The sequence below is a fragment of the Pelophylax lessonae genome, assembly GCF_965119305.1.
Source record: "Pelophylax lessonae genome assembly, chromosome: 1".
Lineage (NCBI taxonomy): Eukaryota > Metazoa > Chordata > Amphibia > Anura > Ranidae > Pelophylax > Pelophylax lessonae.
Window position 1 is genome coordinate 515,514,529 of NC_138768.1, and position 565,000 is coordinate 516,079,528.

The 565,000-nt window shown below is 44.6% G+C and overlaps 3 protein-coding genes across 5 annotated transcripts in view; 2 read left to right on the forward strand and 1 right to left on the reverse strand.

Moving 5' to 3' along the window:
* Positions 1-109,032, forward strand: part of AP3D1 (adaptor related protein complex 3 subunit delta 1) — a 317,903-nt gene extending 208,871 nt beyond the window's left edge. Inside the window, exons 24-33 of one of the 2 annotated variants that reach the window (XM_082247309.1) lie at positions 16,911-16,958; positions 20,313-20,414; positions 56,843-57,019; positions 71,139-71,186; positions 86,643-86,832; positions 96,924-97,012; positions 99,233-99,318; positions 104,350-104,471; positions 104,559-104,638; positions 107,910-109,032. In XM_082247309.1, coding sequence (XP_082103435.1) covers positions 16,911-16,958; positions 20,313-20,414; positions 56,843-57,019; positions 71,139-71,186; positions 86,643-86,832; positions 96,924-97,012; positions 99,233-99,318; positions 104,350-104,471; positions 104,559-104,638; positions 107,910-108,005 — 1,038 coding nt within the window. In that variant the 3' untranslated portion in view covers positions 108,006-109,032. The remainder of the gene's footprint in view (positions 1-16,910; positions 16,959-20,312; positions 20,415-56,842; positions 57,020-71,138; positions 71,187-86,642; positions 86,833-96,923; positions 97,013-99,232; positions 99,319-104,349; positions 104,472-104,558; positions 104,639-107,909) is intronic. The other variant, XM_082247310.1, reaches the window with a different exon arrangement.
* An 81,865-nt stretch (positions 109,033-190,897) lies between these two features.
* Positions 190,898-195,748, forward strand: LOC309544512 (diencephalon/mesencephalon homeobox protein 1-like; the record flags this gene model as incomplete). The annotated part of the gene is made up of 3 exons (XM_082243413.1): positions 190,898-191,027; positions 192,450-192,625; positions 195,416-195,748. The coding sequence occupies 3 exons, from the start codon at positions 190,898-190,900 to the stop codon at positions 195,746-195,748; spliced, it is 639 nt and encodes a 212-aa protein (XP_082099539.1).
* Positions 195,749-206,972: 11,224 nt separating this feature from the next.
* On the reverse strand, positions 206,973-475,988 carry LOC309547466 (phospholipid-transporting ATPase IK-like). Of its 2 annotated transcripts, none has more exons than XM_082247329.1 (28): positions 475,975-475,988; positions 438,815-438,867; positions 434,255-434,346; positions 399,781-399,894; positions 395,091-395,189; positions 388,561-388,622; positions 386,061-386,133; positions 380,724-380,794; positions 376,179-376,261; positions 359,948-360,106; positions 351,757-351,845; positions 351,488-351,678; positions 347,575-347,783; positions 342,451-342,482; positions 328,573-328,732; positions 327,091-327,279; positions 321,373-321,482; positions 320,455-320,619; positions 314,995-315,106; positions 312,505-312,580; positions 308,654-308,762; positions 303,918-304,188; positions 266,457-266,680; positions 236,502-236,585; positions 227,940-228,176; positions 218,875-219,013; positions 214,539-214,666; positions 206,973-207,365 (listed from the first exon to the last, which is right to left on the reverse strand). In XM_082247329.1, the coding sequence occupies exons 2-28, from the start codon at positions 438,855-438,857 to the stop codon at positions 207,192-207,194; spliced, it is 3,495 nt and encodes a 1,164-aa protein (XP_082103455.1). In that variant the 5' UTR covers positions 438,858-438,867; positions 475,975-475,988; the 3' UTR covers positions 206,973-207,191. The 2 variants fall into 2 exon arrangements, with proteins under 2 accessions (XP_082103455.1, XP_082103454.1); XM_082247328.1 differs by lacking the exon at positions 475,975-475,988 and adding an exon at positions 449,629-449,709.
* Positions 475,989-565,000: the final 89,012 nt, after the last annotated feature.

Here is a 565,000-nt window from a genome sequence, read left to right on the forward strand (position 1 = left end):
GGCTGCTGCTTCGAGCGTGCCCTTTTCAGGGTCCCGCTCATCCTTGGACCCCCCGGGGTCTGAGGGGGAGGCTGAGATGGAGGGGATTGATACCTCCTCCCCGGGGTCGCCTGTAGAACGGGCGACCATGGATGAGTTGATTGTGTCTATAAAGGACACCTTACATACAGAGGATGAGCCCTGTCCTCCGGGCGTTGTGTCCTCGTTTGGGACGCACAGGACCCGCAAGTCTGCGCAGGTTTTTCCCTGCCAAGAGGAATTCCATGATCTTGTTGATGAAAAGTGGCGCACGTTAAAACGTCCATTCCTGGTACCTAGTCGGTTCACATTGCTTTATCCTTTTGCACCGGCTACGGAATCACGATGGTGTGTTCCTCCACAGGTAGATCACACTGTGGCCGTGTTGAACATGGCTACCTTGGTTCCTACTGAGGATCCCCCGGTTTTCCGGGATTCCACGGACCGGCGGTTGGAGTTTCTTGCTCGCCAGTCCTATACGGTGGCGGGTTCGTTGCTCAAACCCGTTTTCGCGTCTGTTCTGGTGGCTCAGGCGGTGACTGATTGGACTAAGGTGCTTAGGAGCAATCTCGTGTCTGATGGTGTTCCGCCTGCATGGCTGGATATGGTGGATCAGATCCACCAAGGAGTCAGGTACTTGTGTGATGCAGCCTTGGCTGAGGCCCCCTTAGTGGCTCGCCTCTCTAGTGTCGCGGTGCTTATTCGGCGACTGATTTGGCTGAAGAGCTGGTCGGCCGACCAGTCCTCAAGGAAATCTGTTGCTGATTTTCCCTATACTGGCTCTCGCCTTTTTGGCGAGGCATTGGACGCCCTAGTGAAAGGCGTCACGGGGGGCAAGAGCACTATGCTGCCCCAGAACCCGAAGAACAAGCCTTTTCGAGGCAAGCGGGGTTCTGCGCCTAGATCCTGCCAAGGGTCCTTTCATGCCTTTCGGAACCAATCTAAGGGCAAGCCCTTCAAGGCCCAGGGCACCCGGAAGAAGCCCTGGGCGGGTAAGCAGGAGTCCGGCAATGCCGGCTCAGCGGGTCAATCCGCCTCTGCCTTAAGGGGCGCCTTCACCCATTTCAGGGGTGGGGGGACGTTTGCGTGGTTTCCTCCAACCTTGGCTGGTCCGGATATCGGACAGGTGGGTTCAGGACATCGTTCGATCAGTTTTCAAGATCTAATTCCTTTCCCGGCCGGCGGACAGATTCTCTCCCTCCAATCTCCATCTGCTTCCGGGGCGTCTGCAGGACTTACGTCACGCGGCGCAGGACCTGCTTGCTCAGGGGGTGTTTGTCCCGGTGCCTCATCGGGACAGGTTTCGGGGGTTTTATTCGAATCTGTTCTCTGTGCCCGGGACGGAGGGCAAAGTACGTCCTATTCTGGACCTGAAAGCACTGAACTGCTTCGTGCGTGTTCGGAAGTGTCGAATGGAGTCTCTCCGTTTGGTGGTGGCCTCTTTGAGTCCAGGAGTATTCCTGGCTTTGATAGATCTGAAAGATGCGTACCTGCACATCCCCACCTTCGAGTGTCATCAGCGGTACCTTCGGTTTGCTTTCGCAGAGGACCACTGCCACTTTGTGGCGTTACCCTTCGGTCTCGCTTCGGCGCCAAGGGTGTTTGCCAAAGTGTTGGTGCCGGTTCTGGGCCTGCTGAGGGCCCAGGGCATTGCGGTCCTGGGTACCTGGACGATCTGCTTCTGAGATCACATGCCAGCCAGGACCTTGTGCGCGATCTGTCCGTCACGGTACAGGCGCTCCAGGAGTCCGGATGGAGCATCACCGTTCAAACTTCGGTGTTGTCTCCGTCGCTTCGCCTTCCCTACCTGGGAATGGTTCTGGGCTCTGCTCAGGCAACGGTGTTCTTGCCGGAGGACAAGCTCCGGACTTTGCGGGACGAGCTAAGGTCCCTCAGAGACAACCCATCCTCATCACTCAGGACCTGTATGCGTGGCCTGGGGTTGGTGGTATCGGCCTTCGAGGCGATACCCTTTGCTTGGTTCCACACGTGGGCTCGCCAAGCGGAGATCCTGGACAGGTGGGACAGACTGTCTCAGTCCTTGGATCTGGATGTCTCCTTGTGTCGTCAGACCAGATGGACTCTTCTGTGGTGGCTCCGGTCCCCGTCAGTGGCGGAAGGCAAGTCCTTCCGTCCGTTGGTGTGGACGGCGGTTACCACGGACGCCAGCCTGTCGGGCTGGGGTGAAGTACTGGGCACACTGTCTGCCCAGGGCACTTGGTCGGTGGAGGGGTCCTCCATCCCGATGTGTACTGGAGTTACGAGCGATCAAACTCTGTCTCTTCCAGTGGTCGGACCGTCTCTGGGGTCTGCCTGTCCGCGTACAGACGGACAATACTACAGCGGTGGCTTACGTCAACCACCAGGGAGGCACCAGGAGTGCTCGAGCGGCCCGGGAGGTGACCGGCATTCTGTCTTGGGCCGAGACTTATGTCCCGGCGCTCTCTGCTGTTCAGATGCTGTGTGCGAGGTGGGGATCCACGGACGTGGATCTTTTCGTATCCCGGCTGTATCAAACGGTGGAAAGGTTCGTGGCAGGAACGCGCGATTCGTTGGCGGACGCCTCGGATGCGTTGGTGGTCCCTTGGCATCAGTATCGTCTGATGTACGCCTTTCCTCCGGTTCAGTTACTATCCCGGTTCCTCCGCAGATTGGTCTCGGAACCGCACATGGTGATTCTGGTGGCTCCGGACTGGCCTCGCCGGTCCTAGTACGCCGACGTTGTTCACCTGGCAGTGGCGCCTCCTTGGCGTCTGCCTCTGCGGGAAGATCTCCTGTCTCTAGGTCCGATCTTCCGTCCTGCTTTACAGTCGCTGGCTTTAACGGCCTGGCTGTTGAGACCCATGTCTTGAAGGACAAGGGTCTCTCCCCTGAGGTTATCCCTACCCTGATCAAGGCTAGGAACTCCTCTGCTGGTAAGATCTATTACCGTTCCTGGAAAGCCTATTTCGCCTGGTGTGAGTCCAGGGGGTTCTCCCCTCTTTCTTACTCGGTGTCGAGAATCTTGGCTTTCCTCCAGTCCGGAGTGGATCAGCGCCGGGCGCTGGCCACGACAATGGGCCAGGTGTCTGCACTGGCTGTCCTTTTCCAACGCCCTGTGGCGTCTCATTCCTTGATTCGCACCTTCATTCAAGGTGTGCGACTTTGGCTCCTCCCAGGAAGAAGCCTTTACCTCCATGGGACTTGAACTTGGTTCTGTCCGTGTTACAGCGTGCTCCCTTTGAAAACATCAGGGAGATATCGTTGCCTCTGCTGTCAAAAGGTTGCTTTTCTGGTGGCGATCACTTCGGCTCGCGGAGTGTCGGAGCTGGCGGCGTTGTCTTGCCGCTCCCCTTGCTTGATAATTCACAAGGATAAGGTGGTTTTGCGACCACCCCCATCCTTCCTTCCCAAGGTGATCTCTGAATTCCACCTTAATGAGGACATTGTCCTGCCTTCGCTTTGTACGGAGCCTAAACATCCAAAGAAGATTGCCTTACATTCCTTGGATGTTGTCAGGGCAATCGGGGTTTAACTGTCTACGGAATCCTTTCGGAAGACGGATTCCCTATTTGCCTTTTCTGAGGGATCTCGGAAGGGCATGGCTGCGTCCGCAGCGACTATTGCCAAATGGATCAGACAGACCATTGAGCAGGCTTACGCCTTGAAGAAACGGGTTCCGCCCTTCCCTGTTAAGGCGCACTCTACCAGGTCTTTGAGTGCATCCTGGGCCTATTGGCATCGGGCCTCGGTGGCCCAGGTGTGCAAGGCAGCGACTTGGTCGTCGGTGCACACCTTTTCCAAATTCTACAAAGTAGATGTTCTGGCATCAGCTGATGCTTCTTTTGGCCGCAAAGTTCTCAGTGCGGCAGTGCCATGGTGGACCCTTGAATTTTTTTCTGGGTCCCTGGCTGTTGGCATTTGCTTTCCTGGGCTGTTGCTCCTGTTGAGCATTGTTTTTTCTGTTGCCCAGTTGGTTCTCTTACGGTGCATGTAAGATTCCTTTCTCTGATGTGGGTACTGCGTTGCCTTTTCTACGGTTGCGTCTCCCACCCCTCATGTCTATACTGCTTTGGGACATCCCAACAGTGATGACTTAGAAGAGGCTGCGACTGTCGGAGGACGTAAGAGAAAATGGAATTTTTGTAAAATCTTACCTGTAAAATTCCTTTCTCTGAGTCCTCCCACAGTCGCCGCCCCCGTCCCTCTTTTGGGGTTCTTATTACCTACTGCTATGCTACCAAACTGAGTTGGGAGTGGTGATGCAGGGGGGGTATTGACCAGATGGGACAACCCCCATGGGTGTGTATATGCTAATGCCTTTTGTCTTTGGACTAAGTCTATATGCCTAGCTATTCCTGCGGATGGGAAGTCAATACCCAACAGTGATGACTTAGAGGAGGCGGCGACTGTCGGAGGACTCAGAGAAAGGAATTTTACAGATAAGGTTTTACAAAAATTCATTTTTCTTCACTTTAGCACTTTTTTCCCCTGTATTTCAATGTGTTCATTTATAACACAATACTCGCATTTCTTCATTTCAGTTCATTTACTTTTGTCGCTACATACTTTTTCTTAAGTAATATACCAAACTTCTAAATATTCTTATCTGTGTCAGCTGTCGCCCCACCACAGCACAGAGATGCCCCTTTTTTTTTTTCAATTTTTTTTTTTACTAGTTTCCTACGAGGTCAGATGCTTTTTTTTTTTTTTTTTTTTTTTTTTTTTCAAGCTCTGCTAAAAAAAAAAAATAAAAAAAATTTCTAGTCTTGGCTTCATTTGTTTTCATCTGTGACTTCAATCAAGATTTCTCCCCATCACTGCTTTTTGAGCTGATTTCTATGTAGCAACTATCTGGATTGCTGATTTTGACAAGTGTCCACTTCCACTACGACCACCTAAGCAATCGGAAGCTGAAGTTCTCCCCTTCATAATCCTTCATAATAAAAAAAAAAAACAGTTAAAAACAGTCCAGTTAATAGATGACTTGCTTTAAAGTCCAATGAAGTAGTGAATTGAAAACCGTATCAACACCAGCTGAAGTGAACAAGTGGTTAGAGAACAGGTGCTTAGAAGCCGTTGCTGACCTGCGATCTAACAGCGGTGTGACGTCAACACCAGTAAATCCTTCCCGGCGCGTTTTTTTTTTTTTTTTAATTTAAAATATTTTTATTTTTTTTCCAACATATTGGATATATACAAAAATCTCTCTCAGATAATCTACATAGCGTACATCTTTCCAATCTTTTCACCCTAAAAAGAAAAAAAAAAAAAGACATATTTGCTAGTTGTGCATCTACTACTGTGACAAAACAAAAAACAAACATTGTGTGAAAGAAAACAGTATTCATATTTACACCAATTAATTTTCCATGTTTTTAAGCCATCTTTCATCTTTGTGAATTCAAAAGTGAATTATTTAAAACATATCCCGTCTTCCGTAAATTAACTCTAATAAAATGTGAATAAAAGTGAAAAAAAAAAAAAAAAAATTCAAAATTACACCACTTAAATTATTTCATATTTATAAGTCATCTTCCATATTTGTGTCCTAGTCATAAGTGAATTATTTAAAGCATATCCCGTGTTCCATTTAGTTTATATAAATCTAATAGCTTGTGACTTGAGTGGGAAAGAAAAACAATCAATAACAAAAAAAAAAAAAAAAAAAAACAAGGACATAGCCTCTTGCCCACGTAGTGCATCCATTGATTCGTCCCCTAAGGGCTTCCACTGATATACTGCGGTCTCTAAATCACAAACAAAAAAAAAGAAAAAGGGGGTCCGTCCCGGTTTCCCTCCCCTTCTGTGGGCGCACCCCCTCGTCCTATCCCCCTACCTGTGGCATCATCAATTTCATATCTCAATTTTTTTTCTGTAAATATTCCTCCGTACACGTGGAGTGCGACCATGGCTGCCAGCGTGTCCTTGATCGCTCTTCCGTGTTCGTGAGGGCAGCTGTTAACGTTTCCATTCGTTGTATTTCATTTGTTTTAGAAAACCATAGTTGTAATGTAGGGGGGCTCGTCTGTCTCCACATAGCCGGGATGCAGGCTTTTGCCGCATTTAACAGATGTATCAACAGTGAATTTCTGTACTTCCTGACTGAGCTCCTCGTACAATGTAAAAGGCACAATCCTGGGTCATCTTCCAACCTCGACCATTGTAAGTTTCCTAATTATCAGGGCAACCTCTTTCCAGAAGTCCCCTAATAAGGGGCATGTCCAAAAAATATTCATCATCGAACCACCTTCTCCACATCTCCAACATCTGTCAGGGCACTTTCCATCCATTTTGTGTAATATCGCCGGGACTCTGTACCATCTGGTGAGAAATCACTGTACGTTTCTGAGGTCCCCGCAAAGCTCGGGCCAACATAGCCCCGGGTTTATCGGAGAATTCATAGTAATGTCCACTTGGGGACACTAGATTTCATGCTGATCTCTGAAAGAGTAGATTATTGAGCTCTTCCCTTGCTCTAGTTAGGGGCAAGTGATGTTCTATTGCCACGGTCTGTTGGTGTTGAGCTTAAGGATGAAATCCGGATAACTCGGATACCTCTCTCTCTTGCTCCCGTTTGCGTCTCGAACCCATCCGCATCAATACCCCCCGGATGACACATTTATGGGCCTCCCAGATAACCGAGGGGGGAGACTAGATTATCCGTGTTCTCAGAGAAAAACCTCAATAATTCAGTTTCTACTTCTACCCGAGCCTCAGGAGACTGTAATAGGGATTCATTCAATCTCCACGTCGGCGGTTTCGGTGGCCCAGAGTCCAGGTCGATTGAAATATGGATAGAAGAATGATCCGACATGGACAAGGAATCAATCTGTGATGAAGAAACCATAGGAGGATCTCCTTGGGAGATCAAGAAACGGTCTATTCTTGAGTATGAATTATGAGTTGTGGAGAAATACGTGTAATCTTTCTCACCTGGATGCATGATTCGCCATGGGTCAATCAGGTTTGAGGAGGGAGAGTTCCCTTTTGAGTCTATTCAGCCGTGCGTATGAGAGATTTGACGAACCTCAGGAAGTGTCAATAAGGGGTTCTGGAGCGAAATTAAAATCTCCACCTACAATAAGAGAACCCTCACGAAAATCCAAAATCATTGGCGTTAACAACTGTAAAAATGATAAATGGTTGGTATTAGGGAGATATACATTCACAAGAGTCGCTGTATTATTTCCCACAGTTCCCTTTACCAGCACTGATCTTCCCTGGGGATCTGCTCTCATTTCCACGAAAGTCCAAGGGACATCTTTAGCTACAATAATGCTAACCCCCTTGGTCTTTGGTATAGGAGAGGGAGCATGGTAAGCCCATGGGAAATTCCTGTTAAATAATTTGAGCACTGAATCAATCTTGAAATATGTTTCTTGGAAAAAGGCTATCTGAGTATGACTTCGCCTAATATCAGAAAGTAAACGTGAACGTTTTTCTGGAGTAGATAAACCCCTTACATTTAACGAGATCAATTTGATACGGGCCATTCTGGCCCTAATGCTCATCGCCATCCTTCAACCAAGGGTGTTGCCAAGGATCCCTCGGGCAACCCACTCACAAAGAAAGGGAAAAGGGGAGGGAAACCACGGACTCAGACCCACCTATCCAGACCCAGGAAAGAGAAAAAAAAAACACCCAAGTATATCAGTGTATTTAACTACGTATAGTTAAACTCAACCGTGTGCAACTTGGCGCGTCCTATTGCAGAGGAGTGGTGAAAAGGCACCACAATGAGGAGGAAATTAACAAAATAATTAGTGACCCTTGGGCATCCGCCCTATTTGAAAAAATTAACTATATAAATAGACAGGGGGAGGGGAGTATATTTAGGAGAAAAATCTTCCGCATCCTAGAATCTCACAGTAAATGCAAACAGAACAGAGCTAAATCTATATACTTCTATAATCTCTCCTATAGTCTCCTTTATAACATCCTCCCTCTTCCCCCATATCTATTTGTTTGAGGCATCCCTCTCTCACTTAAATAGACCCATTACCCATAAGCCACCCACTTCCCACCAGAGACCCCTTCTCATCCTACTTTCAAATATTTTATTTTGAGTACAATAAAAGCAATACAAACTGTCAAATGCAGCCACTAGCAATCATCAATGAAACAAGAGATCGATCTGAACAATGTATAATAACAATGAAGCACACGGAAGAGCATTTACTGGCCAACTAAGAACGACGACCAAAGAAAAGGCCCATTACGTGTGCTAATAAACCGGAACCAGTGATGGAGAGACTTCCCCAGATCCCCCCGGGAGCCAAGCGGAATCTTGTGGGGAGGAGGGGTGAACATAAAGCAAATCGGTGAGGGAAACCCTGGCCCCAAGCACCCAGGAGGGTTGCGACACATTTGGGGACCAGGCCTCTCACCAAGACATAACAGGGCTCTCAGCAGAAGAAACCCTTAGCAGGAACGGAGGCAGGTGCAATGGGAAAAAGGCTCCACAAGGAGGAGTGGGGGAAGCCCCAATCCTAAAAGCAATAAATAAAAAAGGAAAATAAAATGCAAAAATCAGACGAAATGAGTAGAAAGTTTGGGGTAAGAGAGACAGCAGTAAGGAAGAAGGGATGAGTAAGCAGGACGAGGATGAAGGAAGGGAGGTAGAGTCACCGGGGGTACAGTAGGTGTGGTAGGTAAGTCAGGGAAGTCTACAAGGTTATATGCAGGTATTGAGCCCATGGATCCCAAACAGCTTCAAACTTAGCTAATCGGTCCTGGAAGATTGCCACCATTTTTTCCTGGGCCATGATCCAAGAGATCTTCTGTTTAGCAGCGGTAAGGGAAACCGAAGGTTGTTTCCAGGACTTACCCAACGTGAGCTTCGCGCCCAGGAGCATAAAAAACAATAGGGTGGACAAGCTCTTAGGATACGTCCGTGGGAAGTCATGGAAGAAGGTGACATGAGGTGTTTGGGGGACCTGTAGGTTCGTGACTTGTCGAAGCAGGTGGAAAAATTTATTCCAAAACGAACGGATTCTAGGGCATGTCCACCAAATGTGAATGAAGGACCCCTGGAGTTCACAACCCCTGAAACACAAGGGTGATGTGCCAGGGAACATAAGTGCCAGACGGGTCGGTACCAAATACCACAGAGTCAAAATTTTAACGTTTGCCTCAATGAGAGTTGTGTTAATGACTCCTTTGAAGGATCTATGAAACATACGGTGCCATTCGTCTAGCGAGTAAGCTGTCTGTAAATCACTTTCCCATTTGAGGCATAAGCTGGCTTATCTAAGGGATCCATCAGGGCTGCGTATATGGTTGATATGCCCCCCCCCTCGGCTCCGATGATTTAGAACACCACCGCTCATAGGATGTCAATCTTGGAGGTACCTGTTTGTCTGACCACATTGCATGCAGAAAATGGGAAATTTGAAAAAAACGGAACCTTTCGGATGCCGGCATCTCAAGTTTAATGCAATGGGAGAGAGAGAGTGGGCCGGAGGGCTATAGGAAATGTCCTATGCGGTACAGACCTTTGTTTGTCCACCAGTGAAAAGCTTTGACGTCATGCCCAGGCAAGAATTGGGGATGATGGAATAAATGAGTTAACGGCCTCATGGGTGAGACCAGACTAGGGAGTCGATAGAGCTGTCTACATAGGCTGATAGAGTGTGATAGGGTGGGTTCCAAGATCGCAGGTTGGAGCTTAGGTGGGCACCAGGCGACATAGTCCAGTGTGTAAGTAGGGACAGCCTGCCTCTCAATGTGAACCCAGTCGGGTTTCGGACCGCGGGTATAGATCACAGAAAACTGGGCATGCTGAGCTGCCTGATATTTCCACAGATTGGGCAAGGCCAATCCGCCTTGTTTCCTTTGTCGGAACAGTACCGAGCGCGAGCATCGGTAACCCTTCTTGCCCCAAACGAATTTCACTACACTGGATTGTAAGGCGTTCAGATGGCTTTTACGAAGAGGGATGGGCAGGGAACTAAAGAAATACAGCAGCCTCGGTAGCAGGGTCATTTTGACCGAGTTTATCCTGCCCAGCCAGGAGAGGTTGTGAAAATCCCAGTATGACATGTCAGCCTTCAACTTTCTGAACAAGGGGGGTAATTAGTCTGGTACAAAGTGGTGATGGACCGGGTAAGGTGCACTCCCAAGTAGGGGAGCGAGGCATGACACCAGAGAAATGGAAAGGAAGGTTTTAGAGCCTCGCGAGTAGGTATGGGAACCTTGATGTTGAGAGCCATGGATTTGGAGAAATTCACGGTGAGGCCAGAGGCAAGGGAGAACGTCTGGGGCAAGCGCATAACGCAGGGGAGCGAAACAGGGGATGTCAGGAAGAGTAGGACATCATCTGCAAAAAGAGCGCATTTGTGCTCTGTCTGACCACAGCAAACGCCATGAATGTCCGGGTGGTGGCGGATCGCAATCGCCAGGGATTCTATGGCAATCGCAAATATAAGGGGTGATAGGGGGCATCCCTGTCACGTGCCCCTCCTAATGGGGATAGAAGCAGAGTAGTGTCCCAGCAACCGAACCTGGGTAGAGGGTAGCGAATAGAGGACTCGCAAGATATTGAGGAATTTGGTGCCAAAACTCCACCTCTGGAGGGTCTCAAAGAGATAAGGCCAAGAGAGGGAGTCAAACGCCTTATGGAAGTCGAGAGAAAGGAGTAAAGTATCTTGGTGAGGGCCACCATCCCATCTGGAGTTGGTCAAAGAAATAAGGTCTAAAGCTCTCCTAATTTGGTCGGATCCCTGTCTCCCAGGGATAAAACCCGATTGGTCTTTGTGGACATATGTACTGATGAAGCTGGATAGCCTGTTAGCGAGGACCTTCGTCAATATTTTAAGGTCCACATTAATGAGAGAGATGGGTCTGTAGTTGCTAACATCACTGTGGTCCTTGCCCGGTTTGGGGATGACGAAATGTACGCTGAATTTAAGACCATCTCAATAGGCTCCCCCTTTCGCAGCTCGTTGTAGAATCTACAGAGGTGAGGGGCTAAAGTAAGCCCGAAAGTCTTATAATAGAGCGAGGAGAATCCATCGGGCCCAGGGGTGGACCCCGTCTTCAAGTGCTTAATTACGAACAGGACTTCCGAATTGGAAATAGGGTCCTCCAAAATATCCCTATGCTCTCGACTGAGACAAGGGAGTGAAAGCCCATATAGGAAGGACTGCGTTTCCCGGGAGGGGGATCGGGATTGAAAATCGTATAGTTTTGAATGAAAGGATTCCAAAGCCTGCTGGGGATTTTGGGAGAGTGTGCCCCGAGACGTTCTAATTTTGGGAATTCTGTGCGAACGCTGTCTGGGGGTCAATTTAACCGCGAGTCTGGGGCCAATTTTGTCGGTGGAAGCATAAAATTTTGCTCCCGACCAACGGAGTTGTTTCTCTGCCTCAGTCGTTAATGCAAGATTTAATTGAAGTCTGGAATCCTCCAGGCGAGCTTTTGAAGTCGGGGTAGGGTTCCGTTTGTGGTCCTTACTAAGCGCGAGAAAGTCAGATTCCAGTTTAAGTAGATCCGCTCGCCTCTCACGCTTAAGGTTGGTGAAAAGTTGAATCAGCTTCCCCCGGATAACCGCCTTGTGAGCAGCCCAGATAGTCTCGGGGGAGACTTCCGGGGTGACATTGGATGAGAAGTACTCCTCAAGTGCTTTAGATATAATTGTGCAGTTAGTCGGATTGCTTAAAAGCGCCTCATTAAGCCGCCACCGAAACGTACCGTCAAATGCGGGAGAGCGGTTCAGCAATAAGACAACCATGGCATGGTCAGAGATAGGCGAGTCCTTAATGAACGAAGTAAGCGTGTACGGGACCGCCCGCGTAGAAATAAAAATATGATCTATCCTTGATAGGAGGTTGTGTGGGACCGAGAAATGAGTGTAGTCTTTGGCGTGGGGATTATGTTCCCGCCAAATGTCCACCAACCCACCCGAGAAGAGTAGTTTAGCTACCCTGGTACTCAGCCGGGGAGGGCGGCAAAGAGAGGGGTTACCCGGGTGGGATTTGTCCAGACTTTGATCCAAGGCTACATTAGAGTCCCCCCCACCCATGATTAATGTGCCTTCTGCCTGGGGAATGACGTGGGTGGATTAGTGGCGAAAAAATAGATCTTGCCGTTTATTCGGGGCGTAATAAGATAGGAGAGAGTATTTTAGTCCCCCCAGCAAACCTATGAGCAATAAATATCTCCCCTCCTGATCCTCTACTTTCCGGGTAAGTTCAAAGTGAACATGGCGCCCAAAAAATATCGCAACTCCTCTGGTTTTATCTGTAGCGTTGGCCAAATAAAATTGAGGGTATTTAGGGTGAACAAACAAAGGTCTGTAAGATGCCGGGAAGTGAGTCTCCTGAGTGAATGCAATGTCAATGTGGTGAGAGTGGTACAGATTGAAAAGCTTGCGTCTCTTCGACGGGGAATTAATCCCTTGGACATTGTGAGAGGCAATCTTCCAAGGACGGGAGGCGGTATTCGGTGTCGTCATCGATTCAGCAGAACAAGAGGAGCTGAGGGTGGAGCAAAGCAACAAGTCCAGAGTCGTTCAAGGCGGGCAGCGAAGTTCAAACATGGTGACAGTCCAGGAAGATGTAAACCCTGTAGGGAAAAATTAGAGAGACCCCCGGTGACCTGAGGGGGGGGGGGGGGGGGAGAAGGGAAGGAAAGGGGAGAGAGAAGAAGAAACAAAATGAGAAGAGAAAACAAGCACACATACTTTAACATTAGCCAACATTCATTGAAAGAAAAAATCCCCACCCGATTCAGGAGAGGTAGGCCAGATCCCACCAACCCCTGAAACCCATAGATGTCTTCGAGGAGCGAAGGCATCAGCTCCACTCTACGTGGGGAAAAAAGTCCCAGGAAGAGACAGGGTGAGGCGCAGCAGGAATCCCGCTGTGGCCAGACACCCCAAGGAAGAGGAAAAAGGCAAAAGATAAAAATACACATTTCAGAAAAGTTTAAACAGCCAAAGGTTACCACCTGAAAGGTCCAATGGCAATTACTGACAATGGGGGCGTAGCCCCCCACTGTGTAAGCATAGCAATACAATTTCATATAAAAAAAAAAAAAACAGTATTAGAATGTGTCCAACACCCTTGAGCAACAAAACAAAAACAATACTGACCCCAAAAAAGGGGGGGGGGGGGTCATATGTAAGGATAGTTAATGTAGGAAAGTAACCGTGGGGCCTAGCCCCTCACAGGTAAGAAATCAGGAGCGAGTCCTGCAAGGAAAAAGTGGAGAGACAACCCGGATGTGGAGAATATCTAGGGAGGTTTAGCGTCCTTGGCCCTCTTGAACTGCTGCTTCTGCCAAGCTGGAACCAGGGGGCTCTGAGGAGATGGGCGTTTAAAGGAGCCGGAGCTTCTGTTAGGAGCGGAGGAGTTGGGGTCTTGAGTGATGAGGCCGAGCTTTAGGAGGAGCTGTTCGCCATCCGGAAGAGCCGAGAAGCTGTAGGTACGTTGTTGGTGAAGAAAAGTAAGACGGAAGGGAAAGGACCACCAATATTTGATTGCCTTCTGTTGCAAAACTTGAAGGAGTGGTTTGAGGGATCGCCTTTTCTGAATAGTAGTAGGCGACAAATCCGCGAATATTTGGATAGTGTGGCCTTGGATAGACAGATGGTCGGAGCGGCGTGCAATCCTCATGACCGCCTCTTTTACTTTAAAAAAGTTCGGCTTAACAATAATGTCCCTTGGGGAACCGTCAGGGAGAGGGGCTCTCAGGGCTCTATGAGCTCTATCCAGTTCCAGGCGGTGAGGCGGTATGTCAGGAATCAAGTCTCGGATGAAGGCGGTAACGGCATCATCAATATCTTTAACACTTTCAGGTAATCCCCTGATCCTAAAATTATATCTCCTGGAGCGATTCTCAAGCTCATCAATTTTTGATAAAGCAGTGTCCAGTTGATCATGTAAATCCTGCATCCTGGCTGAGTTTTGGTTGACTTTAAGGACAGTCTGGTCCGATTTCAGTTCAATAGCCTCCAGTCTGGATTCCAGGTTCTGGAGATCATTGTGGATGGCAGAAGTTATTTGGGAAGCAGTCTGTGCCAGGCCCTGTGTGAGCATCTGGTAAAAGGTAGCCATATGATAGGAAAAATCCTGCTGCTGAGGATGAGGGAGAGGCAGGGTGCTCTGTGACAGGGGCTGAACAGCAGGGTAGGCCGCAGCCGGGGACTGAGTTAGTTCCCCAAGGGTCCTCTCCAGGAGTGAGACTGTGGAGGCAGGGGGGTGGTCGGGCAGTCATCCACTGACCTGTGTGGCGTGGTGGGTGTTGGATCATCCGAAAGGTCTTCCTGATCCTCCGGTCCCGCGCTATGAGGAGAAGCGGCCGCCATCTTGGGGCTGGCAGGGCGGGAGGCCTCCGAAAAGAAAAGCACTGTCGAGAGAGGTCCCTACGGACCTGGGAACCGGACATCGGGGGTCCCTGGAGGTGTCGCGGGTGTTCCGGAGCTGATCGGTGCCCAGAGGAAGCAGGTACGTGCTGGTGAGCGCTGCGGGGCTGTCAGTCAGCACACAGCGGGACGGAGCTCCCTGATCAAGCGGCCATATAGGGAGCTGCCGCGCATGCGCCCTCCCCTCTAGAAGGGGATAAGGATCCTTCTAGGGCTAAACTCTAAAGAAGCGCACATTGTCCGTTTTCTATAGGAGCAGCGGGTTCCTGTGTAACGCCATGAGTGGGTAGTCTGACGTAATGTCCCTTTGGATATTGTTGTCTTTGCGGCGATACCCCCAGGAAGTTATGCTGCCCTTGGATCCCCAACCAGTCAGGGACCAATATGGGTTGGATTTCCAAAAAGGAAAATAGTCCAGGTAATTGATTTGGCCCACGTAATGCATAGGAAGAGTCCCCCTTTAATACTATTAGATGAAAAAGGTGTTCCCGCATTACGTATTTCCTCTAATAATGGTTTCATAAGGGCTCTCATCTTTAAAGTATGACGAGACAAATCTGGAAGCAAGCGTATTGTAGATCCTTCAATTGTAGCCCACATCACTCAATCTCGGTGTGATAATGCACTCCTTGCAGTGGAGCAGGAGACGGCTCTAACTCCAGTCTCTGCATCTGATTCTAGCTGTAGCTATATTTCAGTTATGCAACCTGACAAAAGCAGAATTTTTTTTATCAGTCACAATTCCCCAAAAAATAACCGCTGTAATACAACCATCTTTTCCCAGGGCTCAAAAACGCCACTTTTCTCCTTCAGTTTCCCTCCCTGAGTCAGATCCTGATATGCCTGCCCTAGATAAGTCCAATTACAGAAAGGAATGAAAAGAAAAAACATTGAGGTAGTATTGGAGGAAGCTGTGGAAAACTTTTCTTCCCCAAATGGCTGTTACATTGAAGAGAGAGCTTCATACAACATGCTCACTGACGTTTGTATAAGCCCTGGCATGATTCAGCTTGATTTTCCTCCATCTTATCATGCCTCTTTGGGTAATGAGACCTGCAAAACCTTTAAAGACATTCCCTTCCCTATCCAATTGTCCCTTTGTTCCCTTCCACCAGTCTAGGGTTGGGGTATAACTTTCATCCCTGCACACCATTGTAGGCATAGCTCTTGTGCACCCTACCCCCTTTTTTTCATTTAGGGAGTGTAAGGTTTGGATATTTGCATGCAGACTGGCTAGTCTACCCTCATGGTCCTGTTTTTGTCCAAGTTTTTCCTCAGGTCTGTTAATGGCGTCAAATTGTTGGTTTATATCTAACCAGATAGTTATATTTTCCACCTGTTATGGTGGGTTTTCAAATTCTCACTAGTTCATGTTCAGTGTTCCTTCGAGTGGATTCCTGTTGGGGGGGGGGCTTCACAACTGGTTCAGGTTCGGACGTTGGTCCTTCAGGTAGTTCTGAGTTGCATACAGCTCCCTGTCCTTTCTCATGGGCCTGCCATTGGCTGCTGCTCACCCCTCTGTTGTACAGCCTAATGTTTCTGAATTCCTGTATCCTTTAATGGATGAGAAAGAAAACAATCATGTATTCATGGCTCTCTGCATTTTAGTCAGACACTAAAAGCATTCAGCAAGGAAAGTCCGAGAACTAATCTGCATATAGTCATGTACTCAGAACGCTAAAGCATAAGGATCAACATCACAGCTATATAGATACAGGAGAGATGTGGACTTTTTAGGCACACATGTAAAATCTAAAAAGGTATCTAAAAAGGCCATATAAAATAAAACTGGTGTAATTGAATAGCTGACCAAACCAAAAACTAACACTAACTGGGGTCAACTGGCATCCCAGAGCCCAATAGTGGTAGCCGATACGGTTGGACTTGGTCAGTATCAATAATAGAAGCTCGACATGTTTTGCGATATTTTGCTTCTTCAGGAGCTCATAATAGTCTAGATGGATAAATAAAACAACAATAAGTACATTTCATAACCTATTTAAACAGTTTTTACTAATAAATAAACCGAAAATAGAAATACTGTGATCTAGGTCCAAACAGGTAACCACATCACAGCTAGGCAACTAGCATTTGCAGTAGGTCAGCTTTAGCCTACCCTATAGTTTTCATTACCGATTTTTCCATGTAGGATATATTTATAGATATTACCCTTGAATTATCAGGGCAGGTCTGTGGGAACTGGATACAAGAATCAGGCTGTCCCTTTCTTTTTTCACTGTGTTGAACTGGAGCAGACTAGTTTAGTGCCTGAGCAATAAAAAAAAAATTTTTTTAGCACTAAGCAAGTTTTGCAATGCTAAAGCGCAATGCTGCAACATCATTATGATTTCTAGTCAGGAGGTGGGCAGAGTTTCATCTTGCTTTGTCTGAAAATACTGTATTTGTGTGTTGTGTTGGTGTAACTAATCGAGTGATTGTCGTGTTGCAGTCTTGTCTGTTACTCATTTTGTGTGTGTTTAGCCACTATTTCCCTTGTGTGTATATTGGCTCTCCTTTGCTCAATCACTGGATCTTTGGTTTTCAGGATATCGATTTCTGGCTAACTAGCCCCTTGGCCCCAGCGCAGGCACAGGTTGGTAGATTGGCAAGGCAGTAAGTACCTTTAGTTAAATTTAAAACAAAAAAGTGCACCTTTTGTGATTAAAAACCATCACTTTTGATCCTCAGACTTGTGTGATCTTTTGAGAGGAATTTGCTGTAATAAATTAATATTTTCTACAGTGTAGAAACACTTTAGATTTAGCTGTGGCTGGGAGCGCATGCTCTTCATGAAATGTGTATTTTGCAGCGGCCAGGTCATGTCATACCGCCTCTGCGTCCCACAGTGCAGTATGGTATATCTGTACTGGCTTCTGATGCGGCTACACTGCATTGTCATTTGAATCCCGAAGGGGATAACTGACAAATGAAAGGGGATGTTTGCGTTGCTTAGCTTCTGTTTATTGGTCGTAAGTTCATTTTAAGCCTGAAAGCATTCTGGAGATGGTTAGGAATAGTGTTTGTCTTTTTGTGGTCTTTCAAAGGTGGACACTCTAGAAACCCTGTAGGTATTGACAGTGCTGTGCACTGCCACAGCGTGAAAAGGGTTTAGTGCCACCCAGGGTTCTCATTCAGGCAGCTTGAGTGGCTCTAGGGTGCTTGTCTCATACAAAGGAAACTAACATGTTCAGTTTCCTCCGAGGCTGGTAAAATGTTTTGGAACATGGAGTCTGGTGGCTTCATAGAGACTTGAAGGGATAAAGTCTTCTGTCCTGGGTCCAGGTTTTGTGGCAACCAGCACACTGACTGTGCAGAACTTCAAAATGCGACTCTGGTTCAAGGCCTATTCAGGAGGGCTCCACCTAGGAGATATGCAGCAAGGAGCAAGAGTTTGTGAGCAGACTTGTCTAGAGGAGACTGACAAGGATCTGAAGTGTGAGGTCAGAGCAGCAGCAGCCAGGAGGCTGATGAATATTTATTTTGTGGCAGGGATATGTGAGGGGGGGAACCCTGGGAAGGAAACCATGTTTGACTTGAAATGTGATTTAATATGAGGTCAAGAAAAGCCCTTAAAAGGTTGATTTAAACAAGTGGCTTCATTCCTAATACTCTACTGTTTGAATATTGTTCTCGCAGTATGCTGGTTTCCTGCTTCCCCTGCTGATGATTGGAGCTGTAACCATAAAGATTTAGCGTGATGGCAAAGATGTGCTTCTGTATTTAGAAATATCTGCTGACCACTTATTATTCAGGAAGTTTGAGTCAGCTGAATAATTGAGGATCACAGTAGAGCTTTAGAGAAACCGCAAGTGAGAGGAACGAGAAGGATGTAGGTTAAAATGGCTCTCATAGCCAGTTGTCCCTGGGGCTGGGTGTCAGCCCTGACAGTGCTGTGTTGGAGGGTTCTGTGTGCAGGTAAGTCTGTCATAATGTGCTAGCATGCAGTGTATAATATGACTTAAACCTGCAGGGGCCCAAATTTTTTTGTTTTTTTGTGACTGTTTACTACCGCTTTAAGAGTCGGTTCACGACTAACGACTTCGGGCGACTAATGAAGTCGCCCGTGCAGCGCGACTTCAGCGTGGCTTGCAATGACTTCTCATAATAGAAGTCAATGCAAGTCGCTCAGACTTTGCAAAAAAATAGTGCAGGAACCTTTTTCTAAGTCGGAGCGACTTGAGTCGCTCTGATTAGAACGGTTCTATTGCACAGCATTGGAAGCTACTTGTCAGACGACCAAGTCGCCTGACAAGTCGGATCAGTGAAATTCACTGCTTAGGCTATGTTCACACCGCTGATCTGACCTTCAGTTGGAGCAAAAATTGCACTGGAATCACTCCAAAGTAGTCAAGGAACCTTTTCTAAAAGTGCTCCGTGCTGAGGCATTGAGGCATGTCTCTGTACATGGTGTCGATGAGGCCTAAGGCCTCATTGACACTATATGCAGACATGTCAGTTTTTCTGCACGCGTTCTGCAAGGGCACAAAAAAAAAAAATTGTTCTCTATGTGCCCTGTTCACACCACAAAACTTGTATCTCATGCGGATAGTTTTCTGCGCAGGAATCTGCAGCGCGTATGCAGTTTTCTGCACGGGAAAAAACTTTACATGAAATCATTGGTGTGAACCGGGCACATAACTGACATGCATGAAAACTGATGTCAATGTGCATAAAACTCACTGAAACGCGCATGTAAACTGATGTAAAACTGATATAAAGATCATTATACTTACATATTCTCAGGCTGCTTTGGTCTGGTCGCATGATCAGCTCTCCCCTTTCAGCTAGCAGCGGTTTTAAGGGAGAGAAGAGCGCTTTGACAAAGGATGGCCCATAGTAAGCCTGTAGGTGACATCACCTCTCAGATATTCCAACAGTTGTCAGAGCGTGCTCCCCTATGGCTGATGCTGACTGACGCGGGAGTTCAGTCAGCACCAGCCACAGTGGCAGAGTAGGGTGAGAATAAGTATATGCATCTTTCTTCCACAGGTTAATTAGTATGGGTGTTAGTAGGGGAGTCGGAGCAGTTTTAAGTTTAGTTAGTATAAGCCCAGAATTCTACTTTAAGAATTGCAGCCAACTTGTTTTAGATGCTCTATTCTGGACCATTCAGCAAGAAAAAATACTACATAGTTCTCTTTTTTATGAGGGGGACTGGACCGTTGTTTTCAATAATTCACCTTGTCTGTGCTGTGCTGGTAGGCCTTCATTATCATTTGTAACAAGATTTGAGCACAGTCTGTCCGAACTAAAGGTTATAGTATGTTAAGGTCATTGTATGTTAGTGAGGACAGACTTACTCATTGCTCAAAAAAAACCTTTTAGCCAGACATAACCGCTTCTCCTGAGAAACATCTAAAAGGTAAGAAATATTAAAACGGTATACTATGTGGATGTGAACACATAAAAGGCATATAGTGGGGGTGTTCTCAAAATTGACTTGCACAAGTAGAAGTAATGTAAATTGACAAAATATTAACACCTTGGCAAAATCCTTTTTCATTTTAATTTAATCTGGGCTCCTTTTGTAAATGTGTGAATGGGACAATAAGGAAGTGATATGGGGAAACTATATGGCAAGTATTTCTTCTAAGCTTTTGCAAGGGAAATAACCATTACATCACCCCCCTTCCCCCCCAGCCGAAACACTCAGTCCCACACTGGCCGCTCATGTTCATTATGATTCCCTGATGTGATGGTCTTTTTACTGATAATTTTATTCAGGAAACAGCAGTGTTGTGGCAACCTACTAGGGGTAACATCACCATACCCGTGGTAAGTAGCCAGTAAAACCAGCCCTGATTGGTTGTGTGGGGTGGGGGATGTGATGCTTGTGTTGTGTGGATGAGGTGGTATTGATGTTGGCATTTCAACACACTTGAAAAATGTATACAAATGATACTGTACTGTGAGCTTTGGAGGAAGAAAACATTTTATTCTATCGCAGGGGCCTTCTACCGAGACTTTGCCGGAACCAACTGAAACAATGGAGGAACCAGTGGAAGTAGAATCAGCACAAGTAGAAAAAAATGAGGAAGATACAGATAAGGTAATTAACTGATCCCTTTCAATGCTTGAGTACCTTTTTTTATTTATTTTTTTACAATGTGAGGATTACATTTCCCTGGAGGCAAGTCCATGATTATTCTTTGACTAGTGCAAAGTGAAGAAAACGTTGTGGGAGAACAAAAGTCTCAAAATGATTGCTTGCCATTAATACAAGTCTGATAATCTGGCTCCTAAAAAAAAAACAAAAAAAAACAACAAAAAAAAAAAAAACCTTGTAATCGTATTTGTAGTTTAAGCTATTAAAAGTGGTTAGAAAAATGTCGTAGTCCCTCAGAGGTTGCTTCATAATGTGATCTGATCTTCTTTAAAGCTTTTTTCTCTTACGTCCTCCGACAGTCGCCGCCACTTCATAATCTTCACTAATGGGGTATTGACCTTTGCTCCGTAGGAGTAGCTAGGCAACAAGATTTGTTAATATAAAAGCTTTTAGCATATCACACCCCTAGGGGGCGGTCCCCTCAGTCAATACCTCCCTGCTTCCTGCATTCTCAACAGTTTCTAATGCCTAGCTTATATTTTAATATTTTAATATTTTATTTTGAGTATTTTTCTCTTTCTTTTACTAGCTGTTCTTTTTCTCAGCATTAGTTTAGTTTCTTCGGATGAAGATGATCATGCGGAGCTGGGCCTCGGACTGGCCACCCTGGATCCCAGGGCTCAGGGCCAGGGGTTCCCCAGCCTGCCATCGAGCGTTCAGTCAGGTTTCCCTGGCATATTGAACGACCCATCCCTGTTCGCTGCAGGGATGCTGCCTGTGAGGTGGCTAACTCACCGGGCGCCATTAGCGGTTTGGTCGCTGGAGAAGGCTCCCCACGCGATCCGGACTGGTAAGTGCATTTCTATGTGGGGACCTGTCTGTTTTGGGTGTCAGTCTGTGACTGTGTGACCCTGCATGTCTGTGTATGTGCTGAGCTCCCTGTCAGATTCCTGTGTGGAATAGCTGCCTTTCTGTGGGCTGCGGGGGGGGGGGGGGGCTCTCCCGCTCTATGTGTACTGTGTGGGCAGACTGGGCCTAGACATGCTGTGCGGCGGCCGCTATTGCGGTCCGAAATTTTTTTGCGGCAGAATTGTGGTGTCCGGCCCTGTGTGGTAGGGCGCGGTGTTTTGGCGCCAAACGCCGCCATTTTGTCGGCGATCGATCATACAGCCACATGTCAGCGCCATTTTCTCATTGCCCAAAAATGCCTCAGCCGAGCGGCCATGTTTGTGTAGCCTGCATAGGCTTTATAGGGCGGTCAGTCATTACATCACTTCCTTTTGCTCTGGGACAGCGATCGGTGGCAGCAGCCTGTGTGGTCTCTCCAGGTTTTTACCTTTCCTTATCCTGTATTTCCCTGCTCAGTGTTCTTATCCCTGTGGGGGTCGCTACATACTGTAGTGTGTGGTGGGCTACGCTCGCCGCGGTCTTAAAGGGGCAGTACTCCTTTTTCCTATTATTGCTGGGGCATGGATTCTCAGGATTGCAAGTTTCCTCCCACCTTGGTGGGGGGCCAAGGGGCTGCTGCATCCCCCGAGGGGGCTGATCTGGCTGCTATTGTGGCGAACTTGGCTTCTCAGGTGCAGATGCTAATGGCTGATCGATCCTCAAAACGGCCCAGATTGTCTATTTCCTCTGATTCAGAGGGCGATGGGGCTGCTATGGCTGGAGTGCCCTTCTCAGGGTCTCGGTCATCTCTAGACCTTGTGGGGTCTGAGGGGGAGGCTGAGGTAGAAGGGGTTGATAATTCTCCCCCTGGCTCGCCTGAAGAGCTTGCACTCATGGATGAGTTGGTTGCTTCTATCAAAGAAACACTGCATTTGCAGGATGAACCATGTCCTCCTGCTTTGATGTCCTCTTATGGGACGCAAAGGAAGCGCAAAACCGTGCAGGTTTTTCTCTGCCCTACGGAATTTCAGCGCGCTGTTGATGAGCAATGGCGATATTGGAAGAAGCCTTTTACTGTGCCAAGTAAGTTCAAGCTGCGTTATCCCTTTACACCCACCACTGATGAGCGTTGGTGTGTGCCGCCTCAGGTGGATCACTGTAACGCTTCTGCGTTTCTTATATGGTGTGGATTTTCAGCTGCAGAAATAGTTCCACGTCAGTAGTCATGTAAGAGATATGCTGAGATACCATTCCCAACCTCAATGACTCATCATGTGTGGAAGGTCTTATTTCAGCCAGTAAATACACACAATTAGCAAGCTGGTTCCTAGAGTGACTTTATGTATGTGGTAACACAATGATGAAGGTTGAGGGATAGGTTTGAGTGGAGGTGGTAGGTGATAGACACTTGAAGGTGAGACAGTAGCAGATGGATGCAGGAAGGTTTAGCAATGTTGTATGATAGCAGATGATAGAATAGCAGGTGGACATACAAAAGAGATCAACCCAGTGCAGAAAAGTAGCAGTAGTCTCAAGAGCTAGCAATCTAGTTATGCAGATGTGATAAACAGACTTTACTATCTAGAGCTAGATAGTGTAAGCTTAGTATATGTTTATAGAGAATTCCCCTGCGGGGTACTTAGCACTATTAGCGATACAGCCGAAGGGTGGTTCAGGAGAGGCGGATGATCCAGTAGCGGGATACAGGGATCAGCGAGGTTCCGTCAGCGAAGTAAGCTTGCAAGCATGGAAGCTTCAAGCAAGGTTAGCATCCAGGTAAGGGTGTTTGAACGAACACATGTGAGTGAGGACCGGCGCTATAAATAGCCATCTAGTCCGGCGCTGGGTGATGACAGCTCCAGTCTTATATGTAGTCTGTATGCGCACCTGTATGTAGTCTGTATGCGCACCTTTTCCAAAAGTAAATGGTGGGGCGCTTACACTTGTGGAAAGTGTAATTTAGGGTACCAAAGGTACCGGAACATTACAATCACGCGGTGGCGGTGTTGAATAAATCTACTGCGATTCCTGCTGAGGATACCCCGGTGTTCCGGGACCCTACGGACAGGAGTTTGGAGTCTCTTGCCCGTCATGCTTATACGGTTGCCGGTTCTATGCTGAAGCCTATTTTTGCTTCCATTTTGGCAGCCCAGGCTATTGCGGATTGGACGCAGGTGCTCAGACGCACCCTGGTGGCTGACTCTGCTCCGCCGACAACATTGGCTATGGTGGATCAAATTCATCAGGGTGTCATGTATTTGTGTGATGCGGACTTGGATTTAGTCCCTTTTGGCTGCACGCCTCTCCAGTGTGGCGGTATTGAACCGTCGCCTGATATGGCTGAAATGTTGGTCGGTTGACCAATCTTCTCGCAAGACTTTAGCTAATTTGCCCTACGCGGGTTCTCGCCTTTTTGGCGAGTCTTTGGATACGCTGATAAAGGGAATTTCTGGGGGTAAGAGCACTCTCTTGCCCCAATCTCACAAGAATAAGTTTGTTCGCGGTAAGAAGAATACCTCGTTTAGGCCCTCTCAGGGGTCCTTTCGTGCCTTTAGGTCGCAATACAAGGGCAAGCCCTTCAAGGGCCAAGGCTCCCAGAAGAAGCCGTGGGCGGGTAAGCAGAAGTCCGGCCAGTCCGGGTCCGCTGCCCATGCCAATTCGGCCTGAAGGGGCGCCCTCACCCGGCTCTGGGGTGGGGGGACGTTTGCTCGGTTTTCTTCAACCCTGGCTGGCCCGCATTCGGGACAGGTGGGTTCAGGAAATCGTTCGATCTGGATACCAGATCAAGTTTCTCTCTCGGCCGGCGAGCAGATTTTTTCCCTCAAATCTTCAGCTGTCTCCGGAGCGTTTACGGGATCTGCACCTGGCGGTGCGGGACCTGCGGGCTCAGGGAGTGGTAGTTCCGGTGCCTCATCGGGACAGATTTCGGGGGTTCTACTCCAATCTGTTCACTGTGCCCAGAAAGGAGGGCAAGGTACGTCCGATTCTGGACTTGAAAGCTCTGAACCGCTTTGTGTGGGTTCGCAAGTTCTGCATGGAATCACTGCGCTCGGTGGTGGCTGCCCTGGTTCCGGGGGAATTCATGGCCTCCATCGACTTGAAGGATGCGTACCTTCACATCCCGATTTTCGAGGGTCACCAGAGGTACCTTCGATTCGCCATTGCGGAGGATCATTACCAATTCGTGGCGTTACCCTTCGGTCTCGCTTCGGCTCCGCGGGTTTTCACCAAGGTGCTTGCGCCGGTCCTGGCTTTGTTGAGAGCCCAGGGCATCTCTGTCTTGGGGTATATAGACGATATCTTGATTCGGTCTGCGACCAGTCAGGGCCTGGTGAACGACCTGTCCGTCACGATGCAGACTCTACAGGAGTTCGGTTGGACGATAAATTTTCCAAAGTCGACGCTGTGTCCGTTGGTTCGTCTTCCCTACCTGGGGATGATCCTGGACTCTGTTCAAGCGAAGGTCTTCCTGCCGGAAGACAAGCTCCGGACACTTCAGGGCGAAGTCAGGTCCCTCAGGGACACTCGGTGCTCGTCCATCCGGACATGTATGCGGTGACTGGGATTGATGGTCTCGGCTTTCGAGGCGATTCCCTTCGCCCAGTTTCACACACGGAATCTTCAGGCGGAGATCCTGGCCAAGTGGAACGGGCGTCCGCAATCTCTGGATCTGCGGATTTCGTTGAGCCGCCTCACCCGAAGGGGTCTTTTGTGGTGGCTCCAGTCCCCGGCGGTGTCGGGGGGCAAGTCCTTTCGTCCTTTATCGTGGACGGTGATCACCACGGATGCCAGCCTTTCGGGCTGGGGTGGTGTTCTGGGCGTTCTGACCGCCCAGGGAACTTGGTCGGGGGAGGAATCCTCCCTTCCGATCAACATTCTGGAATTGCGAGCAATTAATCTCTGCCTTCTGCGTTGGAAGGACAGGCTTCAGGGCCGTCCGGTTCGGGTGCAGACGGACAATGCCACAGCGGTGGCCTACATCAACCACCAAGGGGGCACCAGGAGTGTCCGAGCGGCTCGGGAAGTAGCCGACATTCTGTCTTGGGCCGAGACGCACGTCCCGGCGATATCTGTAGTTCACATTCCGGGAGTGGAGAACTGGCAGGCGGATTATCTAAGTCGCCAGACCCTGGACCAGGGAGAATGGTCCCTTCACCCGGATGTTTTTCAGATGTTGTGCGCGAAGTGGGGTTCCCCAGATGTGGACCTGTTCGCGTCTCGTCTAAACAACAAGGTGGAAAGGTTCGTAGCAAGGACGCGCGATCCTCGGGCAGACGCGTTAGTGGCGCCCTGGCATCAGTATCGTCTGATGTATGGCTTTCCACCGATTCAGCTGCTGTCCAGGTTCCTTCGCAGGTTGACCTCGGAACCGCACACGGTGATTCTGGTGGCGCCAGACTGGCCTCGCCGGTCTTGGTACGCAGACCTCGTGAATCTGGCGGTCGACGCTCCGTGGCGTCTACCTCTTCGAGAAGATCTCCTGTCTCAAGGACCGATATTCCATCCTGCTTTACAGTCGCTGGCTTTAACGGCCTGGCTGTTGAAGGCCAGGTCCTGAAGGATAGGGGTCTCTCCCCTGAGGTCATTCCCACTTTGATCAAGGCTAGGAAGGCCTCTTCGGGGAAGATTTACTACCGTACTTGGAAGGCGTATTTTGCCTGGTGTGAGTCCAGGGGGTACTCCCCTCGCTCATACTCGGTATCGAGAGTGTTGGCCTTCCTTCCAACGGGCGTGGACCAGCGTTTGGCGTTGGCCACGATTAAGGGTCAGATTTCTGCACTGGCCGTTCTCTTTCAACGCCCTGTGGCGTCTAATTCTTTGGTTAGCACCTTTGTTCAAGGGGTGCGACACTTGGCCCCTCCTCGGAGGGACCCTTTACCTCCATGGGACTTGAACCTTGTTCTGTCCGTGTTGCAGCATGCTCCCTTTGAGAAGATCAGGGAGATCTCGTTGTCTCTGTTGTCCAAGAAGGTTGCCTTTTTGGTAGCGATCACTTCGGCTCGCAGGGTGTCGGAGCTGGCGGCCTTGTCCTGCAGCTCTCCCTACTTGGTGATTCACTTGGATAAGGTGGTCTTACGACCCAACCCTTCTTTTCTTCCGAAGAGGATCTCGGAATTTCACCTCAATGAGGACATTGTCTTGCCTTCGCTTTGCGCGAAGCCTAAGCATCCAAAGGAGGTGGCTTTGCATTCCTTGGATGTTGTTTGGGCGATCAAGGTTTACCTGTCATCGACGAAATCGCAAGTCGGATTCTCTGTTTGTCCTTCCAGGGTCCTCGGAAGGGCATGGCAGCGTCGGCTGCGACCATCGCCAAATGGATCAGACAGACCATTGTGCAAGCCTATGCTTTGAAGGGGAAGGTTCCTCCTTTCCCTGTGAAGGCGCACTCTACCAGGTCTCTGAGTACGTCTTGGGCCTATAGTCATCAGGCTTCTGTGGCCCAGGTGTGTAAGGCGGCGACTTGGTCGTCCGTTCACACCTTCTCCAAATTTTTCAAAGTGGATGTTCAGGCATCGGCAGATGCTTCCTTTGGCCGTAAAGTTCTTAGTGCGGCAGTGCCTTAGGGTCCCTTGTTTGGGTCCTTGGCTGTTGGGGTATTTTTACCCCTAGGTTACTTGTTCTTTCCTGGGTTGTTGCTCCTGTTGAGCACGTTTTTTCCTGTTGCCCAGTTGGTCCTCTTACTTTGGTAAGGTTCCTTTCTCTGCTGTGGGTACTGCGTTGCTTTAGGCGCGGCTGCGTTTTTCCCACCCCTCATATCTACACTGCTCTGGGACGTCCCCATTAGTGAAGATTATGAAGTGGCGGCGACTGTCGGAAGACGTAAGAGAAAACTGAATTTTTGTAAAATCTTACCGTAAAATTCCTTTCTCTGAGTCCTCCGACAGTCGCCGCCCCCGCCCCTCTTTTGGGGTTTGTTTATGTACTCTACTGCTATGCTACTGAAACTGAGTTGAGAATGCAGGAAGCAGGGAGGTATTGACTAAGGGGACCGCCCCCTAGGGGTGTGATATGCTAAAAGCTTTTATATTAACAAATCTTGTTGCCTAGCTACTCCTACGGAGCAAAGGTCAATACCCCATTAGTGAAGATTATGAAGTGGCGGCGACTGTCGGAGGACTCAGAGAAAGGAATTTTACGGTAAGATTTTACAAAAATTCCGTTTTTCTTTTTGGCGGGGGGAGCAGGTACCTGGTTTTGACGGGTACCCGCCTCCACTTCCGGCTCCCCCTCCTTCCCCCGCAGTCTTTTGGGACACATCACAGGTCCCAAAAGACTGCGGGACTATTTGCAAGGTGCAGTGGGGCTCATGCATGTACAGTAGGAAACCAGCTGTGAAGCTGCGAGGATTTACTTCCCGTTTTCTTTATCTGCAATGCTGGTGCCTGCACCCAAAGACAATTGAAGAATTGGTTTGTGTGATGACATCGCTGGATCCCTGGACAGGTACAGTATCTCGCAAAAGTGAGTACACCCCTCACATTTTTGTAAATATATTATTATATATTTTCATGTGACACCACTGAAGAAATTATACTTTGCTACAATGTAAAGTAGTGAGGTGTACAGCTTGTATAACAGTGTAAATTTGTTGTCCCCTCAAAATAACTCAACGCACAGCCATTAATGTCTAAACCGCTGACAACAAAAGTGAGTAAACCCCTAAGTGAAAAATTCTAAATTGGGCTCAAAGTGTCAATATTTTGTTTGGCCAGCATTATTTTCCAGCACTGTGTTAACCCTCTTGGGCATGGAGTTGACCAGAGATTCACAGGTTGCCTCTGCAGTCCTCTTTCACTCCTCCATGACGACATCCCGGAGCTGGTGGATGTTGGAGACCTTGGGCTCCTCCACCTTCCATCTGAGGATGCCCCACAGATACTAAATAGGGTTTAGGTCTGGAGACGAGCTTAAAGAGGAGCTCCAGGCTCCCCCAAAAAAATTAAGTCTGCTACTAATACTGTAACTGCTGACTTTAAATATAAGAACACTTACAGTATCTCACAAAGTCATAATTAAAATGAAAAAAGACATTTGATAAAGTCTGTCACTAGCATAAACCCAGCAGTTTTTTGTTTTTCCAAGTGTCCTCTCGGACATTCATTTTAATGCTCGTTGGTCTTACCAGTAGATCTTTTTTCCACTTCCTTTTGAAAGGTGGTGAAGATGGCAAGAAACCAATTTACTCTGATAGCAGGGGTTGTTTATAACAGCCTGCTAACAGCCTGCTTTTATTCACATAGCTTAAAACTTTTTTTTTCTGACGTCCTCTGACAATCGCCGCCCACTCATACAGTCTTCACCAATGGGTATTGATCTCTTATCCACAGGAGCAAGCTAGGCATAAGGCTTGTTTAAACAAAGCAATTTACATAGACACACATGTAGAGGGCTGTCCCTTTGGTACCAATACCCCCCTGCTATCAGCTCTCCCAACTCAGTTTGTCTTCTGCCTAGTTAGGAGTAAGATAGGCTTCCCTGTGCTGGGGCTACATGTCTCAGCCTTTCTTCTGTTTTATTATTTTTATTTGCTGCAAAAGTGTTTTCTTTGCACTACTAGCTTTTTATTTGTCTGCGCTTAGTCAGATCTTAGGAAGACTACAGCGTTGCGGAGCTGGGAATCGGACTGGTCGTCCTGGTACTCCAGGGCAGAGGATCTTATGGAATCCCAGCCCGCCATCGAGCGTTTAGCGGGCTATGAGTGCGCCCTGGCCTAGCAAATGACCTGCCCCTGTCCTCAGGGACACCAGCCTGCGAGGTGGCTACCTCGCCGGGATGCCTCAACATGTGGTGTTTGGATCCTATTTCGGCTGCCGGGCCCCCTGCCGTCGGGGTGGGGGGTTCCCGTGCTATTGGGGCGCCCACGCCATATGGAGCGGTAAGTAACTTATGTGTGGGGCCTCTGTTTGGGGATGACAGTCTGCTGATGCCTGTGCTCTCCCTTCATGTCTGTGTCCGGGGCTCGCATTCCTCCCTGTCCCTGCGGGGGCCTCTTGGCGCATGTATCGCCGTGGGGGGGGGGGGTCTGTGGGGGTCCCTATCCCTGTCCACTTGTCAGTGTGTTTGGGGGTGCAGACATGGCGGTGCGGACCGCTTAGGTGCAAAAAAAACGCGGGTCTGCCATTTTGGGTGTGGGCAGCTGCTCTGGCCTCACTGTGGGCACTTTCTGCTGCTCTCTATGTAGTGTTTTTTGGCGCCTTCGGGCGCCATCTTGTGTGTGGCAAGGTGTTCTTCACTGCACATGTTCGGCAGCCATTTTCCCAGAGCCTCCCATTCAGATGCATTGGCAACCATTTTCCCTTAGTCAGCTTCCTGTTCAGCCTCTTGCGGATGACATCACTTCCCTTCCTGTATGCAGAGATCGTTTACAGCAGCGTGGTAACACTTCTGGGGGTTCTTTTTGCTGATTTTGGGGAATATTCTTCCGTTTTCAGTGCTTTTCCCATCTCAGGGGGGTACCTTAGTGTAATCCTTATTGCAGTGCATTGCGGTGGGTTGCTGCGATCGCGTCTTAAAGGGCCAGCGACAGCGTTTCTCATGTTGTCCCAGGACTGCAAATTCCCCCCAGCTTTGGTGAGTGATTCAGGTACTCCTGAATCTTCACCTTCCCTTGCTGCTGCACTTGCGACTTTAGCGTCCAAGGTGGATTTGTTGATGTCCTAGCAGGATTCTAGGAAACGAGCTAGGGCTTCATTGTCCTCTGATTCTGAGTCTGATATGGTTGCCCTGGACAGTTTACCCCCTGAGGGGTCTGTCATTGCATTCTGAGGTGGAGGGGGAGGAGGAGGATGTTCCTCCTGAAGCTGCAAAAGAACGCGCTGCTGTGTCTGCGCTTATTGCTTCTGTTAAAGAGACACTACGTTTAGGGGATGAGCCCAACCCACCGGGTAAGCAGTCTTCCTTTGGAACTCGCAGAACTCGAAAAGTGGCACAGGTGTTTCCTTGTCCCACTGAGTTTCACGAAACGGTTAACGAACAATGGCGTGATTTAAAGCGCCCTTTTGTGGTACCAAAACGGTTTCAGTTCCGTTACCCTTTCGCGTCTCCTACGGATTCGGGATGGACCGTGTCCCCTAAAGTGGATCACACGGCGTCCAGGTTAAACAAGGCCACTCTCATGCCCTCGGAGGATTCTCCGGTGTTCCGGGACCCTACGGATAGGTGGGTGGAATCTATTACTCCCCACGCGTATATGGTGGCGGGTTCCTTACTGAAGCCCATCTTCGCCTCTGTTATGGTCTCTCAGGCTGTGGCTGTTTGGGCCCAGGTTCTCAAACGCACTCTGGAGGCGGAATCCACGCCTCCAGCTACTGTGGCGATGGTGGAGCAGATGCGTCTGGCAGTTTTGTACCTGTGTGACGTGGCCTTGGATGAGGCTCCTCTAGCAGCACGGCTGTCTGGCGTCACGGTGCTGCTCTGTCATTTAATGTGGCTAAAGAGCTGGTCGGCTGACCAGTCTTCCAGGAAGACGGTGTCTGACATCCCTTATGTGGGGAATCGTCTTTTTGGGGAATCCCTGGACGAGTTGGTTAAGGGGGTCACTGGGGGTAAGAGCACTCTGCTGCCCCAGAATCCCAAGGGTAAGTCCTTCCGCGGTAAGCGGGGAATTTCTTTAAACCAAATCAGGGGTCCTTTCGTGCCTTTAAGGCACAGGACAAGGGGAAGCTTTTTAAAGGCCAGGGTGGTCAGAGGAAGCCCTGGGCGGGCAAGCAAAAATCCAACTACGCCGGCCCGGCAGGTCCTTCCGCCTCTACCCGAACGGACGCCCTCACCCGTTACAGGGGTGGGGAGATGTCTGCGCAGTTTCCTTGAACCTTGGCTGCTCCGGGCTCCGGACAGGTGGGTTCAGGAAATCATTAGATCAGGATACAAGATCCAATTCCTTTTGCGGCCAGCGGACAGATTCTTTCCCTCAAATCTTCATTTGACCCCAGATCGGTTGCACGATCTACATCGGGCGGTTCAGGATCTCCTCGCCCAAGGGGTGGTCGTCCCGGTGCCTCATCGGGACAGGTTTCGGGGTTTTTACTCAAATCTGTTCACTGTGCCCAGGAAAGAGGGCAAGGTACATCCAATTCTGGACTTGAAAGCTCTGAACCGCTTCATGCGGGTTCAGAAGTTCCGCATGGAATCCCTCCGTTCGGTGGTGGCCTCCTTAAGTCTGGGAGATTTCCTGGCTTCCATCGACCTCAAGGATGCGTATTTTGCACATCCCCATATTCGAGGGTCATCAGAGGTACCTCCGATTCCCTATCGCGGAGGAACACTATCAATTTGTGGCGTTACCTTCCGGTCTCGCTTCAGCTCCAAGGGTGTTTACCAAAGTGCTGGCTCCTGTTCTGGCCCTGTTACGGGCGCAGGGGATTGGGATTTTGGGATATCTGGACGATCTCCTGTTAAGATCAAGCGCCAGCCCGAGTCTGTTACGTGATCTGTCGACTACCGTTCATACGCTCCAGGAGTTCGAGTGGACCATAAACGTTCAGAAGTCGACCTTGTCCCCTTCTGTTCATCTCCCTTACCTGGGAATGGTCCTGGACTCTGCCCAAGCAAAGGTTTTTCTGCCGGTGGACAAGCTCCGGACTCTGCAGGACGAGATCAGGTCCCTCAGGGACAAGGATTCCTCGTCACTCTGGGCCTTCATGCGGTCCCTGGGGTTGATGGTGTCCGCCTTCGAGACAATTCCATTTGCACAGTTCCACACGCGATCTCTTCAAGCGGAGATCTTGGCCAGATGGGACAGGCATCCTCAGTCCTTGGAAAGGAGGATAACTCTGAGTCACCAAGTCAGGGAGGCTCCAGTCCCCTGGATCTGAAGGAGAGGGTAAATCCTTCCGCCCGTTGTTGTGGACGGTGATCACCACGGATGCCAGCCTGTCGTGCTGGGCTGGCGTTCTGGGCATTCTGTCTGCCCAGGGCACTTGGTCGGAGCAAGAATCCTCCCTACCGATCAACATATTGGAACGGCGAGCGATCAGACTGTGCTTGCACCATTGGTTGGATCAACTTCGGGGCCGCCCTGTGCGGGTGCAGACGGACAACGCCACTGTGGTGGCTTACATCAATCACCAAGGGGGCACCAGAAGTGCCCGGGCGGCCCGGGAAGTGACCAACATTCTGTCTCGCACGTCCCTGCGATTTCGGCAGTTCACATTGCAGGTGTGGAGAATTGGCAGGCCGACTTTCTGAGCTGCCAGACCCTGGACCAGGGAGAATAGTCCCTACACCCGGAGATGTTTCAGCTGCTGTGTGCGAGATGGGGAACCCCAGATGTGGATCTGTTCGCATCTCGGCTAAACAACAAGGTGGGAAAGTTCGTGGCAAGAACGCGCGATCCTCTGGCAGACGCCTCGGATGCGCTGGTGGTGCCTTTCCCCCGATTCAGTTGTTGTCCAGGTTCCTTCGCAGGTTGGTCTCGAAACCGAAGTTGGTGATTCTGGTGGCCCAGGACTGGCAGCGCCGGTCTTGGTACACGGACATCATACAACTGGTCGTCGAGCCTCCATGGCGGCTCCCGTTAAGAGACGATCTACTGTCTCAGGGGCCGATCTTCCATCCTGATTTACAGTCGCTGGCTTTAACGGCATGGCTGTTGAAAGCCAGGTCCTGAGAGACAGGGGTCTCTCTTCGGAGGTCATTCCTACCCTGCTCAAGGCTAGGAAGGCCTCTTCCGGTAAGATCTATTACCGTACCTGGAAGGCTTATTTTGCCTGGTGTGAATCCAGGGGCATCCCTCCTCGCTCCTTTTCGGTGGCAAGGGTGTTGGCCTTCCTGCAAACTGGTGTGGACCAGCGCCTTGCGTTGACCACGATTAAGGGCCAGCTGTCTGCACTGGCTGTCCTTTTCCACCGCCCCTTGGCGTCTAATTCTTTGATACGCACCTTTATTCAAGGTGTGCGTCATTTGGCTCCTCCTCGGAGGGCACCTTTACCTCCTTGGGACTTGAACTTGGTTCTGTCCGTTTTGCAACGTCCTCCCTTTGAAAACATCAGGGAAATTTCTTTGCCTCTGCTGTCACAGAAGGTTGCCTTTCTGGTGGCGATCACTTCTGCCCGCAGGGTGACACTGCTTGTTATAAACTGGAAGTCCTACAGCAGGAAGTGATGGTTTACCCTCTGAGAATGCCCCAGGGGCGTAACCAAAAAGCAGGGTTGGCACAGTCATGAAAAACCTGGAAAAGTCATTGAATTTTAAAATGGCAATTTCCAGGCCTGGAAAAGTTTGGAAAATAATTTAACCCACAAAGTTTTGGAAAAGTCATGGAAGTGTTTCACAATCACTGTATATTCGAATATGCAGAAAAGAAAGACGCCACTCAGTGTAGCAGATGTAAATAATTTTATTGACCCATATTAAAAACTTACATGGAGGTAAGCGTCTATCTTCATAGCTTGGCGTCCTTCCGGGTCCGCTGTGTTTCCGTCCCTCAGGCTGGCTAGCAGCCGGGAGATGACACTAGGGGAGAACCAATCAGGGGACTCAGTCAGATCGATGCAGTGGTGAAGCGCATACCTCACTAGAGGACCGCACGAACGTGATGGCGCGCGGGGGGGGGGGGGGGGGGGTGGTAACCGGTTTCGGAGCATACGTGAACCGCTCCTTCTGGTTCTCGCCTAGTGTCATCTCCCGGCTGCTGCCCAGCCTCATGGACGGAAACACCCTGCGTACCAAGACCGGCGAGGGCAGTCTGGTGCCACCAGAATGAATGGAATCCCTTCTACCTCGATTCTGCGTAGCAGTCTCGACAGAAGTTGTATTGGAGGAAAGGTGTAAATCAAACGATACTGACCCAAAGGGGCCACCAGAGCATCTGCGGCGTCGGCCAGAGGACCCCGAGACCTTGACACAGGTCCACGGGTCCCCCACCGAAGACAAAAATCATTACATTTCTCCGGGTGAAGAGACCATTCTCCCGGATCCAACGTCTGCCGACTGAGATAGTCCGCTTGCCAATTCTCTACCCCCCAAATGTGCACAGCAGAGAGGGCCGGAAAATATTGTTCTGCCCACCTCAAGATGCCGACCACTTCCCGGGCCGCTATCGCACTCTTGGTGCCCCTTGATAAATGACCTATGCCACAGCCGTAGCATGGTCCGATTGTACCTGCACAGGGTGTCCCTGCAGACGATTCATCCATTAAGACAAAGTCTGATCGCCCGAATTGCCAGGATGTTGATTGGCAACCTGGACTCCCCTCGAGTCCAGATATCTTGGGCTGAACACACTCCCAAAACACCTCCCCATCCGGACAGACTGGCATCCATGGCAAATACAGTCCAATACAGGGTAAGAGAGGATTTTCCCAGATGTAGGGCCGGGAAGCGGAGTCCTGAGTGATGATCAATGATTGGACAACAGGAGCTTAACGTCATCCTGTAACTTCAGAAGTTTTGTCTGAGAAAGAAACAACCAGCTGATGCTGAGTCCAGCGTCAGACCCAAGTAGTCCAGCTTTGTGGATGGAAACATTGTTGATTTCTGAAAATTCAGTGTACAGAGTTTGCACCGTAACGTCCAAGCCGGCTTCTAGAGAAGAGGAAGACTCTGCATACAGAAGCAGATCATCCAGGTAACCTAGTACCGCAATCCCTTTCTGCCGTAACCAGGCCAATACTGGAGCCAAAACCTTTGTGAACACCCAAGGAGCTGAGGTGAGACCAAAGGGTAATGCCACGAATTGAAAGTGCTCCTCGCCCACAGCAAAACGAAGAAAAAGCTGATGCCCGACCATATATTGGAATATGAAGGTAAGCATCCTTGAGATCTATAGAAGCCTTCGGATCTCCTTGATGAAGTAAAGCTACTACTGTGGTTCAGAGCCTTGAGATCCAAGATCAGACTAACCTTGCCTTCGTTCCTAGGAACTGTAAACAGATTTGAATAAAAACCTTGGAAAAGTTCTAAATCTGGAACCGGCACAATAACTTCTTGTGCTAGCAGGTCCTGTACTGCTCCGTAGAGGCCCTGTAGCCGCTCTGGAGACAGGCGTAGGTTGGAAGGAAAGAACCTTGCCAGAGGCAAGGACCGAAACTCGATCTTGTAACCATGGACCCATTTGTCCTGAAAGAGCAAGATCCATGGATCTGGAAAGAAGCAAAAGCGCCCCCCCCCCCCACCCCAGACGCGGGTGAGGGCGCCCCTTCAGGCTGTTGAAGGCTTGTCTGCGGAACCAGAAGTGCCCGCTTTGGACTTACAATTCCAGGGTCTCTTGGAACCTCCCGCAAAGTTACAGGTGGATCTCGAACCCTTTTCCTTCGATCCAGAAGGACGAAAGGGCCACATGTAAGCCAAAAAGAGGGGACGTCGCTTACGGCAAGGTTCCTTGTCCTTGGCAGTCTGCAGAAGCAATGTACTCTTGCCTCCCGTAAGACCGTTAATAATCTCTTCCATAGAGACACCGAACAGACGATCACCTACAAAAGGAAGATCAGTCAGCGCCTTTTTAGAAGCCTGGCCAGCCGACCTATACTTTAACCAGGTCATGCGGCGAAGGATCATCGCCGTCACTGAAACCCTGCTGGCCAGAGGGGCCACCTCCAGGGATGCATCACAAATATACTGTAACCCCTGGATCAACTGATCTGCCAGCTCAGAAGGGGGTTGTTTCACTCGCCGGCCTGCCCCTTTCCAGTGGGTCTATGTCGTGGCCATCCTTGCCAGCCACACTGGGAAGGCCATAAGGATCTAGAATATCCAATGCGTCACCCAGTTTGGCTGTTGAGTGTAGTTCACACAGGAACAAAAATAATAAAGAAAAAGTAAAAGATTACATTTAAATAGGAAAAAATACCAGGACCGCAGATCCCAGCAGAGAGCCCAGGTCCTTACTCCTGACTAGGCAGAATCAACTGGAAGTCCTACAGCAGAAAGTGATGTTATACCCTCTGGGACTGCCCCAGGGGCTTAACCAAAAAGGTTTCCGCCTAGTCCTACTCCTAGAGAGAGCATAAAGCCCAATAGTCTGAAGACTTGAAGCTGTGTCTGTCAGTGAACGAAAGAGAAATTGTGGATTTGCTGGCAGGATCAACCGGTCATAAAACTAAAGCTGGCCATAGATGGTTCAAATCTCGAGCCATGAATGGGCAGGCTGAACGTATCCAAGTTGACCTATGGATAAACTTTGCCTGTCGGATTTTACATGTGAATATACAGCCGCTAACAAATTTTGATTTTAGTTCTACTTGCATATCCGAAGAAGTTAGTACAACTTTTGCAGGAACTAAACATAAGCATACCATGTTTTTTCAAGTTTAAAAGGAAGGTGAAAGCAAAGCGGTTGATTTGAGGCTTTAATTCCTGACCCCTGCTTCTGATAATCCTATTTTCTTTTTTTTTCTGTCATGCTGGTTTAACCCTTGAGTAAATGGAATGGAACAACTATGCTGCCCAAAGGTTTTGACCCTGTTGTACGTTCACTGGCAAAAAACTGAATTTTTTGTAAAATCTTACCTGTAAACTTCCTTTCTCTGAGTCCTCCGACAGTCGCCGCCTCCTCTAAGTCATCACTGTTGGGTATTGACTTCCCATCCGCAGGAATAGCTAGGCATATAGACTTAGTCCAAAGACAAAAGGCATTAGCATATACACACCCATGGGGGCTGTCCCATCTGGTCAATACCCCCCTGCATCACCACTCCCAACTCAGTTTGGTAGCATAGCAGTAGGTAATAAGAACCCCAAAAGAGGGGCGGGGGCGGCGACTGTCGGAGGACTCAGAGAAAGGAATTTTACAGGTAAGATTTTATAAAAATTCAGTTTTCTCTTATATCCTCCGACAGTCGCCGCCACCTCTAAGTCATCACTGTTGGGATGTCCCAAAGCAGTATAGACATGAGGGGTGGGAGACGCAACCGTAGAAAAGGCAACGCAGTACCCACATCAGAGAAAGGAATCTTACATGCACTGTAAAAGAACCAACTGGAAAACAGAAAAAAAACAATGCTCAACAGGAGCAACAGCCCAGGAAAGCAAATGCCAACAGCCAGGGACCCAGAAAAAAAATCAAGGGTCCATCATGGCACTGCCGCACTGAGAACTTTGCGGCCAAAAGAAGCATCAGCTGATGCCAGAACATCTACTTTGTAGAATTTGGAAAAAGTGTGCACCGACGACCAAGTCGCAGCCTTGCACACCTGGGCCACCCAGGCCCGATGCCAATAGGCCCAGGACGCACTCAAAGACCTGGTAGAGTGCGCCTTAACAGGGAAGGGCGGAACCCGTTCCTTCAAGGCATAAGCCTGCTCAAAGGTCTGTCTGATCCATTTGGCAATAGTTGCTGCAGACGCAGCCATGCCCTTCTGAGATCCTTTAGGAAGGACAAATAGGGAATCCGCCTTCCGAAAGGATTCCGTAGACGACAGGTAAACCCTGATCGCCCTTACAACATCCAAGGAATGCAAGGCAATCTCCTTAGGATGCTTGGGCTTCGTACAAAGCGAAGGCAGGACAATGTCCTCATTAAGGTGGAACTCAGAGATCACCTTGGGAAGGAAGGATGGGGACCACCTTATCCTTGTGGCTTATCAAGTAAGGGGAGCGGCAAGACAACGCCGCCAGCTCCGACACTCTGCGAGCCGAAGTGATCGCCACTAGAAAAGCAACCTTTTTCGATAGCAGAGGCAACGATATCTCCCTGATGTTTTCAAAGGGAGCACGCTGCAACACGGACAGAACCAAGTTCAAGTCCCATGGAGGTAAAGGCTCTTTCCTGGGAGGAGCCAAATGTCGCACACCTTGAATGAAGGTGCGCACCAAGGAATGAGACGACACAGGGCGTTGAAAAGGACAGCCAGTGCAGACACCTGGCCCTTTATCGTGGCCAGCGCCAGGTGCTGATTCACTCCAGACTGGAGGAAAGCCAACACTCTCGACACCGAGTAAGAACGAGGGGAGAACCCCCTGGACTCCAGGCGAAATAAGCTTTCCAGGTACGGTAATAGATCTTACCAGAGGAGGATTTCCTAGCCTTGATTAGGGTTGGGATAACCTCAGGGGAGAGACACTTGTCCCTCAAGACCTGGGTCTCAACAGCTAGGCCGTTAAAGCCAGCGACTGTAAAGCAGGATGGAAGATCGGACCTTGAGACAGGAGATCTCCCCGCAGAGGCAGACGCCACGGAGGCGCCACTGCCAGGTGAACAACGTCGGCGTACCAGGACCGGCGAGGCCTGTCCGGAGCCACCAGAATCACCATGTGCGGTTCCGAGACCAATCTGCGGAGGAACCGGGATAGCAACTAAATCGGAGGAAAGGCGTACATCAGACGATACTGATGCCAAGGGGTCACCAACGCATCCGAGGCGTCCACCAACGGATCGCGCGTTCTTGCCACGAACCTTTCCACCTTTTGATTTAGCTGTGATGCGAACAGATCCACGTCCGGGGATCCCCACCTCGCACACAGCATCTGAAAGACCTCCGGGTGTAGGGACCATTCCCCCTGGTCCAGGGTCTGGCGGCTCAGATAGTCGGCCTGCCAATTTTCCACACCCGGAATGTGAACAGCTGAGATCGCCGGGACATGAGTCTCGGCCCAATACAGAATGTCGGTCACCTCCCGGGCCGCTCACGCACTCCTGGTGCCCCCCTGGTGGTTGATGTAAGCCACCGCGGTAGCATTGTCCGTCTGTACGCGGACAGGCAGGCCCCGGAGACGGTCCGACCACTGGAAGAGACAGCGAGTCTCTTTCAAAAGAGAGTTTGATCGCTCGTAACTCCAGCACATTTATCGGGAGGGAGGTTGCCCAGGACTCCACCCCAGCCCGACAGGCTGGCGTCCGTGGTAACCACCGTCCACACCAACGGATGGAAGGACTTGCCCTCCGCCACCGACGGGGACTGGAGCCACCACAGAAGAGCCAATCTGGTCTGAGGACTAAAGGAGACATCCAGATCCAAGGACTGAGGCAGTCTGTCCCACCTGGCCAGGATCTCCGTCTGGAGAGCCCGCGTGTGGAACTGAGCAAAGGGTATCGCATCGAAGGCCGAAACCATCAACCCCAGGCCCCGCATACAGGTCCTGAGTGACGAGGACGGGTTGTCCCTGAGGGACCTGAGCTCGTCCCACAAAGTCCGGAGCTTGTCCTCCGGCAAGAACACCTTTGCCTGAGCAGAGTCCAGAACCATTCCCAGGTAGGGAAGGCGAAGCGATGGAGACAACGCCGATTTCTGAACGTTGATGGTCCATCCCAACTCCTGGAGCGTCTGTACCGTGATGGACAGATCGCGCACAAGGTCCTGGCTGGCACGTGATCTCAGAAGCAGATCGTTCAGGTAACCCAGGACCGCAATGCCCTGGGCCCTCAGCAGGCCCAGAACCGACGCCAACACTTTGGTAAACACCCTTGGTGCCGAAGCGAGACCGAAAGGTAACGCCACAAACTGGTAGTGGTCCTCTGCGATGACAAACCAAAGGTACCACTGATGACCCTCTAAAATGGGGATGTGCAGGTACGCATCCTTCAGATCTATCGAAGCCAGGAATTCTCCTGGACTCAAGGAGGCCACTACCGAACGGAGAGACTCCATTCGAAACTTCCGAACACGCACGAAACGGTTCAGCGCTTTCAGGTCCAGAATAGGACGCACTTTGCCCTCCTTCCTGGGCACAGTGAACAGATTCGAATAAAACCCCCGAAACCTGTCCCGATGAGGTACCGGGACAAACTTTCCCTGAGCAAGCAGGTCCTGCACCGCTTGATGCAAGTCCTGCAGACGCCCCGGAAGCAGATGAAGATTGGAGGGAAAGAATCTGTCCGCCGGCCGGGAAAAGAATTCGATCTTGTAACCCGATCGAACTATTTCCTGAACTCACCTGTCCGATATCCGGAATAGGAATGGCGAGCTAGAGACTCCAACCGCCGGTCCGTGGGATCCCGGAAAACCGGGGTATCCTCAGTAGGAACCAAGGTAGCCTTGTTCAACACGGCCACAGTGTGATCTACCTGTGGAGGCACACATCATCGTGATTCCGTAGCCGGCGCAAAAGGATAAAGCAATTTGAACCGACTAGGTACCAGGAATGGACGTTTCAACATGCGCCACTTTTCATTAACAGTGTAATGGAATTCCGCTGGGAATGAGGACACAACGCCCGGAGGACAGGGCTCATCCTCTAAATGTAAGGTGTCCTTTACAGACACAATCAACTCATCTATGGTCGCCCGTTCTTCAGGCGATCCCGGGGAGGAGGTATAAACCCCCTCCATCTCAGCCTCCCCCTCAGACCCCGGGGGGTCCAAGGATGAGTGGGACCCTGAGAAGGGCACGCTCGCAGCAGCAGCCATATCCCCATCTGAATCAGAAGATAGAGTCAACCTGGGCCTCTTTCTCGCAGCCCGTTCAGACATCAGCATTTCCATATTTGCCACCAAAGTCACCACCACAGCAGCCAGATCAGGTCGCAGCGGAACCACAGGAGAACCGGGGCCCCCCACTAAAGCTGGAGGAAACTTGCTTTCCTGAGAATCCATTGCTCAAGTTATCAGATTAAACTACAGTGCAATACAATGTACTGTCCCCTTTAAGAACGCTGCGGTGTGCGCAGCCCACCGCTACTGCTACAGTGATAAAAGACCCCCAAAGGAGAAAAGAAACTGAGCCAGAAGCGATAGCACAGAGGGAAATTAAGAGTGATAACCTGCAGAACGTTGCTACCGATGTCCTGCTGCTGATGGAAAGGAAGTGCTGCTGGAGTAGGCTGGACTATATGCCAGACCCTGGGAAAATGTCCGCCCCCATAGAGATGCATTGGAGGCTACACCAAAATGGCCGCCGACATGCGGCCGGACCGATCGTTCCACCGCCCACAAAATGGCGGCGGATGGCGCCAAAATAACATGCAGGATTGCCCCAGAGGCGCTACACATGTTTGCCCTTAGTTAAGATGGCGGACCGCGTGAAAATGCACTGCTGCGGTCTCCGCATAACCAGAAACGTCTGCACCCCCAACAATGCACCTAAGTGACACAGGGACAGGGACCCCCGGGCAACATACAGTATCTGCACAAGCCATCCCCACAGGGATCGCACAGGGAGTCACACAGGCACAGACATGGGGAACACACAGCAACACAGACTGCCACCCCAGACAGAGGCCCCACACAGAAGTACTTACCTGTACCAGATGGCATGGGGAGCCTCCATGCATGGAAAACCTCTGTCCTCATCTGACAGGGAGTGCCGTGAGCCAGGGACATGACGCTGCAGCACCGCAGACGAGTCCTGTGAGGTAGCCACCTCATGGCTTTATCCCTGTAGCGAACAGGGATGGGTCGTTCGTAATGCCAGGGCGAACCATAGCTGAACGCTCGATGGCGGGCTGGGGGTCCATCTGACCCTTTTGCTCTGGAGAACCAGGGTGGCCAGTCCGAATCCCAGCACCGCATGATCCATCTTCATCCGAAGAGAAGACTAACACTAGAAGCTGACAAAATAAACAGCTAGTAAAGTAAGAGAAAAAACAGACATTTTCAAAGAAAATCAAATCAAAGATTGGGAAGGCTGAGACTGAAGCCCCAGCACAAGGTAAGCCTGACTATTCCTGATGCTAGGCAGATTAAAACTGAGTTGGGAGTGGTGATGCGGGGGGGTATTGACCAGATGGGACAGCCCCCATGGGTGTGTATATGCTAATGCCTTTTGTCTTTGGACTAAGTCTATATGCCTAGCTGTTCCTGCGGATGGGAAGTCAATACCCAACAGTGATGACTTAGAGGTGGCGGCGACTGTCGGAGGACGTAAGAGAAAGCATTTTTTTTTTTTAAATAAAGAAGGTGTCCATCTACGTATTTATGATAATGCACAGTCGCTATTTGCATAATTTTAACATATTGCAAAAAATAAAACCTGCTAAGAGCTTGTTCAGTCTTCTTGTTGATCCACTAGTGTTTTGAGTTTTAACCTCTTTATTTCTTTATATGTGCATATTGCAGAGATTTTCTTTTCACATTAAAAAAAACAGCTTCATTCTGACAAAGAATTTTACAAGCAGTGTATTTAGCATCATGGAAATAAAAACAAGAGCAAAGAAAGGAATTTTCATGTCAAGCATATGAGCAATAAACCGTACAATAGTATATAATAATTCTGTACTAGTGCAATCGTCATAGATCAGAACGGTTATGTCAGGAAATCAGTACTTTGAAACACAAAAAAAAAATGCATTTACAAGGGATATGTAACATGGAATTCAAGAGTCTTCAATTATACACGTGTCAAGTTGCGCTAACCATCTGTCCCATATTTTATTGTATTTTGGGGGACAACCCCTACGAGTATCAATCAATTTTTTGTAAGGGAGGGTGGAGTTTACCTTTTGCTACCCAGGTCTCAAACCTTAGTGAAGTTATCTGCATCCAGTTGCGTGCAATCACTTTTCGGACCATGAAAAGTGTTATGTGCAAAAAAAAAAATATTAAACTTGTCCAGATCTCCATCTGGGAAGAGTCCGAGCAAACAGGGCTTGGGGTCCAATGATAGGGCAGATCCCATTTGGTCGTGTAAAAATCACACTACCTGGGCCCAAAATGTCTGTACTATTAGACAGGACCAGAGAAGATGGAAGAAGGTGCCAGTGTGTTGCCAACAAAGAGGACATAAGACGCTGTAGGAGGGCGAGAGACGCACAGTGGAGTCAGATAAGCCTGGTGTAAAATATACATCTGAGTTAATCTATCTGAGATTCTGGGAGAGATCATTTTATGATTATCAGGTACTTTCTCCCACTCATCCTCCTCCATCGCTCCCAAATCTGGCTCCCATCTAGTCTTGGTTCAGTAAGCCAATTTGGTGACAGAGGGTGTGGATTCTAAGCCTGAGATAACTTCTGTCAGGGTCAAAGAAACAAGCGGATTTAAATCTACGCATTGTGCTCTCACTGCATGTCCCAGCTGCTTATATATGAAAAACAAGATGTTAGGGAGAGAAAACTCAACTTGTAATTCCGAAAAACGGCTTGTAGCCCATAAATATCTGGTGTAAATCTAGGACACCCTTAGAGGCCCATACCATTGAATCTGGTATCTGTAATAATTGCAGTAAATGGTGTTTGTACCAAAGAGGAGTGTGGCTAAAAAAAGGGGGGCTCCCCACTTTACCTAGAGAAAGTTCCCAGATATGTTCATGGTGAAATTATTAACACAACCAATGTTTGACATCTCCCAAGTTGGGACTTGTCAAAATGGTAGAAGTGTGATAGCTGAGCAGCGATGTAATAAAGGGTTAAGTCTGGCAAGGCCGCACCATCTAGAGACATAGGATTTTTCAAGGTCAACCATGGCAGTTTGTCGGACTTTGCCCTATGCAAATGTGTTAAAAAATAGGGTCAATAAATTTTGAAAACTTTAAGCGGTATGTACATTGGTGAATGCCAGAATATTTATATAGTAGTTGAGGTAACAAAACCATTTTGATCAGATTAATCCTACCCATGATGCCCAGTTGGAGGCTTGACCAGACTTGCCTTTTTTGCTTAAGTCAAACGGGCTAAGCATTTAAGGGAAAGTAATCCCTAAGGGAGCTGGATACTCACCCCTAGGTGTCTAAATTAGGTTACTCGAGTTAGAGGCAGGCCAGCTTGATCGGCAGTTGGTGGAAAGAGAAACAAATTGGGATTTATTCCAATTGATGCTCAAGCCTGAGTGGGCTCCTAGCTGTTCAATGACTTGTAGTGCGGAGGAGAGAGGGTCCTGTGTCCTCAAAGTATAAAATGGTGTCATTGGCATATGTGACGGGAGTCACTTTGGTTGGGGGGCCCGTGGAACCCAGCTTACCTTAGAGAGGTTGAGAAATTCCTCTCTCCGCTCCCTGGGTCCCTCTTATGTGTAAGTCACCCTGTGTCTGTTGGGGCCACAGGGTGACCAAGAAAATGATGGAGTAATATTTGTCGTCAATATATCTCAAGGAACATATGCAGTCTCTGGGACTTTAGGCCTAGGATTCATGTTAAGGCCTAGCTGCCTTTTGCCAATAAGACTGCTTCACACAGTCACTCATAGCAGATGCTAAAATCATCAGCTCAACCACCTGTCTTCCACACATTGTTGAATATGCTGATTTACTCACCTGTTATCTACTGTGGGGATGTGTATTGTACTTCATGAGCTCGAGGACGGCAGTCTGCTAGTTAATTGGCTCAGGTTGATTAAATCACTGTCATCTATTCATTACAGGTAGAAAAGTAGAATACTGTTTGTGGTGTTCTTTAGATATGGTAATTATATTTCTGTACACATTTTCATCTGCATATAATAATGTAATCAGGCACTTGACCTGGTGTGGTAATTTGATCATGAGTGGGATGGTTCCGTGTGCTGTATATATTGTGTGTGAGACTGTTCAATAAAGTTGTTGGTTCCAGTTCTATACAAGTGAAGTTCCGTCTAGTTTTATATGGGGGGTGGCTAGAATATCTGATATCTATGTTCAGACTGTAGAAAGCGGTATTCTGATTGAAGCCCACAAACAGTTTAGTTCGCGGTTCCGTTACAGCATACGTGCCCACTGTTTCCACTGTGGTCTGGAGCATTGTTCACCACCTGATCTCCTCTGAGGCTACGGGCCCTTCTGGGTCCCAGTCCACCCTGTCTGCAATGGCGGCAGTCCTGGAGTCCTTAGTGTCCAAGGTTGATATGGTCCTGCATAAACGGACTAGCAAAAAGGGCCCCACGCCTTCACCTGCCTCCTGATTCTGAGTCTGATCTGGCCCCTGCAGACCCGAGTCGCCCTGCTGGGTCTGCGTCCACGCACCTTGAGTGCTCTGATAGTGAGGATGAATTCTCTTCTACTACAGCCGCACATAAAAAGGCGCTGGTGGATGCACTGATTGTATCAGTGCAGGAAACTTTGAAAATGGAGGAGGCAGCTGCAGCGGAGGCACCGGTTCCTTTAAGTACCTGCAGATCCTCAAAAGCGGCAAAGGTTTTCCCCTTTCCTGCTTATTTTGACAAAATTGTCGCGAGTAAGTGGGGTTCCCCTAAACGAAATATGGCGGTGCCTTAGCCTTTCGCTAAAAGGTGTCCTTTTGAAAAAGGTGTCCTTTTGAAGAATCCCTGTTAAAGACGTGGACGGTCCCACCTGTGGTAGATTCTCAGGTTTCCAGGCTGAATAAATCCACTCTAATTCTGGTGGAGGAGTCTCTGGCTTTTAAAGACCCTTTTGAAAGGAGAGCCGAGACTTTGGTCCGACACATGTTTACCGTGGCCGGTTCGGTCCTTAGGCCGGCATTCACCATAGCCCTGGTGTCCCCAGACCTTAACGGAATGGGCAAAGCTTTTGTGCCAGGATCTTGTGGGGGGGTCTTAAACTCCAGAGGGATTCTTTCCTTCCAACCTGCGTTTGTCCCCAGACCGCCTTCAAGATCCCTCGGGGCGGTGCACGATTTGCTACTACAAGGAGTTATTGTACCGGTTCCAATATCAGAAAACACTGTCAAGGTTTTTTTTTTTTTTTTTTCACTGTCAAGGTTTTTATTCAAACCTATTTACAGTTCCCAGGAAGGAAGTCAAATTTCGTCCTATTCTGGACCTCAAGGCCCTGAACCGCTTTGTGTGGGTACAGAATTTTTGGATGGAGTCAATTCGTACGGTAGTGGCATTCCTTCATCAAAGGGATTTGTTGGCTTCTGTTGATATCAAGGACGCTTGCCTTCATATCCCACTATATGTCGGGCATCAGCATTTCCTCCACTTTGCTGTGGGCAAGGAGCATTATCAATTCGTGGCATTACCCTTTGGTCTCGCCTCAGCTCCTCTGGTATTCACAAAGGTGTTGGCATTGTTACGACAGCGGGGGGTCGCGGTAATGGGATACCTGAACGATCTTGTTCTGTGAGCAGAGTCTCCGACTGCTCTAAAGGACAACCTGGTTATTACTGTGCAGACTCTGCAGGAGTTCGGTTGGAAATTGAATTTCCAAAAATCTGCTCCGGTTCCATCAGCCAAACTATTTAGGTCCAACTCTGGACTTAGGCAGGGTGTTTCTTCCGAGGTAAAAACTCCAAAAGCTGCAGGATGAGATTCGGCTCCTGTTGTCCAGCAGCCCGTCATCTCTCAGGACTTGCATGCGGATGCTGGGCCTGATGGTGTCTATCTTCAAGGCAGTTCCGTTTGCACAGTTCCACACGAGACCTCTGCAGAGAGAGATTCTCGCCAAGTGGGACAAGAATCCACAGTCTCTAGACAATCTTGATTCTGCTGAGCTGGAGTTCCAGAGGGTCCCGGATTTGGTGGCTTTGCTCCTTGGCGCTTCGGCAGGGAAAACCCTTCCTTCCCCTGTACTGGACGGTGGTCACCACGGATGCCAGCCTGTTCAGGTGGGGAGGCGTTTTGGGCACGGATTGTGCTCAGGGGGCTGGACTCTAATGGAATCCATACTACCGATCAATATTCTGAAACTTCGGGCGATACGACTTTGTCTGGCCCATTGGTCATCTTCAGGGGTGTCCAGTAAGGATTCAGTTGGACACTGCCACGCTGTGGCGTATGTCAATCATCAAGGGGGCACACAAAGTGTCCTGGTGGCTCGTGAAGTAGCAAAATTTCTAAGGTGGCCAGAATGTTTTGTTCCAGCCCTCTCTCCTGTGCATATTCCAGGGGTGTAAAATTGGCAGGCGGATTACCTCAGTCGACAGGTGTTGGACCAGGGAGAATTGTCACTTCATCCGGAGGAGTTTCATCAGCGGTGTGTTTGGTGGGGAGTTCCCGAGGTAGACCTGATGGCCTCTCGTCTCAAAAGGAAGGTTCAGAGATTTGTGGCAAGGTCTCAGGATGCTCTGGCCTACTCCACAGAAGCACTGGTGGCTCGCTGGGGCCAGTATTGTCTGATATACACCTTTTCCCCCTCTAAAACTTCTGCCGAGACTCCTGTAAAGGATTGAGTCAGAAGGGATTCTGGTCATCCTAGTGGCCCCAGACTGGCCTCACCGGTCTTGGTATACTGATCTGGTGCGGCTGGTCGCCGATGTCCCTTGGAGGCTTCCTCTCATAGAAGATCCATTGGTTCAAGGGCCACTCTTCCATCATACTTTACAATCGCCGGCTTTAACGGCTTGGCTGTTAAAAGCCAGGTGCTGAAGGATAGAGGGTTGTCTTTATCAGTGTTTCTGTGCTGTTAAAAGCTAGAAAATCTACCTCTAGGAAGATTTTTAACATCGCGTTTGGAAGATTTACATTGCTTGTTGTGAGTCTCTGGGGGTTTACCCCCGTCCCTTTTTGGTGGCTCGAATTTTGGCATTCCTCCAAGGAGTTGTAGAGCAGCGCCTGGCCTTGGGGGTTTTCTTTCAATATCTTTTGGCTACGCACCGTTATTCAGGGGGTTTGCCACCTGGCTCCGTTACCTCCGTGGGATCTCAATTTGGTGCTGGCAGTTTTCCAGAAACCGCCTTTTGAAAATATTTGCAAGGTTTCGCTGTTTACATTGTACCAGAAGGTAGCCTTCTTGGTGGCTATTACTTCTGCATGCAGGGTGGAGGCGCCACCATTGGCACAAACTTATTATTTTTTTTGGAGGGAGATGGTCCTAGTGGGGGCCCGCCTTGCTGTCCACCTGTGCCATGTGGTCCTTGGAGGGTCATGAGAGCCGCGTGCAGCCGCTATTTTGTTGTGGATGGCTACTGTATCTATTGGCGACCATGTTTGTAGGCCATTTTCTTGTAGTTTCCCATTAGATCAATCGGCGGCAATGTTTTTGGAGACTATGAGGAGGTGATTCGGTGGTGGGCTTCTAGTGGCAGTTATATGAACTTTCTCTGACACTTGGCATCTGCATCTGTGAAGGGGGTGGTGAGTCCCTGCAGGGGTTATTTTGGCTCTATCTTTCTGCTATAGTGATTTTGGTGCACTGGGACTTGTAGTACCACTGGCGCAGCGTAGCGGTGGGTTGGTATTTTTTTTCACAGCAATTTTACACTTTTTGCTGGCGGTTCCAGGTTAACACATGGAGTCCCTGGAGTACGTGTCATTATCTGCCACCCTCTCTGAGGCTGCGGGGTCCAAGTCCGCCTTGTGTGCTATGACGGTGGTCCTGCAGTCACTGGGGTCTAAAGTAGATTTGGCCCTCCAAAAAAGGATGAGTAAAAAGCGTCCTCCGCCTTCACCTGCATCCTCTGCCTCCTCAGATTCTGGGGTGGATTTGGCCGACCCCGGTCACCCTACTGGGACTGTGTCCACGCACCCCGAGTGTTCTGATTGAGAGGATAATTCCTCTTCCACTACAGTCACGCATGAAATGGCGCTGGTGGATGCATTGATTATATCAGTTTGGGAAACTTTAAAATTGGAGGAGGCTGCTACTACTGTGTCGGGTGCGATGGTGAAGTTTGTTTCCTGCAGAACCTCCGAGGCGGCAAGTTACAAGTAAGTGGGGGTCCCCCAAACACACTGTCTGGGTCCCTAAGTGCTTTGCTAGAAGATATCCGTTTGAAGAGTCCCTGCTAAAGAAACTGACAGTACCACCCGTGGTGGACTCTCAGGGTTCCGGTTTGAATAAAGCCACTCTCCTTCCGGTGGAGGACTCTCCGTCCCTTTTCACCATTGCAGGTTCCATTCTGCAGCCAGTGTTTGCTATAACCTTGGTTTCACAGACATTAACGGAATGGGCTAAGCTCCTGTGCCAAGATTTGGAAGGTGGACAACCTCCTCCTGACCTGGTGGACCAGTTGGTCCAGGGGTTGTAGTATATCTGTGATGCATCTCTGGTTATGGCCCCCTTAGCCTGCAGGGTGTCCATGACGGCGGTGACTCTGTGCTGCATGATATGGCTGAAATATTGGTCTGCAGACCAGGCTTCCAAGAAGGGGTTGACTGATCTCCCTTTTGTAGGAGACCGCTTATTCGGTGCTTCCATGGAGGAGGTCATTAAGGGTCTTACACGAGGTAAGAGTTACTCTGCTTCCGCAGTCTGCCAATGGTTAAGATACTCATCACAAGCATGATCCTTTCTTCTCGGCCCATAAGCTGTCCTTTCATCCTTTGGGATCTAAGGACCAGGGATCAAAATCCACCCGTAACCCTGCAGCGGGTTCCAAGAGGGCCCTGGCCAGGCAAGTCAAGAGCAGGCCCCTCCGGGACCGCAGACAAGCTCGCTTCTGCCTGAAGGGGCGCCCTCTCTCGTACTTGGGGCGTCTTGGCTTCTTTCCAGATCCATGGACCTCCTGGATTCAAGACAAATGGGCACAAGATCGAGTTTCGGTCCTTACCTCCGGCAAGGTTCTTTCCTTTCAATCTGCGTCTGTCCCCAGACAAGGTCTTCTTGGGGCGGTACAGGATCTGCTCTCACAGGGGGCCATTGTACCGCTTTCAGGGGTTTTATTTAAACCTGTTTACTGTTCCCAGGAAGGAAGGCAAGGTCCATCCCATTCTGGATCTCAAGTCTTTGAACCGCTTTGTGCTGGTTCAGAAATTTTGAATGGAATCCATTTGCACGGTGGTGGCATCTCTTCATCAAGGGGAATTCTTGGCCTCTATTGATTTCAAGGATGCTTACCTTCATATCCAAATATATGTCGGGAATCAACGTTTCCTTCGCTTTGCCGTGGGCAAGGAGCACTATCAGTTTGTGGCATTACCCTTTAGTCTCGCCTCGGCTCCTTGGGTGTTTACAAGAGTGTTGGCCATAGTGTTGGATTTACTAAGGCAGAAGGGGATTGCGGTGCTGGGGTACCTGGACAATCTCCTTCTGCGAGCAGAGTCTCTGAATGCCCTTAAAGACAGTCTCTGGGCATTTCAGTGTGAACTTTGAAAGAGTTTGGATGGAAACTGAATTTCCAAAAATCTGTTCTAGTTCTGTCCACAACAATGGACTATCTGGGCCTGACCCTGGACACACCCTTAGCCCGGGTGTTTTTTCTGGAGAAAGAAGTTGCTGGATGCAATACGACCCCTGTTGTTAAACTGGCGATCATCCCTCAGTACTTGCATGCAACTGTTGTGCCTGATGTTCTCCACCTTCGAGGCTTTTGCATTTGCTCAGTGCTGCATGAACACAGAAGAAGATCCTTGTCAAATGGAACAATAATCCACAGGCTCTAGACAATCTGATCCTGTTGAGCCGGAGTACGAGGGGATCCCTGATGTGGTGGCTTCGCTCTCCGGCGTTTCGACAGGGATAATCCTTTCTCCCCATGTACTTGACGGTGGTCACAATGGATGCCAACCTCCCCGTATAGGGAGGTGTCTTGGGTATGGATCCGGCTCAGGGGGTTTGGACTTGGGAGGAATCCAGTCTGCCGATCAATATCCATGAAATTCGGGGGGATCAAGCTTTGCCTAATTCATTGGGCAGATCGTCTGCGGGGGTGCCCGGTGAGGATTCAATCGGACAATGCCATGGCTGTGGCATATGTTAATCATCTAGGGGCACCAAAAGTGCCTTAGCGGCCCATAGCAGGCATTCTAAAATGGGCAAAACGCCATCTCTGCCATGCATATTCCAGGGATAGAAAATGGTCAGGCGGATTACCTCAGTCGGCAGAAGTTGGATCAGGGAGAATGGTCTCTCCACCAGGAGGTGTTTCATCAACTGTCTCTCAGGTGGGGGACTCCCGATGTGGACCTGTTGGCCTCGCGTCTCAACAGGAAGGTGCAGAGGTTCGTACCAAGGTCTCGGGATCCTCTGGCTGATGCCACGGAAGCTTCTGTAGCTCCTTGGAGCCAATATCGTCTAATGTATGCATTTCCTCCACTGACTCTTCTGCCAAGACTTCTGCGAAGGATCAAGGCAGAAGGGAATTCCGGTCATTCTAGTGGCCACCGGACAGGCCTCGCAGGTCCTGGTACATAGAACCTAGTACGGCTGGTTGCTCATGTCCCTTGGAGACTCCCTCTCAGAGAAGATCTGTTAGCTCAAGGACCGATCTCCATCCTGCTCTACAGTCACTGGCTTTGACGGCCTGGCTATTGAAAACCAGGTGTTGAAGGATAGAGGGGTGTATGAATCGGTGATTCCTATGTCATTAAAAGCTAGAAAATCTACTTCTAGGAAGATTTATCGAGTCTGGAGGGCGTACATTACTTGGTGTGAGTCTGGGGGGGGGGGGGGTCCCCGGGGGGGTCCCCCCGTTCCTTCTTGGTGTCCTGGAGTTTCTCCAAAGAGGTCTAGATCAGCGTTTGGCCTTGGGTACCATCAAAGGCCAGATATCGGCCCTGGCGATTTTCTTTCAACGCCCGTTGCCCACAAATTCCTTGGTTCAAACCTTTGTTCAGGGGGTCCGCCACTTGGCTTCCCCTGTGAGGTCTCCATGGGACCTCAATTTTGTGCTGTCGGTTCTTCAGAAACCGCCCTTTGAAAATATTAGTGAGATTCCTTTGCTCACTTTTACACAGAAGGTAGCTTTCTTAGTGGCTATTACTTCTGCGTGCAGGGTGTCGGAGCTGGCTGCATTATCCTGTCGTTCACCTACCTGGTGGTTCACAGAGACAAGGTGGTGCTTCATACCTGTCGGTTGTTCCTTCCTAAAGTCGCCTCTGGTTTCTATTTAAATGAAGACATTGTGTTGCCTTCTCTGTGTCCTGAACCTAAGCATCCTAAAGAGATTGCCTTACATTCTTTGGATGTGGTTTGGGCAATCAGGGTGTACCTGATGACGACTGAGTCGCTCCGGAAATCTGATTCTCTTTTTGTCCTTATGGATGGACCTCGTAAGGGGATGGCCGCGTCTGCTGCGACCATTTCCAGATGGATCAGGCAGACGGTGGTGCAGGCCTATTCCATTAAGGGTCAGGATCCTCCTTTCCCTGTTAAGGCGCATTCTACGACGGCGCTCAGTGCCTCCTGGGCATTCCGTCGTCAGGCGTCATTGATGCAGGTATGCAAGGCAGCCACGTGGTCGTCTGTGCACACTTTCACAAAATTTTAAAACGTGGATGTGTTTGCATCTGTGGATGCTTCTTTCTCAAACCACCTTTCAGGACCACATCCGGAGAGAGCGTAGCTCCACCTAAATTCCCAGGAAACACTGCAGTCTTTAAATCCCTTCTCTTCCACCATGCCTTTAGTTATTGTGTTTCCTTTGCCATGGTGGAAGCGCTGCAGAAACCATTAGGGGAGGCTGCGCTCTCTCCAGGTGGGAGAAAGGGTAGGCTTACCTCTGTTGTGCAGTGACCATCCCAGCACCCCCTCCCGGAGGACTGAAGGGGGGTGTTCGGAGCTGCTGGTCCATTTGGCTCAGGGGAGCAAGGGCCTCGCCAGGATACCCCATCTATGTGCCTGGGAGCCAAGGGTTTTGGAAGGTAGCCCAGGCAGGGAGCTGCGTCTGTGGCAGTCCCCACATGTCGGTCCTGGGTCCCAGCCTGCAAGTTTGCATGTCTTGGTAGGCGGGACTTCCATCTGGGCGTTGCAGCATTGGTTCCAGCCGCTGGAATGCAAGGGTTTTCAGCAGGTCAGAGGTCAGGGCTTCCGGTCCCCGGAGCGTGGGGACACAGGAAGCGGCATTTTTAAACTATTTTTCATTTCTGTCCTATCCCGCTGTGCTCTCTGCATGAGATGGAGGAGAGAGCGGCAGCATTGGCGGAAGCAGGCGTCGCTAGCACCGGCCAGGCTCAGGTAAGAGGGGTACAGTGGTGCCTTAATCTTACTATTAGCCACCTTTTGTGTGTCTTTTTTCTTATGCCTCTATGGGAGCCGGCCTCTGTAATTGCTGGGTTTAAACAGCCTCAGCCTTACAGGGTCTAGCTGGGATTCTGTCTTTTTGGTGTTGGCTGTTTTGTGCACAGAGGATAGCATTTTTCCAGTTCGCCTAAGGTGTTATGTTGAAAGAAGTCATTGGTTAATTTGGGTATCCCTGTTTTTGGTTTAGGTTAAAGCTACAGTTAAATCCAGGTCTCCTTTGGTTCCGAGGAAATGTCCTTCCTGCAAGAACCCTTTAAGGGTACTTGGCCAAAACCACTGTGCCAAGCTTGCATTGCAGATCTTGTTAAGGAGGTTAAGGAGTCTGCGCAGCAATGTAAAGATTTATTTTCATCTGTGAAAGAGTTAAAAGATACTTTAAGTTCAGTCCGTTCCTTATTGTTTAAGGTTCCAGCAACACAGACAGACTCCCAGCAGAGTACTTTATCTAGCTCCTTGGCGTCCACCTCAATATCAGCAGAGGCCAGCGACTCGGAGGGAGAAGGCGCAAGTATACTTCTTTCCCTCTGGGGTATAGATGAGGAGGAAGAGGAGGACAGTGGTAAATCTTCCAGGTACAAATTGTCCTTAGAAGAGGTAGATGATTTGCTCAGGGCAATCTGTACTACTCCCGAGATCCAGGAAGAAAAAGTCCAGCTGTCTGTGCATGATAAAATGTATCAGGGGTTGGATGAGACTAAGCACAGGGTTTTCCCGGTGCACAAGGTTCTGACAGAAGCCATTAAAGAATGGAAAGAACCGGAAAGAGTCCCCTTCTCTAAAGCTCTTAGGGGAAGGTTCCCTATTCAAGGATGAGGAAGCCCATGTTTGGAATAAAAGGTCTAGAGCCGATGCAGTCTTTTCCCAAGTTTCTCGCCGCACAGATTTGCCGTTCGAGGATATGGGTTTTTTTGAAGGATGCAGTAGATAAAAGGGAGATTCACTCCTTAAGAAGGCGTGGGATTCCACCTTGTCCAGCCTTTAGCTGGCGATGGCATCCACTGTGGTTGCCAGAAATTTGGAGTACTGGCTGGAACAGCTTAAAACTCATGTGGAAGCTGGGACACCTAGTAAAGATTTATTGGAATCTTTTCCTCTACTGTTTAGCAGTTAAATACATGGCTGATGCCTCTGCGGAATCGATTAAAATGTCTGCAAGATCCTCCGCTCTGGCCATTTCGGCCAGGTGTGCAATTTGGTTAAAGACGTGGTCTGGTGATGCGGCCTCTAAAATCAAACTGTGGGGGTTGCCTTTTTCTGGGTACCTGTTTGGTCCAGATCTAGAATCAGTCCTGGATAGATCGGCTGATAAGAAAGCATTTCCCTCTGAGAAAAAAACAGCCTATCAAGTAATTTTCTGTTCTTCTCACACTGCTCATTACAACACTGAAGTCCTATAGCATTAAGTTTGAGTATACCCCCTGAGACTGCCCCACAGTCGTGGTCAACTTTTTTTTCTGCCTAGTGTCCTACTCCTATGGAGAGTAGCATAAACCCATCGGTCAAGAAGATATGGAGCTGTGTCCGTCAATGAACACCAGAGAAAAGGATTTTACGGTTATACAAAAATACAGCTTTTTTTTTTTTTTTAGGGCAGCCTTACCTCAATCAGAGTAGTGGTTTAGTGAGTTAATATTGCACTTGCTCCTCTCGCCCAGAAACCTACTCCTATCTCCTAAGATGCATTCTTTTCATCCATCCCTAGCCTCTGGCTCCAAGCCAAAACCCAGTACCCAATTCTGCAAAAAGCCATGGACCTTAAGCTGACAAGGACAAGTCTTCCCAATGAAGGGCCTCCCCTGCTTGCTCTGCTAAGGGAGATAATTTCCTGCTTTCACAGACAGTTTGACCGGGGTCTGCAGTGGGTTACAAGCTGGAGTTTCTATGCCTTCCTCCTTTGCTTTTCATGCTCTCGGATGTTTTGTTGAATTCATAAAGAAAAGCAATCTTTTTTTCAGGCACTAGATCAGATGTAGGCAACCTTTGAGAGGTGGAGATCTACCTGGACAACATAGAAGAGATCAAAGATCACCAGGGTGCGGCACTTAAGAAATGAACTAGCAAGTGCCCAATAAAAAATAGACAACATCAAGAAAACTTAAACAGTTTGAATAAAACTAATGTCACTGTAAAAATATAAACTCAGTCTGCCTTAAAATTTAGCTTCAGTGAGTCACTCGGCATTCACTTTTTATTTCACAAATTTTTCACGTCTGTGGAGTAATTGATCAACCCCATAAGTATGATGCCAGAGTTCATCATGAAAGCAGAACATCTGGTACTGCAGGCTGACCTGCTCAATTTGTTTCAGGCCCGACTGCCTGTTCGTATTTCTGACCAGTGTAAGTAGTATGTAGTGCAGTGTGCAGAGGTCTGTAGTATGTAGGATGGTGTGCAGAAGTCAGTAGTATATAGGGCAGTGTACAGAGGTAATAAAAAATATAGTGCTGTGCACAGATGTCAGTAGGATGAAGAGCAATGTATATGGATCAGTAAGGCAGAGTACAGATAGTAAGCGGGTAAGGAGGGCTGGGGGGGGGGGGTAGGGGTAAAGGATACGGTGCAGGGGGGGGGTTAGGAGGGTATATTGTAGAGGGATAAGGAAGACACGGTGCAGGGGGGAGGTCAGGAGGGCGCGGTGTGATGTGAGCCTACCTTAATGTCACTGATCGGTAGAACTAGCCAGTAATCCAAGGATCATTTAGAAAGAGAGAGAAGGGAGCGATGATCTATACATCACTTGGGGCACGCCACTATCTGCAACTTTGCAGGAACGTGGTTAACGGGGCAGAGATCTGAGGACCAAAATTCACATAGAGTAAGAGCTTGGCGTGTTCGGACAAGAGCCTGAATCCACCCAAGCTGTTCTGGAAGCAAAACCTTTCCCTTTGCATACATGCCGCTTAGGGTCGGGTGCTGCCTCTGCAGCCTAGAATTGTCTGACCGTGCGCCTGCACCATTTGGAACCTCTTGGGGAAAGCACTTTGTTGGCAAGGCAGGGATCTATTTATGATCTCCTTGTCACTTGCCTGCGATCGGCGGGTTGGCGACCCCAGCACTAGATCATCTGCTTGCACAGGGTAGTGATCACTTCAATTCAGGAGAAAGAGTAACTTCACAGTTTCTATTCAAATATTTTTATAGCCCCTAATGCAAAAAGCTGACCTTTGTCCAATCCTGAATCTGAAGGGGCTATACAAGTCCCTTCGGGTGCAAAAAATTCAAATGGATTTACTCTGGCCAGTAGTTGCCTTCCTACATCTATGGCTTTATAGGTTTGCAGTAGAGAACCAGCATTTTCTGTTTGTTGTCCCGCTGCTCGGCCTCTCTATAGCTCCCAGGGTATTCACCAAAGTGTTGGCTCCAGTACTGGGTTTCTTACACTCTCTCAAGGCATTCCCATTGTGGGATACCCGGACAACTTTCCGCTATAGGAGAACTTTCCCTCTCATCTGGAGTCCAATGTGCCTCTTTCTCTTACTTTGGAAAGGTTCAGATGGATGCTGAACCTTCCTGCAGTCCTCTTTTGTCTCCCCTCTTGGGCTGGAATACTTGAACTTGATTTTGGACACAGATCAGTCGAAGGTGATTCTACCCCCAGAGAAATGTTGGTCACTGTGAACTCAGGTGGAAGCGTTTCTGCATGAGGGTTCTGGGGAAGATGGTCACTTTAATCAAGGCAGTGCCATTTGTCCAGTTTTATTCCTATAACCAGAAGGTGGCAGCATAAACCTATATAATGGATATGGAGATACTCCCTGTACTGTGATATATTCCAGGAAAAGGGCATTAATAGGGAAACCAAAAGTCTAATTTTCTTATTTTGGAAAATATTCTCCAAGGTGTTAACTTGTTTTGCAGGTTATGAAATATACACAACTTTTGAAAATCTAGTTAATTCAGAAAGGTGTTAACATTATTATTATTTTTTTTCTTTTTGGACAGAAATCCCATCGGCACAAGAAAAAGCATAAGAAGGAAAGGGAGGATGCAAAGGATGAAAAAAAGTCACGCAAAAAGAAACACCACCACCACCACCACCATCATCACAATGAATCTCATGAAGGTGACCGCACAGAATCTGTGCATAATGGCACCTTGGATGAAGAGGAACAGTTACCAGTGAGTTTAACAAAAATGTGTTCATGATTTAACTACTTCTGGACCACCCACTGTGTATTTACGTCGCTACTTTGACGTTAAATACCGAAGTTATAGCAGCAGAATACTGAAGTTATAGCAGCAGATATGGGGATAATGAACCAGTGCGCTAACCAGTGAGTGGGCAGAGAAAAGTATATAAAAATATATAAATAGCTGTGTGGAGCAAGGTTGCTAGCACCCGATTTTTTGTAGTGTCACCACATACAATAAATAGTTTTAGTATAGGAAATTGGCGCTAAAACACACAGATAAAAACATACAAATATCATATCAATAGATATATAATATGCTAACACCAAATATGTGCAAAATCTTCAATAAAAAAAAATGCATAACATAAATAGTGCCCTGGATGTGTAAGAAAATATTCCAAAATAAAATGTGAAAAACCAAAAATATATGGAAAGATGAAAAAATAAAGTCAGTGTCTCTAAAATCCAAATAAATAGGTGATGATCATCAAAAAGGGAGCGCGTCTTCTGTGCAAAAAAAGATCCCAGAAAACCAGTAGATAATTATTCACCCATAGGTGCAATGGCCGCTCACCTCAATGCAGAGTAGTAATCGCATTTGAATTAATCTCAAATTGGGATGGATCTTCCACAACAATAGTGGTTAGCTAGATGGCGGGATAATGGTCACAAACAAAGCTACTTCCAAGTATTATCAGATCCACCCCAATGGTAATCATCTCAGCGCATGAAAAGCCAACATATAACTCCATAGTGTACTAAATCCAGATATATATATATATATATATATATATATATATATATATATATATATATATATATATATATATAGATATATAGATATATATATATAGATATATAGATATATATATATAGATATATAGATATATATATATATATATCTATATATACATACACGTTTTTAAAAAAAATATATAGCAACTCACATTTAACCACTTAAGCCCCGGAGGATTTGGCTGCTCAAAGACCAGGGCCTATTTTGCGATTCGGCACTGCGAACAACTGTGTTCTCTTCACTGTACGAAGCTATCTGAAGTCATTGTAGAAATATGGAGCACAGAATTTAGTCAAGCACTTGGTATCTTACATCATTTTCCGATGTTCCACAAATGATGCAGGACTTGCACTCAATGCACCGCCATTGTAATGGGAATACTCCAGTAGCAGACGAGGATATGACTTGCTCACAATGACAGTATTTCAAGCTGTGAGATCAGCATGTGGATTGCAGCGTTAAAGTAAACCTGTCCGCTTGTTAAGCAGTTTGAACTATGAAAGTGTCCCTGCTCTTCTATTCTATATCGCACCACTATTGGAGTTCATCTATTTGAGACCTGTGAGTGGGAGTTCGTATTCCATCCTGTGTTTTGGGCTCTCTTGATCTCTGTTGTGGGGATCATCGATATTTGGAAAGCAGTGGTGAGATTGGAGTGTTTGGTGGCGGCTCTTTGACTCTGAGGTCTTTTTCACCTTTCTTCAGTGTGGAGTGTACACTACAAGGACTGCCTTTGCTCATTTATTTGGGACATTTATATTTGATTTAGCGCTACAGCTATTGTTATATATCTATGTAATCTGTACTATTCCGGATTTGTGTGGCTGCTTAATTAATTTACCATTTGTTATAATTTATTTGCTCATTTTTTAGCGCAGCAGTATTGTGATTTTATAGTCAGGAGTAGGGACCTAGTTCCTTGCTGGCAAATTCTTCTTTTTTTTTTTTTTGTCTTAGATAGAATTTTTTTCTGCTTGATATTTTGCTGTGAGATCTACAATCAAGTGCCGGAGTAGGCGACATGCTAGATAATCTAGATCCAGTGGTCACCCCAGTCTGGCCAGCGAGCGCGCGCAGACCTCCACTCCGCGCTAGGTTGGCCACGACATAGCCCCACTGGACGGCGGCTGACCTGCAAGTTAAATGCCTCGTGAGGTCGCATACGACCAGGTCTCAGTGTTCCTCCTTGCCAACAGCCCCCCTATTTCGATGGAGAGGGGTTTAGTCTGGAGCGGTGCCCACCTGGTTCCTGGTATGGGTGTCCACCTTCTCCCTCTGGAAGGTTTTGGGGGTGGACGTGGGCCCTTCCTGGGAAAGGTCGGACCCCTGGGTTCCCCTCCTTCCCGTCAGGCACCCCCCTTTCATCTGTCCCCCCATCCTATCCCCCTACACTTATGCGGAGTCTGTTTGGGTGGTCTGTCCACCACCTGGGGTGGAGGCAGGGCTCTATACAGTAAAACCTTGGATTGCGAGCATAATTCGTTCTGGAAACATACTTGTAATCCAAAGCACTCTTATATCAAAGCGAATTTCCCCATAAGAATAATGGAAACTCAGATGATTCGTTCCACAAGTCCTTCAGTTTATAGTCCTATATACAAAGATTATAGCATTGTGATAGGTTGTGTAACCATAAAATGTCCATCCACAATATGCAGCCTTCCCAAGGGGATTAGAAGCAAAATCTAGCAGAGCTACAGAATATAAGAGAGATGAGAGGCGCCTCTAAGTGTAGCAATATGGTTACATTTAATGAAGGTTCAACATTTAGCAACTCACATGGTTGATGATTAAAATATGCACACCTAAGTATGCAGGCATCCGGGGTAAAGCTGTCCACATAGACCATCTTCTGAACCACCGACTCTCACCACTGTCAGTCTGCAATTGTGACCGGGAAGAATAGCCTGCAGTAGAGTGATCTGAAAGTGAGGCTTTGAAACACTCGTGGAGAGCAGCGGGGAAGGGATGATGAAGATGGCTGTGCAGAGGATGGTCTACGTGGACAGCTTTACCCCAAATGCCTGAATTCTTAGATGTGCCTGTTTTAATCATCAACCATGTGAGTTGCTAAATATTGAACCTTCATTAAATGTAACCATATTGCTACACTTTAGAGGCTCCTCTCCTTATTTATACATGATGCTACTTGTATATCAAGACATCGCTTGTATATCAAATCAAAATGTATTTAAAAAATGTGCTTGTCTTGCAAAGCGCTCTCAAACCAAGGTTTTACTGTACTGGTGATGGGGGCTAGGGGTGTGCGCTGCTGGTGGCCGGACGATTGGCTGTGTGGTGGGGGGGGGTAGTACCTGGTGGGGGCTCCTACCTGGGTCTGTCCTTGAGGCCTAGGGATCCCTCCTGGGTCCCTGGAAGCCTCATGGTGCCGCCATTTTGCTGTAGCCTGTGTGTTTTTATGCACGGTTGCCATGTTTGTGTAGTCCGGCAGCCATTTTGCGGTGGTTTGCAATTGAAAATAGCGGCAACCATGACAGTGGAGCCCTGTGGGCAACGATTTTGGCGGTGGGAGCCCCTCCTCATCCCCTGGTGCTGACTCCTAGATCCTTTTACTTCCTGATCGCTGCGCGTGCGGTGCAGATTATCCTGGTGGCTGCAGGTGCTTGTTTCTGCTGGGTGGGGAGTCTGGTGGGGTTCTCTCCCTCTCTGCTGAGGATCGCTTGGTGCTTTGTGCCTGGCGTCCGGATGGTGCTGCTAGCACAATGGGGATTGTCCCTTGCGGTGTTTTTCCCCTTTTTTATGGGGTCCCCCTGGTGACTTATTTAGTCTTTTGGAGCAAATTTCCCCACCTGAACCCCTCTCTGAGGCTGCGGGGCCCTCCAGGTCCCAACCATCCATCGATGCACTAACGGCGGTCCTGGAGTCCTTAGTGTCCCGGGTGGAGGTGATTTTTCGGGCGACGGGCTACCAAAGAGTGCCCCCTGCCTCATCCATCTCATCAGATTCTGAATCTGATTTTACCCCTGTTGATGTGGGTCACCCTGCTGGATCTGCAACCACGCGCCTGGAATGCTGATAGTGAGCATGATTCCTTCACATCTGCAACCGCACACAAAAAGGCGCTGGCGGACGCACAGATGGTATCTGTGCATGAGACCTTGGAGATGGAGGACGCAGCTTCGACTGAGGCGCAGGTTCCTTTTGGCACTCATAAGCCATCCAGAGCGGCAAAGGTGTTTCCTTTCCCCACCTATTTTGACAAAATTGTCGATAAAGAGTGGGGACGACCAAAGTTCCCCTTGGGGTCTCTAAGCGATTTTCTAGGTGTTACCCCTATGAGGAATCCCTTATTAGGAAGTGGACTGTTCCACCGGTGGTGGACCCCCAGTTTCCAGATTGAACAGGGAAACCATGATTCCAGTTGAAGAATCCCCGGCCTTTAAGGATCCAGCTGACAGGAAGGCTGAGGCTGTGGCCTGCAATATGTACACTCTGGCTGGTTCGGCACAGAGGCCGGTCTTCACCATTGCCCTGGTGTCGCAAACTCTGACCAAGTAGGCTAAGCTTTTACGCCGTGACCTGGAGGGAGAACAGCTCCCCCCTGACTTTGCTGAGCTAGCAGACCAGCTGGTCCAGGGGTTGCAGTTCATCTGTTGGAGCCTCTTTGGATGCGGCTCCCCTAGTGGCTCGGCTCTCTGTTTCAGCAGTGGTCTTTCGGCGTGTCTTTTGGCTTAAATGCTCATCTGCGGATCAGACTTCTAAAAAGGCCTTGACTGATCTACCCGTTCAAGGAGATCGCCTGCTTGGAGCTACCCTGGAGGACATCATTAAAGGTCTCACAGGGGGGAAGAGTACTTTTCTTCCTCAGCCTGCTAAGAGCAAGTAACCTCGTCGTAGACGTGGGCCCTCCTCGGGTCATTAGGAAGTTTTTTTCGACCCTCATGGTCGACTGACAAGGGCTTGAAGCCTTTCAAGGATCCAAATGAACCTGGTCTGGCAAGCCGAGAGCAGGCTTCTCCAGACCTGCGGACAAGGCTCCTTCAGCACGAAGTTGTGCCCTCATTGGGGGATGGGGGACGTCTTCGCTGGTTTCCAGACCAGTGGACTTCCCTGGTACAAGACAAGTAGGTCCACAAAGTCATTTGGTCTGGCTACAAGATTGAGTTTCGCTCTTGTCCCCCCGGCAAGGTTCTTTCCTTCCAAATTGCGCCTGTCCCTGGGCCACTTACAGGGTCTGTTTGGGGTGGTACAAGACCTGTTACTTCAAGGGGTGATTGTCGCGGTTCCAAATTCGGAACGTTTTCCCGAGTTTTTACTCAAACCTGTTTACAGTTCCAGGAAGGAAGGCAAGGCACATCCAATCCTCGACCTCAAGGCACTGAACTTTGTGTGGGTCCAGAAGTTCAGAATTGAGTCCATTCGAACCGTGGTGGCATCCCCAGCGTCAGGGGGATTTCCTTGCTTCTATCGACATCAAGGATGCTTACCTTCACATTCCGATATGTACCGATCACCAGCGCTTCCTCCGTTTTTGCCGCTATAGAGGAGCATTTTCAGTTTGTGGGTAACCCTTTCGTCTCGCCTCTGCTCCTTGGCTCTTCAGAAAAGTGTTAGCATTGGTGCTAGTTTTGTTACACCAATGGGGGATCGCGGTACTGGGCTACTGGGACGACGACCTTCTGCGAGTGGAATCTCCTACTGCTCTTGCGGAAAACCTGAAGATCACCATACAAACTCTGTGGGAGTTCAGCTGGATTCTGAATTTTCGGAAGTCTGCTCTGGTTCCGTCCACAAAGCTGGACTATCTAGTTGTGACTCTGGACTTGGCCTCAGCCAGTGCTCCTTCCTCTGAACAACTACAGATATTGCAGGCTGCAATCATCTCCTGCTGTCCAGCAGATGGTCATCCCTCCGGACTTACATGCTGGTGCTGGGCCTGATGGTGTTGACCTTTTTGAGGTGGTTCTGTTTACACAGTTCTATACGAGGTCTCTACAAAGGGAGATTCTGGCCAAATAAGACAAGACTCTGCAGTCTTTGGACAATCGGATTCGGGGAACGAAGGAGGCCCTGATGGACTATAGGCGGCCGGACCCGGAAGTGCAGATGAATAAAGAAGAAAAAAAGTATTTCCTTGCAAAAAAAAGAAATTGTTTCCATTGGTAAAAGTATTTTTAAAGGGGATTACATACATCTAAACTTATTAAAATGAGTGGAACTCCACTTTAAGGTCTCCCAGCCTGGCCAGCGAGCGTGAGCAGGTTATAGTCCAGAACTAGGCCTCGCCATGGCAGTGCCCTAACGGATGGGGATGAGACTGCGAGTGGACCATTTAGCTGGGACGCATACAACCTGGAACGCCCTGAGTCGCAGCTTCCCCTTGGCTGACAGCACCCCCATCCCGGGTCGGAGGTGATCTGTTTTGGAATGGCACCCACATGGTACCGTGGTATGGTGAGTAAATTGTCCCCCCAAAAACCCCTGGCGGTCTCGAACGTGGGCCCTTCCCTGGGATAGCCAGACTTTAGGGGCTCCCTCGGTTCCCCAGGCATCTCGGAGGACTAGTCCTGTGTATCCCTCTGCATTCCCCTACCCCTAGCAGGTTTTTACCTTGGGGCGGTGGGGGGAGGGCGGTAATAATGCAGCCATTTGGCTCTTATTTGAGGGGGGTGACTTGTCCTGTGTGGGTCCCTGGTCAGGGACCTTCTGATGCCTATTGTTCTGGGGGTCCTGGAGACCATATGGCGTGCTATGGGGGCCGCCATTTTGCTGTGGATCATGATTTTTATTTTCCCATTAGATTATATGGGCAGCCATTTTCCATAATTCCCCATTGAAAATGTATGAGCGGCCGTTTTCCTGAGGTCCATAGGCTGGACAGTGGACAGGCATGCAGCATGGTTTTTAAAATATAGAGGTTGTGTCCTCTTCCTGTACAGTCGGTGCCAGTTTTGTTTTTGCACAGATCTTGCTGGAAGGCTCCTCTGTGGTCTGGTAACTTTTTCCTGGGGTTTCCTGTGGGTTTTTCTTCATTCACTCTGCTATTTTCTTAGAATAACCAGGGATTGTGAGCCCGCACTTATAGCGGTGGGACAGCGTTTTTGGCGGTCTTAAAGAGACACTGCCCAAATATTTTAAAAAGTGTAACATGGAGTCCCATGGTAATATTTCACCTGCAGACCCCCTGGGAGTGATTGCGGGACCTTTTGGTTCTCAGTCAGAGATTGCAGCTTTTTTTTTTACAAAATTTGATGTCTAAGGTAGATTTTGTCATTGTTAGTGCTGCCAGCCGCAAACACCCTCCGCCCTCACATGGCCGCCGCAGATGCAGACCACCCTCAAGGGTCGGTGTCATCGCATTCTGGCGGTGAAGAGGACCTGTCCTCAACAGCCGCCGTGCAGGAACGCGCTTTGGTGGAAGCTCTGATAGTTTCAGTGCGGGAAACTTTAAAATTGGTTGATGAACCCACAGCGCTGGGTACGCAGTAGGGATCGACCGATATCGTTTTTTCATTACCGATACCAATATTTTGGTCATCGCGTATCGGTATGGGCCGATATTTTCGCACATTTAAAAAAAAACGTATTTATTTTTTGACAGGTACTCTTGTGGAGGGATCTGGGGGTCTAAAAGACCCCAAACCCCTCCACTACACTTAAAAGCATTCGAAACGCCAAGTTGTCATTTTTTTTAATCTGGCGCCAGTATCTGGACATGTCATGACATCACTTCCAGGTTTTGGCATGGAGACCTGATCAGAGCCGAATGCAGCTTTGATCGGGTCTTCGGGCGTGAAGGCTGGTTGCCCGGGTCTCCCGGTGAGACGGGAGACCCGGGCTTGCCGTGGAAGGCGCCGCGGGGAGTCGGAGGGAGTCCCCTTCCACTCCTTGTAATGACAGCAGAGCTGCTTCTCAGCCGCATCGGTTGTCATTACAAGACAGCCGACCATCGGCTATGGACGTCGGTACTGGGGTGATGCCTCTAGCTCTCCAAAATCCCGTAAATCCGGCAAGGTGTTCCTTTGCCCTGAATTGTTTCATACTATTGTGGATGAACAATGGCGGCGCATTAAGCACATGTTAGTAGTGCCTAAGCGTTTTGCACGCCGTTACCCCTTTGCGGAGGCAGTGTCCACTAGGTGGACTGTACCACCAAAAGTGGATCCCCCGGTGTCCAGGTTGAATAAAGCGACTCTGGTACCGGTGGAAGAGTCTCCAACTTCTGCGGATCTCGTGGATAGACGTGTGGAATCCTTGTCCCGCCATTTACGCGTGGTAGCAGGTCACATATTAACCTCTTCCCGACCGCCCGCCACCTTTTTGCTACGGCAGTGCGGCCCTCCTGTGTAAACTGACGTAGACCTATGTTGGTCTCGCGCCTGCTGCTAGGGGGCAAGCGCGCGCTCTCGCCCCCCACTCGGCAGCGGGGAAGCCGATGCACGGGGGAAGCGGCTCCGATTGCCGCCTGACACCCGAGGTCGCTCCCCGCTGAGAGAGAACAGCAGTCAGCTGTTGTAAACACAGCTGACCGTTCTTCTCCCTCAAATGAGCAGAGCTCATGTGATCCATCTATATAGGATCACAGGTCTCTATGGTCATTCCATAAGCCACGCCCCCCACAGTTAGAATCACTCCCTTAGGCTCACATTTAACCCCTTGATCACCCACAATGTTAACCCCTTCCCTGCCAGTGTCATTATTACATTAACAGTGCATATTTTTAGCACTGATTACTGTAATATTGTCACTGGTACCCCCAAAGCTCAACAATGTCAGGCGTCCGATCTGTCCGCCGCAATGTCGCAGTCCCGCTAGAAATTGCAGATCGCCGCCATTACTAGTAAAAAAAAAAAAAAATGCCATAAATCTTTCCTGTAATTGGTAGACGCGATAACTTTTGCACAAACCAATCAAAATACGCTTATTGTGATTTTTTTTATTTTTGTATTTTTACCAAAAATATGTAGCAGAAAACAAATTGGCCTAAAATGTTAAATTTAGATTTTTAATTTTTTTTTTTTTTTTTTTTTTTTTTTAGAATGTTCTATAGCAGAAAGTGAAAAATATTTTTTTTTGTTTTTCAGAATTGTCCCTCTTTTTTGTTTATAACACAAAAAATAAAAATCGCACAGGTAAACAAATAACACCAAAAGAAAGCTCTATTTGTGGGAAAAAAGGACAACAATTTTATTTGGGTACAGCATCGCACAACCGCGCAATTGTCCGTTAAAGTAACGCAGTGCAGAATCGCAAAATATGGCCTGGTCATTAAGGTGGAAAATCTTCCGGTCCAGAAGTGGTTAAAGACTACCTTTGTTTATGTTTTGGTAGCGCAGTCTGCTACAGAATGGGTGAAGTTACTTAAACGTAACTTGGAAGCGGAACGGCTCCCCCCTGCAGTGTTAGAACTACTGGACTAGTTGGCTCCATCCCTGGTGTTCATGTGCGATACATCCCTGGATTCAGCCCCGATGGTGGCCAGGGGGTTGGCTGTGGGGATTGCTATTAGGCGCGTGGTGTGGCTGAAATGCTGGTCAGCGGACCAAGCTTCTAAAAATGCCTTGACTGATCTTCCCTTAGGGGAGAGGCTGTTTGAATCCTCTCTGGATGAGTTGATCAAAGGTATCACAGGGGGGAGGGGGTAAAAGCTCTCTTCTTCCCTAATCCTCTTAGAGCAAGGCGCCACGTCCTAGGCGGGGGCTTTCCTTTTAATGCTCATAAATATATTTTTCCTGCCTCCGGGTCGCAAGAAAAAGATAAATCATTCAGGTGGTCTTGGGGTTGCAAGAAGCCGTGGTCAGGGAAAGCAAAGGCCAAACTGGATCTGCAGACAAGTCCTCGTCTGCATGAAGGGGCGCCCTCACCAGATTCTGGACCACCTTGATTCAGGACAAATGGGTTCACAAACTGATCCGATCTGGGTACAAGATCGGATTCTGGTCTCGCCCGTCGGACAGGTTCTTCCTGTCCAATCTTGGACTATCCCCAGTCAGGTTAAGGGACTTGCAAGGGGCAGTACAAGGAGTGATTGTACCGGTTCCTTTTCAGGAACATTTACAAGGGTTTTATTCAAACCTCTTCACCGTGCCCAGGAAGGTGCGCCCTATACTGGATCTCAAGGCCCTGAACCGCTTTGTGCTGGTACAGAAGTTTCGGCTGGAATCCATCTGCATGGTAGTGGCGCCGCTGCACCAGGGAGACTTCTTTGCCTCTATAGATATCAAGGACACGACACGTATCTACACATCCTTATTTACGCTGGACACCAGCGGTTTCTTTGCGGTCGCAGAGGAGCATTATCAATTTGTGGCGTTCTCTTTTGGTCTCGCCTCAGCTCTGAGTGTTTACCAAGGTCTTCGCACCGGTATTGGCATTGCTGCTCCAGCGGGGTCATGCGGTACTGGGGTACCTAGACTATCTCCTGTTGAGAGCGTACTCTCCTTCAGTCTTGTTGGGGGATCTGACGGTCACTGTCAGAACTCTGCAGGATTTCGGTTGGAACATCAATTTCAAGAAATCCATGCTGACACCTGTCTCGAGACTGGATTACTACCGATGAATAAAAAAACATAAAATTGCTGCGCATTAAGGTAAAAAACTGTAAAAACAGCAAATATACAGTAGTGGGTACAGCAGCCACACTAATCTGAAATGTAGCAGATTAAAAGAAATAAAAAACAAAATTGTGGCGCTAAGACCCTTTATGAATGACAGTCCCACTTAAGGATGTATAAAAAGCAATAAAAAAGCAGTCCATGTGTGAGTACCATTCATCTATTTAAGAATAAAGCCTTTAAAGCTGATGTCCCTCTTTCTCTTTGCATAACATACCACATCGTGAGCTTACTAGGACCGCATTGGAGAAGCCTTCATGATTTCCAGTTATGCGCTATTTTTGATCTCTGTGATGGAGATCAATCACTTTTGGTAAGAAGTACTGGTGTTGGAGTGCTTTCTGGTGGTGGTTTTCTGCTCGAGAATTACTTCTTTATGTGGAGACGGACACACATGGACTGCTTTTTTATTGCTTTTTATACATCCTTAAGTGGGACTGTCATTCATAAAGGGTCTTAGCGCCACAGTTTTGTTTTTTACTACCGATGAATGTTTTGGAGCTCAGAGCAATAAAGCTTTGTCTGAGCCATTGGACAACTTGTCTGCAAGATTGTCTGGTTCGAATTCAATCAGACAACGCCACTGCTGTGGCTTAAATCAATCACCAGGGGGGCACCAAGATTGTCTTGGCAGCCAAAGAGGTGGCCAAAATTCTGGCCTGGGCGGAAAAATGTATTCCAGCCCTCTCTGCTGTACACATTTCAGGTGTGGAGAACTGGCTAGCGGATTACCTAAGTCGTCAGGTGTTGGATCAAGGGGAGTGGTTCCTGCACCCAGAGGGGTTTCATCTCCTGTGTGTTCGGTGGGGGAATCCCGAGGTCGATCGGTTTGCTTATCCCCTCAACAAGAAGTTTCAAAGATTCATAGCTAGGTCTCGAGATCCTCTGGCAGATGCCACAGGCTCGCTGGTGGCTCCTTGGGGTCAGTATTATCTGATTTATACCTTTCATCCCTTGAAAATCCTGCCTAGGCTTCTGCGCAGGATAGAGATGGAAGGGATTCCGGTCATTCTGGTTGCTCCGGACTGGCTTCGCCGGTCTTGGTACACAGACCTAGTAAGGGTTGGTCAACGATGCTCCTTGGAGACTTCCTCTCAGGAAAGATCTTTTGTCTCAAGATCCAATCTTCCATCCTGCTTTACAGTTGCTGGCTTTAACGGCATGGTTGTTGAATGCCAGGTGTTGAGAGATAGAGGTCTTTTTGACTCTCTTATTGAAGGCTAGGAAGCAGACTTCTAGGAAGATAGATCATCGTGCGTGGAAATCTTATATTTCATGGTGTGAATCACTGAAGGTGCACCCTCGCTTGTTTTCGATAGCTAGGGTCTTGGCCTTTCTGCAGAAAGGAGTTTAACATTGGTTGGCTTTATGCACTATCAAAGGCCAAGTGTCGGCTTTGGCTCTATATACTTCCAACGCCTATTAGCTACGCATGCTTTGATTTGTACCTTTTATACTGGGAGTGCGCCATATCACTCTACGAGAGCGCTGAGTGCCTCTTGGGCTTTTCGCCATCAGGCGTCGGTGCGTCAAGTTTTCTAGGCGACAACTTGGTCGTCTGTGCACACGTTCACAAAATTCTACAAAGTAGATGTGTTGGCATCTTCGGATGCTTCCTTTGGCCGCAAGGTTTTGCAGGCTGCTGTTAAGAGAACTGTGTTTTTTTTTTTTTCTCTTTGAGGGTGTATTGTGTTTTCAGGGCGAGCTCCGGTTGTTCCTGGTTGAGCTCCATGTTACCTGGTTGGCTAAATTTTAAGCCTTTGGAGAGTTAAGTTTCCGTTTGCGTTGTCTTCCCACCCCTCATGAATATACTGTTTTGGGACATCCCTATAGTCTCTGACTAGATGGAGCTGCGTCTGTCGATGAATGATAGAGAAAACTGGATTTTTGTAAGAACTTACTGTAACATCCTTTTTTCTGAAATTCGGCAGACGCAGCACCCGCCCCTCTACTGAGTGAATGGGGTTTTTTCTATTCTAAACACTGCTTGCAACTAAACTGTTTGATGATAGACGGGTGTGTGGGGTTATGCCTGCAGGGACAGGCCCCATAGGTGTGGTTAAGCTTTTTTCCTGCCTAGTGCCTATTCCTGATAGGAGAAGCATAACTCTATAGTCTCTGACTAGATGGACCTGTGTCTGTCGATGAACTTCAGAGAAAAGGATTTTACGGTAAGTTCTTACAAAAAATCTTTTTTTTTTTTTCTTTCTTTCTGCTATAAAACATGCCCAATAAAAATGTAAAAAATCAAATTTTTTTCATCAATTTAAGAAAATAAGTATTCTACATATTTTTGGTTAAAAAAAATCCTAAAGTGTATATTTGGTTTGCGCAATAGTTATAGCGTCTACGAACTGTGGGATAGCTTTACGGACTTTTTATTTTTACTAGTAATGGTGGTGATCAGCGATTTTTAGTGGGACTAGGACAGTGCAGTGGACAAATCTGACACGAAGTGACACTTTTTGGGTACCAGTGACATCAATACAGTGATCAGTGCTAAAAAAAAATGCACTTTTACTGTATAAATGACACTGGCAGGGAAGGGGTTGACACCAGGGGTGATCAAGGGGTTAAATGTGCTCGTAGGGAGTGTTTTCTAACTGTAGGAGGAGTGGATGCACTAGAGGAAAAGAGATCTGTGTTTCAGCTTAGCTCTCTCTCCCTCTGTGACAGAACGGTGGTCTGCCTTGTTTACATATACAGACCGCCGTTCTGTCATTCCGCCAAACGATCGGCGGGTCCTGGCAGCCATCGCAACCACTGGAGCGGCTGATTGGCTCCCGTTGTGTCCAATCACAGCGGTAGCGGCGCTCTAACAGCATGCGCGCCCCCGACATCTCCTGCACAAAATCACGTACATGTACATGCTTTTGCGCCTCCCACTTGCAATATATATATGCGGCAGGGTGTCCCAAAGTGGTTAAACCTCATTTGCTATACAGTTGCCCAATGAAACAGTGTATGGAGGTCGGCTTGTAAATTGGAGACATCCTGTAAGGACATTATTTCTTTAAACACTGAAATGGTACTTTAAATCCAAGACCCTATATCATTTTTCAATATATTAAAAAGTAATGGTCCCAACACTGAACCTTGGGTTACACTACTGATAACCTTAGTCCATTCAAAGTAAGAATCATTAACCACTACTCTCTGAATTCAGTCTTTTAGCTTATTTTCTATCCATTTACAAACTGATTTTTCCAAGCCTGTAGACTTTACCTTACACATTAGCCGTGTCTGTGGGGAACTGTGTCAAATGATTTGGCAAAATCGAAATATACCACGTCCACAACCACCCCTCTATCCAAGGTTTTACTTACCTCCTCATCAAAAGAAATCAGATTTGTCTGACAAATTCTGTCTTTCATGAATCCATGCTGTCTGTTTCTTAAAATATTTCTTTCCAGCTAGAACTCATTGATGTGGTCTTTGATTAAACTCTCCAGTATCTTCCCGACTTTAGAAGTAAAACAATCAGGTCTATAGTTACTTGGTAAAGACTTTTTGAAAATAGGCACCACGTTGGCCTTACGCCAATCCAGTGGTACTATTCCAGTCAGTAACAAGTCCCTAGAAATTAGAAACAATGGCTTTGAAATGATAGAGCTCAATTCTTTTAAGATCCGTGGGTGGGAGAATTTCTAAATATCTTGTTAGCCATACATTTTAATGTGATGACTTTACATTCTTGTATTGTTTTTTCACCTTCACTTTATTTTTTCTTCTAGCCAATGTCCAGTTATTCTCTTTTGTCAGAAAACAAGTATATAAAAATGGTAAGTGTGATTGGGGGGAAAGATGTACAATGAGCTGTGACATGCACGTTATATAAGATACAGTATGGAAATTCAGTTGTAGTTCTGACTTGGGTAATACCCTATTTCACACTAACCTCTCTCTGACAATGTAATGTGACGTTCTTATATATAATAATATTATAATAGTTTAAAGTTACAAAGCTTTGCATGTTACAGTGACTTATTCAATCTTATTCAAAAGATGTCATGCGCTTGCAATTAGTTTTATCTTAATACTGTGTTTTTGTGGGGGGTTTTTTTATGACCCTTTAACATCTGTTTGACTGATTTGTGTCCTTTTTGTTTATGGAAGTGACAAAATTAAATCCATTGCGACTGTAATTTTTCTAAAAGTTTAAAAATCTCTGTGCAGTAACAAGCATTTGAACATTATGCCCAATATTTCTTCACGTCATACAGAAAGTATTCACAGTGCTTCTCTTTTTCCACATTTTGTTATGTTGCATTCCAAAATGGATTAAATTATTTTCCTCAAAATTCTACAAACAATACTCCATGATGACAACGTGAAATATGTTTGTTTAAAATCTTTTGCAAATTCATTAAAGATAAAAAAATCATGTGCTAAGTATTCACAGCCTTTGCTCAATACTTTGTTGAAGCACCTTTGGCACCAGTTACAGCCTCAAGTTTTTTTGAGAATGATCCTACAAACTTGGCACACCTACTTTTGGGCAGTTTCTCCCATTCTTAGTTTCAATGATTTTTATTAAAGAATAACAAAAAACATGTAACAACAGAAGTGATACAGCAATAAAAACAACCCCAGAACAAAGAAAGGTCGGAAAACATAGAATATCATTGTCCAGTGGGCATGCGGTGGTCAAGGCAGCTATCATAACAAGAGCCAAAAAGGAGAAAAAATCTGACATTGTTACAAATACAACTCAGAAGAAGGTCACCATCTAGTGGTGTCGGGGGGTCGCCCCCGTAGCAGTAGAGCACCACTCCCAAGACACCCCAAAAGGGAGCATACTGTGTCTCAGGGGAGGCGCTCCACATGTCAACTATGCAAACTTGTAGTGACCAAAACAAAAAAATATAAAATCTACACTACAAAGGCGTATAACATGAAGGTTGCCTATAAACCGGCCCCATGTGGGCCCAAAGATAAACCTGAATTACAAAAGGTTAAAATTCTCCGAACCAGACCCAACTGAGTCAAGAAGAAGGACTCCAGGCCGTGTCCTAGGAGCCCTCTCGTTCGGGTTCGTCAGCAGATTGCTATGTTGACATTATAACCAACATTAGAGAACAGAGTGAGGAAGAAGAAGATAGAGATATGGAAGAAGAAGCCGACAGGCAGGAAAGAGAAAAGAGAGAAAGGGGATAGGAGAGAAAAGGAAAGAAGAAGGTTCCTGCGGCCCAGCTCCTGAAGACATTGAGGGGGATAAATTAATAAGGGGAAAATGGAGGAAAGGACCATCACTCCATCCGAGGCTCCTCAAATAGTAACATTTACAAAGGTCGCTCAGGGTTCCCAAATCATTTCAAACTTTTCTTTGGAGTCATCCAAAATACTAAACATCTTCTCCTGTGCCATTATCCATGAGATTTTACGCTTAGCCAGATGAGGTGAAACTGAAGGCAGCTTCCACTGCTTGGCTATCGTCATCTTGGCACCGAGGAAGATGTTTCTTCCATTCTTTTTTGCAGGACCTCTCAAGCTCCATCAGGTTGGATGGGGAGCATTGGTGCACAGCCATTTTCTGATCTCTCCAGAGATGTTCAATCGGGGTCAAGTCTGGGCTCTATCTGGGCCACTCAAGGGCATTCACAGAGTTTTCCTATAGCCTCTCCTTTGTTATCTTGGCTGTGCGCTTAGAGTCTTTGTCCTGTTGAAAGAAGAACCTTTGCCCCAGTCTGAGCTCCAGAGCGCTTTAGAGCAGGTTCTAATCAAGGATGTCTCTGTTCATTGCTGTATTCATCTGTCCCTTAATCCTGACTAGTCTCCCAGTTCCTGATGCTGAAAAACATCCCCACCATGCTTCACTGTAGGGATGGTATTGGCCAGGTGATTAGCGGTGCCTGGTCTCCTCCAGACATGACGCTTGCCATTCAGGCCAAAGAGTTCAATCTTTGTTTCATCAAACCAGAGAATTTTGTTTCTCATGGTCTGAGAGTCTTTCAGGTGCGTTTTGGCAAACTCCAGGTGGGCAGTCATGTGCCTTTTACTGAGGAGTGACCTCCATCTGCCAACTCTACCTTACAGGCCAGATTGGTGGAGTGCTGCAGAGATGGTTGTCCTGAAAGGTTATCCTCTCTCCACAGAGAAATGCTAAAGCTCTGTTAGAGTGACCATCAGGTTCTTGGTCACCTCCCTAAGGCCCTTCTTTCCCAATGGCTCAGTTTGTCTGGATGGCTCGCTCTACAAACAGTACTGGTGGTTCCAAACTTTTTCTATTTACAGATGATGGAGGCCACTGTGCTCATTGGGACCATCAATGCTGCAGAAATTTTTCTGTACCCCTCCCCAGATCTTTGCCTCCATACAATCCTTCCTCGAGGGTCTACAGACCATTCCTTGGACTTCATTGCTTGGTTTGGGTTTGGACATGCACTTTGGGACCTTATATAGACAGGTGTGTGCCTTTCCAAATCCTGTCCAATCAACTGAATTTACCACAAGAGGACTCCAAGTTTTAGAAAAATCTCAAGGACGATCAGAGAAACGGGATGCACCTGAGCTCAATTTTGAGTCTCATGGCAAAGGCTGTGAATAATTATGTACATGTGATTTTCTTTTTTCAGTGCAATGCCAAATCGCAGGTCAAATCTGAGCCAATTGCCAGCAATTGCACTGTCCGAATCTGTTCAGCGCCGACTTTGCGGCACCGCACTGATTCCCAAAAGTACTTTCTGTACTACTTTTGGCGACTTCAGGGGACAATTTCAATAGACCTCTGTGCAGCAACCCGCAGAGATGTCTGGGAAATCGCCCCCGAAGTCTGACTGAAATGCCATTTTGAAATCGTGCGAGTTCAGCTGAAGTCGCACGATTTCATAACTGCCTCAGTGTGAACCTAGGCTAACTCCATTTTGGAATAAGGCTGTAACATAACACAATGTGGAAAAAGTAAAGCGCTGTAAATGCTTTTCAGATGCACTGTATTCTTGCCCAAATCTCATAGGTGGCACCCATATAGGGCCATCCTAATTTATTCGTGTTATCAGGTAAAGTCATCTTCTATATGTTAGGGTAATCTTGCTATAATGTTTTTCGAGTTAAAAGTTTAGGTTGCATTGATTGTCAAATAGTTATGCACTTTCTCTTGGTCTCATTTCTGTTCCAGTATTTTGTGTTCAGCCTTCACACACCCCAGTTATAGTCCTTTTACATAGATATTGTCTAAAGGTTATGTAGAAATGTCTCACCCTTTGAGGGTCACAGGAAGTCATTAACTGTTGGGTTACAGTGCCACCTGCAGGGGGATTGGAATCTATATGCCTAAATATTTTGTTAGGGTTTTTGGTCTTTTTTTTTTTTTTTTCTTTTGAATTCAGATTCTTCAAAATTGCTGCCTGAGCTTGTCTCTACAAATAATAGCTATCTTGGCCTTTCCACAGGCTACCACCTTATTGCTGTTCCAAGACTCTACCAGGCTGGATGTGCATTGCTAGCCTTTATTCACACTAGGAACCGTATGTGAATTGCACAGGAACCGCACCGCATCACATGTAACTCATTTTGAACTGGCTCAAATCGCACCAAAGACATGCATGCACCTTTTTTGGAGCAGCAACGCAACCGGATCACATGGTAGTTTTGTACTGCATTTGTTGTGACATAAACTTTGCTTTTTTTTTTACCCGCAGTGGATTGCATAGAGTAGTGCAATTGGAATGTGGTCCCGATAATGCGCATGTATTGCAGCGTTTCCTGCGCCTCATTAGTGTGAACCTAGGCTAAGTGACCTTCTGTGCCAGACAACCTCCAGACCTTGTTCTGTACATAAGCAAAAGGGATTTCCAGCTCAAAGGGCTGCTGGTATTGCCTCTGTACTTGCCCTCTCTCTGAAGACTCACATTTGTGAGTGGATCAATTCAGCTAAACACCAGGAACTAGCATGTTTCACTGATGTGTGCCTTTGAAATTCCTCTATCTGTGGGTTTCTCAGTGGAAGGGGTTGATGCTGAGGGATTGAGCATCCTCTGGATGGAGTGTTGCACATGCATTCGCTCCACGTGCTCTTTTTACTCATTCCTGCAGTGAAGAAAAGAGCCAGGTCCAGTCCTTGGACTGTTCCCACTGCTTCCTACAGCAACCAGGTCACTTTGGCATTTTTGACCCTATACCTGCTACCAATGGTTATGTTCCTGGAATACCTGAGGCCCTGCCTTGACCCAGCGATACACTTCTTGACATTCCACAAAAAACTTCAACAACTCAGGTGCTACTTGCAGTGTGCCTACTGATGCTACTGACATTTGTGGTTTGAAGACCTCTTGCCCTCTGCTATTGGAGTCTGTGCTGTCTTCAGAGTCTCCTGCTTTGAGCTTCTCCAGTCTCTTCCAGACAAACTTGCCCCCAAATAGTTGTCTCCTGCCCTCTGTCCCAAATGAAAAAGCACTGTTTCAGCTCTTATTGACGTGCTATGCACCACCTTGAATCCTTTTGCTTCCACTAATGTATTCCTAATCTGGGATCCTTTGGAGCTCCTAAGACCATAAAGACCTTTTGAGGTGCACTCACTATTTTAAGTCTTCGTTTATGGAATATGGAACCACCTAGACTGGATGCTCTTTTAACCCCCAAGTGCTCATTGGCCCTGTACGCTTTTGAAGTGGAGTTGGTAAAAAATAAGTTGGGTGTGCTTTCTGTGGATTTGGCAGTGTCCTTCCTTAAAGCTACTACCATTCCAGTAGAAGACGCACCTGTCTCTAAGGACCCCACCAACAAGCATTTGGAGGCTCTCTTAAGCTCTGTCCTTGCTAGGAGGAAGTGCTATTCATCCGGTTCTAGACGTGACCTTGATTTGCCAAACACTTACTGACCTCTTATGGAATATATGAAACTAATGGCTGTATCCCTTAGCTACAGTGTTGACTGGCTGTTGTTTTCTCTAATTTCCAGCATGAGTCTCTTGTCAGTTCACTTGGAGGACAGTTTGGCTTCAGTGTTGAACTGCAGAACCTGTGTATAAAAGATTGCTCAATATAGTTTTCAAGGGACAAGGTCTCTTTGGTTATTCCACATCAGCAATTTCAGTACAAACCCATGCCTTTCTCCCAGCCCACCTGAAAGGATTGAAGCTCTAATTTTCCCAAGCCCTCAAACAAATTGCCTAAAGGTGCATCCGTATTTTCCAAAGTGGAGGAACATGTAATAGCCTTTGCAGACAGAGTGACTGCCTACATCTCAGTGGCAGAATATCTTCAGAAGTTTTACTCCAAAATGTTTCCATAACCCAAAGGATGCATCTGCCCTATCTTGGAACTGAAAGCTTTGAATTTCTGCCTTCAAACTCAGAAGATCAGTATGGAATTCACCAGGTCTGTCATTGCCACCCTTTACCCGGGAGACCTCCTGGTGTCTAAGGACATCAAGGACCGAGTACCTGCGTGTCTCCAACTTTCCCACCCACCAGCAATATCTGTTTTGCTCTAGGCCCTCTGCATGCTTTGTAACTTTTGCTTTATGACCTATTTTCTGCACCTTTACTGATAACAAATGTGCTGGCCCCAGTACTAGCTTTGCTTAATTCTCAAGGCATTCCTACTGTGGAATACCTGGAGAACAGCTTACGGAAGGCACAGTCCACTCAAGTTCTGGCTGATAACCTAGCACTGACTGCCCAGACATTGCAGACATACAGAAAGATCCTAAAATTTCATAAAACAGAGCTGGAACAGACTGATCACTTTTAATACTTAGGTCCAGTGTTGGACACAACACATTTTTTTTTCTCTAGGAAGAAATTTCAAACTTTTTTTTCTGTGCCAGACCTGTACCTGAAAGGACTTGCTTGGCTCTTCACTTATTCACTGGAGTCCTGGAGCTGATGAGTTGGCCTCTTTTGAGGCAGTCCCATTTGCCCAGTTTTACTCCAGACCCCTACAACACAATATTCTGTTTCTCAATTGTCCATTGACAGACGCAGCTCTTATGCTTCTTATACCATTGGGTTATGCTGCCCCCTGCAGGAGAATTTTCATGATATTGTTAATGACCAATGGCGACGCATCAAGCACGTGCTAGTAGTGCCTCATCGCTTTAAACGCCGTTATCCCTTTTACTGAGACGGTTTCCAACTGTTGGCCGGTACCGCCTAAGGTGGATCATCCTGTTTCCAGGTTGAACAAATCTTCTATAGTGCCTGTGGAAGATTCCCCGTTTTTTACAGATCCGGTGGACAGGCGGGTGGAATTCCTTTCCCGCCATCTTTGTGTTGGCGGGTTCTATCCTGAAAGGTTTTCGTGACTGTTTTGGTATCACAGACGGTGACGGAATGGGTGAAGGTTCTGAAGGGGAACTTGGATCCTGACATGGTTCCCCTGGAGCTGATGGAACCCATCCCATTTAAAAAAAAAAGTAAAAAATAGGCGTTTGTAGTGTTCCTGGGTTATGCGTTCTTGGATGCGGCTCCCCTGGTGGCCAGAGTGTCAACTGTGGGGATTGCTTTAAGACGCATGGTTTGGCTGAAGAGCTGGTCGGCTGACCAGGCTTCCAAGAAGGCCTTAACAGACCTTCCTTTCCTGGGAGAGCGATTATTTGGCGACTTGCTGGATGAGTTGATCAAGGATCAAGTACTCTTCTTCCTCAATCTTCCGAAGGTAAAGCACCCCGTAATAAGCAGGGGCCTTCCTTCACCGCTCATAGACGTTTTTTTCTTGCCTCCGGGGCGCAAGAAAAAGGTAAGTTGTTTAGAGCTTCTGGAGGGACTGAGAAGCCCTGGGGCAAGCCCAAGACCAGTCAGTCTGGTTCTGCGGACAAGTCCTCTTTAGCATGAAGGTGTGCCCTCACCCGTTTCTGGGGTGGGGGGGGGGACGTCTGCGCTTCTTTCAGGGACCCTGGACTTCCTTCATTCAAGACAAATGGGTTCACAAACTGATTCGTTCCGGGTACAAGATCGAATTTCGGTCCCGGCCGGCAGACAGGTTCTTTCAGTCAAATCTTCGCCTGTCTCAGGATCGTTTAAAGGATCTCCTTGCTCAAGGAGTGATTGTGCCGGTTCCTCTGCAGGAATGCTTTCAAGGTTTCTATTCAAACCTGCACAGAAAAGAGGGCAAGGTGCATCCAATCCTGGACCTCAAGGCTCTGAACCGATTTGTGCAGGTGCAGAAATTTCGAATGGAGTCCATTCAGTTGGTGTTGGCATTTTTGAATCAGGGGGATTTTCTGGCCTCTATCGATATCAAAGATGTGTATTTGCATGTCCCTATTTTCGAGAGACACCAGCGATTTCTCCGCTTTGCGGTGGCAGAGGAGCATTTTCAATTTGTGGCGTTACCCGTTGGTCTCTCCTCCGCTCCCAGATTTTTTACCAAGGTTCTGGCCCCCGTGTTGGCTTTTTTACGTTAGAAAGGAATTGCAATCCTGGAATATCTGGACGATCTCCTATAACAAGCAGACTCTCACTCGGATCTGTTGAGCGACCTGTCAATTACAGTTCAGACCCTTCAGGAATTCGGGTGTATGATCAATTTCAAAAAATCTGTCCTGACGTCCTCCGTACGGGTGATTTCTCTGGGGCTGACTCTAGATTCCGCCTTGGCGGGGGTCTTTCTTCCCTTAGAAAAACGTCAGAAGTTGCAGGGGGCGATCAGGTTGCTGTTGGAAACCGATCGGTCTTCCCTACGGACTTGAATGAAAGCCCTGGGTCTGATGGTATCAACCTTCGAGGCAGTCCCTTTTGAGGCCTCTGCAAAAAGAGATTCTTGCAAAATGGAACAGGGATCCACGGTCTTTGGACAGGATGATGCGTTTGATCCACCTCACAAGGTCGGCTCTATCCTGGTGGATCCAGTCGTCAGCTTTGTGTCAGGGCAAGTCCTTTCTGCCGCTGTTCTGGATGGTGGTCACCACGGGCACCAGCCTGTCTGGCTATGGTGGAGTGCTGTGGAAGCTCTGTGCCCAGGTGACTTTGTCGACAGAGGAGTCTTCCTTGCCAATCAGTATTCTGGAGCTCAGAGCGATCAAGCTTTGCCTGTTCCACTGGACGAATCGGCTACGCGGTTCTCCGATTAGGATACAATCGGACAATGCCACGGTTGTGGCTTCAGGGTGGCACCAAGAGTGTCCTGGCGGGCCAAGGAGGTGGCCGAGATTCTGGTATGGGTGGAAGACAATGTTCCGGCTCTCTCCGCAGTTTACATTCCGGGTGTGGAGAATTGGCAAGCGGATTACCTGAGTCGTCAGGTGCTGGATCAAGGGGAATGGTCCCTTCATCCGGAGGTGTTTCATCTCCTGTGTGTCCGGTGGGGATCTCCGGAGGTAGACCGGTTTTCATCTCGCCTCAACAAAAAAGTCCAGAGGTATGTGGCCAGGTCTCTGGATCCTCTGGCCGACGCCACAGATGCGTTGGTGGCTCCTTGGAGCCAGTATCAGCTGATTTATGCCTTCCCACCGCTCGTACTCCTGCGGAGGTTTCTCCGCAGGGTGGCGGTGGAAGGAATTCCAGTTGTTCTGGTGGCCCCAGACTGGCCTCGCTGATCTTGGTACACAGATCTAGTAAAAATGGTCGTCGATTCTCGGTAGAGACCTCCTCTGCAGGAGGATCTGCTCTCCCAGGGACCGATCTTCATCCTGCTTTACGGTCGCTGGCTTTAATGGCATGGCTGTTGGAAGCAAGGTGTTGAAGGATAGAAGTCTTTCTGACTCTGTGATTCCTACGCTTTTGAAGGCCAGGAAGGCGACGTCCCGGGAAATCTATCATTGTACGTGGAAATTGAACATTTTATGGTTTGAATCGCTGCAGCTGCACCCTCGCAGGATTTTGGCCTCTTTAAAAAAGGGGATGAGCAGCGGTTGGCTTTGGGCACTATCAAGGACCAAGTGTCGGCTTTGGCTATTTACTTCCAACGTCTGTTGGCTACTAATAGTTTGGTTAGCACTTTTATTCAAGGGGTGCGTCATCTGGCTCCTCCGAGGAGATCTACGCTGTCTCTGTGGGATCTCAGTTTAGTTTTGTCTGTCCTTCTCCTTTTGAGAACATTAGGTAGATTTCTCTGCTTTTTTTCGCAGAAGGTTGCTTTTCTGGTGGCAATTACTTCTGCCCGGTGAGTGTCTGAGTTGGCGGCACTGTCCTGTCCGCCTTATTTGGTGGTCCACAGAGATAAAGTGGTACTCCCGGCCTAATCCGTCTTTTTTTCCTAAGGTGGTGTCGGATTTCCATCTCAATGAAGGCATTGTGTTGCCTTTCCTATGTCCTAAGCCTAAGAATCCCAAGGAAATTGCCTTGCACTCTCTGGATGTGGTTCGGGCGATAAGGGTTTATCTGACGGTAACTGAGTCTTTTAGGAAATCAGACTCTCTTTTTGTTCTTACCGAAGGACCACGGAAAGGTTTGGCTGCGTCTGCTTTGACCATATCCAGATGAATCAGGCAGACGGTTGTTCAGGCTTATTCACCGATGGGTCAGGTTCCTCCTTTCCCTGTGAAGGCTCATTCTGCTAGAGTGCTGAGTGCCTCTTGGGCTTTTCGCCATCAGGCCTCAGTAGTGCAAGTTTGTAAAGCAGCGACTTGGTCGTCTGCGCACACTTTTACAAAATTCTACAAGGTAGATTTGTTGGCATCTGCGGATGGTTCTTTTGGCCGCAAGGATTTGCATGCTGCTGATTTCATAAGAGAATCGTTTAATTCTCTTTAAGGTTTTTTCTTTTGTGGGTGAGCTCCTGTTGTTCCTGGTTGAGCTTCATGTTACCCAGTTGGCAAAGTTTAGCCTTTGGAGTTTACTTTTACTATCTGGTTGCGTTCTCCCCACCCCTCATGCCTACACTGCTTTGGGACGTCCCAATGGTATAAAAAGCATAAGAGCTGTGTCTGTCAATGGACGATAAGAGAAAAGGATTTTACGGTAAGTTCTTAAAAAATCCATTTTTTTCTGAGTCCATTGACAGACGCAGCACCTGCCCCTCTGATATGGGGATGGTTTGTGTCTTCTTTCACTGCTTGCAACAAAACTGTTTTGCTGGAGCAGGGTGTGTGAGGTTATGACTATAGGGACAGCCCCGTGGACGTGGTAAATTGCTTTTTTTCCTGCCTAGTACTACTCCTGCAGGGGACAACATAACCCAACGGTATAAGAAGCATAACAGCTGCGTCTGTCAATGGACTCAAGAGAAAAGGATTTTACAGTAAGTTCTTACAAAAAAAATTTTTCTGGAACATGTCAGCCCAGTCCTTGGATGGACCAATTTGTATGGCATTGAGGACCAAGGTTATCACCTGTCTTGGTAGCTCTGGAAACTAGTCTTCCTTTCTGTGTTTGGATGATCCTTGCAACCCAGTGCTAGTCTGTGGGCCTGGGAAAGGAGTCCTAGGGCATCTCGGCAGTGTAGGGGACTTGTAAGTCGGAGGAATCTCGTCTCCCTAACAAGGTATGCTATCTGCAGTGGCTGCACAGCCCATTTAAACTAATGGTGATCTGACAGCAGTCTCTGCTCTGGTTGCATGTAGCCTCACAGAAAGCAGTTGGCTGTGGTTAGGGAAGGATATTGTAACCTGGACACAGCTAACTGCATTAAGACTCAGACATCTGTCCCTAAATGTAGCTTTCTGATCTGTGTGCAGGTACATGCAAATAGCCGCGGGCACTGCTGAGTGGCCACTGCTGAACTCATAACCTGGTCATTACAGCAGCAAGAATCTGCCAATTCAGGCAGACGCAGCTACCCAGCAGTGTGAAAGAGGCCTTAGGTCATGTTCACACTTAAATACATTGCTAACTCTTAACAAGCACTCCTTTTAACATTATTCTTTAGTATGGGCCTTACTCATGTTTTTGGCTTCAGACTGGCATTTTACAAGTGGTAATGACGCTTTAAAAACCATTCCCAAATGCCCTATGCGTTTGATTCGCAATAAAACCGATCTACAAACGCCTATTTTTTACTTATTTTTTTTAAATGGGATGGGAGATTACAGGAATTAAACAATTTGAGGTGTGGCTTGTCAGGGTGAATGTTTCCTGTGTATATTCCCATTAGCAGGGAAGGCAGCAACATGGATTCCTTTACTAGCCTTTATCTCATGTTTGGCCTCCTGCAGATGATGCTGATGTATGAGCAGTTAGTTGAGCAGAGGAAGAGAAGAAAGGCATCCAGAAGTTATTGGGTACATTCAATTGTCTCTCAGAGATATTCTAAAGGGCACTTGTATGCCCTGTAGCAGCACAAACAGGAAGTGCATAGAAGGATGTAACTGCAGGACACTCTTATGTTCGCCCTCTATCATTACAGGGCATTGTGGGACATTACATTCCTCCTGCATGTTTTTTTTTTTTTTTTTAAACTTCATTTTAACACTCTGCAACCGTACCGCAAACGTCTGCCAGTGCGTTTGCGGAGTGTTACCATAGATTTGAATGTGAGGTGTTGGAAGGCTTCAAACTTTTCCCCAGACTCAACATGAGGCTTAAACTTTGAAGCGACGCTAACACTTCATGTTTTGATAATGTGAACAGCACTGTGTGCTGTCCATAGTATCGTTTGCATAGGCATTTGTTGAGCATTAAAAACTCCCCTCAAATGCCTGCCTTCAATGCCTGTGTGAACTTAGCCTCAGTCTGTAAAGCACTTGTTCTGGTCTTGCTCAAGGACCGGGTGTTTTTGAGGCCCAGAGCTTTTTTCACTTAAGGTACTTTTTGACCTTTCACCTTAACGAGGACATCATTCTTCTACCCATCTCTCAGGATCCAGTTGATCAGGAAATTTTACCTCCATTGTTAGAATGTGGTTAAAGTTACTGTTACCTTCAGAAAGACTAAATTCTCTTGTCATTCCCTGCCCCTGTAAAGCTGAATCAACTTCTTGTACTGCCATTTCTTGGTTGCTTAGACAGACCATTATTCAAGCTTCTCATTTTAAGGATCAGGTTTCACTCTTTCCTGTCAAGGAGCACTTTGCCAAATCTGTAAATTCCTCATGGGCTATACTGCATCATACTACTTTTTTCCAGATTTGCAATGTTGCCACTTGTTTTTTTGTTAACACGTTTCTAAGTTCTACCAAGTGAATGTTCAGACCACATCTTCAAGAATAAGGTCACTCGGGTGTCTGTTTGAGCTGCAGGCAGTCCCCTGTTCTGTTTTTGGTGAGCCTGTTAGCATTTTGTTTTCTTTGTTGCCCACCCCTCAGTTGGAATGCTTTTGAAAGTCTAGACCATTAATGACTTCCTGTGCCCAGAATGAGAAAGAAAATAGGATTTTTGTACCTAATTGTAAAATCCTTTTATTTGGCAGTTCCCTTTCTCTCTGTGTTTATGATCATACTCTTGCCCCTGCTTTGATTTTTAGAAAACTGAGGCATGCTGGTAGTTGGAGACGTTATCCCGGGATAGTTTCTAATATTTGTTTTGTCTAGTCCTATAAGCAGCAGTAAAATCCAACAGTTAATGACTTCCAGTTTCACTGAAAGGGTTCCAGCAAAAGGATTTTCTCTGTCGCTCATTGACAGACGCAGGACTGATATCTTGATATCCGTAGGGTTATACTGCCCCCTACAGGAGTAGGACACTAGGCAGGAAAAAAGTTCTGGCCACACCTATGGGCAGTCCCAGGGGGTATATCCTCTCTCTCCCTGCTATAGGATGTCAGTTTTTTTCTGCCTAGTCAGGAGTAAGGACCTAAGTTCCTTGCTGGGATCTCTGGTCCTGGCAAGTTTTTTTAGATAAATCTTTTTTTAGTTGGCTTTTTTCTCCAGTTGTTCTTGTGAGATCTTCAAGCAATTATGCCGGATCTGGGTGACAGGCTGGATGCTGAGATCCAGTGGTCACCCCAGCCGGCCTACGAGTGCGTGCAGACCCAGCTCCGCGCTGGGTCGTCCGCGACATAGTCCCGCTGGATGGGGACTGGCCCGCGGGATTAACGTCCCGCCGAGTCGCATACGACCGGTCGACGGCCGAGTCGCAGCGTCTCCTTTGGCTGACACCCCCACTGGGCGGCGAGGGGTTTTGTCTGGAGTGGCGCCCGATCTGTTCCGGTATGGTGAGTAAATGCTTCCCCCCCTTCTCCTCATGGCCGACTCTGGGGTGGACCCGGGCCCCTCCCTGGGACAGTCGGACCCACACTAATCTGGGTTCCCCTGTACTGCCTCCCCCTTGTGGTGTCCCTCTCCCCCCTCCCTCCCCCCTACGGGGGGGGGGGGGTGTTTGTGTGTGTGTGTGGGGTGGCTAGCCGTTCATGCAAGCCGCTAAGGGGGCGGGGGGGTCCCGACAGTGCGGACAGCTGTTGTGCGGGGGGCTTCCTCCCTGGCTTCCCAGGGCCTACCTGCCGATCGATCGTCTGTTAGTGATGTGGGGGCCCCCCTTCCCACCGCAGCGCGCGGGGCCGCCATTTTTTTTGGAGACCCTCGTGTGGCTCATGGGGGCGGCCATCTTGGTACACCCAGCTCCTTTTGCTTGCAGAGCTGGGCAGCTGTGGGAGTTACTGAGGGTGTGTGACGGGGCGGAGCACCTCCCTAGACCCGGGAAGATTGCTCCACAGGACTTCCTTGTCATGTAGACCACGCTGAGAGCAGTCCTTTTGAACTCTGGTGCATCGTGTGGTGAGCCTTTTGGGGGTCTCTCTCTCTCTCTCTGTCTCTCTCTGCAGGGGTCTCGAGGCACGCTGTCTCATTGAGGGGCGCTGTAGCGCTGGGTGACATTTTGAAAAAAAAAAAAAAAAAAAGTTTTTTCAATTTTTGTCATACTTTGCTGACGGGTTCCCCTGGTGTTGCCATGGACCCTGCTGCACATGTGTCGCCACCTGATCCCCTTGAGGTGGCCGCAGGGTCCTCCGATTCTCCGCTCACCATTGATGCGCTTTCGGCGGTCCTGGAGTAATTTGTGTCCTGGGTGGAGGTGGCCTGTCAGGGACGGGGGCTAAAAAGCGACCCCCGCCTACCCCTGTCTCGTCTGATGCCTCAGATTCTGATCCTGAGCCAGTCGCTGTTCCTGCTGGATGGATGAGCCAGATGGATGGATGGTTCCTGTTCCAGATGGATCAGACAGACGGTGGTGCAGGCTTATTCTATTAAGGGTCGGGTTCCTCCGTTCCCTGTTAAGGCGCAGTCTACTCGGGCTCTTAGTGCTTCCTGGGCCTTCTGCCATCAGGCGTCGGTGCTTCAGGTTTGCAAGGCGGCTACCTGGTCGTCGGTGCATACCTTTACCAAAAGTTGATGTGCTGGCATCGGCGGATGCCTCTTTTGGCCGCAAGGTTTTGCAGGCTGCTGTTTGAGGGGACCCTTTGGTCTACCTCGGGGGTTTTGTTTTTTTTTTTTCTGGTGGGTCTCATCTTCTTGTTTCGATGAGTCCTCTGTTCTTCTGGTTGGCTCTGTTTTGGCCTTCTGGATTGGATTTTATTTCTGTTATCCCACCCCTCATTTATGAAAACTGGATTTTTGACTTACCGTAAAATCCTTTTCTCTTAAGCTCATTGACAGACGCAGTACCCACCCCTCTATTTTGAGTTGGGTTGGTATGAGTCTCTGACACTGCTTTGTTACATAACTGACATCCTATAGCAGGGAGAGAGGAGATATACCCCCTGGGACTGCCCATAGGTGTGGCCAGAACTTTTTTCCTGCCTAGTGTCCTACTCCTGTAGGGGGCAGTATAACCCTACGGATATCAAGATATCAGTCCTGCGTCTGTCAATAAGCTTAAGAGAAAAGGATTTTACGGTAAGTCAAAAATCCAGTTTTTACAGTGAATACTATTTTGTTAGGCTACTTGTACTTTTTGATCTTAAAGTGGTAGTAAACTCGATAAAGATTTCTTGTAAAATGCAGATTTATGCCCCCATGTGCAAGTATGCACCTCATATTAGCACATTATGGCAGACGTACCTTTTTAATCGTAGCCCTCCAGCACTTTGCTGTCACCACTCTAACAGGTCCCTGACGCTTAAATCTTCACTCGATCTTTGGAGTTCATGCTCTCCAGCTGCTTGAATTGCTGGGCCACAGTGACATGGGAGACACTTCACCATGGCTCAGAGTGGGTACTGTAAATATGGTCTGAGCTGTGCATATGCAGCTCAGATTACATTACTGCTCAGGAGAATCTGGGAGTGGCATTTATAACAGAAGCGACAACTAGGGTCTCTTCGTTATAAAAACCCTGCCTGTTGGTTTTTTTTTTTTAATTTGAATATAATGCCGCTTTAAATGACCCTTATTTTTTATCATGATGTTTATGAGCAATATTGCAAGTGAAATGTTCCTTTCATAAAAACCTCAAAGTAGCAATATGCCTTTTAATAATTTTCTTAACAGATGTATGATATTCAAGGGGATCTACAGAAGGAGAGTCAGGTCACAGTCTCCATTATCTTAGAAAACCAGAGTCAAAGTTTCCTGAAGAACATGGAGATCAATGTTCTGGATTCCTTAAATACCAAAATGCAGAGGCCAGAAGGAGCATCTGTACATGATGGAATACCTGTACCCTTCCAGTTACCTCCAGGTTGGCTTTCCTTTTGTAACAGTAAATTGTTTACTCACAAAAAAATAAAATTGAATAACGCTCTCTAACTTTTACTGATACATATATTGATGGTCTTATGCTCATGGATAAATTGATGCAAATACCAGGGCTTCCAATCATTTTGTACTCCTCTTTTTCTGAGCTTTTGACAGTGCAGAAGCGCAAAAAAACATTCACTAGGCCTGATCTGGTATCTGTAGCAGTTTTATTTATTTTGCATTGTTAAAATGTTGATGGTTAACAGGGTTTTAGAACCTGTTTGCCTGTGTTCTACATGAGCATTAGGATCCAGACCTTAACAGGTAGGTTGTCACCAATGTGAATGAACCATTGTCGAGTATCAAACATTCTTTGGTATTGAGATTTAAAAATCAAGGCCCACAAAAGCAAGCAATGGCAAAATCTTCAATAAAGTTTCATTAACTGGGGGGGGGGGGGGGGGTTCATTAACTGGGGGGGCAGCTTGCTTTAAGTATGTGAGGTTGCTAAGGTTAGAGTATTGTATAACTTGATGGCATTAACCTTTGCATGACCAGAGATTTAACCCTTGCATGACCAGAGATTAACAGATGCCTAGGCCAAATTTCATAGAGTCAATAAACTTAATCATGCATAGTTTTATTAAATTTACTGAGAGAGTTGCACTTTTGGTGACAACCCGGTCTGGGGACTAGGAGCCTTCACTACTGGAAAGCTCCTGCTTCAAAAGGGATTGTAGATCGACATTCTCTTAGCACAGTGACTCTCCCAGAGAATTGTTATTCTGCAGACTGAGAATGGGAAAAGGGTATAAAGCTGAGCTCTTGCTAAAACATGTTCTGTCTCATCCATTGAGCAGAAGAGAAGGTCTTAAACATTTGCATATACTGCTGTCTACAGGAGAATTAGACAATGGTAAACACAAAAACTGTATGCTACCCCAATATACCCCTTCTTCTAAAAGGCATGCTTCAGTTTTTGCTAGTGTATTAGAAGAACACCCTTACCCGACATCACCTTCTGAATTTGACAGCTTGTTTTCCAAGTTTGTGGCCCTAGACTCCCCAGGGCTGCCTGCCATTTCATGGCTTGTTCTGGAGCTAAATGGATCTTTGCTGCTGTATGGGCAGCTTTCCTATACACAGCCTGTTTGCTGCCTACTGTTTTTTTTTGTTTTTTTTTTTCTTGATTCCATTTGATGATGGACACCAAGATTTTATTCTTTAACTCTGGTATAATCAATAAAATGGTGTTTGATTTTACTAACTCCAGCGCTCTTTCCTATACATTGTGTGGACTGGGTTGGGGGTGGGGAACTCGTGTCTTTGAAGCATTTGCTTTGCATAGCCTAAAAGGGGGGGGAGTATTTCTTCACATCTACTCTGGATGTCATCATCGGGGACACTATTGGTGGCAGGCACATCCATCTCCCCTAGCCAAAAGAAGCCTAGGCACAGTATTGGAAGGCTCATGTCTTGCTAGAGGTTACAAAAGGTCCTTTTTCTCTGTCGCTCATTGACAGACGTAGTCCTCGTTGATTCAACACACTCGGGTTATGCTGCCCTCTACAGGAGTAGGACTAGACAGGAAAGAAAACGTTCTGGCCACACCCTAGGGGCAGTCCCAGAGGGTATATCCTCTCACTTCCTGCTCTAGCAAATCAGTTTTTTTCTGTCTAGTTAGGAGTAAGGACCTAGATACCTTGCTGGGATCTTCGGTCCTGGCAGGATTTTTTTCTTAGGAAAATTTTTTAGACAGCTTTTTTCTCCAGTGTTCCTGTGAGATCTTCAAGCAAGAAAGCTGAACTGGGCGACGGGCTGGATGTTGAGATCCAGTGGTCACCCCAGTTCAGCCTACGAGCGCGTGCAGGCCATAGCTCCGCGCTGGGTCGGCCGCGACATAGTCCCACTGGACGGGGACTGACCCTGCGAGTTAAACGTCTCGCTGAAACGCCAAAGACCATGAGTCACGGCGTCCGGATTGGTCGACAGCCCTCCCACCTCGGTGGAGAGGGGTACTGTCAGGAGTTGGCGCCCGCCTGGTTCCGGTATGGTGAGTAGTATGTTCCCCCTTTCCCCCTGACGGGTCTTGTGGTGAACGCGGCCCCCTCTCTGTAATGGTAAGGATGGGTCTTCCCTCTATCCTGTAACATGTCACAGATCCCCCTGTTTGAGTGTGATTTTTGTGAACAAGAAGCCAGGAGGCTTGGTTTGGGAGCTGACAATCTAATTGCAAAGATGTTAAAATTATTGAAGTCAGGGGCAGTACTAGAACTTTACTGTGATAGTGTAAGGTATCCTACCTGTCAGAAGCCACAGGGCGATGTCTATACATGTATACTGCATTCCAGATCATTCCTCCAGCTAGCAGATGCCTCCCGACGGCCACGGACCGCATACGGCCCTCCTGGGTCCGGTACCGCCGACCATGCTGACCACCATGAGGGTGAAGGGTTGTGAGGCCGAGATCCTTCTGCGGACATGCCGCTATTCTGTGCAGGCCGCCACCATTGTCTGGTAGTTCGCACGAGGCCGCCATTTTGGCGTAGCCTCGTGTCTCCAGCATGGGGGCGGCCATGTTTGAGGTGACTCAAACACCTCGTGGAGCTAGGGGAGGCGCCGGAAGGCGTGCAGAGGGGCGGAGCCGCCTCCTTTCTTCCCGGGAAGCCAGCCAAAAGACTTCCTGTCTGTTCTAGACAATGCTGAAACAAGTTGCATTTTGAAACTCTGAGCAGTAAGTGGTGAGCTTTGGGGTCTATCTCCCTCTCTCGCTCTATAGGGGTCCCTAAGCAGGCAACACTGAGGGGCTTTGTGGCGCTGGGGGTCTGGAAAAAAAAAAAAAAAGTTTTGTTTCTTTTTGGCAAATTGATTTTTCCGGGAAGTATCTGGAATTATCATGGACCCTGCCACACAGGTACCCCCACCGGTTTCCCTCGGGGGGGGGGGCGCGGGACCCGCCAGTGCACAGAGTATGGATGCATTCACAGCAGTTTTGAAGTCTTTGGTGGCTCGGGTGGAGACGGCCTGTCAGGAACGGGGGTCAAGAAAGCGACCCCCGCCTACCCCTATATCGTCTGAGACTTCAGATTCAGATGCTGAGATGGTTATTGCAGCTGCAGGCCCCTCTGCAGGGGCTGTTATCTCAGGTAAGGTTTCCTCAGGCAGTGAGGAGGACGTTCATGCTTCCGCCATAAATCGGGAAGAAGCATTGGTGGACGCACTAGTTGTGCGGTTCGGGAAACCTTAACCACTTTACTACCAGTCACGTAACCTCTACGTCGGCTGACTTTGAGTGGTTATACCGGGATGATGCCTCTAGCTAGAGGCATCATCCCGGTACCGTTGTTTGAAGCCGACGGTCGGCTTTCCGTCGGTAACGATCGATGCGGCTCGGGAGCCGCTCGATCGTTACCCGGGGGGCGGGAGGGGACGTCCCCCCCCCTCCCGCCGCCTTCCGCGGCTTTGCTCGGGGCTACCGTCCCACCGGGAGCCCCGAGCACCCAGCCGGCACGTCCGCCGGCTGGATGGAGTCCCGATGAATGCCGGAAACGGCATCGATCGGGTCTCCGATGACGTAACCCGGAGGCGGCGTCCATGACGTCACGTCCGGGTTACTGTGCTGCAAAAGGCGGCAGATTTGAAAAACGGCTGTATGCAAAAATGCCGTTTTCGGCGTTTTGCATACAGGGAAGTGTAGTGGAGGGGTCTAGGGTCTTTTAGACCCTCGATCCCTCCATAAAGTGTACCTGTCACGACATATTGCTGTCACCAGGGATGTTTACATTGCTTGTGACAGCAATAAAAGTGATCAGATTTTTTTTTTTTTAAAAAACCTGTAATAAAGTTTAAAAAAAAAGAAAAAATAAATAGGAAGAAAAAAAAAAAAAAAATTTAGCCGTCCCCGTCACCGTTAGCTCGCGCACAAAAAAAAACGTATACGCAAGTCGAGCCGCAAATTAAATCGCTGTTCAAACCACACATGTGAGGTATCGCCGCGATCGCCAGAGCGTGGGCAATAATTAAAAAAAAGAGCTACACTCTAACTCTAAACTGGTAACCGTTAAATAAATTTAAAGCGTCGCAGATTGAGATCTCTATTGACCGTAGTTTGTCGCCATCCCACGGGGGGGCGCAATTTTAAACCGTAACATGTTTGGTATCTATTTACTCGGCGTGACATCATCTTTCACAATATACAAAAAAAATGGGCTAACTTTACTGTTTAGTATTTTTTAAATGCAGTGAAATGTGATTTTTCAAATTTTTTCCAAAAAAATGGCGTTTTAAAGACCGCTGCGCAAATACCGCGTGACAAAAAATTTTGCAATGACCGACATTTTATTCTCCAGAGTCTTTGCTAAAAAAATATATATAATGTTTGGGGGTTCTAAGTAGTTTTCTAGGAAAAAATACTGGTTTTAACTTGTGAACAAAAAGTGTCCGAAATAGGGCTGGGGCTAAAGTGGTTAAGACTTGAGGTTTTTCCGGCAGAGACAAATAAAAAGGAATTTCCCTTTGGTACTAGCAGACCCACCAGGACGGTGAAGGTTTTTTCTTTACCCAAGTGTTTGGGTAAAAAGATTAAAGAGGTATGGGATCATTCTAAGCGTACCTTTACTAGTTCCAAGAGCACTACTAGACACTATCCGTTTGAGGAATCCCTCATTAAGAAATGGACGGTATCACCAGTGGTGGATCCACCTATTTCCAGACTGAATAAAGCCACGGTTATTCCGGTGGAGGACGCTTCGTCCTTTAAGGATTCGGTGGATCGGAAGGTAGAAGCGGAGTCCCGCACTATCTTTCCCTGATAGGATCAGCCTTTAGACCAGTTATTGTCATTTGATCTAGTTCTCAGACATTTACGGAATGGGCGAGATTAGTGCGCCAGGACCTGAAGGGGAAAGGTACCCCCCAGGCAACATCTGTTTTGATGGAACAGATTATATAAGGACTACAGGTTGTCTGTGACGCAGCCTTGGATGCTACCCCCCTATTAGGGCATGCATCTATGTCAGCGGTAATCCTCAGACGTCTGCTGTGGTTAAAATGCTGGGTCAGCGTAAGTACTACAGGGAGCGGTAGTTACCGTTCCCTGAACAGATCATTTTCTTTACCTTTTCCAAAGATAGCATTAGTTCCCCACAAGAATCGGATCCGGTTGAACGGACAGACCAAGGAGCCTCAAGCCGGGTGACTTCGGTCTCTAATGTTTAACCAGGAGAAATCACCACTCGTGATAGGAATCAGGTGTCTAAATAATGTGTGGGAACAGAGAACGATCAGACTTTGTCGGATTGCCAGGGCCAGATAGCTCTAGGGCAGCCTGGTTCGGATCCAGTCAGGCAATATCAGGGTGATGACGTAAGTCATTCGCCAAGGATTTCACCATCTGTGCCTTCTTCACAGCATCCCGAAGGCGCGGAGATTGGTAACGCGCGCCCACGATGCTCCAGTGGACGCAGCAGACGCGCTGAACGGCCTGTAAAGGCAGTGTCAGCTATTAAAGGGATTCCCTCATCTCAGATTGCTGCTGAGATTTCTCCGCAGGATGGAGATGGAGGGAACTCCAGTTGTCCTGGAAATTCTAGGCTAGCCTCGTCAAGCTGGTCCAGCCGACTTGGACATGCTAGTCGCGAACGTTCCTTGGGAACTTCTTCTCAGGGAGTGTCTGCGGTCTCAAGGACCGATCTTCCATTGTGCTTTACAATCGCTGGGTTTAATGGCCTGGCCATTGAGACCCAGGTACTGAAGGACAGAGGGTTGTCAGCTTCAGTTATTCCTACGCTAATTAAAGCAGGGAAAGCGACTTCCAGCAAGGTCTATTATCGCACATGGAAGACGTATATTGCGTGGTGCGAATCTTTAGAAATTCCTCCACGTACCTATTCGGTGACCCGAATATTGGCCTTTTTGCGAAAGGGGGTTGAGCAGAAACTAGCCTTGAGCACCATCAAGGGTCAGGTTTCAGCATTAGCAATCTTCTTTCAGAAGCCTTTGGCTATTAAGTCCTTGGTGCGGAATTTCATCCAGGGGATGCGGCACCTGGCTCCACCAGTCCGCGCGCCCTTATCGCCCTGGGATTTTAATTTGGTTGTCGGTTCTGAAGAAACCTCCTTTTGAAAGCATCAGGGAGATTCCCTTGTTTACTTTATTCCAGAAGGTGGACTTCTTGGTGGCTATTACTTCTGCACGCAGGGTGTCAGAACTGGCTGCATTGTCAGACCAGTCCCCATATTTAGTGATTCAGAGGGATAAGGTAGTTCTTCATCCTAAGCCATCCTTTCTTCCAAAGGTGGTTTCAGGCTTCATCTGAATGAAGATATTGTTCTACCTTCCTTGTGTCCTCAGCCCAATCATCATCAGGAACATGCGTTGCATTCCTTGGATGTGGTTCGGGCAATCAGGGTATACCTGAAGGCTACGGAATCATTCCGTAAGACGGATTCACTTTTTGTGATCACGGATGGCCCCAGAGAGGGGTTGCCTGCATCTGCCGCGACTATCTCCAAATGGATTAGACAGACGGTGGTACAGGCTTATTCTAGTAAGGGTCGGAATCCTCCGTTCCCTGTTAGGGTGCACTTCACTCGAGCGCTCAGTACTCCTGGGCTTTCCGCCATCAGGCATCAGTGGTCCAGGTATGTAAGGCGGCCACCTGGTCGTCGGTACATACCTTTACAAAATTTTATAAGATTTATGTGATGGCATCGGTGGATGCCTCATTTGGCCGCAAGGTTTGCAGGCCGCAAATTGAGGAGACCGGTGGTCTACCTCGAGGGTTGTTTTCTGTTGGAATTTTCTGTTGAATCTCATCTTTAATTGATGAGCATTGGAAACTTCTAGTTGGCACCGGTTGGGCCTTCTAGATTGGATTTGTTTTCCATTTTCCCACCCCTCATTTGTGGTACTGCTTTGGGACGTCCCGAGTGTGTTGAATCAACGAGGACTACGTCTGTCAATGAGCAACAGAGAAAAATGGATTTTTGTAAGATCTTACCGTAAAATCCTTTTCTCTTAAGCTCATTGACAGACGTAGTACCCGCCCCTCTGTTTTTGAGTTGGGTTGGGTTAAATTCTCTAAACACTGCTTTGTGACATAACTGATTTGCTAGAGCAGGAAGTGAGAGGATATACCCTCTGGGACTGCCCCTAGGGTGTGGCCAGAACGTTTTCTTTCCTGTCTAGTCCTACTCCTGTAGAGGGCAGCATAACCCGAGTGTGTTGAATCAACGAGGACTACGTCTGTCAATGAACTTAAGAGAAAAGGATTTTATGGTAAGATCTTACAAAAATCCATTTTTTTTACTCCACCTAAGCAACTTCAAAGTCCAAACCAGAGCTTGGCTCTCGGTTCACCTGAAAGGCCTGAAGCTCAGTGTCAATATGCGTTTAATATGCGTTTCCATTTTCCAAAGTGGTGGGGCATCTGTTAACCTTTGCAGACACTTGGAGAGCTTGCATTTCAGATGCTTGGTGTAGAAGTGTAGAAGGTGATTGACAGAGACTACAAGCTTAGAGTTGTACCTTCAGCCCCCTTTTCACTTCATCACTTTTAACCTTCCTGTGTCACCACACAGATTAGCAGACTTCTAGGTTGCCCTCTCTGGATCCTGTGGCAGAACAGTTTGTTGTTTTACTCCAATCTCTTCAGGGTTGCCAAACCCAACTGAGGCATCCACCCCATCCTGAATATCAAAGCTCTGTATATCTTTATTCAAGTTTAGAAGTTCCATATAGAATCCACCAGATCTGTCATTGCCTCCGTTCACCAGGGAGAGTTCATGGCTTCTGTGAACATCAAGAACATGTACCTACATGTCTTCATATTTCCATTGTGTCATTGTTTCCTGCGCTATGCCATTCAGGCTCCCTTCTACACCTCTGGTGTTCATCAAGGTGCTTGCCCAAGTACTAGCTAGCCATGCTGTGTTCCCGGGGCATCCCAATTGTGGGATACCTAGACAACCTCCTGTTCAGGGAACAGTTAGCGCAGGTTCTCAGACATTATACAATGGTTCAGATGGATCCTGAACCTTAAGAAATCAGCATTAAAACAGAATCATTGCTTGGGATACATAGGTGTAGTCCTAAACACAATTGAGGCTTGAGCTTTTCATCACCAGGAAAAACTTGAAACACTCTACTCGCAGACTCATCAGTCCAGGAGTCGTCATCAATCGCAGTTGTTCTTCACTCCAGGAGTCATCTGACTCTTGGTATTCTTTTGTTGTAAGAGAAATCAGTTCAGTCCTTGGACAAGACCGATTTGGTTGTCACTGGTTTGGTAGCTCAGGAATACGGCTCTGGAATCGGAAGTCCTTCCCTACCACCTTTTGTAAGCCCCTCAGGATAAATGTAAACCCAATACTCCTGTAAATGCCAGGCATTTAGATGTTGGAGGGATCTTGTTTCCTCATCAACATCTTGGAACCTTTGGCATTTTAACTGTCCATGCAGCAATGGACTCTCCTAATGAAGTTTATCCGACAATTGATTCAGTTGGACAATGCCACAGCTCCACAGACATATACAGTACATCATCCATCAGAGAGATAGAGATGTTCCTGTCCTGAACAGAACTTCATTTTAGGCCTTCTCGTGACATTATCTCTAGGTGAGTCAGACAGACTATTATTCAAGCTTATGGTCTTAAGGATTGGGTTCCACCTTTCTTTTGTCAAGGTGCTGCCTTTTTGGGCCTTTCAGAATTGGTCTAAGGTTTCCTAGATCTTCAAGGCTACCACCTGGTCTTTTGTTCACACGTTCCCAAAGTTCTACCAGGTGAATGTTTAGGCCTCTTTTCCTAGGCCTGTTAGTGTTTGTTTTCTATTACCCACCCTTCATTTTGACTGCTTTTGTATATCCTGAAGGTGTAAGACTGTGTGTCCCCTCAATGGATAAGAAAAGAAATAGGATTTTTATACTCGCCATAAAATCCTTTTCTTGGAGTCCACTGAGGGACATAGGTCCAACCCTTCTGTGTTTGATTATGCTATTGATTATGATGCTTATGACTTATTGGCTCAGAAAAGCCCAGAGAGCAGTAAAAACTAGGGATCGACCGATTATCAGCAAAGCCGATATGCACTTTCCCCGATATATCGGCCCCTGAGGTTACCAATATTGCCAATATTTCAGGAAAGTGCTTGTACCGGGGTGATGCCTACAGCTAGAGGCATCACCCCAATACCGGCGTCCATAGCCGACGGGTCGGCTGTCTTGTAATAACAAGCGATGCGGCTGAGAAGCCGCTCGGCTGTCATTACAAGGAGCTGGAGGGGACCTCCCCCTTCCGCGGCTCGCCCGGATCTCCCGTCCCACCGGGAGACCCGGGCAACCAACCTGCACGGCCACCGAAGAGAAGACCCGATTAAAGCTGCATTCAGCTCTGATCGGGTCTCCATGTAAAAACCCGGAATTGATGTCATGACATCACTTCTGGGTACTCGGCGCCAAATTCAAAGAAATTACAGCATTCAAAACAGCCAAACTTGGCGTTTTGAATGCTTTTAAGTGCAGAGGAGGGGATTGGGGTCTTTTAGACCCCCAGATCTCTGTACCTGTAAAAAAAAAGAAAAAAAATTTAATGTACGTAAATATCGCACGATACCGATATGCGATGACCAAAATATCGGTATTGACAATAAAAACACGATATCAGTCGATTAATAGTAAAAACCACACCAAGGTTTTAACCATGTCCCACTTTACCAAAGAAGGTTTGAGCAGGAGCATTACGTTTGGATGGAAGCTGCATTAAATTCTGCTTCCTTAGTCTGTTGCCTCTGCCTTTATTGTCATAATTTTGTCCATATTGAGGAAAGTCCCCTGGCACAGGAAGTTAGGGAAAATCTCCCAAACAGAACCATAGACCGCAAAGTATAAAAATCATGACAGTTCTGCTCCATCCTTAATCTATCCAAAAATAAAGATTTAGAGGTAATACTTTAAATTTTGTCCCAAGTGTTGTATTTTCTGTACCGCTGATCACACATGTATCCGCTGTATTGCAACATTTTTAGAATTATTGTATTGTGAAATGATCAGATTTTTAAAGATGGTATTTATTTTCCCCTCTTTACAATCCAGGTGTGTCTAATGAAGCTAAGTTTATTTTCACTGTCCAAAGTATTGTAATGCCTCAGAAGCTCAAAGGAACATTGTCATTTATTGTAAAGGTATGTTATTTGTAAGGTCATTCTTCCCATTTGTGGTGCTGGGTTTTTAAAAAAACTTATTTAGATGATCATAGCCAGTTTAGATGTACAGTACTTCTCAAGTATAAGCAAACCCTTACCTTGTAAGACAACCTATTTAGGCTAAAATGTAAATGTAAGAAATGTGTGTCTATATAGAAAAAGCATTATAAATACCCCCCCCCCTTTTTTTTTTTACTAAGTGATCACATAACCTCTCCTCCCAGCTGCATAAGGGTTTGGAGAGGCGGGGGTGGAGGAAGAACAGCACACTCATCCTCCTAGTGATTTGCTTTGCGTGGGGGGGGGGGGGGGGGGGTGCGTTGTGAGCTCAAATCTTGGCCATTGGAGGACAGGCAGCAGGAAAACTGATCACACTGGAATGTATGTGCTCTCACACCTAGCATGGTCCATTTGAAATAGTAAAGCAGGTGAATGCCAGGATCACCAGGTATTTCACACACAGAAATAAAAGAGAACAAGAAGCTTTTTCTTACAAGTACATGGCACTACAGGCACCTATCAGGATTGTGAAATGTTGGGTCAACATATTCTTCAAAGCGTAACTATACTCACTAGTCCTCCAATGCTGCGATGTCCTGGAGCCGGCCACCGAGTTTAGTAACCTTGGAATTGCCAAAATTCTTACACTGAGCTCCGTGTACAGGGCCGGACAGGCAGGCAAGTAACGTAGGTTTTTTTTTTTTTTTTTTTTTAGGTAAAATTCCCATTTATTAATGAGGCTATGAATTTTAGTGATTTCCACTTTCTTCATAAATGTATTCTATACCAGTAAAATACAGTACACTTGTTAAGATTTTTTTTTTTTTTTTTGTTATAAAGGCCCTCTTAGTAAAATACTAAAGCCTTTTTAGCTGATGATGATAGTCGTAGATGTCAGATAATGGGCAGATTATGCAAGTTTTTTTTTTTTTTTTTAAATAACCTAGATATGCATGTTTCTTGCTGTGTTCAATCACATTGCCTTTCTTCAGGCTCTTTTTTCCTATGCATTCTCTTTAGATTTAGGTTCCTGAATAATGTAATGCAGTGCATGACATTATATGCAGGGTAAAGCAGTCATTCTGACTTTATCCTCTTTAGATCTATACATTTTTTTTTTTGTTTTTTTCTGGAGGAGCAGCAGTTAGTCTCAGACTCAGTCACAGCGCAACTTACAGCATTTTTCCTGCCAGCAGATGGTGCAGAAACTGTCCACAGTCAATGACACCTGGAGTCCCAATGCTAAGCCCTGAAGATTTTAAGCTTCCATTTTTGCTACAAACTGCTCCAAAAAAGTACCATAAAATGTCCTCATTGAAACAATGTCTTCCTGAAGTCATCAGGATTTCCTGTAAGTGCCGGTTCGCACTACCGCGGCAGGACTTCGGGGGCGACCTGTGAAGTCGCGTGCACCGCGACTTTGGCGCGACTTGCACGGACTTCATATAATGAATGTCAATGCAAGTCGCTCCGATGTCACCCTGAAGTAGTACAGGAACTACTTTCTAAGTCGGAGCGACTTGAGTCGCTCCTATTAGAACGGTTCCCGTAGCACTGCATGGACCGCGACTTGTCAGGCTGACCAGTCGCCTGACAAGTCGCGGTAGTGTGAATGGGCACTAAGTGTCCATTCACACTAATACGGCTTGTCAGGCGACTTGGTCAGCCTGACAAGTCGTGCACTGTCGCGGTCCATTGTGTAGTACAGGAACGGTTCTAATAGGAGCGACACAAGTCGCTCCGACTTAGAAAAAGGGTCCTGTACTACTTCGGGGCGACCTGGAGCGACTTGCATAGACATTAATTTTATGAAGTCCATGCAAGTTGTGCCGAAGTCGCGCTGCACGCGACTTCGCAGGTCGCCCCCGAAGTCGTGCCGCTTCAGTGTGAATGCGGTCTTAAGGTCTTGGTGTCCTCTTTAATTAAGCAGTTGGTCCCTGATGCAATGATCATAAAGTAAATCACTGCAATAGTGATATATACTGTTTTGCTGTAACACATTGGTGTTGTAACTTATGTACATTAAGAAAATGTATTTACCAAATCTAAAACTAGAGTGAATATTAATGCCCAATCTGCTCCTAGGTTCCTATGAGGCTTGGTAGCACATTGGCTGTATTGCATGAGTTACACTTACTGTGTTAGTGTGAAACTTTTAAATCTACAGTTTCTGATTTCAAGTATTCTTTCCTTTTGTAGGATGATGATGGCTCATCCCATGAGAAACTTGACTTCAAAATCCATTTCAGTTGTTCATCATATTTAATTATGACCCCTTGTTACAGGTATGTTCTTTGACTATTTTTATACACTGACAAGATCATGCATTTAATCACTGGTGCTGGGAGTTCTGAGTGAGCTTGGTCCCAGTACCGGACAGTGGTGCTGGTTGTACACAAATGTGTGGCAACACAATGTTAAATACAACCTGCATACTGATACACGTGTACATCCAGCAACATGTCAGGGGGAAAAAAAAACACATTTAGTACATTCTGAAATACATGCATATTTCTGCCTTGCTTTATCCCTTTAAAGACTCTGCAAGTACAGATAAAAATACCTGTAGATTTGGCATGTATTCAGCTCCTAAGTCCTGTTTAATGAAAATGCATAGCATTTTAGTACAGTGCACCCGGAAAGTATTCACATCGCTTTACTATTTCCACATTTTGTTATGTTACAGCTTTATTCCAAAATGTATTGCATTCATTATTTTCCTCAAAATTTTTTTTTTAAATCTTTGCAAATGTATTTAAAAAAAAAAATGTACATAAATATTCACTGCCTTTGCCATGACACTCGAAATTTAGCTCAGGCGCATCCTGTTTCCACTGATCATCCTTGAGATATTTCTACAACTTGATACATTCAGTTGATTGAACATGATTTGGAAAGGCACACACCTGTCTATATAAGATCCCACAGTTAACAGTGCAGGTCAGAGCACAAGCCAAGCCATGAAGTCCCAAGGGATTGTCTGTAGACCTCTGAGACACAACTGTTTTAAGGCACAGATCTGGGGAAGGGTACAGAAAATTTTCTACAGCATTGAAGGTCCCAATGAGCACCGTGGCCATCATCCATAAATGAAAGAAGTTTGGAACCACCAGGACTCTTCCTAGAGAGGGCTGCCCGGTTAAACTGAGAGATCGGAGGAGAAGGGCCTTATTCAGGGAGGTGACTTAGAACCCGATGGTCACTCTGCCAGAGCTCCAACTTGGAGAGAGGAGAACCTTGCGGAAGAGCAATCCTCTCTGCAGCACTCCACCAATCAGGTCTGTATGTGGCTTAGATAGAAGCCACTCCTCCTCCTTAAAATGCACATGACAGCCTGCCTGGAGTTTGCCAAAGGGCACCTGACAGCCTCTCAGACCATAAGAAACAAAGTTTTTTGGTCTGATGAAACGAAGATTGAACTCTTTGGCCTGAATGGCAAGCGCCATATCTGGAGGAGACCAGGCACCGCTCATCACCTGGCCAATACCATCCCTACAGTGAAGCATGGTGGTGGCAGCATTTTGCTGTGGAGATGTTTTTCAGCAGCAGGAACTGGGAGACTAGTCAGGATCGAGGGAAAGATGAATGCAGCAATGTACAGAGACATCCTTCATAAATACAGGTCCCTCTCAAAAAATTAGCATATTGTGATAAAGTTCATTATTTTCTGTAATGTACTGATAAACATTAGACTTTTATATATTTTAGATTCATTACACACAACTGAAGTAGTGCAAGCCTTTTATTGTTTTAATATTGATGATTTTGGCATACAGCTCATGAAAAAACAAAATTCCTATCTCAAAAAATTAGCATATTTCATCCGACCAATAAAAAAAAAGTGTTTTTAATACAAAAAAAGTCAACCTTCAAATAATTATGTTCAGTTATGCACTCAATACTTGGTTGGGAATCCTTTTGCAAAAATTACTGCTTTAATGCGGCGTGGCATGGAGGCAATCAGCCTGTGGCACTGCTGAGGTGTTATGGAGGCCCAGGATGCTTCGATAGCGGCCTTGAGCTCATCCAGAGTGTTGGTTCTTGCGTCTCAACTTTCTCTTCACAACATCCCACAAATTCTCTATGGGGTTCAGGTCAGGAGAGTTGGCAGGCCAATTGAGCACAGTAATACCATGGTCAGTAAACCATTTACCAGTGGTTTTGGCACTGTGAGCAGGTGCCAGGTCGTGCTGAAAAATGAAATCTTCATCTCCATAAAGCTTTTCAGCAGATGGAAGCATGAAGTGCTCCAAAATCTCCTGATAGATAGCTGCATTGACCCTGCCCTTGATAAAACACAGTGGACCAACACCAGCAGCTGACATGGCACCCCAGACCATCACTGACTGTGGGTACTTGACACTGGAGTTCAGGCATTTTGGCATTTCCCTCTCCCCAGTCTTCCTCCAGACTCTGGCACCTTGATTTCCGAATGACATGCAAAATTTGCTTTCATCCGAAAAAAGTACTTTGGACCACTGAGCAACAGTCCAGTGCTGCTTCTCTGTAGCCCAGGTCAGGCGCTTCTGCCGCTGTTTCTGGTTCAAAAGTGGCTTGACCTGGGGAATGCGGCACCTGTAGCCTATTTCCTGCACACGCCTGTACACGGTGGCTCTAGATGTTTCTACTCCAGACTCAGTCCACTGCTTCCGCAGGTCCCCCAAGGTCTAGAATCGGTCCTTCTCCACAATCTTCCTCAGGGTCCGGTCACCTCTTCTCCTTGGGCAGCGTTTTCTGCCACACTTTTTCCTTCCCACTGAGGTGCCTTGATACAGCACTCTGGGAACAGCCTATTCGTTCAGAAATTTCTTTCTGTGTCTTACCCTCTTGTTTGAGGGTGTCAATGATGGCCTTCTGGACAGCAGTCAGGTCGGCAGTCTTACCCATGATTGCAGTTTTGAGTAATGAACCAGGCTGGGAGTTTTTAAAAGCCTCAGGAATCTTTTGCAGGTGTTTAGAGTTAATTAGTTGATTCAGATGATTAGGTTAATAGCTCGTTTAGAGAACCTTTTCATGATATGCTAATTTTTTGAGATAGGAATTTTCATTTTTCATGAGCTGTATGCCAAAAACATCAATATTAAAACAATAAAAGGCTTGCACTACTTCAGTTGTGTGTAATGAATCTAAAATATATGAAAGTCTAATGTTTATCAGTACATTACAGAAAATAATGAACTTTATCACAATATGCTAATTTTTTGAGAGGGACCTGTACTTGCTCCAGAGTGCTCTGGACCAGCAGACTGTTCATCTTCCAACAGGACAACGACCCTAAGCACACAGCCAAGATAACAAAGCAGTGGCTAAGGGACAACTCTGTGAATGTCCTTGAGTGGCCCAGACTTGAACCCAATTGAACATCTCTGGAGAGATCTGAAAATAGCTGTGCACTGAATTTCCTCATTCAAACCCAATGGAGCTTGTGTGTTCCTGCAAAGAAGAATGGGGAAACTGCCCAAAAATAGGTGTGCCAAGCTTGTAGCATCATACTCCAAAGACATGAGGCTGTAATTGGTCCCAGAGGTGCTTCAACAAAGTATTGAGCAAGGGCTGTGAATACTTGTGTACCTGTGATTTTTCGTTTTTTATTTTTAATAAATTTGCAAACATTTCAAACAAACTTCTTTCATGTTGTCATTATGGGGTATTTGTAAAACTTTGAGGAAAATAATGTAATCCATTTTGGCATAAGGCTTTAACATAACAAAATGTGAAAAAAGTGAAGCACTGTGAATACTTTCCAGATGCACTGTGTACTGCTGTAAGGCCTATCCAGTTTCCCTTTGCTAAACTACTCAAATCCTCCCACTCTTCTTTTCCACATAGTAGACACTACTAATTCTGTAGCCAGATAAAAACTGAGAAGGGCTAATAAGATTTGTTTGTCTATTTGTAGAGTATGCTCAGTGAAACCTTGCCATTTTTGATTTCCTCTCTATATCAAAATCCAGAAGGGTACTGTCTCTGCTGCTAGGAGAAGAGCAGGTTTTATTTATTCAGTTGTAACTTGATATACTGCTGTTCAGATCATTTCACAGCACAAGTTATTCACTACTAACTAGTAAGACAGCCAATTGATTTCTCTCTTTAACCACTTGCCGACGACCTGCCGCCGTAGTTTTACAGTGGCAGGTTGGCTCTGTCCTGCGAAACAACGTACCTGTATGTTGTTTCATGGGAACGCCCGTTGGCCACAGGGGAAGCTGATCAGCGGGTCCGGCAACCTGCGATTTTCGCTGAGCACCCGCGGATGCTCCCTGAGGAGACAGAATGGTGGTCTGCCGTTGTAAACACAGCAGACTTCTGTTCTGTCAGTTATGAACACAGGGATCCTTGTGTTCCTCCTATTTAGAAACACCGGTCTCTGTGTTCATGCAGAAAGCACCCCCTAGGGACACTTTTAACCCTTTGATCGTCCCTGGTGTTAAACCCCTTCCCTGTCAGTGTCATTACAGTAACAGTGCATATTTTTAGCACTGATTACTGTAGTAATGTCACTGGTCCCCCCAAAAGTGTCAAAGTCAGTTAGGTGTCCTATCTGTCCGCTGCAATGTTGCAATCCTGCTAAAAATCGCTGATTGCCGCCATTACTAGTAAAAAAATGTAAAACAAATGACATCTTTCCACTAGTTTGTAGACGCGATAACTTTTGCACAAACCAATCAATATACACTTATTGAGATTTTTTTTGCCAAAAATATGTAGCAGAATACAAATTGGCCTAAAATAATAAAATTCGTTTTTTAATTTTTTTTATTGGGAATGTTGTATACCAGAAAGTAAAAAATGGTGGGTTTTTCTTTTCTCGGAATTGTCGCTTTTTTTTTTTTTTTTTTTTTTTTTTTTTATAGCGCAAAAAATAGAGAGGTGATCAAATACCACAAAAAAAAAAAAAGCTCTATTTTTGTGGGGAATAAGACATCAATTTTATTTGGGTACAGCGTCGCACAACCGTGCAATTGTCAGTTAAAATAACGCAGTGCCGTATCACAAAAAATGGTCTAGTCATTTAGGGGGTAAATCCTTCCCATCCAGAAGTGGTTAACTAGTGTCTTTTGTAGCCTTTCACCTGACTTAAAAACAAATTGTTTTATCAAAATTTTGTAATGCATAATAGACCTGTACATAATAAGCAAAATATATACAAAACTTTTAAAGGTCTGTTACATCTGAAAAAATGTTTTTTTTTAACCTAAAGCACTAGTGACTTTTATCCATTCAAGTTTTTTGTTAAATAACTGAACTGGGAATTTAAATAAAAATAGTGCTCATGATGCCTTGGTTTATATTTCTAATCCAATTCTGCCCTCTAGTGATGCTTTTGCCAAGCTGCTGGAGTCAGGAGACCTTAAAATGAGTTCCTTGAAAGTTGAAGATATAACACTGTCTTTCCACCACCTGTTAGCAAAAATCTGTTTCTACCACCACTTCACAGGTGAGCACTCCATCTGTTAACTTAGTGTTCAGCCTACTCTAGTATTGTGTCTTTTACTTATCCTACTTATTCACATTGTCTTTTCAGTGGTTGAGCGAGTTGATTCCTGTGCATCGATGTACAGCCGGTCAATCCAGGGCCACCATGTTTGTCTACTAGTGAAAAAGGTATTGTCTCAGATACTGCAAGTTCAATAAACAAAAATAAGATGAATGTGTTTCTTAGTGAAGTAGTCTTTAAAGGGTAAGTTCACTTTTGTAACACCTATACTGAGGGTGTAACATATTACTGTTGCAGCAGATCCCCAATCTGCTGATCATGGGCATAGTGCTTTGCAAGCTCCTGGTAAGAAAAATAATAAATGCACATTTTTTTTTTAACCTACCTGGAAAAAGATGTGCATTTATTATTATTATTATTATTATTATTTTACAAAGGTGAATTTATTATTTTAAGGACATCTTTACTCTGAAACAAAAAATGTAGTATATTGGAACAAAAAATGTAGTATAGCCTATCAGTCCTTAGGTGTAGCAGTTACATTAGTTTTCATTTTTCAGGCTAAGTATATTTTCTGTCAATACTGAAATTACTTTCTGATCTTAGCATAAATGGCAGTGTCTGTTACTTGGCTATGAATTTAACTAATATATAAAACAAAAACATCCCTCTTCTGCAAAATACTATTCTCCCCACCCACTGTAAAGGAGATCCAGAAGGAAGAAAGAGTTGAACCCTTGGACCAAGTTTTTTTTTTTTTTTTTTAAAGATATAAACAAGAAATGTGTATATTAAGTTTATTATTTCGGCGAATGCTTTAATTGCTTACTCAGAATTCAAGCTAAAACAATTCTATTTAGAGCAGAAATGTCACTGCACATTCTGTGTTTAAAGGTGGCACTTTATTACATTCCTTCCTGCTTAGCATTGTTCTGAACTTCCAGACCAAAGATTTACAGATAGTGTCCTGTGTCCAAGGAGCACCTGACCTGCATGGTCTTTAAGGGACAACATCTGTGTGGCCTGGCTCCTACTTTTATTATCAAGGATGCCACTGGAGATGAGCACCCTCCTGCCTCGCTGTAAAAAGCCTAGGGAAAAATCTGCAAAGTCTTTTTTTTTTTTTTGTTTTGTTTTGTTTTGTTTTGTTTACTTTTGGGGTATGCAAGTGTAGGCTTCCTAAACATGGTTCTCTGGCTACCTGCAAGTTTTGGGTAAAAAGTTTACTCATTCTCAAGAATGCCTTTTATCAGGGAATTCCTATTCTCTCACCTTCTAGAAGATAATCTGATGTCAAACTTCTGGATAGTTTGCCTTTCAGCACTTAGGTGTCTCTTTGGCTTCTCACTTTCAGCCTTCCTGTATCTATGCACAGATTAGTAGCCCTACCACTGCTCCTTTTGGGGCCTTCTGAACTAGGGGATCCGTGTCTACGTTCCTGAGTCCGAACAGTTTCATGAGTTGTACTCCAGCCTGGTAACTATTCTTCCTAAATTAAACATCTGCCTCTTTTGAGTTTGTAGGTCTTAACATTTTGCATGGTATCCTTTGACCTTCTGGCTTCTATGGTCAGTTAAAAGTAGTACATGGAAGTCCGTATCCTTAAGGTGTTCTGACTTTTCAGCCTTGCCCCTGCACCCCAGATGTTCCCCAGTGTTGGCCCTGGTACGACCCCATCATTTGCAGAAACTGCTTACATGGACTTTGTTAAACAATGCTCTTTCGTTGTCCAAAAATCTCAGTGATTGTTTGATCCTAAATCTTTGGAACTTAGCTTGGACCAAAATATTACTTCCGCAATAAATCTTCAGCCAATCCAAACTTGTATCTTAGTCCTTCAGTGCAGGAATTACCCACCTCTCGGCTGATACATAACAGTCGTGGATCTGTAGGTAACCCCCTTTTCTCCATTCTCTCCCCGGACTGTCTCTACACTACACTTTGTTGTCATGTGACACATTGATCTAGTTTCTGAACAAGAACGATTTGTCTTCCTCTGAGGGTCAGGTAACCTCTTGCCCAGTGGATCATTCTTCCTGCTCTAAATATAGGGAAGTCTTCTCATCCCACTATCTGGAAGATCCCACCCAGAAGTCTCCAGGTACAGGAATCCTCTAGCATTAGCAGTGGATGCTGTGGTGACTGTGGGATCTATAGGCCTGAACCCAGGCTTTTCCTTGTTTTACTCTTATTCCTAATCTGTTTTGTAGACTCAATGAAGAGTTTTCTGGCATTCTTCTTGCTCAGTATTGTCCCAGGTGAATGTGCTTCCCTGGCATGGGAAAGCCCCTGACCCTTGCTTTGTAAGCTTTAAAAAGATTTTGACTTGAGGAGTCGCTACACCTATAAGTTAGTGGTTATTATGGTGCTCCAGGAAAGAAAGGATAATCCAACAAAGTCTATAATGGGGCTACTCCCCAGGTGGGGAAATGTGTTTATGATCATGTGGTTGGTACTGCTATGTTACAAAACTGAGACTTGCTGGTAAGGGTTGGGATTATTCTGGACTGGCCTACAAATTTTGTTTCACCTCTGGAGCAGTCAATGAGGTCAAATCCCTAGCAGCCAAAAAATAAATAATAAAATCAGCCCACAGAAAATATTTTTTTGACTTTAAAGTTAACCTTTTATCACATATTACACTCATATTCAGGGTGTAACATTTGACTGCTGCAGCAAAGTCTGACCCTCCTTTCTCCTGCACCCGCTGTCACAATTTTAAAAAGACCCACCCGGCCACATCATTCATTCACAGAGTTCTGTGAATGGGAAATGACAAGCTCCGACAGAACTACCAGGGCGCTGTTGATGAGTGCTCTAGGTAGTTAATTGATTCTATGGGTTATGAGCAAATAGCTTACACTGACAGTCTTCAAGAGCCCTGCATTGCTCTTATGATCTGCTGATTGTGGGTGCAATGCTTTCCAGGCTCTGAATAAAAATAAATAAATGCATTTTTTTTTTTAATCTGCAAAAACATGTGCGTTTTATTATTTTTTGGAAAATGTGAACTTATCCTTTAAAAAATCGCTGACATATTGTGACACCTGTTTTAAAGCCATAATTTAATTTTGAAATGTCTAAAATGGCTGCCTGGTTTACGGTAAGGCTTCATGCTGATCACTACAACCCAGAACCAGTACTATTATTTATGAATAACCATGTTGTGTTCCCAGATTTAACCTGCATGTATTTATGCATGTGAAATCCATAACTCAGCCCCAGGTCTCAATAATACTATTGCAAAGGAGAAATGTGTCCCTGTTATTACACAGTGGTTTCGGATGTATAAAAAATTTTGTTTTCTGGAAAATACATTTGGTGCAAAATAAAATAACCATTTCATTGATATTGTAAGCTTAAAAATGTACAGAAAGCAGATCACCATTGCTATATCTGTCTATAATTGAAGTTCGTATTTGTTCTCCTTTTTTAAAGGGTGAGAAGTCAATATCCATTGATGGGAAGTGCAGTGAAGCTACTCTTCTAAGCAGCCTTCTCAGCGAGATCAAATTGACGCTGACAGAATCCTGAGCAAGCGGGGGCCCTCTTATCCTTTTAAACCTCTCCTCTTTTTTTCCTGTTACCATATGATGCACTTGGACAGAACTGAAAGTGAAAAGACTGACCTGCAAATGCATGATCAAGCCCCTCATCACCTTAGGAGGCCCAATTTTACCGGAAACTGAAACCTTTTTTTTTTCTTTTATTTTGCTCTTTTTCTTTTGGTACCAACAATCTCATTTTAATATAAAAAGCAATTGCTCCTTTGCAGCAAATATTTTAATTAATACCTTGTGATTTTGCTGTCAGACTCCTCTGATAACAAAATGATGAAGTCCAATTTTCTTTCTTTCCATTATGTATACACTATCAGAAAACACTAGGGATTGACACAACTTGTTTTTGGATGTTTTCATAGGAGCTGCTTTACTTGATTAGCAATCTGTTTGCTTCCTCCAAGAGAAAGTGCTTTAAACAAAGTTTGTTGCTCTTTAAATCAACCGCACTGCGCATCCTACAGAAAGGTCTGCTAAATTGCATATAATGGCTTACTTATGTAATGGGCCTCCTTTATTTGGGAGTTTTTTTTTTTTTTTCAAATGTTTAAGCGAACCAGTGTTTTTCGAACACCCAGTCATTCAGAGGATTTTAAAAATGGAGGAACTTGTTCTTCACTTGAATGGATGCTTGGAAGAAACTGGTTTGTTTCATCAAAGAAGAAAAGTACACTGTAAAACAACCCCAGTTTTTCTGCTCATAAATCAGAAACGTCGTCTGCATCATTTTCAGTTTTGCATAGATACTGGTTATGATAGAATACTTAATACCCTTTATTTTGGTTTTTTATTTCCACAGTTCTACTCATGTTGGGTAAAGGATCATGTGTTTTTTTTTTTTTTTTGGTCTCTCACACATGTAGTGGGCCAGCAACACATTCCTAAGGATAATTTTGCGGGCAGAAACTGGAAAATTGATCTATTTTCCTTAGTGTGTCTTGTCTCTGTGTGTTTTTTTTCCCCCCAATGTTTATTTTTTGTTGGCTGTACTTCTAAAGAAAGTTATATACATGTAAAAATATTGTGCTGTATAGTCTGTCTATCCTAAGTTAAAATGAGAGGCCTTTGCCATCATAAAAGCCTGACTATCATAATAAAAGTGCAAATCTGTAAGTTAAGGCTTATATGTTCATGGACGTTTGCAGGCAAAAAATATGCTTTAATGTAAAAAACCTAGTTTTCTCATGCCAGGGGGAACCGCATGTGGGGTGTGCAGTCATTCACTTCTATGGCCGACTGTATACCCCATCTGCAACTTCCCAGAGGTTAAAAACAGTGTTTTTATTGCTAGGCTTAGTTTATGCCTGCAAATGTCTGTGTGCATGAGGCCTAGAAGTAGTTGTGATTCAGAACTCATGTTGGGATCAGTGGATATAACAGGTGGTGCCTTAACTTCCTAACATATTTCCTAGTAGGACAGAAACAGTCAAACTGATGACTGCTAAATAGGTTTACCTTTTATGTTGCCTAGGAAATAAGCCCAGGGTCTCATCCTTTTTCTTGTTTTTTTTTTTTTTTTTTTCTCGGAAGTTGTTTCATTTCTTGATATGTACTGCAAATTTATGGACTATTATACCACTATACATTATAAAGGTGTAATTATTTTACAAGTAATGAACATATGGCTGCAGCAGTAAAAACACACAAATAATTGACTTTTGTTTTTAATAATGCTGGTCCTGCAGGGTAGGGTTAGTCTGGACACAAACATTATAAATATGGCACCCAAAAAACACTACTAGCACATTTTTATATGGTAAGTGCATGAATATCCAAACACAAAATGTTCTTGCAAATTGCAATTTAGGAGTAATAAAACCTCAATCAAACATAAAGGTAAACCGATTCATGTGTTACAAATCTTCTGTACAAGAAGGTTGTACTTTCCAAGAGCATTAGAAGAATAAGCATTCAAGAATGGTCTTGTTTGCCTACATGTTTGTATGTAGGCATTCTGTTGTGGTACTTGAATAGTATATGTCATTTACCTTTTACTATGCCAACTCCTCTCTGCCCTGCTTTTTGGAGCATTGTGTGTCCAAATGCTGATCTCAAATACCAGGTTATCTTGAGAATTTGATCAAGTTTTCACTGTTTTTTGTTCCCTTCTATGTCCCCAGCTACATTCGCATGTAGAATATCTTCTATCCAGAACCCTGTTTGGTGATTTTAGAAGTTTTCAGTCTGTATGTGTTATATTTGCTATTCACATTCCCTTAAGGAGGACTGAGAAAAGGTACCACAAAAGCTGCTGTAATTGTGTCAAGATGATCCACAATAAAATATGAAATGGTTATGAAGTTTGTGCGTATCTTATTCTATATTTAATGCTTGTATATTTAGAAAAAGAGAATCCTGTTACTGAGCTTACTTTGCATTCCAGCAATTTTAGGTTGGGGTGAGCTTTGGGTTCAGGATGAGTTTGATCTAAACCCAATCTCTTCGCAGTTTGGCGTACTAACTGGCCATATTTGCCAGTTCGCCCACCTGTCAGAACCTCCAGCTGTTGATGCTGGTGGAAATCTGTAATTTAGCCACAGTATCTCCTCTATCACATCAAAATGACGCATCCCCATCAGCCTTTTTTTTTTGAAAATTCTTTTTATTAGTTTTAGAAAAGAGAACAACATACAAAACAGAGCCACTGGACATCCCCTGGCTTAATAACAAAAAATAAAACCCACAATAACAAAAGAGTAGAAAAAACAACCCCAAACAAGGCTGCACCCAGCTGCTACGAAAAAATTTGCATCACTCTCAAGGATCGTGCGAACAGTAACAATCCATTCACCGTGGGATAGTCCAGAAGTCCAGGAGGATGGCAAAAGTCCCGATTCCACCGCACATGGGGGGAACAGATATCTATACCAATCAAGGTCCTGAGGTCATCCCATCAGAGCCCTCAGCATCATTAGTTGTTTCACCAGATTCCAACCAGATGTCCCAAACCTTTGCAAACTTCTGTGGGCAGCCTCTGTTGACATAAGTTGCCTTGTAAAGCGGAATCACCGAGTTCACCAGGTATTTCCAAGAGGAAAGGGTGGGCGCATCAGGCTTCCGCCATCTGAGAACCACCAATTTCCTTGCGTAAAACAGCAAAAGGCCCAGAAGAGTGCGAGACGCCACAGAATGAGCAAAATCATTTACAAAGTCCCAGAATGCAATATTCAAGCTTGAGAGGCATGCGGATGGTGGTCACTCGAGCCACAAAGTCCAGAATCTTGGTCCAGTATGCAACCAAGGGCAGACAATGCCAGAGCATGTGTGTATAGGCGGGGTCCATTGCACCGCAGCGCCATATCAGCCTCTTTTTAAAGTTGTAAACAAACCAGTGGGGATCCTGGGTGACATTAACAAAATATAATCTTGATTAGATTTGATCCATGACCTTAGCCAGGATCCTGGGTACTGCTGTTTACAATCCAGCAGCTATAGTGACCTGTTATTTGCAGTGGGTGAGTACAGTGGGTTTGAAGTGCCAGCATCATCTGGCGTCACTCATCCTATTTGATGTGGACCTATATTGCTGGATTGTGTGATTGACATGGGTTTGGGTTTAAATATAATGGGTTCTTTTTTCTGTGGTGTGTGTTTTTATTTATTAACTTTTTTTTTGAAAATGAGTAAGAAGTGCCCCATATACATTTGGGGGGGGGGGTGTTCTGGATATCCAGGGAACCCTCTTATTCTAAAGGGGATTCCATAATTATATCTGTTCACCCCTGCAGACCTGCAAATCTCTTTTGGAGGACAGTATATGCAATGCAGTTTCCCCATCAACATAGGGCAGTGACAAGGTGTTTTGCAAGGATGGTAGAGAGACTACGCTAAGCCTACTTGTAAGGTACCCTTCCTGTGTTGAGAATCCAAACTCAATATTCCCAACGCACACTTTTCTGAAAATAGCTGTAAATGTAAGTGGGTGCTGCAGCGACCAACGGCTGGAAACCAAAGACATAAGCTAGAGGTATGTCACTAGCACACCAAGAATATCCAGAGTAGGTCCAAAGAGTGTGCTGGTGACATACTCATCACTGTGTTGAAGGCATGTGACCTGATATTTTTCCAGGGGCTGAATGTCTTCCTCTTTTCTGTGCAGCTAGTGTGCATGCATGGTAACGGGTCGTTTATGAATTATTAAGGGCACCCTTAACATTGGGGGATACTTTGCAAGGGGGCAGGAAAGATGTGTACAAAGCCCTTATCTCCACAGTCTGTCCTCCAAAAGCAATGTAGGAGTGTGCCTGGAGAGACTTACTGAAGCTGGAACCCCCCCTTTAGATTAAGAAGGCCCCTAGATGTCCACTCCACTAGACGACTGAGTACAGGATACGTAGTAACTCCTATTAACCATTCAGAAAAAAACGAAATGGTACATACCCACAGTGTGATGGACACCATTGGGTTATACTGCCCCCTACAGGAGTAGGACACGACGCTAGGCAAAAAAGAATTCTGGCTACACCCATGGGCAGTCCCAGGGGAGGTATACTCCCTCTCTCTGCTATAGCCACCCAGTTTTTTTTCTGCCTAGTCAGGAGTAAGGACCTATTTTCTTGCTGGGATGTTTGGTCCTGGCAAATATTTTTTAGATAGAAAACTTTTTTCTCCTGGATTTTTTTCTGTGAGATCTACAATCAACTGACGGGCTGGATAATGTAGATCCAGTGGTAACCCCAATCTGGCTAGTGAACGCGCAGACCTCCGCTCTAGTTTGGCCGTGACATAGCCCCACTGGACGGGGGGGCTGGCCTGCGAGTTAAACTCTTCACGAGGTTGCATACGACCGGGTCTCGGCATGACCCCATTTTGATGAAGAGGGGTTCTGTCTGAAGTGGTGCCCGCCTGGTTCCTGGTATGGTGAGTAGCTCTCCCCCTGGAGGGTTTTGGGGTGGAGGTGGGCCCCTCCCTGGGACGCTCAGACCCCCGGGTTCCCATCCTTTCTGCAGGCGCCCTGCCTTTGCCAAGTCCCTCATCCTGCCCCCCCTTCATGCTGGGGCTATTTGGGTGATCTGGCCACTTTTTTGAGATGGGAGCAGGGTGCTAACTGGCGATGGGGGCCAGGGGGGTGCGCCGCCGCCGATCGGATGATCGATTGTGCAAAGGGGGTTATACCTGGTGGGAACTCCTGCAGTAAGGCCGGTATTAATCATTGCCCTATTGTCGCAAACTCTGACCGAGTGGGCTAAGCTCTTACGCCATGACCTGGAGGGGAACAGCTCACCCCTGCCTTTGCCAGCTGGTCCAGGGGCTTAAGTTTATCTGTGATGCCTCTTTGGATGCAGCTCTCCTGATGGCTCGCTTATCTGTTTTGGCAGTGCTTATTTTTTTTGGCTCAAGTGCTGGTCTGCGGATCAAACTTGGCAGGTCTTCCTTTTCAAGGAGATCACCTGTTTGGAGCTACCCTGGATGATGACATTAAAGGTCTCACAGAAGGAAAGAGTACTTTTTTCCGCAGGCTACTAAAGGCAAGGAATCTCGTAAACGTGGGCCTTCCTTCTCAGTGCATAAGAAGTTTATTCGTCCCTCAGGGTCGACTGACAAGGGCTCAAAGCCTTTCATGGCCTCTTCTGGATGATCCAAACGAACCTGGTCTGGCAAGTCAAGATCGGGCTTCTCCATACCTGCAGACAAGGCTCCATCAGCATGAAGGTGCGCCCTCACCCGAATCGGGCTTGGGGGTACGTCTGCTGGTTTCCAGACCCATGAACTTCCCGAGTGCAAGACAAGTGGCTCCACAAAGTCATTCGGTCCAGCTACAAGATCGAGTTTTGCTGTTCTCCCCCAGCAAGGTTTTTTCCCTCCAACTTGCGCCTGTCCCCAGACTGCTTACAGGGCCTGTTTGGGGGGGGGATACAAGACCTGTTCCTTCAAGGAGTGATTGTCCCAGTTCTGACCTCGGAATGTTGTTAGGGTTTTTACTCAAACCTGTTCACAGTTCCCCGGAAGGAAGGCAAAGTGCATCTTATCCTGGACCCCAAGACGCTAAACTGCCTTGTGCGGGTACAGAAGTTCAGAATGGAGTCCATTCTAACGGTGGTAGCATCCCTGCATCAGGGGGAATTCCTCACCTCTATCACTATCAAGGGTGCTTACCTTCATATTCCAATATGTGCGAGTCACCAGCTTTTTCTCCGCTTTGCTGTGGGAGAGAAGCATTATTAGTTTGTGGCATTAACCCTTTGGTCTCGCATCTGCTCCCTGGGTCTTCACAAAAGTGTTAGCCCTGGTGCTAGCTTTGCTACGCCAATGGGGGATCGCGGTACTGGGCTACTTGGATGATCTCCTTATGCAAGCGGAGTCTCCCTCTGCTCTGGTGGAGAACCTGGAGATCACAATATGAACTCTGCAGGAGTTCGCTGGATTCTGAATTTTCAGAAGTCTGCGCTGGTTCCCTCCACAAAGCTGGACCATCTGGGCCTGACTCTGGACTCGGCCTTCGCCAGAGTGCTCCTTCCTCTGGACAAACTCCAGAAATTGCAGGCTGTAATTCACCTCCAGCTGTCCAACAAATGGGTCATCCCTCCGGACTTGCATACGGGTGCTGGGCCTGATGGTGTCAACCTTCGAGGCAGATCCGTTTGCACAGTTCCATACAAGGTCCCTGCAAAGGGAAATTCTGACCGAATGGAAAAAACTCTGCAGTCTCTGGACAATCAGATCTGGCTGAGTCGGGGCACAAAGTTGTCCCTGATATGGTGTCTTCTTTCTCAGGTGTTTCGGCTGGGAAATTCCTTCCTCCCCTTGTATTGGACAGTGGTCAGCACAGATGCCAGCCTGTCTGGCTGGGGAGGCGTCCTCGGCAAGAATTCTGCTCAGGGGATCTGGACGCTGGAAGAGTCCAGACTTCGGATCAATGTCTTGGAACACCGAGCGATCAGACTGTGATTATTGAAAAGATTGTCTTCAGGGTTGTCCAGTGCGCATTCAATTGAACAATGCCACGGCCGTGGCTTATGTCAATCACCAAGGGGGCACAGGAAGTGTCCTGGCGGCTCTGGAGGTAGCCGGCATTTTAAGGTGGGCAGAACGGTTCGTTCCAGCCCTCTCCGCTATACACATTCCCGTGATGGAAAATTGGCATGTGCAGTCAGCAGGCGTTGGACCACAGGGAGTGGTCTCTTCATCCGGAGGGTTTTCATCAGCTGTGTCTCCAGTGGGGCACCCCCGAGGTGGATATGTTGGCGTCTCGGCTCAACAGAAAGGTTCAGAGGTTTGTGGCTCTGTCAAGGGTTTCTCTGGCGGATGCCACAGACACGATGGTGGCCCGTGGGGTCAGTATCGTCTGATTTATGCCTTCCCTCCTCTCAGGCTTCTGCCAAGACTTCTACACAGGATCAAGGCTGAAGGGATTCCAAGCATCTTAGTGTCTCCAGACTGGCCTCGCCGGAATGGTACGCCGATCTGGTGTGGTTGGTTGCCGACGTTCCTTGGCAGCTTCCTCTCAGGGAGAATATGCTGTCCCAAGGACCGATCTTTAATCCTGCTTTACAGTTGCTGGCTTTGACGGCTTGGCTGTTGAAAGATAGGGGTTTATCCGAGTCGGTGATTCCTACTCTGTTGAAAGCTAGGAAATCTACCTCTAGGAAGATCTACTATCATACGTGGAAGATGTGTGGTGTGAGTCTCTTGGGGTTCTTCCTCGCTCCTTGGTGGCTCAGATCTTGACTTTCCTTCAAGGGGGGGGGGGGGGGGGGTTGAACAGAAAGTGGCCTTGAGTACCATCAAGAGCCAGGTGTCTGCTTTGGTGGCTTTCTTCCAAAGTCCTTTGGCCACACACTCCCTGGTGCGTACCTCTCTTCAGGGTGTCCGACATTTGGTTCCTCTGGTGTGGGCTCCGTTGGGGGTGGGGGCATGCAAGACCGATGCAGGTCTATACTTCTCCCTGGCTGTCAGCAACCTAGGTGCAGATTAGTCTGGTGTGTTTTCAGATGAGCACATAACAGGACAGAATGCAGCCTAGCACAATGGATCTTCCTGAACAGACAGCAACACAGTGGGTGCCTGGGTACCAGATGCCAGGTAGAGTGGGGGATAGAGGAGTAGGTGGACCTAGACCCTCCCAGGAGTAATACAGAAGTTTTCTTCTGGGCAGCAGTGCTATACCATGTAGCTTGATTCCACCATGCTAGCTGGCAGATGTGGGTCCAGGGTAGGTTGGAGTGTTTTTTTTTTTTTTTTTATATGGCTCTGCTTTCTTCTACATCCATACTGTGGGGAGGCAGGATTTTTTTTGTAAAAATGCATATACACTTGGCGACCACATGCGAAAAACAAATTTGACGACCTCTCTTTTCTGGAATTGTAGATGTTTTATCTCCCACTCTTCACAATCACGTTATTCATGTCATCAATTTTCAGCAGCACCTATATTTGTGAGCAACTATTTTCAAGGATGAAGCACGTGAAGGGCAAAATTAGAATCAAAACATCTGATGAGCACCTTGAGAATCCATTGAAAATTGCTACGATCTCCATCAAACCAGATATCGATTGATGTGTTCGTTTTTTAAAAACGGTCTCTCACCTATTGCACTAGTTTTTATGTTGCCCTCTTTTATAATAAAAAATATCACAAAAAAAACAAAGCTTTATTACGTTATTGTATATCAGTGATCGTTAACTTTTGATCTGCCTGACTTTTTTCTGCTCATCAGCTCTCCTTATTTTCAGTGTATTTTATGTGTGGCCCAAGAGAACTCCCCTTCTTCCAATGGGGCCAGGAAGGTCAAAAGGTTGAACACCCCGGTTTTAAGCAAAAGCCCCAAACAACAAAAGCTCTGTCCAGGCTGTGGTGGAGGAGGTAATTTTTGGTTTTATACTGGCCTGTGTGATCTGCACTCCTGAGCTCTGCACTCTGTGAATTACCCGCCTGAACAGGGATAGGCATGGACCAAAGCTGTAGCAAACATTTTACAAAGTATAGACCTTAGTGTAGGACACCAATGTAAATTCTAAATAAAAAGCACTGTCTACTCTCTGGCCTGGTACCTTTAGAGCAGGCCAGGGCAGGTCCCCTATAGATTCCCTTTAGTGTAGGCAAAGTTTAAATGATTGTGTCCCACTTGTTGATTCTTCACAAAAAATTACAGTTTTATGTCCTAATGTTTGAAGCCTGAAATGTGGCAAAAGGTCGCAAAGTTCAAGGGGGCCGAATACTTTCGCAAGGCACTGTACATTTCATACTTCTGACCACTGGACTCTGCACACCTGGCTGTATATGATGCACTCCACTGGACAGCGAATGCTATATTTTGCACTACATAGCGACGCGTTTATCGTCTCAACAGTTGCCTTTTGCTAAGTAATCACTATTTTGTGTGGCTTGTCCCTTTGCTACTCTGGTGTTAGGGAGGATAGGGGGGTAACTGCACCTATTCGCTGCCAAGAAAGTCTTGGATGTATAACTGATTAAAAGTCAGGGAGTAAGTTATATCTGTGATATGTGATAATTCTAATTGTCAGCTTTTTTGGCATAGGCTTCATTTGCATACATGTTGCTAATTTATGGATCTTTTCTTAGGCCTCATGTACACTGCTGCAGCTTTTGGCATTTTTGTTTTGCCAAAGTCCCTGAACTCAACTCCATAAAAGCCTATGTGTCCATGTGCATATAGGCTATTATCGGAGCTTAGGGGCAGTTAGTCTCTCTCCTGAACACAGAAGAATCATTTTCAAAAGAGGAACGTTTTGGCAAAAAAAAAACAACAAAAACTTGATACCACTTTCTCTATCGTCCATTGACAGATGCAGCTCTTTTGCTTCATATACCATAGGGTGATGCTGCCCCCTACAGGAGTAGTACTAGGCAGTGAAAAAAATGACTGACATGCCTACAGGGGCTGCAAGGTGCCCCATAGTGTAAAACCATAACATTTATTCAAAAAAATTTAAGGGAAGCAACTTACAAACATCAGAAATAGAGCGCGTTTGTTTGAATGAGGTTGTTGGGCGCTTCTCTGACTGGCGTTTGGCACATACTTAGTTATTTGCAACTTCCTTTGGCTATACTCATTTGTATAAAAATGACTGTGGCGCTAAACCCTCTTGATTACAGTCCCAAATAAATGTGAGAAAAGCAGTCCATATGAATCAGTCTCCACACTTAAGAAGAAATTCCAGAGTAGAGAAACCACCACCAGAAAGCACTCCAGCACCAATACTTCTTACCAGATGTAGTTGATCTCCATGACAGAGATCAAAATGCGCATAACCGGTAAATATCAGAAGGCTTCCCCCAATGTTATCCAATGGGCTCACAGAATGGTGTGGTATGCGGAAAGAAAGAGGACATCACATAGCGCAGACTGCTTTTAAGGCTTTATTCCTACTCACATAAGGGTACTCGCAGGAAGAAGGAAGACATCTCGCATATATTGCAGATAAGCAGAGACCTCCCCGATGTTCCTGGGCGTCTTAACCACGGACCACCGAAACCATGGCCGCTCTGTCTCCTCCACGCTTGTGACACACGTCACCTCGCACGCCACCCGACATACGTTTCGTCCTATTGGACGTCGTCATGGGGTGTGGCTACAAGGTGCGCTAGTGCCTCTTAAAACAGCGGAGGAGAAGCCGCCTACCGGAAGTGAGTGGCCGGAAATGAGGTATGTGCTCCACAAAACCGGAACCACCATACAAAACGGAAGAAGGGGAGAGGAAACAACATGGGGAAAAAAGAGGAAAATAAATCCAAAAACATCCCATCTCGTACTTCAATAAGTGTTAACTCAATCGCCCTTCATGTGGATAAAGCCCGAACCTAGAATTAACCAGGTAAGGGCACATAATATTCAGAAGAAATATATAAATATCCACTATAAAATAAAAAGCCGCGGCCTGGAGGAGACAGCGCCATCTACCGATGCTCACTGTCAAGAACATCCCAAGAACAAGGAGGTCTCAACATACAATAACAATCACAAAAATGCATGAAACGATAAAATACATAAAGTGAATAACAAACATCAAAGATTAAAATACCGCACTATTAAAATTGGTAAAAAAAATCAGCATTAAAATGTCCCATATTGCACAGCAAAAGGAAAGGCCCCAAACTAGGAATTATTGATATGGGCATTTAAATCCCATTCAATTTTGAGGCCCAAGGGGGTATAAGATTTGAGCCTATAGATCCAGCTCGTTTCGAGCTTGGATACCCCTCTCTTTAAATTACTCCCCCTCCAGTGTCCCGAGAACTTGTCTATACCCAGAAACAGGGTGCCACTGGGGTCTCTATTATGACACTCATCGTAATGTCAGGAGAGGCTATGTTTGGGGAAGCCCTTGACTATGTTGGCCACATGCTCCTTGAGTCTCACATGGAGCTCCCGGATGGTGCAGCCAACATAGTCAAGGCCGCATGGACACCTCACCAAATAAACCACGTACCTTGTGGTACAGGATATGAATGGTTTTATGCTGAAGTCCTGGCCAGTGGACCCGGACTTAAAAGTATCCACACGTCTCTTTTTCTCCACATTCAGCTTACAGATGGCGCACCTCCTACACTTGTAAAAGCCTCCCATTTGTTGAAAAAATTACTTTTTTAGGGGGATCCCTAATGTTGGGAGCAATCTGTAGCCTTAAAGGGGGAACACCCCTATAAATGACCTGAGGTTGTGGAGGTAGAAGAGAACCCAACACCGCATCATTCCTCAAAACCTGCCAATGGCGCCGAAGAATGTTCTTTACAGAAAAATGTTGAGTTGAGTATGAAGAAAAGAAGGCAAAATCAAAAGGACGTTGTAAATCCTTCTGTTTCGGCTGAAGGAGATCCTCTCTCACTCTAGAGTCAGCCTTTTCCAGGGCCTGATTCAGGAGGGATTCATCATAACCCTTCTCTCGGAATATGTCCTTCAAGATAGAAGCTTCCTGCAGAAAGTCTTCCTGACGTGAACAATTCCGCTTCAAACGCAGGAACTGACTGACCGGAACGGACTCCAACCACGACCTGTGATGACAACTCGTGGTGTCTATGAATCCGTTCCTGTCAGTCGGCTTGAAGAAAGTTGAGGTCACAATCTGACCTTCCTCAATTCGGATTTTAAGATCCAGGAAGTGAATCTCCCTAGTACTTGATTCATAGGTCAGACTAATGCCTCTATCATTGTTGTTGAGGGTCTCCATGAATTCAATCAAGGAGTCCCCTGTGCCGTCCCATAGGAAGAGGATGTCGTCGATGTACCTACGCCAGAGCACAAGCTCCGGCCTAGGCACACCCCAGACGACATCCTCTTCCCACTTGGCCATGAACAGGTTGGCCATACTGGGCGCGAATTTCGCGCCCATGGCCACCCCCCTGTTCTGCAGATAGAAAATGCCGTTGTACCAAAAATAGTTCCGAGACATTGCATAATCCAGAAGGGAGATGATGTAATCCCTCTGAAAGCTCAAAAGACTTTCAAGCCTCAAGTAATGTGATACTGCCTCTCTGCCATGTTGGTGTGATATTATGGTATACAGTGACGAAACGTCTGCTGTAACCAATATATAGTTGTCCTGCCAGGTGATATTGCCAAGCTCGTTAATCACCTGCATAGAATCTCGTAAATACGAGGGCATTTTCACCACAACAGGCTGTAAGAAATGATCAATATATTTGCCCACCCGGGAGGTAACGGAATCAATCCCGCTAACTATAGGTCTCCCGGGTGGGCAAATGGGGTCCTTATGTATTTTAGGCAGAAAATACATAACGGGTACCCTTGGAACAGAAGGCACTAGAAAAGCCTTCTCCTTCTTAGTGAGAAGCTTTCTATCAAAACCCTCCTTCACCAAAGTAGTCAGTTCATTTTTGTACTTGGAAGTGGGGTCACCCCTCAAGGGAATGTACGTGTCCCTATCCGATAGTAGTCTGAGCATTTCTGCGTCGTAGGCGGCGGTGTCCAAAATGACGATCCCGCCGCCCTTATCCGCAGGCCTCACAACGATGTCCTTCCGCTCCCTAAGAGACCTCAGTCCCCTATTAAAAGCGGAGTCCATCCCACACTTGTTCAACCGAAGCTGGTCAATATCTTTAGCAACCAGGTCCCTAAACACGGCCACAGCTGGTGCCACAGCACCAGGGGGGTTGAACGTGGAGGCATTAGAAAAATTGGTGCTTTTGATGCCCATATTGTACTCAGACTTGGATATGGAAGGGTTCACAGTGAAATGCCTCTTAATATTGATCTTCCTCACAAATTTCTGGAGGTCAATAAATGTACCGAACTTATCCAACTGTTTCGGGGGTGCATATTTCAAACCCCTATTGAGAACGCATTTCTCATCGTTGGAAATTGGGGCAGAACTAAGATTAAAGAGACCTCCGTCTTTCAAAGATGCCTCTTTTTTCTGGCGGAGTCTCCTCCCCCCTCTTGTCCCCCTTTTTTCCCGTTTTTTCACCTTTTTGCTTTGGGAGTGACCCCGGGAAAAAACCGTTGGTTGGCATTATTTGAAGGTACATTTTGAAAATGTCTCTCCCTGCCTCCAGTAGCCTGGTCACATTTTTGGGAGTATTCCACACCCGGGTTACCTGACCAGCCACCTTGTCGGTTGGAGGATCCCTCCCCTCTTTGTGGGTGGGTGGTCATATAACGCTCCGGTTCCCTAATCTCATTAGTCAGCGGTGCAAACCTATTATTGGTAGACGTGTTCCCTCCAGAACGCTGTGGGTAAGAGGAACTGCCTCTACCCCTACCTTGTCCCCTGCCTCTCCCTCTGCCCTGATAGCTCCATTGGGATGGTGGGGGAAGAGGAGAGAAAGGTTGACTCACCTCCGCCCTTACCGGGCCACTGACAACGGGGTTAGGGGCAGATGATACCTCCATTTCATTGTCCAAGTCATTAGTAGGTACTGAGGCTATTTTGACAGATTGCCGTTTATAGATTTTTTGGGAATTATAATCCCCCAAATCCCTGGCAAATTTCTTGCGTTATCTAGCCCTCTGTTCAGCATCCTCCTTCTCCAAATGCCTTTTAAGTGCCTCTGACTTGGTTTTATACTCATCCTTGTTTTTAAAAGAGGTCAGTTTTTCTTTGATCAAATTGATATCTTCATCCAATTTTTTTTTTTTTTTTTTAAATCTTTATCAAGTTCAAATTCACATACAAAAAACATAGAATAACAAAGTAGTACAGAAGTGCATTTAGAAAAAGAAACATAGAGAAGGCACAATCGGCATTATGTTCAGTCCGGACACAGGAGTGTCCATAGGGGTCAGTCAATCAGGCATTGTGAAGGCATGTGCCAATATCGGCCAAACAGTAAGTACATCCAATGACCCCCAGGATGCGCCGCATCTGTCAGTGCCTCCCAAAAAAAGGGGGAACTCCGCAAAGGAGCCCGGAGAGCCCGACAGACAACACACATAGTGCTAACATCAGTGCACATTAGTATCCACGTTACAGCATATACTTCAGCAGAGTCCGCCACTGGCCTCAGGGAAGAGACGTTGAGAGAGAAAGAAAGTCAGGAGGAAGAGAAAGAAGGGAAGAGACAGTAAAGGGGAAGAGACAAACAGGGAGGGTGAAACAGGTAGGGAAAGGGAGGTCCGGATTGGGGGCGCGGGCCCCCGGCAGGAGAAGGCCAGGCCGGATCCCTAGAGCTCAGCCGCTAATAATAGGTGTGTGCACATCTGAGATCTCATCAGAGTAATACATCCACCCCATCCAGGTGTCCTTAAAGCGTTCCTCCCTGCCCTGTGATGTGAGAACTCACCGTTCCGCCTCCATCACCAGGTTGACCTCACGCTTCCACTCAGAAAGCGTGGGGCAGGTGGAACTCCGCCAATGCCTCGGTATGTGGCACTTGGCAGCGTTCAGCAGGAAAGGAACTATACTACGTTTGTAGCGTTTGATTGAGGAGCGTGTATCATGGAACAGGTATTGAAGGGGAGTGCGGGAAGGAAGGGTAAGCGACAGCTTGGATACCCAAAGATGTACAGCGTCCCAGAAGGGCTGCAGTAGGGGGCACTCCCACCAAATGTGGAGGAAAGTGCCCACCTGGCCGCAGCCCCTCCAACAATGGGGGTCCGAGCCCGGAAAAATCTGGGCCAATTTGGCAGGGGTCCTGTACCATCAGGCTACAAATTTATAGGCCGACTCCTGTATCCTGGTGCTAATGGAGGAGACATGGGTCAAACGCAGAATGCGAGAGAGTTGTGGGGGAGCGAATTCTACCCCCAGCTCTCTCTCCCATTCCTTCATGAAATAGGGGGGCAAGGAGGAAACCCCACTCAACAACAATTTGTACATGTGCGACAGTAGATGGCGGGATTCCGGAGGGTCAACAAACCACTTCTCAAAGGCCGAGAGGCCAGTAATCGGTCGTGGAGCAGTCGGGAGTGTGGCGAAAAAATCAGTCAGTTGCCTATATCGCCAGTCGGACATCGGAAAATCGCTGAAGTGGTCACGAAGAGTCGCTAGGGATAGCAAAGTGCCTGCAGGAGCAAATTTCCCACAGTACAGTTTGCCATCAGCGTTCCAAGAGCGAAAAAAGCGTACATCCTCTCCCGGGGGGAACCAGGGAAATCCACCCAGGGGAGCCAAAGGGGACACGCCGGAAGACATGGCGCCAGACGTGTTAAGGCCATCCCAGATACGAAGTGTGGCTATAGTCAGGGGTGACGTCCAGGCCGACAGTCCACGATCACCTGGCGGAATCCACGGGGCACCCGCAAGATTCCGTCCCGCCAGCGTTTTCTCCAAGGGAACCCAAGGTTTAGATAGACCATCATGCGCCCAGTTCAGCATACGAACTAATGCCATAGCCTTGTAGTATAGTGTGACATCCGGAAGGCCGACGCCACCGTCGGCTTTCGTCCTCCTGAGGACAGCATAGGCCAAGCGTGGGCTCTTTTGCCTCCCAGACGAATTTTAGAAAAGCCCGTCGCAGACGTTTAAAAAAGGATACAGGTAAATGCATGGGAACCGTGTTAAACAAATAAATCAGGCGGGGGAGGATGGTCATTTTAAGCACGTTAATACGGCCAAACCACGTTACCGAGTGGGACGCCCACGATTCCAGGTCAAGATGGATACAAGTCGCCGAAGTTCCTGTCATATAGAGTTTTCAAGTCAGGGGAGATGTTCACGCCGAGGTATGGGAGGTAGTCTTCCCGCCATCTAAAGCCAAAAGATCGATGTAGAGTCGAAGCCAGGTCGGGGGGCACATGAATAGGGAGCAATTCTGATTTATCGTAATTGATCTTGAAATTGGAAAGCCGCCCAAACAGGTCCAGTTCACGTACCAGTACTGGGAGGGAGAGCTGTGGTCGTGTAAGATAGAACAGCAGGTCATTGGCATATGCCGACACCTTATGTTCCGTAGAACCCACCGTAACGCCAGCAATGTCAGATAGTGCCCTCACTCTCCTCAAAAAGGGTTCCAGGGCCAGGGCGAAAAGGAGGGGTGACAGGGGGCACCCCTGCCGGGTGCCATTGTAAATAGGAAGCAGCCCGTTCACCCTGACCCTGGCACTCGGGCCGTGATACAGGGCCAAGATCCACCCCAACATACGGGACTGAGCCCCAGAGATCGAAGAACCTCCGACAGGTATGGCCAGGCCACCCTGTCGAAGGCTTTTTCCCGCATCCAGGGACAGAGCCAGCCAGGGAAGTCTGTCCGGTCCATTCTGTGCCCAGTGGAGCACATGGAGAGCCCTGACAGTGTTGTCCCGGGCTTCTCGGAGGGGCATGAATCCCGCCTGGTCAGGGTGGATCAAGGGCGCAATATGGTCTTGGAGGCGTGCCATAATCTTGGCCAAAATCTTGGTGTCGGCGTTGAGGAGAGAGATGGGCCTGTAGCTGGCACAGTGGTGGGGATCCTTACCCGGTTTCGGAAGTACCACAATGTGGGCCAACAGCGCCTCAGGTGGGAGGGGCCGTTCATCCGACACTGCGTTGAAATAAGTGCACATATGGGTGCCAAGAACAGGGAGCAGGGACTTGTAATTGTGGTTAGTGAAGCCATCCGGGCCCGGGCTCTTGCCTGCTGGCAAACCAGATACCACCCTGCTCACCTCCGTCTCGGTAATGGGAGCCTCCAGGACCCCGTCAGGGAGCCTAGGGAGTCCGGAGTCAGCCACGTAGTCATGGATGTCGGACAACCGACCCCCCCAGCCCGTGGGAGATGGTACAGGGACTCATAAAATCGCTGGAAGCAAGTGGCTATGCGAGGGGAACTAACGACTTTTCCCTCTGGAGTCTCCAAGGCGTGGACATGGCGGGCTTCCGACCGTTTATGTAGCATACGGGCCAGCAGGCGGCCACATTTGTTGCCATGCTCATAAAAACGGTGTGCCCAAAAGCGCAGCTTGTCTCTGGCCCGTCTGTCCAGACAGGATGACAAGTTGTTCCTGAGCTCCTCTAGGGAGCGAGCATCCTCTGGGGCCTTGTCCCGCTTATGTTTAGTTTCCAATTCGTGGATCCGATCCAGCAAATCGGAAACCTCCTGCCGTCGTTGCCGCTTCAATCGGGCACCGTGCGAAATAAGGACCCCCCTGATCACAGCCTTATGGCCCTCCCAGACAGCGGACGGGGAGACATCAGGCGAAGAGTTAAGCTCAAAGTAAGAGCGCATCTCTTCAGTAACCTGACCCAAAATGGAGGGGTCATCCAGGAGGTTTTCATTCAGGCGCCACATCCGGGTCACACGGTGAGCACCGGGGGGCGCGAACGTCAGAGAGAGTAATGGACCCGATCGAAGTGGCACGGACAGAGTCCAGGTGGTACTGGTCCACCATGAGTAAGTCCAATCTGGAGTACATGTCGTGAACCTTGGAATAGTAACTGTAGTCCCTAACCCCAGGATTGAGGGTCCGCCAGCAGTCTACCAAATGCAGAGCCCTGAACTGCCTCCGAAGGTGCTTCTGAGCTTGAAAAGAGAGAGGGTAGCACCCTGAGGAGGAGTCCAGGGAGGAATCGAGGACCACGTTAAAATCCCCTCCTAAAACAACAATGCCCTCCCGAAACCCCTTGAGTTTGGTAAGGGCTGAGGACAAGGAGACTGTTCTAGAGTTAGGTGCATACACATTAGCGAGGGTGTACGTGTGGCCGTGAATCGCACCCTTCAGAAAAAGGAAACGTCCCTCAGGATCCATAAGGGAGTCTATGAGTACGAAGGGACACTTTTTATGGATTGCTATGGCAACCCCCCTGGCTTTGGCAATTGGGGATACACTATGATACCATTGGGAAAACATCTGGGTAGGGAAGCGGGGAGTGGAGGAGGCAGTGAAGTGTGTCTCCTGTAAATAAAGTATATCAGGGCGCAAGTGACGCAGTTCCTGCCACATCCTACCCCTCTTATTGGGTGAGCAAAGCCCCCGTACATTGTACGAGGTTACACGTAGTGTATCAGCCATGAGACATTAATGGGCAGTCAGTGAGAACAGGCAAATAATACACATTCAAAAGCCTCGCCCCGATCAGTAAGGGAAGCAAGAAGAACTCCAAGACGCATTGCCCCACACCTCCATCGTGGGCTCCACGCCCCCCTCCAGACCACCCAGGAAAAACGAGAGAGAGAAGGGAATGTGGAAAGGGGAAAGCAGGGGGGGGAGACAGATAGAAAGAGCGGGACAGCAGAAGCGAGGAATAGAAAAGAAAGAGCAGGAGACAAAAATCGTCCCCAGCATGGTGAGCTATCCCACAGGGGCACGCCCCCTTAGCCTCAAAAAAGAGGGGGCCGCTCCAACTAACCATACCCAAAAAAGGGGGAGAAAAAACCCTCGAGGGCTCGGCGTTACCCAGACCCACGGGGGCCACCTACTGTGGGGTAGTAACTGAACCACTAGTGAGAGGAGCAATGCATCTCCGAGCCATATAACAATAACAATGAAGTAAACATGACCTGCAGCCGGGCTAGGGGAGACCCACGGCCCCGGAGGACCCCGGGTCAGCCCCAGTCCGTAGGGGGGGAGAGTCCCACCCTGAAACCATCAACATATAAGGCTAACATAGTTAACAACGTAGTGCAAATACCACCATAATGATAGAGGGACCCAGCCGGGCCCCCCAAAGCAGCAGAAGGTAGTAGAGCCCGCCGTCCGGCAAGTTTCTAATGAAAGTGAGCAGCGTTCATTCTTGCTGGGAGGCCCGGGCGGAGCCCCGTCTCAAGCCTCTGCGACGTTTCCCTCCATGCGGGGTGACCTATTGCCATCGTTTAGGGCGTTGCGGCAAGGGGAGAGTACTCTGCAGTCTCCAATCAGGGAAGTCTGTCAAGGGAACATCCAGGGCAGCACAGAAGCGTTGCAGGTCATCCTTAGTGCGGAGAACAGCCGACTTGCCATTCCTGGAGGCAGTAAGACGGAAGGGGAAGCCCCAGCGATACACCACCTGATGAGAGCGTAAGGCATCCAGTAGGGGGCGCAGGGAGCGCCGTTGCATGAGTGTCCGCCTAGACAGGTCGGGGAACAGAGAAAGTTGTGCGCCATCAAAGTCAATCACAGCCATAGACCGTGCAGCCTTCAGTATGTCCTCTTTCACAGCATACTTATGAAGTTTACATATGACATCCCGGGGTGGCTCTCCCTCCTTTGGTGGGGAAAGCAAGGCCCTGTGCGCTCTGTCAAGGTCTATGACATCAGGGGCTCTGTTTCCCAAAATCTGGCGAAAAATACCCTGGACAGAGGGGACCAGGCCAGGCGCTCTGGTGGCTTCAGGGAGTCCCCTAATGCATATGTTCTGGCACCTATCTCTGTTCTGTTCTCATAATCATCAAGCTGATCCATAAGTGTGTTAAGGACAGTGTCATGCATGCTGGTAGACTCCTGAAAGGAGGACAGGGAATGCAGTATATCATCCTGGCCGGATTCTAGGGTAGCCACCCTGTGTCCCAGAGCTTCAGTCTCCGCCCTCAGCCCCTCCAAGGCCTGAGTGACCGATTGCTCCACTGTGGTGGTAATCAGGTGGACAATCTCCCTCCTGGTCGGCAAGGCCTTAATGTGGGCCTTCCAGTCCTCCTCCGTGTCCCCAGAGTCAGTGGAGTGAGGAGATGCCGCTGTATAGGGCAAGAAGGGGTTGGGGCTGCGCTCCTGTACCTGAGATAGCTGTATTCCTGAGGAGGAAGATGGTCCCGGGAGCAGCGTGGAGGCCGGAGAGGATCGGGGCGCCGCCATCTTGGCCGCCTCGCGGCGGCTCCGAGGGGTCACAGAAAAGAGATCGCGGAGGTCCGTGGAGCGTGCGGAGAGCCCTCCGGGAGGTTGGGAGGACGGTCGTCTCTTCGGTGGCATCGCCAGCGGGTAAGTATGTTATCGGTGGTCGCTACAGGTCAAGCGGCAGGCTCAGGGAAGCAGGAGCTCACACGAGATGCGTCTTCACACCATCACGGTCAGGACACGCCCCCCATCTTCATCCAATTTGATCATTTTGAGTCTTTTCTTGGAGAGCATGAAATTAAGAAGACTCAACCCTGCCTTATTAAAAAACAAGGACCATTCACTTAGATCGATTACATCACTTTGGGGAAATACCTCCCATCTGAGACTCCTAGGCACCATGCCGTCCGCAATGTACTTCTCAAAGAAGACTACATCCCATCTGGCATGGAGTTCGGCCTTCATCAGATTTTTCAATCTTAGGAACTATCGTCCGAGGTTGGATCTACAGCGGAAAAAATTCCCCTTGTGTCTATAGTATGTGATGTACGATACTCGAATATATCCATAACTTATTAGTTCAAAAAAGAGACCCAAAGTCTACTCCTACAGCAGCAGCAACTATAACAATTCTGGAATAGACATAAAACATACAAACATAAAACATGTTGCTGCGCTCAAGGTAACTTAGATGAACAATATAAAATCAGCAAATACACATTTGTGGGTAAAGAAGCCACACTAATCCGGAATGTGGCAGATTAAAAAAAAAAAGAATAAAAATGACTGTGGCGCTAAACCCTCTTGATTACAGTCCCAAATAAATGTGAGAAAAGCAGTCCATATGAATCCGTCTCCACACTTAAGAAGAAATTCCAGAGTAGAGAAACCACCACCAGAAAGCACTCCAGCACCAGTACTTCTTACCAGATGTAGTTGATCTCCATGACAGAGATCAAAATGCGCATAACTGGTAAATATCAGAAGGCTTCCCCCAATGTTATCCAATGGGCTCACAGAATGGTGTGGTATGCGGAAAGAAAGAGGACATCACATAGCGCAGACTGCTTTTAAGGCTTTATTCCTACTCACATAAGGGTACTCACAGGAAGAAGGAAGACATCTCGCATATATTGCAGATAAGCAGAGACCTCCCCGATGTTCCTGGGCGTCTTAACCACGGACCACCGAAACCATGGCCGCTCTGTCTCCTCCACGCTTGCGACACACGTCACGTCGCACGCCACCCGACGTACGTTTCGTCCTATTGGACATCGTCATGGGGTGTGGCTACAAGGTGCGCTAGTGCCTCTTAAAACAGCGGAGGAGAAGCCGCCTACCGGAAGTGAGTGGCCGGAAATGAGGTATGCGCTCCACAAAACCGGAACCACCATACAAAACGGAAGAATAAGGGGAGAGAAAACAACATGGGGAAAAAAGAGGAAAATAGATCCAAAAACATCCCATCTCGTACTTCAATAAGTTTTAACACAATCGCCCTTCATGTGGATAAAGCCCGAACCTAGAATTAACCAGGAAAGGGCACATAACAATATTCAGAAGAAATATATAAATATCCACTATAAAATAAAAAGCCGTGGCCTGGAGGAGACAGCGCCATCTACCGATGCTCACTGTCAAGAACATCCCAAGAACAAGGAGGTCTCAACATACAATAACAATCACAAAAATGCATGAAACGATAAAATACATAAAGTGAATAACAAACATCAAAGATTAAAATACCACACTATTAAAATTGGTAAAAAAATCAGCATAAAAATGTCCCATATTGCACAGCAAAAGGAAAGGCCCCAAACTAAGATATATTGATATGGGCATTTAAATCCCATTCAATATTGAGGCCCGGATTAGTGTGGCCGCTTTACCCACAAATGTTTATTTGCTGATTTTATATTGTTCATCTATGTTACCTTGAGCGCAGCAACAGTGTATGTTTTATGTCTATTCCAGAATTGTTATAGGTGCTGCTGCTGTAGGAGTAGACTTTGGGTCTCTTTTTTGAACTAATAAGTTATGGATATATTCGAGTATCGTACATCACATACTATAGACACAGAGGGAATTTTTTCCGCTGTAGATCCAACCTCGGACGATCTAGGGGGATTGTTCTAAGATTGAAAAATCTGATGACGGCCGAACTCCATGCCAGATGGGATGTAGTCTTCTTTGAGAAGTACACTGGGGACGGCATGGTGCCTAGGAGTCTCAGATGGGAGGTATTTCCCCAAAGTGATGTAATCGATCTAAGTGAATGGTCCTTGTTTTTTAAAAAGGCAGGGTTGAGTCTTCTTAATTTCATGCTCTCCAAGAAAAGACTCAAAATGATCAAATTGGATGAAGATATCAATTTGTTTAAAGAAAAACTGACCTCTTTTAAAAACAAGGATGAGTATAAAACCAAGTCAGAGGCACTTAAAAGGCATTTGGAGAAGGAGGATGCTGAACAGAGGGCTAGAAAACGCAAGAAATTTGCCAGGGATTTGGGGGATTATAATTCCCAAAAAATCTTTAAACGGCAATCTGTCAAAATAGCCTCAGTACCTACTAATGACTTGGACAACGAAATGGAGGTATCATCTGCCCCTAACCCCGTTGTCAGTTGCCCGGTAAGGGCGGAGGTGAGTCAACCTTTCTCTCCTCTTCCCCCGCCATCCCAATGGAGCTATCAGGTTAGAGGGAGAGGCAGGGGACAAGGTAGGGGTAGAGGTAGAGGGCGTTCCTCTTACCCACAGCGTTCTGGAGGGAACGTATCTACCAATAATAGGTTTGCACCGCTAACTAATGAGATTAGGGAACCGGAGCGTTATATGACCACCCACCCACAAAGAGGGGAGGGATCCTCCAACCGACAAGGTGGCTGGTCAGGTAACCCAGGTGTGGAATACTCCCAACAATGTGACCAGGCTACTGGAGGCAGGGAGAGACATTTTCAAAATGTACCTTCAAATAATGCCAACCAACGTTTTTTTCCCGGGGTCACTCCCAAAGCAAAAAGGCGAAAAAACGGAAAAAAAGGGGGACAAGAGGGGGGAGGAGACTCCGCCAGAAAAAAGAGGCGTCTTTGAAAGACGGAGGTCTCTTTAATCTTAGTTCTGCCCCAATTTCCAACAATGAGAAATGCGTTCTCAATAGGGGTTTGAAATATGCACCCCCGAAACAGTTGGATAAGTTCGGTACATTTATTGACCTCCAGAAATTTGTGAGGAAGATCAATATTAAGAGGCATTTCACTGTGAACCCTTCCATATCCAAGTCTGAGTACAATATGGGCATCAAAAGCACCAATTTTTCTAATGCCTCCACGTTCAACCCCCCTGGTGCTGTGGCACCAGCTGTGGCCGTGTTTAGGGACCTGGTCGCTAAAGATATTGACCAGCTTCGGTTGAACAAGTGTGGGATGGACTCCGCTTTTAATAGGGGACTGAGGTCTCTTGGGGAGCGGAAGGACATCGTTGTGAGGCCTGCGGATAAGGGCGGCGGGATCGTCATTTTGGACACCGCCGCCTACGACGCAGAAATGCTCAGACTATCGGATAGGGACACGTACATTCCCTTGAGGGGTGACCCCACTTCCAAGTACAAAAATGAACTGACTACTTTGGTGAAGGAGGGTTTTGATAGAAAGCTTCTCACTAAGAAGAAGAAGGCTTTTCTAGTGCCTTCTGCCCCAAGGGTACCCGTTATGTATTTTCTGCCTAAAATACATAAGGACCCTATTTGCCCACCCGGGAGACCTATAGTTAGCGGGATTGATTCCGTTACCTCCCGGGTGGGCAAATATATTGATCATTTCTTACAGCCTGTTTTGGTGAAAATGCCCTTGTATTTACGAGATTCTATGCAGGTGATTAACGAGCTTGGCAATATCACCTGGCAGGACAACTATATATTGGTTACAGCAGACGTTTCGTCACTGTATACCATAATATCACACCAACATGGCAGAGAGGCAGTATCACATTACTTGAGGCTTGAAAGTCTTTTGAGCTTTCAGAGGGATTACATCATCTCCCTTCTGGATTATGCAATGTCTCGGAACTATTTTTGGTACAACGGCATTTATTATCTGCAGAACAGGGGGGTGGCCATGGGCGCGAAATTCGCGCCCAGTATGGCCAACCTGTTCATGGCCAAGTGGGAAGAGGATGTCGTCTGGGGTGTGCCTAGGCCGGAGCTTGTGCTCTGGTGTAGGTACATCGATGACATCCTCTTCCTATGGGACGGCACAGGGGACTCCTTGATTGAATTCATGGAGACCCTCAACAACAATGATAGAGGCATTAGTCTGACCTATGAATCAAGTACTAGGGAGATTCACTTCCTGGATCTTAAAATCCAAATTGAGGAAGGTCAGATTGTGACCTCAACTTTCTTCAAGCCGACTGACAGGAACGGATTCATAGACACCACGAGTTGTCATCACAGGTCGTGGTTGGAGTCCGTTCCTGTCAGTCAGTTCCTGCGTTTGAAGCGGAATTTTTCACGTCAGGAAGACTTTCTGCAGGAAGCTTCTATCTTGAAGGAAAGATTCCGAAAGAAGGGTTATGATGAATCCCTCCTGAATCAGGCCCTGGCAAAGGCTGACTCTAGAGTGAGAGAGAATCTCCTTCAACCGAAACAGAAGGATTTACAACGTCCTTTTGATTTTGCCTTCTTTTCTTCATACTCAACTCAACATTTTTCCGTAAAGAACATTCTTCGGCGCCATTGGCATGTTTTGAGGAATGATGCGGTGTTGGGTTCTCTTCTACCTCCACAACCTCAGGTCATTTATAGGGGTGTTCCCCCTTTAAAGCTACAGATTGCTCCCAACATTAGGGATCCCCCTAAAAAAGTCTAATTATTTCAACAAATGGGAGGCTTTTACAAGTTTGGAGGTGCGCCATCTGTAAGCTGAATGTGGAGAAAAAGAGACGTGTGGATACTTTTAAGTCCGGGTCCACTGGCCAGGACTTCAGCATAAAACCATTCATATCCTGTACCACAAGGTACGTGGTTTATTTGGTGAGGTGTCCATGCGGCCTTGACTATGTTGGCCGCACCATCCGGGAGCTCCATGTGAGACTCAAGGAGCATGTGGCCAACATAGTCAAGGGCTTCCCCAAACATAGCCTCTCCTGACATTACGATGAGTGTCATAATAGAGACCCCAGTGGCACCCTGTTTCTGGGTATAGACAAGTTCTCGGGACACTGGAGGGGGAGTAATTTAAAGAGAGGGGTATCCAAGCTTGAAACGAGCTGGATCTATAGGCTCAAATCTTATACCCCCTTGGGCCTCAATATTGAATGGGATTTAAATGCCCATATGAATAATTCCTAGTTTGGGGCCTTTCCTTTTGCTGTGCAATATGGGACATTTTTATGCTGACTTTTTTACCAATTTTAATAGTGTGGTATTTTAATCTTTGATGTTTGTTATTCACTTTATGTATTTTATCGTTTCATGCATTTTTGTGATTGTTATTGTATGTTGAGACCTCCTTGTTCTTGGGATGTTCTTGACAGATAGCATCGGTAGATGGCGCTGTCTCCTCCAGGCCGCGGCTTTTTATTTTATAGTGATTTATATATTTCTTCTGAATATTGTTATGTGCCCTTTCCTGGTTAATTCTAGGTTCGGGCTTTATCCACATGAAGGGCTATTGAGTTAACACTTATTGAAGTACGAGATGGGATGTTTTTGGATTTATTTTCCTCTTTTTTTCCCCATGTTGTTTTCTCTCCCCTTCTTCTTCCGTTTTGTATGGTGGTTCCGGTTTTGTGGAGCGCATACCTCATTTCCAGCCACTCACTTCCGGTAGGCGGCTTCTCCTCCTCTGTTTTAAGAGGCACTAGCGCACCTTGTAGCCACACCCCATGACGACGTCCAATAGGACGAAACGTACGTCGGGTGGCGTGCGAGGTGACGTGTGTCGCAAGCGTGGAGGAGACAGAGCGGCCATCGTTTCGGTGGTCCGTGGTTAAGACTCCCAGGAACATCGGGGAGGTCTCTGCTTATCTGCAATATATGCGAGATGTCTTCCTTCTTCCTGTGAGTACCCTTATGTGAGTAGGAATAAAGCCTTAAAAGCAGTCTGCGCTATGTGATGTCCTCTTTCTTTCCGCATACCACACCATTCTGTGAGCCCATTGGATAACATTGGGGGAAGCCTTCTGATATTTACCGGTTATGCGCATTTTGATCTCTGTCATGGAGATCAACTACATCTGGTAAGAAGTATTGGTGCTGGAGTGCTTTCTGGTGGTGGTTTCTCTACTCTGGAATTTCTTCTTAAGTGTGGAGACGGATTCATATGGACTGCTTTTCTCACATTTATTTGGGACTGTAATCAAGAGGGTTTAGCGCCACAGTCATTTTTATTCTTTTTTTTTTAATCTGCCACATTCCGGATTAGTGTGGCCGCTTTACCCACAAATGTTTATTTGCTGATTTTATATTGTTTATATTGTTCAGCAACAGTGTATGTTTTATACTCATTTGTATGTCTGGTAAGCAGCTTGTAATATCGGTGGAGGTCACGATCTTTCACTTCAGCACTTTTTTCCTTATTAAGTGGATTGCACTTAAGGTGTAAATTTCAGCATTGGGTGTACATTTGTGATATATGCACCCATAACAATTATACAGTGTTACGCTATGGGATCTTGTATCATTTTTTACATGCACGTTGTCCATGTTTGTTGAGTTTTTCCTGTCGTCTGAGGTTGGAATTTATCCAGAGGTCTATCCTATTGAGGATCCTGGGAGCACACACCTTTGAATCAGGCACTTGATATACCTCAATCTGGTAAGCAGTCTGCGTATCTAGTGGCTCTTCCTTGCAATAGGAGTGATCTAACACTTTGGAATCTCACACGGACTACTGGATTGATCGCCAGGAGTTTTCCAGCAGTTTTTGTGGTCCAGATCATTTTTGACCTTTAGACATTTTTTTTTGTCACTGTTGATTTTTTGGGTCCTTATAGGGACTATTGAACTTTAATTAACTCTGCACACAACTTGCTTTACACACTTCCTGGTTGGGTGTATGTCACATCCAAGTTGTTGTTGTTATTATTATTTTTATTCACTGTATATTTAACCACTTACCGCCCGCCCGCCGTCATATGACGGCGGGACGGTGCGGCTATTATCCTGGGCGGACGTCATATGACGTGACCCAGGAAATGCACGGCAGGCGCGCGATCGCGGGCGCGCCGCCGTGCACTGCCGGTGTCGGGGTGTCCCCGGGACACCCCCCGTCACCGGCAGGGGGGAAACAGCCACTGGGCGTGGCTGTTTCCCACGTGATCGGCTGTGTTCCAATGACACAGCCGATCACAATGGAGGCGGCCGGGAGATGACCGCGCATGCGCGATCGGGAGCGCGCAGCGCGGTCATGTCGGTGGCACTGTGTTCCGTAGGAACACAGCTGTCACCGGCAGTAGTAAACAGTCACTGACAGTGACTGTTTACTATGTGATCGGCTGTGAATCCATTCACAGCCGATCATAAAATGTAAACAAAGAGCAGTAACTCACTGTTACTAGCTCTTCTCTCCTCATACAGTTTCCAGTGTGAGGGGAGAAGAGCTAGAAATAGTGAGTTACTGCTCTGTACCCCTGTAAAAAGTAAAATCACACAAATAAAGGTCCCCCCCCACAGTCCTCAGCCCCCCCCAATGTCACCTGTCACCCAACAGTCACCTCATCAGTGCACAGAAATTGACACCCATAACGTTCACATGTGAGCGCAGCGATCGCGGGCAGAATCACCGCGATTCTGCCCGCAATCCAGAAATCATTGCAAATTGCGGGACGCCTGTGCGTTGCCCGTGATTTGCAATAGCACCCCAAACGCTGTGCAATGTTGCCGCCATTTCCGCCTGCCGCGCAAACATCGCATGACGCCCAAAAAAGGTACAAGAGCTTCTTTGGGGCGTCATGCGTTGTTTGCGTGATGTTACCGCGATTCGGCAGGCGGAAATCGCAGGAACATCGCACAGCGTTTGGGGTGCTATTGCAAATCACGGGCAACGCACAGGCGCCCCGCAATTTGCAATGATTTCTGGATCACGGGCGGAATCGCAGTGATTCTGCCCGCGATCGCTACGCTCACATGTGAACATAGCCTAAAGTTCACCGGTCACCAGAGACTGCCATCAGTACCGCCGTGCACCATTGCCCGTCACCTGTCACCCATCAGTGACCATCGCCTGTCACCTGTCACCCCATCAATCACCGTCACCTGTCACCCTCATCAGTCATTGTTACCTGTCACCCCATCAGTCATCGTCATCTGTCACCCTATCAATCATCGTCACTTGACACCCCATCAGTGATCGTCACTTGTCACCCCATCAATCATCGTCACCTGTCACCCCGTCAGTGATTGTCATCTGTCACCCCATCAATCATCGTCACTTGTCACCTCATCAATCATCGTCACCTGTCACCTCATCAGTCATCATCACCTGTCACCCCATCAGTCATCGTCACCTGTCACCCCATCAGTCATCGTCACCTGTCACCCCATAAGTCATTGTCACCTGTCACCCCATCAGTCATTGTCACCTGTCACCCCATCAGTCATCGTCACCTGTCACCCCATCAGTCATCGTCACCTGTTTGCCATATGCATGCAATCACTTACTGACCGCCTAACGACTATATGCGTCGGCCATTAAAAGCTAAATACTGGGGTTATGGCAGCAGATAGCCCCCATAACCCCGGTATTTTTTGAAACGGCGGGCGGTCGGCTTTCAGATAAGGGTGGTCCCAGTGGCGGATTCGCCGCGGAATTACCCTTACGGTGCAGGGGAAGAGGTGCCCCCCCCCTCCTGCCGCGTCCCAGACGTTTTCCCAGCTTACCGGACCCGCCGGCAGCGGGGAAAACTATCCGGTCCCGGATCCTCAGAGACAGGAAGTCGAGTGAGGGCAAGATGGCCCTCACTCAACTCTATGGTCTTGGAGGACCGGAGCTACGTCAAAAGACGTTGCCTAGCAACCGGTTTAAAGGGCCGCTTTTTTTTTTGCTTTTTTTTTTTCCTCTTTCAACAATTTTTTTTTTTTTCTTTTCTTTTTTAGTGTAGTTGTGAGGTGTGAGGTCTTTTTGACCCCAGATCTCACAATAAAGAGGACCTGTCATGCCTATTTCTATTACAAGGGATGTTTACATTCCTTGTAATAGGAATAAAAATGATCAAAACATTTTTTTTTTTAAACTGTGTAAAAATAAAAAAAAATAATAAATAAAATAAATAGGAAAAAAAAAAAAAAAAATTTAAAGCGCCCTGTCCCCGTTAGCTCGCGCGCAGAAGCAAACGCATACGCAAGTCCCGCCCACATATGTAAACGGTGTTCAAACCATACATGTGAGGTATCGCCGCGATCGTTAGAGCGAGAGCAATAATTTGAGCCCTAGACCTCCTCTGTAACTCTAAGCTAGTAACCTGCAGAAATTTTTAAAATGTTGCCTATGGGGATTTTTAAGTACCAATGTTTGGCGCCATTCTGTGTGCATGCGCAATTTTGAAGCATGACATGTTGGGTATCTAATTACTCGGCGTAACATTATCTTTCACATTATGGAAAAAAATTGTGCTAAATTTACTGTTTTCTTATTTTTTAATTCAAAAAAGTGAATTTTTTTCAAAAAAATCGCATCTGGAAGACTGCTGCGCAAATATGGTGTGATAAAAAATATTGCAACGATCTCCATTTTATTCTCTAGGGTCTCTGCTAAAAAAAAATATATAATGTTTGGGGGTTCCAAGTAATTTTCTAGCAAAAAAAATGATTTTAGCTTGTAAACACCAAGTGTCAAAAATAGGCCCAGTCTTAAAGTGGATAAATGGACAACTTTGTGTAAAGCGCTACTTGGATGTTAGGCCTATGTGTGTGGCCAGGCTGTCAAAAAGTGTTACACATGTGGTATCGCCATACTCAGGAGGAATAGCAGAATGTATTTTGGGGTGCAATTTTTGCTATGTACATGCTATGTGTTAGAAATATTGCATAAATGGACAGCTTTGTGTAAAAAAAAATGTGTTTTCATTTTCTTTCCACATTTTCCAAAAACTTGTGGAAAAAAATGACATATTCAAAAGACTCATTATGCCTCAAAAATTATACGTTGGGCTGTTTGTTTTCCAAAATGGGGTCATTTTATGGGGGTTTCCATTGTCCTGGTGCTCCAGGGCCTTCAAAAGTGCGATAGGTTGTCAGGAAATTATATGTGTAATTTGTGCTCCTAGAATGCCGGACGGGGCTACTTGAATGTTAGGCCTCTGTATGTGGCCAGGCTGTGAAAAAGTCTCACACATGTGGTATCGCCATACTCAGGAGGAGTAGTAGAATGTGTTTTGGGGTGTAGTTGCAAGTATACATGTGCTGTGTGAGAGAAATAACCTGTTAATATGGCAATTTGTAAAAAAAAAAAAAAAAAAAAAAAAAAAATCTTAATTTTGCAAAGAGTTGTGGGAAAAAATGACAACTTCAAAAAACTCACCATGCCCCTTATTAAATACCTTGGAATGTCTACTTTCCAAAAAGGGGTCATTTGGGGGGTATTTGTACTTTCCTGACTTTTTAGTGTCTCAAGAAATGAGATAGGCCTTCAGTACATCAGGTGTGATCAAGTGTGATCAATTTTCAATGATTCGCACCATAGCTTGTGGACTCTATAACTTTCACAAAGACCAAATAATATACACTTATTTGGGTTATTTTTACCAAAGATAAGTAGCAGTATAAATTTTGGCCAAAATTTGTGAAGAAAAATGACTAATTTGCAAAATTTTATGACAGAAAAAAAGAAAAATGCGTTTTTTCACGATATTTTCAGTCTTTTTTTATTTATAGCACAAAAAATAAAAAACCCAGTATTGATCAAATACCATCAAAAGAAAGCTCTATTTGTGTGAAAAAAAGGACACAATTTTTGTATGGGTACAGTGTTGCATGACTGAGTAATTCTCAGTCAAAGTGTGAGAGCGCTGAAAGCTGAAAATCGGTCTGGGCAGGAAGGGGGTGAAAGTGCACTGTAGGCAAGTGGTTAAGTATTTAACTTGGTATTTCACCATATATAATATTTTGTGTGTTCTAGCACAAATTCACTGCTTAGTGCGGCTTACCTTGATATAATTTTTGTTTAAGTGTTTGTCACACTATAAGCTGCTGCTTATTTGTACATTAGCATAGCGCGGTTGTCTTCCAAATTTACTTATAAATCTACTGTGGTACCTGTGGCGGATTCCCCGGCTTTTAAGGACCCGTTGGACAGACAGGTGGAATCCCTTTCCCGCCACCTCCCATGTTTTGGCGGGTTCGGTACAAAAACTGATCTTGGTGTCTGTTCTGGTTTCACAGACGGTAACGGTATGGGTTAAAGTGCTTAGGGGTAACTTGAACACTGAGATAGTTCCCTCGACCTTGTTTGAACTCAGGGACCAGATGGCCCAGGCCCTGGTGTTTGTGTGATTCGTCCTTGGACGAGACCCCTCTGGTTGTCAGAGGGTCAGCGGTAGGGATTGCCATATGCAACATGGTGTGACTTAAGAGCTGATCGGCTGACCAGGCTTCTAAGAAGGCCTTAACAGATCTCCTCTTTCTGGGCAAGCAATTGTTTGGAGAGTCCTTGGATGAGTTGGTAAAAGGCTTAATGGGGAGGTAAGAGTACTCTTCTTCCCCAATCCTCCAAAGGTGTTTTTTTCATGTCTCAGGGACACAAGAGAAAGGTAAACCGTTAAGTACCTCTGGAGGGAGCAAAAAGGCTTGGTCGGGTAAGCCCAAGACCAGTCAGTCCGGTTCGGCGGACAAATCCTCTTTTGCATGAAGGGGCGCCCTCACCCATTTTCTGGGGTGGGGGACGTCTGCGTTTCTTTCAGGAACCCTTGATGCCCTTGATCCAGGACAAATTGGTTCACAAACCAATTTGTTCCGGGTACAGGTTCGAATTTCGGTCTCGGTCGGCAGACTGATTCTTTCCCTCAAATCTTGGTCTGTCTCCAGATCGCTTGAAGGATCTCAGGGAGGCAGTGCAGGACCTCCTTGCACAAGAAGTGATTGTGTCGGTTCCCTCACAGGACCGATCTCGAGGTTTTTATTCAAACCTGTTCACGGTGCCCAACAAGGTGCTTCCTAATTTGGACCTCAAGTCTCTGAACCGCTTTGTGTGGGTGCAGTCGTTTTCGGATGGAATCCATTTGGTCGGTAGTAGCGTCTTTAGATCAGGGGGATTTTTTTTTTAGCCTCCATTGACATCAAAGATGCGTATCTGCACATCCCTATATACGGGGGACACCAGAGATATCTTAGTTTCAGGGGGGCGGAGGAGCAATTCCAGTTTGCGGCGTTACCCTTTGGTCTCGCCTCTCCTCCCAGAGTCTGCACTAAGGTTTTGGCCCTGGTGTTGGCATTGCTGCGCAAAAGAGGGATTGCGATCCTAGGATATCTGGACGATCTCCTGTTGAGAGAAAACTCTCACCCAGCCTTGTTAGGCAATCTGTCAATCACGGTTCAGACCCTTCAAGGGTGCGGGTGGATCATCAACTTCTAATAATCTGCACTGACCCCGTCGGTGCGACTGGATTACCTGGGACTAACTCTGGATTCCTCCATGGTGAGGATCTTTCTTCCCGGGGACAAAATTCAGAAGTTGCAGGGAGAGATCCAGTTGCTGCTGGAAAGCGATCTCCCTTCTCTACGGACATGCATGAGAGCCCTGAGTCTGATGGTGTCGATCTAAGAGGCAGTCCCATTTGTTCATTGGAACAATGATCTACAGTCCTTAGAATGATAAGCTTGAGCCAACTCACGAGGTCAACGCTCTGTTGGTGGCTTCAGTCACCTGCCCTGAGTCAGGGCAAGTCTTTTCTACCGCTGCTGTGGACGGTGGTCACCACAGATGCCAGCCTGTCGGGCTGGGGCAGGGTGCTGGACAAACCCTGTGCCCAGGGAGTCTGGTGGACAGAGGAGTCTTCTTTACCAATCGATGTTCTGGTACTCGGAGCAATCGAGATTTGTCTGATCTATTGGACAAATCGACTGCACGGTCTCCTGAATCAGATCCAATCAGATAATGCCACGCTGTGGCCTTCATCAATCATCAAAGGGGCACAAAGAGTGCCCGGGCGACCCAGGAGGGGGTCGAGATTCTGACGTGGGGGGAAGGATAGGATCCGGCTCTCTCCACAGTTCACATTCTGGGAGTAGAGAATTGGCAAGCGGATTACCTGAGTCGTCAGGTTCTGGATCACTGGGAATGGTCCCTTCATCCAGAGATATTTTGTGTCCGTTGGGGGACCCCAGAGGTCGACCTTGTTTGCGTCTCGGCTAAACAAAGAGGTGCAAAGGTTCATGGCCAGAGCTCGAGATCCTCTGGCCGATGCCACAGACGCATTGGTAGCTCCTTGGAGCCAGTATCGGCTGATTTATGCCTTCCCTCCGTTGCAGCTGTTGTCGAGGTTTCTACGCAGGATGGCGGTGCAGAATGTTCCTGTGATTTTGGTGGCTCCGGACTGGCCTCGTTGGTCTTGGTACGCAGACCTGGTAAAGATGGTCGTCGCTTTGAGGGAGGACCTGCTATCTCAGGGGCTGATCCTCCATCCTGCTTTACGGTCACGGGCTTTAACGGCAATGGCTGTTGAAGGCCAGGTGCTGAGAGAGAGCGGTCTCTGAGTCTGTGCTTCCTACCCTGGGGAGGGCTAGAACAGCTACTTTCAGAAAGATTTATTATCGCCCGTGGAAGATATATTTCTCTTTCATCCATTCACAGACGCAGCCTTCATACTTCATTAGCCATTAGGGTTATGCTGCCCCCTGCAGGAGTAGTTCTAGGCAGGAAAAAAATTAATTCTCCACGCCCACAGGGCTGTCCCCATAGGCATAACCCACACCCTCTGCTCCAGCAAACCAGTTTTTCGCTTGCGTCCTCTGACAGTCGCCGCCCGATGGTATTAGCCTTCACTATTGGTAATGGCGCACTCCGCAGGAGCTGGGCCATCCCTCAGCCATTACTCAAAATCCATCTGATATTACCTCAGTTTGATGCTGCCTAGCTCAGGAGCTGGTTAGGTGTTCTGAACTGGGACAAAAAGGGTTAGGAGGTGGAGGGACAAGATTTTCCCTCCGTGAATGGTTGCAATGAGGGGCTCACAGGGATATAGGTGCAGACAAAAAGGCTTTAATGGTGAAGATAAACACACATGAAAAATATAAACAGGTAAATCTAATCAATAAAAGAGGTGTGGAAGCTCATCAGGTGAACTGTTTGACTCCGTGGACCCCTTGGGGGTCAGAATGGTACAGACAGCAATAAAACACATTGAGGTCCCCACCCACCCAGTCCCAGTATGCACTGTTGTTAGCGGGCTTAGTGTGATTAGTCGAGGAAACACGACCTGAAAATCACTCTGGAAGCCCGAGCAACAGTGCTGTGGCCAGGAGGGAACTATGGTGAGCCCGTAGAGGGAAAGTACATGGGGATGCCAAGAAAGTGTGGGGAGGCACCTGAAAAAAATACTATAAGTATTAATATGACGTCATGTCAAAAAGTATCATCAGTGCATCACAAAAATTGGACAAAATAAAGCATCATTGTCTCATGTAGTAACAGACAACACGGGCCTGCTCCCTATGATGTAAGTCTCATTTCCTGGCTGAGAGCCTCCAAGGAAACCTAGCCCAGCGGGGCAGTGCACGGAATGGTGGTGCTTGGAGGGATCGTGGCTTAACCAGCCGTTTTGCTTAATCAGCAAGTACCAAAAAAGGTGGGATATGTTGGGGGGATCCGGGCTTAACCAGCCACTTTGCTAAAACAGCAGTCTGGGTGAATGTTTGTCTCCTAAAAAGGATCTCCCATGTAAGTAGAGGGAGGGCTGTATTATAGTCCCAAATAATGGCTTATCGCCAGAGATACTAGTTCACTGGTTGGCTGATCCACAAGTAGGCAGTACCCGGACAGCTCAGACGTCTAAAGTCTGCATGAGAGAAGTCCCGGTCAGACCATTGGCTGGAGCTGCTAAAGGTTTCGGGGATGAGGTGTAGCGACCATGTTTAACTGATGATCCAAAGTTGGATGTGTATTAAAGGAAGTGTTGGTCTTACCAGATATCACCCGTGCTCATCCAAGATAACAGGGATGGAGGTAGCGTGCTCCGCACTTAGGTCACAGTCAGGGCAGGCAGACGCAGATGAAGGATGATTCGGCTGTCCGATGGGTTTGTAACTGCCAGTGGCGTTGTGGCCTCTACCATCGAGGAAACTGCAGGGGCAGACTCAGTTCCGTGTCCGGGTGCAGTCCTGGTGCTGTTTCCGGGTCACGGTGGATGTGTTCAGCCAGTCCGGTGCGATCTCCTACGGGGACGAAGGGTGGGCGGGGCGTCAACGTGTGATGTCGACGCGTTTCGCGTGCTTACGCACGCTTCCTCAGGACGTCATCACGTTCTCCGGGGTACGTTTATATAGGCTTTAACTGCACCAGGCATGACCGCTTTTTTTTTTTTTCCCCAGGCTGAAAAGTGCTTTTCAGCCTGGGGGAAAAAAAAAAAAAAAAGAAAAAAAAAAAAAAAAAAAAAGCGGTCATGCCTGGTGCAGTTAAAGCCTATATAAACGTACCCCGGAGAACGTGATGACGTCCTGAGGAAGCGTGCGTAAGCACGCGAAACGCGTCGACATCACACGTTGACGCCCCGCCCACCCTTCGTCCCCGTAGGAGATCGCACCGGACTGGCTGAACACATCCACCGTGACCCGGAAACAGCACCAGGACTGCACCCGGACACGGAACTGAGTCTGCCCCTGCAGTTTCCTCGATGGTAGAGGCCACAACGCCACTGGCAGTTACAAACCCATCGGACAGCCGAATCATCCTTCATCTGCGTCTGCCTGCCCTGACTGTGACCTAAGTGCGGAGCACGCTACCTCCATCCCTGTTATCTTGGATGAGCACGGGTGATATCTGGTAAGACCAACACTTCCTTTAATACACATCCAACTTTGGATCATCAGTTAAACATGGTCGCTACACCTCATCCCCGAAACCTTTAGCAGCTCCAGCCAATGGTCTGACCGGGACTTCTCTCATGCAGACTTTAGACGTCTGAGCTGTCCGGGTACTGCCTACTTGTGGATCAGCCAACCAGTGAACTAGTATCTCTGGCGATAAGCCATTATTTGGGACTATAATACAGCCCTCCCTCTACTTACACGGGAGATCCTTTTTAGGAGACAAACATTCACCCAGACTGCTGTTTTAGCAAAGTGGCTGGTTAAGCCCGGATCCCCCCAACATATCCCACCTTTTTTGGTACTTGCTGATTAAGCAAAACGGCTGGTTAAGCCACGATCCCTCCAAGCACCACCATTCCGTGCACTGCCCCGCTGGGCTAGGTTTCCTTGGAGGCTCTCAGCCAGGAAATGAGACTTACATCATAGGGAGCAGGCCCGTGTTGTCTGTTACTACATGAGACAATGATGCTTTATTTTGTCCAATTTTTGTGATGCACTGATGATACTTTTTGACATGACGTCATATTAATACTTATAGTATTTTTTTCAGGTGCCTCCCCACACTTTCTTGGCATCCCCATGTACTTTCCCTCTACGGGCTCACCATAGTTCCCTCCTGGCCACAGCACTGTTGCTCGGGCTTCCAGAGTGATTTTCAGGTCGTGTTTCCTCGACTAATCACACTAAGCCCGCTAACAACAGTGCATACTGGGACTGGGTGGGTGGGGACCTCAATGTGTTTTATTGCTGTCTGTACCATTCTGACCCCCAAGGGGTCCACGGAGTCAAACAGTTCACCTGATGAGCTTCCACACCTCTTTTATTGATTAGATTTACCTGTTTATATTTTTCATGTGTGTTTATCTTCACCATTAAAGCCTTTTTGTCTGCACCTATATCCCTGTGAGCCCCTCATTGCAACCATTCACGGAGGGAAAATCTTGTCCCTCCACCTCCTAACCCTTTTTGTCCTCATATCTTAGGTTGCGCTGGGTTCCCGGTCCCATCTGACCGTGTGGTACGTACCCAAGTGCTTTCTCGCCGACATACTCAGTCTGGCTTGAGAGTACCACCTTAGCTACTCAGTTTTTTATCAATATTTTTTCTGTTCTGAACTGGGACTTTGTCTCAGTTTTTCTTTGTTTTTTTCTGAATTCATGTGTTTTTCTTTGCACAATAGATTTTATTTTCTCTCACTATCACTAGTTAGTCAGGGATTCCTTTTCCTGGAGGACTACAAGTGACTGCAGAGCTGGGCCTCGGACTGGGTGATATAGATCCTTATGGAGTCCCAGCCTGCCAACGAGCGTCGCAGGTTACTGGTACGCCCAGGCTTTGCAACGACAGTGCCCCTCCATAAGGGGTCAAGCCTGCGGAGCTGCGCTTCGCTGGAGACGTCTCAACCCGGATCGCCCGCGTGTTGCCAGCGTCTCTTCATGGCTGACTGCACCCCCACTTGCGGTGTGGGAGGTCTCCCGTTTCTGAGCAGTGCCCGCTACTGGACTGGTGAGTACCGTACCCCCTTGTCCCTGGGGACGTTTGGGGGGATTGTGGGCCCACTCTTAAGGTATAGCAGGGGATGGTCTCTGTAGGATCCCTATTCTGGCCGGGTTGGGGTTCTCTCTCCCCCCCTGCCCCCGCTGGGGGCGCTGTGTGGGACTGCTGTAAGGGACTCCCTGGGGTCACTGCGGATGCCCAGGATGTGTTTTGTGCACTTATTTGCCGCCTGTTAGGAGCAGCTGCCATTTTGTGTGGTGTGCAGAATCTGAGCTCTGTGAGTCAGCAGCCATGTGGGGATTCTGCTATGCCTTCCCGGTCGGGCACCATCTTGGCTGTGGGCAACATGCCTAGTAAGGGCAGCGGCCATTTTCCCTGTGACTTTTGCCATAGACTTACATAGGCTCCTTGTCTCTGGGCTCGAGGGCTGGCCTCTAGCGATGTGAGGTCACTTCCTAATTTTCCTGTGTAAAATTGGGCTGACAGGCTGGGGATTTTTGCTTATATCTCGGCAATTATTTGACCAAATCGAATTATTTTTTTTGCTAGTGTGTTTTCTCAAGGGGCTCTTTCAGTTGGTGCAGATTGCTGGGGGCACCCGTGGGAACTGCCGATATAAAGGGCCAGCGTCCTTTTTTTCATTTAAGGCAAAAATGGTATCCCGTGATATAAAAAAACCCCGGAGACCTGGTGGGGACTTCGGGTACACTAGAATCCTCTCCCCTGGCACCCATATCTGCTGCTCTGGCGACTTTGGCGTCCCAGGTGAATCTGCTGATGTCGGCACGCTCCTCCATAAAAAACGGCCTGTGCCCTCCCAGTCCTCGGACTCTGAGCCCGAATTGGTTGCCATGGACGAGGGTCCTCCTGAGGGGTCCCGGTCCTCCACGTTGATGGAGAGGAGGAGGGGGAATCTTCCTCCTCAGTAGTGCGGGAACGCGCTACGATGGATGCTCTCATGGGCGTCCTAACAGAAATTCTCTATCTTAACGATGCACCAGCTCAGTCACGTGAGCGATCTGTTTTGCTCGGGTTCTGCGGACCCCGGACAGTCGGGTCAGGTTTTTTTCCTGCCCGGTAGGTTTTCACAAGATCGTGAATGGCCAGTGGCGGCGCATTTAGCGCATGTGTTTTTCAACCTGCTCTCCTTTTTTTTTGGAGGCAGTAGACGAACATTGGTCGGTGTCCCCAAGCAGGGGATCAACACTGTGTCTAGGCTGACTAAGTCCACCTTGCTGCCGGTAGGGGATTCCCGGTATTTAGGGATCCGGCTGATAGGCGTGTGGAAGCGCTTGCCCGTCTCATTTATCTAGTGGCGGGTTCCCTGTTAGAACCTGTGTTTTGCCTCAGTGATGGCCTCTCAGACGCTTATGACATGGTGCAAGGGGTTTCGCAGCAGGATCAGCTCATCCACACTGCGATGTTCCTGGGCGACGCGGCCTTGGACGTGGTTCCGTTGGTCGCCCGGTTGTCGGCGGTGGGGATTGCGATCCACCTCATTGCATGGTTAAAGTGCTGGTCGGTTGACCCCGCGTCCTATAACCCTGCATCTGAGGTCCCCTATGAGGGGAATCGCCCTTTTGGGGTAACTCTAGCTGAGTTGATATGGGGCTCACGGGAGGTAAAAGTACTCGTTTACCCCAGGTCATCAAGGGAGAGCCTCCCCGCACGCGGAGGGGGCCCTCCTTCAAGACTCCACATAATTGCCTTCGTGCCTTTGGGACGCAGGAGAAAGATATTCCTTTCCGTCTTCCCGGTGGCCATGAGGAGCCGTGGTCGGGTAAGCCAAACGCCAGTCAGTCTGGTTCGGCGGCCCAGTCCACCTCTCCCTAAAGGGAAGCCCTCCCCGTTGTCAGGGTGTGGGGATGTCTGGTTGTCCGGCATTCAGGACAGGTGGGTTTACAAACCAATTTCACCCCGCAGACAGGTTCCTCCCGTCCATTCTTAAGCTGTCCCCTGCTCGTCTCAGAGCTCTCATGGGGGCTGTGCACAGCTTGCTTGCACACGGAGTCATGGTAGCTGTTCTTTTTCGGAAAAAGTTTTCGCGGTTTTGACTCCAACCTGTTCACGGTGCCCAAGAAAGAGGGCACAGTGTGTCCGATTCTGGACTGGTAGTCCCTGAACCGCTTGTGCGGGACGTTCAGGATGGGATCCATCCGTTCGGTGATGGCCTCGTTGAGGCCTGGGGAATTACTGCATCCATCGCCTTGCAGGGTGTGTATCTTCACTTCCCTATTTTCGAGTGTCCTCTGAGCTGCTTCCACTTCGCGGTGGCTGGGGAGCATTACCAGTTTGTGGCGTTGCCTTTTGGTTTTGCTTCGGCTCCCAGGGTTTTCACCAAGGGTTGGCTCCAGTCTAGCTTTGCTGCATTTTACGGGGCATTGCGGTCCTCGGTTGCCTGGACGACCTCTTGCAAGGTCAAACTCATGTGTGACCTTGGCATAAGATCTGGCCGTGAAGGTTCAGACACTTCAGGTGTTTGGGTGGGCCGTCAATTTCAGAAGTCGGCGCTGACTCCCTCTACTCGTTTCCAGTACCTAGATGGTCCTGGACTTTTCTCAATCTCGGGTCTTCCTTCCGGAGGACAAAAATCAGGACTTTGCGGGAGGAGATCGGAGCTCACAGGAATGAAGATCTCTCCTCTTTACGGACCTGCATGCGGGTTCTGGGACGGCTGGTCTCGGCCTTCGAAGCAGTTACGTTTGCTTAATTTCACACCAGGTCTCTGCGAGCAGAGACCCTGAACAGATGGGTCAGGACACCTCAGTCCTTGGAAAGGACTCCTGTGGTGGCGTTGGACGCTGTCCTTGACAAAGGGTCGGTCCTTCCGACATCTATTATGGACGGTTGTCACCACGGATGTCAGCCTGTCGGGCCGGGGAGGAGTTCTGGGCACATTTTGCGCCCAGGGGACGTGGTCGGCAGGGGAGACTTTGCTATCGATCAACGTCTTGGAGCTCCAAGCGATCAAGCTTTGTCTGGTTCCGGTGGTCACCTCAGCTTCAGGGGTGTCCGGTGCGGGTACAGATGGACAATGCCACGGCTGTGGCTTATATCGATCTCTAAGGGGGCAGGTGGAGTGCCCGGGCGGCCACTGAAGTGGCCGAGAATCTGTCCTGGGCCAGATCGCAGGTAACTGCGTTCTCGGCCGTTCTCATTCCGGGTGTGGAACTCTGGCAGGCTGACTATCTACGTCGCCAGACTTTGGACTCAGGGGAATGGTCCCTACATCCAGGGGTGGTTCTTCTCCTGTGCACCCGGTAGGGGACCCCGGACGTTGATTTGTTCGCGTCCCATCTCCACAAAGTGGTAGTAAGGTTCGTGGCCAGGGCTCGCGATCCTCTGGCAGATGCTGCGGACGCGTTGGTGGTGACTTGACACCGCTATCAGCTACTGTATGACTTTCCTCCGATTAAACTGTTATCCAGGTTCAGTCATTTTGGAACCTGGATGTCAGTCATTTTGGTGGCCCCGGACGGGCCTCGACGGTCCTGGTACGCGGACGTCGTTCAGATGGTTGTCGAACATCGATGGCGGCTTTCGCTGCGAGATGATCTGTCTCAAGGACCGATCTTCCTTTCTGCTTTACAGTTGCTGGCTTTGTCGGCATGGCTGTTAAAAGGTCATCCTTACCTTGTAAGAGGCTCGCGAAGCCACTTCAAGGAAGTTTTTTTCGCTGCACCTGGAAAACCTATATCGCTTGGTGCGAAGTGCATGGTTTTCACCCTCGTTCCTTCTCGGTGGCGAAGGTCTTGGCCTTCCTGCAGAAGGGCGTGCATCAGCATCTGGTGCTGAATAAGGCCAAGGGTCTGTTGTGGGCCTTGGCCGTCTTGTTTCAACGACCTTGGGCGTCGCTTTCTTTGGTCCGCACCTTCATTCAAGAGGGGCGGCATATGGCTCACCCCGAGGGGAGCTCTCTTGCTTCCGTGAGACCTGAAATTTGGTTGTTGTCAGTGTTACAAAAAACTTCACTTGGAGATCATCAGGGAGATGTCTCGGTCTGTGTTGTCACGAAAAGTTACTTTCTCTTACGTCCTCCGACAGTCGCCGCCTCCTCTAAGTCATCACTATTGGGTATTGTCATCTTCTCCGCAGGAGTAGCTAGGCATATAGACTTAGTTAAAAACAAAAGGCATTTGCATGTATACACCCCTGGGGGCTGTCCCATCTGGTCAATACCCCCCTGCAGTGTCCACTCCCAACTCAGTTTTAATTTGCCTAGCATCAGGAGTAGTTAGGCTTTCCCTGTGCTGGGGCTTCGGTCTCAGCCTATCTTCCTTTTTATTTGATTTTATTGAAAAATTTCAGTTTTTTCTTTCTTTACTAGCTGTTTATTTGATCAGCTTTATTTTTTAGTCAACTCTTCGGACAAAGATGATCATGCGGTGCTGGGATTCGGACTGGCCGCCCTGGGTCTCCAGGGCACAGAGGGTCAGATGGACCCCCAGCCTGCCATCGAGCGTTCAGCTATGGTTCGCCCTGGCACTATGAACGACCCATCCCTGTTCGCTGCAGGGATGCAGCTGTGAGGTGGCTACCTCACCGGACGCATCTGCGGCTCAGCAGTGCAATGTCTCTAGCAAACGGCACTCCCTGTCAGATGAGGACAGTGGCTTTCCATTCTGTGAGGCTCCCCACGCCATCAGGTACAGGTAAGGGCTTCTGTGTGGGGCCTCTGTGTGGGGTGGCAGTCCTGGTTGCTGTGTGTTCCCCATGTCTGTGCCTTGTGTGACCCCCTGCTGCGATCCCTGCCGGGTTCGCTTGTACATGCGCTGCGGCGCTGTGTGTGTGTTTGCGGGGTCCCCTCCCCTGGGTCACTTAGGTGTTTGGGGGTGCAGACTGTGTATGGACCGCGGCGGGGTAATACCGCGCAGTCCGCCATTTTTTACACACTGGGCAAGCATGTGAGCTTCTCTATGGGCGAATCTACATGCTGAATTGGCGCCAATCGCCACCATTTTTGCGGTGACCGATCGGTCGGTCCGGCCGCATGTCGGCGGCCATTTTGGTGGAGTCTCCCATACATTTCTATGGGGCAGCCATTTTGCCTGGGACATGCAGCAGAATAGTTCAGCCCACTTTCACAGCACTTCCTCTTTCCAATCTGAAGCAGGACAGCGGTGGCAACACTCTGCGGGGGCTCTGCAGGTTATTGCTCTCAATATATCTCTGTACTGTCGCTTCTGGCTCAGTTTTGTTTCCTTCCTGTTTGGGGGTCTTTTTTCTATTCTATAGCTGGAGCGGTGGGCTGCGCACTCGCAGCGCTTTTAAAGGGACAGCACCTGATTCTTGCACTGTCCTGATTTTTCTCACATGAGCATGGATTCTCAGGATAGCAAATTTCCACCAGCCTTGGTGGGGGCCCCCAGTTCTCCGGTGCCCCCTCTGAGACCTGATTTGGCCGCGGTAGTGGCGACTTTGGTGTCAAATATGGAAATGCTGATGGCTGAACGTGCTCCTCGTAAGAGGCCCAGGTTGTCCCTCTCCTCTGATTCAGATGGTGATATGGCTGCTGCTGCGAGCGTGCCCTTTTCGGGGTCCCGCTCATCTGTGGACCTGCAGGGGTCTGAGGGGGAGGCGGAGGTAGAGGGGGTTGATACCTCCTCCCCGGGGTCACCCGAGGAACGGGCGACCATGGATGAATGAATTATTTCTGTAAAGGACACTTTACATTTGGCGGATGAACCCAGCCCTCTGGGCGTTGTGTCTTCCTTTGGGACACACAGGACCCGCAAGTCGGCACAGGTTTTTCCCTGTCCCGCTGAGTTTCATTACACTGTTAATGAAGTGTGGTGCACGTTAAAGCTTCCGTTCGTGGTGCCTAGTCGGTTCAAATTCCTTTATCCCTTTGCACCGGCTACGGAATTGCGCTGGTGTGTACCGCCGCAGGTGGATCACACGGTCGCGGTGCTGAATAAGTCTACCCTGGTTCCTACGGAGGATTCCCCGGTTTTCCGGGATCCTACGGACAGGCGTTTGGAGTCCTTGGCCCGCCATTCCTATACGGTGGTGGGCTCTCTGCTCAAACCGATTTTCGCGTCCGTATTAGTGGCGCAGGCGGTTGCTGACTGGTCTAAGGTGCTTAGGAGCAGCCTTGTGACTGATGGTGTTCCACCTGCCCGGCTGAATATGGTGGATCAGATTCACCAGGGAATCATGTATCTGTGTGATGCGGCCTTGAATGAGGCCCCGCTAGTAGCACGCCTCTCTAGTGTCGCGGTGCTCAATCGCCGCCTGATATGGCTGAAGAGTTGGTCGGCTGACCAATCTTCGCGGAAAACGGTGGCGGACTTTCCCTATGCTGCTCTCGCCTTTTTGGCGAGGCGTTGGATACCCTGGTAAAAGGCGTCACGGGGGGCAAGAGTACTATGTTACCCCAGAACCCGAAGCACAAGCCCTTCCGGGGCAAGAGGAGTTCTGCACCTAGATCCAGTCAGGGTTCCTTTCGTGCCTTTTGGAACCAGTCCAAGGGCAAGCCCTTCAAGTCCCAGGGCGGACAGAAGAAGCCCTGGGCGGGTAAGCAGAAGTCAGGCAATACCGCTACGTCGGGTCAGTCCACTTCTGCCTGAAGGCGCGCCCTCACCCATCTCTGGGGTGGGGGGACGTTTGCGCGGTTTCCTTCAACCTTTGCTCCAGATTTCGGACAGGTGGGTTCAGGAAATCGTTCGGTCGGGATACAAGATCGAGTTTCTTTCCCGGCCAGCGGACAGAATCTTCCCCTCGAATCTTCATTTGCCTCCGGGGCGTCTGCAGGACTTGCAACGTGCGGTCCAGGACCTCCTTGCTCAGGGGGTGATCGTCCCGGTGCCTCACCGGGACAGGTTTCGGGGTTTTTATTCCAATCTGTTCACTGTGCCCAGAAAGGAGGGCAAGGTGCGTCCTATCCTGGACCTGAAAGCTCTGAACCGCTTTGTGCGAGTTCGAAAAATTCCGTATGGAGTCTCTCCGATCGGTGGTGGCTTCTCTGAGCCCAGGAGAGTTCCTGGCTTCGATAGACCTCAAGGATGCGTACCTGCATGTCCCCATCTTCGAGGGTCATCAGCGGTACCTTCGGTTTGCAGTCGCAGGAGACCATTATCAGTTTGTGGCGTTATCTTTCGGTCTCGCTTCGGCTCCCAGGATCTTTACCAGGTTCTAGCGCCGGTTCTGGGCCTACTGAGGGCTCAGGGCATTGCGATCCTGGGGTATCTGGACGACCTTCTCGTCAGATCGAATGTCAGTCAGGATCTGGTGCGCGATCTGTCCATCATGGTCCGGACGCTTCAGGAGTTCGGATGGACCATCAACGTTCAGAAGTCATCATTGTGCCCTTTGGTTCGCCTTCCCTACCTGGGAATTATTCTGGACTCTGCTCAGGCGAAGGTGTTCCTGCCGGAGGACAAGCTCCGAGCATTGCGGGACGAGATCGGGTCCCTCAGGGACGTTCCGGTATCGTCACTCAGGACCTGTATGCGGGTACTGGGGTTGATGGTGTCGACCTTCGAGGCGATACCCTTTGCTCAGTTCCACACGCGGGCTCTCCAAGCGGAGGTCCTGGCCAACTGGGATGGACAGGCTCAGTCCCTAGATCTGCATGTCTCTTTGAGTCGTCAGACGAGATTGGCTCTTCTGTGGTGGCTCCAGTTACCGTCGGTAACGGGGGGCAAGTCGTTCCGTCCGTTGGTTTGGACGGTGATCACCACGGATGCCAGCCTGTTGGGGTGGGGTCCTGGGCACCCTGTCTGCCCAGGGCACTTGGTCGGAGGAGGAGTCCTCCCTTCCGATCAACGTCCTGGAATTGCGAGCGATCAAGCTCTGCCTTCTACAGTGGTCGGACCGTCTAAGGGGTCGTCCTGTCCGGGTACAGACGGACAATGCTACTGCGGTGGCTTACATCAACCACCAAGGGGGCACCAGGAGTGCTCGGGTGGCCCGGGAGGTGTCCGACATTCTGACTTGGGCCGAGATTCATGTCCCGGCAATCTCAGCAGTTCACATTCCGGGTGTGGAAAATTGGCAGGCGGACTACCTGAGTCGCCAGGCCCTGGACCAGGGGGAATGGTCCTTACACCCGGAGTTCTTCCAAATGCTGTGTGCGAAGTGGGGATCCCCGGACGTGGATCTGTTCGCGTCTCGGCTAAATCAAAAGGAGGGAAGGTTCGTGGCAAGAACGCGCGATCCGTTGGCGGACGCCTCGGATGCGTTGGTGGCCCCTTGGCATTAGTATCGTCTGATGTATGCCTTTCCTCCGATTCAGTTGCTGTCCAGGTTCCTCCGCAGGCTAGCCTCGGAGCCACACCTGGTTATTCTGGCCTCGCCGGTCCTGGTACGCCGACGTGGTTCACCTGGCAGTGGCGCCTCCATGGCGGCTGCCCATGCGGGAAGATCTTCTGTCTCAAGGACCGATCTTCCATCCTGCTTTACGGTCGCTGGCTTTAACGGCCTGGCTGCTGAAACCCAGGTCCTGAAGGACAAGGGTCTCTCTCCTGAGGTTATCCCTACGCTGATCAAGGCTAGGAAATCCTCTTCTGGTAAGATCTATTACCGCACTTGGAAGGCTTATTTCGCCTGGTGTGAGTCCAGGGGATTTTCCCCTCGCTCGTACTCGGTGTCTAGAGTGTTGGCTTTCCTCCAGTCTGGAGTGGATCAGCGATTGGCGCTGGCCACAATCAAGGGTCAGGTGTCTGCCCTGGCTATTCTTTTCCAATGCCCGGTGGCGTCTAATTCTTTGGTCCGCACCTTCATTCAAGGTGTGCGACACGTGGTTCCTCCCAGGAAGGAGCCTTTACCTCCATGGGACTTGAACTTGGTTCTGTCCGTGCTACAGCGTGCTCCCTTTGAAAATATCAGGGAGATCTCTTTACCTCTGCTGTCAAAGAAGGTTGCCTTTTTGGTGGCGATCACTTCGGCTCGCAGGGTGTCGGAGCTGGCAGCGTTGTCTTGCCGCTCCCCTTACTTGGTAATCCATAAGGATAAGGTGGTGTTGAGGACACTTCTGTCTTTTCTTCCCAAGGTGGTCACTGAATTTCACCTTATTGAGGAAATTGTTCTGCCTTCGCTTTGCACGAAGCCTAAGCATCCCAAGGAGATTGCCTTGCATTCTTTGGATGTTGTTCGGGCGATCAGGGTTTACCTGTCGTCTACTGAATCCTTTCGTAAAACGGACCGGATCTCGGAAGGGCATGGCTGCGTCCGCAGCAACTATTGCCAAATAGATCAGACAGACCATTGAAAAGGCTTATGCTTTGAAGGGACGGGTGCCGCCCTTCCCTGTTAAGGCGCACTCTACTAGATCTGTGAGTACGTCCTGGGCTTGTTGTTGGCATAGGGCCTCGGTGGCCCAGGTGTGCAAGGCTGCGACTTGGTGCACACTTTCTCAAAATTCTACAACGTTTACATTCAGGCATCAGCTGATGCTTCCTTTGGCCGCAAAGTTCTCAGTGCGGCAGTGCCATGACGGACCCGTTTTTTTGTGGGTCCCTGGCTGTTGGTGTTTGCTGTTCTGGGCGGTTGCTCCTGTTGAGCATTGTTCATTTTTCTGTTGCCCAGTGGGTTCCCTTACAGTGTTTGTAAGGTTCCTTTCTCTGATATGGGTACGGCGTTGCCTCTTCTACGGTTGCGTATCCCACCCCTCATGTCTATACTGCTTTGGGACATCCCAATAGTGATGACTTAGAGGAGGCGGCGACTGTCGGAGGACGTAAGAGAAAACGGAATTTTTGTAAAATCTTACCTGTAAAATTCCTTTCTCTGAGTCCTCCGACAGTCGCCGCCGCTCTTTGGGGTTCTTGTTCTTACTGCTATGCTACCAAACTGAGTTGGGAGTGGACACTGCAGGGGGGTATTGACCAGATGGGACAGCCCCCAGGGGTGTATACATGGAAATGCCTTTTGTTTTTAACTAAGTCTATATGCCTAGCTACTCCTGCGGAGCAGATGACAATACCCAATAGTGATGATTTAGAGGAGGCGGCGACTGTCGGAGGACTCAGAGAAAGGAATTTTACAGGTAAGATTTTACAAAAATTCAGTTTTTCTGGTGGCCATCACGTTGGTTTGCAGAGTGTCTGAATTGGTGGCCTTGTCCTGCCGTTCTCCTTATCTGGTACTTCATAGAGATAAGGTGGTTCTGCGACTGAGTCAAACGTTTTTTTCCCCAAGGTGGTTTTCTTCATTCCACATCAATGAGGATATTGTGTTGCCTTCGCTGAGTACACAACCCAAGCATCCTACGAAGTTTGCCTCTGGCTGCGTTCCGGACGGTCGAGGTCCACCTGTCTGCCACGGAGTCGATTTGGCAGTCTGATTCTCGGTTTGTTCTTCCTGAGGGACCTCGGAAGGGCTTGGCTACCTTTGTGGCGACCATTTCTAAGTGGATCAGACAGACGATTGTTCGGGCCTATTCCATCACGGGTCAGGTGCCTCCTTTCCCGGTAAAGGCTCTTTCTACTCGAGCCGTTAGTGCCTCTTGGGCTTTTCGCCATCGGGCGTCTGTGGCTCAGGTGTGCAATGCGGCGATGTGGTCGTCCGTGCATATTTTCACTAAGTTTTACAAACTTGACGTTTTGGCATCTTCGGATGCTTCCTTTGGCTGCAAAGTTTTGAGTACGGCAGTTGTGTAAGGGGACGTGGGTTTTTACTGTCCCTCCTTGTTGGAGTATTTTTTTCTGTGTTCCAGTTTTTTTCCTGTGGGCTCAGGTGGTTACTGGCCTGGCTGTTTACATTGCCTTCTAAGATGGTTCAATTGCTTTCCCACCCCTCATACCTGCACTGCTTTGGGACGTCCCAATAGTGAAGGCTAATACCAGCGGCGACTGTCAGAGGACGTAAGAGAAAATAGAATTTTTGTAAGAACTTACCGTAAAATTCTTTTCTCTGAGTCCTCTGACAGTCGCTGCCCCCACCCCTCTGTTTTTTGGAGTTGGGGGTTGTTGCCTTCTGGTACTGCTTGCTACAAACTGAGGTAATATCAGATGGGTTTTGAGTAATGGCTGAGGGATGGCCCCTAGTGGTGGTACAAAAAGTTTGTTTTTGTATTAACCTGTTAATGAGTTATCTGCCTAGCCGGCTCCTGCGGAGTGCGCCATTACCAATAGTGAAGGCTAATACCATCGGGCGGCGACTGTCAAAGGACTCCGAGAAAAGAATTTTACGGTAAGTTCTTACAAAAATTTAATTTTTTCTGCCTAGAGGAGGAGTAGGACCTAGGTTTCCTGCAGGGACTTCGGTCTCAGTTTATTTTTTATTGTCAGAATATTTTGTTTTATTTATCTTTACTCACTTTGCTAGTTAATGTTCAGGGGGATCCTCCTGGTGATGGGGTTTCGCACTGGATAATCTAGAACCTTAAGGTCTCCCCAGCCTGGCCTATGAGTGTGAGCAGGTTATAGTCCCGCACTAGGCCTCGCCACGACTGTGCCCCTTTCCAGGTGGGGACGAGCCTGCGAGTGGATGTCTCGCTGGGACACGATGACCTGGAACGCCCTGAGTCGCAGTGTACCCCTCGGCTGGCAGCACCCTCACTCCAGGTGGGAGGTGTTTCTGCCTGGAGCGGAGCCCACGCAGTCCATAATATGGTGAGTAAATGTAGCCCCCCTTGCCCCTCGGTGGTCTTGGGGAGATGTGGGCCCTCTCCTGGGAATAATAGGACCTAGACTTCCTAAAAGATCCCCCTGGCCTGTCAGGTACCTGGCCCTGTGCCCTGTCTCCCTGGGGGGGCGCTATAGCTGGGGCGCCTGGCATCCTGGGGGGGGTGGCAATGATACCTTTTTTCCTGCTGGGTCTGGTTGGAGGAGATCCTTGAGGCACGCAGTGGGCACCACCATCTTTAGTGTGGGCAATATAAAATATTTTTCCCATTGACTTTTATGGGGCAGCCATTTTCCCTGTGCTTCCTATTTAATTGCATTGGCAGCCATTTTTGTGTAGCCCTATAGAGCTATACTGGCAGCGTGACATTTCACATACCAGGCTGATGTCACCTGCTGTGATTCCCTCTTCCTGCTGCACAGTCCGATTCAGGAGGTTTCCTCTGGAGGTGGTAAAGTATTGTCGGTATATATTTAAGGGGGACTCCGCAGACCAGGGCGATCGGCGGTGGGAACCACGATCGGCGTTTTTAAAGTGACAGTACTCCTTTTCTCTATCGTTCAGTGACGCACACAGGTCTCTGATCCATATCTGTAGGGTAATACTGCCCCCTACAGGAGTAGGACGCTAGGCAGAAAAAAGTTCTGGCTACGCCTTTGGGCAGTCCCGGAGGATACACCCTCTCTCCCTGCATAGGATGTTAGTTTTAATCTGCCTAGTCAGGAGTAAGGACCTAGTTCCTTGCTGGGATCTTTGGTCCTGGCATTAAAGTATTTTTTTTATGTAGATTTTTTTTTAGCTAGCCTTTGTCTCTGGAATTTTTTCCTGTGAGATCTTTAAGCAACTATGCTGGGCGACGGGCTGGATATCTATATCCAGTGGTCACCCCACTGGACGGGGACTGGCCCCGCGAGTTAAATGTCTCGCCAGGACGCACATGACAGGGTCTAGACTTGTCGCAGTTTTCCTATTTGGTCGACAGCCCCCCCCCCCACTTCAGTGGCGTGAGGTCCTGTCAGGAGATGGCGCCCGCCTGTGTTCCCTGGCGGATTTTGGGGTGGACGTTGGCCCCCTTCCTGGGATGGTCGGACCCTCACACTCCTGGGTTTTCCCTCTATCCTGTTGTCAGCCCTCTCCCCCCCCCCCTCCTTCCACGTGGGGGACTGTTTGGGCCTACCTGGGGCTGGGACCTCTTTTGCAGGCCGCATAGGGTGCCGGGGAGTGCGCCGTCCATGGCGCTAGACTGATCATGGGGGGGGGGGGCCTTGGTGAGGTTCCTACAGCTGGATGGTGTAGATGGGCTGGCGGGGGTCCCCCTGTGGGTCCCCATTACCGCGTTCCTGCCATTTTCCTGTAGCCTCCGTCTGCTTCTATGGCGGCGGCCCTTTTGCGGTGGATTTCTTGCTGTGAATCCCAGTGGGAGTGCCTGGAGGCATTCTTTTGGTGGAAGAAGCCCTTCCCTTCGCCCCGGGCAGCTTCCTGGCTCACTTCCTTTCATTAAGCCACCACTGAGACCCTCCTAATCCAATTGCTTATAGGGGGACAGTGAGTCATGAGGGTAGTCTCTCTCTCTCTCTCTGTGGGGGTTCATTAGCGTGTGCCTGACCTCCGGGGGGGGGGGCGCTGTAGCTATGTGGGGCCGCTTCTCTTCAAAAAAAAAAAAAAGTCATTTTTTGCAAATTTTGCTGGCGGGTTCCTCAGGCTCAGTATGGACTCTGCAGGCCATGTGTCCCCACCTGACCCCCTCATGGAGGCCACAGAGCCTTCCGGATCTCCGCTGTCCATCAATGTTTTTTTCGCGATTCGGGAAGCATGTGGACCCGGATGGAGGTGAGAGGTGCGATGAAACGTTTCTCCACCTACCCCTGCCTCATCTGATGTCTAGGATTCTGAGTCTGACTCAGCCGCTGCAGACGTGGGGCCTCCCTGCCGGGTCTGTTACACCCTGTCTCCTCGGATAATGAGGATGCCATTTCTACCTCCCCTGCCGCAGATGATACATGTGCTGGTGGATGCACTGGTTGTTTCGGTGCGTGACACCCTGCAATTTGGAGGACGCAGCGGTGGCTGCACCTTGGGGTGCAGGTAGCATCTGACACTCGCGTGCCATCTGGAGCAGCTTATTTTGCTAGCATGCTCATGTAGGATGGGACCATCTGAGACGTTCCCCTGGAGTGTCTAAGCGGCTGCTAGACATTACCCTTTTGAGGAGTCTCTGGTACAGTGGACTCTTCCGCCTTTAGTGGAGGTACGGTCCCTAGGCTGCATAGGACTACCGTTGTTCCGGTGGAGGAATCCCCGTCCTTTAAGGAGTTGGGGGATAGGATGGCATGGGCTCTGGCCCGCAATCTGTACTCCCTGATGGGGTCTGCACTGGGAACAGTGGTTATGATTGCCCTTGCCACACACTCTGCCTGATGGGCGGCGTTCCAACGGCATGACTTGGTGAGGGGCAAGTCCCTCCTGCCCTGGGGGGAGCTGTTGGTCCAGCTGGCGTGGGGGCTGCGATTTGTTTGCGATGCCATGCTGGACACGGCTCCTTTGTATGGGTCACCTGTCGGTTTCGGCGGTGGTGGTCCGGCGTATACTTGTCCGGAGTGTTGGTCTGCAGATCAAACTTCTAAGAAGGCCTTAATGGATCTCCATTTTCAGGGGGATCGCCTGTATGGCACTCCCCTGGATGCCATTATATAAGGGTCTCACGGGGGGAAGAGTGCTTTTCTTCCACAGGCTAACAAGGGTAAGGGCCTTCGTCGCAGACGGGGTCCCTTCTTTTTCACTCTCAAACAGTTTATTCATCCCCCGGGGACAGTCGATGTGGTGAAGTCCTTCAAGACTTCCTCGGGTGTTCCAAACGACCCTGGTCTGGCGAACAAGAGATCGTTTTTTTTTTCCAGACCTGCAGACAAGGCCTACTTGGCCTGAAGGTGCATTCTCGTCCATTTATTGGGTGGGGGACATTTTGCTGGTTCTTGGACTGGCGGCTGGCCCGGTTCCCAGGCAGCTGGGTTCAGGAGGTCTTGCTGTCCGGTTGCATGATCGAGTTTCGATCCGTTTTTTTTTTTTCCAGTAAGGTGTTCCCTTCCAATATATGGCTGTCCCCGGATCGCTTGCTGGCACTCTGTGGGGCAGTTCAGGCTCTGGTTCAACAAGCTGGACCTACTAGCCCTTTGATGGTTCCGTGCGGATCAAAACTTCAAGATGATATCGGTTCGCACAATGGTGGCTTCCCTACATCAGGGGGATTTCTGGCCTCCATAGACATCAAGATGCCTACCTTCACATTCCGTTATGTTCAGGACACCAACGGGTTCTCAGTTTTTGCCGTGGGGAAGGATCTCTATCAGTTTGTGGCATTACCCCTTGGTCTCGCTTCTGCTCCTCGGGTCTTCATAAAGGTGTTGGCTCCGGTCCTGACGCTGTTGCGGCAGCGGGGCATATCAGGCCTGGTTTCCTGGCCGATCTGCTTCTCCATGTGGTGTCCCCTGTGATGCTGACAATGAAGTTGGAAGTCACCACGAGAACTGAAGGTTCAGAACACACCTGAACTCCTCCAAAGTCATCCCTGGTCCCTTCCATGAGACTGGACTATCTGGGCCTGACTTTGGACTCGTCCTCAGAGTGTTTTCTCCCTCCGGGGAAGAAAATCTTGGAACTTCAGACTGTGGTTCAACTGTTACTGTCCCACATATGTTTGTCCCTTCGGACCTGCATGTGAGTTCTGGGACTGATGGTGTCGTCTTTCGAGACGGTTCCTTTCGCTCAATCCCTCTCGGGGATCCCCCACATGGCAATCCTTCTCGAATAGGACTAGAATCCAAACTCTCTGGATTCGAAGCCGGCTGACCAGGGAGTCTTGATCTGGAATCCTTCCTCCCCTTTTTACTGGACAATTGTAACCGCGGATGCAAGCCTGTCCGGGTGGGGCAGAGTTCTCGGCAGGTTCTCTGCTTCGGGAGTATGGTCCCTGGAGGATCCAGGCTACCGATCAATGTCTTGGAGCTGAGAGTGATCCTGCTTTGCCTACTGGATTGGGCACCTGCAGTTGTCCGGTGCACATTCATTCTACTACACCACAACCGTGGCTTATGTCATTCACAAAGGGGGCACCAAGGGTGTCCTTGCGGCCTTGGAAGTGACAATTTTTTGCTGGGCAGAGCGCCTTGATCCAGCTCTCTCCGCTGTTCCCTTTCCAGGTGTGGAAACAGCAGGCGGGTTGCCTCAGTCGACAGGCCACCACACCACAACCTAACCAGGCCATAAAGCAGTACATTAGATAAGCCTTTCTCTATCGCTCATTGACAGACGTAGTCTTCTTGATTCTCAAGAGCTGGGTTATGTTGTCTCCGCAGGAGTAGGACTAGGCAGAAAGACAAAACGTTCTGGCTCCACCCTAGGGGCAGTCCCTGAGGGTATATCCTCCCTCTCTCTGCTACAGGGAATCAGTTTTTTTCTGTCTAGTCAGGAGTAAGGACCTAAGTTCCTTGCTGGGATCTTTTGGTCCTGGCAAGACTTTTTTTCTTTAAGAAAAAGACATTTTTTAGGTAGTTTTCTCCAGTGTTTTTTTCCTGTGAGATCTTCAAGCAAAAATGCCGGACTGGGCGACACTTGTGGTCACCCCAGCCGGCCTACGAGCGCGCGCAGACCATGGCATTGCGCTTGGTCGGCCGCGACATATTCAAGTAAGTATGCGGGGCCGGGCGACGGGCTGGATGTTGAAATCCAGTGGTCACCCCGGTTTCTGCCTACGAGCGCGTGCAGACCAGAGCTCCGCGATGGGTCGGCCGCGACGGAGTCCCAGTGAAGGGACTGACTTCGCGAGTTAAAAGTCTCGCTTGGACGCCAGGTACCAGAGAGTCGAGGCGTCCACAAACCCCCACCCCGGTGGAGAGGGTATTGTGAAGAGAGGGTGCCTGTCGGTTCGGTATGGTGAGTAAACGTTCCCTTTTTTCCTCGTTATGAGGCAGTATGTATTATGGGCCCCTCCATATATGGTCAGTATATATCTGATACTTACAAGTCCCCCTTGTAATACAGCATGTGTTTGTGGGAAGTGGACTTGGTTTAAGAGCTAACACTCTACCCAGCAGACTGTAACATTACAGCAGACATAGGAGGTATAATCCTACCTTATGTGTAGTGTATCTTCTGTAGATCCATATATCGCCTCTTAGCAGAGATGCAGGTGGATGTGCTGGGAAAACGATTTCGGCGGTCCGCCGCCATTTTGCCGTAGACCGAATGCATGTATGTCCTCAGGTCACGCCGGCCGCCATGTTTTTGGAGTCTTATGTCTCTTCTATGGGGGCGGCCATGTTTTGTGAGCCCAGCTACCTCGTGGAGAGCTGGGAACGCCGGAAGGCGTACACAGGGGGCGGAGCCACGCCTTCTACCCGGGAAAAAGCAAACAGCTCCTTCCAGTCTGTAAAGACAGACGCTGACTGCAGTTGGTTGGAAACTTCACTGCATCGGTTGGTGAGCCTTGGGGGTCCCTCTCTCTCTCTGTGGGATCGAGAAGCAGGTACTCTGAGGGGCGCTATTGCGCTAGGGGGAGAGACATAAAAAAAAAAAAAAAAAAAAAAAAGAGGTATTTTTTATTTAAAAAAAAAAAAAGTTTTTTTTTTTTTTGTGTTTTCTGGCAAAGGTGTCCTTAATTAACATGGACCCTGCCACTCATGTATCTCCTCCGGATCCCCTCGAGGGGTCTGCGGGATCCTCCAGCACCCCACTGACGATTAAATCATTGTCCGCTATTATGGAAGCTTGTGTCCCGGGTGGAAGTGGCTTGTCAGGGACAGGGCGCAAGTAAGCGACCCCCGCCTAACCCCTTATTATCTGAAACCTCGGATTCAGACTCTGAGCCTATTTCTGCAGTTGCAGGTACTTCATCTGGTATTGGTGTCTCGTGTACTGTCTTTTCAGACAGTGAGGAGGATGTTTCGGCATCAGCCATAGCCAGAGAGGAAGCGTTGGTAAACGCACTCATGGTATCTGTTCAAGAGACCTTAAGATTACAGGGTATTCCGTCAGAAATAGCTGTAACTGAGATCCCTTTTGGGTCTAAAAAACGCATCTAGTGGCGAAGGTTTTTCCATTGCCCAAATGTTTGGCAATCCAATCAAAGAAGAATGGAGTCTGCCAAAACGCATTTCTACTATTTCTAAACGCATTAACAGGCGTTATCCGTTTGAGGAAACCCTTATTAAGAAATGGACAGAACCACCTGTGGTGGATTCACTAATTGCTAGATTGAATAAAGCCACGGTTATTCCTTTAGAAGACGCTCCGTCTTTTAAAGATCCAGTGGATCGCAAGATAGAAGCTATGTCTCGCACCATGTTTGCCTTGATTGGATCAGCTTTCAGACCTATAATAGCTATTGGTCTGGTTTCGCAGGCTGTAACTGAATGGTTACGCCGGGACTTAGAAGAGGTCCCTCAGGCGGTATCAGATTTGTTGGAACAAATGATACAGGGGTTACAGTTTGTGTGTGATGCGGCGTTAGACGCCACTCCATTATTGGCGCGAGCATCAGTCTCAGCAGTGGTTCTCAGGCGTACACTGTGGCTAAAAGGTTGGTTAGCCGACCAAGGTTCCAAAAAAGCATTGGCTAATATCCCCTTTTTAGGAGAGCGTCTATTTGGAGCCAACTTAGATGAGATCATTAAGGATCTCACGGGTGGAAAGAGCACCTTTTTACCGCAAAATTTTAAAGGTAGAGGAACTCGTCAAAGACGAGGGCCTTCTTTTTCTGCTCACAAGAGGTTTTTTCGTCCCGCGGGTGAAAAAAACTAAGTCCTCCAAAGCTCCTGCAGGAGGCGTCAGGGGTCGTTGGTCGGGCAAGCAAAAGCCCGCCCCCTCCAGACCTGAAGATAAACCGTCCAAAGCCTGAAGGTGCGCCCCCACCCATAACTGGGGTGGGGGAACGTCTTCGCCGGGTCCCGGATCCATGGCTTTCCAGAATCCCGGACAAATGGGTCTGCGAAGTCATAAGGTCAGGGTACAAGATCGAGTTTCGATCTCTCCCACCGGCGCGATTCTTCCCTTCCAATATCCGACTATCCTCAGATCGTTTAGAAGATCTGCGGAGAGCAGTCACAGATTTACTACAACAAGGAGTGGTAGTCCACGTTCCTTGGACAGAATGGTTTCAAGGGTTTTATTCAAACCTATTTACAATAAAAGGGCAAAGTGCGTCCAATTCTGGACTTAAGGGCACTCAATTCTTTTGTCTTCATAAGAAGATTCAGAATGGAGTCCATTCGCACAGTAGCAGCCTTTCTGCATCCAGGGGATGTCCTAGCGTCCATAGACATCTAGGACGCATATCTTCACATTCCCATTTTCGCAGGACATCAGCGGTTTCTACGTTTTTCCGTAGAAGAGAACCACTATCAGTTTGTGGCGTTACCTTTCGGTCTCGCCACGGCTCAGCGGGTCTTCACGAAGGTGTTGGCCCCAATGTTGGCACTTCTGCACCAAAGAGGCATATCGATTCTAGGTTACCTAGACGATCTTCTGCTTCATGCAGAGTCTCCTCAGACCTTGCTACAAGACGTAGAAATTACTATGATTTCTTTACAGGAATTCGGGTGGCTGGTGAACCAGCAAAAGTCATTTCTGGTTCCCACCCAGAGGCTCGAATATCTGGGTCTAATTCTAGACACAGTCAGGACAAGAGTTTTTCTTCCGGTAGGGAAACTCCGAAAGATTCAATCAGCAGTCCACCAACAGCTGGTCTTCCCTTCGGACTTGCATGAGGGGTCTGGGGTTGATGGTGGCTTCCTTCGAAGCAGTCCCATTTGCCCAGTCCCATACCCGAATTCTTCAGCAAGAGATTCCTCTCAGATGGAATCGGAATCCGGAATCCCTGGACAATCAGATCCGATTGAGCAAACAGACCAGAGAGTCTCTGGTCTGGTGGCTTCGGTCTCCGATGCTCAGCCAGGGAAAGTCATTTCTGCCAATATATTGGACGACAGTGACCACGGATGCCAGTCTATCCGGATGGGGAAGAATTCTCGGTCAGTTATCTGTCCAGGGACTTTGGTCCCCGGAAGAATCCAGGTTACCGATAAATGTATTGGAACTGAGAGCGATCAGACTTTGTCTGATTCACTGGACCGAGCAGCTCCAGGGCAGCCCGGTTCGGATCCAGTCGGACAACGCCACGGCCGTGGCTTATGTCAATCACCAGGGGGGCACCAAGAGAAAAGGCCAAAGAAGTAGCTTGCATTCTTCGCTGGGCGGAACGATTTGTTCCAGCAATCTCTGCGGTGTTCATTCCGGGGGTGGAAAATTGGCAGGCAGATTATCTCAGCCGTCAGACTCTGGATCAGGGGGAATGGCCCCTCCATCCAGACGTTTTCCACCAGTTGTGCCTACGATGGGGCACCCCGGATATGGATCTGTTGGCATCTCGATTCAACAGGAAAGTTCAGAGATTCGTGGCTCGCTCCCGCGATCCTCTAGCAGAAACCGCAGACGCACTGATCGCCCCGTGGGGGCAATACCAGCTAATGTATGCCTTCCCTCCTCTTGGGTTACTGCCAAGACTTCTTCGCAGGATAGAGGAGGAAGGAATTCTAGTAATCCTGGCAGCTCCGGATTGGCCTCGTCGAGCTTGTTACGCCGACTTGGTCAGACTAATGGCGGACGTCCCGTGGAGACTTCCTCTCAGGAAGGATCTACTGTCTCAGGGACCGATCTTCCATCCTGCTTTACGATCGCTGGTTTTAACGGCCTGGTTATTGAGACCCAGGTGCTGAAGGACAAGGGATTGTCAGCTTCAGTTATTCCTACTCTAGTTAAAACAAGGAAAGCGACTTCCAGAAAGATTATCATCGTGCATGGAAGTCTTATATTGTGTGATGTGAATCCCTTGGGTTCCATCTACATCTTTATTCGGTAGTCCGAATATTGGCTTTCTGCAACAGGGAGTTGAGCAGAAGCTGGCCTTGAGTGTTATCAAGGGTCTGGTTTCAGCATTTGCTATCTTCTTTCAGAAGCTTTTGTCTACTCATTCCTTGGTGCGGAATTTCATCCAGGGGGTGCGACACCTGGCTCTGCCAGTGCACGCGCCGTTACCATCCTGGGATCTTAATTTGGTGCTGTCGGTTCTTCAGACACCTCCCTTTGAAAATATCAGGGAGATTCCCTTGCTTACTTTATCCCAGAAGGTGGTCTTCTTGGTGGCTATCTCTTCTGCACGCAGGGTGTCAGAACTGGCTGCATTATCCTGTTGTTCCCCAGATCTGGTGGTTCATAGGGATAAGGTTGTTCTTCATCCGAATCCATCCTTCCTTCTAAGGTGGTTTCAAAGTTTCATTGATTAAGGACAGTGTATTGTCCTTCCTATGTCCTTAGCCCAATCATCCTCGAGAATTTGCATGGCATTCCTTGGATGTAGTTCGGGCGATCAGGATATACTTGAATACTACGGATTCAATTTGTAAGACGGATTCACTGTTTGTGATCACGGATGGCCCTAAGAAGGGGTTGCCTGTTCTGCTGCGACCATCTTTAGATGGATCAGACAGACGGTGGTATAGGCTTATTTTATCTAAGGGTCGGGATCCCCCGTTCCCTGTTAAGGCGCATTCTACTCGGGCGCTTAGAGTTTCCTGGACCTTCCGCCATCAGGCGTCAGTGGTTCAGGTTTTCAAGGCGACTGTTTAGTAGTCGGTTCATACCTTTACAATATTGTATAAGGTTTATGTGATGGCATCGTCAGATGCCTCTTCTGGCTGCAAGGTTCCTGCAGGCCACTGTTTGAGGAGACTGTTGGTCTACCTCGAGGATTTGTGGGGTAGGTCTCATCTGTTTACTCGATGAGTCCTTTGATACTTCTGGTTGGCTCCGGTTGGGCCTTCTAGATTGGATTTTGATTCTGTCAATCCCACCCCTCATTTTGTGGCACTGCTTCTGGATGTCCCAGCTCTTGAGAATCAAGAAGACTACGTCTGTCAATGAGCGATAGAGAAAAATGGATTTTTGTAAGATCTTACCGTAAAATCCTTTTCTCTTAAGCTCATTGACAGACGTAGTACCCGCCCCTCTATCATTGAGTTGGGTTGGGTTAAATTCTCTGTACTGCTTTAAACAGAACTGATTCCCTGTAGCAGAGAGAGGGAGGATATACCCTCAGGGACTGCCCCTAGGGTGGAGCCAGAACGTTTTGTCTTTCTGCCTAGTCCTACTCCTGCGGAGACAACATAACCCAGCTCTTGAGAATCAAGAAGACTACGTCTGTCAATGAGCTTAAGAGAAAAGGATTTTACGGTAAGATCTTACAAAAATCCATTTTTTTCAACCAGGGTGCCTTGAGGTTTCTTCAGGGGTGCCTTTGCAAAATGCCTAAAAATGTATCAAAAATGGTATACAAGCCAGCAGGTGGATCAAGCCTGCCTTTTAGTTATACAAAGCCAAGGGTTTTCATTATTCACCATTACGACTTTCTAGACCCTAACAACCAATGACATCATCAGTTAATAAGGAGGAAGTCTGTTGCCTGCACAGCATCTTTGTTTGATTCTCCTCTGCCTTTCTCCCTCAGCACTGAGGGGACATTAGCTGACTGGTGGAGAGAAATTGAGGGAGAAGAAAAACATTGGAATACTAGTCAGAACCATTTTGCAAAAGTGTATGTGCTTTGGAAGAATAAACCGCCTCTAACGTTGGGTGTCCTACGTGTGGATGTTGCCGCAAATGTAAAGCTATTAGAATAGTTTCTCTATCGTTCATCAACAGACGCAGCTACATCTAGTCAGAGATTATAGGGTTATGCTCCTCCTATCAGGAATAGGCACTAGGCAGGAAAAAAGCTTAACCACACCTATGGGGGCTGTCCCTGCATGCATAACCCCACACACCCTGCTAGCATCAAACAGATTGTTTCTGCCTAGTTTAAGGAATAGGACCTAGCTTCCTGCTGGGACTTCGGTCTTAGTCATTATAGGAAAGTTTGTTCGTTTCTGATTTTTTATTTTCACTAGTTAGTTCCTGAGGACCAAGATCCAGAGGAACTACAAGCAACAGCTGGCTAAGGTTTCACACTGGATAATCTAGATTCTTAAAGGTCTCCCAGCCTGTCCGCTTCCCCTTGCCTGACAGCACGCCCATCCCGGGTGGGAGGTGAGCTTTTTCGGAATGGCGCCCACCTGGTACCATGGTATGGTGAGTAAATTGTCCCCCCAACCCCTGGCGGTCTCGGGGGCGAGCGTGGGCCCTTCCCTGGAATAGTCGGACCTTAGGGGCTCCCTCGGTTCCCCTGGCACCTTGGAGGACTAGTCCTGTGTACCCCTCAGCATTCCCCTACCCCAAGCAGGTGTTTACTTTGGGGGGGGGGGCGGTAATAATGCGGCCGTTGTGTCGCTTATTTGAGTGGGGTGACTTGTCCTGTGTAGGTCTCTGGGCAGGGACTTTCCAATGCCTATTGTTCTGGGCCCTCTTTTGGGGGTCCTGTAGATCGCTTGGCGCATCGTGGGGGCCACCATTTTGCTGTGAATCATGATTTTTATATTTCCATTAGTTTATATGGGCAGCTATTTTCTATAATTCCCTATTGAGAATTCATGAGCGGCCATTTTCCTGAGGTCCATAGGGTGGACAGGCATGCGGCATGGTTGTTTAAAATATAGAGGCTGAGTTTTCTCTTCCTCTTCCTGTACAGTCAGTGTCAGTTTCGTTTTTGTACAGATCGTGCTGGAAATCCTCCTCCTGTGGTCTGGTAACTTTTTCCTGAGGTTCCCTGTGGGTTTTTCCTCATTCACTCTGCTATTATCTTATAATAACCATGGATTATGAGCACTAATAGTGGTGGGACCGCGTTTTTGGTGGTCTTAAAGTGACACTGCCCAATTATTTTAAAAAGTGTAACATAGAGTCCCAGGATAATATTTCACCTGCATACCCCCTGGGAGCGATTGCAGGATCTTCTGGTTCTCAGTCACAGCCAGAGATTGCAGCTTTTTTTGCAAAATTTGATGTCTAAGGTAGATTTTGTCTCACCTCCATCTGCAGGGTCTTTAGACTCCGAGATAGACATTGCCGCCACAGACCACCCTAAGGGGTCAGTGTTGTCGCATTCTGATGGTGAAGAGGACCTGTCCTCATCAGCCGCCACGCGGGAATGCGCTTTGGTGGAAGCTCTGATGGTTTCAGTGCGGGAAACTTTAAATTTGGCTGATGAACCCACAGCTCCCGTAAATCGGGCAAGGTGTTACCTTGCCCAGCATTGTTTCATACTATTGTGGATGAACAATGGCGGCGCATTAAGCACATGTTAGTGGTGCCTAAGCGTTTTGCACGCCGTTATCTCTTTATGGAGGCAGTGTCCACTACTGTAGGTGAACTGTACCACCAAAAGTGGATCCCCCCGGTGTCCAGGTTGAATAAAGCGACTTGTACTGTTGGAAGACTCTCCAACTTTTGCGGACCCCATGGATAGACGGGTGGAATCCTTGTCCTTTGTGAATGTTTTGGTAGCACATACTGCTATGGAATGGGTGAAGTTACCTAAAAGTAACTTGGAAGCTTTACGGCTCTCCCCTGCAGTGTGGAACTACTGGACGAGGTGGCTCAAGCCCTGGGGTTCATGAGTAATACATCCCTGGATTCAGCCCCGTTGGTGGCCAGGGCATCGGCAGTGGGGATTGCTATTAGGCGCATGGTGTAGCTGAAAAGCTGGTTGGTGGACCAGGCTTCTAAAAAGGCCTTGACTGATCTTCCCTTCTTAGGGGAAAGGCTGTTTGGATCCTCTCTGGACGAGTTGATCAAAGGTATCACGGGGGGTAAGGCGCCACGTCCTAGGCGGGGCCTTCCTTTAATGCTCATAAATGTCTTTTTCATGCCTCTGGGTCGCAAGAAAAAGCTCAATAATTCAGGTCTTCTGGGGGTTTCTAAGAAGCCGGGGTCGGGCAAAGCAAAGACCGGCCAATCTGGACATGCCCGCAAGTCCTTGTCTGCATGAAGGGGCTCCCTCACCCGATTCTGGGGTGGGAGGGGCATCTTTGTTTCCTTCTGGAACCCTGGACCTCCTTGATTCAGGACACATGGGTTCACAAACTGATCCGATCTGGGTACAAGATCTAATTCCTGTCTTGCCCGTCGGACAGGTTCTTCCCGTCCAATCTTCAACTATCCCCAGTCCGGTTAAGGTACTTACGAGGGGCAGTACACGATTTGCTGTCGCAAGAAGTAATTGTACTGGTTCCTTTTCAGGAACATTTTCAAGGGTTTTATTCAAACCTCTTCACCATGCCCAGGAAAGAAGACAAGGTGCGTCCCATCCTGGATCTCAAGGATCTGAACCGCTTTGTGCGGGTACAGAAGTTTTGGATGGAATCCATCCGCACGGTGGTGGCATCACAGCACCAGGGAGACTTCTTAGCCTCTGTAGATATCAAGGACACATAACTACACATCCCTATTTACAATGGTTTCTTCGCCTTGCGGTCGCAGAGGAGCATTATCAATTTGTGGCGTTACCCTTTGGTCTCGCCTCAGCTCCCAGAGTGTTTACCAAGGTCTTAGCACCAGTATTGGCATTGCTGCCTCAGCGGGGGATTGCAGGACTGGGGTACCTAGACGATCTCCTGTTGACAGTGGACTCTCCTTCAGTCTTGTTGGGGGATCTGGCGGTTACTGTCAGAACCCTGCAGGATTTCGGTTAGAACATCAATTTCAAGAAATCCGCGCTGACACCTGTCTCGAGACTGGATTATCTGGGCTTGACTCTGGATTCAGCCTTGGCCAAGGTGTTTCTTCCCCCGGACAAGCTGCAAAAGTTGCAGGAGGCGATTTGGTTGATGTTGGCGAACAATCTGTCCTCTCTTCGAGTTTGCATGCGGTCCTTGGGTCTCATGGTATCAACTTTCGAGGCGGTTACGTTTGCTTAGTTCCTTACCAGACCTTTGCAAAGGGAGATTCTTGTCAAATGGAGCAAGGATCTAAAGTCCTTGGACTCTTTGATTTGGTTAAGCCACAACAGAAGGTCTGCACTGTTGTGGTGGATCCAGTCTCCAGCACTATGCCAGGGCAAGTCCTTCCTTCGGTTTTTTTTGGACGGTGGTGACCACAGACGCCAGCCTATCGGGCTGGGGCAGGGTGCTGGTGAAGCTCTGTGCCCAGGGTACCTGGAGGATGGAATAGTCGGAAGTACCGATAAATGTCTTAGCGCTCAGAGCCATAAAGCTTTGTCTGAGCCATTGGACAACTCGTCTGCAAGATTGCCCGGTTCGGATTCAATCAGACAACGCCACAGCTGTGGCTTACATCAATCACCAGGGGGGCACCAAGAGTGTCTTGGCAGCCAAAGAGGTGGCCGAGATCCTAGTCTGGGTGTAAAAATGTATTCCAGTCCTCTCTGCTGTACACATTCCAGGTGAAAACTGGCAAGCGGATTACCTGAGTCGTCAGGTGTTGGATCAAAGAGAGTGGTCCCTGCACCTGGAGGTGTTTCATCTCCTGTCTGTTCAGTGGGGGACTCCAGAGGTACATCTGTTTGCTTCTCGCCTCAACAAGAAGGTTCAGAGATTCATAGCCAGGTCTCGAGATCCTCTCTTCAAAGCCACAGATGCTCTGGTGGCCCCTTGGGGTCAGTATCAGCTAATTTATGCCTGTCCTCCCTTGAAACTCCTGCCAAGGTTTCTGCGCAGGATAGAGGTGGAAAGGACTCCGGCCATTCTGGTGGCTCCGTACTGGCCTCGCCTGTCTTGGTACGCAGACCTAGTAAGGTTGGTCGACGATGCTTCTTGGAGACTTCCTCTCAGGGAAGATCTGTTGTCTCAACGTCCAATCTTCCATCCTGCTTTAAAGTTGCTGGCTTTAACGGCATGGCTTTTGAAAGCCAGGTGTTGAGAGAGAGTCTTTTTGACTGTTATTCCTACACTGTTGAAGGCTAGGAAGTCGACTTCTAGGAAAATATATCATCGCACGTGGAAATCGTAGATATTAAATGGTGTGAATCACTGAAGGTGCACCCCGCTTGTTTTGGATAGCTAGGGTCTGTGCCTTTCTGCAGAAAGGAGTTAAACAGCGGTTGGCTTTGGGCACTATCAAAGGCCAAGTGTCGGCTTTGGTTATATATTTCCAACCCCCATTAGCTATGCATGCTTTGGTTTGTATCTTTATACAGGGAGTGTGCCATATGGCTCCTCCGAGAAGGTCCCCGCTACCTCAGTGGGACCTCAATCTGGTATTGTCTGTTCTTCAAAAGCCTCCTTTTGAGAACATTTGGGAGATTTCTCTGCTTTCGTCATCCCAGAAGGTTGCCTTGGTGGCTATCACTTCCGCTCGCTGAGTATCTGAACTGGCGATGTTGTCCTGCCGCTCACCTTATCTGGTGATACACAGGGATAAAGTGGTACTTCGATCTAATCAGTCGTTTCTTCTTAAGGTTGTTTGATTTTCATCTGAATGAAGACATTGCGTTGCCTTCATTCTGCTCTAAGCCCAAACATTCTAAGGAATTTGATTTGCACTCTTTGGATGTGGTTCGGGCGATCAGGGTCTATCTGGAGACCACTGAGTCTTTTAGAAAATAAGACGCTCTTTTTATCCTTACCGATCTCATAAGGGATTGGCTGTGCCTGCGGCTACCATATCCAGATGGATCAGGCAGACGGTAGTTCAGGCTTATTCACTGAAGGGTCAGGTTCCTCCTTTCCCGGTGAAGGCACATTCTACGAGAGCGCTGAGTGCCTCTTGGGCTTTTCGCCATGAGGCGTCGGTGCTGCAAGGCAGCAACTTGGTCGTCTGTGCATACGTTTATGAAATTCTACAAAGTAGATGTGTTGGCATCTTCAGGTGCTTCCTTTGGCCACAAGGTTTTTCAGGCTGTTGTTTAAAATTAACTGTTTTTTTGTTTCTCTTTGAGGGTGTATTGTGTTTTCAGGGCGACCTCCAGTTGTTTCTGGTTGAGCTCCATGTTACCTGGTTGACTAAGTTTAGCCTTTGGGGAGTTCCGTTTCCGTTTCCTTCCCACCCCTCATGAATATACTGCTTTGGGACATCCCTATAGCCTCTGACTAGATAAAGCTGGGTCTGTCAATGAAGGATAGAGAAAACTGGATTTTTGTAAGAACTTACCGTAAAATCCTTTTCTCTAAAGTTCGACAGACACAGCACCTGCCCCTCTATTTCCGCGTAAATGTTTTTTTTTTCTATTCTAAACACTGCTTGCAACTAAACTGTTTGATGATAGCAGGCTGTGTGGGGTTATGCCTGTAGGGACAGCCCCCATAGGTGTGGTTAAGCTTTTTTCCCCGCCTAGTGCCTAGCATAACCCTATAGTCAAATTTATGGAGGGGGGAGGTATTGCGCGTCAGGGAAAATGATTCTCATTAAAATAGTGTAAAAATTGTATAGTGGTATTAAACTCAAAATTATCTCTGTGATGTGTACACAATCAATACAAAATCATAAAGTTCTACACTTAAAATGGTGACCTAAAATAAATAAAACAGTAAAGGTGTATATACTTCCAATATATCATACAGTCTATGTAAAGTGCACTAGTGCTATTACCACAAAAAATACTTCGCTTTCAATTCATCAAATAAAGGTGAATAAAGTGGCAAGTGCTTATTCAATCCACATAAATACAAAACAGATACATAAAGTGCTTATAAGTTAATAAAGGTGCTCCAAATAATGTCCAAATCAATTTGCCCGCATAAGCGATATTCCTTCTTATTTCTTCACTGTTTAACCTCCACCTTTCACCAAGTAATAGAAGGGGTGCTCTTTAATCTTTAGACCCCCTAGGGGTGTGCTAGCCGCTCACCTCAATATATAAGCTTTAAGGGGTGGTACATTTATGCATATATATTTACTAATCCTCTAGATCGCGCGAGACTCACATCACACTATAACCCTATAGTCTCTGACTAGATGGAGCTGCGTCTGTCGAACTTCAGAGAAAAGGATTTTACGGTAAGTTCTTACAAAAATACATTTTTTTTTTACATTTTAGAATGGGGTGCCGTAAGACTGACCATAATTTTAAAGGGTGCCTCGACCGAAAAAAGGTTGGGGAACATTGCATTAGATGACAATGAATGTCGTTCGAATATACATCAACATTTTGTGTGCTTTTAACATTTTGATTTTGGAATTTTCCAAACGAAAACCACATAAAGTTGGACAATTCAATCAATAAAATGTTCCATCCTTCCCAAATATAAAAAACCTTGTTAGCTGCTAGATACACTAAATTGATACTGTGAGCTGCTAGCACCTAACACCTTCCCATATGCTTATGTGTACTGAAACATTAAACCATAATGGGCCGTGCTATCCTAAATATATACCACAATAAAAATAAATAGAAAATCCTCCTAACCCAAAAAATATAAAAGCATCAAGTATCTAATAAATATATAATCAAGTGTGATTGTATATCTTCATTATTCCAAAATCAATTAATGTCCATAAATCACACACCAAAAGTCCTTGAAATTCTGATAGATCTGTTCAGTCTAAAAACTTTAAATTGGTTAAATCCTTCACAAGTGTATCCTCTCTTAATTTTCCCACGCAGTTCTCATAATCCAGCAATTAATGTCCTCCCTCCCTACATTTAAAGCGGTATGCATCGCATACTAGGTAGATATGAAATACTTACCTTAAAACGAAGCCCCGACACGGTCGCCGAGACACCACTGAGGCAGCTGACATCTCCCTCATGGTGGCGGTTCCCCATCCGTAGAGGACGATCGTGGATACCTGTTTGGAGCTTACACAAAGCACCTACTCTATGGGTCTACATGGGGAACTCTTAGTCAAAGCTCTCTATTAGTACTGGCTTTGCTGATGACAGCCAGGCACATACTATTGCTTGGTTGCTACATGTCCAAGGCTTTTCTACCTACCAACTTTATCAGGCTCCGACAAACCCACGACATCCTCTTTGTTACTTACAAATATTGTTGAGACAGATGTCTCGCTCTATAAAACTGTATAGAGTATTTCATTAATATGCTCCAGATGAAGCTTTGAAAAAGGCAAAACATGTTGAGCAATTGAACACATGCATAAGATCTATTGAATACGGCATCAACTGGTCTGGCTGGACGGCTATTGTTCCCTCTGCAATCCATCGGCAAGACTTCTCTGGTGTCAAGTATCCTCACTTCTTTAAGGATTCGTATGAATTTTTTCTACCTCTGTATGGAATTGATACTTTAATAACTGCTACATAGTTGTATAAAGTTTTAGGCTTGTTTTCAAGTCACATTTTTTATATTCAATACCTCTTTCCCTGTTTTTATATGAATTTAAATAAAAAGTTATTTTAATAATCTGAATTGCCAACAAAATCCTTGTCTCCCAGTCCTTCATGTTCTGACATCTTCCCTCAGCCTTCTCCTCCGGGTTCGGCGGCTCTGGAGCTGTGAGTGGCCGGAACCGCGATGACGCATGCGCGGGAGTTTACTTTCCGGCAAGGAGCTCTGAAGGTCTGCCGGACCTTCAGAGCGCATGTTCCGCTGGTGTCAGGGGCAGCATGCAGGGCAAATATCTCCTAAACCGTGCAGGTTTAGGAGATATTAATTTTACCTATAGGTAAGCCTTATTATAGGCTTACCTGTAGGTAAAATTTAAAAAGCGGAGTATACTACGGCTTTAAAGCAGTTCTACCCTGAAAATTTTTTTTTCACTGTCCGCTTGCTCTAAATTACCTGTAAAACAATTGGATAATTACATTTTTTTTTTTATTCACTCACCTTATTTTTAAAGAAAATATACTTACCTTATTTCCTCTTCCTCCCTCTGCAGCCACGGCTCCCTGTCACTTTCTGCTTGCGTTGACTCCTGGGAGCTGAACGCCATCTATCCCAGTCGATGTCAATGCACCTGCACCGGCCCCGCTCGTCAGTTCCGGCGCAGGCGCGTCATTCCCTGCTAAACAACTTCTGGGCATGGATGACGCGCCTGCGCCGGAACAGACGAGCAGGGCATTCTGGTACCGAAGAGGACGCCGAGGAGAACGCCCTGGCTTCAACTGCCCACATCTGAGATGGCAGCGCTGGACAAGAAATTTTCAAGGTAAGTATTTTTTCTAAAAGGTAAGTGCAACCTGGGACAGTTCGGAGGTATCCATTCTGAAATGCACTAGCCCTGACTGTCCCGGGGGTATTTTTATCTAAATTTTTTTTTCAGGCCGGAACTCCGCTTTAAATACAGTCAAAAAACGCTTGCATCCCTCCGGGACTTGAATAGATGGGATCCTCCACCTCTCCTTCTTTCTCTACTCCAGTGTATACTGTAGATATCCTCACACCAAGTTTCAATCAGCCATTTCATTAAAAAAAAAAAAGAAAATCGCCGAACAATAGTGATTATAACGTTTTTTTTTTTTCTTTTTTAAACGCATTCTTTATTTCCACTCCACCAAATTAACACTTGCAATAAAAAGGCGCTTCTGCGCATCACACTAGTATAGCATATTAGTACAAAAACGCTGCTGGCAAGGATCAGCAATACAGCTATGCAATACGATCCCCACTCCCAGTGAAACGCGATCACACAGAGCGTCGTGATGTCAGTTGCCTCTCCCCTACACATTATGCCACAGGGTCATGTGGCTTCTTCAGGGGGATTCTCTTTTTCCAAAACTTTCCATCCCACCTCTAGAATTTTCTTGTCACTGTGGCCAAAAACAAACATGGACTTGATTCCACTAACAATTAGCAATTCGAATGAACGTTCTTAAAAAACATTTGAACAAAATTCTACTAATGTATAGCCAGCTTGAGGTGCGGTTCACGCCTATGTGTTTTTTGGTGCTTTTTGCAGAATTGCACTACAGTCCATTTAACATTGTTTTGTTTTTGAAAAGACTCAGGGGACCATTGTAAATGCATACAGTGCTTTTTGTTGTTCCATAGACTTCAATTGAGAAGCTTCAGAAAAGCATGATTGGCTTGATTTGCATTTTTTAATCTGCCCAACAACAAATCAGTAAAAAAAAAAAAAAGCATAAAAAATGCAAATCACGGTAAAATCGCGTGTGCAAAAAAGCAAAACACAGCACAATGCACTGTAGAACGCACCACTTGCAAACTGAATAGATTTGAATGGAGCCTTAGTCAGGGTTTCATTTTGCCACTGGGAAATTCTGCCTACAGGAGTGATTCCTCCTCCTCCTTTCTCTTCCACTCCCCCACCTCTGCCTCTTACAACTTCTAATCGGTCACTCTTTTCTGCTTCCACCAGCCCCCTGCAGCCCTCCTTGCATGAATCCTCACTATCACCCCATCCCCCCCCCCGCAATGTCAGCCAGCCATCTCTTACCCCATGGCTGCCCGAAGCAGTCCTTGCAATTGTACACCCCCTTCTCAGTATTATACTGTAGATGCCCACCTCCCTGTACAAACACACCAGCATACTATAACTCACTAACCCTGTGCATGATTCCCTCTCTCCCACTTTTGACCCCCCCCCTGCAGTTACCCTAATGCCCCAGAACCTACCCCCCCAATGCTCAAACCACCCCAAAATTGCTTACCTTCTTTTCTCTAAATGTACTTTAACCAAACATTGTATATTTATGTATATATAAATACACATACACACACAGCATCTCACAAAAGTGAGTATACCCCTCACATTTTTGTAAATATTTTATTATGTCTTTATATGTGACAACACTGAGGAAATTACACATTGCTACAATGTAAAATAGTGAGAGTACAGCTTGTATAACAGTGTGCATTTTCTGTCTCCTCAAAATAACTCAACACACAGCCATTAATTTCTAAACCGCTGGCAACAAAAGTGAGTACACCCTTAAGTGAAAATGTCCAAATTGGGCCCAAGTGTCAATATTTTGTGTGGCCACCACTATTTTCACCTCCAATATGTGAAAAAAATGTATTAAATAGACATAAAATATGATTGTATATAGTGCAAACAAGAGATCACGGTATATGAGTCCAGTGATTACTGTATTGGTGTTGGGAAAAGTCTTGTGAAAAACAAGTCCACCCAAAACAAAAAAACAGGTGCAAGGTGAAATAAGAAAGCTATTGTGGGAACACTGAACCTTTTAGATGGGCCCTTATTACAGGGGCCAATTAAGCCTAATAACTATGAACCCAGAGTTTCCAAAAGCAACAGCAGGCAGGGATCACTTGGATATGTTTAACTTTTTATGGATGGTCAGTATATTCAAACCAGCAGACACAGCCTCAATTGCAACCCAAGCTTCCAAGACTTATGACATACACTCAGTTCAGTTCCAATTTTAAACCCCCCACCAAGTCCAGCTACTGTATGCCAATAGCAGAAGGAGCAGACCTTCTTCCATCTGGAAAGCATACTAAGACTATTCCACTTCCTCCTCGAGCAGTTACCAAAAAGCCAGCTTTTATGACAGAATAGCAAGGCCTTGTGCTTTGGCAATGACATGAGCTGGGGTAATTTTTATCCAGTCCTGGTATAGAACTAATTTGTGAATTCTCTTAAAATGCTGCTTTTTTTGCTTCAGACATTTGGTTGAAAGCAACAGGTACATTCACTTTTGTTGCTCTGAAGAGATAGCTTAAATATGTTGTTTAGTGGGTATGACATAACTATACCAACAGCTAATCCTTTAGAATTGGTGGGGGGTTTAAAATTGGAATTGAACTGGGTGAATGTCCTATGTCTTGGAAGCTTGGGCTGCCATTGAGACTGGGTCTGCTGGTTTGAAAATACTGGCCATCCATAGAAAGTTAAGCTGCATACACACTATACAACTTTTGTTGTTTGATTTCCTTTAGATTTACCTTCAACCATGTAGTGCAAGGGCCTGCCTGATTGCAACCAAATTTAAAGTGTTTAGGTTTGACCTCATATTATATGGTTTTGGTAAATCTAAAGGAAAAAATCTAAAGAAAATTGTATTGTGTGTATCCAGCTTAAATCACATCCAAGTGATCTCTGCCTGCAGTTGCTAATTTAACTGTGGGTTTATGGTTATTAGACATGATCAGCCCCTGTAAAAAGGGACCCATCTAGAAGGTGAACACACACCCTCATGGGTTTTCGGTGGTGGTTACCTTGATAGCTTTTTTTAATACACCTTGCACGTGTTTTTTTCTGGAATACTCATGGTTTTGACTTTGTTTTAAGAATAGTTTCTTTCAGAAGACTTTTCTGATTCCAGTAATCATAGGACGTATACATTAATGTATTTATTTGTTTGCACAAAATATAGTCATATTTTATTATGTTTAGCACATTTTCTTTCACATATTTGGAAGAGCAGCACTATATATATTTTGTATGTCCATTATATACCCACTTGCATGCTTGCAGCTTGATTGTATTTTTGTTGCGCAAAAACTTTCTCATCTTGTCATCAACCAAACATTGCCCAGCAGGACACGCAGAGTGTTGCAGAGAGCAGAAACTGAAGCAGAAGGAGCTGAGCAGGAGCCACCATGAGGAAACTACTGGAGTGCTGCAGAGAGTGAAAGGCGTGTGAGTGAGGACGCTGTGAGCTGCGTACACAGGAACTGGACTGTCCAATTGCGGGGGTTGCCGGAGTAAAAGGTATGTGGTTGAAGACGCTGAGGGCTGTGTTTGCGGGAGAAGCCAGAGGTGAGGAGTACTGTGAGTGCTACAGAGTACTTGGGGCACTGTGAGTATTGAAGGAGTACTGTGGGCACTGTAAGTACAGAGGAGTAATGTGGATACCGGGAGAACTGTACTGTTGGCACTGTGAGTACTGAGGAGCACAAGCATGTTGAGGAGCACTGTGAATATTGAGATCTGAGTACTAAGAGGGCAGTGTGTGTGAGTGAGGGACATTGTGAATACAAATGGGTTACTTTTACAATCTCAGTTTAGAGCAAACAAATAGTGTTCATAATAAAATAGACTAAAATAAATACATTTTAAACATTTTTTTTTTTTTTCTCACTGTAAAATCCCTTACTCTGAGTTAATTGACGGACACAGCCTCTTCTCATTCCTGACCATAGTATTTATAGTGCCACCTACAGAAGTAGGACACTAGGCAGAAAAGAAACTTGGCATTGCCTATGGGCAGTCCTAGTCAGTATAAAGCCCCCTCTCTGCTAAAGGTAAACAAGTTAATAACAAGCAGTGCCCGTGAAAATACAATCGAGGGAGGAGGTGCAGTGTCCATTACTGAACTCAGAGAAAGTGATTTTATGGTAGCCAAAAAATCCTGTTTTCTCTTTTGTTCATTAACAGACACAGCCTCTCCATATTCTCAACCATAAGGACATCCCAAAGCAGTACCAACATACACAGAGGGTGGGAAACATGAGTCAAAAGCACGAACATGCACCCAAAGAGGGAAACCGGAAAAACACTACCCCAAAAAGGGACACCCTGCAAGAGGAACAGAAAAAAACTGCAGCTTGCAAAGCTATATTGCCAAAAAAAGCATCAGAAGATGCCCAAAATGACCACCATACAAAACTTAGGAAAGGTAGTCCCCTTAAAAACTTTAGACATTGACGCCTGATGGCAAACACACCCAGGAGCCACTAATCGCACTGGTAGAAAATGCCATAACAGGATAGGAAGGAATCCAACCCTTAATGATGGAAGCCTAAACCACTGTCTGCCTGATTCACCCAGAGATAAAGGCAGAGGAGGCTGCTAGGCCCTTTCCTGGCCATCCATGGCTACAAAGAGAGCATCCAAACTCCGAAAGGAAGCCATAGCACCCAGATATACCCGAATTGCCCAGACCACATCCAGGGAATACAATGCAACCTCCTTAGGATGTGAAGGTCATGAATACAGGAAAGGCAGGACAATGTCCTTTTTCAAAGGAATGTCAGACACCAACTTCAGAGGGAAAAAAGGGCATGGCTGGAGAACCACCTTATCCTTGCATAAACACAAAAAAGAAGACCTACAGGACAAGGCCGTCGGCTCCCACTTTCGGAAGTCACAAAACAGATGACCTTCCGAGAGAGCGTAAGTGAGAGGAGATCCCTAATATTCTTCAACTGGGGGCTTCTGAAGAACCGAAAGGCCCAATTTCCCACGGTGGAAACAGAGAACGCTCCGGAGGAGCCACAAGCTGAACCCCTGGAATGAAGGTACGTATCATGGAATGCATGGCTAAGGGGTGCGAAATTAAAAACCGCAAGGGCAGGAATCCGGCCTTGGACAGTACTTAAGGCAAGCATGTTCTCCACACCCCGCTGAAGAAAGACCAATATTAGAGCCAGTGTAGAAGGACATCCACAGCCTCGCACCATGAGACTTAGGCAATGCAAGTGCAATGGCTGATCTTCCTAGAGGTAGATTGTTGCACCTTTAGCATGGTAGGAAACACCAACCCAGACAAACCCTTGTCCCCAGAACCTGGCTTTCAGCCAAACCGTCAAAGACCATAAAGCAGGGTGGAAGATTAGTCTGTGCGACAACAGATCCTGCTGAGGGACATCTCCCAGTGAACTTCCGCAATTAGCTGCACTATGTCGGCGTACCAGGGTCAGTGAGGCCAATTCAGGGCCACCAGAATGTCCTGAATCCCTTCTGACTTCTATCTTGCACAGAACACGGGGTAGAAGCTTGAGAGGAGGAAATACAGAGATGAGATGAAATAGGCTCCAAGGCGCCACCAAAGCATCCATTGTGTCTGCCAAAAAATGCCTTGCCCTTGCCATGAACTTTGGTACCTCCCTGTGTAAATGAGATGCCAGGAGGTCCATGCCCGAAGTGCCATCCCCCTGTAGGCAGATCCAACTAAACATGTCCAAATGCAGAGGCCATGCTCCTTGATTTAGTGTCTGGCGTGTGAGGTAATCCACCTGCCAATTTTCCACACTTGTATATGTATGGTAGATAAAGCCGGTACATGACACGCTGACCACCAGAGATTGTGTGAGTCCTCCATCGCTGCTGCCGTACCCTTCGTCCCACCTTGGTGGTTGACATAGGCCACCGATTCTGACTTGGTGCCCTTGAAGAAAACCTGTTTACCATTCCAGGCAGAGTCTGATTTCCCAAGTTCCAGAACATTATTCGGCAGGTAGACAAGATTCCTCAGGCGACCCTGGGCTGAGTTTGACCTCAGCACTGGCGCACATAGCCCCGCTCATCGGGCAGTGACAGCATGTAAAGGTGAATGCCCCAAGGCAGGATGGCAGGCCCCACAGTCCGCTTCTGACTGCCCAACATTGCCCCGCCCATCTGAACAGGGGTGCTAGGCCATCATACAGCAAGGAAGGGCGCATGCCCAAAGGCCAGTGAATGGGCTTCGCAAACCACCTGGTATCCACCCACTATAGCCCCTACCATCATCGAAAGGGCATCGGGTCCCCGGACAAAAGAGAATGTTAACCCGGGCAATGTCCTTAAACAAAATGGCAGACACCACCGATCGCTCCACTAGACAACAGTGGCGGGGCCTAAAAATTCAGCCAGGCCGACCGCGTGGTGCATGGATCTGCGGAAAAGGGCCCTTAGGGGATTAAACTGACTCAAGCATTTCATTAGAAGGATCCTCTGGAAGGGGGAAGGCACCGTCCCTCAGCACAGTGTAAAGCCAGCCTACATTACACTCCCCACAGCCACCAGGCACCTCTAGGGAGGAAATAGGCAGGGGAATGCACAATTTAGAGGTGTAACCCTGGTACCAGTGGACCCCCTCCAGCCAGAAACCATGCAGGAAGGGCCCAGTACCCAACTCAGATGAGCCCCATGTCAGGGGGGGGGGGGGGGGCATAGAGATTACCTAGACCCAGAAGGAAGGAGGAAACCCAGCAGGAATGGAGTACCCACTCCCCACACCATGTCTGGGGAGGGAGGGGGTAGGGGGGCATCTACTTATGGATCCAGCAGAACATGCAGTTAAGGCTCCCGTGACAGATCCTCCTCTCTACTAAAGTTGGGGGGGGGGCTTTTGCCCAGGGTAACACTGTGACAAAGACTGTTGTCCAGCTCGGCTGTTTATCGAAGAGCTCCACAAATCCCAGGAAAAAAAGAAAAGAAAAATAAAAAATCTAGGGAATCAGCAGGCAACTAGGTTCTTACTCCCAAAACACTAGTCAGAAATAACTAGTCTGCCTATAGCAGAGTGTTTTTTTACCAGCCAGATCTGCCCATAGGCGGTGCAAAGTTTATATTCTGCTTAGTGTCCTACTACTGTAGATGGCGCTATACATAAAACCCAATGGTTGAGAATATGAAGAGGCTGTGTCCATCAATGAACGAAAGAGAAATACATTTAAAAAAAAGCTTTAATAAAAACATTTGATTATCCCCATGATGTTAGTGGGTAACGTCCTTCAGGAGTGGTGATGTGACTCAGCACACATTCTGCTACCTATATATACTCCTTGAACAACCATTTGAGGTCAATTACTGCTACGTAATATGTGAGCAAGTCGCTTGGAAACCCAGATCCTGGATCTAAGGAATCAGCTGACATCACTGCAAAACTTCAGCAACCTGGACAAGAGTGTGGTACCTACCTGTCAGGTGCTGGCTTTAATTTTTTTCCCTCCATTTTTTGCATCTTTTCTTCTTTTGATCATCACTCAATCAGAACTATTTTATCTTTGCAACTGATTAAATCAGAGTGGTTCACCTTGCACAGGATATTCACTCAGTTGCAATTTATTCATCTTATCTTATTCATATTGATCACCTTTGGACCACTTAATTACACCATTATCATTCTTTTTTGATATTTATCTTGCACATGAGCACTTTGATATTTTTTATTGTTGAAGATTGATGAAGATTTTATAGTATCTACAGTTATTTATACTTTTATACGTATATTTATGGTTCACCGATTTTAGAATATTTGCGCTGATTTTTTTGTTGTATGTGGTGACACTACAGAATTAGCTGCAGATTTCTGGTGCTCCATTGATCATCTTCTCGCTCCTCATTTCTGTCTCCTTCTCTCTATTGGTAGCGCATAGGTTTATTTTTTGTTAATGCTGGAGTAGACTACTTTCCCTAGCTGCCTGGGGAATGCCTACTCCAGTTAGGGGCAAAGTTTCAAGTAGGGAAACTGGTGGTAGGAGACTCCATTATTAGAAGGGCAATCTGTCACATAGACCGCAATCATCAAATAGTATGTTGTCTGCCAGGCGGTCAGATTTGGCAAATTACGAATCGGATGGATAGATTGTTGGGTGAGGCTCTGGAGAACCCATCTGTTATGGTACATGTTTGTACAAATGACAAAGTTAGAAAAAGGTGGAGTGTCCTTAAAAAAAAGAATTTCAGGGACTTAGGGGCTATATTAAAGAAAAGGACCTCCAAGGGAGTATTCTTAGAAATAGCCACAAGAAAAAGGCAGCAGGAGCTTAGGAAACCTAACAAGTTGCTTAGAAACTGGTGTAGGAAGGAAAATCATAAAGACCTAAATGACCTCCACTTTAGATGATGTAAAACTTGCAAGACTTCTCCAAATGGCGTCCCTGAATCACATTCCTCCACGTCTGACCATAGTGCTCTCTGCTTCAAGCATTTTTTTTAAATTGAATCATAAGAATAAAAACACTCACAAAAGTGATAGAAAAAAACAGGCAAAACAGTCAGCTCACCAAGGTAAAGCCAACAGCATGTAATAACATCACGGAAAACAGCTCCTTCCACCCGTACGCGTTACTCCCACTAGCGAGTGTTTTCATCTTGGAATTTGGACACTATCTAAAGGTCTGGTTAAACCCTTATGATTTGTTCATTTTCATTGTACACACAGTTCATATTTATATATTATTGCGCTGCTCTTATATTTGCATTTTATGTCAATGTAGGAAAAGGTAAAGTAATGCACTTGGGAGCTAAAAATATGACAAAGAAACTCCTGTGCATCAAGATGGCTAATGACTCAATACACAGAAGGAGTCTCGTGAAAATGGAAGGGCCAGTAATGGAGCAATGAAGTAGATTACATGTCACATCACTGGAGAAAGCCGTTTGCAGGGTAAATGTACCATAATGTACAAATATGCAAAAAGCCCTGGAGGACCTAACATTTGTGATTGAATTATTTCCACTTTAAATGATACTGGTGGTTTGCCCATACTGTATGGAGCAAAGCAACAGGTTTGATTTCATTACCCCTCTCCAGTAACCTATATTTACCTTTTCTTTACTCACCCCACAATTACAATCAGCCACCAGAATCAAATACCCAGTTACTCCTGGTAAGGATGGCCATGTGACTAATGCCATATGAGAGCACTAGTGCTTTCAGATTGTCCCAGCGCTGTCCTATGTAAACGTTGTCTTGAACAAATTGATCTTACCAAATTAAATGCAGAGAGCTACAGTCTCTAATGCTGGCTATACACTGAGTGACTTTCAGCTGGTTTCTGATCAGGAACCAACTGCAATTAACTTTGTGGGTGTCCCTGTCAGCACCCTCCTGCCCACCATCCTTTGGTTAAAAGATTTAGGGACAGGCTGGAAAATTGCCGGCACTGCAGCTACATCCATACATGCTGTATCATCATGCAGACTAAACAGCCAAAAAATGTATTAGTGTATGGTTAGCTTAAAGGGATCGTAAAGGCAGAAGGTTTTTTTTTATCTTAATGCATTTTATGCATTAAGATAAAAAAACCTTCTGTGTACAGCTGCTCCCCTCATTCCCCTAATACTTATCTGAGCCCATCTTTATCCAGCAATGTTGCAGGAGTTTCTTAGCTGCCCGGGACACCCCTCCTCATTGGCTGAGACAGCAGCATGGCACGATTGGCTCCTGCTGCTGTCAAAGTCAGTCAGCCAATCAGGAGAGAGAGGGAGTGGGACCGGGTCACAGCTCCGTGTATGAATGGACACAGGGAGCTGTAACTCGGCTCACTAACTCAGCTCAGCATCACGGACTGTGGAAAATGTTGGATTTTATTTGGAAACCAATAAAAAGATAGACCCAGATGTCCAGGCTGAAAAATAAATGGTCATGTCCAAATAATATACTACAAAAATAGGAAACAAACATAGTTTGCCTCATAGGCCCCTCAAGGACTGATAGACAAATCCCAATGTAAAAAAGTATAACTTTTATTGAGTCGTATTTGTAGACATGTGTATTAGTATACATACAGCAACATGTACAATGTAAATTTGCTTGAAACCAATGGACTAGATATATCCAATGGGATAGGTTGTCTAAGAGAAAGAGTGACACCTGACATGTTTCGGACTTGTGTATTGTCCTACTTCAGCGGTGACCACAAAGTTTGACAACGAATCTAGACATAAATGTAGATATTAATATATACCTAGTCCATTGGTTTCAGGAAAATTTACATTGTACATGTTGGTGTATGTATACAAATACACATGTCTACAAATACGATATGACGTGCTGTACTACTATTTTTAAATGTATATATTTACTCAATAAAAGTTATACTTTTTTAGATTGGGATTTGTCTATCAGTCCTTGAGGGGCCTATGAGGCAAACTATGTTTGTTTCCTATTTTTTGTATTAGTTGGAGACCAAGGTCCCAGTGTCTGGAGGAAGAGTGAAGAGGCACAGAATACAAGCTGCATGAGGTCCAGTGTGAAGTTTCCACAGTCCATGATGATTTGGGGAGCCGTATCATCTACTGGTGTTGGTAAGTCCCAAGTCAGCACAGACCTCTAGCAGAAAAATTTAGAGCACTTCATGTTTTCCTCATGGAAATGCTGATTTTATTTTCCAGGAGGACTTGGCACCTGTCCACACTGCCAAAATGACCAATACCTGGTTTAATGATCATGGTATCACTGTGCTTGATTGGCCAGAAAACCTGCCTGACCTAAACCCCATAGAGAATATGTGGAGTATTGTGAAGAGGAAGATGAGAGACACCAGACCCAACAATGCAGATGAGCTGAAAGCCGCTATGAAAGCAACCTGGGCTTCTAGAACACCTCAGCAGTGCCCCATTCTGATTGCCTCCATGTCAAGCTGTATAAATCCAGTAATTCATGTAAAAGGAGCCCTGACCAAGTATTTTGTGCATATTATACTCTACATGGACATACTTTTCAGTAAGCCAACATTTCTGTATTAAAAAATCCTTTTTTTTATTGGTCTTATGTAATATTCTAATTTTCTGAGATACTTAATTTTTCTCTTCCATAAAGGCCAGATTTGTGCAGTATACGACTGATTGTTGTCCTATGGACAGAGTCTCCCACCTCAGCTGTAGATCTCTGCAGTTCATCCAGAGTGATCATGGGCCTCTTGGCTGCATCTCTGATCAGTCTTCTCCTTGTATGAGCTGAAAGTTTAGAGGGACGGCCAGGTCTTCGTAGCTTTGCAGTGGTCTGATACTCCTTCCATTTCAATTTTTTCGCTTGCACAGTGCTCCTTGGGATGTTTAAAGCTTGGGAAATCTTTTTGTGTCCAAATCCGGCTTTAAACTTCTCCACAACAGTATCTCGGACCTGCCTGGTGTGTTCCTTGTCCTTCATGATGCTCTCTGCGCTTTAAATGGACCTCTGAGACTATCAAAGTGCAGGTGCATTTATACGGAGACTTGATTACACACAGGTGGATTCTGTTTATCATCATTGGTCATTTAGGTCAACATTGGATCATTCAAAGATCCTCACTGAACTTCTGGAGAGAGTTTGCTGCACTGAAAGTAAAGGGGCTGAATAATTTTGCACGCCCATTTTTCAGTTTTTTATTTGTTAACAAAGTTTTAAATATCCATTAAATTTCGTTTCACTTCATGATTGTGTCCCACTTGTTGTTGATTCTTCACAAAAAAACTACAGTTTTATATCTTTATATTTGAAGCCTGAAATGTGGCAAAAGGTCGAAAAGTTCAAGGGGGCCGAATACTTTCGCAAGGCACTGATATATATATATATATATATATATATATATATATATATATATATAAAATATATAAAAAATTTTACTTTTTGAATTGAATTACTGAAATAAATTAACTTTTTGATATTCTAATTTTATGAAATGCACCTGTACAATATTAAATATATGAATACATTTTCTTTGACGTCAAAGTTTTTTGACAAGTTTGTCAGAGGGAATAGAACTTTTGGCTGCTCTGGAAAGCCATGTATTTGTCAGTTTTAAATGATCTGTTTCACCATACAGTAGCTATATTTTGCAGATAACGGAGGGTCTTGTGTACAACTATTGAATGCATCTATCCTGAACCCTTTCCTATGCCCATATGACAATTGTGAAGCAAGGAGGAAAAAACAGCAGATGTGTCTGCGATCAATGTGGTCATGTTCTTTAACACCGCTGTCAAAATGCAACAGTTGCTGCATCACCCAAAAAAAAAGCGAGCATGAGATTTGCAGTGTGTGATCAATACATGTCCTATAATCGGTGAACCTGCTGTCCACTCAAATCTGTAAAGAGGACAAAGCACAGTGGAACATTTTGAACATTTTTATAAAAGAGGGATCTAAGACCTTATGACCCCACAAAGGTTGATGACACTGGAAGACATTTCAATACAGATGCAGGGTGAATGGTGCACAGAGGGGGACCTAGAGCACACACAGTTTGTGCTTAAGCGTAACCTGCTTCTTTTTTTTTTTTTTTGGTACCCCCTAGGAGGCTTTCTATCATAGTTTCAATAGATATGGAAAAACATTTGAGTTTCTATATAGTGTAAACAAAACCTCTTTTGGGGCTTAAGTAAGCTTATTTTTAAAAAAGCTAGTTTTGCCAAGAATGTAGCTAAATAGGCAGCAGCCCTTGCACATGTTGGTAACATTGGTGTACCTGTTTTTAATGTGTCTAATTTGTCGTTTTAATGAATTTATTTCAATACAATTTTTTTTGCTTCAACTTAATAAATCCTGGTGGCCATGTCACCACTAATAATCTCATAATACAAGAAATTGTTTTTTTTTTCCCCCCCATAAAAACTTCTTTTGATCAAGATGTAGGCAATAGTTAAGTTTTAAATAAATGTTCAGCTTGAAAAAGAATCTGGTTGTTTGAAACTGTTGCTGCATTGCTAAAATGGGAATCGTAATATATGCACTTGGATTTACAAGAGAGCATTTTGACAAAATCCATGGACTACACATCTCTTGATTATTTGTTAGATCAGTGAGTATGGAGCCTACCTGAACAAGGTTTGTTTCCTTTTCTTGTTATTTTTGAACACATGTTTAACTTACCTATGAGTGAATTACAATAAATAAATAAATCATTATATAGATAGATAGATAGATAGATAGATAGATAGATAGATAGATAGATAGATAGATAGATAGATAGATAGATAGATAGATAGATAGATAGTAAGCTCTAACGAGCAGGGCCCTCTTGATTCCTACTTATTAAAGTGTATTGTATTTGTACTGTTTACTCTCAAGTTGCAAAGCGCTGCCTAAACTGTCAGGGCTATATAAATCCTATATCATAATAATATATATATATATATATATATATATATATATATATATATATATATATATATATATATATATATACAGATATATATATATCACTGAATGTGAATGTCTTTTTGATGTATTTCAGTATGACGTAGGCTATCAGATTATTAATGCTTAACGTTATTTATAATAATAATTATTTGTGCTCCTCCTTTGTGCTTTAATTTTCTTTCAAGTTTACACTTTGCAGCAAAAGCACTGAGTAGAGGGAAATGACACTGCAATTGCCTTTTATTCTTCTCTTTAAGACAGAAAATCTTTATTAATCCTCTCTGTTGGGTAACAAAGCTTCTTCACCTTTAATCCAACCTCTGCCAAAAGGATCAATAAAATGATGTGTTCTGGTGGGGCCCTAATTTGCCCTGACAGCCAAGAATAAAAAAAAAGCGATCCCATCAAGAACGAAAAACCATGCTAAAAAATATTAGTAAAGTTAGTACAGGTGCTGTGTAATATAACACAAACTCCCCAATGAATAAACTATAGCATTCACAAAAAAAGTGTCTTTTTTTTTTTTTTTTTTACACTTTTTCTTAGCTCTTTACTTTCTTAACACTTTGTGCTTATAACCTTCTCTCCCTCCCGTCCCTACTTTGACACTTGTTCGCTTTCTTATACCCTATTTACCTTTTTTCCACTGCCTAAAGTATAATCTGCAAACAGCACGAACAGGTGTTGAGCCTAACAAAGTTTAAAAGAAAGAATAAGACTTTTAAAGACCCTGAAATCACTAATCCTGTTTGACCATTACTTGGAGAAGAAGGTATTGATTTGCTGTGCATTTAAAAACAGAAACTGAGCTGGATGTTGCTGAGCAAAAACTTTCAGTAAAGAACATCATTCGGAAGGGATCAAGCCAAAGATTTCAGATAGGTAAGCTATATTCGAACATAGTGTTAAGTTTTTTTCGTTGACTAATATTTACAGTTTCATATAACTTTTTAGTTATAGAATGCAACTTATAGTGACAGAGATGTAAAAATGTAATTTTAGATAGGTATGTGTACTTTAACACATTTAAGAAAATGAAAGGCTTTTTTTACACATAAGGATACATTTTTGTTTACTGATCCTTAAAATGTTGTAATTTGGTTTTCTTAATCAACTATTTGGTTACTGATCCTGTTAATGCAAAACCTAATTCAGAAGTAATTCTTAACATATATAATTTCTTTTCTTTTTTTTAATAATGGCCAGATATATGATGCATTGTTGTGTGTAAAATGTTTGTCAAATATATCTTGTAGTTAGAGTTTACTGTATTTTTTTTTTAGATTGTACCTTGGAGTCCTGGTATAACTGCTACAATACAACATGTTTTGCCTCAGTTGTAATAGTCGTAGATGCTTTACAGTGCCCCTCGTCTATAACTTCAATCAGGAAAGATCTGAAGCATCATTGTCTCCATGTGCTGTTAATAGAAGTCCCATAACCTCTCTAGAAGGTAAAGGTGTTTTTAACTTTCTTTTTAAAAGTTTATTTAGAATCGGCATACATTTGCCAACAGCAGTTAAATCAGATTCTAAAATACTGTATTAGTTATCTATTTATTCAGCAAAACACAAAAGCTGACCATAAACAGCTTAAGGGCCATACAAACTATAAGATTTTCTGAAGACTTTTTCCTTTAGACTTACCAAAACCATATAATATGAGGTCAAACCGAAATACTTTCAGTTTGTATGAAATCTGGCAGATTTCTCTACTCTTCTCTACATAGAAAAGGTAAATCTGAAGGAAATCTAGCCACAAAAGTTGGATAGTGTGTATCCAGCTTTAAAGAAAACAAGCAATGCTCTTGATTTCAAGTTCTGTTTGCGATTAGCGTGCATTTTCCATTTTATTTTAGAGTTTAGGAATGGAATATCTTTCACCTGATCCTTTACTATGAGGAATAGTGAAGTATTAGAAAACATTTTTATCATACAATAGCTCCCTACTCACTAACTCATTTTTATGACCTGTTTCTTTTATGTTCGTTACGATTTGTTTAATTTTTTTATTTTTTTTTCTCTGAATATTATTTTGCCATATAGGGTAGCCCTGAGTGTCAAATACGCCAAGTAATGGCATAATACATATTATTCTTTTTTTTTTCATTCTTCCTCTATAATTTTTGTTGTGCTTGTTATTATATTTACACTTTATTGGTCAAACTAATGTCTGCGGTGTAATTGAACAGTTATTAGCAAGAATTCCCTGAGACTTGAAAGTTATTTCAAGGGTTCCCTTATGTTAAAATGGTTGCGAAAGGCAGGTTTATATGGTAAAAACTGAACACTTGGTAAAATTAGCAAGTTCATGACTGGTCCATTTTCAGGTAGGAAGTTTGACTCCAAGTTTTAGTTGGATTAAAAGAATAAGAAAACTGAAAGACACAAAACTTTTAGTTAATAGAAAAATATATTTTCGAGGAAATGATTTCAAACCAATTAAATATATATTTATTTATTTATTTCAGGTTCTTATATAGCGCTGACAATTTACGCAGCGCTTTAAATATACATTGCACATTCACATCAGTCCCTGCCCTCAAGGAGCTTACAATCTAAGGTCCCTAACTCACATACATACATGCATAGTGGGGCCAATTTTATACAGGATCCAATTAACCTACCAGCAAACTCCAGGCAGGTAGTGTCGTGGTTGGGATTTGAACCAGCGACTCTCTTGCTGCTAGGTGAAAGTGCTAACCACTACACCACTGTGCTGCCCTATATATATATATATATATATTTTTTTTTTTTTTTTTCATTTTGAGGCATGTAAATTCATTTTTGAAAGTACTGCTTGTGTCTTGTTTTTTTTTACATGAAGGAATATTGTGAGTACAGGAATCTAAGTTTTAAAAATTCTGACTTGACAGATCTTTTGGAGGTGTCTAGGTTTAGGTTACATTATCATGTCCGCCGTTCAAGAACTTACTTTAGCTCCAAACAACTTGAAGTGCTTGAGAAAGCGTTTGAAAAAACACCATATCCAGATCTGGTAACAAGAGAACAGTTGGCTGTCTCAATCAATCTTCCAGAATCACGGATTCAGGTAATGTGTCACATGCATTATATTGTAAATCAAATTCCCATTTTGTAAATGGTCAATTTGCTCCCATTTTCTTATATTGCAAACCTTAAAACCAAAGTGAATTGGCCACTTTTTTGGGCAACATAGCGGTGCCACTGTGACCCATGGTTTGTTAACCACTTGCCGACCGCCGCAGTAAATCTGCTTACCAGAAAGATTGCTAGGTAAATCTATATTGTTCTCTGCCTACCAGAGAGCAGAATCTGCTAGTGAGGTCTGCTCATGATGCTCAGGTGCAGCTCAGTTTGTATAAAGTGTTTCACACTGGTCCAATAGAGAGGCATATTGGACAGTGGGAGGAAACCTGACAAATGAGTGCACAGGCATTTAGTACAGCCCTGGTAATTGGCAGAGGAAAGTACCTCTGTGCATGCTGGGATACGTCACTAGCCTGTGAGGCTCTGGGGAGCGAGCGCGCGCCGCCGCCGGCGTGCTCCCGTGCAGTCACGGACCCCCCGCGCGTGTGACCGGTGGACCCGATGTCCGCCGCTCACTCTGCGATCGGCGGGGGAGAGGAAGGCAGGCAGCTTGTGTAAACAAGCTGCATGTCATTCTCCCCTGTGTAGAAACACCGATCATACGGTTCTACTATGTAGGACCGTTGATCAGTGTAACTACAGCTCAACAGACAGCCAATCACAGTTAGAATCACGCCCCTAGGGACACACACACCCCCTCCCTCTCAAATAAAGTTAACCCCTTCACTGCCAGTGTATTTTTACAGTAACAGTGCATATATATAGCACTGATTACTGTAGAAATGTCACTGGTAACCCCAAAAGTGTCAAAAATGCCAGTCAAGGGTTCGATCTGTCCGCCGCAATGTCGCAGTACCGCAAAACCAATCGCAGATCGCCACCATTACGCGTTAAAAAAAAAAACAAAAATGACAAAAATCTTTCCCTTTGTTAGTAAACGCAATAACTTTTGCGCAAACCAATCAAAATACGCTTTTTGCAATTTTTTTTTTACCAAACATAGGTAGCATAAAACAAATTGGCCGAAAATGTTAAAAAATTTTGATTTTTACTTTTTTTTGGGGGGAATTTCATATAAAGATATGTGAAAAATATTGTTATTTTTGCAAAATTGCTCTCTTTTTGTTTATAGCGCGTGATCAAAAAATCGCACAGGTGATCAAATACCACCAATAGAAAGCTCTGTTTGTGGGAAAAAAAGGACGTCAAATTTGTTTAGGTACAGCGTCGCACAACCGCGCAATTGTCCGTTAAAGTCACGCAGTGCCGAATCGCAAAATACCCCCTGGTCAGGAAGGGGGTAAAATCTTCCGGGGCTTAAGTGGTTAAGTGTAGCAGTGCCAAGGTCATAGTAAAGGTGTTGTATCCTTTTCTTACTGCTGGCCCTTATTTGTGCCATGTTCTCATATTGTTATACTTTTCAAAACCACTGTACAGCAGCATTACCATTGTTTAAAAGAAGCGCTCTCAATGTTGTTGCATTAAACATGCACTTTTTTGAGCTATTCCTCCTCCTTGTCTTGAAAATTTCCCAATTAGGAAAAACTAGGGATATCTAAACCATCAAGCTCTGATGCCCTTGACTGCAATACCCTAGGTCGCACACCTCTATCTTCACAATCTAACTAGCCTGCCAGTCAGTTATCCATGTATCTATACAACAGTTATCAATTTCAGCAGGTAAAATTTGTTTTTGAAAATATTCACAGGCCTTTGATAAAAACTACAAAGTGCATTAAAGGGGGTCACATTGGCCAGCTGGATACATTTAAAGAAAGGCTATGTAGTGCTTAGAGGGTGCAAAATACAAGATCATAGGAGCCCAGTGGTTTAAAGTGGTTGTAAGCCCCTAGACAAGAAATATGAACAAAGCATATGCCTCTATAGTATGTGCTTCAATGTATGTCTCAATGCAGGGCATTAATTTTAATTTCTGCCTGCTGCTTCATTCCTCCGCTATCAGCATGAGTCACTTCTGACAAGTTTTCCTGACACCAAGAGAAAACGGTGACAGGAGAGTGACCTCTAGCTGATTGACAGCCTCGGCTCTGTTCCTACGTGCTGTGTGAAGGGAGGTGTCCCTTTCTTCCAATCAGCTCTCAGAGCTCTCCTCATTGAGTGTAACTTCAGCTCTTCGACTTCTTCTTTTCAGAGCTGAGAGATTCTGTGTAAATTCTGCACTTTGCTTGGATGTAGGGGGGACGGCTGTAGACAAACAGGTGCAACTTATGTAGGAAGATTTGTTTCACCTCTGTGTATCACCTGAGACCAGTCACTTTGCTGGATATATGTGAGGGTTTACAACAACTTTAAGTATATCCTATTTGGAAAATATTCACCACTGGAAAGGTGGACACTCAAATTTTAATTTTAAAACACTCATTATTGGCTAGAGCAGTGGTCCTCAACTCCGGTCCTCAGGGCACACCAAACCTGGCCTGTTAGTGTGCCCTGAGGACCGGAGTTGAGAAACACTGGGCTAGAGCAGTGGTCCTCAACCCTGGCCTACAGGGCCCACTAACAGGCCAGATTTGCAAGATAACTGAAATACATCCCAGGTGATATCATTTGCTGCTCAGTGATTGCAGTACTCTAGTCTGCATCTCCCCAAGGTTATACCTAAAATCTGGCCTGTTAGTGGGCCCTGAGGACCGGAGTTGAGGACCACTGGGCTAGAGTATCTCTTATAAAAAAATATGTTTTTCCCTTGTCTTCTGTATATTATTTTTTATTATTTTATTTACCCATTGATATATTTATTTTATCTCATCAGGTGTGGTTTAAAAATCGTCGTGCCAAGTTCCGAAAACATCTGAGACCTAGAGCAGAAGGGGATTGCCTACCAGTAGAAGTGAAGAACTCAAAAAAAGAGAGGCCTAAGTGCCAGAGCACATGGCCAGTGTTAGAGACAAGTAATTATATAAAGAAATGTGAGGAATATCCTTTTTCAACTTGCCAAAAATGGGTCAGTCAGATGCAAAAACACATTCACATGCCGGGGTTGACATTTTTTCCACAGGCCCCCTTTACTACTCCTTTTTCCCCTAACTCATGCCACTGGATATACTTGGCGAATGACGTCCATGGTCTGAATGAAAATCAGTGAACTTTAAAGTCTGAAACTTTCTCCAAAGCTACGTTCACATCTAGGCATTGCTATTTTTACAGGAGTTTTTTCAGGCGTTTTACAGACGTTATTCAGGTGTTTTTATGGACGTTTTTTACATGTTTTTGCAGCATTTTTGTGCAGGCGTTTTAAGGTTGACAAGTGACCAATGAAAAAAAATAACGCCTGTAATCTGCCAAAAAAGAAGCTGATGTACTTTTTTGAGTGACGGCCTTTTGCTTAAAGCTACAGAATGCTCAGATGTGAACAGGAGCCATTGAAATAAATAGGATTCGTCTTTTTGGGCATTTTTAGAGCTGAGGCTTAAAGCAGAAAATCGCCCAAAAACGCCTAGATGTGAACGGAGGCTTAAGCGTTGAATACTACTGCTATCACTTGTTACACTGTATCATAAAGCAAGTTTGAGAAATCCATTTTTAGTTTTTTTGAAATACAGCACTTATGATAAATGAACAAATAAAACAGCTAGTGTATTTTCAGCACTCAATGTTTTATGTGTGTGGTTAATAGCTAATGTATTACCGTGGATGGAAACTGCACCACAAAAAGTAATGTTCATGTATTTGTTGTTGTCGGATAGGTCTAGAAAGGTCTAGACCTAAGGTCTAGAAAGGTCTATAGAAAGCAAAAGGAATGATATACTTTTATAACACCATTCCCCAAATCACCCCCCCCCCCCCCCCCCAACTGCACCCTCAGCAAAATTGTGCTACCCACCTCTATCAAGCTGCTTACTAAATTCCAAGCTGCAGCCTTAACCCGTGTTTACAGCCTGTTCCACAAAAAACTCTAAAGCGCTGACTATTTCTGCACCCTGGGTCCCTGTTGACTTGAATTGGGCTATATACTAAAACTGAAGATCCCCAGTATACAAACCCATTCAATCCAATGGGGGCCTAGTGCACAGGCAACACTAAAAATGACACAACAGGCTGTAAAAGGCAGAGAAGGCTATGACTCTGGAGCTGAAAACAGACATTTTAGTCATCTTGGTACATCTGTACATGGTTTACACACATGTAGTCAGGAGAAAAAAAGGGAAATTTAAAGCCGTATTAAACCAAAAATTGTATATATTGCAGCTTACCAATCATCAGATGTGGTGGCTGAATTAGCTTTCTTGTTTTTGGCCTTTTCCCTCGGTTTTCACCTAGTGATCTGGCCTCCTGTATTAGAGTGCCTCCATTCTGGATGAAGGAGTACAGGGACACCTTGGGGCAGTAGCATTGTCAGTCTGGGGGGAAGAGGTGCATTAGATCAGTGGTCCTCAACTCCGGTCCTCAGGGCCCACTAACAGGCCAGATTTTAAGTATTACCTTGGGGAGATAGACAGACTAGAGTACTGCAATCACTGAGCAGCAAATTATATCACCTGGGATGTATTTCAGTTATCTTGCAAACCTGGCCTGTTAGTGGGCCCTGAGGACCAGGGTTGAGGACCACTGCATTAGATGACCTAGCAGATTTCGATACACTAACAAACTAAAGCAAAACTCCAGCTCTCAGCGCAGTTACACAAAGCAACAGTTTTTTTTTCTTTTGGGATAAAGTTTTTACATACATAAAGGCTGATCATTGTATGCACTCCTGTCAGTGTTAAATGGTTTGTCTTAACCAGGGGTCTTCAAACTATGGCCCTCCAGTTGTTCAAGAACTACAATTCCCATCATGCCTAGTCATGTCTGTGAAAGTCAGAGTTTTCCAGTGCCTTAATGGGATGTTTAGTTCCGCAACAGCTGGAGGGCCGTAGTTTGAGGATCCCTGGTCCTAGCTCTCTAGCTGCTACATTTGTAGGAGCTTATTCTGTTGAAAAACAACAGACTTACTGGCTGGATCACCAGATGAAAATAAAGAAAAAAAGCCTAAAAAAAAAAAAAGAAAGCAGCTATCATATCTAGGAAATGGTAAGCTGCAATAAAATAAATGTTTGGTTTTGGGTGTAATAATGCTTTATCTTTAAAATCTATTTTTAGGGGTAACTGAACTTCGAAAACCCTTTAAGTGGTATGTTGGGCAAAAGATTTCAGAAACACTTATAGCTTGCTGCTTGCATCTGGCAGATTGTTAGCCTGAGTTGGACTGTGTCTACCTAGCTAATAAGCTGCAGATACTTTGATTTTCAGTAAGAACGGGAAGCTTACCTAAAGCATTGAAATGTAATGCTATTTTAATCTGTCTTCAAATTGAGATTGCAGGGCAGTCAGCTAGACTTTCCAGATCACTTCAAAGATGTATGCCCTCCACAGTGCTCTATATTTGATACAACTTTTGATAAAATGGGGTCTTGGGAAAAAATGAAAATTGAGCAGTGTGTGCAATCTACATTTGGGAAAAAAGGGGTCTCAACAGACTAAAGGGCTGTAAAAAACAATCTACATGGAGAAAGCACTCAGAAAATGGCACCAACACCATTCAACACAATACCCTTACATTCCCTACCCCATTATACTCAGCTCTTTATACCATGTACTCTGTTACACTTACTCCACAACATCCTCCCCTTTACACCATACACCTCATTATATTAAGCACTCCACAACATTCACCCTATTACACGCAGAACCCTTCACCATGCGCTACTTTCAGCGCTCTCCTCCATGGTCCCTCTTATAGTCAACACAAAACAGCATGTACACAATTAAACTTAGCAGACTTCACCATGCATCCCGGTACACTCAGCACATTACAGAATGCATCACAATACACTCAGCACACTGAAAAACGCACCCTTTATATACTCCACAGCATGCTATACTCATTTTACTGCAGCTTGTACTCCAAAGACACTCAGGCTTTCCCACTATGTCCCCCAGCAACACTCTGAATTATAAAGAAAAGAGGACTTCTTTGTGCAGATGTGTATCTCCTTTATTGCACCTTCAGGCTACAACAGTATCATCTATTTTAACAGAGAGAGCCCAACACAACCATCCTGATGTAGCACTGAACATTATTGCAGTAGATACTATTTACATAAAAAAATCACTGTTTTCCTAATATATCACTTTTGCTTAAAGGTAAACTCTGCCCAAAAATAAAGAATCTATCCACATTTATATCTCACTATTGCTAAGCAATCGACTCATCATTGTAAATTGATCATTCTGCTCATAGTGTTCACAGGTCAGTGATATAGGGAACAGAGTACATTAAAACCTTGGATTGAGAGTAACTTGGTTTGAGAGCGTTTTGCAAGACAAGTACATTTTTTTTATAAATTTTGACTTGATAAACAAGCGATGTCTTGATATACAAGTAGCATCATGTCACAACGGAGTATAAAAGAGAAGAAAGGCACCTCTAAGTGTAGCAATATGGTTACATTTAATGAAGGTACAACATTTAGCAATTCACATGGTTGAATATTAAAACAGGCACATCTAAGTATGCAGGTATCCGGGGTAAAGCTGCCAACATAGACCATCCTCCTTACCGCCATCGACATCATCCCTTCCACACTGCACTCCACGAGCGCTTCAAACCTCGATTTCAGATCGCTCTCCTGCAGGATAGTCTTCTGGGTCAAGATCGCAGACTGACAGTGGTGAGAGACGGAAATGAGGAAGATGGTCTATGTGGACAGCTTTACCCCGCATGCCTGAAAATTAGATGTTCCTCTCTTCATCATCAATCATGTGAGTTGCTAAATGTTGTACCTTCATGAAATGTAACCATATGGCTACACTTAGAGGCGCCTCTCTTCTCTTTTATACTCTGTAGTTACTGCTGGATTTTGCTTCTAATCCCCTTGTGGAGGCGCCATTTGTGGATGGACATTTACATCACATTGCATTAATCTTTTTATATGGACTATAAACTAAAGGACTTCTAAATAAATGGTTGTGGAATGAATCATCTGAGTTTCTATTATTATGGGGAAATTCGCTTTGATTTAGTGCTTTGGATTACAAGCATGTTTCCGGACCGAATTGTGCTCCCAATTCAAGGCTTTACTGTATTTCCTGTAGAAGGCTGAAAACAGTCAACCAGTGCCACTAAATTATATCTGCTGTTGGTCCTCGGAGCCGAACGTCATTATCTTTGTTAGCAGTGATGTCAATTGCTTTAGTGTCTGTAACCACACAAGTGTTGTCGGGATTGAAGTTAGTCTTTATTCCAGTGGTGTGCAGAGGGTGGGGCCAAGGTTGCAAAGGCACCGGGTATTCTTCTGGAGAGGGCACCCAGGGACAGGATACACACAGACCTCCACCAAGCAGGCTCTTAGCCATTCTGCCACAGCCGTTCGCTGAGGGTTTGTCTCTAGCAGCTGGCCACTAGGCACCCACCGTATGGCACGCTGACATCAATATATGAAGAATTTGAACAGAACAGGACTGTCATTTCCACAATGAGTAATGGCCAAACATATAAACCTGGTAAAGTCTCTGCCTAGAATTTAGATATTATAGATACTCGCCACTGTGGGTTAGAAATGAAACTGCAGCCACAAACTGTATTAGGTCTGACTGACATCAACATATGGAGAACAGGACCATTATTTCCACACAATGAGTAAGTGCAAAAATTATACACATGGTAAAGTCTTTAGAAATCATTTGGTACCACACAGGTTATAAATGAAACTGCATGAACTTCCATGGCTTCCAACACCATTTCTTTGCTAATGACACCCAAATCTATCTTTCTACCCCTCAGCTCACCCCATCAGTCTCCTCACACATCATTTACTAACAGATACACTTTATTGTCAAAAGTACTGAGGCCTTTACACGCACATGAAGTTTAATGGCATCCCAGTCTTAGTCCGTAGGGTTCAGTATTGAGTTGGCCCACCCTTTGCAGCTATAACAGCTTAATGTCTTCTGGGAAGGCTGTCCACAAGTTTAGGAGTGTGTCTATGGGAATGTTTGACCATTTTTTAGAAGCGCATTTCTGTGAGGTCAGGCACTGATGTTGGATGAGTGAAGGCCTGGCTCGCAGTCTCTACTCTAACTCGATCCAAAGATGTTCTATCGGGATAAGGTCAGTTAGGTTCCTCAATAGTCGTACATTAATACCCATTAGGGACCAGAGCAAATTTTACATTTTCACTATGAGCCTGTTTGGTGATACCTTTGTCATTACCTAAGATAACAAAGTAATACATAGATAATTTTTAAAGACTAAGGCTGGCCATAAATGGAGCAAATTTCCTTCCTGTAATCACGGGTTGCAGGAAAGAAATGCACTCGATTTCCCCATCAACACAGACAATGCTAAGAGGAGAATCCCTCCTGCTGCGCCATTGTCTTCTCCTGCCAGGGGAAGCTGTCCCCACTGGGAGAAGACCCTGATTATTTCTAGTGGCTAGAGCAACCGCTAGCAATAATCACAGGTAAAGGCCGGCATGCTGGTTTTACCCAAGTTTATCGATCAATTGACTTCAGTACATTCAGCCTACCCATACACCATTCGAATCCCAGCTGGTTCCTGCTGGACCGGGCGAGATTCAAACTGTGTATGGCCTGCCTAAGACTAAGTTTAGAAGTGCAGTTAGGGGGTGGCAAAAATGTACAGCCGAGCCACAATTTTGCTGCCTGCCATCTGCCCGCAACCCCGCTTCCTTAAGCTGCAAAAGGGAGCAGACCGGGGTGTTTCCATGCCACTGTCATGATGCTTCATTTTGTGCCCATGGCATAATTTACCTGACATGTAGCGATCATTGGGCTTGCTGCCCAATTGCTACACATTCAAGCAAATAGGGAATGCAATGCACACAGTTACGGCGTGTTTGTCGGCAAAAATGGGATCAAAACAAGCTTCGAGAAGGCGTTGCATTGCTTCCTCACCGCCTGTCAGTAACCTTTGAAGGGTGATCCAAATATGGATCGGGATTTAGAGAAAAGGGAGCGTATGTTTAAATCTACACAAAAATAATTTTCTTTGCAAAAATAATTTCTCTATCGCTCATTGACAGACGTAGTCCTCGGTGATACAGCACCTTCGGGTTATGTTGCCTCCGCAGGAGTAGGACTAGACAGGAAATTAAAATGCTCTGGCCACACCTTAGGGGCAGTCCCAGAGGGTATATCCTCTCTCTCTCTCTGCCTCAGCAAATCAGTTTTTTCTGTCTAGTCAGGAGTAAGGACCTAGATACCTTGCTGGGATCTTCGGTCCTGGCAGGATTTTTTTCTTAGAAAAGATTTTTTAAACAGCTTTTTTTCTCCAGTGTTCCTGTGAGATCTTCAAGCAAGAAAGCTGAACTGGGCGACGGGCGGGATGTTGAGATCCAGTGGTCACCCCAGTTCAGCCTACGAGCGCGTGCAGGCCATAGCTCCGCGCTGGGTCGGCCGCGACATAGTCCCACTGGAGGGACTGACCCTGCGAGTTAAACGTCTCGCTGAAACGCCAAGGACCATGAGTCACGGCGTCCGTATTGGTCGACAGCCCTCCAACTTCGGTGGAGAGGGGTACTGTCAGGAGTTGGCGCCCGCCTGGTTCCGGTATGGTGAGTAGTATGTTCCCCTTTTCCCCCTGACGGGTCTTGTGGTGGACGCGGGCCCCTCTCTGTAATGGTAAGGATGGGTTCCCCTCTATCCTATAACAGGTCACAGATCCCCCTAATTGAGTGTGATTTTTGTGTACAAAGCCAGCAGGCTTGGTTTGGGAGCTGACAATCTAATTACAAAGTATGTTTAAATGATTGTAATATGTGGCAGCACTGGAAGCTTACTGTGTTACTAGAAGTATCCTACCTGTCAGAAATCACAGGACAGGGATGCGGCTTGCCAGGTCATTCCTCCAGCTGAAGCAGATCTCCCGACGGCCATGCGGTTCCGCCAGGGTTCGGTACCGCCGATCAAGCTGATCTCCATGAGAGAAAGGTTTTGCGATGCCTAGTTACTGCAGGACGCCGCTATGCTGTACAAACCGCCGTAGATCGCACGAGGCCGCCATTTTGGCGTAGCCTTGTGTCTGCAGCATGGGGGCGGCCATGTTTGAGGTGACTCCAACACCTCGTGGAGCTAGGGGAGGCGCCGGAAGGCGTGCAGAGGGGCGGAGCCGCCTCCTTTCTTCCTGGGCAGCCAGCCAAAAGACTTCCTGTTTGTGAACACAGCGCTGTAACCTGTTGCAGTGAACTCTGAGCATCAAGTGGTGAGCCTGGGGGTCTACCTCTCTCTCTCTCTCTCTCGATAGGGATCCCTAGCAGGTAACACTGAGGGGCTTTGTGGCGCTGGGGGTCTGGAAAAAAAAAAAAGTTTTTTATTTAAGTTTGGATTGAAGTTTCCGGGTAGTTACTGGAATAATCATGGACCCTGCCACACAAGTACCCCCACCTGTTTCCCTCGAGGGGGCCACGGGACCCGCCGGTGCACAGAGCATGGATGCATTTACAGCAGTTTTGGAGTCTATGGTGGCTCGGGTGGAGGCGGCCTGTCAGGGACGGGGGTCAAGAAAGCGACCCCCGCCTACCCCTATAATATCTGACACCTCTGACTCAGATTCAGAGATGGTCACTGCAGCTGCAGGTCCCTCTGCAAGGGCTGTTATCTCAGGTAAAGCTCCCTCAGACAGTGAGGAGGACGTGCATTCTTCCGCCATAATTCAGGAAGAAGCATTGGTGGACGCACTAGTTGTGGCGGTGCGGGAAACCTTAAGACTTGAGGTTTTACCGGCAGAGGCAACTGAAACAGAGATTCCCTTTGGTACTAACAAGCCCATCAAAACGGTGAAGGTTTTTCCCATACCCAAGTGTTTTGGTAATAAAATCAAAGGAGAATGGGAGCATTCTAAACGTACCTTTACTATTTCCAAGCGTATTGCTAGACGCTATCCGTTTGAGGAATCCCTCATTAAGAAATGGACGGTACCACCAGTGGTGGATCCACCTATTTCCAGGCTGAATAAAGCCACGGTTATCCCAGTGGAGGACACTTCGTCCTTTAAGGATCCGGTGGATCGGAAGATGGAAGCAGAGTCCTGCACGATCTTCTCTCTGATAGGGTCAGCATTTAGACCAGTAATTGTTATTGGTCTAGTTTCCCAGACACTAACGGAATGGGCGAGATTGGTACGCCAAGACCTTAGGGGAAAAGATATTCCCCAGGAAACATCTGATTTGATGGAACAGATTATACAAGGGCTACAGTTTATCTGTGACGCAGCCTTGGATACTACTCCCCTATTAGGGCATGCATCTATGTCAGCGGTAATCCTCAGACGTGTGCTGTGGTTAAGCTGACCTAGGTTCCAAAAAGACCTTGACGAATCTCCCTTTTCAGGGGAATCGCCTATTTGGGGCCACCCTAGATGAAATCATTAAAGATGCCACTGGGGGCAAGAGCACTTTCTTGCCACAGGCTGCTAAAACTAAGGGACCTCGCAACAAGCGAGGACCTTTCTTTACCGCCCATAAAGGGTTCGCACGCCCGGCTGGAACAAGCGGGAAAGGCAAGACTCCTCCAGGAGGGTTCAAGAAAGGCTGGTCGAACAAACAGAGGACCGACTCAGCCAAACCCGAAGCAAAGGATTACACAGCCTGAAGGTGCGCCCCCACCTGGTTTGAGGGTGGGGGGACGTTTTCACCGGTATTCAGGATATTAGATCGAGCATCGACTACTACTACCGGTGCGATTCTTCCCTTCCAACATTTAAGTGCTACAGGGAGCGGTAGTCACCGTTCCCTGAACAGATCTTTTTCTTTACCTTTTCCTAAGCTTAGTCTCAATTCCCCACAGGAATCGGATCCGGTTGACCAGACAGACCAAGAAGCCTCTAGCCGGGTGACTTCGGTCCCTGAGATTCAACCAGGAGAGATCACAGTTCCTGATAGGAATCAGGTGTCGGATAAATGTGTGGGAACAGAGAACGACCAGACTTTCTCGGATGGTCGGGGCCAGATAGCTCTAGGGACGCCTGGTTCAAATCCCGTCAGTACCAGTGGTCCTAGAAATTCTAGGCTGGCCTCGCCAAGCGGGCCTGGCCGACTTGGACTTGCTAGTCGCGGACGTTCCGTGGGAACTGCGTCTCAGGGAGTATCTGTGGTCTCGAGGACCAATCTACCATTGTGCTTTACAGTCGCTGGTTTTAATGGCCTGGCCATTGAGACCCAAGTACTGAAGGACAGAGGGTTGTCAGCTTCAGTCATTCCTACCCTTATTAAAGCAAGGAAAGCGACTTCCAGCAGAGTCTATTATCACACATGGAAGACTTATATCGCGTGGTGCGAATCTTTAGGATTTCCTCCACGTACCTATTCGGTGACTCGAATATTGGCCTTTTTGCAGAAAGGGGTTGAGCAGAAGCTAGCCTTGAGCACCATCAAGGGTCAAGTTTCAGCATTAGCAATCTTCTTTCAGAAACCTTTAGCTACCAAGTCCTTGGTGCGGAATTTCATCCAGGGGGTGCGGCACCTGGCTCCACCAGTCCGCGCGCCCTTACCGCCCTGGGATCTTAATTTGGTTTTGTCGGTTCTACAGAAACCTCCTTTTGAAAACATCAGGGAGATTCCCTTGCTTACTTTATCCCAGAAGGTGGCCTTCTTGGTGGCTATCACTTCTGCACGCAGGGTGTCAGAACTGGCTGCTTTATCATGCCAGTCCCCATACTTAGTGATTCATAGGGATAAGGTAGTACTTCATCCTAAGCCATCCTTTCTTCCAAAGGTGGTTTCAGATTTTCATCTGAATGAAGATATTGTACTACCTTCCTTGTGTCCTCAGCCCAAGCATCATCAGGAACATGCGTTGCATTCCTTGGATGTGGTTCGGGCAATCAGGGTATACCTGAAGGTTACGGAATCGTTCCGTAAGACGGATTCACTTTTTGTGATCACGGATGGCCCCAGAAAGGGGTTGCCTGCATCTGCCGCGACTATCTCCAAATGGATTAGACAGACGGTGGTACAGGCTTATTCTATTAAGGGTCAGAGTCCTCCGTTCCCTGTTAGGGCGCACTCCACTCGAGCGCTCAGTACTTCCTGGGCCTTTCGCCATCAGGCGTCAGTGGTCCAGGTATGTAAGGCGGCCACTTGGTCGTCGGTACATACCTTTACAAAATTTTATAAAATTGATGTGATGGCATCGGCGGATACCTCATGTGGCCGCAAGGTTTTGCAGGCCGTAATTTGAGGAGACCGGTGGTCTACCTCGAGGGTTTTTTTCTGTTTGAAAAAATTTTTTTTTGTTGAGTCTCATCATTAAGGATGAGCATTGTAAACTTCTAGTTGGCACCGGTTGGGCCTTCTAGATTTGGATTTGATTTCCATTTTCCCACCCCTCATTTGGGATACTGCTCTGGGACTTCCCGAAGGTGCTGTATCACCGAGGACTACGTCTGTCAATGAGCGATAGAGAAAAATGGATTTTTGTAAAATCTTACCGTAAAATCCTTTTCTCTTAGCTCATTGACAGACGTAGTACCCGCCCCTCTATTTTTTGAGTTGGGTTGGGTTAAATTCTCTAAACACTGCTTTTGTGACATAACTGATTTGCTGAGGCAGAGAGAGAGAGAGGATATACCCTCTGGGACTGCCCCTAAGGTGTGGCCAGAGCATTTTAATTTCCTGTCTAGTCCTACTCCTGCGGAGGCAACATAACCCGAAGGTGCTGTATCACCGAGGACTACGTCTGTCAATGAGCTAAGAGAAAAGGATTTTACGGTAAGATTTTACAAAAATCCATTTTTTCTTTGGTTATTACTTTGGTTATTACTTTTTTTTTCTATGTTGTCTACAGACAAAAAGGCATTGAAAATAGTTTTTTTTTTCTATTTTGACCAGTGTTATTAAAAACAAAAATAGAAAAAATAAGGGTAGGAAAGCGTTACTTTTTAAAGTGCTTTTACTGATCAGAAAATGTTCAGAGAACTATGTGCTTCTTTTAGGTATAGGTTTACTTTAAGTCTGGATGACTGCATATGCCTCCTACCAAAGATGGGAGCCAGTTACCAACTTTTCCTAAAAATCAAACACACTGTAAGCTAATAATCAAAAATTAAACAATACACATTTGCAAATGACAGCTGTAAAATGAGGCATCTAAAAGAAGCTATTCATTGTAGAAACCTGAGTTGTTTTCCTTAAAATGTATCTATAGCCAAAACATTTTTCTTCGTTTTGGATAGAGTGGGGAAGGGTTAGAACCTCTCTCAGACATTTATCCCAAATGGAGAGGGTTCCTTTTATCTCCTCCATTTTACCAGACAGGAAGTAAGGAAAAATCTGCAATGGGAAAATACAACATTAAAAAAAAACCTGACAGGAGTTCTAGCTTTCCGCCTAATTCATTTTAAACAAGCATTTTTCTTCTACCTGTGTTGTTTTTGGAGTGATTTCTTAAAAAACCTGTCTGGCTATAAAAGTTGTCCCTGGGATATCAGTAAAAGCCAACAGGAGTTCTAATCCTTCCACGCATTGTCTAAAAATATTTCCCTTTTCAAAGAAATAGCACAATGTATTGTTTAAATTTAACACAAATGTCACTTATTCTTCATGTAACTCCTTATGTTTCTTATTGAGGTTATTCTTATGTTTTCCCTGTCTGGTGACAATTCTTTCATATCCTTCACTATGGGAGAAAGCAAAGCTGGACCGTCTTCTGGAATGGTTTCTTTTGAATGCAGAGCTCAGCTCAATGTTATTTATTGCCGGGGCGACCTGGAAAGATTTATTGAAGAGGTTTATATTAATATATATAGATAAAATAAGTTATTTAAGGTGCAGTATAATCTTATAGGTGCATTAAAGTGCATTGCAACATTACCAGCTTATTTAAAAGTTGTTTGACCTGTAAAGCTGGCCATAGATGGATCGAAATTCGGTCGGTTCAGCCTGGGCCAGCCAAATTTTGGCTGTCCATATCCGACAGATGTTAAACAGACAAGCTAGAAAACTTTTGGAAATTAGTGGCTGCAGCCGCTGATTAGTATATTCTTTCCTGGCCGGGAGAATTCCTCCATCCACCTCATTTGTTTGGATGGAGAAATCTGTTGGGTTTTTGTTTTTAATCAGCCCCCCGACTAAATGAAAAAAAAAACAAAGCCATCTGGTCAGCTTTAGTTTACAGAAATATAAATGACACACCTGGTTGCAGTTCCAACAGGACTATTCAGCCAACAGAATTCATTTTGACATTCCAGCATAAAATACAGTTATTTGTCCACTGTTGTTACTGTCCACATTTGTATAATGACATTTCTAAAGATCAAGAAAACAGAGCCCTTAATATTGTTTCTTTTATTTGTGAATCACTGCAAGGCCATGCTCCTGCCTGCTTGGGGTCTTGCCTCTTTAGGTATGTCATTGAGGTACTCTGATAGACTGGCTACCTTGGCCTAATATGTGAGTTAGTAGCAGAGTGCCTAACCAGTCCAAAGCTGTGGTGCACCTATCTAGGGGAACCATGACCCTAGGATCTCCTTAGGGAGTATTCCCACTGGAATTGTTTAGATGAGGCATATCCCCTTGATCCTGCTTGATGGGACTGATGTCAATGCTGTGCTGAGTCAGGGTTTTGTCTTTATGGGGGCCTGGGTGTGCTTTGCTTGCTCGCTGCGCCCCTCAAGGGATTAACTCAGGAGCTCTGGCTGCAAACACTTTGCCAGATTTCGAATAGATCTGGCATTGGCTGCAACACTTTCTGGCACATATCAGCTTTGAAATTGGGTTCACTGCCATTTTTTTAAATTGGCACCATTATGCTGGCTTCTGCTGGGAACCCCTGCTGAGTCTGTTTGGCTTTCTCATAATCACAATATGCATGCACGAGCCACTTTCAGAGCATGCGCAGAAGGGCATAAACTCTATCTCTTCCCCCCAGCACACCTGAACCTCTGATCCTCTATGACTGTTTAATAGGTTCCCTGCTGACTTCAGTGACAGGTCACAGATGGAATCAACCCTTCCTGCTCCCACTGTATTGTTGTGAGCACCCCTTGGTGGGAATCCCTCACTTGCATACTTTTTTTATTTTTAGAATACTTTATTAATCCCAAAAGGCAAATTTAGAAATTGTTGCGGCACAGACACACTTGAACACAACACAAGAACACAACAATAAACTGAACAAGAAAACATAACAAAATTAACAATAACGGCCATTGGCACCAACTAAAACAAATTAAAACTACAGTACCATTAAAAGCATCCATACAATTAAAATACAACATAGAATAAATAACACAGATTAAAATAAAAGATAATTAAACTACCAAATGTAAATAATACACCACTTTCTCTAACACCACCCCAAATAGTAGCCAACACTATACCAACATACTATAAAAACAACACAAATACCTGATCATAAACCAGATTTAAATCTTCACCTCCAGCCCTCACAGAGAAGAATAATTATTTAACATGGTGGATCTAAAGCACAAGGGCAGCAGTCCTGTAAACCTTGTCAACATAACAGTCCTTGTCTAACAGTTCAGACGGGGCTTGTAGTATACCTTCTAAAGGTCCTTACACAGAGAGCCTTGACCACTGTCCCCTGCCTAAGCTGCAACACTTCTCAGAGGTGTCTGATCTATTACTGGGGAATTTTCTGCTACTTTGTGAACATTGTAAGGCTCTGTGCAAACTTTTGGCGGTATATAAATCCTAAATGATAATAATAATGTATAGTGAGAATTCAGCCATATTTGCTGATTAAAAAAAAAAGGGGGCTAGACATGTGCAATTAGTTTGGTTCCGAATATAAATTCAGACAAATTTTTGGTTATTCTGAGATTCAGATGTATCTGAATCTTTGAATATGGTAGTAATGAATTTTGTTGAAATCCGTTTAGTTTTGTTTCATATATTCTTTTTCTAAGGAATCCTAAATTATCAGAACAATTTGAATCAGTCGAAAATTGACTGATGATCCGAATTCTAATTGAAGAATAGCTGGTTGCTAAGGAGCGGGCTGGCAAGCCGGTCTCCGCATCCCTAACAACAAATGACTTATTAGGGCAGGGCTCGACAATCCCCGGGAGCCAGGTCGCATTTGCGACTAGAACTAGCGACCTGGCGCCTGGGGTGCCCTGCAGGAGGTGTCCTGTCCCTTTTGCGCCCCCACCTCCTTCCCCGAGTGCACGGACTTCCGCGCCGTCCGAAAATTGAGGCCCCGGCTTTTCGGCCTTCTTCTGTGAGATGAGAGAGGCTGGGGAACTGGCGCCCTCTTGTGGTGGCCGGGAGTAATGCCTGTTCTCAATGCCTTTCCATCTCCTTCCAAACAGGAGAGGAGAGGGAAGTTTTTGCAGGCTTCATCTCTCTGTCCAGTTACCTTTGCTTAAAGGTAAGTGGACAGGGAGTAGGGTTATTATTATTAATTTATTTTTTAAATTTAAAAAAAATAATAATAATTTTTTCTTTTTTTTAATTATTAAAAAAATAAAAAATGTTTTTTTTTCTTCAATTCTTATTAAAAAAAATTATATATATATATAATCTTTTTTTTTCTTTTTTTTCCTCATCACCGTGCCACAGCCGAAGGCCCCTTTCACACAGACTGTCTGATCAGGTCCGCCTGTCAGTTTTTCAGGCAGACCTGATCGGACCCTTCATTCTCCTCTATGGAGCAGTAATCTGCCGCCATCTGATCCTGTCCGCCAAAAACAGACGGATGGTGGTTCTATTTTCTATCCATCCCGTGGATCGGATCAGATGGCATCGGATGGAAAGAGACAGACAGTCTGTTTCCATCCAATTGCGCTATAGAGGAGAGTGGGGTTCTACCCGTTTTATTAAATAAAGCTTGGTTGTTAGTTTAAAAAAAAAAAAAACTGGCTCCTAACTTTTTTTAGCTGGCTCCTAGATTTCAGGCAAATTTGTCAAGCCCTGTATTAGGGATTTCCTGCTAACAGTTGACTGTAAACAAAACAATTGCATACCAGGCATTTCGAATCTCATATGGATTTTAAGGGAAAATCCATGCCAAAAAGTTAAAAAAAAAGTTGTGGGGTCCCCCCAAAATTCAAGCCAGATCCTTATCCAACCATGCAGCCCTCCACGCTAGGAAAGGGGGGATGAGCGAGCGTTCCCCTCCTGAATCATACCAGGCTACATGCCCTCAACATTGGGGGTACTTTGGGGTAGGGGGAGATTCCCTTCCCAAAGCACCTTGTCCCATGTTTATAAGAACAAGAGCCTCTTCCCCACAACCCTGACCCTGTGGTTGTGGAGGTTTGGGGGGTGAACAGAATCTAGAAGCCCCTCTTTAATATGGGGCCCCCTAAACCAGCGCCCCCCCTCTCCCCCATAGTACCCCTACTCATTCACCAAAAATGTGTAAAAAGTGAGTAAAAACACAACAACAGTTTTTGACAAGTCATTAATTAAAAAAACGACCAGCCAATGACCCAAGAAAAAAAAAAGAGCCCCGCTGTCTGACAGTTCTTAAAAACCTAAGGGGTGGGGCTACCCTATGACATCACCGGACATCATCGACTGGCATGTTACTACTCATTAACATGGGGGGGGGGAATCTAGAGGCCTCTTGTTAAAGGGGGCATCCAGATTTCGATAAGTCAACCCCCACAACCACACCGGGCCCAGGTTTTGAGGAAGAGGTCCTTGTCCTCATCAACACGAGGACAAGGTGCTTTGAGGGTTGGGATCCCACCTAACCCAAAATATTTCCCCCATGTTGAGGGCATGTGGCCTGGTATGGTTCAGGAGGGGGGGGTGCTCACTTGTCCCCCCCTTTTCTGGCCTGCCGGGCTGCATGTTCAGATAAGGGTCTGGTATAGATTTTGGGGGGACCCCATGCCATTTAGAAAAGAAAATTGGCATGGGGTCCCTTCAAATCCATACCGGACCCCAATGGCCTGGTATGTGGGGGGGGGGGGGCCACACAGTTTCTTTTTTTTTTTTTTTTAGAGTTTTTAAATGCCACCAATTGTATTGTTTATTCAGCTGTCAGTGGGGAACCCCGCTGATTGCTGATGAGCCATAAATTGTTAAGGACGTGGCGGCTGGCTGAAGAAATCTATTCTTCAAACAGAATTTGGATCAGTCGGTCAATTTTCAACCGATTTTAATTCTAATTGTTTGAAATTTGTTAGAAAATGAATAAATGAAAACAATACGAATTCCGAAAACGAATACCGAAACTAAATTAGTAACAGAAAAAATATATCCCAAACAAAACTAAATTAATTTTTCCATTCTGTACATGTCTTGCTTTTGCGCAATCAGCTAAGGATAAAGAGGAATGTACCTTATTTGTTTTTAAGGACTTGGTACTTGACAAATCTCGGGTTGACAAACCTAGGGTTGCTGGCCTCGGTTCTCTAAAAAGCCCCAAGCTTGGTAAAACCTATTCTGTACACTCACTTTTACAACCTTTACATGCATGTTTTTATCCTTCAGGTTATGCATTTGGGGGCTAAATACATGCTTGCATCATACATACTAGGGGGAATACAGCTGTGGAAATCAATGGTGGAGAAGGGTCTGGATGACCTGGTAGATCTTAGATTTAATAATAGCATGCAATGACAAGCTGCAGTTTCTAAAGCTAACAAAGTACTTTCTTGTATTAAAAGAGGCATAGACACCAGAGAGAGAGAGACACACACAATTTGTTGTACAAAACCTTAGTAAGACCTCGTCTAGAATATGCAGTTCAGTTATGGGCACCAGTTCACAAAAAAGATATTCAGGAACTGGAGAAGGTGCAAAAAAGTTCAACCAAAATGGTAAGAGGGAGCAGCAACCAGAGCACTGGATCTGTATATGTAACAATGAATAATTAAGACAAAATGTACAGACATTTTAGTCTACGAAAAGCAGCTTTGGTGTAAGAGGTGGATATTCAGAAGCCTGAAGCAAGGACACACTGAGCTGGATAGTGGAAGCCTGCTCCGTTGGGAAAACATTTTGTCTTAATGAATCGTTGATACATTTACTGACCCAACGCCTTGGTTGCTTCCCTGTCTTGCATGTGCAATGGATCCCCCTTGGATCTATCCCACCAGGAGCTGCGGATCATCATTCCCGTTGGGTTCCCTGTGTTGGTATCCTTGCTGTCATGTGACCCAAGTCGTTATTTGTAATCTGACAGCTGCAGATCTTCCACCACCTGTTCATTGCTACTTTTAAGGACAGAACTCATTAATGAGCACCTATTGTGACCATTTGGACACGTGTCTAATGGCATTTTGATATAAAAAAAAAATAAGAGGCATGGAGGAGCTCAGCTATGAGGAATAATTGGATGAACTGAATTTATTCTCTCCCCAGATAGTAAGCAATTGTGCTGCAAGCTTGAAAATGACTTGTTAAGCAATTGCTAGACTTGCCAGGCTTCACAAGTTTGTTGCACAATTGCAGCAAATCCGCATTGCATGACTCTAGATCAACTTTCTTTGCAAACTTTCTGCATGTCTACTTCAAGTTCTGGTTCAGTTAGGTTGTGCAATAGTCATCCCACCACAGGGGTCACTGAGGCTGAATTTTCATGCTGTAGACTTGCAGAGCTCTTTCTGTAGTCTCACCACTGCAACTTTGCTCTTGCTAGAGGCTTGCCAAGCAAATTTGGTACGAATCGAAAAAGTGTCAGCTAAAACGTGTGCTTTAGGTGCTAGGCAAGTGTACAGTATAGGAAAACTATCCCATAACCGACTAACATAGACCAAAATCATGTCATTATGCAGAAGACATTACTGTGGATTATTCAAGATAAAATGCCACCACTATGAAGGATACAAGGCACTGCACAACAATTCCTATGTAAGCTTTCCCACATGTGGCTACATCCTCTGGCTCAAAGTAAGGGCTCTAGAAATGTGGAATAGACTCCCTCAGGAGCTAATTCTAACAGCTTGGTTGATCATTTTATATTCCTGAATGAACAGAATATAACTGGATATTAATATTCATATGTACTGTAATAGCACCATAGCTTGTTAATCCAGGAATATCAATTGCCTTAGGGTAGGGGTAGGCAACACTGGCACTTCAGCTAAGGGGAAACTACAAATCTCATCATACCTCTGCAAGTCTCATTCAGTTTGTAGTTTCATCACAGCTGAAGTGCCGAGGATGCCCTAGTGGATCAAGAAGGAATTTGTTTCTCACCTATTGGAGCAAATTGAACCGTGCTTTATAACATGAAATGCTGTCCTCCATGATTAATATAAATGAATCCAATTAACGAAATTGCAGATTAAGACAATCAAGCAAGGGAGGAAAGTGATAGCTGAACCTGGACGCCCTTCAGCTAGGAAATGACAAGAGCTTTAAATGACTTGTTGCACCTTCTAGTGCACACTGTGAGAATCTCAACGTGCAATGTCATCAGAATAACAACGTTCAATACAGGCAAGGAACCTGTATACAGTAAACCCCCTTCCATTGAGGGGGTTACGTTCCGGACCCAGCCACGAAAAGTGAAAATCCGCGAAATAGAAAAACCCTATTAAAATGCATTGTAGGCATGTTTTTTTTACTGTCACTGTACGTGTAAAAGCATGGTCTTTAAACACACTTTTAAAACAATAAAAACCCATTTAAACACATAAAAGATACTGAGAGACATAGCAAGAGCTATGGAAAACACAAAAATATTTCATTTTTAATGATTTATATAGTAAAATAACATTACAAAAAAAAGCGCAATATACCGGGACCGCAAAAACTGAACCGCGATGGTGCGGGGGTTTACTGTAGCTGTGCAAGATTGAAGGTAAGGCTGGATCTTTAAGCCACCACCTTCTATAAAAGATCAGTTTCCCAATAGGCTATCTTATTTAATTATACAATAAAACACAACTTTGCATGCTGTAGACTTGTTGTTATGCTCATATATAAAAAACATCTCAACATCTTGGCTTGACTTACCAAATGGCTCCTATCACGGACTAGACTTTTCCATATGCGACAGAAGAGAGAAGGACTGATGCTTACAAATACGCCCAACAGCAAGATAAGCCACATATAAATGCTGCTGATGGAATTTACCATTGCACCTAAAAAACATAATAAAAAATATTTTATATGAAACGATAGACTTACAATTTTTGAGAACACTTTCTGTAGATCCGGGAGCCCTGGGGATCAATACATTGAAGTTTTGTCATGTAAAACTCCTGCATTTAGGAGTTTTGCTGCACTTTCAGAAAGGGCCCCAAACCGACACGATATAATGTCTATGGCCCAGTGCAGCTAACCGACAGGAAAGCTGCAGGTGCACTGTGCTGCACCTACAGTTCTGTGTGAAAGCAGCCTAATAACCTTTTTGTTTATATAAATGCTAATATGTCCATTGCAATAGTTTAGTGTATGTGATAGTTATTATACTGACCTTTTCCTCTTCCAGCTTATTCAGGCATCACTCTCCAGTCTGCTAGAAAGGTCCCAGGCGTAGTGAACTTGGCATCACTCTGCCTGGGACAGGTGCCAGCACTACAGAGTAAGCATTGGCTTATGTGGCTCCTGCTCCCTCCATGGCCAACTGCTTCCTCTGCTGCAATCTGGGCTTGCCCACCCGCCATTCCAGAGCATGGACATGCGCTTGCCTTGTTTGAGGTTGCAGGCCACATCAGGGGGCTCTGCGGGCAATGAGTTGAGCACCCCTGCAATAGAAGGGCCACCTTGAAAACAAATTGTTTGATATGTCTTCAAGGCAGAACATGGTGAAGGAGAATGACATTCCCAAAGACGGAAAGGAAAAACTGGTAAAAAAAAAAAGAGAAAAAAATCTTCTCCAACAGGAGATGGGGTCTGTCACCTAAGGACACTAGCAAAACTGGAGCCTCATAAAATGGGAAGGGTTGTGCAGAGATACACAAGGGGGGCAGTCCCAGCAACTCTTTCACAAGTGTCACCTGAAGGCAGCAGCATATAACTTTTGGTCTAAGAATCCATTCTTCTGTCTTGTACTGTATGATTAGGAGAAGTATTTATTCCTATAATCATCAGCTCAATCAAGTGCCATAATGTTGTATTTTCCTGATTCACACTATTCTTATGAATGATGAACATCTGAACTGGAGAGAAAATAACCTAGTTACATTGGATTTTGCCAGCATTCACAGTGAACGAAAGCATTTGCTGATTTGCAGAGTCAAAGCTTCACAATCTTTTTTCTCTCATAAATACACCCTTCATGGTACCCAAAGATCATTTTGGGAGAAAGGGTGCTTTGCAGGTCAGTAAAATCCTGCCGCACCCTACTGATTTTTTTAAATCCAAAGAAGTTGAAATTAGCATAAAGTAGCTACATCAATGCTGAAAAGACATGCACCTTTACAAAGGAATCACCTTACTGATCTCTAAAGTGAAATAATTTGTCCCACACCTCATAGCAGCTACATAGGCTGTTATGATTGTAGAAACATTCTTAATATCATTTGCTTAGTTGCACCAGGCACATATGTAGCACCCCCTAGTGTGTGCTACTAGTAGTGGCAATGCAGGGAAATTTACTCTGGCTCCTGCTTTAAACCTGTGTGAGTCTTAGTTTGGCCAGGGTTTACTAGAGTTCAGGACTGGATGACTCATCCTAGCAGCGGTCTGGTTCCTTCCCCTGTTTTCAGGTTTCTGGCTGGAGAATGTTCTAGATCTAGTGGGTGGAGGCTGGGAGGGGCTGCTATGAATATTTATGGGACCTCAGCCAATCCCCAGAAATAGACATGGGCCATGCCAGCAGTGGAGTCGCATGAAAGATGGAGAAGTAGTGCTGAGCAGAGGCTGTTGGTGGCCCTTGAGGGGGGGGGGGCGGTTGCCTCGGGCTGGAGCCTAGGATAGCTGGCAGAGAAGAGGATAGCTGGAGGAGAACCTTAAGGAGAGGCAGCAGGAGCAAAACAAGGGGAGAGACTGTCAGCTGTAACAGTGCTCTCTGAAGACAGCGGAGTGCTTAAGTATTCATCCTTGCCCAGGGGAATATCCATGGTAGTGTGCCAGTTGGGAAAACTGGGGAATCGTGCCAGTCAGGAGGACTGGGTAAGCAAGCAGCTAGTTGGGCTGGTATCTTCTGTGGAGGTAGAACTGGGCTCGGGATCTACAGGTAGGCAGGAGGTGATGCTGTTCTCTCCATTATGTGCTACCCTTATCCACAAAGGGATGGGATATTCCTAGCCTGTAATTTGCTGATGCTGAATGAACACTAGTTCTCGTGGAGTGAGCAGCAGGTGCTGTGACTGTGAACCAAGTTTATACAGGAGGAAGGAAGAAGAGGATTTTTCAGTGTGAATAGTGAAGTTGTCCCCTTGAGAATAGTTCTGGACATTTTTCCAAGTTGGGCATCCCATAACTCCCTTCCCTATCCAAGTTATCAACCCCTAATAAAACATCAAAAACAAGCAAAGGACTGTTTTCTGTGTTTGAATGCATAAAAGAAAATGCTGTGTGCCTGGCCATGTAGCAGTGGGGAATCCTAACTCTTGCAGCTCTTACTTGGGGTGTGCTACACCACACGCAGGAGCAAAAGGCAGGAGCCATAAAACTTTTGTAGGATGAAAGAATCTTATACAGTATACAGTGGGTACGGAAAGTATTCAGACCCCCTTAAATTTTTCACTCTTTGTTATATTGCAGCCATTTGCTAAAATCATTTAAGTTCATTCTTCTTCCTCATGAATGTACACATAGCACTCCATACTGACAGAAAAACACAGAATTGTTGACATTGTTGCAGATTTATTAAAAAAGAAAAACTGAAATATCACATGGTCCTAAGTATTCAGACCCTTTGCTGTGACACTCATATATTTAACTCAGGTGCTTTCCATTTCTTCTGATCATCCTTGAGATGGTTCTACACCTTCATTTGAGTCCAGCTGTGTTTGATTATACTGATTGGACTTGATTAGGAAAGCCACACACCTGTCTATATAAGACCTTCCAGATCACAATGCATGTCAGAGCAAATGAGAATCATGAGGTCAAAGGAACTGCCTGAAGAGCTCAGAGACAGAATTGTGGCAAGGCACAGATCTGGCCAAGGTTACAAAAAGATTTCTGCTGCACTTAAGGTTCCTAAGAGCACAGTGGCCTCCATAATCCTCAAATGGAAGACGTTTGGGACGACCAGAACCCTTCCTAGAGCTGGCCGTCCGGCCAAACTGAGCTATCGGGGGAGAAGAGCCTTGGTGAGAGAGGTAAAGAAGAACCCAAAGATCACTGTGGCTGAGCTCCAGAGATGCAGTCAGGAGATGGGAGAAAGTTGTAGAAAGTCAACCATCACTGCAGCCCTCCACCAGTCGGGGCTTTATGGCAGAGTGGCCCGACGGAAGCCTCTCCTCAGTGTAAGACACATGAAAGCCCGCATGGAGTTTGCTAAAAAACACCTGAAGGACTCCAAGATGGTGAGAAATAAGATTCTCTGGTCTGATGAGACCAAAATAGAACTTTTTGGCCTTAATTCTAAGCGGTATGTGTGGAGAAAACCAGGCACTGCTCATCACCTGTCCAATACAGTCCCAACAGTGAAGCATGGTGGTGGCAGCATCATGCTGTGGGGGTGTTTTTCAGCTGCAGGGACAGGACGACTGGTTGCAATCGAGGGAAAGATGAATGCGGCCAAGTACAGGGATATCCTGGACAAAAACCTTCTCCAGAGTTCTCTGGACCTCAGACTGGGCCGAAGGTTTACTTTCCAACAAGACAATGACCCTAAGCACACAGCTAAAATAATGGAGTGGCTTCACAACAACTCTGTGACTGTTCTTGAATGGCCCAGCCAGAGCCCTGACTTAAACCCAATTGAGTATCTCTGGAGAGACCTAAAATGGCTGTCCACCAACGTTTACCATCCAACCTGACAGAACTGGAGAGGATCTGCAAGGAGGAATGGCAGAGGATCCCCAAATCCAGGTGTGAAAGACTTGTTGCATCTTTCCCAAAAAGACTCCTGGCTGTATTAGATCAAAAGGGGGCTTCTACTAAATACTGAGCAAAGGGTCTGAATACTTAGGACCATGTGATATTTCAGTTTTTCTTTTTTAATAAATCTGCAACAATGTCAACAATTCTGTGTTTTTCTGTCAGTATGGGGTGCTATGTGTACATTCATGAGGAAGAAGAATGAACTTAAATGATTTTAGCAAATGGCTGCAATATAACAAAGAGTGAAAAATTTAAGGGGGTCTGAATACTTTCTGTACCCACTGTATATAGAAAATGCTGCTCACTTGGTAACATAATAAAACATAAAAGACTTTATTAGGTGTTTTACCCAGATAGTTAAAATATTGCATGCTGGTTAGATACGCAGATGGCAGAGTGGTTAAATATGATATCACAAAGTAGCTGACGAGGGATATCCCAACAGCGAGGAAAGCAAACACAGACCATGAAGCAATTGCCAAGGCAGCCTGTTGGAAAAAAAAAAAAAAAATGTTACAGGTAGAATAATTCTGAACATATTTTCAGTAAGGCCCCTTTCACACAGGCTTTCCGATCAGATCCACCTGTCAGTTTTTCAGGCGGATCTGATCGGATGCTCCATGCACCCCTATGGAGCAGCGGATGTCAGCGGTGACATGTCAGCTGACACCTGCTGCTATCTGATCCGATCTAATCCGTGAAATCCAGATGGATAGAAACCCTATTTTCCATCCGTCTGGAGGATCAGTTTGGATGAAAACAGACAGGCGGTCCGTTCCATCCGATCTCCCATAGAGGAGAGCGGGGATCTGACAGGTCCTATGCACAGTGAGCGGAGACAGACCTGTCATCTGCCTGCTCAGCAGGAATCGGCAGATCGAACCCCCCCCCCCCCCGCTAAGCAAAACTGTGTCCGCCAGGCGGAAAGCCCGTGTGAAAGGACCCTAACAGACAGGTAAATAGTAACATTATTTTCCATAAAATATTTGTATTGGCAAGAGTGCAATCTATCATTGAGCTCATGAAACTCTATAGAACTGTAAACTTGCACCTGACTGGGTATTCTTTACAAATTGAAGCAATACCACGTTTTAGATTTTCTAAGGAAAAGGAGTACAACTGCACTTGCAAATTGTTCAGTCTAATTGCCTTTAGTAAATCCACCATGGGGGATCCACCGTGCATGTGGGGGTACCTTTCTCATGTACACATTTGCCAATGCCCAGGACCAGGTGCGGCCGAATTCATGTTGAAGTCAACATTAAGGCAGAACCCCAGCTTAGAAATGAGCCATACACGGTGTGCAGCAGTGCAGTAACATACAGATCCCTTTTGTGTAATACGCTATCCCATTTGCTGCACAACTTGCATTCCAGAATGTAGCATTTGGAGGGGGACACTGCAGAGCCCATGTCCCGCTTGACCAGTCTAGTTTTCCTTTGCCACCTCACTCCCATTGGCAGAATTGGGTCCTGCCGTGAACTAAGCACAGACCTCATGCATGCACTTAACTCCTAAGCTCTTCTGTATCATGTAGATAGGTTTATGGGGTCTACGTACCACGGGTTCAATACTGAAGTCTTTTGGGGAATGTACTGCTAGGGAGGTAGTCAGAGCATTGATCTCCTCACTTCTGGAGGACCCGTCACCCATGCTTGGTACCACTGTTCGCTGTCTGGCTGCTATTACATTCCCCCAACAGTCCATGGTTACCCATAGCAACTACGCACTTTCTTCAACTCCTTCATTGAGTGAACCTTTCAGGGTGGCTTTCCATTCCTTCCTCTTCAACCTTGTGTGTGCGTTACAGGTCCGTTCTTCTAGATATGTCATATACCACCATGCACCTCTTTGCAAATAATGTCAGACCAGGCTTTTGAATTGCAAATAACTTCAGACCAGGCTTTTGAATGGTTAAATGGATTGAATGGACTGGGGGCTAGCCCTGGCTCGCCACTGTAGTTTGAGGGAAAGGATGAAAGATATGGCTGCACACCACCATCCATCCAACAACGATTTATTGTGTCAACATTGACTGCCACCAGGACATGGGACAAAGAAAACAGGTGACACGTTTCACCCTTAACTCATGCTTCTTCAAAACCAGTTTTACTTGTCACACTGCAATAATGCACTCCAAAGTACACTTAACCCTTCCCTGTCTAGTCCCAGGCTGCCCAGGCATACCTTTTCAGGTAGTAGTCAACAACTGGTAGTGTCCTTATGAGGTAGGTTTCCATGCAGGGAGCTAGCGGTTTGTCAGAGGTTACATCTTCCTAGGCGGACTTCTTGCTTCTTTAGCTTAGTACACACAGACTGAATGTCAGCCGGTTCAATAGAAACAGCCAGACATTCGGTCCGTGTGTACGGCAGCCGCGTGTCAGACAGAAGCTGTTGACGGTTCATGGCCGAAAAAAGTCTGCTAACCAGCTCCTGTTCAGAGCTCTGACCGGAGTGTTCTGGCAGGGGGGTGTCCCCCTGTCAGAACACAATAGCTAAGCAGGGGAGATCACTGTACTAACATTGGATTTAGTACAGTGGCTCCGATCTGAACTGTCAGTTTTTTTTTTTATTCAACTCGCTGTGTGTACAAGGCTTTTCCCATGCAGTCCCTTTTCTCTCCCTCTCCACTCTCTGGAGTCCAGTCTCCCCCCATATTTTTATGTAGCACAGGGTGGTGTGCAGAAAACAGAAAATTCAGGGGAAAATGCAGAACCTCCATTAACCCTTTCCCACTCGGGCAGCCCAGCACCATAGTTGCCACATGCCTACAAGTATGTAACTAACTGCTCCTGCTGCTTCTTGCTATTAGCGCAATTCGTCTAGAAGGTGCTTACAGCTAAACTCCATTTAGTCATTGTGAATTAAAACATTCACAAACAGCTTTATGCATTTATAAACAAAACCACACCAGATAAGATTGGAATATAACAACTGTTCCTTTTTACGGTTTTGTTTTAATTATCATGTTTAGAATTTAAATTTCTGCTGACTTCACATAAAAAAATGCGCATAAAAAGCACCACCTGACAATTCTTGTTGAAAACAGGGTAATAGTCCTAGTCCAATATCTCTTTGCCTCTCTTGAGATAAGTTTGCACTGGAAATGACACACCTGCTGTCAGGGGTGGTAAAAATAGGTGGTTAAGCTGAAGTTTTACTACCCCCCTTAACCCAGCACAGCATCCAGAGGCCATGGCAAAAATAATACCCTGAGAGAAGGACTCAGTCTTGACCTGGACCACCATTTAGTGATGCCTGTCCTAGTATTTCTGGCCATAGCCAGATGACTAGTGTAGCATTTACTTCCTGGAATCCATCTGGCTTTAGCTCAGACATGCAGGCAGAAGGGTGTGCTTGGCTGAGAAAAACCCTTCACCCCCCTACTAAAGACTCCTAACTGAAGTCACCGAAGAAATGTAAAAACAAAAGGTTTTTTTTTTTTCAAAACGAGTACATTTGATATGCTTTCCTATCTATTTACTAAGGATATCATAGGATATCATAAGGATTCAGAATGGTTAATGTTGATTCAGGGAGTGAAGTCCTGCTTTAGGCCTGGTTCACACCTATGCAGTTTGCTTTGTTTCTGCAGTGCTTTTTGTGGTGCATTTCTCATTTTTGCACATGCATTTTTCATGCGGTTTGCATTTTTTATGCTTTTTTTTTTGGCAATTTGTTGTTCGGCAGATTAAAAAATGAAAATTGCGGACAAAAACGCACTATATGCTTGTTGTGTTACACTATGTGATTTATTATCATTGCTCTGTGTCTTTAAGCTGCCTTCTCCTGTCTAAGCTCTTTCTCTCACTCTACTTGTGTGTAGTCTTCCCTCTCCCTCTCTGAAGTCATTCCACTGTTTCCAGTCTTTGGTGTGTGACAGACCCAGCCAGGGGCTTTTGGAGGGAACCGCAGGGTGACCTCTTAACCAATGACTATGGGCCCTTGCTTTTAAAGGAACACTACTCTTTGGAAGGTGCGTGCCTGGGGGACACTTGGAGTACTCTTGTTTCTGATTCAAGTTTATGTCTCCCCAAAACACACAGACTCTGGGAATCTAGGCCCGGGACCCATGTTTAGGGCCCGGATCCCCATTACCAACAATGATTGCTTGAGAGCAGAACAGATGTTAATATCATCAACTGAAAGCAACCTGTCTGGGGTCTCCTGCTATAATGTGTTTATTGTATGTAGGTCTCTCCCATAGTGTGCCTCCTAGGTGTCTTTCACCCAATTTTAATTGTGTTAATTAAGTCACCTATTGTTTCTGTCTGTCTGATCATCTCTTGCAGAGGTGATTGATATTGTGACCCCTCTACCTTGGTATCGAACCATTGTGGGACGTTTATGCTTAAGATAATGTGTATTGTACTTTGTAATCAGGGTGATTGTATTGTACTTTGTAATCAGGGTGATGGACTTGGTGCCGAGTAGTGTTAATTATATTCCTGTATACAGTTTCCTTTGCACGTGATAATGTGATCATGTTCACCTGATCTTGTGTACTATAAATGTTGTGTGAATTTTCAATAAAGAGTTTCCAGAGTGCCTAAGCTAGTTTCGGCTAGATTCTTGGGTGCTATGCAATATTCAGCTGTAATACCTGGTTCCTATGTTTAGTTTGAAGGAAGCTATATATCTTGACGGAAGCACCTAAGCAGAATGCTGGACAGTTCTGTCACAGGTGTATACATATTTCCATGTGGCTAACATTAATGTTTTTCAACTAGGAGTATCCTCCATTAAATGGAACATTGAAAAGGCTCTCCTCGTCTGACTTCCTCAACATGTGAGTTTATTCATCGAGTTAAAATGTCTGAATTTATGCAAGGGATTGCATAAATTCCTTGACACCCATAACACCAGGTCGTAAAAAGCCTAAAAATAGTGTCGCTCGGGATAAAGTTTATGTTGTTGATTCAGAACAATGCTCCTCTGAAGCTTCTTAATTGAAGTCTATTAAACCAAAAAGCACTGTTTTGCATCAAAAAAAGGCCCTGACCCTTTCCAAAAACGTAGCAGCTGAAAAAAGCATAGATGTGAATGTGTCCCATAGGAAACCATGATAAATGGACTGTAGTGCATTTCTGCAAAAAGCAATAAAAAACGCAGGCGTGTGAACCAGGCCTAAATGATCCCAGCTTCCACACCTGTACATGGCCGTACATGTACCGGTGAAATTTGTACACTTTTGCTATGGCCCTATTGATTCAGTACTAACTCTGTCATTACTTAAAGCTGAAAAAAAAAATAGTGTTTCCTTAGATCAGAAGTATAAATTGTAATCTATAATTCGTCTTAGTTTAAAAAAAAGACACTAAAAGTATGATTCTGGTACTAAGAATTGCAGTTATTTAGAAATTAAATAAAGGCTATTTTATAAAATACAAAGGGATCCCCTACGGGGGGTAGAAAAAAAAAACCACACACCTCCCCTGATTTTTTTTCTTTTAATCTTTTTTTTTTCTTTTTTAGGAGTGAATGGTAGGAGAGCACTCCTCAGTCCTCTACCCGGGGGAAGGGGGGGGGGGGGGGTCAGAACCAGTAATTCCTTCTACGTTGCAGAGAATAGGAACTGAGTCCAATAGAACCAGGTCTTTTGAAAGCGTTCCTCTTGGTGAGGTCTTCCATCATCCATATGTCATTTACCACACTGAACCAATAGGTAATCGAAGGGGTGTGTCTGGACTTTCAATTAGACGGGATACAGGATCTTGCAGGGTTTAGAAGGTGGATTACTACAGATTTACCATATTTTGATTTCAATAAAGCATTGAGATCCAGAAGGCATTCTGCAGGGGCATTTACTATGAATAAGCCAATAAGATCCAAGGTCTCTTTGGAAATGCCCAAAATATCAGAAAAATCATACCTTGCAAATCTCCACATCTCCAGCAGATAAGGGGCACTTCTTGGAACAGTTTATGTAATTTTGTTGGGACCCTATACCATCTGTTTAAAATTAAAAAACCTGATTCCTGGAGCCTAGAAGATATGTAAAATTTATGGGCAAAAAAGAGGATTAATCCCTTTGTCCTTACGAAAGGGTTTGATTTAGGTCATTCTCTCATGCAGTCAGGTAAGAGGGCACATAATTCACAGGAGGAGAGTTGAGCGCTCTATAGGCTCCTGAAAGACAATGTCTGAGTAGGGATGGATCTTTGTAGTGCAGTTCAAAAGATGACGGAACAGGAGGGTCAGATTGCTTGGGTTGTATAGAGATAAGAAAGTGTCTAAGCCTGTCAGCTTGGTAGGGGAGGGTCTATTATAGATTCAATTGATTGTATGGTCTTCTATCTACCCTCTTCTCTAAAGTCCACCAGCCTAAAAGTTTTAGAGGATAAGAAGGGTTGGAATCTGGGGTTCTGACAACCTGGCAGAAAGACAGGATTAACTATCTACGGCATCATTGATAAGTGGAGGGTCGGGTGTTACATTTGCCTATTATCATGGGAATAGGCATAGTCTGAGTAGTAAGAGAAGGCTCTGTAGGGGTATTGGTGACATGAACTGTTCCAGGGCAATCCAACTTTTTGTCTTGGCGTGTTTACACCAGTCTAAAATTTTGGTTAGGTGGATTGCCTGATGATAGCGGATTGGATCAGGGAAGCTGATACCCCTGCATAATTTAGAATACTCACTTTTAGTCTGGGGCCCAGTCTGCCCAGAGAAACATGGAAAATTCCATCTGGCCACATGCAGGAAGGGGGATGGGAATAAAGTAGGGTTTTTATAAAGTAGAGCTTATGTTAAATTTTATGTGGTCTGTTAACCACTTTAGAACCGCTCACAGTAATACTACTGCGGCAGAGTAGCTCGTTATCGTCCAGCGACGTAGTATTAACGTCGTTAGACACTCCCCCTTCTGGGCGGCGCTTGCGCGCCGCCGGAGGCTCGCTCCCACTGTTTTCATTCACAGCGGGAGTCGGGCCAGGGGAGGAGCAGCGGCGATCGCCGCTGCTCTTACCCGATCGTCGGGGATCGAGTCTGGAGATCCGCCCGCTGTGTGTAAACACAGCGGGCGGATCTCCATAGTGACAGGGAGTGACAGATCGGACTGTTCAGCATAGCTGGACATCCGATCTGTCCATGACTCACACAGTCACCTCCCCCCCTACACGTCAGTAAGCACCAGGCATACATTAACCCCTCCCTCTCCAATAAAATTAACCCCTTCCCTGCCAGTGTCATTTTTACAGTAACAGTGCATATATATAGCACTGATTACTGCAGTAATGTCACTGGTACCCCCAAAAGTGTCAAAAATGTCAGTCAAGGGTCCGATCTGTCCGCCGCAATGTCGCAGTCCAGCAAAAAAATCGCAGATCGCCGCCATTATGCGTTAAAAAAAAAACACCAAAAATGACAGAAATCTTTCCCTTTGTTAGTAAACGCAATAACTTTTGCGCAAACCAATCAAAATACGCTTATTGCGATTTTTTTTTTACCAAACATATGTAGCATAAAACAAATTGGCCAAAAATTTTTAAAAAAATTGGTTTTTACATCTTTTTTGGGGGGAATTTCATATAAAAAAATGTTAAAAATATTGTTATTTTTTCAAAATAAACGCTCTTTTTTTGTTTATAGCGCAAAAAGTAAAAATCGCACAGGTGATCAAATACCACCAAAAGAAAGCTCTGTTTGTGGGAAAAAAAGGACGTAAATTTCGTTTGGGTACGGCGTCGCACGACCGCGCAATTGTCAGTTGAAGTCGCACAGCGCCGAATCGCAAAAAGTGGCCTGGACGGAAGACAGCAAAATCCTCCGGTGGTAAAGTGGTTAACCACTTAAGCCCCGGAAGATTTTACCCCCTTCCTGACCAGGGCCTATTTTGCGATTCGGCACTGCGTGAATTTAACGGACAATTGCGCGGTCGTGCAATGCTGTACCTAAATGAATTTGACGTCCTTTTTTTCCCACAAACAGAGCTTTCTTTTGGTGGTATTTGATCACCTGTGCGATTTTTTGATCATGCGCTATAAACAAAAAAAGTGCGTCAATTTTGCAAAAATAACAATATTTTTCACATTTTTTATAGGAAATTCCCCAAAAAAAATGTAAAAATCAAAATTTTTTAACATTTTAGGCCAATTTGTTTTATGCTACATATGTTTGGTGAAAAAAAAAAAATCGCAAAAAGCGTATTTTGATTGGTTTGCACAAAAGTTATTGCGTTTACTAACTAAGGGAAAGATTTTTGTCATTTTTGTTGTTTTTTTTTGTTAACGAGTAATGGCGGCGATCTGCGTTTTTTTTTTGCGGGACTGCGACATTGCGGCGGACAGATCAGACCCCTGACTGACATTTTTGACACTTTTGGGGTTACCAGTGACATTACTACAGTAATCAGTGCTATACATATGTAAAAATGACACTGGCAGTGAAGGGGTTAACTTTTTTTGAGAAGGAGGGGTTAAGTGTGTCCCTAGGGGCGTGATTCTAACTGTGATTGGATGTGGCTACTGGTGTAAGAACAGAGATCAACGGTCCTACATAGCAGAACCGTATGATCTCCATTCTTACACAGGGAAGAATGACAGGCGGCTTTGTTTACATTAGCCGCCTGCCTTTCCCCCGGTGTAACAGACAATCGCGAGTGCCCGGCGGACATCGGGTCCGCCTGGCACACGCGGGGGGGGTCTGTGACCGAGCGGGAGTGGGAGCGCGCCTCCAGCAGCGCGCTCGCTCCCTAGAGCCTCACAGGCTAGCGACGTACATCGCTTTGCCTGTGAGGGGCTGACTGCTGCAGTAAATAGTCGTGCGGCGGTCGCCAAGTGGTTAATAATGATGACATATGAGCTGCATAGGGGATGCATTATGCATGGCTTTTTAAATGAGTCAACCAAAAATCATTTGAGAAAAGAGCACTAAAGAAGAACCATTGTGTAGCACTGCAAAGCAGGAAGCAGAACCTACATGCATTATGAGAAAACATAGCCACCATGTACATATCCAATTATAGATGCAAAGTATGTTTTCAGAACCTTCACACATATATGTTGTTCTGTGCAGCTAGTCTTGAAATTTACACACATTTTCCACTCTGCACAATAACACAGACAACACCATTAATTTCCTGGTTCAGCAGTTCAGCTTGTTTTATCATCTCTTCACCTTCAGCTTGGACATTGAACAATTAATCAGCAACATCACTTTGCTCCATATGCACAGAGGTAATCCAGGAAGTAAAAAATTGGAACCCGAAAATGAATAAACGACCTATCAGGATGCACCTGATGTGGCAGAGATGTGTAAATCACAAAGATGGTTCTACAGAATTATAAATCCTTTGTCAGGTTAAACAGCAAACATATACAGTATTTACAGTATTTCAACTGCATGTTCGCTGTTTGAGCACATATTTTATTCACCTTCCCCACCACTTCCCATGAATCTAAGCTGTTTTCTCACCTCGGCCAATGTTGCAAAAAAGTAGATGTTACTCATGGTGTATACAAAAAGTTGATGCTCAAATATGCTTCCTGGTCCTGATGAATCATAGAAAGCAAAATATGGAAGGAAGAACATAACCGATGAAGTGTAGATGCCATAAAGGATGTTTGCGAAGATCCTAAAACCGAGATATGTGTCCTTCTGGCCAATTACGTACAGACGAGGATGCTGAAGACTTGTTGTGCTATCCACATCCTACACACAAACGGAAAAGACAACATTACAGTTTATTAAATGCTGGCAGTGTTTATTCTAGGCTTATATTTTTTTAATACCAAATTTATTTTAATAACTGACATAGTTATAGCTAAATCCCTTAAGGCACAAATGTTTATGCAATCTTGACAGATCACTAACACTTATAAAGGTGCATGACAGGCAGTAGCGTCACTAGGCGGGTGCGGTGAGTGCGGTCCGCACCGGGTGACACCCGCCAGAGGGGTGACACCACCTAAGCCTAAACCTCCTCCCAACCTTCCTGAAATGCCCGCAGCGTGTGCGGGCAGCGAGTTGTCTACACGCCGCGGGCAACACTTTGTATGTTGGCCGGGATGTCTACACTGAAGCCGCCCCTCCTCCTCTTGCTGTGATGTTTACTTCCTATACACAGAGCAGGAGGGGGAGGAGGCACACCACGCTGTTTGAATTGCATTCTCCGTCAGGATAAGAGAAGCTGGGACAGATAAATTGAAGGTAACCCTTCCACTGCTGCCACATTATCACTGGAAGGATCATCCATGTTCTTTTTAACTTCAAAAAAATTGAACTTCAACAGTATTTTACGTTTTAGGAGAGTGCTTCTGTAATATGTCATGTACTATGTATCCAGTCTCTTGTATACTACAGAAGCATGTCCGCAGTCTCTAACACCCTCTGTATAATGTCCGCAGTCTCTAACACCCTCTGTATAATGTCCGCAGTCTCTAACACCCTCTGTATAATGTCCGCAGTCTCTGACCGTCTCCTGTATAATGTCCGCAGTCTCTGACCGTCTCCTGTATAATGTCTGCAGTCTCTGACCGTCTCCTGTATAATGTCCGCAGTCTCTGACCGTCCTGTATAATGTCCGCAGTCTCTGACCGTCTCCTGTATAATGTCTGCAGTCTCTGACCGTCTCCTGTATAATGTCCGCAGTCTCTGACCGTCTCCTGTATAATGTCCGCAGTCTCTGACCGTCTCCTGTATAATGTCCGCAGTCTCTGACCGTCTCCTGTATAATGTCCGCAGTCTCTGACCGTCTCCTGTATAATGTCCGCAGTCTCTGACTGTCTCCTGTATAATGTCCGCAGTCTCTGACCGTCTCCTGCATAATGTCTGCAGTCTCTGACAGTCTTTTGTATGATGTCTGCAGTCTCTGACAGTCTCTTGTATCATGTCTGTAGTCTCTGACCATCTCTTGTATTATTTCCACAGTCTCTGACCATCTCCTTTATCATGTCTGCAGTCTCTGACCATCTCTTGTATCATGTCTGTAGTCTCTGACCATCTCTTGTATTATTTCCACAGTCTCTGACCATCTCCTTTATCATGTCTGCAGTCTCTGACCATATCTAGTATCATGTCCGCAGTCTCTGACCATCTCCTGTATCATGTCTGTAGTCTCTGACCATCTCTTGTATTATTTCCACAGTCTCTGACCATCTCCTTTATCATGTCTGTAGTCTCTGACCATCTCTTGTATGTGGGAGGAATTTTGCCCTTTCCTTACCCCTACACTGAGTTACACACCCCTGTCTCCTGCACTCTTTTTGTTTTGTACTCCTAATTTTTTTTATACATTACACACTCCTGGGCCCTGCGTTCTGTGCATTATGTACTCCTGGAGCATGCTCTCTGTGTGTATCATGTACTCCTAAACCTGGAACTGGCTATAGCATTACATTCATCTAAATCTTGAACCCATTGCATTACACACCCTGGACCCCTGCAGCCTGCACTATGTATCCTAAACCCGTCACTGGCTGATGCACTCCCCAACCCCTGTGCTCTGCTTTACACACTCCTGCACTATATACACAATACTGTACATTATATACTTCTCACCAAAGTCTTCATTGTCTCAACAGTTGCTGGTTGCTATGCAGTCGCTGACTATTTTATTGAATTTATTCTTTAGGTAGGCTCAGACAAAACAATCAAAGCATATTTTATAGGTACAAGGAAGTCTGGGTTTTGTTTAAACATATCCCTTAAGCCCCTCCCACAATTTACCACAAGCTAGCATGCCGCAGGTCTTTTCACTACTCCAGTGTCCCTCATTCTGAAGTTCAAAAGTTGGGAGGTATGATTAAGCGGTGACAGCAGGCTCTTTTCCTCACTCTTTCCCCCCCCCCTCTTTTCTCCTGTCAGCAGTGAAAGCCAAGAGAGAGCCGCTCTCATCTGATTGCCGCCCAGCTTACTGCCCGGTCTGTTTCCCTTCCCGCTGGCCACCGCGGAGGGCCAATCAGAAGAGACTAGGGGGCATCATGGGACATGTAGTCCCGGAAGATTGGTGGCCCCATTTGTTGTCCACAGGGAGCAGACCACAGCCCCCATCATGCACTCTGCTAGGGGGAGAGATTGAGGACTGGGGACCTGGGAAAAAGCTGAGTGAGTGCTACACCATAGAGAGAGCCACACTGCCCAGCACCACCAGAGAGAGAAAGACTGTGTCACTGCCAGGGTACAGACGGGCTACACTACTGAACAAAGTCAGCCTGGTTAACCCAGAGGGAGCGAATGTATAACCGGAGGGATCACTGCTGCAATTTTGCTGGGTCTGGCAGGATGGCCTGTCAGCCATTATCCGTTACTGCTCCCAGGGACTGAGCCATTAGGAAGTGCCTAACCTGCTATCCTGTAGGCCTTATTGACCGTCGCAACCTGCTTCAAAAAACTCCAACACTGAGCTGCTGCCCGGCCCAAATATAGGGGGGGGGGGGGTGACACTATGTTTTACCGCACCAGGTGACACCAACCCTAGTGACGCCACTGATGACAGGTGCAGGTTGCATTTTCTTTCCTGAAGAATATCCCACATATTAAAAGCTACATATTATTCTCCTCTCCAATTAAATCATAAAGGGGCCTCTGAACTCTTGTTTCTGGGCACAGAACTCTTTACTAGTGATGATGGCCTCAGGAGTATATTAGACTGAATAATTGCGCACAGCTCTATCTAATCTGAGGAGAAGCACGCTTGTTAGGAACCCATACATAGAAAAAAATAAGATGAATAATAAATCTGCAGGCATTTTTTAGGCAAATAAAAAATTCACAATTCGCAAGATTTGTAAAGCACCTCGTTCATTATTACTTGCTAATGACAGATCCCCATCCCTATTTCAGATTCTTATAATTCCCGTTCCTCAGCAATGGTTTCAAGGCAGTCTTTCTACACTACAATAAAAAAAATGTAGCTGCAAAATTTCAGCTCATTGCACTAAAAAGGGCATACATAATTAAACATCCCAGCATGTCTGGATTCTAGATTTGCTGTTTCTATATAGCTAAACATGTCATTGGTAGCTACTAGCTACATTTAGAAGTTTTATGCTAAAAAAAAAATAAAATCATCTAATAGTGAGAAAATAACTTTAGCAGTGAGCAAGAAAAAAAAGACAATAAAACAAATATGGTATTTGATGAAGTTAAGCTGTCAATGTGCACATACAAAAGCAGCCACAGAAATGACAATACACAGAAGCTATATGATAACACATCATAGGTAGCTTTTTCTTACAGATGGCTCAACTTAATTTATTTGCCATTTATATCATTGTGGGGGAATGTCAAATTGTTGATAGTTACTGGTTATTTGGCAGGTTTGCAGCAAGCAGCCAGTCTTTGAAATTCACCTTTCTAAATAACCGGCAGAATAGTGTTACATGGAATATAAGTTATTGTGAGATACTGTAGATCCAAGGTAACACTGACCTAATAAATCCTTTACAATAGCTGAAACTAGAAAATCTATCCTTACACAAACAAATGTCAATCTATTCTTAATGTCCCCTTCTAAATGTTTTAACATGTGACACAGTTGCCTGTCTCTGCCACCAGGAGCTCCATACGTTCTAAACATCTATTCTGAAATATGCAATGCTGCATTTTGGTAACAATACTGACCTATGTCATCTTACACACATGGCTATATTAAGAAAAATTGTATAATAACTGTTTAACCTGCTGAGATATTTATAATTCTGCTCAACCAGTCCTCCAGTCAAGACAACCTGGTCGCGCAGCATCACCATGCTGGTAACCTCACTGTTCTCCATTGCACTTAAAACAGTTGGGTCCCTACCTTTCCTGGTATGAAACAGATGCCTGCTACAGAAATGCCCATGAGGCACTAACTGCTGTAGTGTAGTGCACTTTTATACAGAAGGGAGGAACCCGGCCCTTAAGACCAAAGGCCTGAAAAATAATCTGTAAAATCCAGTGGGAACTGCTAGAGCGAACAGTAAGATATACCCTGCGGGGGCCCTCAGGAATGAAAAAGAGGGAGTCAGATTGTCTAGTTGAAGCTGTAGCAGAAAGATAGGCATTGTTTTACTAAAACTGGAGAGTGAAAAATCTGTTGCAGCTGTGCATGGTAGCCAATCAGCTTCTAATTTTAGCTTGTTAAATTAAGCTTTGAGTCTGGGTTCACATTGCTGCGGTGCAAGACACCGTATGTAATTCACACAGAAATCGCAGCACATTCCAGTGCGAATTACACACAGTGTCTTTGGGTTGCGATTTGAACCATTGATTTATGTGGCTCAAATCATACCGCATTCACACCAAACTTGTTCAGGACCTTTTTTGCCCACACCAGAATCGTTTTGCATGGGTGTTCTCACCCATGTGATCCGATTCTGCAAATTGCGCTGAGTTTTGCAAACCGATTGCGGGGTATTGTTAACATTTGCGATTTAGATGCGGTGCTGAATCCGCTCCAAATACACTGTGAATTTGCATTGCATCTAGTGTGGACCCAGGCTGACACATACTGTATAATCTGGAAGCTGATTGGTTTCTTTGCAGAGCTGCACCAGATTTTGCACTCTCCAGTTTTAGTAAATCAACCCCACAGAGTCTAACAGCATGTACAACATCCTTAGGATGGCAATACAAGTTTCATCTGTGTGACCAAGTCTCTTGAATCAAGAAAGAGCCCTCGCCAGCTTGACAGGTTGGCATCCAATATTATGACCCTCCAGCAGAGGGAAATGAAAGACTTTCCTGGCTCCAGAGCTAAGATTGTGACCCATCACACCAGAGCAAGACAGATCTGAAGATGCAGATTAATGTGCTGGTCTAAAGACTGAGCCTTCTTGTACCATATATCCAGAATTTGGAGTTGAAACAGACTGGAAGGAAACTGGGTGTAAGGGACTCCCTGGGAAGAGGATTTGTCTGCATCTTGGAGAATTTTGGTGTCCAGGGCTTGTGGCAAAACTGAGATCCAGGATTTGCCTTGGATAGTTGTGGGTAATAAAAGTAACTCTTGCTGGGAAAGGCATTTTACTGGGGCAAAAAGATGCTTCTATTCCTCGTGAGTCGTGACTTCCTTGATAAACTTGTCCAGGGCTGTCTCAAACAGGCAGTTCCTCTTGAAAGGCATACCTAACAGATGTCTATTGCATGTATTTTCTATGGCCCAATGACCCAAAGCAAAGGGTGTGCACAGTGTGCACAGCAACAAGACTCATCATAGAGATTTGGCAGATTACCTTCAACAGGATATTAACACAGGACCACAGGCATGAGTTCCAGCTGTTGCAAGACAGACGGATCTAAAAGGGAAAAACCCAGATCCCCAGCCATATCTGTTGCTCATACACCCACAATAGCAGTCTGTACGGCAGGACCTGTCATAAAGAAGGTCTTTGAAGCCTCTAGTTTTTTCATCAATCTGATTCATTAATGCTGGTATATCCCCCACTGGGACAGATAAGGTCTTGTTAAGACAACTAATGGCAGAACTCACAGCTCACTTTTTAGACACTCTTCCAGCACAGGGTATTGTGCAAACTGCTTGGGGGGGGGGGGGGGGGTGAAAACATTATCTAGGTTAGGCCAGCCCTCATATAAAAATGTATTTGACTTGGAGCTTTTAAGAGAACCCAGAATAGTAACTAGAATAGTAACTCTAGGTACAACTAAATCAGGTTGTTCAGTGTCTAGACATATGTGGACTGTGTTAGTGAAAATGGCAATGATGTATTTTAGATTTGGGCTCATACCAGTAAACAGACCATTCAGATACCAAGTTAGTAAGATAGGGTACCTTCCTCTGCACCCCAAGAAACAAATTGAGAAAAAGATTTTGGAGAAAATGGTGAGGAAGCCTGTTTGTGGTCCCTGTATTCTGAGTCAGCACAGCAATCATAGTTAAAATTTTCCACATAAACTCAGCCATAGCAGCATTCAATTCATCCCTGGACAAAACAGAAATAGGAAATGCCCCAGAAAGGGTTTAGGGAAGACAGACGGCTGCAATTTAGGTAAAGGACTGGGATCCAAACTGTCAGTGTAAGATTCCTTAAGGGGTACTATGCAAGCCTCCCCTGTACTGTGAGTGGATCGAAAGCTGTGCAGGACCACAGTACCATTGCCTTTGCATCTGTGATGTGCCATACTAGGCCTAGATAGTGTGAAGCATGTGAAGCAGGAAAGGTTAGTGCCAAGTGATTCAGCAACCCTAAGGATCATGGCAAGTGCGATCGCAGAACTGGTAGAAGGCATGGAGTTGGCTAGGAAGTGGGCAGAATGGAAACACATAAAGAGGGTGTGCACACATTTGTATAGCAACCAGGCAAGGAGTCAGAAAAAAAGGTGCCAAATTGAAAACGGTGCTGTGTTACACCTGTGGCTTGACTGTGATCTAAGTGTTGCAGTACTGTACTGTGCATACCCCTAAGAGAGGGTTGGTGCAGTCTCCACCACATAGGATAATAGGTATTCATAACTTTACCCTTCTGGTAGGAAAACTCCTGCAAGAGTCTTCATGGACAAGTGACCTTTAAAGTGTCAACGAGGACAGCCCTGGACCTGTAAAGCACTCAGCAACATTGCACCAATGGTACCGAAGGGGTGGTAACCTAATGAAGTGTCCAGTGCACTAAAGCACTTACCAGACAGTCCAACTTATTTACCACGGGGCCTGGATACAGCCTCCAAGGCTGGGGTGGTCACCTAATGAAGTGTCCAGTGCACAAAAACACTTTCCAGACAGTCCCACTTATTCACCACGGGGCCTGGATACAGCCTCCAAGGCTGGGGTGGTCACCTAAAGAAGTGTCCAGTGCACTAAAGCAGTGGTCCTCAACTCCGGTCCTCAGGGCCCACTAACAGGCCAGATTTTAAGTATTACCTTGGGGAGATGCAGACTAGAGTACTGCAATCACTGAGCAGCAAATTATATCAACTGGGATGTATTTCAGTTATCTTGCAAACCTGGCCTGTTAGTGGGCCCTGAGGACCAGGGTTGAGGACCACTGCACTAAAGCACTTACCAGACAGTCCCACTTATTTACCACGGGACCTGGATACAGCCTCCAAGGCTGGGGTGGTCACCTAAAGAAGTGTCCAGTGCACTAAGCACTTACCAGACAGTCCCACCTATTTACCACGGGACCTGGATACAGCCTCCAAGGTGATGCTGAAGATGAACCAATCCGCAAAGCTGCAAAGTCTTTGTAGTCTCTGCAGCAAACGAGGCAGCTTGCTAGAGCAAAAAGTATCTTGATAAAGGTAAAAATTAATTTTGTTTTTGTCAGAGCAATGAGAAGACGTCCCTCACCTAAGCACATGAGCAAAAATGGAAGGCATGCTGGGAGTAGGTGTTATGTAGGGCTGTCCTAATAGCTTTGCTTTGGCCAGTGTGCGATCTCCTGTGCAATATATCCCTACATTCCTGAATGCTCCCTGTGTCCAGTAAAGTATGATAAATAAATATTTTTTATAGTGATTTTATCACACACCTTGTCCAGTATCCCCCATGTAAAGCGCCAGGATAAAAAATACAGAATAAAGTGTTGAAAATTAGAAACCAGACATCACTCACAGCTTTTGCTTTCTCTGAGCAGATGATAGACATTCCTCTCCTAAAGACCCTAACAACCAACTGAAAGCTGCATTGAACCCTAAGACTGCTATTGCATTTAACACTACCCTTTCCCCAGATTGGCAATGCTGCTATTCAAAGGTGTCTCTGTTGCTCCTCCATCCTGAATGGAGACAACCCAAGACAGGAAGTGTGTTACTAGCAGGATCACCAAAAAATCTTAAAAAAATAGAAAATGAATGCAGTCGCCACATCTAATAATTGATAAGCTGCAATATATTACATTTATGTTTTTGGATGAAATATGGTTTTAAAGCATGCTGAGGGTGGGAGGTGTTATGCAATACTGTCCTAGCCCCTTTGCTTTGCCATTTTCCTATCTCCTGAAGGTGGCAGGATGACAGAATAACCTTATGTTCCTGAATACTTCCTGTGTCCGGTAATGTATGAGAAAGAAATAATTTTATAATCATTCTACAACTTACCTTGTCCAACATCCCCATGTAAAGTGCTGGGTAGAAAGTGTAGGTTAAAGTGTTGAAAATTAGGAACCAGATATCACTCACAGCCTATTAAAATAAGAGTAACATGCACAGTAAATAAAGCATATCAATATACACTGAAAATGTACACTTGGCAAATGAGAATGGAGCTGTATATAGTTAATTTTTATGTTTGCTCACGTTCTCTCTTTACAGTCTAATTTTCTCTTCTGTTTATGCTTCTCTATATTTTCAGAACCTTAATAATCACTAGACATTATGCCTAAATAAAGAAAAACTTACAACTCACAGGGATATCCAACCCTGAAATTATTTTGATAATAACATTGCCATGGCAGATCTGTATGACTTGTGTGTTTTATATTTTTACCTAGACATTTTTATAGTTTTTAAATGTTCTCTACATAGTATCAAGTTCATATATGGTATGTTGATTTTCAGCATAAGGAAACCCTGGCTCCAGGAAGTTCTCAATGTGGGGGTTTGGCGCTGAGAAACAAGTTACCTTACCCTTAGAATATTTCTTACACAAAGCACTTCCTATGCCAATCCTTTTTTTTTTTTTTTATTCTTTTCAAAAGGTAGAGGGTTTAACAAAACAGAGCCTCTGTGCATTCCCCGGCTCAAACATAACATCAAGATAGAGCACATGTCCTAAGACTACTATAACTAAGAAAAGAAAAAAACAAAATGCAACTGCTTAGTTCCACTAAGAGACAGGAGTGAATGTGACTATCACTGCATATAAGCTCTCTCACTCCACCACTTCCCAATTTAAAAAAAATAGTATATGAATATGATTATAGTACATTCTTTGACTCATTAAAGTATGTAAGAAAGGATTGCCTTAAAGAACCATTGGGGCTTAGGAATATGTGAGTATGAGAAACCACACAGTAATAACATTTCCTAAGTTTCATTAGTATAAAGAGATTTTGGTCAGATGTCCCACATTATACCAAACTTGGTTGGGCAACCTCGTGAGGAGTACGGTAGGTGGCTTTGTATAATGGGATGGCATTATTTATCAGAGATTTCCAAAAGTTTAAAGATGGTGCCTCATTCAACTTCCATTTAATCACTATAGCTTTCCCTGCATAGAATAGGAGTAGACCTATAAGTGTCTTGGTTGCTTGGAGAAAAGCCATTGAGTCCACTAGGCCAAGCAAACATATTTTAATGGACAATGAGATGTGGATAGTGGTTAAGAAGGAGATAAAATCTGTAACCTCTACCCAGAACCCTCTCACCTTGGGACACGACCAAAACATATGATTGAAGTCAGCTTTGGTTTCAGTACATCTCCAACAGTGGGGGGTATGCCCCAGGATATATTTTGTTTAAGCGATGTGGTGTCAAGTAGGCTCTATGAACTATTTTAAATTGAACTAGACATTTTCTGAAGGGGTATTCCCATTTATCTTCCCAGGTCTCTGTATCCAAAGGAGGAATTTCCACTCGCCATTTGGAGTATAAAATGTTCCAAACCAAAATAGACCTAGGGTAACAGTGATTTATTTATATTAGATAATGGTTTATCTAGGGGGTCATCTCAGTGGAGTTTCTAAGTTACCTTGATAAAGAGTTGGTCCCTGACTACCAAATTGAGAAGAAAAGAGTGTCTGAGCTGTAGGTAACGGAAGAGATGAGAATTAGGGAAAGTGTATTTATTTTTTAAGTCATAGGTACATAGTTACATAGTTGGTGAGGTTGAATAAAGACAAAAGTCCATCCAGTTCAACCTGTGTAGATGTGTGTGGCTGTAATCATCTTGCATACCCCTGAATGTTCTGATCCTTGAGATGTACGTCTAAGAGTCTTTTGAAAGCCACCATACTACCTGCAGAAACCACCTCTTGTGGTAGAGAATTCCACAATCTTGTAGCCCTAACAGTAAAGAACCCCCCACGTTGCCTGAGGTTAAAACGCTTCTCCTCTAATCGCATTGTATGCCCCCGAGTTCTCATGCAATCCCTTCGACTGAACAGCTTTTTTTCTAAGCCTAGATCCCCATTTAGATATTTAAAAATTGCTATCATGTCCCCCCTCAGGCGTCTCTTCTCCAGGGAGAATAAATCAAGCGATTGCAGACGCTCCTCATAATCAAGGTCCTCCAATCCCCTAATTAGTTTAGTTGCCCTTCTCTGGACTCTCTCCAGCTCCAACACATCCCTTCTGAGGACTGGTGACCAGAACTGGACCGAATACTCCAGATGAGGTCGGACCAGAGTTTTATAAAGTGGAAGGATTATAGTCTTATCTCTGGAATACATCCCTTTCTTTATGCATGCTAATATTCTGCTAGCCTTGGCAGCTGCCGCTTGACATTGCATGCTGTTGCCTAGTGTATCATCAACCAAGACTCCCAGATCCTTCTCCATTTTTGATTCTCCCAAGGGTTCCCCTCCTAACGTGTATTGTGCTTTTATGTTTCTAGTCCCCAAGTGTAAAACCTTACATTTCTCCACGTTAAACCTCATTTGCCATGTCTTTGCCCACTCCGTTATTTTGTCCAGGTCATTCTGTAGGATATCTGCTTCATGCTGTGCTGTTATTGTCCTGCCTAATTTTGTGTCATCTGCAAAAACTGATATTGAACTACTGATCCCGTCCTCAATGCTGTTTATGAATAAATTGAACAAGGTTGGTCCTAGGACTGAGCCTTGGGGGACCCCGCTTACTACCTCAGACCAGTCTGAGTACGCGCTGTTTATTACCACCCTTTGGACACGCCCTTTTAGCCAGTTCCGTATCCAAGAGCAAACCCTGCTGTCGATACCTGCAGACCTTATTTTATAAATTAAGCGCTTGTGGGGAACTGTATCAAACGCCTTAGCAAAATCTAGGTACACCACATCCACTGGTCTGCTCCTATCTAGCTCACAGCTCACCTCCTCGTAGAATGTTAAGAGATTGGTTTGACAAGAACGCCCATTTGTAAACCCGTGCTGGTTACTACTGATGATGCTGTTGTCCTTAGCAAACTCTACGATATAGTCCCTTATCATCCCCTCCAGAAGTTTACATACTACTGATGTCAGACTGACAGGCCTATAATTTCCCGGTATATGCCTCTGACCCTTTTTGAATATCGGAATCACGTTAGCTTTCCTCCACTCCCCTGGTACATCTCCTGTCCTAATACTGTCCGCAAAGATCAGGAACAGTGGTCTGGATATAACCTTACTGAGTTCCTTGAGTACTCTCGGATGTACGCCATCCGGGCCTGGAGATTTGTTTGTGTTGAGTTTATCCAGCCTTTCCCTGATTTCACCCTCTGTTAGCCATAGTGGCAAGTCCTGTGTATTACTACTAACTATACAGTCATGGTCAGTGTACCCCTCCGATTCCTGTGTAAAGACTGATGAGAAAAAAGCATTCAGTACGGTTGCTTTTTCAGTGTCCTCTGTAACCATCCTCCCATCATTGTTAATTATGTGTGCAATATGCTCTGCCCTAGTTTTTTTGCTGTTGATATACTTAAAGAATTTCTTTGGGTTTTTTTTGCTATCCTCCGCTATTTGTCTCTCAAAGTCTATTTTAGCCATCTTGATTTTGTGTTTACACTTCCTATTTGCCTCCTTGTATTGGTCGAAAGCCAATACTGTGCCCTCTGATTTATATTTCCTGAAGGCCAATTTTTTTCCCCTAATAAGTTTTTTAACGCTCCGGTTTAGCCAGCCAGGTTTGGCTTATTCCCTTCTAAATTTATTTCCCGTAGGAATGCACTGCAAGATGCCTTTGCTTAATATGTTCCTAAAGCATTCCCATTTTTCCTCTGTGGTCAGGGATCCCAGGGTTCGGTCCCAGTTTACCCTTTCCATCAACAAGTACAATTTTGGAAAGTTTGCCCTTCTGAAGTTAAGGGTTCTTATGTTCCCCACTTGCCTTGCTATATTGTTATTTACGCTAAATGTGATCATCCTGTGATCGCTAGAGCCCAGGTTGTCCTGGACTCCTACCTCCGAGATTAGGTCTGGGTCATTAGTGATCAATAGATCCAGGATTGTGTTTTCTCTGGTAGGGGAATCCACCAACTGTGACATGTAATTATCCTGTAAGGTTTCCGTGAATTGACGGCCCTTATGTGAGTGTGTAGTCCCCTCTCCCCAGTCAATGTCGGGATAATTGAAGTCCCCCAATATGATGACTGATCCTAGCTTTGCCACTTTACCCAAAAGTGCTAAAAATTCCAGCTCTACCTCCTCCCCTTGTTTAGGTGGCCTATAGCAAACCCCCACAATTACTTTTCCCTTTTCTCCTTCCCTATGGAGTTCTACCCACACGGATTCTAACTCCATACTCATCCCTTCCGTAATGTCACTCCTCTCTATCACCCTTACATTATTCTTGACGTAGAGACATACCCCTCCCCCTCTTTTTCCTACCCTGTCCTTCCGGTACACTGAATACCCTTGGATATTTGCCAGCCAGTCATGTGAGGGGTCGAACCAAGTCTCCGTTATTCCCACTAGGTCTATGTCCTCCTCATGTACTAACATTTCCAACTCATCCATTTTATTAGCTAGGCTCCTGGCATTAGCATATACCCCTCTTAGTTTTACGGAAGTTAAACGTGATTGGTTATGTTTATTCCTGTTTGGTCTGCGGTTCTCCCGCACAGACCTACCAATAGACGTTGTGGACCTACTGTCGCTGCTGACCCTACAACTGCCTTCAGTCCTTTGTTCCCTCCTAACTGACTCTACTTCTGAGCCCTCCCCCCCGTCTCCTAGTTTAAAAGCTCCTCCAACTTGGTGGCCATCTTTCTCCCCAAAAGAGCTGTACCGCCCCCATTAAGATGCAGCCCATCCTTACTAAAGAGCCGGTAGCCGACTGAGAAGTCAGCCCAGTCATCAAAGGTCCTTAAAGTATAACCTACACAAATATGATCCAATGATTTAATTCCCCTCCCAGCCCACACCACAGGGTCAGGATGGAGTAGAATTCAGCAAGGGGCAGATTAAACCAGATGGGGGTATTTGGGGACCATCTATTGGGATCATCAGGGACATGGCACACCAACAATTGCCAGGCTCTGACTAATGCTTTCATGGAGAGTGTTAAGGAAAAAGGAGCTTGAGTACCTCTATACCAGGAATATGCAAACTGTGGCCCTCCAGCTGTTGCAAAACTACAAGTCCCATCATTCCTCTGCCTCTGGGTGTCATGCTTGTGGCTGTCAGTCTTGCCATTCCTCATGGGACTTGTAGTTCTGCAACATCTGGAGGGCCACAGTTTGCATACCCCTGCTCTATACAATAGATTTCTCAATGCCTCATATGACCCTATATGGGGTGCCTCTAGAACTACTGAGGCGTTGGAGTCGTCAGAGACTATCCAATTATGTGGGTGCACGACAAGTGCTGCATGAAAATACTTCTGAAATCTGGGCACGCTAGACTGCCCTGCATCCACGGCCTTTGAAGAATTGTTTTGTTGAATTTGGGAGTGCAAGACTTCCACAAAAAGGGAGTAATTATGGATTCAAATTGCTTAAAAAAGGCTTCTATAGGAGGAGCAGAATAACAGGTTCTTCCCAGGTTTTGGAATTAAAACTATATGAGATTGGTACATTGAGGGGGGTAAAGAGGCATTATCAAAACAGGCTGCATAAAGGTCTCGAAGTCTGGGGGGCAATTGTTTAGCGTATATTTTGTACCAGTCTCCGGGATTGCCATCTGGGCCCGGGGTTTTGGCAATGGGGAAGGAGGATATCGCCTTTTCAATTTCAAGTACAGAGATCGGGGTCTCTAGAGGAATGGTCTCTTTGGGCCCCAGAGTGGGAAGAGAAAGGCACTGAAGCTCGACAAGTATATCCAATTTAGTAGAAGCTAGGGGTTGGCTGTATAGGTTAGCGAAAAATGTACTAAATTCTTTTAGTATGGTCTGTGGTTCAGAGTTTGTTCTCTTGTAGCCAATTGAAGCTCCGATACTACAGTCTGGAAATGGGGTTCTGCCACCAAAATAGTCAGAAGTCTGACATTTTTATCACCAGATTCAAAAATTCTGCCCGCCTGAGTTCTGATAGCATTTTGGGTGAAATTGATATAATGGAGTTTGATATCCCTTCTGGCCTGAGCCAAAGCGAGGTAGGCCTCTGAAATGGGATTAGCAACAAAGGCAAGGCGGCTTCAGTTTCAAACTTCTCCAAGTGTACTGTCTGGGTGGCATAGGCATTCCTTGTGGCCTTAATCGCTGAGATGTATTCCCCCCGTACTTTTTTTTATTTTATTTTATTTTTATTTCATTTTATTCCCCCCCGTACTGTTGACTTAAATGCATCCCACACCACTATTTGGGGGGCAGTGTTGGTATTAATGGACCAGTATGAGTCAATTTGGGGAGAAATTAGCTCATGAATTTTCTAATTTTGCACTCAGCTAAGGGCTAACCTCCATGTACCCAGATCTCTCTTTTCACTAATTCGAAAACATAATTCCAGAGGCGAATGGTTGGACAAACCTGCTGGAAGATAGGAAGCTTCAGATATCTTTAGTAATACTGGGGAACTACCAAATGCCAGATCAATGTGAGAGCTCAATCTGTGTGAGGCCAATAGGTGGGAAAAAGATTTGGTGTTGGCATGTTTCCATCTCCAAGGTTTTGTAAGAGCAGAAGTTTGTGTCCATTGCTGCAGATCCTGGTCAGCATATCTTTGCAGGTTGGAGGTATCTAGAATTGGACCAGGAAAAGAATTGAAGTCCCCTTCAAACACAATATGTGTACTCTGGTAAGGAGCCAATTTCTCATAAATTGTGTACAATGATGAGTGGTCCACAGGTAGAGGCAGGTATACAGTACATTAATAAAGGTCCATAGGACATTATGCATGTCCAAAAGTAGTATAACGCAACACCCTCCGGGATCTGTAATGACTCTTTCAACTTTACACGGAAGGGACTTATTGATTAGGATTGCTACACCCCACGCATAGGAGGAGTATGTAGCATGAAATGCCTGTTTGACCCAGGATCTGCACAGAGCCAAAACCTTATCTTCCATGAGGTGTGTTTCTTGAAGAAACAGGATGTGTGGTTTATGAGAATTTAAGTATTTAAATAATAGTGATTATTTAAATGTATTATTTAGGCCCCATATGTTCCAGGAGGTCAGTTTAAGTTGCAACATACCCATAATGACTAGGTGTAAACAATAATGATGGAGACCAATGCCTAATGTCCACCCTCACAACCAGTATCCATTGGTCCCGAGGGAGCACAGAGGCAGTTGGAGAGTTTTGCAAAATTAAGTCATGGTATACCAAATAAGTAGGAAATAACCAGATATTGCAGAATGTCCGAGCAGGTAAACTGTCACAAACTAAAACATACATAAGAGGGGGCCGTGGCCAAGACCGGCATGTGAGAGGACGCATCTCTCATAGCTCCTGCTGCTGATCCGCTCACTGATCCTCCCCCAGCCTGCAAACTGGCCTTATTCTGGACCACACTGCCGGACCTAGCCCTGGACAATACGGTGGAAACCCCGCTGGCAATCTGAACCCGAGGGATGATACAGAAAGGGCTAGGTGAAGTGCAGAGCACCAGAGGCCAAGATAGCGCTGGCGCGGCCTTGCTGAAGGGGACCCTGCATGGCACGGAGAAGAAGAGGGGGAAGGAGGCATGAAACAACAGAAGTCCCAAAGGAGCCAGGGTAAGGATCCCCCCAGGGACATGCTATTCTTTACCCAAGGACTGTCTGGGACCCAGGGAACAGATCGGATGGAGGCTTCAGGGGGATCCCCGGACACAGGGGTGGGGAAAAACTATAAGATCCCCATAGTTGCAGATGGCTTTTACCCCCTGCCTATGGAAACACAATCCTTTTCCATCCATGATAATGAGGGGACAGGGCAGGAACAGCCGACACTGGCAGATATCCTAAAGGCTATAAATAACTGTGCTGCATCTATTAACATACTAAAGGATCAGTTTGGGGGATTAAGGGAAGATGTATCCTTATTGCGCCAGGATTTACAGCTCCCTGATATTTCTCGGGACACTAAATCTGCGTATCAGCTTGCAAAAGAGGCCTATGATAGAGCTGAAGATATGGAAAACTGCCTTCGCAGAAATAATGTGCGCATAGTGGGCCTACCTGAGAGGGTGGAAGGGAGAGATCCACTGCATTTGTGGAAAAATGGTTCATGGAGGTTTTTGGTAATTGGGTTTTCTCCCCCCTGTTTGCAGTGGAGAGAGCTCATAGGGTACCACCTCACCCCCCTCCTCCGGGGGACCCCTCAGGTCTATGCTGGCATGAATTCTACATTACAGGGACTGAGAGGTGGTCCTGAGACAGGAGTGAGAGAAAGGCACTGTCCAATTTAATGGTGCAAAGGTATCCTTTTATCCAGACTTTTCCGCAGAGGTTCAAAGGCGAAGAGCAACATTTTCTGATGTTAAGAGGCGGTTGAGAATCCTGCAGTACCCATGTTGTATCCAGCGAAGCTCAGGGTCACAGTCAGGGGCCAAGTGCAATTCTTTGAATCATCACGAGATGCGGCAACTTGGCTACACCAGAACTAACAAATCCTTCAGCGGATAGGTGATGAAGTGGAGGGAGACTGATCTGCGACTTTTGACTCTCATGGTATGATGAACAGGCTCTATCTATTATTAGTAGTTTATGCTCTTATCCTAGTAAGGTTTTACAGGTCTCTGGCTGGGGGACAATATATTGCAAAAGAAGAGGATAGCTACTCAGGAAAGTTTCCTACTGTTGGTGGAACACATATCATCTCTTGATGGCTCATGCGAGTTTGGATATTATTCAAGACTTTAGAGCTGCCCTGTTGGCCGGCTCCCCCCGCGTTCAATGGGGTCGTTTATCGGTTTCTGATTCTCAATACTACTTACATGCTACAACAGTTTTACTATTACAATATTGGATTACAAAATGGCATAGTTAGGCCTCATAGTCGCATTTTATTTCATTCATTGCATCTCGCCGCCATCATCTTCCGGTTGGAACCATCGGAAAGTTTACAATCTATGGGGACTCCGACTGATGGAGGTGTCCAGGCGCATTTACTGCCCTATAAACTCTCATGACAAAGGTCCCAATAATCTCATGGAATGTTAGGGGTCTTCACTCTCCTCTGAAACGTACTATGGTATTTATGTGTATTAGAAGAATGCAGCCTGCCATTATCTGTCTTCAGGAAACTCACCTCACGCCAGATGAACTGAGTTCCTTGAATTACAGATGGGTGGGTATAGCTTATCATTCAACTCATACTTCCTTTTCCTGAGGTGTCAGCATTCTGGTTTACAGTGCCCTGGACTTTCAAGAGCTGGATAGTGAAATTGATATGGAAGGTCGCTATGCTTTTATCTATTGCCGTATTGGTCATTTACAATGCATTTTAGCTAGTATGTATCTCCTCCCCCATTTTTTCTGAGCGATACTCCGGCTTCTGGTCACATATATGGACGTGAGGCCAGATGTCCCGCTGCTGGTGGTTGAGGACTTCAACTCCTGCATGGATCCCTCTCTGGATAGACACCCGGACCCCCCTGTGTTTTGCCTTCTAGGGGTACACTCTTGGCGGCGTTGACACGGGAGGTGGGTTGGGTGGATGTCTGGAGAGCTAGGAATCCGGGGCTATAAACAGTTTTCTTGCTTTTCTAAGACTTACGGTCCAGAATAGATCTTGAGATCACCCCCCCGTCCTTGCTTCCATATGTCGCTGAAATAACCTACAGGCCTCGTAGTGTGTCAAATCACTCTCCCCTGGTGGTTCAACTAATGGTATCCCCACAAACTGCCCTGTGTAGAGCCCTGTGGAAATTTAACGCATTCTGGCTGAAACTATTTGACTCCCCTAACAGCATAGAAATGCATATACGTGAATTCTACTAATTCCAGGAGCCATCTGGCTCTGGCGTTCTCCGTTGGAAGGCATATCTGAGGGGATTGTTGATTGCTGGGATGTCCCGGGGTGAAATGGTCTCCACTGCATTGGTTACCAAGGTTGAGTCTAGAGTGCGGGACCTGGAACAGCAGTACATTTCCGACCCTTCTGACTCGGCTAGGGAGGCTTGGCAGGCGGCTCAATCTGCTTATGAGCGCCTGCTGACCTTGTCTGGCGAGAAGAAGCGGTTCTTCTCCAAACAGAGTTATTTGAGGAAGGGTAGAAAACCAGACGTCTCTTGGCAAGGATAGCTTCCTTTCACCAACGCTCACCCATCATGGGGGAAATTAGTCCCAGACAGGGTCCTTGGTGAGAGGGCCTGAGGAAATCATGAGGGAGTTGGCCAATTTTTATGAAACTTTGTATTTACTGACAACCACATATTTGCCGGGGGAGCTAGAACAGTACCTACTACACATCCCTTTCCCTACTTTGGCTGATGCACAGAGGCAGAGGCTGGATGCACCACTCACTTTAGAGGAATTACAGGAAGCAGTATGTTCATTTCCAAAGTGTAGGTGCCTGGAGAGGACAGCATCCCTATAGAAGTGTATAAATAATATGCAGATGTAGTGCTCCTACAGTTACTGAGGGTATTCAACGAGTCCCTAGAGGGAGGGGTTCTACCCCCCTATATGTACAAAGCTAATGTGGTTTTGCTCCTAAAGCCGGGTAAGGACCTGGTTGATCCTGGGTTGTACAGGCCGATATCCTTACTACAGTGTGATGTGAAAATCTTGGCAAAGGCATTGGCAATTAGACTGAATGGCGTAATTATATTCTTAATACATTCTGATCAGGCAGGCTTTATGCCCAAAAATCCACTGCAATCAATCTTCAAAGATTATTTCTGAATATGCAGTCCCAGGCGGACAACATAGGTTACAGAGCGCTACTATCATTGGATGCCACTAAGGCATTTGATAGCATGGATTGGGAATACCTGTGGGAGGTTATGAAGAAATTTGGGTTCGGCCAGGTATACATATCATAGGTAAAGCTTCTCTACGCTAAACCACAGGCTGAAATTAGGACCTTTGGCAAAATATCCCACTATTTTGAGCTAGGGAGGGGAACTAGGCAGGGGTGCCCTTTGTCACCTCTCCTCTTCGCTTTGGCAATTGAGCCCCTGGCGATTAGGGTGCGATCTCATCCAGACATAGAGGGATTTTGGTATGGGAACATACATAAAAAAGAAATGCTTTATGCTGATGACACTTTACTTATGCTGGGCGACACGGAGGTCTCCCTTAGGGCAGCCATGGCCACAATATAGAATTCGGGAAATTCTCAGGTCTCTTGATCAACTGGTCTAAATCTGCACTGATGCTGTTGGATTGAGATGGGTTTCAGACAGTGGCACCCTTGTGCCCTGTTCCCATTACTACTCAATTTAAATATCTAGGCATGCAGATGTCCCTCCTGGTAAGGGATTTCTGTAGATTGAAGGTCACTCCTCTCCAGAGGTTTAGAGACCGAATCAAGACATGAAATTCTTTGTACTTGTCGGTGGCGGGTAGGGTGAGTTTAATAAAAATGGTACTTATGCCGCAACTATTATACATGTTACATAATGCTCCTATGGTAATACCTTTAAAATGTTTTAGAATAATTAACTATCTTTTACACACTGATTTGGAAAAATGGGATTCCTAGAATCAAATTAGAACATTTGCAGAAGCCCAAAGGTGAGGGAGGGCTTGCTCTACCCAACCCACGGTTATACTATTTAGATGCCCAATTGCAACACCTGATAGGGACACTGGGTGAGGACGACACAGTAGATAGCATAAAGACCAACCCATCCCTGGGGATAATGAGGCATACAACTCACAAAGGTGCAGGCATTCAGGAAACTGCATAAAACGTACCCAACCTATAACCTTATTCAAAAGGTATGGAATAAAATTAAATATATACAGGGTGAAGAGGGTTATACTGAATTTAGTCCTATATGGCTTAATGATAAATACCTGGATATTGCCAAGCTGAAATCGGGGGCCAAGTGGAGGGAGTATGGGGTGACACACATCAAACACATTTTTCAAAATGGGATACTGCTAACATTTGCTAAATTACAAGCTAAATACAACTTCCCGTTATCAATGCATTTCTTATATCTACAGTTACCACATGCAGTTAAGGCCCAAAGTGCATCCTCTAAATGGGTGATGTCCCCGACTCCACTTTTTGAAATGGTTAGGGACACCAAAGTGTCTAAGGGGCTCATTTCCCAATTCTTTGCTAAGCTATTACAAATACACTTGAAACAGCACCCACTCTGTGTGATGGTGAAATGGGAGAGGGATATAAGTCCAATGGAGGCTGAACAGTGGGATGAGGCTTTTCAAACAGTGACTGCCTGCTCTCTGAATGTCACACAATGACTGACACAATTATACATAACACTAAGACTGCACACAATGGGATTCCCGGTTGACCCCGCTTGTGCGTGGTGCCGGAGGGACCATGGAGACCTTATTAATTTACTCTGGCGATGCCCAAAGTTGCATCCCTGCTGGACGGGAGTGGTACAAACTATTAATAATGTGTTCCAAGCATCTTTGGAGGTAGCTCCGGCTGAGTGTCTGCTGGGAGTGTTGGGTAAATATGATTGGGATAAATATGTGAGAGAGGCTATACATAGCCTTGTTTTAGGCTGGAAAGCTGATTATGATACAATGGAAATCACAGGACCCCCCAACATTGAAAGAATGGATTAATACAATGGGCAATGTATTGAGACTGGAAAAAGTCATTTATCAACACATGGGAACCATGGCCAAGTTTGAAAAGCTGTGGGCACCGTGGTTGGATACCCTGGGGCTTGCCCTGGTTGATCTGGCGATGAGTAGGCTATTCGGCCTCAATGCATAGATAAACCTGCTGATTCCTATCCCAATACACATTATGGTTTTGGATGATATTTTGGGGGTGGTGGGGGGAGGTATGGCGAGGAAGGACTTGCGATATATATAATTCTATGGTGAGCTACCATGCTCTAAATTGTCTGTATACATTCATGTGCTGATTTGTAACACTGGCAATAGACTGTTGTTATTGTTGATGAAAATGCTTTAATAAAGTTTTTGTTTGGATAAAAAAAAAAAAACAGACATAAGAACTTCTCTACTGACTTGGAAAATCCCAACTCAACTGGCTAAGTTAGTTTTATACCCAAAACATTATCAACGTTTTTTTCTTCTTCTGTGGAGATCGAGGCTAAAAGAGGGACTCCTCTGTTGGTGTCGATTCTATCTGCTGAGAAGAAACAAAATAGAAAACAAGAAAAGGAAAAAAGGGGACTCAAAACAACCACTGCTGTAATCCAGCACATGATCATAGGGCTTCTGAACTAGATCGCTCCAATGCCAGGACAAGAAAGAAAAAAGGGGGTAAAAATTGTACAGAGAGAGACATCAGGGTCCCAGGGCAAGGAGATGTATTGGCTGTCAGCAGTTCATGCATATAGGGAGAAGGATCATGTCTTATTAGATCAGCAGTCAGTGTGCCTCTCCTATATGCAGAGCAGGTAAAAGTATTTAAGGTGAAGATAGCTTTATGCAGTTACCTTACATCAGAGAACCATCGGGATTGACAGGAGTAATGCGCCAAACATCAGGGGTAAAGTACGTAAACATAGTTAAGAGCGGGAGGAAGGACAAAAATAAAAGCAGTATATGCCAAAAAAATAAAAATAAATAAATAAAAAAATATATATGTATATATTATAGAATATAATGGCCAAGCAGGAACATGGGCAGCTCTTACCGCACCTTAGACAACCAATCATCAGCATCCTCAGGGGTGTTGAAAAAATGGACAGTACCCTTGTATTGTACTCGCAGACGGCTCTGATATAACATACTGTATTTCACATTCTTCTCACTAGGACGGCGTCGGATGTCTATGAACGTTTTCCTCTTGCGCTAGAGTTCTGCCTTCGATAGAATCCGATCGCCCCCCTGATAATTAAGAATCTTACCAGGAAGGGACGTGCTGTGTTCCTAGACCCTGTGAGCCCTTTCTACCACGTAGGTGGGGGGACATCTGTTATTTGGAGCAGGTCTTTAAAAAAAAAGATTCTGCAAACTCTGCTGGGTTCTCTCCCTCTGATCCTTCCAGAAGGCCAATGACACGTACAATATTTCAGCGAAGCCGATTTTCAGCATCATCAGATTTGGCAACTAGGGCTTTCACCGTGCGTTGGAGGTCTTCTATGATGCCTGAATACTGTGTGGTGACATCCTCAGTAGTAGAGATGTGTGATTCCGTTTCATTTAAGCGCCCTCTGATTTTGTCAAGATAATTTCTGATAAGATTGCACTCCTCTGTGAGCCGATCTATCCATTTTGACCAGAAGGGATGTCTTGCTGTGTTCTTCGCTGCAAGTATAGTGGCTGTGTTGTCAGACTGAGAAGGAGGAACAGCAGGGTGTCTGGACTCCGTGGCCTCCATGTCCAAGTCCACTAGCAGAGCCTGCAGCTTGGCAGTCAAAATGGCGTGCGGCCTCTAGGCAGGGGCCGGAGGAGGCCGCTTACTGGGTGTCAGAGTGCTGGAGCGATTCTTGGAAGGCATTACTGGAATCACAGAGAGCCTCTGATTCAGGCATGACAGAATGGCTGATGTGATCCAGTATCTATATTGCAGGAGATCCATGGATCAATTGCAGGATGTTGGGAGCTCTTCTCTAACACGCCCGCTGCTCTCTACATCTGGCCACGCCCCCCCTCCTATGCCAATCATTAACTTTACCTTGCGCTGACATTATACTATATCTAATGGCAAAAATCGTTTTTTTTTTTTGGTGTTAGAGCAGGGAAGGGCTGAAACCCCTGTTAATTTTTAATGTCATTCTATCTATTTGTCATGGTTCCCACTAAAATTAACACTATAAGCAGGGGAAAATCTAAAATTTTACAGTTGTCTCTAGAACAAGAATAGAGTAAAAGTCTTCCAGTGGAGACACCTGTTCTTATGATAAAACCTGAGAGTTTTCCTCATTTATTTTCACTGGGACAAGGGAAATCTCATCAGGAACAGTTTTAACCATTCCCCTTTCTACCCAAAACTAGAATAAAAATGTTTTATATTTACAAAGGCTTTATCGCTTAGTCTAAAAACGAACCTTTAACGTGACCAAACTGAAGAAAAAAAACAAGTAATAGAACTCAGGAACATTCTAATGACATAGCTGATGACTCATGAAACCGAAAGGGGTTTTTTTGGTGACAAAGTCACTTTAACAGTAGACTTAAAGAAGAAAAAAATATAGCATGTGGCACTTTTAAGACACAAAATGGCATTCAAAATCAATATCAACAAAATGTAACATTTATTAGGATTTCCGTAAAATGTTTTTATGTCATAGAAACCATAGAAGGCTAATACAATGCTGCAGTACACCATTGATACCCCCAAAAATGCCTCCATAACCCCACAAACACCATCATTAAATAACATCTAATGTTGGTTTGATACAGATAATGCAGGAGTGGAGTTAAACTCAAGACATTTCGTAAACTTACAGTAAAAGTATATCAATTATTCTCTGAAAATCCAGGAGAACTGCCAATGTCCCTGGAGCAAGGGGATCAATGAGGACCATAGATCAAACATACTGAATGTCCTTTTACAGCATCAAATCAAGTACCCAGGAGGGGTCTAGGGAACAGCCACCTAGAAGATCTACACACACACATCCTGTGAGTATAAGGTTTGGACTTAATGTGGACCCTAGGGTCCTCGACACCATCGGGGTGCCTAAAAGAATGACTTTAAACAGTAACCCTAAAATTTAAGCTTACATAACACTATAAATACTAATATTAAAGTAAAACCTGTCATGAGATAAATGTGGAACCTTCCATTGTCTGTGCACTAACAAGCCTTAGACTTTGGTGGCATTTACTCTACTGCAGGACCATAGTCCCTCTCAAGTCTATAAGACATAAGTGCGCAGGTTGGGGCAGCCTGACAAGATTTTTACTGACTAGAACGTAGCCAATACAGGATGCTGCCACCATAAAGGAGAAGGTATTTAAGTATCTCTGAGTGGGTGATATTTTAAAATAAATACTGAGCCTATTCTTTAAAACAACAAAAGAACTAACCTTCTATGGGACTATTATGGGCCGTGGACAAAGCCCTCGAGCATCCTACTCATGGCACCACTCCATTGAGGGTTTGCGGGACTTTGCCCACCTGCCACACTGATTGGGGAAGCTTGATTGGCTGAATTGGGCATCAACTGTGCATATAAGCAGAGCAAGGCTTTCAGCCAGTCCTTGCTGCATGTGAGGCCATCCACTGATCTGAGCTAGAGGAGGCCGCCAGGTATATCAATATATTTTGATAGCTAAATAGATTATGTGAAGTATCCCTGTCTAATATTACTTTGGTACCTCCATTGGCCCTTTGGGTATTTTTTAAGGGAGTCATTTTCTCCTATATAATTGTAATCCCTCTTTTTTAGATGCAACCTGGATATGCTCCTCTTTGAAGTTGGACATAAGTATTTTTAAATCTCAGTTTCATATTGATGACTGTGACAGCTAAACAATTTCTTGAATCGATTTGGGATCTATATACTACACATCCTTTGATTTAAATAAATGTGACAAGATACAGTATGTGTTTACACTTTAGGTATACAATACCCCTATGTCTGAATAATCATGTTTCTTATAGCTCCGCATTTATATATTTTTGGCACCTCTGCCCCTCCACTGTGTTAATCAGTTTAGTCCTTTGGTGTCTGTTCCTGGTGGCCCCAGTGACCATGTGGCCAGGGGATGTTTTGGTGCCAGCTGCCCCCCCCCCCCCCCGCCCCCTTTCCCAGACCATAGCAGGTGGGACCCATGAATTGGTCAGCAGCAAGTTTCCTTTTGGCTTTAAACAATGCAGTTCTTCACTCAATAGTCTACAGTGATAAGAGTTAAATACAAAATAAAACAAGGCTAATTAAAAAGTGGTTATCCCTTATAGCCTACACCTGTATGGTGTGTCAACCTAGCTTAATAAACATACACCAAAAAAATACCCTGCATAGGCGCAGGAAAAAACAAGCTACTCTGTTGACAAACAAATGGCAAGTGATACAGAGTAAAAATGTTTGTGCAATTCTATTGATCACAGTGAATACAATTAAGATAACCCGGCTGGGAATGTACCAATTATGTTCCAGTATAAAGTTACTGACATATAAAACAGACAGGACTACATGAACAACAACCTCGTCCGGACGCCGGGTATGGCTAGCACGCAAAGGGAATGCCCACAGCAAGCGCTGTATCGTATGTATTAACAAGTATGTTCACTTTCCGGGCATGCTTTGTGTGCTAGTCCCCGGGGACTCGAGCTGTGGGGAGGAATGACAGAGGGGGAGAAAGAAGGGGAAGGCCAGTGTCAGGATTGTGATGTACTAGAGCAGTAGGGCTGTAAGGACAAGTGTATTGACAATAAGCCACCGTGTTCATTGAAGGTTCCTTACTAGGACATCATAAAGGCCTCAGTTCAGTTCATGGGTGGTAGGAGAGGGATAATCAAACATTGTGAGAAATGCACTCGTATCGGCTGACTTGAATAGCCAGTTCGTTTGATATCACAGCCGAACTGACTGTGGATGGTATATGCAGATCTCCCTTGCAGCACAGACTGCCATGTATGGCTTACTGCTCTAACAAGCACTGTCTACCCAACCACAAGAACAAGGGACACAGTTAATAGCAGTGAATGGATTGTTACATCAACTAGAGTTGTATTTGGATACGAGGGTGGATTAGGTGATCAGCCATATAAGAATCTTTCAAAAAACAATAAGGTGAAACCACCCTTCTCCTGCGCTTGGTATCCAAGCCCCTCAACCACACTCCTCACGGGACTGACAAATGGCTTCTCAGACGGCTACGGTCTTGCTGCCCTTAACGGACTGGGGTCGTCCACCGGTACTACAAGTAAAAAGAACAAAGAAAGGGCGCACCGACCTAGCGCATTATCCTCAATAAAAGGCTTTATTTATGTAACATTAAAAAATGGCTACTCGCAGACGTAGATAAACATAAGGCGTGTCAAGCTGATTTGCTCAATTGTCCGTGTTTAGTCCATATGATCGTCCATGACCAATGAGATGACTGACGCGTTTCGAGGCCTAGCCTCTTCCTCAGAGCCACCTCCCCAAATAAAGTGCTTCTTTCTTATTTAAAATAGCATTAGTCAATCCATTTTTGATAATTTTCTCCAATTCTTTCTTGTAATCATTCACCGGATTGTGTCGTAATCGAGAATACGTGTTCTGATCTGAGAGTTGTCTCCTCATCTCATTATCATAGTATTCTGTGCTCATGACAATGATACCCCCGCCTTTGTCAGCTGGTCGTATCACCACTTTTTTGTTTTTCTCTAGGCTGGCTATGCCGTTTTGGATCCACTGTGGATCTTGCATTTTTCTGACTTTCAAGTGTTCAACATCATGAGCTACCAGATTTTTGAACACTTCCATATATTTGTTATCTTTGTTTGGCGGGTTAAACACCGATTTATTTTTCAAAGTGGAGTGATGTGTTCTCTCACTCACATTGGGTCGGTTGTCCGGTTTGGCCAGAAAATACTTTTTTTGAGTTAGCGTTCTCATATATTTCTGTAGATTCACATAGGTGTCGAATTTGCTTAGGTTCTTCACTGGGGCAAATTTCAACCCTTTATCCAAGACTTTCATCTCTTCTTTACTAAGGGGTATTCCACTGATGTTAAATACACCCGCACCTATTGGCTCTTGCTTTTTTTGGAACCGTCGGCCTGCTCTTCGTCCTCTTTTTCTTTTCTTTTTCCCCCAGATAGTTTTCCAGTTGGTCCCTTGTACCCCCACAGGGCACTGGGTTTCCCTAAAAAAACATCTGGGGGATTGGTTGCCGCTGGCTGATACAAATGGAGAGAATCTATTGGTGGTGGGGATATCATATGATGTGGAGGGGCGAGGGGACTCATACAACGATGAATCCTTCCTTTCTCTCCACTGATTTTGGGTACCCCTTGGTTCTTGGTGGTACCAGTTCCCCTGTACTGGTTGATAAGATTGGTTCCCCTGTACTGGTTGGTAGGATCCACCATTATTCTTCCATTGTCCTCTACCCCTTCCTCTAGGGCCACCTCTACCTGCTCTTCTCCCTCTTCCATTCCCTCTCTGCGGGGGGTGGTAGGGGGGTGCAGGGGTTATATTTGGTTCATTCCTTATTGGGGCCGGTGGTGGTCTACTCCACACCGGGGGTGTCATATTGACTCTTTCAGGTGTACTATCTCTAGATGGTGCAGCAGAGTTGGTCTGCAATTTTTTTTGCCATTTAAAAACCTTGTTACTCCTATAGTCGTTCATATCGCGGATGAACTTTCTCCTCTTTTTTTCTTGAGTCTCTTTATCAGTTTTTTCTAATTTTTTCTTGAGCTCACTCGCTAATTGGTTGAACTCTGGAGACTCCTTTAGGGGCTCTAGTTTCTTTTTAAGCTCAGCTATATTGAGTTCTGTTGTTGCCAATTTTTGCCGTTTCCGTTTAAGCAAAAGGTTCATCAACTCCTGACCTTTAGCATTGAAAAAGATAAACCATTCATTGAGTGCATCCTCATCATCCAGTCCGTCATTAGGGGGAACATCCCACCTAAGGCGTCTGGGGGTGAGTTGGTGGGCTATATATTGTTCAAAAGATACAATATCCCACCAGGCTCTGGTTTTCTTTTCCATAAGGAAACCTAGCTTTTTAAAGCTCTGTGACAGATCCTCATATTTACCTCTATTTTTGTCCCCTGAGAATATGTCATCAATTTTTATCTCTCTGTTTTCAAAATAATCAAATATCTCCATAGCTGCTGCTGATAGGTAGGTGAAAGGCTAAATGAATATAGTGAAAAAACTATCAGCGCAAGACTAAGTGAAATTCAAATGTGTATAAAATGTGCTAGAATAAATCAATATATAAATCCGGCTGCATACACAAATTGTGTCCACACCTCACAACAAAAACATAAAAATCAAAAAACGTGCTGCGCCAGAAGTGCACCAAAATAATTAGTGATTACATGAATCAACAAGTGTTATCAACAAAATATGGTGTCCATCATATGTGCTCTGATGAAACATAAATGTTCATATAAAGTGCTCCAAAGTAATGATTAGTATATCCAGGTGATGACAGGACAGCCTCAATCCCTTGTGAATCAAGCAGGAACCACCAGTGTGTGAACTCCCTCCACCAGTAAGATTGGCCTCTCACCTTGATACCAGACCCAAACGGGCCAGCATGAGCATATCAGGGGATAAACAGACTATCACAGGTAACCTCTCCAGCCTTCACCTCCGGGGGTTGCCAGGACATAGAATAAAGATAAAGCAAAGATCTAGTGCTCTCTGAATGTAAATAATGAGCTTTTATTGAGCATAAAGGGGTAACTCACATTTGTTGGGCACTCAGCCGTGCCTGCTATTATGGCATTCAGTGTTGGAGAGTAGCACCCGAGCGATTGGCGTCAGGCACGCAGGCTCCGCCTCCCTATACGCGTTACGCCTGGAGCGTGGGCTCCGTTTGGCTTCTTCGGTAGGGGTGAAGTTTGCGTGTCCAGCCTCGCCTATTTACCAATGCTGCTAACGGTGGATTGCCCAGCGGTCACATGTCCTCCTCACTCTGAGCTATGCACAGGACACCGGAACCAAAAGATACACTTCCTGTGATCTTCGGTGTCACTAGCTATTATATCGAGGGGGCAATTTAAAACATATATAGATCTACTAAATCACTACCAGAGACCGCGTGACTGCGCCGCCATCCCCCGGGTGTTTCTCCTAAAATCATTGCATAAAAACATCTTTATTACATAAAATCGCATCATAAAATCGCATTAAATCAAATTATTGCCATAATGTTAAAAACTCACAAAATATATTATTGTTAAAAGTGGAATACCTCTAATATATTGCTAATTCTATAAAATGACACAAAAATATAAAAATATATAAAAAAAAAAAAAATATATGTATATAAAAATATATAAAAAATTAGAAATCTGTATAAAAACTATGACAAAATGTCTATATATTAAAATGATGAATATTGAGTGAATCTACAGATATTTCAGGGAGGGGGGGCTATCTATCACTAATTAGCAGTTGAGGTCAAAATCCTTATTTAACCCCCTGGGTGCCAGTACTTTCGTCTCATACACCCAGAAGGACTCTCTTCTGCTTAATTGTCGAATGTAGTTTCCCCCCCTCCAATGTGGCTGGACATGTTCAATTCCCCAAAACTTTAGAGAATGAGGGTTTCTATCATGGACTTCTCTAAAGTGCTTGGAGACGCTGTGTGACACCTCACCCTTTTTTATATTTTTGATGTGTTCTCCTATTCTTACGTTCAATATGTGGGTCGCACATCACGACCCCTGGAGTCCACAGCCACACTCCATCATGTAGACCACCCCAATGGTGGTACATGTAATTAAATCTTTATTATGGTATTCGTTGCCTGTGCTGTTAGATTTAAACGATTTTCTTTTCTTTATGTTTTTCCTCGTTTGTCGACAGACACCGCATTTCCCACATGCAAAAAATCCGGATAGAAACTGGAAAACAGTATTTTTCATACGCTTAGGGGGATCTACCACTCCCGGTGCTAACCTATCTTTCAACACAGGTGCTCGCCTGTATATGAAACCAGGTTTCTCCAGAAGGTGGGGTCCCAAAACTTTATCTTGTTTGAGGACACTCCAGTGTTTTTTAATGATGCGTTCAACTTGCTTGTGTTGAGCATTAAAATCAAGCACAAGCTTAAAATTATTGTTCACCTCCCTTGGTGGTGTCCTCTTGTTTTCCAAAAGTTCAGTTCTATTTAATAATGCTACTTGTTGTAAATCAGAATTCACTTTCTCCATGTTGTATCCCTTTGCCTGAAATCGTTCCACTAGTACTTTGGACTGTGTAATAAAGTCATTGTCATTTGAGCAATTTCTTTTAATCCTGATAAGTTGTCCCCTCGGGATGTTAAATAGCCAATTTTTATGGTGACAACTATCCATAGGTAAATAGGAGTTGCGGTCGGTAGGTTTAAAAAATTTTTTTGTATGTAAACAACCATCTTTTATAAAAATCTCCAAATCTAGGAAATTCAATTTCTCCTTGCTCTCAGTCCATGTAAGTGCGATATTCTTGTTATTAAAATTCATTCTGGTTTTAAAAAAATTAAAAGATAAAATGTCCCCTTCCCAGATAATAATCAAATCATCAATGAATCTTTTATAGAAGATTAATTCTGGGGGTCTATTCACTAAAATCTCCTCCTCCTCCCATTGGGCCATAAATAAATTAGCTACGCTGGGGGCAAATCTTGCATCCATAGCTACGCCTTTGGTTTGTAAAAAATATTCTCCCGCATACCAAAAATAATTGTGATTGAGGCAAAATTCCAAACTTTCTAAAAGAAATTCTACATGTTCCCCATCTAAATCTGATTCATCTAAGGCCCATGCCGCTGCCTCCATTGCAGCCTCATGGCCGATGATAGTGTAAAGAGAACCTACATCCGCCGTAGCAAGGATGCAGTTCTCTGATATGGGTAAATCCTGTAGCAATAGTATCACATTTTTGGTATCTTTGATATATGCTTGTGTTCGGGTAACCAATGGTTGTAAATAAAAATCGATGTATTGGCCCAATCTTGAACTGAGGGAGTCAATGCCATTTATAATGGGCCTCCCCGGAGGTTTCTCTACACATTTGTGAACTTTAGGGAGGAAATAAATAATAGGGGTTCTACAGGCAATGGGATTCAAATAAAGTGCTTCTTTCTTATTTAAAATAGCATTAGTCAATCCATTTTTGATAATTTTCTCCAATTCTTTCTTGTAATCATTCACCGGATTGTGTCGTAATCGAGAATACGTGTTCTGATCTGAGAGTTGTCTCCTCATCTCATTATCATAGTATTCTGTGCTCATGACAACGATACCCCCGCCTTTGTCAGCTGGTCGTATCACCACTTTTTTGTTTTTCTCTAGGCTGGCTATGCCGTTTTGGATCCACTGTGGATCTTGCATTTTTCTGACTTTCAAGTGTTCAACATCATGAGCTACCAGATTTTTGAACACTTCCATATATTTGTTATCTTTGTTTGGCGGGTTAAACACCGATTAATTTTTCAAAGTGGAGTGATGTGTTCTCTCACTCACATTGGGTCGGTTGTCCGGTTTGGCCAGAAAATACTTTTTTTGAGTTAGCGTTCTCATATATTTCTGTAGATTCACATAGGTGTCGAATTTGCTTAGGTTCTTCACTGGGGCAAATTTCAACCCTTTATCCAAGACTTTCATCTCTTCTTTACTAAGGGGTATTCCACTGATGTTAAATACACCCGCACCTATTGGCTCTTGCTTTTTTTGGAAGCGTCGGCCTGCTCTTTGTCCTCTTTTTCTTTTCTTTTTCCCCCAGATAGTTTTCCAGTTGGTCCCTTGTACCCCCACAGGGCACTGGGTTTCCCTAAGAAAACATCTGGGGGATTGGTTGCCGCTGGCTGATACAATGGAGAGAATCTATTGGTGGTGGGGATATCATATGATGTGGAGGGGCGAGGGGACTCATACAACGATGAATCCTTCCTTTCTCTCCACTGATTTTGGGTACCCCTTGGTTCTTGGTGGTACCAGTTCCCCTGTACTGGTTGATAAGATTGGTTACCCTGTACTGGTTGGTAGGATCCACCATTATTCTTCCATTGTCCTCTACCCCTTCCTCTAGGGCCACCTCTACCTGCTCTTCTCCCTCTTCCATTCCCTCTCTGCGGGGGGTGGTAGGGGGGTGCAGGGGTTATATTTGGTTCATTCCTTATTGGGGCCGGTGGTGGTCTACTCCACACCGGGGGTGTCATATTGACTCTTTCAGGTGTACTATCTCTAGATGGTGCAGCAGAGTTGGTCTGCAAATCTTTTTGCCATTTAAAAACCTCGTTACTCCTATAGTCGTTCATATCGCGGATGAACTTTCTCCTCTTTTTTTCTTGAGTCTCTTTATCAGTTTTTTCTAATTTTTTCTTGAGCTCACTCGCTAATTGGTTGAACTCTGGAAGTGTTCAAAAATCTGGTAGCTCATGATGTTGAACACTTGAAAGTCAGAAAAATGCAAGATCCACAGTGGATCCAAAACGGCATAGCCAGCCTAGAGAAAAACAAAAAAGTGGTGATACGACCAGCTGACAAAGGCGGGGGTATCGTTGTCATGAGCACAGAATACTATGATAATGAGATGAGGAGACAACTCTCAGATCAGAACACGTATTCTCGATTACGACACAATCCGGTGAATGATTACAAGAAAGAATTGGAGAAAATTATCAAAAATGGATTGACTAATGCTATTTTAAATAAGAAAGAAGCACTTTATTTGAATCCCATTGCCTGTAGAACCCCTATTATTTATTTCCTCCCTAAAATTCACAAATGTGTAGAGAAACCTCCGGGGAGGCCCATTATAAATGGCATTGACTCCCTCAGTTCAAGATTGGGCCAATACATCGATTTTTATTTACAACCATTGGTTACCCGAACACAAGCATATATCAAAGATACCAAAAATGTGATACTATTGCTACAGGATTTACCCATATCAGAGAACTGCATCCTTGCTACGGCGGATGTAGGTTCTCTTTACACTATCATCGGCCATGAGGCTGCAATGGAGGCAGCGGCATGGGCCTTAGATGAATCAGATTTAGATGGGGAACATGTAGAATTTCTTTTAGAAAGTTTGGAATTTTGCCTCAATCACAATTATTTTTGGTATGCGGGAGAATATTTTTTACAAACCAAAGGCGTAGCTATGGATGCAAGATTTGCCCCCAGCGTAGCTAATTTATTTATGGCCCAATGGGAGGAGGAGGAGATTTTAGTGAATAGACCCCCAGAATTAATCTATAAAAGATTCATTGATGATTTGATTATTATCTGGGAAGGGGACATTTTATCTTTTAATTTTTTTAAAACCAGAATGAATTTTAATAACAAGAATATCGCACTTACATGGACTGAGAGCAAGGAGAAATTGAATTTCCTAGATTTGGAGATTTTTATATAAGATGGTTGTTTACATACAAAAAATTTTTTTAAACCTACCGACCGCAACTCCTATTTACCTATGGATAGTTGTCACCATAAAAATTGGCTATTTAACATCCCGAGGGGACAACTTATCAGGATTAAAAGAAATTGCTCAAATGACAATGACTTTATTACACAGTCCAAAGTACTAGTGGAACGATTTCAGGCAAAGGGATACAACATGGAGAAAGTGAATTCTGATTTACAACAAGTAGCATTATTAAATAGAACTGAACTTTTGGAAAACAAGAGGACACCACCAAGGGAGGTGAACAATAATTTTAAGCTTGTGCTTGATTTTAATGCTCAACACAAGCAAGTTGAACGCATCATTAAAAAACACTGGAGTGTCCTCAAACAAGATAAAGTTTTGGGACCCCACCTTCCGGAGAAACCTGGTTTCATATACAGGCGAGCGCCTGTGTTGAAAGATAGGTTAGCACCGGGAGTGGTAGATCCCCCTAAGCGTATGAAAAATACTGTTTTCCAGTTTCTATCCGGATTTTTTGCATGTGGGAAATGCGGTGTCTGTCGACAAACGAGGAAAAACATAAAGAAAAGAAAATCGTTTAAATCTAACAGCACAGGCAACGAATACCATATTAAAGATTTAATTACATGTACCACCATTGGGGTGGTCTACATGATGGAGTGTGGCTGTGGACTCCAATATGTGGGTCGCACATCACGACCCCTGAACGTAAGAATAGGAGAACACATCAAAAATATAAAAAAGGGTGAGGTGTCACACAGCGTCTCCAAGCACTTTAGAGAAGTCCATGATAGAAACCCTCATTCTCTAAAGTTTTGGGGAATTGAACATGTCCAGCCACATTGGAGGGGGGGAAACTACATTCGACAATTAAGCAGAAGAGAGTCCTTCTGGGTGTATGAGACGAAAGTACTGGCACCCAGGGGGTTAAATAAGGATTTTGACCTCAACTGCTTCATTAGTGATAGATAGCCCCCCCTCCCTGAAATATCTGTAGATTCACTCAATATTCATAATTTTAATATATAGACATTTTGTCATAGTTTTTATACAGATTTCTAATTTTTTATATATTTTTATATACAGTGGGTACGGAAAGTATTCAGACCCCCTTAAATTTTTCACTCTTTGTTATATTGCAGCCATTTGCTAAAATCATTTAGGTTCATTCTTCTTCCTCATGAATGTACACACAGCACCCCATACTGACAGAAAAACACAGAATTGTTGACATTGTTGCAGATTTATTAAAAAAGAAAAACTGAAATATCACATGGTCCTAAGTATTCAGACCCTTTGCTCAGTATTTAGTAGAAGCCCCCTTTTGATCTAATACAGCCAGGAGTCTTTTTGGGAAAGATGCAACAAGTCTTTCACACCTGGATTTGGGGATCCTCTGCCATTCCTCCTTGCAGATCCTCTCCAGTTCTGTCAGGTTGGATGATAAACGTTGGTGGACAGCCATTTTTAGGTCTCTCCAGAGATGCTCAATTGGGTTTAAGTCAGGGCTCTGGCTGGGCCATTCAAGAACAGTCACGGAGTTGTTGTGAAGCCACTCCTTCGTTATTTTAGCTGTCTGCTTAGGGTCATTGTCTTGTTGGAAGGTAAACCTTCAGCCCAGTCTGAGGTCCAGAGCACTCTGGAGAAGGTTTTTGTCCAGGATATCCCTGTACTTGGCCACATTCATCTTTCCCTCGATTGCAACCAGTCGTCCTGTCCCTGCAGCTGAAAAACACCCCCACAGCATGATGCTGCCACCACCATGCTTCACTGTTGGGACTGTATTGGACAGGTGATGAGCAGTGCCTGGTTTTCTCCACACATACCGCTTAGAATTAAGGCCAAAAAGTTCTATTTTGGTCTCATCAGACCAGAGAATCTTATTTCTCACCATCTTGGAGTCCTTCAGGTGTTTTTTAGCAAACTCCATGCGGGCTTTCATGTGTCTTACACTGAGGAGAGGCTTCCGTCGGGCCACTCTGCCATAAAGCCCCGACTGGTGGAGGGCTGCAGTGATGGTTGACTTTCTACAACTTTCTCCCATCTCCTGACTGCATCTCTGGAGCTCAGCCACAGTGATCTTTGGGTTCTTCTTTACCTCTCTCACCAAGGCTCTTCTCCCCCGATAGCTCAGTTTGGCCAGACGGCCAGCTCTAGGAAGTGTTCTGGTCGTCCCAAACGTCTTCCATTTGAGGATTATGGAGGCCACTGTGCTCTTAGGAACCTTAAGTGCAGCAGAAATCTTTTTGTAACCTTGGCCAGATCTGTGCCTTGCCACAATTCTGTCTCTGAGCTCTTCAGGCAGTTCCTTTGACCTCATGATTCTCATTTGCTCTGACATGCATTGTGATCTGGAAGGTCTTATATAGACAGGTGTGTGGCTTTCCTAATCAAGTCCAATCAGTATAATCAAACACAGCTGGACTCAAATGAAGGTGTAGAACCATCGCAAGGATGATCAGAAGAAATGGAAAGCACCTGAGTTAAATATATGAGTGTCACAGCAAAGGGTCTGAATACTTAGGACCATGTGATATTTCAGTTTTTCTTTTTTAATAAATTTGCAACAATGTCAACAATTCTGTGTTTTTCTGTCAATATGGGGTGCTATGTGTACATTCATGAGGAAGAAGAATGAACCTAAATGATTTTAGCAAATGGCTGCAATATAACAAAGAGTGAAAAATTTAAGGGGGTCTGAATACTTTCCGTACCCACTGTACATATATATTTTTTTTTTTTTTATATATTTTTATATTTTTGTGTCATTTTATAGAATTAGCAATATATTAGAGGTATTCCACTTTTAACAATAATATATTTTGTGAGTTTTTAACATTATGGCAATAATTTGATTTAATGCGATTTTATGATGCGATTTTATGTAATAAAGATGTTTTTATGCAATGATTTTAGGAGAAACACCCGGGGGATGGCGGCGCAGTCACGCGGTCTCTGGTATTGATTTAGTAGATCTATATATGTTTTAAATTGCCCCCTCGATATAATAGCTAGTGACACCGAAGATCACAGGAAGTGTATCTTTTGGTTCCGGTGTCCTGTGCATAGCTCAGAGTGAGGAGGACATGTGACCGCTGGGCAATCCACCGTTAGCAGCATTGGTAAATAGGCAAGGCTGGACACGCAAACTTCACCCCTACCGAAGAAGCCAAACGGAGCCCACGCTCCAGGCGTAACGCGTATAGGGAGGCGGAGCCTGCGTGCCTGACGCCGATCGCTCGGGTGCTACTCTCCAACACTGAATGCCATAATAGCAGGCACGGCTGAGTGCCCAACAAATGTGAGTTACCCCTTTATGCTCAATAAAAGCTCATTATTTACATTCAGAGAGCACTAGATCTTTGCTTTATCTTTATTCTATGTCCTGGCGACCCCCGGAGGTGAAGGCTGGAGAGGTTACCTGTGATAGTCTGTTTATCCCCTGATATGCTCATGCTGGCCCGTTTGGGTCTGGTATCAAGGTGAGAGGCCAATCTTACTGGTGGAGGGAGTTCACACACTGGTGGTTCCTGCTTGATTCACAAGGGATTGAGGCTGTCCTGTCATCACCTGGATATACTAATCATTACTTTGGAGCACTTTATATGAACATTTATGTTTCATCAGAGCACATATGATGGACACCATATTTTGTTGATAACACTTGTTGATTCATGTAATCACTAATTATTTTGGTGCACTTCTGGCGCAGCACACGGAGCATGTCCAGATAGTGAATATACTTGTTAATACACACGATACAGCTCTTTGCCGTGGGCATTCCCTTTGCGTGCTAGCCATACCCAGCGTCTGTTGTTATACTTTTATATAAACTATATTTCTCTCTTTATATCATGCCCATTACAGTCTCATAGAGGGTTAGTTCTTTTGACTACATAAAATTGGGGATGAGGGCAAACTGTTATCTCCCAACAATCTAGCTTAAGTTATTATTACTATTCTTTAAAGCAAACCAGAAAATAAATATAGTGACTTTTATTGCTGTCTTAGTTTAATGTGTTGCCATCAGATTAGTAGATAAGTAAGCAAAAAGTGCAGGTGGTTGAGCTTGGTAAATTTGTCCTTTAACACTAAACTTTAACTCTAACCTAAATTACCCCTAAAAAGACAATGCCATCCAGGAAAGCATTACAGTTTCAGCACTTTTGAATATTGGGGAGTATGTGATTTCCTTCCGTGTGACCGCTTAGGCACATCACTGAGGGAGTAACAGGTTGCCAACACTGCTAATTTCCGTGCCAAAATGTCTTGAATCAAATCAAAGCAAACATTTTAAATGCCCACCTGAATAAGTTATAAAGCTTAATACAGATGCTTTGGAGTATACTTCAAGGCAATAAGGTTTTAGCCCAACATTTTTTACCTTTTTTATAGAGAATAAGGTTATATAGTCTATATACAGTTTGGCCTAGTCAGTCTCCAGGCCCTAATCCAACAGAAGATTTATGGAGGGAGCTGAAACTTCGAAGCAACAGGCAAGAAACCTTAAGGATTTAGAGAAGATCTGTAAAGAAGAGTGGACCAAAATCCCTCCTGAGAGGTGTGCAAACTTGGTCACTAACTTCAAGAAACATCTTACCTCTGTGCTTGCCAACAAGGGTTTCTCCACCAAGTATTAGGTCAGGTTTTGCTTGGGGATCAAATACTTGTTTTACTCACTGAAATGCTAATTGAATTTATAACATTTGTATTGTGTATTTTTTCTGGATTTTTGGTTGATATTCTGTCTTTATCATTTAAAATACACTCTATGATAAAAATTATAGACCCTTCAATTCGTGGGCAAACATACAAAATTTGCAGGGGATCAAATACATTTTTCCCCCACTGTAGATATATATATATACACCCTTAAAAGTATTTTGGCAGGTTTGGTACTTACTTGAGCAGAGAAGCCATTAAAAAATGCATACCAGACATTATGGAAAATACACGCAAATGTCTTGTAGTGGTAATACTGCAAGAACTTGGACAAACGGATATAGGATAAACGTCCATGGAAAAATAACAGCTTCTGAAGGTAAGAAAACTGAGCAACTGCAAAGTCACTAGCAAGGACAGCTTGGAGACCTTCCTTCCCAACCACACCAACACCAATATGAGCAGCTGCAAAACAAACAGTTAAAAATTGTTTTTAGTATGGAATAAGACTAAAGCTGGCCATACACTAGAATAATTGATCAAAAATTATTCCTTTTAAGAATGTTCATTTGATTTTTAAACTGTTAGTGGTATCAAATTGATGTTCTTTTTTTTACCTCAGTGGTGAGAAAACTTGAAGGAGCAGGATGAAAAATTTTTCTTGAACAAATTTCTAACAGTGTGTATGGGTTTTCATTTGGGAACGTCCAGCACCTTACCATCAAGTAAGAGCCATAAAAATAATAAAAGATGAGATCTAAACTGAGATCTGAATTGTTCTTTTCAATAACTTTACTTTCTAATAATGGGAGAAGGGGGGGGGGAAACAATGGGGGGGGAAGGAAAGAAGGGAGGGGGGGGGGAGGAAAGGAACAGGGGAGGAAAATGGGAAGACGTCAAGGGTAGGTGGGACTTTATATGAGACTCCTGCCTAGAGTCTCCATCCCTGTGTATACATGAATATATAGAGCACATAGTGCTCAAAAATATTTTGGGACTTTGTGTGAGATATGGCCAATGGGCACATGATGTTGTTATGTGATGTTCAATATACCTAGGCTGGTAAGCACAAAAAAAGGTATAGAATCAATTAACATCGTGTGTTTTAATATTGTATAAATGGCAATTGACAATGTTATAGATACAATACAATGGAGGTAAAAAGGGTTTGCATATAAAATTGATACAAAGTTGTAACACAAATAATTGAACATAAAAGAAAATATTACAAAACATTCGAGTATATCTGGTAATGCTTGTAGATGAATTGTTTGCCTCTTAATCTCGACGCGTTTCGTGAAATATTATTCACTTCCTCAGGAGCAGGCATGGTCTTAGCATCTAAAAAATATATATACAAATGTAGTATGATATCAAAAATAAAAGAATGTTTTAGGTTGTTAGTGTAAGGAAAAAAGAACTTACACTTATGATATCGAATGTCAGTCAGGTAATGGGATCGCCCGGAATTGAGTCCCAAATGGGAACTGAGAGAGCAGTCTCCACAAACACAGTCAAAGCACAAGATCCATAGTGTGGTGAAGAAATTGGGAAGAGGTATTGAAGGGCTCGATTTAGAATTGTCATGACACTGTGCGAAAAATATATATGCATATATGTATAAATCAAGCCATTGATCCACATATAAGGTTAGTAAGTATGAATTAGTAAAGGAAAAAGGGAGCCCAAACCATATGAAGAAAGTGAAACCAGTAATGGTACCAGAAAATGAGGTGGAAGTGTATAGCTAGGAAATAGCCATAACCAATGGAAAAACATGCATAAAAAGTGTTAAAAAGTACCCATGGAAGACACCCCTAGAACACCAAAGAAAATCTTCAAAAAGTGAAAAATAAATAAGGTGAAGTGACTGACACCAGTGGTAGAAAACAAATCCCACAAGTGAAAAAACTGAATTGTGAAAGTAACAGTGATAGAAGAAAATATAGGAGCAGGTGAATAAAGTAAGTGAAAGCACCTACGCTGAGACTGGGCGGGAGACGGCCCTCAGCGTCACAATGCTGTTCAGCATACAGGGAGTCCATCAGGCAAACAATTGTTGCCCGAAGCGGTCTCCCTCAAATGAACGCTGGTGGAGTCACGTGCGGGGACGCCAACAGCGTGTGACGTCAACCCCGCACGGATGGATGTGACGCCGATGCGTCGCGGCCGCGACCGAAGGTCCCGCCCCCACCTCGGCACACAGCCAGAGGGGAGAGGGAGAAGAACGGACACGGGCGGGGCCCATCGCAGTTCCCATCTGTAGACCACACGGGAGACACACACCTCCCTATGGCATGAGTGGAAAGATGGAATGATCGGAAACAGTATGGAATAACATGCACAATACATATACAAAACCCAGAACATTAATATATCCTGTAAATTGTGGTGCCAATATACATAATAACATGTTGGGTAACAATAATGAAACCATTGGTGACACATCTCCATCCCTAGATCAATCTAATAATGGGAGAAGGGGGGGGGGAAACAATGGGGGGGGAAGGAAAGAAGGGAGGGGGGGGGGGGAGGAAAGGAACAGGGGAGGAAAATGGGAAGACGTCAAGGGTAGGTGGGACTTTATATGAGACTCCTGCCTAGAGTCTCCATCCCTGTGTATACATGAATATATAGAGCACATAGTGCTCAAAAATATTTTGGGACTTTGTGTGAGATATGGCCAATGGGCACATGATGTTGTTATGTGATGTTCAATATACCTAGGCTGGTAAGCACAAAAAAAGGTATAGAATCAATTAACATCGTGTGTTTTAATATTGTATAAATGGCAATTGACAATGTTATAGATACAATACAATGGAGGTAAAAAGGGTTTGCATATAAAATTGATACAAAGTTGTAACACAAATAATTGAACATAAAAGAAAATATTACAAAACATTCGAGTATATCTGGTAATGCTTGTAGATGAATTGTTTGCCTCTTAATCTCGACGCGTTTCGTGAAATATTATTCACTTCCTCAGGAGCAGGCATGGTCTTAGCATCTAAAAAATATATATACAAATGTAGTATGATATCAAAAATAAAAGAATGTTTTAGGTTGTTAGTGTAAGGAAAAAAGAACTTACACTTATGATATCGAATGTCAGTCAGGTAATGGGATCGCCCGGAATTGAGTCCCAAATGGGAACTGAGAGAGCAGTCTCCACAAACACAGTCAAAGCACAAGATCCATAGTGTGGTGAAGAAATTGGGAAGAGGTATTGAAGGGCTCGATTTAGAATTGTCATGACACTGTGCGAAAAATATATATGCATATATGTATAAATCAAGCCATTGATCCACATATAAGGTTAGTAAGTATGAATTAGTAAAGGAAAAAGGGAGCCCAAACCATATGAAGAAAGTGAAACCAGTAATGGTACCAGAAAATGAGGTGGAAGTGTATAGCTAGGAAATAGCCATAACCAATGGAAAAACATGCATAAAAAGTGTTAAAAAGTACCCATGGAAGACACCCCTAGAACACCAAAGAAAATCTTCAAAAAGTGAAAAATAAATAAGGTGAAGTGACTGACACCAGTGGTAGAAAACAAATCCCACAAGTGAAAAAACTGAATTGTGAAAGTAACAGTGATAGAAGAAAATATAGGAGCAGGTGAATAAAGTAAGTGAAAGCACCTACGCTGAGACTGGGCGGGAGACGGCCCTCAGCGTCACAATGCTGTTCAGCATACAGGGAGTCCATCAGGCAAACAATTGTTGCCCGAAGCGGTCTCCCTCAAATGAACGCTGGTGGAGTCACGTGCGGGGACGCCAACAGCGTGTGACGTCAACCCCGCACGGATGGATGTGACGCCGATGCGTCGCGGCCGCGACCGAAGGTCCCGCCCCCACCTCGGCACACAGCCAGAGGGGAGAGGGAGAAGAACGGACACGGGCGGGGCCCATCGCAGTTCCCATCTGTAGACCACACGGGAGACACACACCTCCCTATGGCATGAGTGGAAAGATGGAATGATCGGAAACAGTATGGAATAACATGCACAATACATATACAAAACCCAGAACATTAATATATCCTGTAAATTGTGGTGCCAATATACATAATAACATGTTGGGTAACAATAATGAAACCATTGGTGACACATCTCCATCCCTAGATCAATCTAATAATGGGAGAAGGGGGGGGGGGAAACAATGAGGGGGGAAGGAAAGAAGGGAGGGGGGGGGGAGGAAAGGAACAGGGGAGGAAAATGGGAAGACGTCAAGGGTAGGTGGGACTTTATATGAGACTCCTGCCTAGAGTCTCCATCCCTGTGTATACATGAATATATAGAGCACATAGTGCTCAAAAATATTTTGGGACTTTGTGTGAGATATGGCCAATGGGCACATGATGTTGTTATGTGATGTTCAATATACCTAGGCTGGTAAGCACAAAAAAAGGTATAGAATCAATTAACATCGTGTGTTTTAATATTGTATAAATGGCAATTGACAATGTTATAGATACAATACAATGGAGGTAAAAAGGGTTTGCATATAAAATTGATACAAAGTTGTAACACAAATAATTGAACATAAAAGAAAATATTACAAAACATTCGAGTATATCTGGTAATGCTTGTAGATGAATTGTTTGCCTCTTAATCTCGACGCGTTTCGTGAAATATTATTCACTTCCTCAGGAGCAGGCATGGTCTTAGCATCTAAAAAATATATATACAAATGTAGTATGATATCAAAAATAAAAGAATGTTTTAGGTTGTTAGTGTAAGGAAAAAAGAACTTACACTTATGATATCGAATGTCAGTCAGGTAATGGGATCGCCCGGAATTGAGTCCCAAATGGGAACTGAGAGAGCAGTCTCCACAAACACAGTCAAAGCACAAGATCCATAGTGTGGTGAAGAAATTGGGAAGAGGTATTGAAGGGCTCGATTTAGAATTGTCATGACACTGTGCGAAAAATATATATGCATATATGTATAAATCAAGCCATTGATCCACATATAAGGTTAGTAAGTATGAATTAGTAAAGGAAAAAGGGAGCCCAAACCATATGAAGAAAGTGAAACCAGTAATGGTACCAGAAAATGAGGTGGAAGTGTATAGCTAGGAAATAGCCATAACCAATGGAAAAACATGCATAAAAAGTGTTAAAAAGTACCCATGGAAGACACCCCTAGAACACCAAAGAAAATCTTCAAAAAGTGAAAAATAAATAAGGTGAAGTGACTGACACCAGTGGTAGAAAACAAATCCCACAAGTGAAAAAACTGAATTGTGAAAGTAACAGTGATAGAAGAAAATATAGGAGCAGGTGAATAAAGTAAGTGAAAGCACCTACGCTGAGACTGGGCGGGAGACGGCCCTCAGCGTCACAATGCTGTTCAGCATACAGGGAGTCCATCAGGCAAACAATTGTTGCCCGAAGCGGTCTCCCTCAAATGAACGCTGGTGGAGTCACGTGCGGGGACGCCAACAGCGTGTGACGTCAACCCCGCACGGATGGATGTGACGCCGATGCGTCGCGGCCGCGACCGAAGGTCCCGCCCCCACCTCGGCACACAGCCAGAGGGGAGAGGGAGAAGAACGGACACGGGCGGGGCCCATCGCAGTTCCCATCTGTAGACCACACGGGAGACACACACCTCCCTATGGCATGAGTGGAAAGATGGAATGATCGGAAACAGTATGGAATAACATGCACAATACATATACAAAACCCAGAACATTAATATATCCTGTAAATTGTGGTGCCAATATACATAATAACATGTTGGGTAACAATAATGAAACCATTGGTGACACATCTCCATCCCTAGATCAATCTAATAATGGGAGAAGGGGGGGGGGAAACAATGAGGGGGGAAGGAAAGAAGGGAGGGGGGGGGGGAGGAAAGGAACAGGGGAGGAAAATGGGAAGACGTCAAGGGTAGGTGGGACTTTATATGAGACTCCTGCCTAGAGTCTCCATCCCTGTGTATACATGAATATATAGAGCACATAGTGCTCAAAAATATTTTGGGACTTTGTGTGAGATATGGCCAATGGGCACATGATGTTGTTATGTGATGTTCAATATACCTAGGCTGGTAAGCACAAAAAAAGGTATAGAATCAATTAACATCGTGTGTTTTAATATTGTATAAATGGCAATTGACAATGTTATAGATACAATACAATGGAGGTAAAAAGGGTTTGCATATAAAATTGATACAAAGTTGTAACACAAATAATTGAACATAAAAGAAAATATTACAAAACATTCGAGTATATCTGGTAATGCTTGTAGATGAATTGTTTGCCTCTTAATCTCGACGCGTTTCGTGAAATATTATTCACTTCCTCAGGAGCAGGCATGGTCTTAGCATCTAAAAAATATATATACAAATGTAGTATGATATCAAAAATAAAAGAATGTTTTAGGTTGTTAGTGTAAGGAAAAAAGAACTTACACTTATGATATCGAATGTCAGTCAGGTAATGGGATCGCCCGGAATTGAGTCCCAAATGGGAACTGAGAGAGCAGTCTCCACAAACACAGTCAAAGCACAAGATCCATAGTGTGGTGAAGAAATTGGGAAGAGGTATTGAAGGGCTCGATTTAGAATTGTCATGACACTGTGCGAAAAATATATATGCATATATGTATAAATCAAGCCATTGATCCACATATAAGGTTAGTAAGTATGAATTAGTAAAGGAAAAAGGGAGCCCAAACCATATGAAGAAAGTGAAACCAGTAATGGTACCAGAAAATGAGGTGGAAGTGTATAGCTAGGAAATAGCCATAACCAATGGAAAAACATGCATAAAAAGTGTTAAAAAGTACCCATGGAAGACACCCCTAGAACACCAAAGAAAATCTTCAAAAAGTGAAAAATAAATAAGGTGAAGTGACTGACACCAGTGGTAGAAAACAAATCCCACAAGTGAAAAAACTGAATTGTGAAAGTAACAGTGATAGAAGAAAATATAGGAGCAGGTGAATAAAGTAAGTGAAAGCACCTACGCTGAGACTGGGCGGGAGACGGCCCTCAGCGTCACAATGCTGTTCAGCATACAGGGAGTCCATCAGGCAAACAATTGTTGCCCGAAGCGGTCTCCCTCAAATGAACGCTGGTGGAGTCACGTGCGGGGACGCCAACAGCGTGTGACGTCAACCCCGCACGGATGGATGTGACGCCGATGCGTCGCGGCCGCGACCGAAGGTCCCGCCCCCACCTCGGCACACAGCCAGAGGGGAGAGGGAGAAGAACGGACACGGGCGGGGCCCATCGCAGTTCCCATCTGTAGACCACACGGGAGACACACACCTCCCTATGGCATGAGTGGAAAGATGGAATGATCGGAAACAGTATGGAATAACATGCACAATACATATACAAAACCCAGAACATTAATATATCCTGTAAATTGTGGTGCCAATATACATAATAACATGTTGGGTAACAATAATGAAACCATTGGTGACACATCTCCATCCCTAGATCAATCTAATAATGGGAGAAGGGGGGGGGAAACAATGGGGGGGGAAGGAAAGAAGGGAGGGGGGGGGGAGGAAAGGAACAGGGGAGGAAAATGGGAAGACGTCAAGGGTAGGTGGGACTTTATATGAGACTCCTGCCTAGAGTCTCCATCCCTGTGTATACATGAATATATAGAGCACATAGTGCTCAAAAATATTTTGGGACTTTGTGTGAGATATGGCCAATGGGCACATGATGTTGTTATGTGATGTTCAATATACCTAGGCTGGTAAGCACAAAAAAAGGTATAGAATCAATTAACATCGTGTGTTTTAATATTGTATAAATGGCAATTGACAATGTTATAGATACAATACAATGGAGGTAAAAAGGGTTTGCATATAAAATTGATACAAAGTTGTAACACAAATAATTGAACATAAAAGAAAATATTACAAAACATTCGAGTATATCTGGTAATGCTTGTAGATGAATTGTTTGCCTCTTAATCTCGACGCGTTTCGTGAAATATTATTCACTTCCTCAGGAGCAGGCATGGTCTTAGCATCTAAAAAATATATATACAAATGTAGTATGATATCAAAAATAAAAGAATGTTTTAGGTTGTTAGTGTAAGGAAAAAAGAACTTACACTTATGATATCGAATGTCAGTCAGGTAATGGGATCGCCCGGAATTGAGTCCCAAATGGGAACTGAGAGAGCAGTCTCCACAAACACAGTCAAAGCACAAGATCCATAGTGTGGTGAAGAAATTGGGAAGAGGTATTGAAGGGCTCGATTTAGAATTGTCATGACACTGTGCGAAAAATATATATGCATATATGTATAAATCAAGCCATTGATCCACATATAAGGTTAGTAAGTATGAATTAGTAAAGGAAAAAGGGAGCCCAAACCATATGAAGAAAGTGAAACCAGTAATGGTACCAGAAAATGAGGTGGAAGTGTATAGCTAGGAAATAGCCATAACCAATGGAAAAACATGCATAAAAAGTGTTAAAAAGTACCCATGGAAGACACCCCTAGAACACCAAAGAAAATCTTCAAAAAGTGAAAAATAAATAAGGTGAAGTGACTGACACCAGTGGTAGAAAACAAATCCCACAAGTGAAAAAACTGAATTGTGAAAGTAACAGTGATAGAAGAAAATATAGGAGCAGGTGAATAAAGTAAGTGAAAGCACCTACGCTGAGACTGGGCGGGAGACGGCCCTCAGCGTCACAATGCTGTTCAGCATACAGGGAGTCCATCAGGCAAACAATTGTTGCCCGAAGCGGTCTCCCTCAAATGAACGCTGGTGGAGTCACGTGCGGGGACGCCAACAGCGTGTGACGTCAACCCCGCACGGATGGATGTGACGCCGATGCGTTGCGGCCGCGACCGAAGGTCCCGCCCCCACCTCGGCACACAGCCAGAGGGGAGAGGGAGAAGAACGGACACGGGCGGGGCCCATCGCAGTTCCCATCTGTAGACCACACGGGAGACACACACCTCCCTATGGCATGAGTGGAAAGATGGAATGATCGGAAACAGTATGGAATAACATGCACAATACATATACAAAACCCAGAACATTAATATATCCTGTAAATTGTGGTGCCAATATACATAATAACATGTTGGGTAACAATAATGAAACCATTGGTGACACATCTCCATCCCTAGATCAATCTAATAATGGGAGAAGGGGGGGGGGAAACAATGGGGGGGGAAGGAAAGAAGGGAGGGGGGGGGGAGGAAAGGAACAGGGGAGGAAAATGGGAAGACGTCAAGGGTAGGTGGGACTTTATATGAGACTCCTGCCTAGAGTCTCCATCCCTGTGTATACATGAATATATAGAGCACATAGTGCTCAAAAATATTTTGGGACTTTGTGTGAGATATGGCCAATGGGCACATGATGTTGTTATGTGATGTTCAATATACCTAGGCTGGTAAGCACAAAAAAAGGTATAGAATCAATTAACATCGTGTGTTTTAATATTGTATAAATGGCAATTGACAATGTTATAGATACAATACAATGGAGGTAAAAAGGGTTTGCATATAAAATTGATACAAAGTTGTAACACAAATAATTGAACATAAAAGAAAATATTACAAAACATTCGAGTATATCTGGTAATGCTTGTAGATGAATTGTTTGCCTCTTAATCTCGACGCGTTTCGTGAAATATTATTCACTTCCTCAGGAGCAGGCATGGTCTTAGCATCTAAAAAATATATATACAAATGTAGTATGATATCAAAAATAAAAGAATGTTTTAGGTTGTTAGTGTAAGGAAAAAAGAACTTACACTTATGATATCGAATGTCAGTCAGGTAATGGGATCGCCCGGAATTGAGTCCCAAATGGGAACTGAGAGAGCAGTCTCCACAAACACAGTCAAAGCACAAGATCCATAGTGTGGTGAAGAAATTGGGAAGAGGTATTGAAGGGCTCGATTTAGAATTGTCATGACACTGTGCGAAAAATATATATGCATATATGTATAAATCAAGCCATTGATCCACATATAAGGTTAGTAAGTATGAATTAGTAAAGGAAAAAGGGAGCCCAAACCATATGAAGAAAGTGAAACCAGTAATGGTACCAGAAAATGAGGTGGAAGTGTATAGCTAGGAAATAGCCATAACCAATGGAAAAACATGCATAAAAAGTGTTAAAAAGTACCCATGGAAGACACCCCTAGAACACCAAAGAAAATCTTCAAAAAGTGAAAAATAAATAAGGTGAAGTGACTGACACCAGTGGTAGAAAACAAATCCCACAAGTGAAAAAACTGAATTGTGAAAGTAACAGTGATAGAAGAAAATATAGGAGCAGGTGAATAAAGTAAGTGAAAGCACCTACGCTGAGACTGGGCGGGAGACGGCCCTCAGCGTCACAATGCTGTTCAGCATACAGGGAGTCCATCAGGCAAACAATTGTTGCCCGAAGCGGTCTCCCTCAAATGAACGCTGGTGGAGTCACGTGCGGGGACGCCAACAGCGTGTGACGTCAACCCCGCACGGATGGATGTGACGCCGATGCGTCGCGGCCGCGACCGAAGGTCCCGCCCCCACCTCGGCACACAGCCAGAGGGGAGAGGGAGAAGAACGGACACGGGCGGGGCCCATCGCAGTTCCCATCTGTAGACCACACGGGAGACACACACCTCCCTATGGCATGAGTGGAAAGATGGAATGATCGGAAACAGTATGGAATAACATGCACAATACATATACAAAACCCAGAACATTAATATATCCTGTAAATTGTGGTGCCAATATACATAATAACATGTTGGGTAACAATAATGAAACCATTGGTGACACATCTCCATCCCTAGATCAATCTAATAATGGGAGAAGGGGGGGGGGAAACAATGGGGGGGGAAGGAAAGAAGGGAGGGGGGGGGGGAGGAAAGGAACAGGGGAGGAAAATGGGAAGACGTCAAGGGTAGGTGGGACTTTATATGAGACTCCTGCCTAGAGTCTCCATCCCTGTGTATACATGAATATATAGAGCACATAGTGCTCAAAAATATTTTGGGACTTTGTGTGAGATATGGCCAATGGGCACATGATGTTGTTATGTGATGTTCAATATACCTAGGCTGGTAAGCACAAAAAAAGGTATAGAATCAATTAACATCGTGTGTTTTAATATTGTATAAATGGCAATTGACAATGTTATAGATACAATACAATGGAGGTAAAAAGGGTTTGCATATAAAATTGATACAAAGTTGTAACACAAATAATTGAACATAAAAGAAAATATTACAAAACATTCGAGTATATCTGGTAATGCTTGTAGATGAATTGTTTGCCTCTTAATCTCGACGCGTTTCGTGAAATATTATTCACTTCCTCAGGAGCAGGCATGGTCTTAGCATCTAAAAAATATATATACAAATGTAGTATGATATCAAAAATAAAAGAATGTTTTAGGTTGTTAGTGTAAGGAAAAAAGAACTTACACTTATGATATCGAATGTCAGTCAGGTAATGGGATCGCCCGGAATTGAGTCCCAAATGGGAACTGAGAGAGCAGTCTCCACAAACACAGTCAAAGCACAAGATCCATAGTGTGGTGAAGAAATTGGGAAGAGGTATTGAAGGGCTCGATTTAGAATTGTCATGACACTGTGCCAAAAATATATATGCATATATGTATAAATCAAGCCATTGATCCACATATAAGGTTAGTAAGTATGAATTAGTAAAGGAAAAAGGGAGCCCAAACCATATGAAGAAAGTGAAACCAGTAATGGTACCAGAAAATGAGGTGGAAGTGTATAGCTAGGAAATAGCCATAACCAATGGAAAAACATGCATAAAAAGTGTTAAAAAGTACCCATGGAAGACACCCCTAGAACACCAAAGAAAATCTTCAAAAAGTGAAAAATAAATAAGGTGAAGTGACTGACACCAGTGGTAGAAAACAAATCCCACAAGTGAAAAAACTGAATTGTGAAAGTAACAGTGATAGAAGAAAATATAGGAGCAGGTGAATAAAGTAAGTGAAAGCACCTACGCTGAGACTGGGCGGGAGACGGCCCTCAGCGTCACAGTGCTGTTCAGCATACAGGGAGTCCATCAGGCAAACAATTGTTGCCCGAAGCGGTCTCCCTCAAATGAACGCTGGTGGAGTCACGTGCGGGGACGCCAACAGCGTGTGACGTCAACCCCGCACGGATGGATGTGACGCCGATGCGTCGCGGCCGCGACCGAAGGTCCCGCCCCCACCTCGGCACACAGCCAGAGGGGAGAGGGAGAAGAACGGACACGGGCGGGGCCCATCGCAGTTCCCATCTGTAGACCACACGGGAGACACACACCTCCCTATGGCATGAGTGGAAAGATGGAATGATCGGAAACAGTATGGAATAACATGCACAATACATATACAAAACCCAGAACATTAATATATCCTGTAAATTGTGGTGCCAATATACATAATAACATGTTGGGTAACAATAATGAAACCATTGGTGACACATCTCCATCCCTAGATCAATCTAATAATGGGAGAAGGGGGGGGGAAACAATGGGGGGGGAAGGAAAGAAGGGAGGGGGGGGGAGGAAAGGAACAGGGGAGGAAAATGGGAAGACGTCAAGGGTAGGTGGGACTTTATATGAGACTCCTGCCTAGAGTCTCCATCCCTGTGTATACATGAATATATAGAGCACATAGTGCTCAAAAATATTTTGGGACTTTGTGTGAGATATGGCCAATGGGCACATGATGTTGTTATGTGATGTTCAATATACCTAGGCTGGTAAGCACAAAAAAAGGTATAGAATCAATTAACATCGTGTGTTTTAATATTGTATAAATGGCAATTGACAATGTTATAGATACAATACAATGGAGGTAAAAAGGGTTTGCATATAAAATTGATACAAAGTTGTAACACAAATAATTGAACATAAAAGAAAATATTACAAAACATTCGAGTATATCTGGTAATGCTTGTAGATGAATTGTTTGCCTCTTAATCTCGACGCGTTTCGTGAAATATTATTCACTTCCTCAGGAGCAGGCATGGTCTTAGCATCTAAAAAATATATATACAAATGTAGTATGATATCAAAAATAAAAGAATGTTTTAGGTTGTTAGTGTAAGGAAAAAAGAACTTACACTTATGATATCGAATGTCAGTCAGGTAATGGGATCGCCCGGAATTGAGTCCCAAATGGGAACTGAGAGAGCAGTCTCCACAAACACAGTCAAAGCACAAGATCCATAGTGTGGTGAAGAAATTGGGAAGAGGTATTGAAGGGCTCGATTTAGAATTGTCATGACACTGTGCGAAAAATATATATGCATATATGTATAAATCAAGCCATTGATCCACATATAAGGTTAGTAAGTATGAATTAGTAAAGGAAAAAGGGAGCCCAAACCATATGAAGAAAGTGAAACCAGTAATGGTACCAGAAAATGAGGTGGAAGTGTATAGCTAGGAAATAGCCATAACCAATGGAAAAACATGCATAAAAAGTGTTAAAAAGTACCCATGGAAGACACCCCTAGAACACCAAAGAAAATCTTCAAAAAGTGAAAAATAAATAAGGTGAAGTGACTGACACCAGTGGTAGAAAACAAATCCCACAAGTGAAAAAACTGAATTGTGAAAGTAACAGTGATAGAAGAAAATATAGGAGCAGGTGAATAAAGTAAGTGAAAGCACCTACGCTGAGACTGGGCGGGAGACGGCCCTCAGCGTCACAATGCTGTTCAGCATACAGGGAGTCCATCAGGCAAACAATTGTTGCCCGAAGCGGTCTCCCTCAAATGAACGCTGGTGGAGTCACGTGCGGGGACGCCAACAGCGTGTGACGTCAACCCCGCACGGATGGATGTGACGCCGATGCGTCGCGGCCGCGACCGAAGGTCCCGCCCCCACCTCGGCACACAGCCAGAGGGGAGAGGGAGAAGAACGGACACGGGCGGGGCCCATCGCAGTTCCCATCTGTAGACCACACGGGAGACACACACCTCCCTATGGCATGAGTGGAAAGATGGAATGATCGGAAACAGTATGGAATAACATGCACAATACATATACAAAACCCAGAACATTGTTATATCCTGTAAATTGTGGTGCCAATATACATAATAACATGTTGGGTAACAATAATGAAACCATTGGTGACACATCTCCATCCCTAGATCAATCTAATAATGGGAGAAGGGGGGGGGGAAACAATGGGGGGGGAAGGAAAGAAGGGAGGGGGGGGGAGGAAAGGAACAGGGGAGGAAAATGGGAAGACGTCAAGGGTAGGTGGGACTTTATATGAGACTCCTGCCTAGAGTCTCCATCCCTGTGTATACATGAATATATAGAGCACATAGTGCTCAAAAATATTTTGGGACTTTGTGTGAGATATGGCCAATGGGCACATGATGTTGTTATGTGATGTTCAATATACCTAGGCTGGTAAGCACAAAAAAAGGTATAGAATCAATTAACATCGTGTGTTTTAATATTGTATAAATGGCAATTGACAATGTTATAGATACAATACAATGGAGGTAAAAAGGGTTTGCATATAAAATTGATACAAAGTTGTAACACAAATAATTGAACATAAAAGAAAATATTACAAAACATTCGAGTATATCTGGTAATGCTTGTAGATGAATTGTTTGCCTCTTAATCTCGACGCGTTTCGTGAAATATTATTCACTTCCTCAGGAGCAGGCATGGTCTTAGCATCTAAAAAATATATATACAAATGTAGTATGATATCAAAAATAAAAGAATGTTTTAGGTTGTTAGTGTAAGGAAAAAAGAACTTACACTTATGATATCGAATGTCAGTCAGGTAATGGGATCGCCCGGAATTGAGTCCCAAATGGGAACTGAGAGAGCAGTCTCCACAAACACAGTCAAAGCACAAGATCCATAGTGTGGTGAAGAAATTGGGAAGAGGTATTGAAGGGCTCGATTTAGAATTGTCATGACACTGTGCGAAAAATATATATGCATATATGTATAAATCAAGCCATTGATCCACATATAAGGTTAGTAAGTATGAATTAGTAAAGGAAAAAGGGAGCCCAAACCATATGAAGAAAGTGAAACCAGTAATGGTACCAGAAAATGAGGTGGAAGTGTATAGCTAGGAAATAGCCATAACCAATGGAAAAACATGCATAAAAAGTGTTAAAAAGTACCCATGGAAGACACCCCTAGAACACCAAAGAAAATCTTCAAAAAGTGAAAAATAAATAAGGTGAAGTGACTGACACCAGTGGTAGAAAACAAATCCCACAAGTGAAAAAACTGAATTGTGAAAGTAACAGTGATAGAAGAAAATATAGGAGCAGGTGAATAAAGTAAGTGAAAGCACCTACGCTGAGACTGGGCGGGAGACGGCCCTCAGCGTCACAATGCTGTTCAGCATACAGGGAGTCCATCAGGCAAACAATTGTTGCCCGAAGCGGTCTCCCTCAAATGAACGCTGGTGGAGTCACGTGCGGGGACGCCAACAGCGTGTGACGTCAACCCCGCACGGATGGATGTGACGCCGATGCGTTGCGGCCGCGACCGAAGGTCCCGCCCCCACCTCGGCACACAGCCAGAGGGGAGAGGGAGAAGAACGGACACGGGCGGGGCCCATCGCAGTTCCCATCTGTAGACCACACGGGAGACACACACCTCCCTATGGCATGAGTGGAAAGATGGAATGATCGGAAACAGTATGGAATAACATGCACAATACATATACAAAACCCAGAACATTAATATATCCTGTAAATTGTGGTGCCAATATACATAATAACATGTTGGGTAACAATAATGAAACCATTGGTGACACATCTCCATCCCTAGATCAATCTAATAATGGGAGAAGGGGGGGGGGAAACAATGGGGGGGGAAGGAAAGAAGGGAGGGGGGGGGAGGAAAGGAACAGGGGAGGAAAATGGGAAGACGTCAAGGGTAGGTGGGACTTTATATGAGACTCCTGCCTAGAGTCTCCATCCCTGTGTATACATGAATATATAGAGCACATAGTGCTCAAAAATATTTTGGGACTTTGTGTGAGATATGGCCAATGGGCACATGATGTTGTTATGTGATGTTCAATATACCTAGGCTGGTAAGCACAAAAAAAGGTATAGAATCAATTAACATCGTGTGTTTTAATATTGTATAAATGGCAATTGACAATGTTATAGATACAATACAATGGAGGTAAAAAGGGTTTGCATATAAAATTGATACAAAGTTGTAACACAAATAATTGAACATAAAAGAAAATATTACAAAACATTCGAGTATATCTGGTAATGCTTGTAGATGAATTGTTTGCCTCTTAATCTCGACGCGTTTCGTGAAATATTATTCACTTCCTCAGGAGCAGGCATGGTCTTAGCATCTAAAAAATATATATACAAATGTAGTATGATATCAAAAATAAAAGAATGTTTTAGGTTGTTAGTGTAAGGAAAAAAGAACTTACACTTATGATATCGAATGTCAGTCAGGTAATGGGATCGCCCGGAATTGAGTCCCAAATGGGAACTGAGAGAGCAGTCTCCACAAACACAGTCAAAGCACAAGATCCATAGTGTGGTGAAGAAATTGGGAAGAGGTATTGAAGGGCTCGATTTAGAATTGTCATGACACTGTGCGAAAAATATATATGCATATATGTATAAATCAAGCCATTGATCCACATATAAGGTTAGTAAGTATGAATTAGTAAAGGAAAAAGGGAGCCCAAACCATATGAAGAAAGTGAAACCAGTAATGGTACCAGAAAATGAGGTGGAAGTGTATAGCTAGGAAATAGCCATAACCAATGGAAAAACATGCATAAAAAGTGTTAAAAAGTACCCATGGAAGACACCCCTAGAACACCAAAGAAAATCTTCAAAAAGTGAAAAATAAATAAGGTGAAGTGACTGACACCAGTGGTAGAAAACAAATCCCACAAGTGAAAAAACTGAATTGTGAAAGTAACAGTGATAGAAGAAAATATAGGAGCAGGTGAATAAAGTAAGTGAAAGCACCTACGCTGAGACTGGGCGGGAGACGGCCCTCAGCGTCACAATGCTGTTCAGCATACAGGGAGTCCATCAGGCAAACAATTGTTGCCCGAAGCGGTCTCCCTCAAATGAACGCTGGTGGAGTCACGTGCGGGGACGCCAACAGCGTGTGACGTCAACCCCGCACGGATGGATGTGACGCCGATGCGTCGCGGCCGCGACCGAAGGTCCCGCCCCCACCTCGGCACACAGCCAGAGGGGAGAGGGAGAAGAACGGACACGGGCGGGGCCCATCGCAGTTCCCATCTGTAGACCACACGGGAGACACACACCTCCCTATGGCATGAGTGGAAAGATGGAATGATCGGAAACAGTATGGAATAACATGCACAATACATATACAAAACCCAGAACATTAATATATCCTGTAAATTGTGGTGCCAATATACATAATAACATGTTGGGTAACAATAATGAAACCATTGGTGACACATCTCCATCCCTAGATCAATCTAATAATGGGAGAAGGGGGGGGGGAAACAATGGGGGGGGAAGGAAAGAAGGGAGGGGGGGGGGAGGAAAGGAACAGGGGAGGAAAATGGGAAGACGTCAAGGGTAGGTGGGACTTTATATGAGACTCCTGCCTAGAGTCTCCATCCCTGTGTATACATGAATATATAGAGCACATAGTGCTCAAAAATATTTTGGGACTTTGTGTGAGATATGGCCAATGGGCACATGATGTTGTTATGTGATGTTCAATATACCTAGGCTGGTAAGCACAAAAAAAGGTATAGAATCAATTAACATCGTGTGTTTTAATATTGTATAAATGGCAATTGACAATGTTATAGATACAATACAATGGAGGTAAAAAGGGTTTGCATATAAAATTGATACAAAGTTGTAACACAAATAATTGAACATAAAAGAAAATATTACAAAACATTCGAGTATATCTGGTAATGCTTGTAGATGAATTGTTTGCCTCTTAATCTCGACGCGTTTCGTGAAATATTATTCACTTCCTCAGGAGCAGGCATGGTCTTAGCATCTAAAAAATATATATACAAATGTAGTATGATATCAAAAATAAAAGAATGTTTTAGGTTGTTAGTGTAAGGAAAAAAGAACTTACACTTATGATATCGAATGTCAGTCAGGTAATGGGATCGCCCGGAATTGAGTCCCAAATGGGAACTGAGAGAGCAGTCTCCACAAACACAGTCAAAGCACAAGATCCATAGTGTGGTGAAGAAATTGGGAAGAGGTATTGAAGGGCTCGATTTAGAATTGTCATGACACTGTGCGAAAAATATATATGCATATATGTATAAATCAAGCCATTGATCCACATATAAGGTTAGTAAGTATGAATTAGTAAAGGAAAAAGGGAGCCCAAACCATATGAAGAAAGTGAAACCAGTAATGGTACCAGAAAATGAGGTGGAAGTGTATAGCTAGGAAATAGCCATAACCAATGGAAAAACATGCATAAAAAGTGTTAAAAAGTACCCATGGAAGACACCCCTAGAACACCAAAGAAAATCTTCAAAAAGTGAAAAATAAATAAGGTGAAGTGACTGACACCAGTGGTAGAAAACAAATCCCACAAGTGAAAAAACTGAATTGTGAAAGTAACAGTGATAGAAGAAAATATAGGAGCAGGTGAATAAAGTAAGTGAAAGCACCTACGCTGAGACTGGGCGGGAGACGGCCCTCAGCGTCACAATGCTGTTCAGCATACAGGGAGTCCATCAGGCAAACAATTGTTGCCCGAAGCGGTCTCCCTCAAATGAACGCTGGTGGAGTCACGTGCGGGGACGCCAACAGCGTGTGACGTCAACCCCGCACGGATGGATGTGACGCCGATGCGTCGCGGCCGCGACCGAAGGTCCCGCCCCCACCTCGGCACACAGCCAGAGGGGAGAGGGAGAAGAACGGACACGGGCGGGGCCCATCGCAGTTCCCATCTGTAGACCACACGGGAGACACACACCTCCCTATGGCATGAGTGGAAAGATGGAATGATCGGAAACAGTATGGAATAACATGCACAATACATATACAAAACCCAGAACATTAATATATCCTGTAAATTGTGGTGCCAATATACATAATAACATGTTGGGTAACAATAATGAAACCATTGGTGACACATCTCCATCCCTAGATCAATCTAATAATGGGAGAAGGGGGGGGGGAAACAATGGGGGGGGAAGGAAAGAAGGGAGGGGGGGGGAGGAAAGGAACAGGGGAGGAAAATGGGAAGACGTCAAGGGTAGGTGGGACTTTATATGAGACTCCTGCCTAGAGTCTCCATCCCTGTGTATACATGAATATATAGAGCACATAGTGCTCAAAAATATTTTGGGACTTTGTGTGAGATATGGCCAATGGGCACATGATGTTGTTATGTGATGTTCAATATACCTAGGCTGGTAAGCACAAAAAAAGGTATAGAATCAATTAACATCGTGTGTTTTAATATTGTATAAATGGCAATTGACAATGTTATAGATACAATACAATGGAGGTAAAAAGGGTTTGCATATAAAATTGATACAAAGTTGTAACACAAATAATTGAACATAAAAGAAAATATTACAAAACATTCGAGTATATCTGGTAATGCTTGTAGATGAATTGTTTGCCTCTTAATCTCGACGCGTTTCGTGAAATATTATTCACTTCCTCAGGAGCAGGCATGGTCTTAGCATCTAAAAAATATATATACAAATGTAGTATGATATCAAAAATAAAAGAATGTTTTAGGTTGTTAGTGTAAGGAAAAAAGAACTTACACTTATGATATCGAATGTCAGTCAGGTAATGGGATCGCCCGGAATTGAGTCCCAAATGGGAACTGAGAGAGCAGTCTCCACAAACACAGTCAAAGCACAAGATCCATAGTGTGGTGAAGAAATTGGGAAGAGGTATTGAAGGGCTCGATTTAGAATTGTCATGACACTGTGCGAAAAATATATATGCATATATGTATAAATCAAGCCATTGATCCACATATAAGGTTAGTAAGTATGAATTAGTAAAGGAAAAAGGGAGCCCAAACCATATGAAGAAAGTGAAACCAGTAATGGTACCAGAAAATGAGGTGGAAGTGTATAGCTAGGAAATAGCCATAACCAATGGAAAAACATGCATAAAAAGTGTTAAAAAGTACCCATGGAAGACACCCCTAGAACACCAAAGAAAATCTTCAAAAAGATTTTAGGTGCTTTCACTTACTTTATTCACCTGCTCCTATATTTTCTTCTATCACTGTTACTTTCACAATTCAGTTTTTTCACTTGTGGGATTTGTTTTCTACCACTGGTGTCAGTCACTTCACCTTATTTATTTTTCACTTTTTGAAGATTTTCTTTGGTGTTCTAGGGGTGTCTTCCATGGGTACTTTTTAACACTTTTTATGCATGTTTTTCCATTGGTTATGGCTATTTCCTAGCTATACACTTCCACCTCATTTTCTGGTACCATTACTGGTTTCACTTTCTTCATATGGTTTGGGCTCCCTTTTTCCTTTACTAATTCATACTTACTAACCTTATATGTGGATCAATGGCTTGATTTATACATATATGCATATATATTTTTCGCACAGTGTCATGACAATTCTAAATCGAGCCCTTCAATACCTCTTCCCAATTTCTTCACCACACTATGGATCTTGTGCTTTGACTGTGTTTGTGGAGACTGCTCTCTCAGTTCCCATTTGGGACTCAATTCCGGGCGATCCCATTACCTGACTGACATTCGATATCATAAGTGTAAGTTCTTTTTTCCTTACACTAACAACCTAAAACATTCTTTTATTTTTGATATCATACTACATTTGTATATATATTTTTTAGATGCTAAGACCATGCCTGCTCCTGAGGAAGTGAATAATATTTCACGAAACGCGTCGAGATTAAGAGGCAAACAATTCATCTACAAGCATTACCAGATATACTCGAATGTTTTGTAATATTTTCTTTTATGTTCAATTATTTGTGTTACAACTTTGTATCAATTTTATATGCAAACCCTTTTTACCTCCATTGTATTGTATCTATAACATTGTCAATTGCCATTTATACAATATTAAAACACACGATGTTAATTGATTCTATACCTTTTTTTGTGCTTACCAGCCTAGGTATATTGAACATCACATAACAACATCATGTGCCCATTGGCCATATCTCACACAAAGTCCCAAAATATTTTTGAGCACTATGTGCTCTATATATTCATGTATACACAGGGATGGAGACTCTAGGCAGGAGTCTCATATAAAGTCCCACCTACCCTTGACGTCTTCCCATTTTCCTCCCCTGTTCCTTTCCTCCCCCCCCCCTCCCTTCTTTCCTTCCCCCCCCATTGTTTCCCCCCCCCCTTCTCCCATTATTAGATTGATCTAGGGATGGAGATGTGTCACCAATGGTTTCATTATTGTTACCCAACATGTTATTATGTATATTGGCACCACAATTTACAGGATATATTAATGTTCTGGGTTTTGTATATGTATTGTGCATGTTATTCCATACTGTTTCCGATCATTCCATCTTTCCACTCATGCCATAGGGAGGTGTGTGTCTCCCGTGTGGTCTACAGATGGGAACTGCGATGGGCCCCGCCCGTGTCCGTTCTTCTCCCTCTCCCCTCTGGCTGTGTGCCGAGGTGGGGGCGGGACCTTCGGTCGCGGCCGCGACGCATCGGCGTCACATCCATCCGTGCGGGGTTGACGTCACACGCTGTTGGCGTCCCCGCACGTGACTCCACCAGCGTTCATTTGAGGGAGACCGCTTCGGGCAACAATTGTTTGCCTGATGGACTCCCTGTATGCTGAACAGCATTGTGACGCTGAGGGCCGTCTCCCGCCCAGTCTCAGCGTAGGTGCTTTCACTTACTTTATTCACCTGCTCCTATATTTTCTTCTATCACTGTTACTTTCACAATTCAGTTTTTTCACTTGTGGGATTTGTTTTCTACCACTGGTGTCAGTCACTTCACCTTATTTATTTTTCACTTTTTGAAGATTTTCTTTGGTGTTCTAGGGGTGTCTTCCATGGGTACTTTTTAACACTTTTTATGCATGTTTTTCCATTGGTTATGGCTATTTCCTAGCTATACACTTCCACCTCATTTTCTGGTACCATTACTGGTTTCACTTTCTTCATATGGTTTGGGCTCCCTTTTTCCTTTACTAATTCATACTTACTAACCTTATATGTGGATCAATGGCTTGATTTATACATATATGCATATATATTTTTCGCACAGTGTCATGACAATTCTAAATCGAGCCCTTCAATACCTCTTCCCAATTTCTTCACCACACTATGGATCTTGTGCTTTGACTGTGTTTGTGGAGACTGCTCTCTCAGTTCCCATTTGGGACTCAATTCCGGGCGATCCCATTACCTGACTGACATTCGATATCATAAGTGTAAGTTCTTTTTTCCTTACACTAACAACCTAAAACATTCTTTTATTTTTGATATCATACTACATTTGTATATATATTTTTTAGATGCTAAGACCATGCCTGCTCCTGAGGAAGTGAATAATATTTCACGAAACGCGTCGAGATTAAGAGGCAAACAATTCATCTACAAGCATTACCAGATATACTCGAATGTTTTGTAATATTTTCTTTTATGTTCAATTATTTGTGTTACAACTTTGTATCAATTTTATATGCAAACCCTTTTTACCTCCATTGTATTGTATCTATAACATTGTCAATTGCCATTTATACAATATTAAAACACACGATGTTAATTGATTCTATACCTTTTTTTGTGCTTACCAGCCTAGGTATATTGAACATCACATAACAACATCATGTGCCCATTGGCCATATCTCACACAAAGTCCCAAAATATTTTTGAGCACTATGTGCTCTATATATTCATGTATACACAGGGATGGAGACTCTAGGCAGGAGTCTCATATAAAGTCCCACCTACCCTTGACGTCTTCCCATTTTCCTCCCCTGTTCCTTTCCTCCCCCCCCCCTCCCTTCTTTCCTTCCCCCCCCATTGTTTCCCCCCCCCCTTCTCCCATTATTAGATTGATCTAGGGATGGAGATGTGTCACCAATGGTTTCATTATTGTTACCCAACATGTTATTATGTATATTGGCACCACAATTTACAGGATATATTAATGTTCTGGGTTTTGTATATGTATTGTGCATGTTATTCCATACTGTTTCCGATCATTCCATCTTTCCACTCATGCCATAGGGAGGTGTGTGTCTCCCGTGTGGTCTACAGATGGGAACTGCGATGGGCCCCGCCCGTGTCCGTTCTTCTCCCTCTCCCCTCTGGCTGTGTGCCGAGGTGGGGGCGGGACCTTCGGTCGCGGCCGCGACGCATCGGCGTCACATCCATCCGTGCGGGGTTGACGTCACACGCTGTTGGCGTCCCCGCACGTGACTCCACCAGCGTTCATTTGAGGGAGACCGCTTCGGGCAACAATTGTTTGCCTGATGGACTCCCTGTATGCTGAACAGCATTGTGACGCTGAGGGCCGTCTCCCGCCCAGTCTCAGCGTAGGTGCTTTCACTTACTTTATTCACCTGCTCCTATATTTTCTTCTATCACTGTTACTTTCACAATTCAGTTTTTTCACTTGTGGGATTTGTTTTCTACCACTGGTGTCAGTCACTTCACCTTATTTATTTTTCACTTTTTGAAGATTTTCTTTGGTGTTCTAGGGGTGTCTTCCATGGGTACTTTTTAACACTTTTTATGCATGTTTTTCCATTGGTTATGGCTATTTCCTAGCTATACACTTCCACCTCATTTTCTGGTACCATTACTGGTTTCACTTTCTTCATATGGTTTGGGCTCCCTTTTTCCTTTACTAATTCATACTTACTAACCTTATATGTGGATCAATGGCTTGATTTATACATATATGCATATATATTTTTCGCACAGTGTCATGACAATTCTAAATCGAGCCCTTCAATACCTCTTCCCAATTTCTTCACCACACTATGGATCTTGTGCTTTGACTGTGTTTGTGGAGACTGCTCTCTCAGTTCCCATTTGGGACTCAATTCCGGGCGATCCCATTACCTGACTGACATTCGATATCATAAGTGTAAGTTCTTTTTTCCTTACACTAACAACCTAAAACATTCTTTTATTTTTGATATCATACTACATTTGTATATATATTTTTTAGATGCTAAGACCATGCCTGCTCCTGAGGAAGTGAATAATATTTCACGAAACGCGTCGAGATTAAGAGGCAAACAATTCATCTACAAGCATTACCAGATATACTCGAATGTTTTGTAATATTTTCTTTTATGTTCAATTATTTGTGTTACAACTTTGTATCAATTTTATATGCAAACCCTTTTTACCTCCATTGTATTGTATCTATAACATTGTCAATTGCCATTTATACAATATTAAAACACACGATGTTAATTGATTCTATACCTTTTTTTGTGCTTACCAGCCTAGGTATATTGAACATCACATAACAACATCATGTGCCCATTGGCCATATCTCACACAAAGTCCCAAAATATTTTTGAGCACTATGTGCTCTATATATTCATGTATACACAGGGATGGAGACTCTAGGCAGGAGTCTCATATAAAGTCCCACCTACCCTTGACGTCTTCCCATTTTCCTCCCCTGTTCCTTTCCTCCCCCCCCCCTCCCTTCTTTCCTTCCCCCCCCATTGTTTCCCCCCCCCCTTCTCCCATTATTAGATTGATCTAGGGATGGAGATGTGTCACCAATGGTTTCATTATTGTTACCCAACATGTTATTATGTATATTGGCACCACAATTTACAGGATATATTAATGTTCTGGGTTTTGTATATGTATTGTGCATGTTATTCCATACTGTTTCCGATCATTCCATCTTTCCACTCATGCCATAGGGAGGTGTGTGTCTCCCGTGTGGTCTACAGATGGGAACTGCGATGGGCCCCGCCCGTGTCCGTTCTTCTCCCTCTCCCCTCTGGCTGTGTGCCGAGGTGGGGGCGGGACCTTCGGTCGCGGCCGCGACGCATCGGCGTCACATCCATCCGTGCGGGGTTGACGTCACACGCTGTTGGCGTCCCCGCACGTGACTCCACCAGCGTTCATTTGAGGGAGACCGCTTCGGGCAACAATTGTTTGCCTGATGGACTCCCTGTATGCTGAACAGCATTGTGACGCTGAGGGCCGTCTCCCGCCCAGTCTCAGCGTAGGTGCTTTCACTTACTTTATTCACCTGCTCCTATATTTTCTTCTATCACTGTTACTTTCACAATTCAGTTTTTTCACTTGTGGGATTTGTTTTCTACCACTGGTGTCAGTCACTTCACCTTATTTATTTTTCACTTTTTGAAGATTTTCTTTGGTGTTCTAGGGGTGTCTTCCATGGGTACTTTTTAACACTTTTTATGCATGTTTTTCCATTGGTTATGGCTATTTCCTAGCTATACACTTCCACCTCATTTTCTGGTACCATTACTGGTTTCACTTTCTTCATATGGTTTGGGCTCCCTTTTTCCTTTACTAATTCATACTTACTAACCTTATATGTGGATCAATGGCTTGATTTATACATATATGCATATATATTTTTCGCACAGTGTCATGACAATTCTAAATCGAGCCCTTCAATACCTCTTCCCAATTTCTTCACCACACTATGGATCTTGTGCTTTGACTGTGTTTGTGGAGACTGCTCTCTCAGTTCCCATTTGGGACTCAATTCCGGGCGATCCCATTACCTGACTGACATTCGATATCATAAGTGTAAGTTCTTTTTTCCTTACACTAACAACCTAAAACATTCTTTTATTTTTGATATCATACTACATTTGTATATATATTTTTTAGATGCTAAGACCATGCCTGCTCCTGAGGAAGTGAATAATATTTCACGAAACGCGTCGAGATTAAGAGGCAAACAATTCATCTACAAGCATTACCAGATATACTCGAATGTTTTGTAATATTTTCTTTTATGTTCAATTATTTGTGTTACAACTTTGTATCAATTTTATATGCAAACCCTTTTTACCTCCATTGTATTGTATCTATAACATTGTCAATTGCCATTTATACAATATTAAAACACACGATGTTAATTGATTCTATACCTTTTTTTTTTTTTGTGCTTACCAGCCTAGGTATATTGAACATCACATAACAACATCATGTGCCCATTGGCCATATCTCACACAAAGTCCCAAAATATTTTTGAGCACTATGTGCTCTATATATTCATGTAATAACTTTACTTTACATAACCATAGTAAAAAAAAAAAAAAGACACCGCACATGAGACTTGGACCTCTGAGCTTTGCTAATCTATATCAAAACCAGTACAGAAACATGACAGGGAAACATTATTTTAGAAATAATTTTTAGTCCTAGCCAGTGCTTTAAGTGGGCCGGTATGCACTGGTACTCAGTACCGCCACTTCCAAATATGGCTCTTGAGCATACCGCCACCTCTCCGTGCGCCTTAGCGTACTAGTACGCTCATTTTGGACATCTGCGCCCTCAATTGCCCCCCCAAGAATATTTCCTACTCCAGAGCCAGACCAGTCACCAACAGTGAGTCCCCCTGCTCCGGAGTCCTAGCCCAGGCCAGGGGGGTGCTCTGTGGGGACCCTGATGTGGGGTGGGGGGGGGATTTATAAGCTATAATAGAGTACCGGCACCTCTTTTGGGCCACTTAAAGCACTGGTCCTAGCCAACTGTCAAGTGTTCTTGATGAAACACATCTGTCCATTGTCATGTTCCTTAACTGAGAATCAGTACATACAGTGCCTTGCCAAAGTATTTGGCCCCCTTGAACTTTTCGACCTTTTGCCACATTTCAGGCTTCAAACATAAAGATATCAAACTGTAATTTTTTGTGAAGAATCAACAACAAGTGGGACACAATCATGAAGTGGAACTAAATTTATTGGATATTTCAAACTTTTTTAACAAATAAAAAAACAGAAAAATTGGGCGTGCAAAATTATTCAGCCCCCTTAAGTTAATACTTTGTAGCGCCACCTTTTGCTGCGATTACAGCTGTAAGTCGCTTGGGGTATGTCTCTATCAGTTTTGCACATCGAGACTGAAATATTTGCCCATTCCTCCTTGCAAAACAGCTCCAGCTCAGTGAGGTTGGATGTTGGAAGTTTGTGAACAGCAGTTTTCAGTTCTTTCCACAGATTCTCGATTGGATTCAGGTCTGGACTTTGACTTGGCCATTCTAACACCTGGAGATGTTTATTTGTGAACCATTCCATTGTATATTTTGCTTTATGTTTTGGATGATTGTCTTGTTCGAAGACAAATCTCCGTCCCAGTCTCAGGTCTTTTGCAGACTCCATCAGGTTTTCTTCCAGAATGGTCCTGTATTTGGCTCCATCCATCTTCCCATCAATTTTAACCATCTTCCCTGTCCCTGCTGAAGAAAAGCAGGCCCAAACCATGATGCTGCCACCAATATGTTTGACAGTGGGGATGGTGTGTTCAGGGTGATGAGCTGTGTTGCTTTTACGCCAAACTTAACGTTTTGCATTGTTGCCAAAAAGTTCGATTTTGGTTTCATCTGACCAGAGCACCTTCTTGCACATGTTTGGTGTGTCTCCCAGGTGGCTTGTGACAAACTTTAAACGACACTTTTTATGGATATCTTTAAGAAATGGCTTTCTTCTTGCCACTCTTCCATAAAGGCCAGATTTGTGCAGTATACGACTGATTGTTGTCCTATGGACAGAGTCTCCCACCTCAGCTGTAGATCTCTGCAGTTCATCCAGAGTGATCATGGGCCTCTTGGCTGCATCTCTGATCAGTCTTCTCCTTGTATGAGCTGAAAGTTTAGAGGGACGGCCAGGTCTTCGTAGATTTGCAGTGGTCTGATACTCCTTCCATTTCAATATTATCGCTTGCACAGTGCTCCTGTGATGTTTAAAGCTTGGGAAATCTTTTTGTATCCAAATCTGGCTTTAAACTTCTCCACAACAGTATCTCGGACCTGCCTGGTGTGTTCCATGTTCTTCATGATGCTCTCTGCGCTTTAAACGGACCGCTGAGACTATCACAGTGCAGGTGCATTTATACGGAGACTTGATTACACACAGGTGGATTCTATTTATCATCATTAGTCATTTAGGTCAACATTGGATCATTCAGAGATCCTCACTGAACTTCTGGAGAGCGTTTGCTGCACTGAAAGTAAAGGGGCTGAATAATTTTGCATGCCCAATTTTTCAGTTTTTTATTTGTTAACAAAGTTTGAAATATCCAATAAATTTCGTTCCATTTCATGATTGTGTCCCACTTGTTGTTGATTCTTCACAAAAAATTATAGTTTTATATCTTTTTGTTTGAAGCCTGAAATGTGGCAAAAGGTCGCAAAGTTCAAGGGGGCTGAATACTTTCGCAAGGCACTGTATATAGGGTTTCATACAGTATGGAGGTTTGAATCCAGGTGCTGCTTCTTGTTACAGCTAAAAGGTGAACTTGAACTATTCTGTTTTGAACTGTGTGAGTCCCTTATTCTTTTACTGCAATGGATATATTAAGGAATTCTGCATGGCCGTATTGGCATTGAACTGTTACTCTGTCTTGTATTGTACTTTGCACATGGCTTGTTGGCTATCAGAATAAGGCTATAAGTGCGTTTGTCAATTTAATTAATATAGTGGTTTGTGAGTAATGCAAATGTACTTACCGTTATTAACACACAACACTACAGAAAACCTTTAGGGTCCATTCACACCAAATGTGCTGGTGCCCGCACATATACTGTACATTGTAAAAGCAATGTATTTCAAAAGCAACAAGTAACACCAGTGCGTTGTGCTGATATGCACTGCCATGCATTGCAAAAAAGTAGAATATGCCCTACTTTTTTTTCAGCACCAACCATGTAAATGTATGTAGGTGCACCACAATGCACATAAACGCATTAGCCACAAAAGTCAGTTAAAGTTTCCTTTACAATTAGTAACATTTGTAAAAAGTGAAAGGTAATTCAGCACATGTTAAAACACAACACAGCACATGCATCCCAGTGTGAATGGGCCCTTAATTTAACTCGTTCATTATCAGAGAAATTAAACTTTTGCCACAATTAGCAGACCTCTAAGTCATGTTGGTTTTTAACGGCAATTTTCATTAGCAATGCAAAACCTCTCCACAAAGCTTAACATCAAAATGGTATACATGTAGAAAAAAATTACAAAAACAAGAGCTTGTGTTAGAAACTTTCCAGTAGTATGCATTTTCACAGAAGTATACATGTAGGTCTTTAAAGCATTCAGGTTTTGGTTCTATTCAGCAAAGTTTACATAAGATTACTCAAAAACTGTGTAGCTGACTGTATACAAAAAATGATTGCCATCAGCTGGCATTCAAAAGCATTTTGCAATAATTTCTACCCTAAAGCTAGGTTTGAACCTGTGTGTTTTTGCATGCCACGTTTGCATGGGCACGGCAGCCTCTTCAAATGAAAGGGCTGCCATGCATCTTTTAAAAAACACAGCCGCAGGGAAATCGCATAGTTTTGAACATGCAATTTCCCTGCGGTACCTGCACTGCGATTTTAAATATGTGGGGATGCCATTCAAATAAATGGCAGCCTTGCGCATTTCCAAAGAGCAGTGCATTTTCACTGTGGATGGGGAAATCACAGTGATTCCTGCAGCCACATGCAGAAGTGTAATCCTAGCCTTCAGTAGTTATAGTTCATTAAAGACATTTGCATCAGCCAGCCATAAACTGAAGCATTTCCACAAGAATTTCTATGTGTTTTCAGTCCAATGATGAGATATATTTACCAGTCACATAATACAGCGCCTATTCAAAAACTGTAACGTGGTCATTAAAGTGCATCTAAATCCAAAACCAAAAATTTAATATATTGCAGCTTACCAGTCTTTAGATGTGGTCACTGAACTCATTTTTCCCTTTAGTTTTTTTCCATTTATTTTTACCTGGTAATCCTGGAAATAACACACTTCCTGTCCCATGGTTATTAGCCTGGACTAAAAACATGTTTGTCTTTGCTCATATCCATTACATGATGGGTTTATGTGACTAGTAATATACAGAATAGAGATTAAAGTCCTTTGAGCATCCTTTTCATATCACTGGAAGTGACAAGGACACTGCTCTGCATGTTTTTAGCCTGAAAAATAAAAACTAAGGCAGGCCATAGACAGTGCCAATTTCTTTCTTTTAGCATTGTCTGCAGTGATTGGGGAATCATTCAGGCAGGGGAATCCCTCCTGCTGAGACATTGTCAGGGGGAGTGGGGGGAAGCCGTCCCCGCCAGGAGAAGACAGTGAATATTAATAGCGGCTATAGTAGCTAGTGATATTCGCAAGTAAATCAGGCAGGCTGGTTGTACCCAAGTTGATCGAATGATCGATGAAATTGGTACAAAATCACCAAATCTAAAGACTGGCAAGATGCAATATATTATAAGATGTAAGATATACTAATACAGCGCTACCAGGCATGTGTAAGGTGATAAAATATAAGTAATATACAAATTGCAAAATATATATAGTAAAGTGCACTGGTGACAAATTCTGAAATTCTGAAATATCCAAAATCATTCATAAAAATGACAATAAATATAAATAATGAATCAATAAATATGCAAAGGTGCAATTAAATTCATAAATAGTGCATAAGTGCCAAAGTGCTAAATCATGTGCAGTCCAAAAATATAGTCCACTTAAAATTAAATAAGGTGCTGAATAAAGTGCTTGAAGTGCTCCACACAGGTGCCAAGGTGCTTTCAAGGAGACCCTTTTGGGGATCCACTCACCAGACTTAAGATATATCTGAGCCTCAAGTATGCAGTGGTTTACCAACCAATGGCCAGTAGGGATGGATGGGTCAGCAGAGCCTTTTTCCAACAGACCTCCAGCCTCTATGTAAAGTCCCCCCTCGATCAGGTACCTTACCTTTTGAGTACCTGATTGAGGGGGGACTTTACATAGAGGCTCAGGTCTGTTGTAAAAAGGCTCTGCTGACCCATCCATCCCTACTGGCCATTGGTTGGTAAACCACTGCATACTTGAGGCTCAGATATATCTTAAGTCTGGTGAGTGGATCCCCAAAAGGGTCTCCTTGAAAGCACCTTGGCACCTGTGTGGAGCACTTTAAGCACTTTATTCAGCACCTTATTTAATTTTAAATGGACTATATTTTTGGACTGCACATCCAAGGGTATTCGGTGTACCGGAAGGACAGGGTAGGAAAAAGAGGGGGAGGGGTATTTCTCTATGTCAAGAACAATGTAAGGGTGATAGAGAGGAGTGATATTACGGAGGGGATGAGTATGGAGTTAGAATCCGTGGGGGTAGAACTCCATAGGGAAGAAGAAAAGGGAAAAGTAATAGTGGGGGTTTGCTATAGGCCACCCAACCAAAGGGAGGAGGCAGAGCTGGAATTTTTATCACTATTGGGTAAAATGGCAAAACTGGGATCAGTCATCATTTTGGGGGACTTCACTTATCCCGACATTGACTGGGAAGAGGGGACTGCACACTCACAGAAGGCCCGTCTATTCACGAAAACCTTACAGGATAACTACATGCCACAGTTGGTGGATTCTCCTACTAGAGAAAATGCAGTCCTGGATCTATTGATCACTAATGACCCAGACCTAATCTCGGAGGTAGGAGTCCAGGACAACCTGGGCTCTAGCGATCACAGGATGATCACATTTAGTGTAAATAACAATATAACAAGGCAAGTGGGGAACATAAGAACCCTAAACTTCAGAAGGGCAAACTTTCCAAAATTGTGCTCATTGATGGAAAGGGTAAACTGGGACCAAACCCTGGGATCACTGACCACGGAGGAAAAATGGGAATGCTTTAGGAACATATTAAACAAATGCATCTTGCAGTACATTCCTATGGGGAATAAATTTAGAAGAGACAAAGCCAAACCTGGCTGGCTAAACCATAACGTTAAAAAACTTATTAGGGGAAAAAAAATGGCCTTCAATAAATTTAAAGCAGAGGGCACAGTATCGGCTTTCGAGCAATACAAGGAGGCAAATAAGAAAAGTAAACACAAAATCAAAATGGCTAAAATCAACTTTGAGAGACAAATAGCGGAGGATAGTAAAAAAAAAAAAAAAAAAAAAATTCTTTAAATATATCAACAGCAAAAAAATTAGGGCAGAGCATATTGCAAACATAATTAACGATGATGGGAGGATGGTTACAGAGGACACTGAAAAATCAACCGTGTTGAATGTTTTTTTCTCGTCAGTCTTTACACAGGAAAAGGAGGGGTACACTGACCATGACTGTATGGTTAGTAGTAATATATGTAATATATAGTAATATGGCTAACAGAGGGTGAAATCAGGGAAAGGCTGGATAAAATGAACACAAATAAATCACCAGGCCCGGATGGCGTACATCCGAGAGTACTCAAAGAACTCAGTAAGGTTATATCTAGACCACTGTTCCTGATCTTTGCTGACAGTATTATGACAGGAAATGTACCAGGGGATTGGAGGAAAGCTAACGTGATACCGATATTCAAAAAGGGGCAGAGGCATGCCCTGGGAAATTTTAGGCCTGTCAGTTTGACATTGATAGTATGTAAACTTCTGGAGGGGGTGATAAGGGACTATATCGTAGAGTTTGCTAAAGACAACAACATCATCAGCAGTAATCAGCACGGGTTTACAAATGGGCGTTCTTGTCAAACCAATCTCTTAACATTCTACGAGGAGGTGAGCTGTGAGCTAGATAGGGGCAGACCAGTGGATGTGGTATACCTGGATTTCGCTAAGGCTTTTGATACAGTTCCCCACAAGCGCTTAATTTATAAAATAAGGTCTGCAGGTATCGACAGCAGGGTTTGCTCTAGGATACGGAACTGGCTAAAAGGGTGTGTCCAAAGGGTGGTAATAAAATGCGCATACTCAGACTGGTCTGAGGTGGTAAGCGGGGTCCCCCAAGGCTCAGTCCTGGGACCAACCTTGTTCAATTTATTCATAAACAGCATTGAGGACGGGATCAGTAGTTCAATATCAGTTTTTGCAGAGGACACAAAATTGGGCAGGGCAATAACTGCACAGCATGAAGCAGATATCCTACAGAATGACCTGGACAAAATAACAGAGTGGCCAACAACATGGCAAATGAGGTTTAATGTTGAGAAGGGTAAGGTTTTGCACTTGGGGACTAAAAACATAAAAGCACAATACACGTTAGGGGGGGAATCAAAAATGGAGAAAGATCTGGGTTTCTTGGTTGATGATAGATTAAGCAATAGCATGCAATGTCAAGCGGCAGCTGCCAAAGCCAGCAGAATATTAGCATGCATAAAGAAAGGGATGTATTCCAGAGATAAGACTATAATCCTTCCATTTTATAAAACTCTGGTCCGACCACATCTGGAGTATTCTGTCCAGTTCTGGTCGCCAGTCCTCAGGAGGGATGTGTTGGAGCTGGAGAGAGTCCAGAGAAGGGCAACTAAACTGATTAGGGGATTGGAGGACCTTAATTATGAAGAACGTCTGCAATCGCTTGATTTATTCTCCCTGGAGAAGAGACGCCTGAGGGGGGACATGATAGCAATTTATAAATATCTCAATGGGGATCTCGGCATAGAAAAACAGCTATTCAGTCGAAGGGATTGCATGAGGACTCGAGGGCATACAATGCGATTAGAGGAGAAGCGTTTTAACCTCAGGCAACGTGGGGGGTTCTTTACTGTTAGGGCTACAAGATTGTGGAATTCTCTACCACAAGAGGTGGTTTCTGTGGGAAGTATGGTGGCTTTCAAAAGACTCTTAGACGTACATCTCAAGGATCAGAACATTCAGGGCTATGTGAGAGGATTACAGCCACACACACCTACACAGGTTGAACTGGATGGACTATTGTCTTTATTCAACCTCACCTACTATGTAACTATGATTTAGCACTTTGGCACTTATGCACTATTTATGAATTTAATTGCACCTTTGCATATTTATTGATTCATTATTTATATTTATTGTCATTTTTATGAATGATTTTGGATAGTTCAGAATTTGTCACCAGTGCACTTTACTATTTATATTTTGCAATTTGTATATTACTTATATTTTATCACCTTGCACACGCCTGGTAGTGCTGTTTTAGTATATCTTACAACTTTCTTGGTTTTTACCTATGTGAGCAGCAGCTGCAGGTGACACAACTTTATATTTATTTAGCACGGGTTTTAATACATATTTTTTTACAAGATTAAATGTTTGTTTTTTGGTTTTAGATACCCTTTAAGGATAAATCTTTGCTACAATACAAAAGTAGGAAAATAGAAATGGTTCATATAAAGCAGCTGAATGAATCACAAATGTCCGCAAATATCCAGCATGGGACAACTCTGTCCCAGTATCATTAGCAGAACGCACTGTAATGCACAAAACCCTATTCATACCTGTAGTGATATCACCCAGTATCCATGTCACCAGTGAGATTCACACTTCAGCACACACAGTTCAATCCCCAGTATCCATGTCACCAGGGAGATCTACACTCATTCACACACAGCTCTCTCCCCATTATCCATGCCACCAATGAGATCTACACTCAAGCACACACAGCTCACTCCCCATTGTCCATGCCACCCGTGAGATCTACACTCCAGCACACAGCGCTCATTCTAAATTATTCATGCCACTAGTGAGATATACATTCCAGCACACACAGCTCACTCCCCATTGTCCATGCCACCAGTGAGATCCACACTCCAGCACACACAGCTCATTCTTCATTATCCATGCCACCAGTGAGATCTACACTCCAGGACACACCGCTCTCTCCCCAGTATCCATATCTCCAATGAGATTCACACTCCAGCACACGCAATTCACTCCCTAGTATCCATGTCACCAGGGAGATCTACACTCATCTACACACAGCTCACTTCCCATTGTCCATGCCACATGTGAGATCTACACTCCAGCACACAAAGCTCACTTCTCACTACCAATGCCACTAGTGAGATCAACACTCCAGTGCACACAGCTCGCTCCCCATTATTCATGCCAATTATGAAATCCACACTCCAGCAAACACAACTGACTCCCCATTAGTCATGCCACCAATGAGATCTACACTCTAGCACACACAGCTCACTCCCCATTGTCCATGCCACCAGTGAGATCTACACTCCAGTTCGCACAGCTCACTTCTCACTACCAATGCCACGGGTGAGATCAACACTCCAGCGCACACAGCTCGTTCCCCATTATTCATGCCAACTATGAAATCCACACTCCAGCAAACACAACTCCCTCCCCATTATTCATGCCACCAATGAGATCTACCCTCTAGCACACACAGCTCACTCCCCATTGTCTATGCAACCAGTGAGATCTACACTCCAGCACACACAGCTTTTTCTTCATTATCAATGCCACGGGTGAGATTTACACTCCAGCACACACAGCTCACTTCTCACTACCAATGTCACCGGTGAGATCAATACTCCAGCGCACACAGCTCGCTCCCCATTATTCATACCAACTATGAAATCCACACTCCAGCAAACACAACTCACTCCCCATTTTTCATGCCAACAGTGAGATCTACACTCTAGCACATACAGCTCCCTCCCCATTAATCATTTCACCAGTGAGATCTACACTCTAGCACATACAGCTCCCTCCCCATTAATCATTTCACCAGTGATATCTACACTCTAGCACATACAGCTCCCTCCATATTAATCTTTTTACCAGTGAGATCTACACTCTAGCACATACAGCTCCCTCCCCATTAATCATGTCACCAGTAAGATCTACATTCCAGCAACCACAGCTCACTCCCCATTATCCATGCCATCAGCAGGATCAGCACACTCTATATACATGCGGCACTTTATACCTGTCTTTCACACAATTTGTCTCCCCAATTAGCCATGTGTAATTCCCCAAAGACTCATAAGAAAGAAGGGTTTGGCATTTTTAGGCAATCAGGCCATGTTTACACGTGCTGACACTAAAGATACAGGAGAGATTGCTGAGATGACATATTTGGTGTGCTGCAACTTATACTCATTCACTGTCCATTTAGCAGGCTAGGGGTGTGTTCACCAAGCTGTGAAGGTTAAAATTCAGATACTTACCTGGAGTTCAGCTTTGATGCAACTTAGTTCTTTAGGTTACATATTTCATAAAAGGGTTTCACTACAGACACACATGCACATATGATTGTTTTATCACCTGCAGATTTTGTAAGTTTGCCCACTACAAAGAAATGAAGGGTCTATAATTTTTATCATAGGTGTATTTTAAATAATAGAGACAGAAACCAAAAATCCAGAAAAACACATATAACAAATATTATAAATTGAATTGCAGTTCAGTGAGTAAAATAAGTATTTTATCCCCAAGCAAGGCATGACTAGTACTTGGTGGAGAAACCCTTGTTGGCAAGCACAGAAGTTGGGCATTTCTTGTAGTTATTGGCCAGGTTTGCACACATCTCAGGAGGAATTTTGTTCCACTCTTTTTTGCAGATCTTCTGTAAATCCTTAATGTTTCAGCTCCCTCCATAATTTGTTTATAGGATTAGGGTCTGGAGACTGGGTAGGCCACTTCATGACCTTAATATGCTTCTTCTTGAGCCACTCCTATGTTGCTTTGGTGGTATGTTTTTGGTAATTGTCATGCTGAAAGACCCAGCCATGACCCATCTTTAGTGTTCTGGCTGAGGGAAGAAGGTTCTCATCCAAGATTTTACAATACATGGCCCCATCCATTGACCCTTCAATGCGGCAAAGTCAGTCTGTACCCTTAGCAGAGAAACAGCTCCAAAGAATAATGTTTCCACCTCAGTGCTTGACTGTAGGGATTGTGTTCTTATGGTCATAGTCAGCATTTTTCTCCTTCCAAAGATGGTGAGTCCCCCTCCTCAAGAAGGCACATGTACAGTCAGGTCAATGAACATCTAAATGATTCAGAGAAGGATTTGGAGAAAGTGCTGTGGTCAGATGAGACCAAAATTAAGCTCTTTGGCATTACCTTGACTTGCTGTGTTTGGAGGAAGAAAAATGCTGACTATGACCCTAAGAACACCCAACCTACCCAGGCCATGTATTGTAAAAATATTGTTAAATCTTGGATGAGAACCTTCTTCCCTCAGCCAGAACATTGAAGTCGTGGTTCGTGGATGGGTCTTGCAGAATGACAATGACCAAAAAACATACTGCCAAGACAACAAAGGAATGGCTCAAGCAGAAGCACATTAATATCATGGAGTGGCCTAGTCAGTCTCCAGACCTTAATCCTATAGAAAATTTATGGAGGGAGCTGAAACTACTGGTTGCCAAGAGACAGCCTAGAAACCTTTAGGATTTAGAGAAGATCTGTAAAGAAGAGTGGAACAAAATCCCTCCTGAGATGTGTGCAAACCTGATCACCAACTACAAGAAACATCTTACCTCTGTGCTTGCCAACAAGGGTTTCTTCACCAAGTACTAAGTCATGTTTTGCTTGGGGATCAAATATTTATTTTACTCGCTGAACTGCAACTTAATTTATAGCATTAGTTTTATGTGTTTTTTTTCTCTGGATTTTTGGTTGATATTCTGTCTTTATCATTTAAAATACACCTATGATAACAATTATAGACCCTTAATTTCTGTGTAAGTGGCAAACTTACCAAATCTGCAGGGGATCAAATTATTTTCCCCCAATGTGGATACATACATTTACTCATTCGTCTCTTACTTTTTAGCATGTTGACATCATTTCCCCCATCTCCAATAGCAAGAGTGGTGACCTTCTTGTTTGTTTTTACCAACTGCACAATGCTGGCTTTTTGTTTTGGTGTCATTCGACAGCAAATAACCGATTGGTATTGACATGCCATCTCAACCAGCTTTCTTGTTCTTTGGCTAGATTTACAATCGGTTTGCTTCTTTCTTCTCAGAAACAAAATCAGTTTCTTCCATATGGACATTTCTTCAGTCTGGTTTTCGTATGAGGTCATAAAATCACTCTGGAAGATATTTTCAGACATAATAAGCTGTAGTATATTTAACACTATTAATAATATTATATTTCAATCTTAAAACATAATATAACTGTAATCATGTCTTTATTATTAACAACAGAAGTAACAAGAATACGTGTTTAATAGGCTTACAAAGCCTATTATATTTCAGAACAACATATTGTATTACATGCATATTGCAACATACTTGGCCTGTGAGCACATGATGATAGTAACAATATGCCTGGGCACCAAAATGCATACTAAGGGCATTGTGCTGCAAACTTTCTGCCTTTTTAACCAGAGCGATTCTAGTCAGAAGCTTAAGCCATGATTTTAAAATAATGTTTAGGGTAAGCTTGCCAATTAGAGACAAAGAAAAGCAAACCTATGACGAATCAATATTTAAATAAGGATGCTTTTCATATGTTCACTGTCTAAAGATAGTGAACATTAGTTGTGTGTTTAGCTTTCAGTATATAAAGCACTATAAAGCTTTAGTAACAGCCTAGGAACTCTGAAACTTTCCAAGAAATCTAATCAGTAGGATAATCAGTAAGATTACCAGATCCCCAAGCTAAAAGGTATGCCCACTAGAGTAGGAACACCTGTGTTGCTGCTCCAGGTGCCCATACATGGGCAGCAAATGGGCACCTGTGACATGTGGGTCACAAATGAGTAGTTGTGGCAATACAAAGACAATAAATAAGCAATGTTAGCAACACACTGGGATCTAAATGCAACAAAAATAACTAGATAATGTCAAATATTTCACATGCTGCTCTAGGCGAGATCACACTTCATACTCCACAATCGCATATCAGGTGCTGGCTTGGTTCACTTCAGTATTCTTCCTTTACTAAAATAGTCATCAGGAACAAATTCTATTCTGACATGTTTTGCACAAGGCACAGAGCTTTCCCAAACAATGACAAATCTTTTACCCATATACCAATATATAGAAACATTAAATAATCCCACATGATCATTAACCCATACCTCATAACTGTCCCTCATTTAGAGGGACTGTGCTTACTTTGGATCCAAATCCATCTTTCCTCCTCATCTTTTTGGAATGAGGTGCTCTATACACCTCAAAACTAATGTATTTAACTATCAAAAGTATTTTACAACTTTTAACATCTATCTTCCAAATATGACCTCCTTAATAAGATGGTCTGTCCTTTGCCTACATACTTTGTGCTATAACTTGTCCAATTTTTCCAACTTAGAAAGTCAGGAACTATGATTAAAGTTATTGCACAGGCTTATGTTTCTTTTTTTTTTAATTATTATTAAAATAACAAACATGTTATACTTACCTGCTTTGTGCAATATTACTGCAAAGAGTGGCCCCGAAATGTATTTTCTGGGGTCCCCCTGCTAGCGCTTGTGCTCCCAAGATGGGCTGTATGTGACCACAGAATCACACATTGCAGGTGGGCCCTGCCCTCCTGCTCCCTCCTTACTGGTTTTGACTGACAGCAGCATGCTCTTAGTAAAGCACGTGAATCTAGAAAGAGAGCAGAGCAGGGCTGCTGACAGGGACATGCTGGATTGAGAGTGGTGTCAGGTAAGTGTTTAGAGAGGTGGGGAGAAGCAAAGACAGTGGAAGTTTTTTTACTTTAACCACTTTACCACCGGAGGATTTTCCTGCATTACGTCCAGGCCACTTTTTGCAACTTGGTACTTCGCGACTTTAACTGACAATTGCGCGGTCATGCAACACTGTACCCAAACAAAATTTACATCCTTTTTTTCCCACAAACAAAGCTTCCTTTTGGTGGTATTTGATCACCTCTGCACTTTTCATTTTTTGCGATAATAAAAAAAGAGCGAAAATTTTGCGAAAAAATTGACATTTTCTACTTTGACAGTTAAAAAATATCCAATATATTCAATTTTTGTCATATATTTAGGCCAAAATGTATTTAGCTACATGTCTTTGACAAAAAAATTCTCAATGAGCCTATTAAGACCGGAAGATTTTACCCCATTCCTGACCAGGCTATATTTTGTGATTCAGCACTGCGTTACTTTAACTGACAATTGCGCGCTCATGCGACACTGTACCCAAATTCATTTATGTCCTTTTTCCCCCACAAATAGAGCTTTCTTTTGGTGGTATTTGATCACCTCTGCGATTTTTATTTTTTAAATAAAAGAGCGACAATTTTGAAAAAAATATATATATTTTTACATTCTGATATATAACATTCCCAAAAAATAATGTAAAAAACTAATTTTTTTTAACATTTCAGGCCAATTTGTTTTCTGCTACATATTTTTGGTAAAAAAAAAAATCACAATAAGCGTATTTTGATTGGTTTGCGCAAAAGTTATCGCGTTTACTAATTACGGGAAAGATTTGTCATTTTTATTGTTTATTTATTTTTACTAGTAATGGCGGCGATCTGCGATTTTTTTTGCGGGACTGCGACATTGCAGTGGACAGATCGGACCCTTGACTGACATTTTTGACACTTTTGGGGGTACCAGTGACATTACTACAGTAATCAGTGCTATAAATATGCACTGTTACTGTAATAATGACACTGGCAGGGAAGGGGTTAAATTTATTGGTGATCAAGGGGTTAAATGTATGCCTCATGCTTACTGACGTGTGTGGGGAGAGGGGATTGTGTGACACAGACACAGATCGCAGGTTCAGCTATGCTGAATCCTGTAATCTGTCCCTGCCTGTCACATAGGAGATCCGCCCGCTTTGTTTACACAAGTGGGTGGATTTCCTCACTCGATCCCCGACGATTGGGGGAGAGCTGCGGTGATCACCGCCTCTCCTCCCCTGGCCCGACTCCCTCTGTGTCTGAATACAGTGGGAGCGAGCCTCCGGCAGGCGCGCGCATGCCGCAGAGAGTGGGGAGAGTCTGGTGATGTAGGTCTACATCGCCAGACGATAACGAGCCACTTTGCCGCAGTACCAACTCAGTGAGCGGTCGGCAAGTGGTTAAATAATGAAGGCGTTAAAGTGGTTGTAAAGCCACTTTTTGTCTTGCTATAATCCCCTGTGTTAGATTACATTATGTGCCCATTGTATGTTATCTATAAAAACCAGTAAGGAGGGAGCAGGAGGGCAGGGCCCCCCTGCGCTGTGTGATTCTGTGGTCACACACAGCCCATCTCGGGAGCACTGGTACCCCCAAAAGTGTCAAAAATGTCAGTTAGGGGTCCGATCTGTCCGCCACAATGTCGCACAGGTGATCAAAGGACGTAAAGTTGGGTACAGGGTTGCATGACCGCGCAATTGTCAGTTAAAGTCGCACAGTGCCAAGTTGCAAAAAGTGGCCTGGACGTAAAGCAGGAAAATACTCCGGTGGTAAAGTGGTTAAACATATACAACTTCATTGTGCAATACAAAAATATACATATAAAACATTAAAAACATTTTTACAACGTAAAACAACAGTTATCACAATGTAGCATAAAATATATATTTTTTCTCCTCGATACCTTCTCAATTCCCTGCTGTATAGGAGGAAGTAATTTCATCCATACAGTAGCAATGAGTAACATCCCATTCAAATGTTATACAAGCTGGAACCCTGGTGTGTAAAAATAAAATAAAAAATTCCTCTTGCACAGCTTAGAAAGTTTATCACCACCTTTCTCTGCCCTTATAATATACTCTTTACCCTGTATCTTCAAAGAGGTTGCATCCGAATTATGTATGCCAATAAAATATTTAGACTCATTAGTCCTTTTACTACTAATTTTCTGACCAAATGAGGTTTCAATGAAAAAATTAAGTGAATATATTGACATACAGTTAAAGCATTTACTACTGATTTTGCAGCAGGCCATATTTATTCAGTTCTGCCACTAGAAGGCATGCCATGAAACTAATTGCATTTGTTAGGCCCCTTTCACACACGCTGTCCGTTTGTCCGTTTTTCATCCATCCGTTGACAGATGAAAAACGGACATCAATGCATCTCTATGTAAAAACGGATGAAAGACGGATAACAACTGATGAAAAACGGATAACAACTGACGAAAAACGGATGACAACTGACGAAAAACGGATGACAACTGACGAAAAACGGATGACAACTGACGTTGTGTGAAAGGGGCCTTTTTATGTGTATACAATTTGTTATTAATACATTTTATTTGATTTTGTGATGTAGCGTAATATAGATTTTAATGCAAATGTTGTGATAATTATTTCCGCTGTAAAAAATTGTATAAAAAAGGCATATGTCATTGTCATAGCAAAAGCATCATAAGTAAGTACAAATTTTAAACATTTTATGTATGAAAGCAGCCTAAAATGTTACTTTTAGGTTTCTCTAATGTTACTTATTTGGTGCCCCGCTGGAGGAAAGTACCATCTAGAATAAAATAAAATTGGGGCAAAGTAGGAATAAGTAAAAATAGAATGGTCACAAAATAAAACTACTAAATGTATTCCCGTGAATCTTAGGTATACATAAATAGTGGATAATCTTACCAAAAAGTCTCCAGTGACAACTAATGCTTTGCTGCTACTTTGTTGTCCTATTTGGGATCCTCCTGTCATATTGTTCTCCATGCTATTCAAGCCATTTTCCAGTAGGTACCTGAATAATGACAATATTGGAGTTTAGTGCAGTCTACATATAGGGAACAAAAGAAAATATGAGAGATACAAAGGCAGAGAAGAATTGGAGGACTAAATATAAATGCGATAGATTCAAAGAGCAACTGAACGAATGTAAAGTACAGCACCAGTGCAAGGAGCATATTTGTACCAGTGCGTACAGCACGGATGAATATGTGGACCTGAGGGGACGCAGAGCGTCTAATCAAATCTGGTCTTGAATTTTGTGTGAACCCACCATTTTCTTCATATGCATTTCAAGTGTTACAGGTTTGCTATGACTAAGATGCTACAATTCATAGTTCTGCATCATTGGGCTACTTCATAGCTGCTTATATGAAACTATAATCTAAGCCTTAAGGCCTGGTTCACATTAGTGTGATTTTAGATGCAATTTCAGTCCCACAGAATTGCATGAAATCGTACTGTTTTCAATGGTGCCCTTCACATCAATGCCACTTAGCATGGCGTGATTTTGGAAAAGGATCCTATAGTGCTTTGGTGGGATTCCATCACGATTTTGGCCCCACAGAATATGCAAACCACATCCAAAATGGAACCAAGGTGCACTACGTATTCACACTGAAAATTGGATCAAAATTGGATAGCAGTAGTGTGAACCTAGCCTCAAGGTTGTGAAAGGGTTCTAGATTATAGATTATAGGCACCATTGGGTCTACCCCGAAAATGGTGACTACACCCAACCTCTTATCCTTACTAGATAAACTAATCACACATACTGTATGAGCCCTATATTTAGTAACCCAGATTTTAAACCATCAAATGGTGCTTTTTCATGTCTTGTTTAGGTAGAGTTTTGCTGACCCAATTGTATTTTTAAACAGCATGTCTCCGTGTATAGTGCTTATTTGTATTTATTTGTATAAATTTTGTCAAGTAGGAGGAAGAAAAACCTAAATGAGAGGACCTACACATCCAATATTTCTTGAACTTGGCCAAAACCTTTGATCCCCGTTCTTGCTTTACACCATTTAAGGAGGTGTGCTGAAACTGGGATCCTACCTCACTCTATATTGCATTTCTCTTATATTATTATATTATCTATATATTACATATTTTACTACTTCCTCACTACCTTCAGGTTTTCCTTTGGGATTTGTATCCTACTCTTAGACTTTCACAGCGGTTTCACCCTTTTTCATTTTCCCTATTGGGCTTCTATTAATTTATGTTTTTTCATTCGGTTATGTGGTTTTCCATACATTTTTCTTTATTACGGTCATATATTCCATTTACATTGTGCTATTTAGTCGCACCTGCCACTATTCCTTGCACCATTTCAACCTCTATCTTTAGCAGCACTTTGATATGATATTTTTATAAATATTGCTTTACTACATACATACAATTTACTATTTTTTATAGATATCCTCTCACGAACGATGCCACACAGTATACTCTCCTTTTTGTTTTGGTTATTCCAGCCCACCATGTGTGCAGCGTATTCTGCCTATCCCGCCTGCTCTGTGTGCCCTCGGCTCCCGGGGAGGACATTTGGGCCACATTTATTCACCATGCCACACACTATCCGAGCTTGCATGTAAGTTTGGGTATCTAGGGGCTTTGGTTTCCCCTCCCCTTTCTTTTCCCCTTGTTTCCATCTCTCAATTATCATCATGGTGCTATTTTTCTTATATGTCTTTTATAAGTTCCCATGCATCCACTCCTGACGAAGTGGCGATGGGCCACGAAACGCATTGAGGTTACGATGCTATGTACTTATTATATACTCCACTACTACTTGGATTTTAATACGTGATACTGTGAACATATTATATGACTTTATTATTTGGAATCTCGCCTTGCTGATTGTTATGTATTTGGATCCGAGGACCATGTATTAACTCCCTTAGTGTGTTGACTATGTAACAGTTTTTGTCATGCTCTGATTATGTGTATAGTAAAAATGTGTAAACCTTCCATGTCAGCTGTGTCATGTTTCTCATGCAAATTCCTAACCTCTTTCTTTTATCCTATATTGCATATCTCTGATCACAACTGATTCCCTCTGAACACTATACTCCATGTTGTCAACCAAAATAGGAAAGGGACCTAGGCATTCAGTTTACTCCACAACAGAGTAAAAATTGTATTCATTTTGCACAACATTCTTTGATCTCTGCTAAATTCCAGGAATCTGGCTATAAAATTGAATACATTACATTGTACCAAAGGCCTTGCATACATTTTACTATAAAATCTCCAAGGTTTGTTGGAGATTTAACAGACAGGAGAGTTCCCTTTTTAGCATAATTTGGTGTTTTCCGAAAGTGAGGCCCTTCTGGAGACAAGTGCAAAAAAAAAAAAAAAAAACCTATGAGCTTGATCAGGGCGACAACCCAGCTTCCTGTCTTATCCACTCAAATCACCTGCCAATATAATTGTAGCACCCTCTAGTGTAAAGTTAGAGTAATAAAGTTATGCTAACTCACAGTAGTTTGAGTGAGTTTGGGTAATTGGTCTAGGTTTACTGTAGGTCAGGCTGGAGGGCTCTACAGGTCAGACCTCTGGCACCTCCCCCTGGTTCTAGAAACTACCAGAAGTTTCTAGAAGCTAGTGTGTGGAGGCAAAGGGGTAGTGATCTGCAGATTCTTGGGAATATGACCAATCACCAGACAGAAAGCCAGACAGAAGGGTGGTTGGGTCAGCCCATACATATTGAAGAGCCTGGCAAGGGGGGTTGTGGTCTGGTGGAAGATGGGGTGCTGAGGCTGTGTCATGAAGCCTGTGAAGGAACCCCAGGGGCTGGGGGGGGGGGGGCTCTGCCTCCAGTCTACAGCTGAGAAAGGATAGAAGCTGAAGAGAGGATCTTCACTACCCTTCAGTCTCTTCTGGGAGATACCCTGGCTAGCAAGGGAAGACCTGGATAGCAAGGGACCTAAAAAGAAGTCTTATCCAAAGCAGCAGGATTTAAGGCACAGTGTGAGTACCCTTACACCACCAGGGCCTACAAGGAAAATGGCTGCCAGATGCACTATCCAGCATGCTTTCACAGGGACAGTGTCACAGCTAACCTAAATCTCTTGCTCTTTACAAGACAGCCAGTTGGGCTGGTATTTTCAGTGAAGAGGACATAGAACTCCTGCAAGTATGGGACTTTGCTAAATTTCCCTAAGTGGACATAGAGCTCCTACAAGAGAAATTATTTCTGCTAACTCAAGAGAGACTGATATCTTTCCAGTGGGAATACAGTCCAAGATCTGAAATTTTCTGTGTACATAGAGAAGAAAGTTGTCCTCAAGTTGTTCTACCAAGTCAAGTTGGGCATCCCATAACCCCTCTTCCTCATCCAAGTTGTTTCCCTTAATAAAACAAAAAAAAAACAAGCCCGTTGATGGTTACTGGCTTTGAATAAAGGGGGAGATTGCGTGTTGGCTGGCTGTGCAGGAATGGGGGGACCCAAAAATCCAGCAGCCTTCTAGGGGGTAGTGCTACATAACAATACTAAAATTCCTTAATGATTGATTTACTAAATGCTGCTAGGGCTGTGTTCCCATGCTGTGGAGACAGGAATCACCCCATCCACACAATTACAGCTCAACAGGTTTTTTGAAATCCATCTTATGAGAATGAGCCCTCAGAACCTACAGGCGTGAGAGCTGAAATCTTGAGTAAAAAATAAATAGAAGTAGCAGCTTACTGCCTAACAAGAGTAGATCTGCCATTTATAAACATACTGAAGGAGGTTTTCATTTTTTTACCTTATTTCTGTCTCTTCCACAATCTGCATTTCACTTGAAATAAGGTTACAGGAATATGCAATGTTCACTGCTGTCTCTGAAACATTACAAGGGCATTATTTATTAGGATAAAATAGGACTAAACATTACTAAGTTATAGTATCTACAAAATATATATTAGAAAGGTCTCATATAAGTCAAGGTTTATTTCCCAATGTGTTTAGGCAGAAGAAAGGAGGTTGTGATGTTGCTATGCAGGACTTAGTGTTGTAGCTGGTCTGGATACTTTCTATGTGGTCCAAACTTTCAGCCAACCACCATCTAATGTGCACTTCAATCATGCCTTCCCAAGGTGTTCGGTTACCACCCCTAAGTGTCTGGATATATACATAGGAGGGAAGCGCTGCCTTGGCTGCAGATATAGGATCTTGTTTTTCAAGCAGAATTGTGTAGAACAAGGATGGGACCATCCGCTAAATCAGCATGCCAAAGTCGAGAAAACTTGTTGCGCTGGAAACTTGCTACTCATCCTACCTTGTCCACCTGGAGAAATGCTATTAACACAGTATTGCCTTTGTACAAGTTGACCTATGAGAGTACAAACTGTCCCAAAAAATCCAACAAGGTCTGATCAGCCTAGATAGACACTCAGGGACAAGAATCACATCTGATTAGATTCCTTTATTTTGTCTTTCTAGTACCCCATCCTCTTCCTTTTTCCTCCTCCTTTTTTTCCTCTTCCTCCAGTGGCTAATAACTTGATAAGTCACACTGATCATATTTGACTAGACAGCCTGATGTTATCTTAGTGATTTAAATTGTTGCTTTGAACCGGGGTTTTGGCCTGAAAAGGCCTACCTGTGTCTCCTTTTATTTTTTCTTCCTGATTTACCAAACGGCTGCTGCAGTTGTTAAATGATGCTGTGCCTTAATTTACGTACTTCCTTTGCCTTATTTTACATTTTCTTTAACTTTACATTTCACTATGTGGTGTGTCTACACCCATTTTGCTATCTTACACTGTACTTTTTTGGATTACTACTGATTGTGGCATTGTTGGCCCTTACTCGGTAAATTTTTAATAAACTGTATACCTGTTAAAAAAAAAAAACATTGCAGTAAAAGCCATTGAGAGTGGCCAGTCTCCAGAGTCCAAAAGGCTTGGGATAAGCAAAAAGCAAACCAGTCGGGAACATGCAGCTTGCAGTTAAAGTTTAGGAGGCAGAGAAAGTGTGCCCCGCAGACAGCTTGTACCTAGAAAGGTTGAACCCCACCCTCCAAAGTCCCAAGACCAGGGACAAGCATAGATAGCAATAATGTATAGAGAGAAATAGCCGCACTCCAACTTGAAGGTGAAAAATATAAAATCTGTTTTATTCGTATCCAAAAGATAAAGTCAATTCAAAGTGTATCCATAATATAGTCAGAGACAAGAGATGAACGCATAGTAGTTGACGCGTTTCACGGATAAACGTCCGCTTAGTCATTACGACTAAGCGGACGTTTATCCGTGAAACGTGTCAACTACTACTTCATTACGACTAAGCGGACGTTTATCCGTGAAACGCGTCAACTACTATGCGTTCATCTCTTGTCTCTGACTATATTATGGATACACTTTGAATTGATTTTATCTTTTGGATACGAATAAAACAGATTTTATATTTTTCACCTTCAAGTTGGAGTGCGGCTATTTCTCTCTATACATTATAGTTGCCTGGACTGCGGATCCTTGCTGCACCTTATTTTGATGGTTGGGATTACCTTATCACTGGAGTGGTTCTTTTGCCCTTTCTGCTGATCTGTAAGCATAGATAGCAAACCATGCCTAGAAACTGCCACCTGCAGTGAACATGCAGGAACAGAAAGGGAATACCCTGCGAAAAGGTACTGTTAAAGGTACTTAACATAGACAGTGAAACCCTCAGAGAACTTGCCGCCCACAGTAAGAACCCCTGCCGTGGTCTTCCCCTCAGGAAAAGCGCTGCTGGCAGCGGAAGAGCCCACTGCAAACAGCAACGTCTGCACTCCTATCAGCCAGGAACAGAAGTTCTAAAAACAGAACAGAACTCAATTGACCTGTTAATAGGAAAAGCCTCCTTTGCCAGACTGGTGAGAGAAGTATGCATAATGTATACTCGTGATATTCCAGTCCAATGGCAAGGTATCGCAATCATGGCATTACAGGGGGCATTCCTGGGGAGACTATTTGAAGGCTCTCAGCTCTGCTATCTGCATGCCAAAAGGTCCACCCTGTTTGTTCAGGAAATGCAGCTGGGTTGGAGGATTCAAGGGGCCACAATGGACTGGGATAAGGGCCCCTCTCTTACCTCAAGGCCTTTAAAGGTTTAAAATGTAAAGATTAAAGTCATTTTTCTACTTTTGTTAAAAGTTTAGAAAACCACATCTGAAGGTCAACAATTTTGTCTTAATTATTCACCCAGAAATTTACCAAGCCAAAATCCTGATCTCTCAAGCAGTACACCATGAAACTCAGTTGAGATGCCATACCTTGTTTATCACCGGTGAGCATCCAAATCTTCATGTTTCCCTTTCTCAAGAGCTGGATTGTCTGAGGGACTTCATTTTGCAATTTATCTTCAATGGCAGTGGCTCCAAGGAGCTGAAAGAGTGAATTTTTTTTTCTGACAGATCATGTAGGTGATCATAGGAAACATTTACAGGTAGACAAAAGTACTTCATTTTTGTTACCATTGCAGAGTTATTCCTAATGCAGTATGCAAGGATACACATTTTTGTCACACCCTGGGTAAAGATGCAGAGATAGTGAGTATGAGCTTTAATGCAATTTGCTGTTGGTACCAGTCCAGAGCATGACAAATGTTCAAAATTCTGTTGGATTTAGTCGCAAATTTGAGGTTGATAAATATTCTATCAGTGCTCTCCAGAGTGCTGAACTACATTGGTTACTCTTGTTCAGAACTTTTAGGGCCCTTGTACACTGTCTTAAAAAAAAAACCCGCCAGAGCTCTTGGCAGAAAGAAACACTATATATATATATATATATATATATATATATATATATTTTTTTTTTTTTTTTTTTGTACCAATGCTTAGTGTTTTTTCTGCCAAAAAACCACTCTCAAAAACACAATACAGAAGGGTTTTTTTTGCAACTAAACATTGAGCTTAAAATATACCTCTGTAGCCAGGGGCGGAATATGGTTACCTGATGATACAGACTTGTCCACTGTTTCCTAGACTGTCTCTATACTCCCCTAGTGTTGGTCTCAGACTTTATGCATCATACTCCTGAGACTGGAAGAGAGCATTGTGGGAACTGTGGTCTTTTGAAGAGATATTACTGAACTGCTGTACTGTTCATGGACTACACCTCCCAGCAGGTTGATTGCTCCAGGGGAGAATTGTAGGAGAGACTATAAAGGAATCTGCTGACCAAGCCAACACTCTCTTGCTCACTGGAATCCATTGTGCGTGCATTGGTTTGCCGCAGAGGGAGAGGACTGCGGCCTACTGCACTACACCCAGCCATCTGCAGATTCAGCTCCGGTGGGACCGACGATACTCCCTACGTCGTGGACACCCAGCAGCCTCGCTGATCATATCGGAGTCAGTGGAACTCACTGAATCAGCAGACCACAGCCATCTCAGTTGCTTGCAGCATGGAGGGTTGATCTAGACTGGTCTTCAGGGAGTTATAAAACGGTCATCAGGATTGAGGAGAGAGCACTTGCTCAAAGCCCAGTTATCAGCCACTACAACATCTCTTTTAATGCTGTATACAGACACCCTACACCTGGATTAATAAATGGATTACCATTAGTCAGAACCAGTTACATTGCATTGATTGTCTCACACTGTTTTGCATTTGGGAATTCTTTGTTCTTTGAGCTCCAACTGCCGGTGAAGATAATAGCAAGGCCTTGTATTCTGAACAGTGCTATTCTATTGCTTTTAAGGGGACACGCTACTGGTATCTAGATCACCTCAACTCTCATTAGGATAAAAGGTATTATAGGCTATCCGGGGGTTCCCCTTTAGTAGGGGTATTCCTCACTGCAATCTATAGCTTTCCTAAGAGATTTATTCACCCGCTGTCTGTTATTGTTATTGTGTACATTGGTGTTATTTACTTATCACTGCTAATGGTCGCTTAGCTGCTTTTTTTCCTGTGTATTACTTCAACTGAGTCTTGGCTGTTAATCTGGGGCTTAGTTGACCAATACCCTTTTCTACATCTTTCTTTTGAGCAAGTAACCTGAAAGAGTTAAAGCAAGTCTGTATTGTGTCATTTAAAGGTATACACAATATGTCTGAACCTATCGTGTCAGGAGGGTGGGACAGTTCACAGGGTCAAGACGGCACAGAAAAATATGCAACTACCAGCAGCCCCCAAGGGGGCAGTGCTACACCCCTAAACAACCTAATGTTCATGCACACATAGGATAACATAAGTTGCTTCTACATGCAAAATGCTAAACTCTTCTAGGAGCAGCTTTTTTTTAAGCCAGTGTGCATAGACCCTGCTCCTTAAAGTTGTTTTCTTTTGTCAACAAAAGCAAAAATGTTCCTGTTCCAGAATACGTAGGTTTTGTAAAGCTCATGTAGCAAAGTGCATGTGAAAAGGTACTGTGAGTAAGTAGGTGGCGAAAGAGGTACCCAAGGGAAAGGGACTGGAGATATTGTGACCGAGGGGCAAGGTGGGTATGAAGTGGGTGCTGTGACTGTGGGGCGAGGTGAGTGGTAGGGTGGTGCTGTGACCATGTGACGAGTTGGGTAGAAGGAGGTACCATTATATTGAGGGTGAGTTGGGAGGGCAGCAATGTGACCATGTAGCAAGGCGTGCAGAAGGGTGAAGTGGAAGTAGAAGGGTGCTGTGACTTTGCGGTGAAGTGGGTACTGTGAGGTGGAAAGTAGATGGGCATTGATTTTTCGGTGCAGTGGGTGGGAGGGCTGCACTGTGACTGTGGGGCAAGGTTGATGAAAGGCCGTCACTGAGAGTAGTTAGGGTGGTGTGTGGGAGGGGGTGCTGTGATGGGTGGGGGGAAGGTGGATAGGAGTGGTATGCTGCCATAGAAAAGGTGGGAACCAAGTGGTATAGAGAGGAGGGGGGGTTGGGAGGGGGTGTGCTGTGTCAGGAGGAAGACGACGTGGTGGGGCATGGGGGGGGGGGGGCACTGGTACTGGAGGTCAAGCTAGTTTGGAATTGGTACTGGGAAAGGGAAGGTGCCTGGGGAAAGCATGGATGATGATAAGTGTGTGCAGAAAATGAGGGGCATGCATGCTATGCAGAGTAGTCAGGGCTAGAGGTGTGAAGGAATAGGAGAAGGTGTTGTATGGGAGTTGGTAAAAATGTGCAGATGAGCAGTATAGGAGCAGGACAGCAGAGGAAAGGACCGCAAGCTGGATTTAAAGCGTTCAGTGTCACTTTGAATCCAGCCACTTGTAATTTTCTTCCCCCTGCAGAGTAGGAGAGGAGCAATCAGAGTTTAGTGTTAGATGTTCTCTATTTCTGCTCCATGTGTTTTCTGTGTGCCTCTTTTTCTGTTCCCCCAGTGGCAAAATGGAAGTTGGACATTTTTGTACATACAAGCTAACTGAAAATAGACTTAGGGTTCTAAATCCATTGTGCAATAAGCTCAATTCACAAAAACTTTAGCACAGGACAAGAATTGAGTGTACTTACTGTCTTTTTTTTTTTTTTAGCATGGGCTATCTATTAATGATCAACTTCAGACATGTAGCCAGGATCCATAATTAAGAAACAAGAGCTCCGCCCTCCAAACTTCCCAGGCATCGGAAAAGTGAAGGATTCCCAGTTAAGAAATGAGTACAGGGAATTTATGGAATGCATTTGTCTAGGATTTTTTATGACATCACTAGCACATACACCCTATACCATAATAGTCAGATTATTCAGAAAAAAAAAATGAGATATACTTACGCAAAGCCAGACTGACTTTTTGGTTTATTGGTTTATATCAGTTAGGGTTCATTCAGTCGGGTGCTGAGACCCGTCCTCCATGCTGAGCCGCATTTTCTCCTTGTGCATCCACCTTGGAGCTGTCTCTGGGCAGCTGATATAAGTGGATGCAGATGTAGTGGCTGCAGGGACACAATTGCATGTCAAAATTTGGTGTGTGGGCAAATGTTGACATACGACTGACGGTGCAGCTGCTGCATCTGCATACACTTCTATGGGCTGCCTGCATGCAGCTCCCAGGTGAATGCACAGGTAGCAAAAAGGTGACTTAACAAGGAAGAAGGGTCTCCGCACCCATCTAAATGAGCCCATAAAGAAGAACTAAAGTTTACTATACTCGAACCCACTCCAGCAATGCAAGCTCCTTCTCTGGCGTCAACATCTTCTCTTGGTCTTCTCAGGTTTGGCATCTTCAAATGAAGTTTGCAAGTTGGCAGGTTAGGTTTTGAAGCATAAAAGACATACACATTCACATGTATGTGCAAAATGCAGCTTGAGCTACAGAGCTCCGCCAGCAACCATCTTTTTTTTTTTTATCCACCCTCTGCACGGGTGTACTAATCAATGCACCTGTGGGAATCCTTATAGTATATATTTATATGAAACCATTTGTTACACTGGACAAAAATTTACCAAAACTGGTGTAGTCCTCTACTCTTGCATCATTCACAGAATATACCCATCTGCCCCCGCGGAGTTCTGGGGGTGCTCAGCAGATCCAGCAGGCTTCATTCTCATCTTTTGGCAATGCCCATATATTTAAACATATTGGGAAGCTGTAGCTTCAGTAATTTACTCTGTGACCACTTTCCGGGTATCCTGGACTGTGGAGGTATATTTGCTGTGTCTGGTAGACACTCTGGCTTATCTTAAGGCTTCCAGGACTCTGATAGGATTGTTATTGTTCTAAGCAAGAAAAGCTATTCTGCTCCAGTGGAAATCCCCATTGGCATCAACTCCAAACTTGTGGAAAAAATTGTTTAATGCTAGTCTGCCATTATACAAAACCACCTATTTAGCGAGAGGGTGCCTGATGGGGAAAAGGGAGCAGCCATTTTATTTATCAAACATGTATTTATGATTAAGCAGATATATTGAATGTATATGTTGTGAGAAGTCATATTGTATAACAGCTGTTGTGTTCAAAAGCCATTTACACCTCCAACTGTTAGATTGCTATCTCGACCTTTGAAGACCTGTTCAGCAAACAAGCCTTGGAAGTGATGTGAATGACCATCCGCATATCAAAGAATATCACCAAAGACTCAAATGGGACTTCAAAAGAATTTAGTTATCTAGGTGCCACCCACTTCAGAATGTATAAATTGCAATACAAGTCCTTAGCCAGATAGAAAAATGGTTTTCAAACCAACAGAATGTAGTGTGACTGAATTGCTCTCCAAACATGCCTTTCTACCTACATGTTTGTAAAATAATTTTTTTTTTTTCTCAATTTGGCGTCAACAGTCAAAATGTTACTGAAACCCATGAGTTCTGGGGTTTTCCCTACAGTGCCACAAGAAATTCCACAACGTTTGAAACATTTGGGTCCAGGATCCTTCCACTAATACCAACACTGAACCTCCCAGTTAGTAAATTACCTCACAAGGCGCTGAAAGAATATATACAGTAAGTATGGTCGAAAACCATAATCATTTTGCACTCCAGAGAATGGTGACTTCCAGCTTACCAGAGCAAGGCTCAATGCTAACCTTAGTACCCTACAACATACTAATATCCTCTGGAGCTAATAGTGGAAGTTGGTTAGTTTGAGTGACAATTTTGGCGCTTAGGATACTTTTTTGATGTTTGGTTTTGCTTCTTTGTTTTTATTTCTTTGTTTTTATTGAACTGTACGTGTGCCGAGCCTTGGTATGCCCAATAGGCTCTTTTTTGTATCCTAAAATTTAAAACTGATATAAAAAGAATTTAAAAAAACCTGTCATTTCAGTCATAGTGCAATGATGCACCAAAGCCTGTGTATCATTTCAGTTACTTGCTGTTACCTGTAGATTTTTTTCCATGTCCTCATATACTTGTCCAAGATGATCTTCACGATTCTGAAGTGTTATAGAGGCTTCATGGTGCTTTTCTTCCCACATCCTATACTCTTGCTCCTCTACCTCTTTATATGCCAGACAAAGTGTTCTCAGAGTCTCTTCAGAAAAGACCTAGAAGTGCAGCGGCAGAATAGAAATTCATTTTTGTAGAACTTACATCACATATACATTTTTTATGGAACAAAAATAATATTCCTGTCCTCTGATGCTTGCTTGCTTGAATTAAGCTCTCTGTGTGGCTTCTACCTAAATGTACAATCATGTTATTTTAAAGAAAACCTTTCCCTTCTTTTACACAAAATGGTTAATGCAGGTTGATAAAGCCCAATTATAGCCAACATGTTTTTTTATTTTATTTGGTGCAGAGTGGGGAAGAGTTAAAAACTGTGGGAGGTTGTATAGGTCTGTGTTACTGATAAGAGATTTCCACTTACTTCCTGCTTTGTGTGACACACATCATCTGAACCGGAAGGAAGTACATTTGTATACAACAAGGGTGCAGCCAACTGCAGTTGTGTCATGGTAATGGAATGGCAGACTGGACAATGCTATAGCTACACAGCTTAGGATCTAAAAAGGTTCATGCATGCAGACAGACAAATACAGGTATTTTTCTGGCATACGTTTTTCTGGCACACGTTTTTGTGTCACTTTTCTGCCCACGGGAGCTGCATGAGCCGCACACAGCTTGCCATACAAGTTAAGGGTTGTACGCCGTTGTACTCTTCCAAATGACAATGCTTCTTTGCATTGGTTTTTAGCCATGCATGCATGTACATCCATGCATGTACAGTTTCCAAATACGGAGGACACACATGTGCAGGTAAACACTGATGCAAATCTCTGGGGAACCCTATTACTTACATTCAAGGCATCCATAAGGACCTCTGTGTTACAGTTAGGATGCAGGCGCTGTAATATCACACAGTCTGCTCCTTTGGCGTAAAGTTTTATTTTTCCTTCTTCATTTCTTACTGTAAGAGAAACAAATAAATATAAAAACATGTGAATCTGATATTTTCTAAGAAAAAGGTTCAACTGGAGCTCCAAGTGAACCTCTTTTCTTCTAAATATACCTTATAAAACAACCGAAATACAAAAATAAAATATAAGAGAACCGATTTTTAATACAAATATTTCTCTGTGATTCTAAACAGTCTTTTAATGTTTAATTTATGAAATCGACAAACTATCACTTGGAAGTCTCCAGTCCCAGCAAACTTTTTCAGCACAATTCAAAGATTGGGCAGGAATATAGATTGCCAGGAAAATACATGTGGTTCCCTGTAACACTTTTTTTTGCTGCAGTTGTAACTGTTCCAAGCAGTGTTTGTACAACTCGTCTTGTTGTTGTTGAGGATTACAATAAAATGTTTTCTACAACATTGGGCTGAATTAGTACAGAAGTCACTTTCCATGTAGCCTGTGACTTCAAAAACTCAATCAAGTTCAAGAAAAATGTATACTTTCTACATTTTAGATAACTTATGAGAACAGAGGTGAAAGTAAATTAGCCCCATTGTATTGGAAAAGGGGGGTGCTTTCTTTTGTCTCCCCGGGGATACATTCAATTGCACTTGGTCCCGTTCAAATATGTCCCTTGGTTTCTACGCAGCATGGTCAGACAGGTCCCCCCCCCCCCCCCCAATCCAACAATACCACAATTTCAAATATACCATTAAACCTGGAAATCAAAAGGCACCTACATCCCAGAAGAGAACATTTTTAGAAACAATGATAAAGGGATGTATAAACAATGTATAACAATGTATAAAGGTGCCATTATACAAACGTCATAAAAACATTTTGTTTATTGTGCTTTACCATTAAAAAATATGCAAATACCTTTAAACTTTAAAAACAAGCAAGAATTATCGAATACAGATTCCTAAATTGTTGATAAATGCTCCTCACTCGACATGTTTCGCCAATCGGCTTCTTCAGGAGCCATTAAGCAGTGGCGGCTGGTGCTCAAAATTTTTGGGGGGGCACAAAAAGAAAAATGTAATAGGTATTGCTTCGCGACAAAAAACGCAGTAAAAAATTGCGTGACTTTGAAGTCATGGTACAGGCATGGCACAGGTGATGGTATAGGCATGGCACAGGTGATGGTACAGGAGATGGTATAGGCATGGCACAGATATGGTATAGGCATGGCACAGATATGGTATAGGCATGCCACAGGAGATGGTACATGCCCCCTTTCAATGCAGAGACCAGCGTGCGTGCCCCCTTTAATGCAGAGATCAGCGTGCGTGCCCCCTTCAATGCAATGAACACTGTGCTGTGCCCCCTTCAATGCAATGAACACTGTGCTGTGCCCCCTTTCGATGCAGAGACCAGCGTGCGTGCCCCCTTTAATGCAGAGTTCAGCGTGCGTGCCCCCTTCAATGCAATGAACACTGTGCTGTGCCCCCTTCAATGCAATGAACACTGTGCTGTGACCCCATTAATGCAATAAACACTGTACTATGCCCCCTTCAATGCAATAAACACTGTGCTGTGCCCCCTTCAATGCAATAAACACTGTGCTGTGACCCCTTCAATGCAATGAACAATGTGCTGTGACCCCTTCAATGCAATATACACTGTGCTGTGACCCCTTCAATGCAACAAACACTGTGCTGTGCCCCCTTCAATGCAATAAACACTGTGCTGTGCCCCCTTCAATGCAATAACCACTGTGCTGTGACCCCTTCAATGCAATAAACACTGTGCTGTGCCCCCTTCAATGCAATAAACACTGTGCTGTTCCCCCTTCAATGCAATGAACACTGTGCTGTTCCCCCTTCAATGCAATAAACACTGTGCTGTGTCCCCTTCAATGCAATAAACACTGTGCTGTGACCCCTTCAATGCAATGAACAATGTGCTGTGACCCCTTCAATGCAATAAACACTGTGCTGTGACCCCTTCAATGCAATAAACACTGTGCTGTGCCCCCTTCAATGCAATAAACACTGTGCTGTGCCCCCTTCAATGCAATAAACACTGCTGTGCCCCCTTCAATGCAATAAACACTGTGCTGTGCCCCCTTCAATGCAATGAACAATGTGCTGTGACCCCTTCAATGCAATGAACAATGTGCTGTGACCCCTTCAATGCAATAAACACTGTGCTGTGCCCCCTTCAATGCAATAAACACTGTGCTGTGCCCCCTTCAATGCAATGAACACTGTGCTGTGCCCCCTTCAATGCAATGAACACTGTGCTGTGCCCCCTTCAATGCAACAAACACTGTGCTGTGCCCCCTTCAATGCAATGAACACTGTGCTGTGCCCCCACAATGCAGAGTTCAGCGTGCGTGCCCCCTTCAATGCAACTGTGCTCTCCCCCCTTCAATGCAATGAACACTGTTCCGTGCCCCCACCAATGCAGAGTTCAGCGTGCGTGCCCCTTTCAATGCAGAGTGCCACAGCATTGTCCCCAATCACTGCAGAGCGCCACAGCATTGTCCCCAATGATTGCAGAGTGCCACAGCATTGTACCCCAATGATTGCAGAGTGCCCACAGCATTGTACCCCGATGATTGCAGAGTGCCCACAGCATTGTACCCCAATGATTGCAGAGTGCTCACAGCATTGTACCCCAATGATTGCAGAGTGCCACAGCATTGTACCCCAATGATTGCAGAGTGCCACATCATTGTACCCCATGATTGCAGAGTGCCCACAGCATTGTACCCCAATGATTGCAGAGTGCCACAGCATTGTACCCCAATGATTGCAGAGTGCCACAGAATTGTACCCTAATGATTGCAGAGTGCCCACAGCATTGTACCCCAATGATTGCAGAGTGCCAAAGCATTGTACCCCAATGATTGCAGAGTGCCACAGAATTGTACCCCAATGATTGCAGAGTGCCCACAGCATTGTACCCCAATGATTGCAGAGTGCCCACAGCATTGTCCCTCAATGATTGCAGAGTGCCCACAGCATTGTACCCCAATGATTGCAGAGTGCCCACAGCATTGTCCCCCAATCAATGCAGAGACCAGCGTGCGTGCTCCCTTCAATTTAATGCACTTACCTGGCGGCGAAGGGTTCTCCCCTCCTCGATCCAGTTTGTCCTCTTCTGCGGCGGCGGCGGCGGGAAGGTGAGCGGCTTCTCCCTCGTCCTCCGAGCGGCGGCGACGGTGAGTGACTGACGCACGCACCGGCACCGCCCCCATTGTGACGTCAGCGATCGGATGTCCTGGATGATGATTGGTCCAGGCTGGAGACTGGACCAATCACAGCCAGGATATCACGAAGGTGGGGGTGGCCAAGCGCTCTTTCCTGTCCCCAGGTTACACCCCCAGAAGGCAGCCAATCGGTGCCTTTCTGGGTCGTAAACCCCCCCCCCCCCTTTAGCCACCACACCGATTTTTTTTTTATAGAACTTTATTGTTCTTTTTTGTCATTTTGTTTTCCTTTTTTTAAGGGGGGCAGCGCCCTGGAGCCCCCTATGCACGGGCCGCCACTGCCGTTAAGCAATATATTGTCACAACATCGATATCCAAAAATGTAATGAACAGCTTCACAAGGAGTCACAGAGGTTTAAAGTTTAGGAGTATTTGCATATTTTTTAATTGTAAAGCAAAATAAACAAATGTTTTATGACTTGTGTGTTATGGCACTTTTAAAGCCACAAGAAAGAAAATGTGTTTGTGGTTGACGGCTGTGGGCTCTGGCAGCAGGGGCTGCTCTGGAGAACAGTGCTGCCATTCAGAAAAATAGATCACACAGACTGCGTCACTGTGTGTCTATCAGAGCTTTTACACATACACAGCCCGGTTAATGGATGACGCAGCACTGCAGTGCTGAGTGATCTTTCAGTTTTATGAATAAGTGATCAGCAATGTTGGGCTTTGTCATATACTGCACCAGCCTGACATTGCTGAACGCTCATTCATAAATAGTGAAAGATCACACAGCGGTGCAGCGCCGTGTCATCTATCGGCTGATCTGTGTATGTGTAAAAGCAATGGCTAATAAACACAGAGAACCTCAGCTCGGAGTGATCTGTCACTATTATGAATGAACTATAAGCACTGCTTGTTTATACATATTAGTAAAAATGCCTAAGAGCTGCAGCTCTGTGTAATGTATCTGCAGCTTCTTGCACACACACAGCAGATACATGATTACACAGAGCCATATCTCTAAGTGACCTTTTACTATTATAAATAAACAATTAGAACTGATTCATAATAGTGACAGACAGCTCAGTTCAGAGAGGGGGCAGGGCTCCATGCTTGCAGGACCTCCCCCTACTATGGGATAATTCATTATAGGATATTCTTTTATCCACAATTCTACTTTAAATTGTTTGAGTTTATGCACACAGCCGTGAGGGGGCTATATAGCATCCAACGTCTCTGTAAAATCTTTCCCAGGACCTGCAGCTGTTGGGAAAATCCACTTGTAGATATCAATAGGAAGATGCGGCTATACGAAATGATGTGGCGGGGGGTTGCATAAAGCATGCACCCGTACATGGATTTGTGCTGCATTTGGAGCATACTCCCATGCAGGTGCTTTATACAACATCCTGCGCATAAACATGTACACTTGCATCTCTTAAATGATGTCAATGGGCAGCTTTACTTAGCAGGTGTAGGTCCTAAGAAAGTTTTTATGGAGGAGGCTTTGAATGCCGTACGCCCCCCTTCTGGATGTGTGCATGAACCCTGTAACAGTTTTTTCTATTCCAGACTAAACATACAAACTCCCTATACATTCCCTTTAGTATGAATAAATATTGCCTTTATTGCCCATGTTACCCAGAGGTAATGGGGTAGTGGTTGAGAGTTTAGTAGCACCCTTTCAGCAATTGGCAGAAATTTACTGATCCTGTTGTTAGTTTATATTATTTAAATAAAGTAATTTGTATAGTGCCAACAATTTACACAACACTTGACTGACAGGTTATTAGTCCCTGCCCTCAAGCAGCTTCCAATCTGAGGTCCCTCTCTCACATACATACATATATTAGAGCCAATTTAAACATTAGCAAAGTTAACCTACCAGCATTTCTTTAGAGCTTGGGACTCGGAAGGAAACCTAGGTAGGTGCTAGAGAGAAAGTATATTGTTGAGTCCTGTCTGCTTACCAGAAGGACTGCAGGTAAATCTATATTGTTCTCTGCCTATCAGAGAGCAGGATCTGTTAGTGAAGTCTGCTTATTGTGCTTAGGTGCAACCCATTCTGTCTTCAGAGTGTTTCACACTGGTCCAATAAGGAGGCATATTGGACAGTGGGAGGAAACCTGACAAATGAGTGCACAGGCGTTTGATACAGCCCAGATTCGATCCATCTACAGTCAGGCAGATTATACAAACGCCAAACCTGCCTGCTGCTATAGCCACTAGCAGTAGTCATTGTATTCTGCCAGTCGGGAAAGCACCCTGCAGGCAGAATACAGTAGTGCTGCAGGAGGCAATAAAGCTATTTTCTTTCCTTCCACTTGTGGTGGAAGAAAAGAAAATCAATGAATCTATGGCTTGCATTAGATATACTGTAGTTTTCATATAGCAAACTATAAGAGTTTGTTCTTAACACCTGATTGTATATCAACAGCCTTAATGCTGCATGCACTTACCTAAAATGGACATCCTTTTGCGATCACTATTAAAGTCCATCAGTGCCAGGATTCTGTAGGTTACTTCTGTACCCATCTCACTTATGGTGATGGATTCTTGGGTGCGGGCAAGAAAAACATAGCCAAAATTTCTGGCAGCAGTGACTAAGGCCTCTTCATCTGGAGATGCAGCCTTGTAGATTAAGCCTTCTACGAAAAAAAAAAAATAATAAAACAAAAAAATAAATAAAATAATAAAAAAATGTCAACATAATAGTCCATGTGAAATCTGCTTAGGTATTGTCATTATGTTTCATCACATTTTACCTACATGGTAGATGTACTTTACAATTCAGAAAAATGTGAAGATATTATTTATATATATTTATTTTTATTTGATTAAATTAATTTAGAAAAGCTACATAAGGGGAGTATTTTTAAAGTGGTGAAAGTGCTATTCACAGCACATTTACTTTGCATTTACCCTAGGTTCATATCTATGCGATCCAAGTCCTTAACAACTGATGAGTCATCAACAGGGGCATGCTGGGCCAACAACATCACAAGGAAGTGGGGCCACCCAGTGACATCCGCGGTTGACCCCTCCCCTTCGTTTATTGAGAACTGGCAGATGATGGAGCCGGCAGACAGCGGGAGTGGACTTGTCAAAAGATAAGGGTCCGGTATGGATTTTGGGGGGGACGGCATGCAATTTTTTTTTACATTTTGGTGAGGGGTTCCCCTCAAAATCCATACCAGACCGAAAGGGCCTGAAGGGCCTGGTATGGATTGGGGATGGGGGACGGGACCCTACGCTTTTTTTCCCTGATTTTTTTGCCTGCAATTCTTTTTTACATTCAGCTGATGTCTCCTCATTGGTTGTTAAGGATGCAGCGGTTGTTAAGAACATTCTGTGTTATACTGGCCACCAATGTAAGGGGACATTTAAAACATAATTTGTTATGGTAGTAAATAACATATGCTGTAGTTTGGGGCCTGTGCCCCATTACTGTGATAATTAGGGTGTTGTTCAGTGGTGTTTGGTTAGAGGCCCCAAAAAAGTTTGCTATGGACCCCGGGGCTGGTACACTCCTGGCTAGTATTATATAAGGTGACAACATTTTTAAAATGAATTCCGGGGCATTTTTTTTTTTTACTGGCAAATGGTAAACTACTTTATAAGCATATTTTCCTCAAATTATATATGCAGTGTATGTGGTGTGTGTTTATGGAATGATTGTATGATATATACGTTATTTCTCACATTTCGTCCATGAGATAAAAGAGACTTCTTAGAATTTTTTGAGATATGACTACCAAATATTATGAAGATAAGATAGAGAAAAAACAGAGTGCAGAGTTCAGGAGTGCGTTACATAAAGAATGCAGGGCTAAGGAGTTTGCTGCATAAAGAATGCAGGGCTCAGTAACTTTTTTCAGTCCATAACTTAAAATTCCTTATCATGACATGCGATTTTAAATCTGATGCCACTTATGACTTACCTTCCTTGTTATTATCCAACATAACTGTGTGACAAAGTGCTATGGCCCTAAAGAATTCTTGGATTAAAGGTTCCTGATTCTTCTGTAATTCTTCCACCAGGGTTTGGTCATAGAACTCAAATGACTTGTTTGCATATTTATTCCAAGTGAATAACAGTTTCTGTAAAATAAGAAAATTAACTCTGTGTACCCAACACTGGATAAAAAAAATGAAATAACTGAAATGACATGTGGGTGAATCGGTCACAAATCATAATACCTCTGTAAGAAGCAATAAAGGGAAGCTGCAATTCTGTGACTCTAATAACTGCAATTCCAGTGAAATAGAAATAGATATCAGTGTACATTTACTTGCTCTAAACTCGTATATTCACTTATGCTAGGTTCACACCTTTGCATTTTTGCAGCCCACATTTGTGCAAGCATGGCAGCCAGTCATAGGGTATTTCCCACCTCCAGGTGCACACACTGCTCCACTTGTTGTCTCCAATGACCAGTCTAGGGGTTTTCTTTCTTATTTGGAGAACTTGGATAGCGAAGGATATTAGGATACTTCAAATATTCACGCGTGAGGATAGCTTTCCCGGTAGAACTGTGTACCAGACTATACAGAATAGAGCAAAGTCCCTTTTTAGTAGAAGGAATTTAGTGGACACTGCTTCTTCAAGACACCAGCTGGTGTCCCGCTTAGCCTACACCTAGCAGCAGACTTCTAGCACCCAGAGGGGGATTCAGCAGCACCAGTCTCTAGGGTCCGTTTAGGGGGGTCTGTACTCACAAGTTCCTGGACACAGGTCAGCCTCCTCCATGATACCAGACAGGATCTTTGTATATCCTCCCTCAGTCAGCCCTCAGGAGAACCCTGGGTTTCAGCATTTAACGTTCAGGCCCTCAGGTTGCCCAACTGAGGCCACATGGCAGCCTGTGCTGGGGAAAGGGACAGGCCCCCCTCCACTCCTAACCTCTCCTCTCCAGAAGAAGACTCTCTGAAATATATATACAGGTACCCAGCATGCTTAGGGGCACCTCTCCTTGTAATTGGCCAGGACTGTGTTCATGCTGGCATCTGCATGATTTTTGCCCACTGTCCAGCACTTTCCATAGCTGCAAGACCAGTGTGAAACTTCAAGACAGTTAAAGAGTTACTAAACCCACACCAGTAAAATCAGTCTGTATATGCAGTAGAGCATACTTGTTATACTCACTGTGGAACCTAAGGGGTTAATCCTGCTCAATGTGTAAAAAGGCTGTTTGATCCTGTCTTCTCTGATCCTCCCCTTCTTCCACTTTCCCCAATCCTTCTCCTGATGGAACACTCAGTTTGGAGTGTATTGCTAGAGAGCTTTTTTATTTCTTGGGAGAGTGCATGTGACCAGCACAGGGCCAATCAGCGCTGTCCAGATAGAGGGTCAGGGTTCCTGCAGCCTCATAGGACTCCTCCTACAAGCTTTAACCAGACACTGATAGAAGTCATAAGACTGCTATATACTGCTGATGAGAAAATTTATTTAGCAGTTTATATTTACTACAATGATTGCATTTCCATGTTCTATGTACTGTGGGAGACCAGATATAGTGAATGCAGGGTGCTGGGTTAAGTAACACTTTAACCTGTTGCCGCCGATCGCATGCAAACAATCGGCCTCTCGGCGGCTGATCCCGGCCCATTCCTATGTGGTCAGCCAATGACAGCTGATCACGTGATGTAAACAGAGCCGGTAAACAGCTTTTTTTCCCCTCACGCTGATAGTGCGAGGAAGAAAAAAAAAAAAACTATTAATGTCTGGAGTAGATGCCTACATGTGAACGGAGCCTAATGGTCCTCTGGAGAGCAGTAAAACCCAAGGGGTGCTTTAATCCTTCCCCATGCTATCCAATACTAGAAATACATTTTTGGCTGGACACAGGGCCGATCCTGGGCGGGTGCACGGGGTGAACCGCACCCAGGCGCCGCGAGCTGAGGTGGAGGAGGGGCGCCGAAGCTCCAGTGGCAGAGTCTTCCCCTCCTCCAGCCGCAGTGGCGTACCAGCGGAGCGGGGAGGGGCGGGGCGGCCCGCCCCGGGTGCCAGTTACTGGGGGGGTGTCAGGCCGGTGTCCTGCCTGCATCTTAGTGTGAAGGCAGCTACCCCCCCCCAGCCCCTTAGTGCTCCTTGCCCCCCCCTTAGTGCTCTTAACCCCCCTCAGTGCTCTTAATCCCCCTCAGTGCTCTTAACCCCCCAGTGCTCTTAACCCCCCAGTGCTCTTAACTCCTTAACTCCCCCCAGTGCTCTTAACCCCCCCTCAGTGCTCTTAACCCCCCAGTGCTCTTAGCCCCCCCTCAGTGCTCTTAGCCCCCCCAGTGCTCTTAGCCCCCCAGTGCTCTTTAGCCCCCCCAGTGCTCTTTAGCCCCCCCGATGCTCTTTAGCCCCCCCAATGCTCTTCAGCTCCACACAGTGCTTTTCATCTCCCTCCCCCCTATGCTCTCTGGCTCCCCCAGTGCTTTCCACCCCCCTGTGCTCCCTGGCTCCCCTCTCAGTGATTTCCAGTTCCCCCAGTGCTCTCCAGTTCCCCCTCCCCCCGTGCTCTCCATCCCCCTGGTTTTGCCTGCCCCCCCCCAGTGCTCTGTGCCCCCCCAGTGCTCTCCACCCCCTGTGCCTTCCAATCCCCCTGCAATGCTTTCCAAACCCCCCCTTAATTCTCTCCAGTCCCCCCTATTCCCCCCTGCCCTTCAGCTCCTCCAGTGCTCTCTGCTTCCCATGTGCTCTCCGGCCCCCCTAGTGCTCTTCTATCTTCTATCATGTCCTCAGTCTCTGACCATCTCTTGTATCATGTCCTCAGTCTCTGACCATCTCCTGTATCATGTCTGCAGTCTCTGACTATCTCCTGTACCATGTTCTCAGTCTCTGACCATCTCTTGTATCATGTCCTCAGTCTCTGACCATCTCTTGTATCATGTCCTCAGTCTCTGACCATCTTTTGTATCATGTCCTCAGTCTCTTACTGTAATGTTCCGGTACCTTTGGTACCCTAAATTACTCTTTTTACAAGTGTATGCGCCCCACCATTCTCTTTTGGAAAGGTGCGCATACACCTTTAAGACTGAAGCTGTCATCACTCAGCGCCGGACTAGATGGCTATTTAAATCGCCGGTTCTCACTCACATGTGTTCGTTCAAACACCCTTACCTGGATGCTAACTTGGCTTGAAGCTTTCGTGCTTGCAAGCATACCTCGCTGACGGAACCTCGCTGCGCTGATCCCTGTATCCCGCTTCCGGATCATCCGCTCCTCCTGAACCAACCTTCGGCTGTATTGCTATTAGTGCTAAGTACCCCGCAGGGGAACCCTCTATAAACTTATACTAAGCTTACACTATCTAGCTCTGCATAGTAAAGACTATTTATCACATCTGCATATCTAGATTGCTAGCTCTTAAGACTACTGCTACTTATTCCTGCACTGGGTTGATCTCTCTTGTATGTCCACCTGCTACTCTGTCATCTGCTACCATACATGATTGCTAAACCTACCTGCATCCATCTGCTACTGTCTTACCTTCAAGTGTCTGTCACCTACCACCTCCACTCAACCTGTCTCTTAAATCTTCATCACTGTGTTACTACATACATAAAGCCACTCTAGGAACCAGCTTGTTGAGTGTGTGTATTTACTAGCTGAATTAAGACCTTCCACACATGATGAGTCATTGAGGTTGGGAATGGTATCTCAGCATCTCTCTTACATGACTACTGAAGTGGAATATTTCTGCAGCTGAAAATCCACACCATACATGAAACGCAGGAGCGTTACAGATTGAACGAACCCACAAATGGATTCAGCAGAAATAACCACTCAGGTGACACAATTAAAACAGCAAGTAACTGCGTTAATACACGCACTTGCTGAATTAAAAGAAGACAATCAGGCTCTGTCGCAGCAGGTAATTAGACTGACACAACTTACCTCTGCTCAGTTCCCTGAACCCAAGATAAATCCCCCTTTGGTATTTACAGGCGATCGCAAAAAATTTCGCGAATTTAAAAACGCATGTGAGTTACTTTTTTTGCTAAAACCTCGTACCTACCTTACTGATCACATTAAGGTTTGTAATATTATTTCTTACCTAACAGGCGATCCTCGAGCCTGGGCAGACTCTCTTTTTGAGAAAAACGACCAGCTTCTCAACTCCTATGCCTTGTTCCTAGCAGAACTCACTAGCCTATATGATGACCCCAATAGGCAGAGTACTGCCGATCTTCAATTAAGATCCTTGAAACAAGGAAGGAGGCCTGTAGAAGACTTTGTCGCGGAATTCAAGAGATGGACCCTTGATTCAGAATGGAATGATGCATCTCTGAAAACCCAATTTAGGCTTGGCCTATCAGAAGCCGTTAAGGACGAGCTCGCCCGAGCGGATCTACCAAAAACCCTGGATGCATTAATACAACTCAGTATTACCATAGATAGAAGACTACGAGAAAGAAAGGCTGAGAAAATGGGAATGCCATTATCTGTTTCCTCTCGGATTCCGGCCGTTAACCCCGTTCCTATGGAGGTAGGAACCATACGCCCACCGCTATCAACTATGGAAAAAGCCAAAAGACGATATGAAAATCTCTGCTTGTACTGTGCATCCCTGGATCACAAGATAAACGTCTGTCCCTTAGTCAACAAAAAGAAGGGTGAGTGTTCACATGTCCTCCTAGGGGGATTGACAACTTCATTCACTAACCCTTACATTTCTGTTTGTTTGACATTACAGTGGGACCAGAACAGGATTACTACTAAGGCCATGATTGACACAGGATCTTGTGGAAATTATATTGATATATGTTTTGCTGCTTCAAATAAAATTCCTATTATTTCTAAACTTAAACCTGTCTCAGTAAGTCTTATTACCGGTGTTCCGTTATCCTCTGGTCCGATCACCGATCAGACACAAGCACTTCTAGTCACTATTAACGAGTCTCATAGGGAGACTACTACCTTCGATTTAATACCTTCACCCCACTTTCCCATTGTGTTGGGACTTCCCTGGTTACACACACACACCAACCAACCATAGATTGGAAGGAACGGTCCTTGGCCTTCCTCTCTTGCTATTGAGAGGATACGTGTAACCTCCCGTCTTCCGGGAAGATTCTGTCTGTGGTGACAGATGAGATTGCACCACTATGTTATCAGGATCTTTCTGAGGTTTTTCTTGAGAAAAATGCTCAAGAATTACCTCCTCATCGAGACTATGATTGTAGCATTGATCTACTCCCAAATAGCAAATTGCCGTTCGGTCATGTTTATCCTCTTTCACAGGATGAACTTTCCCATCTCAAAACCTATTTGGATGAGAATTTGGAAAAAGGTTTTATTAGACCTTCCACTTCTTCCACAGCAGCAGGACTCTTTTTTGTTCGCAATAAGGACTCAAGTCTCAGACCTATCATCGACTACAGGAAATTGAATGCTATCACAATAAAAGATCGCTATCCTCTACCGCTTATCCCTGAGCTCATTGAGCAGGTGCGTGGAGCTACCTATTTTTCAAAATTGGACCTGAAAGGAGCATACAATCTCATTCGAATCCGTGATGGACACGAGTGGAAGACTGCATTCAGAACCAGATACGGATTGTTCGAATATCTTGTGATGCCATTCGGGCTATGCAACGCCCCTGCAGTTTTCCAACGATTTATAAACGATATTTTTAAAGACTTACTAGATGTCTGTGTTGTGGTATATCTGGACGATATACTTATATATTCACGATCCCTGTCTGAACACATAAGACATGTAAGACTTGTATTATCGAGATTGCTTGCACATAACCTTTATGTGAAACTGAAGAAATGCTTGTTTCATAAAGACGAGGTACTCTTTCTAGGCTACATCATATCCAAAACAGGAATCGAGATGGACATGAGTAAAATATCCTGCATTCAGGATTGGCCTACACCAACCACACGCAAGGCGCTACAGCGATTCCTGGGATTTTCAAATTTCTACAGGAAGTTCATTAAAAACTTTTCTGCTATTGTGAGACCCCTCACACAGCTCACTAGCATAAAAAAAACATTCAAATGGTCAGAAGAAGCAAATAAAGCTTTTCACTTGTTAAAGACAAGGTTTACTTCCGCTCCCATATTACGCCATCCAGACCCATCCCTCCAATACATTCTGGAGGTAGATGCGTCAAACATGGCAGTAGGAGCAATACTCTCCCAACGACCAACCCACACTTCACCACTTCATCCAGTCGCCTTTTTTTCTAAATCCCTAAGCAGTCCCAAGATAAATTACCCCGTGGGTGAAAAGGAACTGCTTGCTATAAAATTGGCTCTGGAGAATTGGCGACATTTACTCGAAAGCACCCAATTACCAATAATTATATACACGGACCATAAAAACCTCCAATATCTTCAGACTAGCAAAACTCTCTCGCACCGACAGGTACGATGGTCACTATTCTTTCTAAGGTTTAACTTCCTAGTGACTTACACACCTGCAGATAAGAACAAAAAGGCGGATGCACTATCACGATTAACTGAAGAAAACTACTTTGAAATCCCTTCCGTTCCTATAATACCTCACAAACGCATTATTGGAGTTGTCCGTTCCTTGAAGGAAGAGGTTTTGCATGGTATAAGTTTGGATTCACCCCCACCACAACTAAATACTGATGCAGAAGGCTTCCTCTACTACAACGACAAACTTTACATACCACCTACCCTACGCACCAAGATCTTGGAATTATCTCATGATGGGCCTATGGCAGGACATATGGGTATGACAAAGACTCTTAATTTGATTTCCCGGCAATTCTGGTGGCCTGACATGAAAACATCTATACAAAAATTTGTCTCTTCATGCAATGTCTGTGCCAGGTCCAAAATTGACACTACGAGACCATCCGGTCTACTATGCAGTCTACCAATACCCCAAACTCCATGGGAAGTTTTGTCCTTGGACTTCATCGTAGAATTGCCTCTTTCCAAAGGATTTAATACCATCTTGGTGTCAGTGGACCATCTGACAAAGATGGCACATTTCATTGCTATTCGCAGACTACCTTCGTCCAAACAAATGGCAGAACTCCTGATGAAACATGTCTTTAGATTACATGGTATCCCAAAAACTCTTCTGTCTGACCGTGGATCCCAATTTATTTCTAAGTTCTGGCAAGAACTATGTCACATACTACGGATCGAGCGGAAGCTCACTTCTCCTTACCATCCGCAGACCAACGGACAGACTGAAAGAGTCAACCAATGCATCGAGCAGTATTTACGTTGTTACACTTCTTACCAACAGGATGATTGGGTGGATCTTCTCCCCCTGGCAGAATTTGCCTACAACAACGCAACCCACAGTACAACCAAGCAGAGTCCGTTCTACTTAAACTATGGGTTTCATCCCTCTATTCTTCCACCACGCATCCTTCCTTCAAACAACCCAGTAGCCTCAGACTATCTTACCCAAATAAAGGATTCTCTGGGTTTATTAAATACTACCATCGCACACGCTCACAGTCAACAAAAGAAGTACTATGATCTTCGCAGAAGACCTTCTCCACAGTACACTATCGGGGACCTCGTTTGGCTCTCAACAAAAAATTTAAGACTGAAGATCCCTAGCAAAAAGCTTGGACCTCTGTTCTTGGGACCTTTCTCAAAAAACTTATTGGAAAAGCTGCAGTACAGCTTACATTGCCAATAGACCTAAAAATCCATCCCATTTTCCATGTGTCGCTACTGAAGCCCCATGTTCCGGACCAAGGAATAAGGCCTAATATTCCACCTCCGCCTCCTGTACAAGTTGAAGGTGGAGAAGAATACGAGATAAAAGAGATTCTGGATTCTCGTATCTACAGAAGAAGACTTCAGTACTTGGTTAGATGGAAGAACTATGGGCCCCAAGACGACACCTGGCTAAACACCTCTGAAATACATGCCCCTAGATTAATCCGCAATTTTCATGCGAGATACCCAGACAAACCAGCTCCAGAGGCCTTCAGGAGCCGGCCTTAAGGGGGGGGGGGGGCATTGTAATGTTCCGGTACCTTTGGTACCCTAAATTACTCTTTTTACAAGTGTATGCGCCCCACCATTCTCTTTTGGAAAGGTGCGCATACACCTTTAAGACTGAAGCTGTCATCACTCAGCGCCGGACTAGATGGCTATTTAAATCGCCGGTTCTCACTCACATGTGTTCGTTCAAACACCCTTACCTGGATGCTAACTTGGCTTGAAGCTTTCGTGCTTGCAAGCATACCTCGCTGACGGAACCTCGCTGCGCTGATCCCTGTATCCCGCTTCCGGATCATCCGCTCCTCCTGAACCAACCTTCGGCTGTATTGCTATTAGTGCTAAGTACCCCGCAGGGGAACCCTCTATAAACTTATACTAAGCTTACACTATCTAGCTCTGCATAGTAAAGACTATTTATCACATCTGCATATCTAGATTGCTAGCTCTTAAGACTACTGCTACTTATTCCTGCACTGGGTTGATCTCTCTTGTATGTCCACCTGCTACTCTGTCATCTGCTACCATACATGATTGCTAAACCTACCTGCATCCATCTGCTACTGTCTTACCTTCAAGTGTCTGTCACCTACCACCTCCACTCAACCTGTCTCTTAAATCTTCATCACTGTGTTACTACATACATAAAGCCACTCTAGGAACCAGCTTGTTGAGTGTGTGTATTTACTAGCTGAATTAAGACCTTCCACACATGATGAGTCATTGAGGTTGGGAATGGTATCTCAGCATCTCTCTTACATGACTACTGAAGTGGAATATTTCTGCAGCTGAAAATCCACACCATACATGAAACGCAGGAGCGTTACACTTACCATCTCTTGTATCATGTCTTCAGTCTCTGACCATCTCTTGTATCATGTCCTTAGTCTCTGACCATCTCTTGTATCATGTCCTCAGTCTCTGACCATCTCTTGTATCATGTCTGCAGTCTCTGACCATCTCTTGTATCATGTCTGCAGTCTCTGACTATCTCCTGTACTTTGTCCGTAGTCTCTGACCATCTCCTTTAACAAGTCTCCAATCCCTTACTCAAACTTAAACACATTTCTATTAATATTAGCTATCTGTTTATGCCAAAGGTAGGACTGTGCAGGGGAGGCAGAGAGTGAAAAAGAGGGAACTGTTATTAGAGAGACGGGGGGAAGACTGCAAGGGGCACTATGATGGGGGGGGGGGCTGTGAAATGTGTGTAATAAATATTCTTGAAAACATTACAAATTTTTGTGGGTGTTTTTACATTTTAAAGTTAGGGGGGGGGTGCCAGATATAGGATCCGCCCCGGGTGCCAAATGCTCTAGGTACGCCACTGCATAGGGGGCATCTCCCGCTGTGACATGGAGCTTGAGTGTGAAAAGCCGGGCGGCCACTGTAACAAAGTCCTGCCCCCTTGACAGGCTCCTGTGATAGGTGGCACACTGATCCAATTCCGGGAAATTAAATCAGTATGACGTGTATCATAGGAGGCGGGACCTTGTTACAGTGGCTGCCCGGGAAATTCAAAAGCTCTGTGACACAGCGGGAGATCACAGATCTGTAATCTAGGCACCGGTAAGGTACATTTGGTGGGCACTGGTAAATTGCATTTAGTGGGCACTGGTAGGTTGCATTTGGTGGGCACTGGTAAGCTGCATTTGGTGGGCACTGGTAGGCTGCATTTGGTGGGCACTGGAAATCTGCATTTGGTAGGCTCTAGTAGGCTGCATTTGGTGGGGACTGGTAAGATGCATTTGGTAGGCACTGGTAGTCTGCATTTGGTGGGCACTGGTAAGCTGCATTTGGTGGGCACTGGTAAGCTGCATTTGGTGGGCACTGGTAAGCCGCATTTGGTGGGCACTGGTAAGCCGCATTTGGTGGGCACTGGTAAGCCGCATTTGATGGTCACTGGTAGGCTGCATTTGGTGGTCACTGGTAAGCTGCATTTGGTGGGCACTGGTAGGCTGCATTTGGTGGGCACTGGTAAGCTGCATTTGGTGGACACTGGTAAGCTGCATTTAGTGGACACTGGCATTTAGTGGGCACTGGTAAGCTGCATTTGATAGGCAGTGGTAGGCTGCACTTGGTGGGCACTGGTAGGCTGCACTTGGTGGGCACTGATAAGGCTGCATTTGATGGGCACTGGTAGGCTGCATTTGGTGGGCTTTGGTAATCTGCATTTGGTGGGCACTGGTAAGCTTCATTGGTGGGCACTGGTAAGCTTCATTGGTGGGCTCTGGTAAGCTGCATTTGGTGGGCACTGGTAGGCTGCATTTGGTGGGCACTGGTAAGCTGCATTTGGTGGGCACTGGTAGGCTGCATTTGGTGGGCAGTGGTAAGCTGAATTTGGTAGGCACTGGTAATCTGCATTTGGTAGGCTCTGGTAGGCTCTGGTAAGATGCATTTGGTAGGCACTGGTAGGCTGCATTTGGCGGGCACTGGTAAGCTGCATTTGGTGGGCACTGGTAAGCTGGATTTGGTGGGCATTGGTAAGCCGCATTTGGTGGGCACTGGTAGCCTGCATTTGGTGGGCACTGGTAGGCTGCATTTGGTGGGCACTGGTAAGCTGCATTTGGTGGACACTGGTAAGCTGAATTTGGTGGGCACTGGCATTTGGTGGGCACTGGTAAGCTGCACTTGGTGGGCGCTGATAAGGCTGCATTTGGTGGGCTCTGGTAAGCTGCATTTGGTGGGCACTGGTAAGCTTCATTGGTGGACACTGGTAAGCTGCATTTAGTGGACACTGGCATTTAGTGGGCACTGGTAAGCTGCATTTGATAGGCAGTGGTAGGCTGCACTTGGTGAGCACTGGTAGGCTGCACTTGGTGGGCACTGATAAGGCTGCATTTGATGGGCACTGGTAGGCTGCATTTGGTGGGCTCTGGTAATCTGCATTTGGTGGGCACTGGTAAGCTTCATTGGTGGGCACTGGTAAGCTTCATTGGTGGGCTCTGGTAAGCTGCATTTGGTGGGCACTGGTAGGCTGCATTTGGTGGGCACTGGTAAGCTGCATTTGGTGGGCACTGGTAATCTGCATTTGGTGGGCACTGGTAGGCTGCATTTGGTGGGCAGTGGTAAGCTGAATTTGGTAGGCACTGGTAATCTGCATTTGGTAGGCTCTGGTAGGCTCTGGTAAGATGCATTTGGTAGGCACTGGTAGGCTGCATTTGGCGGGCACTGGTAAGCTGCATTTGGTGGGCACTGGTAAGCTGGATTTGGTGGGCATTGGTAAGCCGCATTTGGTGGGCACTGGTAGCCTGCATTTGGTGGGCACTGGTAGGCTGCATTTGGTGGGCACTGGTAAGCTGCATTTGGTGGACACTGGTAAGCTGAATTTGGTGGGCACTGGCATTTGGTGGGCACTGGTAAGCTGCACTTGGTGGGCGCTGATAAGGCTGCATTTGGTGGGCTCTGGTATGCTGCATTTGGTGGGCACTGGTAAGCTTCATTGGTGGGCTCTGGTAAGCTGCATTTGGTGGGAACTAGTAGGCTGCATTTGATGGGCACTGGTAGGCTGCACTTGGTGGGCCCTGATAAGGCTGCATTTGGTGGGCACTGGTAGGCTGCATTTGGTGGGCTTTGGTAATCTGCATTTGGTGGGCACTGGTAAGCTTCATTGGTGGGCACTGGTAAGCTTAATTGGTGGTCTCTGGTAAGCTGCATTTGGTGGGCACTGGTAATCTGCATTTGGTGGGCACTGGTAGGCTGCATTTGGTGGTCACTGGTAAGCTGCATTTGGTGGACACTGGTAAGCTTTATTTGGTGGACACTGGCATTTAGTGGGCACTGGTAATTTGCACTTGGTGGGCACTGGTAGGCTGCACTTGGTGGGCACTGATAAGGCTGCATTTGATGGGCACTGGTAGGCTGCATTTGGTGGGCTCTGGTAATCTGCATTTGGTGGGCACTGGTAAGCTTCATTGGTGGGCACTGGTAAGCTTCATTGGTGGGCTCTGGTAAGCTGCATTTGGTGGGCACTGGTAGGCTGCATTTGGTGGGCACTGGTAAGCTGCATTTGGTGGGCACTGGTAAGCTGCATTTGGTGGGCAGTGGTAAGCTGCATTTGGTGGGCAGTGGTAATCTGCATTTGGTAGGCTCTGGTAATCTGCATTTGGTAGGCTCTGGTAGGCTCTGGTAAGATGCATTTGGTAGGCACTGGTAGGCTGCATTTGGCGGGCACTGGTAAGCTGCATTTGGTGGGCACTGGTAAGCTGGTTTGGTGGGCATTGGTAAGCCGCATTTGGTGGGCACTGGTAGCCTGCATTTGGTGGGCACTGGTAGCCTGCATTTGGTGGGCACTGGTAGGCTGCATTTGGTGGGCACTGGTAGGCTGCATTTGGTGGACACTGGTAAGCTGAATTTGGTGGGCACTGGCATTTGGTGGGCACTGGTAAGCTGCACTTGGTGGGCGCTGATAAGGCTGCATTTGGTGGGCACTGGTAGGCTGCATTTGGTGGGCACTGGTAAGCTGCATTTGGTGGGCACTGGTAAGCTTCATTGGTGGGCTCTGGTAAGCTGCATTTGGTGGGAACTAGTAGGCTGCATTTGATGGGCACTGGTAGGCTGCACTTGGTGGGCACTGATAAGGCTGCATTTGGTGGGCACTGGTAGGCTGCATTTGGTGGGCTTTGGTAATCTGCATTTGGTGGGCACTGGTAAGCTTCATTGGTGGGCACTGGTAAGCTTAATTGGTGGTCTCTGGTAAGCTGCATTTGGTGGGCACTGGTAATCTGCCTTTGGTTGGCACTGGTAATCTGCATTTGGTGGGCACTGGTAGGCTGCATTTGGTGGGCAGTGGTAAGCTGAATTTGGTGGGGACTGGTAATCTGTATTTGGTAGGCTCTGGTAGGCTGCATTTGGTGGGGTCTGGTAAGATGTATTTGGTGGGCACTGGTAGGCTGCATTTGGCGGGCACTGGTAGGCTGCATTTGGCGGGCACTGGTAAGCTGCATTCAGTGGACACTGGTAAGCTGCATTTGGTGGGCACTGGTAAGCTGTATTTGGTGGGCACTGGTAGGCTGCACTTGGTGGGCTTTGGTAGGCTGCATTTGGTGGGCACTGGTAGGCTGCATTTGGTGGGCACTGGTAAGCTGCATTTGGTGGGCTCTGGTAGGTTGCATTTGGTGGGCACTGATAAGGCTTCATTTGGTGGGCACTGGTAGGCTGCATTTGGTGGGCACTGGTAGGCTGCATTTGATGGGCACTGGTAATCTGCATTCGGTGGACACTGGTAAGCTGCATTTGGTGGGCACTGGTAGGCTGCATTTGGTGGGCTCTTGTAGACTGCATTTCGTGGGCACTGATGAGGCTGCATTTGGTGGGCACCGATGAGGCTGCATTTGGTGGGCACCGATGAGGCTGCATCAATGCATTGATCTCTTGTATCATATGCGCAGTCTCTGACCATCTCTTGTATCAAGTCTGCAGTCTCTGACCATCTCCTGTCTGGGGGCTCTGTCTAACAGACTCTCTAACAGATGCCCTCTCTGTGTCCATTAGAGAGACCCCCCTCCAGTTCCTATTAGAGTACTCTGCTTCTCTTACTGTCATTTGTTTATTGTTAAGAGATCGTGGGAGGGTCCCGGGGTAAGGAAGACTTCTTAGGGGAGCATCTCTGTGTTTGTCGTGGCCATATAAACATTTGTAAAGGGGAGGGGTTAGTAAGATGACCACGCCCATGTGGGGGCACCAGAAAAAATTCTGCGCCCAGGCGTCTGTGACCCTAGGATCGGCCCTGGCTGGACAAGCACTTGGAAGTAATGTGCACATTTTGTTGCAAAAGGTTAAATAACATTTTTTTTTTTTAATTTCTTAGCTGAATACCTTTTTTTTTTTTTTTAATTCTAATGAGAGCTAGATAGTAAATATTATACTTGTGTTAATGGTACCTTAAGCTTCTCTTCTTTTCCCGATGCTGTTCCTGAAACATAATAAAAAAATTAAAATCGAAAAGGTGAGAATATATACTGTTGCACAGTACAGCTATAAGGAAACAATTATTTTTTGTGTGCAGGGGGGGGGAGGTTAGTGATTTTTTTTAACCGCTAAAAGACAATTTTTTTTTTTTTTTTATAAATGTATCATGTAATTTAGAGAATGTAAGGTGGACTGCCTAGAAGACCTCGAAAGAAAATGGATGTATTTCAAAAGATGTGACTGTCACGATGCTGTCACATAGAAGTTCATTCTGTATCCAGTGTACCTAATTATAAAATAAAGTTTAATGCAGGATGCAAGCAATTTGCAGTTTACATTTCCAGCACGGTGCCTGTGTGCCTGAATGACTAATCTCCCACATATTCGCAGGAGTTACACCATCCCGTGCCAGCCAATCAAGGTGGCCAAAGGGCAACATCTGAAAAAAGCCAAGGATAAGATGCTGACACCAGTAAGGGACCTTGAGGATGTTGAAATGTTGCTGGGAAGGTACATGTTGTGGACTTTTAGAAACTGCAGAATCTTAAGAAAGACCTTAAATCAAACTATATCTTTTAAGGGTAACTCGAATTTCCAAGGTAAAAAAATCATAAGTTAGTAAAAAAATGATACTATAGCACAGCGATGGCGAACCTTGGCACCCCAGATGTTTTGGAACTACATTTCCCATGATGCTCAACTACACTGCAGAGTGCATGAGCATCACGGGAAATGTATTTCCAAAACATCTGGGGTGCCAAGGTTCACCATCACTGCTATAGCATATACAATTGTTACATAAGCCATATTGTAATTGGATCCTATTAAAAATTACCTTTCCTTTTAAGTTTGCAGTGCTAAAATTCTCTTTAAAATGAAATGCAAAATGGCAACCTGGAGGTATTGCATACACCGATGGTGTATGCAACACCTCCAGAAATGTTATTTCTTGCTTGTGCAATTGACTCACTGATTTTCACTCAAGTCTTCACTAAGATAAGTCAGGTCTTAGGCATCCTCTGCACAAAAATGTCATTTTTGGTGAGATACTCCCAAATGGCTAATCACTTCTAAAGGGATGCTGACACAGCTAGGCTAAGTTTAGATGTGGGGCAGTAAAAACTGCACAGCTGAGCCATGTTTTTAGCATCCCCCAACCTATCCCTTCCTTAACCTCCCTGGCGGTATGATTCTTTTGGATTTTAGGTGCTGAATGCGGTACCATTATTTTGCATGTAATTCTTGTGAATGAGCAGCCCAAACCAACTGTATACATTTATTATGTATATATATTATTATATATATATATATATATATATATATATATATATATATATATATATAATGTATACACAGTTGGTTTGGGCTGCTCATTCACAAGAATTACGTATGTATATATATATATATATATGTGTGTGTGTACGTGTATATATATATGTGTATTTACATAAAAAGTACAGTAAAACTGCAGGAAAGGGCACTGGGGGGCAAACTAATGTGATTTTTTAAAAATTTGGAACGGTATCAGTGTGTTTGGTGTGTCTTTACATTTGAATTTGCCGCCGGTTCCACCCCCCTGCGAACGTTGCGTCTCAGGAGACGGAAGCCAGGGCACGGAGAGGATCGGGAGGAAGATCAGCCGCCGCATACCGCTCACATACATCCCTGGATCCCGGTGACAAGGTAAGTAACCTCTTTTACAGGATCCAGTGATGCTTCTGGCGGTACCCCGAGTGTGGCTCGGGGTTACCGCTTTTGGCTCTGAAATTTAACCCCGAGCCACGCTCGGGAATACCGCTAAGAAGGTTAAGATGCAAATATCAATAGACGGGGGTGCTTACATTGCCGTGGTTGCAATGCTTTGCTTTACACCCGTGTCAAAATCTATCCAACATGTTCCCAGAGGGGGGCAGCAACCTGGACGAACACAACCCATTCAAGTGGACAGGGAAACACTGCAAAGGCACACACACACAACAGTCTTTTTCACACGTTTGATTATCACATACTTTAATTGGGTCAAATAAGTGTATTTCAAAAAGCAAGAGCTGGACAGGACATGCCTCTAATAATGTGGGGTGTGTGTGAGGCTAGAAGAATGCAGTATGCCCAGGTATTATCACATGTGCCTCACACAAAGGGTTGATTTACTAAAGGCAAATAGACAGTGCACTTTGCAAAGTGCAGTGGTACTCTACAAGAGCAATTGCTCAAGAGCTTCGTAAATGAGCAGAAACTTTGCTGAATTCCATCATCCAATCACGTGCAAACAAAAATGCTGGGTTTTTTTTTGTTTGTTTTTTTTTATTTTCCTTGCCTGTAATTCTTTGCAAAATTAAGCTTTACCTCATTTACTAAGGTCTAGAGCAACTGCAATTTGCAAAGTGCACAGCCTAATTGCCTTTAGTAAATCAACCTCAAATTGTCTGGGTTTTTGGAGGGCTGAGAAGCCCCTTGCTCGTTGCTCCAAATACCAGTGCTGGCTCCTGTGGGACCGCCTGCAGTACACACGGGTCGAATGTTGGCTGATTTCTATTGAAACAGCTAATGCCGCCAAACATTTGCTTAAACCTAGTACACACTACAAATTTTTTTTTTCTCAACCCAGCGGGCTGAACGAAAAAAACCTGACAGCTCAGGTTGGAGCCCCTGTAAAAACAATTAATTGTTAGTACAGCAATCTCCCCTGCTGTTCTATTGTGTTCTGACACGGGGACGGCTCCCTCTGCCAGAACACTCCAGTCAGCGGTCTCAGCCAATTGGCTGAAAACGCTGATGGGAGCTGGTCGGCAGACCTTTATTGGTCATGCCCTTTCGACAGAACGCCCTTCTGTCAGCTGCAGTACACATGGGCCAAATTGAAAGCCTTTGGGAAATACAAAAGTGTAGTGTTGGAAAATAAAGACCAAGCAACATACAAGAACTTATACAATTAACCTCCCTGGCAGTATGATTATGTCAGGAATTACATACCAAAAGCGGTACAATTCTTTTCATGGAAATTTGGCGTTATGTATTATAGGCCTACAATTCTTAGTAATTACTGACTTAAACCTGACCAAAACAAGACTCTAGTAGACATCCCAGATGTGATAAATTTGAAACACAAACACGTGAATTATAATCGAATCAATAATATTATTTTATTATTTAATATATAATATATATAATAAAATTATATTATTGATTAGATTATAATTCATGCATTATATATTATATATAGATATATGTGTGTGTGTGTATATATATATATATATATATATATGCATACACATATATATATATATATATACACCGGTGTATATATATATATATATATATATATATATATATGCGCATATATATATATGTATATATATATATATAATATAAAATGTGTTTTGTGCAACGTTTTTTTTTTTTTTTTTTGAATCTCCCTCCCTAGTTCCGCTCCCATGCAGCATTGCTGCTGCAGGGAACGGAACTAGGAAGTGATCAGAGCGACGGAGACCGACGGAGGAGCGGCGGGACTCTCGGCTGGCGGTCACAGCAATGAGAGATCATCGCTGGATCGCCAGGAGAAGATAAGAGAACACCGCTGCGCTCTCTGCAATCCACCCCGAGCGTGACTCGGGGTTACCGATCCTGATATGAAAAACCAACCCCGAGTCACGCTCGGGATCACCGCTAAGGAGGTTAACGATAAATTGCTGGTATCTACTATTATATCAGAAGAACCTAAAGCAGCTTACAATTCTGTACCAATGGCTGTATTAGTCTCCTTTTTTAGGATTTCTTTCTTCTATTTTCATCTGGTGATCCATGCAGCAAGTCTGTTGTTTTTCAAAAGTACTAGCTCCCCAGAAGAATGTATCAGTTTGTATGGTTGAGGCAAACTACTAAACACTGGCCGGGGTGTTAAAAATGGATCAGCTTTAATTTATTTATTCATGCGAAACATTTATCCCAAAAGAAAAAAAAAAAAAAACTGTTTGCTGTAAATGATTATAAATTAAGAACTGGAGTTTGGCTTCAATTCCTTATTGTATCTAAATTTGATAATACATTTAACACTTTTTCAAAAGTATCTATATATTTGGTCACTAAAGTATCCTCATTTAATCATACAAACACTTGGGGTGTATGGCAACACACTTATATTGGACTGTCACAGCCTTCTTGCATCAGTAATTACTTGCTGTATACTGTTCATGCTGTTACTTACAGTATGTAAGGCTTCGTTTCCACTATTGCGACTTGCTGTGCGACTTGACACATGTCAAGTCGCACAGCAAGTCAAAAGCCATACATTTCAATTCGGCCCGTTTTCACTGCCGCGACTTGAGTTGCGGCGACTTCAAAAGTAGTTTGTGCACTACTTTTGGGGCGACTTCAGTGCGACTTCCATCTATAATGAGGGACAAGTCGCACTGAAAGCCGCAAACAACTTTCTCTGCGAAGTCGCGCTAGAAGTAGCACGACTTCGTAGCCGCGGCAGTGGAAACGGAGCCTAAATGTCCTTTTATAATTGATAAATCCTGATTCATCATTCATCTATTTTGTATGTGCATTGCAATATCTTATTGATATATCTTAAGGAATTGTACAGGGGTATACAATGAGGTTGATTTACTAAAGGAAAGGGCATTTGTTGCAGAGCTTAGTCTATTTGCCTTTATTAAATCAAAATCAAAATCTCCTTAAAGTGACTGTAAATGTATTTATTAAAAAAAAAAAAAAAAAGAGAAAATGTCATCCTTACTTGTTCTGTGCAATGGTTTTGCACAGAGCAGCCCTGATCCTCCTCTTCTCGGGTTCCCTCAACAGGAATCCCAGCTCATATTTCTGTGGGGCTAAGGGGATCCTATGCACAAAAGGTTTTTTTTTTTTACTTTATTGCAGGGGATGCATTAAGATAAAAAAAAACTTCTACCTTTACAACCACTTAAAGCGTATAGACTATCAAAGTAGTTCTCAAACGAACAGTGATTATTGTCAGCAAAGGCTAAGGTGTCCCAATAACAATAATAATAATAATAATAATTTTTTTTACTTTTTTTTTAAATGTATTATTAAAGATGGTTTTATTATGTACATTTATATATAAGAGAAATTACCATAAATCTTGTGTCCAATGCAGCATTTCTTGAAAGTCATAACGTTCTGTGTGAGGGTGCCTGTTTTGTCAGTGAATACGTAGTCTATTTGCCCCAACAGATCAGAAAGACTAGAGGCTCTTGCTTGGGCTGGTGTGTCTGATTCTGGGTGGTACATCTCCAAATCCTGGTTAATAAAGTTGTTGTGGACCGCATGAATTAAATCCAGTCTGAAAAAGTTAAATAAACAGCATGCTGTTCATTAGGATGTATAATAAACTAAATTAGCATGCAGTGCTTAGTTTTGTAAAAGAATAATTACTTTTTCCGGTGCTCATTTAATCAGCAGAAATTGGTAAAATAACCCTTTAAATATTTGCAAGATTGATGCAAAATAATTCTGCCCGTCAAAAGAAATACCCTAGTCAGATTTCCCTATGGTATGGTTTGGTGGTTCTGTGTATGGGAGGGGAATGTATTCTTCCCCTTTTCCTACATAGGTGCAATAAAGGATGGATATTAGATGGAGCTCTAATACTTAATAAACATATCAGAAGTTCAGATGTTTTGCCTGCCTCAAAAGACCCCAAAAAAATGCCCAAAAAAAACCCTGCAATAACACACCTGGGTGGTTTTTTTTGGCGCGGGCGTTTTTTGGGCATTTTTTTGGGGTCTTTGGAGGCAGACAAAACATCTGAACTTCTGTATAGGGGTATATATACACACACATGTATGTATATATACACCTACACATATATAGGTGTGAAAGTAGCAGAACACTATACTTGCGCTAATGAAATAATTAACACCGATATGTCTCCGCTCCTATCACACCTATATATGTGTATGTGTAAAATACATATAAGTGTGTGTGTATATATACCCCTATACAGAAGTTCAGATGTTTTGCCTGCCTCCAAAGACCCAAAAAAATGCCCATAAAAACGCCTGCTGCAAAAACACACCTGGGCGTTCTTTTTTTTGGCGCAGGCGTTTTTTTGGGCATTTTTTTGGGGGTCTTTGGAGGCAGGCAAAACATCTGAACTTCTGTATAGGGGTATATATACACACACACTTATATGTATATATACACATACACATATATAGGTGTTATAGGAGCGGAGACATATGCCTGTTAATTATTTAATTAGCGCAAGCATATTGTTCTGCTACTTTCACACCTATATATGTGCAGGTGTATATATACATACATGTGTGTGTATATATACCCCTATACAGAAGTTCAGATGTCATGCCTGACTCCAAACATATCCTCAAAAAATCCCTATAAACGCCTGCAGCAAAAAGCAGGCTGACCGGTGAGAAGCCATATCGCTGCTCTGTAAGTCACCTAAGAGAAACAATGTTTTCTCTATAGCGGTCACCCTGACATGGAAGGGTTTGGTCACCCTGCCATAGCAGTCAGAGTCAGTTCACCCTACACTACACTACGGTCACCCTGGCACTTAACACTTTCCCTACAGAAACTAGATTTTTGCATCTAACTAAAGTGGAAAATAGCACCCTAACTACACTAGATATCCCTTTCCTCACACTAATAAATGCTAAATGACACTTTTGAAGCAGAAGTAACAGAACTGCTTCCACTCTCTTCCATGTCCCTGTATTACAATGCTAGGAATTTGGCGGGGCTATCTTATATACTGGGGGGCGTATTCACTAATGATTGGCCTATGGACCCCCTAGTCACTCCAATCACATTCCTAGCATTCTCCTGCCCCCCTCAATTGGCTTTTACTAATGGTTCTGGTCCAATCATTTCCTGTCCCATTGCATTTTGGTCGGTTCTGGTTGCCGAATTCTGAACTTTTTCAGCAAAAAGTTCGGAATTCGGCCGAACCTCGAACAGTCAATGTTCGGGTCGAACTGATGGACGACCTGAACCGTTCGATTATCCCTAATCACTGGAGGCCGGAGCTGGTGGATATGGAATCTTCCAGGTCCCTGGAATGCACTGGCAGAGCATTGTTGATGTCACTTCCCAGATGTGGCATAAGGACGTGGCGGCAACACATTTGAGGAGCATGCGCTCTTTCTTCAGGACGGCCTGAAGAAAAAGCGCATGCCCCACAAAAGCGTTGCCTCCACATCCCCACGCCGCATCCAGGAAGTGATGTCATCCTTGTTCAGCCAGTACGTTCCAGGGACCAGGAAGCGTCGGCATCCCTTGCGCTGGCCTCTAGCGATACCGGACAGACGATCACGTCCTTTGTGAAACCCCCGGACTATGCTGCTGAGGACCGTCCCAGCCAGTGCCATGAGCTACATGCTTGTTTTTATGCTACATTTGTATTTCTTATTTTATTTTTATGAAATACTGTCTAACAGCTACACTTAGAAGGCGTCTGTGCTTCCCCCTGTGTTTCCTCTACAGCTACTTCTTACTTCTACACAGAGCTGCCTATATAATGAACTCTAATAGTATGAGCCATTTTTATGAGTCTTCTAGGAACGGGTTCCTTTTTTATTCCCCAACATTGTTTGCATTTCTGGGCTCCACTTTGCGCCGATAATTACCCCTCTCCTGTCTTCAGAGATGAACCAACTCTGCAGAGGTACAAATGAATCAAGAAAAGAAGAGCCACCTAAGTGCAGCATTGGAGGCCTATAGAAGGAGCAGATATCTCAGAGCACATAGCCTAGCATTCTCCAGCTGTCTTCACTCCTCCCAGTATTGTCACATCTGCCCTACGTTCCAAGCTGGTTAGCGTGGACCTCCTGGTGACACAGGGCATCCATGCCCCATCTTCTCCAGCTTTATAGACCAAAGGCGGCCCCTGCAGGATTGAGCAAGTGGCGGTTTTCCTCACAATTGACAAGCATATTTCCTCTTGGATCCTGGAAGTGTTTTTAATCTTGTATTATTAAATTCACCTTTTTAATGCCGCACTTAGATGGCGCTTCTTTTCTTGTTTCATTTGGACTTTCACACATACCTGAGATTCCTGGGGTGAAAAGCATATGTGTTCCACTACTTGGCCTAGTTCTTTTCATCCAGATGACAATAGGGAGATAGAGGCTAGCATATAGTACCTTGTACAAGGCATGCATGTTTGTTACCTGGGGGGGGGGGGGGGGGCTCTGGAGTTTCTAGGATGTAATTACATAGCATTTGAGAAACCATGGAATAGAAAGCTTAGGCGAGTTAGCACAGCCAATGGAAAGGGCTATTGGCAATGGAAAAGTTTGAAAGCATTGTGTCATGTGAGCTTGGATGCAGTTATTCTGGTATTTGAGGGACCGTTCTCAGGGAAAACGACTCAAGAGTGGAGCTGCTAACTATCCAATGAGGCCCAGTTCAATGATATATGTTGTTTTAATAGGAGTAAGAGGTTACAAGGCAACAAGAGGATTTAAAGCAATCAAGTATTATGTGCTCAAATAATAATGCTACCAAAGTTTACACACATGACTGATAACGCTTTTTAAATCATTTTATGTGCTCAGCGATCCCTTAAATGACAGCATATACTATACAGAGGTTCATGACTTTTGCAAAAGTAAGAGCTATGCACAATCTCTGCCATCCAGTAGCTTAATGCCTTAACCACAAAGACCAGTTCAAGTTCTTATATTGTACTTTTAGTTGGCAGGGCTTAGCTTCAAGTCAGGCAGAAGTCAGGGTCCTCTCCACAGTGTGAATCTGGGAGCCAGGAACCTGGGAACGCACAGAATTCAGTCAGAGGAATAGCAAAGGTACTTTCTGGCATCCATATTAAGGTGTCAGTACATTGCCTGTGTTATTTCCAAAGCATTATTCTTCTAATTAACCCATTTTATCTTTCTGACACATTAAAAATTAGAATGAGAATAGCCTTCTAATATGTTTTAGCCATGACATCTTAATAAAATAAAACTGGAACATAGACGGAACCTGAAAAAATATATATAATTTACTGTAAATAATACTCACGAGATGTAGAGAAAAAAAGGCACAAGCGTGCTCAAAATAGCAAAGTATGCCCAAAAAAAGAGAAAGCCGATTGCAGAAGAAGACAGCTGTGGAATTTTAGGGATATAGCTGTGTTTCTTTATATACCAATGATTCCAGACTCCAGCTCCAATGGCCATTGTAAGTGACATAACAAATAACAATATGGATATCTGCAAAGCATAGAACAAACTTCTTAGATTCAAGCATGAATTTCATTATGCAAGCTTACTAAATATAAACTTACTTACAAAGAGCACACATTTTCCCATTACACTGTCCAGCTTTGTTCTCTTCATTTGTACTTTACCAAAGTTTTTCATGATTTTTGTATCAACTCCTAAAATAGAAAACGAAAAAAATAAAAAGGTCCAATATTTGTTGTTAATACACCAGATATGTTTACATTTCGGAACCTTTCTAAATATTGGTGCATCTGATTATATGAAAGTATAATTAAACGACATAAAAGCATTACGACTACAATTAAAATCATATTTGACAGTATGGTCTCCATGTAAATATATACAAATTTATACAGTATCTTACAAAAGTGAGTACACCCCTCACATTTTTGTAAATATTTTATTATATCTTTTCATGTGACAACACTGAAGAAATGACACTTTGCTACAATGTAAAGTAGTGAGTGTACAGCTTGTATAACAGTGTACATTTGCTTTCCCCTCAAAATAACTCAACACAGCCATTAATACAATGGTGATAAATGATGTAGCGCTATAGAAACATAATAGACATAAACAGATTGTCCATCAGTCCCTAAATTAATCAAGTACAAAAAATTGGTACATAAACATAATGTTAAGAAAATTCCACAGAACGTGCAGTGCCAATAGTAGTCATACAAATGATCCACCACGCCAAGCAAGATGTGAGGATAGCCACCACCATGGAGATAAGATAAGCCTCTTACCAGAGCACCATGATCCCCATCACAGAGATCATGATCAGCGGGGGGGAAAACAAGTCCTGGAGACAGCGAGGTAACTTATACCAGCTCCTTCAGCCACCGCACCCGCTCCTCTCATAACAAATGTATATGTGGAGAGAAAAAGACTTCCATGGTGTAATAACGTCAAACAGGCTTTATTCAAGTTAAAACAGACAAATGGCAACTCACATTCACAGCTAGGAAGACAGGCATGTGGATCATTTGTATGACTACTATTGAGACTGCACGTTCTGTGGAATTTTCTTAACGTTATGTTTATGTACCAATTTTTTGGTCTTGATTAATTTAGGGACTGATGGACAATCTGTTTATGTCTATTATGTTTCTATAGCGCTACATCATTTATCACCATTGTCTTTTTGATCTGATTTTCTAATTCAGGATCGGATGTCAGCTGCTGTATAATTTTAGCTTACTCAGCTGGATGTATGATATATATACAATGCGCAGCAAGTTACATATATACACAGCCATTAATGTCAAACCGCTGGCAGCGAAAGTGAGTACACCCCTTAGTCAAAATGTCCAAATTTAGCCCAATTAGCCATTTTTCCTCCCCGTTGTCATGTGACTAATTATTGTTACAAGGTCTCAGGTGTCAATGGGGAGCAGGTGTGTTAAATTTGGTGTTATCGCTCTCACTCTCTCATACTTGTCACTGGAAGTTCAACATGGCACCTCATGGCAAAGAACTCTCTGAGGATCTGAAAAAATAATTGTTGCTCTACATAAAGATGGCCCAGGCTATAGGAAGTTTGCCAAGATCCTGAAACTGAGCTGCAGCACGGTGGCAAGGACCATAGAGCGGTTTAACAGGACAGGTTCCACTCAGAACAGGCCTCGTTATGGTCAACCAAAGGGGTTGAGTACACATGCTCAGCATCATATCCAGAGGTTGTCTTTGAGAAATAGACAAATGAGTGCTGCCAACATTGCTGCAGAGGTTGAAGGGGGGCATCCTGTCAGTGCTCAGACCATACGCCACACACTGCATCAAATTGGTCTGCATGGCTGTCGTCCCAGAAGGAAGCCTCTTCTAAGGATGATGCACAAGAAAGCCTGCAAACAGTTTTCCTGAAGACAAGCAGACTAAGGACATGGATTACTGGAACCATGTCCTGTGGTCTAATGAGACCAAGATAAACCTATTTGGTTCAGATGGTGTCAAGTGTGGGTGGCGGCAACCAGGTGAGGAGTACAAAGACAAGTGTGTCTTGCCTACAGTCAAGTATGGTGGTGGAAGTGTCATGATCTGGGGCTGGATGAGTGCTGTCGGCACTGGGGAGCTATAGTTCATTGAGGGACCATGAATGCCAACATATACGGTGACTTACTGAAGCAGAGCATGATCCCCTCCCTTCAAAGATTGGGCCGCAGGGCAGTATTCCAACCATTATAACGACCCCAAACACACCTCCAACACGACCACTGCCGACTAAACCTTATTGAGCATCTGTGGGGCATCTTTAAATGGAAGGTGGAGGAGCGCAAGGTCTCTAACATCCACCAGCTCCGTGATGTCATCATTGAGGAGTGGAAGAGGACTCCAGTGGCAACCTGTGAAACTCTGGTGAACTCCATGCCCAAGAGGTTTAAGGCAGTGCTGGAAAAATAATGGTGGCCACACAAATTATTGACACTTTGGGCCCAATTTGGACATTTTTTGACTTAGGGGTGTACTTTTGTTGCCAGCGGTTTAGACATTAATGGCTGTGTGTTGAATTATTTTGAGGGGACAGCAAATTTACAATGTTATACAAGCTGTACACTTACTACTTTACATTGTAGCAAAGTGTAATTTCTTCAGTGTTGTCACATGAAAAGATATATTAAAATATTTACAAAAATTTGAGGGGTGTTCTCACTTTTGTGAAATACTGTATATATTTTAGATTATTTGTTACAGGTACTTCTATAGCTCTGTCAATTTACACAGCGCTTTAAAGATATATTGTACATTCGGATCAGTCCCTGCCATCAAGGAGCTTACAATCTAAGGCGCACTATATTGTCAAAAGTATTGGGATGCCTGCCTTTACACACACATGAACTTTAATGGCATCCCAGTCTTAGTCCATAGGGTTCATCATTGAGTTGGCCCACCCTTTGCACATATTACAGTTTTAACTCTTCTGGGAAGGCTGTCTACAAAGTTTAGGAGTGTGTCTATGGGAATATTTGAAAGAAGAAATTCATATATTGAATACTATAATATGAAAATGTAATTTATTTTTACTTCATAAATTATTTTTTTTTAAATCTGTAATATTCATGGGTTGTTTAGAATTTTTCATCCTTAGTTATAGGTCTTGTCCCCTGATGGGGAACTCCTCCATATCAGGAGGGAATGGCCTGTATGTAAATACATTTTTTATGCTTTGTATTTTATTATGGATGTTTGAAATTGAATTCAGATTATCATTATATGTATTTCTGACAGTTGGGTGATTGACGCTTTTTACTTTGATCCCCTGCTTTAACGGTCGGTTATATATAATTTATACTGCAACACCTGTTTATGAGTTGCCCTGGAGCTAGCTATGTGATTGAAGGTTTGATTTGTTTCGATCTGTTAGCCCCTTCCGCCTGTTTAATTATTGATGGTGTAATATAGGTATCCAGTCTTCTCCTCCTTTCAGTTTGGGATGTATAATTTACATACTTCAACCGTGTACATGCCCTTAGAGTCACACAACTTTGTTGTGTTTTTTTCACTGGAGTCCGTTTCCTTATCCAAACCGAGGCTTAAGACGCACGCTGTCATTGAGCTGGTTAGTGCGCACTATCCGTCTGTAAAAGGGGCAGTACTATCCTCACCAGGCCTCGAATGACATTGAGGCCTGGTCTACACCGAAATTGAGGCTAGGGGTGCACGCCGGCGCCATCTTGGGTTGCCATAACGATCGACTGCTCCAGGACCGCCATAAACAGGTGACAATTTTGGGTGTTTTTTACTGTCTATATATATTTGGAGTAACTATTAGGGGCGATATGCCCTATGAATAAGTCACAAATGAGGAAAGGCATCAGGGTCGTTTGTTCCTGCCTGTAATCCCTCCATATGCTTTAAGCTGGTTACTTGCAGTTGCTCGTAAGTATTTTTAACCAATTTAAATAAATTGCGTGAAGCAGTTTTACACTCTGTGTGTGCATCCTAGCTTGTTTTTACGTATCGGTGTCTTGCTGGGAGATAAAGCCATCATTGCCCAGGAGTACACAGATACAGCCTGATCGAATGTTCCTCACAACTAGATTATTCTCCCATGAGAATCATATGGCCTGTTTGACCCACTTACTATAAAGGTACCTGGGTCAATACGTTCTGGTGATCGCATTTACCTTTATTGGTGGTGTTGGGTTCTATCTCACTGATGACTATTGGAATCATAACACTCTGGATTCTCATTTGGTTTTCCAGTTTCTCTTACATGATTCACAATAATAGAGACTCACTGATTGATTCACTTGTATTTTAACATTTATATGCATAATTTAATGTATGTATATTAATTTAGCACTGCACATCCTTTATATTAAATATATTGAATACTATTATTACGTAGATTAACTGCAAACAGTAAGCAGAACCAGTGGCTCTTTAAAAGGACAAATGAAGTTACAGAAATATATAACTGGTCAGATAGACAGCCCTTCAGCCCCACTTCCTCCCTCCAGATCCTTTTTTTTTTTTCACACACCCCACAGAGCCCAGCTTCCCTCCCCTTCTGCATACAATTGACATAGATGCCAAGATAATCCTGACTAACACCATGAACACAGGGACATTTTGCCTACATGTGACACTACAGATGTAGGGACACTTTTTCCTTCCAGCGACACCACCAAAACATGGACTTTTTTTTTCCTTCCAGTGACAACAAAGATCAGTTATGGCGAACCTTGGCACCCCAGATGTTTTGGAACTCCATTTCCCATGATGCTCAACTACACTGCAGAGTGCATGAGCATCATGGGAAATGTATTTTCAAAACATCTGGGGTGCCAAGGTTCGCCATCTCTGACATAGATGCATGGATATTTTTTCCTTCCAGTGACACTACTGATGCTGGATTATTTTTCCTTCCTGGGACTCAATCAAAGTTTGGACATGTTTTCCATCCAATGACACCATCAATGCTGGGATATTTTTTCCTTCCAGTAAAACCACTGAGGTGTGAACATTCTTCCCTTCCAGTGACACCAGGGACATCTCCTGCCGGATAGTGTATCTGATGGCCGCAGCACCCATGGCTGTCTGATAACCAAACAGTGAGCACATTTGATAAGATGGCTATTCTCGGTAAGAACTGAAGCAGTATTAAACCCAAAACCAAACATTTACCATATTACAGCTTAGATGTAGTGGCTGCATTTTTTTTTTTTAGACTTTTTTCCCTCTGTTTCACCTGCTGATCTAGCCAGTAACACACTCTTGAGGCCCCTTTCACACTTGTGTGACTTGTCCTGTGACTTGGGACTGCAAAGTCACATGACAAGTCATACCCCAAGATTTCCAATGAGTACCATTAATATCTGTGCGTCTAAGTCACAGCGACTTCAAAGTAGTCCCTGCAATACTTTCGTCCAACTTTGGTGCGACTTGAGGTCCATAGACCTCAAGATTGCACAGGCATTGCTTCAAGTCGTATCAAAGTCGCGCAACTTTCAGGTCGTACAAGTGTTAAAGGGGCCTTAGAGTGCTTACACTCTGGATAAAGGTGCAATAAATGTTTACTTTTGGGTTTAATATCACTTTAAAAGACAGCAGATGGCACAGCAGTACAAAATTGGCCAGCAGCAGGACATTTTTAATGAGGGAGAATTGGTGAAAAAGTACTAGAGTACAGACAGGTGTTTTGCTAAAAGAATTAAAAGACCCCAGATTACACAGAAGTGTAAAATTAGCCAGCAGCAGGACAATTTTAAAAAGCAAGGCTAGGCCTACATTTACTGGATTACATTGATTACTACAAGAATGAAAATAAAAAACAGAAGGTAAAGTAGTGTCAAAATGCCCAGCAGCAGAACCCTTTTATACAGGGATAAGGGGCCTAACTAGTGTATGCCTAACTTTTATTTTATCTATGGGGATACGGGGGTGCTTTAAATGTGAGTGACATAATGTAAGGTGGTTTAGGTACACACTGTTTGTCCATTTACTTTGTTTTTCTTCAAATGATGCAGAGGCATGCTTCAAAAAAACGTCAGTTTAAAGATTAGATGGCCAGTAACAAGTGAATGCTTCGCTTTAAGCATCTCATACTTAAAGAGGAAGTAAATGCTGCCTCTTTTTTTCCTATTTTACCTGAGATGCAAATTAATGGCATAATGTGTTGCTAGTATGCATTGCATACTAGCACATTATGTGACACTTACCTGCATACAAAGCCCTCGTTGTCACCGCTGCAGGCCGCATCCATCTTGGCCCATCTTCTTTCCGGGTCCACAGGTTCTGGCTGTGTGACTGGCCAGAGACACGTGATGTCACTGCCGCGTTTGCGCGCAGGAGCCGCCGGTCATGGCACGGGGCTCTGAGGGAACGGCACGGGTGGACGTTCCTTTCAGAGTGCATGCGCCGATGACGTCATTGGCAGCATATGCAGTAAATATCTCCTAAACAGTGCACGTTTAGGAGATATTTACAGTACCTATAGGTAAGCCTTATCATAGGCTTACCTATAGGTACAAATAATCAGTGGTAATTTACTCCCACTTTAAAGAAAAAGGGCCTATCGGCATAAAACAAATAAAAACCCACAAAAAGACATGAAAACCCTAAAATACCACCCCTAAAACAAAAGTCCACTTTCAAATCTCGTCCCTAACCAACACTACCTTTTAATACCTATAGTACACATGGGCACATGGGCGACACATTTCATATAACAGGAAAGTTGTATTCACGCATTCCCTTCTAAATTAGTGACTCATAGCTCAGTACCCAAGGATCCTTTCTAGTGATATTTCCCCAAATGAACAGAAATGACCTATGGAGGCTTTCTATGGAGTGTTATTGTTATTAAAGTTATTAGGTGTCTGTCTTTATGAATATTACTTATACAGCTTCAGCATGTTCCGTAAAGCTGTAGAGATCATATTAAAAGCTACATAAAATTCTAAACACAAGGGATGACAAACCTACACAGAATTATTATAATTTTAGAGCAGAAAGATAGATTTACAAGGCAATACACCATAGTCATAACACATGGGTTAACAGAATAGCATATTGATATTGACAAAGGATTGTTTGGTATGTATTTTTCACAAGGGCCCATTGCTGTTTAGGTATACTATTAAAGTGTTACTAAAACCGTGGACCCTACATTCACTATATCTGGTCTCCCACAGTACACAGAACATGGAAATGCAATTACCTTAGTAAATATAAACTGCTAAATACACTTTCTCATCATCAGTTAGAGCAGTCTTCTGACTTCTATCAGTGTCTGGTTAAAGAAGTAGTAAACTTGGTTACACCACTTGTACCTACAAGTAAGCCTATAATAAGGCTTACCTGTAGGTACTGTGAATATCTCCTAAGCTTGCACTGTTTAGCATATTTTCAGAGTGCATGCAGCCGGTGATGTCACCGGCACATGCGCTCTGAAGGTCTGGCTTACAGTGCAGGACCTTCAGAGCCTGTGCCGTAAACGAGGGGATGCACGCTGGAGTGAGGTCATTGTGCCCCTGGCCACTCATGTAGCAAGAGGCCAAGAACCCGGAAGGAAGACCGGCGGAAGATTTCAGCCCTTTTAACGGTGACAGCATGGTGCTGGAGGGCTTAGTTTTAAGGTAAGCCTCTCATAATGTGCTAGTAAGCGATGCATACTAGCACAATATGACAATTCTTTGGAGGGAATTTTTTTTTCTCCAATAGCCATTTTCTACAGCTTTGAAGCTTGTAGGAGGAGTTTTCATTCTCTTCTGTCTGCCGTATGAAAATGCAGGACCCCTGACCCTCTGTCTGGACAGTGCTGATTGGCCCTGTTCTGATCACATGCACCCTCCCATGAAAAAAAATAATAAATCTCCAGCAATGCACACCAAACTGAGCATGTGAAGGTCGTCCCTAAGACTCTGTACTATCAGGAGATGGATTGGGAACAGTGAAAGAGGGGGAGAATCAGAGAAGAAAGGATCAAACAGCCTTTTTACACAATACGCATGATTAACCTCTTAGGTGCCACAAGTGAGTATAACAAGCATGCTTTACTAAATATACAGGCTGATTTTACTTGGTAACACTACAATTTTAGTTCGTATTTTAACACCAGTTTTAGAAGAACCCTGCATTGAAGTTACATTTTAATGTATAAATTCGACACTGCATTGAAGTTATATTTTAATGTATAAATTGGTATCAGAGTTGCTCTGGTATTATTCTTCAAACTGTAATATAAACCAGGTTGTTCATACTTTGGTATGGGAGTGCCTATGTGTTGAATGCCAGGGATAGGTTTACAAACCTGCATAAAGGACAAGCCCATAACAGCGTGAAGTGTTGCGGATCCTACAGTCTCTCAGGAGAAGATTGTCAGTATTAAGGGGATACTTTTTTCCTTTCCAGTCCAGGACCCCCACAAAGCTGTTTATGCGGGCATTTGGAGCTTCGCATGTGATCAAACCTATACATATGTAGACAGCAAAGGACACAAAAAACATTATTTTTTTTCATTTTTAGTACTGTACATTGAGGGAAACAACCATGCAATTTCTAATTCCAGTGTAAAGTATAGCCAATGGGGAAAAATATATAGAGAAACAGTATGTTCAAAAGGATGATTATGTAGAAATAGATGGCACATATATAACTGTACTAAAAATGATAAAGTGATGACACTTTCTTTTTTTTATGTTAGAAGCTGAGTATCTAAAATGTGTTATGATATTTCAGTATAGTGAGGAATATAGAAAATCTATTTGGATGCAGTAATCTTTTGCACATTAGACTAAAGTCCATAGTTGATCTATTTCACGCATTTTGCTGCCTTTTACAGTGAAAGCCAAAATGTGTTGACATCAAAAAAGCCACTGATTGCAATAGAATCTGCTCCTACCAATGCTTTGGCCAACATCACTAGAGGGGTCAATAGCAGAGAGGAAGAAAGTATTGATTCCCTTATACAGATATTTCATTAGACCTCATTTAAAATACTGTGCTTAGTTCTAGAGACCTCACTTACAAAAAGATATTGATAAGACAGAATGGGGTTGATTTACTAAAGGCAAATAGGCCGTACTTGCATATGAACTCTGCAAGTATAGTTGCTCCAGAGCTTTGTAAATGAGGGAAAGCTCTGCTGACTTTCATCATCCAATCATGTGCAAGCAAAAATGCCTTTTTTTTTTATTTGCCTTGCATGTGATTGGGTGTCCTATGTAAAGTGAAGCGTCCCCTCATTTACTAAGCTCCGGAGCAGCTGCAGAGTGCCACCTAACTTTCAAACGTGCACATTCTACTTGCCTTTAGTAAATCAACCCCAACAAGTCCAGAGACAGGTGGATAAAATGGTAAATGGTCTGAGGAATAAAACATATCAGGAGAGACTTCAGGAACTTACTATGAAAAGTCTGGAGGAAAGAAGGGGAGATACAGTCAGGTCCATAAATATTGGGACATTGACACAATTCTAATCTTTTTGGCTCTATACACCACCAGTATGGCAAACCTGTTCATGGCCAAGTGGGAGGAGGTTGTCGTCTGGAATGTGCCTAGGCCGGAGCTAGTGCTCTGGCGTAGGTACATCGACGACATCCTCTTCCTGTGGGATGGTCCGAGGGAATCCTTACAGGAGTTCATGGGGACCCTCAACGACAACCAGAGAGGCATTAGCCTTACATACGAATCTAGCAATGTGGAGATCCATTTTTTGGACCTTAGAATTCGTATTGAAGAGGCCCAGATTGTAACGTCCACTTTTTTCAAGCCGACTGACAGGAACGGATTCATTGACACCACGAGTTGTCACCACAAGGCGTGGTTGGAGTCCGTTCCTGTTAGTCAGTTTTTGCGCCTGAGGCGGAATTGTTCACAGAGGGACGATTTCCTGCGGGAAACTACTGTCCTTAAGGACAGATTTTTGGAAAAGGGCTATGATGAGTCATTACTCAATGAGGCCATCACCAAGGCTGATTCTCGAGTTAGGGAGGATTTATTGCAGCCCAAACCCAGGGACTCGCAACAATCCTTCGGGTTTGCCTTTTTCTCGTCCTACTCGACGCAACATTTTTCTGTAAAGAAGATCCTACGCCGACATTGGCATATTTTGTTAAACGATGGGGTGTTGGGACCCCTTCTGCCTCCGCAGCCCCAGGTGGTTTATAGGGGTGTTCCCCCCCTGAGGTTGCAAATAGCTCCCAATGTCAGGGATCCTCCAAAAAAAGTACCGTTCTTCCAGCAGGTGGGAGGATTCTATAGGTGCAGAAGATGTGCCATCTGCAAATTGAATGCAGAAAGAAGGAGACGTGTTGACACATTTAGATCGGGGTCCACAGGTCAGGATTTTGTCATAAAACCATTTATATCCTGTACTACCAAATATGTGGTATACCTCGTGAGGTGTCCCTGTGGCCTTGACTATGTTGGCCGCACTATCCGAGAGCTTCATGTGAGGCTTAAGGAGCATGTGGCCAACATAGTCAAAGGTTTTCCCAAACACAGTCTCTCGCGTCATTATGACGAATGCCATCAGAGAGACCCCAGTGGAACTCTGTTTTTAGGCATTGACAGATTTTCAGGCCACTGGAGAGGTAGCAACCTCACGAGGGGCGTATCAAAGCTTGAGACAAGCTGGATTTATAAGCTGAAGTCCTATACCCCTTTGGGTCTCAATATTGAATGGGACCTCAATGCCCATATTAATAATTCTTAGCCATTTTTTAATATATGGTTTTAATATATGGTTTTATATATTAGAGCTGGATTTCTGATGTTTTTATTACTATTGTGATATATTATAGTATTTTCACATATTTGTGATTTTTTAGGAGTGATCTTTCTTGTATTTTTAACTTGTTTGTAATGATATATGCATCTCTGTGTGGTGGCCCTCTTTGGCTGTTGGGTGCTCTCTGCGCTGATGCCAGTAGATGGCGCTGTCTCCCCCAGGCTGTGGTTTTGTATTTAATTATAGATCTATCTACATTTTCATTAATGTGATGGAAATTTATCCGGTATATGCATATACAAATTTTAGTAGAGGACGTGGCCAGTTAACTCTTTTGCTGGGGTATTTTGATTGATTTTTTCGATCCCCCAGTTGTTGCCATGGTCCTCTTTTCCCCTTCCGGCGGGGTGATGTTTCCGGTGAATGGAACGCACCTCTGATATCCGGCCGTAGGGTGTCTGCTTGCGTCCCGCCCTCCTCCGTGGCTACATATGGTAGGAGCGCTCCTTGAGGCCGCACCCCTTGACGACGTCCTTGTGGGACGAAACGTACGTCGGGTGGCGCTCGAGGTGACGCTCACCATAGCGCGGAGGAGACACGGCGGCCATTTCCTTGGTTATCCATGCATTGAACGCCCAGTAAACATCCAGGGAGGACCATACACCACTTTGAGAGATGCGAGTTACTTCTTTTTATCTTGTAAGTGTTACCCACTCATGTGCAAATTAAAATAAATAGCAGTCTACGCTATGTTAGTGTCCTGCTCTTTTTTGCATATACCATCTACCAAATCTGCTTGCCCGGGATTGGAGAGCGGGATCATCTGGTTCTCAATCGTATATAGAGGGGCTTGTGAGATCTCTGTTATGGGGATCCATTGCAGCTGGTAAGGAGTGGTGATTGGTGTGCTGTCCGGTGGTGGTATTTCGGTTCTGAAGCTGCCTCATCCTTTTACAAGTGTGGGATGCACCTTTATGGACTGCTGTTCTTTTCTCATTTATTTGGGATTGTATTTCAAGGTTTAGCGCCACAGATGTTGTTTTACTATTTTTTATGATCTGTATTGTTCCAGATTAGTGTGGCTGCTTTTCCTGCCATAGATTTTATTGTTTGTTATCCTTAGCGCAGCAATATTGTGTTCTATACACCACCACAATGGATTTGAAATTAAACAAACAAGATGTACTTTAACTGCAGACTTTCAGCTTTAATTTGAGGGTATTTACATCCAAATCAGGTGAACGGTGTAGGAATTACAACAGTTTGTATATGTGCCTCCCACTTTTTAAAGGACCAAAAGTAATGGGACAGATTAACAATCATAAATCAAACTTTCACTTTTTAATACTTGGTTGCAAATCCTTTGCAGTGAATTACAGCCTGAAGTCTGGAATGCATAGACATCACCAGACGCTGGGTTTCATCCCTGGTGATGCTCTGCCAGGCCTCTACTGCAACTGTCTTCAGTTCCTGCTTGTTCTTGGGGCATTTTCCCTTCAGTTTTGTCTTCAGCAAGTGAAATCCATGCTCAATTGGATTCAGGTCAGGTGATTGACTTGGCCATTGCATAACATTCCACTTCTTTCCCTTAAACTCTTTGGTTGCTTTCGCAGTATGCTTCGAGTCATTGTCCATCTGCACCGTGAATCGCCGTCCAATGAGTTCTGAAGCATTTGGCTAAATATGAGCAGATAATATTGCCCGAAACACTTCAGAATCCATTCTGCTGCTTTTGTCAGCAGTCACATCATCAATAAATACAAGAGAACCAGTTCCATTGGCAGCCATACATGCCTACGCCATGACACTACCACCACCATGCTTCACTGATGCGATGGTATGCTTTGGATCATGAGCAGTTCCTTTCCTTCTCCATACTCTTCCCTTCCCATCACTCTGGTACAAGTTGATCTTGGTCTTATCTGTCCATAGGATGTTGTTCCAGAACTGTGAAGGCTTTTTTAGATGTTGTTTGGCAAACTCTAGTCTGGCCTTCCTGTTTTTGAGGCTCACCAATGGTTTACATCTTGTGGTGAACCCTCTGTATTCACTCTGGTGAAGTCTTCCCTTGATCGTTGACTTTGACACACATACACCCAACTCCTGGAGAGTGTTCTTTTTTTTAAAACAGTGAGGTTTATTGAAACTTTTGGTACAATACAAAAATAAACCGTGCATTGAAACTGCGATCAGATTCATAACACGTTGGGGTACAAAAATACAAATATACACAGTGATTAACACTTAGAAACAGAACAGACATAGTAAAAATAAGGCAGTAGTCAGTGACTCTCTGTCGGCCCAACACTCAAACAGGCAATATTGGTTTAACAGGGGCGGTCAGCATAAAGTAGTTACCCACTGCACTACTGAGCCATATCAGGGCACTGCACCCATTTGTCCCAAATCTTGTTGAACTTCTGAGGGCACCCCCTATGCTTATATAAAAGTTTATGAAATGGGATGACACTATTAATTTCCTTAATCCACAATCCTAGAGTAGGAGGAGTAGGTCTCATCCACCTCCTGGCTATCAATTTACGTGCTATAAACAAAGTTTCCTGAAGAAATATGACAGTGGATTTGGGCATCTCTCCATCCGGATAGACCCCCAGGAGACACTCCTTAGGGGAGAGTTGTAGAGGAGACCCCATCTTGTCATGCAGAAATGTGACTACTTGTTGCCATAGAGTCTGTAATTGGGGACAGCTCCACAATAGATGAAAGAAGGAAGCATCAGGGTCTCCGCACATAGGACAAGAGGGGACCAAGTCAGGGTGATATTTGGACAGTCTAAGTGGGGTGAGATAAGCCTGGTGTATTATAAAGGTCTGGGTTAGTCGATCCGACAGTTTTGGCGACACTCTGCGGCACGTCTCCAGGGCATCCTCCCATTCCTCATCCTCCATGGCCCCCACACTGCGCTCCCAGCGGGTCTTAAGTGCAAAAGCCAAAGTGGTCGAGGAAGGTGTGTGAAGTTCAGAGTAGAACATGGAAATGAGATGACTGGGTTCTGTACTTTTAACAATCTCAAGGGTGGTAACCGATTCTATCTCAGGAGGGCCGTCAGGGAATTGAGATCTATAGGCATGGGAGAGCTGTAAGTATCTGTAGTGCATGGGGCCCTGGAGCGCAAACTGGTCTTGCAAGGTCTCGTAAGACCGTAGACCAGTGGTCGTGGAGATATGGCAAAGGAGAATAATACCCCTCCCGCTCCATACCGACAGGTCAGGGATGGAGAGGAACTCACGCAATGTACTATTGTGCCACAGAGGGGTGAATGTGTGGAATGGAGGGCACCGAAGCCTGGACGCTACCACCTCCCAGATCCGACAATAGTGGTATAGAAGAGATCTGGGGCACAGGGGCTCCGGCGAGCCCCTGACGCCCCTAAGGATAACTAGGAGGGGGTCCCCGAGGGGATGAGCCCACCCAGGGCAGAGCAGGGTCAAGAAGCGTTCTCTATCCGTTTTATCTATGTGAAAGAACTGGGACAACTGAGCTGCCAGATAGTACAGATTAAAATCCGGCAGGGCCAATCCCCCTAGATTTGTAGGATTCTTGAGTTTGCGCCAGGAGATCTTGTGCCGGTTAGCACCCCAAACAAAGGTCTTGAGGAGTGATTCCATCTGCTTAAACAGCCTGAGTGGCAGGTAAGTAGGAGAGTGCCATACAACATAGAGAATTTTAGGAAGGAGAATCATTTTAATTAAATTGACTCTACCCATCACTCCCAGAGGTAATTTGGACCATACTTGAATTTTAGCTTTAAGCAGAGGGAACAAGGGTTGAACGTTATCCGGGACATAATCTGCTGAGTTAGCTGTCACTTGAATCCCTAAGTATTTAATGCGGGATACACATTGTAAGGCCGGGTTTGCGGGGGCGATCGCCTGCGGGCTCTCGTCAAGCGGGAGAATTTGTGACTTATCCCAGTTTATCTGAAAACCGGAGAATCGTCCGTACCGTTCAATTAAAGAAAGGGCCGTGAGTAGGGATTCTCGAGAGTCTTCCAAATATAACAGAGTGTCATCCGCATACATGCTGATCTTCTCCTCCAGCGGTCCCGGGATGTGCTCTAATGGCCATCGCCAGGGGTTCCGCGGCCAGGGCATACAGCAGGGGGGAGAGGGGGCACCCCTGTCGAGTGCCACGGGATAAAGGGAAGGCGGTCGACTGCCAGCCGTTTGCCAGGACCCTAGCTACCGGGGCGCTATATAGAAGTTTGACCCACTTAATAAAATTAGGTCCAAAGCCGTATCTGTCCAGGCAGGTCCATAGAAATGGCCACTCTACCGAGTCGAATGCTTTAGCCGTGTCCAATGAGACCACCACCCTGCCACCCATTCCGTCGTGTTGTGCCTGGAGATTCATGAATAACCGGCGAAGGTTAAATGAGGTGTTCCTCCCAGGCATGAACCCGGCCTGGTCCGAGTGTATGAGTGAAAGGATCACCTTGTTAAGACGGAGGGATAAAATTTTCGCAAGGATTTTAGTGTCTACTGGGAGCAAAGAGATGGGACGGTAAGACTCTGGGGCGTGTACGTCCTTGCCCGGCTTGGGGATGAGCACAATTAGCGCCTCCCGCATAGAAGGGGGTAGGGTTGCATCTTTGAATAAAAATTGAAACAAAGCCAATGATTTAGGAGAAAGGAGTTCCGAATATTGGGAGAAGAATTCAATCGGGAGACCGTCTAGGCCGGGGGCCTTAGATCTAGGGAACTTGGACACGGCTGCTGCAATCTCCTCCACAGAGATGGGTGCCTCGAGGGTCGCCAACTGTTCGGGTGTCAAAGTGGGAAAGTCAATAGAGTCCAGAAAGTCATGCATGTCAGTGCAGTCAGCGGGGGCCCTAGAGGTGTAAAGTGTACTAAAAAATGATCGGAAACACTGTGTCACCGCAGCAGGATCAGTGATCTCATTACCCAGGTCATCCTTTAAAGTAATAACTACCGGGGGCCTATCCTCACAATGGACTAAATACGCGAGGAGTTTCCCCGCCCGCTCTCCATGTGCAAACAGATTCTGCTTCTGAAAAAACATCTTAGATTTCGCCTTCTCATATTCAAGTTGGGAAAGGACTTTAGAGGTCAATTTATACTGGGATTCATGTGTCGGAGTCGGGTCCGCCATAAAGGCCTGTTCAGCTTCAATTAGATTTGTCGTTGCCCTGGAGATCTCCTCAGCAGCACGCGCTCTAACAGCTTTGATTTTGGAGATCATAGTGGATCTGGCGAACAGTTTAAATGCCTCCCACACTGCAGCCGGGGAGGCAGTGCCCTCATTATCAGAGAAGAATTGTGTCCAGGTCCCCTCAATGTCGTTCCCATCAGACACCAAGGGGAGCCAGGCGGGATTCAGGCGCCAGGCCGGGGGAGGTCTATTGCAGGGCAAGGACAACAGTATCCAATAAGGGCAGTGATCAGACAGGGTCCGTGGGGCGAAGCCTGCCGCCAGTAACCTGGGGAGCAGGGTTCGAGACAGCAATATCAGATCAATGCGTGACATAGAATGGTGTGCAGCCGAGAAACAGGAGTACGCGCGCTGAGCGGGGTATTTGCTGCGCCAAGAGTCGGCCAAACCAAAGCCCTCCAACAATCGGGAGAACCTGGTCGGGGACGACCCCGGCGGCGCCTGGGAGGCGCCACCGGATCTATCCAGACCCGAGTCCATCACATTGTTAAAGTCACCCAGCCAGATCACCGGGGCCCCCGGGCATTGTGCCATAAACGCCAGTCCCTCCATAATAATCACAGCAGAGTAAGGGGGGGGCACATAGAAAGCCATCAGCAGCATCAATTCCCCATAGACTGACGTTTTGAGAAAGACATATCTACCCATTGGGTCGACCTGAGATCCTAGGAGCTGGAAATGTACCGATTTGGCCACCAGAAGCGCCACACCCCTGGAGTGCGAGCTATAAGCAGAGTGCTGCACCCAGCCAACCCAGGGCCGTTTGAGAGACTGTTGTACGCGGCCCTCCAAATGTGTCTCCACCAGAACTATAATATCAGCCCGTACACAGCGTAAAACATTAAAGACAGCCGTCCGTTTAATCTTATCGCGCATACCCCTGACATTCCACGTCAACAATTTCAATGCGGCCATGGCAGGGGTAATACGGAGCGTGGAGCGGAGGCTCCCAGGATCTCAGGCAATAAGGCCACAGAACTAACAAGGCTACGGTCATACACTATCAGTAATAAGCGGCAGCAAAAGAGCAGATAGTTATTACTTGAGGTCAATGTGCATAGAACAGAAACAGTATAGAGATTGTACCAAATATAAACTGTAAACAATGGTAATACCCCAATCCCCCCTCCCTGCCCTGCACCAACCCCAACTTGTGCGGGCATGTTCCCAAACAAGTGCCTCAACCAGAACAGGCCCACATGCGACTGGTAAAGAGCAAGATCAGGAGGCCAGGGACCCCCAGGGTAGTCAGCAAAAATACAGCAAAATACAATTAGGACAAGCAAGGGGGCCCGGGGGCCCAGGTCCAGCAGAAGTCGCAGGGGGCAACAGGGGAGTTGGGCACAAACACACGCCTTAGCGGGTGTAGGGGGCGAAAACCAACAGGTGTATCGCTGGGTAGCAAAGCCTATGGGCAGGTGGAAATCCATAGGAAGAGAACAGAAAAATCAGTTCCATCTGTGGAGCTAGGGCGCTCCGCCGGTCAAACACAGGAGCAGTAGTGCAGGGAAATGAGGGGGGGGGAAGGGGGATGTAAAGTCTTGAGTTCCGCAGGATCTACAAAACCCCCCTCCACCTCTGCAGCAGCTTAAGGTATAGGCAATCAGAGAGAAAGCATCATGAAGTCGCCAGGGCAAGGTGGTCAGGCTCTAGCTTCCAGTCCTAACCAGGAGATGGCGGCTTACGGATCCTCAAAGAAGTGGGCTCGGTCCTCACCCTCCACTCTAAGACGGGCCGGATACAACATAGAGTATTTGATATTCTTGATACGCAGCCTGCGTTTGACCTCCAAAAAGCTCTTGCGGCGCCTCTGGACCTCAGCAGAGAAGTCGGGGAAAATCGCTATTTTGTGATTTCCAAATGGAATGTTCCCCTTAACTCTGGCCAGGCGTAATATGGCATCTCTGTCCCGATAGTTCAGGAATTTAGCGATGAACGTGCGGGGGGGTGCACCCTGAGGGGGGGGGACGCCCTGAGAGGCGATGTGCACGTTCCACAACAAAAGTGGGTGAAAAGGATTCTCTGCCATATGTCTGAGTGAGCAATTGTTCCAAATAGGATGAGGGGTCTGCACCTTCAGAGCCCTCCGGGAGGCCAATGAACCGCAGGTTACAGCGGCGCAGCCTATTCTCCATGTCATCTTGTTTTTGGAGGATAAGGTGTACTTGTTGCTGCAGCCTGTCTGAGGAGCTTTGCAATGGAGGGAGGGAGTCTTCCACCTCGCTAATTCTGTGTTCAGCCTCACCAACTCTGTCCCTTAGCTTCTGCATATCCTGTCGCATCAAAGATATATCTACCTTCACCTCCTCGATTTTAGTTGTCAGCATGGTCTGGCAAGTGGCAATCGCTTCCAAAACCTTGGATGTAGCAGGGCTCTCAGGCTCCTCCACCACAAGCGACGGGCCGGCGCCATCTTGGATCGGGGCCTCCTTCTCCAGCCTCCGGAATGCAGCCAGTTTTGCCGCAGCTTCAGAGCCTTTCTTCGGCGGAGACATGCGGAGGTCAGTGCCGCGGGTCTGCGGGAGGTGAAGGGAGGATTATCGTGCCCGGAGGGCTGCAGGATTAGCGGTAAAGGATATCGGTCCGGCGGAGCTCCTCTCACACACGTCCTCTCACATGCTGCGCCAGGCCACGCCCCCCCTGGAGAGTGTTCTTGATCTGGCCAACTGTTGTGAAGGGTGTTTTCTTCACCAGGGAAAGAATTCTTCGGTCATCCACCACAGTTGTTTTCCGTGGTCTTTTTGGTCTTTTGGTGTTGCTGAGCTCACCGGTGCGGTCTTTCTTTTTAAGGATGTTCCAAACAGTTGATTTGGCCACACCTAATGTTTTTGCTATCTCTCTGATGGGTTGTTTTGTTTTTTCAGCCTAATGATGACTTGCTTCACTGACAGTGACAGCTCTTTGGATCTCATATTGAGAGTTGACAGCAACAGATTCCAAATGCAAATATCACACTTGAAATGAACTCTGGACCTTTTATCTGCTCCTTGGGATAATGAGGGAAAACACACACCTGGCCAAGGAACAGCTGATCAGCCACTTGTCCCATTACTTTTGGTCCCTTAAAAAGTGGGAGGCACATATACAAACTGTTGTAATTCCTACACCTTTCCCCTGATTTGGATGTAAATACCCTCAAATTAAAGCTGGAAGTCTGCAGTTAAAGCACATCTTGTTTGTTTCATTTCAAATCCATTGTGGTGGTGTATGGAGCCAAAAAGATTAGAATTGTGTCAATGTCCCAATATTTATGGACCTGACTGTATGACTAAAACCTTTATATACATCAAGGGGTTGGATAAGATTCAGTTTTTTCAATAGGAAGCTAGGATCAAGAACGTGGGGATACCACCTTAAAACTAGCAGGAGGAAAGTTCAAAACTAACCTTAGAAAGTATTATTTTACAGAGTATCTGTTGCTTGTCATAGACTTCAAGCAGAGGTAGTGAGTCAGCCAACAGTAAGTGGGTTCAAACATGCTTGCAGGGCTGGCCCAAGACATTGTGCTGCCTGGGACCAAGAATGAAATGCTGCCCCCCCCCCCCCCAATAAAAAAGAAAATTCACGCCCTTCAAGAGGCCCCCACATTCTATAGGACTATGAAAGCAGTCAGAGGGGTGTGAGTGTGTACGGAGTGACAGCAGGAGCAGGACAGAGCAGTAGACACTGGGCAGATGAGCGCACCAGGCTTTCTACTGTCTATAGTGCCACAGTGCCCTGCAGTGCTGCGGGCATGGTACAGGAGAATGCAGGGCTGTAGGCATGGTACAGGAGAATGCAGGGCTGCGGGCATGGTACAGGAGAATGCAGGGCTGTAGGCATGGTACAGGAGAATGCAGGGCTGCGGGCATGGTACAGGAGAATGCGGGGCTGCGGGCATGGTACAGGAGAATGCGGGGCTGCGGGCATGGTACCATGCCCGCAGCACTGCATCTTCTGTAGTATGCCTGGAGCCCCGCACCGCATAATGGCAGGTAGTGTGGCTGTGGAGCAGTCTCACTTACCTTTTCCTAAAGGCGCCTTAGGATTTAAAAATTGTGCCGCCCGTCGCCAACACGTCACCGCGCATGCGCCGCCGCCGCTCGGGAAAGAAGAGAAGAGGCGGCCGGGGGCCGCCCCTCTCTAAGTGCCGCCTGGGTCCCATGGTCCCACCAGGACCCATGGTAGGGCCGGCCCTGCATGCTTGGGACAAACACAGATGTATACTCAGACCAAGAAACTAAAAAATAATGGGTCAAACCCGATGGACCACTTGGTCTTTTTTCTGCTGTTACTATTCTAAGTCTCTAAGTTTGTATTCAAGTCTATTGCAATAATCTCCCGGAAGCTGCTTTTTGGGGGTGCTGACCTGCAGTTTTCCAGTCAAGTAAGTTCAATATTTAAAAAACACAACATGGGATTGATATGCATGTAAAGACAACACATACTGTATTGAACCTAAACCTATGTGAGGATTAATCCAATGTTTGTGATAATCGCGTTTAAAGCTAGCAAGAAAGATACACTTCGTTCACCTTGGAGTTTCTTTTCTCTTACACATCCATATTGCCAAATTTTGGTCTAACAGTGCATGTTTTCTTTCTTTGAAAATTTTGAGATTAAAGCTGAACTACTAAAGTAAAACTTCAATCAAATAACCGCCCCTTCCTCAAAGCTGCTTCAGTATACCTACCTGTTTCCTGTAGTCTTCTTTATCTGTAAGGACATCACCAGGACTTTCTAATCTTCTTCTAGCAGCAGAAAGGGGGAATGCATTCTTCCAGGACTGAGCGGTGCTAATATAATAACTTGTGAGTGCTGCTCAGTCCTAGAGTACTGTGAGCCCAGTAAGGCATGTAAATAACAGGCTTGGCTCACAGGATAAGTCACAAATGTAAAAAATCTGAGTTCTACTTGAAATACTTGGTAAACCTTCTATATATTACATTTTGTTTTTGGGATTTATTACTGTTTTAAAGTGATTATAAAAGCAGAAGGGTTTTTTTTTTTTTTTTTTTACCTTAAAGTAGAACTATAGGCAAAACGTTTTATTTTTATTTTGGATAGTGTAAAAATTTGGATAGAATTTTTTTTTCGCCATCTATGTCCCATTGCAGAGATTTCCCTTCACTTCCTGTCCCATAGCCAAAACAGGAAGTGGGAGGAAATCCCTGAGTATAAGGGGGAATTCCTTCGGGACCCCCAGCTCACCAGATCTAGTGTCTTTATTGGAAGATTTCCCTTCTATTACTTTTCTGGGGACAACCCAAAATTTGGGATTTTCTTTTACTTTAACTTTCAATGTTAATGGTAAACAGGACAAATAGAGAGGGTAACTTTCCCTAACAGAAGCACAGACAGCCATACAAGCTGACAAGTGTTCTAATCCCTCTCCACTCTATCTAAAACTGTAAAAAACTTTTTGGCTTTAGTTTTGCTCTAATGCATTCTATGCATTAAGGTAAAAAACCTTCTGGATGCAGCTCTCCCCTCCCAGCCCCCCTTTAAACGTACCTGAGCCCCATCTCGATCCAGCGATTTGCATAAGAGTGGCGGATCTCCAGGGTCTCACTCTCCTCATTGGCTCGCACAGCAGTGGGGGTGGGTCCGAGCCGCACTCTGTGTGTGAATGGATCATTTTCAAAGAAGCTTGCTATTGGGGGCACTTGGCAGGGGAGGAGTCAGGACCACCGGGGGGGGGGGGCAAATGAAGAGGATCAGGGCTGCTCTATGAAAAACCATTGCACAGAGAGTATAATTAGTTTGCGATTTATTTATTTTTTTTTAATTACAACCTTTACAATCACTTTAAGTTCACCTCACTGGTGAGACAATAACTGGTGGGAGCTAATAAAATGTTGACACAGGTGAGATCAGGTCATATACAGGTTAGGAGAAAAGGAAAGGTACCAGACACTATGCAGAAAGAAGGCAGGGGCTGGCACTGTAGCCACTATATTGAAGAACTGAAGTCACAAGGCAAAAACCAGATAGCAAAAAAAGTCAGGGTTAAGCAAAGAAATCAGCTATTAATCACAGCTAGTCTCAAATCACGTCAGATAATAGGATGCTGATGCACAGGAACAAAAATATAGGAATTATCTGAAGGCCTATCAGTAAAGACAGGTGAAAAAGACGCCAGTTTTATTTCATGGGCAAATGTAGCATGCTTTTAGGTACTTCTAGTGTGCATTTAAAAATACATTTCTGGTTCAATAATTTATTTCCATTATATCATTGATACAAGGAAACAAAAAAAAAAGCACCTAGTCCACCCATGCAAAGGCTAGGACTGGTGACATAAGTGAAAGCATACATACACAGCATGGAAAAAGGAGGAGGAACATCCTCCACGGATAGTCTAATGTTGGCCATACACTATACCAAAAATCTTCAGAAATTCGGTCATTTGGACAGTTCGTTAGTTTTTCGGCCAGTTAATAGGCACAAATCAGTAATCGGTTGTGATGTTTTTGAGCCGAAAAAGCAAAGGACAAGTTTGGAAATTTTCTGGCAAATGAATGATAAATTGAAAGGTTAATGTGTTTCTTGTCCACTAGGTATATGTGAAAAAACAAATAAAAAGCGGATTTATGCCCATTGAGCGATTTATTGGGCATTACATGATGGCACTATCGTTTGCTCTCATGGCCGTGTTCGTTTTTCGAAAAGGAGTTTCAAAGTTTTTTCATATAGTGTATGGCCAGCATTAATAAGCCAAAATGTAACATACATAGGTTCTGGGGTAGTCCCCGTAGCTATAAAAATCAACCAGGAAGCCGAACAACATTGTAATTGGTCCTGGAAACACGTAAGAGTCTAAAGAGGGCATAGAAACAGGTCAAGAGAAAATGAACAGAATAAAAGGAAACAAGAAGACAAGACAAAGGCAATAAAAGATGGAGAGGGGAGGAGCAGGCACTCGGGATCATCAGAAATTCCAGTCAGAGCTAACCCACGCTCAGGGCCGGTGCTACCACTAGGCAAACTAGGCAGCCGCCTAGGGCGCACTGCCACCTAGGGCGCAGCCATGGCCAGTGCCACATTCCTCTCCTGTCACCTCCTAATCCCATTCCCTAGTAAATTTCCTTTCTAGAGAGGGGGGGGAGTGCATGGAGGAAGGGGCATGTAGGGTTAGAGGGGGGAAGTGTGTATATAAAGGGGGGTGTAGGGTTAAAGGGGGGCAGTGTGTATGGGAAGGGGTGTAGGGTTAAAGGGGGTGTAGCATTAAAGGGGGCAGTGTGTGCAGGAAGGGGGTGTAGCTTTAAAGGGGGAGTGTGTGCAGGAAGGGAGGGGGGGCAGCGTGTACAGGAGGGGGGGTGTAGGGTTAAAGGGGGAAAGTGTGTGCAGGAAGGGGGTGTAGGATTTAAGGGGGCTGTATATACATAAAGGGGAGTGTAGGGTTAAAACGGGGCAGGAAAGGGGGCAATGTGTGCAGTTTTTTTTTTCTTGGGGGGGGGCAATTAGCTGGTCTTGCCTAGGGTGCAAAATAGTCTAGCACCAGCCCTGCCCACACTCCTCGAGTTTTAAATAAGTTTGAAATTCTTTTGAAATCCTTCACAAGTGCTTCTATTCGCAGGCCCTAACACAGAACATAACTGAGCAATCTGGTTCAGGTATCCCGTATTTAACCACATTAAGACCGCCTGCCTCAGATTTACTGTGTCAGGCAGCCTCTCCTGCACGAACCGACACAGCCCTACGTGGTGCTGGGGCGTGCTCCTGCCCCCACTCGGCAGCGGAGACTTCGATGCACGGGGCTGGCGGCCGCGATTGCCGCCGGCCATCCGCGATCGCTCTCCACTGAGAGAGAAGAACGGTCAGCTGTTGTAAACACATCTGACCGTTCTTCCCTCTGAAATGATCACAGAGCTCCTGTGATCCTTCTATATAGGATTACAGATCTCTATGATCATTCCACAGGCCCACCCCCCCCCCCCACAGTTAGAAAACACCCCCCTAGGCTCATACTTAGCCCTTTGATCACCCCTAGGTTAACCCCTTCTTTGCCAATGTCATTATTACACTAACAGTGCATATTTTTAGCACTGATTACTGAAGTAATGTCACTGGTCCCCCCAAATGTGTAAAAAATGTCAGTCAGGGGTCCGATCTGTCTGCCGCAATGTCACAGTCCTGCTAAAAATCGCAGATCACTGCCATTACCAGTAAAAAAAAAAAAAAATAAAAATGACATAAATCTTTCCCCTAGTTTGTAGACGCGATAAACTTTTGCGCAAACCAATCAAAATACGCTTATTGCAATTCTTTTTTACCAAAAATAAGTAGCAGAATACAAATTGGCCTAAAAGGATGAAAAATATTGTTTTTTTTGTTTTTTTTAGAAATGTCGCTATTTTTTTGTTTATAGCGCAAAAAATAAAAAAATCGCACAGGTGATCAAATGCCATCAAAAGAAAGCTTTATTTGTGGGGGAATTTGTGGGGAATCAAATTTTTTTCCGGTACAGCATCGCACAACCGCGCAATTTTCCATTAAAGTAACGCAGTGCCGAATCGCAAAAAATGGCCTGGTCATTAAGGGGGCAAATCATCTCGGTCCAGAAGTGGTTAAAGCAGTCTTTGTCTGTTGATGTATAGCTAGCTTCATGTTAACAAATGCCAAACCGAATACTCACCATCAAATTCTGACAACTCTTGCTCAGTCTGTAGTGCATAGTGTGCAACCACCGGAGCTTGACGGAATTTGAGATTGGTCTCTCTGTAATTCACAAAATGTTTGTAGTGAGAATATGTATTATTATCATTATTATATAGTGCCAACAGTTTGCGCAGTGCTTTACAAAATGATGGCAGACATGACTAAAGGATTCGTCAACCTGGGGTCCTTAATACTATAAAATAACGACACGGACTGCGTGACATGGGTTTAATACGGCCACAGCAGCCATTTTTATTAACCAAAGAATAAATAACATAACAATAAAACATAAACAATGCTTAAACCAGAAGGGGTCTTTGGGTGTCCTTAGACACGATTGTAACTGTAGTCGTCCATGTCCTCAGCCGCGCCCCAACCGTCTCGAAGACGTTACGACACCACACATACTTCCATTTTTCCCCCCAGGGGACCTAGCTCCTGGGAGGACCACCACTAACCAAATGAAAGCACCATACCTTAGATGGGCCCCACAATTCTTTTAACAATATACTTGCTCACTGACCCCCCAAAGACCCCTTGACCCGCCACTGCTGTGACAAATGTTAAAAAACTGCATAATTTAACAAACAAAGCAAACAAATAATAAACATATATTTTTTTTTTTTTAGATTTACTTCTTCCATTTAATCTGATTGCAGGGATGGCAATTAGTCCTTTATTTATTAATTGTATTTTTATTGCATTGAGTCATTTTTTTATTTTTATTTATTTATTGTATTTATTTATTTATTTATTTATTTTTTTTTAGGTGTTGAGGAAGCAAATGATTTATGCCAACTTTCCTGATGGTTTTTTTTTTTAACTACATACACAGTCCTGTACAGCAAACAAAAGAAAACATTACCACCACCCATGTCCTCCAATAACCGCTAAACCACGGGCGGGAGGAAGGGAAGTCACCTCTTCTTCTGAAATTCTTCAGATTGACTGCATGGACCTACATACGCAAACCCCCACACATCTGAACCCTGCCCACCAACCTCTACCTCCAATCAGGTAAGGCCTACTCCCATTCACACTACACTGACCTAGCTGACCCTTCCTTGACCCTGTTCCCCTGTTCCTCCCCTAGTCATGCCGCCCTTCCGTCCATTCTCTCCTACAGGCCTCACTTTACAGTTACAATACAATTTGGTACAAGAAGAATCAGAGTAAAGAGGACAAATATTCTAATATACTGTATATGTTTAGTAGCCCCTGCTTTGTGCTCAGATAGCAATGTTACCTTGCCACAAATTTGTGGCAGTGTTGAACTGTTAGTCTCCATTCACACTACTGTAGTCCGACTTGTCAGGCGACTTGGTCAGCCTGACAAGTCACGCACCGTCGCGTCCCATAGTGTAGTACAGGACCGGTTCTAATAGGAGCGACACAAGTCTCTCCGACTTAGAAAAAGGGTCCTGTACTACTTCGGGGCGACCTGGAGCGACTTGCATAGACATTCATTTTATGAAGTCCGTGCAAGTGGTGCCGAAGTCACGGTGCACGCGAATTCACAGGTCGCCCCCTAAGTCGGATCGCCGTAGTGTGAACCGAGTCTAAGTCTTGTTGCCTTGCTGCACATTTTCACTGGCAAGTTGTACACCTGCAGAGCACTTGAAGCACAAGTTCTAGTGGACACATTTTCCAATTTGTAGCAAATTTGCTTGACAAGTCCCTAGCAAGAGCAACGTTGCAGTGGTGAGTCTACAGCAAGAGCTCTGCAAGTCACAGTGACCCCTGTGGTGGGATGACTATTGCACAACATAACTGAACCAGAACTTGCAGCAGACTTGCAGAATGTTTGCAAAGAAAGTTGATCTGGAGTCATGCAATGTGGACTTGTGAAGCCTGGCAAGTCTAGCAATAAATTAGCCAGTCATTTTCCAACTTGCTGCTCAATTGCTTGCTATCAGTTTTGCTATTTGTGTGTGTATTGCTAGCAGTGTTGGGCATGTAACTTAAAAAAAGTAATAAGTTATAGTTCTTAGTTACTTCTCCCAAAAAGTAACTGAGTTAGTAACTGAGTTACATCAGTAAAAAAGTAACTAATTACCAGGGAAAGTAACTATTGCGTTACTTTAAAAAAATACTAAAATATGTCAAATAACCTGTATGAGTGGTATTTGCTGAGTGGTACTGGCTGGCTGCGTGGTACACTGCTGGTGTATAGGATGGGTGGATACGTGTATATAGGGGTCAGTGAGTGTATAGGGTGGGTAGGTAGGTGTATAAAGGGGTCAGTGGGTGTATAGGGTGGGTAGGTAGGTGTATATAGGGTACAGTGGGTGTATAGGGTGGGTAGGTAGGTAGGTGTATATAGGGGTCAGTGGGTGTATAGGGTGGGTAGGTAGGTATATAGGGTGGGTAGGTAGGTGTATATAGGGGTCAGTGGGTGTATAGGGTGGGTAGGTAGGTATATAAGGTGGGTAGGTACATGTATATGGGGGGTAGGGTTGGTGGATGTACAGGTACAGTGCAGGGCTCTCACCGCTCTCACGGTTCCCCTCGGCCGGTCCGCTCTCCCTCTCCGCTCTCCTCCGTGTCACACATGCCAGCGCCAGCAGGATCATAGAGGAGTGAGGAGGATTTACACTACTGCCATCTAGAGGACAAGGGGGCACTCTTTACGTCTGGAGTAAAAGAGATTAAATCTCCAACTACAGAAAGGTTTCTATACAGTAAGAGCTGTGAAAATGCGGAAAAACACCCCCATAAGAGCTGGTTCTGGCCAGCTTAGGCGATTGCTTTAAAAATGACTGGATTGTTTCCCAAATGTACATAATATAACTGGATACTAACATTTACAGGTAAAGTTGACCCAGGAAATATCCCATTGCCTCTCGGGTAATCAGAAAGGATTTTTCCCCCTTCTGGAGCAAATTGGATCATGCTTTGCTGGGGTTTTTGGCTCAGTTGCTGTCAACTGTGGACATAAGATTGTGTATATAGGATTGTATGATTTTTAGGATTATATATATATATATATATATATATATATATATATATATATATATCTTTCCTGAGGTGATGGTTGTGGATGAATGGCACAACAATGGCCCTCAGGATCTCGTCACGGTATTTCTGTGCATTCAAAATGCCATCAATAAAATGCACCTGTGTTCATTGTCCATAACCCCACCACCACCATGGGCCACTCAATCCACACCGTTGACATCAGCAAACCGCTCAACCACACAATGCCATACACGCTGTCTGCCATCTGCCTTGTACAGTGAAAAGAGGGATTCATCCGTGAAGGGAACACCTCTCCAAAGTGCCAGATGCCATTGAATGTGAGCATTTGCCCACTCAAGTCAGTTAGGACAACAAACTGCAGTCAGGTGGAGACCCTGATTAGGACGATGAGCATGCAGATGAGCTTCCCTGAAACGGTTTCTGACAGTTTGTGCAGAAATTCTTTGGTTATGCAAACCGATTGTTGCAGCAGCTGTCTGGGTAGCTGGTTTTAGACCATCTTGGAGGTGAAGATGCTGGATGTGGAGGTCCTGGGCTGGTGTGGTCACACGTGGTCTGCTGTTGTGAGGCCGGTTAGATGTACTGCCAAATTTTCTGAAACACCTTTGGAGACGGCTTATGGTGGATAAATGAACATTCAATTCACGGGTAACAACTCTGGTGGATATTCCTGCAGTCAGCATGCTAATTGCACACTCCCTTAAAACTTGCGACATCTGTGGCATTGTGCTGTGTGATAAAACTGCACATTTTAGAGTGGCATTTTATTGTGCCCAGCCTAAGGAACACCTGTGCAATCATCATGCTGTCTAATCAGAATCTTCATATGCCACACCTGTGAGGTGGATGGATTATCTCGGCAAAGGAGAAGTGCTCACTAACACAGATTTAGACAGATTTGTGAATAATGTTTGAGAGAAATAGGCCTTGTGTACATAGGAAAAGTCTTAGATCTTTGAGTTCAGCTCATGAAAAATGGGAGCAAAAACAAAAATAAAGTTGCGTTTATAATTTTGGTATGTATATATATATATATATATATATATATATATATATATATATATATATATAAATTCCAATAATTTGAATACTCTTGAGTACACTCATTGATGGGTAGTTGCCTATAAAGTCCCGCCTCTAGGGGAACCTCTTTGCTTCTGTTGATACTATAATAGGGATGTTGGCAACACCCATCTAGATGCCAATATCCGAACAAATACAATATTTTGAGAAAAATACATGGGCTGACATTACCATCCACTCTTTCTAAAATGCTAGATGGTTGGCGGTCACTCATCCTGGTTGCATTGGCTTCAATATGTTTTGTGGAACAAATATAACGATATAAAAGTTTTAAATGCCTATATTTCTCACAAGTCAGATATACTTTGAGGAAGACATACAGGGAACAATTCAGTAATGTAGAAGGGAAAACTATCAAGAAAGCTATGGACATGATGAGAATAGAAGGATGCAAAACCTGACAGTCAGGTAGAGAAAGACCAGTGTCAAGTTTAGTGATGTATTAAATAATGAAACATACCCATCAATCCCAGCAGTTTCTACATAACACATACTGTTTGGCTCAGTACTGTTTAACAGTATCATATCTGCCTGTTAATAAAAAAATAACATGCATTATTCACAACTAATATACTGTGAAAAACTGCCAGCTACATTAAAGGGTAACTTTACTTTCAGGGGAAAAAAATAGCAAAAATAAATAAAATAAATAATAATAATATACTGTATACAATTTCAACACAAGGCATATTGTAATTAAGATTAAAAATCCCCTTTCCTTTTCAAATCTGCAGCACCGTTTCTGTAAAATGCAATGCAATATGGCTACCTGGAGGTGTCCTGTACAGACAGTGTATAGAACACACCCCAGAGATACTATTTTCTGGTTGTGTGATTGTCTTACTGATATTCCAAGAAATCTGCACTAAGATAAAAAAAAACAGATTTTGGGCACCCCCTGCAACAAAAAAGTCATTTTTGGTGAGATACTGTTTTTTTTCTCAAAAGTGGATCTTTAAACATGCTATTTATAAATTTGCTTTTTATTCAACAACATATTCGGCATATATATTAAAAATGAGTGGCTGGCACAAAGATCCTGAAATTAAATCCAGAGCTAAAGGGATACGATGGGAATCAGCAAATTAGAGCCAAACCACCAGATAGAACACCAATTCAGAAGCTGAGTAGTAACTATAAGATGAACTATAGTCAAGAATAACAGAGAAGTAGGTCAGGACCAAGATTAGATGAATCAGAGAATAAAAAGCTTGAGTAAAGTCTCTGGGCACAAGTGCAGAGTTGCCAACATTTCCCAAAAATTTTAGGGACACTTTTTTGCAGAAAGGCAGTGTAGACAGAGTAGTATGTTAAATAGGGGTTAGCGTTTGGTGGTAAAATGGGCGTGGTTTAAATGACAATATATATTGGGTGTGGCTTAAAGGGGGTGACGTTAAATAGAGTCTGTTTACATCCGCCTGTCCATAGGGATGTATAGACCTTACCATAAGGTCCGCCTGAAAAACTGACAGGCAGACCTGATTGGACCCGCAGTATGAAAGGGGCCTTAGTGATGATGTCAGCAGGGAATGACTGTGAGAAATTGGGTTTTAAACTGTACTGCCCAATTTCTCACAGTCAGGACAATGCTACATAAAAACAGGAGATACTATCTATGTCAGCTAACAGCATTTTTTTACTTCTATCTGAATAATAGAAGTATAAGAGTCAGGGCTGGCCTTTGGGGTGTGCGAGCTGTGCGGCCGCACAGGGCGCCATGGGCAACAGGGGCGCCGTGTGGCCATCACAGCTCGCATAAGATCGGGCCGCACAGCGGGAGGTAAGTGGCGACCGTGGCCTGGACAGGGTTAACACAGGCCGCCACCGCCGCTTACCTCCCGCTGTGCGGCTGTGCCTCAGTCTCCTATTGCTGCAGTCTGAGCTGTGTATTACATACAGCCCAGCCAAAGAGACGCCACCGCTGACTGATCCCTCCTCCTCTCTGCAGGGACGCCAGAGGAGAGAGATTGTCAGCTCCTCCTCCTCCCTTCTCCTCCTCCTCCCGCCCCTTCTCCTCCTGGGTCTGCCCCGCCCACACTCTCCAGGATGTGTGGGCATGAAGTTTAAAGAAAAAAAAAAGCTGCAGACAGCGTAAGGGAAGTGAGGTCTCTCTCCTGCAATAAATGTAAGAGGGTGATGTAAGAGGGGGCTTTGTGTGGGGGATCTGTGATGTAAGGGGGGCTCTGTGTGTGGGGATCTCTGATGTAAGGGGGGCTCTGTGTGAGGGGGGCTCTCTGATGTAAGGGGGGCTCTGTGTGGGGGTCTCTGATGTAAGAGGGGCTCTGTGTGTGGGGGTCTGTCATGTAAGGGGGGCTCTGTGTGTGTGGGGTCTCTGATGTAAGGGGGGCTCTGTGTGGGGGGTCTGTGATGTAAGGGGGGCTCTGTGTGGGGGCTCTCTGATGTAAGGGGGGCTCTGTGTGGGGGGGTCTCTGATGTAAGGGGGGCTCTGTGTGAGGGGGGCTCTCTGATGTGAGGGGGGCTCTGTGCGAGGGGGTCTCTCTGATGTAAGGGGGCTCTGTGTGAGGGGGGCTCTCTGATGTAAGGGGGGCTCTGTGTGGGGGGTCTCTGATGTAAGGGGGGGCTCTGTGTGGGGGGTCTGTGATGTAAGGGGGGCTCTGTGTGGGGGGTCTGTGATGTAAGGGGGTTCTGTGTGGGGGGGTCTCTGATGTAAGGGGGCTCTGTGTGGGGGGCTCTGATGTAAGGGGAGCTCTGTGTGGGGGGTCTCTGATGTAAGGGGGCTCTGTGGGGGGGGCTCTGATGTAAGGGGTCTCTGTGGGGGGGCTCTGTGTAGTGGGGTCTCTGATGTAAGAGGGGCACTGTGTGGGGGTCTCTGAAGTAAGGGGAGCTCTGTGGGGATCTCTGATGTAAGGGGAGCTCTGTGTGTGGGGGGGGGGTCTCTGATGTAAGGGGGTCCCTGATGTAAGGGGGGGCTTTGTGGGGGGTCTCTGATTTAAGGGGGGCTCTGTGGGGGGTCTCTGATTTAAGGGGGGGCTCTGTGGGGGTCTCTAATGTAGGCAGGGCTCTGTGAGGATCTCTGATGTAAAGGGGGGCCTCTGTGAGGGTCTCTTATGTAAGGGGGGCTCTGTGAGGGTCTCTGATGTAAGTGGGGCTAAGTTATTAAAGATCATAAAAAAGAAAAGTCAAATAAAGTGCAAAAAAGGTGCAAGAAAAAGGTGGGGGGTGCCACAGGATTAGCTCGCACAGGGTGCCTGAACACCTAAGGCCGGCCCTGATAAGAGTGCTGTTAGCTGACATGTAGCAGTGTCCTGACCGTAAGAAATTGGCCAATGCAGTTGTAAACCCAATTTCTCATAGTCCAGGGACTGCTGAATATGAAAAAAAAAAAAAAAAAACACCTTTACCATCACAGCCCGCCTTTACTATCAGTGCAGCCTCATCAGTGCCCATCAAAGCAGCCTTGTCAGTGCCCATCAAAGCAGCCTCGTCAGTGCCCATCAAAGCAGCCTCGTCAGTGCCCATCAAAGCAGCCTCGTCAGTGCCCATCAAAGCAGCCTCGTCAGTGCCCATCAAAGCAGCCTCGTCAGTGCCCATCAAAGCAGCCTCGTCAGTGCTGTCCCGTCAGAGCAATCAGTCCAGTGCAGTCTATCAGAGTAGTCTAGCACTGCAACCAGATCAGTGCAGTCTATCATAGCAGTGTCATCAGTGCACTCTATCAGAGCAATTAATCCAGTGCAGTCTTGTCAGTGCAGCCTCATCAGAGCAGTCCGAGTAGTCTCATCAGTGCAGTCACCGACTTAGTTAGAAAGACCTACCCAGTCCTAACCAAGCCAGCCAAGCTCCACTCACCATCAGTGGGCTCAGCAAGCAGTGGTGCTGGCTCTCACTCTATCAGTGGGGATGCCTGTCCACCTGCTTCTGCATCCAACACGCTCCTGCCACTCCTCCCTCGCAAAATCCATGACAGAGGCTGATTTTTTAGGATTTTGACTGGGGCATTGGTCTGATTTCCAGGAATGTCCCAGGCAAATCGGGACTGTTGGCAGCTATGCAAGTGTGGTAATGCTAAAAACAGCATAACGGTATAGATTAAGGAGCAGAAATGCAGGCATAAGACTATCCAGCAAAATGTACACACACTGAAGTTCCTTAAGCAGCATGTTGTGTAGTGCCCATTGTTTGCATCTCTGTGCAGATTCTAAATCAGCACAATGCATGCGCAGAAGAAGCAAACTGATATTGTACATTTACACATGCATTACACAAGCTTTATGACAAAATATTGCATTAAGGCCGATTCACCCTAAGATTGCAGAAGAACCCGTGGCACATTCCCCTGTGATTCCAGAAAGTTCCCCTGTGGTGTGATTTTCCAGCCCATTCATTTGAATGGGCTGGGAAATCACACCAGAACACGTAGAAAGTAGTGCATCACCTACTTTTTAAAAAACGGGCTTATGGTTCCCATACATCCACTAATACACTCATACACTGTATCTTACAAAAACCTTCAAATAATTCAGATGCATGCAAGAAAATGACAATTTTTAAAAAAATTATCTTAAGGCCCCTTTCACACTTGTGCGACTCGACCTGCGACTTGGGACTGCGAAGTCGCATGACAAGTCATACCCCATGATTTCCAATGAGTACCTTTCATATCTATGTGACTTCAAGTCGCAGCGACTTCAAAGTAGTCCCTGCACTACTTTGGTCCGACTTTGATGTGACTTGAGGTCCATAGACCTCAATATTACACAGGCATTGCTTGAAGTGTGAAAGGGACCTAAAGTAAAGCTTCCAAACAAACATGTTATGCTTACTTGCTCTGAACAGCCACAAACCTCCTCTTTTCAGGTCCCCCGACAGTTCTTTCCCCTCCTCCTCTTCTTGTTGTGCCCCCCCATAGGAATTTGCTTTCTATGGGGGCCCACCTGTGGGCTCAATCCCGAGCTGCACTGCCTGCATCCAAAGGCACAAACAGTGCAGCTTGGCCCCGTTCCCACGCTCTGTTCACAGTATTTGATTAACAGCAGTGGGAGCCAATTTGAGCAGAGAGCTGCTGCAGACAGGTACAGCGCTGGATCAAGATAGGGCTTCGGTATGTATAAGTGGGTGAGGGGGTGATGCAGATTTAGGGACATTTTTATGCAGGGAATGAATTAAAGTAAAAAATGTCTAACCTTTACAATCACTTTATTATTGGTTCACTTAGCAAATAAGAAAAGAGAAATGTGGAAGATGAAATGTTTGCTTTACTGTGTGCAGAGTAGTATAGTCATAATAGCAGTGCCAGGACAAGGTCACCCATCGCCCAGGGCAAGGATGCCAAACTGTGCCCCCCCTTTCCTTAGATTTAGGGGCTAAGGCACTCAAACCTGTAATAAACCTTTGAGCCCAGGGCAACTGATCCTCCTGCCCACCCCTTGTCCCGGCCCTGCATTTTAGGCAAAGTTTCATAGCGCTTCACGGTTTAGGATTTTACTAAATGGCCCTTGAAGCCACAGATTTTCCAAGTCAGTGAATATACAGTATGTCTTACAATAAAATGCCATATTTGAAGATACTCAATGAAACCATGCAAGATTGGAAAGGTGGGATTGAGGTTGATTTACTAAAGGAGTAGAGGCTGTGGATTTTAAAAATCTTAACCTTGCATGGCGAACGATCGTAAATCATGCAGAAGGAAAATGGGGGAAAAAAAAATGTATTTTTGCCATCTCATGATTGGTTGAAAACCTATTTATGACGTTTAGTGAGAATTCACCATGCTAAGTGAACGAGAAGCAAATTAAACTTTTCTGGTTGCATTCATCACTGGAAAAATAAGTACACTTACTGGTACGAAGTCATCTTTATGTAAGCATACAATGTCACCAACATGAATATCCTTCCATGTCACACTTTTTAACCTAGAAAAGCAGAAAAAGAAGGTTTTGCTACTTTTAACTCTGATTTACAAGTATGAATGCACATTAAAGTAGAATTTCAGCCCCAATGTTTTTGTTAGTTTTAGAAAAAGTATGAGGGTTCTATAGGGTTTTTATGTGTTTGCTGCATCCGATCAGGGGGATTCGCTGTCACTTACTGTATTGTCCCAGTGATCACCTCTCATTGAGACAAGAAGTTAACATATCTCTAAAGCAGGGACACAGAACAATAAAAGCTATCCAGAAGTACTAACTTCCCCTGTTGTATCTATAAGAAAGTTAAGTTTCATTGGCTAATGCAGCCACTACATCCAAAGCCTAATACACAGTATTCGTTTTTTTTTTTCCGTTCAACCCAGCAGGCTGAACGAAAAGAAAAACGGACAGCTCCGGACTGTACTAACCATGAGATGTTAGTACAGCGATCTCCCCTGTTGTGTTACTGTGTTCTGACAGGGGGACGGTCATTGGCTGAGAGTGCTGATAGGGAACCTTTTTCGGTGATGTCCCATTGACAGAAGCTGGCCCAACAGCTGGCTTCTATCTGACTGGCTGCTGTACACAAGGGCCGAATGTCGGCCAGTTTCTATTGAACCGGCTGATGCCGCCCGACATTTGGCCTGTGTGTACTCAGCTTTAGGATGGGTAAGCTGCAATACATTTTTTACCTTTGGGTTTTGACACACAAAAATGTATTTAAAATGTTACTAAACCCAGGACCCTGCATTCACTATATCTGGTCTCCCACAATACACAGAAAATGCAATTGTTTTAGTACATTTAAACTGCTAAATATGTTTTCCCATCAGCAGTATATAGCAGTCTTGTGCCTTCTATCACTGTCTGGTTAAAGCTTGTAGGAGGAGTTTTCATTCTCCTCTTGACTCCTCTGACTGTCCTTTGAGGCTGCTGGACTCCTGACCCTCTGTCTGGATAGTGCGGATTGGCCCTGTGCTGATCACATGCACCCACCCAAGAACAAAATTAAAACCTCTCTAGTAATACACACTAAATTGAGCATGTGCAGAGTGACTCCAAGGCTCTGTTCTATCAGGAGATGGTTTGGGGACTGTGGAAGAAGGAAAGGATCATAGAAGACAGGATCAAACAGCCTTTTTACACAACGTGGAGGATTAACCCCTTAGATTCTACAGTGAGTATAACAAGCATGCTTCATAGCATATAAAGACTGATTTTACTGTTGCGCGATTAGTAACACTTTAAGCTGAGGCTGCTATCACCTATTTCACGCTGGGCTTGTTTGATGCGCGGTGGCTGAGATTTTTCTCTACTTGTTTTGTTGATTACATGGAGTCAGGGAAGACTCCTAGCCATACCTGCACCCTCAGTGGAACACATCAAATGGGGGACATAAATGCTGAACTGAAGACCCCGCTTCTTCTTCTGATTCCTGCTGCGAAGTGGCTAGATGCAGCCACCGGCCCTGTTCACTATAATGACAGGTCAGTGGTAGCCGCAGCTATTTTTGGCTTTCTGCACAGCAAGCTTTTATATGCAGCTATATCTGCTGGAAGCACTTTGCGTCCAGCAGCAATCACTGCAGGTAATCGCTGGTTATGCAGACAGCTGCAAATAGCTGCAGCCGCCGGCGCCTCGTTCTAATAGTGAACAGGGCCAGGCAGCCGCACCTAGCTGCTTGAAGCTGCAGCAGAAATTGGAAGATTCTTGCCGCTACAAATCGCACTGGCCTAAATCTTCTATGCGAATGACGCAGTCTTACTTGAAATTTGCAACATTATTTGTGTTTAAAGTATAACTAAAGACAAAACTTTTTTTAAAAAAATTTGGGATAGAGAGGAGAGGGATTAGAAAGCTGGTCAGTTTTTATTTCTGTGACCCCCAGTTAGGGAGAGCCATCCTCTCTATTTGTCCTGTTTACCATTATCATTGAAAGTGAAAGTAAAAGAAAATCACACATTTTGAATTGTCCCCAGAAAAGTAATAAAGAGGAAATCTTCCAATGGGGACACTAGTTCTGGTGACCTGGGTGTCCCTAAGGAGCTCCCTTCATTTACAGGGATTTCCTCTCACTTCCTGTTTGGCTATGGGACAGGAAGTGAAGAAAATCTGCACAATGGAGGACAGAACGCAAAAAAAAAAATAAAAAATTCTCACAGGGGTTATAACCCTCCTTTGCTCTAAAATGAAAAAAAAAAAAAAGATTTGCCTTTAGTTCTACTTTATTGTTACTAGCTCTTCAGGAGAACTATCAATATTTTGTAGCCCCATGGCATCCTGTTTCTAAGGCACCTCTCTACAAAAATATAAAACAGAGAAAAAGTAAAAAAAAAATCAGATATGTTGTTTTTCTTCACATATATAGCTACCATGCCAGTGACATTTTCATAACAGAGCTATTCATACTTGAAAGTATGTGCCATCTCTCACCTTTGCCCTTGTAGGATTTCACATGGTTTACTGTTAATCAGGTTATCACTTCTATGACGAGACTGAAAAGCAAGTAAGTCTGATTATCATTTGATCATGCATACATGGTCTGTTGGAAAAGTTGCAGTGCTTTAATGTTTCTTAAAGTGATTGTAAAGACTCCTTAAAAAATATATATATATATAACACACGTTATACTTACATGATCTGTGCAATTGTTTTGCACAGAGCATCCCCAAACCTCCTCTTCTTGGGGTCCCCTGCCACCTCTCTTGGCTCCCTCTCTTCTCCATGTGCCCCCATAACAAGCCACTTGCATAGGGGGTAGATGTACGGGCTCGATCCCAATCCAGGCTGTGTGAGTCTATTGACTCAGCCCCGCTCCCTTATCTGATAATATGACTGACAGCAGCAGGAGCCAATGGCTCCTGCTGCTCTCAGCCAAGCTTGTGAAAGCAGGAAGAGGAAAGAGAAGAACTGAAGCTGGGCACAGCGCTGGATCGATATAGGGAGTCAGGAAAGTGTTAGGGATGGGGGCTGGGGGCACTGCTATTGGAAGGTTTTTTACCTTAAGGTAAACAAAAAAAAACCTTTAGCCTTTATAACCACTTAATGAAGACATAACTTCTGTTACCCATATCTGCACTGCAGGCTTTTCCATATTTTCAAAACCTCCTAAAGCCCAACTCCAGGAAACTTTAAAATTCTCCCTTACAGTGGGGCTGTGTCCACGTTGCAAGGGTTAACTGCTTGTTTAAGTCTAGGAGGCATTGAATTACTTACCCAATCCGCTGCCAGTAGTCTGATCCCCGCAGTGTCTTCTCCTCCATGCTCCAACTAAGGCCCTGATGTCATCAAAACCAATGTAGGTTGCATAGCCCTGCATTGGACGTGATGACGCTGAGGAATCCTTGACCGCAGCATGGGGGAGCGCCATCTGCTGGGCGAGCAGGGAATCAGGTAAGTAAAAGCAACCTAAGGGTCGTAACTTTCCAAAGGAATTCCAGAAGATCTGTGGTATCTGGGTGGAGGCTAGAGGGTTGTCCTTGTGACCAGTTTATGACTACTCCTCCCCCCCCCCCCCCACTGTTTTTTTTACCCTTTTCTTTTCTATGTTGAGTACTTTTGGAAATAAATGGGTGTTCCTTTTTAAGGGCTGTAGCAGGATTCTGGTTTCTGCTTATTAACTTCTGGTTTCACCTCTTACTCTACCTTCGGCTACTTCTTATTCTTCCTTTCAGGAACTTCTTTCTTCTTTCGTTTTACTGGTTTTTCTTTTCTCGCCCCCCCCCCTTTCCATCCCCCTTTGCCTGCCAACTCCCCCTTCTTTTCTCACCACCTTTGCGGTAGTTGAATTAGGGTTGTTGGTTCTGATTATTGCTTTTTCAGTAAGGATATGCTACTTTTTTCTAAGAAGGAGCTCTGGTGGGCAATGTTGATGTGGGGGGGGGGGGGAGCTCTGAAGGGCACATCTGATATAAGGGGGAGGTCTGGTTTTCACATCTGATGTAAAGGGGCACTCTGGTGGGCACACTTGATGGAAGAGGGAGCTCTGGTGGGCACCTCTGATGTAAGGGGGAGCACTGGTGGGCACCTCTGATGTAAGGGGGAGCACTGGTGAACACACTTTATGTTAGAAGCAGCTCTGGTGGGCACATATGATGAAGTAAGGGGGAGCTCTGGTGGGCACATCTAATGTAGGGAGGAGCCCTGGTGGGCACATCTGATGTAAGAGGGAGCTTTGGTGGGTGGGTTACTCCAAAGATCTACCTATTGTACCAAAGAGTTGTCTATGCCCTCAAATGTATGTGCCGAAACCCAAGTGCTGTATTATCTTGATATAGCTAACCAACTGCAATATTGTTTTGTATTGTTTATACTTTTTATTTAAAAAAATTAAGAATATCAGTTAACCACTTGACCTCCGGAAGGTTTACACCCCTGCCTGACCAGGCCATTTTCTTGCGATACGGCACTGCGTTGTTTTAACTAACAATTGCGCGGTCGTGCGACGCTGTACCCAAATACAATTTATGTTATTTTTTCCCCACAAATAGAGCTCTCTTTTAGTGTTTACCTCTATGGTTTTTTATTTTTTGCACTGGAAACAAAGAACAACCAACAATTTTGAAAAAAACCCAAAATGTTTTACTTTCTGCTCTAAAACATATCCAATAAAAAAAAATGTAAAAAAAATCAAATTTCTTCATCAATTTAGGCCAATATGTATTCTGCTACATATTTTTGGTAAAAAAAAAATCCCAATAAGCGTATATTGATTGGTTTGCACAAAAGTTATAGCGTCTACAAACAATATGATATATTTTTTTTTATTATAAATTTTTATTTTACTAGTACTGGCGGCGATCAGTGATTTATAGCAGGACTGCAATATTGCGGTGGACAAATTGGACACCCAACTGACACTTTTGACTTTTTTTGGGGGGACCAGTGCTAAAAATATGCACTGTCACTGTACTAATAACACGTCACAGGAAGCACTCTCATGGTTAACAGAAGACAGATTCAGAACTAGACTAGAAAAACTTAACATAAATAAGTCACTGGGACCAGAGGGCTTACACCCTAGGGTACTTAAGGAACACAGCCAGGTCATAGCCAGACCAATGTTCCTAATTTTTAAGGACAGTCTACTGAAGGGAATGGTACCAGCTGATTTGAGAAAAGCCAATGTGGCACCAATATTTAAAAAGGCCCGAAATATATCCCGGGGAACTAATGGCCGGTTAGCCTAACATCAATAGTCCGCAAGCTATTGGAGGGGATGATAAAGGGACTTTATACAAAATTTTAATAATAAAAACGGTATCATTAGTAGTAATCAGCATGGATTCATGAAGAATCGTTCTTGCCAGACCAATCTATTAACCTTCTATGAAGAAGTGAGCTGCCATCTAGAAAAAGGAAGGCCTGTAGATGTAGGTTATCTGCAAAGGCATTTGATACAGTTCCCTACATACGCTTACTGTACCAACTAAGGTACGTAGGTATGGACCATATAGTGAGTACCTGGATTGAAAACTGACTTCAGGGGCGGGTCCAGAGGGTGGAGAAAAATGGGGAGTACTCAGATTGGTTGGGTGTTAAAAGTAGGATCCCCCAAGGATCTGTCCTGGGACCAATACTGTTTAGTTTATTCATAAATGATCTGAAGGATAGGATGACCATAACAATCTCAGTATTTACGGACGATATTAAGCTATGCAGGACAATATCTTTTTCACAGGACGTGGAAACCTTACAAGAAGACCTGAACAAAATAATGGGGTCGGCAACTACATGGCAAATGAGGTTTAATGTTGAAAAATGTAAGGTAATGCACTTGGGAGTCAGAAATACGAACGCAAGTTACTCGCTAGGGGCAAAACCTCTGGGGGAATCTAAGATGGAAAAGGACCTGGGGGTCCTAGTAGACAACAAACTCAGCAATGGCATTTAATGGTATGTAAACACTCGCGCCAAGGGGTTAAATGATATAAACGTGATTAAATGTGACAATAGGATTGCTGCTGTGAACAACCCTTAGGGGTAAGCAATGAAATCGATGTAATATTAATATTACCCACAGCGCATATCCTTAAAACAAAATAATACTATTTTGAGCTGGGTGGTGTGTTAAACCAAAAATCATCTGATGCTGGAAAATATAAGCAAAAGAGCAATGGCTCTTAAAACTGTGATAAATGGCTTTTCAGCTACCTATCTGTATTGGATAATTGGTGTACTGTATGCCTTTTTAGCATCCACCCTTATAAAATGCTTAAACAGTGCTTATAGTGACTGTGCAATCATATAACAAAATAATATCAACTATATTGGCATCAATATCAAGTTGAAAAACATATGGAAAAAATTATTAAATATAAAAAGCAGATTGGTTTAAAAGACCTTATAATTCATAAATACACTAGTGCAAAAAAAAAAAAGGTGAAAATAATATAAAAAGTGTCCAAATAGTCCAAAATATTCTAGCTTCAGTGATGGTGTTAAAAAAAAAAAAAAAAAAAAAAGATCAGTGCAATGGTGGTGTCACCCTCCGTGCTCATGTGTTATCGGGTAGATAATTTAAACTCACCAGATGGTGTTGACCCCCAATGTCTTACGACAAGTGGGTCAGTAGAGCTTGTATAGTGGGTATCCAGCGGGGTCCCAGCCGTCCATGTCCGGGTGGTCCTGGATGTTCCTGTCTTGCAGAGCAGTCACATGGGTTGTGACCAGTTCCTCTCCACTTCCTGTACTTCTCTAGGAGAAGCCAGGTATGGCACATACATAGTTACATTGGTCAAAGGTGGACCAATGTAACTATGTAAATGGGCATTCCCAAAATTCAGCTTTAAAAAAATCAAAAGCTCTTGACAGATATTACATTTCACATGACTAGCACTCACCTGCAGTTGCTTTTGGCAGCTTCAGCTTCTACCAAGTGCGGGGCCATTCCGACACTTCCAGGCAATGTTGGAACTTGCCTGGTCCCTCTCGCCCTCCACATTCTTATTTGTCCATCACTTTGAGGGGCTATCTTACCAGTCAATAGCAATGTGTAGGAAAAAGGGAGGGAGCAGGAAAGCTTTAGCAAGTTCTTAAGAAAATACTCTAGCTTTGACTGTCAAAAAGACCCAACATTTGGGCAAAGCAGGAAATAGTGAAAACTTTTACAGATACACCATATTACCAAAAGTATTGGGAAGCCTGGCTTTACACGCAGATGAACTTTAATGGCATCCCAGTCTTAGTCCATAGGGTTCAATATTGAGTTGGCCCACCCTTTGCAGCTATAACCGCTTCAGCTCCTCTGGGAATGCTGTCCACAAGGTTTAGGGGTGTGTCTATGGGAATGTTTGATCAATCTTCCAGAAGCGTATTTGTGAGGTTACGGACGAGAAGGCCTGACTTGCAGTCTGCACTCTGATTTATCCCAAAGGTGTTCTATCGGGTAGAGGTCAGGACTCTGTGCAGGACAGTCAAGTTCCTTCACCCCAAACTCGCTCATCCATGACTTTATGGACCTTGCTTTGTGCACTGGTGCACAGTCATTTTGGAACAGGAAGGGGCAATCCCCAAACTGCTCCCACAAAGTTGGGAGCATGAAATTTTCAAAAATGCCTTGGTATGCTGACACCTTAAGAGTTTCTTTCACTGGAATTAAGGGGCCAAGCCCAACCCCTGAAAAACAACCCCACACCATAATCCCCCCTCCACCAAATGATTTGGACCAGTGCACAAAGCAAGGTCCATAAAGACATGGATGAGCGAGTTTGGGGTGAAGGAACTTGACTGGCCTGCACAGAATCCTGACCTAAATCCAAAAGAACACCTTTTGGATAAAGTAGAGTAGAGACAGCAAGCCAGGCCCTCTTGTCCAACATGAGTGCCTGACTTTACAAATGCGCTTCTAGAAGAATGGTCAAACATTCCCATAGACACACTCCTAAACCTTGTGCACAGTCTTCTCAGAAGAGATGAAGCTGTTATAGCTGCAAAGGGTGGGCCAATTCAATATTGAACCCTACGGACTAAGACTGGGATGCCATTAAAGTTCATATGCTTGTAAAGGTAGGTGTCCCAATACTTTTGGTAATATAGGGTATGTGCCAACACCCATATGTTTTAAACAGACATAATCTTTTTAAATGTATTCTAAATACAGCTATTACAAGTACCTAAAATGTATTTATATTATCTTCCTGTAAACATCTGTATAGCTGAACTTTGAAGGTGGGCCAGCAGTGTGAGCTGCATTGCACGGTGCTGTCAACCTCACACCATGGGACACTAAAGTGTCCACAAAAGCAGAACTGCAACAGCTATTTTTTCTATAGTCACCCATCAGTCAGATGAGTAAAGGGTGCTTGCAACTGTAAGAACATTGATTTGGGAAATAAAATTTAGACTATGAGATTATGATTTTTATCTGCAGCTCCACTGTAAAGCGGAGATCCACCCTTTCGGTATTTATTAAAAGTCAGCAGCTACAGCTGTCCCACAGTCCAGCGATGCGGCCGGCGGGAGCCTCAGTTCTCTCCGTCTTCTCCCCGCGGCACTCGCATCTCTAGTGTGGGCACCAGCTTGCGGCTTCACAGCTGGGTCACGCACTGCGCATGCGCGAGTCGCGCTGCGCGTCCTAAATAGGCGGGCAATCTTCTGTGACCTGTGACATGTCCCAGAAGATTGCAGGGAGGGAGGGGGAGAGGAGAACTCCTGCTCGAGCCGCCTAGGCGACCTGAACGGAAGTGGGAGCGGGTACCTGTCAAATCTAGGTACCTGATCCCCCCCCCCCCCCCCCCCCCAAAAAAAATGAGATTCCAAATGTGGCATGTCAGAGGTCAGGAGCACTTAAAGCGGATGTTCAACTTTTGGGTGGAACTCCGCTTTAACTCCCTGTCTGCATCTTACCTATTCAGGTTTGTGGCTTTTATCACGGAAAAACAAATACATGTCAGGAATGTTTGTCTTATTACATTTTAGCATGCACATAGTGATAGAAGAAAATTCTGAGATGTTTTGCTTACAATATCGTCTGCTATGTCCCGTAGACCTCGTACTACCAGAATACATATCAGCGGTATCACAATGATGTACGCAGGCTGGGTTGAAATCTGCGGGATGCACTGTAAAAAACGGAAATGTATAAAGTGAAAAAAAGCTGTTTAGCAAATGTCTATTTTTGATGCGACACATGATATTATGCAGCCACGTAGAACAAAATACAACAATTTAGAGAAGTTAACCACTTTAGGTCTGCTCACATTGCTGCTACTGCAACAACGTGGCTCGTTATCGTCTAGCGAAGTAGTACTACGTCGCTAGACTTCTCCCCCCGTAGGCGGCGCTCCCGCTGTTTTCAGTCACAGCGGGAGTCGGGCCAGGGGAGGAGCGGCGGCGATCGCCGCTGCTCTTCCCCGATCGTCGGGGAATCCAGTTTGGAGATCCGCCCGCCTGTGTAAACAGAGCGGGCGGATCTCCTAAGTGACAGGGAGTGACAGATTGCAGTGTTCAGCATAGCTGAACATCCGATCTGTCCCTGACTCACTCAGTCACCTCCCCCCACACATGTCAGTAAGCACCAGGCATACATTAACCCCTCCCTCTCCAATAAAATTAACCCCTTCCCTGCAGTGTCATTTTTACAGTAACAGTGCATATATATAGCACTGATTACTGTAGAAATGTCACTGGTACCCCCAAAAGTGTAAAAAATGTCAGTCAAGGGTCCGATCTGTCCGCCGCAATGTCGCAGTCCCGCAAAAAAAATCGCAGATCGCCGCCATTACTCGTTAAAAAAAAAACACCAAAAATGACAAAAATTCTTTCCCTTAGTTAGTAAACGCAATAACTTTTGCGCAAACCAATCAAAATACACTTATTGTGATTTTTTTTTACCAAACATAGGTAGCAGAAAACAAATTGGCCAAAAATTTAAAAAAATTTTGATTTTTACATTTTTTGGGGGGAATTTCATATAAAAAAATGTTAAAAATATTGTTATTTTTTCAAAATAAACGCTATTTTTTTGTTTATAGCGCAAAAAGTAAAAATCGCACAGGTGATCAAATACCACCAAAAGAAAGCTCTGTTTGTGGGAAAAAAAGGACGTCAATTTTGTTTGGGTACAGCGTCGCACGACCGCGCAATCGTCCGTTAAAGTTGCAAAACACCGAATCGCAAAAAAGTGGCCCAGACGTAAGACAGCAAAATCCTCTAGTGGTAAAGTGGTTAAAGCTAAACTCTGATTTTTACATGATTCTGTGTGTTGCATTGGGCAGCCCATTCACTTGAATGTAAACCTAAAATGCTGGCGCACAGATAAAGCCCTATAGTGAACTGTTTGAAAGAGAGTAAATAAAAATACAATTAAAGTCCGTTAATAGTCCAAAGAGTCAATTGGGTAGGCTGTAGATAGTCAATACATAATCCAGAGTAGGGCTAAGCTTCTCCTCTGAAGTGAAGCCAACTCAAGGATCCATATCAGAAAAAAGAAACAGGAGAGCACCTCAAAGTGTGATATTTATTAAGTATAGAGCAAATAGCGCATTAAAAACTCACTTAAAGGTAGAATAAGAAAGATAAGGCTCATCTGTAGCAGGGAGAACCAGGCATCCAAGCTGTGGTAATGGAGAGCCTTCCCTCGGCGTGGTGTCTCTGGAAGGAGATGGACAAGTCCTGGACCTCAGCTGTGCGGGCCACTGGTTGGAAAGCAGCGCCGGCTAGCGTGTGACGTCACCGTGGAGCAGGTGAACACAACGTGTTCCCAAGCATGTTCCAACCAGTGGCTCACACAGCTGAGACCTGGAACTTGTCCATTTCCTTCAAGAGAAACCACGCCAAAGGAAGGCTCTCCATTACACAGCTTGGACGGCTGGTTATCCCTGCCAGTGAAGCAGTCTTACCCCAGATGAGCCTTATCTTTCTTATTCTACCTTTTATGTGAGTTTTTAATGCACTATTTGCTCTATACTTATTAAATATCACACTTAGAGGCATTCTCCTGTTTCTTTTTTCATTCACTTGAATGTGCTGCACCTTTGCGTGTTTGTCTCCGAAAAAGAAGCTTTTGCTTTTTTTTGGGCAAGGTGCCGCTTGCCATGATATTTGGGGTGCCATTGAAGGTACACGATTTGGGATTATGGACAGAATCGCAGCAAATCTGCCTGCAATCCCAAATTGCAAGATGTGACCAGGGCCTAAGGTCTAGGTTTATAGAAAATTAGATCCACTCCCCTACGCTGCTAGACTGGTCCTCACAAAGCCTCTTCTTTGCTATGTTCTGGTAGTCTAAGGTCCCCTGACTTCATCAAGACTGATGCAATGTCCATAGCTCTGTACTGCATGTGAGCCATCAAGGAAAAGTCCACAGCCAGAGAAAGGGGGATCTCTTTATTGCAGGGGAACAGAGAATTGGGTAAGTAAAACTGTTACAGCGCTTTCACGCGGTCCGCCTCTGTAGGCGGATTCGTTCTGCTCAGCAGGGGATCATAAACACAGATCCCCACTGAGCAGGAAGGTGACATCTCCCTCTCCGTTCTTTGTGCGTAAAGGGAGGGGTCAGAGCCCCATGCATCTCTATGGGGGAATCGGATGAGAGCAGACCGCCTGTCCGATCCGATCCCCTGGACAGAGGGAGAATAGGGTTTCCATCTGTCCGAATTTCACGGACCGGATCGGATGCGGTTGATAGCGGGTTTCAGCGGACATGTCACCGCTGACATCCACTGCCCCAGACAGGTGGATCTGATCGGATCGCTCGTGTGAAAGGACCCTTACTTTCTCCTAGACCTAATTGAGCAGTTAACACTTACAGTGCAGATGCAGCCCCAGTACAAGGAAGGATTTTCACATTTCCCAGAGTTGAGCTTTAGGGCTTATTCATAGTATGTACAGTTACCCTCATTTTTCCACACTGAATGAAAGCAGTTAACTGTAATGACACGTAGAAAACAACAGTTTTCTATGTGGTGCATTCACAGCCAGGTTTACATGCATATCGGAGATGTACATTACAATGCAACATGTTTGCATTTTATCACACAAAGGCACAATAACCACTTCAGCTCCGGAAGATTTACCCCCCTTCATGACCAGGCCATTTTTTGCGATACGGCACAGCGTTACTTTAACTGACAACTGTGTGGTCGTGCGACACTGTACCCAAATAAAATTGTATTTCTTTAGGTGGGATTTGATCACCTTTTTTATTTTTTTTTTTTTTGCGCTATAAACAAAAAAGACCAACAATTTAAAGAAAAAAAACACCAACATTTTTTACTTTCTGCTATAAAACATATCCAATAAAAAAAAAACAAATGTGAAAAATCAAGTTTCTTCATCAATTTAGGCCAATATGTGTTCTGCTACATATTTTTGGTAAAAGAAGAATCCCAATAGGCGTATATTGATTATACTTACGCAAAAGGTATAGGGTCTAGAAAACTAACTCATATATTTATAAAATGTTTATTCATTGATTTTTTTACTAGTAATAACGGTGATCAGCGACTTATAGCGGGACTGCGATTTTGCAGCGGAAAATCAGACACCTGACACTTTTGACACCTCTTTTTTGGGAACTAGTGAAACTAATACAGTGATCAGTGCTAAAAAAATATGCACCGTCACTATACTGATGACACTGGCTGGGAAGGGGTTAACTGTGCTTTGTGGCTAGCCAGGTGTTTTATTACAGTGTGGGAGGTGCTTTTACTAGAAGAAGATATGGATCCATGTCCCTGCTTTGCAGGAACATAGGATCCATGCCTTCCCTCGTGTCAGAATGACAATCTGCCTTGTTTACATAGATCGGTGGGTGCCGGTGTACATAATCACAGCAAAAGTGAGATGGCGGGGGGGGGGGGGGGGGCGCGCTATCGAACCCCCTACCCAGAAGTGCAGGATCACGTATATATACATGGCATCCTGCGCACAGCGGCTGCCCTATAGATGTAAAACTTCTATGGGACGGTCGGCAAGTGGTTAAGGCTTCATGTTTACTGGACGTTTTGCTATCTCTCCTAAACACGTGTTAACGCAAGGCTTACTTGAGTGTTAATTCATTTTAGTAGCCAGAATAAGGTATTATTCTGGCCAATGAAATGAATTAATGCCCAAGCATTTCATGTGCCTAAATGAATTAACGTTCAAGTGCTAAACAAGCCTAGTGTTAACACAAGGATAGACACATTTACACACGTCAAGCGTTTTTTTCCTATAAAATGCTGCTTTCTCCTGGATGCGCTGGCGGTGGCAAAATAGTATTTTTGCCAGAAATTCCTTGTCCCTTCCTAAAAAGCTAATAAAAAAGCAAAAGTGATCTTTTTTTTAATTTACAAATCCTATCAACCACTGTGCAATGAAGATGAACAAAGTCCGACACATCCATCCTGGGTAATAGCTATGGTTCTCCCCATAGATACCATGGATTGTGTGTAGCCATTAAGGGGCAGGTCGTGTGCTATTTGTAGGATTACCAGGCGAAAATAAAGGACATATTGCCACAATGCACATGTGAATGGGCCCTCAGTGTTGGTTTCTAGATTTAGATATGCAAGAACCGCATGCAATTGTCACAACCAGAGTATAAGATGGTTGCATCACTAGGGCAGATCACATAGAGTGTAGCCAGCCAAGGTACAATTTTAGGCATTACTTAAAATGTGAGACTTTTTTCAGGTGTTTTTTTGTAAGCGGTGAAAAGCTTGAACTTACCTGTAAAAGAATCACCAACGTAAAGTAAATTATATGGGCCTGATGGTACTGCTCATAAAGATTCAAAGGTATAAAATTCAGCAGGTTGTACTTGGAGGTTTTAATCGAATTGTCCTGTGTAGGAAAAAAAAAATTGAAACATAAGGGTGGCAAATTACCTTTTTTTTCTTTTTAAAGGGTTACATTTTTAATATTGCTATCCCAGCAGTATTGAAGATGCCAAGTTGTGTCTAAGTTTGGAATATAGAGTATGGGTACACTAGCACTATTAACCGGTGCCAGGCACGATTCAGGGTGTGTAATGTGAGTGCTCTGAGCCCTGCCAGGGGTTTGCCAGTAATCGCACCACCCTTGATACCACTAGGAAGAGGTGGTCCTAGGCGTGGTTCACTTGCCATCCGGTATGGTTTACTGCAGTATGAGTGCAAACCGTACCGGAACTTAGTTCCCGCCTTATGTAACGAAGCAGGGATCACTGGTCTGGTTAGCAGGGGAGTGTGCCTGGGAATACTACCTTACAATTCAATGTGGATGCAAACCAGAAGAGAAGTGGGGAGGGCGGAGAATCAGAAATAGACACGGTCCAGTTAAACAGGCCTGAGAGAGATTACACCCTAAATATAGAACTGTACGTATTACATTTTGTAGTATTTGTTGGTTAGCAGTGTGCTAAACTGTCTGCAACACAAACTGTTACATTTGCATGACTCATAATTGTACAAGTTGTGGTTCAGTGAGTCTTGTTTGGCTAGAAAATAAAGCAAACAGCATTTCTCAACTTTTTTTTAGTCACAGCACTCTTTTCGGGCACCTCTGGCTAACATGCAAAAATAAAAATTTTTACTTACCATCAGTGGCAAAATTTGAGCCTGAGGCCACCACAACCACCTTCATGAAATTAACTTCACATCAGAGTTCGTCCCTTCACATCAAAGTCCCCTCATAAATCAAAGGCCCCCCCATCACTTCAGAGTACCCCCATCACATCAGGGTCCCCCCTGGATCACAGATTTCTCTCATTCATCTCTGATGCAGGGCAAACTGTATGGTGCTCAAGGCACCCTGGAGTAGAGACACTGTAAAACAAAGAAGAAAGGGCGCACCAGCCTTGCGCATTACCCAAGTGGTATCCTTATTAAAGTAATAAAGGAAATATACTCACAAACAACTCAAAGGTAAAGGCATATCAGAGTACAAAGTATGCACGAAGCAATCTGGTCATCGAGACTAGTCAACCCAGCAAATCGGAGGACCTTCCAGATGGCTGACACAATATGATTTTACCTTTGAGCTGCTTGTGAGTATATTTCCTTTATTACATTGTTAAAAATACCACTTGGGTAATGTGCAAGGCTGGTGTGCCCTTTCTTCTTTGTTTTACTTTATTTTCGGACACTGTATTTGCTGTGCACCATAGCTACCAAAAAGAAAACCTACTGTATCTAGTAAATGGACTATCTCAACTGTGTACCTATCATTATACCAGTTTAGCAAAACGGTTCATTTCCTAGAGCTGAATTTCAGGCATGACAATTTAAAACAATTTACACTGATCCAGCTTGGACCAATGTAAGCATGTATGTGAGATCCCCGCAGAAGCTGGAAATCACTGTAGTACGAACCACTACTGTGGTGATCATTACTAAGCCCCGAGTCCCGGGTCCCATGCTGAGCTGTTGCCATGCTGTTTTCTGAACACAGGAAGTTGCTTGGCAGTTTGATTCAGAGCTCAAGCCACTATGCCAGTTATCATTCACAGCATGCCTTCAATGTAACTGCTTTTCGAGACAGTTAAAGCGGAGCTCCATCCAAAAGGGGAAGCTCCACTTGTTTGCTTCCTCCCTCCCTCCACTGCCACATTTAGCACCTCTCTGGGGGGGAACGGATACCTGTCAAAATCATGTACCCGCTCCCACTTTCGGATAATATCACCGCAAGTGTTGTGCGGCGATCTACGCAATTTCCGGCCCCTCCTCCTTCCCCTACTGCCTTCTGGGAGACACACAGGTCCCAGAAGACAGCGGGACCATTCAGAAAGCGCAGCGCGACTCGTGCATGTGCAGTAGGAAACAGGCTGTTCTTGTTTCCCTTAGTGAAGATGCCAGCGCCTGCATCTGGAGCTGATGGACGGATCAGCTTCGGGAGCCAACATCACGGAATCCCTGGACAGGTAAGTGTTCTTATATTAACCACTTAACGACCGCCCACCGCAGATTTACTGCGGCAGGCAGCCGCTCCTTGGCAAACTGACGTAGTACTACGTCGCTCGCTCAGGAGACTCTAGGGGGCGCCCCCGCTCGTCAGCCGGGGAGCCAGTGCGTGTGACCGGTGGCTCCGATAGCCGCCGGCCACTCGCGATCTCCTGCAGCTGAGAGAGAAGGATGTAAACACAGCCGTCTGTCATTCTCCCTGAAGTGATCACAAAGGCTATGTGATCCTGCTATATAGCAACACATGTCTCTGTGATGACTTCACAAGCCACGCCCCCTGACGGTTCGAATCACGCCCCAGGGACACATTTAACCCCTTGATCACCAGTAATGTTAACCCCTTCCCAGTGTAATTTTTACAGTAACAGTGCAAATTTTTAGCACTGATTACTGTAGTAATGTCACTGGTACCCCCAAAAGTTTAAAAAAATGTCAGTTAGGGGTCCAAACTGTCCGCCGCAGTGTCGCAGTCCCGCAAAAAATCGTAAAAAAAAAACAAAAAAAACAATAAAAATGACATAAATCTTTCCCGTAGTTAGTAAACGCAATAACTTTTGCACAGAGAAAACACACATTACCAGTCCCTGCGCAGATCCTGGAGATTGATTCTCAAGCTGGGGAATCTTGTAATATGGCCTGTGGTGAGACACATGAATGAAGCGTGGCAGCTCTCCTAACCCTCCATGGGATATGAGGCAAAGCAGCTGTACAAAAAATAAAGGAACAGAGCGCACACCGCCCTAGTGTAACACCATTTATTTGAAGTTAGTAGAAGCCATAAAAACAGGTACTCACAAACAGATAGGAAGTCATGCATGGAAATAAATATCCCCCGATGATGTTTACAGGGCTGTCTCCTCCTAGCCTCGGCGGAGGGCAAAGGATCTCTGGGGTGTTGAGATCTGAAGAAGGAGGCTACGCCTCCGAAACGTTGTCCTTAGCAACCCCATGCAAGTCATGCTCTGGGTCCCGATCGTGGAGTCTCCCTCTGCTTAACCGCATTGTCAGTTTCTCTGAGCGGCTATAGCATCCGGCTCTTGGAGGGTGTGCGGCGGCTGCTGGACCGTGCGCAGGCTCACCACATCGAGTCTCCTTGAGTAATCCGAGGCGGTTGGCTTAGCCGTACGATACTCACTGACTAGTGCAGGACGAACAGCTGAGCCGCCGAGGCTAGGAGGAGACAGCCCTGTAAACATCATCGGGGGATATTTATTTCCATGCATGACTTCCTATCTGTTTGTGAGTACCTGTTTTTATGGCTTCTACTAACTTCAAATAAATGGTGTTACACTAGGGCGGTGTGCGCTCTGTTCCTTTATTTTTTGTGCAATAACTTTTGCGCAAACCAATCAAAATACGCTTATTGCAATTTTTTTTACCAAAAATATGTAGCAGAAAACAAATTGGCCTAATATGTTAAAATATTTTGATTTTAAAATATTTTTTTGAGAAATTCATATAAAAGAATGTGAAAAATATTTTTTATTTTTTCAAAATTGTCGCTCTTTTTTTGTTTATAGCTCAAAAAAGAAAAATTGCACAGGTGATAAAATACCACCAAAAGAAAGCTCTATTTGTGGGGAAAAAAATACGTCAATTTTGTTTGGGTACAGCTTTGCACGACCGCGCAATTGTCCATTAAAGTTACGCAGTGCCGAACCGCAAAATAGGGCCTGGTCATTAAGCAGCCAAATCCTCCGGGGCTAAAGTGGTTAAAAGTCAGCAACTACAGTATTTGTAGCTGCTGACTTTAGTTTTTTTGTCCCCAGGCTGAAACTCGTCTTTAAATTGATGAGTTTATTTCCTCTTTAACAGTTTAATAAATTATTATGCAAAAGTATGCATTTGACTACTCTAAATTAGTCTTGGTTCACACCTTGGCGATTAGAATCGAGGGTGGATTACTTCTTCTTAATGGCACCCCAATCGCGGCAATTCACAACACGAGACACTGTCACTTAAAAGAAGCTTCTGCCCTTTTTTAAGCAACAAGCATCGCGATTTACCGTGATTGCAGAGCAATTTATCACACAACAATTGTGGCGCAATCTGGGTGCGATTAGGAAGTAATGGCATTGCACACATGTCCCATGATTTTCCACTATGCGCAATCGCAGGCAGAATCGCGGCGATGTGTGCATAAGCCCTAAAAGTATCAGCATATCAGTGTTCATTTTTCACAACTTGAATCAACAAACAGCAACTTTTCTGTAGAAATGTGTCACTGTCTTCTAAATATTTAATTAGGCCTGTTTTTGGAATCAATACATTTCTAAATATCAGAATAAATATATAGAAGATTCAGTTGATCCACTGATTAAGGGCTTCACCTATTACACAACGTGAAAATACTATTCTGGTCCTATGCCATACTGAGTCATCAAAACTTCCACATAAACATTGTGCAATCACTAGGATTAATTTCGCAAAACAATTATTTGATGTTTGACCATACTTTTACTATCAGGCTCTTGTAACATATGGTGGAAACGTAAGAATATTTATGGAATGTCATTGGAGAAGTATTGTAAACACATATTTGGCTGAAACTGATTTATTGATGATGATGATGATAAAGATCATTTGGTAGAAAACTTGTAGTGTCTATGATGATATCATGAAAGTCCATAATGCTTCAATTATTTTTGTCCATACAGTAATTTTGGGATGGAGGTATCTTTCATGAGTATGTACTAGCATAATCTACTATACAATAAAGAGCATTTATAAAAAAAACAAAAAAACAAAAGAAAATGAAAAAAAAACAAAAGAAAAGAAAACGTAAATAATGCCAAACTGATGCAGCTATTCATCACCATGTGACCAATTTAGGAAGAAACAAATAACACAGCGCAAAACAGTAAAATAATATATGTTCACTTTATATATACACCTTTTGTGCTAAAAAAAATTGGTGAAAAAAAACTCATATGTGTAATGTTTCTATTAAACAGATGTCCCCCCAAAAATATGTGAAAATCAAACAAATAATGCCAAAATATTGACAAGCATGTGTCCAGTGAAATTTCTGTGCAAAAAAATCTGTGCAAAAAAGATACAAATATCAACGCAAAAAGAGAACATTTTTTAAATGTCCACCATATCAATACCAAGCATGTGTCCAGTGATAATATATATATATATATATATATTTTTTTTTAATTTAATTTCTTTTTTTATTAATTTTTTTTTATATTTTTCATATTTTCCTTTTCCCCTTTTTTCTCAGTTCATTTTCTGTTTTGGTTTGTTTTCTCTCAAGGATAGAAAACACTATTTCCTGACAGACTCCATGGCAGCATACGTTTGGGTAGTCCCGCCTCCACTCCTACCCTATAGGACCCCACTCCCATAAATCCTTGCTCCCTTTCAGCATCCGTGTTCTTTTTTTTGTCCTCCTCCATGCACCTGTTTGGTGCTGAATTCCTACGAATATGGTCGTTTTATATGACGCAGGGTCGTTTGGAGTCGGCAGGACCTGTTTTCCTAATAAGCCCTTGCTGCTGCGGGGTATGGGATGGGCAAGTTGAAGAGGAGCCGAGAAAGTGCCTGAAAAAGCGGGCTAAGTAATGGCATGGCCGATGACCCCGCTGTGGTGGGTGGCCTCATTGTATTGCCCCAACGCTGGATTGGATGTCCTCTGGCTCTAAGGTATCCCTGGTGTCTAGTGCGACTGGAGGGGTAAGTGTTTTTTCTTTATTTTATCCCTTCTGTGTACCTGGTGGTCTAGCGACTGCCTGGTGGTCTAGTGTGCGGCTCCTCGTTCCGTTCATAGTCTTCCTGGTGGTCCGGGAGGCTCTGTGAACACCGTGGAATGCTATGCGTTCCATCCCCGGCGTCCTCGGTCGCTCTGCGCATGCGCGCCGACTGACCGAGAACGAGGCTTGTTTCGCGCATGCGCAGTAGCGGCGAGTGCCGATACTCGCGCATGCGCAGTTCGCCGCGACCGTGACGTCACGCCCGGCGCCGGATTTAAACAGCTGTCAGTTCCACAGTCGGTGGAACTGACTATATATCACGGCGCCCAGCCCCGTAGCCTGTTCCCAAGAGCTGACGCTCTAGATTTCAGGTATGTGGGTTTCCTTTATGGGGGTCTTCATTTTAGGCCATCTTGGGATACTTATATGCCTTATTTATTCCAGTGGTTCCTTTTTCCTTATGGACCCGTCACCGCTCCCCTGTGACCAGCCCTCTCTTAGGTGAGTGCAGGGCTCAATGAAGGGGGGGAGCAGGATGTACGGATGGGCACATTACTGTATTGCCTTATGTGTTTTCCTTTTGCAGCTCCTCTTCTAGGACGGAACAACCGCAGGACACGCGGCAGGACCGCCATGCTAATCCGCAGCATCACCGCTCCTCCTCCAAACATGGCTCATCCAAGTCCAGATACCGTAGTAAAGACCGGTCACCTCCCAGGTCTTCACGCCAATCCAGCGAGACTAAGTGCTGGGGCTGTGGTATCCGTTTACTGGACGGTGGATCACTATGCGATTCCTGTTATTCCCGTGCATCGAATGAAAGGGGAAGATCTGACCAACAACTTGAGTCTATGGTCAAACGCATAGTCAAGGATTCGCTGGCTGATTTTAATAAACGTCAATCTCCAGCGCCAGAGCCATCTGTATCTCCAGTTAGAGAGACCACTAGCGGAAGAGCCCTTGAATCCTCTGAACCTAGCCATCCCTTGGTATTCGAGTCTGATAGCGATTCGGATTAGGATGAACCAAGTTTAGGATTCTCTTTCAATTTGGTTCCACCTTTAGTAAAGGCCGTCAGAGAAACTTTAAACTGGGAAGATCCAGTAGTTTCGGCCCCGAAGCAGAGAAAGCTCTTTAAACAGCTGAGCAAGGAACGGCTGAATTTCCCGTTTATTCCTGAATTAGGAGAAATCATAACGGAAGAATGGAGCAAGGTGGAGAAAAAGAATTCTATGATCTCAAAATTGGCCAAGCTCTATCCATTCAAGGAAGAGGAAGTCAGACATCTGGAAACTCCTCCTCTGGTAGATGCGGCTGTCATGAGGCTAGTGAAGAACGTAACTTTGCCTCTTGAGGATACTGTCTCCTTCAAGGATCCTCTTGACAGGAAAATCGACACGGATTTGAAGCGTGTCTATCTTTCAGTAGGTGCTGCCTGTAAACCGGCTTTGGCCCTGGCTTCTTTGTCCAAAGCCATGGAAGTGTGGGTGGACAATGTGGATGATTCCCTCAGAAGCTTCTCTGAAGATGCAGCTAAGAACTCTCCTATCGAAGAGTTGAAACTGGCCTCAGCCTTTCTGGGGGAGGCGTCTGTTGATGTTATTCGCCTGTTAGCCCGGGGAATGCTATCGTTCGTGACGGCGAAGCATGCACTTTGGTTACCCCCTTGGTTGGCTGATCCTGCTTCTAAGCAGGTGTGGTGCAGTATTCCCTTTGAGGGTTCGTCCCTCTTTGGGAATAAGTTAGATAGCGCCATTTCCAAGGCTACTGGCGGTAAGTCGGGCTTTCTCCCCCAGGATAGGCGTCTTCTGGGCCAGGGAGGCACGTAGTTATAGGCCAGGAAGGGAGTTTGGAAGAAACTGGAAATCCAGGCAGTCTTCCTTTAGGAAAGGCCCCAAGTCCAATCCGTCTGGGGATAGAGACACGACGAAGTCCTTTTGAGATTGTGCCCGCTCGGGCCGGTCAGGTGGGAGGTCGTCTCTTTCACTTTCGGCAGGTCTGGGCGGCCTCAATCCGGGATACTTGGGTCGTCAACACGGTCTCTGCAGGTCATTCTTGGACCTTCACCAGTATTCCCGGAGACAGATTTTTTCCTACCTCCCTTCCTCGGTCAGGCGACAAAAGTGAGATTCTCTTGTCTTACGTAGACTCGCTAGTCACTCAAGGAGCAGTGGTTCCAGTGCCAGAATCCGAAAGAAGATTCGGAGTGTACTCTCCCCTGTTCATGGTGCGCAAGAAGAGCGGCGCCTGGAGACCAGTGATAGATCTGACGCACTTGAATCACTTCATCAAAGGAGAAAAATTCAAGATGGAGACTCTATTCTCCATTCAGCAAGCCGTTCAACCAGGAGATTGGATGGTCTCAGTAGACCTGAAGGATGCATACTTCCACGTACCAGTGGCAACAGAGTTTCAACGATATCTGAGATTCTCGGTCGGCCAGCGTCATCTACAATTTGTATGTCTCCCCTTCGGGCTTTCCACGTCGCCTCGTACCTTTTCGAAGGTCTTATTAGCGGTGGTAGCCTTGATAAGACTGAGAGAGGTCCGTCTTTATCATTACCTGGACGACCTCCTTCTTCTGGCCCAAGACAAGTCTGTTATCCTGGAACATCTGGCTCTGGTCATCTCGTCTCTAGAGAGGTTCGGCTGGATCCTGAACAGGGAAAAGAGCCATCTGATTCCCACTCAGTCCCTGGTCTTTTTGGGTGCGCTGTTCAACACCAAGAACAGTACCATCTCTCTGCCAGAAGAAAAGATTCCGGTAATCAGGGACAGAGTGTCTCTAGCTTTGTCAGCATCACGTCTCACAGCAAAACAATGCCTAAGGGTAATTGGCACCATGGTGTCGGCAGCCCCTATGGTGAAGTGGGCTCTCTGGAGGATGAGGCCTTTTCAGAGGGGTTTCCTTCAGCAATGGAACGGAGTCAGCAATTCCCAACGAATTATGATAACCGCAACAATGAAGAGCTGGCTTCCGTGGTGGCTACAGCTGAAGAATTTGAGCAATTGTCACTCCATAGCCCCCATATCTTGGGTGATAGTGACATCAGACGCCAGCAACACCGGATGGGGCGGTCATTGCGGAACAGAGATGGCACAAGGGAAATGGGACTTTCGGTCTCGCCAGACGGTGTCCAACATCTTGGAACTACGAGCGGCCTTTCAAGTGTTACTAGCCTTCAGCCACCTCATTCGGGGCACCTCAGTCATGCTGAGGTTAGACAACATGACTGCAGTAGCCTATGTGAGGAAACAAGGCGGAACTCGCAGCGCATCCCTGCTTCGGGAAGTAGAGCCAATAATGACCTGGGCTCAGGAAAACCTGGTCAATCTGTTGGCAGTTTACATACCAGGGGCTCAGAACACACAAGCAGATTTCCTCTCGAGAACACAACTCGACAACAACGAGTGGTCTCTCCACGAGGATGTGTTCAGCTGGATCCTGTCCTTGGAGTTCATCCCAGAGGTGGATCTATTTGCCTCCTTCAACAACAGGAAGTTGCAGAAGTTTTACTCGAGGGACAGAGATCCCAGAGCATTCGGGGTGGATGCCCTGACAGATTGCTGGAGGTTTCACAAGGCTTATGCCTTTCCCCCAGTACCAGTCATCTTTCAATTCCTGCGGAGAGTCCAGATGGAGTCAGTCAAAGTGGTTGCAGTAATCCCGTTCTGGCCCAACAGACCGTGGTTTCCCCTACTGTTTCTACTGAGCTACCGCGACCCAGTCCCTCTTCCTCTCAGGACGGATCTGCTGTCCCAGGGTTCCATCCTTCACCCATGCCCAGCCCGTCTGCACCTTCGGGTCTGGTTTTTGAAAGGGGAAGGCTGGAAGCGTTAGGATGTCCGGAAGTAGCCATACCAACTCTTTTGAGTGCCAGAAGACAAAGCACGAATAAAACCTATGAAAGGATTTGGGCTAGGTTTACTTCCTTCCTAGAGTCCAAAGGAAAGTCCTGGTCATCTCCTTCTGTGCAAGATATTCTTTCTTTTCTTCAATCAGGATTGGAGTTGCCTCTTTCAGTAAGCGCCCTACGAGTACATGTCTCAGCCATATCTGCTTTCACAGGCATTTCCTGGGCTGCACATCCTTTGATCAGGCAATTCTTCAAAGGGGCAGTAAGGCTAAGGCCACAGAAGAAGCTGAGATTCCCCAAGTGGGACATGCCTCTGGTCCTTGATTTCTTATCATCGGTTGGCTCAAGTCTTCAAAATCCTATATCAGTGAAACATCTCACCCTCAAAACGGTCTTTCTGGTGGCCATCACATCTGCTAAAAGGGTGTCAGAGATCCAAAGTCTGGGAAGTAAGGAACCTTTTCTGACTTTTTTCCCGGATAGAGTTGTCCTCATTCCAATGCTGGGAGCAAGGCCTAAAGTCACTTCGGTTTTTCATGAGAACCAAGAAATTGTTCTCCCTACTTTCAATTCATCGGCCGAATCTCCGGAAGTCCATCCTCTGGATGTGGGCAACACGCTCAGACAGTACTTGGAAGCTACAGCCTCTTTCCGGAAGACAGATTATCTATTTGTCCTATTGTCTGGGAAGAATAAGGGTATGCGTGCTTCCTCAAGATCAGTTGCCTCCTGAATAGTAGAGGCGATTCAGTGGGCTTATAGAGAGAAGGGCTTGGTTCCTCCTAAAGCGGTGACTGCACATTCTACGCGTGGTGTCGCTACTTCATGGGCAGCTTCAAGACATGTCGCTCTGGATGTGGTCTGCAGAGCAGCGTCTTGGTCGTCCATTCATACATTTATGTCTCATTATTGTGTTGAGCCGGCGGCTCTTTCTTCTGTTGGTTTTGGTGCTCAAGTGTTATCTGTTGCAGGTGTAAATTAAAATTTATCAGCATCTGCCCACCCAATTGTGTTTTGGCGAGCTATTTCCCAAACGTATGCTGCCATGGAGTCTGTCAGGAAAACGGAAAATTTATATCAAATACTTACCGTAATTTTCCTTTCCTGATGGACTCCATGGCAGCAGGAGTCCCCTCCCAGTTCCTGAGTAGGCTAGTTACAGAACACGGATGCTGAAAGGGAGCAAGGATTTATGGGAGTGGGGTCCTATAGGGTAGGAGTGGAGGCGGGACTACCCAAACGTATGCTGCCATGGAGTCCATCAGGAAAGGAAAATTACGGTAAGTATTTGATATAAATTTACCTAACCAACAGAGAAAATATATATATATATATATATATATATATATATATTTATTCCATATGTACAATGGTTTTTAATATTCGCCAATACATTTTAGAGATCTATTAAAGTTTGATTGTTAATATTGATATATATTTTATATATATGTAGCCTGGTCGCAAGTTCCAGCTGAAGTTGTTCAGAATGTTTGTTCTGTTATTAAAGTTTCTACAAAACAATGATTCGTTGAATTATGGGAGATGTAGTTCTGGGAGGAGTTAAGACTATGGATCGTCTGTATGACTGAACTATTCTCCCAGGGAGCCTTGGGACTCGCAGGGGCAGTTGGGAGTGTCTTTATAAAGGAGACGGGACCAAGATTCACTCTCTTGCCTCAAGGACAGGGCGCTGTGAGGAAGGGGAAGAGCTGCTGCGGAGCGCAGAGAAGGATAGGCCGGAGGCCTAGTGAACAGACACCGGAGAATGGGAGAGCTGTGTGCGGATGGATCTCGGTGGTTGACTGAGCGGAGGGACGCCTGGAGAGGCTGTGAGAACTCCTGAGGAGAGCGGGACGCTGACGGTGTGGACAGTGGAACACAGAGTTCATCACATTGGGTGAGAGGGATCCGATTTAAAATATTTGCTGTACTACTGGACTGAGCCAGAGCGGGTCTGCAAAGCAGTTGAGCAGAAGGCCACACTAGTTCTAATGGTCGCCGCAAGACACTGCAGCTGGATCAGAAGGCCTTATCCCTCCTTTTCAGTTCTAGATTGGCTACCAGATGTGCAGTGCAGGAACCTCTCTCCTCCTTTTCTGTTTGGATTACAGTTAATGGTTATTCCTATGGTGGATTACAGTTAATTAATCACCTTTACCGTGGGTTAAAAATACTTTCCCTGGATTGTTTAAGGGTACCTATGCCGGCGAAGACCAGCAAGGCCTTGCTCTTTCAGGAGACTCTTGTAAATCTAACGTAAAGGGGGCCCCCTATAGGATACAGAGTGCACTCTGATATATATATAGTCTATCTTTAGTATACTAGAGTCACTGAGATAAGTTAGTAAGAGTTTGAGGTTACATTTCATCACTGTAAAGCATTGATTTGTGGTCACTCTCGCATTGCATCTGAAAAGTACTGTGTTGACAGATTACCAATACATTAATCTTCCATTATATTATAATATATATATGTTGGGATTGTCCTTTTAGATCCTGAGTGCTGAATCTCATCCAGTCCTAGGTTGAGGATTCAGGATCTCTTTTATCATTGATCTCCTATATAGAGTGAACATATATTATTTTACTGATTTGCTCTGTGTTATTTGTTTCTTCCTTAATAATAAAGAGCATTTATTAGGTTTTTATTATGATTTATTTTTTTTACATTTTTATTACAGTCCTTGGTATAGGACACCTTTTTGCTACAGGATTAAAGCTGAATAAATAAAGTGTAATTAAGCATACCATACTAGAGTATATCAAAACATGTCTTGTGATTTTGTAGGAAAATGGTTTTCAAAAATTTTATATTTGTGTACAGAAAGGAAAACAGGCTTATCTCATATCATTCATTATTTAGGGTTGCTTTAACAGATATTATGAACGTATGAAGGGATACTTACTTGGTCTTAAAAGAAGTGGTCTAAATAAACAATACCATGAATAATATTGTTAAAGTGTTTTAATCAATGAAGCCTACTGATACTAGTTAAATGAGTTGTCCACCCTAGAAGTGCAAAAAAAGCAATTCAAATGTAAATATGAACACTTTCAGTCCCATACAAATAATGGAAATAATACATGAAACCGATGACAACATTAGCAAGATTATGGATGCTGCTGCTGTGATCTGGTTATAACAACTTAAAGACCATGACATACTTATAGATCATATGGACCTTAAGTGGTTTTAAGTTCCATAGTTCTTTTTGTATGTTCGAACAAAATCAGCACTGCAGGTGGTCCCGCACTATGAGATCTCACATTCAAGGAATTCTCAGGAAGTTGTTTAACCACTTGCTGACCGGCCGCCGTGTATTTACTGTGGCAGTGTGGCTCTATTGCACGAAACAACGCACCTGTATGTCGTTTCGTTCCATAGCCACTAGATGGCGCAATCGCGCCTCCAGTGGCCCGAATTGTGCTTGTCAGGTAAGCCAACTTCTCTCCTTCGGTAGTACTATGTATATTGAATTTTGAACAATGGCATGACTATCTTTATAGTACATTGTTGTGTGTGTATTATGTTCTGTCATATCTGTTGTTTTTGCAGACAATTTATTCTCTCTTCCTGACCACAAAACGTGTTGGGAAGCACTGGATTGTATTACCTGATTCATAGGTGCTCATAAGTGCCATTCCATTAGTATTACTAGTCCAGTTTTGAGAGAAATATCAATGTGATTGTTTTCTTGGGCATGATATCTGTTTACATGTTATATACTTTTTATAACGCAAAAAAATATATGGTTTTTAAACTTGTAGTGTCTATGGTGGTATCATGAAAGTCCATAATGCCTCATTTTTTTATAGTCTTTTATGTATAAATGAAAAAGAAGCAGCAGCAGTTGTAAAAAAAAGAGAGAAAACACAAAGAAAACACGGCTTCAACTTCAGTCTTGATTACATAAATTGACAAATTCACTATACCAGTCAGATTGAGGACATGATAAACCTGAAACAAGGCTTATACAACTTCTGCTTTATTGATATAAGAACAACACGTTTATTGCCAGAAATAACTTAGAGCATAACTTGTTCTAATGCTTTGTTGATATTCCTATCTTTAATACAATCAAACAAAGATTATACCTTAAAAGTTTGAATTCATCAGTTGACTAATACATATTATGATGTTTAAAGTCACCAAGCCAACTGTTTTTTAGCTTGCAAACACAATATGAGAGTTAACAATGCAAAAACGCCTGCATCACCCTTATAAACTGAGAAAACAAAACAGATTCTGCTACTAATTAAAGGGCCCTTTATAATATAGATGTGATCTGCTCCATCTTCTAAGCTGTTTTTGTGCAAGACACTGTGATGGAGAGCTTAGCAGTGCAATGGTTGGCCCCAACCTGCATAGTGGGGGGGGGGGGGGGGCAGGGGTCAATAGTATATAACGCAAAGTTCAAAGAATAGCAATAAATAATGCAAAGTCCAGGGGTCAGCAGTGAGTAACAGGGTTCAGAGATCAGTAGTATGTCATGTCCAGGTGCATCTCATAAAATTAGAATATCTTCAAAAAGGTAATTTATTTCAGTAATTCAATTAAAAAATTGAAACTCATATTTTATATAGATGCGTTACACACAGAGTGATATCGTTCAAGCATTTTTCTTTGAATTTTGATGATTTGGGCTTAAAGCTAATGAAAGCCCAAAATTCTATCACAGAAAATCAGAATATTACATATGACCAATAAAAGTAAAAGATTTTTAATACAGAAATGTTGGCTTATTCAAAAGTATGTCTATGTACAGTATAGTATGCAATCAATACTTGGTCGGTGCTCCTTTTGCATGAATTACTGCATCAATGCGGCGCGGCATGGAGGCGATCAGCCTGTGGCACTGCTGAGGTGTTATGGAAGCTCAAGTTGCTTTGATAGCGGCCTTCAGCTCATCTGCATTGTTGGGTCTGGTGTCTCTCATCTTCCTCTTGACAATACCCCACAGATTCTCTATGGGGTTTTGGTCAGGCAAGTTTGCTGGCAAATCAAGAACAGTGATACCATGATCATTAAACCAGGTATTGGTACTTTTAGCGGTGTGGGCAGGAGCCAAGTTCTGCTGGAAAATGAAATCAGCATCTCCATAAAGCTGGTCAGCAGAGGGAAGCATGAAGTGCTCTAGAATTTCCTGGTAGGGGGCTGCGCTGACTTTGGACTTGATCAAACACAGTGGAGCAACACCAGCATATGACATGGCTCCCCAAATCATCACAGGCTATGGAAACTTCACACTGGACCTCATGCAACTTGGATTCTGTGCCTCTACACTCTTCCTCCAGACTCTGGGACCTTGATTTCCAAATGAAATGCAACATTTTCCACAGTCAGTGATGATTGGGGGAGCCATGTCACCTGCTGGTGTTGGTCCACTGTGTTTTATCAAGTCCAAAGTCAGCGCAGCCTCTACCAGGAAATTCTAGAGCACTTCATGCTTCCTTCTGCTGACCAGCTTTATGGAGATGCTGATTTCATTTTTCAGTGGGACTTGGCACCTGCCCACACTGCCAAAATTCCCAATACCTGGTTTAATGATCAATGTATCACTGTGCTTGATTGGCTAGCAAACTCGCCTGACCTAAACCTCAGAGAATCTATGCAGTATTGTCAAGAGAAAGATGAGAGACACCAGATCCAACAATGCAGATGAGCTATCAAAGAAACCCGGGCTTCCATAACACCTCAGCATGATCGCCTCCATGCCATGCCGTATTGATGCAGTAATTCATGCAAAATGAGCCCGGACCAAGTATTGAGTGCATACTATACTGTACATTGACACTTCACAGTAAGCCGACATTTTTGTATTAAAAATCCTTTTTTTTTTATTGGTCTTATGTAATGTTCAAATTTTCGGAGATACTGAATTTTGGGTTTTCACTAGCTGTAAGCCATAATCATAAAAATTAAAAGAAGGAAATGCTTAAAACATATCACTCTGTGCGTAATGCCTCTATATAAAATATATCAGTTTCACTTTTTGAATTGAATTACTGAAATAAACTTTTTGATGATATTCTCATTTTATGAGATGCACCTGTATCGTGCAGGGGGCAGAAGCATGTAACAAAAAGTGCCAATGTCAGTAGTATGAAAGACACAGTGCAGGTGAAAGGAGAATCTGTTTGATTTGTAGGGCGTTCATCAAATACTGGTTAAAACCTGCTAAACCTAGACATTGTAGCTGCAAACCCCACTGACATCCATGGGAGGTAAACCTTAATTTCCATTTTCAATAGCTGAAGGGCAAGCTATTGTTAAAGAAAAAGGCCACAGGGAGCTGGTCACTGCCATAGAGGATATTTCATTAATCAAAAATGTACAATGTGGAGAGGGTACTAATACTACGACTTTGAGGGCAACAAAGGGAAAAGGACCAAGCATTTAACCACTTTAAGACCGAAGATTTTACCCCCTTCCTCACCAGGCCCTATTTTGCGATTCGGCACTGTGTTAATTTAATGGACAATTGCGCGGTTGTGCGACGCTGTATCCAAACAACATTTATGCCCTTTTTTTTTCACAAAAATAGAGCTTTCTTTTGGTAGTATTTGATCACCTGTGCAATTTTTAATTTTTGCACTATAAACAAAAAAACAGCGACAATTTTGAAAAAAAAAAACAATATTTTTCAGTTTCTGCTATATAACATTCCCCAAAAAAAATTAAAAAAGCTAAATTTTTTAACATTTTAGGCCAATTTGTTTTCTGCTACATATTTTTGGTAAAAAAAAATCACAATAATCGTATTTTGATTGGTTTGCGCAAAAGATATCACGTTTACTAACTACGGGAAAGATTTATGTCATTTTTATTGTTTTTTTTTACTAGTATTGGTGGCGATCTGCGATTTTTTGCGGGACTGCGACATTGTGGAGGACAGATTGGACCCCTAACTGACATTTTTGACACTTTTGGGGGGACCAGTGACATTACTACAGTAATCAGTGCTATAAATATGCACTGTTACTGTAATAATGACACTGACAGGGAAGGGGTTAACCCTATGAGTGATCAAAGGGTTAAATGTATGCCTCATGCTTACTGACGTGTGTGTGTGTGGGGGGGGGGTTCTGTGACACAGACAGAGATCGCAGGTTTAGCTATGCTGAATCCTGTGATCTCTCCCTGTCTGTCACTGAGAAGATCCGCCTGCTTTTTTATACATAAGCAGGCGGGTCTTCTCACACTTTCCGCGACGATCGGGGAAGGGAGGCAGCGATCGCCGCCTCTCCTCCTCTGGCCTGACTCCTGCTGTGTCTAAACACTAGGAGTCCAGCAACGTAGGTCTACCCAGGGGAGCCGCACTGCCGCACTAGGATTACTGTGAGCAGTCGGCAAGTGGTTAACTCAGGCTAAGCTCTATGTGATGTTATAAAACAGTACAAGAAATACAGATGAAGATATTGTCAGGAAGGGTACTTTAATCTCTGTGAAAGGTAATAAATAATTAGCATGCATCCACTTAATGTGAAAAAATCTAGACAACACTATAGCTAGGTCCACTTTAAAAGGAGAGCTACACTGCATCTGAGGGTCACAAACAATTATCCTAATTTAATTAAATTTTTAATACTCAAAGCAAACTTATCCATCCACCCATGTATCCATGCTTTATTTTTCTTGAGAAATCAGTTTAAAAAACACCCCTCTAACATTTCTAACTGTGGCCATCTTGAGTAAGGGCAGATGATTCATGTGGCATTTACTTCCTGTAATCCATTTGCCCATTAGCTCAGGAATGCAGGTAGGAGGGTGTGTTTAGCTGAGAAAACCCCTCCTCCCCTCCTGAAGGCTCCTGGGATGTATGACATCATTTGCCTAGGCATGAAAAGCAGGAAGTAACTGAAGAAATGTAAATAAAGGTTTAAAACAAGAAAATTTAATATAATGTTCTATCCATTTACCTATGCTAGCAGCAGAGGATTGAAATAGTCAATGTTGATTGGGAGAGTGAAGTTCCAATTTAAGCTGTGTATTGTATTAGTGTATACAAATACTGTAAAACACATTAGGTCCAGGGGTTCATGTGTACAGGCAATGAAAGAAAATTTAACACCTTTGTTAAAATTAAAGTCCTGGATCTGTACTCTCTCAGGCATTTGTGTCTGGACTAACAAATAATATGCATTGGACTACAGCTTTAAAAATGTTAGAGGCTGCAATTTCCATTCATCTTGATGCGCCACATAATTCAAGTGTATATTAGTTTTGTGGCTATATACAGTACCTTGTACTGGTCTGTCTCTATCTTCATAGAATGCCATTAAACCTTGCAACAAAGGTAATCATTGAAAGCACCCCAGCCAGAGGCGTAACTAGAACCTTCAGGGGCCCGTTACCAGAAACCACAAAGGGGAATGGGATCAGTGGCAGTGCTTGTAGGATGGGGATCAGTGGCAGTGCTGAGGGAGGAGGGTGGGAGTAATCAGCAGCAGTGCTGAGGGGTTGATGGGATCAGTGGCAGTGCTGGGGGGGGGGTGTTGTGATTCATGGATGGAGGACTAAAGGGATCAGTGGTAGTAGTTGTGGTGAGGGGGGGGAGGGGGGTAACTGGATCAGTGGCAGTACTGGGGAGGGATGGGATGGGATGATTGGCAGTGGTGAGGGGAATGGAATATGGGATCAGTGGCAGTGCTGGGGGTTGATGGGATCAGTGGCAGTGCTAGGGGGAGTGGGGATGGGATCAGTGGCAGTGCTGGGGTTGATGGGATCAGTGGCAGTGCTGGGGTTTGTGATAAGTACATATCTTTGGTAAAAATAACCCAAATTAGTGGATATTATTTAGTCTGTGTGAAAGTTAAAGAGTCTACAGGCTATGGTGCCAATCATTGAAAATTGATCGCACCTTATGTATCGACGGCCTATCTCATTTCTTGAGGCCCTGAAATGTCAGGTCAGTACAAATATCCCCCAAATGACCCCTTTTTGAAAAGTAGACAGTCCAAGGTATTTAGTAAGAGGCATGGTGAGTTTTTTGAAGTTGTAATTATTTCCCATAATTCTTGGGAATATTAAGGAAAAAAATGTTTTTCACACAAAATTGTCATAATAACAAGTTATTTCTCAGACACAGTATTTGCATACTTGCAATTACACCCCAAAATACATTCTTCTACTCCTCCTGAGTATGGCGATACCACATGTGGTAGACTTTTACACAGCCTGGCCACATACAGAGGCCCAACATGCAAGGAGCACCATCAGGTGTTCTACGAGCATAAATTACACATATCATTTCCTAACGACCTATCACACTTTTGAAGGCCCTGGAGCACCGGGACAATTGAAATACCCACAAAATGACCCCATTTTGTAAAGAAAACACCCCAACATATTTTTTAGGAGGCATAATGAGTCTTTTGAACGTGTTATTTTTTTCCACAAGTTTTTGGAAAATGTGGAAAGAAAATGAAAACATCATTTTTTTTTTACACAAAGTTGTAAATGTATAAGATATTTCTAACACATAGCATATACATAGCAAAATTTGCACCCCAAAATACATTCTGCTACTCGTCCTGAGAACGGCGATACCACAGGTGTAAGACTTTTACACAGCCTGGCCATATAAAGAAGGCCCAACATCCAAGTAGCACCTTCAGGCGTTCTAGGAGCTTAAATTTCACATCTAATTTCATTACAACTTATCACACTTTTGAAGGCCCTGGAGCACCAGGACAACGCCCCACAAAACGACCCCATTTTGGAAAGCAAACACCCGAACACATAATCTAGGAGGCATGGGCTGCAGATAGGTACTCAGGTATTCTGATGAGGTGCAGATAGGTACTCAGGTACTCTGATGGGCTGCAGACAGGTACTTAGGTACACTGATCGGCTTCAGAAAGGTACTGAGGTACTATGATGGGCTGCAGAGAGGTATTTGGGTACTCTGATGACTTGGTACTCTGATGACAGGTACTCAGAGTACCCGAGTACCTGTCATCGGAGTACCCGAGTACCTGTCATCAGAGCACCTGTCATCAGAGTACCCGAGTACCTGTCATCAGAGTACCTGATGGGCTAGTGACAGGTACCCAGGTACTCTGATGGGTTAGTGACAGGTACATTGATGGGCTAGTGACAGGTCCTCTTTATTGGGGGGGGGGCAATCAGTGTGTTTGGTGTGCACTGTAGTCGGTAATTAGCTGTTACCGCAATTTCCTCCTCACACAGGATCGGGATGGGCTGTGTCCGGAGGGACACACCTCATCCCCACACGCAGCGCTGCGCGTGCCCCCGGGGGGGGCACAGGAGAGCGGTAAGAACAGGCGGATGTCATATGACATTCCTGCAGGCATCATTTTACAATGTGCCGGTAGGGAAGAGATTAGGAGAGGCATGGACTCCAAAGCCCCTTTTGCCCCTGTAAAAATCATTAGTAAGACCTCAGCTGGAATATGCAGTTCAGTTTTAGGCACCAGTTCTCAGAAAGGATATCGGGAACTGGAGAAAGTGCAGAGAAGGGAAACCAAACTAATAGGAGGCATGGAGGAGCTCTGCTATGGGGAAAGATTAGAGGTAGGGATGCACCGAATATTCGGCGGCCGAACATTATTCGGCCGAAAATAGAAAAAATAGCACTTTCGGCGTTCGGCCGAATAAGTCAAAAGGCCGAATAATTTTGAGCCGAACAATGTCAGCTTCCGCCCTGACCGCTCACCTTCCTCATTGCGGCTCGCGGCTCCCTTCTCACACGCCACCGGTGTCCTGTCCGGCCGCAAGTAGGGGGTGTGACGTCACGCGCGCGTCCCGCCCTTTGCTCCTGACTGCGGCTCCTTCACACTAGGTCCACGCCCCGCCCCCCTGTTCGCGGCTTTTGGCTCTGGCTGCAGTTCAGGTATGTGATGTGGAGCTGAGCACATTTGGGGGAGAATACGATAGCTGGCAGCTGCACAAGCATTAGTGTGCAGACTGCCATATGTTGTTGCCACTTGCCATGCTCATTACATTAGAGTGCCCTATAAAGTGCCCCTTAAAAAAAAAAAAAAAAGAAAAAAAATGTGCCCAACAGAGTGCTCCCTTGACATAAAATGTGGCCATCAGCGTGCCCCTTATTTTATGCTAAGGGACATGCTGATGAGCATATTTTATGTTAAGGGGCACTCTGATGGGCATATTTTATTTTAAGGGGCACGCTAATGGGCATATTTTATGTTAAGAGCAACGCTGATTTAAATGTTTTGTTTTGCCCATCAGAGTGCCCCCTAACATAAAATGTGGCCATCAGCGTGCCCCCTAACATAAAATGTGCCCATCAGCGTGCCCCCTAAAAATTGGCAAAATATTTGGAAAAAATGCGAAACATCGCGTTCAGTATTCGGCCTTCGGCCAAGCATTTCATTATTATTCGGCTTCGGCTTCGGCCAAGAATTTCATTTCGGTGCATCCCTAATTAGAGGAACTGAATTTATTCTCGCTTGAGAAGAGGAGATTAAGGGGGATATGATCAACATCTATAAATAGATAAAGGGGTCCATGTAGTGAACTTGGTGTGGAGTTATTCATTTTAAGGTCATTGCAGGGAACAAGGGGGCACTCTTTACATCTAGGAGGAAAAGAGATTTCATCTCCAAATACGGAAAGGTTTTTTTCACAATAAGAGCTGTAAAAATGTGGAATAGACTTTTGGCTATCTCAGTAGATTGCTTTAAAAAAAAGGCCTGGATTTTTTCCTAAATGTACATAATATAACTGGGTTCTAACATGTATAGGTAAATTTGATCCAGGGAATATCTGATTGCCTCTCGGGGGGATCAGGAAGGAATTTTTTCCCCTGTTGTAGCAAATTGGTTCATGCTTTACTGGGTTTTTTTTTGCAATTACACCCCAAAATACATTCTTCTACTCCTCCTGAGTATGGCGATACCACATGTGGGAGAATTTTACACAGCCTGGCCACATACAGAGGCCCAACATGCAAGGAGCACCGTCAGGTGTTCTACGAGCATAAATTACACACATAATTTCCTAACGACCTATCACACACACGTTTTTCAGCGTGTGTTTTAGCTTTTTTCAGCTGTAGTATTCTTTAGCTTTTTTTTTTTTTTTAGCAAAACTATACTTCCACAAAGCTTATGGCTCAAAAACGTTGATAAACGCTGAATAGCCACGTTTTTTGGTGTTTTGTTAGCTTTTATCAGAGTTAGGGCATTTTTACAGCTGAAAAACACCTCCTAAAACCCACTATTTCTGGATGTTTTTTTACAGCCAGAAAATGCCCTTGCCAAAAACTGCTGATAACAGCCTATGTGTGCATGGACACACAAGACACATAGGATAACATGCTGGGGAGTTTACTAGCTGTAGAAAAAAAAGTCTGTAAAACAGTAGCTGTTCACCATTAATGTTTCTTTAAAGGAGAAGATTGTTCTCTCGCTGATGCCACTGAGCGTTTTGGAGCATCCAATGGCCTAACCACTCATCTGTTTAAAGTTTCTTTAAGCAATAAATCTTAAAAAAAGACATCCCCTAGACTGATTCATTGGAGTCAAAGTCTCTGGATTGGTGTCAGCCTCTGCACTAATATGAAATCCAGCTGTTACCAGCAGCCCCTAAGGGGGGTATCGCTACAATTGGATTCACAGTACTGTGCAACTGTTTTAGGCAGGTGTGAAAAAATGCTCTAAATTTGTAATGTTTTTGGAAATAGAAGTGTCAATAGTTCATTTTTTATCAACTCTTTTTTTTAATCTCCAACTCAATGATGTTGGGATAAGGTCTCAAAAAATGGGGTGCAGAAAAATGACAGCAGGTGCTCTGTACTGAGGAGTCAAAATTTTAAATATTTGGCTGTATCAGGAGGCAGTTTGTTCATGAAGGGTTGGAGAGCAGTACAATGAGTATAAAGCGTCGTGGATATTCCTTCCATGTTTGGGGCTGAATTCCTGCATATGGAGTTGGAGATTTGGTCAGGATCAATGGTGTCCTCAATGCTGGGAGATACATGCAGATACTTATACATCATGTCATACCATCAGGGAGGCATGTGATTGGCCCCAAAATGGATTCTGCAGCAGGACAGCGACCCCAAACATGCAGCCAATATCAGTAAGAGTAAAGAAGAGCAAGGAGTGCTGGAAGTGATGATTTGGCCCCCACAGAGTCATCATAAAATCTGCCTGGGATTACATGAAGAGACAGAAGGATTTGAGGCACCATTCATTCACAGAAGATCTGTAGTTAGTTCTCCAAGATGTTTGAAACAACCTACAGTATCTGCTGAGTTCCTTCAAAAGCTGTGTGCAAATGTACCTAGAAGAATTTATATTGTTTTAAGGGCAAAGGGTAGTCACATAAATTATTAATTTGATTTTGGTTTCTCTTCTGTTCATTTACTTTCCATTTTGTTAACCACTTGCCTACTTTGCACTTAAACCCCCTTCCCATCCAGACCAATTTTTAGCTTTCAGTGCTCTCACACTTTGAATGACAATTGCGCGGTCATGCAACACTCAACCCATATAAATTTTTCGTCCTTTTTTTCATAGAAATAGAGCTTTCTTTTGATGGTATTTATTCACCGCTGGGCTTTTTATTTTGTGCGCTATAAATGAAAAAAGACCGCAAATTTAAAAAAAAACGTTTTTTTTTTAGTTTCTGTTATAAAATTTTGCAAATTAGTAATTTTTCTTTATAAATTTTGGCCAAAATGTATACTTCTACATATCTTTGGTAAAAATAACCCAAATAAGTGTACATTATTTGGTCTGCGTGAAAGTTAGAGAGTCTACAAGTTATGGTGCTAATCATTGAAAATTGATCACACCTAATGTACTGACAGCCTATCTCACTTCTTGAGACCCTAACAAGCCAGGAAAGTACAAATGACCCCCAAATGACCCCTTTTTGGAAAGTAGACATTCCAAGGTATTTAATAAGAGGCATGGTGAGTTTTTTGAAGTTTTCATTTTTTCCCACAATTCTTTGCAAAATTATTTTTTTTTTTTTTTTTTACAAAATTGTCATATTCAACAGGTTATTTCTCTCACATGGCATATGCATACTTACAACTACACTCCAAAACACATTCTGCTACTCCTCCTGAGTATGGCGATACCACATGTGTGAGACTTTTTACAGCCTGGCCAAATACAGAGGTACAACATTGAAGTAGCACCTCCAGGCGTTCTCGGAGCATAAAATACACTTTTCATTTCTCAACCACCTATTACACTTTTGAAGGCCCTGGAGCACCAGCACAATGGAAAAGCCCACTAAATGACCCCATTTTGGAAAGCAAACACCCCAACGTATAATCTATGAGGCATAATGAGTCTTTTGAACATGTCATTTTTTTCCGGAATCTTTCGGAAAATGTGGAAAAAAAATGAAAACGCATTTTTTTTACACAAAGTTGTCAATTTTTAAGATATTTCCAACACATAGCATGTACATAGCAAAAATGACACCCCAAAATACATTCTGCTACTCCTCCTGAGTATGGCGATACCACATGTGTGAGACTTTTACGCAGTCAGGTCACATACAGAGGCCCAACATGCAAAGACACATAACATGCACATACCATGAATTACCATGAATTACACCCCACAATATATTCTGCTGAGCAAAGGGTAAACAAAAGCTTACCTGTAGTTTTAGAAGCGCAGTTTTCCACAGGAGTTGAGTCCAGGCAGCAGGCAGGGACTTGGTCAACAACAGTGCATGCAATTCTCCAGGCAAGGATACCAGTCCAGTGTCAGTGCATACGGCAGGCAGAGGCATGATGGCAGTAAGTCCTGCAGGCAGAAGTAGGGCCTCTGTCGGGATAGAATGGGGACAGGGGTAGAGGCTTCTCCCACCCAAATCGCTTTGAAGCCTCCGGGATCCAGACCCTAATCTGAGAAGAAGAAAAACAAAAAAAATTGTTTTCTTCATCCAGAAAAACATTTCTGGTCCCCTCACATATGCGAGACCCCTGTGGTATGAATCCCACTACTTCCAGAGGCAGGCAAAAATCGTGGTCAAACAGTCCAGGGTCAGTTCCAGAGCAGGCAGAGGTAGGTACAAAATCGGCAGGCAAAGGCGTGGTCAAATAACAGTCCAGGGTCAGTTCCAGATCAGGCAGAGGTATGAACAGAATCAGCAGGCAGAAGCATGGTCAAAAAACAGGCCAGGGTCAGTTCCGGAGCAGGCAGACATAGGTACAAAATCAGCAGGCAAAGGCGTCGTTGTATAACAGTCCAGGGTCATTTCAGGAGCATACAGTGGCATAAGGGGTGAAAGCGGAGGACTACGTTTACCATACTAATAATTTAGACAAGTATGGTAACGGCGGAAACAGTCGTCTACACAGAGGCCTGGTTGGGAAGGACACTGGGGACAATAATAGCGGGTGTCTTTTCGAATTCCTGCCTTGGTACACACCCTACATTTTTTCTGCCGTTTTTGGTCTCTTTGTGTGGGAGGGATTTTACTTGGAAAATGGCGTTCAGACAGTCTGCTTATTACGTCAGATCTAATGTTTTCTGGTGGGCCGTTTGGAAATATGAGGGTTGTGAAGATTTCCTCCAGGTAATAAAGGAAGGGTTGGGGGCTTTCGGTGGATTTGCGGTATAAAAATGTAGGAATTGTATATGGCCAAATGAAAAATATAAATTGCTACTTTTTTGTACCAATGATAGGTACGTCTTGTGGGTAGATAGGGTTCCATCATTTGGTCGTTGAAATCCACTCCCCCCATGAATAAGTTGTACTCATGTACACATGTTGGCTTTCGGACTGGGCCATTCCTTCGTCAGGATTCAACATAGTTGTCATTGTGGATCGAAGACAACATGTACACGTCTCTTCTGTCCCTCCACTTCACAGCCAGAACTTCCTCATTTCTCAGACTCGCCGTCTCCCCTCTTCTCAGCTTGGTGTTTACTAGCCTTTGAGGAAAGCCTTTCCGTTTTTTTCGGACCGTGCCACATGCAGGAGTCTTCTTTCTGTGAAGGTTTCGGAACAGGGGCAAACTGGTGTAGAAATTGTCTACGTACAGGTGGTAGCCTTTTTCAAGGAGGGGGTAAATGAGGTCCCAAACGACTTTCCCGCTTGATCCCATGTAGTCCGGACATTCAGGGGGATGTAGCTGGGTGTCCTTCCCTTCGTACACCCTGAAGGCATAGGTGTACCCTGTGGCTCGGTCACATAGTTTGTAAAGCTTCACCCCATAGCGGGCCCGTTTGCTGGGAATGAATTGTTTGATGCCCAGCCTGCCGGTAAATTTAACAAGGGACTCATCCACACATATATTTTGGTCTGGGGTAAATAATTGAGGGAATATTTCTGAAAAATAATTTAGAAGTTGCCGAATTTTGAACAGCTTGTCAAATGCTGGGGAATTTCGGGGAGGGCACTGGGTATTGTCGTTGAAATGGAGGAACCTCATGATCATCAGATACCTGGCCCTGGGCATTACTGCAGAGTAGATGGGCATATGGTAGATTGGTTTGGTTGACCATTATGCTTGCAGTTCGTTTTTTTTATTGAGTCCCATGTTGAGGGTGAGGCCTAAAAATATCTTGAACTCCTCCACCGTTAGGTCTCTCCACTCAAAGGGACGGGAATAAAAAGATGTGGGGTTACTCTGGATAAATTGATGTGCATACAGGTTGCACTGGGCCACAATGGACGTCAGCAGGTCCTCCGTAAAAATTAAACGGAAGTAGTCAATTGGGGCAAAGTTCTCCGTGTTGACCTGGACTCCTGGCTGGGCAGTGAAAGGGGGCATGATGGCTTCTCCTGAGTTGGGAGGAAGCCACAGGGGGTTCAGAAGGGCATAGGGAAGGCTGGCGTTGGTCCTAACCCTTTGGGGGCGAGGTGACACCCCACTTGAGCTTGGCCTTTCTTGCCGAGGCACTGTGGTGCTGGTGGATGGCACTGCGGAGCTGGTGGATGGCACTGCGGAGCTGGTGGATGGCACTGCGGAGCTGGTGGATGGCACCGCGGAGCTGGTGGATGACACTGCCTCCTCCTCACCAGAACGCCTTAGTTTGGCAGGCAGTATTCCTCCTCGTCGGAGTCGGTCTGCGTCCCGCTGCTAATGACCGGCTCGTAATTTACTTCGGAGTCAGACTCTGACTCCGAAGATTCCGAAGCAGAAAGCTCCCTGTCCATGTCCTCACTGATTATATTGAAGGCCTCCTCGGCTGAGAAAATTTTTTTTGCCATCGTTGCTGACACTGATGGGCACGGTGACACTGATGGGCACGGTTAAACTGGCTCACTGATGGGCACACTGATGGGCTCTGTGGGCACACTGATGAGCACACTTATGAGCACTGATGAGCGCTGTGGGCACACTGAGCACTGGGCACACTGATGAGCACTGGGCGGCACTGATGAGCGCTGGGCGGCACTGATGAGCACTGGGCGGCACTGATGAGCACTGGGCGGGCACTGATGGGCACTGGGCGGCACTGATGAGCACTGGGCGGCACTGATGAGCACTGGGCGGCACTGATGAGCACTGGGCGGCACTGATGGGCACACTGGTGGGCACTGGTGGGCACTGGGCACACTTATGAGCACTGGGCGGCACTGATGAGCACTGGACGGCACTGATGAGCACTGGGCGGCACTGATGAGCACTGGGCGGCACTGATGAGCACTGGGCGGCACTGATGGGCACACTGGTGGGCACTGGTGGGCACTGGGCACACTTATGAGCACTGGGCGGCACTGATGAGCACTGGACGGCACTGATGAGCACTGGGCGGCACTGATGAGCACTGGGCGGCACTGATGAGCACTGGGCGGCACTGATGAGCACTGGGCGGGCACTGATGGGCACACTGGTGGGCACTGGGCGGCACTGATGAGCACTGGGCGGCAGTGATGAGCACTGGGCGGCACTGATGAGCACTGGGCAGGCACTGATGGGCACAGGTGGGCAGACTGGTGGGCACTGGTGGGCACACTGGTGGGCACTGGTAGGCACTGATGAGACTGGGCACACTGATGGCACACTGATGGCACACTGGTGGGCACACTGGTGGGCACACTGGTGGGCACTGGTGGGCACTGGTGGGCAATGGTGGGCACTTTTTTCGCACTTACGATCTCTCCTCTCCTCACACTGCAGTCTGTGTGTGAGGAGGGAGAGCTGGCAATGAGTGATGATCTCAAATGTTTACATTTGAGATCATCTCTCATTGGATGCCTCGATCGTGACGAATGGCCGCTGTGATTGGCCATTCGTCACGATCTGTGATTGGCTGTGTCCAAGGGACACGGCCAACACAGATTATCCCCGGTGCGCGCTTGCGGGAGCGCGCGGGGAGTCTGTTACTACCGAGGCAATGACAGATGATCTCATATGTTTACATATGAGATCATCTCTCATTGGATGCCTCGATCGTGACGAATGGCCGCTGTGATTGGCCATTCGTCTCGATCTGTGATTGGCTGTGTCCAAGGGACACGGCCAACACAGCTTCTGCCCGATGCGCGCTCGCGGGAGCGCGCGGAGGGCGTGTTTATGGGAGGCCGTTTTTAAACGGCCTCCCGAAAATTCAAGTCCGCGCAGCAGCCGTATATAGGCTGTAGCGCGGATGTGAGAAGGTTAATTGATAAAAAAATAAACTATTAACACTTCTATTTCTGAAAGCATTCCTTATTTACAGCATTTTCTCACACCTGCCTAAAACCTTTGTACAGTACTGTAAATCTACTCTAGCTTGAGGCAAAAAGCTCATATAAATATATGTAAATTAAGCTGCTTACACTTCAGGCTTAAAGGAAATCTGCAGGGGAAAAGTGACTCCACAGGTGCCTCTTACAGTATATGACGCTCTTCTCTGCATTAACCCTGGCTATCATTTTCTTATAGGAGTTACTTTGGTGCCTGAAGGAATAATTATATATATATATATATATATATATATATATATATATATATATATATATATATATATATATATACACACACAGGGCTTTTTTTCTCAGAGAATAGATGCAGGAACACTCCCATTCTGAGCCCCTCCCCCCATGTGTCTGCCCCCTTACCCACCTCTGAGCGCCATCCCTTGATTCCACCCCCTACCCTCCTCTCAGTACTGTCCCAAGTTTCATTTTGAGGTGCTAAGTAATTTGTATGGAATTTTTTCTGGTCTAATATCAAGCAGTAAAATAGATCCCCACCAGCAAAAGTAGACCCCACTCCAGCAACAATATATCCCTCACACAATAAACGACCCCCCCCCCCCCCCCCAACCACAATGGACCCTACCCCAGCATCAATAAACCAATCACAGCAATAATAGACAATACCCCAGCAACAATAGTTCCCCCACACAACAATAGACACCCCACATAGCAACAATGGACCACCTACAACAAACAACCACCCCAAGAAACAAAAGACCGACCCCAGCAACATTAGACCCTCCCAGCAGCAACAACTGATCTCCAAGCAGCTAGCATCAATAGACCCTCCAGCAGCAACAACAGATCTCCAAGCAGCTAGCATCAATAGACCCTCCAGCAGCAACAACAGATCTCCAAGAAGCTGGCATCAATTGACCCATCAGCAGCAACAACAGATCTCCAAGCAGCTAGCATCAATAGATCCCCTAGCAGCAACAACAGATCTCCAAGTAGCCAGTAACAATATACCTCTACCTCAACAGTAGATCCCTATTAGCAACATAAGACCCCCCCCCCAGCAAAATTAGATCCCCCACCAGCAAAATTAGACCCTCACACAAAAACAAGTCCCCACAAGTGACAACAGATCCCCCAGCAGCCAGCATTAATCGACCCTCCAGCACACCCTACACCCCTTGCCATTACATACATTCAGTGCTGGAGGTGCCGGAACTGCGTTCCCCCACGTTCCCGCTGAAAAAACGCCCTGTATATATATATATATATATATATATATATATATAGTCATTTTGTCATTTTTTGCTTTAATCATGATCATTTTCTGCTACAAATGTTCAGTTCACTTATTTTTTCACACAGGAAGAGAAGGCAAAAAAAAAAAAAATGTCAAAGTGATACCCTTTAGTGGCTATTATTAAATATTAAATATTAAAGAATACAAGCTTTCAGAGCTCTAAAGCTCTTTCTTCAGGTACCATGACATATTTTATTGGTCTTCTTTACCTCTGTATTTGTATTTATGTATTTAAACAGTAATCATCTTTTTGCGTGCTATTTTTCCCACAGAAAATAAACATTAATAATAATAATAATAATAATTTGGTAATGTCTACAGTCCTTCCCTATTATGTCTGTATATTTAGTCAGTAAGGGTTAATTTATGTTTAGGATGGGGTATACTCTATATACCCTTACATATCTACAATTATGAATTGTTTTATGGCTTTTAGCTGTATGCATGCCGGTTCCTTTTAGTTGGCTGTCGAAAGGAGCATGCATTGCAGTGCTAATAAAAGACAGAGAGGTAGTAATTTGATTGGTGATTTAATTTGTATTTTAAATGATAATAGGGAATGGAGGTTAGTTCCTCTATTTCTTTCTTTTTTAAGTATATATTTTTTAAATACATTTTAAACATTTGAATTAAAAGCAAATTTTATGATTATTTTTTATATACATACACGTATCATGTTTATTATAGGAATGTTTTTATAAAATGTATTTTCGTGGGATTATGCTGTTATGAGATAATGTATTTGGGAAACATTTTTATCTGTTGTAATGTTTGTATGCAACTAGGAATTGTTGGAATGATGCTTTGTGAAGTACCTGTATTAAGATGCAAATTAGAATGTGAGGCGTAATATCCTAACATTCGGTAGACATCAGAGCAGAGAAGCCGATATCGGCAGTTCCGGTGTCCTTCCTGCCTGCTTAAGTATTTAAAGTGTGATGAGTGACATCTCAGGAGAGCCTCTGTTCCCAGTCGATGCCTTTTATGAGGAAACACGTGGGGTGGAGCCAAATTCTGTATACTAGGTTCGTGGCTGTATGTTTGTCTTTGCCTTCTAATGTTTATTTTCGTGTAAGTGCAATAATTATTATTTAATAAATGGTAACTTTACATACTGCACTATGAAGTTTCCTTCTTCTTAAAACCCCTATGCTCAAGAATATCTATGGCAGGATGATCCATGGAGTCAGTGATATTTGAGAAATACAATCCACTTGATTGAAGCTGACACATTACCAGGAAGGATTGCTTTTCACTCAGTTTTGGGAGTGGAATACTCTAGCTGCTTAACACTCATACAAGCAAATTAGATCCCTACAATTTGAGATCCAGCCTTTCTGGTAAGAGGCCTGCAGTTGTCTATGTTAGAGAAAGCACCATATGAAGCACCAGTGTTGTTGTGAATCACTCTTCATTTCCAAAAGAACACCTTAATTGGACTTTTCTTTTAACTGGGTTTTGTGTAAATATATGGATTTTATTATTTATTGAACATATACAGTGGGTACGGAAAGTATTCAGACCCCCTTAAATTTTTCACTCTTTGTTATATTGCAGCCATTTGCTAAAATCATTTAAGTTCATTCTTCTTCCTCATGAATGTACACATAGCAAACCCATACTGACAGAAAAACACAGAATTGTAGACATTGTTGCAGATTTATTAAAAAAGAAAAACTGAAATATCACATGGTCCTAAGTATTCAGACCCTTTGCTCAGTATTTAGTAGAAGCCCCCTTTTGATCTAATACAGCCAGGAGTCTTTTTGGGAAAGATGCAACAAGTCTTTCACACCTGGATTTGGGGATCCTCTGCCATTCCTCCTTGCAGATCCTCTCCAGTTCTGTCAGGTTGGATGGTAAACGTTGGTGGACAGCCATTTTTAGGTCTCTCCAGAGATGCTCAATTGGGTTTAAGTCAGGGCTCTGGCTGGGCCATTCAAGAACAGTCACGGAGTTGTTGTGAAGCCACTCCTTCGTTATTTTAGCTGTGTGCTTAGGGTCATTGTCTTGTTGGAAGGTAAACCTTCGGCCCAGTCTGAGGTCCAGAGCACTCTGGAGAAGGTTTTTGTCCAGGATATCCCTGTATTTGGCCGCATTCATCTTTCCCTCGATTGCAACCAGTCGTCCTGTCCCTGCAGCTGAAAAACACCCCCACAGCATGATGCTGCCACCACCATGCTTTACTGTTGGGACTGTATTGGACAGGTGATGAGCAGTGCCTGGTTTTCTCCACACATACCGCTTAGAATTAAGGCCAAAAAGTTCTATTTTGGTCTCATCAGACCAGAGAATCTTATTTCTCACCATCTTGGAGTCCTTCAGGTGTTTTTTAGCAAACTCCATGCGGGCTTTCATGTGTCTTACACTGAGGAGAGGCTTCCGTCGGGCCACTCTGCCATAAAGCCCCGACTGGTGGAGGGCTGCAGTGATGGTTGACTTTCTACAACTTTCTCCCATCTCCTGACTGCATCTCTGGAGCTCAGCCACAGTGATCTTTGGGTTCTTCTTTACCTCTCTCACCAAGGCTCTTCTCCCCCGATAGCTCAGTTTGGCCGGACGGCCAGCTCTAGGAAGGGTTCTGGTCATCCCAAACGTCTTCCATTTGAGGATTATGGAGGCCACTGTGCTCTTAGGAACCTTAAGTGCAGCAGAAATCTTTTTGTAACCTTGGCCAGATCTGTGCCTTGCCACAATTCTGTCTCTGAGCTCTTCAGGCAGTTCCTTTGATTCTCATTTGCTCTGACATGCATTGTGATCTGGAAGGTCTTATATAGACAGGTGTGTGGCTTTCCTAATCAAGTCCAATCAGTATAATCAAACACAGCTGGACTCAAATGAATGTGTAGAACCATCTCAAGGATGATCAGAAGAAATGGAAAACACCTGAGTTAAATATATGAGTATCACAGCAAAGGGTCTGAATACTTAGGACCATGTGATATTTCAGTTTTTCTTTTTTAATAAATCTGCAACAATGTCAACAATTCTGTGTTTTTCTGTCAGTATGGGGTGCTATGTGTACATTTATGAGGAAGAACAATGAACTTAAATGATTTTAGCAAATGGCTGCAATATAACAAAGAGTGAAAAATTTAAGGGGGTCTGAATACTTTCCGTACCCACTGTAGCATCTATATTTGTAACTTTTTTAGGTTGCGCACCGATTTTGTTTTTTATATGAATTATAATGGCCAGGCAACACACTGATACCTTTGCTGCCATAGTGCTATGTGCTGGGTGTTCATTGTGCCCCTGTGCCTTTAAGGAGGGGTGGGCTCCCTCCCAGTTTATCTGCCCTACACCTGTCAATCTAAATGCATGTGCTTCCATTGTTGGAGACTCACAGAAATTAGAGTTTAGGTCCACAGAAAATGGGGTGCCTTGCCGGGGCTCTGTGACTTATATTTGCAAATGCGTGCAACTAAACCCCTGTTTTTAACGCATAATGTTGGACAGGTCAATTTGGTTGGTCGCAGGCTAGTTGGTAAGTTGAGCTTGGAAATTTCTTAGTTTTTTTTAATATGCATTGCCTTTCTAATGCTCCTTGCTGCAGTAACCAATTACAGGTGGGGGCAGTAACCACTTGTTTGTACTATGATTTATATTTTCCAGGCAAGCACTTACACCTTTCCTGCCATAGTGCTATGGGCTGAGTGTTCAGTGTGCCCCTGTGCCTTTAAGGAGGGGTGGGCTCCCTCCAGGTTTATCTGCCCTATACCTGTCCATCTAAATGCATGTGCTTCCATTATTGGAGACTCACAGAAATTAGAGCTTAGGTCCACAGAAAATGGGGTGCCATGGCGGGGCTCTGTGGCTTATGCATGTATTTGCAAATGTGTGCAACTAAACCCCTGTTTTTAATGCATACTGTTGGACAGGTCAATTTGGTTCATCGCAGGTTGGTCGGTAAGTTGAGCTTGAAAATGTCCTTGTTTTTTTTAGAAGATCTCTGTGTAGCAGCTGTAGAGACAATCTTTAGTCTTAACTCTTCAGCCGGCTAGTATTGGCACCCAGTTGTATCGTTGGTGCACTTGAGAATAGTCCCAGTCAAGCCAGCAGGCAGCAAGAAGGCTACTAGATGGCTATATGGTCAGTTGCTAAAGGTCTTAGTCTTAGATTAGTCCACTCTTTACTCTGCACCCAAGTGACTCTGGCTGTCAGCATCCCCAAACTCAGCACTATGGATTCTGCTCAGGCCACTGATATTTAGCAGTTGGTGCACAATGGACAGCGATGTGTGCTTTCTGGTCTCCTCAAAGTAAGAGGAAACTGTGTCCTGTACAGCCAGAGAAAATGTAGCTCTTTCCCCTCCTGGCAATTTCTCTCTGGGAAATGCAGTTTAAAAGCTCTTGATTACAATCTGTCTCCTCAGGACTACAGTTCCCACAGTGTAATGCTGCCTGACTCAGTCTGTTGAATTCTTCATGCTCAGCAGCTCCCTCATCTTGCAGCTATAGCTGTTAACCAATTTAGCAGCGCAAAACAGCAGCTTTAGAGAGCAACTGCAACCAACGTTTCACTCGCTCTTAATTCTTAGCTAACCACCTGGCTACATATGGGATGACGTCAGAGAGCGCAATCTGGTGGTTCAGATAGAAGGAAGCCTGCAGGAGAATGAAATAAACAGATAACCCTTGCAGTGGGGAGGGGCACCCATTGCAAGGGTAAATAGATTTTTCCCCAGAGTCCAGGTTTAACCCTATTCAATATGGTTTTGCACAATTAGAACATCATATTCAATTATCTAAAAAAGAAATGTAAGAAACCATGCTGTTAAGAAAGTGAATAAAAAAGATTTACCGCATACTTCTTCTTCTTAAAACAAAGGAATCCTGTCTTCTTGATTTTCTGTTGGTAACTTCTGTCATTGGCTTTAACTTCCCAAGTGTAACCTGGAAATAATTTAGCAAAAATATATAGCATAGGCATAGGAGGTTTGTCAATATATAATAGAACTATGCATATTTTCATTTGAAAGCATTGGCAGGTCATAAATAGACTGATAACTACACGGGGAGCTCCTAACAGTATTAGTCCATTTTGGCCACTTATATAACAAGGGGATGGTGTTTGGTGGACAAAGGGGTCCTCTGGTTTATAGAGGTGTTTGGAAATCTCCCTGCAATGAGTCCAATATGTCCCTATGAGTAGAAGGTAAGAAAATCAAAGAGCTGCTTATATGCTACTCTCACTGTTAGGTAAGGATCACTTGGTACAGATATTGCCATGTATGCTCCATCTCTTCTCCTTAGTGTTGTATTCCAGCTCCTAGATATTCTATGTAGACAATCACCTACACTTTTATATCAGCAGTATTAGAGGCCCTGTGCACCCATCCATCTTTACATTCTGATCCTTGTAACACCTCTCTGTTTTCTCTCTTCCTCTCCACTCTCACTGTTACTATTCGTACAAACATTTGTACAAAAACCACACTGTTAGAAATTCATCCGTTTGAGAAAACATTTCTATACTGAAAACGAACATTGATTTGATTGACCCCACTAACAATAAGAACATTAAACCAACTTCCATTTAACATTTTCTAACCAAATTCTACAAGTGTATGGTCAGATTTACACCATTACATTCTTCCTCTGTGTTGTTGCTTCTCTTCCCCCTCATTGCCATACTGCGCCATTACTCAAAATCCAAAGAGACACAGGAGTGATTGCATGCCCTGGAAAGTGTTAATTTTGTCGACGAAAATATTTTCGTTGACTAAATTAAAACACTATTTTAGTCAACTAAAATACAACTAAAACTAAAACAATTCAGATGACTAAAATACGACTAAAACTAAAATAGCATTTTAGTCAAAAGACTATGACTAAAACTAAATTGAAATTTGATGTCACAATTACCACTGGAAAATAAAGCAAAACCTTAAGCCAGCCATACATTGATTGAAATTCATCTAGTTCAGCAGGGACCACCCAAATCTTTATCCAAGTTATAGGCACTTGGTTTCAACCAATTAACCTCTGTACAACCACCCTGTCGGATTTTTCCCAGTCGATCAGCTCTGCAAGCTATAGCCAGCAGCACTGATAAGTTTATTCTGATGGCAGCAAAGTCTCCCCTGCTGAATACAATAGCTCAGTGAGGAGGATTCCCCCATCCACATCAAGTATGTGGATGGGAGAGTTGAGACAGTTTTTTTCTGCTGCTTTATGCTGGAAATAAACTTTTAATCTCTGTTCTCTCCCCCTTATGGCCACACCCCCATCACCATGTGGCCTAGGCTAGGAATCAGGCTTCAGAGGAAAAGGAGATTTAAGCGTGGTACACACTATGAGTTTTTTTTGGTTCAACCCAGTAGGTCTAACCAAAAAAACTGTCAGCTCCGGTCGGAGCCGCTGTACTAACTATGCAAAGTCAGTTAAATGATCTCCCTGCTGGGCTGTTGTGTTCTGATAGGGGGACAATTGTGTCAGGGTGCCAGGAAACCAGACCACACGGAGATGCTGGTAAAATAAGGCAGTTTATTGGAGCAAACAACAATAAACGCTCAGTAAGAGAATGGAGCGAGATCAGAAACAGTCAGGGTCAAGTCCAGAAGTGGGTGGTCATCCAAGCCGGGGTCGAGTCCAGAAGCGGGTAGTCATCCAAGCCGGGGTTGAGTCCAGAAGCGGGTAGTCATCCAGGCCAGGGTCGAGTCCAGAAGCGAGTAGTCTGCCGATTCCGGTCCAGAGCCAGGAGAGTCGCCAGCCAAGCCTGGTCATCCACAGAGGAACATGGACGACAGAAGTCTGCTAGCAGTGATGCACCTCGGAGCACAAACGCAAGGGCAAGGACTGCAACCCATCAGGTGATTGATATAGTCAGGTGTGCAGCATCATCACTGTGCGACACCCAAGCAGCAGGCAAGTGATGATGCAATCAGAGTTTATAAAAGGCAGCAGTCTGCACATATCCAAGGTGACTGCCAACAAGAGGGCAAGGTAAGACCTTGACAAATTGGCTGAGAGCTCTGATAGGGAGTCGGTTGACTGCTGGTTTTCCGGTATGCTCGTCCAACAGAAGCCGGCTGTTTCTGTCGGACAGGGTGGCATACACATGGGCCAAATTTTGGACATTTTTTTTTAACCGCCCATTCGGCTCGTGCGTAGGGGGCTTTAGGCGCATATCTAAATCTACCCTTAGGCCCCTTTTCGGCAGGTCATATCCAGTCTGATTAGCAGGGGATCTGTAAACTGTTCCCCTACTGAATTAGAGCAGAATTGATCGGATGTCACTGTTATGGTAGGCTTAATGGGTAAATAAACCTGTGTTTCGGGATAGACTCAGAAAAGCAAAATGATAATGCTAGTGACAGACTGCATCATATATGTCATTTTTATTTTGCCCACGGTTACACTTTTCCCCCTTCATTCCCCCCCAGACATCCATTTAAACAGTTCTGAACACCCAGGAGGGAAGGATTGATGGCTATGTGACCACTGTCACAGTAGTCACATGATCAGATGCCAGTCCAGCTGGGCATCAATCCTTAGTCCGGAGAGCAGTCTTAGTCGTAAAGGGCCTTTTTTTTTTTCAAAGAATTGATTGAATTGAATTTTACATAGTCTTTCTGGATACAGTGAAAGCATCACTCCTTAATTGATTTCCTGAGGTTAGTCTTTAGAAAAAATAAATAATACCAACCAATAGGAAAGGCAGGATGAAGGAAGCTAACCTGAAAAGTAGATTTTTATACAGAAGTTTTACAGCCTATGTAAACCTACTGTATGTTAAAATCGATGTTATCTACTGTACGTTAAATACATACACTACGATTGTATTAAAACTGTATATGTGTTGCTTTTCACATTGCATTTTTTAAAATATATGGGGGGGGGGGGTTTAAAAACCAAAAAGAAAAACCTTGTCTCTTTAGTATCATAGGTTACAAAGTTACTGCAAATCAATATGTCTTTATCCTGAATGTGAATAATAATGTGCAAATGTAATATCTGCGCTCAAATCCCTGAATCAGGCCAAGCATCTAGCAAAAAATCTGCCTAAAAAAAAACGTATATAACGTATATATGATTGAAATTTTTACACCAAAGATAATTAACAATAGAATAATATATAATAAACAAGCAAAAAGTTGGGGGAGCAAACCCTGAACATGTATTTCTAAAGCTGGTGCAGCTATGAACCAAGCGACATGCATATTAAAAAAGAATAGCGCACACATGCAAAAGAAATGACTATCAAATATGAAGACAATCCATAAATAAAAAAATGGGGATTTGGTCCCACCATATGACGTAGTGGTGGGCTTGAGCATGATATGGCCATATGGTGGGACCAAATCCCCATTTTTTTATTTATGGATTGTCTTCATATTTGATAGTCATTTCTTTTGCATGTGTGCGCCATTCTTCTTCTTTCTTCTTTTTTAATAGATTAATATATGTCCATCAAAGATTTGCAGAGAGGAATTCCAGAAATTGGCTTCAGTGTGAAAGATAGCACTTAAAATGTGAGGTTTTTTTTTTTTTCTTGAATCATACTTAGGTGGATGCAGCATTGGTCCCCCGACACCTCTAAGACTGAGAATCAAGCGGTCTAACACCTTAATCAAGCGGCCTAACACCTCAAATCACTCCACCGCCTGCTGAAAACGGGTCACACTAATGCATAACGCACTGCACTCATGTGACCCACGGGAGAAGTACAGCCAAAGCACCTTTGGCTGTACTTCTCCTTTAACATCATGATGACACCTCCAAACTGCTTACCAGATGGTGCAGACCCTCAAATTATAGAGTGGTCTAAAAGGGCCTTTTTGGTATGGACATAGCCATCTCCTGTACACCTAACCAGAAGCCGGAATCTCCTCACGGATCCAAAAGCATCACCACAGTGAAGACATTCCTAACCGATTGACTCAAAGATAAATAAAAAAAATAATATTGCTGTGGTCCATGAAGAGTAAACAGCTGATATAAAATGGTTATATTTTTTTTTAGGAAGGGCTAGAACCTCTTTTAGGTTTTTACTGCTGTCTGTATATGCACAGGGAAGACTCACCCTTTTTGATTTTCCTGGACATTGTCACTGAGACTGAAAGACTGAAATTATGATTTTAAGTTCTTACTGGAATTAGACTAGTGGAGAAATCATTCAACTGGATATTTGCTCAGGTCACAACTGTCGGAGATTTCCTGTACGTGAAGTGATCTGCTCGATCTGCTCTCACTTCCGGTTGTGTCAGGAAGTAAAATAAAACTTTGCCATGAGCCAAAGACAACAAAAGAGAGGGTTTTTACCATTATTCCCTCTTTCTAAAATTAAAAAGAAAAGGTTTTGGCAGTATATATAGTTAACATTTTTTTATGCAGTATCAGAAACTTCAATAAAGCATACCTTTATCATTTAGTAGATCTGCTGACTTGATTGTCGTATCCATTGTACTCTTCCTAAAAGATATAAATTCATACAAAATAAACTTTTTAAATCTGTATGTACGAATCAAGACTCTCAGTATCTACAGTTAAACTTCAATGAATGATTCAGGCAGTTGTTACAATGAAAGTCCATACCAAATATCAGTAAAAGTTTAAAAATACTGATGGGCCGAACATCCCCCTGTTCGGTTTGCACCAGAACATCTCGAACATGGAAAAAGTTCTAGCGAACATGTGAGCTCTATTAAAGTCTATAGTACACGAACATGAAAAATCAAAAGTACTCATTTTAAAGGCTTATATGCAAATTATTGCCATAAAAAGTTTATGGGGACCTGGGTATTGCCCAGGGAAACATGTATCAATGCAAAAACATTTTTTTTAAAACGATAGTTTTTACAGGAGCAGCGATTATCAGGATGCTTAAAGTGAAACAATAAAAATGAAAAATTCCTTTAAATATCGTGCTTGGGGGGGGGGGGGGGGTCCCCTTAATGTGCCTGTAAAGTGGCACATCTGTACGATGTATGGAGCCTGCTGCAGAAATACTGACATTTCTAAAGAGAAGATGTCATTTAAACTTGCTTGCGGCTCTAATGTATTGCCAGCTCCTGACAATACATATTAAAGAAATTAAAAAAACAGCGTAGGGTCCCCCCCCCCCCCCCCAGTCCATATCAGGCCCTTTGGGTCTGGTATGGATTTTCTTAGGAAAATTATTAAAAAAGTGGCGTGGGGGCCCCCTAATATCCATACCAGACCCTTATCCGAGCATGCAGCCTGGCAGGCAAGAAAAGGGGGGGGGGATGAGCGAGAAACCCCCCTCCTGAACCATACCAGGCCACATGCCCCCACCCCAAAGCACCTTGTCCCCATGTTGATGGGGACAAGGGCCTCTTCCCGACAAGCCCGGGCTGTGGTTGTTGAGGCCTGCAGGTGGGGGGCTTATCAGAATCTGGAAGCCCCCCTATGTGAATGGGAATCGGGTACATTGTAAACCCTACCCATTCACCACAAAAGTGTAAAAAAGTAAAGTTTTTGAGAAGTTCTTTGTTAAAAAAGAAAAAAAAATTCTGTCCCTCGATGTAAATCCATTATCAATCACGACGCCCGCCAGACCTAAAAAAAAATTTAAAAATGTGTCCACCTCTTAAGAGGCTACCCACTGTTCTCCCCGATCCTCAGCTTTGACAGTTTTTTATAGGCAAGGGCAGGGCCATCCGGTTACGTCATCTGACGTCACATGACATCACGTGACATCAGAAGGAACAGTGCCACTGTATGACGTAACCGGGTGGCCCTGCCCCTTGCCTATAAAAGAACTGTCAAAGTTGATGATCGGCCAGACTGCAGATAGCCTCTGAAGAGGCTAAGCGTTTTTGAATTTTTTCCTATTTTTCGGGTCCGGCAGGCGGCGTGATTGACAATGGATTTATATCAAGGGACACTATTTTCTTTTTAATAAAGGACTTATCAAAAACTTTGTTCTGTGGTTTTTACTTTTTTAAACTTTTAGGGTGAATGGGTAGGGGTGCTATGTACCCGATACCTATTCACATGGGGGGGCAGGATCTTGTTAAAGTGGGCTTCTAGACTCTGATAAGCCCCCCACCTGCAGACCCCCACAACCACAGCCCACGGTTGTCGGGAAGAGGCCCTTGTCCCCATCAACATGGGGACAAGGTGCTTTGGGGGGGACCCCAAAGCACCCTCCCTATGTTGAGGGCAAGCGGTCTTGTATGGTTCAGGAGGGGTGTGCTCGCTCGTCCCCCCCCTTTTCTAGCCTGCCAGGCTGCATGCTCGGATAAGGGTCAGGTATGGATTTCGGGTGGGGGCCCAAACCGTTTTTTTTTTTTTTAATATCGGTGTGGAGTTCCCATTAAAATCTGTACTAGACCCAAAGGGCCTGGTATAGATTTTGGGGGGACCCCACTCCATTTTTTTTTTAATTCTGTCATAGGGTTCTTCTTAACCACCTAAATATAGGGCACTTTTACCCCCTTCCTGCCCAGAACAATTTTCAGCTTTCAGTGCTCATTGGAAATCTTGGTCAGCTTGGCATGGAACTGCTCCCTGTCTTTTAACATTGGCGTCTATAGGAAATATAGGTCAGCTTGATATGGCACTGCTCCCGAACTATAAGTGATAGGGACACCAAACTCGGGAGACCCAGGACTACAACATATCCATACATTTTAAAAGTGGAGTATGCCTGTACACTACACTGACTGCACTAAACTGACTGAACAAACTATCCACTACCTACCTGCCTAATCTCTATTGTCACACGCTATACACAGCTGCTGTGTAAGCAGCAGCCTTATATAGTGTGGGGCCTGGACTAAGTCCCTGAGCCATGATTGGCCAAAGGCACTCTGCCTTTGGCCAAATGGTAACTCTGACAGCACATGTGCTGTGATTGGCGAAAGCATACACAGGTGCATGCTTTGGCCAATCATCAGCAATCAATACACTGCAACAGCTCAGTGAATTATGGGGCACTCATCGGCGGGCAAACTTCCCGCCGAGCACCCCATTTGTTTGTGTGTTTGCACTTACATTTGACTCGAACACAGAGCCCATCCCTATTTTAAAATTTGCTTCATTGAAATTCTAATTTGTAAAATGAACATAAAAGGGTGTGTGTATATATATATATATACACATCAGTTACAATGGTACTAAGAGCATACTGTATATCTTAGTACCATTGTAACTTTAGGACAGGCCCATTTGATACTGAACATATGTCGGTTAAGATTGCACCTGTAATTTAATTTTGACTATATTTTATTGATTTTACAAGAAGTTTCCAAGTGCATAACAGTTCACACAGTAAAGAAAAGGAGGCAATCAAACAACATATGTATATGGCAAAGAAGGTCCCAGATGCAATGAAAAAGAAATGCATTTAACAAGGAATAGTTGAACAGATGTCATTATCATGTTCAGATACAGGGCACCTGTTAGGCTGTAAGGGGCCCCGTGGCTTCTATCTGACAGGCCCCCCTGGCCGAAAATGACTGAGGACATAGATTTATCAGTCTCTTTCTCTACAGCATCTGCTGCTCAGATGAATGAATAGGAAGGGATCTTAGGCTTACTGCTCATTTACAAACTAAAGCATAGTAAACACCGTTTACTGTGCTTCAGTGATTAATTGACACAGGGGTGATTGGTACAGATCGCCAACTGTGTTCATTCAGGAAAGAAAGGGGCCAATAAATGACATCCGCCTGTGTGCCCAGGAAGCTCGCAGCACTGTGGGGGAAAGAAGCATATGGGGGGGGGGGGGCGCTGGATGGCAGAAGGAAGGGGCGCATGTGCTAAAACCTATCCCCTTGCAGTGCAGCCGGAGGGAGGAAGAGGAGGAGAAGCTGGTAGCACTGCAATGGGGAATAGAAGAGGATCAGTGTCTGCCAAAGGACAGTACAGCTGGCCCCCCTGCTCAACAAGTACTTGGGCCCCTTTTTGAACTGATGAGGCACGGTACAGGAGGGCTGGCTGCACTGCCTTATCAGTGGCCCTGTTCAGATATGAGCAGTGTTTGTTATGGCTGGGGGTAAGGGAAGGACATTTTATTGCCCATTTGAAGATTACACGCTGCTCTTCTCCCTCTTTCCACAGTTCTTCTAAGACAGATCAGATTGATGCTCTGTGCTGGCATCGACCAATCAGAATCAATCTGATTGCCACAGATGTGATGCAAAAAGAATTGGCAGAAGAGCAGAGATTTCAAATCCCCAGATCGCTGCACCGGCTGCGTGGGCACTGACAGCCAGACTTGTATAAAGTACTCGAAATTTCTACTTGAGTAAAAGTACAAGTGCTCGATCAAAAAATTACTTGAGTAGAAGTGGAAGTGCTCGCAGAAAAAGTTACTTAAGTAGAAGTACTAAAGTATTCAACATTTTTTTTACTTAAGTATTGCAAGTAGTTTTTTCAAAAAATTTGCTACTTAAGTACTAAAAGTAAAAAGTACCAGTAGTTTTGAAAAAAAAAATTCTACTCAAGTACTGAAAGTAGAAGTACAAGTACTGTGTTATGTAGTTATTAAAGAAAGAAGTCAAAAGTATGAACATCATATTGTTTTTATTATTTCAAATGATTTATTCAAATGATTAACCTGTGTTTGTTAGTAGTTTCTTGATGCACTTTAAGCGCTGTAGCACCATTTATTTGTTTGTTTCATATTTTCTTTTTATTGGAAAGATTTGGTATAGCAGCTTTTATTATACACAGCCTTTATTTTCGTATGCGCTGATTTACAAATGACATTATACACATTTTTTTGAGCTTTATGCAACCTGCCATCTACTGTTCTGGCAGTGGTAATTTTTTTAAAAGTAACGAGTAACTATGCAGCACAAAAAAAAAAATACTTGAGTAGAAGTATCGAAATCATCGAAAAAATGTAGTGAAGTAAAAGTAGAAGTAGGAGAAAAAAATTCTACTCTAGGAAAGTACAGATACTGCATTTCGGTACTTAAGTACAGTACTTAAGTAGTTCTACTTCGTTACTATACATCTCTGCTGACAGCTCATCACCCACAACAAGGTATGCACAGCGGAGACCAAGGCGGGTGGGGAAGGTGTATGGTGTTAGTTTACCTCTTCATTTTTTCCTGAAAAAGTAAACTTATACTTTCAGGGTGGTATGAACTATATAAAGCATATCTCCCAACAATTCTATGCAAAATATACTATGCAAAATGTAATTATTGGGTTGCCCTGTTGGCACTTTGCTGTAGCTGGGTGGAACACTGTGGGTTGAACAACTGCATCTGCTAAGATGCAGCCAGTTTGCATATTCTGACATTTGGGGGGTGCCCTTATCAGAATAAAATAGCCAGCAGGGGAGATTCCTCCATCCACATTGTTTATTGTGGATGGGGTAATCAATAGATTTCTTTTGTTTAGCCCCGTGAGAGAAATCTTAGGCTGGCCATAGATGTTTAATATTCTTGAACAATTTTCCTTTACCAAAAAAAACATATAATATGAGGTCAAATCTAAACAACTTTCACTTATATTCACTTGTATCCAATTAGGCAGGCCCGTGCATTACATAGTGTAACTACTTCTGGACCGGGCCTTTTATCAGTTAAAATCAGGTTTTTTTTGCTATAAAATTACTTAGAACCCTCAAACATTATATATATATATATATATATATATATATATATTTTTTTTTTTTTTTTTTTTTTGAGAGAGAGACCCTAGGGAATAAAATGGAAATTGTTGCAATATTTTTTATCACACCGTATTTGTGCAGCGGTCTTACAAACATAATTTTTTTGGAAAAAATTCACTTTTTTTGAATTAAAAAATAAGTAAACCAATTTTTTTCTATAATGTGAAAGATAATGTTACGCCGAATAAATAGAGACCCAACATGTCATGCTTCAAAATTGCGCACGCTCGCGGAATGGCGACAAACATTGGTACTTAAAAATCCCCATAGGCGACACTTTAAAAATTCTACAGGTTACCAGTTTAGAGTTACAGATGAGGTCTAGGGCTCAAATTAATGCTCTCACTCTAACAATCGCGGTGATACCTCACATGTGTGGTTTGAGCACCGTTTACATATGTGGGCACAACCTGCGTATGCGTTCGCTTCTGCGTGCGAGCTAATGGGGACAGGGCGCTTTAAAAAAATGTTTCTATTTATTTTATATTTTCTTTTTTATTTTTACAGTTTTTTAAAAAAAAAAAATGTGATCACTTTTATTCCTAATACAAGGAATGTAAACATCCCTTGTAATAGAAATAAGCATGTTAATGTGAAATCTGGGGTCAAAAAGACCTCAGATCTCACATCTACACTAAAAAAGAAAAAAAAAAAAAGTCAAAAAGTCATTTTTTTTCAAATGGGCTCAAAAGAGCTCAAATGGGCTTAAAAAAACGGGCTCTTTAAATCGGTTACTAGGAAGTGACGTATGACGTCGCTCCGGTCCTCCAAGACCATAGAGTCGAGTGAGGGCTATCTTGCAATCACTCGACTTCCTTTCCTGCCTGAGGGGACAGCAGACCGGACCGTTTTCCCTGCTACCGGCGGATCCTGTAAGCAGGGAAAACGACCAGGAAGCGGTGGGAGGGGACATCACTTCTACCGCCCATAAGGGTGATCCAGCGGTGAATCTGCCGCTGGGACCACCCTTATGTTAAAGCGGACCGCCCGCAGTTTAAAAAAATACTAGGTTTATGGCAGCTATCTGCTGCCATAACCCCGGTATTTAACGTCAAACTACTGATGTAAAACTGCGGCGGGCGGTCTGCAAGTGGTTAAGGTAAATCTAAAGGAGAATTGAACATGTATGGCCAGCCTTAGTAAATTTACCCTAGTAATTGCATTAGTTAACACCTGATACTATACATCTGTAGAAAAAAAGAAATAGCTCCCCAAGCACACATAGCTACAGACATAGTTACAAAACAATATTTAATCTGTCAGAAACACAACACTATTTAGAAAATTCTTAGAAAAAAGGAACTCTTGAGATAGCTTTTGTTCATTTTCATCAGATCTTCTTTCAGGTCTTTATACAGGGCTGGGTATTAATACCACATAGTGTAAGTTGATACTTGGGTACAGCTAAGCACTAAATTATAATGCAGAAATATCAGTAGAAAAGGTTTAAAGAAAAGCTAGCTTAAACGCTCATATAACCTGTGAATATATGTTGAAAGAATAAACAGAAAATGAATATTCCTAATCCTGATGACTGGTGGCCAGAATTCAGGTGCCTTAATCTTCCACAATTTGTTATAATAAATATATATATGCATTGATTATGGTACCAGGTAACACAGAGTTGATGTATAAAGCACATGGAAGTCAGTATCACCGAAACTAGCATGTATTGTATGCACAGCTGGATTCTATCAAGTCATTTTGAACTGTTTGGGACCATAATGATCAGACTGTTAGAAAGCTTTAACAAATGTTTAGTGCTTTATACAGTAGTTCATTTAAAAAGTTTCCCCTTTTTTATGGCTAAATGTAAAATAAAATGTTATAATGGATATTTTCACGTACCTTTCTTGTCCTCCCATGACCTAAAGTACTCTACCCTTGCCATGCCATGTGCATACTTACCTTTATCCCAAAGTGCAATCTGCCACAAAGTTTATATCCTGCCAGTAAGATTTTCTCTACACTGGCCATGCACAGGCATGGATTTTATTGGTAGGATGTAAACAATGTGGCTTTGTGGTGGTGGTTCATATACAGATGTCTATTGGAAGTCACCAAAAGTAGTGCAGGAACTACTTTTGGAAATCAGTGTGGCGCCCAAAGACGGTGTCGCACCAATTGGACAGTGCCGTTGCTGGCAATAGGCTGTGATTTAGCATGCAATTTGACATGTCAAATTACGACAATGTAAACGGGGGCGAAGGGCAAGCAAGATAATAAGGGGACTAGAGAATCTCAGCTATGGGGGGAGACTACAAGCACTGAACTTATTCTCTGTGGAGAGGAGACGCTCAAGAGATATGATAGTGATGTACACTTACCGTACTGGTGACTTTAGGAAAACAAACCTTTCTGTGAATGAGAATTTAAAAAGACACATGGCCATTCACTGAAATTGGAAGAGAAGTGGTTTAGCCTAAACTGCGTAGAGGGTTAGCGGTAGGGATGTGAATCTCTCTTCCACAAGCAGTGGTATCGGCAGGGGGCGATGATAGTTTAAAAAAACAATTAGATGGGCACCTTAACAATCACAACATACAGGGATATACAATGTACTATTGACATAAACACACACGCACACCAAAAGGTGAACTGGAGTGACGTGTCTTTTTTCAACCTTACCAACTATGTGAAATGCTTTCATAACAGCATTAAGGATGAGCTCAAGCGTGTTCGGATGATCTCAAGCGTGTTCGGATACTAGTTCAAACCCACCTGAGCTATCCTGCCATGCAGCCGTCACTCCGGACCGCCAGTCATAAGTGGCTGAGGCATTCTCTGCAGCCCCACATTTACAAGGTCCATTTGTATGTGTGGCTGTGGGCTGAGAATTGCTTCTGCTGGTAATGATAAGCAGTTGGCAGTGACAGCTTCCTGTCCAGTATCTGAACACACCTAAACTCATCACTAATGCTGATGTAGCACTACTCCGTTGGGAGCTGCTTGAAGCGGGTTCCCCTGGGTTACCCTTTGCAACAACTAGAAAATTCTTAACACTTTAAGTCCTTGGCTCGGTCAGTAAACAGTCCAAGGGATTTGTTTTTTGTGTATTTTATTTGGAACTGGGATAGGAGAAGGGATGAATGGGATACTCCAACTATGAACTATGCACAATCTTCAGGACAACTAGCTGCAATGTGTGGGGAAAGGCTGCTGCTTCACCCTGCCACTAAGGTGAAGATGTTTAGAAAAACTCTGGTTTTAGTTACTCTCTTCAGGGTTCTGAAACTGGCACCCCCTTTACTCTCAATGCTGGTGTGCTGATACCTGTCCGCCAAACCTAGCTTCCGGAGTGGTCCCCTTCTTGGCAGATCCCTGGGCAAGTTCCTCTGTACTCACGGACACTGTTTTTTCAGAGTCACCGTTGCCTCCAAACTCCACTTGTCAGCATCCACTGGATTTCTGCATTCAGCAACACCTTCAGGTTCACCAGGCCGACTGCCTGTGACCACCTTTCCCAGCTGCAGAAGGAGACACAGCCACGCACTCCTTCTGGGACTTGGCTTCCCGTCCAAAGACACCCTGTCACATGTGCCCTTGGCTTTTATGGTCAATCCCAGGATGCACCACTGTTGTGCCCTCCCACTGGGACTGCCACAAAATCCTGTGTGTCACTGGCTGGGTTTCCTCCACTGTCCAACAGGCTCCCCTATTGGATACAGTGGGGACACTCCCTCAGACCAAGTGAATCACACCTGGACACATGTAACAGGCCTAACTAGAAATCCTGCTCCCTGAAAAGCAGGAAAGCAACCCAATGCTTTTACCTAGCACCTGGCTAGGAGGGTGCTACATCGATATGAAATCATCCTACATTCAGTTGTTAAACATATTTTGCAAAGCTGTATGCTGCTGTGATTTTTAGTGAGATGGGGTAAGGGTCCACTTTAGGGATTGATAGTGAAATGGGGTAAAGGTCCACTTTAGGGATTGATAGTGAAATGGGGTAAAGGTCCACTTTAGGGATTGATAGTGAAATGGGGTAAAGGTCCACTTTAGGGATTGATAGTGAAATGGGATAAAGGTCCACTTTAGGGATTGATAGTGAAATGGGGTAAAGGTCCACTTTAGGGATTGATAGTGAAATGGGATAAAGGTCCACTTTAGGGATTGATAGTGAAATGGGGTAAAGGTCCACTTTAGGGATTGATAGTGAAATGGGAGAAAGATCCACTTTAGGGATTGATAGTGAAATGGGGGAAAGGTCCACTTTAGGGATTGATAGTGAAATGAGGGAAAGGTCCACTTTAGGGATTGATAGTGAAATGGGGTAAAGGTCCACTTTAGGGATTGATAGTGAAATGGGGTAAAGGTCCAATTTAGGGATTGATAGTGAAATGGGGTAAAGGTCCACTTTAGGGATTGATAGTGAAATGGGGTAAAGGTCCACTTTAGGGATTGATAGTGAAATGGGGTAAAGGTCCACTTTAGGTATTGATAGTGAAATGGGGTAAAGGTCCACTTTAGGGATTGATAGTGAAATGGGGTAAAGGTCCACTTTAGGGATTGATAGTGAAATGGGGTAAAGGTCCACTTTAGGGATTGATAGTGAAATGGGGTAAAGGTCCACTTAAGGGATTGATAGTGAAATGGGGTAAAGGTCCACTTTAGGGATTGATAGTGAAATGGGGTAAAGGTCCACTTTAGGGATTGATAGTGAAATGGGGGAAAGGTCCACTTTAGGGATTGATAGTGAAATGGGGTAAAGGTCCACTTTAGGGATTGATAGTGAAATGGGGGAAAGGTCCACTTTAGGGATTGATAGTGAAATGGGGTAAAGGTCCACTTTAGGGATTGATAGTGAAATGGGGGAAAGGTCCACTTTAGGGATTGATAGTGAAATGGGGGTAAAGGTCCACTTTAGGGATTGATAGTGAAATGGGGGAAAGGTCCACTTTAGGGATTGATAGTGAAATGGGGTAAAGGTCCACTTTAGGGATTGATAGTGAAATGGGGTAAAGGTCCACTTTAGGGATTGATAGTGAAATGGGGTAAAGGTTCACTTTAGGGATTGATAGTGAAATGGGGGAAAGGTCCACTTTAGGGATTGATACACCTACCAGTTATTGTTTGCATGTGGCTCGAAGACCAACATACCCTCTCCTTTACCCTGGAAAGTAAGGGAACCAGAGTCTGGGAAGGGAACAACAAAGCTAGGATTGTATAATTATTTTCCCCCGTTTTATTGGTTGAACTAGATGGGAGTGTGTTTTTTTCTACCAGACTAATTATGTAAAGCACAAGCCTCTCAGGAAAAAAAGACAAAGAACTGACATTAAAAGACTAGTAGTGACCATAATAAATAAAGACAGTGTAGATAGAATTATTAGAATTAGGCACTGGACCAGATAGGGGGACAGGAACAAGAACCTACAAGGAACAAAGCAGGAAATGGGCTAGAAATCTGGGTATAACAAAACAAACACCCTACTGGATCAAACATGATTTTACAGTATAGCTTTACATTGTACAGATCACATATTTTTGGAACAATCACTTTATAATTTATAAAAAGACATCTCAAAAAGCAGGGATATGGAATGCTGGGCTTAATGATAACAGAAGGGCTTTACCTGTACAACTGTGCTGTGTTGAAGATCTGCACATGCTTTGCTTGCCTACTCAGAAAAGAATCTCTACCAGATCTTGCCTCCTGTGCGCTCAATTACAAATGGCTTTTCTCTCTATTGCAATGCCTCTTTTATATGCAGTGTGATGTAATTGTTGTGCGAAAACAGAAGAACCAGTGTTGCTTGTTATTTGTTTAAGTGCTGCCTTGCTGGACCAACCAATCTGAATCCCCTCTCGCACAAGGCTTTACTAGTGAATGGGATAGTAACATTTTACAACCTTTCAAAGCCGACGTAAAGTTAAATATATTTTTTTAACCTTTTAAGGGTTAGGCCTATTTCTGACACGTGTGTCCATCTCTATCCAGCCATGTTGCAGGAGTTTCTCAGCTGCCCAGGACTCCCCACCTCATTGGCTGAGACACAATTGGCTCCTACTGCTGTCAAAGTCAGTCAGCCAGCCAGGAGAGAGGTGGGCCAGGTCACAGCTCGTGTCTGAATGGACACAGGGAGCTGTGACTCAGCTTGGGTGCCCCCATAGCAAGCTGCTTGCTGTGGGGGCACTCAACAGGAGGGAGGGGCCAGGAGCACCAAGGAGGGACCTGAGAAGAGGAGGATCTGGGCCACTTTGCGCACAACCACTACACAGAGCAGGTAAGTATAAAAATTTTTAATTTTTTTTTTTTTTAAAAACAATAAACCAAACAAGACTTTACAAATAACTTTAATACAAGCTGCTGTCACAGGCACTCAGCAAAGGTTCTGACTATGCCCGCCCTTTCCTCCCTCTGTTCCAGTGGCATAGCGTGGGGGGTGCAGGGGGGGCCAGCCGCACTGGGTGCAACATCTGGGGGGGCGCATCCGCAGCAGTGTCACTCTGTCTGTCTGACTCTGACATACACAGTTCACACACTGTCTGCGACTGCCTCCATCTTTAGGCTGGGAGATGTCCAGCACGGCCGCCCTATGGCTGAAAATGGCGAGTCGGGCGGGGCTGGACTGTGCCTCACCTGTCCATTGGTGTAGGGTGGGGTGGCGTTGCAAGCCAAGCCCCGCCTATGCTGCCTCTCCTCACTGCTCAGTCAGTTTAGCAGCGAGTGAGTCAGCAGCCTAGCGCTGTCACAGAGTGGGGTTTTTTTTAATCACCTGATTAGAGCCAGAGGCTCTAATAGGCTTCAAAAAAGGGATGACCCGGGGCGCAGAGCAGTGCGCCCGAGACCACTCATTGTGTGACAGTAGCAAATGAAAATTCGCTATTGTCACACGGATCCTCCCCCTGGCCAATCAGGAAGGGGGTCCAAGACCTGCTTCCTGATTGGCCGAAAGGCGAACGCATGCCATTGGCCGAGGAGGGGGCAGGAGGACTTGAGGAGATGCGGGGAACTGAGGAGAAGCAGCCGCTGCAGGCAAGTCTCTCTGCATTGAAGGGGGCACGCTGGTCTCTCTGCATTGAAAGGGGGCACGATGATCTCTCTGCATTGAAAGGGGACACGATGATCTCTCTGCATTTAAGGGGGGCACGCTGGTCATTCTGCATTGAAAGGGGACACGCTGGTCTCTCTGCATTGAAAGGGGGCACGCTGGTCATTCTGCATTGAGAGGGGGCACGCTGGTCATTCTGCATTGAAAGGGGGCATGCTGGTCACTCTGCATTGAAAGGGGACACGATGATCTCTCTGCATTGAAAGGGGGCACGATGATCTCTCTGCATTGAAGGGGGGCACGCTGGTCACTCTGCATTAAAGGGGGCACGCTGGTCTCTCTGCTTTGAAAGGGGGCACGCTGGTCATTCTGCATTGAAAGGGGGCACGCTGGTCATTCTGCATTGAAAGGGGGCATGCTGGTCACTCTGCATTGGAAGGGGGCACGCTGGTCACTCTGCATTGGAAGGGGGCACGTTGGTCTCTCTGCATTGAATGGGGGCACACTTGTCACTCTGCATTGAAAGGGGGCACGCTGGTCTGTCTGCATTGAATGGGAGCACGTTGGTCTCTCTGCATTGAAAGGGGGCACGCTAGTCATTCTGCATTGAAAGGGGGCACGCTGGTCATTCTGCATTGAAAGGGGGCACGCTGGTCATTCTGCATTGAAAGGGGGCACGCTGGTCACTTTGCATTGAAAGGGGGCACGCTGGTCTCTCTGCATTGAAAGGGGGCACGCTGGACATTCTGCATTGAAAGGGGGCAGCCTGGACATTCTGCATTGAAAGGGGGCACGCTGGTCATTCTGCATTGAAAGGGGGCACGCTGGTCATTCTGCATTGAAAGGGGGCACGCTGGTCTCTCTGCATTGAAAGGGGGCATGCTAGTCATTCTGCATTGAAAGGGGGCACGCTGGTCTCTCTGCATTGAATGGAGGCACGCTGGTCATTCTGCATTGAAAGGGGGCACGCTGGTCATTCTGCATTGAAAGGGGGCACGCTGGTCACTCTGCATTGAAAGGGGGCACGCTGGTCATTCTGCATTGAAAGGGGGCATGCTGGTCATTCTGCATTGAGAGGGGGCACGCTGGTCATTCAAACTTGTATTTAGATGCATTTTACTTTAATTACATCAGTATTTTCATAACAAACAATACATGTGCTTAGGGGGTAAGGGTTTCTTTAACTAATCTAGTGGAAGAGACTCGAGTGCTAAAATCCCACGGGTTAGGGGGCGCAAATTACTTGCCTTGCCCCGGGTGCTGACAACCCACGCTACGCCACTGCTCTGTTCCATTCATAGATGCTGTACTATAGCTTCCTGCAGTGAAAAGCAACCTATAAATAGAGGACAGATGGATGAATGAAAGGTCCATCTCTTCCATTCATAGAGCGCTTTTCATTATGGGAGGTATTTTCAGTCTTCAACTAGATATCTACTGTACCCAGCATTAGGGTTGATATTTTAGTTCCCCTTCTTCCAGGTTGTAAACTGGCCATGCTAAACATGAAAGCTGATCCATGCTGGTATGGTCAGTTTGCGTGCATTCTATTCCTGTTAAGAACTATAGGCATATAGGATAAGTTCACCTTTTGGAACATGTTCCACCTATTTTGAGGGTAAAATGTGTAATATGTTCAAGCAGCTGCAGCCTCTCCCCACCCCTGTGACAGTGAGCGGGGGATCTTCTCCCCACGCTCTGTGTATGCACGAACTACAACCTCCTTCAGCCAGTGCGGCTAATGGCTTGTAATTCAGAACGGACTTCGAAGTGGCTGATGAACGACCATGTAGTTCATTCAGAAGTCCTGCAGCTTGTAACAGTCAGCCCATATGAAGGTACAGGCTGAAAGCTGCAGGGCTTTTCTGCAGGAGTCCAGCATTGCACCCCTGATCCACTGATCATGGATGCAAAACTTTCCAGGCTCTTTAGAGAAAAAGTAATAAAGGCACGTTTTTTTTCCATGCAAGAATATGTATTTTATTATTTCCTCCCAAAAGTTAAGCTTATCCTTTAAATTAAATTTGTTTCTATTTAACCTCCTAATAACTCTTTGCTTACCAGGCACCTGAGCTAAAAATTGCTCTGGTCTGAGGGTGTACAGATGTGAAAGCTGAACCCGCTAAATGCCTGTTTAAGTAAATTTTCTGTACTTAAATACATTATTTCTTTATCGTACATCACGGGACCCAGTGCAGCCATAACAATTACTATGTGGGTTATGTGCCACCTATAGGTGAATGGACACTGGCAGATCAATCGAACAGGAAGTCCTCCCCTATATAACCCCTCCTACACAGGAAGAACCTCAATTTTTTTGCCAGTGTCTGTAAGGTGGTGGTCACTGATGTGATACATGTGCTCTTGGAGCATACTTAGAGGTCTGGACTGTTCTGTAAAAGAATCAAGGACTTTAGTCGGATCCATTCCAAAAAGCTGTCAGCCAAAATGGATGATACCCGAGCCTCATTGGATAGGAGAGAATATTCCTCGAGGTTTGCCTGTAATGCATCCTTATGGCACTGGACCCTGCATAATGGAACCCAGTGCAGTGTTTGTTCTGACCAAGGTGTTTTCCTGCAGAGTGTTATACAGGTCCAGGGGAGTGGACCCCAGATTAATGGGGACCCAGTCCCTGAAGGTCTTTTATGACTGAGCCCGTTGTGATGGGTGAAGATTGGACTGCTGTTAGCTCAGGATCCTGGGGGCGCACGCGCTCCCACTCACCAGTGGTGAAGCCGATCCATGGGGCCGGGCACCCGTGATCGCTCCCCCATGAAGAGAGAAAGGTGGTCTGCTGTAGTAAACACAGCAGACCGTTATTCTCTCAGCTATTAATACAGAGCTCCTGTGTTCCTCCTATTTAAGATCACAGGTCTCTGTGTTGATTTTACAAGCCCGCCCCCCCCCCAGTTAGAAAACACCCCCTATGCTCACATTTAATCCTTTGATCGCCCCTGGGTTAACCCCTTCCCTGCCAGTGTCATTACAGTAACAGTGCATATTTTTAGCGCTGATTACTGTAGTAATGTCGCTGCTCCCCCAAAAGTGTCAAAAATGTCAGTTAAGTGTTCGATCTAATATTGGTGTCACTCTAAAGTTTCAAAACACAAAAATGACAAATAAAATTAATAGTGTACTGTAGCAAGTGAAACCTTTACACAAATAAATGGTAAATCGTGAAATACCCTCTGTGGGGTGTGATATATGAACACAGATAAACAATTAACAATTGCTCTGGTGTCTCAATTCTGACAAAAAAAATATATGTGCAATAATCCCGAAGGGATGTGCAAAAAGTCCCATATATAGTGTCTCAAATATAAAGTCCGTAAAGTCCATGTGTTAAGAGACAAACGTAGATAACTCCAGGTGATAGGAGGTGCATTAGGTGCATTAGGTGCTTAAAACAACAACCACGTGTCTAACGCTTATATCTTGTGTTCCACCACCTTTAAGGTTTGCTTCTTACAAGCTGGTAGAAGTTTAGGGCAGAAAAAACAGCCACTTCAAGAATATTGACTCCTTGTGTTGTGAGAGAGATGATGCACTATTTCCACACCTCGGGGAAGTCCCCGGTTTCGCCGGAGAAAAGGATATTTGGGGACCACAAAGAAATATAAAGGCTACAGGAGATCTTCTGCATTTGACCCAAGAACTGACCCATTGTGACGGGATGAGAGAGTCCCCTTAAAGCGGAGTTCCAGCCTCAAATACCTTTTTTAACTAAAAATACCCCTATAATACTAATCCATCGCCCTTTACAGAACCGCTATTCTCATACTTACAAGGTGTAAAGTATTGTATTTTAGTCAAAATCATACTTTTAAAAATGCTGTCTGGGCGCGGCCATCTTGGATGTGGGCATCTGAAGCCGCAGTGTAATCTGCTGTGTCCTTCTTCCTGATTCCAGGAAGAGTTCTGGGAGTTCTTCCTGATTCCAGCTTCCTGGAAGTGATGACACACAGCTCCCAGGATGCAATGCAAAGGCGGAAGTGACGTCGGTGGCCGTGGCCACAGAGGGGGGAGAAGGAGGAAGTACAATCAAAAATGCCCTGAAAATAAGGTCAGGGACCCCTGAAAAAAATTCAAAATGCCCAATTGTTGATCAGCATAGCAAGCACTCCAGGAATCACTAAAGTTGCAAAATAGGCCGGAACTCCGCTTTAAGGGGACAGACACACACCTCGGATCTTTATCCATCTGGTAAGAGGCTAATTATATCGCTTCCATGAGGTGTGGGAATATTGCATCATCTCTCTCACAACACAAGGAGTCAATATTCTTGAGGTGGCTGTTTTTTCTGCCCTAAACTTCTACCAGCTGATAAGAAGCAAACCCTAAGTGCCAGTTTCCACTAGTGCGACTTGCTGTGCAACTTGACACATGTCAAGTCGCACAGCAAGTCAAAAGCCATTGATTTCAATTCGGCCCGTTTCCACTGCCGCGACTTCAGTTGCGGTGACTTCAAAAGTAGTTTGTGCACTACTTTTGAGCCGGCTTCAGTGCGACTTCCCTCTATAATGAGGGACAAGTCGCACTGAAAGCCGCAGTTTACTTTCGCTACGAAGTTGCGCTAGAAGTAGCACGACTTCGTAGCCGCGGCAGTGGAAACGGAGCCTAAAGGTGGTGATACACAAGATATAATCATAGGCACGTGGTTGTTGTTTTAAGCACCTAATTCACCTTATCTTCATCCTATCACCTGGAGTTATCTACGTTTGTCTCTTAACACTTGGACTTTACGGACACTAGATATGGGACTTTTTGCACATCCCTTCGGGATTATTGCACATATATTGTTTTTGTCGGAATTTAGACACCAGAGCAATTGTTCATTGTTTATCTGCGTTCATATATCACACCCCAGAGAGGGTATTTCACGATTTACCATTTATTTGTGTAAACCATAAGGTTTCATTTGCTACAGTACACTATTATTTTATTTGTCATTTTTGTGTTTTGACACTTTAGAGTGACACCAATATTATTTAGCGCACCAGACTATTTATTTCAATTATTTCCAAACCATTTTTTGGATCTTTGGTTGTAGCTTTATTCACTATATCAGCGCACCCTTTATAAATTTTTCAGGTGTTCGATCTGTTCGCCACAATGTCGCAGTCCCGCTAAAAATCACTGTTCGCCGCCATTACTAGTAAAAAATAAATAAAAATGACATAAATCTTTCCCTAGTTTGTGGACGCGATAACTTTTGCGCAAACCAATCCAAATACGCTTATTGGGATTTTTTTTTTACCAAAAATATGTAGCAGAATACAAATTAGCCTAAAATGATGAAAAAATTAGTTTTTTATTGGAAATGTTATATAGCAGAAAGTGAAAAATATTGTTTTTTTAATTGTCGCTATTTTTTGTTTAAAGCACAAAAAATTGCAGAGGAGATCAAATACCACCAAAAGAAAGCTCAATTTGTGGGAAAAAAAGGACATTCATTTTATTTGCGTACAGTGTCGCACAACAACGCAATTGTCCATTAACCACTTGACGACTGCCCGCCCGCCGCAGATTTACTGCGGCAGGCAGCCGCTCCTGGGCAAAGCGACATAGTTCTACGTCGCTCGCTCTCAGGAGGCTAGGGGGCGAGCGCGCGCCGCCGGCGGCGCACTCCCGCCTACGCTCGTCTCCCGGGGAGCCAGTGCGTGTGTCAGGCGGCTCCGATTGCCGCCTGACACCATCGTTCTCTCCCCGCTGACAAAGAAGGACGGACGGCTGATGTAAACACAGCCGTCCGTCCTTCTCCTTGAGATGATCACAGAGACTATGTGATTCTGCTATATAGGATCGCATGTCTCTATGGTCATCTCACAAACCCAACCCCCCCAGAGTTAGAATCACTCCCCTAGGGTCACATTTAACCCCTTGATCACCAACACTGGTAACCCCTTCCCTGCCAGTGTCACTATTACAGTAACAGTGCATATTTTTAGCACCGATTACTGTAGTAATGTCACTGGTACCCCCAAAAGTGTCAAAAATGTCAGTTAGGGGTCCAATCTGTCCGCCGCAGTGTCAAAGTCCCACAAAAAAACGCAGATCTCCGCCATTACTAGTAAAAAAAAACAATAAAAATGACATAAATCTTTCCCGTAGTTAGTAGACGCAATATCTTTTGCGTAAACCAATCAAAATCAGGGCCATCTTACCGAATGGGCACGCTGCCCAGAGATTCAGCCAAGCAGTTTTGATTCCTGTGTGCATCCTGCTGTCAAACTTAGCAGGTGGCAAGCGCCTGTCGGCCCTGCGCTGCTGTCAGGCCACTTGGGCGCCCACAACTGCAGGAATGCCTGCCCGCCTCCATTGGAACAGGAACACACTGGACAGTTAAGTCTGACTCCCATCCCTGTGTGTGTTCACCGGACCCAGCCGCTGGAAGCTGTCATTAGCCTGGCACTGCTGTACCAATAAATATCGCCTTATCGATAATTTGCATTTTTATTCTCGTGGGTGATTGTGTAGGCAGGGCCCCAGTGCATTGCGGGGTCCTTTAATGCTCTTAGGATGGCACTGATCAAAATACGCTTATTGCAAGGTTTTTTTAACCAAAAATATGTAGCAGAAAACAAATTGGCTTAAAATGTTAAAAAATTTTGATTTTTAGATTTTTTTTTGAGAATGTCATATAACAGAATGTGAAAAATATTGTTTTTTTTTTTTTTTTTTTTCAAAATTGCCACTCTTTTTTTGTTTATAGCACAAAAAATAAAAATCGCACAGGTGATCAAATACCACCAAAAGAAAGCTCTATTTGTGGGAAAAAAGGACATCAATTTTATTTGGGTACAGCATCGCACGACTGCGCAATTGTCAGTTAAAGTAACGCAGTGCCGAATCGCAAAATGGGGCCTGGTCAGGAAGGGGGCAAATCCTTCCGGTTTTGAAGTGGTTAAAAACAGAATACATATGTGCTTATGTGCCTTGAACGGCATACATATGTGCATGAACAGCAAAAATACTTATATACCTGCATATTGACATACCTAGGTGTCTACATAACGGCATAACTGCATACTAACGCGGGATTGCACAGTGGTAGACCAACGTTGTTTTGGGTCTGCATCCTGGGGGACTGCATATTAGGTATTGCTTAACATAGTTGCTACATTTTTTACCTGTTATACCAGCTAAAATGGCTCCAGAAGGAAGAGGCAGCTGGGGAGAGGCAGGGGAACCACTCTCAGGTTCAGTGTTCTGGCGGTGTCCACATCTCCCAATGTCCAGTGGTTTCAGGTCCACCTGAACCACTGTGGTGTTTGACATTGCAGTGTTTCCTTGACTCACCCTAAACATGCCTGATCACTGTTGATTGGAGCCTAAGCAGGATCATGAATAATTAGTACTTGGATGGGACTTGCCTGGGAATACCAGGTGCTGCAAGCTTTTCCCATCCTGAGTGAGGAATCTGAGGCTGCTGTGGTTTGAGAGTATATGGAACCTGAGGATCAGACTTTGTGGTGGGTCATTCTGTCTTTAGCCGGCAGAAACCTGCTAGGTTAAATATACCTCTTGGGACCTTCTGGGTCTGCCACAGTTGTCATTCTTTTGCCTTGCATTGGCTCTTAGAGCAGAAGCTATGGGATCATTATTGTAAAACACTTGAATGGTAGCACTTCCAAAACTAAATGGGGACATGAGTTCTATCTTAAGATCTCAAGCCGCTGGGCATCCTTCTGTTTCAGATAGGCGCGGTCTGTTCAGTGATGACCTCTCTGCAAGAGGTAGATTTCAGGGTCCATAGTCATCAATAAAGCATAGCTTAATGTGCCGTTCATTTCCAGGCTCAAATGTTTCTGCAATTGCAGTACAAAATTCTCTTTTTTTCATTTGTGACTCGACCCTTCGAGCTAGCCACAACTCCCGAGGGTTCGCAAAGCTCCAAGCCCTGGTGCTGGACTTGCTGAAGTCGCAGGGGGGGTGCCAATCTCGGTATACCCTAATAATCTTTGCTCAGGAAGCAGCCGGTTTCATTTTTTCTTTCGATACATTTCTGCAGGAGAAAATTGTACCTAGGTTAAACCATGTTCCATAAGGACAGTACTACTCCAAGTTTTATTTGTAGATAATTATCCCCTCTGTCTGGAACATGAAGATCCAAGCATTGGATTGCCAGAGGGCTCTGTTTCCGGGGTGTTGCAGAACTAAAATTGGTGGTTAATGGTCTGGAATCCTGGGAGAGTTGCACCTCAGGTCATTCCCTGCAATTTATACCAGCATACCAGTAGATCTGAGCTGCATTGTAAGTTGACTAGGTTCGATGTTTCCCTCTTCCTTTTCAAGATTACATATTGTTGGTAAACTATTTTTGTACTTTATTATACATATAAATCTTTTACAGATATACAATATTACTTGCCCCTGATGAAGTGGAACAGTATCCACAGAAACGCGTCGGGCTTACTCTGATGCTATTCAGCAACATGTATTGACTACTATACCATACTACTGTTTGCGCACATGTGCGATTCTTCATCTACGCATTCCAGCTCATATCTACAATGTTTTTTACCTAACAACTTTCTTTTGATTTCTGTAACATGCAATGTTTTTATTATTGTAATAAACATGTTTCATTATGCAATTGGCAAGCTCATGCGTTTCATTCAAAGTCTCCACTTCCCCCCTCGTGTTCTATTAAATTAGGGATGGAGGGGCCACATCAGGCGCCTCATTAAAAGTCCCGACAACCCCCTTCATAATGGTCTGGAATCTGGAGAGGGTGAAATTCTTTCTTTCAGGGATTTGGAAGATAATAATAACCACTGAGGCAAGTCGCTCCAGTTGGTTTGAAGGTGGCTACAGTTCTGTGGACTTGGTTTCCACAGGACAGAATACTGCACATCAATATCTTGAAACGTTTTGCCAGTACACCTTGCTCTAGATTATTGGACAAACCAGTTGTAGGTTCCATCCGACAATGCCTCTACAGTGGCAAATAATCAACCACCAGGGCGGCACCAGGAGTCGTGCAAATCTGGAAGGGAACCCCCGTCTGGGGCAGAACAACAGGTGCTGTGTCGCCAGTAAATATTCCAGGTATAGAAAAATGACAGGGGGGTTTTCCAGTCATCAGCAACTAATGCCAGGACCATGCGGCCCGCTTCCTAAGAATTTTTTTTGGCAATATGCCAACATTGTAGAATTGGAGCTAGTGGATTCCCAGTTCTACAACAAGTTGGACAGGTTGTGTCCGGAACGAGAGTACCACTGGAAATAGGGGTAGATGCACTGGTAACGCCTTAGGAACCAGTTCTCCCTAACTGACGCCTTCCCTCTGTTTCAACTACTACCGCATCTTTTGCGGAAAATCTGAGAGGTGGTAACACGGATAATAGTGTTAGCTGAATAAGCCCAGGAGTAAGGATGATCGAACTTTTGAAAAGTTCGGTTCGACCGGAACACCCGAATTTTCCAAAAGTTCGGTTCGGATTTCAGAACCCCATTGAAATCAATGGGACCCGAACTTCGGTAATCAAAAAACACCATTTTGAAGCCCTAAAACCCAATAAATGCCCCTAAAAAGTGCCTAGGGTTCTGGGTCATGCCCCATTAACTAATAATCACACAAAAAAAGTTCTTAAAAATTGTCATTTTTGATAAAAAAAAGCCAATTATTGAAAAAGAGAGATTTTTTGATTTTGGGGGGTCTAAAAGGTGTGCATGTGAAGTTTCAGCTCTGTAGCATGTCCAGAACCATGAAAAAAAAATGATAATTTTTCAGTAGAACAGGGATGTGGGTCGGGACCCTCCTTTAACTTTAACACCTATATGATCTTTTTTTCTGCTTCTGGACATGCTACAGAGCTGAAACTTCACAGGTACACCTTTTAGACCCCCCAGACACAAAATCACACAAAAAAAAAGTTCTTAAAAATTGTCATTTTATTTATTATTATTGAAAAAATTAAAAAAAAAAAAAAAGAGATTTTTTGATTTTTATTTTGGATTTCAGATCTGGGGGGTCTAAAAAGTGTACATGTGAAGTTTCAGCTCTGTAGCATGTCCAGAACCAGAAAAAAAAAGATTGTTTGTATTAGAAAACTTTCTGACAGGGGGTTTGCTTCGCTCCTGTAACACCTTGCCGGTTTAATAGAAGGCATTTTTTGGGATCTTTGCAGTCAGGAAAAACATCTGAACTTGTGTATAGTGGTACTGTGCACAAGTTCAGATGTTTTGCCTGCCTCCAAAACCCCCCAAAAAATGCCAGCAAAAACACACCTGGGCATTTTTTTTTTTACGCTAGCGTTTTTTTGGCATTTTTTTGGGTTCTTTTGAGGCAGGCAAAACATCTGAACATGTGTATAGGGGGTATATATACATATATATGTCTGAATATATACCCCTAGACATATATAGGTGTCATAGTAGCAGAAATATATTACTGTAAATGATTTAATTAGCGCAAGCATTTATTTCTGCTACTCTCACACCTATATATGTCTAGGGGTATATATTCAGACATATATGCCTATATATACCCCCTATACACATGTTCAGATGTTTTGCCTGCCTCCAAAACCCCCCAAAAAATGCCAGCAAAAACACACCTGGGCATTTTTTTTTTGACGCTAGCGTTTTTTTGGCATTTTTTTGGGTTCTTTTGAGGCAGGCAAAACATCTGAACATGTGTATAGGGGGTATATATACACATATATGTCTGAATATATACCCCTAGACATATATAGGTGTGATAGTAGCAGAAATATATTACTGTAAATGATTTCATTAGCGCAAGCATTTATTTCTGCTACTATCACACCTATATATGTCTAGGGGTATATATTCAGACATATATGTCTATATATACCCCCTATACACATGTTCAGATGTCATGTCTGACATCAAACATGTCCTCAAAAAAGCACTGGCAGTGGCAGCCTCTGCAGCATAAAAAATGCTTGGCTGGTGAGAAGCCATATGGGTGTGATGAAGCTATTCAGAGAAATGATCATTTCTCTATAGCGGTCACCCTGCTATGGAAGGGTTTTGTCACCCTGCCATTGCAGTCACTGCCAGTTAACCCTACACTACACTACGGTCCCCTTACACTTAACACTTTCCCTACAGAAACTCAATTTTTGAAGCTAACTTAAGTGTAAAGGAGCACTCTAACTACACTAGATATCCCTTTCCTCACACTAAAAATAGCTAAATGACACTTTTAAAGTAAAATTAACAGAACTGCTTCCATTCTCTTCCATGTACAGTATAACAATGCTAGGAATATGGCGGGGGCGATCCTATATACTGGGGGGCGTATTCACTAATGATTGGTCTAGGGACCCCCTAGTCACTCCAATCACATTCCTAGCATTCTCCTGCCCCCTCAATTGGCTTTTGCTAATGGTTCTGGTCCAATCACTGGCTTTTAAAGCCCATTTCCTGAAGCATTGCATTGTGGGCGGTTCTGGTTGCCGAATTCCAAACTTTTTGGGCAAAAAGTTCTAAATTCGGCCGAACCTCGAACACCCAATGTTCGGGTCGAACCGATGGTGGACCCGAACCGTTCGATCATCCCTACCCAGGAGGACTTGGTACTCTGACGTAGCCATGGACTGGGGGAATCAATGGTGGAGAAGGATCTGGGTGTTTTGGTAGATCATAAGCTTAATAATAGCATGCAATCCCAAGCTGCGGTTTCCTAAGCAAGCAAAGTCCTTTCTTGTATTAAGAGAGGCAAGGACTCCAGAGAGAGAGAAATAATTTTGCCCCTGTACAAATCATTAGTAAGACCTCATCATCATATGCAGTTCAGTTTTGGGCACCAGTTCTCAGAAAGAATATCAGGGAACTGGAGAAAGTGCAGAGAAGGGCAACCAAACTGATAAGAGGCATGGACTCCAGAGAGATATAATTTTACCCCTGTACAAAGCATTAGTAAGACCTCATCTGGTGCAGATGATGGCAACCAAACTGATAAGAGGCATGGAGAAGATCACCTATGAAGATAGATTAGAGGAACTGAATTTATTCTCTCTTGAGAAGAGAAGATTGTGGGGGGGGGGGGGGGGGGAATATGATCTTATAAATCCATAAGTGGTTCACATAGTAAACTTGGTGTTGAGTTATTCACTTTAACCACTTCAATACAGGGCACTTTCCCCCCCTTCCTGCCTGGGCCAATTTTCAGCTTTTAGCGCTGTTGCATTTTGAATGACAATTGCGCGGTCATGCAACACTGTACCTAAACCAAATTTATGTAATTTTTTCCCCCACAAATAGAGCTTTCTTTTGGTGGTATTTGATCACCGCAAGGTTTTTTCTTTTTTGCTAAACAAATAAAAAAAAGACCGAAACGTTTGAAAAAAAAAGTTTTTTGTTTATGTTATACAATTTTGTAAATAAATAAGTTTTTTCCTGCACTGATGAGCACTGATGAGACTGCACTGACAGGCACTGATGGGGTGGCACTGATGGGGTGGCACTGATGGGTGGCACTGATAGACGGCACTGATAGGCACTGATATTTGGCACTGATAGGTAGCACTGATATGCAGCATTGGTGGGCACTGATAGGCGGCACTGCTGGGCACTGATAGGCGGCATTGATGGGCACTGATAGGTGGCACTGATGGGCACTAATGGGCACTGATAGGTGGCACTGGTGGGCACTGATGGGCACTGATAGGCGGCACTGATCGGCACTGACGGGCGGCAATGATGGGCACTAATGGGCACTGATAGGCAGCACTGGTGGGCAATAATGGGCACTGGTGGGCGGCACTGATAGATAGGGATGATGGGCACTGGTGGGCAGCACTGATGGGGAGGGCACTGGGGGGCAGCACTGATGGGGAGGGCAATGGGGGGCTCCCTGAGCCCTGATTGCCATCCCTGGTGGCCATAGTGGGCATCCCTGGGGTCATGGGTGGGCATCCCTGGGGTCATGGGTGGGCATCCCTGGTGGTTCTAGTGGCACCCCCCCGAGGGTCTGCATTGGTAATCAATGATCTGATTACCAGTGCCAAACCCCCCCCCCCCCCCTGTCAGAGGAGCCGCCGATCGGCGCTCCTTTACTCGTGCCTGTCAGGCACGTACTGAGGAAAGCCGATCAATGGCTCTTCCTGTTTACTATGTGACCAGCCGTGATTGGACACGGCTGGTCACATGGTAAAGAGCCTACATCAGTAGGCTCTTTACCGAGATCGTAGATGCAGGGAGTCAGTGTGACACCTCGCATCACCGATCGCCGTCATGTGACGTCCGGTCAGGATAATGCAACCACATTCCCGCCGTCATTCTGTTATAGGGCGGGCGGGATGTGGTTAGGGTCATCCCAGAGGACAAGGGGGCACTCTTTACGTCTACAGGAAAAGAGATTTAATCTCCAAATATGGAAAGGTTTATTCACAGTAAGAGCTGTGAGAATGTGGAATAGACTCCCTCAAGAGCTGGTTCTGGTCATCTCAGTAGATTGCTTTTAAAAAGGCCTGAATTTTTTCCTAAATGTACATAATATTACTAGATACTAACATTTATAGGTAAAGTTGATTCAGGGAATATCCGATTGCCTCTTGGGGGATCAGGAAGGAATTTTTTCCCCTGCTGGAGCAAATTTGATCATACTTTACTGGTTTTTTTTGCCTTCCTCTGGAACAACTGTGGTATATGATTGTGTAAATGGGATTTTATGATTCCCCCCCCCCCTTTATTTGGTTGAATTATGTTTTTTTTCAATGTGACTAACAATGTAAGTATCATGTAAGTCCCACAGCAGAAGGTGTGAATTGTGTCAAATCACTGGGTTAGAGATGTTGGTGACAGATGGTGTCCATGGCTCCCATTTAAGAATGGTTGTTTTTCCTTTTACAGACACGCCGATGTATGTGAAATACACAAACAAAGCCCCTGACTGCAAGTAAGACACATTAACCACTTCTGGACCGAAAGATTTTCCCCCTTAATGACCAGGCCATATTTTGCATTATTTTAACGGACAATTGCTCGGTTGTGTGATGCTGTACCTAAATATAATTGTTGTTTTTTTCCCACAAATAGAGCTTTCTTTTGGTGGTATTTGATCACCTGTGCGATTTTTATTTTCTGCGCTATAAACAAAAAAAGATCGAAAATTCGGAGAAAAAAAAAACAATATTTTTCACATTCTGCTAATATGACATTCCCCAAAAAATGTAAAAATCAAAATTTTTTTAACATTTGTTTTTTTTTTTTTTACTAGTAATGGTGGCGATCTGCGATTTTTTGCGGGACTGTGACATTGCGGCGGACAGATCGGACCCCTTACTGACATTTTTGACACTTTTGGGGGGACCAGTGACATTACTACAGTAATCAGTGCTAAAAATATGCACTGTTACTGTAATAATGACACTGGCAGGGATGGGGTTAACATTTTGGGTGATCAAGGGGTTAAATGTGTACCTAGGTGCGTGTTTCTAACTGTGGGGGGCGTGGCTTGTGGAATGACCTGTAATCTTATATAGAAGGATCACCGGGGCTCTATGATCATTCCAGAGAGAACAGTCAGCTGTGTTTACAACAGCTGACCAATCTTCTCTCTTAGTGGGGAGCGATCACGGGTGTCAGGCGGCAATCTGAGACACCTGCCTGCTGCATCAGCTTCCCTGCTTCCCCTCCAAGCCCTACGTCGGTTTGCCTGGGGGAGCCACACTGCCGCTGTAAAAATGCAGTAAGCGGTCGGCAACAGGTTAAAAACACAACTAAAACAAACTGAACATGTTAAAATGCACATATTTTCCACATGTTAATACATCATTAAAGTTTCTCTTTAAATTATGAACATTGGTCTTTTTTTCTTGGTAAGTGCTGGGTCCAGTCAGATTTTTTTACTTTTACCCATTACAAATACAGAATATTTTAGCAGTTTCTAACAGGCCCATCTAAAAAAATAATAATTTTAAAGTTTAAAATGTTTCCTCATATTGCTTCTGGAAAATGGAACTGTGAGGTAGGGCCACAGAGGTGCCCAGTGTAGTTTCCCAAATTGGCTATTAGGTGCCACCATAGTTAAAGCGGAGCTGCACCCAAAAGGGGAAGTTCCTCTTTAAGTCCTTCAACCCCCCCCCCCCCGCTACATTTGGCATGTCATTTTTTTTGGGGGGGGGGGGGGCACAGCTACCTAGTTTTGACAGGTACTGTCTCCAAGTTCTACTCGGATCGCCCAGGCAATCCGAGTGAAAGTTCTCCTCTCCGCCTCCATTTTTGCAGTCTTCTGGGATACGTCACAGGTCCCAGAAGAATGCTGGACCATTCAGGAGGTGCAACATGTCTTGTGCATGCACAGTGCGCACCCAGGTGTGAAGATGCAAGCTGTCACAGCTGGGTGCCCACACTTGAAATTCCGGCGAGAGGAGAGAAGAGGGAGAGACATCGCTTGATCATAGGATCATAGGACATTTGAGTGTGTGTTTATTAAAAGTCAGCAGCTATGGTACGGAGACACATCCTGGATGGTTTGGGTCTGGACCTGCCTGATTCACCAGAGCTTTTCCTCCTGTATGCCCCTCCTGTGCCCATCCCAGGATATAAACGGAGCGCTCTCCCACATTTACTCAATGCTTCCAAACGCCTCATACCCATTCACTGGAAAACCCCTTGTGTCCCTAGCGAGGCGGACTGGCTATGCAAGGTGAAAGAGATCGTGGAGGCCGAGGAGTGGATGGCTGTGTGTAGGAATGCTCGAGACAGGTTTAATGCCGCTTGGACGCAGTGGCAACTCTATGCCCCCGCCTCAATGCCGGTGTCCTCGAGCCTGGACTTAGCCCTCCTGGCCTTGGCCGATCCCACCTTTCATCAGCTGGTTCAACAGACCTCAAACTTGCCTTAGACCTGTTTACAGTTGCCGCAGCTTACTTTGCCACTGGAGCCGGGAGTGGACACCCCTTTGTTTGATCCTTTCGGCAGAAATTTCTCCGTTATCTGTTTTGTGTGGTTTATTTATTTATTTTATTTTTTGGGCGCTACGCTGCGGCTCGCCCTGTGGCGGTGGATCTGCATTCCCCACCACCCCCCCTCCCCCCAAATTACCCCTTCCAACAGAAATCCCCTCCCTCCAACCTCTTTGTGGTGCCCCCTCCCCTCACATGATACCACAGTGCCCTCCCCTCCTGCCCACCCCTTGTCCGGCTCTGGCAGGGAAACATAAGCAGGAGGAGCTTCTAGTCCTCTTCTGCTGGTCACATGTTCAAGAAAAAAAAAAAAAACAGCCTTTGCTATACAGAGTAAAAATAAATAATTATTATCAATAAAGTGTTTAAAATCATCATACAAATATATATATTTAAAATCAAATCTTTATTATTTTGTGGAAATAACATGATGTTGGTGGATTTCTGCCAGTCACAGGCTGTGTCACACCCCTCCATCCTATGTCAGAATAACAGGGAGGTGAATGAATATGTAATATTATCCTGCCTCCATGGTGTTCAGCTGGTTAGTAGGCATGGAGGAGGAGGGAGGGAGTGGGCTGTCATTTATCACTGTATATACGCCCACATGTGTGACTCTATAGTCACATGGTCTGCTCAGATGTGAAAGGGAGGAAATGCTCAGGGTTGAAAATACACTGAAAACTGAGCATGTGCAGAGTTTCCCTTAACAGCTGCAAAATCCCTAGCTGAATTGGGAACATGGGTAGAAGGGGCGACAGAGAGCAGCAGGATCAACCAGTTTTTTTGCAGAATACAGAAAACAAATCTCATAGTGACTGAGTGATTATTACCAGCATGTAATACAGAATATATTGATAGTTTCTTATGATGTGGGTTTAGTGACACTTTAAAAGTTTCTCATACGAAGTGGGGAAGAGGGCAGGAGCTGACACCAAATTATCACTATGGGATTGATATTGATTGGGGTTGTATTTCTAATCACCAGACACCAGATCGTTGGTTCAGGAGATCACCTAAATACATGACACGTAATCTGGCCAAATCTGGAATGGATGAAAATCATTCTATATCTTTGGGTATCTCAGTTCTGCATAGAAAGCTCTAGGCGAAATGCCAATGTTCCTAAGCACAAACTGAGGAATGTGGCCTGTGCTGCGAACCCGATTACAAAGGAATGTCCAGGAAAAAAATTGTGTAGAGATTTCCTATAAGCTTTCACTATTCTCCCGAATGTATAGCGCACATCCACCATCTGTAGATTTGAAATACACATGCTCTTCCTGTATGTGACAGAACTTTGTAAAAAGGGGAAAAGCCAGAGAGCCCTTTGGCTTTAATGCATTAACCTGAACATATTATATTGATTGATCTTTGAAAAGTGCTGACGCATTTTGTGCTATCGTGACTAGTTATTTTAGGAAACACATCAAGGCTTTCTTGCTGCTGTAAGGTGGTTATTTAAGCATAGTCTTCCAGTGTTCTACTCCAATTTATTGACTCTATCTGGGAGCTTGTATTGGTGTAAAGCTGGGCCAATCTGGTGCATCAGAAGCAAAAAGTGAGTAAGGAAGTGATGGGGAATAGGGAACAGTCTTTTTAGTTATAAACAAAATATATTTTATATAAAAATTTTTTGTAATGAAGCAGATTGTCTAACATCCTGTATTTCTTGTCTACTGTCTGAGACCACCAGTTTCACACCAGTTGCCCAGCCCTTCATTTGCTATCTCAGCCTTTGAAGACCTGTTCAGCTAACGAGCCTTGGAAGTGACAAGCCTATGTTAATGACCATCCGCATATCAAAGAATGTCACCAAAGACTCAAATGAGACTTCAAATGAATTTAGTTAGCTAGGTGTCACCAACTTCAGAATGTATAAATTGTAATACAAGTCCTTAGCCAGATAGAGCAATTGTTTTCAAACCAACAGTATGTAATGTGACTGAATTGCTCTCCAAACATGTCTTTCTACCTACATGTTTGTTAAATACATTTTTTTCAATCTGGCTTCAACACTCAAAATGTTACTGAAACCCATGAGTTTTGGGGTTTCCAACACAGAAGCAAGACAGTTTCCTGACAGTGGTAGTGTTTGTTAATCTCCATCTTTTTTTATTTAGTGTAGTACCCTCCTAAATAGGTGCTAGAATTAGGTAATTTTGTTCTGGGTCACTGTATTCAGTGGAGCTGCTGTTTATTATTAGTCAAATTTAGTTTTTGCACACTGTAATCAAGGTAATCGTGTTGAATATTATGGTCTGTTCAGTGTTTCATTTGCTGTAGGTTTGATTGCTATCTCTGCTTTATGAAGAACTGTGGGTTGTTCTGGAACATAGGTCTTGAGCAAGGCAAATAGGCAGCATGAATATTTATGCAGCCCGGCCAAATCCCTAGAAGGGTGCCCCAGATGGCTGCTTGGAGTCTGTATAAATACTTTGAGACAGAGATCAGCCTGGTCTTTTACCTTGGAAGGAGATTACAGCCTAAGGGGGACTGCTTGCCCCCTTAGGCTATCCTGCCTTGTGCCTGTGGGATGCCCAGACCTCATATGGGTTACCTGAGGGCCTGCTTCGCTGAAAGCTACAGAAAGCTGACTAAGGGACGGTCATCTTAAGATCTAATCAGGTATCACAGGGAGAAAGTGTTGCATGGATATTGGAAAGAGGAAACCAATTTATCAAGAGTATTTGTGACTACAGACTGGAGACAGAGATCCCAAAGACTTTGAGCCAAGGCCATTCCCTTGTGGGTCAGAGTCAGCTGCATGTGTTGTAAAGAGTACGAAATCCAGTGTTTTGAAGTGCTTAGTTTATTTAATTCCCTGTGAAAAAAACTTAGTTTTTTTATCCACCAGAGGAAGAGAGTTTGCTACATAGAAGATAAGTGTCCTCCTATTCGTACTGTAACGATTCGGGGCAATTGAACTTAAATGGTGCATGCAATTTCAGAAAGTAGTGCCATTCCAGACTGCATGTTCCAGGGCATGGCAGCCCACTTTTATTTACAAGAACGGAAAGTTCACAAAACAACAGCAATTTCCCTAGCAGAGGGTTCCACCATTGCTGTATATTGTTCAGCCTCCTTGCTTACTCACTTGCCACCTGGCTACTTCAGGCCTCACACCTAAGCCTTAGGTCTGATCCTCAGCCCAACACTAATATTCTTCGGTCCAGCTCACGCGTGCATGGGCGGCCGCGAGTGCCCCCCTGGAATGTCAACTTCCTTCCATCCAGTCTCCAGAAGTGCACTGTTTTAATTGTGCCCGCCGTGCAATGCAGCCGATCGCTGCCGGCTCCCTCCTCTCCTCTCTCTGTTATTGTCCTCCTCTCCCTTCCGAGTCCGACAGCTGCAGGGGGGCGGGCCGGGCCGAGGATGGAAGTCTGGAGGGCGGAGCTGAGGCCCGCAGAGGAGAGGATCCTGGAGGACTCAGAGAGAGAGAGAGGCAGCGGCGGGACGAGAGCGACACAGACACACAAGTGAGGAGTGAGACTGACAGTGAGTGACTGTGAGAGACCAGTGAGAAAAGCAAGTAAGTCACTGTCCCTCAGTCACTCACAGGAGAATTTCAATTGAATGGCATTATGAATAGAGCGCTGCACTTCCCTGCTCTGGCTATACCTGTACTCCTCCTGCTTCCTCTGGCCTGGTGCATAATATCCCACCATTCCCTAGGGTTAAAATTGAATGGCATGAGTAGAGGAATGCCCCTGGCCCTGACTCACAACATGTTAATTTGAAGCCAGGGAAGGATATTAACCCTATGGAATGGAAAGGGATAAATTTGGTGGGTTATGTTATGCACCAGGCCAGAGAAAGCAGGAGGAGTACTGCTTATGCACCAGAGGCAGAAGGAGAGACTTTGCTTGTCCGCTCTCAACGCTGCCCCTGCCACATGTCAAATTGGAGCCAATTGCCGGCAATGGCATCGGCAGAATCGGTGCGATGCGGACTTTGCGGCGCCACACTGATTCCCAAAAGTAGTTTCTGTACTACTTTTGGCGATTTGGGGGGCAATTTCCATAGACATCTGTGCAGGAACCCGCACAGATGTCTGTGAAATTGCCCCTGAAGTCAGACTGAAACACCAGCTTGAAATCGTGCCAGTTCAGCTGATGGTCCCCGGCCACCCGTGATTGTCAAGGAGACTGACAGAACTGCTGTCTGCCTATGTAAACAAGGCAGACGGCTGTTCTGTCAAACAGGAAGGGAAAGATTGTGTGTTCCTAGTAATCAGGAACAGCGATCTCTCTCTTCCTGCAGTCAGTCCACTCCCCCTACAGTAAGAAAGCACTCCCTAGGAGCATACTTAACCCCATGATCACCCCTGATGTTACCCCCTTCCCTGCCAGTGTCATTTATACAGTAACAGTGCATATTATTTAGCACTGATCACTGTATTGGTGTCAATGGTCCCCAAAAAGTGTCACTTAGTGTCAGATTTGGCAGCCGCAATTTCGCAGTCCCGCAAAAAATTGCTGATCACCACCATTACTAATAAAAATAATAAAGAATAAAAAAGTCCATAAATCTATCCCATAGTTTGTAAACCATATAACTTTAGCACAAACCAATTAATATACGCTTTTTGGGATTTTTTTTTTACCAAAAATATGTAGCAAACCTTTGCATGCCTGCACTTTATGAGATAATGACTAAGCCCTTCCCCTTCATGACATTGTCAAAAAGGGGCGGAGCATGGGTGACCTTAAAATGATGCCCCCCCTGAAAAAGTTCTGTGGATGCCCATGCACGTGCAGTTTACTGGGACCAGCTTCACGCTGCGCTGTCGCAGACTACATCTGCCTCCTGCAGACCTGTATGTTCTTGCTCCAAACTGCGGCCTCTCTCTCTTAGAGATGGTGGGAGCCCCCCTGACTCCCATACAACATTTTCTAACAGAAACAAAGAAAAAAATGGTGATCAAATACCACCAAAAGAAAGCTTTATTTGTGTAGAAAAAAAGATGATAGATTTCAATTGAGTACAGTGTTGCATGACAGCGCAATTGTCATTCATAATGCGACAGTGCTGAAAGCTGAAAATTGGCCTGGTCGGGGGGGGGGGGGGGGAGTGCCCAGTATTGAAGTGGTTATTTTGCAGAGGGCCTGTTTTCGGTGTAAAATGTATAATTTAATCTAAGCCCAATTTCAGCCAAACCCTGTTATTTAGATGTTTTTATTGCCAACTGCCTACCTATTAGGGAGTTGTTTTCTCACAACCTGTCAGGGCAGAAGCTGTTTTTTACTGTAACTGTGTTCCGATCTGCTAAGACTAGGGTGAAGAAAAACCTTGCCAATGGGGTCACGTATAGAAAAAGTAAGTTGAGTAACTGGGAGAGGGAAGGGCAGCATAAGTATCCAATCAGGCTGTGCTGTATGAACATGTAGACCAAGGGTGGGGAACCTACAGCCCGCGGGCCGTGTGTGGCCGCAAAGTCATCTGGTCTGGCCACCCATGCAGTGGAGTCTGTGTCTCTCAGCTGATCCTTCAGAATGGAGCCGATGCTTCCTGTATAGTTCCGGCTCCGTTCTGACAGTTTGAGTTAGTCACAAGCAGAGTGATATCAAATGCACTCCTCCTGTGACCAATACAGGAAACATCGCCTCTTCCTCCAGCGCGGCGCTGCTGCATGCTACACTTCTCCTAGCCAGCATTTCCCGCCAGCAGCAAACACAGCAGTACTAGGCAGAACCAGCCGTACCAGCCAGAGCCAGCAGTACATGCCAGAGCCAGCAGTACCAGCCAGAGCCAGCAGTACAAGCCAGAACCAGCAGTACCAGCCAGAGCAAGCAGTACTAGCCAGAACCAGCAGTACCAGCCAGAGCCAGCAGTACCAGCCAGAACCAGCAGTACCAACCAGAGCCAGCAGTTCCAGCAGCACCAGCCAGAACCAGCAGTACCCACAGCAGTACCAGCCAGAGCCAGCAGTACTCACAGCAGTACCAGCCAGAACCAGCAGTAGCCAGAGCAGTACCAGCCAGAACCATCAGTACCAGCTAGAGCCAGCAGTACTCACAGCAGGACCAGTCAGAGCCAGCAGTACCCACAGCAGTACCAGCCAGAGCCAGCAGTACCAGCCAGAGCCAGCAATACCCACAGCAGAACCAGCAGTACCCACAACAGTACCAGCCAGAGCAAGCAGTACCCACAGCAGTACCAGCCAGAGTCAGAAGTACCCACAACAGTACCCACAGCAGTACCAGTCAGCAGTACCTACAGCACAGTATCAGCCAGCAGTACCAGCCTGAGCCAGCAGTACCCACAGCAATACCAGTCAGCAGTACCCACAGCAGTACCAGCCAGAGCCAGCAGTACCCACAGCAGTACCTGCCTCAGCCAGCAGTACCCACAGCAGTACCAGCCATCAGTAATAGCCAGTAGTACCAGCCTGAGCCAGCAAGACCAGCCAGGAGTTCCAGCCAACAGTACCCACAGAACATTACCAGCCAGCAGCACAAGCCTGAGCCAGCGGTACCAACAGCAGTACCAGCCAGTAGTACCTACAGCACAGTACCAGCCTGAGTCAGCAGTACCAACAGCAGTACCAGCCTGATCCAGCAGTACCCACAGCAGTACCAGCAAGCAGTACCCACAGCATTACCAGCCAGCAGTACCAGCCAGCAGTACCAGCCTGAGCCAGCAGTACCCACAGCAGTACCTGCCTGAGCAAGCAATACCCACAGCAGTACCAGCCAGCAGTACTAGCCAGTAGTACCAGCCTGAGCCAGCAGTACCACCCAGCAGTACCACCCAGCAGTACCCACAGCACAGTAACAGCCAGCAGTACCAGCCTTTGCCAGCAGTACCTACAGCAGTACCAGCCAGCAATACCTACAGCACAGTACCAGTCTGAGTCAGCAGTACCCACAGCAGTACCAGCCTGAGCCAGCAGTACTCACAGTAGTACCAGCCAGCAGTACCCACCGCACAGTACAAGCCAGCAGTACCAGCCTGAGCCAGCAGTACCCACAGCAGTAGCAGCCAGCTGTACCCACCAGCAGTACCAGCCAGCTGTACCCACCAGCAGTACCAGCCAGCTATACCCACCAGCAGTACCAACCAGCAGTACCCATCAGCAGTTCTTTTCAAAACTTACCACCACAAAGAGTCGACTGCGCTCCAGACTGACCGACGCAAACCTGGAAAACCAGTTGCGAGTAGCAACATCATCAATACCAGCTAACATCACACACATCACCAAAGAGAAGCAGTTGCAGCCATCACATTAGGGGTGAGGTAATTAAATGTTTGACCAAATATAAAAGGCTAATTTTTAAATTGATAATTTTGTACAGCCCCCTAAGGATTTTATATTGGCACTTTTCCACTGCAAGTACCGGCTTGGCTCCACTCGGCCCTGCTTGGCTCGGTTTGGTTTTCCACTGCATGATACCGCATGGTACTGTGTTGGAACGGTTCGGTACGGTTTGCTTTTCCACTAAAGTAGTAAGTGGGTGGGATAACAATGATTCTCTGACCAATCAGTGGCTAGTAGTGACAAACAGTCAAGGCTGCATGCACAGGATTGTGGGATATGGTACCGGTACGGCCCTCTTGGAACCATAACCGAGGTGGTACTGTTTAAGAGAGCCGTACCGTTCGGTTCCATGTAGTGGAAAAGCGCCACCGTACCGTTCCAACACCATACCATGCAGTGGAAAAACGCAAAACGAGCCGAACCGTTCGGTTTCATGCAGTGGAAAAGCGCCATAAATACCCAAATGGCTCTTGGCAGAAAAAAAGTTCCCCACCCCTGATGTAGACTGAAGGGGAGAACAGAGTAAATAGAGTTAAAGACTTATCAGTGTTTTATTGTTCCTTCATTGTCCTGTCTGGCAGAGGTGTGTAAATCACAAAAGTGGATGGAAGGTTTCAACTGTGTTTATAGCTGTTTTCCTTGAGCTCGGTCTTAAGGTAGAACTCCAGCCAAAAATAAAAAGATATATTATAAATCGCCCATAAAAATAGAAAATACCAAAACCAGTTTTCGCTGCAAAAATCACTATGAATTCAGACATTTTCCTTGCAATAATTTTTTTCTGCATCTAAAAGCTCACAGTCTGATGGTGAGCATCATTCAACCCATTTCCTCTGAGCATAGGTAGTCGTCTACCCTCCCCAGCCTGTGACTAAACAATGGAAGGAGAAACAGCTCAGGGATGAGATCTTCTCTCTGTCACTCTCTGCTTTTTCCCCTATCAGTATGCTTATTACAATCACATAAACTGACTGGCTCCTTGTATTGCTTCTTCCTCTCACACTCCAGCTCGGCTGATGCCAGGTCCAACCCATGTACTTATACTTGCATTTACATAAAAAATACATGCATGTTTGTGTATTTTTATATCTGCCTGGTGTTTAGCTTTCAAAAAGAAATTTGCAAGTGCCAAAACCTGTATGGAAACCACATCATTGTTTGTAAAAATCGAATTCTTCAGGAAAAATTTTGATTGTTGAGATATACAGTACATACAGTTGACCTTCCTGTTCTCCATGAAATTAGCCTACTAAGTCTGTTATAGAATATATGTATTGAATAAAAACCCTACGAGTCATAATACAATTGCAAAGCATAGATGCAATCCAAACTGAGCCCATGTAAAATTAAGTACAAGGCAGATTGTTTGCATTTGATTCTACCTGCATTCTATTTGTATATATTATTAACTTAATACAACTTTCTAAAAACATTAGATTAAAGCTAAAAATTATTTTTAACACCTGTGAATTTTCTTCGAATTTAATGTTTTTTTCTGTTCATTCCAATGTGATTTTTTTTTAGTTCTAAACATAAAATATAATACTGAGAGTAAAAATAAAGTATAATCTTGAGAAGAAACATAAAATATAATACCGAGAATAATATATATATATATTATTACTGTTATTACTAGTAGTGCAAGTAGATTTGTACTCGTTACACATAGAATTTGCAGTATAATTATAGATAACCTAACTAATAAATAATCCAAAACAAATCAGACCTTTTACAATGTCTAGTAATCCCCCCCCCCCCAAAAAAAAAAATCAAACTTACCAGAGGTGGTTATTGCACAGTTCACAGTGCCAAAATGACAGAAGATTTTTCAGGCTTACATAAAAGTTGGCAGCACCAGTAATGATTACCAAGTTAATCCCGCACAAAGGGGGAGGACTTGGAATGTAGGCGTTACATTAAAAACCCTTCATTGTGCTCAAAAAGAGTAATCTGATCTATGATCAACCCAGGTCTTTCAAGCAGGTAGTGTCCTAAGCCACCAGCTATGAAAGTGCAGTAACTGGAGCTACTAATAACTGTTTAACCTCTGGAGTTCTGAAAATACCTGTTTTTTGGGTGTCGTTTTTTTAAATAATATTTGTAAACTAAAAGTGTTAAAGACAAAGAAAAAAATGGTAATTTCCATTATTTAATTTTCGCTTTAGACATGCAATGTTTATTGCTTAGCCTAGGTTATAACAGTTGGGTCAGGAAATGATCATTAGTTTGCAGATAACCCCTGACTTGTACAGACATTCCCAACGCCAAAGTGTGCACATGACTGCTCCTGTGTGCACATCAATCTGCTACAAGCCTGCAGCCATGTGCTGAGGAATGGAGTTGCTCCAGGCTGTTCCAGAAATTAGCTGACATCTGAACAGCAGGATCACTGTAGCTGTATTATTGGGACTGGTGGACCTTGGTGCGTCCTTTATTTGTCCTCAAGGTATGTGTGGGTCTCTCCACCACAGCCACTGGAGTATACATTCCCTGGTACCCCCACCCACAGAAGGCTCTTTCTCTGCCCCCTCCTTTGGAACTAACCTATAATATTTTTTTGCATCTACTATAGAGGAAGTGGAAATTATTCCATGAAATGCGTAGAGTTATAGGATGTCAAGAAATTTGTGGATCGTTAGGAATTTTCAGCACTGTCACACTGTGAATGACAATTGCACGGTCATGCAATGCCATACCCAAATTAAATTTTTATCATTTTTTTCACACAAATAGAGCTTTCTTTCGGTGGCATTTACTCACCGCTGGGTTTTTTTAAGGCCGAAATATTTGAAAAAGAAAAAAGGTTTTTCTTAGTTTCTGTCAGTAAATTTTGTAAATAAGTAATTTTTCTCCTTCACTGATGTGCGCTGAGGAGGTGACACTGATAGGCTGCACTGATAGGCACTGTTGGGGTGGCATTGATGAGGAGGTACTAATATGCCACACTGATGGACACTGATAGGTGGCACTGATATGCGGCACTGATGAACACTGATAGGCGGCACTGATAGGTGGCACTGGTGCGCACTAATAGGTGGCACTGATGGGCACTAATAGGTGGCACTGATGAGCACTGATAGGCAGCCCTGATGGGCGACACTAATGGACACTGAGGGCAGCACTGATAGGCAGCACAGGCGAGCAGGCACTGACGGGCACTGACTGGCATCTATAATGGGCACTGATTGGGGGTCACTGATGGGCACTGATTGGGGTCACTGATGGGCACTGATTGGTGTCATTGATGGGCACTAATTGGTGTAACTGATGTGCACTGATTGGTGTCACTGATGGGCACTGCTGGGGCTTTACTGTAATCAGGTCACTGATGATCAGTGCCCTGATTACCTATACTGGTCACCCCTTCGAGGAGGCGGCCCACAGATTCTGCAGCGCCCGTACTTCCCACATTCACTGCCCAACCTGGAATCCACGTGGAAACAGCCAATTTTACTTCCCTTGATTTTTACGAGCTGTTTTTCACGTAAGATCTTTACAGATCTATTGTGGACCAAAGCAATTTTTTATGCTGGTCAATTCATCGCCGCACATCCAAATTTGTCCCTCGCCAGAGAATTCGGATGGAAACCTATAACGGTTTCCGAGTTCTTTCTGCACCTATCCCTCAACTAAGTGAATTGCGGTCATATTGGTCCACTAACCCAATTCACCATATGCGCGTGTTCTCTGCTTGCATGGCCAGCACCAATGTAATGTTTTATTTTTACTATTCTATTGTTAACCAGTTTGCCTTGCATACGCCCATCAGCTGCCACACTGATTTATATATATTCTGACACAAACAGCGTTTGCGCTCAGCATATATGGAAATCTATGATGGCATCGCTGTAGGAGGCGATTTCACCACCGTAGTTTGAAGTTTGAAAAAAAAAAAAAGCCATACATGGCTTTCATCATGTGTTGCCCATCATTAGAGAAGTGGGTGGATGTTTTGGGCAGTCTAATGATGGGTATACTACACATTTTCTGTTAGAGATTTCCTCATCCACATTGATCAATGTGCATGAAGGAATCTGTTAGCTTCTCTTTTTTCGTTCAGCCCACAGGCTGCATGAAAAAAAAAAAACCTATAAAATATGCCAAACAAGGACCAGCAGTGTACTGATACATTGCTGGATTTTGAGTGGTTATACCAGGATGATGTCTGCAGATCCCATCACGATACCATCATCTTGGTATTGTTTTTTTACAGCCAGCGGTCGGCTTACATGTAAAAGTGATCCTAGCGGATAATTAGCCGCTAGACTGCTTTTAAAAGCAGTGGGAGGGGACCCACCCTCCCACCGCCTTCCTCAGCTTTTCTCGGGCTCTCCTGTCCCACCGTATAACCAGAGAGTGCAGCCGGTGGTTCAATTATCTAACCATAGAGCTGATTGGAGATGAGAATGGCTCCAATCATCTCTATGGCCTAAGATACCGGAAGCTACGAGCATTTCATGACTTCGGTTTCGCCAGATATAAACAGTGCCATTGGGAAAGCATCTTATCACACCAATCTTGGTGTGGTCAGATGCTTTAAGGGCAGAGGAGAGATCTAGAGTCTAAAAGACCCCAATTTTTAAAAAAATAGAGTACCTGTCACTACAGATTGCTATCATAGGGGATATTTAAATTCACTGTGAAAACAAAATAAATAATAAAAAATAAACAAAATTCAAATTCAAGCACCCCTGTCCCCCCGTGCTTGCGGGCAAAGGCGCACGCAAGCGTCGGTCTAGTGTCATATGTAAACAGCAATTGCAGCATGCATGTGAGGTATCGCCGTGAATGCCAGGTGGAGGGCAGTAATTCTTGCTGTAGACCTCTTCTGTAAGTCCAAAGTGGTAACCCGTAAAGACTTTTAAAAGGCTTTTAAAAATGTACGTAATTTGTTGCCACTGCACGGGCGTGTGTAATTTTAAAGCATGTCATGTATGGTATCTATGTACTCGGCATAAGATCATCTTTTAAATGTTACCAAAAAATTAGGAATTATATAGTGCATTTGTGCATTCAATTTTAAAAGAGTGATTTTTTTTTCACAAAAATTACAACATCCACCATTTTGTTCTGTAGATATATATAATGTTTTGGGATTCAAAGTAATTTTCTAGTAAAAAAAAAAAATATTTTTTCATGTAAACAAAAAGTCACAGAAAAGGTCTTCAAGTGGTTAGAAGAGTGGGTGAAGATTGAGTATAAAATGCCAGGACAGTTCAAACACCCCCAAAATAGCCTCTGAAACTGTGATAGGAAGTGAGGAGTGAAATCGACAAGTTACGCCCTTGGAAAGCCTGAAGGCGGTTATTGGTTTTCGGGGGTCCTGTACATGGCTAGACTGCCAAAAATGCACACATGGGGTATCCTCATACTTAGGAGAAGCAGCAGAATGTATTTTGGGGTGTCATTTCACATATACCCATGGCATGTGTGAGCAAAATATCATTTAGTGACAACTATGTGTACAAAAAATTAAAAAAATTAAAAATAATAATAATTTTCCTGAAACTTGTGGCAAAATTTAAAATATTCCATGGACTCACCATGCCTCTCAGAAAATAGCTTGGGGTGTCTACTTTGCAAAATGGGGTCATTTGGGAGGGGTTTTGTGCTTTTTTAAAATTTCAGGGTCTCCGAAACCGTGATAGGCTCCGTGATAGGCTCCCAAAAAGTCTCACACATGGGGTATCCCTGTACTCAGGAGAAGCAGCAGAATGTATTTTAGGGTGTCATTTCACATATACCCATAGCATGTGTGAGCAATTTATCTTTTAGTGACAACTTTAACAAAAAAGAAATGTAATTTTCCCAAAACTTGTGGCAAAATAGAAAATAGCTTGGGGTGTCTATGTTCCAAAATGGGGTCATTTGGGGGGGTTTTGTTCTATCTTGACAATTCAGGGCATCCGAAACCGTGATAGGTAGTGAGAAAGTGCAATGAGCAATTTACGCCCTTTTAAATTCTGGATGTGGTGATTGGTTTTCGGGGTCCCGTACACAGCTAGACTGCCAAAAAGTCTCACACATGTGGTATTCCTGTATTAAGGAGAAGCAGCAGCATATATTTTGGGGTGTAATTATACATATACCCATGCCTGAGCAACATATCATTCCAATGACAACTTTGTGTAAAAAAAAAAAATTATTATTTTTTTGGTCATTTTTCAAACACCTGTGACAAAAAAATTAAATATTCAATGGGCTCAACAGGCCTCTCTGGAAATTCCTTAGGATGTCTACTTTACAAAAAGTAGTAATTTGGGGGGGGGGGGGGGTTGTACTACCCTGCCATTTTAGCACTTCATGAAATGAGATAGGCAGTCAGAAAGTAAAAGCTGCATTGATTCCAGTATTTACACCATAGTTTGTAGATGCTATAACTTTTGCGCAAACCAATAAAAATACGCTTATTGAGATTTTTTTTGTCAAAGACATGTAGCTAAATCCATTTTGGCCTAAATATATGACAAAAATTGAATATATTGAATATTTTTTAAAAGACAAATTAGAAAATGTCATTTTTTATCAAAATCTTTGCTCTTTTTTTAATAATATCGCAAAAAATAAAAAGCACAGAGGTGATCAAATACCACCAAAAGAAAGCTCTATTTGTGATAAATAAAAAGGATGTAAATTTTGTTTGGTTACAGCATTGCATGACTGCGCAATTGTCAGTTAAAATCACGCAGTGCCAAGTTGAAAAAAGTGGCCTGGTCATTAAAGGGGCAAATCCTTGCGCTCTTAAAGTGGTTAACAGTGGGCGGACGGCAAGTGGTTAAAAAGTAGAATAAGCAGGAGTGATTATTCAAATGTGCTATTTGACCATACTTGATTGTAGTGTCAATTGTTCAAGGTAAATTGTTTGTCTTGAATTTTCGAGATAACAAGAAAAAAGGAATAAACACAATTACAAGTACATAAAGGTTGAAGGAGACATTTATTATTGAAGCACAAGGGACAAAGAGCATAGGAAAAACAATCACGTTACAATGTAAATTGAATACAATGCTAACATACATGTAAACTAAGTCCAGACTCTAAGTCAGACAAGCGGGAAAACTTTAAACAATAGATCTTGTATTCAAACAAATATGTGTCAGGACATCCTGGATAGAACGTTAAACAAGTATAAACATGTTATATTGGTTCTGCGATTAGAGACTGGGAGATTTTTAGGGATAAAGGAGTAGCCAAGGCATTTGGGGATGTAGAGATGTGGAAGTGGGGGTAGAGTGAAACTTGAGGAAAGAGAAAAGGAAGAAGAAAGAGGGGAGGGGTAAGAGAGGGAAAAAAAAAGGGGGTCATTTGTTGTCACTTTTTCTTCTTTACTTTCATACCTAATAGCAGGAAGGACGTAGTTATTTTAGGTACTTTAAGAATTCATGAAGAATTCATATGAGGTGAAAATTGTCCATGGGCTCCAAAGGTCATTGACTGTAGATGATTTTTCTCTTTTAACCACTTTACCACCGGAGGATTTTGCTGTCTTCCGTCCAGGCCACTTTTTGCGATTCGGCGCTGTGCGAATTTAACTGACAATTGCGCGTTCGTGCAACGCCGTACCCAAACGAAATTTACGTCCTTTTTTTCCCACAAACAGAGCTTTCTTTTGGTGGTATTTGATCACCTGTGCGATTTTTACTTTTTGCGCTATAAACAAAAAAAGAGCATTTATTTTGAAAAAATAACAATATTTTTCACATTTTTTTATATGAAATTCCCCCCAAAAAAATGTAAAAATCTAATTTTTTTTAAATTTTTGGCCAATTTGTTTTATGCTACCTATGTTTAGTAAAAAAAATCGCAATAAGCGTATTTTGATTGGTTTGCGCAAAAGTTATTGCGATTACTAACTAAGGGAAAGATTTCTGTCATTTTTGGTGTTTTTTTTTTAACGCGTAATGGCGGTGATCTGCGATTTTTTTTGCGGGACTGCGACATTGCGGCGGACAGATTGGACCCTTGACTGACATTTTTGACACTTTTGGGGGTACCAGTGACATTACTACAGTAATCAGTGCTATATATATGCACTGTTACTGTAAAAATGACACTGGCAGGGAAGGGGTTAATTTTATTGGAGAGGGAGGGGTTAATGTATGCCTGGTGCTTACTGACGTGTAGGGGGGGGAGGTGACTGAGTGACACAAGGACAGATCGGATGTCCAGCTATGCTGAACACTCCGATCTGTCAGTCCCTGTCACTATGGAGATCCGCCCGCTGTGTTTACACACAGCGGGCGGATCTCCAGACTCGATCCCCGACGATCGGGGCAGAGCAGCGGCAATCGCCGCTGCTCCTCCCCTGGCCCGACTCCCGCTGTGAATGAACACAGCGGGAGCGAGTCTCCGGCGGCGCGCGAGCGCCGCCCACAAGGGGCGGAGTCCAGCGACGTAGGTCTACGTCGCTGGACGGGATCGCGGCACTTTGCCGCAGTAGCCTCCATGTGAGCGGGGCTAAAGTGGTTAATGACTAATGTTTCTTCCATTTCATGAATAGCTTTTATTTTGAAGAGCCAGTTCTTTATTGTTGGTATATGTTTGGATTGCCAATTCAATGAGATAAGAGCTTTAGCTGCATTCAACATATGCCTGACCAAAGACTTCTTATAGTTTTTATAAGAATAGTCATTTATGTGAAGTAGGCAGCACGCCGAATCAAGTTCGAATTGTGTGTTAGTTTTGCGCGTTATCCAATACCTAACTTCGTTGCAATATTTTAGAATCTCTTCGCATTCCCACCATATATGAAGAAACGTGCCTTTATGAGTATTGCACCTCCAACACAAATCTGATTTTTGACCTGAACAGGATTTAAGTTTAACAGGGGTAATATACCACTGTGTTCTGACTTTGTAAGAGTTTTCTTGTAATTTAGTGCTAATGGAGCATTTATGGGAGAATACACGGGCCTTTTCCCATTGTTGATCTGAAATTTTTTCTCCTAGGTCATGTTCCCAGATATGCTTATATTTATCTGTTGATTCAGTTGTTGGTTGTGCAAGTATGCTGTAGTGTGTAAAAAATATATTCCACGCACCAAGGAAGTATTATTAAAAATGTGTGTACAAATAACCTGCGTGCCTAAAGTTAAATAAATGGAATAAGCAGCTCCTGTAGGATAAAAGGTAGACTGAAAAATGATTGGTCTTATGGAAAAGGCCAAATACAGCGCTTGCTAATTAAATTACTAATGGATAGCAATATCCATGCCAACCTCTGTGGTATGTATGAATAATCAAATAATAAATAGTGGTATATATAAAATTTAAAATATCAAGTAAACAAATGTAAATAATAATGGTAAATCATCATAACTCCCAATAATAATTAAATAAGAACCACAATGTGCATAAGTGACTTGGTGAATTATATATAAAAAATATAAAAAATATATATATAAATAGAAATAAAAAACGGTAAAAAAAATCTAATCAAAAATATTGTAATATAAATAGTCCAGAGTAAATAGTGACTGTAGTGCTCAAATAATTAATAAAGTCCTCAGTGAATGTGAGTCTTCAAATTAAATTCGAAGGTGCAGGTGCTCAGACGTGATTGGCCGTATCATCGATTCCTTGCCTCGTGTGAGTGAATAGATTGGATCACTTACTGGATCTTGTGGGTCCTATATGCCATTAGAACGATTCAAGCTTAATAGCCCCCTGGGCTGAATTGGTTTCCCCTTTATGGTCCTATGGGCTGCGCATCCTCCTCGCACAGTGGCGAGCTAACTTCCGGCTTGCGTTCCACATACGTGATGTAATGACGCTATGCGGTCCAAACTGACGCGTTTCGTCACTTCCGGTGACGTTCTCTGCGAGGAGGACGTGCAGCCCGCACCGCTAACCACCAGTGATTTGTCGTTTTTATCTGCATTTGAACCCGATATATGGGAAATAAACTATCTTAATCTTAAAACTACTACACTATTTGGAGCCTTTTTTCTCCTTTCCTACCACACTTGGATGTTTACCCCGGAGCCTAAAGGAGCCGTTACCAATCCATAGGACCATTAAGGGGAAACCAATTCAGCCCAGGGGGCTATTAAGCTCAAATGGTTCTAATGCCATATGGCATATAGGACCCACAAGATAAGTGATCCAATCTATTCACTCACACGAGGCAAGGAATCGATGATACGGCCAATCACGTCTGAGCACCTGCACCTTCGAATTTAATTTGAAGACTCACATTCACTGAGGACTTTATTAATTATTTGAGCACTACAGTCACTGTTTACTCTGGACTATTTATAATTATATTACAATATTTTTGATTATATTTTTTTACCATTTTTTATTTCTATTTATATATATTTTTTGTATATCATTCACCAAGTCACTTATGCACATTGTGGCACTTATTCAATTATTATTGGTAGTTTTGATGATTTACCATTATTATTTACATTTGTTTACTTGATATTTTAAATTTTATATATACCACTATTTATTATTTGATTATTCATACATACCACAGAGGTTGGCATGGATATTGCTATCCATTAGTAATTTAATTAGCAAGCGCTGTATTTGGCCTTTTCCATAAGACCAATCATTTTTAAGTATGCTGTAGGCCAAAGAAGTGCAGCCTTTTATAGGTTCTTGTTTAAGGAATATCTTTTCAAAGGCAGTAAGGGGTCTGGTGAGAAGATCTCTTTGTTTATTGTTTAGGATAAAATCATGCATTTGAAGGTATGACCAAAATGAAAGGCGTATGCAGGGCTCGAGTCCTGCAGGAACGCATGGGAATGGCGTTCCTATACTTTTTCCACAGCAGGAACGCCGTTCCCATTGACAGCCACTTCCTGCAGGCAGGGCCGCTGTCAAGGGGAAACCACAATCCCCCGCTGTGCAGCTATATAGAAAAAAAATATGTCTCGGGGGCCCCCTGTGTTCTGTGGGAGCGGGAACAGTAAGTGGACTATTTTATCAGTTTCGGGTTTAGGCGGATTAGTCCGCCACAGTGCACCACACAACTCAAGCCCGGTCACCAGCAATGTGAATAGACCGTGACAGGCTGGGAACGCTGCGGCGGATTAATTCGCCTACCCGAAACTGATAAAATAGTCCACTTACTGTTCCCGCTCCCTCCGAACACAGGGGGCTCAGAGACATTTCTTTTTAAATAGCTGCAAAGGTGGGGGATTATCTAAGTGGTGGACAGGATTTGGGAGTCCCCGTCTGCTCTACCTGCTCCCCCCCCCCCAGTTCCCCAGCTCAGTGGTGCTCAGAAGGAAGGGAGAGGACCAGAAGTACCAGCAGTGCTCAGCTGGTCTCTGGGCTCCCAGCTCCAGGAGGAACCGCCAGCAGGACAAGCCCTGCACCCAGGCCGCAGGTAGAAGACGGCGTGCAGACCAGGTACTGGGGGGGGGGGGGACTAACAGTGCTGTATTTGAATTGTTGTCTTAGCACCGGTTCACATATAATGTGATGCGCAGCGCACTGCTGTGCAAATCACATGCAATGTGTGTGCGATGCGAATTCAGCCATACAGATTGTATGACTGAATTTGCATCGCAATTGGACACAACTCGCACAGGACCCTTTTTTGGGTCCGCACCAGGATCAGATCGCATGGGTGTTCACACCCATGTGATTAGATTCATGTTGGAACTGACAGTTCGCACTACGATATGCGAACTGATCTGGGGGTGTCGTTAACTTTGTATTGACACCACCAGTGATTCGCATATGGCAATGTGAACTGCCTGCGAGTTGAATGCGATGCGGGAACCCGCAGTGGATTTGCAGGGTTCCCGCAACGCATATTTGTGAACTAGGACTAATACCATGCACGTTTGGAGTGATACATTTGAGGGGCATTGCTGTAAATTAGGATACACTAGTGTTGCCCTCTGAAGAGTGAACCACAATAGATCACTTTCCAGAGGGTGTTTGCCTGGTGGCAAGGAAGCATTACGATGCCTCCTCATCATCTAATTTAATCCTTAAAAACCTGCACCACCTACAAAGGTTTCTCCTTATATCAGGACCCACCCCCCTTACTTAATGCATTCACTCTGCGGAAGGGGTCTCTGGTCACCAGAGTCCCCCCTACATCATAGTTCCTCGTATTCCCTTTACATCAGTCTGCAGGATTCTGATGTGAAGGGGAGCCCTGATGTTAATGGCAATGCTGCAGACCCTGATGCAAGTGGGAACTCTGATGTAAAGGGGAATGCATTTGACTCTGATATAAGGTGGTCTCTGGTCACCAGAGCCCCCCTCCCTCCTTATATCAGAGTTCCCCTTTAGAGCACGATCTGCACAATCCCTCTTTATGTCAGAGTTCCCTTGCACTGTAAGGGGGAATCCTGTAGACTCTGATGTAAGGAGGAACTCTTTGCTGGCTGAGTTTTATTAACCTGACCTTCCTGTAAATGGGGAAATATGGCTTTTGACTTTTGTTTAACTTAAACACATTGCTAATAGCACTATCTACATGTTTATAGCGTAAAATATTGATATTTGCACTGTTTACCACAGAATACGGGCATTTTAGATACTTTTTAGGGGGGATCTTGGGTGAGTTCCCACGCTTTTATTCCCAGGACTTGACCCCTGGGCGTATGTTTGGCATTTCAATGTTAATGACCGAAAATGTTTTCACCTTTGACCTTGCTGTACAATGAGTAACAAGGAGGGGAGTGATAGTGTCTCGCTCTTTTCGCGTAAAATTATCTAGGCTGGGGGAAAAGTCTGGGTTATTAGCCAGTGAAGATAAGGGACTGGGATTGGAGGAGAGATTGTAGGCGTGAGCTATTGTATTAAATATTTTTAAGGTAGTGTTGATAAGTGGATGCATTTTAACAGGAAAAGGGAGATTAGCAGGTTTAGTCCACAGAAGAAAGTGTGTTTGCCCCCTGAACCAACTTCTTTCCAATCCAACCCAACCTTTAGTGGTGTTGTGGCAATGCCAATCAAAAATTCTATTAATATGAGTAGCAAAGTAACATTTCCGGAAGTCTGCTAATCCCATTCCTCCTTTGCTTTTAGGTAGTTGTAAATAGTTCAATTTTATACGAGAGTTTTTATTGGCCAAGATGAAATCCCTTTGTAAGGTTGTGATTTTCCTAAAAAACATAGAATATAGGGAAGGCATGAAATAAGTATAGCAGTCTGGGTAGAATGGTCATTTTCAAGATAGCGGCCCTGCCAAACCACGAAAAATGTTTTGAGTTCCACTTTATCAGGTCTGTTTTCATTTTTTTCAGAGCTGGAGTAAAGTTTGCTTCAAAAAGGGAGTCTATGTTGACAGTTAGATTGATACCAAGGTACTTTAGAGATTTTTTTTCCCCACTTATAGGGACAATTAGCGATCCCCATTTCCTCTGTTTCTTTTGTGAGTGTAAGGTTAAGAGCTTCAGATTTGCTGTGGTTGATAATCTGATCATTAGTATACACGGCTTTCGAGAGCCGATCCCAACAATTAGTGCAAAATTATCTGATGGGACAAGCTCAGAAATATTTCTCATACTATACCAGATCGTACAATTTTTACTTAATCAGTACAGTTGTCGTCTGAAAATACAATACGCATACTGTACAATACAATACATTATATCACTTCCGAATTTTTTATTCTGTCATAGTTACATAGTTAGTGAGGTTGAAAAAAGACACCAGTCCATCCAGTTCAACCATGTGTGTGCGTGTATAAGTGTTTATGCCAATAGTACATCATTTACCCCTGTATGTTGTGGTCGTTGAGGTGTCCATCTAATTGTTTTTTGAAACTATCGGCAGACCATCGGCACACCACCAGCCACCACTGCCCACCACCTCAACCACCAGCAGCAGCAGGAGCAGCAGCAGCAGCAGGTACCACTCAAGTAAAAAAAAAAACACCACTCAGTCAGGAGTCACTCAGTAGGACTCAGGTCAGGTAGTACCACTGCCAGTACCAGTGTACCACCACCACCACGCAGCCAGCTGGTACCACTCAGCAAATACCCACTAAGGTACCACTCAGCAAATACCACTCGGTTCCACTCAGCGAATACCACTCAGGTACCCACTGCCAGTGCCAGTGTACCACGCAGCCAGCCAATACCACACAGGTACCGTACCAGTGTACCACGCAGTTGGTACCACTCAGCAAATACCACGCAGGTACCACTCAGTAAATACCATGCAGTCGGTAACACTCAGAAAATACCATGCGGGTACCACTCAGGAATCGCTACGGCAAAATGTACAGGCTTATAGAACATGGCTAGTCGTTCAACGGTGGCTGCAGAGACCGTGGATGACATAGTTGCAAAGAAGCTGATGGTCCCTTGCAGTACAAGATGGAATTCATTTTATGATGTCCTGGCTCAAATCGGTGAGATTCCTAGGGGTGAGCTAAACAACATCTCGTCCAAGTTTGGGATGACAGCCATCACAGAACAAGAACATCAGTTCATCAGGGAGTACTGTACTGCCATGAGGCCACTTACAGTAGCCTTAGACATTCTTCAGGGAGAAGACAACTGTTTCCATGGTTCACTCCTACCCACACTGGAGACATTGATTTTCAAGACCTTGGAACTGAAGAGTGGCCTGCAAATCCTAGTTGAACTTTAATTAATTTTTATATCTTTAACCAGTCACCCAAGAATTGCATCTAATTTTATTGATTTCCCCCCACACTCCAAAGACATGCTGGTAGTGGTAGGTTAATTGGCTCCTGTTTTGCTAAATATAAAGACGGGGAAGTGGACGCTGGTGCAAGTGTGTTAGGTAAATATTGGTAGTCAATGTAAAGTGACGGTTGTGCACAAAGTATGTGAGGGTATGTACACCTCAAATAAAGTGTCTCAGTAGACACAAAGTATATGATGGTATGTTAACCTCAAAAGGAGTGTATACCACAATATAATTCATACACAAATGAATAAAATAATTACATGGAATAAATACATATACCATACAAAATAGCAATGGGTGATAAATAAATATATAAATATAAGGTGATAAAGTGTAATAAGATAAGTGATAATAATCAATAAAGTGACAATGTGCACAACATATATGAGGGTGTATTAACCTCAAAAAAGATGTCTCAATAAACACAGAGTATATGAGGGTGTATTGACCTTAAAGAGGTTGTAAACTGTTTTTTTTTTTGTTTTTTTTCCCCACCCTGCAAGAGAAAGACATAATGAGCTAGTATGCATCGCATACTAGCTCATTATGCAATACTTACCTTAAAACGAGCCCCCGCCGTGCCGCTCACTCACCTCTATGACGGGCGACATGTCCAGTCGCCCGTCTTCCGGGATCGCGGCATCCGGCCATCTGATTGGCCGGAGCCGCGGTGACGTCGCTCCTGCGCACGCGCGCGGGAGCCGACAGTCACGGCACGGGGCTCTGAAGGAACGGCACGATTGGCCGTTCCTTCAGAGCGCATGCGCCAGTGACGTCACTGGATGCATGTCAGGTAAATATCTCCTAAACGGTGCATGTTTAGGAGATATTTACAGTACCTATAGGTAAGCCTTATCATAGGCTTACCTATAGGGAAAAGTGTCCGAGGAGGGTTTACTTCCTCTTTAAAGAGTGATCAATAAAGTGACAGTGTGCACAAAATACAAATAAAGTGACAATGTGCACAAAATGTACAAGGGTGTATTAACCTCAAGACAAATGTCTCAATGAACACACAGTATATGAGGGTGTGTTAAACCTCAAACAGGCTAATACCATACAAAATAAATCATACACAATATATAATTTCATGGAATAAATATATCACGGAAAGTGACAATGGGTGATGTGAAATTGTGCATATATTGATATATAAGGTACTTCTTACATATGGTGACTAAAAAGTCTGTATAAAATTAATAAAGTTCCTAGGGTGCTGCCATAAGGTGCATAGATCTCATGCCAGGAAATATCAGATAGTGCCTTATGTGGGGATATCCACCCTGTGAGGAATATTGAAGATATACGCACACCAGAAGGGAGCAGGTCACTATTCAAACAAGGATCCTGGATGGATCACTCTCTCCACTCTTCTCCAAGCAGGATAGATATACCAAGTCCTCCAGGGGGCAGAAAAGGGGGGGGGGGGCAGGTGGCACAGTCCTTACAGGCGCAGTATTCATGGATGGGCAACACTCTCTACTCCTCTCCTCCTTGCAGGATAAATCCACCAAATCCTCCAGGGTGCTCATGAGAGGGTCAACATAGGAGACAAAGGTGCGGATATACAGTAGTGTAATATTGCCTTTATTAAATTAAAACTTAGTAATAAATTAGGGTGCCTACATATGTGGTGCCATCCTGGCACTGGAAGAAATGCCAAAGTAAGTGTGTCATCGTCGCGATCTCGCTCCTTCTGCAGGACGTTCGGGAGGTGGTTAAATCAGGAGCACAAGAGATAGACTCGAAATGGATTTGCACTGATATAGAAAATTTCACTCAGATATAATGCAGCCACTCTGTCCAGTGCCCCAGTAGAGAGACTCTTTAGTCTTGGGAAACTTGTCATCACTCCAAAGAGGAATAGGCTCTCTGACCAAAAGTTTGAGAAGCTTCTGGGTCTGAGATACAACCACTGGTTTAACCACTTGCCGACCGCCGCAAGTAGATATACTGCGGCGGTCAGCCCCTCACAGGAAAAGTGACGTATATAAACGTCACTAGCCTGTTAGGCTCTGGGGAGCGAGCGCGCGCCGCTGGCGGTCACGGACCCCCCCGCGCGTGTGACCGGCGGACCCGATGTCCGCCGGTCACTCTGCGATCGTCGGAGGAGAGGGAGAAAGGCAGGCAGGCTGTGTAAACAAGCCGCCTGTCATTCTCCCCTGTGTAGAAACACTGATCATACGGTTCTACTATGTAGGACCGTTGATCATTGTTCCTACAGCTCTAGCCACAGCCAATCACAGTTAGAATCACGCCCCTAGGGACACACACAGCCCCTCCCTCTCAAATAAAGTTAACCCCTTCACTGCCAGTGTAATATTACAGTAACAGTGCATATATATAGCACTGATTACTGTAGAAATGTCACTGGTAACCCCAAAAGTATCAAAAATGTCAGTCAAGGGTCCGATCTGTCCGCCGCAATGTCGCAGTACCGCAAAAAAAAATCGCAGATTGCCGCCATTACACGTTAAAAAAAAAACAACAAAAATGACAAAAATCTTTCCCTTTGTTAGTAAACGCGATAACTTTTGCGCAAACCAATCAAAATACGCTTTTTGCGATTTTTTTTTACCAAACATATGTAGCATAAAACAAATTGGCCGAAAATGTTAAAAAATTTTGATTTTTACTTTTTTTTTGGGGGGAATTTCATATAAAAAAATTTGAAAAATATTGTTATTTTTGCAAAATTGACGCTCTTTTTTTGTTTATAGCGCATGATCAAAAAATCGCACAGGTGATCAAATACCACCAAAAGAAAGCTCTGTTTGTGGGAAAAAAAGGACGTCAAATTCGTTTAGGTACAGCGTCGCACGACCGCGCAATTGTCCGTTAAAGTCACGCAGTGCCGAATCGCAAAATACCCCCTGGTCTTTTAGCAGCCAAATCCTCCGGGGCTTAAGTGGTTAATACTTAGGATGGATAGCTTGGATGAATGTTTAGGAGCTAAAGTTGGATTTATCTGACAAACCATGACAGTGATTTGAATTGAGGCAGAGGGGACAACAGTTTTTTTTTTGCATTTTTTCATTAAACAGTAATAAAAATATACAGCGCTCCGGCACTTTTTTTTTTTTTCCACGGAGCGGATGACATTTGTGTCATCCGCTCCGTATGTCCGCATATCATCCCACCCGTTTGCGGATGATATGCGGACATAATGTAAGTCTATGGGGATTGCGGATGTCAGCGGATGACACCGCTGACATCCAATTTTGCTTCCTTTCTGTTTTTTGAACGGAGGAAAAATTGGTTCTGTTCCGTTCCAAAAAACGGAACAGAACAGAAAGGAAGAAAATCGGATGTCAGCGGATGGTATTCCGCTGACATCCGCAATGCCATTGACTTACATCATGTCCATAAATCATCCGCAAAAAAATAGGATGATTTGCGGACATACGGAGCGCCCGTGTGAAAGGGCCCTAACTGTTATATAAAACAGGTAATAAAATGTTTCAGTACCTGTTTGTTTACATATATCAGTTTCATATTTTTTATTTGCACTACAAAGAGTGTATATTTTTATTATTATTGTTTATTTTTGGTACATTGTTCAGAATAAAATACTTGAAGTAGGCTACACAGTATGTCTACCAGTTGTGAAGTTGTGTATTTTTATTTTGCACAACAAAGAGTTTATTCATTATTTTTTTTATTTACTTATTTTTGGTACAGTTATAAGAAGTATAATTTATTTTGAGACTTGTTTGTTGGCCAGTTGTGGTCTCAGGTCTGTGCAAATAAATATAAACATTTCTAAACCATCTATTGTGTTTTATTGTTCCACTATAGTAATGATCATATTTACAATAATATATTTCAGAGGTGTCTCATTGTCCCACAGCAACATTAAAATAGTGTAGATTACTGTACGATGTTTTATGATAATAATTGCTTCTATTTAGTGTTCATTTCATTCATTTAACATATTTAATATTGGGGGCATACAAGTTATTTGACATATTTCATTATTTTTTTTAAGGTAACGCAATAGTTACTTTCCCTGGTAATTAGTTACTTTTTTACTGATGTAACTCAGTTACTAACTCAGTTACTTTTTGTGAGAACTAGTAACTAAACGAATTACTTTTATTAAGTTACATGCCCAACACTGGTTATGCCTTACAAGTCAGTTCATCAGAGGCCCCTGCACCTGAACTGTGCCACAGTGCCTAATTGGAAGTATTGGTGTTAAAGGTCTTTAGTTATATATCCGGATATATATATATATAGATACATATATACACTGTTCTTCTCAGACATACAGTGCCTTGCGAAAGTATTCGGCCCCCTTGAACTTTGCAACCTTTTGCCACATTTCAGGCTTCAAACATAAAGATATAAAACTGTAATTTTTTGTGAAGAATCAACAAGTGGGACACAATCATGAAGTGGAATGAAATTTATTGGATATTTCAAACTTTTTTAACAAATAAAAAACTAAAAAATTGGGCGTGCAAAATTATTCAGCCCCCTTAAGTTAATACTTTGTAGCGCCACCTTTTGCTGCGATTACAGCTGTAAGTCGCTTGGGGTATGTCTCTATCAGTTTTTCACATCGAGAGACTGAAATTTTTGCCCATTCCTCCTTGCAAAACAGCTCGAGCTCAGTGAGGTTGGATGGAGAGCGTTTGTGAACAGCAGTTTTCAGTTCTTTCCACAGATTCTCGATTGCATTCAGGTCTGGACTTTGACTTGGCCATTCTAACACCTGGATATGTTAATTTGTGAACCATTCCATTGTAGATTTTGCTTTATGTTTTGGATCATTGTCTTGTTGGAAGACAAATCTCCGTCCCAGTCTCAGGTCTTTTGCAGACTTCATCAGGTTTTCTTCCAGAATGGTCCTGTATTTGGCTCCATCCATCTTCCCATCAATTTTAACCATCTTCCCTGTCCCTGCTGAAGAAAAGCAGGCCCAAACCATGATGCTGCCACCACCGTGTTTGACAGTGGGGATGGTGTGTTCAGGGTGATAAGCTGTGTTGCTTTTACGCCAAACATAACGTTTTGCATTGGTACCAAAAAGTTCGATTTTGGTTTCATCTGACCAGAGCACCTTCTTCCACATGTTTGGAGTGTCTCCCAGGTGGCTTGTGGCAAACTTTAAACAACACTTTTTATGGATATCTTTAAGAAATGGCTTTCTTCTTGCCACTCTTCCATAAAGGCCAGATTTGTGCAGTATACGACTGATTGTTGTCCTATGGACAGAGTCTCCCACCTCAGCTGTAGATCTCTGCAGTTCATCCAGAGTGATTATGGGCCTCTTGGCTGCATCTCTGATCAGTCTTCTCCTTGTATGAGCTGAAAGTTTAGAGGGACGGCCAGGTCTTCGTAGATTTGCAGGGGTCTGATACTCCTTCCATTTCAATATTATCGCTTGCACAGTGCTCCTTGGGATGTTTAAAGCTTGGGAAATCTTTTTGTATCCAAATCCTGCTTTAAACTTCTCCACAACAGTATCTCGGACCTGCCTGGTGTGTTCCTTGTTCTTCATGATGCTCTCTGCGCTTTAACCACTTAAGCCCCGGAAGATTTTACCCCCATTCCGACCAGGGGGTATTTTGCGATTCGGCACTGCGTGAATTTAACGCACAATTGCGCGGTCGTGCGACACTGTACCTAAACGAATTTGACGTCCTTTTTTTCCCACAAACAGAGCTTTCTTTTGGTGGTATTTGATCACCTGTGCGATTTTTTGATCACGCGCTATAAACAAAAAAAGAGCGTCAATTTTGCAAAAATAGCAATATTTTTCACATTTTTTTATATGAAATTCCCCCAAAAAAAAATGTAAAAATCAAAATTTTTAAAAATTTTCGGCCAATTTATTTTATGCTACCTATGTTTGGTAAAAAAAATCGCAAAAAGCGTATTTTGATTGGTTTGCGCAAAAGTTATCGCGTTTACTAACAAAGGGAAAGATTTTTGTCATTTTTGTTGTTTTTTTTTTTAACGCGTAATGGCGGCGATCTGCGATTTTTTTTGCGGTACTGCGACATTGCGGCGGACAGATCGGACCCTTGACTGACATTTTTGACACTTTTGGGGTTACCAGTGACATTTCTACAGTAATCAGTGCTATACATATGCACTGTTACTGTAAAAATACACTGGTAGTGAAGGGGTTAACTTTATTTGGAAGGGAGGGGCTGTGTGTGTCCCTAGGGGCGTGGTTTCTACTGTGATTGGCTGTGGCTCTAGCTGTAAGGACACTGATCAACGGATCTACATACCAGATCCGTTTTATCAGTGTCTTTGCAGCGAGGAGAATGACAGGCAGTTTGTTTACACAAGCTGCCTGACATTCTCCCTCTCCCCCGCCGATCGCCGAGTGACTGGCGGACATCGGGTCCGCTGGTCACACGCGCGGGGGGGTCCGTGACCACGCGGGAGCGGGAGCGCGCCCCGGGGGGCGCGCGCTCGCTCCCTAGACCCTCACAAGCAAGCAACGTAGCCCTACGTTAGTTTGCCTGTGAGGGGCTGACCGCCGACGTAGATAGTCGTGCGGCGGTCGGCAAGTGGTTAAACGGACCTCTGAGACTATCACAGTGCAGGTGCATTTATACGGAGACTTGATTACACACAGGTGGCTTCTATTTATCATCATTAGTTATTTAGGTCAACATTGGATCATTCAGAGATCCTCACTGAACTTCTGGAGAGAGTTTGCTGCACTGAAAGTAAAGGGGCTGAATAATTTTGCACGCCAAATTTTTCAGTTTTTTATTTGTTAACAAAGTTTGAAATATCCAATAAATTTCGTCCCACTTCATGATTGTGTCCCACTTGTTATTGATTCTTCACAAAAAATTACAGTTTTATATCTTTATGTTTGAAGCCTGAAATGTGGCAAAAGGTCTCAAAGTTCAAGGGGACCGAATACTTTTGCAAGGCACTGTATGTACATTCTTCCTGTTATTGCTTTGGTTGTATGCAATGCCATAACTGTACAGGGGGGGCACGTTTGCTCTTGGGGGGCTCTCTTCTCGAAGTGGGGGCGATTTCGCTAAGTGGGACACACTTCTGAATCTGCATAGATCATCTCAATGTGTCATCTGAAAACCTTCTTCTGTCTCTTCACAGGTATGTCCATCTAGGATTGCAACCCAAACTGAATATTCCTGTACCCTGCGTTTTCTATACAGTTTATGTGGTATGCTTACTTGCTTATCCATCCGTAGCCTATCCCTCCTATGTTTTCTTACCTTAAATTTACAACCATTATAGCCTTTAACATTTTAGGGGTATCTGCCAGTTATCTTTAAATCTTTGTGAAGTAAAACTGCAGTATATGTCCAGCCCTAATTTATCAATTCCTGATTACTAATTGGATAAGCCCCCACCCCAGGTCTAATAGTATAAAATCAGCACATCACTTGGGGAAGGCACGTGTGCAGGGGGGGCACGTTTGCTCTCGGGGGGCTCTCTTCTCGAAGTGGGGGCGATTTCGCTAAGTGGGACACACTTCTGAATCTGCACTTCAGAGAATGCACAAAGTGAGGGAACACAGGAAAGGCTGAGATATACACCACATATACTGCAGGTGATCTCCTCCTTTTTTTTTTTTTTCTTTTTTTTTTTTTAAACCTCTTCAGCTCTATCCTGGTAAAATGCACTCTCTGGCACTTCTTCTGACTGCCCTATCCTCCATCCTTAAATTCTCTCTACTTCACCCCTCTTCTCCACCCCACATCTTATATATATCACCCTCACTTCTGTCCTCACCTTATTACTGCACTCACCATCTCCTGCTACTTCTAAATCCACATGCACACAAATCCTCCAGGAAACTGGGGCATGTCCCCTCATATAAATCACACTCTCATATTACCACCCTCACCTTTCTGCTTCTCCTGGCCTCTGGAGACATATCCCCAAACCCTGGGCCTCCATCTACCCATGCTCAATACACCACGTACCCTACACCCTCTGGCTGCAGTCGCAGTCAGCACAATCTAGTTCCAATCTCTCTTCTTCCCAAAACCGGACTCCCTTTCTCTTGCGCCCTTTGGAACGCCCGCTCCGTCTGTAATAAACTCACCTCTCTCCATGACCTTTTCATCGCTAACTCATTTAATCTACTCGCCATCACCGAAACCTGGCTGCACGAATCCGACACTGCGTCTTCTGCTGCCCTATCCCAAGGTGGTCTTCTATGGACTCACTCCCCTAGACCCAACAGACGCAAGGTAGGGGGTGTCGGGATCCTTCTAGCCCCACATAGCTCCTTTCAGGTACTTCAGCCGCCTCCCTCTCTGTCACTCTCCTCATTTGAGGTACACTGCATTCGTCTTTTCTCCCCTGTCTCTCTAAGGATAGCTGTGATCTACCGCCCCCCTGGACCAGTATCAACCTTTCTTGATGACTTCTCCGCCTGGCTACCCTACTTTCTCTCTTCTGAAATCCCCACAATCATTCTCGTCGACTTCAACATCCCTGTTAATACTAACACTCCTACCACTTCCAAACTTCTCAATCTAACCTCCTCCTTTGACCTGAAGCAATGGATACACGCTTCTACTCACTCTGAAGGCAATATCCTTGACCTTGTTTTCTCCCACCTATGCACCCCGCACAACCTTTCCAACAATCCTTTCCCTCTCTCTGATCACTACCTTATTAGTTTCACTCTCTCCCTCTACTCCACCTCCTCTCCCTCCAGCTACCGTACAGTTACCCGCAGAAACCTACTCCATCTCAACCCTTCTCTTCTCTACTCTGCTACCGGCCACCTCTATGACAATATTGCACCCCTGTCCTGCACCAACCTAGCCACTTCTGTCTACAACACTTCACTCTTAGCCTCCCTGGACACATTGGCCCCCCTCACCACACACCGAATCAGGCCCCGACCCCTTCAACCTTGGCAAACCGATAACACTAGAAGTCTGAAAAAAGCATAGCCGTGCTCTTGAGCGCCTATGGCGTAAGACTCGGTCTCAGAAGGATTTCAACCAATATAAATCCGCCCTCCAAAAATACAATTCCAGTCTCCACACTGCCAAACAGACCTATTTTATCACTCTCATTAACAGCCTGTCATCATGCCCCCGGCAACTCTTCGCTACCTTTAACTCTCTACTCTGTCCTCCACTACCCCCTCCCACTGACTCACTCACCGCCCAGGAGATTGCCAACCACTTCAAACGGAAGATTGCCACAATTCGTAAGGAGATTGTTGCTGTTCAGATACCTTCCTCCATGCCTTATGCTTCACGCCCACAAGTGCGATCATTACTTCCCTCATTCAACCCCGCCACTACAGACGAGGTTGCTAAACTACTTGCTAACGTCCACTTAACAACCTGCCCTCTGGATCCTGTTCCCTCGCAAATGCTACGTTCACCTTCTGGCCCTATTCTACACTCTCTAACCCACATCTTCAATCTCTCCCTCTCTTCTGGCATCTTCCCCAACTCTCTAAAACATGCACTAGTCAGCCCCATACTTAAAAAGCCCTCACTGGACCCAACCGATCTGAACAACCTACGCCCTATTTCCTTGCTCCCCTTTTCATCCAAACTCCTCGAACGTCTAGTCTACAACCGACTGTGCGACCACCTTGCCGAGAATAGCCTCCTTGATCCTCTTCAGTCTGGATTTCGGCCTCAACACTCCACTGAAACTGCACTCCTAAAGCTGACAAACGATCTGCTAACGGCCAAAACTAATGGACACTATTCTGTACTCCTACTTCTGGACCTTTCTGCTGCCTTTGATACGGTTGACCATCCCCTCCTCCTCAAAAAACTCCATGCCTTTGGTCTCCGTGACTGTACTCTTCACTGGTTATCTTCTTACTTATCTAACCGCACCTTCAGAGTTACCTACAATTCTACTTCCTCCTCTCCTCTTCCCTTCTCTGTTGGAGTCCCCCAAGGCTCTGTTCTTGGACCCCTCCTATTTTCAATCTACACCTCCTCTCTAGGTCAGTTGATAGCCTCCCACGGCTTCCAATACCACCTCTACGCTGACGATACCCAAATCTACCTATCCACTCCTCAGCTCTCTCCCTCAGTCTCCTCACGCATCACTAATTTACTATCAGATATATCGGTCTGGATGTCTCACCACTTCCTCAAACTAAATCCATCCAAAACCGAACTTATAATTTTTCCTCCACCGCGTGCCCCTTCCCCTGATTTCTCCGTCAATATCAATGGCATTACCATCAGCCCATCCCCACATGCCAAGGTCTTAGGTGTTGTCCTGGACTCTGAACTCTCCTTCAAACCCCACATCCAATCGCTCTCCAAATCTTGCCGCCTCAACCTCCGCAACATCTCCAAAATACGCCCCTTTCTAACCAAAGACACAACAAAACTCCTAGTTCACTCCCTGGTCATCTCGCGCCTCGACTACTGCAATTCCCTTCTCATTGGCTTACCTCTACATAGGCTATCCCCCCTTCAATCCATCATGAATGCTGCCGCCAGACTCATCCACCTCACCAATCGCTCAGTGTCCGCCGCTCCTCTCTGTCAAGCCCTCCACTGGCTTCCGCTCACCCAACGAATTAAATTCAAAATACTTACAACATCTTACAAAGCAATCCACAGCCTAGCCCCCAGCTACATCACCAGCCTCATCTCAAAATACCAACCTAATCGCTCTCTTCGTTCTTCTCAAAACCTCCTGCTCTCTAGTTCACTCATCACCTCCTCCCATGCTCGCCTCCAGGACTTTTCCAGAGCCTCTCCAATCCTATGGAACTCCTTACCCTTATCTATCCGATTATCCCCCACTCTATTAGCTTTTAGGCGATCTCTGAAAACCCTCCTCTTCAGAGAAGCCTATCCTACCAACCCCTAACAAATGTACCTCCTTTTCTCCATCAACCCATCCCCCACAGTTATTGCCTTTTGTTTCACTTGACCCTCCCTTCTAGATTGTAAGCTCTAACGAGCAGGGCCCTCTAGTTCCTCCTGTTTTGAACTGTATTGTAACTGTATTGTCTTCCTTCACATTGTAAAGCGCTGCGCAAACTGTTGGAGCTATATAAATCCTGTATAATAATAATAATAATAATAATAATAATAATAACTTTATCATATATAAAGTTACACTAATCACATGCTGGTATGTCTGCATATCTTTACTCTTAGAAATCTATGCTGGGTGTATTAGTACTACTGCTGTCAGTTATTTTGGGTGAGTTACTACTTATTGTTCTAGAAAGGGATCACCTCTACATACCCTGGAGCCCTCTTCTAGGTGTAGGCACTGGCAATTATATATTCATAGTCCACTTTTCCTTTAGTGAAGGCTCTGGCTCGTTTGGTTACCTGCAGGCTAGCGCCATAGCCTGTGTGGAGAGGACAACTTCATATGACCTCCCCTATAACAGGACTACACTTTAATATCACTTTATACCTGTTTTTTTGGTATGTGTTTTGTTTGTTGTATTAAGAAATAGAATGGTCTCTGCTTCTTCTATAGTACGTCTAGGCCGACTGCTGCTGTTGTTAAACCCTGCTCTGCACAGCGGAGATATGCAAGGACTTTTGTTCAGGTTAATCTGAATCTGCGAAAGCTTCTTAGAAACAAATAAAAAGGAATGTAACCTTTTGCCTGACCTGCAAAGCCATATAAAAAGACCCGGGAATTCAAAATTCAAAGAATTTTTATTAATATATGTTCAGTGAAGTAACACATTTGTTGCTGAAGACAAAGCAGGTCATTGCTAAATTTAACAACATAGAGCAGAACTCCTGGCATTATTTTTAGAAAGGACTGTGGGAGGTATTGTGTTAAAGCGGAGTTCCGCCCCCAGGAAAAAATTAAAAGTCAGCAGCTACACATACTGTAGTTGCTGACTGTTAATATTAGGACACTTACCTGTCCTGGAATCCAGCGATGGCAGCACCCAGCCAAAGTTTTCTTTGGCTGTCAGGTGCTGCTGCCGCCATTGCCTGTAAGGGAACTCGACAGTGAAACCTTGCTGCTTCGCGACCGGTTCTCTACTGCACATACGCAGAGCACGCTGCTCATTCTGAATGGTGCAGCAGCGGGAGACAGAGGAGGGGGGCCGGACTTGTGACATACTTCGCAGTGGCCAAGTCCGCTGGAAGTGGGGGCGTTTACCTGTCAAAAATAGGTACCCACTCCCCCCTGAAAGGTGCCAAATGTGGAAACGGAGGGGGAAGCAATCAGATAAGAGGAAGTTCCTTTTTGGGTGGAATCTTGCTTTAATTACACTTACATCCTTGCTTAATTTCCTAAAACACAGCTCAATTAAAGCTCAGATAAGGTCCTAATGGTGCCGTTAGCTCACCGATTCTGGTTCCTGCATATTTTGCTTTCAGTCCCTGCTATTATGTGAATGGTACCTTAACAATACCCAGTTGTTGTTTTTGCAAGCAGCGCTTCTGTAAAGGATATGTCTAGGCCACAGGTGTTAAACACAAGGCCTGCGGGCCGAATGCGCCCCCCCCACCAGGCCATTTCATGTGGTCCTCGCACCTCTCCTGCAGCACCCCCCTTGTCTCTGCCCCCACATTGTCTCAGTAGTTGGCAGCAGAGGGGACAGAACTCCTTTGCCAGATCCATGCTTCTCTGTGCAGCTGCAGAAAGGCTTGTCTTTGCCCACTCCCCCTTCTCAGCAGTCAACAGTAGAGGGGAGGGTAGAACAACTCCTACAGATCCTGCACCTCTCTGTCCATCTGTAACACCACCTTTTCTCTGCTCTGCTTCCCATGGTCCCAGCATTCAGCAGACTCTGGAAGCTGACTCCACCCCTCCTCTGGTCCTCCTCCAGACCCTCTACTTTCTTCCTCCCAGATCCACCTGCATCTTCATCCTGGCAGCAGCACAAGGTAAGGGGGTGCACTGTGATGTAAGGAAGGGTGGGTGACTCTTGACTTCTGATGGCAGGGGGCTCTTGACATCTCATGTAAGGGGACGTGAGGTGCTCTGGACATCTAATCTTACAGATATAACCGGCCCTTTGAGAGCAAACATAATGCTGATGTGGCCCGTGATAAAATTTAGTTTGACACCCCTGGTCTAGGCATTACAAAAACGAAACCCCAAACTTTCCTCTTGAGCATGTTCAGGGCAGCAACTAGGAGGCCATTTCCTATTGGTCTAGACATTTATTTTATTATTTATTACAGGTATTTCCATAGCACCCACAATTTACACAGTGCTTCACATATACCTATATATTGTATATTCACATCAGTCCCTACCCTCAAAGAGTTTACAATCTGAGGTCCCTAACCCACGTTCATGCATACACAGGCCAATTAAGACAGGAGCCAATTAACCTACCATCATGTCTTAGGCTTCATGCACACTGGCTTAAAAATCGCTGCTTCTACAGGAGTTTTGTTTTCTGCCTTTAGACGCAGCTAATGTTATACTTTGTGTCCATGTGCATTAGAATGATTACAGGCATATTTAGAGGCAGGAAAAAAAAAACCTTCTGGTTTGCGTTCCTGATTGGAGCTTACTGGCAGTTTTTTTAAGCCCAGTGTGTATGGAGCCTTAGGGGTGTGGCAGCAAACTCACATAGGCACAGGGTAAAAATTCAGCAGTGCAGCAAATACACTGTACTGTAGGCCTAAACAGCAAGTTAGGGGACTACTGGATCTCTGGCGAAACCTCTATCTACCATATACAAAGCCCTTCATCCTAATATACATGAGGGCCTTGACAAACTTCTAGAGTGCTGGCGTGGGGAGGTTCGGGAGCTAGACTCTGAGGACTGGGGAGGACATTTGGGATTACCCCATGCAACAACTGGTCTCTACCAGAGATTGATTGCTAAATTGAGGAGTAGGACCTCTAAGGTAGTATTTTCAGACATACTACCTGTACCTCGAGCCACACCAAAGAGGCAGTGGGAGATTAGGGAAGTAAACAAGTGGCTGAGGAGCTGGTGTAGTAAGGAGGGTTTCAGGTTCCTGGAGAACTGGGCTGACTTCTCAGTCGGCTACCGGCTCTTTAGTAGGGATGAATTGGGAAAGGTGCAACCGTACTGAGTGAGAAGATGGCCAACAAGTTAGAGGGGCTTTTAAACTAGGTGATGGGGGGGAGGGTACAGATGGAGAATTAGCCAGCGGGGAGCAAGGTTCAGTGGGCACAAATGGGGACATTAGTGGTAGGGTGTTCAGAGTTCCTAAACCCAAGGTGGGTATGGGGAAAAAATTGCAAGAGCAGCCTAAAAACAACATCAAACAAGGATATAGTATGCAACCGGACAAAATTACAAGGTTTGTATACCAATGCTAGAAGCCTGGCCAACAAGATGGGAGAGCTGGAGCTGCTGATGTATGGGGAGGACTTAGATTTTGTGGGGATTTCAGAGACTTAGTTTGACAGCTCTCATGATTGGCTGGCAACCATTCAGGGGTATTCCCTTTATCGCAGAGATAGAGAAGATAAAAAAGGGGGAGGGGTATTCTGTATATTAAGAACAGTGTACAGGTAAATAGGAGGGAAGATATTAATGATGGAGCTAAGGAGGAGGTAGAATCCCTATGGGAAGGCACTATGGGGAAAGTAATATTGGGCGTATGCTATAGGAGCCCAAACCAGAGGGAGGAGGGGGAGGCGGACTTCCTTTCACAGATTGGAATGGCAACAAAGATGGGAAATGTAATTATAACGGGGGACTTTAATTATCCAGATATAGACTGGGCAGAAGGATCTGCGCATTCATCCAAGGCTCGGCAAATCCTAAATGTTTTGCAGGACAATTTAATGGGTCAGATGGTGAACGCACTGACAAGAAACAATGCGGGACTAGACCTACCAACAATACGGACCTGATCATGGATATAGAAATATGGGGCAACTTAGGAAACTGTGACCAAAGGGTCAATTAGTTTTAGTATTAATCATAGTAATAGGAAACACAAGGGTAATATAAGGACACTGAATTTCAGAAGAGCCAACTTCCCTAAACTGCGCTCTTTGCTAGACAATATCAAATGGGATAGAACCCTGGGAATAAAGAAAACGGAGGAAAAATGGGAGTGCTTCAAGAACATACTAAACAAAGGGATTGGCCAGTGCATTCCAAAGGGGAATAGATTTAGAGCAAAAATAAACCCTGGGTGGCTAAACTCCAACATAAAAAAGCATATTAATACGAAAGAAAAGGCCTTCAAAAAATACAAGGCTGGGAGGTCATTGGCAGCATTCCAACATTACAAAGAGTGCAATAAGAAATGTAAAGGTGAAATCAAGGCAGCTAAAATAGAACACGAGAGACATATAGCGGTAGAGAGTAAAAAAAAAACCCAAGAAATTCTTTAAGTATATAAATAGTAAGAAAGCGAGACCAGAACACATTGGCCCCATAAAAGACAACGAAGATAATCTGGCCACAGAGGACAGAGAGATGGCGAAAGTGCTAAATAATTTCTTCTCTTCAGTCTTCACAAAATAATTGGGGGGCTACCCCCACCCAGCTTGTAATGCTAAATTAAATAATACACCTCAGGAAGTACCCCCATGGTTAAAAGAAGATAGAATTAGAACCAAATTAGACAAACTTAACATAAATAAATCACAGGGACCGGATGGCTTGCACCCGAGGGTTCTTAAAGGTGATAGCCAGACCGTTATTCTTGATCTTTACGGATAGTCTACAGACGGGTATGGTGCCAGCTGATTGGAAAAAAGCCAACCTGGTACCAATATTTAAAAAAGGGCCAAGATATATCCCGGGTACCTATAGACAGGTCAGCCTAACATCAGTAGTCTGCTACATTTTGGAGGGGATGTTAAGGGACTATATACAAGACTTTAGTAATGAAAACGGTATTATTAGTAGTAATCAGCATGGATTCATGAAAAATCGTTCTTGCCAGACCAATCTATTAACCTTCCATGAAGAAGTGAGCTGCCATTTAGATAAAGGAAGGCCTGTGGATGTGGTATATCTGGACTTTACAAAGGCATTTGACACAGTTCCCCACAAACGCTTACTGTACAAACTAAGGTACATAAGTATGGACCATAGGTTGAGTACCTGGATAGAGAACTGGCTCCAGGGGCGAGTCGAGAGGGTGGTGATAAATGGGGAGTACTCGGATTGGGTGGGTGTGGAAAGTGGGGTCCCCCAAGGACCTGTCCTGGGACCAATCCTGTTTAATTTATTCATAAATGTTCTAGAGGAGGGGATATCTAGCACAATTTTGTTATTTGCGGATGATACTAAACTAAGCAGGGCAAAAACTTCTATGCAGGATGTAGAAATCTTACAAGCAGACAAACTGAACAAAATAATGGGGTGGGCAACGACATGGCAGATGAGGTTTAATGTTGAAAGATGTAAAGTAATGCACTTGGGAGTCAGAAACACGAATGCAAGCTACTTGCTAGGGGGGGAACCTATGGGTGAATCTAAGATGGAAAAGGACCTAGGGGTCCTAGTGGACAACAGGCTTGGCAGTGGCATGCAATGCCAAGCCGCTGCAAGCAAAGCCAACAGAATACTGGCATGTATAAAAAAGGGGATTCACTCCAGAAATAAAGAGATTATTCTCCCACTTTTCAAGACTCTGGTCCAGCCACATCTGGACTAGGGATCAACCGATTATCGGCAAAGCCGATTATCGGAGGGCCGATATTGACTTTGGCCGATATATCTGTATCGGCCCCGGAACTGGTCGATATTGACGATATTCTAAATATTGCTCATGTAAGAGTAAAATTATGTCACGCAGCATAATTCTGATTACAAATGTTATTGAATATGCCACTCACATATGTAAAAATTAAAGATATAACAATTCCACATTAGCAGATCTGCTGGCAGATCGGTATCTCTCACCCACTTGCCGTAAGTGATACCCGGGTGATACAGCTCAGTTCGGCATCCACTGAATACTGCTCTTTCTCTCACCCGCTTCATCTCTCACCCACCCAATACCAATCCGTCTCTCACCTACTTGCCGTAAGTGACACCCGGGTGATACCGCTCTGTCCGGCATACGATCTCGGAGGTCACGTGCGTGCTCACACCCAAAAATATCGGCATCAGCAACGAAAAACCGATATCGGTCGATCCCTAATCTGGAGTATGCCATCCAATTCTGGGCAAAGGTCCTCAGAAAGGATATGCTAGAACTGGAGAGAGTCCAGAGAAGGGCAACAAAAATAGCTAGGGGAATGGAGGACCTCAGCTATGATGAAAGACTACAAGCATTGAACTTATTCTCTCTGGAGAAGAGACGCTTGAGAGGGGATATGATATCGATGTACAAATACTGTACTGGTGACCCTAGCATAAGGAACAAACTTTTCAGAGAAAGGGAATACAATAAAACATGTGGCCACTCACTAAAACTAGAGGAAAAGCGGTTTAACGTTCAAATACGTAGGGGGTTCTTTACTGTCAGAGCAGTGGGGATGTGGAATTCTCTTCCCGCAAGCAGTGGTATCAGCGGGGAGCATCGATAGTTTCAAAAAACTATTAGACGGGCACCTTAAAGACCACAACATAAAGGGGTATACAATGTGCAATTTACATCAAACACACACGCACACATACCCACACACACACATCATAGGTTGAACTGGATGGACTGATGTCTTTTTTCAACCTTACTAACTATGTAACTATGTAATTGATCTCAAAATGTATTTGTTCCGTCACAACTGTTTTGCAGTGTTAATTTTGGTATCAAATTTTGATTTAGTTTTAGTTACAATCTTTTGACTAAAATGCCATTTTAGTTTTAGTCTAATTTTAGGCATCTGCAGTTGTTTTAATTTTAAAATCGATTAAAATCTCTAGTACATTTTAGTTGAATAAAATAATTTTAGTCAACTAAAATCAAATGTGTTTAGTTAAATTGTAATACATTATTTAAACATTTTTACAGAATTTCCAAACTCATTAAATACTCCTGGAGTAAAAAAATATAATATGTTATTATTTACGGTATTAAGGTTGGAAAAGACTCACAGATACAGATTTAGCCACTCTGGACGGTCTGAGACCTGCAATGCTGAACAGTGCTCTGGCCGGTGGTCTGAGCAGGCCTGTAATGCTGCACAGTGCTCAGGAGAGTGGTCAGAGGAGGCCTGTAGAGCTGCACAGTGCTCTGGACAGTGATCTGAAGAGGCCTGTGATGCTGCACAGTGGCCTGGACACTCTGAGGAGGCCTGTAATGCTGCACAGTGCTCTGGCCGGTGGTCTGAGGAGGCTTGTAATGCGCACAGTGCTCTGGACATGGATAGTCTGAGGAGGAGGCCTGTAATGCATGGCACACAGTGCTCTGGACAGTGGTTTGAGGAGGTCTGTAATCAGTGGTGGGATTCAAAAATTTTAGTAACCAGTTCCGACGTTCCCAGCAGAATGACCAGCGTGCCCCCTTTTAATGCAGAATGACCAGCGTGCCCCCTTTCAATGCACAGTGACCAGCGTGCCCCCCTTTCAATGCAGAGAGACCAGCGTGCCCCCTTTCAATGCACAGTGACCACAGCATTGCCCCCAATGATTGCAGAGTGCCAAAGCATTGCCCTCAATCATTGCAGAGTGCCACAGCATTGCCCCCAATCATTGCAGAGTGCCACAGCATTGCCCCCAATGATTTCAGAGTGCCCACAGCATTGCCCCCTATGATTGCAGAGTGCCCACTGCATTGCCCCCAATGATTGCAGAGTGCCCACAGCATTGCCCCCAATGATCATTGCAGAGTGCCACAGCATTGCCCCCAATGATCATTGCAGAGTGCCCACAGCATTGCCCCCAATAATTGCAGAGTGCCACAGCATTGCCCCCAATAATTGCAGAGTGCCCACAGCATGCCCCCAATGATTGCAGAGTGCCCACAGCATTGCCCCCAATGATTGCAGAGTGCCCACAGCATTGCCCCCAATAATTGCATAGTGCCCACAGCATTGCCCCCAATAAATGCAGAGTGCCACAGCAATGCCCCCAATAATTGCAGAGTGCCACAGCATTGCCCCCAATGATTGCAGAGTGCCACAGCATTGCACCCAATAAATGCAGAGTGCCACAGCAATGCCCCCAATAATTGCAGAGTGCCACAGCATTGCCCCCAATGATTGCAGAGCGCCACAGCATTGCCCCCAATCAATGCAGAGCGCCACAGCATTGTCCCCAATAAATGCAGAGTACCACAGCATTGCCCCCAATCAATGCAGAGCGCCACAGCATTGTCCCCAATGATTGCAGAGTGCCACAGCATTGCCCCCAATCATTGCAGAGCGCCACAGCATTGCCCCCAATCAATGGAGAGTGCCACAGCATTGTCCCCAATCAATGCAGAGTGCCACAGCATTGCCCCCAATCATTGCAGAGTGCCCACAGCATTGCCCCCAATGATTGCAGAGCGCCGCAGCATTGTCCCCAATCAATGCAGAGCGCCACAGCATTGCCCCCAATAATTGCAGAGCGCCACATCATTGCACCCAATACTTGCAGAGTGCCACAGCATTGTCCCCAATAATTGCAGAGTGCCCACAGCATTGCCCCCAATCATTGCAGAACGCCACAGCATTGCCCCCAATCATTGCAGAGCGCCACAGCATTGTCCCCAATCATTGCAGAGCGCCACAGCATTGTCCCCAATCAATGCAGAGCGCCACAGCATTGTCCCCAATCAATGCAGAGCGCCACAGCATTGTCCCCAATCAATGCAGAGTGCCACAGCATTGCCCCAATCAATGCAGAGCGCCACAGCATTGTCCCCAATCAATGCAGAGCGCCACAGCATTGCCCCCAATCATTGCAGAGCGCCACAGCATTGTCCCCAATCAATGCAGAGCGCCACAGCATTGTCCCCAATCAATGCAGAGCGCCACAGCATTATCCCCAATCAAGGCAGAGCACCACAGCATTGCCATCAATGATTGCAGAGTGCCACAGCATTGTCCCCAATCATTGCAGAGTGCCACAGCATTGCCCCCAATCATTGCAGAGTGCCACAGCATTGCCCCCAATCATTGCAGAGCGCCACAGCATTGTCCCCAATAATTGCAGAGCACCACAGCATTGCCCCCCATGATTGCAGAGCGCCACAGCATTGCCCCCAATGATTGCAGAGCGCCACAGCATTGTCCCCAATGATTGCAGAGCGCCACAGCATTGCCCCCAATGATTGCAGAGCGCCACAGCATTGCCCCCAATAATTGCAGAGCGCCACAGCATTGTCCCCAATGATTGCAGAGTGCCCACAGCATTGCCCCCAATGATTGCAGAGCGCCACAGCATTGCCCCCAATCATTGCAGAGCACTACAGCATTGTCCCCTGTCAGAATTAATAATAATATTAATAATATCTCGCTGTGCCTCCATTATGTCAGAATGTTTATACTGCTTTGAATATAACAGTGTCTATTTATGGTTAATAATAAGCAAAGATCTGTGCGAAAGGAGAATCTCAACTTATTCCATAAATCAATATGTAGCGAGTTCTTTTTATTGATTAATTTCTTTTTAAAAGCATATACTAATCTTAGTGAAAACAGTCTACAGTATGGAATATATAAAAGTTTTATTCACGAGACATGTAATCACGATAAATGATCAAACTTGAGATGACACAAAAAGATATAACTTCACAAAAATACAAACTTCAAACAATAAATGCAATGTGATTTGTAGCTCAATAATGAAAGTGAAACTGAAACAAAGTGAAACGAAAGCAAGATTACGTTTTTCCCAGATGTAGTAGAAACCATATTTAAGTATACTATACAATCAGACCACAATTGTCTGCGCAATCACATGGCCAAAAGTCATTCCACTGCAGATGGAGTGAGAATAAGCCATGCAAAACGTGAGACTAATACGCCAGTATGCGCTACATCTAATATTTAATAAAAATGTTATAAAAACAAAAATAATCTCTTTAGAGAAAAATCTACATATGGTTTATACGGCTGGGATTGTACTCTCGTTATCCTTTTGCATGAAATGTAAAACATTCAAGGAAGTTCATAAACAATATTGAATAATAATCAAATAATTAGCAAGGCATATTTACCATATTTAAAATGGCCGCTAAGCTTAGAATGGTAGTTACCAGGTTCCTTAAGATGGCTGCATTTCCAAGATGGTGGCCAATTAGGGAGGAGCTTTGTTTGGCGTCCCTCAAAGGTTCAGATACATGGCAGATTGAAATGAAGTCTGTGTAGATGAGTCTGTGCATGGTTGTAGTAGTGTGTATGTTGTAAGTGTGATGTATATTGGGCAAAATGTGATGTGTCATGTGTCTCTCTCATCTGGGCTTTTATATGGTATAGAACAAAGGACTATTAAAATTACCATAAGTTAAACCCAGAGGGAGTAACATGATCATCATTGGTTGGAACATCTTATTCATTAACTGGTGATGTCATAGGGTGACACCTCTTGGTCAACCAGTATATTAAAATTAAATAAAGATTTCTCCATTTAAGACTATTATAAAACAACAAAAATGTAACCATGCTCTCATCTATGACATGTCCATTCAATCCTCCAGGCATCTGAATAAAGAATTATCTTGATAACACCATTCTAATATTTAATATACCTTATTTAAAATATATTGGATTTTACTTTTTAACCCAAGACTTCAATTACCGTAGTAGCATTCAGTGACCAGTGATGGCAGTATTGCATTGCCCTTAGCTTCGGCATATAGCAATATAGCAGCATTATTTGTCTTCAAATAAACTTCGAACTTTATATTGACCAATAGCTTACAATCCAGACCTTCTAGAGTCTAGCAAGGTCAAACAAAATTTTATGATGCTTTCTACATCTTACAATTTACAAATGTGTACTGAAGCCTGTTTTGACATACAGAGATGAGTCATCAAAATCAGTAAAGTTAGAAGTTAGCAAAATATGAAACAATTATAATATATATCAATTTTCTACATATCTATGTATATTATTTAGGTATATATTTCATTGTTAATATTATGTTACATATAAGATTATAATATATATCTTTAAATCCTATTTTTAAATGGGTTTAAGCATAAGAAATACTGACTAAGGTTTTTATGATTCCACACACACAGATAAGATACCTTGGAATAGTGTCTTAGACCTTATCTTAAAGAAAGTCAACAGACTATTTATTTATTACATTAGGTCAACACAGCATGTCTGGAGTAAAACCTGTTGAATATGCACTTTTAAAGGAGGCTTGAACTTTCAACAACCTTTAACAAAATGGATGTCATTGCTAATTCTATACAGATCAAAATATGACATTTCATTTCTATTTGTGAAATTAAATCTCCCCAAATAACCCTGACACCCCAATCAATGCAGAGCGCCACAGCATTGCCCCCAATCAATGCAGAGCGCCACAGCATTGTCCCCAATAATTGCAGAGTGCCCACAGCATTGCCCCCAATGATTGCAGAGCGCCACAGCATTGCCCCCAATGATTGCAGAGAGCCACAGCATTGCCCCCAATAATTGCAGAGCGCCACAGCATTGCCCCCAATGATTTCAGAGCGCCACAGCATTGCCCCCAATAATTGCAGAGTGCCAGCGATCCCCATGCACTTACCTCACGGACGGCTTCTCTTCAGTCCCGGCTCCCCGCGTCTCCGAGTCTTTGGTCCTCCCGCCTCCTCGTCCAATGGCACGGGGTTTGCCTTTCGGACAATCAGGAAGCGGGAGGACCCGCTCCCTGATTGGCCAGGAGGAGGCTCCGTGTGACAATAGCGAATTTTCATTCGCTATTGTCACAGAATGGGCGGGTCGGGGCGCACTGCTCTGCTCCCCGGCCGCCCCGTCTGCGGCTGCGCAGTACATTCAATTGTACTGCGCGTCCTTAGACGCGCAGAGGGATCAGCCTGTTCTTCGATCTTGCAGAAAGTTAGTAACCGGTTCTATGGAACCGGTGCGAACCGGCTGAATCCCACCACTGTCTGTAATGCACACAGTGCTCTGGACGTTGGACTGAGGAGGCCTGTAATGCTACACAGTGCTCCATCAGTTGAAAAGGGGGGCCAAAGCACTTGCTGAGCAAAGAGGGCGGCTGTACTATCTTATAGCAGACACAATACTCTTCTGTCTCACACTGCAGCACTGCCAGCTTCTCATCCTCTCCCCCCCTGCAGCTGCACTGCAATGGGACTGGTTCTAGTGTATGCGCCAATTCCATCTGCTATCCGGGCCCCCCTGTTTGCCCCTTTTCCCACTGCTGGCTTCCATTCTCTCCCACCGGCAGCTGCTGCAGGCATAAAGGGGGATGTAATGTACTGGCCCCTTCCTTTCTTAAATGAACACTGAGCAATCAGTACCATTTACTCCTGTGTCCATTCATCACTAAATCATAGTAAACTGTGTTTACAATGTTTCAGTTTGTGAATTAGAAGGAAGCCTCAGAGCGCTTCATATTCATTTATCTGTACAGATGAGGCTGTAGAGAAAGGGAATGATAACTCTATGTCATCAGTCATATTTGGCCGGGGGGCGGGGCCCTGTCAGGTAGGCTGTACGGGGCCCCGTGATTTCAAACAGCAGCCCTGCACTCTGCTCCCAGGAAGCTCACAATTCACGTCACTGTCACAGTCACACATACAGTGGATATAAAAAGTCCACACACCCCTGTTAAAATGTCAGGTTTCTGTGATGCAAAAAAATCAAAGGTAAATATTTTCAGAATTTTTTCCACATTTAATGTGACCTGAGCAAAAAACTGAAATATTTTAGGTGGAGGGAAGTAAAAAAAAAAAAAATGAAATAAAATAATATGGTTGCATAAGTGTGCACACTCTTAAACTAACACTTTATTGAAGCACCTTTTCATTTTATTACGTCTTTTTGGGTCTATCAGCATGGCACATCTTGACTTGGCAATATTTGCCCACTCTTCTTTGCATAAACATTCCAAATCTATCAGATTGCGAGGGCATCTCCTGTGCACAGCTCTCTTCAGATCACCCCACAGATTTTCAGTCGTATTCAGGTCTGGGCTCTGGCTGTGCTATTGCCAGGGCCGTTTGAAGGAATTTGGGGGCCCCAAGCAAAATGGACGTGGAGGCCCCCCCGACCCCCCACACACATGCAAAGCCTACAGGAACCACAGCATAGCCATACAGTTTAAGTATCTATCTATCTATCTATCTATCTATCTATCTATCTATCTATCTATCTATCTATCTATCTATCTATCTATCTATCTATCTATCAATCTATCTATATATATATATTTACATATATGAGACAAATAGATAGATAGATAGATAGATAGATAGATAGATAGATAGATAGATAGATAGATAGATAGATAGATAGATAGATAGATAGATAGATAGATAGATATAATAAAGAAAGAAAGAAAGAAAGGAGAGAGAGAGAGGAGGGGGGCAGATAAACAAAAAGAGACATAGGAAGACTAAGATTAGAAGGGAGATAGAAAAAAAAAAAAAGAAAGAAGTTTTCAGACCTGTTGGCACTCGGCAGATGTAGAAGCAGAGGGTCCTAGCAGCTACTCACCCTGATGCTATCTGCTCCTCACTCATCCACACCGGCTGCAGGAATTTTAATTGCATTTAGAGCCCTGCTATCTGTATACAGTAGGAGCTGTTAGTCTGCACTGTCCATGGGCTGGTCCATACTCTGCATAAAGTCTAGCTGGTAGGCCAAGGATCTCTCTTGTGTCTCCAGATCTTATCAGACTTTTTACAAATCTGTTGAGGCAGAGAGGGGCCCCCTTGAGGGAGATCCCGATAACAGTGTCATTGCACTTTACTGCATTGACGATCAAAGGGGTGCTCACAGCCTTACACAGTGTTGTTGCATTTATTCTTAACCAGTCGTTGTCTTGGGGCCCCAGGCCAGCTCGGGGCCCCAAGCAATTGCTTGGTTTGCCTGCCTTGTAGCAACGGGCCTGGCTATTGCAAAACTTTAATCTTCTTCTGGTGAAGTCATTCCTTTGTTAATTTGGATACCATTTCTTTGTTGACTCTTCAGATCATCCCACAGATTTTCAGTCAGATTCAAGTCTGGGCTCTGGCTGTGCTATTGCAAAACTTTAATCTTCTTCTGGTGAAGCCATTCCTTTGTTGATTTGAATGTATGCTTTGAGTCGTTGCCATGCTGAAAGATGAAGTTCCTCTTCATGTTCAGCTTTCTAGCAGAAGCCTGAAGTTTTTATGCCAATATTGACTGGTATTTGGAACTGTTCATAATTTCCTCTAAGGTCCCTGTTCCAGCTGAAGAAAAACAGTCCCAAAGCATGATGCTGCCACCACCATGCTTGACTGTGGGTATGGTGTCCTTTTGGTTATGTGCAGTGTTGTTTTTGCACCAAACATATCCTTTGGAATTATGGCCAAAAAGTTCAACCTTGATTTCATCGGACCATAACATCTCTTCCCACATGCTTTTGGGAGACTTCAGATGTGTTTTTGCAAAATTTAGCTGGGCTTGGATGTTTTTCTTTCGTAAGAAAAGGCTTGCCACTCTACCCCCATAGCCCAGACATAGAATACGGGAGATTGTTGTCACATGTACCATAGAGCCAGTACTTGCCAAATATTCCTGCATCTCCTTTAATGTTGCTGTAGGCCTCTTGGCAACCTCCCTGACCAGCTTTCGTCTCGTCTTTTCATCAATTTTGGAGGGACGTCCAGTTCTTGGTAATGTCACTGTTGTGCCATATTTCCTCCACTGATGACGACTGTCTTTACTGTGTTCCATGGCATATCTAATGCCTTGGAAATTGTTTTGTACCCTTCTCCTGATTGATACCTTTTAACAATGAGATCCCTCTGATGCTTTGGAAGCTCTCTGTGGACCATTGCTTTTGTTGTAGGATGCGACTAAGAAAATGTCAGGAAAGACCTACTAGAACAGCTGAACTTTATTTGGGGATCATCAGAAACAGGTTAAATAATGGCAGGTGTGTACGGACTCCTATTTACCATAAGTGTGATTGCTTAATTCTGAACACAGCTACATCCCCACTTATAAGAGGATGTGCACACTTATACAACCACATTATTTTATTTATTTTATTTTTTTTAATCCCCCCCCCCCCCCCAAAAAAAAAGATTTCAGTTTTTTTCCAATTAAGTTGTGCAGTTTATAGGTCACATTATAGGTGGAAAAAATTTCTGAAATTATTTATCTTTGTCTCGTTTTTACATCACAGAAATCCGACATTTTAACAGGGGTGTGTAGACTTTTTATATCCACTGTATTTTCACACTAGGGGCAGTTTTGGAGTAATTCACCAGTCAGATGTGTTTTGAATTGTGTGAGGAACCTGGGGTACCCAGACTTTTGTCTTCATCTGACCACAGAAGATACACAGTACAATAAATTCCATTTTCTTCTAAATGTTGGACAACATACTGTATTTACATTTTGTTATTCAGTTTGTGAAATGATTACAGTCTGGTACCTTCATGAATAGCCTTTTCTTCCTTCTTTGGACATGAAAGAAATATGCCTCATCGACATGTATGCAGTGGCAGTACAGTTTTATGAATCCACTACAATACAGCAAGGTAGGGGAGATATATTTTCTCATCATAGGTTTGGAGAATCAATGCAACATCTTATACGTTGTGTTTCTTATGCATATGAAGACCAGGATATTCTGACACCTTTTGCATTTCTAGCATTTTTTATTAGAAAATGATTTAGAATCCCCATACATTATATTTTTTTTTTTTTTTTAGCAGAGGCCCTATAGAATAAAATGGTGGTTGATGCAATTTTTGGAATTTGTGCAGTGGTTTTTCAAATGCATTTTTTTTTTTGGAAAACATACACTTTTATGAATTGTAATGCATATAACACAATATATAACCACATTTTTACAGGTTACCGGTTTGGAGTTATAAAGGAGGTCTAGTGCTAGAATTATTTCTCTTTCACATAATGTTCGTGGTGATACCTCACATGTATGGTGCGAACACTGTTTACATATGCGTGCGTGACCTATGTATGTGTTTGCTTCTGTGCGAGCACAAAGGGATGGGGAGCTTTAAAAAAATGTTTATTATTATTTATTTTACAATCTTTTTTTTATCTTTACACTGTCCCTTTTTTTTTTTTTTTTTTTTATCACTGTTATTCCTACCACAAGAAATGTAAACATCCTTTGTGATAGAAATAAGGGAGAGAGATGGAGACATCTGGGTCTATAAGACCCCAGATCTTTCCTTTACCCTGGAAAGCGTGAGATTAAAAAAAAAAAAAAAACATTGATCTCATGCTCCACAATACAAAAATAAAAAAAAGCAGCATTTACATTTTTCCTAACTGTAAGTGACATATAAAAACTTTAATGCATTTTGCACATAAAGTGCTTACTTATAATGTTTGCTCAGCTGCTGCTTGATAAAAAAGGTAAGAAACAAAATATGGTTGGTAGTACCCTCTAGGTGCTTTCATCCCCATTGTACATACGAATGCAGAGTTTTGCCCATTGGGACTTTAGATGAAGCATCACACAGCTAGTAATAGAAAAGATAGTTTTTTACTATGTTTTACTACTATATTTTTTATTAGTGGCTGTATGGCGCTTCATCTAAAATCCCAATGGGCAAAACTCTGCATCTGCCTTATTAAATAGATCTTACTATCATGCATGAGAAAGAAAATCCCCTTAAACTTTGATCATACAACAGCTGTTATCACTACATAATGCATTATAAAATCATTGCACACATGTAGCACTGTCCCTGCAGGGCCTGCTGAATAATAACTTGACGGGCTCCCCTGATTACCTGCACACGGTTATCTTGAGATATAGCTAGCTGATCCCTCCTTGCTCCTGATGGCTCGTCACACAAATAAATAGTCTAGGAGTGTTGGTTTTTTTATGTTTATTTGGAACTTGGATAGGAGAAGGTAATAGTGGGATACTCCAGTTTTAACTGTTCACATTAGCTTAGGACTTCTATGTGTAGAGAGTTAAGTTTCTTGCTCTTCACTTCCTAGCAAAACGACTTAGTGGATGATAACTTATCTTCAGGACACTCTCATTAGCATCCTCTTTCAACCGACACCCGTTCACTGACTATCCTAGAAGCAGGGGTGGCCCCTCTCAGGTCAGTCCCCTTGACACGAGATTCTGTACTCACTGTACTGCAGAGACAGATCCTCCAATGTCTCCCCTCTCAGTCAGCGTCTCTGGACCTCCGTGTTCAGTTCCTCACTGCTACTCTCCAGGCCCTCAGTACTACCCCCTGAGGCCGCATGGCACCTCTACAGAGGAGGAGGCAGCCGCCCTCTCCCCCCGGGACTCCATTATCCAGACAAAAGACCTGGAGCACATGTGCTCCTGGCTTTTATACAGTATCCCAACACGCACTGAGGCTACTTTCCCTCTGCTAAATCACCTTGGCTGTATCAAAAGCCTATACACTCATTCGTCAGGTTTCCTACCACTGTCCAACATGCCTCCCTATTAGACCAGTGTGAAACACTCTCCAGACAGAAGGAGTTGCATCATGAGCACAATGAGCAGACATCACTAACAGATCCTGCTCTCTGGTAGGCAGAGAACAATATAGATTTACCTGCAATCCCTCTGGTAAGCAAACAGAGCTCAAAACTGTACTTTCTCTCTAGCACCTACCTAGGAGGGTGCTACACACAAAAGAAAAAGCTGAATATGTCATCATGTGGCTACATTGCAACTTAAATATCATGTTAGTAATGTAGTCATCCTATACTACAATAACTGCACAAATGCAAGAGCACTATTCTTATTGCATAGGGAATACATAGAGACATTTAGTGGCCATATTGACTAGGTGCATATATATTTTTTTAAAGATTAGAGATACAGTACCCCCCCCCCCAGGACCACACCAGGCCACATGCCCTCAACATGGGGGGGTGTTGGTGCTTTGGGGCAGGGGGAGCTCTGCATCCCCCACCTCAAAGCACCTTGCCCCCATGTTGATGAGGGCAAGGGCCTCATCCCCACAACCCTGGCCGGTGGTTGTGGGGGTCTGCGGGCAGGGGGCTCATCGGAATCTGGAAGCCCCCTCTAACAAGGGGGCCCCCCAGATCCCAGACCCCCTCCCTATGTGAATGGGTATGGGGTACACTGTACCCCTACTCATTCACCACATAAAAGGCAGTGTATGGAAATAACGACAGGAGACGTTTTGGAAAATTTATTAAAAATCTTCATCCGGCTCTTCTTGTGTTCTCCTCTCCGGGGTCTTCTGCTCTTTTGCTGTCCACCCTTCTGCTGTCCTCTCTTCTTTTCTTCTCCTCTCCAGTCTTCTTCTCTTTTGCTGTCGGCTCTTCTTCTTCCTCCGGTCCTCCTCCGACGACGTCTCCGGTGATTATGCCGGTCTCCGGTCTCTGCAGCTTATTATATAGCCATTAGGGGCGTGGCCTCGATGACATCATCGGGAGGCCCCGCCCCCCCATGTCACAGATGACGTCATAATGCCAACGGGCATTTTTCAGAAGCAAAGTCCCAAGTGTAATTAGTTGGAGCCTAAATGAGTATCCCACTTATTCCCTTCTCCCATCCCCTAAAATACAATAAAAACCACAAACAAAGATGCTGGAGTTGTCGCTGCTTCAGTTCTCACACCCAGGGTCGCAGCTCACATGGGCTGGAGAGGTTACCGGTACTGATGGCAGACCCACATCAGGCCATAGGCCTGGAAAACTTGCTACACCTCCATCCCTATTAATCGAAAAAAGGGGGGTTGATAGTGGGAGGGGGTTAAAAGAAGTATGTATGACAACTGGCACATCTATGGCGTAGATAAACTTATATAATCAGTGGAACAATCCACAATATAATAATATTATAAAGGCCAATTGTTAAAAGAGAAAAATAAAGGCGGATAAAGGGGGAAATTTGGGACTTGGTATGAGGTGTGTGAAGATGATTGGTACATAAATAGGTAGAATATAAGTTTATCTATGCCATAGATGTGCCAGTTGTCATACGTACTTCTTTTAACCCCTTCCCACTATCACCCCCCCTTTTTCAAACATACACTATGTTGTCAAAAGTATTGGGACACCTGTCTTTACACGCACATGAACCTTAATGGCATCCCGGTCTTAGTCCGTAGGGTTCAATATTGAGTTGGCCCACCCTTTTCAGCTATAACAGCTTCAACTCTTCTGGGAAGGCTGTCCACAAGGTTTAGGAATGTGTCTATGGGAATGTGCAGGCCAGTCAAGTTCCTCCACCCCAAACTCATCCATGTCTTTATGGACCTTGCTTTGTGCACTGGACCAAATCATTTAGTGGAGGGGGGGATTATAGTGTGGAGTTGTTTTTCAGAGGTTGAGCTTGGCCCCTTAGTTTCAGTGAAGGGAACTCTTAAGGCATCAGCATACCAAGACATTTTGGACAATTTCATGCTCCCAACTTTGTGGGAACAGTTTGGGGATGGCCCCTTCCTATTCCAACATGACTGCACACCAGTGCATGGGAGGGGTGGAATTCAAAGACCAAATGATGGGGCCATACTTAATTGCCCGTAAGGCCAGACGTTTGTAAAAAAAAATGGATTTTTGTAAGAACTTTCCGTAAAATCCTTTTCTCTGAAGTTCATCGACAGACGCAGCTCTGCTTAATCATAGACTATAGGTTTATGCTCCTCCCACTAGGGATAGGCACTAGGCGGGAAAAAAGGCTTGTCCACGCCTATAGGGGCTGTCCCAGCCAGCATAACCCCTCAGGCTCTGCTATACTCAAACAGTTGTGTTGCAAGCAGTGACAAAAAAGACCCCATAACTCAAAAGTAGAGGGGCGGGTGCTGCGTCTGTCGATGAACTTCAGAGAAAAGGATTTTACGGTAAGTTCTTACAAAAATCCAGTTTTCTCTATCGTTCATCGACAGACGCAGCTCTGCTTAATCATAGACTATAGGGATGTCCCAAAGCAGTAAAAACATGAGGGGTGAGACAAGACAAGAACAAAAAAACCTGAATGCCCCAATGGCAAAACGTAGCCAACCAGGTAAAACGAAGCTCAACCAGAAACAACAGGAGCTCCCCCGAAACAACAAACCCTCAAAAAGAGAAACCAAAAAATGGTGTTCTCTCTTAAACTGCAGCCTGCAAAACCTTGCGGCCAAAGGAAGCATTCGCTGATGCCAGCACATCTACCTTGTAGAGTTGAGTGGTGGTCGCTGGGCCCGGAGTATAGGGCTTTATCTCTTTTGTGTTTGGCAGGGGTGTCCGCCGTGATTCCCCATATTTTTAGGAGCTGCATTCCCTTTTCCAATGAATATATGGTGTGGGTAGTGTAATTTTTGAAAATCAGAAATTTAGATGGGTTCCCCCATTTATACATAATTTTGTGGTTTCTCAGTGCTTTCGTAACCGTGTTCAGATTCCGTCATAGTTGCATCGTATATTGTGATAGGTCCACAAAAAATTGTATATGGTGTAGGCAAGGGCTCTGAGGAGCGGGATCTTTACATCAACTGGTCTTTGACGTGGAAAAAATCTATGCACATAAGCACATTTCTTGGGACTTCTTCAGAAAAGAACGGGGGTTTTGGCAGCCTATGTATTCTATCTATAATCAGTTCCGATTCAGACCCTCCGGTAGTAGTAATTTTAAAAGGTCGCACACATAGTGATCTAAATCTGGAGCTTGCACTGACTCTGGTATCTGGTATGCTCATCGTGGGCATCTACCAGGTCATTTATGGTATGGGCGAACTCCCCTTTCTTACAGTCAGGTCCATAAATATTGGGACATCAACACAATTCTTTTTGGCTCTATACACCACCACAATGGATTTAAAGTGAAACAAACAAGATGTGCTTTAACTGTAGACTTTCAGCTTTAATTTGAGGGTATTTACATCCAAATCAGGTGAATGGTGTAGGAATTACAACAGTTTGTATATGTGCCTCCCACTTTTTAAGGGACCAAAAGTAATGGGACAGATTAACAATCATAAATCAAACTTTCACTTTTTAATACTTGGTTGCAAATCCTTTGCAGTCAACTACAGCCAGAAGTCTGGAACGCATAGACATCACCAGACGCTGGGTTTCATCCCTGGTGATGCTCTGCAAGGCCTCTACTGCAACTGTCTTCAGTTCCTGCTTATTGTTGGGGCATTTTCCCTTCAGTTTTGTCTTCAGCAAGTGAAATGCATGCTCAATCAGATTCAGGTCAGGTGATTGACTTGGCCATTGCATAACATTCCACTTCTTTCCCTTAAAAAACTCTTTGGTTGCTTTCGCAGTATGCTTCTGGTCATTGTCTATCTGCACTGTGAAGCGCCGTCTAATGAGTTCTGAAGCATTTGACTGAATATGAGCAGATAATACTGCCCGAAACACTTCAGAATTCATCCTGCTACTTTTGTCAGCAGTCACATCATCAATAAATACAAGAGAACCAGTTCCATCGGCAGCCAAACTGTAACGCTCCTGCGTTTCTTATATGGTGTGGATTTTCAGCTGCAGAAATAGTTCCACGTCAGTAGTCATGTAAGAGATATGCTGAGATACCATTCCCAACCTCAATGACTCATCATGTGTGGAAGGTCTTATTTCAGCCAGTAAATACACACAATTAGCAAACTGGTTCCTAGAGTGACTTTATGTATGTGGTAACACAATGATGAAGGTTGAGGGATAGGTTGAGTGGAGGTGGTAGGTGATAGACACTTGAAGGTGAGACAGTAGCAGATGGATGCAGGAAGGTTTAGCAATGTTGTATGATAGCAGATGATAGAATAGCAGGTGGACATACAAAAGAGATCAACCCAGTGCAGAAAAGTAGCAGTAGTCTCAAGAGCTAGCAATCTAGTTATGCAGATGTGATAAACAGTCTTTACTATGCAGAGCTAGATAGTGTAAGCTTAGTATAAGTTTATAGAGAAATCCCCTGCGGGGTACTTAGCACTATTAGCGATACAGCCGAAGGGTGGTTCAGGAGAGGCGGATGATCCAGTAGCGGGATACAGGGATCAGCGCAGCGAGGTTCCGTCAGCGAAGTAAGCTTGCAAGCATGGAAGCTTCAAGCAAGGTTAGCATCCAGGTAAAGGTGTTTGAACGAACACATGTGAGTGAGAACCGGCGCTTTAAATAGCCATCTAGTCCGGCGCTGGGTGATGACAGCTCCAGTCTTAAAGGTGTATGCGCACCTTTTCCAAAAGTAAATGGTGGGGCGCATACACTTGTGGAAAGTGTAATTTAGGGTACCAAAGGTACCGGAACATTACAATACCCCCCCTTAAGGCCTGCTCCTGAAGGCCTCTGGAGCTGGTTTGTCTGGGTATCTCGCATGAAAATTGCGGATTAATCTAGGGGCATGTATGTCAGAGGTGTTTAGCCAGGTGTCGTCTTGGGGCCCATAGTTCTTCCATCTAACCAAGTACTGAAGTTTTCTTCTGTAGATACGAGAATCCAGAATCTCTTTTATCTCGTATTCTTCTCCACCTTCAACTTGTACAGGAGGGGGAGGTGGAATATTAGGCCTTATTCCTTGGTCCGGAACATGGGGTTTTAGTAGCGACACATGGAAAATGGGATGGATTTTTAGGTCCATTGGCAATGTAAGCTGCACTGCAGCTTTTCCAATAAGTTTCTTGATTGGGAAAGGTCCCAAGAACAGAGGTCCAAGCTTTTTGCTAGGGATCTTCAGTCTCAAGTTTTTTGTTGAGAGCCAAACGAGGTCCCCGATAGTATACTGTGGAGAAGGTCTTCTACGAAGATCATAGTACTTCTTTTGTTGACTGTGAGCGTGTGCAATGGTAGTATTTAGTAAACCCAGAGAATCCTTTATTTGGGTAAGATAGTCTGAGGCTACTGGGTTATTTGAAGGAAGGATGCGTGGAGGGAGAATAGAGGGATGGAACCCATAGTTCAAGTAGAACGGACTCTGCTTGGTTGTACTGTGAGTTGCGTTGTTGTAGGCAAATTCTGCCAGGGGGAGAAGATCCAACCAATCATCCTGTTGGTAAGAAGTGTAACAACGTAAATACTGCTCGATGCATTGGTTGACTCTTTCAGTCTGTCCGTTGGTCTGCGGATGGTAAGTAGAAGTGAGCTTCCGCTCAATCCGTAGTATGTGACATAGTTCTTGCCAAAATTTAGAAATAAATTGGGATCCACGGTCAGACAGAAGAGTTTTTGGGATACCATGTAATCTGAAGACAGGTTTCATCAGGAGTTCTGCCGTTTGTTTGGACGAAGGTAGTCTGCGAATAGCAATGAAATGTGCCATCTTTGTCAGATGGTCCACTGACACCAAGATGGTATTAAATCCTTTGGAAGGAAGCAATTCTACAATGAAGTCCAATGACAAAACCTCCCATGGAGTTTGGGGTATTGGTAGACTGCATAGTAGACCGGATGGTCTCGTAGTGTCAATTTTGGACCTGGCACAGACATTGCATGAAGAGACGAATTTTTGTATAGATGTTTTCATGTCAGGCCACCAGAATTGTCGAGAAATCAAATTGAAAGTCTTTGTCATACCCATATGTCCTGCCATAGGCACATCATGCGATAATTCCAAGATCTTGGTGCGTAGGGTAGGTGGTATGTAAAGTTTGTCGTTGTAGTAGAGGAAGCCTTCTGCATCAGTATTTAGTTGTGGTGGGGGTGAATCCAAACTTATACCATGCAGAACCTCTTCCTTTAAGGAACGGACAACTCCAATAATGCGTTTGTGAGGTATTATAAGAACGGAAGGGATTTCAAAGTAGTTTTCTTCAGTTAGTCGTGATAGTGCATCCGCCTTTTTGTTCTTATCTGCAGGTGTGTAGGTCACTAGGAAGTTAAACCTTAGAAAGAATAGTGACCATCGTACCTGTCGATGCGAGAGAGTTTTGCTAGTCTGAAGATATTGGAGGTTTTTATGGTCCGTGTATATAATTATTGGTAGTTGGGTGCCTTCGAGTAAATGTCGCCAATTCTCCAGAGCCAATTTTATAGCAAGCAGTTCCTTTTCACCCACGGGGTAATTTATCTCGGGACTGCTCAGGGATTTAGAAAAAAAAGCGACTGGATGAAGTGGTGAAGTGTGGGTAGGTCGTTGGGAGAGTATTGCTCCTGCTGCCATGTTTGACGCATCTACCTCCAGAATGTATTGGAGGGATGGGTCTGGATGGCGTAATATGGGAGCGGAAGTAAACCTTGTCTTTAACAAGTGGAAAGCCTTATTTGCTTCTTCTGACCATTTAAATGGTATTTTTATGCTAGTGAGCTGTGTGAGGGGTCTCACAATAGCAGAAAAGTTTTTTATGAACTTCCTGTAGAAATTTGAAAATCCCAGGAATCGCTGTAGCGCCTTGCGTGTAGTTGGTGTAGGCCAATCCTGAATGCAGGATATTTTACTCATGTCCATCTCGATTCCTGTTTTGGATATGATGTAGCCTAGAAAGAGTACCTCATCTTTATGGAACAAGCATTTCTTCAGCTTCACATAAAGATTATGTGCAAGCAATCTCGATAATACAAGTCTTACATGTCTTATGTGTTCAGACAGGGTCCGTGAATATATAAGTATATCGTCCAGATATACCACAACACAGACATCTAGTAAGTCTTTAAAAATATCATTTATAAATCGTTGGAAAACTGCAGGGGCATTGCATATGCCGAATGGCATCACAAGATATTCGAACAATCCGTATCTGGTTCTGAATGCAGTCTTCCACTCGTCTCCATCACGGATTCGAATGAGATTGTATGCTCCTTTCAGGTCTAATTTTGAAAAATAGGTAGCTCCACGCACCTGCTCAATGAGCTCAGGGATAAGCGGTAGAGGATAGCGATCTTTTATTGTGATAGCATTCAATTTCCTGTAGTCGATGATAGGTCTGAGACTTGAATCTTTATTGCGAACAAAAAAGAGTCCTGCTGCTGTGGAAGAAGTGGAAGGTCTAATAAAACCTTTTTCCAAGTTCTCATCCAAATAGGTTTTGAGATGGGCAAGTTCATCCTGTGAAAGAGGATAAACATGACCGAACGGCAATTTGCTATTTGGGAGTAGATCAATGCTACAATCATAGTCTCGATGAGGAGGTAATGCTTGAGCATTTTTTTCAAGAAAAACCTCAGAAAGATCCTGATAACATAGTGGTGCAATCTCATCTGTCACCACAGACAGAATCTTCCTGGAAAACGGGAGGTTACACGTTTCCTCGCAATAACAAGAAGGGAAGGTCAAGGACCGTTTCTTCCAATCTATGGTTGGTTGGTGTGTGTGCAACCAGGGAAGTCCCAACACAATGGGAAAGTGGGGTGATGGTATTAAATCGAAGGTAGAAGTCTCCCTATGAGACTCGTTAATAGTGACTAGAAGTGCTTGTGTCTGATCGGTGATCGGACCAGAGGATAACGGAACACCGGTAATAAGACTTACTGAGACAGGTTTGAGTTTAGAAATAATAGGAATTTTATTTAAAGCAGCAAAACATATATCCATATAATTTCCACAAGATCCTGTGTCAATCATGGCCTTAGTAGTAATCCTGTTCTGGTCCCACTGTAATGTCAAAAAAACAGAAATGTAGGGGTTAGTGAATGAAGTTGTCAATCCTCCTAGGGAGACATGTGAACACTCACCCTTCTTTTTGTTGACTAGGGGACAGACGTTTATCTTGTGATCCGGGGATGCACAGTACAAGCAGAGATTTTCATTTCGTCTTTTGGCTTTTTCCATAGTTGATAGCGGTGGGCGTATGGTTCCTATCTCCATAGGAACGGGGTCAACGGCCAGACTCCGAGAGGAAACGGATAATGGCATTCCCATCTTTTCAGCCTTTCTTTCTCGTAGTCTTCTATCTATGGTAATACTGAGTTGTATTAGTGCATCCAGGGTTTTTGGCAGATCCGCTCGGGCGAGCTCGTCCTTAACGGTTTCTGATAGGCCAAGCCTAAATTGGGTTTTCAGAGATGCATCATTCCATTCTGAATCAAGGGTCCATCTCTTGAACTGTGCGACAAAGTCTTCTACAGGCCTCCTTCCTTGTTTCAAGGATCTTAACTGAAGATCAGCAGTACTCTGCCTATTGGGGTCATCATATAGGCTAGTGAGCTCTGCCAGGAACAAGGCATAGGAGTTGAGAAGCGGGTCGTTTTTCTCAAAAAGAGAATCTGCCCAGGCTCGAGGATCGTTTGATAGGTAAGAAATAATAGTACAAACCTTAATGTGATCAGTAAGGTAGGTACGAGGTTTTAGCAAAAAAAGTAACTCACATGCGTTTTTAAATTCGCGAAATTGTTTGCGATCGCCTGTAAATACCAAAGGGGGATTTATCTTGGGTTCAGGGGACTGAGCAGAGGTAAGTTGTGTCAGTCTAATTACCTGCTGCGACAGAGCCTGATTGTCTTCTTTTAATTCAGCAAGTGCGTGTATTAACGCAGATACTTGCTGTTTTAATTGTGTCACCTGAGTGGTTATTTCTGCTGAATCCATTTTTTGGTTCGTTCAATCTGTAACGCTCCTGCGTTTCTTATATGGTGTGGATTTTCAGCTGCAGAAATAGTTCCACGTCAGTAGTCATGTAAGAGATATGCTGAGATACCATTCCCAACCTCAATGACTCATCATGTGTGGAAGGTCTTATTTCAGCCAGTAAATACACACAATTAGCAAACTGGTTCCTAGAGTGACTTTATGTATGTGGTAACACAATGATGAAGGTTGAGGGATAGGTTGAGTGGAGGTGGTAGGTGATAGACACTTGAAGGTGAGACAGTAGCAGATGGATGCAGGAAGGTTTAGCAATGTTGTATGATAGCAGATGATAGAATAGCAGGTGGACATACAAAAGAGATCAACCCAGTGCAGAAAAGTAGCAGTAGTCTCAAGAGCTAGCAATCTAGTTATGCAGATGTGATAAACAGTCTTTACTATGCAGAGCTAGATAGTGTAAGCTTAGTATAAGTTTATAGAGAAATCCCCTGCGGGGTACTTAGCACTATTAGCGATACAGCCGAAGGGTGGTTCAGGAGAGGCGGATGATCCAGTAGCGGGATACAGGGATCAGTGCAGCGAGGTTCTGTCAGCGAAGTAAGCTTGCAAGCATGGAAGCTTCAAGCAAGGTTAGCATCCAGGTAAAGGTGTTTGAACGAACACATGTGAGTGAGAACCGGCGCTTTAAATAGCCATCTAGTCCGGCGCTGGGTGATGACAGCTCCAGTCTTAAAGGTGTATGCGCACCTTTTCCAAAAGTAAATGGTGGGGCGCATACACTTGTGGAAAGTGTAATTTAGGGTACCAAAGGTACCGGAACATTACACAAACATGCCCACGCCATGACACTACCACCACCATGCTTCACTGATGAGGTGGTATGCTTTGGACCATGAACAATTCCTTTCCTTCTCCATACTCTTCTCTTCCCATCACTCTGGTACAAGTTGATCTTGGTCTCATCTGTCCATAGGATGTTGTTCCACAACTGTGAAGGCTTTTTTTAGATGTTTGGCAAACTCTAATCTGGCCTTCCTTTTTTTGAGGCTCACCAATGGTTTACATCTTGTGGTGAACCCTCTGTATTCACTCTGGTGAAGTCTTCACTGGATTGTTGACTTTGACACACATACACCTACCTCCTGGAGAGTGTTCTTGATCTGGCCAACTGTTGTGAAGGATGTTTTCTTCACCAGGGAAAGAATTCTTAGGTCATCCACCACAGTTGTTTTCCATGGTCTTCCAGGTCTTTTGGTGTTGCTGAGCTCACCGGTGCGTTCTTTCTTTTTAAGGATGTTTCAAACAGTTGATTTGGCCACACCTTATGTTTTTGCTATCTCTCTGATGGGTTTGTTTTGTTTTTTCAGCCTTATGATGGCTTTCTTCACTGATAGTGACAGCTCCTTGGATCTCATATTGAGAGTTGACAGCAACAGATTCCAAATGCAAATAGCACACTTGAAATGAACTCTGGACCTTTTATCTGCTCCTTGAAAATGGGATAATGAGGGAATAACACACACCTGGCCATGGAACAGCTGAGCAGCCAATTGTCCCATTACTTTTGGTCCCTTAAAAAGTGGGAGGCACATATACAAACTGTTGTAATTCCTACACCTTTCACATGATTTGGATGTAAATACCCTCAAATTAAAGCTGAAAGTCTGCAGTTAAAGCACATCTTGTTTGTTTCATTTCAAATCCATTATAGAGCCAAAAAGATTAGAATTGTGTCGATATCCCAATATTTATGGACCTGACTGTATTCTCAATATGTTCAACCCTTGAACCCACCGCTAGAGACTGTGTTCCAGTGGGTACTCTTGTTGGGGAAGTGCTGCCGTTGCTCTGTGCAGGAGAGGAGCCTTTACTCCCGCCTGTAGCAGGGGACAAGCCGGCGCCATCTTGCTGACTTCCCTTATGCGCCTGTGGGAAGAATACCGTCAGCTTCTGTGGCTGACATTCCTCTCTCCTCCTCCTGGTCATGATTGCCCTGTGATGGGGGACCCATGTACGGTGATTGCAGGCTGGAACGAGGCCTGCCTGTGTGCTTGGAGCCGCTTATCCTCTTCGGGTGGCCGAAGCTCTGGTCTCAAGGCACCATCTCCGTGTGTGCACTAGCCATGCCCCCCCTGCAGCTCCTTTAATGTTGCTGTAGTCCTCTTGGCAGCCTCCCTGACCAGTTTTCTTCTCATCTTTTAATCAATTTTGAAGGGAAGTCCAGTTCTTGGTAATGTCACTGTTTCATATTGTCTCCACTGTGTTCCATGGTATATCTAATGCCTTGGAAATTCCTTTGTTCCCATCTCCTGACTGATACCTTTTAACAATGAGATCCCTCTGATGCTTTGGAGGCTCTCTGCAAACCATGGCTTTTGCTGTAGAATGTGACTAAGAAAATGTCAGGAAAGACCTACTAGACCAGCTGAACTTTATTTTTGGTTAATCAGAGGCACTTCAAATGATGGCAGGTGTGTACTGAGTCCTATTAAACATTTGATAGTTTGAATGTGATTGCTTAATTCTGAACACAGCTACATCCCCAGTTATAAGAGGGTGTGCACAACCACATTAAGACCACTGTACATTACAGCCCATGGCCATGGAGAATGTGTTTATGTGGAGGAATGCATTTTTTTTTCATTTTTTTTTTTGGGTTATTATAAATTATGATATATTACGATATTTTTATAGTATAAATAAAGATTTGGATAAGGACAAGCCTACTTATGCAATTTTCTCTCAATATACAGTGCTGTGAAAAAAGTATTTGCTGATTTTTTATTTCTTTGCATATTTGTCATACTTAAATGATTCAGATCATCAAGAAATTGTAATATTACGCAAGGAGAACCCAAGTACTGTAAATACAGAATGCAGTTTTTAAATGATTATTTACTTTATTAAAGGAAAAAAACTGTCCAAACCTGCCTGGTCCTATGTGAAAAAGTAATCCCTCCCCCTTGCTAAACCAAGAATGAACTGTGATTAACCACATTTTTTGGAAAATGGAGTTACATTTCACTTGCCATACCCAGGCCTGATTACTGCCAGACCTGTAGAATCTAGTCACTTAAAGGAGTTGTAAAGTCAAAAGGCTTTTTATCTTTATGTATTCTATGCATTAAGATAAAAAACCTTCTGTGTGTAGCAGCCTCCCCAGCACCCCATAATACCTACCTGAGCCTCTTTTCTCTCCAGCGATGTCCACAAGTCCCGTCCGGGATTCTCTCTCCTCCTGATTGGCTGACACACAGCCGCAGTGCCCTTGGCACCCGCAGCTGTCAAAGTCAGTTAGCCGATCAAAAGAGAGAGGGGGTGGGGCCGAACCGCAGCTTTGTGTCTGAATGGATATACAGAGCTGCCGCTCGGCTCGGAGCCCCCATAGCAAGCTGCTTGCTGTGGGGGCACTCGATGGGAGGGAGGGGCTAGGAGCAGGAACGAGGGACCTGAGAACAGCAGGATCCAGACTGCTCTGTGCAAAGCCAACTGCACAGAGGAGGGAAGTATTCCATGTTTGTTATTTACTGTAAAAAAAAAAACAAAAAAAATTAGACATTACAATCACTTTAAAGAGAATCTGTCTGACAAAGTCAATCACATTAAAAGATCTCAAAAAGCAACACATGCCGCAATCTAAAGAAATTCAAGAACAGATGGGAAAAAAAATAATTACTCCAAGAGCACAACAATGAGTCATCCATGAGGTCATAAAAGAACTCAGAACAACATCTAACGAGATGCAGGGCTCACTTGCCTCAGTTAAGGTCAACATTCATGATTTAACAATAAGAAAGAGACTGGGCAAAAATGGCATCCATGAGAGAGTTCCAAGGTGAATGCCACTGTTGACCAAAAAGAATACAAAGGCTCGTCTCACATTGGCCAAAAAACATCTTGATTATCCCCAAGACTTTTAAGCAAATATTGCTGTGGACTGATGAGACAAACTATTTGGAAGGTGTGCGTCCGTTACATCTAACATAGTATTTCGTAAAAAGAACATCATACAAACAGTCAAACATGGTGGTGGCAGTGTAATGGGCTGGGGCTGCTTTGCAGCTTCAGGACCTGGACGACTTGCCATAATTGATGGAACCATAAATTCTGCATTCTACCAGAAGAATGTCCGGCCATCAGTTCGTGACCTCAAGCTCAAGAGCACTCGGGTTATGCAGCAGGATAGTTATCTGAAACACACCAGCAAGTACATCACTGAATAGCTAAAAAAAAAACATAATTAGGGTTTTGGCATGGCCTAGTCAAAGTTCGGACTTAAATCCAATTGAGATGCTGTGGCGTGACCCTAAACAGGCCGTTAATGCTCAAAAACCCTCCAGTGTGGCTGAATTAAAACAAATCTGCAAAGAAGAGTGGGGCAAAATTTCTCCACAGCGATGTGAAAGTCTCATTGCCAGTTATCACAAACGCTCAATTGCAGTCGTTGCAAAACCAGTTATTAGGTTTAGGGGCAATTACTTTTCCACATAGTGCCAAGCATGTTTGGACAACTTTTCTCCCTTAATAAATAAAATCATAATTTAAACACTGCATTTTCTCTTTACTCGGGTTATTTTTGCGTAATATTAAAATTTGTTTGATCTGAATCAAGTGTGACGTATATGCAAAAAAATCAGGAAGGGGGCAAATACTTTCTCACAGCACTGTAAATTTTTGATAAAGGATCACAAATTAGTTTTAGTCAACTTTAGGAAGACAATTTTTTATATAGAATAGTAACTGTAATATATTGGCTTTTGTGACTATGCTGACCAGAGGCAAAGTCTATTCAGTTTTCCCTTGATGCTCACAATCCATCAATTTTCCTAGTCCTGACATATGAGAGACAAAGATGCTAGCTTTCAGCCAAAAAAATGAAGAAAAAAAAACATAAAAAGTAAAAAAAAAAAACAAAAAAAAAAAAAACCTGCATTCCCTGCAGTAGTTCTTTGTGACACTAGATGTCCTCAGTCTTCTATGTTGAATGATGACCAGTGTAAATCCTGTCACGTCAAGTCCAGGCTATCATGGACCTAACCCTAGTCCCTGTTACTTGTTTCCCTATTGCCTGGTTACTTTCCCAATGGCAATAAAAAATAAAGTGGAAAAGGATTCAAGGTTATATTATTAAGGTCATGATACATAAATATATAATGCACACCTGCTGCTGATGCTTGTCCCACACTGGGACAGAAGTTCTGGGTTTGTGGGCAGTCCTTTGGTGTCATCACGTACAAGGCAAGGTTATCCGTCCGTCGGACGGATTCCGTTTTTCTCAGCGGGGGATCGAGCCGCCGATCCCCCGCTGAGCAGAAAGATGACAGCTGTGTCTCCGTGCTGTGTGCGGAGACACAGCTGTCAGTTCCCCATGCATTTTTATGGGGGAAATCGGATGGGAACGGACCGTCGGTCCTTTCTCATCCGATCCCATCCGATCCGCTGGATGGATGGAAAATAGGGTTTCCATCTGTCCAAATTTGAGGGATCGGATCGGATGTCAGCGGACATGTCTCTGCTGCCATCCAATGCCCCATAGGAATGCATGGGGGGACCGTTCAGATCCGCCAAAAAACGGACAGGCGGATCTGAACGGTCCGCCTGTGTGAAAGGGGCCAAAGGGGCCTTAGACATATTGAGAATTTAATCCTAGCAGAGTTTTTTTTGTTGTTTTTGTGCCTACAGTTGGTCTTCATATCTTCTCTCCCTTGCAGGGCTTTAGACGCTGGCCCTATCTGACACTTTCAGATGTGCAAATAAATAAAATATATAATGTGTCCCCTGCCAACCGTCACATCACTACTGTGTTCTGTGGGTGAGTAAAGTAAGACCTCATTCACACCATACGTGCAGATTTAATTTGCCGAGACTTGAGTTTATATCAATTTTTATGTGCGTTCAAGTGAGGTTTTTATGTACGATAACATCAGTTTTCTCATGCGTGTTTTTTTTTTTTTTTTTGCACAGATTCACACAACATCCTGTGACATCACTTCTTTTTTCTTTTTGTGGAGAGAGAGGAGAATAGTTTGGACAGTTTATTTGCTAGCATTATTGCAGAGCCTCGCTTTACATCATAATCATTAACGCAGACCTCATTGGAGCCTCCCTTTATATCATAGTCCAAATCAGAATCTCCAGTGCATTATAGTCCCCATCAGAGCCCCCCTTTACATCATAGTTCCCATCAGAGTCTACCCATCAGAGTCCCCTCTCCATCAGTTTGCTCACCAGAGCCCCCCCCCCCCCCCCCCATCAGAGTCCACTCATCAAAGTCCTCCTCATCAGTGTCCCCCTTCATCAGAGCCCTGTCACCAGTGTCCCCCTAACTGCTTCCCATTTATCAGTTTCCCTCTCATTAGAGCACCGTCACCAGTCTCCCCTCATCACAGCTTCCCCCATTCTCCAGTAGAGCTCTTTTATTTTCTGCCCTTACTGAGTGGCAAGGGAATAGTAGCTGGGACTCTGTAGTTGGAGCCGTAGGGTGGGGCTGTTGTTGGAAATCACAGGGCTCGGTAGAGCCTACCTTATAGGGCAACTTGTCCCCTGCCCAAAAAAAAAATTATCAAAAAGATATTTTCGCAAAAAAATACACTACAAACATTTTTAGTGGACACAACCACAACTTACAAAATTCCTGCTAAACCTAACATATCAAACTGTATTGAGTTAATAAATATAGCTCTGTGTGTGAATGAGGTCTTGGGGCTCATTCACATTAGCCATGTGGCCTGTACAGTGTCAATCATTCTTTTTGTTTTGTTTATGTGGCTGGAGCTGTGTGCAGGCAGTCTATTTTATGAAATGGGGACGCAGCAGCTGTACAAAACACAGCCGCAGGTCCTAACTTGCTAGGCACGGATGCACGTGTATGGCCCGAACACACACAGTGTTCCACTCACCTGCACCCGCACACCTGTCAAATTAGAACTTGTGACTGTGTAAGTACAGCAGCGCCAACAGAGTTCTCATAGAGCAGTGGTTCTTAACCTGGGTTCGATCGAACCCCAGGGGTTCGGTGAGTCAGTCTCGCGGGTTCGGGGGAGGTCAATTCTGAACTGGTCTCTGAAAGACAACAGCAGAAGTCACACTGATTTGCAGTAAATATTCATTATTATGTTTTTGTTTTTTTGTGAAAATCATGTTTTAATGGTTTTGTTCTTTGTTCTTAATGGTTTTGTTCTTTAATGGTTTTGTTCATTTTGTGCACCTATGTATAAATATATACCTAAATATATACCTATGTTTTGAATTTGAAAAAATCATATTTTATTTTTCCAAGTAAGAAGGGTTCGGTGAATGCGCATATGAAACTGGTGGGGTTCAGTACCTCCAACAAGGTTAAGAACCACTGTCATAGAGTAATAGATCACCTCAGAAGCACAAACAAACCGCTCATTCACACTGTGTGAGCCAGAGAAACCTAAGCCCTTCGTTTTTTTCAAAATTATTCTTAAGGGTAGATTTAAACATGCGTCTAAATCTCCTTTGCCTCTGCGTTATGATCGTGCTCCAGAGGCTACTGACAGATGGCAGGGAAGCGATACAATGCCTCCTCACTGCCTGTTTTAGCCCCATTTTTCCATACAAACGCACTGCTATTGCATGTGTTGCATGCAGTTGCAGCACTTCCTCATTGACTTAGTGTTTAGGGGACTTGCCACCCACCAATCACTACAAGTTGGGTCAACTTTGCCGTGGACGCAAAGCATCACAGCGTGTAAACACCCCAGTCCACTGCCTGCTGCAGCTAAAGGGGGGTCTGGTACGACAAAAACGCGGCTCAACCTTTTATTTTTGGCACACCCCCAACCACAAGTCTAAATAAGGCCTTACACTTTTTTATAAATTGTTACAATTTTTTTTTTAATTTGTTAGAATTTTTTATTTTTTAACCACTTTACCACTAGAGGATTTTGCTGTCTTACGTCTGGGCCACTTTTTGCGATTCGGCGCTGTGCGAATTTAACTGACAATTGCGCGATCGTGCGACGCCGTACCCAAACGAAATTGACGTCCTTTTTTTCCCACAGACAGAGCTTTCTTTTGGTGGTATTTGATCACCTGTGCGATTTTTACTTTTTGCGCTATAAACAAAAAAAAAGCATTTATTTTGAGAAAATAACAATATTTTTCACATTTTTTTATATGAAATTCCCCCCAAAAAAGATGTAAAAAACAATTTTTTTTTAAATTTTTGGCCAATTTGTTTTCTGCTACCCATGTTTGGTAAAAAAAATTGCAATAAGCGTATTTTGATTGGTTTGCGCAAAAGTTATTGCGTTTACTAACAAAGGGAAAGATTTATGTCATTTTTGGTGTTTTTTTTTTTAACGAGTAATGGCGGCGATCTGCGATTTTTTTTTGCGGGACTCCGACATTGCGGCGGACAGATCGGACCCTTGACTGACATTTTTGACACTTTTGGGGGTACCAGTGACATTACTGCAGTAATCAGTGCTATAAATATGCACTGTTACTGTAAAAATGACACTGGCAGGGAAGGGGTTAACTTTATTGGAGAGGGAGGGGTTAATGTATGCCTGGTGCTTACTGACGTGTGGGGGGGGAGGTGACTGTGTGAGACAGGGACAGATCGGATGTCCAGCTATGCTGAACACTCCGATCTGTCACTCCCTGTCACTGAGGAGATCGCCGCTGCTCCTCCCCTGGCCCGACTCCCGCTGTGAATGAAAACAGCGGGAGCGCGCCTCCGGCGGCGCGCGAGCGCCGCCTACAGGGGAGGAGTCTGGCGACATAGGTCTACGTCGTCAGACGGGAACAAGCCACTTTGCCACAGTACTATTACAGTACTTAGTGGTAAAGTGGTTAAAATGTATTTAAAATACCTTGGGGGGGACTTTGGTGAGGTATCAGGGGTTGAAATAGACCCCTAATGTCTCACTTTGTTTTGAGACAGAGAAAGGGTTTGAGATTATTGCTCAACCTCTTTTTCTGCAGCTTCAGCTGCAATGCAGAATTAATGAGTAGGAGGCTACACAGAGGCTCCTATTCATTCACACTGAAGCATAATAAAATGGGATTTTTCACTTACTGTAAAATCCATTTCTCTAATGTTCATTGATGGACACAGCTTCAGATCTTCATAACCCTTGGGTTATAATGCCCCCTACAGGAGTAGGACACTAGGCATAAAAAAAGTCTGGCTACGCCTATGAGCAGACCCAGGGGGTATACTCCCTCTCTCTGCTATAGGCACTCAGTTTCATTACAAGGAGTGTCAGAAGAATTACAACTCCACAGAGGGGTGGGTGCTGTGTCCGTCAATGAACATCAGAGAAATGAATTTTACGGGAAATCAAAAATCACATTTTCTCTTTCGTTTATTGACAGACACAGCCTCAGATCTTCATAGCCGTTGGGACATCCCAAAGCAATGTTAAACATGAGGGGTAGTAACAGCAAAAAAAATGCCAAGGCTAAACAGTAGCCAACCAAGCAAAAGGAGCTCAACCAAAACAACTGGAGCCCACCTGAAAAAAACAATACACCCTCGAAGAGGAATAGCAGCCTGCAAAACCTTGCGGCTAAAAGAAGCATCCGCAGATGCCAACACATCCACTTTATAAAACTTTGTGAAAATATGCACCGACGACCAAGAACTTGTGTCACTGACGCATGATGACGGAAAGCCCAGAAGGCACTAAGCGCCCAAGTAGAGTGCGCAACAGGGAAAGGAGGAACCTGACCCTTAATGGAATAGGCCTGAATCACTGTCTGTCTGATTCCTCTAGAAATGGTCGCAGAGGAAGCGCACAACCCTTTACAAGGCCCATTCGTGAGCACAAAGAGAGAGTCTGACTTCCCAAAAGACTCTGTAGCTGCAAGGTACACCCTGATTCCCTGGACCAAATCCAAGGCATGCAAGACAATTTCCTTTGAATGTTTAGGTCTGGGACACAGGAAAGGCAACACAATGTCTTCATTCAAATGAAAATCAGAGACCCTTGGAAGGAACGATGGAAGAACCACCTTATCTCTTTGAATCATCAGGTAAGGTGAACGATAGGATAACGCTCCCTGCGCGCAGAAGTGATATCCACCAAAAAGGCCACCTTCTGGGGCGGCGTAAGCAGGGGAATCTCCCGAAGATTCTCAGAGAGGCTTCTGGTGGATCGAAAGCACCAAATTGAGGTCCCAAGGGGGCAATGGAGCCCGCACTGGAGGAACCAAATGTCCGACACCCTGAAAAAAGGTACGCACCAGGGAGTGAGTGGCCACAGGTCAATGGAAGAAGACCCCCCCCCAAAGCCGATGGTACTCAAGGTCAACTTCTGTTCAACCCATTCCCCCCCCCCCCCCCCATTGAAGGAAGGTCAAGATCCAAGCCACCAAGAAGGAGTGAGGATGAACCCCAAGAGACTCGCACCATGCAATGTAAGTCTTCCACGTATGATGGTAGATCCTCCTAGAAGTAGATTTCCTAGCTTTTAACAGTGTAGGAATCACCGACTCAGATTAACCTCTATCCTTCAGCACCTGGCATTCAACAACCAAGCCGTCAAAGCCAGCGACTATAAATCAGGATGGAAGAAGGGTCCTTGGGACAGCAGATCCTCTCTGAGAGGAAGCTTCCAAGGATCGTCGGCGACCAGCAGCACTAGATTGGCGTATCAAGCCGGTGAGGTCAGTCCGGAGCCACTAAGATGACCGGAATCCCTTCTGCCTCGATCCTGCGTAGAAGTCTGGGCAGAAGTTTGAGAGGAGGGAGAGGCATAAATCAGAAGATACTGACTCCATGGGGCCACCAACGCGTCTGTAGTGTCCACCAGAGGATCCCTTGGCCGAGCCAGAAACCTCTGCATCCTTCTGTTGAGCTGAGTCGCCAACAGATCCACCTTAGAGGTGCCCCACCGGAGACATAACTGATGAAACACCTCCGGATGAAGGGACCACTCCCCTTGGTCTAACACCTGCCAACTGAGGTAATTCGCCTGCCAGTATTCCACCCCGGGAATGTGTACAGCGGAGAGGGCTGGAAAGAACCGTTCTGCCCACCTTAGAATGCCATCTACCAACAGAGCCACCAGGACACTTTTTGTGCCCCCTTGGTGATTGACATACACACTGGACAACCCTGAAGACGATCTGTCCAATGGTCCAGACACAGTCTGAGTGCTCAGAGTTCCAAGACTTTGATTGGTAGTCTGGACTCTTCCAGCGTCCAGATCCCCTGAGCAGAATGCTTGCTGAGGACGCCTCTCCAGCTGGACAGGCTGGCATCCATGGTAACAACTGTCCAATACAAGGGGAGGAAGGATTTGCCCAGCCGAAGCGCCGGAGAACGAAGCCACCATATCAGGGAATCCTTCGTTCCCAGACCCCGTATGGAACTGTGCAAATGGAACCGCCTCGGAGGTAGACACCATCAGGCCCAGCACCCGCATACAAGTCCGGAGGGATGACCATCTGTGGGGCAGCAGGAGATGAATTACAGCCTGCAATTTCTGGAGTTTGTCCAGAGGAAGGAACACTCTGGCTAAGGCCGAATCTAGAGTCAGGCCCAGATAGTCCAGCTTTGTGGATGGAACCAGGGCAGACTTCTGGAAACTCAGAATATAGTCGAACTCCCGCAGAGTTTGTATTGCGATCTGCAGGTTTTCCACCAGAGCAGAAGGAGACTCAGCTCGCAGAAGGAGATCGTCCAAGTAGCCCAGTACCGCAATCCCCCGTTGGCGTAGCAAAGCTAGCATCGGGGCTAACACTTTTGTGAAGACCCGAGGAGCAGAGGCGAGAACAAAGGGTAATGCCACAAACTGATAATGCTCTGCTCCTGTGGCAAAGTGGAAGAAGCGCTGGTAACTGGCACATATTGAAATGTAAAGTTAATCATCCATGATGTTGACAGAGGCAAGGATATCCCCCTGAAGCAGGGATGCCACCACCGTGCAAATGGATTCCATTCTGAACTTCTGCACCCGCACAAAGAAGTTCAGCGCCTTGAGGTCCAGGATTGGACACACTTTGTTTTCCTTCCTGGTAACTGTAAACCGGTTTGAGTAAAAACCCTGAAAACATTCAGAAGTCGGAATGGCGACAATCACCCTTTGATGAACCAGGTCTTGTACCACCCCAAACAAACCCTGTAAGAAGTCCAGAGACAGGCGCAAGTTGGAAGGAAAGAACCTTGCCGGGGGACAAGAGTGAATATTGGTCTTGTAGCCGAACCAAATGACTTTTCCGGACCAATTTGTCTTGCACTGGGGAAGTCCACGGAATTCTGAAACCAGCGAAGAAGTCTCCCCATCCCCAATACGGGTGAGGGCGCACCTTCATGCTGAAGGAGCCTTGTCCATGGGTCTGGGGAAGCCCACTCTCGGCTTGCCAGACCAGGCTCGTTTGGATCCTCCAGAGGAGGCCCTGAAAGGCTTTGAGCCCTTGTTAGTCAACCCTGCGGGACAAAAAAACTTTTTATGAGCCAAAAAGGAAGGCCCACGTCTACGACAACGTTCCTTGCCTTTAGTAGCCTGCAGAACAAAGGTACTCTTGCCCCCGTGAGACCTTTTATGATGTCATCCAGGGTAGCTCCAAGGGAAGATCAGTCAAGGCCTTTTTAGAAGTCTGGTCCGCAGACCAGCATTTGAGCCAAAAGGCACTTCTAAGGACCACTCCCAAAACAGAGAGCTGAGCCACTAGGGGATCTGCATCCAAAGAGGCCCCCCACCAGGTACAACTCCCCCCCCCCCTTCTCCTGCACAGTTGATTGTCCGGTTGCCGGCAGTGCAACCCCCCCCCCGGCCCCAATCGCCAGCATAGCGCCCTGCCCCCACCCCAGGAGGTGGATCAGACCACCCAAACAGCCCCAACATATGTGGAGAGGGAGGGGGGTAGGATGGGGGACAGATGACAAGGGGGGGGTGCCTGAAATAAGGAGGGGAACCCGGGGGTCTGACTGTCCCAAAGAGGGGCCCACGTTCACCCCTTCAGGGGGAGAGGGGGGACAGCAACTCACCATACCAGGAACCAGGCAGGCACCGCTCCAGACAGAACTCCTCTCCATCGAAATGGGGGGCTGACGGCCAGGAGGAACGCTGCGACTCGGGCCAAGACCCGGTTGTATGCGACCTCGCAGGGCGTTTAACTCGCAGGCCCGTCTCTGTCCAGTGGGGCTATGTCCCGGCCGACCTAGCGTGGAGCTGAGGACTGTGCGCTCGCTGGCCAGACTGGGGTGACCACTGGATCTAAATTATCCAGCCCGTCGCCTAGTCCGGCAGTTGATTGTAAATCTCACAGGAAAAATCCAGGAGAAAACAATTTCTATCCAAAAAGAAAAAATTGCCAGGACCAAAGATCCCAGCAAGGAACTAGGTCCTTACTCCTGACTAGGCAGAAAAAACCTAGTGCCTATAGCAGAGAGAGGGAGTATACCCCCTGGGACTGCTCATGGGTGCAGCCAGACTTTTTTTCTGCTCCTGTAGGGGGCAGTATAATCAAACGGTTATGAAGATCTGAAGCTGTGTCTGTCAATGACCAAAAGAGAAATAATGTTTACTATGCTTCCGTTAGATCAGTACCCATCACTCACTGTGTTCATTCAGAAAAAGAAAGGGCCGGTAAATTACATATTTTCCAGCCCTTTACCCTAATCTCCATCCTGAAATATCCCCCTACGTGGCTGCAGCAGCTACTGGTGGAAGGGACAGGAGGGGAAGCCAGTATCGCTAGGGGAAGGGGGCACATGGGGGGGGGGAATCTGGCAGCGCTAGGGGAGGGTGGGGCACATGGAGGGGTCAGGCAGGAGGAAGAAGTGGATGGTGGACATGAGGGGGCGGATCAGTGTGGTGGGGGAAGAGGGGGGGCAATTAAGAGAAGCTGGCTTTCAGTGGCTGCAGGGAGAGACACACAGGAGATTGGTTGCTGTACTTGTCCCCCCCCCCCCCCACTGTCCATCAACCATTTCTTCCTTCTGCCCCCTCTTATCTGTGTCCGTGATGTCAGGACACACTGCACCGTTCTGCTCTCCTCTCTACTGCCTGTCACATGGAGTGCAGAGCGGTGCTGTCAGTTTCCTTCAGTTTAGGTGCAGAGCTATGCAAAAAACTACAGGCATGCTGCATGATTCAACACTGCTCAGCACCACACATTACACCTGCGTTTTGGTGTGAATGAGAAACCTAACAAAGGTTTTCTATGTGTCTTGCAAAGACCTGCGTCTTCTCTGCAGATGATGTGAACGAATCCTTAAAGTTGAACTAAAGCCATCTATACTTAACTCTGCTCCAGTGATGTGACATCTGCAAGCTCCCTTGCAGGCATCTCTTTCCCAGTCTTCCTTTGGGTTCAGGGTCTTTAGTCATTCTGAATGACGTAACTCCCATGCATGTGCACAGGAGTTTATTCATCCTTGAAAAAATCCTGCCTGTCCACCCATTTTCATTTTGGAACCTAAACATCCACTTCAACCTGATGAGTTTAGTTCCACTTTTAAATGAAAAAACTACTTTTGCAGTAAGACTCCCCTTTTGTGTCCATCTTGGTTTCAGTTTTGGTTTGGTGAGGAAACAACATAGTGGCTTTAAAAAATTTGCATAACTGAACACAAAGCTTGTCTGTGCCCCTGTTAGGGAGATTCACTCTCTTTATTTGGCCTATTGGTTATTATTGAGGTGTAAAAGAAAATACCAAATTTTGGGTGGTCGCCAGAATAGGAAGAGAAATTAAATCTTCAAATGGTGTCAACTGTTCCAATGACAACCAGGGATTTCTACACTTTGGAGGAATCTCTTCCCACTTCCTGTTTTGGCTATAGGACAGGATGTGAAGTGAAATCTCCCCAATGGGACACAGATAGCAAAAGTAAAACTAACAGGGGCTATAACCCTCCCATCCAAAATGAAAAAAATTTTGCCTTTAGTTTTATTTTAACCACTTGTCGACCACCCACAATACTTTTACTGTGGGCGGGGGCAGCACAGGCAGGCTGGATCACGTACATGAACGTCATCCAGCCTGTTCCAGGTTAGAGGCCTGCAGTGCGCTGCTCCTGCGACCGCTGTGTACACCGGTACAAATAAATGGCAAGTGCCCCTACCTATAGCTGGCCTTAACCTCTTGACCTCTGGAAGGTTTACCCCCTTCATGACCAGGCCATTTTTTAGATAGGGCACTACGTTATTATAACTGACAATTGCGTAGTAATGCAAAACTTTACCAAAATAAAATGTATGTCCTTTTTTTCCAACAAATAGAACTTTTTTTTGGTGGTATTTGATCACCTCTGTAGTTTTTATTTTTTGCGCTTCAAACAAAAAAAAAAACGAAAATTTTGAAAAAATAAAAGAAAAAAACAATATTTTATTACTTTCTGCTATAAAACATAGCCAATAAAAATTGAAAAAAAAATCAAATGTCATTATAAGTTTAGGCCAATATGTTTTCTGCTACCAGTACATATTTTTGGTTAAAAAAAAAAATCCCAATAAGCGTATATTGTTGGGTTTACGCAAATGTTATAGCGTCTACAAACCTTTGGGATATTTTTATTAATTTTTTTACTAGTAATAGCGGCGATCAACGACTTATAGCAGGACTGTGATATTGCGTCAGACAAATCGGACATTAGCTGACACTTTCTTGGGACCAGTGACACTAATACTAATAATAATAATCTGTAAAAAAAAAAAAAAAAGCACTGTCACTATACCAAAGGCACTGGCTGGGAAGGGGTTAACATCAGGGGCGATTAAAGGGTTATCTGTGTGCTGTTAGCTGGTGTTTTACTACTGAGGGGGAGGTGCTTGAACTAGGGGAAGACATTTATCGGTGCCCCTGCTTTGCAGAGACACAAGATCCATGCCTTCTGTACTGGCGGTACATTCACAGCAGTAGCGGGCTGGCAGTGGCACGAGCATGCACCGGGCCCAGACCCAGGAGTGCAGGATCACGTACTAGGTACGTGATCTTGCACAGCAGAGCCACCTGCCCACTGTATATGTAAGTTATACGGTTGGCAAGCGGTTAATAGCAAAGAGCACATGGAACTGCAACCCATGTCAAACAAAAAGAAAAATTGCCAGCTCAACTTACCAGCCAGCCTGCAACAAACAAAAATTGTCCTGTCCAGGCATACCTGCCCTCAATCTATCTATTATATATGTGCTCCTACTATGGAGAATTTATAGAGCTAGAACTGCAGATAATACTGGGGTGCTGTGACGTGCCCTCTGCAATCGCTGTGCAATCACATGATCATAATATCAACAAAGCTGTTATTATTATTATTATTATTACTACAAGTACTTATATAGCGCTGTCAATTTAGGCAGTGCTTTACATATACAACTGCAAGAAAAAGTATGTGAACCCTTTGGAATGATATGGATTTCTGCACAACTTGGTCATAAAATGTGATCTGATCATCATCTAAGTTACAACAATAGACAATCAGTCTGCTTAAACTAATAACACACAAAGAATGAAATGTTGCCATGTTTTTATTGAACACACCATGTAAACATTCACAGTGCAGGTGGAAAAAGTATGTGAACCCTTGGATTTATTAACTGGATGAACCTCCTTTGGCAGCATTAACTTCAACCAAATGTTTCCTGTATTTGCAGATCAGACGTGCACAACGGTCAGGAGTAATTCTTGACCATTCCTCTTTACAGAACTGTTTCAGTTCAGCAATATTCTTGGGATGTCTGGTGTGAATCGCTTTCTTGAGGTCATGCCACAGCATCTCAATCGAGTTGAGGTCAGGACTCTGACTGGGCCACTTCAGAAGGCGTATTTTCTTCTGTTTAAGCCATTCTGTTGATTTACTTCTATGCTTTGGGTCATTGTCCTGTTGCAACACCCATCTTCTGTTGAGCTTCAGCTGGTAGACAGATGGCCTTAAGTTCTCCTGAAAAATGTCTTGATAAACTTGGGAATTCAGTTTTGCTTCGATTATAGCAATCTGTCCAGGCCCTGATGCAGCAAAGCAGCCCCAAACCGTGATGCCCCCACCACCATACTTCACAGTTGGGATGAGGTTTTGATGTTGGTGTGCTGTGCCTATTTTTCGACACACATAGTGTTGTGTGTTTCTTCCAAACAACTCAACTTTGGTTTCATCTCTCCACAGAATATTTTGCCAGTACTGCTGTGGAACATCCAAGTGCTCTTGTGCAAACTGTAAACGTGCAGCAATGTTTTGTTTGGACAGCAGTGGCTTCCTCTGTGGTATCCTCCCATGAAATCTATTCTCGTTTACGTATTGTAGATTCGCTAACAGGGATGTTAGCCTTTGCCAGTAACTTTTGTAAGTCTTTAACTGACACTCTAGGATTCTTCTTCACCTCATTGAGCAGTCTGCGCTGTGCTCTTGCAGTCATCTTTACAGGACGGCCACTCCTAGGGAGAGTAGCAGCAGTGCTGAACTTTCTCCATTTATAGACAATTTGTCTTACCGTGGACTGATGAACAGCAAGGCTTTTGAAGATACTTTTATAAACCTTTCCAGCTTAATGCAAGTCAACAATTCTTAATCGTAGGTCTTCTGAGAGCTCTTTTGTGCGAGGCATCATTCACATCAGGCAATGCTTCTTGTGAAAAGCAAACCCAGAACTGGTGTGTGTTTTTTATAGGGCAGGGCAGCTGTAACCAACACCTCCAATCTCATCTCATTGATTGGACTCCAGTTGGCTGACATCTCACTCCAATTAGCTCTTGGAGATGTCATTAGTCTAGGGGTTCACATACTTTTTCCACCTGCACTGTGAATGTTTACATGGTGTGTTCAATAAAAACATGGCAACATTTCATTCTTTGTGTGTTATTAGTTTAAGCAGACTGTAATTGTCTATTGTTGTGACTTAGATGATGATCAGATCACATTTTATGACCAATTTGTGCAGAAATGCATATCATTCTAAAGGGTTCACATACTTTTTCTTGCAGCTGTATATTATACATCACATCAGTCCCTGCCCTCGAGGATATTAGAGTTTATGGTACAGTATTTCACAAAAGTGAGTACACCCCTCACATTTTTGTAAATATTTTATTATATCTTTTCAACAACAACTGGCAACAAAAGTGAAATTGTCCAAATTGGGCAAAATTAGCCATTTACCCCCTCCCCTTTGTCATGTGACCTGTTAGTGTTACAAGGTCTCAGGTGTGAATGGGGAGCAGGTGTGTTAAATTTGGTGGTATTGCTCTCACTATCTCATACTGGTAACTGGAAGTTCAACATGGCACCTCATGGCAAAGCACTCTCTGAGGATCTGAAAAAAAGAATTGTTCTACATAAAGATGGCCTAGGCTATAAGAAGATTGCCAAGACCCTGAAACTGAGCTGCTACATGGTGGCCAAGACCAAACAGAGGTTTAACAGGACAGGTTCAACTCAGAACAGGCCTTGCCATGGTCGACCAAAGAAATTGAGTGCACATGTTTAGTGTCATATCTAGAGGTTGTCTTTGGGAAATAGATGTATAAGTACTGCTAGCATTGCTGCAGAGGTTGAAGAAGTGGGGGTCAGCCTATCAGTGCTCAGACCATACGCCGCACACTGCATCAATTTTGTCTGCATGGCTGTCGTCCCAGAAGGAAGCTTCTTCTAAAGATGATGCACAAGAAAACCTGCAAACAATTTGCTGAAGACAAGCATACTAAGGACATGGATTAAAGGGACCATGTCCTGTGATCTGATGAGACCAAGATAAACTTATTTGGTTCAGATGGTGTCAAGCGTGTATGGCGGCAACCAGGTGAGGAGTACAAAGTGTCTTGCCTACAGTCAAGCATGATGGTGGGAGTGTCATGGTCTGGGGCTGCATGAGTGGTGCTGGCACTGGGGAGCTACAGTTTATTGAGGGAACCATGAATGCCAACATGTACTGTGACATACTGAAGCAGAGCATGATCCCCTCCCTTTGGAGACTGGGCCGCAGGACAGTTTTCTAACACGATAATGACCCCAAACACACCTCCAAGATGACCGCTGCCTTGCTTAAGAAGCTGAGGGTAAAGGTGATGGACTGGCCAAGCATGTCTCCAGACCTAAAACCTATTGAACATCTGTGGGGCATCCTCAAACGGAAGGTGGAGGAGCGCAAGGTCTCTAACACCCACAAGCTCCATGATGTCGTCATGGAGGAGTGGAAGAGGACTCCAGTGGCAACCTGTGAACCACTAGTGAACTCCATGCCCAAGATTAAGGCAGTGCTGGAAAATAATGGTGGCCACACAAAATATTGACACTTTGCCCCCAATTTGGACATTTTAACTTTGGGGTGTACTCACTTTTGTTGCCAGCAGCTTAGGCATTAATGGCTGTGCATTGAGTTATTTTGAGAGGATAGCAAGTTTACGCTGTTATACAAGCTGTACACTCACTATTTTACATTGTAGCAAAGGGCCGGATTTAAAGAAACTGCAGCTTCAAACCTCTATGACGTGTTTCAGTTTCGCCGCGTTCAAATCAATTAACTGGCGCTGCGGCGAATTGGCGAGTAAAACAGCAATAATGAATTCCGCCGTCAGCGGGATTCACTTACGATCGCGGCTTCGCCAATTCGCAAACTTATGTCTTCGTGCTTATAGCAGTTTCACATAGCGATGTGGGCTAGTGGATTAGTGCACACATCACATGTCTGTAATTCATCTCCCTCTGCTGTAGGTTCGAGGCTTACCATCTCCACCTACTTTTTTTATTTTCTTTTTTTGTTTATATTGCTAAAATGTAACGGATTACATCATATATATTGCTAAATAATGTTACACTCAGAAGCGCTTGCAAGCTTACACCATTTTAAGTGTTTTTTTGATCTTGTCTGTGTGTCGAATCGATCTTATGAAGGAAAGTACCAAAGGCAAGTGACCAAACCCCTACCCTACTTCAGGGCAAGATGAAACCTCACAATTTTACCATGGTCTTCTTCCCACATTCCATACAATGTTTAGTTCTTTAGCTATATGTGCTTTTTAGCCTTAACACACTCCATTTTTTCCACCATACAGCTTTATTCTGCACAATAGCTAAGTGCTTTGCAACTTCACTGCAGTTCACAACGTCATGGGTTCAAATCACATCACTACACTTGGGATCTCTTTTCACTCTCTTTTTTTTTAACAGTTTTTTTAAACTATCTTGAATTTGGGGGGGGAGGGGGGTGTCCTACCCAAATTTCAAGCACATCAATGGAAACAACACAATTTTGATTTTATGAGTGTGGTCCTAGTTTTATCGAGATGCAATTCTTTACATATTTACCATGGTTCTTACAATTTCTTGACCAATAAACATAGGTGTCTGATATTGGACTCTCTCCATATTTCAACAACACAGGCCCTCATAGTCCAACACTACATTTGCCTCACACCTCAACACAACACTGTCACATCCCTACTCTACATTACAACCCCTCACATCACCAGTACAAGCAGCATGCAAAGTGCAAAACTCCGGCCTTGGCAGCTTAATGGGCCATACACTAACAATTTGTCTAGACTTTTTCCTGTAGACTTAACCAAACCATATAATAGAAGCTCAAACCTCAACACTTTCAATTTGGATGCAATCAGGCAGGCCCTTGCACTACATAGAAAATGTCAATCGGAAGGATAAAGTCTTCTCTAAATCTTACAGTGTGGATGGCCCTTTTGTCTGTAGGCACCCACACAAAACAAAAAAACACATGTTCAATTCTAATGTATTTATTTATTTGAGAATGACAGCAGAAGGAGGGATGCAGCAAAAGAATATTGTCACTCTCCAGTCCGTGTGCCTTTACAGCGCCAGACCACGATCTTTGCTCCATGGCTACGGGATTCTGATGTCTTCCACAACTTCCGGCAGAGTTCAGAATCCATTCTGCACCTCTACCAGCTCATAGGGGACAGGCATGGCAAGGTTGCTGGGCAGCTTCCAAGCCACTTTCGAAGTTCCAGGGTGTTCATGTTGGTCATTGGCCATGTGCCTTACCAAATATCCACTGACCACAAAAGAAAATGAGTGGAGTCCATCAAGGTGGGTTTCTACCACCTACACCCGCAAGCAGTACCACTCCTGGAAAAATAAAACAAAGGATAAGACATTTCATTATGAAAATCACATCTTAATGCCTGTTTGCTTCATTCTGAACTTCATTTAATTTCGACATCACGAGTGAAATAACACATTTTATGCCAACTTACACAAACCAGAAATCATTAATGTAAACATTTGAATACACACCTGTGACGCCAGACAGCCCATCACCACAGGCTTCCCATGGTACGTGCCATGATTCCAAGATGTTGATGTTCTGGAAAATTACAACACCATAAGATACCAAGCAGCCGTTCATGTTATCAATAACTACACAGGTGGCATAGACACAAATAAACACCTGCCAGCTCTTCTCAGCCCTTTACACTATTCACAATACCAACATGTTTATGGTTAGAGGTGCATGTTTTTGCTCAAGTAACACAATTTTACCAATGTTGACTACACTTTATCTACAATGGCAAGTGTCATTGGCAGATGATAATCACCCTCTGTCTCCCTGTGAGTGGCACCTCTGCTAACTAGCTAATTAATACACATGCCCTATCTTGACCGGTTACAGTACTTACATGTAAAGTGGCTAGCAACCAGGGTATTCCGGGTGGCCATACCGGCAGCGGTGCTCCGCCGCCTGGGGGCCGCCGGCTGACGGACCTCTGGCTCCCTCTCCTCCGTCAGCTCCCAAGAATCATCCCGGGCAACGCACATGTTGTGCAACACGCAGCACGCCAGGATGATCTTGGAAGCCTTTGTAGGAGAGTACAGGAGTTCACCCCCAGGCCGGGCCAAGCAGAGAAACCGGGACTTGAGAAGACCTATGGTCAACTCAATGATACTCCGGCTTCTCCGCAAGGCCCTGTTGTAATTCCTCTCTGCTGGGCCCTGGGGGTACCTGATTGGAGCCATCAGCCACGTCAGCTGCGGGTAACCAGCATCCCCTGAAAAATAAGAAAAATATACATTAGTTCTTCCTATCATGTGACTTTAGATGACTCCTCAAAATGGGAGACAATTAGGCATTTTACTAAACAACCTGCTCGTCTGTTTGCAAAAAATCATATGAAACATCTCAACTCTGTCTAACTGCCTAAATCACTAATACAAATGGGAAAAAGGACACACAAAGTGGTGGGTTTCTCTTGCAAGTTCCAACTTGGCCCCTATTTTGTTCCTATTACATTAGCCTAGGTCTTACTTCTGGAATATATCTGCAACTAGAGTGAGGAAACCAATATTGACTCACTTATGCAAAGTACTTTGGGGATATGGCAATACCATTGGAATCATTTGTAGGTTTTCTTTGGGTGGCTAGAGGACACCATTTACACATTGGTTAACCACCTTCATTGGACTCAAAGACAACTTTGCAAATCTTTCTTTTGTGAGCTGCTAAGCTGCTGATCTGGTTGTGTGTGAACAGCCTGACAACTAATAACACATCCATTTTAGGTAGGCTTTGCTTAAATCAGGGTGTACACCGATGTAGCTTATTCCTATGTCTATGTAATCTTACAGTTTATGTTGTTAAGACAAAATACTTTACCAATAAGCCACCCTTCGGGCATTTGTCCACTTTCAAACACCTCGTACAGAGTACTTGTTCTTAACATACTGGAATCATGGCACGACCCTGGGTGACCAGTGTTGACACTCATGATGCGCTGTTTGGCGTCACACACTAATTGGACGTTCACAGAGTGGTACTGCTTGCGGTTCCGGTATTCACTTTCGTGGCTCCTTGGGGGCCTAATGGCTATGTGGGTGCCATCGATTGCCCCTAGGATTTGCGGCATGTGTGCCCGCCGGTAGAAACCCAACTTGACTTCATTCCACTCATTTTCATTCTGTGGCCAGTGGATAAAATTGGGCACTATATCCACTATGGCATTAATGACCAACATGAACACCCTTGAAACTGTGGGCTGGCTAATGCCCATGATACTTCCCGAAGTGGCTTGGAAGCTGCCACGCCCTAAAATATACAAAGTGGCCAGCAATCTGGCCATGCCGGGCACCGCATGGCCGCGCTGTGTGTCCGGGTCAATTTTCTCTGCTATGAGCTGGTAGAGGTGTAGAATAGTTCCTCGCTCGAGCCGGAACTTCCTCCTGACATCAGAATCCCGCAGCTTGTCCAAATAGATCCTTGGAGCAAAAATGCGTGGCTGGCGAGGTAAGGGCACACGGACTGGAGGTGCTGCTGCTGGAGGTGCTGCTGCTGCTGCTGCTGCAGCTTCCCCACCTTCTGCTGCCTCCTGTGCCAGGGCCTCCTCAAACAAGGCACCAATAAATGCCAGCATTGCACCATCTAATGCGTCTGGGATATCGTCCTCCATTTTGAACGCGCAAATTCGCGAATGCGCAGATATATATAGAAACGGCCGCTAATTATCACACCTGTGAGCCAGCTATAAAAGGAGCACATGGCCAATATGGCTGCTGGATGTTATAGATCGATGTTTCTTATGTGCTAGCAAGACCCTGTGACCCACAACCTACATTATCTGGAGGTAAGACAATTGTATCTCTCTCTCCCAAAAAAAAGGAAGGAGACAATTTGTACTTATCTTGGGTGTGCTTAAGTTGTCTATGGTGAATCCCCTCCAACCCACAATAGCTTGGGAACCCCTCAAGTGTCTTTTAATCATTGGCAGTTGGCCCCATGTGCATGTGGTTTGGACATGTGTTTTCTCATGTTTGTTAAAGGTGTGCAGTCTAGATTTGGCATCTAAACCTGCCCCCTTACCTTCCCAGCTTCCAAAGACACCATTTTTGCTTTCCTGATAACTGTAATTTATTATGTGCACGTATGTAGGTCATGCGATTTCTCATGTATGTTTAATGTTTGCAGCCTCCTTTTGCCTATAAAGGATTACACCACCACCACCACCACCACTGTGTTTGTGCCATTAGGTAAGTGTTTGGAGGGCCTCGTGTGATTTGTACCCCTATGCGTTTTCTTATGTGTTTTTTTTGTACATTTCTTTGCAGCCTCTTCTGCTCTTTGCCACCACCACCACCACCACCACCACCACCACCACCACCACTGTGTTTGTGCCATTAGGTAAGTGTTTGGAGGGCCTCGTGTGATTTGTACCCCTATGCGTTTTCTTATGTGTATTTTTTTTACATTTCTTTGCAGCCTCTTCTGCTCTTTGCCACCACCACCACCACCACCACCACCACCACCACCACTGTGTTTGTGCCATTAGGTAAGTGTTTGGAGGGCCTCGTGTGATTTGTACCCCTATGCGTTTTCTTATGTGTATTTTTTTTACATTTCTTTGCAGCCTCTTCTGCTCTTTGCCACCACCACCACCACCACCACCACCACCACCACCACTGTGTTTGTGCCATTAGGTAAGTGTTTGGAGGGCCTCGTGTGATTTGTACCCCTATGCGTTTTCTTATGTGTTTTTTTTGTACATTTCTTTGCAGCCTCTTCTGCTCTTTGCCACCACCACCACCACCACCACCACCACCACCACTGTGTTTGTGCCATTAGGTAAGTGTTTGGAGGGCCTCGTGTGATTTGTACCCCTATGCGTTTTCTTATGTGTATTTTTTTTACATTTCTTTGCAGCCTCTTCTGCTCTTTGCCACCACCACCACCACCACCACCACCACCACCACCACCACTGTGTTTGTGCCATTAGGTAAGTGTTTGGAGGGCCTCGTGTGATTTGTACCCCTATGCGTTTTCTTATGTGTTTTTTTTGTACATTTCTTTGCAGCCTCTTCTGCTCTTTGCCACCACCACCACCACTGTGTTTGTGCCATTAGGTAAGTGTTTGGAGGGCCTCGTGTGATTTGTACCCCTATGCGTTTTCTTATGTGTATTTTTTTTACATTTCTTTGCAGCCTCTTCTGCTCTTTGCCACCACCACCACCACCACCACCACCACCACCACTGTGTTTGTGCCATTAGGTAAGTGTTTGGAGGGCCTCGTGTGATTTGTACCCCTATGCGTTTTCTTATGTGTTTTTTTTGTACATTTCTTTGCAGCCTCTTCTGCTCTTTGCCACCACCACCACCACCACCACCACCACCACCACCACCACTGTGTTTGTGCCATTAGGTAAGTGTTTGGAGGGCCTCGTGTGATTTGTACCCCTATGCGTTTTCTTATGTGTTTTTTTTGTACATTTCTTTGCAGCCTCTTCTGCTCTTTGCCACCACCACCACCACCACCACCACCACCACCACCACCACCACTGTGTTTGTGCCATTAGGTAAGTGTTTGGAGGGCCTCGTGTGATTTGTACCCCTATGCGTTTTCTTATGTGTATTTTTTTTACATTTCTTTGCAGCCTCTTCTGCTCTTTGCCACCACCACCACCACCACCACCACCACCACCACCACCACCACTGTGTTTGTGCCATTAGGTAAGTGTTTGGAGGGCCTCGTGTGATTTGTACCCCTATGCGTTTTCTTATGTGTTTTTTTTGTACATTTCTTTGCAGCCTCTTCTGCTCTTTGCCACCACCACCACCACTGTGTTTGTGCCATTAGGTAAGTGTTTGGAGGGCCTCGTGTGATTTGTACCCCTATGCGTTTTCTTATGTGTATTTTTTTTACATTTCTTTGCAGCCTCTTCTGCTCTTTGCCACCACCACCACCACCACCACTGTGTTTGTGCCATTAGGTAAGTGTTTGGAGGGCCTCGTGTGATTTGTACCCCTATGCGTTTTCTTATGTGTTTTTTTTGTACATTTCTTTGCAGCCTCTTCTGCTCTTTGCCACCACCACCACCACCACCACCACCACCACCACTGTGTTTGTGCCATTAGGTAAGTGTTTGGAGGGCCTCGTGTGATTTGTACCCCTATGCGTTTTCTTATGTGTTTTTTTTGTACATTTCTTTGCAGCCTCTTCTGCTCTTTGCCACCACCACCACCACCACCACCACCACCACCACTGTGTTTGTGCCATTAGGTAAGTGTTTGGAGGGCCTCGTGTGATTTGTACCCCTATGCGTTTTCTTATGTGTTTTTTTTGTACATTTCTTTGCAGCCTCTTCTGCTCTTTGCCACCACCACCACCACCACCACCACCACCACCACTGTGTTTGTGCCATTAGGTAAGTGTTTGGAGGGCCTCGTGTGATTTGTACCCCTATGCGTTTTCTTATGTGTTTTTTTTGTACATTTCTTTGCAGCCTCTTCTGCTCTTTGCCACCACCACCACCACCACCACCACCACCACCACTGTGTTTGTGCCATTAGGTAAGTGTTTGGAGGGCCTCGTGTGATTTGTACCCCTATGAGTTTTCTTATGTGTTTTTTTTGTACATTTCTTTGCAGCCTCTTCTGCTCTTTGCCACCACCACCACCACCACCACCACCACCACCACTGTGTTTGTGCCATTAGGTAAGTGTTTGGAGGGCCTCGTGTGATTTGTACCCCTATGAGTTTTCTTATGTGTTTTTTTTGTACATTTCTTTGCAACCTCTTCTGCTTTTTTTGCCACCACCACCACCACCACCGTGTTTGTGCCATTAGGTAAGTGTTTGGAGGGCCTCGTGTGATTTGTACCCATATGCGTTTTCTTATGTGTTTTTTTTTTTCCTTTTCTTTGCAGCCTCTTCTGCTCTTTGCCCACTACTACCACCACGACCAAGTCTGTTTGTGCCATTAGGTAAGTGTGTTCTGTAACTGTTCACTAATTATACTGTATATGAAGAGCAATCTGCAAATCCTGTTTTTTCTGTTTTCTCTTTTGTCATTTCAGATTTAGGAGTTTGGGGCTCTTTGCTGCTGCTGGACAGCCAGATTCTCTGCCCACCTCGTGCTCCCATGGCCCCACCCACTGGAAGGATGAGAAGGGCCAGGGGGGCCAGGGGGGCCAGGGGGGCCAGGGGGGGCAGGGGGGGCAGGGTGGGCAGATCGTCTGGCTCTGGTGTGAGGGAGGCTCCAGCTGTATCCATGAGGGAGTCCACCATCCCCATCCCGGAGGAGGAAGCCGGGGGAGGTGTTAACACACCAAGTGGACAAGCTGGCTCTTCTGACAGTAGTCCTGGAGCGGGTCCGTCCACCAGAGTCAGCTTGTCCACATTACCCCGGCTTCCCCGTTTCACCCACAATTAGTGCTGTGCCCTGGTCCACGCCTATATGGCCAGATATCAGGCGATACATGGGACCAGGGCCGCGTCTTACTCAGTAACAGAGAAGAACAGATTGTGGGATGAAATCCGGGATGCTGTAAATGCACTGGGTGAAGCACCTCGCCACCGTGACAGTGTGCGGAAGAAGGTCAACGACATCTGTGGGTCCGTTCGGAAGAAGCTAATTGCATGGGCTGCGGAGGGTCTTTATGACCGTCAAGGTCGGCTGGATGAACGTGCACGAAGTTCTCTCTGGGATTATCAATTACCTTTCTTGAACATCATAGGACCCGATACCATCTTTCCCAGAGAGGACTTAGATTCGGATGCTTTGCACCGAGGTAGGATATTATCTTGGATGTCAATTGTGTGAGTTGTTTGGAAAAGATTAACTACTATCCTATGTGTGACATTAAGAGAATGTGATACTTGCCCTTCCAATTGTCCTTTTTTTGTTTTCCCCAACCTGCAATTTGTTCATCTGTAGCACGGATCTCAGCCCCTCCACAGCCCATGCAGCTTGGCGAACCAGACGGACTCACAGGTGTTGACATCAGTGCTGACCCTCCTCCTGGTAGGTCCAATATCATACTGTGCCAAACAATGTAGATGTTTTTTTTTTGCCAAGATAGCTCATATTGCTATGTCCTTTACAGAAGATCCGCAGCAGGGAACACACCCAGTGCAGCTAGGCCTGGAGGAAGGTGTTGGTATGTCTAGTCAAATAATGTTTTTTTGAATCTTATTAACCCCATTAACACACATGTTTTTTCTTAGGAAAGAGTGTTGCCTTTTAGATGTTTACCCTGCAAAACACAGTTGACAGCATTAATGGGTGCCGTCATTAGTAGGCAGACCAAGCCTTCTTAACCTTTGGGAGGGTTTAGCAAGTGTCCTATGAGCCCAGGAAAGCACTTTTGAATGTTTGGCCTCAATGCTTCATTCATGAAGCTAGGAGGGCAATCTGGCCATAATCATTACTGACTAAGGTTATGTACTAAACATGTTTTTTTTTTTTTTTTTTTAAAAGAACATCAGGCCCCTCTTGACGTTGCAGCTGGAGTTGGATCAGGAGCTGGCGACGATTCTGCATCCAGTGCTGTGGTATGTGATATAAGGGAACAAGGTGCACATGTAACATTTCAATGGTAGCATTGATTTTGGACTAGATGTGGCTTACATTGTGTGTGTTAAATTAGTGCTATGACATTCTGACGATGCACCAGCACAACAAGAGTTCTATCTTGAACATCAGGGAATTATGTTATAATTTGGTGTGCCACTAATGTTCCAAAAACATCCAGGATCTTTAAAGTCCGGCCCGTCTTTGATTTTCCAGGTCCAAATTCATGGGTATCGTTTGGTTGGGTTGTCCTGTAGCCGATTGATGGCAAGATTTTAGACAACATACGTAGATGTATAAAGTCATTGGTGTAGTAACAGATTTACCAAAAGCATAAACAACCTACCACACCAGGGTTAATTGGGAACACCTTCATGTTGAATCTTTTTTGCCTTTGTCATATTAGTCACACCAATATAATATGTACCCATTATCAGAAGTGTTGCTAGCTTGGATAATCTTACAATGAACAAGTACTCATTAGAAGCACATCAAACTTTTCAACGTTCTGCTTGGGGTGTTAAGTTGTCAAACTAATCTGAAATATTTAGTCATGATGTTTGATAATGATTTGGTCTATTTCTTCTGCTTTCAGGTAGCCTTAGATGCAGAGGGATTGTCACCTACCCAACTTCGTCCATCTATGCTGGATGTAGCCGAGAGGCTGCTTGATGAGTATCAGGTCCAAAATGAGTTAAGGAGGCGTACTCAGCAATCTACTGAGGCAGTACGTCTGCTCGGGCTCATACAGGAATCTGTAGCAACAATGGTACAGGTTCACCAGGATATGTTACAGGTTCAACAGGATATGCGTAACAGCTTGGTAAGTTTAGCAGACCAGCATCAACGGGATCGGCAAAGTGTTGACACTCAGGTGCTGGCCACACGCCAATGCCTGTTTGGATCTGAAGATGCCCCATTGGCAGAGCCCTCCCAAACATCTCACTCACCTGCCACTGCAGGTTGTGGTAGTGGGAGGGTAATGCCAGTGTTGGCCACTTGTCAGGCAGCTGGGGATGGGACAATTCCTCCTGTAGCCACTCCTAGCACTTCACACTCCGTTCGGACTCCCACACCCCTCAATGAGCAATCCTCCTGCACAACCTCAATGCGCACTGGTTCCACAGTACCCCTTCCACCTGACTACATTCCCTCCACACCTTTATCACTTCACTCCTCCCCAGGCCGTTCTTCTTTTTTGTCACCAATGCGACATGTCGTTTGCCCCCGCACCGTGGACCACAACAAACAATCAACCACCACTCCCCACACATCTTCACAACCCTTGCACCACCAGCAGCATCAAATAGCCTTGGAGCAGCAACGATCCCATCTCATGGTAATGGCACACGTTGCCCAAATGCTTAGGCTGACCCCAGAGCAGATGACACTATTGGCCGAACATCTTCTGTCTGGGACATTTCCAACGTTCAACACCCTGCATCATCAGCAGCCTCAGACAGAAGATATGATCCTAATGGGCCACTTGAGCACAACTCTACAGTTAACCCCAGACCAGATGGAACTCTTGGCACACCATTTGATGGCAGGAAACTTAACAATGCTCACCACACTGCTTCAGGCACGACCACCAACTTGATTTTTTGTTTTTTTGTTTAATTTGGTTTAGTTTTGTTAATGATTTACATTGGCCAATTTTTTGGGCCATTTTTTTTTTTAATTTGAGGGTGGCACAATATGATTTATTATAGTGCTTCTTTTGGGGATGAAATAAAATTTTATGCAAAATGATTAGTTTGTGTTTGCTCTTTGGTTTTTTAGGAGTGTTGGTGGCCAAGTAATGGCCCTGGTTAATGTAGGCATTTATACACACGTGCTTCTCTATCTCCAAACATATGATTTCATGTAAATTTAGATAACTCAATGTTCACATAACGACCCAAGAAAAGGTCTCCCTTCAAATGTAGCTTCAAAACAAGTCTCAAGGCTAACATAAACCAAAGCCAACATACTAACAATTACAGACCACACCACTCAAGTAAACAAATACAACACAAAAGACATTCGATGTGTACACCAAAAAGAAAACTTGGGTAATAAAATAAATGTTTTAATAACACATGTGGGTGTCTACCAACTGTAGCGTACAAAAAATATATTACAATATATAATAGAATGAACTAAATTGCCAATGTAACATTTGTGTTGCAAAGAGCAACATACTTAAATTTAATTTAGATAAACATTTTAAACATTTTTTATGTTTTGACATCATTTTTTGGAAGGTTTTCACAAAAACAATTCTTTTTTGTAAACATTTGTGTTTTTTTCCGTTGCCATAAAAACAACAAGGCTTATTTGTAAACATTTGTGGTTTTGTCGGTTGCCATAAAAACAACAAGGCTTATTTGTAAACATTTTTGGTTTAGTTTGTTACCAAAAACAACAAGGCTTTTTTGTAAACATTTTTGGTTTAGTTTGTTACCAACAAACAACAAGGCTTTTTTGTAAACATTTTTGGTTTAGTCCGTTGACATAAAAACAACAAGGCTTTTTTGTAAACATTTGTGGTTTTGTCCGTTGCCATAAAAACAACAAGGCTTTTTTGTAAACATTTGTGGTTTTGTCGGTTGCCATAAAAACAACAAGGCTTTTTTGTAAACATTTGTGGTTTTGTCGGTTGCCATAAAAACAACAAGGCTTTTTTGTAAACATTTGTGGTTTTGTCGGTTGCCATAAAAACAACAAGGCTTTTTTGTAAACATTTGTGGTTTTGTCGGTTGCCATAAAAACAACAAGGCTTTTTTGTAAACATTTGTGGTTTTGTCCGTTGCCATAAAAACAACAAGGCTTTTTTGTAAACATTTGTGGTTTTGTCGGTTGCCATAAAAACAACAAGGCTTTTTTGTAAACATTTTTGGTTTAGTTTGTTACCAAAAACAACAAGGCTTTTTTGTAAACATTTTTGGTTTAGTTTGTTACCAAAAACAACAAGGCTTTTTTGTAAACATTTTTGGTTTAGTTTGTTACCAAAAACAACAAGGCTTTTTTGTAAACATTTTTGGTTTAGTTTGTTACCAAAAACAACAAGGCTTTTTTGTAAACATTTTTGGTTTAGTTTGTTACCAAAAACAACAAGGCTTTTTTGTAAACATTTTTGGTTTTGTCGGTTGCCATAAAAACAACAAGGCTTTTTTGTAAACATTTGTGGTTTTGTCGGTTGCCATAAAAACAACAAGGCTTTTTTGTAAACATTTGTGGTTTTGTCGGTTGCCATAAAAACAACAAGGCTTTTTTGTAAACATTTTTGGTTTAGTTTGTTACCAAAAACAACAAGGCTTTTTTGTAAACATTTTTGGTTTAGTTTGTTACCAAAAACAACAAGGCTTTTTTGTAAACATTTTTGGTTTAGTTTGTTACCAAAAACAACAAGGCTTTTTTGTAAACATTTTTGGTTTAGTTTGTTACCAAAAACAACAAGGCTTTTTTGTAAACATTTGTGGTTTTGTCGGTTGCCATAAAAACAACAAGGCTTTTTTGTAAACATTTTTGGTTTTGTCCGTTGCCATAAAAACAACAAGGCTTTTTTGTAAACATTTGTGGTTTTGTCCGTTGCCATAAAAACAACAAGGCTTTTTTGTAAACATTTGTGGTTTTGTCGGTTGCCATAAAAACAACAAGGCTTTTTTGTAAACATTTGTGGTTTTGTCGGTTGCCATAAAAACAACAAGGCTTTTTTGTAAACATTTGTGGTTTTGTCCGTTGCCATAAAAACAACAAGGCTTTTTTGTAAACATTTTTTTTTTGGTTGCCAAAAACAAGGCTTTTTTTTTTTTTTTTTTTTTTTGGGTCCCAAAAAAAGGGTTTTTTATAAATTTTTATATTTTTTTTGGTTGCCAAAAACAAGGCTTTTTTTGTTTTTTTTTTTTTTTTGGGTCCCAAAAAAAGGGTTTTTTATAGATTTTTATATTTTTTTTGGTTGCCAAAAACAAGGCTTTTTTTGTTTTTTTTGTTTTTTTGGGTCCCAAAAAAAGGGTTTTTTTATAAATTTTTATATTTTTTTTGGTGGCCAAAAACAAGGCTTTTTTTTTTTTTTTGTTTTTTTGGGTCCCAAAAAAAGGGTTTTTTTATAAATTTTTATATTTTTTTTGGTGGCCAAAAACAAGGCTTTTTTTTTTTTGTTTGTTTTTTTGGGTCCCAAAAAAAGGGTTTTTTTATAAATTTTTATATTTTTTTTGGTGGCCAAAAACAAGGCTTTTTTTTTTTTTTTGTTTTTTTGGGTCCCAAAAAAAGGGTTTTTTTATAAATTTTTATATTTTTTTTGGTGGCCAAAAACAAGGCTTTTTTTTTTTTTTTTGTTTTTTTGGGTCCCAAAAAAAGGGTTTTTTTATAAATTTTTATATTTTTTTTGGTTGCCAAAAACAAGGCTTTTTTTTTTTTTTTTTTTTTTTTTTTTGGGTCCCAAAAAAAGGGTATTTTTTTAAACTGTTTTTGATTTTTTTGTTAGATTTTTGTTTATAATGGGCAACAATTACAAATGTGACATTTCTTTGTGTTGCAACGTGCAACATAAGTAAACAAACAACAAAAAAAAAATACTAGGATCTTTTTAAAGGTGTGACATTCCTAACGAATGGCTCCTTAGGGTCTGGATCCACGCCACAAAGGTGTTCCAAATATAGAATTCGGTCTCCGCACCACCTCATATAATCCAGGAGGACCTCGTAGGTGAGGTGGGTGTGCCCTGGGTAGAAAAAAACATGACAATTAGTTTTAGGCAAAATGATCCAAACAAGGATTGTAATTAATGTGCCTCAACAAATATGCTTAGGAGTCTATTGGTTGGCTTTTATCAACACTCTGAAGCAAATATGCTAAATTGCTGGTGTAAACCTTAAACTCAAACTTTCACAGCAAATTGTTCAAAAGGTTACATAAGATGGCTTGGAATGTTAGTAGCAGTTCCACCAAAGCTAAGTAAAATGCTTTTCTGCATGTAAACACAAGCAATCATTTTGAAGAATGTAAGGTGTTTTGGGTTCAATTGGTCAACACGATACATGTGCACACATTTATCTCTATCACCATTGGAATCTGTGGAGCGTTCTCTCTCACTCTTACTGTCTATAGATTGAACCTGACACATAGTAGAGACTCACCCTTAGGAATTTTGAGGGCCAGTTCTGGACGGAGCAGATGTGTCTGCTCCCCTGATCTCCTTTCCGCCATCCCAGCTGTGTTAAGAGAGAAGAAAAAGTTTATCAACAAATGGACTCACGCTAACTGTAGGTTACGCAGTCATGAAAACGCTCTAACACCCACTCATTACCCCTCCACATTTCCCTGAAAGTTTTATTTAGACATTGATATGGTGGTGATGCAGATTTGTACAGTGCAAGCGTCATTCTTCTGGGTGAAGCTTGTAGCGTTAAGGATACGTACTCCCTGCTTTTGTGCTGATTGTGTTTTTCTGATGTTTTTGGTGCCTCAGCCCTGCCTGTTCTAAGTGTTGGAAACATATCATTTTGGGAGGGCTGCGGAAAACTAATCAGGTTAGACTTACACTCTCTAGGTTTTTGGGGACAAGAGAAATAACAATCCTCCTTTTTACATGGCCCCTGTACACACCTCTAGGCACCTCCCTCCTGTTGTTTGACCCCACAGCAGGCAGCTTGCTATGGAGGCACATGAGATGAAGCCAAGCACCCTGTGCCTGTTCAGGCACTAGGCTGTGAGCCAGCCTTGCCCCCCTCCCTTCCAATGGTCTCAATGATTAGGAGTGACAGCATCAGGAGGCAATATTGGCATGCTGTCACCTCAGTTAAGGAGGAGGGGGAGTCTGTTCCAGACAAGTATTAGTGCAAAAATTTGGACCGTAAAAAATGGTCCCAGTAAGTCTTAGGGGGAATATGCACACCTATCACTTGGAATACTAATGCATAGAATGCATTCACATAAAGAACCTGCTGCCTTTAGAGGAACTTGAAGCCTGAGCGGGGACATACACAGTTAGCATTTCTCCACTTACTAAGTAGACACATTCCTGGAAAAGCACACAACTTACCATCATCAGTTTTTTTTTGGGCCCCCGAAGTTGATGGCGTGGCTGGCTCGGGAGAAACTGCACAAAAAGAACACAAATTGTGAACTGGAATGTGGTACATTACCGAGGAAGAGTATTTATGAAAGATTGACAAACACACATTTTCAGTGTTGACTAAATCAGGACATGATTAAATTACAATGTCCACAAAAAATTGACAAGTACAAAGCACACCATTTCCAATGTAGAGAAACTAACACCAATTTAGAATAGGGTGGCTTGAGATAACTTACAAAAGATAACATGTCCTGTAAAGCTCCCCAAAACCACCTTGCAAACATGAAGGTTAAGCAAGAGTGTTTCATGACCAACCTTCCTGTCACATATAGCAAAACTACACTTGCTTAGACTCCAACTTAGATTATCCTAGATACACATCATCCTAGCACACACAATTCATGTGAGAATCTAATTTTAGGTACTTACAGACTAGTTCAGGGGAGCCTGGAGTGGGGGAGGATGGGGGAGACCCTACATGGGGGGATGGTGTCCCTTCATGGGGGGATGGCGTCGTATCTCCTAGAAACACAAAGACACAAATACAATCCTTTAACCAAAGCTATTTGATAAAGGCACACAGAAAGTAGTTGGGAAACATTGAAGGTAGTAGTTACTTTGGACTGGGTAAGCAGCAGCCCCTCTTCCCCAGTCCTCCACAACTAACATCCTCAATGTCAGCTGCTACATAACCCCAATGGCAAAATATAGATATTACAGCCCTTAGATTTCCCAGGACACATTGAACACACAAACACATGTAGAATACTTACTTCCCATTTGAGGAGAGCCCAGGTCCTCATCCGCTTGAGACCAATTGGCCTCTTCTTGGGCACCAATGTGTTCCTGGCCCGGATCCAGGCGACTTGGCCCTGCCTGAGGCTCCTCTCTTGCTGAAGTTACATCAACCACAAAAGAAAACAAAACAAACAATCATTCCTCCAAGTTCGACCTAATACACAACACACCAGCACATCCACATTACTTACAGGGGGCCTGAGAAGGCTGAGCCTCCACATCCTGATCACTGGTTTCTAAAATAAAAGAAAAACATTATATATTATTTATGGACACAAATAGGCAGTAACCTCTCATCATGCTAGCACCATACTCAATGCCCCTACAATTCAGAACATAGAAGTGCACTTACACCAATGAGATGCATTGACCATGTTTTAAAACAGGAGGGCACCATGCAAATTAAGCGGGCGCCTAAGGCCTCGCACCTACAGGGGCCTTGCGGCCAGTGGCGGAGCACCAACATTTCGAAGGGCGCAGTCAGGGAAATCTCCCAAGTAAAAGATTGCTTTCAATCCTCGGATCAAAAAGTTGCAGCAGTGTGCTGCAGTCCCTTCACTGCGTCTGCCAGGTGTCTGTTGTCCGCTGACACTTACTCCTCCTTCTCTGCCTGGGGATTGGCCGTCTGATCATGTTATCCTAAGATGTGGAGGAATCGGTAGGTGTGTACCTGCACCAGTAGGAAGTGACTGGCCGGTCAACTCACTCTGCTATCATCAGTTGTTGCTCTGGGAGGAGAGCTCCGCCCTGGACCCGGAACATACAGGTAACCAGGCCCAGACTTGATATTTTGCAGGCTGGTCATAGATTTGTTGTGTCCACTATGCAAAGTGGTTGAGTAGCCCCAGGGAAGTTGGAAGAGTCTGAAAATGGTTGGTGGAGGAGGAGGAGAAGAAGGCCCTGGGTGGCTGGGGGACAAGGAGAGGGCCCCTGGGGGTTTTCTAGAGGAGGAAAGATCCACAATGACGCCAGAGTCAATTGCCAAGGAAGAGAGTGGAGCTGAGCAAGTCCTGCCTATCTGACATGAAAGCCAAACATGGTGTAGATGGAGCCCTTTGCTCTACACAATGACAGCACCAGAGGTGGAAGGTGAGTGGTAGCGGGTCTTTGACATTATAGAGCATATGGACTCTGTCCATTATTGGTAGTTTTGTTTGGAGTTGTCCTTTAGATGTTTAACTGTGTTGTTTTTGACCCGAGCTGTGAGGGACTGAGGTATGACAGCCCACTATGCTGAGACTTATAGTGCCCTAGAATGTTGAGGACTGAGGAATCCTTAGTCCCTAACAGAGGGCACTACAAGTCTTAGCATAGCAGGCAGTATTTCCTCATTCCCCTACAGAGAGGATTACAAGTCCAAGCAGGTAGCCTTCTGCAGTGGGACTTGTTGTGCCCTTGACTGTGGTGGACTGAGGAAGGGAAGTGTAAGAGGGTCTCTGTAAGCTCAGATGTATGGGGGAGCTTTGGGGAACACAGAGTTCCCTTTTACACCAGAGTCCCCAGCTTCCCCCCTCAAATAATGGTTCCCAAACTCTCCTTATATCAGAGTCTTCACACTTCCCTCTTACAGTGTAGTAAGTCTGGAGACTCCGATGTAAAGGGGGCTCTGTAAAATGTGATTAGAGATTAGAAATTTCTAACATTTTTATTTTCTACTTACGATCCACAATTTTCAGCTGCTCAAATGGCTCGCTGCCTCTGACTGCATATTGGAGTGTGGCCGTCCTCCTCCTCCCCTTCTTCACCAAAAGCACAAGAGGGTGCCGTCCGTCCGCTTTGGCTAGAAGCAGAAGAAAAAAAAAAAACATAAAAAATACGAATGTACATAGTAGTATTAAAGGTTGTGAAGAGACACTTGATGGAGGTAGGAAAGGTAGGAGCGAGAGGGAGGGGGGGGGGGTGTTGGTATTAGTGTTGTTGCATAGCTAAACACATGTCCACCTACCCAAAAAATTGTAACCTATCTGGTCACATGTAATGTATATTTTTACTTACCGGAGATTTGCTCCACAGCCTTTAGCAGGAGCTTGGGTGAGCGCCTTTTGGCATCACTCCAGGCCCGCTGCAGATCCACTATCTCAGGCAGAAACTGAAATCTCCGCTGCAGCCTCATCCGGAGACGACACATCATCTTGTGCTTTTGGTGAAGATGCGTATATACATTATCATACCCCCAGAGGAGGAGGAGCTGTGGAAAGAGCAGTGTATGTTTGAGTCCAAGTATGTCCAAAATAGTACAGTCTTCAAATAACATGCTAGGTCGTCTTTGAGATATTGTAGAACAAAGAATTCCATTTCTGGTGATACATATACATCGATGTCCAAATCTACCTCCATGACATAGGTTGCCCCACACTGGTGATTTCCTCTACATGATATAGCCATTTTCTCAATTGGCCTTTCATGACACACCCAGGGCCGCCATCAGGGGGGGACAGGCAGTCACTGTATTTACAACCTTATTGCTGTCCATTTAGCAGGGTGCAAGTAACTTTACACACATGTAGCATAGGTATCAACTTTTGTCACCATGTTAAAAGGACAGCAGTATGGGTAGCATTACAGTGACTGTTATTAGTCCAGGCTCACTAAACTAGCCAATGCTTGGAAAAGCAAGCCATGCAGATTGCTTTTCAGGTCCCTTTTAACACGAGCTGTCTGATTGGGTGTGGCTGTTAATTTTTGACGCAGACCTGATAAGCCCCTCAATTCTCCTTTATGGAGTGTTATATGTAAATGGGATTGCTTCATTTGAGATGCAGATTTAAACTGTGTATGGCCAGGCTGAAGGTACCCAAGTTGATTGGTCGATCACCTGGAGGACAACGTACAACCAGTCTGTCAGATTTTACACACACTTATCGCTAGCATCTCTTGTAGCCACTAGCAATAATCACTGTGTTTTCCTGGCAGGGGCAGCACCAGGAGAACACAATGGCTCCGCAGGAGGGTTTCCCCTGTCTGTGTTGATGGTGGAATCAAGGCAAAATGTTTTTCCTGCAAGCCACGGGACAAACAAAGATAGTTTTTTAATGAATCCCTGATTTTGCCAAAATGGAAAAAAAAAGATGTTTGCTTTGTATATTCTTAAGTTTGCTACATAACTAGAACATGTAACAGTGTTATATCATTGCAGGAGATTTCCCTTCACTTCCTGTCTTGGTGTCACCAGGACAGGAAGTGAGGGAATCTCCCGTGGGGATACAGCCAGCAATTCTTTCCTTTTATATATACTATGGACATTATAAGGCAACAATTGCAAGCTATTTCCCCACAGTGATATTGCCCTCACTTCCTGTCTTGGTGACACTAAGACAGGAAGTGAGGGAAAATCTCATGCAATGATATCACCCTACTAGAAATTGTAGTTCCGTCTAAAAAGTATACATAAAGTAAGCACTTGGTTTCCAAAGTGGCAAAATTATGGAGGAGTTAAAACCCCATAGTGTGATCGGGTAATCTGACGGTGTGTTCCTACACTCCTCAATGTGTCTGTTCATTAAGCTGTGCTGAATTATCCTTGATTCACAATTCCTGCAAGAGTTGCACATGGTATGTGGGAGATGCAAATTTAAGGTGGCATAATTATCCACACAATCACACATAATCCTTTTTAAAGGTCACCAGCAGAATTTGATGGCATAGTGGTTCACAGCAGTGCCATCATATTCCAGTTAGATCTGTAAATTAACAAAGCAATGTGATCTGGGGGTGTATTTAACTTGCAATGGACACCC

Excerpts from the sequence above, each read along its gene's own strand:
- LOC309547466 (XM_082247329.1), bottom strand. The coding sequence starts at position 438,857 with ATGGATACGACAATCAAGTCAGCAGATCTACTAAATGATAAAG. Across the intron at positions 351,679-351,756 it reads TGGGAAAATGTGTGCTCTTT|ATATCCATATTGTTATTTGT; the intron begins GTAAGTAAGTTT and ends TATGCTTTGCAG. Across the intron at positions 236,586-266,456 it reads TTAATGGCTTCTCTGCTCAA|GCTGTGAGTGATATCTGGTT; the intron begins GTAAGTACCAAA and ends TTATTTTAATAG.